The sequence below is a fragment of the Leopardus geoffroyi genome, chromosome D1 (assembly GCF_018350155.1).
Source record: "Leopardus geoffroyi isolate Oge1 chromosome D1, O.geoffroyi_Oge1_pat1.0, whole genome shotgun sequence".
Lineage (NCBI taxonomy): Eukaryota > Metazoa > Chordata > Mammalia > Carnivora > Felidae > Leopardus > Leopardus geoffroyi.
The window spans coordinates 99,012,732-99,566,758 of NC_059329.1; the positions used below are offsets into that span (position 1 = coordinate 99,012,732).

Consider the following 554,027-nt stretch of genomic DNA (forward strand, 5'->3'; position numbering starts at 1 on the left):
TCTCATTTTCCTTGGCTGTACTGTTCCCATTTTGAGGGCTTATCTGTGAATAGTCAGTGAGGTAACGTGCATGAAGTTGACATGCATATGAAGTGTGGCCATGGCATCATCATCAGCTCTTTCTTGCCCCCTACACAGCCCAGCCCAGCCCTGCCTAGCACTCAGCCTGGAGGCTCAGAGTGAGAAACAGCTGGCAGGTCTCCGCCATGTTTCCAGTGGAAGCAGACAGGGAATGTGGGGCTTCCCAAGCTGCCTGGTATCTGTTTGCTGATCTAGGAGGAGTTGTGGCTGAGCAAACCAGACAGGGGAAGGGGTTGAATGAAATATAGGGAAGTCAAGGGCCTGTCAAGTTTGTTTAGCTGCTCCGATCTGACAGCTTGAGCGAGGCCTTGGTGTGGTCTCTAAGGAGCCATGACAAGTAGAAGAACCCCGCGGACATTATTCCTGCCTGGCTCCCTGTGTGCTTCTGTAGCACACATCTCAGCCCTGGTAAAGCTGGCTCCTGCCTCCTAACTTGTGACTGCACTGGGGGATGGGAGCTACAGGTAGAGCCAGTATCACAGAGGCAGAAATGGTTCTAGAAGCAAGGGACTAACTGCCTGACAGACCTAGGCAACTGTTGTGTGGGTTGCCTCCCTACACCCTTCAGGCTGAAGCCAGGGCAGTAAATGGTTAGAAAATTCTAAATTTAGCGCAAACCTATGGCTGAAAAGAATGAGGCTGCCCACTGCCATCGTTATGGGCCCTCGGAGCCCTAGCTTGTTAGTTAACTGCACATGATACTCGCCATGATACCTGACTGTGCAGCCAGTTGGGACAGTCACCGAACCCACATCAGAAATGGTGAAAAGGCTGTCCCTAGTGTCTTTACCTTCAGTTGGGATCCCCCCCAAAAGCAAACTAAAAGCGTTCAGTTGCCCCATGTCTCATGATGGTGTCCTACCCCTTTAAAGCATCTCCCTACACCCTGCCCCCAGAGACCTGCTGTTGCCAAGGCAGCAGTAAACTGGCTTTTGCGTCACTCAGAGGCCCTGCCAGGAGCCCAGCCCAAGTGAACAACTCTCTTGGTCTCTGGCTCCCCTCTCATAGTTTCCCTAGGATACTGTCCCTCTGTTCCAAACAGTCACCCAGCATAGAGCTGAACAGAGCCAGTGAGAGAGGCTGCCAGTGCCTTCCGTTGGACTAACTGGGTGAGGGCCAGTTGTGCAATGGGACTAGCTTCCTGCAGCTCGGTGCCTGTGTTTTTAACCAGCATCTTAACACCACAGCTTGATCCTGCAGTTCTGCCCTGGCTCCCCCAGCCAGAGCAGGCAACGAGGAGAAAAAAGAACAGGCTCAGCTGAGGCCACCATAACCTGATTGCAATCAACAGGCAGGCAGCAGACAGGTGGAACTTGACCTTGACCATCATGCCAAGTGAAATTCTGATCTGCCCTCCAAGCGACAAACCATTATCTTTAACTTGTGGTAAAATACACATAACTTAAATTTTACCATCTTAATCTTTAAAAGCACAGCAAAACCTGCTCAGGAGAGGAAGGGAAAACTGGATATTTCCTAATCTCTATAGGATTGGGTGGCAGGTGGAAAGAGCCAAGTCTTTCAGGCCAACAGGAGGGCCAAGAGAAGCAAATGGTCACATGAGGTTTCCAATCCCAGCTGCTCCACAAAATTGGGACCATCTCATTCCTCTGAAATGACGGTCATTCTGATCACCACTGAGCACTCACTGTTACATCCTGTGTGCATCATTTCTGATCCTTAGAGAAATAAGGAGACAGTCTCATGTGGGCTGATTATATGGCTGTTACCATTTGGAGCTGGTGGGAGGGGTGATGGGACTAGGACTCAAGACCAGGTCTGATTCTAAAGCCCACACTGCTTTCACCACAGTCCCCTCCATTCTGGGGACAGAAGAGGCCTTGGTCATAGGATACAGCACTTGGTGGCCAGTTGGAATGGTGCACACTTACAACATGGAGACTGACCATTCACACGTCCAAGCCTGGAAGATGTCAGAAAGCTGGCTTCACACCCACTCCCCAAGGAACAAGACAAGGAAGGAAGGAAGGGGTCAGATGGACTGGGGAGGTGACTTCCTGAGGCCCCACCTGCTCATCTTCCACAACCACACCACACTTTCCACCCCTTTCTGAGACTCCAGGCCTACTTCCTAACATTCAGGTGGGTAGTTTTCCATCTCCTTTTTTATTGAAATACAAAAAGTGCAAAGGTGAAATACATGATTGGTGCCAAGGAAGTCATTAAGTGAATGTGAACACTTGATTCACAGTACTCCCGCCTCCCCCACTTTTCCCCGCAGGCACAGACCAGTGGGACAGGGGACAGGAGAAAGACCAAAGAGATCCACGGGGCTCCCCAGTAAATGGGGCTGTGAGCAACACCTGATATACACAGGAGGGCAGAAAGCGGAAGCCCTGGCTTGGGCTAGAGATGCAGGGACTGTCAGGGAACCAGCAGCCACTCCAGGCCCTGGGAGTCCTGACATGCTAGCATCATGAGGAGAGAGCCCAGTGAGGTCGGGGCTCAGGCTGCACCCCCCTCACAGATGGGGCTGGGCTGGTCAATAAGGCCCCCACCCCAGTACAGGCTCTGGCCAAGGCTGTGGGGGCAGGGCCGCTGTGCATCTAGTATCCTGCTGCCAGGGGACAAGGCTGCAGGAAGTGGGGTCCCCAGGGTTCACCAGGAAGGAGTATCATTCTAAGGGACACAGTTGGAATGAGAAGTACCAATCATTGGGGTCCATGTTTTCTGAAAGATGACAGGGCCTTGGGGCTTGTAGTCCCTGGGGGAGGTTGCTAGAACTCCCCTGGCAGGGACTGATCTAATTGGCAAAGTCTCTGCTCAGCCCCTCCGGGAGTCCCTACCCACAGATCCTGAGGCACTGAGTCACTTCTGGCCAGAGCAGGGACCAGTGTGACCCCACAACAGACCTGTCCACAGGAGCCCTATACTGAGGATCTGTCCAAGTAGGTAGAGAGAAGAGGCAAGGCATGGGGCAGGGGGCATGAGACTGGGAATGGGGTGTATATTTCAAATGGATGCTGGGACTCAGCCCTGTCATCCAAGCTGCCAGAACAGGGGGCTAGAACACCCTGGGGGCAGTATCACTTCAGAAAGCCTGACCCAGGATGTGAGGACGAGAAGGAGGCAGAAATAGGAAGCAGACCCCAGCCTTGCCCGTCCTTAGCTGTGTAAAAACACAAGGCTGAACCATTAGAGGAGAGGACAGGAGCAGGTGCTGGCACACAAGGCCTTCACCCAGGGAGATGCCTCAGCAGGCAGGCCCAAGCCAGCATGGCCTCTTATTCCCCAGCAGCCAGGAAAGGGAGGATCAGCCCCAGCTACCAGCCCAGCTGGCAGTGATTGAGGCATCTGCAATTGCCAGGAAAAGAGAGGCAGGAGAAAGTGGGTAAGCAGTTTCTGGGGCCAGTCTTTTTCATACTAGAAGAGCCAAAGGCCGCCAGATCTGCAGAGCCTGGCAAGGAGCCAGGGGTCCAAGGAGGCAGTGAGAAGTATAAGGCGAAGAAAAATGTCTCGTGGTTACAGCGAGGTCTCCAGGGCCGGCCAGGTGGGCTGGACAGAAGGGGAGGAAGAGCTGCCCAACTGGCTGGCTCCAGCTTCCAGCTCCCAGGGCCTCATGACCCCTTTCCTGGGCAGGAGCCCCAGACTCATAAGGCTGAAGCTGGGAAGGGTGGTGGGGCAGGGCTCAGAGCCCTCCCGAGTCAGGGCTGGGGAACAATTCCCCTTGGTGATCCAGAAGGAACTTGGTGAATGTGTTGATGGGATTAATGGCCTTGAGGGTGATGGCAGCATCCTTGGCCCACAGCAGGTTAGGGCCGAAGACAACAGCCAGGTTAGTGTTGGTCATCTTGTTCTGGTCACAGTGGGCAGAAATCTGTGGAGGGAATCAGGGGGCTGCAGCAGGAAGCCAGAGAGCCTGCCTCCCATTCCCAAGAGCTGCAAGGGTGGCAGCTCTCCCTCCCCCCCCCCCCCCCCCCTCCAGGTGAACAGCAGAAGCTGAGGCCGGGTCTCACCTGCACCAGGAAGGCAGTGAGGAAACGAAGCACCTGGTAGTTCTCCTCAGGCAGCGTCCGGAGCACCTGCAGCGTTGCCCCCACTCTCTGGCTCTCATCAATATCTACAAGGAATTGGGGCCTAGGTCACAGTGGCCCGGGGCTGGGCCGACATGAGGCCAGAAGGGAGACCCCAACCAGACTTTCCTTGGAGGACAGGCCAAATCTACCTGCTCTGAGTGCAGCCCTGACCCCAACCCAGCAGAATAAGCACAGAACTAGGGAGGGAAGACAGGGGCACTCACTGAGGAAGCCCACAACGTGGGGGTAAAGGTCAAAGGTGAGCAAGGGCTCAGGAAGCTCCCGGAGGAAGGTCTTGAGGATGACCGCTGGCAGGTGCAAATCATTGTACTGGTCAAAGTCCACAGGCAGCCCTGGGGGGTGGGGATGGAGAAGGAGCTGGGCCCAGCACGGAGGCCGGCGGGCCATCCAGACGGCCGATCCAGAGGCCGAGCAGACCCCATTGCCCGATCACCCTCAGCCACTGCACAACACCCTCCTCCCACAGAGCCCTTTCACACAGGCCTTCCCCTCCTCCTCTGTGATGAGGGGACCGGGTTGAATGGGGCCCCCCCAGCACACATGACACATGACAGTTCTTCTTCATCTCTGACTCTAAACCCAGGACCCGGAAGCCTGACCGATGAGGCAGCAGGCCTGGGACAAGCCAGGCAGGAGTGGGACCCATGTAATCATACCAAATGCCACAGAAACCTCTGACAGGAACAGAACGGAGGGTCCTTGCTTCCCAGGCAGCAGAAGGCAAAGCAGTGCCCTAACAGTGACACCCGTGCCCCATCTTCCCCCCCGCCCCCCCGGCCCTCCCACTGCGGGCCCAGGCACACCCCAGAGCACTCACCCATGTTGTACTTCTGTTGTACTTCCCGCACAACTTGAGTGTTGGCTGATCTCCGGAAAATCCCCTCAGTAGTGAGAGCTGGGAAACAGTGGGGCCTGGTGAGTCTCAGCTCTGGGGCAGTGTGCAGACTCTTCGACCTGTTCTGTCTTGGGGTTCCATTGAGGGTCGGTGTGGGTGCTGATGCTCCCCAAGGGGAGCTGGGAGACTGGGCTGAGGAGGGACCTACGGTTTCGGCTGCAGGGGAAGAAGCAGGTCCTGGAGGTCCTGCGGCCAGTGGCCTTGGCACTCACCGTGAGCCTGCAGGTAGGCAACAGTCTCCCGGAGCACAAGCGGAATGGGCTCCTGCTCTGGGTTCTTCTCCTGGAGGCTGTGGGGACAAGAGCAGTGAGCTGGGTCTGTAAGCCCTTTCCGGTCCCCACGTGCCAGGCCTGCCCACCTTTTGCATACTCACTGCTGCAACGAGACCCCAAACTGCTGGTTGGGCAAAGGGGGCCGTGGTGGCATGGGCTTGGGGGCTGTCGCAGGGCTCTTCTGTGTGGATTTGAGGAAGTCATCATACCTGGGAGAGCAGAGGGGAAGGTCAGGCCCTCGACTTGGCTTTGTCGTCACATTGGCAACCCTGTGTGTTGGGTACTTCCTGTGCTATTGTACGTGGGTCACTTCATTCAGTCCTCATAGGAGCCCTGCTCTACACATGACAGAGTGGAGACTGAAGAGAATCAGTCACAGAGTTTTTTAAGTGACAGGAATGGGATCTGACCTCATACTCTCTGACCCCATATGCCCCATATGCTGTCTCTTACTCATTACCTTCACTTCCTCTGCTTCCTGGGGTTCTCAAGGCTTCCTCTGCCCTTGGCTGGCATGTCCTACCCCACAAACATGACACACAGGCACACCCGTGCCCGGCGGGCACACACGGCCCAGGCCTTACTTGAGCACTTGGCGAGGGATCCCCAGTTGCTCCAGCTTCACATGCTCACTCAGCTCACTCAGGTAATTCACATAGAAGATCTTCTGCCCAAACTTGAAACTGCCGGCAAAATAACGGGCGTGGGTCAGTGGGGGAAGGCCCATTTTGGCAGGCCCCCACCATCCCCTTGGCAGCCCCTCCAAGGTCAAAGGCCGAGCCCAAAAATGGTCTGTCTCCAGGATTCTTGGCCTCCTCAGGTATGTGCTTCAGAGCTGAGAGGGAAGTGTGGGGAGGTCACTGTTCTCCCCCATCAGCTGCTCACCTAATGATGGGCTTAAAGAGGATGAGCAGGGTCTTGATGAACATGGTGGGGTGCACGATGTACAGAGCCTTAATGTTCTTCTTGTACCTGCAGAGACAGAACAGGAAGTCAGCAGTGGGCGTGGTGGAAGAGGCACACAGCTAGGTTCTTCGTGCACATTTTCTGATTTGAGTACTCATGGAAAACCTGAGAGGTAAGTGCCACTGTTGTCCCATTTTACAGATTAGGAAATGGAGACTCAGAGAGGTTAAGTAACAGGGAAGGGCAGGGTGAATAAGTAGAGAAACTGGGGGTTAAACTCAGGACGTTCCAACTTCAGATTCTTTGCTTTTACCCAATGCTGACAGCTCAGAGCCTGGAGCCTGCTTCAGATTCGGTCTCTCTCTGCCCCTCCCCCATTTGTACTCTGTCTCTCTCAAAAATAAACAAACATTAAAAAAATTAAAAAGAAAATATTTAGCTTTTAGCGTCCGCCGAGCACATTATCTCCTGCTTTCCTCATAACAATTGGGGCTGGGATTACCCCCTCTTTACAAGTGAGGGCAGGGAGACGCAGAGAGGTCAAGCACTTATCCGAAGTCACGCAGCTTGCGGTGGAGCCTGGAGATGAACTGGATATAAGCTCCTGAGCAAGCAGAGGGCAGCCCAGAACCCGGCAGAGCTGTTAGCTCCAGACCTGTCCCCAGGCCCCAACCCACTTGCGGTCAAACTCTCGGTAGGCATCCCGGAGCCAGCTAAGGGAGGGCTTGTTGTCGCTGGTCAGGCCATGGTGCAGGTACAGCAGTGTGTAGTCGCTCTCCACATACTGGTCCAGGGTGTGCTTCAGGTACCTACAAGAGAAAAGCCCATTCAGGCCCACCCTCGACACAGGCGGGGCCCCCTGAGACAGGACTCAGCACCCCAGGAGTCTTCTGCTTGTATCATACACCTCCCCACGAGCCCCTCTCCTGCACTGCCTATTCTGGCTGCATAATCAGTCACCGTGTTGTCGTGGAGGAGATTCAGGCTAGTAGTTGGGCTGCACGGAGGAAGAAGAATGGTAGTAACAGCCCAGGCCAGAAATCAGGAGATCGGGACTGTAACTGAGCCCTCTCACATACCCGCAGGGAAAATGGCAGTAACATTCTCTGCAGGACTGCCCTGAGTCAATAATAATGACGACAGTCACCATTCATCAGTATTTAGCTTTTAGGGGTGCCTGGGTGGCTCGGTCAGTTAAGCGTCCAACTTCGCCTCAGGTCATGATCTCACCACTCAAGAATTTGAACCCTGCGTCAGGCTCTGTGCTGACAACTCAGAGCCTGGAGCCTGCTTCAGATTCTGTCTGTCTGTCTGTCTCTGTCTCTGTCTCTCAAAAATAAACATTAAAAAAATAAAAAATATATATATTTAGCTTTTAGTGTCTGCCAAGCACTTTGTATACAATATCTCCTGCCTTCCTCATAACAATTGGGGCTGAGATTATCTCCTCCTTACAAGTGAGGGCAGTGAAGCTCAGAGAGGTCAAGCACTTATCTAAAGTCACACAGCTTGTGGTGGAGCCTGGAGATGAGCTAACTCCAATGTTTGGTCCTGTTGACCAAAGGGCAGCTTATATACTCAACCTCTCATCATAGTCTATAAAGCACTGTGCCCATGAGAGGGGATTGGGGTGACTAGAGGGTCCCCTCCCCTGCTCTAGTCACTGGGCTTTTCTTGGACCAAAGAGCCACATCTCAAGTTCCCCATGCTCACAACATAGTACCTATCACCCCACACAAGCACATACGTGCAGAGGTGTTGAGCACCTAAAGTGGATAAGTACAAAGGGGACAGATAAGAACTCTAGAATGGGAAAGGAGTCCAGGGAAAGTTCTTTCTGGTTGGCCAACCATGCTCAGACCCCAGCAGAACACCACTCCAGGCTGAGAGGCTGGGCCTACAGGAAGGCTAAGGACTTCTGGGGGGGGGGGGGGAGGGAGGGATGGTGCCGGGGGAGGTATTCAAGGATTTGAGTAAGTGCTCAGATACAGCCTGACCTAACCCAGACACGGTGCCCTATATCATGGCCCAGGGTGCTGGTCTGGCCCACACAGGCAGGCATGTGAAGTGTCTAATGCCGGATTATTACTATGATTCCAATCCTTATTGCTACATAGTAATTACCCCTTATACACATTGAGCACTTTGCAGTCTGCAAAGAGCTGTCACATATAAAGATGCCATTCTGTAACTATAAAATAGCAAAAATTGTGGTGAAAATACAGTCATTCTTTGATGAGTGTTACGGCCTTTTTGGAGGGCAGTAAAGTGATGCGTATCAGAAGCTGAAAGATGTTCATACTCTTTGATCCTATAAAAATATACCCCGGAATTTATGCTAAAGAAACAATCAGAAATGAACAGAAGCATTTTTGTAGAAGGCTGTTCATTGCATGTGGCCTGTTTTACAATGGAAAAAAATTTTTTGAGCAGCAAGCTAACTGTCCAAAAACAGGGAACTGGTTAAATAAAATACAGGATTCTATAAATAGAAAACCTTACAAGATGTTTCTGCAGACAGAACCTATCTGTGAAGTTAGGTGTCAGAAGAGCAGTCACCCATTGGGGTAGTGACTAGAAGAGCAAAGGGAGGTCTGTGGGTGTGGATGACATGGTGTCATCCAAGCTTCGGACATTTTCTATTTCAACCTCCCAGATCTGGCTGGACAGCTGGGAAAGGACAAGGCTGAGATAATGTGATTGATCCCCACTGAAAGTGCTGCCGTGCAGGCTGCATGGGGGCAGGGAGACCCCTTTGGGAAGGGGTGGAGGACAGACAGGATGGATGCAGGGGGCTTCCAGAAATCAGAGGAAGCCTCCTGAGTGGTGGAGCCTCACTCAGCAAGCTTTCTCCTGAAAACTGGGTGCTTTCCCATCTCCTTCCTCTGATTTCCTCCCACTCAGACTATTATCTGGCCAGGAGTCTGTCACCTGCCAAATCAGACGGGCTGTGTTAAACCAGAGGGTAGGGGTGTGACTCAGCTACCCTCAGGCTGAGCTCCCTGGCCTGCTCCTGGCTAAGCCATGTGATGGGCCTGAACAAGGCTCGGCCTGCCTGGCTGAGGGGCGGCAGGAGAAGGGTTCAGGAAGCCAGAGAGGAAACTCACACAAGGCTGGAGAGACTCAGGCCTGGCTCACCAGGACTGCAGATGCTGCACTCAGGCCCTTTCCCATTCTGCAGCCTCACCCTTGGCCTGCCCCAACCCCTCACCACCCCCTACATGCACAGAACCATTCAGGATCCCAAAGAGCTGGTATCATTTTCAGGGAGTGCTTTAGTAGAGATCAGGAGAGAAGTGCAAGATGGTAAATGGACACACACTAAGGCACCTCAGAAGACCGTTCTGGCCCGGCATCCACAGAGGTCCTGCGCCCAGGACCACATGCCCGGGTCCCCATGGGTCCACATGCCCGGGGCCCAGTGGTGGCTCAGCAGTGAACACTTATCAGGTTTCTAGACCAATGAGAGCTATTACGTATATTTGGCTAACAGAATCCAGATAGGTACAGAAGCCACTGGCACCAAATCTGACACAAAATTCACTGATTATTCATCTAAATGATGAACAACTGCAACCACATCAGAAGCACCACATCATAATAATCAGTCCTCCTGTGTGGATAGTATTTAACTTTCCCAAGCACATCCGCATGCAGTATCTCCCACAAGGAAGGAGGGCTTGATTATGAAAAGAGGCTTGAAGAGATGAAGACACCCTTCTAAGGCTGCAGTTTCCCAGACTAGAAACCTGGTCTGACTCCTAGTGCAGTGCTCTCCCCAAAATGTAAAATAGCTCCCACGGGAGAAGAGGAGAGGCACTGAGGGAAGTGACGGTAAGGAGAATGGCATCAGCCGATACTGGGTGTAGGTCCCTCCACCTTGCCCAGGGGTACTCACCCCAGGAGCTTGCTGTGGTCCAGCTGGTGGCTCGGGGGCATTCGGCAGGCACTAAACACGATGATCTTCCGCCCATACTTGTCGTCTCCTAGGTGTGGAGAAAGATGGAGCACAGTGGGTGGCAGATCAGCCGAGAGAAGCGGGCTGAGGAACTGAAAGGTGCCGGGCCTGGAGACCTGTACCACATAGTGCAGGGGCCAGAGGGGCTAACGCAGACATACCTCTGGGCAGCTGTCTGCACTCAAGGGTGTGTCACTGAAGAAAGAGGGACGGGTTGCTCGCAGGGCTACTGAGCTGGGGTCTAAAAAAATAACAGCTTTTTAAAAAGTCACACCTGGTGGAAACACCCAAATGCCCATCAACGCATGAACGCATGAAGAAAATGTGGTATATCCATGCGGCGGATATGTCGTTTGGCCATAAAAAGGAACGAAGTACTGATCCATGCTACATTATGAATGAACCTTGAGAACATGATGCTAAGTGAAAGAAGTCAGATGCAAATGCCTCCATATTGTACGACTCCACTTATCTGAGTTATCTAGAATAGGGAAATCCGGGGCGCCTAGGTGGCTCAGTCAATTAAGTGTCCAACTTCGGCTCAGGTTCATGATTCTCACAGCTTGTGGGTTTGAGCCCCGTGTCAGGCTCTGCCGACAGCTCAGAGCCTGGAGCCTGCTTTAGATTCTGTGTCTCCCTCTCTGCCCCTCCCCCATTCACACTCTGTGTCTCTCTTTCAAAAATAAATAAAACGTTAAAAAAAAGATTTTATGCATCCCAATGTTTATAGCAGCACTATCAACAATAGCCAAAGTATGGAAAGAGCCCAAATGTCCATGTCATACTCTCCCAAAATCCATCGATGGATGGATGAATGGATAAAGAAGACGTAGTATATACATACAATGGAGTATTACTCGGCAATCAAGAAGAATGAAATCTTGCCATTTGCAACTAACTATGTGGATGGAACTAGAGGGTATTATGCTAAGCAAAATTAGTCAATCAGAGAAAGATAAATATCAAATGACTTCACTCATATGAGGACTTTAAGACACAGAACAGATGAACATAAGGGAAAGGAAGCAAAAATAATATAAAAACAGGGAGGAGACAAAACATAAGAGACTCTTAAATACAGAGAACAGAGGGTTACTGGAGGGGTTGTGGGAGGTGGGATGGGCTAAATGGGTAAGGGGCATTAAGGAATCTATTCCTGAAATCATTGTTGCACTATATGCTAATTTGGATGTAAATTAAAAAAAAAATAAAATGAGAAAAAAAGATGTTAGAATAAGTAAATCCACATAAACAAAGCAAACTGGTGGTTGCCAGTTGCTGGGAAGAGGGGAGATTAGGGATTGGCTCTTTATGGTTATAGGATTTAGAATGGGTATGGATGAAATTGTGGGACTAGACAGAGGTGGTGGTTGTACAACATTGTGAATGTACTCAGCACCACCAACTGTAGGGGCGCCTGAGTGGCTCAGTTGGTTAAGCAACTGACTCTCGATATTGGCTCAGGTCATGATCTTGAAGTTCGTGGGATCAAGTCCCGTGTCAGGCTCTGCACTGATAGCACACAGCCTGCTTGGGATTCTCTCTCTGCCCCTCCCCTGCTCACACTCTCTCAAAATAAGTAAATAAATAAGCATTAAAAAAAAAAACACCAATTACATACTTTAAAATGGTTAATTTTGTTATTTAAATGTCACCTTAACTTAAAAAAACTGAAAGTCATGCCCATCAAAGCAACTGCTATCTAGCAAGTTATCTTAAAAGCTGATGCTTATTCCAGAAGTGCCCTCTCTGAGCAGCGTATTTGGAAGACTTCTTGAAACTACCTTCTGAGCAAGTCCAAGGCCACTGAGGAAATGGGTGTGATTACTTAATGGTCCAGTTTCATCTTTGACCACTATCACATTTTCTGATTTTATTACTAGAATTATTAACCACACTTGGCTCTGACTCCTAGACATTCCTAAAAATCATACCCCTTCTCATTAAGGATATTATTTTTTTTAACTATTTATTTATTTGGGGGAGAGTGCAAGCAGGGGAGGGGCAGAGAGAGAGGAACAGAGGATTTGAAGTGGGCTCTGTGCTGACAGGCTGACAACAGTGACCCTGATGTGGGGCTCAAACTTAGAAACCACGAGATCATGACTTGAGCTGAAGTCAGACACTTAACCAATTGAGCCACCCACGTGTCCCTCTCATTAAGGATATTCTAAAGAACATGGAGTTCAGAGGAGTTTGAAATGCTTTGCAAGAATGCTCATTTGGCAGTAATCACTGGGGTGTTTGCCCCAAACCGGTCACTATTTGATGGTCTAATCTGGCTTTGTCAAGAAGCTGGGCAGCTTTTGGGGTGCCTGGGTGGCTTAGTCAGTTGAGCATCCGACTTCAGCTCAGGTCATGATCTCGCAGTTCATGAGTCCGAGCCCCACATCGGGCTGTGTGCTGACAGTTCAGAGCCTGGAGCCTCCTTCAGATTCTGTGTCTCTCTCTCTGCCCCTTCCCTGCTCATGCTCTGTCTGTCTGTCTCTCTCGAAGACAAATAAACACTAAAAGAAGAAGCAGCAGCAGAAGCAGCAGCAGCAGGGCCGCTTTTGACACATCTCCTACTGCCCTCCAAGGTGAGATGCTCTTGCAGGGTCAGCACAGCACTCACCCCAAACAAAGCTCAATAAGGACAAGGCCTGGTCCTCACTGCCCCATGTCCCAGGGACCTTCCCTACATCTTTTCCTTCACAACCCTGCAGAGACACCAAACCACAACTGCCTAATCCCCATTGCTTCAGGGGCAAATGAGAAGACTACTTACACAACCCATGAAACACATTGCATCTGTCCTCCACCTACCTCTGAGGATTAAGGAACCCTCCCCCCTGCCCCCCGGCCCCATGCCTTGCTGACTGCCCTTCTCCATATTTAGTAAGCCATGATCTTGATGCTTCTTCTCGGTCAGTGACCTAACCCAGGAGTCAGTGCTTTTCCGAAGTGGTTGCCAAGGCTCTGACCCTTTTCTCCAGGGCTGGGGCAAGACTCAGAGGGACTGAAGGAGGCTTCTGGAATGTGGGCAGCATGGCCCCAGGCCCTGCTGGCTGCATGGCTTGGTGCTTTGGCCTAATTTAGCACCTCACTCCCAGCTGTCTGACTACCATATCCAACTTCTAGATCAGCCCCTTCTTTGGAATGACTCACAGGATTCTCCAGGCTCACACACTTTCAACACAGACATGCTTGCAACTCAGTCCACATCAGGCAGCTTTGGGACACTGCTGTTTCTTTTGCCAGACAGAACTTCCTTGAGACAATTCCGTTCCCCTCCTCCAGGCTAACTCCTTGGAATCCTTAAGACTCATTCCAGAAGACTTTGTCCTCTCCTCCTTCCCCGAGACAGGTTAGCTGTTCCTCTGCCATGATACTTTGACTCTTCTGTATAATTGTTTATGTGCTTGTCTCCTCTACTGGCTTGTGAGCAGGAGCCATGGCTCATCCATCTTTGAAACTCCATTGCTGGTCCAGAGCCCAGCATGTGGCAGATATTCAAGAAACGTTGGAAGCCTGCATAAAGTCATAGGTCAGCATTACGTGCTATGCATGGTTCTATTTCGGAATTTGTTCATGATGATATCTAGGTTACGAGATTGCTTTAGACGGTTTCCTGGACAGAGTTTCTCCAAACTTACAAGCAGAGAGCCCTCTGCAAGCCTGTCTGAGGAGAAGGTGCAGCCTCATCTCATCCAGCAACAGGTCTATTTTGCAAGACCACCTGCTGTCATACCCTAGCCTAGATCCTGAGGTACTGGGTTCCCTCCAGTCCAGTGGGGGGTGGCTCTCAGGCCTGTTCCAATCCCTTCCCATAGACTGACAGAAGAAGCAAGAGCAAAGTGGTAGGGCAGGGACAAAGGATCAGCCTGGCTGATCCAGCCTCATGTACAATCTGGAACCTTCTGCCATGAGCATGTGAGGGGAGGGACATCTGCCTATTCCCCTCTAAGCAGAGGAAAGGCCTGGAATGTAGAGGAAAATGCAAGGAGGAGCATGGAGGTTCCAAAAGATTCTTTTCATCCTGCCACCACCATGCCCCACTCCCCACCCCCCCCCCACCCCCCATGGACGGATGCAGCCCTCATTGGTTGGCAAATATAGGGACTTTGGTGGGAGAGGGACAGGACGTCTGAGCTCACAGGGCTCTGGAATTTAAAGAGATAGTAACTGGTTAAGCAAACAATTGAGGTGAGGGGCTAGGGGCCTGTGGCTCCATCATGGCTGGCCTTGTCAACACCTTGTAAATGGGAAACTTTTGGTTCTCAACCACGGCTCCACCAATGGTCATCTACCAAGGCGAAGATGTGATATGAAAAATATTACAAACACATGTACATGTTCCCTAGGAGAAGAGGTCCATATCACTCATATTCTTAAAGAGGGCTCTGACCAGTTCTAAGAATGACTTCACTGGACTGTGTGCTCCTTGAAGGAGGTGATGTGTGTTTTTCATCAGTGAATCCTCAGTGCTGACTACAGGGCTTGTTCCAGAGTAGGTGTTCTACAAATGCATGTTGAATGAAGTCAGAATGGGGATGGGGCAAAAGGGGGATCGGTGAGGGCTGCAAGGCAAGACTCTCAGACAAGCAAGAATGAGATGTGGGTGACCCCAGGGTCTAGCCCCTGTCCTCCCTTCCCTGGGGTTAAGTCCCATTGCTCAAGCCCTTGGGTGGCTTGGCATTTGCCAGCAGAGAGGGCAACTGCCACTACAAGAACTTTACTCCTGCTCTCAGAAGAGAACAGACTTCTGCCCTGGAGACTGCAGGGGGAGAAGGAGTCTGGTGTCTCCAGGGCACTGGGGGTGAGGACTCACTGAGAAGACACAGAGACTGTGGAAAGCACCAGGAAAAGAGCAGCGGCCTGAGAAGGGAGACTCTGCGTTCCCCAGATCCCGATCAGGAACGTGCCCAGGCTATCAATCAGCAACAGTGCAGTCCTCTAGCAGGCATTCTGGGAACCGCCAGACCAGCCACCACCCGCCCGCAACCTGCAGAGCAGGCCAAGGAGATGGGAGGTGGGGGCTGGGGCACTGTGCTGGGGCCGGCTCACACGTTTGTTAAACTGTTAAATGATGAGGATACTGTAGCCAGTTGACATCATGTTGGTGCTTGAAATCTGCTGTGGTTGAAATTGCAAATGCTACAAATAAATAATAGCCTTCCCCTCCACCCCCACCCTGCCTTCCCAGAGAGCCAACTGATAAACGTTTATCAGCACACCACTGGAAAGAACCACTTGGACAGAGTCAAATTTGACTGTGGAGAATGACAGCTACTACCAGCTCGGAGAACACAGGCTGCAGAGGAGATGGGGACATAATCCATCCTCCGTTCCAACACGGGCTCTTTCTCCAGTTTCTAATGCCAGGAAACTGGCCTCCCAGGACATCATCGTGGTCTCATCAAATGACTCCTGCTCTGGTGGTACCAATCCAAATTCTCAGCAGTCGGAGAGGCACACCCTTGGGGGCACCCCCACCAGAGGGGCCTTGAGCCAGCCCTAAGGCCAGACCATTGCTCACAGCCAGCCTCCTGCCCCCAGGGACGTGGGCCCTCCCTCCCCAGAAGCCCCTTTCCCTTTGGGCTCCGGATGTGTCCCCACATGGCACCACCCTATCAAACCTCCTGTAAACCTTTTGCTATTTCCGGCTCCCAGGTACCGCCAGCTCCCAGCTCCCTGAAGTGGGGCTGCAATTAAGCTGGCCCCCCCTGGCTTCCACCAAGAGCCCTTCTTGATCCACAGCCCAGAGGCCAAGCACAGAGAGCCAGGAACACACCTACCTGGCTGGGCCCCCTCAGGCTCATCACACCCTGGGGAAACAGAAACATGTTGCAGCTCTGCTTTGTAGTGGGAAAGGGGGTTACCAGGTGCCGGGGTGAGGGTGGGAATGGGGGTGGGTCCCCCCCCCTGCTCTGTTTTGTGTCTTGGCCACATAGGCCAGGAGGATAGAGACTATGTCACACCACATTAGATACTCCTGATGCCCCAATCAGGTCCATTTCTGGAAGTGAGGAGAGAAAGTTCTGAACCTTTGGGTGACTCTCTTGTGCCCAGGTAAGGACCTGGCCAGGTAAGCACTGTCAGCCTTGCTTCTGCATGGATGAAAGAAGTCATAGCCAAGGCTTCCAACCCAGGCTTGGGTACCAGGCAGGCACCAGGAACACAAATGCCATGGAAACGCCTTTGACATTAGGGGCAACTCTTTTAACTGCCCCATCCCTCTCTGAGCCCAGCATTCAGAGATATGGACCTCCCTATGGCTTCCCTACGGCCAGATGCCTCTAGGGCCCCCTTAAGCCAGCACCACTGGGCTCCAGAGCCATGTGCTGCCTGGCCTCCTTTGCCCACCCCAATGCCTCAGAGCAGAGCCATGCTGCCATGCTAGCTTACAGTTGCCTGCCCTCACCAGTGAGGACGACCATTAGGGGAAAGACAAAGAATCCTATCACTCTAATTTCCTCTTCTCGTAGTACAACCTTACAGACAGAAATCAGGTCACCAGCATACTTGCGACCTCCCCTACTCTGGGTCCTGCGTTAAGAACAGGAAAGTGGGAGCTCACTAAGGCTGAGACCCAAGGCGGGGCTCATACCCACTCTCACGAAGGTAGCACATCTTCCTGGGACCTGATGCTCCAGGGGGTCATGGGGTCCCTAACTTCTGGAAGGACACTCTGCCATTCCAGACTTCGTTGGAGGTAGGGCTTCCCCAACAGGAACTGGCACCTCCCTGGTCCCCAGTAACTGATGGGATGGAAAGGCTGACATCAGGACAAAGGGAAGGGAGATCAACTGCCGCTCATTCAGGTCCAACTATGTTTCGGCTCCAGGCTAGACCCTGATAGATGGTCACTACTGTAATCCTCTCAGTGACCCTTTGAGGAAGACATGAGTTCACAGAGCAGAGCTGGAAATCAAACCGGGGCTTTCTGACTTCAAAGTCTCCTAAGCCACACTGCCTCCCACACGCCATTGGCCAATAGAGACAACCGGGTCACAGGTCAGGATGTGCTTGCAGGTGAACAGGCCAAGTGGCCATCACAATCAAGTGTGTGAGTTTAAAGAATGGTACGTGTGCTCACGAGCCCCGGGGTCAGGGGTCAGACCACAGAGTGAGCACCCACCCCGTCCCCCAGTCCCTACCCCCTGAGAGGCCGGGCGTGAGACCAGGAGGAAAACGGTGCACTGCTGGCTATGCTCACCTGCCACCTCCACAATCTGGTGCCGGGCGATGTCGTAGTAAGGGTCATCCCACTTCAGGTGTGTCACGGGTTCCGGGGAGCTGCTTTTGGAGTCATCTGAGGAACACGGCAAAGGCAGGGGGTAATCTGGGGGGCTGGAAGTGTTCTCCCCAAAACTTGTGTTCTTTGATCCTCCCCATCTCCACCATAGGACTTGTGCTACCAGTCCCACCCTGGGGCTGGTCTCCCTGCCCTCCTCCTGCTCTCCTGGGGTCTTCCTCCGACAGGAAGGGAGTCTCCCCTTCTAAGGCATGTATGGCTGCCTGAGATCTGAGTCAGGTGGCAGCACCCACCTGACTTGGGGAAGTCGGGCATCTCGTCTGAGGGCCAGTTCTTCTCATCAATGGAGGCTAGCTTCAGCTGGTTCAGAGCCTGGCTGGTGTCATCCAAGGTCAGGTCATCCTGCAACTCTGAAAGCGGGTCCATGACCAAGCCTGTCCCTCACAGCTTCGCTCCACAGAACCTGAAGAGAAACCAGGGGTGGGGTTAGCAAGTCAGGGGCACCCTCTTTTCCCCTGTGACTTCTACAGCGAGCCCTCCTGATCTCACTCTTTCCTCCCGCAGTGTCCCCTGTTCCTGTTCCTCAACACTTCGCATCCTTGCCAAGAGCTCCATGTAGCCCTGGGTTCTCCACAGGCATGATGCCAGAAAAGGCAGCTGGGGCAGAGGATGGTGCAGCTCAGGGCATGCCCTCAGGTCCTCCAGTTGGATAAGGGATGAGCCGTGCCAGGGCCCATGCTGCCCACTGCCTATCTGGTTCAGCAATGCAGTCCTAGCTGCAGAGAGTAGAAGTCTACACCCCGTCCTCAGGGGTCATAGAGCACAGAAGCTTCCTAGGTGCCAGCAGTTAGAGGGTAGAGATGTTGCAAGCATCTACGGAGTACAGGGATATTCCACATGAAAAGTTATTTGTGGCCTTGTCTATTCCATCCCTCACTTTTGTCCTGGGAACAGGAGGTGGCCAGAGACCACAGGGTCCCAGAAAAAAGTCAATGGTCAAGGTGCCCAGCTGGGTTTGCCCCAGGACAGAAACAAGAAATGGGATGGAATCTGCCTGCCAGTCAGAGTGGGCAATCTTCAGGCTCTTGGGGGCTCCCAGGCCCACTCTAAACTGCAGGGAGCTCTGAATGCTAGTTTCAAGGTGGGAAAGGTCAACAGACAGTGCCAAGCATTGGAGAGCACAGATGGGAAAGTGGGAATCCCATGGCATTCAGAGTGTTAAGCTACAGGAGTCGAAAAACAGACCAGCAGTCACAGCAGACTGAGAGGGAGAAGAGCCAGCTCGGAAGCTGGGCTTGCCCAGGTCTAGGTCTGGCAGCAAGGATGTGGCCCCATGAAGCCTGAGAGCAGTACCTTCTGCCCTCGGCCCTAAACGGAGGCCAATCCCCTTCCGTCCCAAACTCACCCTGTGGGTCAGGGAGGGGATTGAATCCACTCAGTCCAACCCCAGAGAAGAGGCTGCTCTTAAGCACACTACATTCCTAGAGCCCAAAAATGACATATATAGTCAGAGAATCAGCAGGGCAGATAGAGTCCAGACAAGACCAGGCACAGGGAGGGAGAAGAGGGGGGAACTGCTAGCTAGGATCCAGACCCCAAACACCTCTGGGCTCTAAGGCAACATGACAACCTCCTGCACACGTCACGTCACAGCCGAGGACTCTGGCTGGTAAACCCGGCTCCCTGTGCCTAGCAACAACCACCCTGTTACCAGGGCAACCACACTGATTCAGTGGCAAAAGCTGTTCCAAGCTCCTGAGTCAAAGCCAAGCAGCCAAATAGCCAAACAGCCATAAAACAAAAACCAAAATCCAGAAAGTCTTTCTCCTCCTTTCCTCTGGCCTCTTCTCTGCTACACTTATTCACTACTGCTGATTACCACCAAAATAGAAATCCCTTCCATGAGCACAGAGAAAGATGACCCTCTCTTATCTGGGAATGCACTTCTCTCAGTGAGTGCTGCTGTGCCCCACACCCCTGCTCTCCCATTGCCCTTCAAGCCTCCAATGCAGGCAACTCTAAGTCTTGAGGAATCCACTCCTGATTCATCGACAAACTCCTCCCATTCAACCAGATGGCTGTGAGGATTCCCCGAAAGGGGACTCCACTGGGTAACAGGGACAGAATTCAGCACAAAGTAACCCCTATTAGGCCTGAGTCTTCTCTTCATGCCTTCTCTTCTGTCACTGACCAGGCACCAAGCACTCTATTAGCCCTGCCCACAGCTATCCCAGAGAAGTCTTTCTGCACAATAGTGGGTCTTAACTCAAAAAAAAAAAAAAAAAAAAAAAAAAAAAAGGCATGGGATGAGGGATATGGAGAACTGGATTATAGTCCTGCTGGAGCCAATGAGTTGCAAAGATGCTGGGCAAGTCTTTTCCTAATTAGACTTACATCTCCTTGTCTATAAAAGCACAGACTCCTTCCAGAAACATACTTCTCCAGTATTCTAAAATACTCACACTGAAGTGAACAACAGGGTTAGAAGGAACAGCTGCGAGCTGAAGTATGTGTGAGGGAAGGAGAGGGACACCTTCTAAAAGGGAGTTGAACTTGAACTCCACCTCTTTTCCAGTAACTGCTCCTCTGTTTTGTCTGTTCTTCCAAAACTGACCCCTCCCCCACCCCATAGCCTCCTTTTCCAGCATAACTAATCACAGTTGTTTCCACCTCCCAGCCAGACTGGCCTCCAACCCACAGCTGCTTTCCCCTGTGAACCCTGAAGTTTAGCTCCCACTCAGTGGGAGGGTGAGGGAAGCTGGCTCAGGGAAATTCTAATATAAAGGGGTGGCCATGAAGTATCCTGGCTGCCTAAGACTCCAGTCACCTACAAGCCCTGTTCCACTCTGTGCAAAATACTCCTTACTCTGAGATTAGTATTTCTCTTCTCCACAGGTAATATCTACTTTTACAAAGATCTTTGAGAATCATTTTAGGCAGAGGTTTTCACCTCTGGACTTCTCTGAAATTCCGATGAAATCTGTGGACTTTTTCCCTAAGAAAAATCAGCACATGCATGAAATCTATGCAATTTTAAGGCCCTCTGAGAATCTAAGAATCCCTGACCTATTCAGCACACAGATGCTGTCATTTGTTGAATGACTGAATGAGTGAATTCGTCTCCTAAATGGAGAAGGGAACCAATATTTGTTGAGAGCCTATATAGTGCTATAAAGTAGACAAATTACCTTTTAACTTCACAACAGCACCATGAGGTTTGCATTACCAGGCCCATTTTACTGCTCGAGGAAAGTCAGGGCCAGAAAAGATAAGCAAACTGTTTAGGCAGGTCATACAGTTGAGTCAAGATTTTAATCTATATCTGTATAAAGTGGTCTCTTGATGCAGGTCAGTCCCTCAACACTTCTTTAAATGACTGTCATTCATGTGATTCTGAAGGTTCAGAGAGGTGCCATGAAAAAACAAAGTAAAGCCTCTCCCCTAATCTTCACGAAGAACTGAGATAACTTGAAATCGTATTCTCTGGCATTGGGACCGCCCTCCTAGTTGGGGCTCCAAAATTGCGAAAATGCAAATCCCATGATACAAAAGCGAGACTTTCGACTACAAATGCATTTGTACAGAGCTTCGTGGTTTACAAAACCCATAATAGGTGTAATTATCCCATTTCAGAGATTAAGAAATAGAGATGAAAGCGTGGCCTAATTAGTGGCAGGCTGGAATACTTCCCCCAAATTTCTTGCTCTTAGCGCTTCGCCAGTTCGGACCAAAGAGACTTCCCCTTACCGTAGGCTTGCTCGATGACAGGGATCTGACCTAGACTCTGCCCTGGGAAGTGCAAGAGGAAAGCAGCAAAGGAGACAAGTCACCTCGGTGCAGACCCAGGAGGGGGCTGAAACCCGCTGTGGGAAAGCCAGGCCCCATACCACTCCTGCTCCCTTCCTAGGATCCGCTCGAATCATCCCCCTCCTGACCCTATGCCTTAAAGTGACCTGTCTAGTCCCCCCCTTTTCCCACCCCCCCACCACCCAGGAAGACCCCCGCGCTCCGCAGCTCACCGTGGTCGGGCACTGCTCCCTGTGCCACGCCTGTCAAAGCTCGGCAAACATCCGGCTCCGCGGTAGAACGGGAACCGCCCCCTCCGGGGCTCCTCACTCCCCAACCACTTCCGCCACACCTCCAACCCACTTCCGGCTCGCTGCCAGGTCCAAACATGGCTTTCCAGGATCCCCTCCCACTTTCCTGCACGTGCTGGCTTAAATGCCCGCCTGGGAGAGAGACAGCATAAGTGTCCGACCCGTCCCTCCCAAAAGGAGGTGACTGGAACAATTAGTTCCGCTTTCCCTGGAGCTCGAATCCCTAGTGGTCCGCTGGAATCCTGTGGTTCTTATTGTTGTCAGACGGAGTTTTGCCTCGCCGGTATTCCCCAACTCCCGGTTCTGTGCACCAATGAGTCAGACTCTTCGGATTCTCTCCCGACAGGAAATTTGGAAGCCAATGGTTGTTTCCGGGAGGAGCGGAGAAGAAGACGCTCACTTCCGACGGAAGGAGGCTTTTCTGGAGGGATGGAGGAGGCAGAGGAGCTGCTCTCCGGGGGCGGGAGACTGCAGTGCGGTTAGTGACCTGCGGCGTCTCTGACCCTCGGCCCCGTCCTTAGATGGACCTGCTGTTCCCTGGTCAACTCTCTACCCCCAGGCCCTTTTCCTCCCGAACCTGGAATCCTCCGGTGCCCTCAGATGTCTCTGGGGGGTTAAGAGTCCTCGAATACCCTCAAACCTCCTAGGGGCTCCGTTAGAGCTCTAACATCCCTCAGACTGCCGAGGCCTAGCTGGACCTGCGGTTTCCCCCCGTATCTGTCCCCACCCTCATGACCCTTTGGACTGGCTCCCTTACTGCCTTCCCATTTCCCTGCAGCCCCCGACCCGCGCCTGGGCCCGGAATTAGGATGGATCCCTTCTGGACAAGGCTTTGCTCGAGGCCTCAAAGATTTCCCGCCCGGGCCGACCCGGGCCTTCCTTGCTCTAAAGAGCCTTCCCCGGGGCTTGGCCCTTGGCCCTTCACTCGCCGAGGAACCGTGTTTGGGGGTCTGGTGTGTCGGGGAGCCCCTGCAGCCGGGACTGCTCTGGGGGCCTCTGGAAGAGGAGTCTGTCTCCAAGCAGAAGGAGGAAGGAGTGAAACTACGGCTGGAGGAGGTATTGAAAGATGGGACGTGTCTCCGTGACAGATCTTGCAAGAGGTTCAGCCATTTGTAAACAGCTCTTCAGTTTGTTAGAAGAAGCAGGGCATTTCAAGAGATAGGAGATAGTTATGCCCCTTCTTTCCAGGACTGCCTCTTCCCCTCACTTGGAGTAGTTAAGGAATCAAGGTGCAAAAAGTGCTGAAAGCTGGATAAAATGGCATGCCTCATTTAACTCATTTGTAAAATTAAAAAATAGCTGTTTCCTTTTTTTCCCCCCCCAACTTTCCAGGGTTATTTGGAGCAATAGATGAAATAGTGTGGGTAAAGGGTTTCATTGCATAGTAAGTCTTAAAAAGTAAAGAAAAGTTGATGTACCTCTTACAACTTTTTATTGTTTGGCACACTCACTGGAAGGCAGTGATGTATTCAACTTGTGATATTCCACATATTGGGAGGGAGGTGAGGGGAGAGTCTTTTGGTCTTTACTGAATGAAAAATCAGACAACACAGTCCTGTAGAGGAAGAATCAGAGACCGTTAACCTTCCAGGGGTTTCATATTAGATCTGTCTCAGGAGAGGTTACATCCCCTCCCCCACCCCCGCCCCCGATTCTGGTTCCCCAAACACATGGGAGAAGGACTCTTATTGGTTTATTTCAGGACGTGTCACTAGGCCCATGGGGAGACGTGTGTGCTTGTGAGCAGAGTTCAGGCTGGATCAGGTAAGTTACAGGAGAGTACGTAGTGAAGATGGTCCTTTGAGGCTTTCTGTTATGGCATGAGTTGGAACCAGAAGCCCACTGTAATTCCCCACCCAGCGATTTTTTTTTTTTTTTTTTTTTTTTTTTTTTTTTTGCAGTGAGTGTTCCAAAGGCATGGGGTCTTTTAGGACTCAGACTGCCCAGGAGCTGGGGCTTTAGGGAGGGTCACTTGAAGAGGGTCTCCTGAGCTAGCTCTTCCTCTGCTTTGCAGTCTGGTGCAGCAGGGCAGGCTGGAAGGTGAGGGAAACGTAGCCCTGGTGCGGATCAACGAGAAGCTCCATCTGCAGGTGTACCGGGTTGTGCCGCCAGGCTTTGAGTTGCTGCTGTGGCCCCAGCCTCCCTCTGATGGCCTGAGCCCCACCCAGCCCAGGCTAGAAGAAGAGGCAGCCATGGCTGTGGTGACCGAAGTGGACTCCGCTTCACAGCAGGAAGTGGACTCCCCTGGGGAGGATGCAGCAGAACCTTGGAAAGGTATGTGTCAGATACAACGCTGGCTTCCGAAATTATCGCCAAATCAACCTTGATATGACAAGGCAAAGCTGTGGCTCAGGGAGGTAAAGGAGAGCATCACAGAGTTTTTAATAGTTTCTCTGAGATGGAAGGGCAAAGCCTGGATATTTATTGAAATTTTGAAGTCTGGTAGATCTTTCCGTGTAGATGGGACAGGGCTTGATCAGATTGAATAAGGATCGTGACATAATGGCTTAGGACTTGTAGATACAAGGCTAGAATTTTCAGTAAAAGGCTCAGAGAGTCTTGGGGTGTGACCTACCATTTGGTGCTTTTATTGCAGCGTGATTGGGTCTTTTCCTTAGAATGAATAGTATTGATATTTGCAACTTTTATCTTCCTGAGTACGTTTTCTGGAATAGTAAGGTCATGTCGATGAAGACAGCAAGCTCTATATAAGGTTTCCAGTTTCTCATGTTTCTTCTATCTGGGGTGGGTGTAGAGGTTCCTTTATTTTCAGATGAACTAAGGTGAGGAGGTGGTGGCCTAATTCGTCCTAAGTGTGCGTCTCCAGAGGGAAAATAGGAGCCCCTAGGAGAGCCTTGTTCTAGGACTAGCCAGAGGTTTGGGGCACTGGGGTTCCCAAGAGTGCTTCCCCAGGAAGCACCTAAGACTGAACATGAAGATAAACAGAGCACATGGTTCATGTTCCAGGGAAGAGAGTGGTGTCATTGCTCCTGCTGAAGTTCAGGTTCAGGGGCTGAGTAGGAGGAGACACATATTCTTAGAATTTCCTAGTGACACCACTGCCACCCCCTGCTACAGTTTCTACTAACCCCAGCGCCCCCACTCTTGCCTTGCAGATCCCGGTCACCAGTCACCCCCCAGCATCCAGGCAGAGAATATGGTAAGCCCCGGACCTAAGCCTCAAACCCAGGATCAACTTCCCGAGGAGAGCCAACCACTTGGCCTGCTCCCTCAGGGTGGCAGCATGGATGAGGAGGATCCACCCCAGACACAGATGTCACCTGAACCTCAGAGCAACTCCACTACCCAGCAGGGCCCAGAGAGTAGTGAGGCCAGTTCCTCGTCTTCTGCCAGGGCCACCCACCTGCATGCTTACCTGGTCAAGAAGTTATGTGGCTCCAGTGAGCAGTGCCCACCCAGAGCAAAGACCTCGGAGTTCAGGGCCCAGCAGGCTGGGGAGCAGCAACAGGCTGGCCTCCCTGCATGCTTGCGGAGCCCTCCTGGCCCAGGAGGAAGCCCCCCAAAACAGAGACGACGGTACCGGTGTGGGGAGTGTGGCAAAGCCTTCCTGCAGCTCTGCCACCTGAAGAAGCATGCGTTCGTGCACACAGGCCACAAACCCTTCCTTTGCACTGAGTGTGGCAAGAGCTATAGCTCAGAGGAGAGCTTCAAAGCCCATATGCTGGGCCACCGCGGAGTGCGACCCTTTCCTTGCCCACAATGCGACAAGGCCTACGGCACCCGGCGAGACCTCAAAGAGCACCAGGTGGTACATTCAGGTGCCAGGCCCTTTGCCTGTGACCAGTGTGGCAAGGCCTTTGCCCGCCGGCCCTCCCTGCGACTGCATCGCAAGACCCACCAGGTGCCGGCTGCTCCTGCCCCGTGCCCGTGCCCTGTGTGTGGACGCCCCCTGGCCAACCAGGGCTCTCTGCGCAACCACATGCGACTCCACACAGGAGAAAAGCCCTTCCTGTGCCCACACTGTGGCAGGGCGTTCCGCCAGCGGGGCACCCTGCGTGGTCACTTGCGGCTGCACACGGGGGAGCGCCCTTACCGCTGCCCGCACTGTGCCGATGCCTTTCCGCAGCTGCCTGAGCTGCGGCGCCATCTTATCTCTCACACCGGGGAGGCCTACTTGTGCCCTGTGTGTGGGAAGGCCCTCCGAGACCCACATACACTGCGTGCTCATGAGCGTCTGCACTCAGGGGAGAGGCCCTTCCCGTGCCCCCAGTGTGGCCGTGCTTACACACTGGCCACCAAGCTGAGGCGCCACCTCAAGTCCCACCTGGCCGACAAGCCCTATCGCTGTCCCACCTGTGGCATGGGCTACACCCTCCCCCAGAGCCTCAAGCGGCACCAGCTCAGTCACCAGCCTGGGGCACCCTCCAGCCCACCCAGTGTGCCACCTGCTGCTTCCGAGCCCACCGTGGTACTAGTGCAGACTGAGCCAGAACTGCTAGATACATGCAGCGAACAGGACGTCTCCCCAGCCCGGGATGTCTTCGAGGTCACCATTTCTGGGAGCCAGGAGAAGTGCTTTGTGGTGCCTGAGGAGCCAGGCCCCACCTCCAGCCTGGTGCTCATTCATAAGGACATGGGCTTTAGTGCCTGGGCAGAAGTGGTGGAGGTGGAGACGGGCACCTGACCCCCTCACCTCCTTCACAGAGTTTTATATAAAGCTAGTGTTTTCTAGCTGCCGGGCGCCTGCGTCTTTCTCTTTGGGTTGCCTGACGGAGTCTAGTCTATTCTGAGAAGCAGGTCGGGGATTTCCCTTCCTGTTTATGGACCACCACATTGTTTCCCAAGACCGTAAGGTAAACCTGTTCTAGATTTAAGAGCTTTTTACTCGCCTCCGGTAGAGCATGTTCTACCTCCTTCACCAGGAACTGCTCAGGGTGCTTGTTCTTTAAACACAAGGGAAGTGACCCCACCCAGTGAGGTAGTCAGGGAGCTGGCAGCAGGACTGCCCTGCCCGGGTGCTTAGTGCTGGCATCATTGCCCCCCCCCCCCCCCCCCGAGCTCCCTGAGGGACAGGCACTTTCATCTAGAACTAGACGGAATGATTGGAGGGTTAAAATGCCAGAGGCTGAGCTCAGCTCATAGTTCCCTCTAACTCAGGCTGTAGGTGGTTTTGGCAAACTTTTTCACCATCTAGGGGCTGTGAAGTTGGTTTTCTTTCTGTGCTGATAGACACCAGACTCACTGGAGGCAGCTAGGGCCAGATCTGAACCCTTCTGTGGGCTTGGGCCACCCAAGAAAGAGTCTGCTCACAGACTCACATCCTGATGTGCATAGACCATAAACCAGCACCCTGGGTGCCGGGATACAGCTGTGAGCAAGACTGAGGCGATGCCTTTTACAGATGGGCATCGGGGACAGTGTCCGCAAGGAATAATAATGATTAAATAAACACTCCACCCTGATTGTGGGCCAGTTCTTTGAGTTTATATGATCCTCGTGGCAACCTGTGCGGTCGGTAGTGGTAGCATTCTGGTCTTACAAGTGAGGAAACAGCTTTAAGTGTCCTACTCAAGGTGGCACGGCTGCTAGGCTGCAGAGCTAAGACTCGGACCCTCCTGGCCCAGTGCTGGAGTAAGGCTGTTAACCCTGGCACTGCTGTGATCTGGTGGATGGGAGGGTGCGAGAGAGTGGGGGTGTGGGGGCCTGTGTGTGTGAAAAAGCCCTGGAGTGAGAGTCCGGTGATGTCAACAACAGACCAGCGTGGCTGCAGCAGAGAGGGAAGGGGGCAGGGCCAGGTCACGCAGGCCTTGCTTTAGGAGCTGGGACTTTATTCTCAAAACATTGAGAAGCTCTTGGAAGGGTTTTGAGGAGGGGAATGACGTGACTAGATTTATGTTTAAAGAGACCGCTGGAGGAACGGATCAGCTGGCAAGGTGTGGTTGTAGGGAAATCAGGAGGCAGCTGAGGTGGCAGGGAATGGGGTGGTAGCAGTAGAAATGCAGAGAAATGGAATTATTTATCTGACACATACGTGTGCACTTTATGCATGCTAGTTAGGGATGTAGTGTAGAAAGAGCCTGCTCTCAGGGTTACATCCTGAGGAGCACAGCAGACAACAAATACATCCCACATGATAGTAAATGCAGTGAAAAAAAGTCACGCGGGAGGAGAGGTTAAAATGGGGAATGTGATTTTACAGAGGGTGGTCAGGGAAGGCTTCTAATAACACGAACAGGAGTAGAAACCTGAACTGCGGAGAGGCGTGAGCGAGCTTGATGTCTGTAGAAGGAGCTGGGTTCCAGGCAGAGGGAACAGTACTGGCAAGGCCCAGCGGGTTCAAGCAAGAGCAAGGAGCAGAGTGGCCAAGGCAGAGGATGGAAAGGGGTGAGGGCAGGCCGGGGACTGTAGGCCGTGGTGAGGACTTTGGGCAGATATATGGCCAGAGAGGGAGAAGGGACAGAATTCATGAACTGAGGGGAGAAGGGAGAGCTGACGCCCTGTTTCTGAGTTAGTATGTTGAGTGGCACTGGGATGGGAACGAGACAGGATTTTGGTTGGGGAGGCACCAAGTCTAAAGCGCCTGCAGTAGAGCTCACAAACCAGCTGCCAGAAGTCGGCAGAGTCGGGGGAGGAAAGTCTGCCGTAGAGGGAATCACAGCAGACTAGTGACAAGGTGGGCATGGAAGCTGTGGGAGTAGCGGGAGCAGAGGGGAGAGGCGCCGCCCTCCAGGTTCACTTGGAGGAGAAAGGCTCTGCAGGGGACATGAAATCTGCATCCAACCAGATAGAAAACCCTGCAGATTATGTGTCAGCAGAAGTGGAGAGAAAAGCATTTCACGAAAAAAGTGAGTAAGAATGTCCACTGCTGTTGAGGGGGTTGAGGTTTGCGAGGTCGCTGAGGAGCTGAGTGAGGGCAGTGGGAAACCACAGTGGATTGTTTAGGTGGCAAGAGAGGCAGGAAGAATTTATATTCTTGTTCCGTTCTTGTGTCCTGCAGAATAGGTGTTGTGACCTGTGTCACAGCTGAGAAGAACTAGGGGTTGGAGAGGGTAAGTAGCTGGCCGACATCACACAATCCGTGAACAGCAGAGCCAGGATTGAAACGTTGAGTGTTCTCTGGCTTCCCAGCACTTGACAACAACATCACAGGCAGCCCTGTGTCTCCTGCTTTGCCACTGGCATTTACCCAGCACCTGCCCAATCTGAATAACTTCTTGATAAAGCCGCATTCTGAAATTATCCATGGGGAGTGAGGATAGCAGGAAATCGACGCAATCTGTGGAGGGAAAGATCACATGGTCCAAGGGCTTGAAAAGTAGCAGCTAATATTTTAGTTTTGAATCAGCCAACTCTTTCTTGGAGCCTGAGTGAGGCTTGGTAGTCCTATTTTCCAGCTCCTGCTTCAGGCAGGGTCATGCCAATTCAGGTGACTGCTTAACAGTCAGTGTCAGCGCAGTGTTTTTAGGTATTCTGGGGACCTTCTCATCACTCGATACCAACCTGTGTAGGGAAGGACATACTCATCGCTTCGTAGTGGACTATGTGGGCAAACTGGGCATCGTTTGGGTTGCTGGAGAGGCCTGTCACCCCACACCCCTGGGATGCTTAGGCCAAAACCTGGGATGCTCACACCCCCTACCTACATCCCCCACACAGATGGAGAACTTTTCTCTCCATGAAGCCTGTCTCTAGTGATGCAGAGCAGCGTCAGATCAAAGGCAATACATCCAAAGATACGTGATGTGGGAACCTCTGCTCTGCCAACACTTGGGGTTAAGAGGAGAGTGGGCATCAGAGAGCTCTGTCTGAGCTCCCCATGTTACACATGAGGAAACAGAGGCCTCGAGACAAGTCATTTGTCAAGGCCTGAGACCAGTTTGTAGCAGAACAAGGACAGGGCCCTGGTCTGACCCCTAATTTAGTGCTCTTCCAGTTAAAATGCAGTGACTACTTGAAAAGATTGATCACTGGAATAATGCTCATTAGGGAAATCTTTTCCCCTGATGTCATAATAATTCTTGGTAATCCTAATGGTGACATCTTTATTCCCTACTTCTTTCCTCCATTTCCAGATAAAGTCACTTTTTAAAAAACAATCTTTTTAAAAAATATTTATTTATTCTGAGAGAGAGAATTTATTTATTCTGAGAGAGAGAATCCCAAGCAGGCTCTGCACTGTCAGTGCAGAGCCTGATGTGAGGCTCAAACCCGTGAACTGTGAGATCATGACCCAAGCCGAAATCAAGAGTCAGATGCCCAACCAACTGAGCCACCCAGGCATCCCTAGATAAAGTCACTTAACAGTTTGGTGTATATAGTGCTGAATTCGAATGCTGCTTCTAGCCAGGTGGGCAAAGGTGCTACAAAAATGTTGCTTGGGCACCTTACACCTGGATGCAAGCTTAACTGAGTGGGGTCTATAGCTATAGATGCTGAACCAAAATCGAAGGTGCAGGAGATAAAGGATCTTTTATCCCCATTTGCAACTTTAATAGTATGAGAAAATCTTACAGTAGAATAAAATTTGAGTCCTGTTCAGGGACCTGCAAACCATGCAAAGCATCATGGACTGTAAAGAGTTCCATCTCTAGACAGGTTCAGGTGTGGCTTGTGGCTCTACTCTTGACTAACTGCATAAACTCAAAGTACTTGACTTTTCTGTGCCTGTTTCCTCATCCGTAAAACGGGGATACTTATGGTACCTACCTCATCAGTACTATGTACCCGGCACATGGTGAGCAGTTAATAAATTATAGCTGGTTAGTAGTAGTATTGTAATCAGCCTTCCTAGGTTGGAAGACAAGATTAAGGTGCTTTCATGTTTCCCTTAGGTGTTGCTTCTTTGGGGCAGGTCAGCATCACTCACAGTAGTTCTGTACTTTAGGTGCATGTTCAGTGGGCGTGCTTCATAGAACAGTGAGGCTGTACTCTAGCAGAATGTCAAGGGATGAAGGTCATGCGAGGTGAAGAACAGTGGTCTTGAGAGGCAGGGGTTCTGGCTCATCACCAACCCTACAACCTTGATCAATTAGCTTGCCACCTAGGAGACTCCCTTTCCTTACAGTGACCTGGAGAAATTGGACCAGATCAGTGCTTCTCAATCTCGGCTCCAACATTGAGCCCTTTTGCTAGCTTCTTCTATGGACCCAAATTTTAAAGGCTTTTAATTATATAGAAATTGACTCATTTTTAAACACTGATCAGATTGAGGGGGAAAAAAAAGCCAAGGTAATTAGCCACCTCAAAAGACATAATTTCAGCCAAAAAGGAAAAAATATATATATTTTTGTCTTAAGGTAAATTTACAATTTTTGAGGGTTTAAAAAAAAGTACACAAAAGGCCAAGGTCACCCTATAGTATATGCCCAGAGCCCTAGGCTTCAAAACATCTGGGTTTAATGATATCTGACCTTCTTTCCAGCTCTGAAACTCTCTGTCTTGAAACATAATTTTACTGTTTTCAGTGATTACAGAGCTTCACTTTACAACATAGCATTGGCCTTGCCCATGATTCTGTTTGACGCCAGCTTGTGAGAAACGCAACCCCTCATCATCGCCTTGTGCTTAGAGGGAAACATGATCCCCTTTACATGTGCAGGCATGTGCTTGGGGTGAGAAGCAAGAAGGACCTTCTGTTGCAGGGTACCTGGGGAGCTGGTAGTGAACGCTGAAGCCTAAGGATGTGCTGGGTCTTTCGGTGCTCACCCGTGGTGGTGCCACCCTGGTCTGGCAGAACTCTCGGATCCTTCCAGAGCTACTTTCCCAGAGGGGATGCTCTCCCTCGATCATCTCTGTAAAATGGAAGCGGTAAGTGTGGTCTTCTCTCACCCAAGAAAACAGAGGCTGCTCTACTGGAACCTACTTAATAATACCAGCCTCCACTTACTAAAGAATTAAGTTGACTTGTCATTGTGAAAATTTTGAAACACAAAAAGTTTAAAAGTTTAAAAGAATGATGTACCCAATCCCCTCACCACCCAGATTTAATGATTGCTAACATGTTGCCATGCTTGTTTAATCTGTCGTAAATTCTTCTGTATAACTGTAAGTCATAGGGATTGAAAGGATATAACCACGTGTCCATATAACACTTACAAATTAGTAACTCTTTCATATCATTGAATACCTAATCTATATTATTATTGTTTATCCAAGGAAAAGTCATTTTACAGTTCTTTGGTTCAAAAGTCTAAACCAATCATGGTCCCTCTATTCCTTTTGTGCATTTAGGTGTTAGGTCTCTCCTTGGCTTCTATTATCCTGAACAGTCTCTCCAACCCACCCTATTTATTTCCGTGTAATGAATTTGTCAGAGAAACTGGAGCCATTTGTCCTGGTGAATGTTCGTCATTCCTTGTGGCACTGGATACCACAAGGTACTCCTTTTTATCACCTATATTTCCTATAAACTAGTAATTAAAGCTAGAGGTTCGTTTAACTCAGTTTCACTATTTTAGGAAGAGCCCTTCACAGGCAGCGTCATGTATTTCCTGTACCATCATGTATAACAGTGGCATTTATTGGGCGCTTCCTTTGTGGCAAGCACTGTAATGCTTCACAAACATTATGATGTGCTTTGAAGGGGTAGCTTAGTATCTACTTCACAGTGATAAACTTAACTGACTCCAGCTAGATCAGAGGGAGACAAGGGGTATATGGAATCCAAAGAATTGCAGCAATCCAAAGATCACAAGCTCTGAGAGCTGGGGGTGGTTTTGCAGGGACAAAAGGAATGGTGTAGATCAGATCAAACACAAAACCACATTTATCAGAATGGCCTAGAGTCTTCTTGCTGGTCTTGTCATTCCTGGACCCAAAGCTCCCATGGCCTTCATAGTATTCAGGCTGTCTCTCTCCTCGCCAAAGAGCCCATGCCTGTCATTCCAACCCATCAATCTTAATCATGCAGATGACAAACTGGGGGCCATTTTGGTTGGGTCCAGCATTTGCCATGACAAGATGTCAGGACTCAAACTCTTCAAAATGAAGTTCATGTCCCGGCAGCTGGTTCCGGAGGGCGTGGGATCCTGCAGAGTGAATATTTAAATCCCGAGGTTATGGCAAAACATCTGAAGTTCATTGCCAGGACTGTGATGGTACAGGAAGGAAACGTGGAAGGTGCATACAGGACCCTAAACGGAATTCTCACCATGGATGGGCTCATTGAGGACATTAAGCGACGGCGGTACTATGAAAAGCCTTTTCGCCGACGACAGAGGGGAAGCTATGAAACCTGCTGGCGGATCCACAACATGGAAATGGCTCGCAGTAGCAACTTCTTGATGCCTGAAGAATTGGGCAGACCCATGGCAGGGCTGCTGAGGCCTGTGGATTGTAGGCCCTCTATGAAAATCCCTCTCCAGCTGTCTCCTTCCTATCTCAACCCCATTTTTTTCTCCCCTTTCTTATAATAATAAACTCAATCACGTATATGCAAGAAAGCCTGCATGTATAGAAGCAATCCCATAGTTACCAATGGACCCTCTCTTTTATTAAGTGAAAAAGAAACTGAGTCAAAAAGTAGTCTAGGAGTAGAATGGTGATTACCAAGGGCTAGTGGGGAGCGGGGAATTATTGTTTAATGGGTACAGAGTTTCAGATGGGGATGCTGAAAAAGTTCCAGAGACAGATGGTGGTGATACACAACAATGTGAATGTACTTAATGCCACTGAACTTACTTAAATGGTTAAAATGGCAAATTTTGTGTATATTTAGCTATAATATTTAAGTAGTCTAGGAGAGGTGAGAAACTTTCCTAAAATATAGCAGAATAGATCTATGATTTCTTACCCAGTTCTTACGAACCCAAACAAGACCTTATTATTGGAAAAGCACCTGTTAGTCTTTACTGAACTGTCCCTCCCCACCAACTGTTAGATAAAAGGAGAGGAAGCATGTATGTATTTGGAATAAATTTTGCTACTGAAACACCCATCAAAAAAACAAAAAAAAAAACAAAAAACAAAATGAAGTTCTCATCAGCAAAGTTCTCCCTGCTAATTGGATTTGCCACTGGTACCATGGTGTGTGAATTCGTCATCATGACACATAAACCCAGGCATAAGTCTGGGAAAGCAGGAACCAAATCTAAGCAGAAAGCTTCAGTTACTTCCCAGTGCTTAGAGGACCAAGGTTTTCTGCCTTAGAATATTGTCTGCAAAGAGCCTGAGGAAGATGTGACCCAAGGCTTGTCTGTTAATGGCCATGTCTGCACATGAGCATGCCGTAGGTTGAGCAAGTCTTCAAAGAGGCCAGTATGAGTTTTTCAGCAACAGGCTTGTGAGGCAAATATTGTTCTTGCTCAGATTCTACAGCTGGTGAAACCCAGACCGGGCCTCCCGAACCAGCATTCCCTTCTATCGCTATAGTGCTGGTCTGTCCAGATTCTGCCAGCAAGGGAGCAAGGGGGTGGTCAGCAGGCCCCTAGCTCTGAACCCTCAGTGGAAGAGCTGCTATGTGTGGTGTGGTTTGTCCTCCTGGCCAAACACCCTCTCCTCTTGCCTTTTCTCTCTTTCCTGGTTGACTCAGCACTGGCCTCAGCTGATCCTTGGAAGAAAAGAGGATCGCCTGTCTTGAACCAGGAAGGATGAAGCCACACCTGTGTTCTCTTCACTTCTTGAGAGCCCTTTCCTTAATATGTAATTTTTTTTTAATTTTTTAACGTTTATTTATTTTTGAGACAGAGAGAGACAGAGCATGAACAGGGGAGGGTCGGAGAGAGGGAGACACAGAATCCGAAACAGGCTCCAGGCTCTGAGCTGTCAGCACAGAGCCCGACACAGGGCTCGAACTCACAGACCACGAAATCATGACCTGAGCCTAAGTTGGCCGCTTAACCGACTGAGCCACCCAGGTGCCCCAATATGTAATTTTTTAAGAAATGAGTGAAGTAAGATCTTTTCAGCATTCCACTCAAAAAAAAAAAAAAAAAAGTGGGCTCAACATCCTTAGTCAACAGGGAATCCAAATTAAAGCCACAACGAGACACCTGCACCTCCATCAGGATGGATAATACGAAATGGATGGATAATATAGAGGGTTAGTGAGGATCTAAACGACTGCAGCTCTCAGGCATTGCTGGTGGGAGCGCAAACTAGTACCCCCACTCAGGACAACTGTTTGTCATAGCGACTTGGGCAAAACGTATGCCTGTCTTATGACCCAGCAAATCTACTCTTGTGCATGGATGTTTACAGCCACACTATTCATTATAGCCAAAACAGGAAACTAATCCAAATGCCCATCAACAGGTGAATGGATAAATAAAACATGCTCTATTCAGGCAGTGAGATGCTATGGCAGCTTCACTGATACACACAACATGGATGAATCTGAGAAGCCAGATACATAGAGGTATATGCTGTAGGTTTCCATTTCTGTTAATTTCAAAAATAGGCAAAACTGTTCTAGGGTGATGGTGGTTACAACAGTAACACTTAGGGACAGCATGCAAGAGACTGGGGCTAAAAATGTTGATCTGGTGGTTACACGGGCACATGCATAAAAATGTGAGCTAAACACTTAGATTTTTTCTAACATTGCTGCATATAAGTTAAACCTCTATTTAAAAAACAATCAACGGGTGCGTGGGTGGCTGAGTCAGTTAAGCTTCCGACTCTTGATTTCAGCTCAGGTCATGATCTCTCAGTGTGTGTGGGTGTGTGTGTGTGTGTGTGTGTGTGTATTTATGTGTCATAAATACACACACACACACACACACACACACACACACACACATATATACGAATAAAACTGGTTTGTGGGAGTCCTGACCCCCAGCTCTGTGCCAACTGTCTTTCTGCTCTGCTTGGCACTGGGCCCTGCCCTGTGATCTTCCCAGACTCTACATGATGGCAGTCTAGACCCAAACAGCCAGGCCTGAAGGATGGCAAGACAGGAACCTGTGCTCCCTGTGTTCCTGCTCTTTGTCCTTCTGTCCTCATAGATGCAGGACTAATATTTACCTTGCGGAATGCAAACAGAAAATGGGGGAGGGATGGGAGTAGGGCTGGGCGAGGGGCAGGGTAGGGCCAGCAGTCACTCTAGGCCTGGCCCAGGACAGATAGGCAGGAGGAGAGGGAGGGGCCCTGCCGAGGAGTCCCAAGGATTTGGGCTGGTCCCTGTTCTGGGGCCAGCAGCCGGTCCTAGGAGGTGAGAGGAAACAAACCAGAGGCCCAAAGGCCCTGGACCTGGCTCCTCCTCCCAAGCAGCCACTACTGGTGGCCACACCTCCTCAGCTCCCAGGCAGGAAAGTGGTTGAAAGGCTGGGGCAAGGAGGGCAGCTCTCATCTGGCCACACCCTTGTCTCTGGTTTCATTTATCTGTGTGTTGTGATTACATAAACCTCCCACGGGTTTATACATAATGCCTGCTGATTATTAAGCACTTATTACATTTCATGGGCATTACATTCATAATTGCCGTTAGTCCTGTTCTCCTTGTACAGATGCAGACATTGAGGCTCATGGAGATTAAAGCAACCATCACCATGTGTGAGGATTGGAAGGAGCCTCAGGAAGATCTGGTGTGCCCACTAGCCCCAGTTGGCCCATGTCTCCAGGAGGGAGGGCTGGGCAATGGTGGGCACACTGACCTTTCCTTTGTGACTTCCTCTCAGACCATCTATCCCTGGTCCCAGGAGGGCCTGTCTTCCTGGATGGTGGGGGGTGGACTATCTCCACTAGTCCCATGGCCCTGACTTGGTGACCTCTCCCTCTTGGCTGATTTCTTCATGTTAGTTCAACATTAACCCAGAGGGGTCAGGACAAGCCCTCAGAGTTCCAGGAGCTGACACACTATGGCGCACATCCGAGGCCTGTGGTTACCTGGCTGCCTGGCCCTAGCTGCCCTGTGTAGCCTTGTGCACAGCCAGCATGGTAAGAGGGGCTTGGAGGTGGAACAGGCTGATAGCCTGGGATATGGGCCCATGGGCCAGGGTCTCCTGCCTTGACCGAGAACACAGGGCCAACCCCAGGTGGGTCTCAGCCTACAGCATATGGCTTAGGGAAGGAGTCGAGTGCTCAGGTCTGGATGTCCAGTGACTGCTCCCCTCCTTCAGGATGGGGAGTGGGGTGTCCAGTGAATGGAGAGGAGCTGGTAGGCTACTGATAGCAGCCTTTTGGGTCCTGCTGCTATCCCAGGCATCCCTTTCGGAAGCCAGCGGGGCAGGCCAGGCTCGCTTCCTGCCACCACAGAGGCCAAGACGGCCTGGCTCGCTGAGGCCGCTGTCCCACGCCCCTCCTCCTGCAGTGTTCCTGGCCCCTCAGCAAGCACTATCGCTGCTCCAGCGGGTCCGACGTGCCAACAGTGGCTTCCTGGAGGAAGTGCGCAAGGGCAACCTGGAGCGAGAGTGTGTGGAGGAGCTGTGCAGCTACGAGGAGGCCTTTGAGGCCCTGGAGTCTTCCTTTGCCACGGTGAAGGCCGGCTACGCGGCAGGGTGGGGGGGCAGGCAGGGGCCATCCAGGCGGCCCCAGCTCTGGGACCACAAATGAGGCAGCAAGGGACGTCTCGGCTCTTAAGCTGTTGGTAACTTCAGGTCCTCTTGGGCCCCATTTCACTGGGTTGTGGAGATGAGCGACCTCAGCCTTTCTCGGAGGGCTCGACACCCGGGCTGTGTCAAGATCTGGTGGCCTGGTGAGGCTCCAGATCATCGGGGGCTGCTCTGTCTTCATATGTCTGTCTGCACATGTGCACTGAGGTCTCTGGGGGCCCTGGCCCTGGCCCACATGGCCTCTCAGCTCCAGCTCTTCTGCGGTGGGGAAGTGGCCTGTGGAGTGTGGGACTCTGGTGAGGCCTCGGGGTTCTGGGTGCTTGGTGCAGCCTTTCCTTTCCCCAGGGCTCTGCCTGGGCCCCACATACCCCCCTTCTCCAGTCTAGCCCACCCATGGTTTTGGTTGGTTGGGGGAGGGACTCCCCTCTCCTCAAATACTCCTCTCCTTAGTGGGCTTGTGTTTCTGAAAACAAAAATAGGAAAACTACCACAAACCTCTCCAGAGCCTGCCCCCTGTGTGACCAGGGTGAGGGAAAGAAGAAGGTTTAAGGAGAAAATATAAAGTCTATTGAAAAACAAAATGAAACAAAACAGAATGTGCCACAACCTCATGCCAGCCCTTATTTTTCAGGATGTATTCTGGGCCAAGTACACAGGTGAGCACTGGGAAGGGCTTGCTCTTGGAAGGAAGTCCTGGGGACCCCAGTGAGAAGATGTTCTACTCTGGAGAATCTTCTGGTCATGCACCTATCCGTCCCTCCACCCATGCCTGTTTCCTCCCTCCCTCCCTTCCTTCCTTCCTTCCTTCCTTCCTTCCTTCCTTCCTTCCTTCCTTCCTTCCTTCCTTCCTTCTTACCATCTGCCTGTCCCTCTCTCTGATTTTGCATTTCATCTCACCCACCCTCTACTTGAGCCCATCCTGTCCCCACCCCAATCCCAAAAGTTTCTGGGTCTTTTCCAGCTTGTGAGTCAGTGAGGAAACCTCGAGACAAGCTCATGGAATGTCTGGAAGGTGAGGAGCTAATGCGTGGGTGGGGGGCAGGATGTGAGCAAGCAGTCTGGGAGAAGAGCGAGGTCGGGTGGGTTAAGGTTTGTGGCCCAGCAGTGGTGGCCTCTAGCACCTGACCTTGCCTTTCTGTTCCTGTGGTCAAGGATGTATCTTTACACCTGGCTCTGTACCCAGCAATGAATTAGATGATTAATGTTGGAGGAACAAATGAATGAATAGATAATGAATTCATATTTAAGGCCTATTCTCATCCAAGCCTCCGTCCATGCCAGTCCGTCTTCCCCAGGTTCCCAGGGCAGAGCTCTGATGATGTCACATTCATTCTTCAGGACGTTGAGGGGTGCCCATTGCCCCCAGAATAAAGCACAGGCTTGTTAGCCTGGCAAACTTTGCAGGTCTGGCCTTAACCTTCCCTTCCAGCCTTATCTCCCATTGTACCAACCGTAGACCCAGACCCCCAGCTACTCCGACAGCAAGCACTTCTCTGTGCATGCCAAGATGTTTCTACTTCCTGGCCTTTGCTTTCATTGTCATCTTCCCCTGGAGCAACTGTCACCACTTACTGAAAACATTCCTATCCTTCAAGGACTAGTTCAAAGCCATCACCTTGCTAAGCCTGCAAGGAGCCTCCTCCCTCCTCCACAGCATTCTGAATACATCTTTTATATAACAACAGACCCTAGCTCTTACCAATAACTCTTTAACCATTGGCCTTTTATTTGTTAAAGAACTTATTCAACAGACATTTTACTAAGCCTCTGCTATGTACCAGGCACTATGTTGAATGCTGGGGATTTTAAGAGAGCCAAGGATCTCACAGTCTCATAGGGAAACAAAAATACAAAATATCAGTGTGATTGCTGGAAAAGCTCTATTCCGGGTGCCAAGACAATGCCAGGAGAAGGAACATTTAGTTTGCTGGCAGAAATCAGGGACAGCCCCCCAGAAGAGGCAGAGTTCCACCTAAATTTGTGGGAAGCACTGATGAACCAACCAAAGAGCATTCCAAGGCAAAGGAAACAGCATGTGCAAAGGCCCTGATGCATGAGGAGCTAAGATAACAGGACAGGTAGACCAGGGCAAGATTAGAAGGACCTTGTTCACTTTGTCATCCTACTGGCCCTGAGGAGCCACTGATTATAAGCTCCACGAGAGCAGGCACCTACCCTATGTCTTACTATTCATGATGTCCTTAGTACCTGGCACAGTGTCTGTCACATGGGTGTCACATGGTGGGTACTCAGTGAATTTTAGGTGAGTATTGTTAAATAGATTGGTGAACTGCTGGGTACAGAGGAGGTGGCTGAGGAAATGCAGGTTAATGGTTGTGGAGCAGAAGTAGTTTGGAGGAGGTAGACAGAGCTTTGCTAAGTGGGAGGGGGACAGATCCTCAGGGTAAGAGATGTGGGCTGGGGTTTCTGCAGGTAACTGTGCTGAAGGTCTGGGTATGAATTACCGAGGGAATGTGAACTTCACCCGGTCAGGCATCGAGTGCCAGCCATGGAGGAGTCGTTACCCACATAAGCCTGAGTGAGTGATGGGTAGGCCTGTCGTCAGTGGGGCTGAGCATATGGGGCTAGGAGACATTGGGCGGGGGTGGGGGGGGCATGGCCTCTGCTGAGCAATTCCCTATTCCAGAATCAACTATACCACCCACCCTGGGGCCGACCTGAAGGAGAATTTCTGCCGCAACCCAGATGGCAGCACCACTGGGCCCTGGTGCTATACTACAGACCCCACCGTGCGAAGGGAAGAGTGCAGCATCCCCATCTGTGGTGAGCTGGGGATGAGTAGGCAGCCCATGGCCAAGGCTCAGGTGCCTAGCAGCCTGGGACAGGAAATGAGAGCCTGGCTACCTTTAGGCATGGGTTAGATATTTATAACATATTTGGGCCTGTGGGTCAGTGAAGTCAGCAGACCAGAGAGAGCTGACCTCACCTGCCTCCCCTGTCTTTGCTTCCTTATGACCCAGGCTGTGGCTCATTCCAAATATGCTTTCCTTCCTGCTTGAGGCTCTCTTCCCTTCAGGATGCCCTCCTTAACCATTTCAGTCCATGGGCCCTTTTCTGAGCACTACAGAGTGCTTTACGTCCAGCCCAGAATGATTCTGTTGTTATTCTTTTGCATGATGTGTCAGTTAGCTCTAGCCATAATAATGCTGCAAAAACCCACAAAATCACAACCAACCACAAAAGCTCAGGGGCTTACACCAATAAGCATTTATTTCTTATGTGTCTGAGGGTCAGCTTGGGTGCTGTGCTGATCTCAGCTGTGCTTGCCTGTGTCTGTGGTAGCCACTTATGCAGGGTTGGCTGCTGGTTCGGCTTCAAACATTGGGTCCAGCTGAGCTTGGCTCCTTGGGTGGGTTGGATCCTGGTCTGCTTCACATTACTCATCCTGGGGCTGAGGCTGAAAGTCACCATCTCCTAAGATGACGGTAGAGGTACAAAACTGAGTAGAAACACACAGTGTGTCTCAGGCCTAGACTCATAGCTGGGGTATCAGTCTGTCACATTCCATTGGCCAGGGTGAGCCACATGATCAAGGCCAAAGTCACCAGGTGGACAAGTACACCTTTGCCTATAAAATCACAGGGCAAAGGATGTGGAGCCAGGCAGGGGTAAAGAATTCGTCCACCAAATATGGATTGGTGTTCTTTGTCTTTCATGCATTCCTGTTGGACCCAATACTTGATCCTGGGACTGACAGCAAATTACTAGTCATGGTAACAAAAGCAGCTACCATTACACAAGCCTGCCCCCGCCCCCACGTTGCAGGCATCCTCACTCAGCCCAGCTACTTTTCCTGCTGTGCCCCTATAAAAATAGAATCCTTCTTTAAATACTCCAGGCAGCCACTACCAACAGGTGGCAGATAGCCCAGGAGGTGAAACCTAGTTGCTATTTCTGGCCCATGTTGCACCCCACCCTTACAGTATGTATTTTGTTTAAATTTCTCAACACCCCTGCAAGAATGGCATTAGTCACCCCTTTTATAGGCAAGCAAAGTAAAGCTCAGAGAGGTCAAGTGACCTGAGATCACATAGGAAGAAGGTTGGAAGGCAGGGAGTCAAACCCTATGCGTCTGGCTCCACGTGTGGTTCCACCCACCCTGCTCCCCTGCCTCCCCACCCACCAGGCCAGGGGGGCGTCACTGTACAGCCGACCCCACGCTCCAGAAACTCCACGGTGAATCTGCCACCTCCATCGGACTCCTGCATCCCTGAGCGTGGCCGGTACTACCACGGTCGCCTGGCGGTGACCACACAAGGGTCCCCCTGCCTGGCCTGGGACAGCAGTCAGGCCAAGGCCCTGAGCAAGAACCAGGACTTCAATCCTTTGGTGCCGCTGGAGGAGAACTTCTGCCGCAACCCGGACGGGGACGAGGAGGGCGTGTGGTGTTATGTGTCCGGGGGACCTGGTGACTTCGAGTACTGTAACCTGGACTACTGCGGTGAGGCGGGGCCGGGGAGCCTGAGGCTGGGGGCGGAGCCTGGGGGCGGAGCCGAGCAGCGCCTCTTCTGACTCAGGGCTGCCCCGCCGCTAGGGGGCGCGGTCCGCGGCAGCGCCTCCTCCCGGCGGCAGGGCCGGTCTGGCCCCACGCGCAGCTGAACCTGCTCGGGCCCGACGCAGAGTTCCCGAGGCCGCGGTGTGCTGGGCTCTCAGCGTCTTGCGCAAGGGCCTCCGAGGACGCCCGGGGAGGGGGGCGGGGGGTTGGGGAGGCTGAAGAGGGGCTGCGCGCAGGCTGGCCCGGCCCCAGCCGCCCCTGCTCTCCGCAGAGGAGCCGTTGGGGGTCGTGAGCGACGGGCAGGCCGAGGACCCGGACGCGCCCATCGAGGGACGCACCACGGCAGAGGAGTTCCAGACCTTCTTTAACGAGAAGACCTTCGGCGCCGGGGAGGCAGGTGAGGTGGTGGCGGCGGCGGGGGGAGAGGCGTGGGGCTCGGGGCACAGCTCGGTTCCTCACACCGGGCTTGCTGTGCAGACTGTGGGCTGCGGCCTCTGTTCGAGAAGAAGTCGTTGAAGGACAAAACAGAAGAGAAGCTTCTGGATTCCTACATCGACGGGCGCATCGTGGAGGGTTGGGACGCGGAGATTGGCACTGCACCCTGGTGCGTCGTGGGGACAGCCTGGGGGGCAGGGGGGACACCCGCCGGGGCACTCTTCCCTCACAGGCCTGGGCTTCCCAGCTCAGGACAGCTGACACTCCTCTGAGATTGGGGGTATTGCTTCTTACACGCAGAGGGTGAAGCTGAGGCCCAGAGAGCTTAAGGGGTCTGCCTACTTCAGTCAGTTTCTCTGACCCCAGAGCTATGCCAGGCTGTGCAAATTCTGGACCTGCAGAAGCTGGGGAGGGTGCAGATAGCAGGAGGCAGCCCCTTGGGGGCATGTGGAGGCTCCAGTTCTCAAGGGCAACCAGATCAAGCTGGGTTCTAGGCCTAGCAGGCAGCTCTGTCCAGTTGTGTGTGTGTGTGTGTGTGTGTGTGTGTGTGTGTGTGTGTGTGTGTGTGTGTTATTTTTGAGACAGAGACAGAGCATGAGTGTGGGAGGGGCAGAGAGAGAGGGAGATAGAGAATCTGAAGCAGGCTCCAGGCTCTGAGCTTGAACTCACCAACCGCGAGATCAGGTGCAGAGAGATAATGACCTGAGCCAAAGTCGGACACTTAACTGACTGAGCCACCGAGGCACCCCTGTCCAGTTAGTTCTTAAACCTGGGACTTTTCTATTTTAGGGCAGGTGGAGAGACAGCCCACCTAGCTCCTAATGCTGCCCACTCCCCCTCCCAGGCAGGTGATGCTTTTCCGGAAGAGTCCCCAGGAATTGCTGTGTGGGGCTAGCCTCATTAGTGACCGCTGGGTCCTCACCGCTGCCCACTGCCTCCTGTACCCGCCTTGGGACAAGAACTTCACCGAGAATGACCTTCTGGTGCGCATTGGCAAGCACTCCCGCACCAGGTACAGGATGGGGGCCCATGGATGTCTGCCAGGGCTCAGAGTCCTTCAGAGTGACGGTGAGGGGCTCTGGTGGCTCTGGGGCATGTGGAATATATCTGTACATGTCCCACAGTAGAAAACCCAGCAGTCTCTGCTGTGAGGTCCATTTGGTCATGTCTCAGCTGAGGTTTGGAGCTGGGGACAGAGAAACTAAGGCTTTGCAGAGAATGAAATCCTGGCCAGTCTCCAGCTCCCCTTCAGGCAGGCACCAGGACACGGCCCAAGTGTGAGCTGTGAACAGAGACCGTTTGGACCAGGGCCTGCAGCCTGCATTCCTCCCCCACCTGCCTGGACTCTTTGACTCCAAAGCCCTGAGCAGCTTCAGGCCAGAAGATGCTGCCAGGGCAGGAGCCAGTGCTCTCCCTTCACTGGTGGCCTGAGGGTGGCCCCTTTCCTGGACCCCAAGGGCAGGCGGTTTCTCTTCTCAGGGACTGGCTGCCCCCCACCAGGTGGCTTACAGCTTCTCCGTCTCCCTGTTGGGGTTTGTGCAGGTACGAACGAAGCATTGAAAAGATCTCCATGCTGGAAAAGATCTACATCCACCCCAGGTACAACTGGAGGGAAAACCTGGACCGCGACATTGCCCTGCTGAAGCTCAAGAAGCCCATCGCCTTCAGCAACTACATCCACCCCGTGTGCCTGCCTGACAAGGACACAGTGGCCAGGTGGGGTTCAGGGGGTGGGGGGTCTCCGGGCTGGGTTCTGGGCCTGGGGGACACTGCAGCCTTGCAGAAGTTCCTTCCCCTTCCAGGCCTCGGGGGCTCAGAGTAAACCCAGAAGTTCTTTCTGCGCCGGTGTTTTAGATTCGGGTCTCCAAGGGAGTGTTGAGGCCAGGGGGCTCCTGGAGGGGCCAGTTCTCACAAGGTCCTTCTCCTTTCCCCTAAAGACTGATGCAGACTGAATACAAAGGGCGGGTGACAGGCTGGGGCAACCTGAAGGAGACGTGGACGGCCAGTGTTGGTGAGGTGCAGCCCAGCGTCCTGCAGGTGGTGAACTTGCCACTTGTGGAGCAGCCGGTCTGCAGGGCGTCCACCAGGATCCGCATTACGGACAACATGTTCTGTGCTGGCAAGTCCCCCGGGCGCTTCTGGGCCTCAGGGTGGGGGGGACTGAGACATGTGAAGGGCACAGGCCTATTCCAATCCTGGATCTGGTCACTTAACAAGCCAAATGGCTTCGGGCAAAGTTGCGTAACCTGTCAGAGGCTCAGTTTCTTCGTCTGTAAAATGGAGATGAAAGTCTCTATCCTGTAAGGTAGTGTGAGGGTTAGATTAGATTTTGTGTGTGTGTGTGTGTGTGTGATATTTATATTATAAACTACTAGGTGTGCTAGTCACTGGTTAAGTTGTTGATAGACGTAAGTCCACACAGCATGAGGCCATGGGTGGAGGAAAAGCCATTTGTTCAGTCATTCAGCAAATATTTATTGAATGCCTATTGTGATCAATATTCTACAGTATACAACAAGGACCCAAGCACAATGCCTGTGTCCTCAGAGAGCTCCCTTCCTAGGAGAGAGTGTCCGTAAACAGATGTAGAATAGCAACCTCTGCTAGGAAGAAAAATCAAGCAGAGTAAGGGAGAGAGAGATGGGGACAGAGTAGGCTAAAGAGAGTGGTTGGTCAAGGCTGGAGAAGGTCTCTCTGAAAAGAGACTAGAAGAAGTGAAGAAGAGCCAGTCTAGGGGAAGTGCACTTCAGGGTGAGGGGAGAGTAGGTTCAAAGGCCCTGGTGTGGGAGTGTGCTTAGTGTGTCTGAGGAACAACAGGGAGGCTAGTGTGGCTGGAGTGCGGGAAACATAGGCAGGGCAGCAGTAGATGAGGGGAGGGAGGGAGGCAGGCATAGATGGGCACTTCTTTAAGGGCCTTGAAGGACTTTGGCTTTTATTGAGATAGGAAGTTTTGGAGGGTTGGGGACAGGTGAATAGATGGTCTAACTTAATTAAAAATTTTTAGTTTAGGGGTGCTTGGCTGGCTTAGTTGGTGGAGCATGGGACTCTTGATCTCAGGGTCATGAGTTCAAGACCTACATTGGGCACAGAGCTTACTTTAAAAAATTTTTTTTTTAGTGTGATTTCAGACTCATAGAAAAGTCACAAAAATAATTCAAAGAATTCCTGTATACTGTCATCAAGATTCTGTCCCCCACTTTGGGTGTGTATTTATAGACATATAAACACATATACACACACTGTTTGAGAGTAAATTATACATATGCCTTTTTACCCACATAGTTGAAAAATCCAAAAAACAAAGATGTTCTCTAACGTAACAAGTACAATTGTTAAAATCAGGAAATTAATAATGATATAATACCATTATTTAATCTGTGCACCTTATTCAAGTGTTTTCCAGTTGTCCTACTTACTAATGTCTTCTAAGGCAAAGGGGGAAAAGGTTTTTCTCACCTGGATCCAATCCAGGGTCACACACCGTCTTTAGTTGTCAGTCTTTCTTCTTTGTCTTCCATGGCTTGGACATATTTGGCAAGTGCAGCCCAGTGAATCTCTAGCTTGGCTCTCAGTTCAGTTTATCTAAGGTTTTGGTTTCCTTGTGATCAGATTCAGGCTAAGCCATGCTGTGTCCTTCTAAGTCTGCTCCATCAGCAGGCGTGTGACATCAATTTGTCCCATACCTGGTGAGATTAACTCTGACTTCTTGGTTAAGGTAGTGTCTGCATCTGGCCAGTTTCTCACTCTGAGGTTCTGCTAATAACTATCTTGTGGGGAGAAACTTTGACACTATGTATTCTGTTTTTCATCAAACCATTCTTCCAACTCTGGAGGGCTGCCTAATGGTGATTTTCTAATTCTGTCATTCCTTCTACATTTATTACTTATTTCATTGTAAGGGAGCCCTCTCCTTTCTTTCATTCTGTCAGTGTGGACTCCTGGGTCTTTATTCTAAGGGTTATAATTTGCTTCTATCATTATTTATTTTGATTTTCAAATTTGCCAAGTTTGGCCAGTGGGAGTCCCTTCAGCCTGGCTTCTGTGACTTTTGATGTCCCTGTCGTTCCTGAGTACTTTCTTACACTGGCAGAGTGAGATATTCCAGATTCAACCCACCTTCTTTCTAGTGGAGAACAGTGCTTAGAAACCAAGATCTGGGTGCTAGGTGTGCACATTGCTACTGGGATGTCATTGCTTCTATGTCCTCTCAGCAGACAGATCTAGAAAACGTGTGTATTCATACACCAACATCTAGATTGATTTTTGTTTCTATCATTTATCAGTTTCTCTATCTGAACCTGCCTACTGCAATCCAGCAGGATTAATTTTAGTTTCTCCCTTTCCATATTTGTAACTCTCTGTTGTAGAGAGAAATTTGACTCCTATTATTCATATGATACTAACTTATTTGATCAATACTAGAATACATTGTTTCAGAATCACCCATCCCTCTCACAGTGAAAAACAATCCTACTAAGGATCAGCATTTCTTCACAGTGTTTCTGTCTTCAGCCTACAGATACATAGTTGAAATGCTGTGTTCAAAAGTAACTTGGGAGGTATCTGGGTGGTTCAGTTGGTTGAATGTCAGACTCTTGATTTTTGGCTCAGGTCAAGATCTCATAGTTTTTGGGATTGAGCCCTGCATTGGGCTCTATGTGGACAGCATGGAGCCTGCTTGGGATTCTCTCTCTCTCCCCCCCTTTGACTCTCTTCCTCTGCTCATGCTCTCTCTCTCTCAAGTAACATGGGTTAGTTTTTTCTTCCCTTCTCTGTGTTTTTATTTAAAATACAGTTAGGCTTAGTTGTTTCTAATTGTATTCAACTTTGTTGAATCCCATCTTTGTCATTTTTATTTTTGGAGTATTAACATGCTTCTGAAACTCAGACAGTGACACTCCCCTTTCCCTTCTATCCTTTTACCCCCTTATCCTTTCCACTCCATTGCCATCCAGGCTGTTAGTCACCCCATAGCAGTAGTTTGTGTTTTTTTTTCTTCCTGTGTTTCTTTTAGCACAAATGAGCAGACACATATGTATTTTATTCCCCCGCTTTGTTTTAATTAAAAAAAAATTTTTTTTTATTGTATATTCATTTTTGAGAGAGAGCACGAGCAGGGAAGGGATAGAGAGAGAGAGGGAGACATGGAAACCCAAGGCGCCCCTTTTATTTCCCTCTTTTTACATACACCGTAGCATGCTGTAGACATTCTTTTGTATTTTGCTTTTTTCATTTTTTACAAAAACTTTAAAAATTAAAAAAAAAATTTTATTGTTTATTTTTGAGAGAGAGGCAGAGCATGAGCATGGGAGGGGCAGAGAGAGAGGGAGACACAGAATCAAAAGCAAGCTCCAGGCGATGTGGGGCTTGAACCCATGAACCGTGAAATCATGACCTGAGCCGAAATCAAGAGTTGGATACTTAACCATTTTGAGAGAGAGAGAGAGAGCAGGAGAGGGGGAGGGAAAGAGTGAGAAAGAGAGAATTCCAAGCAGGCTCTGCACTGTCGGTGCAGAGACTGATGTGGGGTTCAAACCCACAAACCGTGAGATTATAACCTGAGCTGAAATTAGGAGTTGGACGCTTAGCGGACCGAGGCACCCTGGTACTCAGGCACCCTGCTTTTTTCAGTTTATATATCCTGGAAATTCATATTGGTTATAGACTTTTTTTCCTTATTCCTTTTTTTTTTTTTTTTTTTTTTTTTAATGTTTGTTTATTTTTGAGGTGGGGAGGGGCAGAGAGCAAGAGGGGGAGAAATCCCAAGCAGGCTCCACACCATCAGTACAGAGCCTGATGCAGGGCTCAAACTCACAAACTATGAGATCATGACCTGAGTCGAAATCAAGAGTCAGATGCTTAACTGACTGAGCTACCCAGATGCCCCTTGTTTTCCTTATTCTTGGAAAAAAAAAAAAAAAAAAAAAAGCCACACCGTGTAGTCCATTATAGATGTACCATAGCTTATTCAACTGTTTCCTGTGTGGGGGCATTTAGATTGTTGTCAATATTTTGCAATTGAACATCTTTTCAGATGCTTGAGGACCATTTTTATAGTATTTTTTATGAATTATTCATGGTTTTTTGCCCATTTTTTGTCCCTTTCCCGTCAATTGTTGAGAGTTCTTCATGTAATGGCAGTATAGGCCTTTGTTTGTGGTATATGTTGCAAATATTTTCTCCCAGTTCGGTTTTTAACGTTTATAACCTTTTACCATTTCTTTAAAATGTTTTTTTAATGTTTATTTATTTTTGAGACAGAGAAAGACAGAGCATGAATGGGGGAGGGTCAGAGAGAGGGAGACACAGGCCCCAGGCTCCAAGCTGTCAGCACAGAGCCCAACGCGGGGCTCGAACTCACAGACCGTGAGATCGTGACCTGAGCCGAAGTCGGGCGCTTAACTGACTAAGCCACGCAGGGGCCCCAGCCTTTTACCATTTCTAATTAAAAATTTTCTTTAGGTAGCCAAAGGTATTAATATTTTACTGTGTCTGGATTTTGATGGAGTTAGAAAAACTTTCCTTACATCCAGGTCATAGAGAAATTCACTCACGTTTTCTTCTAGTACTTAGTTTCATTTTTCTACACTTGGACCCCTGAGTCATTTGGAGTCTATTCTTGGGTATGATGCAAGGTATGGATCTAACTTCTCTTTGTCCAAATGGCTAACCAGCTGTCCCCACACCATTGATTAAAAATTCTATCTTTGCCCAGTGATTTGATTTTTTTTTTTTTAAGTAAGCTCTACACCCAGCGTGGGGCTTAAACGCACAACCCCAGGACCAGGAGTCATGTGCTCTACCAACTGAGCCAGCCAGGCGCCTCTGCCCCAGTGATTTGACATGTCACACTTGTCACATACTAGGCTCTATTTGTATTCAAATCTGTTTCTATTCAAAGACATTCTATTTGGTTCTCCTGGTCTGTTGTCTATTCTATTAAAGTACTGTCTTGTTTTAATTATAGAGACTTTAGCGTATGTTTTAATATCTGGTAGGGTTTGTTGTCTCCTGTTTTTCTTTTCCAGTGTTTTCCTGGCAATTCTTGCAGGTTTGTTTTTCTGTATGAACTTTGGTATCAATTTGTCTAGCTCCATTAAAAAAAAAAAAAGCCTATGGATATTTTTGTTGGGATTGTGTTAAATTTATAAATTAATTTAGGGAGGGAGAAGTGACATCTTTTTGACGTCATTCTTTTCAAGGACAAGAAATGTCTGCCCATTTGCTCAAGTCTATGTTGTATCTTTCTAGAGTACTGCAATCTATTATGTTTTTTTTTCTCCTTAGCACCTTATTTTGTATATTGTGTTTTAATAATTTTTTTTAACGTTTATTTGTTATCGAGAGACAGAGAGACACAGAGCATGAGCGGGGGAGGGGTAGAGAGAGGGGCAGACATAGAATCCGAAGCAGGCTCCAGGCTCTGAGCTGTCAGCACAGAGCCCGACGTGGGGCTTGAACTCACGAACTGAGATCATGACATGAGCCGAAGTCGGATGCTTAACAGACTGAGCCACCCAGGTGCCCCTACATTTTATTTTTAAGTAATCTCTACACCCAGTGTGGGGCTCGAACTCGCAACCCCAAGACCAAGAGACACAGACTCTACTGACTAAGCCAGCCAGGTGCCCTCTTATTTAGGTCATTAGAATCGGAAACAGGCTCCAGGCTCTGAGCCATCAGCCCAGAGCCCGACGCGGGGCTCGAACTCACGGACCGCGAGATCGTGACCTGGCTGAAGTCGGACGCTTAACCGACTGCGCCACCCAGGCGCCCCCAGTTCAGTTGATCTTTTACTGAGTTTGTGTTAAATTCTATTAATGTATTTCTGTCTCGTTGCATTGCTTACAGTCTCTTTATAAATGTGGTTGTTGTGCTGTTTAGCACAGGTAGTGGTAATTGTTATTTATTCATTATGAATTGTGGCTTTTAGCATTAAAAGTGTACTACTTCCTTAAATTATTTTCAACTTCAGGATCACTGTTTCTTCCTGATTTTTTGTTTCCATTCACTTGATATACCTTTGTCCATCCCTCCAACTTTAGCCTCTATGAATCACTTTGTTTTGTCTCTTATATCTAGCATAGGTAGATCCTGCTTTGTGAGTCAAATTAAAAATTATTTTGGGGAAGGGGCACCTGGTTGGCTCAGTCTGTTAAATGTCTGACTTGATTTTTTTTTTAATGTTTATTTATTTTTGAGACAGAGACAGAGCATGAATGGGGGAGGGTCAGAGAGAGAGGGAGACACAGAATCCGAAGCAGGCTCCAGGCTCTGAGCTGTCAGCACAGAGCCCGACGCGGGGCTCGAACTCACAGACAGAGAGATCATGACCTCAGCTGAAGTCGGACGCTCAACCTACTGAGCCACCCAGGCGCCCCTATCTGTCTGACTTGATTTTGGCTCAGGTCATGATCTCACCATTGTGAGATCGAGCCCCATATCGGGCTCTGCGCAGAGCCTGGAGCCTGCTTGGGATTCTCTCTCTCTCTCTCTCTCTCTCTCTCTCTCTCTGTCTCTCTGTCTCTCTCTCTCTCTCTCTCTCTCTGTCCCTCCCCTGCTCACAGTCTTTCTCTCAAAATAAATAAACTTTAAAAAAAAAAAGAGGAAGAATTAAAAGAAATCTTTTTCTTTTTTAAGTGAGTTAAGCCCATTCACATTTATCGATATGATTGAATTTGTATTCGTATTTTGTGATTATTACGTGTATTATGTTTCATTTGCTGTATTTTTTCCCATGTGATCTTTTCTTTGTGTTTTTAAATTTATGTATTTACGAAGGTTTGCATTTTTGTTCTAGTGATTATCTTTGGGCTTCTACCTTTTTGAAATGCCTTTTGTTCCTTCTTTTCTTATATGACCTATTAATTCTTAACTCCCACCTGTTGGCTATACAACAATCAGTGAGTTTACACTCCTCTTTCAGGATCTTGATATTTTTAGCTTCATTTTTCTACTTGTCAGAACAGTTAATCAGCCCTTTTGCTAAAGCATTCAATCTCTTGGTTGGATGAAGCAGGTTCTTCAACAACGGTTATGGTGGTAGAATTTCTTGAGTTTGTGTTTGTTAACTGTTTTCCTGTAGTCTCGACACCAGAAGCTCTGATTGGCTGTGTATAAAATCCGTGGCTTACGTTTCCTTCCCTGAATTTTTAAAAGAAGTATAGCTTTGTTGTTGCTTACTTACTTTGTATGTTGGTTTTGAAAATCTGATGCTGGTGTCATTCTTTAGAACTTGTGAGGTATTTGGTCTTTTGTGCTTGGAGGCTTTGAGGGCTTTTTCCTTCATCTTTGAAGTTTTATTGGGATATGTCCCAGAGCTGAGTGTTTCAGGTCATTTTTGCCAGCTGCCCCATGTGGATCCTTTCTTTTTTTTTTTTTTTTTTTTTTTAATTTTTTTTTTCAACGTTTATTTATTTTTGGGACAGAGAGAGACAGAGCATGAACAGGGGAGGGTCAGAGTGAGAGGGAGACACAGAATCGGAAACAGGCTCCAGGCTCTGAGCCATCAGCCCAGAGCCCGACGCAGGGCTCGAACTCACGGACCGCGAGATCGTGACCTGGCTGAAGTCGGACGCTTAACCGACTGCGCCACCCAGGCGCCCCCATGTGGATCCTTTCAATGTATACCTTTAATCTTATTTTATTTCTGTGAAGTTTTCTTGGATTATATAATAAATATTAGTTTTGTTCCAAGGTCTTATTTTTCTTTTAAGGAACTCCGATTTCTTCTTTGGTCTGAGTTCCACTTCAGTCCCTTTCTTTGTGTTTCTTCCTACTGATTTGTCCATTTATTTAAAATTTTTGGATGTCTGATTCAAGGTATTTTGTTACATCCTACACTTTTGCTTGAGGAAATTTCATTCAGTTAGTTTTCTTCTGTTTCGTGGTTGTTTGAGGGGAGAATTTTTATTAGCCAAGGTGCTTTTTATTCTTATTTTTTGTTTCCCTAGTATCTTGGTATGGATCTCTTTAGTTGTCATCCATTCATTTTGTAGATTTGGTGTCATTTACAAGGTTCCAATTCAGTTCTACCCACTTCTTTTATCTAGTAGATATTTACATTCTCCTCTCCACATAAGTGTTAATATTAGATGCCCATTAAATATACTAAATTGATTTGAAGTTTGGGTGTTTTCCGTATTCCGGTGATGATGATGGTGTGTGCGCGCACGCGTGCATGAGGTAGGGAAACTAGTTCAGGGGAGAGATGCCTGTGCTGTGACCAGGGAGGGAGGCGGTGAGAACTAGCTGACTGGGATGCGTGCTGAAGACAGAGCCGTGATAGGGACGGGATGTGAGGGGTGAGGAAGTGAGGAGTCAAGGATGACCACAAAGGGTCAAGTGGACACTCGCCAGCTGTCTCTTCCAGAGGAGTGGAGGGAGCACGAGCTCTGCGCCTGAGCTCTACTCTTCTTTCCCAAGGTTACAAGCCCAATGAAGGGAAGCGAGGGGATGCTTGTGAAGGCGACAGCGGGGGACCCTTTGTCATGAAGGTAAGCATCACTGAAGGCCAGGAGCTGGTGGGTGGATCTTCTGAGGGTGCAGGGGGGTAAGGACGGACACAGTTTTCAGGAGGAGTTGCCTGCCACTGCCTTGGACTTGACTCTGTTGGAATCCCCACGTCTCTTCCTCAGAGCCCCTTTAACAACCGCTGGTACCAAATGGGCATCGTCTCATGGGGCGAAGGCTGTGACAGGGATGGAAAATACGGCTTCTACACACACGTGTTCCGCCTGAAGAAGTGGATACGGAAGGTCATTGATCAGTCTGGAAGTTAGGGGGCCGTTCACCTTCTAGGCTCCTCGCTGCAAAATCACAGAAACCAAGTCGGAGGAATTATTTTTGTGCTTTGTTCCTAAAAGTATAGTTCTCAATAAAAGTGCCTGTCAACAAGCCTCAGCACTCCCAGTGCCATTCGTGGGCAGCTCTGGAAGACCAGTCCGACTGGATGACAGGACTTAGCGGGTCCCCCAGTCCTAGAAGGTGGGGAGGCAGGTGATGGGGAGGTGGTGGCCTGAGAGTAGGAGTACTGAAAATGTTCTGGACTTGGGGCCTTCGTGGGTTAGCTCATTTCATGCTCGTAAGAGGTAGGTGAGGAAATCAACTAGGAGAAGCGTCTTGTCCAAGGTCACGTAGTTAAGAAGGGTCAGAGTTGGACTTGGAGCACAGAAGATACTGAAACCTGTGCTTTCAGTCACTCTGCTGTCAGGGCCGTAAAGCGCTTGTCCCAGGACCAGAGAAGAGGCGGGAGGAAGACCGGAGCGATGAGGGGTGAGTAGGTACACCTTTCTCTTTACCTCCCGCTTTCCTCGCAAGTCCCTATGTGCTTCTGCACATCATCAAAATGACATCAGGTTAATGCCCCCAACAAGCTCAGTTATTTGAAGTGCCTTCATCTGAGAGTCTTGTGGGATATGGCGGTTCAGAGTGTGGGTCCCAGCGTCAGACTGTCTGGGTTCAGTGTTCTGGGATAGGAAAGGGAGAACCACGGACAAGGCACTTGACTTCCGTGAGCCTGTTTCCTTACATAGAAGATGTATGCAATGACATTACTTGCCTCAGTAGGGTTTTGAGGAGTAATTTAGGTAACGTGTATGGTGTACTTAGCCAAGTGCCCAGTACCTGGTAAGCTGTGCATAAATCACGGCCGCCTGTATGCTCACTCCTGCCTGGTGTGATCAAAGTTGCTCTGCCACTCCCCTCCTCTGGCCCCTGCAAATAGCACGTTGGTGGGGTTGTTGCTTCCTGGGATTTCTACTCACATCATCGGTATCAGACCCGAGAAATTTGTTTCTCTACGAAATGGGACTTAGAGGGTGTATAAGTAGATTCAGAAAGGGTTTGGACGAATGTCTGAGTCCTAAGAGTCACAGCATGTTCTCGAAGGTTGCTCCTGGCAGAGGTCGTTGGTCTGGGATGGAGCACGGCGGACGCACCACTGCCCTTTTGCGCGGCTCCGCCGAGTTTCTGGCTGCACCACGGCCCGTTGCCACTCCTGTTCAGTGCATCTGTGGCTGGGGAGTGAGGCACCACAGCCTGCAACAGGCACAACACTGAGTGTCAGCTGGCGTGAGATGCCGATCACTTGATAATTCTCTGGGGGACTGTGCTGTGAAGTCTCATCCCTGAGCTCGTTGGGGGAAGAACATGGATGCCACCATGATCACCATCTGTGACCTAGAATCTTCAACTAAGATCTATAAACCTCATGGTTTAGAGTGGGAAGGGACTGGAGGTAAGTACTTTTGTCCCCTTCCCTCCTCTTTATTTTCCCTTCCCGTTTTTCAATACTTTCAGGAACAGAGAATTGGGACTGAGTTCCTTTGCCCTTGTTTGGTTCTGGTTGACCAGAAAGCAGGGGGAAAACTGGGAATTCAGTGAGTTTGCAGGACCTTGGTGGCCCAGAGCTTTTTTAAAATTTATTTTTTAACGTTTATTCATTTTTGAGAGACCGAGACAGAGCATGAGTGGGGGAGGGGCAGAGAGAGAGGGAGACAGAATCCCAGGCCGGCTCCAGGCTCTGAGCTGTCAGCACCGAGCCTGACGCTGGGCTTGAACTCACGAGCCATGAGATCATGACCTGAGCCGAAGTCGGACGTTTAACCGACTGAGCCACCCAGGTGCCCCCAGCCCAGAGCTTTTAACCAGATTGGGGAAATGGATTAAGAATTCGAGTATCCCAACTCTGCTTTTGAAACAAGGGTACACATTCTCAAGATCGCTTCCCTTCAACACAGCTGTCAGCATACAAATCGCTGACCCAAGCACAGCCACTCTTTCCAAATACATTGTCCTAGCACAGCAGCAAACTAACTCCTCGGTCTTCCTTCCAGGGAGCACCTACTCCCATGTTCCCACTGCGGGGGGCAGAGGCGAGTGTGATTCCAGGCAGCACGGGGGCCACCTGAGAACCACACTAGAAGCAACTTTCCGCCAGCCTTTCGTTTCTTGAGCGCCAGCTGAGTGAAAGGTAGTCTAGAAAAAAGTTCCTTGACCCCATTGGCTGCCCAAGAAGTTGCCCATGTGAATCCAGAGCCTCTTAGTGCTAAAGGGTTTTTCTGACTGTGGAGGGAGGCCCTGGGGAATTTTTCCGGAGGAGACTCCTCCGTTCCCTTTCTGGTCCTCAGACTGAGCATGAAGCAGCTGTGGGTTTAGACTCAGATGCCAGAAACCAGGCAGGAAACTCCTGAATATCCCCCCACCTCCTTGAGTCAGATGCTCCCCAATCCAGTCCCCATGTGAGAGGCACCGCGGCCCGGTCAGAACGGGGCCCATCTCGCGTGCAAAGTGGCAGGAAGCCCAAGAGCTCCTTGGAACCACAGTGCTGATGGGAGGGAAGTCATGACCAGGACCTCAAAATGGGGAAGGGACTCCTCTGCTCTCCCAGGGGCTGCAGGTGGAAAGCAGGAAAGGTGCTCTGCTGCTCCTCCCAAGGGAGCAGAAGCCCAAGCCTGTGCACCCAGCCTCGGCGCTGCTCCGTGAGGGGGCCTCCCTAACCGTTCTGTGGCTGCCGGCCGGGCGGGCCCAAGAACCGATGACAGAGCTGCCCAGATACGGAGCATCTTGGGAGACAGTTCTAGTTAATGCAAACTTTATTTATAAAAGACTCTTAAATTAGTTGTATCATGCCATGCATTCATACAGAATACAGTGACCCTTCAGGGCTACAGGGAGAAGAGCTCACAAACTCAAAGGAAAAACTATTAAAGTTTCTAATAGTTAAAAGCTAGGAAAGATCAGGACGACTTTACAAATGAGCAGTTAAAAATAAAAGACAAAGGCTATGGAGACTAGTCGGAGCTGAGAGGAGGGCAGCTGTTTACAAGTCTGTACACTAAACTACTACACGGACAGTCTTCTAGAGGCAGGGCGCTGGCGGAGAAGCAGAGTATGTACAACGACTCGCGCCGCGGCGGCTCCTCCCGGACCCGCGGTGTGTGCAGCCGGCCAGTCTGTGTGCTAGGCCTGCCGAGGCCCTTCGACTAGGAGGACTCCGAGTTTAGTGAACTGAAGCTGCGGGGTGCCGGGGGCTGGGGCGGCTTCACTTGCGACTGCTCTTTATTCTCTCCAGTCTCTTTTTCAAGTCGTCAATGTTAGCCGTGGAGGACGAGGACGTGGTCGTGGTTCCTGAAGAGTGAGTCTGGTGAGAATCCAGGTCCAAGTGCTGGTGCTGCTCCCGGGACTCCCGGAGCTGAGAGAGTTTGCTGTGCAGCATGTCTGTGGAAGAGGCAACCGTGGGAACTGCTGGTTTGGAGAGCAGAGAGGTCAGCGGAGGTCGGTCATCTTGCTGTGGAGACAAGGGGAGACATTGGTCAAGCGGGTCGGTGCGCAGCTCTGGAACGGCAGCGGCCACTCCGTCCCCGAGCCACACGGAAGGAAAGGAGCGGTACCTTTGTATTGTCCAGACCACACCGCTGTCGGAGGATTTTGAGTCTTTCCAGGTAGACCGATGGTCCCACCTCCTCTCCGTTTGTGTTACCAATGGAGGACACTGTGCTTGTGGGAGCAGACATACACGTGACCTCCGTCTGAGGGGAGATGCCTAGAGAGGAAGTGTGGAAAGGACACTCAAATGTACCCACGTCCCACTTCTAGACTGGCCTGGTTGATCTGCCACCACAGGGAACGATTTGGGACCTAGATATCGCCATTATAAAGACTGAAAAATCCAGAAGAGTCCATCTGGAGTTGGTGATAAAGGGTGCTCTGAAATACACAAGATAAGCTGAGCGAGAGCTTCAGGAGTCAACAGAGAAGAGCAGACTGTCAGTTGGGCCGGCCATCTACATCTGGGATATGCAGGGGTTGGATCTTGTGACCCTATGCCGACCTGGGCCATCCAAAAGGCCCACGCCACTGCTGGGGCTACGGGAAGTGTCCAGCCGAGGAACCTAAGGATTTTAAATGTTGGCAACGATTAGACGAGGTCTGGACGAGGTGACACACAGGAGAAAGTGCTTATTCAAACTGGGGGAGAGAGCAGGAGCTGAAGGCTACAGTGTATTCAAGGGGAAGAGGCGGAAACGGAGGTGTCCTACAAACACCCAAAGAAGGGACAGGAACGGGAGCATCTCCCAGAGTGGAGAGCAATATTCTGGCAGGAGAGGGGGAGAAACCAAAAAAATCTGTCACAGTTCTTAAATTCCCGAGAAGGAACAATAACAAAATGCAGGCATTTAAAACACCCGAAGATAATGCGTTACAAGATGCATTATCTAAACCAAAAAGATAAGGTCCTGGGACGACAAACTTCTTTACGGTAAACCCAAGAGTCGCACACAAGATTCCTCTAGGAAAATAGGAATCCCTAATGTAAACGTGAGGAGAATGCTCTGACGGAGAGTGAACGAAGGACGTGAGAGCGGTGAGGGACGTGTGAATGCTTTCCACACAAAACCGCTCAGGCATCAGTGGGGACACGCACGTATGTTGCAAATGTGCTGTTCAGGCCCAAAGTATCAAATGTTGGATGTCACCAGAGAGGACTTTGGGAGTGAGAAAAGGGGGCTCTGCCTCGATCAAGCAAACTACGGTATGTCCGCTTACCACTTCCAACACCCGACATAACACAGTATCTACTAGGTTAATTGTTCGGCGTCTGTCTCTACCCTTGTGGATTATTTATTAATTTATTATCTATTATTTATTTGTTAGTTTACGTATTTGAGACAGAGAAGTGGGGCTCATTCGAGGCTCGTGTTTATACCCAAAGCCGGGCTCGAGCTCACCAACTGTGAGATCAAGACCTGAGCCAAGTCAGATGCTTAACGACTGAGCCACCGGGCGCCCTACTCTGGTGGATGTGAAATTCTAGCAGAGGCTTCTGTTTGCTGCCTGGCACACACAACAGTACTTGCTGAGTGATAGGAACGAAAGCTTCTCTGAATGTTAAGCTGAAACATTACTTCCCCACAGTGGAAAAGCCAAAGTATCTGCAAATTACTGCTCACAGGATCTAGAGACAAAGGAAGACCTTGAAGGTGTCAGTTATAGAAAAGAGCTGTCAAGGGCCTTATTACACCAAAAGACAGATCTCTGTCACCATGCAGAGTAGAGCTCTCACATTTGTCCTGCATCTAGTTCTCTGTGAGTTCCTTGAAACTCCTCCTCTAACATTCCCAAATTTGCCCGAAAAACCGTGTTCCTTTGTGGTTTTCACACCTGATCTTAGCCAAAAGGCTGAGAAGCCATCCTTTGTGGTTTTCAGATTCCAGTCATGTTCTCTCTCACCACGTAAGAATCTTGCTAGGCTGAAGCTTCAGTTATATTCTCTGAAATTATTTTTCTCTTCTTCTCAACACCTTAAATTATGCCTCTCCAAGACCTTAAGATGTTTTTTCTTGAAGTGTAATAAGCAGAATGTCTACATATGGACATACCGTGGTTTGCTTGATCAAGGGGTGGGGAGTAGATGACAAATTTTAAGGAAGGTCTCACTGAGACACTGGTGTCTGGACAAGGATCTGATGGAACAAAGAGAGCCAGTCATAAGACCATCTTGTGGAAGAGCAATCTACATGTAAGAAACGGCTGGTGCAGAGGTCTAAGCAGGTACATAAGTGCCTGGTGTGTTCCGGAACAGCAAGGAGGCTGGTGGGGGCTGGAGTATTCGGAATGGGAGTCGGAGTGAGTAGAAGACGCGACTCTAGTGGTGGCCTTACGTGTAGGACCTCGTAGATCTCTAGAAGGCCTTTTGCTGAGAAAGGGAGAGCCTTTGGGAAACATTTGAGAAGTACTGTTTTGGTGCTATGCGTGGAAATGGGAAGGCGACAGTGGAGGCAAGGGGTCAGCATGAAGAATAGTGCCATAAACCAGGTGAGCGATGATGACTCTCACACCAGGGCAGTGGCCGTGAAGGTCATGAGAAGAGTGTGTGGATTCTGTACATGGTTTGCAGGCAGAGCCAAAAGGATTTCCCGACAGAGAGGAAGACAAGACTCAAAGGCTCTGGGTCTAAGCAAACTAGAAGGACAAAGTTGCCATCACCTGAGATGGACAAGAAAGGAAACAGCAGGTCTCCCCCTGACTTGGAGGAATATCTGGAACTTAGCAGTGACATGTTGAGTTTACAATGCCTACTAGAGACCCAAGTGGAGGCATCATGCAGGATGTATCTGTTGGGATTAGGAAGAAGGTCTGAGCTGGACCCAAAACAACACTGGGCCTCTCTGGCACGTAAATGGTATCTCAAGTGATAAGACTACATGGATTAGTTACGGGAATGAGAGTAAGAAGAGATGGTTACCGACTGAAGCCTGGGGAGTGCCAACATGAAGAGTTCAAGGAGAGGAAGAATCGGAGACCAAGAAGGAAGAGGCCAGGAAGGCTGCGTAGGAGGAGACCAAAGAGAGCATGGACAACTAGAAGCCCAGGGAAGAAATGGTTTCAAGGGCAGGGAACACTGTCCTTGTCAAACACTGATGATGGGTCAAGTCAGGTGACAGAGGTGACCACTGTCTGTAGCCATGTGAACATCGCTGGTGACCATTAAATATTGAGGAGCACAGGCATTAATTTAAATGTGTCAAAGCCTCCAGTTCCTGAGCTGGGAGATATTTTGAACTCATCCCTGAAGCTACTAGAGGAAACCATACCTGTTGATGAGGGAATACGGCCTTTGCCTTCTCTCTCCATCTCAATCACCCGAAGGCCTCTTTCAACATAGCTCTGGAAGAACTGGGAGGAATTTTTCAGAAATGGTTCAATATCGGCATCTGAATATTTCTTCTTATATTCATATAACTCTGCTAGGCCCTGGTTAATAAGAAAAAGGAAGAGGAGGGAGAAATTAGTCAGTGGCCCTTCTCTATAAAGCAGAAGCCCATTTGGCTAGACCCTTTCCCTTTTACCTCTTTGGTGTTCTCTTTAGAGCCAATCTTCTTAAAAATCTCAGCCAAGAAATCATTCACTTTGGCCTTTGATGATTTTTCATCCTGAAATTGAAAGGCACAAAGGACCAGCTAGACCCGAGTTATTAATTAGGAACCCCCCATGGTTGGATAAGAACTAAAGATATCTCAAAATCCAGACCTTACTGGTATGTTCCTGTGGCTAACAGAAGCACCAATGTCTACAGTGGAAAACACTAACATTCTGCCTCCAGCTGCAGCTTTTCAACTAAACTTGAGGAGGAAGGACCTTGGCCCATTCCTCCCTAATTAAGTAGAGCTCACAGTGGATTTATTTGGCAACCAAAGCCTTAAGCACAAGTGCAGAAACCTTTCTTAGGGACCAAGAGGCACATGGTTAGAACTAGTTCATATTTGAAAACTTACAGGTGGAAAATGGTTATGACACCTCAGCAGGAGAGTGGTCCCATCCCTGAGCCTTAACCTTAGACCCTCAGAAAGATGGGCTCCAGCATTTACATCTGTGACAGGATCACCACCCTTAGTCTTTCGAGTCAGGACACTTACTATTCGAGATGCTCCCTTTTCTGTTTCCTTATCAGACTTGCTCCCGGTCTGGTCCATGCTGTGCTTCATCATCCGGCAGAGGTGGGCCTCCAGCTCAGATTCGTTCTTGTTGTCAATCATTGTTAGGTGGTCTAGGATCTGTGGGAGACAGACGCACATTGAAATGGCAGCAATGGCGTGATGTTCTCTCAAGCTCCCTCAGGGACCAGCTGCTGTTCTCACATACCTTGGGCCCTTTTAATTTGCATAAAGTGTGCAGCAGCGTCTTTAGGGTCCTTATGGGAAATTCACTTTTGCATTGCTTCAGTTTCTCTTTGGGGAAGACCTTCATGAAAATATGTATGTCCAGAAGAATTCTGTCCAGATTAATGCTGTTGATGGTATCAGGCAAGAGTCGAACCATTCTCCAGAGACACTATTGGAAAAAGAAACAAAGTTAGGAGGAGTGGCTGAAGAATGAGGATCACTCCTGGTACCATTCACCTGTCCTAAGCTCTGTGGTCACTTCCAAAAGATGGTCAGGGATATAAGTGTGGAACACCACCATGCCTTTTGAGTTCAGCTGCTAAAACATGAACAATTTCACTCATTTCAAGCACATCACGGCAAGAGTGTGACCAGCCATCCGTGTAATCATCTCCACACCTCCTTCACACTCCCTGGAAACAGGGGCCTTGAATGGTGAGAAGGTATGGAGAATCGGGTGCGGAACCCAAGAGTACAGCAGTTCACACAGCTTAACCAAACCTGACCCAAGGACACAGACTCAATTACAGTGTAATAACAATGTTATAATGTTGCAGATACGTTCACTTAGGGTTTTCCGTTCAAGAGGCTAAAATATTACAGGACAGGGCTATACTTACTATTTCCCAAAAAGGTATAACATTTGTCTCATGAAACTAATTGCCTTTTGCTTCTAGGATAATTCGTCTTTCCCTTTTCATTGTTTGAGGCCAAGAACTGTCCAGGCCTGAGCCTGGGGTATAAACTCGAGACCAAGTATATTTTTTTCAGGTGTTCCTTGGTTGATTTGAGTCTATGTCTTACTTTCAACTCCCCTCTCTGCACACTTTAACAAGTATTGCATCTTGGAAAGAAAAGAGATCAAATTATTTCAACTTTACCTTCATAACAAGCTCTGAGAATTTGGGAGAACTGGCTGTTGCTAGCAGGCTGTCTTGGAGCAAAACAAGTAGGGCACTAGAAAAAAAAAATCCCAACATGGTAACATTAATAAGTTTCAAATGTGCATTCCAATTAAAACCAATAGTTGAAAGGCCAAGTGTAAATATTCTGTATCCATCTAACAAATTGAGAGCCTATGGATCAGGATTGTCTCTGATTACTTGACATTCAGCTATAAAGAAAATAAACATCAATCATTTAAGCTTTCTCAGTTACTACTTGGTAAATGGTAAAGCTTGTCACTATTTTTCATTGTCACTGGTAGCTGAGACAGAAATGTACCTGAAATGTACATGAAAGGAGAGGTAATCAACAAACATGATAGTTCTATTCTAGAAAATTCTTTATAATTTTTTTTAAAGTTTATTTATTTTGAGAGACAGTGCAAGTGGGGGAGGAACAGAGACAGGGAGACAGAGGATTCCAAGCAGGCTCTGCACCGTCAGCTTGGAGCCCATTGTGGGGCTCAAACTCATGAAACCATGAGATCATGACCTGAGCAGAAACCATGAGTCAGAGGCTTAACTGACTGAGCCACCCAGGCGTCCCTATTCTAGAAAAGTCTTGATGCTGGCTGGCTTACTAAGTTGTTACTAGTTTTAGCTGCTGTCTCGGGTCGGAACACTTTAGGTTCATGAGGAAGAGAAGAGTAATAAACAAACTTATTAGGCAAACCTAAAGTTATAATTGGTCTTAGTGACTTTGGTTTCCATGGGTAGACAAAAGAGAGGCTGTTTCAGGCTCAAATGGTGAGAGCATGGATATACCTCAGGATGTTGGTCTGGTCTGACTTCTCCAGAACCTTCACCACCAAGAGGTTCACAGAGCGGATCACCTGTTGTCCTTCCTCTAGGTCTTCAATCCTAGAGTCCAGCATTAAGGTGATGAGGCCATGCATCAGGTCTTTCAGTACTCCAGTGGAGGCCTCCCGGGCAAGGCTTTCTATCTGAAACAGCTATCCAATCATACTTGTGTTAGGTATGAAAGCCAATATATAAAACAAAGAAGATAAATGTGGGTGGCACATTCTAGTAAATAGTTACACTGTATTAAAAAAAAATGCAGAGTATTTGGGGGAAAAAACCATCAGACTTCCTCAAATCTCCAGAAATAGCCAAAACTAATTGGAGTGCTTTTTCCTTCCTGTTGTAAAAGTACTTTCTGTGTGAGTAGTTATCTGTGACAATGCAACCAGGGATCCTACCATGCCTAATGAAGACACTGGCAGGAAGCAGAAATCTAGGTAGTATGTAAGCATTCTATTTTGTGTCCTAACAGTAAGGCACCCAACATCTAATGAAAGTAGTCCGTAGTCTGCAAGTAAAACTCTGTAAGTGATGTAGGATTCAACGGAACATCTACACAGATTCAGGTTCTAGAACCCAGGTAGGATGAGACTGAAAAGAAGCTCATGTTCTGTAGAGGTGGCCTTACCGAAATCATGTTGCCAATGATACAGCTATAAAGCTTGATGATCTCATCTTTCTCCAATTTCTCATCTGCCATATGTGTGTTGTAGATGAGTCTTAGCTGCATGAACGTGGCTATCAGAAACTGATCAATATGGCCAGACATGGCTTCAGCTTTGTCTTCCTGTCTCAGGACCTCATCGATCTGGTAACAAAAACCCCAAGATATGTTAACTAAAATTAAAAACAAAAACAACAAAACAACCCTCAAGATACAGTCTCCAAGCTTCATACTTAGAAGTAGCAGGAAAATGTTATGTCTGTAATATTTATTAGCAAAGTACTTATAATAATACCTAACCTAGAAAAAAATCCAGTCACTTTACACATAAATAACTAGTCCTTAGGGATTCAAACACTCAGCAGATACTAACTGAGCAAGATACTGTTAGGTAAATTAGTCACAGATCCTATTGTAAAAGGTTCACTATCTAGAAGATTAGGGAATATAATCCCTATGTTTAAATGTCTCATCTATTAAAGTGAATACCCATCATCTCATTTGATCATTCAACAGCTCTGGAGAATCAGGTAAGTTAGTAAGATCTCCATTTACTACATGAGAAAAGCAAGGCTCAGAAAGATCAGACTACTTAGTCCAAACTCAAAACTCAAGTTTTCCCACATCCTGATTCTGGTGTTCTTTTAGGTTTGGTACATTGGTTGTCACTAACAGTAAAATGCACTACTGTGGGTAAAACATGTATTTCCCATTCACTACTGTAAAGATACCTTATTTTTATGATTACATAAATACCACCCAGAGACAAACATGTCAATCTTCAATGACTTCCCCCTCCCCCATCTTTTTTAAGACAGCATGAGAATGGGGGAGAGGGAGAGGGGGAGAGAGAGAGAAAGAGGCATACACACACTGGGAGAGAATCTCAAACAGGCTCCACACTTGGCACAGAGCCCAACTCAGGGCTCCGTCCCAAGACCCTGGAATCATGAGCTGAAATCAAGAGTCGGACACTCAACCGACTGCCATGCCCAGGCACCCCTAATGACCCTACTTTCCGGCAGGGTTGTCCTATTGTGCAACTCCAGGGAGCACCATTTTGACAGACTGCAGTGGGAATGGTGCCTGCTGGTGTTGTGGAAGCCAGGAGTCCTACTTTCATTTGCATCTTTATGCGTGTCATACCTCATTGGCACATACAATTTTATATAACTGGAGCTGTTTAACAACGTTGTGTCAACAAAGACACGATAAAAAATACTTTTTCTCCCCCCAGGGGGAAGCTTACCCTTTTTCTAAGGTAATTAACATTAACAACCTGGTCCACATCCTTTCACATTCACAGAGTCATATACAACCACATGTGCATGCACAAATGGGGTCAAGGTTTAGGTTGTTTATTTTAAAAAAATTTCTTTTTTCAACGTTTTTATTTATTTTTGGGACAGAGAGAGACAGAGCATGAACGGGGGAGGGGCAGAGAGAGAGGGAGACACAGAATCAGAAACAGGCTCCAGGCTCTGAGCCATCAGCCCAGAGCCCAACGCGGGGCTCGAACTCACGGACCGCGAGATCGTGACCTGGCTGAAGTCGGACACTCAACCGACTGCGCCACCCAGGCGCCCCTAGGTTGTTTATTTTAAAGAGGATTATAGTTCATACACTTCTCTGCATCTAGCTTTTCTAGCACAACAGAAAATTATGAAATTCCCCAAAGGCCACAGGAATAGCTCTATTTTTAAAGACTGCATTAACAGTCCACATATGCATGTGCCAAAGTTTACTCAATTGTTCCCTTACTAACTTTCAATGTGTTTCTGGTTTGGTTATTTTGTTTACTATAAATAAGGTTTCAATAAACATCTTTGTACATGCATCCTAATATACTTGTGTTTTTATTTCTAAAAGAACGATACATTTCAAATGATGGCATAATACATATTACTGTGTGGTTTTCTTTAAAAAGGCACATTGGGGTGCCCGGGTGGCATGCAACGTCCATCCGACTCTTGGTTTCAGCTCAGGTCATGATCCCAGGGTCATGGGATCAAGCTGAGTTGGGCTCTGTGCTGAGAGTGGAGCTTGCTTGGGATTCTCATTCTCTCTCTCTCTCCTTCTGCCCCTCTCCCCTGTTCACACGCAAACTCATGCTCGCTCTCTCTCAAATTAAAAAAAAAAGGCACTAACATTGCATTTGCATTTCTACATTTAATGCACAAGTACTGTTTTTCCACAAGTTCTACTAGCTGTATGTTATTATGCTTTTTATTTTTTGCCACTCTGATAGCAAAACATGCTATCTTATTGTTACTTTAGGCTCCACGCCCAGTGTGGAGCCCAAAGGAGGGCTTGAACTGATGACCCTGAGATTAAGATCTGAGCTGAGATCAACAGTCAGACACTTAACAAACTGAGCCACCCAGGGGTCCCTTATTGTTACTTTAATTTGCATTTTGTGGCAAAGGAAGGCCTGGACCTCTTTTCACATATTTACTGGCCGTTTGGATATCTTGTGTGATTTGCCTATTCACATCCTTCAGTCATTTTTCTATTTGGTTCTCCTTTTCTCAAGAGTTAATAAAAGCTCTGTTTAGTGTAGCTATTAATCCTTTATTGGTCATCTGGGTTGCAAATATATTCCACAATATGTACGCAATATACTACTTGTTTACTGATAGTATATGGTAGATTTCTGCAAATTAAAATCTTAAAATTTTATATGTTCGAATGTGTCTTTTCTTATTCTTCTTAGGTTTCCTTCCTTGTTTTTTAATGTTTTCCCCAAATCCCCTGGTTATTTCAAAAATTTAGGGGGGGGTGATGAATTGTTTAAAATTTTCACAGGGTTACTTTTTTGTTTTTTTTTTTTTTAATCTCTTCCACATCTATGGTTGGTTCCTTCCTCATTCCTGATACATATTTTTCTTCTCTAGTCAGTCTATTAAGGAATTTGTTTTGTTTTACAAGAAACAAATTAAGAGTTGTTATTTTAAAAATCCATCTTAGGGGCGCTTGGCTGGCTCAGTCAGATGAGCGTGTGATTGTTGGGTCTTGGGGTTGTGAGTTCGAGTCCCATGTTGGGTATAGACATTATGAATAAACAAACAAACTTTGAAAAAATAAACATCCATCTCATGAACTATAGCTTTATTATCTTTCAAATATTTTTTATTTTTTATTTTTCTAACTTCTGATAAGTACTAAGTTACTTCATTTTAGCTTTTTTCTAATAGCAAATGCATTTCAGGCAATATATTTTTCATTTTTTTTCTTTTTATTTTTTGTGTGTGTGGATATCCAATTGTCCCCGTATAATTTATTGAAAAGACTTTCCTTTCCTTACTGTTGAACACTTCAGTGACACATTAGTTATAAATCTATTGCGCCTATATGCATGTATTTATTTGTGGGTTTTTAAATTCTGTTCCATTGACTCTAGTTCATTATTTTTATGTCAATATCACATTGTCTTAATTACTATAGCTATATTATACTTAAAAAAATTTTTTTTTAATTTACATCCTAGTTAGTTAGCATATAATGCAAAAATGATTTTAGGAGTAGATTCTTTAATGCCCATCCACTCTCCCACAACCTCTCCAATAACCCTTTGTTTGTTCTCCATATTTAAGAGTCTCTTATGTTTTGTCCCCCTCGCTGTTTTTATATTTGCTTCCCTTCCCTTGTGTTCATCTGTTCTGTATCTTAAATTCCTCATATGAGTGAAAGTCATATCTGTCTTTCTCTAATTTCACTTAGCATAACACCCTCCAGTTCCATCCACGTGGTTGCAAATGGCAAGATTTCATCCTTTTTGATTGCTGAGTAATACCCCATTGTATATATTTACATATTGTACATATTTATCCACTCATCCATAGATGGACATGTGGGCTTTTTCCATACTTCGGCTATTGTTGATAGTGCTACTATGAACTTTCGGGTGCATGTGCCCCTTTGAAACAGCATACCTGCATCCCTTGGATAAATACCTAGTAGTGCAATTGTTGGGTTGTAGAGTAGTTCTATTTTTAATTTTCTGAGGAACCTCCATACTGTTTTCCAGAGTGGCTGCACCAGTTTGCATTCCCACCAGTGGTGCAACAGAGATCCTCTTTCTCCGTATCCTTGCCAACATCTGTCCTTGCCTGTGTTGTTAATGTTAGCCATTCTGACAGGTGTGAGGTGGTATCTCATTGTGGTTCTGATTTGTATTTTCCTGATGATAAGTGATGTTGAGCATTCTTTCATGTGTTGGTTGGCTATCTGGATGTCTTCTTTGGAGAAATGTCTATTCATGTTTTTTGCCCATTTCTTCACTGGATTATTTGTTTTTTGGGTGTTGAGTTAGATAAGTTCTTTATAGATTTTGGATACTAACCCTTTATCTGATAGGTTGTTTGCAAATATCTTCTCCCATTCTTGTCAGTTGCATTTTAGTTTTGCTGATTGTTTCCTGTGGTATGCAGACGATTTTTATTTTGAGGAGATCCCAATAGTTCATTTTTGCTTTTCTTTCCCTTGCCTCTGGAGACGTGTTGAGTAAGAAGTTGCTGAGGCCAAGATCAAAGAGGCTTTTGCCTGCTTTCTCCTCGAGGACTTTGATGGCTTCCTGTCTTACATTTAGGTCTTTCATCCATTTTGAGTTTCTTTTTTGTGTATGATGTAAGAAAGTGGTCCAGGTTCATTTTTCTGCATGTCGCTGTCCAGTCTTCCCAGTACCACTTGCTGAAGAGACCATCTTTATTCCATTGGATAGTCTTTCCTGCTTTGTCAAAGATTAGTTGGACATACGTTTGTGGGTCCATTTCTGGGTTCTCTATTCTGTTCCATTGATCTGAGTGTCTGTTTTTGTGCCAGCAATATATTTTTCTGAGTTCAGTAGTTTCACTACAGGTTTAGAGGGAAATGCTTTCCTACTATTCACTATTAAGAGTTTTTTGGTTTTTTAATCAAAGGGTTAGTCAGGAGGGTGTTTCATACTTTTTCCAAGTGGCCATTATTTTTTGTGATATTATTTATTAAAAAGTCTGTTGGGTTACCAATAAAGAATTTGGTGAGTGTATCTTTTACTACAACAGTTGTTAAGATATAAAAAAATATAGATATTTTCAGAGACTGTAAAATTCTATGTACACATATATTAAGTCCAGTTTACTATTTACTAATACTATTTTATTAAGGTTTAACAACGTTAATATAATACAATATACAAATCCTAACAGTACATCTTAATGAAATTCTATGCATATGCATCTGTATATCTGCCATGAGAACAAGCTATAGGACATTGGTCGCACCCAAAGCCCTCTTCCTGCCCCTCCAAGCTGGTAAGCTGGTATCCTGCCTTTCACCAGGGGTTACTACTATCTGGTTTTTCCTTTTTTTTTAAAAAAAAACATTCTGACCTCTAACTGGTTAAGAATTATTTCATTCCCATGTCCTTATCTTTCATCTACTACATCTGTCCCAATTCTCTCAACCTATAACTTGTCTTTTTATTTATTTTTTTTAAAGTAGGCTCTACACCCAACATGGGGCTTGAACTCACAACCCTGAGATCAAGAGTCGTGTGCTCTACTGACTGAGCCAGCCAGGTGCCCTGCTTGGTTTTTCATTTTGTTATAAACAGAGTATCTCGTGATAAACAGATGTTTTCAGAAATTTTAAAGTAGTAAAAGATTTCTATTTTTTCCTTTATGTTTTTTTGTGTCTAGTTTAAAAAGAAATCCTTACATAATGTGAAGTAAAAAATGTTCTCCTATTAAGTTTTCCTTCTCACATCTAGGTCTTTAATCCATCTGAAATATACTTTGGCGTAGGAAATAGCAATCTAATTATACTGCTGTTCCCGTGGAAGATAACCAGTCCTAGTACCATTTACTGATTAATCCAGCTTTTACCAAGGGATTTTTAATGTCTTTTCTGTTCCTTTTTTTTGGGGTGGGGGAGGAGAGAAGTAGGGAGAGAGAGGGAGGGAGGGAGGGAGGGAGGGGGAGGGAGAGAGAGAGGGAGGGAGGGAGGGAGAGAGAGGGAGGGAGGGAGGGAGGGAGAAAATGAGCACAACCAGGGGATGGGCAGATGGAGAGAGGGACAGAGGATCTGAAGCAGGCTCACCACTGAAAGCAGAAAGCCTGATGTGGGTCTTGAACCCACGAACTGTGAGATCATGGCCTGAGCTGAAATCGGAGGTTTAACCAACTGAGCAACCCAGGTGCCCCCAATACTGCACAATCTTAATTACAGTGGCTCTGTAGTTACTGTTGATGTATAGTGATAAAGGACTTCTGCACTGTGTTATAATTTTAAAAAACTTTCTTGGGGTGCCTGGGTGGCTCAGTCAGTTGAGCATCCAAGTCTTGATTTCAGCTCAGATCATGATCCCAGAGTTGTGGGATGAACCCTGCAATGAATTCCACACTTAGTGTGGAGCCTGTTTACGATTCTCTCTCGCTCTCTGCCCCTCTCCCCTGGTTATGTGCATGTGCTCTCTCAAAAAAATTTAAAAAAGATATGTAGATTTAAAAAAATTTTTAATTAAAAAACTGTCTTAAAAAACTGACTGCTGGGGTGCCTGGGTGGCTCAGTCCGTTAAGCAACTGACTCGGGCTTGGTCATGATCTCGTTCATGGTTTGTAGGTTTGAGCCCTGCGTGGGTTTCTGTGCTGACAGCTCAGGGCCTGGAGCCTGCTTCAGATTCTGTGTCTTTTCTCTCTGCCCCTCCCCTGCTCACACTCTGCCTCTCTCTCTCTCAAAAGTAAACATTAAAAAAATGAAAAAAAACCCAACCCTATTTGTAAGCTTTTTGATCTCCCATATAAATTTTATTATGTTTTAATTTAAAAAAATTGTTTAAATGTTTATTATTGAGAAACAGAGACAGAAACAGAGCATGAGCATGGGAGGGGGCAGAGACAAGGGGAGACAGAATCTGAAGCACGCTCCAGGCTCTGAGCCATCAGCACAAAGCCCAATGTGGGGCTCGAAGTCATAAACTGCAAGATCATGACCTGAGCCAAAGTCGGACACTCAACCGACTGAACCACCCAGGTGCTCCTATTTATTATTTTTTAAATGTTTATTTATTTTGAAAGAGAATGGGAAAGAGCAAGAGGGGGAAGGGCAGAGAGAGGGGGTGAGAGAAAAATTCCAAGCAGGCTCCACACTGTCAGTGCAGAGCTGGACTCAGGGCTTGATCTCAGGAACCATGAGATCATGACCTAGCCAATATCAAGAGTTGGGCACTTAACTGACTGAACCTCCCAGGCACCCCTCCCATATAAATTTTAGAATCAGGGGATGCCTGGGTGGCTCAGTCAGTGAAACAACCGACGGGCTCAGGTCATGATCTCGTGGTTTGTGGGTTCGAGCCCCGCATCGGGCTCTGCGCTGACAGCTCAGAGCCTGGAGCCTGCTTCAGATTCTGTGTCTCCCTATCTCTCTGACTCTCCCCCACTCACGTTCTCTCTCTCTCAAAAATAAATAAAACTTCAAAAAAAAAAAATAAATTTCAGCACCAATTTCCTCTATAAAGGTTTTACATATAAAATGCTTGATTTATTCCTATGTGAATGTTTTTGTTACTGACGGTTTTCTTTTTTTTAATATTCTCATAAATATTTATTTATTTATATTTTTAAATGTTTTTATTTCTCTGAGACAGAGACAGAGAGAGACATAGAGAGAGAGAGAGACATAGAGAGAGAGAGAGAGAGAGAGAGAGAGAGAGAGAGAGAGAGAACACAAGAGGGGGAGGGTCAGAGAGCAAGCGGGAGACACAGAATCCGAGGTTGAGCTGTCAGCACAGAACCTGACATAGGGCTTGGACTCAGGAACCGCAAGACTGTGACCTGAGCCAAAGTCAGACACGTAACCAACTGAGCCACCCAGGCACCCCTGTTAATTTTCTTATAATAAAAATATATAATGGGGCGCCTGGGTGGCGCAGTCGGTTAAGCGTCCGACTTCAGCCAGGTCACGATCTCGCGGTCCGTGAGTTCGAGCCCCGCGTCAGGCTCTGGGCTGATGGCTCAGAGCCTGGAGCCTGTTTCTGATTCTGTGTCTCCCTCTCTCTCTGCCCCTCCCCCGTTCATGCTCTGTCTCTCTCTGTCCCCCCAAAAAATAAATAAACGTTGAAAAAAATATATATAAAATTACCATTTTAACTATCTCTTAAAAAAAATGTTAAGTTTATTTATTTATTTAGAGAGAGAGAGCATGAGCAGGGGAGGAGCAGAGAGAGAATCCCAAGCAGGCTGTGCACTATAGCCTGACTCAAGGCTCAAATACATGAACTATGAGATCATGATCTGAGCCAAAATCACAAACCGGATGCTTAATTGAGCCACCAAGGTGTCCATTAAACCATTTAAGTATATCATCCAATGGCATTAAGTACCTTCACAATGTTATATAACCATCACCACTATCTATTTCTAGAACTTTGTTATCATTCTAATCGGACTCCATACCCATTAAACAATAACTCCAAATTCCGCCGCCCTTCCCTAGCCCTGGTAACCTCTATTCTACTTTCTCTGTGTGTTTGCCTATCCTAGGTACCTCATATATGTGTAATCACACAATATTTGTCCCTTTGTGTCTGATTTATTGTATTTAGCATAAGATTTCCAAGGTTCATCCATGTTATAGCATACATCAGAATTTCATTCACCTTTATGGCTGAAAAATATTCCATGGTATGTATATACCACATTTTGTTGATCCATTCACATGCTGATGGACTCTTAAGTTGTTTTCCACCTTTTGTCTGCTGTGAAGAATGCTGCTATAATAAACACTGGTGCACAACTATCTGTGTGGGTCCCTGCTTTCAGGTAGTGGAAATATTGGATCTTATTGTAATTCTTGTTTAACTTTTTGAAGAACCACCAGACTGTGTTTTCCATAAATGGTTGTACCATTTTATGTCCTTACCAGTAATGCACACAGGTTCCAGTTTCTCCACATCCTTGCCAATACTATTGACCATTTTTTTAAAAAAATTTTTAAATGTTTTTATTCAAGAGCGAGCGAGCAAGAGCAGGGGAAGGGCAGAGAGACAGAGACAGAGAGAGAGAGAGAGAGAGAGAGAGAGAGATCCAAAGCAGGCTCCAGGCTCTGAGCTGTCAGCACAGAGTCGGAGGAAGGGCCCAAACTAGTGAACTGCAAGATCATGACTTGAGTCGAAGTCAGTTGCTTAACCGACTGAGCCACCCAGGTGCCCTATTTCCCATTTTTAGAAAAAAAAGAAAATCCTACTGGGGTATGAAGTGGTATCTCATTGTGGTTTTGATCTGCATTTCCTTAATGACTAAATGATGGCAAACATCTTTTCACATGCTTACTGGCCATTTGTGTATCTTCTTTGGAGAAATGTTGATTTAAGTCCTTTGCCCATTTTTGAATTTTCTTTCTGTTTGTGTGGTTGAATTGTGGGAATTCTTTATGTGTTCTGGATATTAATCTCTTTTCAGATATATAATTTGCAAATATTTTCTCTCATTCTGTGGGGTATCTTTTTACTCTCTTGATAGTGACCTTTGTTTGATGCATAAAACTTTTAAATTTTGATAAAGTTCAATTTTATTATTTTTTCTTCTGTTGCCATTGCTTTTGGTGTCATATCCAAAAAATCACTGCCAAGTCTAATATCATGAAGATTTCCCCCTATGTTTTATTTGTTTTGTTTGGGATACCATTAGGTTATTATAAAAGAGAGACATGGAAATTATTTACATGATGGAAGATTTCACAACTTTACTAGAATGGGCAGCTTCACATGATGCCATTTCAATAATGGTTTATTTTAGTCTACATACTTCCTGAGAATGTCACCAGAAATAATCCTTGTCATCCAGAACTACTTTGGTGCCTCCATATTCTGGGAGAATTTTATCTCCAACTTTCACGCTAACTAGTTGAATCTCTCTCCTCTTTTCTCTAGAGCCCCATCCATACACTTTTCCTTGAGATTTTTCTGGAAGCAAAATGCCTCCTTTGGTTAGTTTTGGCTATACTCCTTTCAACTAAAACTTGGTCAAAGAGGGGAAGAAACTTTCTAAACGCCTGTCCTGACATGACTGGCTGCTGCAGTTCGTACTTTGCTTTTGAGCTGCCACCACCACAAGGAGAACCCTCCCCCCACCCCCGCCCCGCCCTGCCCCCGCCATGTTTTCTTCTAAGAGTTTTAGAGCTTTAGCTATTACATGTATGTCTTTGGTCCATTTTGAGTTAATTTTTGTACATAGTATGAGTCCAACTTCATTCTTTTGCATGTGGATATCCATTTCTCCCAGCATCATTTGTTGAAAAGACTATCCTTTCCCCACTGAATGGTCTTGTCACTGTTGTCATTTAATTTGGTTTCAGCAGTGATCATCCTCTCCTTTCAGTCCATCTACTCAATTTTAAAATTCTAAAACTTTTTTTTTTTTTTGCTGGAGAGAATATATGTAATCAATAATCCTCGTTAAGTACTCTTTCCACATACCCCCTCCCCCTCAACCCCATGGTCATCTAGTCCCCTCCAGCAGTTTCAAGTTTCCCTGTACTAGGAAATTCCCATTCTGGTTATTTTGTTTTATTCCTTTTCCCAATTACTGAGTCCCTTACGGTGTGGTTTGTTATCATTCTTTATCTAGTCAGGATTCACTCTTGGGTCTTTTTGGAAATCCTCCATTATGGCAATCTGAGCAGGGGAGACATAGCAGTTTCTGCCCTTCTAAGTCTGTGGTATGCCAGCTGGCAATCTATCAGTCATATGGCACAGCACCAAGAGTGGGCACTTCTGCTCTTCTGTCTCTGAAGGTACGAAAGCTAGAGACTTCCCAGCCTCAGACAGTGAATTCAGGCTTTTTGTTCGGCAACTTATAGTTCCTTGGGGGGCCAGGGAGAACACCAGGTCCTATTAATAACACTCATACAGACCACCATTGCCCTTTCTTTAGGGGATATGCTGATCTCCACAAAAAGAGTCTTTCCAGGAATTTTGGTGTTTCAATCTTTTTCCCTGGGCTCTGCACTACTGAACCTCAGGTTTTCCTGAAGGCCTGTATGTGGAAAAGTCTTGTACTTATACAACACAGAGCTTGAAATTTATACACACTTCAGACACCACCTACCTGACCTAGCAGCTACTCTGCTCAGAAAAGGCAGATGGGTTTGGATTGAAAGGGATGGAGAAAGGCAAGAGGAATGCATGCATTCAAGTCATTGTTTTCCAAAATCCCCTCCAATACCAAAACTGTTAACAGGACACTCTTTATAGAACAATAGCAAAAACCTTGTGCTAAGATTTCCAATTCCACCATTTCCAACCATCTGTCTTCGTGGAGATGTCTAATGAGACAACACTCAAAATCAGAAGTTAGAACGGATGTTACTACCATCTAATCTTCAGGCTCCATTTTCTCCAACTGCCCCGATCACGTTCTTCATAGCTAAAGGCCAGTTCAGAATCATTCACTGTATTTAGTCATGTCTCTCAGTCTCTCTTCAGTGTAGACCAATCCTCAGTCTTTCCTTGACTTTCTTGACCTTGACATTTGTAAAATATCCCTTGGTTTGCATTTATTTGAGATTTCCTCATGATTAGATGACATTAGGAATGTGAACAAAGTGATGCTGAATTCTCACTGGATCCTATGAGGTGGCACATGATTTTATCTTCCAGGGTGGTGTGTGCTACGCTTCTGTACTGTCAAATTCTCAAAGTATTTTTTATTTTTTGGCTACTTCTTATGTATTTGCCCTTCGTATTTTGTGGAGAGGTACTATGAAACTGCAAATATCCCATTTCTCTTCAAATTTTTTATTTCTATGGGCATGGACTGTGGTTCCCTATTTTGTTAAGTTTTTTTGAATTGAATAAATTTCCTGAATTTTATTCACTGTATTAGGTTATACCTCATTACTACCACTATTTACTTTGATGCTCAAATTGTCCCCTTCACACATAAGGCATCTGTTCCCGTTGGCCCCTGGGTCCTTCTGACAGGTCCCTATCATTCTTTGAGCCTATCCTTCCTGTCTGGTACAATACGATGTTCCAGGATTACCCTGTACTTTTTCTAATTCAGCCCTAGAATCTGCTCCTTCTCCAAGGAGCTCTCATTCCCTTTTAGTGGAAAATGGTATTCAGAAGATAAGATTTGGGAGTGCTTACTGCTGTTGGGGTATTGCTGTTCTCAGGTCCTCTCAATGAGAAGAACTAGGACATGTATAAATATATATTATATACACATATAACACACATTTATACCACATATATACATACATATACACTGACACTGATATTAATTTCTACATCTGTATAATGAAAACCATGAGTTCACACTGACACATCTAATTCCAACACCACAGTTTATTCTCTTTCGCTTTCCTTTCATATTTGTAGTGCTTTTCTGACAGTAAGAAATTTGGGTTCTATTTTCCTTGTATTTCTTTGACCAACCTTTTTGCATATAACCAATCTCCCATCTCTGCCACCAGTTCTTCCCTATGCAGATGCCTTCTTCAGCTATGACTCCCAGTTCTGAGCCACCTGTGTACTGGCCTGTCCCCTCCAACACACGTGGATATCCTTACCCTGCCTCAGATCCTACTATCATGCCAGACTGATTGCCTGCGTGGACATCCTCTTCATCCCACATAGGCTCTGACTCCTGATGCTACATCACCTCTCCCGTATGACACCATCCTCACAATGCTTGGGCTCTGAGACCCTCGCTCTGGGCCACTGTGGCTCCCCACCCCCACCACCTTGCCACAAGGTAGATGCCTACCTTGCTCTACCAACTTACTGGCTTTAGGACTAGATCGTTAGGGAAGGGAAGCAGAAGAAGAGACTGATTTTTTAGAAAATATAGAGCTTCTTTGCTTAAAATTCTCTAATGGTTTCCCATCACATTTAAAATAAAATCCAAACTTAACCTGGGGCTTTTAAAGGTCTACATGATACAATTTCTGTCCACCTCTCAAATCTCATTCTGTACCATTCTCCCCCTTGCCCACTCTGCTTCAAGCACAGGGGCCTTGTATTAACTCCTTGAATATTCCAAACTCATTCCTCTCCTACAGCCTTCGTAATCTCTCTTCCCTCTGCCTGCATCCCTGACCACCAATCTAAGTAACTATTCAGCTCCTCTCTCTGATCACCCCATTGGAGTTATATTTACACAGTAGTTGCTATTATCTGATATTTTCTTGTTTACTTATTTCTCTCTGTCCACTAAAACCTAAGTAAATTCCATGAGATTTGGTTCCTACTTACTGCTGTTATTTCCAGCCTCTGGCAAATGAATGCAAGTGTAAAATAAAAAGCAAGGCTCTATGACGGCCATATCCTGGGAGGGCAGTGATGACAATGAGGGGTCCTTGTGCACGTTTTCATCAGAGCAGTGCTGAACGCTGCCTGCCTCCGTCAAATCTGCGACCAGAATGCAGCCACCACTCGTACAGCCTCTGCTGATGATGGAATTACCGTCGTGTGTAATACCCCCATTACCTGTGTCAGAGCTTGGATGCTTGTGTTGATGTCACCACTGGCTACTTGGGAGATAATGAAATTGATTGTGGATGCTGTATTACTGTGCATGTCATCAAAGTGTGGAGAAACAGCCCGGATTCTAGAGAGCAGAGCAAAGGGAAAAAATTCAATCTTTGTTAGAAGACATCTCAGTGAGTTGGGATTATGCAATTCTCTGCTACCTCCAGGTCTTAGTAAAGAACTGCTCCCAGCCATACAGTGATCAGTTCTAAAACATTCTAATTGTACAGAGAGCTCTTTTCACATATGCACTCTTTTGATCATGCACTGCTCACCACTGAAATGAAAGAGATTAACTTACTTGGGTTCAGGAATAAGGACGGGTTCAAAAATGTCATCTAGTTTGTGCTGAACAAGCTCTGGCATTTCACATCGAACTGTACCATTGTCATTCTCAATCTCATCTAGATCCAGCTGGAATTCTCGGCGAACCATCTGGGCTGCCTCAGGATGCCCACTCATGCTTCGGGCTTGGCTAAGGGAAGCAAAAGGAGGTTCCTGAACTAAAAGAAACTTCTGAAACAAAGGACAAGAGTAGCACTGCCAGTTGCCCCAAAGCTTCAAGACAGATGTTCAACTTCTGGTTTCAGCCCCCCTGAATTATTTGAGTCCTTGAGTCTAAGGCAAATGCCTTCAATGGGCCGCAATTCATGTTCATGAATATCCTCAGAGCAGATGGTTTTAACTTGTATTTGTAGTAGCTTCCAAATTATAAGTATTCTCTCCAGTTCACTAAAGCCGACAAACCTTGTGTTGCTATTCCAGAGGGGGCAGAAAATAATTCATAAAATATACTTATACTGACTCAAAGGTCTCTACTTGGTCACAAATTTAAGAAAAATCTAGACTGGCTGGTTCTTTTCTGATAAATTATCCAGTGTTAAGTTCTTCTAATCATAAGCACTCATCCATGCAGTGTTCAGTACATTTTAAACTTTGAGGTACAGTCATCTCTTTTTAGGGATATTCACTCTTGATAGGTCAGGGCCAGCATTACATCTAAGCAATAGGTATTTAAAGTTTTCGAATTCAAATTGGTTAAAATTAGACGAACGATACAGCCCAAAATAGAGCTGTCTTTCTTAGAAGGTAGTATTTTGAGTCCCTAAGCCAATTCTGGGTTGCATGCAATTTACTCAGCCATATCTGAAGAACAGAATCCTGAATATGACCAAGTATAACTCAAGGAAGAAGGTGAACCAATAATTTAGCCACATGACATTGAGTGGCCACTTCTGCTAGCCAGTGGACTTCTGGGGAAGGCTTGACACATGGGATACTTATGGACACCCCTAACCTGTTAAGAGTTATAAACTCTAAATCAATTGCCCTCCAGAGGGGATGAATCCAAGTCAGAAGTTAGAAAGATATAAGAGCCCTGCTAATGAGAAATTAGCAGGCAGTACTTACATCCTATAAGTGCGATACATAATTCTGTCCACGGAAAAGCAGTGAAAGAAGGCACAAGACTATTTAGAAGTGGTTTTGAGACAAAGACAAAGACAATGAAGACTGAAGGATTAAACATTTGGCTACAAGACATTTACCCAGACACTCTGTCATGCATGATAATGGCTACAAGAACTCAAGATTATGTTACAGGATAAGCTCTTAGCACACAAGGCAAAGTCCACTGAGACGTTCTTAGACAATTATCTCCATCTACATACTTGAGTTTGGAGGACATGTCCTCAGCTGGTCCCTTGCGCAGCATGTTGGCATTGGAGTTTATGCTCTGTGTGCGCTGAGGTCTCTCTTCCACCTGTTTTATTGGTGCAGCAGAAGGCCTCTTTGCTGACCGCTTAATCCTCTCCTCGAGCATGCTCATATCCTTTTCAGAAAGCTATAAGAAGAAGCCAATTTATTACCACATACTCTACTAGAATATGAGGAGAATTAAAAACCTGATTGGAAGACTCAAAAGAGTCAATATCCATTCACATATTGAAGCAAACAGAACCTGCTATGTTAGGGTAAATTCATTTTCAAAATACTAGCTACATTTTAAATCAACTATTGTTAAAACCTGCTATCATAAGAGAATACATGAAAGAAGGAAAGGATACAAAAAGAAAGGCCTGTAATAACTCTAAACGAAAAAATCAAAGATTAAATGATGCTTCCTCATGTTTGCTGTGTCACCACTATGTGAACTACAGGTAAGAAGCTTCACCTGTGACCATCTATAAAATTCCCATCTGCTTTATCTCCTTTGCCGACCTGTAGTGAGGATTTAATTAGATTAGTACAGCTAAAAATACATAAACACAGTGTAAATACTAGGAAGTAACTGGAATGAAGGACTGAGGTGCAAGCACAAGCAAATGGCTCAAAGGAAGTAAGGAATCTGAAACAGCACCTGATGTGTCTGCAGAATGTGGCTTATGGCTGTGGGACTCTTTTGATGTGACAGGTACCAGATTCTACATTATACACGAGTACTTGTTCACTACAAAGTAAATGCACTGAAAATTACAGAGCAGATTTCTAGACAGAATATAAATCCCAAACTAGTTCTGGACTTCCCGATTCAAAAATAGCTCTTGGGGTGCCTGGGTGGCTCAGTCAGTTAAGTGTCTGACTCTTGATTTTGGTTCAAGTCATGATCTCCTGTTCCGTGAGATTGAGCCCCACATCGGGTTCTGTGCTGACAGTGTGGAGCCCGCTTGGGATTCTCTCCTCTCCCTCTCTCTGTTCCTCCACTGCTCCTGCTCTCCCTCTCTTAACTTAAAAAAAAAAAAAAAAAAAAAAAAAAAGCTTTCATTTTCTAAAGCAAACTGTGTGAGTAGAAGGCTCAGAAAAGAAAATCTGATTTCCTGTAAGGCACATATAAATGTCCTGTAACAGTCAGAGACACCCTCAAGGGTTTATCTGGACTCTAAGACACATTGATGGGTTTAGTTTAATAAAAAGTGGTAACAACTTAGCTAGAGTTGAGATGGCATGAAAGCTGAACACCTAAGTGATTCTGCAATTCACAACATGTTAAAAATGTCCACAAAAAGTCACTCACAGTTCCAATCAGTTTGAACACCTGATCCCCGTGTACATTGTACACGGTGACGATGGTATTGAGGGCAGCATTGCGCACAGCGTTGTCACGGTCTCCGATGTGAATTGCTATCTCCTTTAAGGCTTTCCCTGGGGTTGGTTGGCAAACATTCATGCCATAGGACTCGACCAGACACCCCAGTTCTTCCAGGCACTCTGATGGGGGAGGAAGATTAGACTGATGAGACCCAACACACATTTGGCATAGAGACTTATCTTTGCTAGATAAAATTTCCTTGGCATACATAAAAGACTAAAATCTTATACTGGTTCTATCTAGAATTTTTCCTTGTTTATTGCCTTCTGATAAAACACACAATAATGATGTTACAGCAAGTGCTCCTGGAAGAAAGGGATGCCTGTGAGTCAGATGGCCCCTGTGCACTTGATTTTGTCACCAGGGTGGTAACTGAGTGGTGCCCGTGTCACCGGACACTGTGGCACCACCAGTGTGCAACTCATCATTCTCACAGTCCAAATCAGAAGATTGGAATCAATCACTCAGACACTGAAGAATTGTCCTTGTTCATCTACAAACTCTTTCTTTTAGAGGTCACTGCTGCATAGACTCACGCTTCTATTTAAATTGTTGCTTCACCTGCTCTTTGCTTAGAGTTTTTGGATTTGGTTCCTTCCATGATGAAGGGGAACATCTTGCTGGCTGGGTAGACAAGGCACATCCGGTTCAGGATGGCACGGACATCTTTACGAATGACATCCTTTGGTTCTCCAACCTAGTCGACAAGGAAAATAACGACTGAGGCATTTCCTGAGTAGCAAAGGGTCCTCCCATGAGTCACTACCTTTTGGAAGAATAGGGGCACAGGAGTAAGTGGTAGAAGGTATCTTCACAGAATAAATGAAAAAGGGCAAGGGCATAAAGGATAGGAACTGAGGTCAGCCGGGAACTTGGGCAGTCTTCCAGAGTGAGAACAACGCATTACCTTGAGGATGAGATAAGGGATGAAGGAAGATGCTTCGTTCTCAGTCAGATGATATTCCTCCTCACTTAGCAGTGTGAAGAGCAATTTTAAATATTCTAGGGCTTTCATTAGGACGCTTGTATTGGTGTCAAAAAACCGCAGGGTAAGCCACTTTAAGATGAGATCCAGGCAACCAATTACACCCTCTTTTTCACTCTCCAAGTGCTTAAAACAAAAGACAAATAAGACTGTATAAAAATGTAAGTTCTATTAGGTAAGTCCTTTATAAATTTTACTAGAGTCCAAGAAGAAAATAATAGCTTTTTGAGCTATTTAGGACCTAAAATTATAGACATTTATTCTATCAAACAATAAAACAGCTCTAAAAACAGAGAACATGTTGTATTCTAGTTCCCTCTCAAGTCACGTGAATTTCTGGGTATTCACAAGGCTCAGTATTTTCACGGGTCTGAGATAATCATATTTATCTCTTGCAAACCTACATCAACCATGACAGCAAGGGCTTTGTTATGATGCTGAAAGTCTGAGTGAAACATCTCATCTTGTAGCCACTTAGCCACACAGCTAGACATCTGAGTCTTTAGTTGCTCAATGTATTCATCCCGTGGAGTAGTAAAATTCCACTTCAGCACCTGAAAAAAAAAAAACAGTGAAAAGGGACTGTAAGATGTTCAACTGAAATGAGGCAGAGAAGAACTCTATTTAAAAGCAGCTGCAGAAATCAAGTAAGATATTTTAAAATTCAACAAGATTAATTTGTAATTAAATATGAGTGCAAAATGTATTCTTGAGCTGTCATACATTTGGAAGCTTAACTCTTAAAATCTAGGAATAGAATAACATTCAGCAGTTCTCACTACAAAGACCAATGCTCTATTATTGTATAACATGGTAGACACTGTTGGTACAATTTCAATAAGGGGAAAATTTGAAATAGCTATCAAAATTTAAAAAATACACACCATTCTAGGAGGAGTTTAATAAAGATATATTCACACATGTGCACAAATGCCTACATTCAAAGATGCTTATGACAGTGTAGTTTATAACACTGAAAGACTAGAAGAAACCTAAATGTTTACATTGTAGGTTGGGGATAAAGAAAGGTACATACATATGATGTACCAATAAAAGAATGAATGCATATAAACACGCAGATATGAATAGCCTTTAAGATATTTCAAACATCATTAAAAGAAAAGAATAAAGCACAGAACAAAGAATATGGCATGTTCCCCTGTGCATAAAAGGCAGGCCATATGTTTATACATATATGATCGTATTGCATGAAATACTGACATTTCTGGAGTAACACACAAGAGCACTGGTAATAATGTCCTTCCTATGGAGGAGGACTAGAAGGGGTGACATGCTTCTCACACTACTCTCTGCACATTTCATATTGCTTGAATTAAGAAAAAACAACAACATGTATATATTGTAACAAAAAAAATTTAACTGCCTGATAATACTAAAATAAATCAAAAGAGAAATGACCGAACTAAGCAGATACAATCACCAAATCTGGCTTTTATGATATCAGGCACAAGAAGGATTAAACGAGTGGCCTATTACCTATGTGTAGGTGACAAAAATCAATGAATACTTCCCATTCTTCAATTATAAAAATTAAAACAACTTTTATTTCTTTCCATTTGGAGGAAGAATAGGCAGTAGCTCCATTCCATAGTTCCTTTTGTAGGAACTAATGCTCCCATAGAGCAGTCTTAGAGAAATAAGCCATAATTTATAAGCAAAAGATTTAGTTCATTGTTAGATAGTTCACAATGAAATGAATTACAGACAGCAAAGCTATTCTTGATTACAAAGCAAAACAAAAAAGCAAAAACCTACTGAGGATTCTTATCCCTTTCTTACCTTTAATCCTTTTTCATCTTTCATTCTTTGCTCCTTTCCATTTGGAACAACAATGAAGATAGGACCAGATTTGTCTTCATCTTCCTTTAAGCTGGTTTTGCTGGGCACTTTCTTTCCTTGTGCACTCTACAGCCAAGGTTCAGGAAATACTGGTTAGGAATGTGATGTTGCTGCCCAGTAAGAGTGCACTATAAAAACCATACACTCTCCACATTGTATTCTTCATGATAGAAACAGATAAGTCACAGAATTGTGCACGTTATGTTTTTGTATAAGTTTTTCAGAAATGTTTCTAATAGCATTCTCAGGTAACTGTTGGTTAGTCCTTAGACTGGCACGCAACATAGCTGGAAAAACTCTATTACCTGTCATTGGTTTGGGTCACAGCCTTTGTTTATTGGACAGTTCTTTCTTGAAATCTTCAACACCATTTATGGTTTTCCATATTAATGACTTCCATATTAATGACATTTTGAATGACATTCACACACTTCACATCATTGAGTTGAGAAAGCTTTTCTGTTTCTCTGCATATAAAATATATCTCTAGGGGCACCTGGGTGGCTCAGTCGGTTAAGCGTCCTGGACTTTGGCTCAGGTCATGATCTCATGGTTTGTGAGTTCTAACCCTGCACTGAGCTCTGCACTGACAGTACAGAAGCTGCCTGGGATTCTCTCTCTCTGCTCCTCCCCACCGCCCAATGCTCTCTCCCTCTCCCTCAAAATATATAAATAAACTTAAAAAAATAAAAGTAAATATATCTCTATCATATAGCTATACCTGAGAGTCTCTGAACTTGATTCTAGGGAAACTTGCTAGAAACATTTTAAGTTATTAAAGTGGTTTTGAAAAATAATCCAAGAGTTTGAATTTTTGTATCAGATGGAAAAGAAAATAGTGAACCTCACTATGTATATTTAATTTTAAAACAGGAACCATTATTAACAAAAATGTAGGAAGAGTCCAGTATTTCTAGTAGGCCAGAATTTCTTTCTAGTTCAAACACTGAAGTCATTCAGTCAAAACAAGTATGAGATCATTTATGTGAAACTGTAAACTGCAAAAGACTTGTGGTGGAGGTGGGGGAGGGGTGGGGGGCGGTATAGCATTAAGAACAGAGTCAAAAATACTTCAAAGCACATGTGACCAAAATACTAAAATAAGCACTTGTTAAATTTGGGATGAGGACAGTGGGGGAGGGCAGGAAAAGAACAGCTTCATTGGACAGCTTAGAAGATAATTACCTATTTAAAGGACCATGCATATGGAAAAATAACTGTAATATTCAGATGAATAGCCAGAGTGCCCATTGTATCTGGCATATAATAATAAATGCACTAGGTAATAAAACGGTTCTTAGTCTGGCATTTTTTTCATTAGTTACATGTAATTGATTAGATGGTTTTCTCTATGTATATTTGCTATTATATTTACTACCAACCGTACAGTTCTGCAATTTTCTTATATAAGTTTTAATCAATACCCTGAATACAGTGATAGGTTCTGAATCTTGGTATAGAAACTGATGACAATTTGCTGTGATTCAAAAACTTAATGAAATAAAAAGATTCCCAGGAGATTTCTGCCCTTTGCCCCCTCCCCGAAATATTTAAAGTTAAGCATTCGAACATATTTAATTTTTAATTTTATGTTTGTTTATTTTTGAGAGCGAGAGAGACTGAGCATGAGTGGGAGAGGGACAGAGAGAGAGAGAGAGAGAGAGAGAGAGAGAGAGAGAGGGAGATACAGAATCTGAAGCAGGCTCCATGCTCTGAGCTGTCAGCACAGAGACCGATGCGGGGCTTGAACTCACAGACCACGAGATCATGACCTGAGCCGAAGTTGGCCACCCAACCGACTGAGCCACCAGGTGCCCCTATCTTTTTAATTTTTTTTTTTTTATGTTTATTTATGTTTGAGAAAGAGGAGACAGAGTGCTAGTAGAGAAGGGGCAGAGAGAGAGAGAGACAGAGAGAGAGAGAGATCTCAAAGCAGGCTTCAGGCTCCATACTGTCAGCACAGAGCCCGACGTGGGGCTCAAACTGATGAATTGTGAGATCATGACCTGAGCCAAGTCAGACGCCTAACCAAATGAGCCACCCATGTGCCCCTGAACATATATTTCTTTAAATGTCCAACTCTGCATTGATGCTAAAGGGACTGGTGATTCATCAAAATAAGTCCCACTGGTGCAGGGACAGATGGTATTTCCTTGTAGACTAATTAGGATACCTTCTAGCACGATGACTTAACTGTGCCAAGTTTGAAGGAAGCTGGTCACTACCTTCCTTTTCTTAAATCAGACTCAGCCTAAGTGATTCTGCCAGAGCTACATAGGACTTCTTTCTTCACTACTACAAATCTTCCCCAAAGGTCTGCATGACAAAACCCATGACAGCACCTCTTGAGAGCAGGATGTCTCTGTTTTGGGGCCTTATTTAAAACAAGCCACAGAAACAGGCATAAATAATTAACTTTATAATTTGATAATATCAAGAGTGGTAATGTTTTTCATGCATAATATGATCTTTCCTAATAGAATGACATTGTGCATAAAACACACTTAAAAGCAATTCTACATCTAAGTATGCAGAGTTAACATACCTTTGCCTTAGAAGAAACTCCTAGAGCTTTGGCCTTTTTTGGATCAGGCTTGGGTTCTACAGTGCTGGAAACAGAATCTTCAACAGGTGCTTTGAGAAAAAAAGGGATCTACTATAAATATAAACTCTAATATCACTTTGTTCTGAGCAGGTTAAATATATAATGACGAGAAGGCCTACAGTTTTAAATGTGTCAATTTAGCAAGCATTTTCAGTTAGATTTTTTTTCCTAATCTTTTTTCAGCCTGACTTCTTTTTAAGCATAACCCTATGAAATTAACTCAATAAATCTACATCTGCTTTGCCAACATTTAAGCTGAAGGTTTTTTTTTTAAGTTTTTTAATTAATGTTTTTATTTATTTGTGAAGGAGAGAGAGAGAGAGAGAGAGAGAGAGAGACAGAGCATGAGTGGGGGAGGAAGAGAGAGAGGGGGAAACACAGAATTTGAAGCAGGCTCCAGGCTCTAAGCTGTCATCACAGAGCCCGATGGGGGGCTTGAACCCACGAACTGTGAGATCATAACCTGAGCCGAAGTCGGATGCTTAACCGACTGAGCCACCCAGGTACCCCTAAGCTGAAGTTTTAAAACTATTTTCTAAATAGCAGTTAAGAAACCTTTTCCCTAGATTGATACATCCTTAAGGACAGGGCCTGTCATCTTTGATACTCGGTATTTATCATATAGCAAGATTCCAACAAATGGTGTAATTGAATACATACTTTGATACCAACAGTTTTACACATGTAAGATTTCTAACTCTGTAGCATCAACAGTTTCTACCCCCCTAAACAGAATAATATTTTATTTAATAATAAAATAGTAGAGAAGGGGTTAAAGAGTAGAGTTTTATTTATACACAATGAAATTTTAACATGAGGGTGAAGAAACCAAGAATTTTCTCTAAATGATTAGTAAATGTTAGAATGGATCAACAAATGGGCAGTGCAGTGGAAGGAGGACCCATTTGGGAATGAGAAAGAGGAATTCTATGCTGGTGAATTCAGGCACTGACTGGTCGTCCCTGTACCCGTCACTTGATCTTCTGGGTTTCTACATCTGTTAATAAAGGGGATTAAACTAGATGGTCCCAGTTCCCCCTCTAACTATAATATCCAATAGCAGAAAACAGTATAGAAACCTTAAAAATAAGAAGGAGCACTTGCTTTCTGGAGTATTTCAATACATTATTCCAAACTCCTTTTTTGGACCTGGAAACCAAATTAATCATCTTCATACCTTCAGCATAGTTCATAGCATAAAACTTCTCAAGTGTTTGTGGTAGGAGGGTAAAGAGGGCGGGCAGGAGGGCAGGCCTATGATCTAAGCTGTTAGGGAAAATGGTAAAAAATGAAAGCTTGATTTCTTTTTCGAGTTGCCCTGGGCTTAACCCTCTCAAAATACCATTACCTGAAGCTGGCTGGAATTTGGCTGGAGCTGACCCTCCCATCGGTTTGGAAGCTGCTTTAGCAGATGCAGCAGGCTTGGCTGGCATGTTAGCTTTGGCTTTCTCTAGCATGGCCAGTACCTGATCTTTAGAAGTTGGCTAGGGAGACAATGTAACAGGAGAGGTGAGAGGTCACATACATGATACACTCATACTATGCTTACTAACAGAGCTGCTGTCAAACACATCCTTGAGCTCCTACTTTTGAAATACCAATGAAATAAGGGAGGCGGCACACAGTGCAAGAGAAATAACACACATTATGAAGTCACACTAAATTAGCTACCATTCTAGAAGGTCACAATTTTCTGCAGAGTAAGGTTCTTTGAGTTCTACACACTGTTAAATATTATATTTTTGCTGCATTGGGATTTCAAGTGAAACTCTTAGGAGGTAATATGATCTCCTGCCGATATCAATTCATGTTCAATATTTTTCTAATGGCTTTTAACAGCAGCAACAACAGGAAGCAGTACCTTTAGTTTCCCAGTGGCCTTGGCCATTTTCTCATATCCCAAGTGCATCATGAAGAATGGCAAGGCATCTTGGGCCTTCTTCCGCACATCTCCATTACGGTCCTCCAGGCAGGAGTAGAGATGAGGAACACAAAGGATGAGGTCAGTGGGGGTGGAACGAAGACTCGGCAGTTTCTCAGCCAACCAGCCCAGAAGCTGCCAAAGGAAAGAAAGACCAGTGACACACTTCAAGTGGGAAAGTATCACTTACGATCTTAGGCTTAATGATTCCATCAGTACGAAACACTGAATGAGTTCTTACACTACAACTTTCCAAAATAAAATTTTGGAATTTTTAGTGTTCAAGAGTAATTTTTATTGTTCAAGAAATTTACTATACTTAAATAATAGACACAAAGAAGATAATCTTCCTACAGATAAAAACATGGTTCCCTGGACCATACTTGGGCATTAAATTATAAAGCTTTAATAGTTCTTAATGCATTTTAAAGATGAAAAACTTTCACTTCACTTCTTTAAAATTTCTAAGAATTATTCAGTAGAGAAGATGCAGAACACTGATTTGATCAGAAGAGGACGAATTCTACTACAACTTCTATTTCAGCCTTACATCGACAGTTTCTCTCTATTCCTTTAAAATAATTAATATCTGTATGTATTTTTTAAGTCTTTATTAATTTTTTTAAAATTTACTTTGAGAGAGAGAGAGTGCACATAAGCGGGAGAGGGGCAGAGAGAAAGGGAGATAGAATCCCAAGCAGGCTCTGCACTGGCAATGCAAGAGCCCGACATGGGGCTCAAACCTATGAGCTATGAGAGAATGACCTGAGCCAAAACCAAGAACTGGACGCTTCATCAACTGAGCCACCCAGGCGCCCCTGTATTTATTTATTTATTTATTTATTTATTTATTTATTATTATTTTTTTTTTAATTTTTTTTTTTTTTCAACGTTTATTTATTTTTGGGACAGAGAGAGACAGAGCATGAACAGGGGAGGGGCAGAGAGAGAGGGAGACACAGAATCGGAAACAGGCTCCAGGCTCTGAGCCATCAGCCCAGAGCCCGACGCGGGGCTAGAACTCACGGACCGCGAGATCGTGACCTGGCTGAAGTCGGACGCTTAACCGACTGCGCCACCCAGGCGCCCCTGTATTTATTTTTTAACTGAAGTTTTTATTGAAATGATTATAGTCACATGGAGTTATAAGAAGTAATACAGAAATCCCATGCACATTTTGCTCAGTTTCCACTCACAGTAGCTGTATACAAAATTATATTATAGTATAACTAGCAGGATACTGACACTGATACAATCCACTGATCTTGTTCAGACATCCCCAGCTTTACTATTCTCATTTGTGACTGTGTGTACTTTTAGTTCTGTACACTTTTATCACACGTCAGTACATCTGCCACCAGAGTCAAGATTTTATTTTTTTTAAGAATATATTTTTTATTTATTTTGAGAGAGAGCACAAGTGGGGGAGAGGCAGAGAGAGAGGGAGAAAGAATCTCAAGCAGCCTCCACACTATCCACAAAGAGCTCAATGTGGGGCTCGAACACTCCAACCGAGAGATCATAACTTGAGCTGAGATCAAAGAGTTGGGAGCTTAACCAACTGCGCCACTCAGGCACCCCCATAAATTTTCATTTTTACAGAACAAATGTATAAGATCAAAATCACTGGGTCATATAGTAACCACATATTTAGTTTTATAAAAAGCTAAACTCTTTTCCCAGAGTGGCTGTACCATTTTACATTTCCTCTAACAGAATGTTCAAATTTCTCTACATCCTTGCCAGCATCTGGTATTATTACTTTCTTTATTTTAGTAATTCTGATAGTTGTATAGGGATGTGTCACTGTAGTTTTAATTTGCATTTCCCTTATTGCTAATACTACTGAACAACTTTCATGGGCTTATTTGCCAGCTGCATATCCTTTTCTGTAAAACATCTGTTCATGTCTTTTGCCCATTTCCTTTCCTTTTTTTTTTTTAAAGTAGGCTCTACATCCAATATGGGGCTTGAACTCATGACCCTGAGATCAAAAGTTGCATGCTCTCTGACTGAACAAGCCAGATGCCCCATCTTTTGCCCATGTTCTGTTTTCTTCTTCTTTTTTTTAAGTAGGCTTCATGCCCATCGTGAAGCCCAACGTGGGGCTCGAATTCATGACCTGAGCTGAGATCAAGTCGGATGCTCAACCAACTGAGCCACCCAGGCCCCCCTTGCTCATTTTCTAATTAGATTTTTTTTTTTTTTTACTGTTTTGAGAATTCTTTACATACGTATTCTAAGTAATGGTCCTTTATTGGATGTAAAGTTTATAAATATTGTCTCCTGCTCTGTAGCTGACTTTCATCATCTTCACATGGTCTTTTGCACAGTAAAACTTCTTAATTTTTACCGAGGTCCAACTTACCAAGTTCTCCCTTTGATGGGATTGTGGTTTTGGTGTCAAGTCTAAGAATTCTTTGCCTGAAGAATTTCTGTATTCTGAAGGTTTTCACTGATGTTATCTTTATTTATTTTATTTTTTTTTATTTTTTTTATTTTTTTTTAATTTTTTTTTTTTTTTCAACGTTTATTTATTTTTGGGACAGAGAGAGACAGAGCATGAACGGGGGAGGGGCAGAGAGAGAGGGAGACACAGAATCGGAAACAGGCTCCAGGCTCTGAGCCGTCAGCCCAGAGCCCGACGCGGGGCTCGAACTCACGGACCGCGAGATCGCGACCTGGCTGAAGTCGGACGCTTAACCGACTGCGCCACCCAGGCGCCCCACTGATGTTATCTTTAAAAGTTCTACAGTTTTATGTTCTACATTTAAGTCCATGATCCATTTTGAGTTAATTTTTGTGTTAAATGAAAGGTTTAGGTTGAGGTTTACTGTTCTATCTATAGATGTCAAAGGCTCTAGAATCACTTGTTGAAAAGGCCAGCCTTCCCTGCACTAAATTACTTTGGCAACTTAGTCAAAAATTAGTTGATCAGATTTGTGTGGGTCTATTTCTTGATTTCCTCTTCAGTTCTATTGACCTGTGTCTGTCCTCTCCTCCCCCAACCACCCATACCAGTTTCTTGATTATGTTAACAATACGTGAGTTTTAATATATGGTAGAGTGATTATTTCCATGTTTTTCTTCTTTGTCAAGATTGTTTTAGCTAGAATATAAATTTTAGGATAAACCTGTCTCTATAAAAAAACTTGCTGCAAGTTTGGTGGGAATTACATTAAACCTATAGATCAATTTGGGGAGAACTGACATCCCTGCTACATTGAGTCTTCCCATCTATGAACATGGCATGTCTTTCCATCTATTTGGGTCTTCCCAAATAGATGAATTCTTTCAACAGTATTCTGTAATTTTCAGTATACACACTCACTCTGTAGTTGTTTTGCTAAGTGTACATGTAAGGATTTCATTTTCTTTGGAGTGATTGTAAATGGTCCTGTCTTTCATTTCAGTTTCTGTATATACACTGTATTATAAAGAAATGTGATTGATTTTTGTGTGTTAATTTTGTATCCTGCAGTCTTACTGAATTCATTTATTAGCTCTAGGAGTTTACTTGTAGATTCCTTAGGATTTTCTATGTAGACAGTTATCTGCAATTAAGGATAGTTTCACTTATTTTTTTTCCAACCTGTCTTTCATCTTTTTTTTAAATTCTTTTTTCCTTTTTTGGGGAGAGAGGGGGGAGTGAGGGGCAGAGATAGAGAGGAAGAGGGGGAAAGAGAGAGGATCTCAAACAGGCTCCATACTCAGTGTTCAGCATGAAGCCCAAAGCAGGGCTCGATCCCATGACCCTGGAAACGTGACCTGAGCCAAAATCAAGAGCGTATGCTCAACCGACTGAGCCACCCAGGCGCCCCCTGTCTTCCATTTCTTTTTCTTGCATCGCTGCAGTGCCCAGAACTTGCCAGACTACGCTGATTAACAGTAGTGAAAACATATCATTTCTACTCGTAGGAGGAAAGCATTCAGTCTTTCACCACTAAGTATGACATTACCTATATAAGTTTTTTGTAGATGCGCTTTAGCAAGAAGTTCTCTTCTATTACTAACTTGCTCAGAGTTTTTGTCATGAATAGATGCTGGATTTTCTCAAATCCTTTTTTTGTGTCAACTGATACAATTATATGACTTTTCTTCTTTGGCCTGTTGGTACTGATGGATTTTTGAATGTTGAATTCTATTTTTATGTTCTGATTAAAACCTCTTGAACCTTGAACTTCAGAGTTCAAGAAAAGAGAAAATTTCACAAAAAGGCTAGTCCTTTAAAAAATTCTATTTTTAGGGTGCCTGGGTGGCTCAGTCGTTAAGTATCTGACTTTGGCTCAGGTCATGATCTTACAGTTTGTGAGTCTGAGTCCCACATGAGGTGAATTTGAGCCCCACTTTGGGTAAAACACAAGTTCTGGTAAACCCCTCTTCTCTCTCTCAACCCCTTACTCACTTGTGTCCTCTCTCTCAAAAAATAATTTTTATTGTTAAAAAAGTATATGAGGTGCGCCTGGGTAGCTCTGTCAGTTAAGCATCTGACTTCTGGCTCAGGTCATGATCTTGCAATACGTGAGTTCAAGCCCCGCATCAGGCTCTGTGCTGACAGCTTGGAGCCTGGAGCTTGCTTTGGAATCTGTGTCTCCTCTCTCTCTCAAAAATAAATAAATTAAAAAAAAAAAATTTTTTTTTTTTTTTAAAGTATATGAAAGGGGTGGGAAAAAAGAGGTACATGAGTATAAAAGCTCCAGGAATTTGGTTTCATTTTATTAACTGTTTCATAATGAAACTCAATTCTACCTCTACATGCATATTTATTAGGCAGGTCCACACCTAAGAAGGTAAAAGACATCAGTAAACACATTGTATATGTAGTACTTACCTCTTGCCTCAAGAAAGGATTTTCCTTTTTGAGTTCTTCAGAAAGATCTTCTCCCTCCAGCCATTCCTTCATGCCTGTCTGTTCTGCCCAAGCATTCACAGTCGCTAGGGCAGCCGCCCGAACATTGTTCTGAAGGGAGGAGAAAATTAGTAAAGATAGTATCAGTTATGGTTTGGAGATAGGGAGTGAAAAAGGTTGTTACTTTGGGGATATGAACAATGGAGGTTTCTCTAAGGTCCACATGAACATACTTGGAATCAACTTCTCTGACACAGAATCTAGTTCTATGGTTGCACTGAAAATCTAAAGTAGAAACATAAAACTCCATTGTAAAGATGCTGTCGGTTAAATCAGACAAAAACAGTCACCTGGGTATAACATATCATGTAAGAGGAATTAACTCAGAGGTTCTGTTCCCTGAATCTCTGGGGCTGTTATATCCATGGTTATCTGCTAAAGAATGTAATTCCACATGGTAGAAAACTCAAGAGTTAGAATCAAATTACGAACAATTTGCCTAAACACTTACGTTTTCCTATTAATTTGCATTCGTAGCATGAGGACTTACTGACATGAAAATTATTAAAATATCCCAATTCCTCACATTAAATGAATTGCACAAAAATAAAGACACATTCAAATATTCAATCTAGGGCTAAATATAAGAGGCTTGCTACTTTCAAGGAGACTGATTCTAGGACTGTGAAACTGCAAGCACTGGAAGATTCTGCTCCAGTGGTCCAGAACAAGGTGGAAAATAAAGGACCCCCAAATTCATAAACTTATTCACTCTTTTTTTTTTTTTTCAACGTTTATTTATTTTTGGGACAGAGAGAGACAGAGCATGAACAGGGGAGGGGCAGAGAGAGAGGGAGACACAGAATCGGAAACAGGCTCCAAGCTCTGAGCCATCAGCCCAGAGCCCGACACGGGGCTCGAACTCACAGACCGCGAGATCGTGACCTGGCTGAAGTCGGACGCTTAACCGACTGCGCCACCCAGGCGCCCCTTATTCACTCTTTTTAACAGCACTTATAACAATGATGTCATAATCCTAATAGCCAACATTGTTTGAGTGCACACTACAGGAGACACTAATAGGTATCTTAGGTACAGATTATTTAGTTCTATAGGAATAAAATTTCATAGATAACAACACTGAACCTCAAAGAAGATAAATAACTTATCTAAGGGTCACAAAGCTAGTGACCTATCTGTTCACCTTCATATTTCCTGGAGGTAAAGATGTTTACTATTTTCCTTCTAATGTTCTCTTCCCTGCAAAGTTTATAGACTGTGTATGTGTACTCTTACATGTACATCTAAGAATTATTCTTAGCCCACGAACATGTCTGGCCTATTCCAAAAAGGACTGAGGTCAGGAGTCAGGCTTACCTTGCTGTCTCCAAGGACTGTGATGATAGGGATGCCTAAGTTCTTCACATGTTGCTTGATATTTGGGCCCATTGCTACGGCCAGCTGCTGGAGGATATTCAATGTTTGCTGCACCTAAGGGGGAAAGAGCCAACACTTGAAACCTTGAGCAGGCTATGTTCAAAGTTTTTTAAGTTTGCTGCTAAGTAGTCATTGCAGTAGGAAGTTTTGGGCCTATTTAAGAGACAGGGAAGTCAGTTTGTTATGATGCTATTCGAATTAGCTTATGGTTAATTTTTAGGTGGTAGCCTTTCATCATCAGTTCATAAAGCTTGAGTATGAGAATTTTAGACCAGGGGCATCTGAGTGGCTCAGTCAGTTGAGTGTCTGACTTTGGCTTAGGTCATGATCTCACAGTTCCTGGGTTCAAGCCCCACGTCAGGCTTTGTGCTGACAGCGCAGAGCCTGATTTGGATTCTCTCTCTCAAAAATAAACAAAAAAAAAAAAAAAAAAAAAAGAAAGAAAGTATTTTACAAGAGAGAGGATAATTTTATAATTATAATTTTATAATTTTAAAGGTAAAGCCTAGCTTAAGAAAATTCTCACATAAAAACCCAAATTTAAAAATTAGAAATTGGGGCGCCTGGGTGGCGCAGTCGGTTAAGCGTCCGACTTCAGCCAGGTCACGATCTCACGGTCCAGGAGTTCGAGCCCCGCGTCAGGCTCTGGGCTGATGGCTCAGAGCCTGGAGCCTGTTTCCGATTCTGTGTCTCCCTCTCTCTCTCTGTCCCTCCCCCGTTCATGCTCTGTCTCTCTCTGTCCCAAAAATAAATAAACGTTGAAAAAAAAAAAATTAAAAAAAAAAAAAAATTAGAAATTAAGCATGTTTATATGTATTACAAGCAGTTTTATATAAAGATATTTAATATTAGAGTCCTATAAAAAGCAAATCTGAGATTCATGAAAATTTGATTAATAAACCTGCTGTCTACCAACCTATCTGGAGGCATACTTAAGAGATTAAAGGAAGCTATTTCTAGTTCAAAGAAAATAAAGTGACCACCCATTTTTTTTTTTTTTGCAGATGAAGGTTAGTATTTAAAAGGGACTTCCTTCAGAGAAGAGGGGAGGGAGAGAAAAAGAACAGGTATATATGTTCTACGTACCAAGATTTTATTTGAATCATTGAGTCGACCCTTCAAGGCAGTTGGCAGTTCACCTATATTCGGTTGGATAAATTTGGCTTCATTGATAATACCTGCCACTTCATCTAGACCTTCTTTCCTGATCTTCCAATTCTTGTCACCAATCTTAGACACCAACTCTGAGGTGATTTTATCACTGAAAAAGCAAGGATGGAATCTTTAATTCCAGACTCCTAAAGAAATAATTATGTCACAGAAGTACTCTTGACTGAGAAAGAGAAGGTACCATTAGGAATTCACTAAAACAAAACAAAAAACAAAACAAAACAAACAAACAAAAAACTGCTACAAAAATCCAATAAACCATTTGCAACAAACCTACCTGATTTCTGTCCTCGGCAAAAGATCCACAACATCATTGCCCCCCTCATCTGGTTCATCTCCATCTTCTCCTTCATCTGTACCACTTATGCTGTGTTTGGAAATCCCTCTGGTTGGAGCAGGTGGGCTCTGTCCCTGCATCTACACACAAACAAATCAGTGAGTCCAATGAACTTGATGAAGGGTATGAGAGCAAACAAGTTAGAGAATGGGACTATGTCAAACTTTCCTACTCTTTCATACTACTTAATATTTACACAGTATGTATTTTAATTCCTAGATTCCAAATTTGAGACTATATAGCCAAAGGCATTTTTATACAAACCTATTAGAACCTGACTTTTCAATCATAAAACTGTCTTTTGACTTGTAAGCCCAAGAAATACAGAGCAAGTCTGCCCAAACTCAGCAATTTCAATTAAAAAGTTTATTCAAGGAAGGTCAAATTTCTTTTATTTAAAATTATTTTAAATGTTAATTAGTATGCTTTCTGAATAGGCAGCATATTCAAAATGTTTGATACCCAAAGGTACAAAAGACCTAAAGAGGAAAATCTCCCCTCCTGTACCACAGCTATCCAGTTGGCTGCCTCACAGACAAAGCCATCAATTTCTTATGAACTCTTCCCAGGGTATTTTATGCATATAAAAATAAATACATATATATTCTTCATTCCAAAGGGTTAAAAGCTTACACTTAACTAATATGAGCATTCTCACATCTACCAATGGATTGTATCATTTCTGGAAACTTTACCTTCTCAAATTCTGCATCTATCTGGGATAGGAGGGCAGGCTTCTCATCTTCAAAGAACATTCGCAAAGAGGGGCCAACATACAGATACATCACACCAAGTAGGGTGATGGCGGAAGTCCTCACAGCCTGGCAGACAGAACAAAAAGAACTTTCTAAATGAGAACAGAACCACGGGGATGGCTGCAATGTTCCTACATATGCTGGTATGTACTCACTGGGTTTGTTGCAGCAAGAGCTGTCTTCACATTGCTAATGAAAGCTTTCACATTCAGCCTAGAAGAAATAACATTTAGAATTAACAAATGAAACCCTCAAAATACACAACAGAATTTTATTTTTATTAATTTATTATTATTTATTTTGAAAGAGAGAGAGAGAGAGAGAAGGTGTATGCACATGCGCACAAGCAGGGGAGGGGCAGAAAGAGAAGGAGAAAGAGAATCCCAAGCAGGCTCCTCACTGTCAGCACAGATCCTGATGCAGGCCTCGAACTCACAAACCATGAGACCAAGACCTGAGCCAAGATCAAGAGTTGGATGCTTAACCAACTGAGCCACCCAGGCACCACTACTCAACAGTTTTATAAAGCCAAGACTCTAGGACTGGCTCCCTTTGGCTATGTCCCCAAGTCTCACTTATTCTGTTTCTAGACTCATTTAAAGTGAGCATTAAATACTGTCTGTATGCTTATTGCTCCTAAATCCCATTGATGACCTCTCTCCTGAACTCCATTCATATATCCATGTAGCCTTTGTAACATTTTCCTTAGAATGTCTAGTAGGTGTCACACATCTCTCAAGGTCAAAACTGTCCACACCCTAAACCCAAATCCTATTCTTCCCACGGTCTTCCCTACTTCAGCAAAGAACTACATCATTCCTCCATTTGCTCAGGCCATCCTTGACTCCTCTCTCTCCTATACCCATTTTCCTGTTCAGTTCTCTCAAATATATTCTGACTCCTAAGGCTTCCATCTCTACAAACTATGCCTAAGCCACTATTATTTTCTTGAAAGGATTATTCCGATAGCTTACTAATTAGTCTCCTTGAGTCTCACTATCTGTTCTCTCTGACTAGAGTCCAAATGATCCTACCACTCTTTTGCTCAAAACCATCTAGTGGTTTCGAACTTACTCAAAGTTTTGAGGCTCTAAGTGACCTGGCCCTGTTCTTTCTTGCATCTTGTCTCCTCCTCCTCCCTACCACCCAACTCATTCCCCTTCAGCTACATACTGGAAAACAATCACTCCTTGCTATTTTTAAATACATCACACATGCTCCTACTATAGGGTTTTTGCAATTGCTGTTCCCTTGGCCTAGAATGATCTTTTCCCAGATTGTCACAGCTAGCCACCTCAGGTCCTAATGGTCTCTGCTCAAATGTCATTTTCTCAGGAAGGACCATCCCAACCACTCGCAGGTAATACTACCTAACTTCTTATCCTTTATTTTTATTCCATTGTCCCTGTACCTCCGGATATTCTTTTCACTGCATATCGTCATCTGCTCTTACTGAAATATGAGTCTTATGAAAGCAAGAATTTAATCTTGTCTATAATGTATTCCTAAGGACTAGAACAAATGACTGAAACACCATAAAGTGCTCAATATGTAGTTGTTGAATAAATGAAAGATCATGGACAAATTAAAAAGAGGAAAACATTCACCTGGCTTTTATGCCATGCCAGGAAATTAGTTTTACACCAAAAATTATACAATTTTGAAGGGATTTTAACAATACCCTCAACTATAAATACAGACACACAAGTCTTTGCTTGAATGACACCTGAATAACTTCCAGAGTAGTAACTCTTCATTTGGTAGAACATAGAAAACTATTTTACAAGACATTAAGAGGTGTGTTGTAACAAGCAGCATGGCACATAGTAGAAACGCTGCATAGTATAGCAGTTATGGTATTCTCTCTTGGACAGAACGCCTGGATTCAAATCTTGGCTTTGCCACTTCTGAACTGTGACTTGGACAGATTACTTCAGCTTCCTGTGCCCCAATTTCCACACTTATAAAATGGGAATAACAATACCTCACGTAGGTAGTTTTTACGAGAATGAAATTAAAGGAATTATTATTTAGAAAGTGACTGGCATAAGGGCACCTGGGTGGCTCAGTCAGTTAAATGTCCAACTCTTGATTTTGGCCCAGGTCATGATCTCAGTTTAGGGGATGGGGCCCTGCATCTGGCTCTTCACTGACAGCACAGAACCTGCTTAGGATTCTCTCTCTCCCCTCCCTGCCCCCCTGCCCCCCTCTCCCTGCTCGCGCTCTCTCTCAAAATAAATAAATAAAACATTAAAAAGAAGAAGAAGAAGAAGAAAGCGCCTGGCATAAAGAAAGCTCTATAAAATTTTGTTAAACAAGTATGTTCAAATGCAAATAAGTTAGATAAGCTTCTCTGCTGCCTGACCTTGAGAGCCCTTAATTCACCAAGGTGCATGATAGTTCTCTAAACAAATGTGATTACATGTAAGAATTTCCAAATGCATTTGACTAGGTCTTCTCAGAACTGGCTTTTCTGTGGGACAATTGTTAACACTTAAGGAAAAACAACTTAGAGAACTCTAAAGTTAGTGGATATGAAAAGCTCTGGCTTCTCAGAAATAGCAGAGATAGGTGAACAAACAGAATCACCAGTTAGAGATTAGCAAAATATTTAATTATTTTGTACCTGATTTCTTTCCGACTTACCCAGAAAAACCAAATTCTTTTATTGCATTTGATAGCCAATTCAGAGTTTCTGATTGATTCTTGGGATTCTTCTGTGAGAAAGCCATTGACATAACCTGGAGTGAAAGAGGGAAAAAACAAAAACAAATATGTGCTTTTTCTCATATTTCTCACAGAAATGTGGTATGGCATTAAGGCAGAAGTGGATTAGGAGTGGCTTTTCCAATGCCGATAGAACTACAAGAATGCCTTACGAATGAAATATTTAACTCACACAAGGAAATGACGTAAGTGACATCGTATCTTTTTTTTTTTTTTTTTTTTTTGAGAGCAAGAGGGAGGGAGAGTGTGAGTGAGCAGGGGAGGGGCAGAGGGACAGAGGGAGGGGAAGGAGGGAGAGAGAGAGTCTTAAGCAGGATCCATGATGTGGGGCTCTATCTCACAACCGTGAGATCATGATCTGAGCCAAAATAAAGAGTTGGATGCTTAACTGACTGAGCCACCCAGGCTCCCTTGTGACAGGAGTATTAAAAGCATTCTTGACTTTACAAATTTTCCTTAGTGATCACTCTGGATTATAATGTCTTAGGAGAAAATTATTCTCATCTTTTTTTATTTTAATTCTTAATGTTTATTTACTTGAGAAAGAGTGAGAGCAAGAGAGTGCGCATGCACAAATGGGGTAGGGGCAGAGACAGAGAGGGAGGCACAGAATCTGAAACAGGCTCCAGGCTGTGAGCTGTAAGCACAGAGCCCGATGTGGTGCTGGAACTCAGAACAGTGAGATCATGACCTGAGCCGAAGTCTCAGGCTCAACCGATTGAGCCACCCAGGTGCCTCTCTCATTTTTAAACAGAATATCTTGGCCAAAATAAATTCTAATTATCAGACAACAGTATATTATTAAAGGTAAGGATAAAAATGCAGAATATAAAAATGGTTTGACTTGAGAAGAAAAGGACTACCATTTAACTAGTAACCTTAAATTAACATTTGGGAAAAATCTGGGAAAAGTTGGGGAAAGAGAGCTCTGTTACTAACCTGTTCAGCTGTCCACGGTAACATGCAAGCTTCGGCTATTGCTGTCATAGCTTCTTTTGCATTGTTCCCACACTTTACGTCTCCAATCTTGTCCACAAGGCCATCCAAGACAATCTGAGCTGAAGTTTTGGAAAAATTCCCTTTCTGGGCAATCAAAGCAACTATGTGAAGCTTCATCTGCATCACCTGAACAAAGGATAAGCATCATAAAGTTATGAGTAAGCCAAAGACATCGATTTACTTATTTTTATAGCAGCCTGAAGATGTAATACAAGAACAACTAAGAACATGACCAAACTAAAAATGACAAATAAATTTATTTATTTATTTAATTAATTTATTTTTAAAATATTTTTTATTGTTTTTTAAATTTATTTTTTGAGAGACAGACAGAGAGCAAGTTGGTGAGGGGCAGAGAAAGAGAGAGAGGGAGACACAGAATCTGAAGCAGGCTCCAGGTTTCAAGCTGTTAGCACAGAGCCTGATGCAGGGCTTGAACTCCTGAACTGTGAGATCATGACCTGACCTGAAGTCGGACGCTTAATCAACTGAGCCACCCAGGTGCCCCTATTTAATTTATTTTTCAAGTAATCTCTGTGTCCAAAATGCGGCTCAAACTCATGATCAAGAGTCTCATGCTCTTGACTGAGCCAGCTGAGTGCCGCTAAAAACAACAATTCTAAACAAAGAAACAAAATGATTTCTATCCTTGTTATCAATTAAAGTAGCTGGGGCACCTGGGTGGCTCAGTTGGCTGAGCATCCGACTCTTGATTTCAGCTCAGGTCATGAACTCACAGTTTGTGAGTTCGAGCCCCCAGTCAACTGCACTGACAGGGGATTCTGTCTCTCCCTCTCTCTGCCCCTTCCTCACTCATGCTCTTTCTCTCTCAAAATAAATAAATAAAATATACATTAAAAAAAATTAAAGTAGCTAATTGACAGCTAAGAGAGAAAAAACCAAATACTCAATGTTTCAAAATAATGACAATGTTAGCACATTAAAAGTTTATGAATTTAGGGGCGCCTGGGTGGCGCAGTCGGTTAAGCGTCCGACTTCAGCCAGGTCACGATCTCGCGGTCCGTGAGTTCGAGCCCCGCGTCAGGCTCTGGGCTGATGGCTCAGAGCCTGGAGCCTGTTTCCGATTCTGTGTCTTCCTCTCTCTCTGCCCCTCCCCCGTTCATGCTCTGTCTCTCTCTGTCCCAAAAATAAATAAACGTTAAAAAAAAAAAAAAAAAGTTTATGAATTTAAAAAATTAATTTCTCTATTCTCCTCTCACGGTTATTTGCAATAGTACTGAACACACATCTTGAAATACATAATAAATGATCATACTAACCGTATAACTCAGCATTCCCACTAGTGTTATCTGCAAAAAACTACAACCCTCATGCACACACCACACACAACAGAACTCGAGAGACTTAAACAACATGTATACTTTTAAGTGGAAGAATGAAGAAGCTGTGAAAACAATTTAAAGATGTTAATGTGAAGATGCTAGATGTATGGCGCTTGAGATGCCTTTGCCCATAAGTATCTCCCTCTGTCCTGTTTGAATATTTAAATAATAGGAGTTGGTGAGGATGTATAGAAATTAGAATTCTCTTGCATTGCTGGTACGAATGCAAAATGGTGAAGTCACATTGGAAAAGTTTGGCAGTTCTTTAAAAAGTTAAACACAGTTACCATATGACCCAGCAATTCTACTTCTAGGTATATATCCAAGAGAATGAAAAACATGTTCACACAAACACTTGTACATGCAATGTTCACAGAGATGGTCAAAATGTGTAGCAACACAAACGGGTAAATAAAATGTTCTATATCCATACAATGGAATATTACTCAGCCATAAAAAAAGAATGTAGAGTTGATACATGCTACCATATGGGCAAACCTTGAAAAGACTAAGTTAAGGAAAAGACACTTCATTCTATGAAATGTCCATGAGAAGTAATGTATAGAGACAGAAAGTAGAGTAATAGTTGCCAGGGACTGTGGGTGGCGAGGAAGAGAGAGTGACTGCCGATGGGTATGGGGTTTCTTGCTGGAGTGATGAAAATATTCTAAAGTTACAGAGTGGTAGGAGTTGCAGAACTATGCAAATATCCTAAGAACTGCTGCACTGTACACTTTAAAAGGGTGAGCTTTATACTCCCTCAATAAAATTGTCATAAAGAAAAATATATACATAAAATTATCCTTTGTTACGGATCTAACACATAGGAAGGTATAAGCTCAAATCAAGGATGCTTCTTTCACCGATCTTAGAAGCTGCATAAAGAGGGGTTTTCAACATGGTGTGTGGGGGAGGAGGCCAGCATGAGAACCTCTTGGCAGAAGAAGGCTTTGTGGTACTGGACGGTATGGCTGAGGTGCTGTAACAGTGCTAAGGGAACACAGTGTGTGAAGGAGCCAAGGATCCTATAGAGGGAACAAGAGGTGGCAGAATAGAAGCAAAAAAGAGACTAGCGGGATGCCAAAAATAAACCTGATATATTTCAAACTTTTGTTTCCCACAAGGTCTATGAATATCTGAAGAGGACAAGGAAACTTTTCTCCTTTTCCTTCCTACATCACTTTCCTAAACCTCCCTTCGCACGGACGCTTTAGACTAAATAACAGCACTGCAAAATTTCATCTCTACTACCAGTTAATGCATTAAATTATGTGGCAATTTTTCACTGGTAATTTAAAGACCATTTATCTTTTATCCAAACAAATAAGAAACCTGTCTCACTGTTTATCCCTCCCTTGCATATGTGAAGATTAGGGGGATTCCAGGCCTAACTAATGAGGAGAAAAAAATATATATACATAAATTACACAAACAATATAGATAATACTTCCATATATATAAACTCCCAATTACACAAAGGTATAGTTCTATGTTTAATCAAAATGCACATACTCCATTGTTCACATTTAAAGTTAGATGACATACTGGCTGAGTGATTTAAAAAAAAAAAAAAGCTAAAAATCATTACCAAAATTATCTCTCTTTCTTACTCCATAGGTGATATGATAGAAATTACTTGAATAAAAGATACTAAAATCTCCAATTAAAAATTACCTGAAAATTGGTTTCCTTCCATCCAGGTTTCTTGGCCAGCATCCTCACTAATGCCTGGCATGGCATTTCAGTTCGATCCATTAGTTCAACAGCCTTGAAGTAAAATAAGAGAATCAGAATTAAGGGTTTAATGATTAGTGAGGGAAACAGCACATACTGAAGTAGGTGACTTGAAGGAGAGAAAAGAATGGAAGCAAGGAGGGTTATAGAGAGAGCTTAGATAGCTTGTTATAGTGCTTTTTAAGTTGGATATCTGATGTACAGTTGTTATAGTAATACCAGTGATACTCTTTTCCCTCCACATTTCAGGTTTCACAAAGAATTTGGTCCAAGGAATGTAACAGTAACAGTTTTCATTTGCCTAGTTTGAGGCAGAAACTGCTTATACATATTTTGACTTACCTGATTTTCCTAAAAACATAGAGCAAAGTAGAACAGATTAGAAGTGGTTAAGTATTAAATTTCAAAGATGTGCAAACTCAGGTCTAAACCTGATGCACGGCACATGCAGGCCTGGAAGCGAGGTCTCCTGCCTCAAGTCCCAGTGCTCTTGTGGTTCCTCCACACCCTCATTAGAATCATAGAGTATATGCCGAAAGGAACTTCCATGCTCCCTTCCAACACAGATTTCTGAAAGGAGCTTCTCACACCAAGGAATAATATCTGTTCTTCCAAGAATCAAGACAACAAAGAGGAAAGCAGAGAAAGGGAAGAGGGGTGGTTTAAGTGGAGTTATATGTTTGCCTAGTAAGTTTAATGATTAAATACCATAATATTAAAATTCATCTAAACCTTATAATTCAGAATAAACCTAACTTTCTTGAGTAAGTACTAAGTTATGAGCTTACAGAAGCCACAGAAAGCAGATGTTAAAAGATATACACTATGCAGCTAAAAAACCAGTCCCTCCCCATCCCCTCACCCCCCGCTCATCAGAGTTAACACTCTGAAACATGGTCACTGTTTATAAAATACAGCAAGTAGGACAAGTACTTTGTTGATGTCATCACTTCTCTGTAATGTAATGTTCTTTCACACTCAACTCATCCCCATGCACCTACCTTCTGGAACTCCTCCATACAAGCCAGCCTTTCCTTCCAGTTACTGCTGTCTAGAAGCTGTATACAGGTAGCAGGAAGGACAGCTGAAGCTTTTTCTTCACATACTTCTATCTGTAAGATGCAAAAACATTAAAATTAAGAATTGCTTAAGGAAACAGATGACAAGAATGTAAAAATGCTGCAGGCCGAACTACAAGAACACTCCCATAGGTATCTTATAGTACCCGAGGTTTCTACTCTACTACCATAAAGGGGAAGGAAGGTCGTCCAAGGCACAGTTTCACTAAGTGAAAAATACCAATTAACTCTATGTTGTAGAACTCAGCAAAGAACTCAAGTCTTCTCCCAGGAATTGACTTTCCGTGGTTTTCTGAGTTTGAGGCATCCTGTAGAATACTGACCGAAAGCTCAGGCTCCACGATTTCTTTGGTTTCCAGTCCTTTCTTATTCTTGGTTCCAGTGCCCCCTGCACCTCCTGACACAGCTGGCTTCCCCTTCTTAGGTGGCCCACCAGCCTAAAAGCAATTTAAAAGAAAGTTAAACCACTTAAGGATTTAGAACAGTGGTTCTTAAGCATTTTTGGGCCAGAGACTCCCTAAAAATTTGATTAAAATGAGGGACCACTCAACCAAAAACCCCTGTGTTTTTGGTGCCCACAGAACTTAACACTTTCAAGGGCAGATAGAGCTCCTGAAGACCATTCATGGGGAAATCTCCAGACCCCCACTATTAAGAACCTTCAATTCAGAATGAGCTAATGAGGTAAATGAAATGAAAATGGACTGGAATTATATGACATTTTATTTGAGAATTAACATTTGATGCCTTTAAATGCCTCTAAATCTTTCCTGCATTAGTAAAGGACAGTTTCTAACTTCTAACATTTACCCCATACTTCACCACAAGGCACCCCAATAACAGAAAAATACATTAACTCACTGTAGAACCATGTAATTTTGAAGGAATAAAGTGGTTGTTATGGCAATGGCAGTAAATGGCTTAACCATGTTGAAGATGGCCACCTTACTGGATCTTTTTATTATTGTTTGACCTACTTGTATTTCCCAAGTATATGATCATATGATCTACAAAAATTATAACTGTGCCTTTTCCTTCCTTATATTAGCATTGGTCTTACTTTATTCCTTTATTTAATTGTATAAAGTTATTAAACAATAATGGTACCAGCAGGCATTTTTTGCTTTACTCCTCACTTTAACAGTAATGTGTCTAGTATTTCATCACTATGAAGCATGATGCTGCCTTTTGGTTTGCGAGGTCTACTGCTATCTATAGATCTATTTCCAGATATTTAGTTATGTCAAAGAATCCATCTATTTCTATGTATTAAGAATTTTTATCATGAAGATATGTTGAATTTACTATATTCCTTTTTCAATGTCTGAAATTAGATTTCTTTTGATTTCTAAATGTAAGTTTTTTAATATTAATATTGAACCATCCTTATAATCCTGGAATAAACTTCAGTTGGTCACACTTTGTATTATACCCACTGGTTTCTATCTGCTAATACTGTGCTTAAACATCTCAATTATTTTATTCCAGTTTTGAAAGGTCAGAAGAAAATAGCAGTTTATCACAAGGCACACAACCGACAGTAACATTAACATGGTAACACATATCACTGTTCACATCATTCCTTCTATTTATTTTGGTATTGGTTAAACAATGCCCCAAACCAGAAAGAAAAAATAAAATGAGAGAAGGCCAGACTGTCTTCAACATCCAGACTTCTTCTGAAACTAATGTCATCTTGAACATAATCTGAGCTTTTAAGGTGTAATTAGCAAAACTAAGATACTGGTTTTTTAATGAAATGAAAACCTCTAATACTTGCTGGTTCATATCAGAAGTATGATTCTGTTGGTTCATAATAACAACCCGTTAGAAATTTAATTGTTTTCTGGCCGACAAAATAGAAAATTCTATACTTTTTGATTAACCAGAACACCTCTTCTGGATCCTTTTCTATAATAAATAGCACTCTCTGTATAGAGAGGTACCTCAATTAACAAATCTCCTACTTATCTTTTTTTTTCTTTCACAGACATATATGTTTATTGGCTTAGTAGGTGTATTGGTAATACTGTCCTACTTATCTATTAAAGAGAAAAATGAAGCAGGTTGCTCCCCACTTACTTATTTTAAATAATTCTTCATAAGAGAAAGTCGACCAGATAAGAAAAGGCCTTAAGGTACTGTGCCCAGGTCATTATCCAGAGAGGCAACAGCTGGTGAGACAGAAGAGACTAGCTGCTAACCCCCCATTAGAAAGCTGAAGAGACAGTAGAAGATGAACTAAAGTACAAAGACTGTAGTTAAAAGCACCTGGGTCCAAATACCAGTTCTGCAACTCTGGCCATTCACCAAATGTGTGCCCAGTTCCTGCTGTCTGCCAGAAACTCCGCTATGCATGGGGGAGTGAGCAGTGACAAGATCTTTACCCTTTAAAGTTTACAGTATGGTGGGGGGGGGGGGTGGTTGGGGATGTCAGAGTAAACAAACAAATGAACAACATAGATATCAGAGTTGTTAGAGCATGTGTAGAATACTTAACCTTGCTGAGCCTCCATTTCCCTTTCTGGAAAAATAGGGATCTCCAAATAGTTATTTCAAGGGTTGTTTGATGATTACATGAGTTTATTTAGGTAAAATGCTTCCCAAATGATGCTTTATTAAATACCAGTTCTCTCCCCTGACTTCATGCTGGTGTTCCGGGTGAGAAAAAAGAATAATGGTAGATAATTTCATGCTTAAGAGAGTCCACAGGACAAATGTTCTCTAAAAGAATGCCACATTTGCCTCTAGGCATTTCCCTTCCACACTGTATAAAAGTAACAAGACCTTGACTGGTATGTAGACTTGGTGATGCAACTCAACGGCATTATCAGCAAAATGACCAAAGTGATGTTATTAACGTTAAGTGCTTTGCCATTTTGTTTCTTTATTTAATAATACTTTAAGATCACTTAAAATGCACTCCTGTACCTTCATTACCATTTTTAGCTTTATTAAAGTTTACATAACCAAGCGTATTATTGGAATACTCTTTGTTGATGGATGTTCTGCTATATTTTAAATGTGGTAATGCGTTAATTTCTCAAATGAAATCATATTGGAAGGATAACCATGAATCCGAGACTCCAATCCTGTCTTACTAAATTCTAACTTTTGAACCATATTTTCCAAGTCATCTATTAACCTTAGTAGCAGGTGCCTTTTTTGAGGGTCCTGGTTTGGGTGCTGAAATGTCCTTTGTGTCCTTATCTCCTGCAGCCCCTGAGGCAGCAGTCCTTCCAGGAGCAGGCTTGAATTCCTTCTTGTCTGCTGCAAGTCCAGCTTTCTTACCATGTACCAGCTCTACTTTTTCTGAACATTCTTTGATCTAGAGAAAGAAATTGAAATGAACATCATTAAGCCCAACTTTGAAATATAATCACTACATTATTACTTAATAAGTTATCTAAACCACAACTATATGAGAATTCAGTTTGCTTAAACAAAAATAAACAATCTACTTTCTTACATTTTATTTCTACACAAATTAGAATTATAATAAACATTCAACAACCACATTTTTGATAGAAAACATTCATATTTAGAAAAGTAACTTTTTAGGAATTAGAAACAAATTTATCTTAAAATATCCTTTTCACCTCCTCTAGGGACAGATCACTCAGCTCTCTTTTCTTTGTGTTTTTATAATTTGAAAGCCATCTCTACAAATATCACCACTACAGCTTAAGATGAAATTTACATCCTCAAAAGCTATCTTTTCAACACTCCAGATCTGAACAACCAGTGGCAAATTAAATAAATTTCACAAGCTGATATCATCATTTTTATCTTCATGAAATAGAATGAATGAAATCGAAACAAAATCATAATGCACAGAGATAAGATTGTTGTCCAATTGCATTATAATCTGTCACTAACCTACCTTATCAAGCTTGAGTTTGTCCACATCAGCTAAGAATGGATTTACTGCTTTCTCACCCACCACTTTCAAAGCAGTGCCCAGTGCTTCAAATGCAGCATCTCTGACTTCAGGAGCAGAATCATTGATGTGCTGTGGTTCGGAAGTAAGCAAAATGGTCTTAATATAAGATATTTTAGGTATTACTGATTTTAATTCAGATTGATGACTGTTGGATAAAGAATTTGCTTTTTACGGTTCACTGAAGCTAAGTGTAGTTTTCCTCTTGCCAACCAACAGTTACTCTTTCACAAATTCTTTTTGGGTCAAGGAAACCTTTGGTAATCCATTCAGCAAATAAGTGCTTCCTTTTCCTCCTACCCTCTATTTAAAATGCCGCACATGCAAATGATCTCCAAAGACTCCAAATTGTATGCCTGTGCTTGGCCAGATCCAGCTGAACACCAGTGTATGGGCCAAATAAGAAACAACATGTTTAGCAGTTAGTGGAATCATAAAGCTAACTTGTGCTCTTCTTTGAGAACAGGAACACAAAGAGTACAAGAATTTGGATTCAGTTTCCAAAGCCACAGAGGGTCTGCTCCTCAAAAGAGCATAATCTACAGTCTGAAAGTCAAGTAGTCATTGTACATAATTAATATGGGAAAAAATCTTCCATAGGCATAAAAAATTCCCCCAGTTCCAAAGAGAGTCTATACCTTAAGTAGAGCAGCACAAAAGGGCTTTAGCAAGCTCTTTGGGAGTGTAGAAGCAGTGCAGTGGCGGAAGCTTCTGGCAATGAAAAGAGATGTCTGCTGCTTGATGGTTGGATTTTTATTATCCATTACTGCTAAAACATCCTCACTGATGTTCTGTAGTGTGGTCTTTAAAAAGAAAACATGGTCAATGAGCTTTTCTCAACTATAAGAACAATCAAAATATTACACTGACAAAATTTACTTTAGACAAAAGTGCAAACTCATGCTGTCCACTTACAGTAAGGAAGATTGCATCAATTGCCTCCTGCAGGGCTTGCACCACCTGAGGCTTCTTCTCTTTGAATTTTTCCAAAATGGTTGGCACAACCTATGAAAGTGAACAGCTGGAATATTATTTTGCTGGCAACAAAAATGAATGAGGTACTGACATGACACATGAATGAACCTTGAAAATATGCCAAGTCAAAGAAGCTAGTCATAAAGGCTTATGTATGATCCATTTAAATGATGCCATGAAATGTCAAATCCATAGAGACAGAAGTGGATTAGTGGCTGCCAGTGAGAAGTGACTGCTAGTGGGCATAAAGGTTTTTGGGGGAAGATGAAAATGTTCTGGAATTAAATAGTTGTGATAGTTACACAACCTTGTGAATATATTAAAACCATTCAACTATACACTTTAAGAGGGTGAATTTTACAGTATTTAAGTTATATCTCAATACAGCCATTACTAAAGCAATGTTTGGTGCTACCAAAACAAAGTGAACGTCTAAGTTGAATAAAAAGACATTTTTTTTCTTAAGGGCACAAGAACCTTATGCTGGAATAATTAGGGGTTCCAATTCTGTGCCACTGTAGCAGTGCTTCTCAACCCATTTTCTGCATCTACACCTTAATGCAACCATATAGTCATTTTTATCAGAGTACCATCTCTTATTAGACAAAAAGATTCTCAACTAGGTGGATTTAGGATACGGCAATAGACAGAGTGTGTAATTTCTCTTCCCCTCTAAGATTCCGATATACTTCACCAGACTGAGATGTCTCCCACCCCTTCACTACACTAAAGACAAAGAAATGGTAACTGAAGTTACAGCAATTTTGATCAGAAGGATGTACTAAGTTTAGATCAATAAAGTTGGAATTTTTATAATTATCTTATAAACTATCACTAATTTATTAAATATTTATTGAATACTTAATATCTATTGAGTGCCAGGCACTGTGTTAACAGGCAAATTAAAGTTGTCTTTTGAGGTCAAAAAGATATAGCAAAGCTCAAGGGCATTCAAAAAATATTTTTTAAGATTTCACAGAAGTGATAGAGACCAGAAGGAATTCAGTTTCCATGGAGAAATATAAAAGACTTTTTAATACTAGGAGTTAGTTATAAACTATTGAAAATCAAAATGTTTTAATGGTTATAAAGCTCAAGCATGCTTTTATATATATATATTTTTTACCAAAAAAAAAAAAAATAGCTTATAAATAGCTAAAGAAGGTAAACACGAACTATTAACATGTTTGATATCAAACACTATATATGATCTACTTTTGAGGGGGGGGAAATACTCCGAACTATAAGCTTTATAACTTTAAGCTGCATAACAAAATGTCACAAAGCCAGAATCAGAATTCAAACCAGGCCAGGTAATCATTCAACTAGGATTTAGTAAATTAAAATGTATCTTAAAAACAGTTTTCTAGGTTAAAAGTTATTATTAAGACAAAAGTATGTTCTTTTTTAAATATTCTAGTAAGTAGCACAAAACTGACCAAAAGCTAATTAACACACTATCACATAAGCACATAAGTAATAAATACTACTGATTGCTAGAAAATGTTGCTTATCACTTTATTCCAATTCATGATTTGCATGTTTTACATGTTACATGATTTTACATGGGTTACATGTTAAGGGTTTTATGGACCCATATTTTTATTTCCCTGGTAACAAGCTAGTCATGATTTATTTTTATTAAGTAGAGTCCTTTTTTTTTTTCTTCCAGGTAAGTTCTCTGAAATTATGTTCAATGCTATGAGTAAGCAAGCTCCAAATGCCATAACTGAGGTTAGACATTAACTTCACAACATAAATACAAACTATAAGGAGTCTCTAAAAAGCCAATCTAGGGAATCAAATGATCAAGTGGCTAGCAAGTTCAACCCTAAAGTTCAGTATGATCAATTTTCAGGATGCTGAACCACTCTAAGTAATTCAGACCAGATTTAGAGGCCAACTGACAAATGTCACAGTTAAAGAAAACATCTCAGTTTATTAAAACTGTTATCAAACTTGAGTGCTTCTAAATTTACACAAAGACAGTATATTCAACAAATATTTTCAGTCAGGTTTCTTAGAATAAATTAAACTGATACACTACCAAGAGTCTAATCTATAGAAAACGTCTCAAGTATGTAAGTAGATTATTATTTTTCAAATAGGAAAATGCTATAAAATACATTTTATATATTCATCTCACTTCTGGCTTTATACTGCCTTTCCTACTTTCATTTTTACTCTGTGTTAGTTATCACCAGTTTCATTTAATCCTGTTATACTACACATAATCTTATAAGAACAAAGCAGGATATTAATAAGTAAATAATAAGCAAATCAACTCAACTAAATATTTAGGTCATATGCCCAATTTTCTATATAAAGCTAACGAATTTAGTTATAACTGACATCTTTATTGAAATGTTTTGAGGAATTATGCTCAATTTTAATAAAACTTAATGAAAAATTCACTTTGCCCAATATATAAAGACCTATTTTAAATCCTAAAGCAAACTAGCCTGCCATTCTTGTTAATGTTGTTGATTTGTATCTAAAAAGGAGTGTTACTCACATGTCCTGCATATTGTCCAAATTTCTTCCTTAGTCCAACAGCTAGGCCAGTAAGACATTTTGCTGCCAAAGCCACCAACATGACATTGGTGTCCTTTCCAACAACCTACAAAGGGAGGAAAAAAAAGAAAACAAAATAGTCACAACTCAGGAGAAGGGGACTGAAAATTTATTCTTAAAAGAACTCTGTACCCTGTTACGCTAATGGACAGCCAATTTTGTTTCCTGCAAAAGAGGAAAAAGTCTTCCTTGACAATACCAAATTTGGGGGCTTCCCTTCATTCTGTTTAGTCTCTTACCTTAAAAGTTCTACCAATAACATACATTAAACCACAACTCCAAATAGTTAACTCTCCATTAGTGGTCGTCTGGGCTGTCAGCATTGCACAACTGTGTAGGAGGGGACTCCGACACTAGCAGAGAAGCTGGAGGCTTGCTGACTTTGCTCTGGGGCAGGAAAAGCCAAAAGACAGTGTATCTCAGAGGAAAGACACCACAAGGCGGCAGCTCCAACATTTATACTAAAGGAGCACTGGTAGAAACTGCTCTCGGTACCTTCCAGAAGTCCGTGGGGACTCTAAATTGCAAATGCCATTGCAACCATTCCTCTGAGGGAGCTTCTGGCTTTGCAGCTGCCATTTTAAAGTTTATTTATTTATTCTGAGAGCACGCACGCGCAAGAGAGAGAGAAAAAGAGAGAGAGAGAGGGCAAGAGAAAGTTAGTTTACATCAGCAGGGAATGGGCAGAGAGCGAGGGAAAGAGAGAATCCCAAGAAGGATAATGCTGTCACAAACCGAGAGGTCATGCATAACCTGTGCTGAAATCAAAAGTCGGATACTTAACTGAATGAGCCACCCTTGTAGCTGCCACATTACCTGATGATCATCAAGTGTGCATTTACAGTCTCTTAACAGAGTCTCCTCCAGCATTATTTATACTACCATCCCCCTACACTATGCCCCACAAAACCCAGCATTATCAAAGCTCAGAGGTAGTAGCTGCACCTGTGTCAATTAAGCAAGACAGTGACTATGCCTGGGTGCCTTCCTGCTAAGATTTTACTGCGGTATACTGCTCAAGTCAGTTGGATGTTAAAAAGCTACTTTATTTTATTTTTTAAATGTTTACCTATTTTTGAAGGGGGGGGGGGCAGAGAGAGAGAGACAGACAGGATCCTAAGTGGGCTCTGTGCTGACAGCAGAGAGCCCAATGTAGGGCTCGAACTCACCAACCATGAGATCATGACCTGAGCCAAAGTCAGACGTTTAACCAATTCAGCCACCCAGGTGCCCCCAAAAGCTGTTTTATTCTGACATGTCTCAGATCCTTGTTTTTTTCACTCTTCACTTTTTTCCCAAGTAGAAGTAATGCTTCCATTCCACTTTGGATTTTATTTAGTTTCTAAGATCTGATATTCCATAAGTAGAATGCTTCCTTCCAGATTCCCTGAATTAAACAACCCCTAATGGATAGCATGCCAGGAAGTTCTAGATGGCATTTAGCTGCACTCCCTAAATGCTGAGGAGTAAGGATGAAGAGTTAAGATTAACATTTATTAAAAACAAATTAGATGTTATAATTTTATAGGTGCTTTATAATCCGTATTTAATTTTTCACCCAAAACCCTGTAGATAATATTAGCAAATTTTATAGATTTCAAAAATTAAATATAGATTAATTTGCTTGAGGTAAGAACTAGCAAATGTGATATGATGTGATTTAAATCCAGTTCTACTCCAAAGCTTTTGCTTTCTTTGCTAAAGCATATTCATGCTGTAAACTCATGCTATGGCAAATTCATTTTCCTTATGAGAAAATGAGATCAGGGTCCTAATAAACATTTTGTGAAATCCCTAACTACTGTAAATCCATGGAGAAAAAAATTCCCTTCAGTTTTTTTTTTTTAATTAAAAAAAAAATTTTTTTTAATGCTTTTATTTATTTTTGAGACAGAGACAGAGCATGAGCAGGGGAGGGACAGAGAGAGGGGGAGAGACACAGAATCTGAAGCGGGGTTCAGGCTCTGAGCTGTCAGCACAGAGACCGACGCAGGGCTTGAACTCACAGACCGTGAGATCGTGACCTGAGCTGAAGTCGGATGCTTAACCGACGGAGCCACCCAGGCACCCCTCCCTTCAGTTCTGTATTAAATTCACTATTGGCATTTGTGGGGCACCTGGGTGGCTCAGCTGGTTAAGTGTCTGACTTCAGCTCAGGCCATGATCTCACAGTTAGTGAGTTCAAGCCCCACGTCGGGCTCTGTGCTGACGGCTCAGAGCCTGGAGCCTGCTTCAGATTCTGTGTCTCCCTCTCTCTCTGCCCTGTCCCTGCTCGCACTCTGTCTCTCTCTCTCTCAAAAATAAATAAACATTAAAATAAAAATAAATTCACTATTGACATTTGTAAATGTTTGGATTACCCTTTTTTTTTTTTTTTTTTTTAACCAAAAGAACTCTCAGGTATTATTTATTTATTTATTTATTTATTTATTTATTTATTTTTTTTTTCTCAGGTATTATTTAGGTGCTAGGCTTCAGATTTAACATTTACATGTATATTCTAGGAATGGTCATCAAAAACATGCCAGACCCCATTCCAAGAAATCTTAGTTCAATGAATCTGGGATGGGATTTGGAGCCAGTATTTTAACATAGTTCAGAAGCAGATGGCCATCGATCAATCCCATTCTTAGGAGAATAGTTCTCCTTATCCACCATTAGAGCAGTAACCAGTGGAAGCTGAATCCTAGACACTGATGGTCCTAGGAAAGTTTTGAAGAGGATGTTGTAAACCTACTATAATTCAAGATGGTAAAGGATTGAATGAACTTATAGGTGAATAATGGATCAGGCCTATTTGCCTATCAACACATGTCAAACATCCCAGTTTGACTAAAGTTGTTCTAAACTGGGAAATGGGAGTGAGGAAGGTGGAGAAGTGTTTATTTTTAAGACAAATAGAATATGCAGGGAAGGACTCCATTCCAGATTTGAAAACACTCTGTGACCCTGTTGTAGACTATAGGAAGGAAGCTTTAGCTCACAATGTTAATTTAACCTAAATAATGGGAAATATTCTATAATTAAAAGTGCTGTCACTTCTCCCTTTAAGCTAGGCCTACAATAAGATTTTAAGTACAGATGATCCTTGAACAACATGAGGGTTAGGGGCACTGACCCCCCATGCAGTCAAAATCCACATATAACTTTTGACTCCCCCCAAACTTAATTACTGATAGCCTACTACTGACCAGAAGCCTTTCTGATAACATAAACCATTGATTAGCACATATTTTGTGTATGTATTATATTCTTGTAATAAAGTAAGCTAGAGAAGTTATTTTAAAAAATCACAAGGAAAATACATTTACACTACTATTCTATATTCATTGAAAAAAACCCATGTGTAAGTAGGTAGACCCATGCAGTTCAAACCTGTATTGTTCATCAAGGGTCAACTCTAGTTACCATCTAGTATTTATCTTTAACTAGCAATGTAAGCTACTGGTTAACAGTAACCAGAACAAAAACATTCTGCTGACAAAGAGAGAAGTCAATGAAATCCACCATGATTATTGTGTTTAGAAATCTATGATGGGGCCACCTGGGGGGCTCAGTCAGTTAAGCATCCGACTTAGGCTCAGGTCATGAACTCACGGTTTGTGGGTTCGAGCCCCACATCGGGCTCTGTGCTGACAGCTCAGAGCCTGGAGCCTGCTTCAGATTCTGTCTCCCTCTCTCTGCCCCTCCCCCACTCTCACTGTCTCTCTCTCTCTCTGTCTCAAAAATAAACATTTAAAAAATTAAAAAAAAAAACTATGATGAATGTAAGCAATAAGGGGAGAAATATAGAAAAACCAAGTGAAAAAAGTCTAATAACACATAAGTCTGTAGAGTATATAATAAAAACACCTTGAAAACCCAAATCTTAATCTAAAGATATCAACCAACATCCATAGGTAATTGACAAGTCAAAGAAGATATTGGGGGGAGGTGGGAGTAAGGGGCAGGGGAGAAGGTATCTTTATAAATGAAGGAACCTATAACTTGTGAGAACAGGAAAGTCCACAAAATATGCTAAGTCAGATGACAGCTTGAAAGAAGACAGTTTAAGAAATGATTTCAGGAATACCATAAGGAATTTCAAATGAGTAGTTCTTTACTACTTGTATTAAAGGCAAAAAATAGGGAAATTACTAGGATTACTCAATATAGACAATAGAGAGAAAAGACTATGGAGGGAAGAGTGATTGGTCTGTAGCCTACTCAATCTCATTCTCTTATTTCACCATTTCCACGTTTTTGATAGGTCTCTCTTAAGTCAATATAATATGAATATGAAGTTTGTGTTTACATGTAAGTAAAATCACACAAAAAAATTTTTAATGCCTTGTTTCAGGTTAATTTATACAATTGAAGTTAACTTTTCATTGTTTTAAATATTTTAACCACAAAATTAAATTTCTTTTCACTTGTTTGTAGCCTTTGATCGCCCCCCCCCCCCCCACTTTACCATGTGAAGAGGGACAAGTTTCTCACAGAAATCTATTGTCTCTATGTCTACCTAAATATAAAATCCATGATCCTATCTGCAAATCAGCAAAAGATTATATTTATATTCATAATGCCAATGGAAATCACACAACACTATCTGAAAAGCTAATATCCTAAGGAAATCCGTGTGGAAAGTATCAACTAATATTTGTACCATTAGATAAGAAAAAATAAGAGCTTTTATCTGAGGCATTGAGAATTCAGGGCCAAGTACTAAGATTCCTGATAAAAATTATACGCTGGAATTCACAGAGAATCTGAAGTTCTCAAGGCCATTAGAATTTCATTTCCTTCTCTTAGTGCCTTTTTACCCCTCCTCTTTCCTCCCAAGCTCCAGGTTGGTGAAATCTTTTCCCCCTGGGCAACTCCCTTCTCACTAATCTTGCCTGGGTCTGGGTTCTTCAGGATTGGAAGATGGAAGACTGAAAGATTGTGACAAATCATATCTCTGTCTCCAAATCTCACTTGGAAGAAAGTGTGGGAGGCTGAGAATGAGAAAACATAGTCCGTTCTCATTATTCACGGGTTTCATATTTGCGAATTCACCTACTCGTTAACGTTTATTTATAACCCCCAAAATCAATTCTCGCAGCACTCTCCTGGTCATTCAGACAAGCAAAGAGCTGTGGAAAATCTGAGTTGCCTGGTGTGCACATTCCCAGCTGAGAATGAACAAAGCAACACTCTGACTTCTTTCAGCTCTCATACTGTAAACAGTATCTTTTTCATGGTCTGTTTAGTGCCACATTTCTTTTTCTTTTTTTTTCATTTTTGTGATTTTCGTTGCTGCTTTCACTGTTTAAAATGGCCCCCAAGGGCAGTGAAGTGCTGTCTAGTGATCCTAAGCACAAAAAGGCCGTGATATGCCTCATGCAGAAATTATGTGTGTTAAATAAGCTTTATGCAAGGCATGAGTTATAGTGCTGCTGGCCCTGAGTTCACCGTTAATGCATCAATAATATATATTAAATGAGACATCTTCAAACAGAATACAATAAGTTATGTATTGACTGGTTGATGAAATGTTGAGACCAAAGAGTCACAGGACCCTAGCCCTGTGCTCTGTGTTCCCTTAGGAGCAATGGTTTGGTATTTGCTATGCAGTGTTTTGGTGACTTTACAGAACATAAGTACCACGAATAATGAGAATAACTATACTTACATGTGCATATAATTAAAAATTAACCTCCTCTCTCACCATTCTAGTCCTTTGTAATTTCAGGCTGAAGAAGCAAATGAAACAAAGTTTTCTATATTTAAGAACATGTCTTCACAGAGTTTGTTCTTAAGCTCTACACCTATGTCCACAGTGTTTGATCTATATTTTCATATTTTATGGAAAGCCACTACACATAAATTTATCCACCAACAGCATTCAACTTGGTTAAACCTAAGCGACACCAAACCAAAACACCAAAGTGTTTTCTAAAAACATTTCTTTCTTATTTAGCACTTGCCTGCTTTATAATGGCCACATTTCCCTACATCCTTTACTTTGCACGCAGATATACAAGGTGGCATCATTAGCTATCTAATGGAAAAATATGCCTCATATTTAGTATTCGCCCCATTAAATAGAGCCAATTTAAACAGTTCACCCTACAGGGGCGCCTGGGTGGCTCAGTCACTTAAGCATCAGACTTTGGCTCAGGTCATGATCTCATGGTTCGTAAGTTTGAGCCCTGCGTTGGGATCTGTGCTCACAGCTCGAAGCCTGGAGCCTGCTTCAAATTATGTATCTCCCTCTCTCTCTGCCCCTCCCCCACTTGCACTCTGTCTCTCTCTCTCTCTCTCTCTCTCTCAAAAGTAAATAAACATTAAAAAATAAATTAAAAAAATAATAGGGGCGCCTGGGTGGCTCAGTTGGTTAAGCATCCAACTTCGGCTCAGGTCATGATCTCACAGTCTGTGAGTTCAAGCCCCAAGTCTGGCTCTACGCTGACAGCTCAGAGCCTACAGCCTGCTTCAGACTGTGTCTCCCTCTCTCTCTGCCCCTCCCCTGATCATGCTCTGTCTATGTCTCAAAAATAAATAAACATTAAAAAAAAAAAAATAGTTCATCCTATGGAATTATAAAACTGGAATATTTGGTTCTATATTAGCAAGACCCTCTTTTTTCTTGAGGTCTGTATATGCTATCAGACAGCATACAGAGTAAGTGATAATAAACCAAGAATAAAAACCAATCCCTCCACACTAACATCTAACACACTAACAATCACTTTAAACAATCCTTTAAAAGGGCATGCCTGGAGCAAGACCCTCTTTTTTCTTGAGGTCTGTATATGCTATCAGACAGCATACAGAGTAAGTGATAATAAACCAAGAATAAAAACCAAGAATAAAAACCAATCCCTCACACTAACATCTAACACACTAACAATCACTTTAAACAATCCTTTAAAAGGGCATGCCTGGGGCACCTGGGGTGGCTTAGTCAGTTAAGTGTCTGACTTTGGCTCAGGTCATGATCTCATGGTTTGTGGGTTTGAGCCCCGCATCGGGCTCTGTGCGGACAGCTCAGAGCCTGGAGCCTGCTTTGGATTCTGTGTCTCCCTCTCTCTTTCCGCCCCTCCCCCGCTCATGCTCTGTCTCTCTCAAAAAAAAAAAAAATCATAATAAAAAAAAAAAAGGGTATGCCTATAATTAGAAAACCATCAATAGTGTTCCTTAAATGGCAATGTAGTTGTGATAAAAACAATGACAGATGATGAGAAATTCAAAGGCCTGGTCTGTTGTTGAGATACCAATGTACCAATGTTGACACTCTTCATGTTTACCTTCTTTAATGCTTTTACTAAATCTGCATAATCGCCTGCTTCCAGTTTGGGGTTTTTCACTAGTACTTCTACAGCCTCCAGGGCTTCTTTTCTTTCTTGCCATTTTTTTGCCTCCTGCAAGACATAGTATGAGTCACTTATAGAACAGAAAATAAGGCAAAATAAGAAAATAAAAGTCTATTTCTTGCATGCTCCTAATTCAAAGATACATAATTATTTTTTGTTTTCAGAAATTTTTTTCTAAAGCTGGTTAAAAAATAAAATTGCAAAATTGTGCGGCAAATCAGAATGATTTGCTCATATATACGTATAAAATTTTGTTCATACATAATAAGTATTTTCATAACATTTCATAACCCTAAAAGTTCTACAAGTAAAAGAATGGGATACCACAGACTTTTCCTTCTCATTTTCTAGGCAAATGTTAGCAAATAAGTATTAAACAGAAAACACTGCTAGAAAGCATTTCTAGCATATCTCACAGGTGAAAGGAATGTCCATACTAACAACATTAAAAAGATTAGAAAAAGACCATCATACAACCAACAGCCAAAATTGTTCTAATATTGGAGATCAGTTTTATACATTGGTGCTACAATGCTAATCCTTTTGTTTGATAACCATAAAGCAGAAAATACTTCACTAGAGATCAATTAATCATTCAATAATTTTGAATACCCACTATTTGAAAGAACTGGGGATATAAAGAAGATGACAAACTTGTCACCCTGGAGGAGATTACAGTGGAATTCAATTTACCAAATATTTGTTAATCAGAAGTTAATGGGGGACTGAAGGAGCTGATGGCAGAGCTAGGAAGGTCTTCAATAAATAAATAAATCCTAGGTCAGGACCACTATGAAAAGAGAAGTACAAGCTGCTTTGGTGTTACAGCAAGAGGATTTAATCTACTTTAGGCTAACAGGTAGGATCTCCCCTAAAAAGTGATTCTTAAGGTAAGACCTAGAGGATCAAGAAGTATTATGGGGTGAATTGGGGAGAATGCTATAGGCAGAAAGAACAGAATATATTAAGGTCCAGAGTTTGGTGGGGAAAGTGTGGCATATCTGATACCGGGAGGAGTTCAGTATGATGGGAGCACAATAATTAGATGGTAATTAGAGAAGTGGCTGGAAGATAAGCAGGGGCCTCAAACGTGTCATAGTTTGCCTCAATGGCCATAGGATGATTTCAGACATTAGTGAGGCAATGATATGGGAAGATTTTTATTTTCAAAAATGACAGCTTTGATTACATTGGAAAACATGATGGAAGGAGGCAAGAGCAGAGACAGGTAGTCTTATAAGAAGACTACTGCAGCACTCTTGGGGCAAGAGATGGTGGTGGTGGTTGGGATAAGACCCTCGGTTGGGAGTAATTGTGTCTCTTGGGGTACATTTAGTAAAGTCTGGAGACACTGTGATTGACCTGAGTAATGGTATTATTGATATTAGGTGGGTAGCTGCCAGAGATGCTGCCAAACACCCCACAATACACAGGACGGCCCCCCAAAACCAAGAATTATCTGGCAAAAAATGTCAACAGTACCAAGGTCAAGGAACTCTGGGGTAAATTACTGGCAGTGGGATGGAGAAAAGGAGATGAATTTGAGAGATATTTAAAGGTAAAACCAGAAAGACAATGAGAAAAATGAGAAGTCAAAAATAATGTTCTGGTTTTTGGCAAGACAAGTAAAAGAAAGTGCTACAGTAGGTATATATACAAAGTAGTATGGGAACAAAGAAGCAACTAATTCATTCTCCTAGGGAAGATATGGGGTAGAAGGGGGTATACCGGGCAAGGGCTCCATAGAACACTCTAATTATAATCAAGTAACTGTTTAACATGAAATAAATGAAAGAAGGTTACCGTTACTTACAATTTTGTCATAAAAGTCTTTGGGAAGTTTGGAAAGAATTTCTACTGCCTCCAATAGCTCATAAGCATCTATCTGTGGCACCTCATCACCATCATCACCACCTTCCAGAAGAAAAACAAAACAAACCTTAAAAACAGATGGAATGTTTCTACTTATCAAATAGTTATCACTCCTTTCACAACCTGATGAAATCGCTATATAGACAGAATCCGTTATTAGTGCTATAAACAACTTCTATTGTATTAAATGGCAGTCCTACAAAACGTGCCTGTTCTTATTTTCAGAGAAACCAGTGTTTTAAAAACTGGCTTACCTCCCTCAGCATCGCCACCAGCAGACTGTTGCTGTTCCAATTTCGCTTCTAGTTCTTGCTGGGAACGCAGAAATCGACTTGGTTTAGGAGCACCTGTTGGCAATTTGACCCATTCTTCTTCTAGTTCTTTCAACTACAAATATCATAAAATATTTTTAAAATATGCCTACATCCTCACCACTACAGAACATTTACTAACATCAGAACCCAATTTCTTATTTATGTAGTTCTAACAAGGCAAACAAGAAACGATATACATTTAAAGTGTATATATTTGGTATATGCCAAATACGTGTTTGACATAAGTCAAACTGACATATTTACTACCTAAGATGTAGGACTAAGCACTTAGAAAAAAATCTACTTTTTAGAACACTCATTAGTTCATGAATTCAGATATACTTGTATTAGATAATGTCTCTAAAACTAACTGTAATAAAAAACAGATAAAATACATTTTGTCCAAAAAACAGATAAAATGCATTTTGTCCAAATAGACATTAAGTCCTGCTACCCAACAGCATGATAAAGGGATCTTTTAAACTGCTATAGACTCAACACTGACATACTAGAATCACTGAATGCATGGTATTTAACTTGAGAAGACAAAATAACATCAGAAACAGTTATCTGAGAGAAAAAAAAAAAAAGGATTTCAAAATTAAAAATGAAAAAATAATTATTTGTAAGGACAGAATATCAGCAACAGGAAGGAAATATCTTCATATTAACCTTATGCAAAGACAACCAAAAAAATTTTTTTGTGTCTCACCTGGACAGAGTTTATATTTTGTAATGGGGGTCTCAGAGCGTCCCGAATCCATCTGTAAATCTCCACAGCAATTAGTTTTGCTTCATCTCGAACAGCCTTTTCTCGAGACTCAAAGAGTTTTGGCAACACTTTGATAATTGGCTTAAGCAAGATGATTTTGGAACCAAATTCACTAGATGTAAAAATTGTAAAAAAAAAAAAACTTGTCAGCCTGCAATCTACTTGGGCAGTATTTCTTTTGTATAAACGTTTCATTTTTTTCTATTTTTTTTTTTGCCATTATACTTAAATTATAAAGAGCTATTTATACTTTTTTTTTTTTTTTGATGTTTATTCACTTTGAGAGAGAGTGCAAGCGAGGGAGGGGCAGAGAGAGAATCTCAACCAGGCAGGAGAGAGACAGAGAGAGGGAGAGAGAATCCTAAGCAGGCTCTGCACTGCTAGCACAGAGCCCAATGTGAGGATCAAGCTCAAAATCGTGGGATCATGATCTGAGCAAAAATCAAGAGTCAGACGCTTAACTGACTGAACCACCCATACACTGCTCAAACACAGTTTTGTACTTATTATATACATATATATTTTTTTTTAATTTTTTTTTTTAACATTTATTTATTTTTGAGAGAGAGAGAGACAGTGCATGAACGGGGTAGGGTTAGAGAGAGAGAGGGAGACACAGAATCCGAAACAGGCTCCAGGCTCTGAGCTGTCAGCACAGAGCCCGACGCGGGGCTCGAACTCATGGACCGCGAGATCATGACCTGAGCTGAAGTCGGACCCTTAACCGACTGAGTCACCCAGGCGCCCCTGTACTTATTATATATTAACAGACTTACACAGGTTGAGATATTTTAAAATGGCCAAGAAAAAAAGAGAAGAAAAAGAAACCTCATAACCATATATTTTTTTTAATTTTTAAAAATATTTATTTATTTTTGAGAGAGAAAGAGACAGAGTGAGAGCAGGGTAGGGCAGAGAAGAGACACAGAATCTGCAGCAGACTCCAGGCTCTGAGCTGTCAGCACAGAGTCCAATGAGGGGCTTGAACCCACAAACTGTAAGATGTGACCTGAGCCGAAGACAGATGCTTAACCGACTGAGCCACCCAGCCTCACCCATTTGTTTTTTGTTTTTGTTTTTTAATTTGAATCCAAGTTAGTTAAAATATAGTATAATGTTTTAGGGGTAGAATTTAGTGATTCATCACTTACATTTAACACCCAGTGCTCATCCCAACAAGTGCCCTCTTTAACTCCCATCGCCCATCCCCCCACTCAACACCCGCCAGCAACCCTGTTTGTCCTCTGTATTTAAGAGTCTTTTGTGGTCTGCCTCCTATTTTTATCTTATTTTTCCTTCCCTTCCCCATGTTCATCTGTTTTATTTCTTAAATTCCACATATGAGTGAAATCATATATTTATCTTTCTCTAATTTCACTTAGCATAATACATTCTAGTTCCACCCACGTTGTTGCAAACAGCAAGATTTCATTCTTTTTCATCGCCAAGTAATATTTCATTGTGTGTGAGTGTGTGTACACACATATATATATATACACACACACATATATATACACATACACACACACACACACACACACACACATATATGTACACACACACATACACCACATCTTCTGTATCCATTTGTCAGTTGATGGACATTTGGGTTCTTCCCATACTTTGGTTATTGTTGATAGTGTTGCTGTAAACATTGGGGTGCATGTGCCCTTCATTTTTGTATCCTTTGGATAAATACCTAGTAGTGCAACTGCTAGCTCGTAGGGTAGTTCTATTTTTAATTTTCTGAGGAACCTCCATACTGTTTTCCACAGTAGCTGCACCAGTTTGCATTCCCACCAGCAGTGCAAAAGAGATCCTCTTTCTCTGCATCCTCGCCAACATCTGTTGTTGGCTGAGTTGTTAATTTTAGCCATTCTGACAGGTATGAGGTGATATCTCATTATGGTTTTGATTTGTATTTCCCTGATGATGAGTGATGTTGAGCATCTTTTCATGTGTCTGTTAGCCATCTGGATGTCTTCTCTGGAAGAGTGTCTATTCATGTCTTTTGCCCATTTCTTCACTGGATTATTTGTTTTCTGGGTATTGAATTCAATGAGTTCTTTATGGATTTTGGATACTAACCCTTTATCTGCTATGTCATTTGCAAATATCTTGTCCCATTCCCTCAGTTGCCTTTCAGTTTTGTTGATTGTTTCCTTCGCTGTGCGGAAATATTTTATCTTGATGAGGGCCCAAGAGTTCATTTTTGCTTTTGTTTCCCTTGCCATATCTATGTTTAGATGTCACTCTTCCAAGAGTATTATGTAATGTCTAGGGTCCAGAATAATATAAAAATTTTAAACTAACCTTCTAGGTAACCATACTGGGGATAATTCAAATCTATAAAGGACCAAATGTGTAATGTCTTAAATATATATGTGTATACATATAAAAGCTTAAAAACATAAACAAATCACTTTATACATATTTAGATGAGTGAAATCTACTTTCGATAAATTTTTAATAGTTCTTATGATTAAGGTAGTTCACTCAAAATTGACAGCTTACTGGGGCGCCTGGGTGGTGCAGTCGGTTAAGCGTCTGACTTCAGCTCAGGTCACGATCTCGCGATCAGTGAGTTCAAGCCCTGCGTCGGGCTCTGGGCTGATGGTTCAGAGCCTGGAGCCTGGAGCCTGCTTCCGATTCTGTGTCTCCCTCTCTCTCTGCCCCTCCCCCATTCATGCTCTGTCTCTCTCTGTCTCAAAAATAAATAAACGTTAAAAAAAAAAAAAAAATTGACAGCTTACTAATCCTGGCAGCGTATTTCACTCCTGACTTTGAAGCTATCACCCTGTAACTCCAGGCAACCTAAATCTCTCTTTGCTTAGTTTTTCACGCAGAAAAGTTGCATTCTGACTTCTTTTAAAAAGGCAGCACATTTAACCTTATATATCTGTCACATTTTATATTTTTAAGTTCCTAACTGGCCAAATTTAGCTTTCTGAGTCATTGCTAACATTTCTGCATAGCAAATTCTGGAGCAAGAGGGATTTAGTTATGAAAGAACACTGACATTCTATAGTAGAACTCATATACAGTTGAACCTTGAACACAGGTTTGAATTGTGCGGCTCCACTCATACATGGAATTTTTATAGTACAATATTGTAAATGTATTTTCTCTTCCTTATGAGTTTCTTAAAAACATCTTCTTTTCTCTAGCTTACTTTATTTTAAAAATACAGTATATAATACAGATAACATACAAAATATATGTTAATTGACTGTTTATGTTACTGGTAAGGCTTCCAGTCAACAGTAAGCTATTAGTAGTTAAGTTTTGGGGGAGTCAAAAGTTATACACGGATTTTTGACTGCATGGGGTTAGCACCCCTAGCCCCTGTGTTGTTCAAGGATCAACTTACTTATCTATTATTTATTTTATCTTCTATACACAAATGCAACAAAAATTTTCAGTATAGCTACTGACATACTCCAACAGGTTGGAGAAGATGGCAAATACTCTACTTCAGAAATTATATTTAAAGAGATTATGTAAATAACCTAGTATATCAACCACAGCATGGTTATGTAAATAATTTAAATATAGATATAACATGAAAATAAACTAGATCTCCAAGATTTCCTTTAAAATCCCCTTTATTTTAATAGAAAAGAACATTTTAACTTCAGCTAACCTTTAAGACTAAAGGAAAAATAAGAACTTAGGGTTATGAAATAATCATCACCATGCCTGAAGAACCTAACATTTGGGATCTCTGAGTCTTCCTTTACATTACTATGGTTTCATCTGAATTTTTTTTTTGTTTCACTCTCCTGGCCTACTGAAATATGTAAGAAAAGCCTATGGAAGAGGTCTACATGGAAAACAGATACCTTAACAAACAAAACCTAACCTTGATACTAAATATATTACTACAGAAAACCAGCTAGGGTGGGGCGTCTGGGTGCCTCAGTGGGTTGAGCGTCTGACTTTGGCTTGGGTCATGATCTCGCAGTTTGTGGGTTCAAGCCTTTCATGGGGCTCTGTGCTGACAGCGCAGAGCCTGGAGCCTGTTTCAGATTCTGTGTCTCCCTCTCTCTCTCTGCTCTCCCTCCTTTGCTCGCACTGTCTCTCTCACTCTCAGGAATGAATAAACATTAAAAACAACAACAACAACAAAACAAAACCCAGGATTGAACAGTTTGGCCTTTTCAAGGTCCCAGAGAGCTATCTAATTTTACTATAGATTCTGAGATGCATTAAGACAAATAAAGAACTACACAGGGATGGAACTAAACTACATCTGTCAGGAAAACATAAGAAGATATACCTAACTTGCTCTTTTTCTACACTTATTCTGCCAGTCAGTTTAAAAGTAAAATAACCAGAGTTTACAGCATTTTCGATTAGAATCTTTTGGTTAAAGGTAGATTATAGCACAATATATATCTTTATTAAGAGATCCATTACTAAGGACCACAACATATTTATTGAGATAAGCGCAGTTTATCACTAAATTCTAAATTTAGTCAATTCACTAAATTTCTAAAATGATAAAAATGAGCACATTATTTATTAGTCATAAAAACATACCTACTATACACTACACTAGGCTTCAAATGAGGAAAAATTTATCACACAAAAATCTAACTGAAAGTCTAACTTTACAAAAGAACATTATGAACCAAGTGAAAGACAACATAAAATTTAAGACTTTTAAATTGAGGATCATTTAACAAAATTTAAGAATTTTGATATTTCCATGTAAGATAAACACCAAAAGAAGCATTTTCTCCAAGAAGTAGGTCATACACAAAATCACAAGTGAGCTAACTTGGGATGACCTTTACTCCCATAGGTCACACATTCAGGATTTCACTATAACTGAACTTTCTAAAGCTTCTCATGTGGACAGCATTGGAGACAGGATGTCAGATTGGAAGGATTGCCAAATCAGAACAAACTAGTGTTCAGATTTCCATCACAAATTATAGCCACTTGTTCCTGAAAGAGATCTCATTCATGAAAAACTTTATTCTAGTGTTGAAAATAACTTATTACATAAGGGTAAAAGTTATTTTCTATTTGTTATTGCTGTGCTTCTGTTTAAAGGCATATAGCATTTCCTTCTACTTTACTAAAAAGGCATCTGAACAAAGGTTTGCTTTGGCTAATAAACTGTCTTTAGCCAATATTCCAAAGTACATAAATATATGCTTGGGGATAACAAAAGAAGAGCTGCTTAAACATTCTAAGGAGTTTTTCCTCAAAAGGGCCAATTCATAATTGGAGAACAGGTCAGAAACATTCCCTGTTCATCTTCATTAGAAGGGGATTTAGATAAAATGACTATGCAACACCACTTGAAGGCTAAAACTGCTGAATAGAAAGCACCACACTTGAGGAATGACTTTAGCTTTCCCAGGTCAATTTTCCTGGCTGGTGTGCCATGCCAAGTCAAGTCCAGCAGTTTTCATTTCCGTTTACGCCAGGAACTCAAACGCAATTGAGATATTCTAGTTAACAGAACCAAAGCAAAACATCTTACCTTAAGGCTTTCCTCAGTGTCTCTATGCAGGCCACTACAATCTTGGGGTTCTTGTTGTCCAGGCCTTTTAGGAGCTCTTCTTGCACAGCCTCTCCTTTCTCAATCTCTATGTACATCAGACAAATCTCAATGCCTAGCTCCTTGGCTTTGGCTTTGGGCTGGTTGAACACTTTACTTACGACACCTGACACAACTTCTCCTGTGGTTCTGTAATACAGAATACAAAACACCACCACCATCACACACACAAAAACACACTTCAGTAGAAAGAGCTGGAAAAGATCATGGGGGCGGGGGGCAATGACAAATACTTTTTAAGATGTTTAGAAACAAAGTAAAGGAGTTTCTAATTTTTAAATTTATGTTTAAGAACATGAAAGATAAACTTAATGCAAATCATAAAAGTTTAAGATGTATCACACCAGGCAATGACACAGAACCATAGTTTCTGTTTATAAATATAGGAAAAGTCGAACAAGAAAGCAAAAATCCCTTGAAATCCCATTACCCAGAGAAAACTACTTTCAGCTATTTGGTATCCATCCTTCCAGATCTATCTCTCTATATGCATAGAAAATAGATAGACAGACAGACAGATAGATAATATATATATATATACAGATATATTTCACAAAAATAGGATTACAGAGTTGTTGCTTTTTTGAAAAATTTTTAAAAGGTCATTTTAAACATTTCTTAGAACAAGAGAGTTTCTTCACAGAGGGAATGGATATGTACCTTTAAACAAAAGGCTGCTCCTAACTCCTTGGCAAGACTTTATAGTAACTTAACTGCTGTGTGTCTTTTCTAAATTAAATAAAACCTAGACCACCGGAAATCAAAAATAAAGTAAAAAAAAGGAATGGTCCCACTAATGGCAAGGGAAACACAGTGATGCTGGTAACAAAACTGTCAGATCGATGGTGTATCATCTTTGAAGTCAAGTATATATTTCTTGTGCACTTAAGTAGAGGTAGAGGGTTCCCCCCTCCTTTTTCTTGTACGGAGGGCTCCTTTCAATGACATCGAGATACCATTACAGAACCAGGTCTATGAGGTATGAGAGAGTGGGTGATCAGAAACCTCTATCATCTACAACTCAAGTCAAATGGGCCAGGAGCCATGGAAGTTTAGTTAGCACCACCTCTCCGAAAAGAGAAAAATGCCTAATGACCACAGAAAGAAAGGTGTGTTTCTAAGATCACCTAGCCGGGAAGCTTTGTATAAAGAAATTTTTGTAATACCCAAATGTTTTCAGTGAAATTCTGGTAATTCCTTTCCTAACACCTTCCAGTTTCTTCTACAAGTTACTTGAGATTTTCTCTCTAGTTTAAAGTAATTCCCATTACAAAAGGCTCAAAAGGAAATTCACTTGTTCATCAAACCTTAAGATAAAAAACTCAAGACTTCTAATTTGCTCCTCTTTAGAGATCTCATGTACTATTTAGATTTCTGAGAGCAGATAAAACCCGAATGAAAAACAAGTATCAAGGAGCTATGAAGTAAGAAAATGATTATCTTCCAAAAGTGCTAATAACTAAGGACAATGACCCACAAATATACATAACTTAACCCACATAGTACCAGATAAGGGTTTTTACCAGAGGAGTTGGAAAAACTACTTACTTTCCTGCTACATGGGCATTTTCAACATACACAAGTGCAGCTTCTAACCCTTTCAGCTGAACCACTGCATTGGAATCAGTCACAAATTTTTTGATCAGTCCTAAAAATTTGGACCATTCTGGGCTCTTTTCATCCTTTATTTTCTGGAAGATCTTCAGGGCTTCTTCATATCCACTTAACCTTGCTTTCCAGAGCTAAAAGAAAAGTATTTTGAAACAAAATACAATTTAATGAGATTATTATCTACTGTTAATTGGAGAAGTTGGGGGGCGGGGAATGACTACCCTATACCAAGTAATTTGAACAAAGGACCCCATGATTAGAAACAAAAAAGGAGTTTAAGAAATTCAGAGTTTTCAAAGAGAATTAGCTAATAAACTCTTTCTTATAAGTGTTTAATATTTGCAATATTCTTCCAAGGCCATCCAGAATTCCTAACAGGCCACTATAAGTCTATCTCACTTTGTATCCAAGTGTTAGTTTTTACTTCCGTGTAATATGTAATTTGTAATTAAAGATGTAACAATTCAAAAATGAAAAATCACCCTGCTGAAACTGCCTAATCTCCAAAGCATGTTGTTTCTCGGTTGTATTGTGTAATCATTGGGCAGCTCTATACTATACTGTAACGTGGGAATGCTCACAAAACAAGCCAATGACACTAAAATCTGAGCTCTAGAAAAGTCTTACCTTGTGTTCACATTTCTGATCAACCGGCAGTTTCATCCACTCACTGTCATCTCCCATTGTGCTTCCAGTTTCTCCTCAGAATTAAGAGTAATTCCTAGTCAGACAAAAATCAGTACCTAGTAAATCTAACAATCAAGCAGTCTTGTAAGACAAAATGATTTTTCTGAGACTATTATTTTATCATGCATGCACCAGTAAGAGTAAAAAAGCTCATTTTTTGGTCAAATGCCCATTTAATTCCATTAACAGAATCTTTAAAAAGTGAAAGAAAAAAGTTACTAGAAAAAAAATCTACACAAAGGGGTGCCTGGGTGGCTCAGTTGGTTAAGTGTCTGACTTTGGCTCAGGTCATGATCTCATGGTTCTTGGGTTGGAGCCCCGCGTCGGGCTCTGTGCTGACAGCTCAGAGTCTCAAGCCTGCTTCAGATTCTTTGTCTCCCTCTCTGTTCCTCTCCTGCTCACAGACTCTCTCTCTCTCAAAAATAAATAAAAGATTTTTAAAAATTAAAAAAAAACCTACATATGGGCACTTGGCTAGTTCAGTGGGTAGAGCACACAACTCCTGATCTCAGGGTCATGAGTTTAAGCCTCACATTGGGTGTAAAGCTTGCTTTTTTTTTTTTTTTAAGTTTATTCATTTGAGAGAGAGACAATGGGGGAGGGGCAGAAAAAGAGAATCCCAAGCAGGCTATGCATTGTCAGTGCAGAGCCCAATGCTACACTCGAACTCATGAACCATGAGATCATGACCCAATCTGAAGTCGGATGGTCAACTAACTGAGCCACCCAGGCGCTAGGAGGGACCAGCTTACTTACAACAAGCAAACAAACTAAATCAAAACTGAAAAAAAGGGGCGCCTGGGTGGCGCAGTCGGTTAAGCGTCCGACCTCAGCCAGGTCACGATCTCGCGGTCCGTGAGTTCGAGCCCCACGTCGGGCTCTGGGCTGATGGCTCAGAGCCTGGAGCCTGTTTCTGATTCTGTGTCTCCCTCTCTCTCTGACCCTCCCCCGTTCATGCTTTGTCTCTCTCTGTCCCAAAAATAAATAAACGTTGAAAAAAAAAAAAAACTGAAAAAAAAAATCTAAATGAATCTAGAAAGGATGGATATGTGTTTTAAAAACAAATGATTATATATTTTCCCAAATGGGAAATTCCTAGATATATAACAAAGCCAGAATAAAACTGAAGAGCTACTTGGCCTTTAAAATGTGAGAAAAGAGTTTCAAAGAAAGTCATACTTATAACTATTAACCTAAAATTCTTTCAGACAATAGTCATTATGAAAAAATCTCAATGTTACCCAGCTCTCTACGTAACTCTAGATAATATGATTATATAAAGTAGTAAAAATTAGGGTTGCCTTGGTGGCTCAGTCAGTTAAGTGTCTGCCTTTGGCTCAGGTCATGAACTCATGGCTCCTGAGTTTGAGCTCTGTGTCAGGCTCTGTACTGACAGCTCAGAGACTGCAGGCTGCTTCCAATTCTGTGTCTCCGTCTCTCTCTGCCCCTGCCCTGCTTGCACTCTGTCTCTCTCTCTCTCTCTCTCTCAAAAATAAACATTAAAAAAAAATTAAATCCCTGAATGAACTATATTTTTATAAACTTTATATCCCTTTGTAGTTAGGTTTATATGCAACATTCCTATAAAAGCTTTATGCTATTCATTTAGATAACACCTTTTATTATTTTTTTTTTTTATTCTAGAGAGAATGTGTGTATGTGCATGTGGGGGAGGGGCAGAGAGAGGGCGAGAGAGAATCCCAAGCAGGCTTCACGCTGTCAGAGCAGTGCCCAACCAGAGGCTTAATCCCACAAACCATGAGATCATGACCTGAGCTGAAATCAAGAGTCAGACACTAAACCAACTGAGCCACCCAAGTGCCCTGATAACAACTTTTTTTCTGATTATAAAAGTAATATATGTCAACTGTAGAAAATCTGGAAAGTACATAAACTACATAAGGAAGAAAAGTATTAAAACACAATTTTAGGGGCACCTGAATGGCTCAGTTGGTTAAGCGTCTGATCCTTGGTTTCAGCTCAGGTCATGATCTCACGGTTTCATGAGTTCAAGCCGAGTCGGGTTTTGTGCTAGCAGCGCAAAGCCTGCTTAGGATTCTCTCTCTTTTTCTTTCTCTGCCCCTCCCCCACTCATGCTACCTCTGTCTCTCTCAAAATAAACAAACTAAAAACATTTTTTTAATAAAAAAAAATAAAAAAATAAAACACAATTTTAGGTTTATCAGGGTGGCTCAGTTAAGCATCTGACTCTTGATTTTGGCTCAGGTCATGATCTCATGCTTCATGGAATCAAGCCCTGAGCTGGGCTCTGTGCTGACAGTGCGGAGCCTGCTTGGGATTCTCTCCTTCTCTTTCTCTGCTCCTCCCTTGCTTGTGCGTGCATGTGCTCTCTAAATAAACATTTAAAAAACTCCACAATTTTACCACCAATTATTAACCATGATGAGCACTGAAATGTACATCCACTTGAATTCTTTCAGAGTTTTTTCAACAAACATGCAATGTATAAATTATATAAAAAAGACAAGTATAATCCTCTTGGAATCTTTTTCTCATATAGCCACGAACATTTTCCCATGTTTGAGAACATGATGTTTAAAAAAAATTTTTTTTAATGTTTATCTTTGAGAAAGAGCAGGAGAAGGGGAGAGGCACAGAGAGAGAGACACACACACAGAATCCAAAGCAGGCTCCAGGCTCTGAGCTGTCAGCACAGAGCCTGGCACAGGGTTCCAACCCACGAGCCTTGAGATCATGACCTGAGCCAAAGTCGGATGCTCAACCAACTGAGCCACCCAGGTGCCCCGAGAACATGATGTTTAAAGGTTGTATAGCATGCCATTTTATAAATGTACCAAAATTACCAATCTTGACGGTGGACATTTGTTTCCAATTTTTCAGCATTTTATATAATGTATAAGGATATTGTTTATCTCTCCATCCCCAGTCCCAGTCTGACATAAAATATACCTTCAATAAATATTTGTTTAATGTATACCTTGACGGTGTCTGCTATGAATTGGGTACTGTGTGAAGTATTTTTTAAACATGTTGACTCACTTTGTACTAACAACAACTACGTGAAAGAAAGACATTCTCTCTGTTTTACACACTAGGCTCATAAAGTTTAAATAATTTGCCTAAAACAACAGAACTGGATCACATTAAAAATTCAAAATCTACGCCTCTTTACAACTTGTTCCCTCCCATAAAAAAGTAGGGAATATCCCAGTGAAAGCTGTATACTCAAAGACTTAAGTTTATTAGAGTACATGGAACTTTTATTAAGACTTCTCTCCAAAACCCCCAGAACCCTGAGAAACAATAGCAGTGTGCTTTCGAGTATGAGTCAAACCTTCATAGCAATTCTGCAGCAATGGTGGGAGATAAAGTAGTACAGCAGTTTGTAAAGTAGTATGGCATTATCTAAGTTGAAGATGCACATATTCTACTTCATTCCTAGGTATATATACCCTAGAAATTGATGCCCCCTGCACTAGAAGATCTATACAAGATATTCATAGCAATGTTGTTCATAAAAGCCAAAAGTTGAAAACACTTCACAGGTTCATCAAAAAGAGAATGAATAATAGTGGAATATTCACTGAGTGCAATATTATATGGCAATGAAAAAGAATGAACTATGCCATGCTTCTCAAACTCTTTAATGACAATCTTTTTAAAACTTTCAAGCAATCCCTATCAAAATAACATCAGCATTCTTCACAGAGCTAGAACAAACAATCCTAAAATTTGGATGGAACCACTAAAGACCCCGAACAGCCAAAGCAATCTTTTTTTTTTTTTTTTTTTAATTTTTTTTTTCAACGTTTATTTATTTTTGGGACAGAGAGAGACAGAGCATGAACGGGGGAGGGGCAGAGAGAGAGGGAGACACAGAATCGGAAACAGGCTCCAGGCTCTGAGCCATCAGCCCAGAGCCTCACGCGGGGCTCGAACTCACGGACCGCGAGATCGTGACCTGGCTGAGGTCGGACGCTTAACCGACTGCGCCACCCAGGCGCCCCCAAAGCAATCTTGAAAAAGAAAACCAAAGGCATCACAATCCTGGACTTTAAGCTGTATTACAAACCTGTAATCAAGACAGTACGGTACTGGCACAAAAACAGACACTCAGATCAATGGAACAGAAAAGAGAACCCAGAAATGACCCCCAAACGTATAGCCAACTAATCTTTGACAAAGCAGGAAAGACTATCCAATGGAATAAACACAGTGTCTTCAGCAAATGGTGCTGGGAAAACTGGACAGTGACATGCAGAAGAATGAACCTGGGCCACTTTCTTATACCATACAAAAAAATAAACTCAAAATGGATGAAAGACCTAAACGTAAGACAGGAAGCATCAAAATCCTAGAGGAAAAAGCAGGCAAAAACCTCTTTGACCTCGGCCGCACCAACTTCTTACTCAACAGTCTCCAGAGACAAGGGAAACAAAAGCGAAAAGGAACTACTGGGACCTCATCAAAATAAAAAGCTTCTGCACAGCGAAGGAAACAATCAGCAAAACTAAAAGGCAACCGATAGAATGGGAGAAGATGTTTGCAAGCGACATATCAGATAAAGGGTTAGTATCCAAAATCTATAAAGAACTTACCAAACTCAACACCCAAAAAACAAAGAATCCAGTGAAGAAATGGGCAAAAGACATGAATAGACACTTCTCCAAAGAAGACATCCAGATAGCCAACCAACACATGAAAGAAATGCTCAACATCACTCATCATCAGGGAAATACAAATCAAAACCACAATGATACCACCGGATGAGGAGAAAGAGGATCTCTTTTGCACCGCTGGTGGGAATGTAAACTGGTGCAGCTACTGTGGAAAACAGTACAGAGGTTCCTCAAAAAATTAAAAATAGAACTACCCTATGACCCAGCAACTGCACTACTAAGTATTTATCCAAGGGATACAGGTATGCTGTTTCAAAGGGGCACATGCACCCCAATGTTTATAGCAGCGCTATCAACAACAGCCTAAGTATGGAAACAGCCCAAATGTCCATCGATGGATGAATGGATAAAGACGATGTGGTGTGTGTATATATATATATATATATATATATATATATATATATATATATATATATATATATGGTGGAGCATTACTCGGCAATCAAAAAGAATGAAATCTTGCCATTTGTAACTACGTGGATGGAACTAGAGGGTATTATGCTAAGTGAAATTAGAGAAAGACAAAGATCAAATGACTTCACTCATAATGAGGAATTTAAGATACAAAACAGATGAACATAAGGGGAGGGAAACAAAAATAGTATAAAAACAGGGAGGGGGACAAAACATAAGAGACTCTTAAATATAGAGAACGGAGGGTTGCTGGGGGGTTGTGGGAGGGGGATGGGCTAAATGGGTAAGGGGCATTAAGGAATCTACTCCTCAAATCATTGTTGCACTATATGCCAAGTAACTTGGATGTAAATTTAAAAATAAATAAATTATTTTAAAATTTTTAAGTAATTATACACAAATATGTTTGTAAAATACAATAAAAATTATTAGATCTGTGTATTTTTAGAGTTCCCCAAGGGAACAGAAAACAGTACAAGCACCAAGTAAAACAAAACATTTGGTAGTTCTGTAAAAAGTTAAACATAGAACTATCATATGGCTCTGCAATTCTACTCCTGGGTATACACCCAAAGAATTGAAAACAGGTATTCCAACAAGTACATGTACGTGCATATTCATAGCAGTACTAGTCACCTGGGCCAATAAACAGCCCAAATGTCCATCAATGGATGAATAAACAAATTCTGGTGTGTAAGTACAATGATTATTCATCCATAAAAGGGAATGAAGTACTGATACACGCTACCACATGGCTGAACTTCACAAACATGATGCTAAGTGAAAGAAACCAAACACAAAGATCCCATATTGTAGAATTCCACTTATATGAAATATCTATAGTAGATTAATCTTTAGAGACAGAATGCAGACTATGGGGTACCAGGGGTTGGAGAAAGAGCAGGAATAGGAAGAAACTGCTTAATGGGTAAGGAGTTTTACTGTGGTGTGATAGAAATGTTTTGAAACTAGAAAGAGATGGTGCTGACACAACACTGTGAGTATTCAAAATGCAACTGAATTGTTCACTTTAAGAGAGTTAATTTTATGTAATGTGAATTTCATCTCAATAAAAAAAATTTGTAAGTTCTCAGGTGATTTTAATATGCAGCCTGGGTTAAAAACTTCTAAAGTTATTTTCTTGGCATAAGTTTGAGCTGCAAAAGCAATCTCTCCTATCTGACTTTTTAAAAAGAGAAACACTCAATGAAAGCTTTCAACACATTTTCTAACCAAGAGAATGTGAACTGTCAGTATCTTTCAGGATTCTGTAAGTTTACTGCAATACTTTTTCTTTTTTTCTTGTTGGTTGCTTTTTAGAAACCATTAAGAAAAAGAATATCTAACCCAACTGCCTCATGTAAAATTTAGATGCCATTGTGTTATATATTCTGAAATGGCTTCTACTACTTTATTGCCTGAGTTTTTAAAAGTTGGTGTTTATGGTTGCTTTCTATTAAAAAGAAAGGCGTGCTTCATACCCAAACTTCCCCAGCCATTGAAATAATGGATATAGTGTTATGTATGTGGCACTGGGGACTCCTGCTCTTCGTGTTGGTCTTCTTGCAGGATTGATATATTAAGGAAAAAAAAAGGCCTTATCCACTAATTTTCTTCCCTAATTATTTTCATTTTAAAATTAACTTTAGAATTTAATTTTTTACATCTTACAGTTTGTGAGTTAGGAAGCATTACAATAAAATTGACCCATTGACCTAACACCCAATCTAAAAATTAGAACACTACCATTATTGGGGTGCCTGGGTGGCTAAGTTGGTTAAGTGTCTGACTCTTGATTTCAGCTCAGGTTGTGATCTCGTGGTTCGTGGGTTTGAACCTATGTTGGGCTCTGCGTTGACTGCGCAGAGCCTGCTTGTGATACTCTCTCTCCCTCTCTCTCTCTCTGCTCCTCCCCTGCTTGTGCTCTCTCTCAAAATAAATAAATAAACTTAAAAAAAAACCACAACAGAACACTACCATTATTATTACTTCACCTGGGCATTTCTTTCCTACTCCATCCTTCTCCCACAGAAGCATTTTCCTGGAGTTCGTTTAGTTCTACGCCATAGTCACAGTCACACATCCCTAAACAACAAAATTAACTGTGCTTGTTTGTTAGCTTTAGAAAAATATTATCTGCGTGTTGTCTTCCATGACTTACTTTTTTCATTCAATATTTCATTTGTAAAATTCATCCGTGTGTGTGTGTACTATAGTTCAAAACTACTCAAAATGTGGTACAAAGGACTGTACTGGATCACAAACGTATCATTCAGAGACAAGTACAGAAATGGAGATAGTGGTTTAGAAACTGCCATAGCACCTAACTTCTTTTATTATGGTGGTTTGAGGATCTGAACAAAGTTCAGCAAGGCTAAAGTATAAAATGCAACACAGAAAGTAAAAGGATATAAAGTCAGGCTAGAAAGTTAAGTCAAGATCAGACCCTGGAAGATCTTGTGAGCAATGTTAAGGAATTTGGACTTTATCCTAAATGTAAAACGAAACTTTGAAGAATTCTAAATAGGAAATATTACATATGCTATCGAACTTGCATTTTTTTGAAAATTTTAAAAAATGTTTTATTTATTTTGAAGGGGGCAGGGGCAGAGAGAGAGGAAGACAGAGAATCCCAAGCAGGCTCCGTGACATCAGTGCAGAGCCCGATGCAGGGCTCGATCTCATGAAGCATGAGATCATGATCTGAGCTGAAATCAAAAGTCGGATGCTTCACCAACTGAGCCATCCAGGTGCCCCCAAACTTATATTTTTTGAAGACCATATGTTGTACATGTAAAAAGCAATGTAAACAATGCTTTGGAAGGCAGTAACCATGGAGGGAAACCAGTTAGAATACAGTGATCTAAATCAAAGATGATGGTGGCCTGCACCTGAGGATGGCAAGACTATCCATCTTTCCTTCTTAAAGGTAAAATGGAATTAATACATATACATGCCACTTTGTCTTAAGAATGTACAAAAGCGGGGGGAGGAGGCCCTGGGTGGCTCAGTCGGTTGAGCATCTGACTTTGGCTCAGGTCATGATCTCACGGCTCATGAGTTTGAGCCCTGCATCGGACTCTGTGCTGACAGCTCAGAGCCCAGAGCCCCTGGTTTGGATTCTGTGTCTCCCTCTCTCTCTGCCCCTCCCCTGCTCATGCTCTGTCTCTCTCTCAAAAGTAAAATAAAAACATTAAAAAAAAAATAGCGTACAAAAGGGTTCTTTTTTGTGACATAGGCCTCTGGTAAAGTCACAGACACCTTCTTCAGAATATTTTTTAATGCATAAAATAAAATATGTAAGATTATGTCAAATAATTTTGAAACATAATTGTTAATTACATTTTATCAAAATATTTCCTTTAAAATGTGAATGACATTTTAAATGAACTTCTCCATACATTAAATAAAATCTAGCAGCAGGTGTATTACTATAATTACTATAATTTTGAAGTTATATTGGACAAAAATATTTTGATATACTATATCACATAATGTGATTATGAAAATTACTTCTATTGGTAACAAATACACAGGTCATTCTAACATTATTGTGGCTTATGGCCTACATTCTTCACTGAAGAAAATGCTAAAATTTCAGTTAGATGGTTAGTAAGAATAAAGATGCAATTATTTTTCCTTCCAAGTTCATAGAGTCCCTGAATTCCAACCCCAGGTTAAAATCTCTTGGTCTACACAACCTTCTAAATCTTATGGTCACATGAAAGCTCTTTACTTTCAAAGACTTTAGGGCACTGTTTACAACAGTCCCAAAGTCTCTACCTAAAACAGTTACTACCAATCTATATTTCAATAATACTTTATATTTTACCAGTATTTTTACAATAACTTTCTTATGTGAGGATCTAGTGAGGAAGATATTTAATTGCTTCTATGCATTTCACAATGTAAATGCAAGCACACTGTTTTATTACCTTATTGGGTTTTCTTTCTTTTTTCTATTATTCTAAGTTATGAGCTCTTTCTTCCTAACCTGTAAGATTCTCTTGAGCAAGAACTTTTTGTCTTAATAATCTCTATCCTCACAATGCTCAAAGAACAACATGGGATAAAGCGAATATAATTATCCTCTTTTTACATATATGGAAATAAAGGTTCAATGTCTTACCCAGGTCACTTAAGTAGGAGAGACTGGCCTAGAAGAGATTTCTTGAATGCTAGTTTGGTGAATTTCTTAAAATTTATCTACATATGGTTTCTAGACGATCTATAGTGAAAACTATTCAACCTTTATAAATAATATGATTTATTTTGGTGATTACCTAACCCAGTTCTTTTTTTTTTTTTTTTTAATGTTTTTATTTATTTTTGAGAGAAAGAAAGAGGGTGAGCGGGGAGGGGCAGAAAGAAGGGAGACACAGAATCCAAAGCAGGCTCTAGGCTCTGAGCTGTCAGCACAGAGCCTGATGGGGGACTCGAACCCATGAACTGCAAGGTCATGACCTGAGCTGAAGTCTGACGCTTAACCAACTGAGCCACCAAGCACCCCTTACCTAATTCAGTTAAGATATAAAGACAAGAAAGAAAGAAAGAAAGAAAGAAAGAAAGAAAGAAAGAAAGAAAGAAAGAAAGAAAGAAAGAAAGAAAGAAAGAAAACATAAGAGTAAATGAGCATAATGTGAAAAACAAGTTTATTTGACTCTTTCAAAAGGACATAGGTAACTTAGAGAAATTTAAAATACAGTTAGCTGGTAAGGGGGAAATCATCCCTAATCAGCAGCTGCCTCTAATAATCAAGTCTACCTACCCAATTGGGCCTTAAAACACTGTTAACCTGCCTTTGGATAAGAAAGGAATGACTACAGTTTTAATTGTAATTTGGGATTATTCATGCAGTCCAACCCTTACCCCTGAAAGCTCTTATTCCATTGAGAGATGGCTCTACTATCTGATCAAAAAACAAAACAAAACAAAACAAAACAAAACAAAGCAAAACAAAACAAAAAAACTTTCCTTGAGATTAATAAAAAACAAAAGGATGCTAGACTACAATGGCTATAGTTCATATTCATTCTAAATTTCTATAATTCTAGAACATTTGGGGAAGTGGTCTTTAAAGTGACCACTGCTTGAAAGCTGAACTCTGCAAATTTTAACTAGTCATTGTCACAAGGGAAAATAAAAACCTTGGGAACATCCAGAACACATACAGGAAGTAATGAAGAGGAACCTCAGAGTCAGTATAAAATAGAACACATGTAAAATTAAACGTAACGATTTCATGAAAAGTCACATAAGTTAAAGGCCTGAATGATTTCTTTAGAGGAATGTAGTACTGTTTTCAATATACACAGCAAACTGAAACCAAACTAACATTCACAATAGCCAAAGAATGGGAGCCATCCAAATGTCCATCCATTGATGAATATGGAAAATCCACACAATGAAATATTATTCAATAATAAAAAGAAATGAAGTACTATAAAGAACTCCTAAAACTCAACAACAAACAACCCAATTAAAAAATGGGCAAAGGGGACACTTGGGTGGCTCAGTCAGTCAGGAGTCTGACTCGATTTTGGTTCCGGTCATGATCTCACAGTTCCTGAGATGGAGCCCCATGTGGAGCCCCACACCTGCTTGGGATTCTCTCCCTCTTTCTGCCCCTCCCCTGCTTGCTTGCACACACGCACGTACATGCTCTCTATCAAAACAAATTAATAAACTTAAAAAAAATGTTTTAATGGGCAAAGGACTTGACTAGACACTTCTCCAAAGAAGAGCTACAAATGGCTAATAGGCACATGAGAAGATGCTTAACATTACTAATCATTAGGGAAATGTAAATCAAAATTTTAAGATTCCACCTCACATCTATTAGGATGGCTACTATCAAAACAAAACAAAACAAAAAGACAATTGTTGGCAAGGATGTGGAGCAACTGAAACCTCTGTACACTGTTGTTAAGAATATAAAATGGGGGGGCACCTGGGTGGCTCAGTTGGTTGGGTGTCCGACTTTGGCTCAGGTCATGATCTCACAGTTCGAGAGTTCGAGCCCCATATCAGGCTCTGTGCTAACAGCTCAGAGCCTGGAAACTGCTTCAGATTCTGTGTCTCCCACTCTCCCTGACCCTCCCCAGCTCACATTCCGTCTCTCTCTCTCAAAAATAAATAAACATTAAAAAAAAAAAGTCAGGGGGCGCCTGGGTGGCGCAGTCAGTTAAGCGTCCGACTTCAGCCAGGCCATGATCTCGCGGTCCGTGAGTTTGAGCCCCGCGTCAGGCTCTGGGCTGATGGCTCAGAGCCTGGAGCCTGTTTCCGATTCTGTGCCTCCCTCTCTCTCTGCCCCTCCCCTGTTCATGCTCTGTCTCTCTCTGTCCCAAAAATAAATAAATGTTGAAAAAAAAAAAATTAAAAAAAAAAAAAGAATGTAAAATGGTATAGCTGCTGTGGAAAACACTATGGCACTTTTTCAAAAAATTAAAAACAGAATTACCATATGTTCCAGCAATTCTACTTCTGGGTATATATGCCCAAAAGAATTGAAAGCAGGGTCTCAAAGACATATTTTGTACACCCATGTTCATTTCATAGCAGCATTATGCACAATAGCTAAAATGTGGAAGCAACTCAAGTGTTCATCAGTGGGTGAGTGGACAAGCAAAATGTGGTTTACACATACAATGGAATATTATTTAGCCTTAAAAAAGAAATAATTCTGACATATGCTATAATCTGGATGACCCCTGAGGCCATTATGCTAAAGTGAAATAAACCAGCCACAAAGATCATTCCACTTAAATGAGACAGTCAAAATCAGAGAGACAGAAAGCAGAAGGGTTTTTGCCAGTGAACAGATGGATTGGGGTATGTTCAATGGGTGTAAAGTTTCAGTTTTCCAAATGAAAAAAATTATGGAAATGGATGGTGGTGATGGTTGTACAACATAATCTGATATGGTATCTGATACCAGTGAACTGCATACTTAAAAATGGTTAAGATGGTAAATTTTATGGTATATGTATTTTATCACCTTGAAAACATTATACTAAAAAAAGTCAGTTTCAAAGAACCACATACTGTATGATTCCATTTACATGAAATGTCCAGAATAGGCAAGTCTATAGAAGTAAAAAGTAGATCAGTGTGGTTGCCTACAAGTGAGGTGTTTGGGGCTATCAAAAGGGTAATGGCTAAAGAGTGTGGGATTTCTTTTATTTATTTATTTATTTATTTATTTATTTATTTATTTATTTATTTATTTCTGAGACAGAGATAGAGCATGAGCAGGGGAGGGACAGAGAGAGAGGGAGACACAGAATCAGAAGCAGGCTTCAGGCTCTGAGCTGTCAGCACAGAGCCCGACGCGGGGCTCGAACTCACAAACCCTGAGATCATGACCTGAGCCAAAGTCGGTCGCTCAACCGACTGAGCCACCCAGGCGCCCCAAGAGTGTGGGATTTCTTTTTGGGGCAATGAAAATGTTCTAAAACTGTGGTGATGACTGCACAAATCTAGAAATATACTAAAAGCCACCGAATTGTACACTTCAAAATGGGTGAGTGATATGTAAATTATATTTCATTAAAACTGTTTTAAAAAAAAAAAAGAAACTAACAAAGTTTACTAACAGAAGTCCTTAGAAGATAAGAATGATTTGTTGGGGTGCCTGGGTGGCTCAGTCGGTTAAGTGTCTGACTCTTGGTTTCAGCTCAGGTCATGATCTCATGAATCGTGAGTTCAAGCTCCACATCGGGCTCCACGCTGATAGTGTGGAATCTGCTTGGGATTCTCTCTGCCCCTCTCCTACTCACGCTCTCGCTCTCTCTCGCTTGCTCCCTCTCTCCAAATAAATACATAAACTTTAAAAAAATGATATGTTAAAGCTACTGATCATTTTACATGTGCATATGTTGGCTGCAGAGGTTAAGAGTCCTTTCTAATAATAAGGAATTAGTCTATTCCAATTTTACCTAAAGCATTCACATTCACTGAATTTTCCTATGGGTGCCTAAGTTCACAGGAGTACAAGTAAGAAGTTTAAACAAACAATCATAATACAAAATATGTGTGGAAACTGCTTTAAGCAAGGGATAAATAAGGATTATGGGAGTTCTAAGACAGGATTAAAAAAAAATTTTTTTTAACGTTTATTCATTTTTGAGGGAGAGAACAGAGGATGAGCCAGGGAGGGGCAGAGAGAGAGGGAGACAGAATCTGAAGCAGGCTCCAGGCTCTGAGCTGTCAGCACAGAGCCTGACTCAGGGCTCGAATTGACTGTGAGATCATAACCTGAGCCGAAGTTGGATGCTCAACCGACTGAGCCACCCAGGCCTCCCTAAGACAGGATTAACCACCAGTAAGTGAGGTATGGTCAGCGAAAATCTCATAGAAAGGATGGTATCTGAACTCAGTGATTAATGAAAGGTGGGATTTCCAAAAAAACAGACAAACAAACAGAAGTAGAAGAGGAGATATTCTAGGCTGAGAAAATAAGAAAGGGAAAGTCTTAGAGACAGGAAAGTAACAGAACATGTTCAAAGAACAATGAATGGCTCCATTTACTATAGTCTAAGACCAGAGAGGTAGACTAGGGTCAGGTCATGTAGAATCTTGAATATTAAGCTAAGCAGCAGATGCTGATGACTGCAGCAGGGCAATGACATAATCCTATCTACTTCAGAAAGATAAATCTACGTAGAATGGATTGGAAGGGAGAGAAATAGAATCTTGCTAGAAAATTATCACAGTACTCCAGGACAAAGATAAATAGGAGCCAGAATTAGGGGTCTTAGGACTGGAAAGGATGGGCAGGGGAGACTGAAGGGAGTTACATTAAAGAAGGAGAATCCGTAAGCCTTAGCAAATAAGGATGTGGGAGCAGTTAGAGTCTAGTAGGAGGATCCAGTCTAGGTGACTGGGAGAACAGTAGTGTCAATGACATAAAAATGTCGGGAGTTCTGGATTGTTTATTTTTGGGGAATGGAGAAGAGGTGAGGAATATGATGAGTTTAGTTTTAGACTTGAGAAATATGATCTTCAAGTGATTGAAAATGTGGCACCAGGATTAAACAGAGGATTCTGGATTTTATAAACACAGACATAGGAAACCGAGTTGTCATTGCATAACAAGGTTTGATGCTTTAAGAGTAAATAAAACTGCCAACAAAGAGAAGCATTAATAAAATTAATATGAACTATATATGATGATTGCTATGGCTCATTCAATCTAGTCATACTACAAACGTTCATAACTTTCAATTATTCAGAGCTCTCAGGAGCCTTTACAACTAGCATGAAACAGAAGCAAAGGCAAGGAGGCCAGCTAAAATAAGTCTATTCCACGGAAATATTATAATCTTACATATTACTGTATCTAAAACATCTTCCAAAGAGCTCAAATACCACATAATCCACACTGCTGCTGAAAAGGTTTAGATGTAATTGTTTATTTTTAGACTAGAGATTAAGAAATGTTTCCAAGTTCATATTAAAGGTAGAACTTAGAATAAATTTTGAACCGATTTTTCAGTTTAGTATTCAATTAAATAACAAATTACCTATTAAGTATATATTATTATAACATATAGACTCAAGCAATCCGCATTTTCTCATTCATCAATCAGCTAAAAGTAAGGCACCAAGAGATCAAGTCATGAGTAATGTTAGAGCTGGGCCTACAACCTAGATCTCCTTTCTCTCAGTCCACCAACTTGGCCGTACCATTCATGGGTCCAACTGGAGTATCCTTTTAAGTTCCTCTAACTTGACAGTCTATAAGAATGATCATAAAGCTACTAAACAGGCTGTTTCAGCTTTCTACTTGGGAAGAAGCCATGGCAGTGAAACCATTTTATGGCTAATTCCCAAGCTCTTGACCTACAAAAGCTCTTCGCTATCACAATACACGAGATCTGGATCTGATTACCATTCCTGGACTCTCACTTCTGGTTAAGGAAATGCTACTGCAGAAGCATAGAATAAGTGTGAGGGAAATTTGAAGAAAATGTCCACTCCAAAAGCAACTCCTTTGAATGACCAATGAAGTATGATAATAGACTCAAACAAAAAAACAAAAAACAAACAAAAAAAGAAAGAAAAGAAACGAACTATAAAACAGGGAAATGGGGACAAAACAGAATACACAGGCAAGCCCAGATAGCTTTACTCAAACCTTATATAGAAAGGACAAATGGATTAAAGAAGCATAACAATTATGTAACTGTCATAGAAAAGTTAAGATTTTTATTACTTGGCCAACCCAGACAAAAGCTCATCTCTAAGTACCAGTAACAAAAAGACAAACCCTTCCCCCTAAATTTAAAAACCTCACTGCCCTTAGGTAATTCCCATTAACAAGGACAAGTGTTACCCTCTTGCTGGAGTATTCTCCAGAAATCTGAACTGCTTCACTAGCAGTTATCTCAGGAAACTTGGGTGTGCTTGCTGTCCTAGTCCTGGGATGGTGGCCTCTCATAAATTCCTTCTGAAGGGGAAGGATAAAGAGCTGTCTCTGAGCGATCTCTTACACATCCTGCTATTCATATCAGCAGGACAGAAGATTAACTGAACTCTCCGGAGCAGATGATCACTGTTAATGTCTCCAAAAGAGGGACCCACAGCAACACAGGCCTCTGGGGAGTTGGAAAGCTAAAACCTGGCTGTGAATTAGGTCAACTTGGAGAGTTACTGCTCAACTCTACCAAGGTACCTGAAAATCTAATGCTTACTCATCTCTAAACTACCCAGGTCTCCAAATCCCAGGCGAAGGACCCAAGGCCCAGGACACTAGATCCAGCTCCACCCATCCAGCTCAATGGGGTTACACTCGAGTAAAAGCAAACCTCTCCTCACCGCAAGAGGAACCAGGCTGGGGCAAAGCCGGGTCGTGGACACAGCTCAACCACTGCATATCCAAACAAGCACCCTAGGGCCGCTGTCACCACCCAGAAGTAGAGCAGATGCCCCAGGCTTTAGCTCACTGCAGCCGGCATTGTTTACGCTCTTTCGCCACCTAAGCCTCTGATAGGCCAGGAAAGTCCCCTGCACTGTCCACCAGGACTTCCGGCACGGGCACGGGATGCTTGACCCCCGCCCGCAGTTTGACACTTACGCTCCCTGGGCAGGGAGAGGTCTGGGGGCCCTATGGTCCGAGCAGAATCAGCAGGAATACCCGGCGGGCCGTGGCGGCATTGGTGCGGAGGGCTGCTGAGAAACGCCTCCTCCAGGGGCGGGGCCCAGAGCTCTCTGTCAGAGTGCCCGCCCCACCTCGGTGCCCCTCCCAACACCCACTGAAGGCTTAAAGGAGCCGCTTCTTAGTCCAGAGGTCTGCAGGACTCAGGGTGCTGCTTCTAGCCCACAGGGTTTTCAAGGCATGAGGCAAAAGAAGGACCAACTAGAAAGACTCCTCCCCGGTTGGGTGGGCCTCTTTTTTTGTTGGCAACACAGGCAACGTTCCCGAAACAAAGGAGGTGACCAGTTCTTATTATCACAATCCTAATCCCTCCTCCAGAGATGGAAAAAAAAAAATTGCTGCAGGCAATAGCCAAAGTATCTGGGTAAATATATAGCCCCCATTATGTAAGATGCTTATTCCATTAATTTGAGCAGTTAGTGTTCTTCAAATGGCAACTGAAAGAACCAGAAAGGAATTTGGGCAGCCTGCACTGATTCACCACCTCACCCTTTCTCTACCACAGGGGAAATCCCAGACAATGATAGAAGATGGGTAGGAAGGCAATAGGAGGAGAAATGGAAAACATTCTCCTTCTCGTGAGCAAAATGTGCCAAGAACTGGCACAAGAATTCAAAAACTGACCAAGAATTCATCACATGTCCACGTAGATGAAGAAATCTTGCACACAAATACAATTGTGATGTGCAGCCATGCAATTTAATATGAAGAGTTCTTGAGAAAACTGTAGTAGAAACTGGATTAATATCTCTGGAGTTAAGTAATGGTCTCTGAGCCCTCCATAGGTTATCAGTGGGTTTTAACTTTCTTTTCATAGGAGGAATTTTTTCTCAATCTCAGTTTACAAGGTTCGACTGCATTTTGTGTCTTGTACTGTCAGGAATATATTAAGCCTATATTAGCTGAATAAACACACCTTATTAAAGCCTTAAACCACCACCAGACAAGTATGGGAATCAATTTAGTGAGGCAAAAGACCATTTTTTAAGTGCCCTAATAACATCCTCCATTTCAAACAGGGGTTCAAGTGAAAATATAGATTCCAAAGGACAGGCAAGACTGCTCTGCTTACTAGGGAATGGACAGGTTACTTCTATTCTGAAGGTCTCTGAAGGTCTTAGAGAATTCTAGGATCAGGCTGCCAGTAGGAGAAATGGATTCAGATTAGAATAGTCTGATTTTCAACTGCCAAGAAAATCTCACTTTAAAGTGCATTTAACTGTGAATGATACTTTTGAATTAGGTAATTAAGACCGTTCATTCTATCCCCAGGAAGCATATCACACTATTCTGAGGGTGATGGTTTGCAGATCAGCCTCCCCATTAGATTGTGAGCACCTCAAGGGCAAGGGCTAGAATGTATCTTAATCACCCTTTTCTCCCAGTGTGATACAAAATGAATATTCAATAAATATTCATCACAAAAATTATGACCAACACTTTCTTTGATACAGGAGTCCAGACAACCGTCAATAAGCATAGCACAGTGCACACACACAAATGGCTAACACCCAGTGCTATGCGTGTTAGTGAATTAAAAATTTAGAGAGAAAAGAAATCCACTGATTGTACAGCTCGATCTCAGACATGAGAGCTCAAGATTATTATTATTATTATACAGATTTATATCTCTTGTCTCAAATACACATTTTATATAAATATTCCTGAATAATTCTTAGATATTTTACCAAATATAGTCTAAATATAGGCCATCTTATTTTGGTTACTGCTTTTTTCTTTACTATACCATGAAGAGAGTAAACTGGACATGTAAAACCTTTACAATTCAACTACCAGTTAGTAGTCTTCTCCATAACATGGGAATGTGAAACTGTTTAGGAAATGATTTGGTAAAAATTATATATAGAACATAGGAAAATGATAACAATTCATGTATTAGGAAGGTCGAGTGCGGGGGGGGGGGGGGTGCGCCTGGGTGGCTCAGTCGGTTAAGCGACCAACTTCGGCTCAGGTCATGTCTCACTGTGTGAGTTTGAGCCCTGTGTGGGGCTCGTGCTGACTGTGTGGAGCCTGCTTGGGATTCTCTCTCTCTCTGTACCTCCCAACTTGTGCATGTGCTCTCTCTCTCTCAAAATAAATAAATAAACTTAATAAAAACTTCAATCCACAAGCATAATTTAAAAAAAAAAAGGAAGGTGGGATTTCTTGTGCTTTTAAAATATCTTTTTTCATCCCAGGGTTTGGGGATTGAGCCCAACCTCTGGCTCCATGATGAACATGGAGCTTGCTTTAAGATTCTCTCTCTGCTCCCCTCTCCCCTGCCCCCACACGCTCTCTAAAATAAAAAAGTATATCTCTTTTTTCACTGTAATGTTTTTTTCTCTGTAACACATTAACATAGAAAACTATTTAATGTGTGCATAACCATCAACGCAAAAGGGTTGTTTGTTTTTAAAGTTTTATTTATTTAAGTATCTCTACACCCAACATGGGGCTCGAACTCACAACTCTGAGATCAAGAGTTGCATACTTTTCTGACTGAGCCAGCCAGGCACCCCAGGAAAAGGAAGTTTTAAGCATTAACTGGAAATTTTCATTAGATCATATTTAATGAAAGAAAGAAGCCAAGTTAGTGACTAAGAGTATGGACTCTGGAGATAGAATGCTAGTTCAAATCCTGGTTGGAACCATTTATTAGCTGTGTGGCTTTAGACAAGCTGCTACCTTTCTGTGCTTCTGTTTTCTATATGTAAAATGGGAAAAATAATAATATCTACCTCATTAAGTCATTAGGAGAATTAAACCAGTTAAGTTTATCATATTTATAAAGCACCTAGGACAGTGCCTATAATAAAGTGCTATATAGAAGTATTTGAGAAATAAAAAATATAATGTTCAACAAATACTGTCTACCTTTTCTGTCACATTCCTTTTAAAACTAAAAAGCAAATGCATACCATCAACTGCTCCCAACTCTCTGTGTTCCCAGCTGTCAGAGATAATAACTCAGTTTTAGAGAGGGAGGAGAGATTCCCCAAGCTGAGAGCTTTCAAGTAAGGTTTATTAAGGTATAACTTACATACAATAAAATTCACTCTTTTTAGTACATAGTTCTAGTTTTGGCAGTCACAGAGTATCACCACAATCAAGAACATCTCCCTTAGCCCAAAATATTTCCCGGTGTCCCCTTTGTAGTCAACCCCTCTCCCCTACGCAACCACTGATCAGTATGCTGTTCTACAGTTTTGCCTTCTGCACGATGCCACATTAAAAAAAAAAAAAAAATCATACAGTGTGTAGTCTTTTGAGTACAGCTTTTTTCATAATACAATTGAGATCATCCATGTTGTTGCACAGATCAGCAATTTGTTCCTTTTTTATTGCTGAGTAATATTCCCTTGTATGATCTAACACATTTTGCTCATCAATTTTACCAGTTACCAACATGTGGTTTGTGTCTAGCTTTTAGCAATTGTGAAAAAGACTACTACAGATTTTTATACAGACATAAGTTTTCAGTTCTGTTGGGCAAAAACCTAGAAGTGGGAAAGTTGAGTGGTATGGTAAATGTATGTTTAATTTTACAAGTAAGTGCCAAAATGTTTTCCAAAGCGGCTATATGAACCACTCTGCAATCTTCCTCCACCAGCAATGTCTGAGAGTTCAAGTGTAACTGTATTATTACTTAGTACTAATTTCTAGTATGGCTCCATATTTTTATACCTATGAATTAAAGCCAGTTTTTTCTGCAATTTAGTTTTAATGGTTTGTAATGTCCTCTTCCATTTACAAACCAGTCATTGATCATTTGGTATGAATCTTAGATGCTACTTTATTAATACTTTCAAAGGGGTAGATCAATGAAAATTAGTCTTTCAAATCCCATCCAAAAGCAGTCAAATTTGGTCATTTTATCTGGATCAACAAGCTACAAGGCTAAACAAATAGTACTCCTAGTAAGCAGAACAAACCAAAGCATATATTATATATCTGTCAGTTTAACTGGTTTTCCAACATTCAGATGGGCTTATCCATAGCCTAAGTAAAATTCCTCAACAATCTTATTACATAACTAGTCATATTAAACATGTTTATCAAAATATAATTCTCTTGAGTAGGAAACAAAAAGAAGCTTCAAGAAAATATTTTAAAACTTACCATAAATACTTGTCCACTATTTCAAAAAAAAATGCTTTAAAAAGGAGGTGTGGAATTTTTTTGTAATTGTCGGTGAGCATGGAGAAACTGGTACATCCGTTTTGGAAAATATTTGTATTAACAACCCATTCCCAAGAGAACTGAGAGCACTACGTCCACACAAAAACTGGTTCATAAATGTTAGTATCAACATTATTCATAATAGCCCCAAAGTGGAAACAACCCCCAAATCCACCAATTTATGAAAGGATAAACAAAATGTGGAATATCCTATCCATACAATGGAATATCATGCAGCCATAAAAAGGAATGAAATAGTATTATATGCTATTAACATAAGTTAACCTTGAATACATTATGCTAAGTGAAAGAAGCAAGGCACAAATGGCCGTACGTTGTATGATTCCTTTGGTATAAAATGCACACATCAGGCAAATCCACAGGGACAGAAAGTAGAATGGCGGTTGCCAGGGGCTGGGGTGGGTAGAATGAGAAAGAGGGAATGGGGAATGGCTGCTAATGGGTATGAAGTCTCTTTTTGGAGTGATGAAAATGTGCTGGAATTAGATACTGGTGATGGTTGCACAACCATGTGAATATGTTAAAAAGACACTGAATTGTATGTACACATTAAAAGGATAAATTTTACGGTATGTGAATTATCTCAATTAAAAAACTCATTGACAAGAGAATGGATAAACAAGCTGTGGTATATTCAGAAAAGATATTATACAGTAGTGAAAACAAATGAAGACAACTATTAGCAAAAACCTGCATGAATTTCACAAACCATAGCTAGTACTAGAGAGCATACAGTATGATTACACAAACCCAAACAATATACTGCTTAGGAATGTATACATTTTTTTTTTAATTTAAAAGAAAAGTATAAGGAGGATAATGCCGAAAACTTAGCATAGTGAAAAAAGCAGGGAATTAAACCCAGGATGCAATCCAGGAGGACTGCACAGGATATTGGTAATGATCTATTTCTTAAACTGGGTGGTAGGATGATGGGTGTTTCTTTTTCAAATTTATAACATAAATAATATATATTTAAAATATATTATATACTCCAGGAGTTTAAAAATGAAAGAAAAAAAAAGCTCTGCCTCTTGTTAGTAGGATTTTATAATTTAAAAAGTTACATTCCATAGTGTTCAGGTAGAAGTGTAAGAAGGCACTTTTTTTTTTTTTTTTTTCCAATATGAGAGGAGCACTGGGCTGGAAAGAAGAAAATTTATATTCCCAAATCCCTGTTCTACAATAAGTTTCTACCATAAAGCTGTGAAACTTTAGGAAGGTCATTGAATCTTTGGAGGCTTCAGTGTTGTCATGCATAAGACAAGGAGTTTGTATTAACAGCTCTCCCACCTCTAAACTTTTTTTTTTTTTTAATTTTTTTTTTTTTTCAACGTTTATTTATTTTTGGGACAGAGAGAGACAGGGCATGAACGGGGGAGGGGCAGAGAGAGAGGGAGACACAGAATCGGAAACAGACGCGGGGCTCGAACTCACGGACCGCGAGATCGTGACCTGGCTGAAGTCGGACGCTCAACCGACTGCGCCACCCAGGCGCCCCTAAACTTTTGAGACCGTGCTCCACAACCACTATTTGTATATGATAAACAACATGCTTGCAATTCCAAGTTCTTCAGTACTAAGATAACTGCAGCTAATGTTAAATGTTTGGAAAGTGCTTCTACTTCAGTGGTAAAATCTCATAGCCTCATTCTCTTTGGCCCTTGGTTAAATTACTACAAAGGGATGGTATCAGTTGTACTGATAATCCAAAACCACAGTTTGCATACATGTGGATTCTACCATCATTTTCCCTTTCCAGGCAATTTCACCCTGGTAGAACAGATTTTGTCCCCAGGCCAAAAAGAAGGGATTCACACAAGCCACTCAAAAAGCACAATTTTAATCATCAGTCTCTTATGCCTGGCAAAGAAAGTAATGTGGTAAAAGATAAAAACACTGATTCAAGAAATCAGGAATATGAACTATATTTCCTTCTCCATATACAGAGTACTGGGAAGGACAGTTTCTGAGTCATCTAGTCACATTTAGCACAATTTGTGGCACCAAGAAGTCAGTATCACTTTCAGAGCAGGCCTTCCTTCCTATGGCTTCTACTCAGGGCACCACACCCAGTTAAACATTCTATCAACCATCACTCAAAGGGGATTTAAAAGTGATACATTAAAAGCCCAGGAGAGATGGCTTCACTGGAGAATTCTATAAAACATTTAAAGAAGAATTAACACCAATCCTGAAACTCTTCCAGAAATTTGAAGAGGAGAGAACATTTTCAAACTCATTCTATGAGGCCAGAATTACCCTGATATGAAAGCCAGACAAAGACACTGCAAGAAAACTACAGACCAATATTGTTGATAAAATACTGATGCAAAAATCCTCAAAATACTAGCAAACTGAGTCCAACAGCACATTAAAAACATTATACACCATGCCCAAGTGGAATTTATTCCTGGAATGCAAGAATGGTTCAACATACCAAAATCAATCAACATAATACACCATAACTCATCACAAGAATGAAGGACAAAACTCACATGATCATCTCAATTGATGCAATAAAAAGCATTTGACAAGATTTAACACCCTCAATGATGAAAACACTCAAACAAGGAATATAAGGAGACTACCTCAACATAATAAAGGCCATTTATGAAAAGCCCATAGCTAACATCATACTCAGTGGTGAAAGACTGAAAGCTTTTCCTATAAGATCAGGATACCTATTGTAGCCATTCCTATTCAATACAGTACTGGAAGTCTTAACCAAAGGAGTTAGGCAAGAAAAAGAAATAAAAGGCATCTAAATTGGAAAGGAAGAAGTAAAATTATCCGTTTACAGATGACATACTTTTATATGTAGAAAACCCTAGAGACTCCACAAAAGAAAATCTGAGAATAAATGTATTCAGCAAACTTGCAGGATACAAAATCAACACACAAAAACACATTGTGTTTGTATACACTAACAATGAACAATCTGCAAAGGACATTAAGAACACAACCCCACTTAAAATAGCATCAAAAAGAATACAATGCTTTTGATTAGGAATAAACCTAACCCAGGAGGTGAAACTGAAATTAAAGAAAATACAAATAAATGGAAAGACATCTCACATCCATGGATTGAAAAACTTAGTTACTAAGATGTCCATACTCCTAATAGATTCAACACAATTCCTATCAACCCCAACAGCATTTTTTTGCAGAAATAGAAAAATTCATCTTAAAATTCATATGGAATCTCAAAGGACCCCGAATAGCCAAAATAATTTTGAAAAAGAAAAACACTGGAGGACTCATACTTCCTGATTTCAAAACATTACAAAGCTACAGTAATCAAAACAGTGTGGTACTAGTATACAGACAAATGGACCAATAGAACAGAAAACCCAGAAATAAACCCTCATGTGTAGGGTCAAGTGATCTTTGAGAAGGGTACCAAGACCACTCAATGGGGACAAAGTAGACTCTTTATGAAATAGCACTGTGAAAAAAAATGCATATCCACATTCAAAAGAACAAAGTTGGGACTCTTATCTCATACTATATACAAAAATTAATTTGAAATGATTGAAGACCTAAGTGTAAGATCTGTAACTATAAAATTTCTAGAAGAAAAACATAGAGGAAAAGCTTCATTACACTGAAATGGGCAATGATTTCTTAGATGTGATATCAAAAGCACAAGCAACAAAAGCAAAAAAGACAGTTGGGACATCAAACTTAAAAACTTTTGTGTATCAAAGGACACAACAGAGTAAAAAAGCAACTTACAGAGTGGAAGAAAATATCTCCGAATCATATATCTGATAAGGGGTTAATATCCAGAAGACAGAAAGACCTCCTACAACAACAAAAACCCAAATACTCCACCTAAAAAAAATGGGCAAAAGAACTGAATAGTCAGTTCTCCAAGTATGATATACAAATGGCCAACAGCATATGAAAAGATGCTCAACATCACAAATCATCAGAAAAATACAAATCAAAACCACCATGAGATAAACTTACACCCATTAGGATGATTACTATATTAAATAATAATAATAATAATTGGCAAGAATGTAGAGAAATAGGAACCTTTGCACACCATTGGTAGGACTGTAAAATGGTTCAATTGCTATGGAAAATGGTAGAGGTTGCTCAAAACATTAAAAATTGAATACCGTATTACTATATGATTCAGCAATCCCATTTCTGAATGTGTATATATATGTGTGTGTGTATATATATATATCCAAAAGAATTAAAAGTTGGGTCTCAACATGATTTGTACACCCATGTTCAAAGCAGCACTATTCACAATAGCCAAGAAGTAGAAGCAACACAGATGTCCACTGGAGAAGGAATGGATAAACAAAATGTAAAATATATACATACAGTGGAATACAAGACTTAAAAAGGAAGGAAACCCTGTTACACACTACAGTGTGAATGAACTCTGAGAACATTACACTAAGGGAAATAAACCAGTCACAAAAAAGACAAATATTGTATAATTCCACTTACATGAGGTATCTAAACTAGTAAAATTCATAGAAACATAAAGTAGAAGGACGGTTATCAGGGGCTGGGGGAAGAGGGAAAGACAATGTATAGATTCGGATTTACAAGATGGGAAAAAAATTCTGGAGATATGTTTCACAACAATGTGGGTGTACTTAATTTAAAATGTACTTGGGGCAGCTGGGTGGCTCAGTCGGTTAAGCCTCCAGCTTCGGCCCAGGTCATGATCTCGTGGTTCATGGGTTCTAGCCCTGAGAAGGTCTCTGCACTGATGGTCTGCTTGGGATTCTCTCTCCTCCTCCTCCTCCTCCCCCTCCTCCCCTCTCTCTGTCTCTCTCTCAAAATAAATAAAAAATTTTTTACAAAGTGTACTTAATTATGGGGTGCCTGGGTGGCTCAGTTGGTTAAGCATCAGATGACTCTTGATCTCAGATCATGATCTCAGGATCGTAAGTTTGAGCCCTTTGTTGGACTCTGTATTCAGGGCTCTGTGCTGGGCATAGAGCCTACTAAAATAAAATAAAATGTACTTAATTAAAAATGGTAGTTTTTGTGTGTTGCATGTTTTTATAACTTTTAAAAAGTGAGACACGGGGCGCCTGGGTGGCGCAGTCGGTTAAGCGTCCGACTTCAGCCAGGTCACGATCTCGCGGTCCGTGAGTTCGAGCCCCGCGTCCGGCTCTGGGCTGATGGCTCGGAGCCTGGAGCCTGTTTCCGATTCTGTGTCTCCCTCTCTCTCTGCCTCTCCCCCGTTCATGCTCTGTCTCTCTCTGTCCCAAAAATAAATAAACGTTAAAATGCACTCTTCTTAAAAAAAAAAAAAAAAAAAAAAAGTGAGACACTCATGCATTCAACAAAACGCTCTGCAACTATTAAAAAAAGATGAAGACTGGGGCGCCTGGGTGGCGCAGTCGGTTAAGCGTCCAACTTCAGCCAGGTCACGATCTCACGGTCCGTGAGTTCGAGCCCCGCGTCAGGCTCTGGGCTGACGGCTCAGAGCCTGGATGGAGCCTGCTTCCGATTGTGTCTCCCTCTCTCTCTGCCCCTCCCCCGTTCATGCTCTGTCTCTCTCTGTCCCAAAAATAAATAAACATTGGGAAAAAAAAAAAAGATGAAGACTAAATAAATATCATGTGGAAGAAATACATTAAATTTTTAAAAGAAAATTGGAAGGCTGTATATGAAGTCATTTTTGTATTTAGTAAAACCATATAGAGGGCTGTACACATTGGTAGTAGGCTGATAACGACCTCCCAAAATACTAGATTTTAATCCCTAGAATTGGTAAATGTCACTTCATTTGGTAACAGTGTCTTTGCAGCTGTGATGAAATTAAGGCTCATGAGATAGGGAGGTTATCCTGAATTATCTGAATGGGCCCTAAATGCAATCACATACATCCTTGTAACAGGGAAGTAGGGAAATTTGACACACACGTAGGAGAAGGCCACATAAAGGCAGAGAAGAGCAAGATTAGAAAAGGCTGAAGTGATATGACACGAATTAGGGAATACCAACAGCCAACCCAAGAGCAAGGAAGGGATTCTCCCAGAGAGCCTCTGGAGGAACATGGCCCTGCCTTAGTTTTAGCCCCCAGAAGACTCATCCTAAATTGTGTTGGACTTCTGGGCTCCAGAACAGTGAGAGAAAAAATTTTTGTTGTTTTAAGCCACCACATTTGTGGTAATCTGTTACAGCAGCCATACAAAACAAATGCAACATTGTACATGTTTGAAATCACAAACACATTTTTTGGAAGGATCCACAGAAAACTGTTAAAACAATGGCTACTTCTAAGCAGCACATCTAAGGGGCTGGCTGAAGAACTTTTACTTTTCACTTTCATACCTAGCCATTTCTTTTTAAAACAAAAACAAGCTTCAATGTTTTTAAAAGCTCTAAAACTTTAAAATTCCCGCGTGGAACCTTGAAGCTGGTTCTATCTCTACTCATCCCATAAGCTAAGCCTCACTTCTCCCCCTTAACATTTTTTGGGCATCATATCTCCTTTGAAAGAAGCAACCAAATTTTGTTTATTACCCTACATCTAGCAGAGTGCTTGGCACTCTAACATAACTCCTAAAATGGCATCATTTCATCAAACCATAGAAGTCTTAAATATATAATAAATGTGTTCCTTGAGTTATTTATAAATAGAATTTTGTGTGTTGAATGTGTATTTCAAATGTCAGGAAAACAATATATTTAATGGAATTCTGAAGTAAACTTTTTCAAAGTGAGAAATCACTCAGTGATCAATTTTGAAATTTTATGAGTTTGCCACTGTTTTCTTGGTTACCCATTTTTTTTTTTTTATTATAAAATCCATTAAAAGAGGGTAATTTTAATTTTAGAATCTTTCACTTTGGCAAAGCCAGGGCAGAAGAACAGTTGTTTGCAATAAATCTAATTGTACAGAGCTCCAGTCTCTAAACCTGTCATGTTGGGCTCTGAAGTTAGATCTGAATTCTAAAACTTGCTTTGTCACACATTAGCTGAGTCTCAGTTTCATCATCTGTCCTAACAGTACCACTTTCATGTGGTTCCTTATTTAATACACACTTCTGGAGCATTCACCACGGGCCAGGCACTATTCTAAGCATTTAAATTACTGACTCATTTAAGTTGTTAGAACTCTGAACCTGATACTATTATCTCCATTTTACAGACAAAGAAACTGAGGCAAAGAGATTAAGCAAATTTGCCTAAGGTAATCCAACTAAATGTAAAAATTAAATGAAATTTGGCCTTATACATGTTAAGAATCCTCCCTTAATATCCACATTATTCCCCTGCTCCACAAGTACATGTGCTTGGCAGATCAGGTGAGGTTACTGTTAGGCACTCAGCTAATGTGCTGAATACAGGTAGTACAATACAGTAGCCCAGGGGCCAGCTACTATGAGGGTGTAACAGAGGCACCTAATCTACACTGAGGGGTCAGGGAGGGTCTCCCTGAAAAAGTGATACAGGCATACCTCACCTTACTGCACTTTCCAGATACTGTGGTTTTTACAAATTGAAGGTTTGTGGCAACTCCGCATCAAGCAAGTCTATCAGCACCATTTTTCCAATAGCATTTACATCACCCCATGTCTATGTCACATTTTGGTCATTCTCACAATGCTTCAAACTTTTCCATTTTTATTATTATATTTGTTACAGTGATCTGTGATCAGTAATCTGGTTTTTTGTTTTGGTTTTTTTTTTTTGATCAGTGATTTTTATTTATTTTTTTTTAACGTTTATTTATTTTTGAGACAGAGAGAGATAGAGCATGAATGGGGGAGGGTCAGAGAGAGAGGGAGACACAGAATTTGAAACAGGCTCCAGGCTCTGAGCTGTCAGCACAGAGCCCAGCGCGGGGCTCGAACCCACGAACTGCGAGATCGTGACCTGAGCGGAAGTCAGACGCTTAGCTGACTGAACCACCCAGGCGCCCCTGGATCAGTGATTTTTGATGTTACTATTGTAATTGTTTTGGGGCACCACGGACCACACCCATACAAGACAGCAATCTTAATTGATAAATGTTGTTCTTTCTTTCTTTCTTTCTTTCTTTCTTTCTTTCTTTCTTTCTTTCTTTTCTTTGAGAGAGAGAGAGAGAGAGAGAGAGGGAAAATGAGAGAGAGAGAGAGAGAGAGAGAGAGAGAGAGAAAATGAGCGAGCAGGGGAAAGGCAGAGAGAGTATCTAGAGCAGGCTCCATTTCCAGCGCAGAGCCCAATGCAGAGCTCGGTCTCACAACTGTGAAATCATGACCTGAGCCAAAATCAAGAGTTGGGTGCTTGGGACGCCTAGGTGGCTCAGTTGGTTGAGCGTCTGACTTCGACTCAGGTCATTCTGACTTCGACTCAGGTCATGATCTCACAGTCTGTGGGTTCGAGCCCCACGTTGGGGTCTGTGTTGACAGCTGGGAGCCTGAAGCCTGATTCAGATTCTGTGTCTCCCTCTCTCTCTACCCCTCTCCCAGTTGCGCGCTCTCTCTCTCAAAAATAAACAAACATTAAAAAAAATTAAAAAAAAAAAAAAGAGTTGGATGCTTAACCTACTGAGCCACCCAAGCACCCTAATGTTGTTGTGTTCTGACTGCTCCACCAACTGGCCTCTCTTAGAACCTCCCTATTCTCACTCTCTCCTCAGGCCTCCTTATTCTCTGAGACACAACAATACTGCAATTAGGCCAATTAATAACCCTACAATGACTTCTAAGTATTTAAGTGAAAGGAAGACTTGCATGTTTCTCACTTTAATACATTTATCCATCCATCCATCCATTTTTTTTTTAAGTAAACTCTACACACAACATGTGGCTTGAACCCTGAGATCAAGTGTCACATGTTCTACCGACTGAACCAGTCAGGGGCCCCGCATGTTTCTCACTTTAAATCAAAAGCTAGAAATGATTAAGCTTAGTGTGGAAGGCACATCCAAAGCCAAGATAAGCCAAAAGCTAGACCTCTTACGCCAGTTAGCCAAATTGTGAATGCAAAGAGAAAATTCTTGAAAAAACATTAGAAGTGCTACTCTAGTGAATACACATATGATGAGAAAGCAGAACAGCCTTACTGCTGATATGGAGAAAGTTTTAGTTGTCTGGATAGAAGATCACACCAGCTACAACATTCTCTTAAGCCAAAGCCTAATCAAGAGCAAGTCCTGACTCTCTTCAATTCTATGAAGGCTGAGAGAGATAAAGCTGTAGAAGTCTAAAGCTAGCAGAGGTTGGTTCATGAGGTTTAAGGAGAGTCATCTCCGTAACACCAAAGGACAAAGTAAAGCAGCAAGTGCTGACAGAGAAACTGCAGAGAGTTATCCACAAGTTCTAGCCACTAATGAAGGTAGCTACACTAAACAACAGATTTTCAGTGTGGATGAAACAGCCTTCTACTGAAAGAAGACGTCATCTAGGACTTTCATAGCTAGAAAGGAGAAGTCAATGCCTGGCTCCAAAACTTCAAATGACAGGCTGACTCCTGTTAGGGGTCAATGTAGCTGGTGACTTTAAGTTAAAGCCAATGTTCATTTACCATTCTGAAAACGCTAGGCCCCTCAAGAACTGTACTAAATCTATTCTGCCTGTGCTTTACAAATTGAAAAACAAAGCCTAGATGACAACATCTGTTTACAACATGGTTTACCAAACATTTTAAGCCCACTGTTGAGACCTACTACTCAGAAAAAAAAGATTCCTTTCAAAATACTACTGCTCATTGGCAATGCACCTAGTCACTCAAGAGCTCTGATGGAGATATACAAGATTAATGTTTTCATGCCTGCTAACACAATATCCATTCTGCAGTCCATGGATCAAGCAGTATCTTGGACTTTGAAATCTTGTTATTTATCAAATACATCTCATAAGGCTGTAGCTGCCATAAGATTCCTCTGATGGACCTAGGCAAAGTAAATTGAAAATGAAAACCTTCTGGTAAGGATTCACCATTCTAGATGCCATTAAGAACATTCGTGATTTGGGGTGTCTGGGTGGCTCGGTTGGTTAACCGTCTGACTCTTGATCTCGGCTCAAGTCATGATCTCACAGTTTGTGAGATCAAGCCCTGTATTGGGTTCTGCACTGACAGTACAGAGCCTGCTTGGGATTCTCTCTCTCCCTTTCTCTCTCAAAATAAATAAACTTAGGAAAAAAAAAAAAAAAAGAACATTCATTATTCATGGGAAGAGGTCAAAATACCAACATTAACAAGAGTTTGGAAGAAGTTGATTCCAACTCTCATGGAGGATTCTGAGGGGTTCAAGACTTCAGTGGAGGAAGTAACTGCAGATGTGGTAGAAAGAACAAAAGAAATAGAATCAGAAGTGGAGCCTGAAGATGTGACTGAATTGCTGCAATCTCATGATAAAACTTTAATGGATGAGGAATTGCTTATGAGTGAGCAAAGAAAGTGGTTTCTTGAGATAGAATCTACCCCGTTGAAGATGTTGTGAAAGTGTTGAAATGACAACAAAGAATTTGAAATGTCACATAAACTTAATTGATAAAGCAGCAGCAGGGTTTGAGAGGACAACTCCCAATTTTGAAAGAAGTTCTACTGTGGGTAAATGTTATCAATAAGCATCACATGCTACAGAGAAATTGTTTATGAAGGAAAAGTCAATCAATGCAGAAAACTTCATTGTTGTCTTATTTTAAGAAACTGCCAAAGCCACTCCAGCCTTCAGCAGCCAGCACCCTGATCAGTCATCAGCTATCAACATTGAGGTAAGACCCTCTACCAGTGAAAAGATTACAGACTGCCGAAAGCTCAGGTGCTGGTTAGCATTGTTTAGCAACATATTTTAATTAAGGTATGCACATTGTTTTTTTAGATATTAACATTGCACACTTAACAGACTATAGTGCAGTATAAACATAACTTTTATATGTGCTGGGAAACCAAAAACTTCATGACTTACTTTATTGTGATATTCACTTTATTGCAGTGGTCTGGAACTGAACCTGTAGTATCTCTGAGGTATGCCTGTCATTAAGGCTGAGAACTAAAGGAAATTAATAGGAGTTAGCCAGGCAAAGCCATAATACACAGGGATAATAGAGAATGTTACAGGCATGTGTGTGAAAGCCCAAAAGAGATGAACAAAAGAACAGAAATGTAACTCAAATGACCAAATGGGCTAAAAAGGGCCATATTATACAAACCCAGTGACTTATGCAAGGAAGAGTATTAACAAAATGCCTGGCAAATACTAAACACTCAAGAAATGGTAGCTACCAGGGGCGCCTGGGTGGCTCAGTCAGTTGAGCGTTCGACTTCGGCTCAGGTCATGATCTCATGGTTCGTGGGTTCAAGTCCCACGTAGGGCTTTATGCTGACAGCTCAGAGCCTGGAGCCTGCTTCAGATTCTGCGTCTTCCTCTCTGCCCCTCTCCTGTGTACACTCTGTCCCTCTCTCTCTTTCTCTCTCAAAAATAAACAAACATCAGGGGCAGTTGGGTGGCTCAGCCAGTTGAGTGTCCGACTTCAGCTCAGGTCATTATCTCACGGTCCATGGGTTCGAGCCCCACATTGGGCTCTGTGCTGACAGCTCAGAGCCTGGAGCCTGCTTTGGATTCTGTGTCTCCCTTTCTCTCTGCCCTCTCCAGCTAGTGCTCTGTCTCTGTCTCTCAAAAATAAATAAACATTAAGAAAAAGAAAGAAAGAAAGAAAGAAAGAAAGAAAGAAAGAAAGAAAAGAAAGAAAGAAAGAAAGAAAGAAAGAAAGAAAGAAAGAAAGAAAGAAAGAAAGAAATGGTAGCTACCATTATTGTGTTTTTATAAGTGTATCCCAGTCATTCAGAGATTTTAGTTTCTGTTCAGACTTAACCCCATATTTCAGTCTTCTGGTCCAAGAAAGACCTAAGTTAGCAAAGAACTCTTAGGACCAAGAAACATTAAGTCTCTGTTTTAAAACAAACTGCTTCTTTCAGTATGCAAGTAATCTATTCCTTTTTATCCTATAGAAAACAGATTTACCATTAATTAAAAAGTAAATGGCATTTTATAATACTCAAAGGGACTGTCCATATTTTGCTTGGACAGATTTCCCATATTAAACATTGCTCAAAATAAGCGGGCAGTCCTCTAAAATGTAAAAAATGATTTTATTTACTGCACAGAGATTTCTGATAGGAGATTTAGTCTTTACTACTAAATGAAGCACTCATGCTAGTTCTAGACTAAGAGGTTTTCATGAGACCTTAAAAAAAAAAAAAAAAGTGTGGGGGCCGCCTGTGTGGCTCAGTCAGTTAAGCATCAGACTCTTGATTTCGGCTCAAGTCAAGATCTCACCGTTGGAGCCCCGTGTCAGGCTGTTGGCTATCAGAGACTGTTTGGGATTCCTTCTCTTCCTCTCTCTGCCCCTCCCCTGCTCACTCTCTCTCTCTCTCAAAAATAAAAAAATAAAAAAAAAAGAAGGGTGCTAAAAGAAGTACTGAAAAATTTTTTTTTAACTTTTTAAAAAATGTTTCTTTATTTTTGAGAGAGAGAGAGAGAAACAGAGTGTGAGTTGGGGGGAGGAGGGCAGCAGGGAAGAGGGGAAGACAAAGAATCCAAAGCAGGCTCCAGGCCCTGAGCTGTCAGCACAGAGCCCACCGCGGGGTTCAAACCCATGAACCATGAAATCATGACCTGAGCCCAAGTCAGATGCTTAACTGACTGAGCCACCCAGCCACCCCGAAAAAAAATTCTTAAAATCTATAAATGAGAGACTTCATACTATAAGTAGATAAGGGCACAAAATGATTTTTAAAAAACACTGTGGAGGGGTGCCTGGGTGGCTCAGTCGGTTGAGCATCCGACTTCGGCTCAGTCATGATCTCGTTGTCCATGAGTTCAAGCCCCACATCGGGCTCTGTGCTGACAGCTCAGAGCCTGGATGGAGCCTGCTTCAGATTCTGCATCTGCCTCTCTCTCTGCCCCTCCCCTCCTCATGCTCACTCGCTCTCTCTCTACAAAAATAAACTTAAAAAAAAAAAAAAAAAAGAATGCATTTTAAAAAAATGTGGAATAAATACGAAAAATAAAACGTAAAACAACAAAACTGATTAGGGAGTAAGTGTTCTAGACAGCCAAGGTGGCCAGATAGGAAAGGTCTATCCCTGAAACAACTACTTTGTGTAACTTTTTTTCATATAAATCGGAGAAAACACCTAAGCTTCCCAGTCTTTTTAAAGTATACTAACAATCATTTAAACTTTTCAGGAGAATCCACTACTGCCACAGAAATATGAAGGACTCTTACACCAAATCTAAATGGTTCCAATGCCTTTTTTCAATTTTTACATTTTGTAGCTTTCCTTCCTCAACTCTTTTAATCAAGCTAACACTTCTAGTTAGCTTGTAGCAGTGCTGCCTTTTTAATTTTAGCTCTTGATTTAAAGAACCAAGTAGGCTGAAACTGCATAAGAGGGAGCAGGATCTACCTGAGGGAAGTCAATAAAATTTGAGATACCTACTTAGGCTGCTGAAAAGACTTTTGTGGTTTATTTCCTGGTAGTTGACTTTCGGATAAATAAAATGCTACTTTAAGTCTTATGACTGAAAAACGAAAAAAAGAAGTCATCCACATTAAACAAATAAATTTCAATACTTGAAACTATTCATTTTTTCTCATATTTTTATAAATTTTTTTAAATGTTTATTTATTTTTGAGAGAGAGAGAGAGACAAAGCATGAGCAGGGGAGGGGCAGAGAGAGAGGGAGACAGAGATCCGAAGCAGGCTCCAGGCTCTGAACTGTCAGCACGGAGCGTGACGCAGGGCTCGACCCATGAACCATAGGATCATGACTCAAGCCAAAGTCTGATGCACCCAGGTGCCCCTTTTTTTTCTCATCTTTATAGAAAGGATCTAAAAATCACTTTTATTTAATAACAAATCCGTAAGAAATATAACTAAAAGATCAAAGAAGTAGGGCTTATTTCTTAATAAAATAACGAAAATCATGCTTGAAGAGACAAGGTCAAGAGACAGGAGGTCACCATGGTTTATCTGACACCATATCGATGCCAAAAACATATAACCATTCTAACTAAGTCAGAATTTATGCTTTGAATGCATTTCCAAACAAAGATCATATCCCAGGTCAAACAACTGCTATTACCAGGTCATGAAAAATAATGTTTTCCGTAGCACTTAAAAAGTGTTAATCAGGGGGGAAAAGTTAGATCTCAGTAAAGAGCCAATTATAAAGAGGACATTTGTTTGGGACATAAGTTTCCTCTAAAAGTTGGCGAGAACTGTAGGTATTCATGCTTAGCCTAATATAAATACAGATAGAAAGATACAGAAACAATTATATGTGTGTACCTATACATAAGTTAGCAAACATACATATATTACCTAGCTCTGTCCATTGAGAGGGTCTAGGAATAATGACACCCCAGCAATGAGCACATGGAGCACCCAGAGGTTGGTTTCTATAAATCACTGTCCAATGACAGGAACCAAGGCTCCTTGGAGAAATGGCTGATTCTGGGTGTAGAGCAGGGAAAATATAAGATGAATCTGGGACATTTTGTAGTACTAGAAGGTAAGGAAATGCTCAAAATGAAAAAAAGGATGGAGACATATCAAAGGGACACAGGAGCCAACCTGAAAGACTTCCCAATGGCCAAAGCTGGAAAACTGAGCAAAAAACTAAAAAATACAGAATCAGATTATAACTAAAGTACAAAACAGATACACTGATACTGACAAATGGTTGAATAAAGAAATAAATGGGGGAGAAGAGACAAACCTTCCTTTCAATATTCCAAATAATAAATGTAGATATTCTTCCCTCCAGGAAGTGTAACTTAAGTCCTCCACCCACTTTGAGGGTGGGCTAGACTTAGTGATCTACTTCCAAAGAATTCAGTATAGAAAAGGAAAAATAGTTGGGGCATCTGGGTAGCTCAGTCTCGTTTGAGTGTCTGACTTTGGCTCAGGTCATGATCTCACAGTTCATGAGCCCCACATCGGGCTGTCTGCTGTCAGCATGGAGCCTGCTTTGGATCCTCAGTCTCTCTCTCTCTCTGCCCCTCCTCCACTGATTCTCTCTCTCAAAATAAGTAAATAAACTTAGGGGGAAAAAAATAAACTTAAAAAAATAAGGGAAAATATATTTAAAAAAAAAAGAAAGGGAAAAACAGTAACCTCACATATTAACATGGCAAACACTACCTTAACCAACTGATCAGTCATCATTAGTGATTATCATATGGATGTCACATATCCCGATATGAAATGATGGTATCCTGTGGCATTCTTTCCAAAAACATACAACTCTTGTCTAATAATGAGAACAATATCAGACAAGCTCAAAAGGAGGGCGAGTAAAATAACTGGCCAGTATTCCCCAAAACTGTCAAAGTCATGAAGAAAAGACTGAAAGACAAAAACCACATGCAATGGGCTACCCTGGACTGGACCAGAAGCAGAAAGGAGATACAAATGGAAAAACTGTAGAAATTCAAACAAAATCTGGAGTTTAGCAAAAAGTAATATATCAGTTGTTGGTTTCTTAGTTTTAACAAATGTGCCATGTGAGATATTAACAATAGGGAACTGAGTGAGAGGTATATAGGAATTCTATGTATCATCTTTGTAACTTTTTTGAGTATCTAAAATTATTACAAAACAAAAAGTTTATTTAAGTTAATTCCTCTAAAAGACTCTATAATTTTCTCTTCAAAAAAGTCAGTATCATGGGGCATCTGGGTGGCTCAGTCGGTTAAGCGTCTGACTTTGGCTCAGGTCATAATCTCACAGCTGATGGGTTGGAGCCCCACCTCAGGCTCTGTGCTGACAGCTCAGAGCCTTGGAGCCAGCTTCAGATTCTGTATCTGTATCCCTCTCTCTCTGCCCCTCTCCTGATTGCACTCTGTCTCAAAAATAAATAAACATTTAAAAAAAATTATTAAAAAAGTCAATGTCATGAAAAAACAAAATTTTCTAAAAGCGAGAGCACTACAGGGGCGCCTGGGTGGTGCAGTCGGTTAAGCGTCCGACTTCAGCCAGGTCACGATCTCGCGGTCCGTGACTTCGAGCCCCGCGTCGGGCTCTGGGCTGATGGCTCAGAGCCTGGAGCCTGTTTCCGATTCTGTGTCTCCCTCTCTCTCTGCCTCTCCCCCGTTCATGCTCTGTCTCTCTCTGTCCCAAAAATAAATAAACGTTGAAAAAAAAATTAAAAAAAAAAAAAGTGAGAGCACTACACACCTATTAGAATGGCAAAAAACAAACAAACAAACAAACAAACAAACCCATATCTGATAAAACTAAATGCTGACAATGATGTAGAACAAAAATTCTCATTCATTGCTGGTGAAAATGCAAAAGTGATACAGCCACTTTGGAAGACAGTTTGGTAGTTCTTAACAAGGTAAACACTGATTACCCTATGATCCTACAATCGCACCTCTAGGTATTTACTCAGTTGAATTGAAAATGTGTATCTACACAAAATCTGCACACAAATGTTTACAGCAGCTTTGTCCATAATTGTCAAAAACTAGAAATGACCAAGATATCCTTCAGCAGGTGAATGGATAAACAAACTGTGACACAACCACACAATGGTTGTGAGCTATCAAGCCACAGAAAGACATGGAAGAACCTTAAGTCGATACTGCTAAGTGAAAGAAGCCAGTCTGAAAAGGGTACATATTGTATGATCCCAATTATATAACATTCCAGAAGAAAGCAAAACTATGGACACAGTAAAAAGATCAGCAGTAGCCCAGGGATGGGAGAATGAGGAAAAACGAACAGGTAAAGTACAGGGGATTTTTTTAGGGCAGTGAAACTATTCTTACAATGATGGGTAAGTAACATTATGCATTTGTCAAAACCTAAAGAACTTTACAACATTAAGAGTGAACTTTAATGTATGCTAATTTTAAAAAGTCATTTAGGGGCGCCTGGGTGGCTTAGTCAGTTAAACATCCAACTCTTGACTCAGGCCAGGTCATGATCTCACGGTTTGGCTGGTGAAATCTGAGCCCCACATCAGGCTCTGCACTGACAGCGCAGAGCCTGCTTGGGATTCTCTCCCCACACCCTGTCTCTCTCAAAATAAGCAAGTAAAACTTAAAAACAAAAAGTCATTTAAGACATCGGGGAATCAGAGAAGAATGCAATCTGTGACAAGAGAATCTGACTGTATTACAAACGTGTTAAAACAACCTCACTGAAGGGGATAGGGAGAAGGTGCTGACCTAGGCAACCTCGGAAATTAATGGAATCTTTAAGACTCAATGCAAAAGGAACTATACATACGTACTGTAGTTGATAAAGTTGTTTCCCGTGAGAGTGTGCGTGAACAATTCTGATACTGCTATACATGTTTATTGGAATTGACCAATTAAGTAAATGGATGGTGGAAGCAAGGTTTCTACTGTTGATGTGGAAATTCACAGAACAGCAAACAGAGAAGGCTAGAATGGTCTATGTGATAATGGATTCAAAGTGGAGATATCAGTAAGAACTCCTGTTTAACTTAATATAGTTACAGATGATTACACACAGAAATATTTTACTGACATGTTTATATACAAGAGTTAGCATAAAACTAACTCTTTGCTCTGTTAGCTGAGAGGGCCTAAAAGAAACAAAACCCTGGCAGCAATGATAATACTTAGTGTCCACATCTTGGTTTCTCAGACCATTCTTCAATAAAAGAACTAGAACTCCATGGAGAAATAGCTGATTTTAGCACTGTGACAAGAAATATGCAAGATGAGCCTAGAGCATCTTGTAGTGCCAGAAAGTGAGTGAGTGTTAAAAAATAATTACATAAAAATATATATACACACACTGATGTCGGTATGTTAAAGGGGCACAGTAAAGGAGCCAACTGAATAAGCTCCCAATGGACAAAGCTGGAATAATGTGAGCAGTAAAGTAGTATTGGACTATAACTCAAAGTATAAGATAGAGATCCTTCATTCCACAATGACAGAAGTAAATACTTGCCTAAATTAATAAATGAGGAAAGAGAGGCAAATTTCCCATGCAGAAGACTTCCAAATAAATTATGTAGGTACTCTACCCCAAAGAACAGGGAGCGTAACTCTTCATTCCTTAAATGTAGGCAGCACAGTTACTTTCTTCCAAAGAGGACAGTACGGGATGGGGAGAAAAGTAACTTTATAGTGGAGTAACCTGACAAATATTACCTCAGCCAGGCGATCAAGGTCAATACCACCAGTTACAAATTACGTTGATAGTATGAACCCTTAATATGATGAAAATGGCACTTCCTCTCTGTGATCACACCTATAACCCCAATCTAATCATAACAAAAACATCAGATAAATTCCAGTAGAGGGACATCCTAAAATATACTTGACCAATACCCCTAAAAACTTTCACAGAAAAAAATTTAAATTAAAAATAAATAAATAACAATGGGGGGGGGGGACCGTCAGTCAGTAGAGCATGTGACTCTTGATCTCAGGGCCATGAGTTTAATCCTCACATTGGATGTGGAGCCTACTTAAAAAATAAATAAATAAAATCTTAAATAATAATAGTAATAACAACAACAAAGGCAGGAGTGGAGAAGTCAAACCTTCCTTTCCCCCCAGTTGACACAAACATAAAACTATCATTTTTCCAGTTTTCTTAGTTGAAGACTTTCCAAATTAGTCTGCTGAAATACCGCTCACATCCAAAGACACAGTAACACAGCCAGCTTTAGTTATATACTGTCTTTATCACTTTATCACATAGAGAAGACTATGACAGTTTTGGCCAATTTTGTTCAACAAGTATTTTTTGACTACCTTTTTTGTTCCAAGTATTGTTCGAGGCATTGTGGTAACCTCAAAAATAGAAGAAGAAAAAAAATCTGTGCTCTGCTTTCATTTCTGTGAGGAAGTCAGACAACACACAAACAAACAATAAATGACCCATCAGCCAGCAATAAATGCTATGAGGTGAATAAAAAATGAAAGTGAGGCAAAATTGATCAAGACAGCTACTCTAATTGGAGCTTAGAAAATGCCTCTTTAAGGAGATGACATTTGAGTTGAGACCTCAGTGCAGCCAGTATACAAAGAAGACAGCAAATGCAAAAGCCAAAAAGAATAAGCTTAATGTGTCTGAGACATCTCAAGTAAACAGGGCAACTGCCCTGATAGGAATGAGCAAACATATTCTGAACTCCAGAGGTAAAAATACAAACCTCATTTAGGCACCTCAAACCATTCCAACACTAACCACCGGGAAACTATCAATGATAATTAGCTCAAGATCTCAATTTTACGCTCTCCCAGAGTCTCCCCCAAAGTCACAGCTGTCCAGTAAATACTGTCTTTTGGACTTCCCCATCTTCCCTCTAAAAACTACCATGCTTATCGCTCATATTTAATCATGGCTCTGCTAGAAGTAGTTAAAAAAAGGAGGCGGGTATTCTACCCAGAAATTGCTCCTGAATTCTCCCTAACAGATCTCATTACTTCATAAAGCACAACCATAGGTTGGTTAAAAGCAAAGGCTCTGGAGACAGAATGACTTGGGTTCAAACTCAGATTCTATCAGCTGTATGATCTTGAACAAGTTGCACAGCTTTTCTAAGACTCAGTTTCCTCATCTATAAAAAGCTGTGAGGATTAAAAAAGACAAAATGGGGCACCCAGTGACTATTCAATAAATGTTAGCTACTGCTAATAAAAGTATTTGAGTATTTATTTTGCTCAATGTTCAGAGTTGGGCCAGAGGGATTACAGAAAACACAATTTGCTACAGCAAATTGTTTGAGAGATAAAACTGTCAAACTCCCTTAGGTCAGGAGCTTTGTCTTTTTCTGGTTCACTAGTGTATTCCCAGAATCCAGAACAGTGTTTAACACACAGTAGGCATCTATCTCAATATGTGTTGAATCAATCAATGAGACTCCATTAAGTCAAAGGAGCATACGAGAGCCTGGCTTTACTTCAAAATAAAGGAAAGTTTTCATTCCACATCAAGATTAACAATATCCTAAGGCCTTGTTAAAGATGTTTTATTATTTCTAATTGCCTCCCCAAAGTCTAGAACAGCTTCATAATATTAACGGACCCAAATTTATTGCAATTAAAAAGCTCTGCTGCTAACATTAAGCTGTCAATCGAAGGCTATACTACTGTTCATAATTCAAACTTGATCAAAATGTTAAAAGTAATAATAAGGTATATTAATTGTTATGGAATACTTTGCTTGCCATTACTCCATAGAACAGACTTTAAAAACTTGTGTAAAAAAATTTTCTCACGAGTTGACCAAGTTTCATTTATGCTGGCAAAACAAAATGATTTCACCTTTCTCTGTATCATTAAATTTTATAAAAACATTATGGTTTGTTCAATCACCAAAGAAAAGTTCAAATCTTTTAGACTTCTTAAAAGTTGCAAAGGATTGTTAGCTTAATATATTGGCTCTTTAGGTCAAAGAAGGACTTTTCAGGGTGATGAAAATGGAGAAAGAAGGAGTTCACCTCTCTAAAAATGAGTTTTCAATTACTATAATTATGCATAAAATAAGACAGGCAGCATTTCTGGGCCAAGATTTGATGCCTTAGTTCCCCGTGAGAATTAGAGCCAAGCATAAATTTGGGGCAAGTTCTGCAAAAACCACTTTACCCTCTATTGATGCTGAATGAAAAACTCATTGTTAGGATCCATCAACACGAATATATTTTCTAACACACAGTAGCCACTCTGGCAACATCGCTTTCATCGTTTTCTATCCGAGAAACAAAACAGGATGCATTTAAATCCTGCCTGACAGTTACCACCACTGCAGGGTAGCTCTCTCATCAGCTTAAGAGTGGTAAGGGCTAAAAAGTAAGAATCTAGTTTACCGAGCCCCCACCGTAAAGTAGCAGGGCCTGCTTAAGCTAACCTACACTGGTTGGCTATTGTATAGGTCCGCCAAACCTTCAGAGCTAGAAAGATACCTGAACTCTACTGACACCTTTTGAGAGAGAAAGCCAGGCGTGAGGGCGGAGCGGTATGATCGGAATTGTTAAAACCGCAGCAAGCCAGCAGGGACACAGGTGCGCGGGCAGGCCCCGGTACCGCAGTCCTTGTCACGCTCCAGACGACGGAGCCCGTCACAACCACGACAACCCTCTTAGACTCTTATTCACTCATTCATTCATTTGACAATTACGCGAGGGACACTGTAGCAGGGCCGGCTCGCAGGGCCCCCGCCCCAGTCCCGGAACACCCTCGGCCGCCAGGCGCGGCCCTGAGCCGCCCCCATTTCCCGGACGCTGCCGCCCGCACTCCGCCACGGCGCGCTCGGGTCACCCGGATCCCGGCCTCGGCCCCACGCGAGCGCCCACGCCCCCCGCCTTGCCAGCCGCAGGTCCCCCGGCCTCCGCCCCGCTTCGCAGTCTCAGACCGCCGGGTTCGTGCGGCGAGGGAGGGGCGCGTCCGCGGAGGTCCCCGCTCGGGGTTCAAGATCCCTCGGCGCGCGCGACGCCCGGACCCGAGGGCCTACGCGGGTGGGTCGGGCCCACCGGCCACTCACCTCCGCCGGGTCAGAACCGAGGGGCCTGCTCTAAGCCGTTTGAAACCGCTTGGGCCGCCGCACACCCCGCAGTGTCCTCGTTGTTTATTGGTCCTCGGCGGACCGCCCATCGCGCGTTTATTGGTCCATTTGAAAGGACTGTGTGCACGCGCCGCCCGCAGCTTTAAAGGAGCCGCGCGCGGCCGTGTTTCTTTCGGAACCGGCGTTGCTTGGTCGGGTGGGGAGAAAGAAGGTCGCCAGAGCAAAAGCTACCGGCGACCCCCCCACCCCCACCCCACACACCCACACTCGAAAGAAAGGCGATAGATGTGTGGAGAACTGTGCATCCCCGGCCATCAGCATGTTTGCTTTATTTAATTTTGGCTATTCAAGCGACTGTCAACACCTGCAATTTTTTAAAAAGTCCTCTCATCCAGCAAATATTGATTGTGCAGCTAAGTGCATGAGGGAAAAGAGAGGCTCTGGGATATAGTGGAAGGAGCAGCGAATGGAGCCAGGACACTGGATTCTGGTCTTGGACCTGTTCTAAGTAAACCACTTTTCCCAGTAAATTATTTGTAGCTTAGTTTCCTCAAAATGAGATAACAATGTTTCCCTTACAAGCTTAATGTGAGGATTTAACATAGCTAATTGAATGTCTAGGAAAGGCCTTTGAACAGTAAGCGTTCTGCAAAAGCTTTATACTTCTATTATTTATAGAAACGACAGGCTTGGTTAATATGATTTCTAAAAGTCTTGTTTAGCTCTAAAAATAAAATACTAAAAAAAAAAAAAAAAAGGGGGGGGTGGCTACACCAGTCGGGGCAGAGTACAACTCTTGATCTCAGAGTTGTTTGTCCCAGCCTCAAGTTGCATGTAGAGCTTACTTAAAAATAAAATGTTAAAAATAAGTCTTGCTTATCTCTAAATTCTATGTTTCTATGAATAAGATAAGGGCCTTACTCCCAAGAAATTTACAAACTGCTTTGGTCAGAGAAATAAAACATATAGGCTAGTCAGTCACTAAAATTCAAGGCAGTATGAGAACAACATAAAAAGCTGTAGATGCTTACAGAAGGGGGAAATTTGCTAAGGGAGCATCTGTGAAAGGGATGGGCTTTTTTTTTTTTTTTTTAATGTTTATTTTATTTTAAAAGAGAAGGTGTGAGCAGGGGAGGGGCAAAGGGAGAGGGAGAGAGAATTCCAAGTAGGCTCTGTGCTGATGCACAACACAGACTGTGCAGAGCTCAAGCCCATGAACCGTGAGATCATGACCTGAGCTGAAACCAAGAGGCTGACGCTTAACCAACTGAGCCACCCAGGTGCCCTAACAGGGATGGACTTTTAATCTGGGATTCAAAGATATGTAATTACCAACAGACTAAAAAATGGAAAGGGGATGGGTAAAAGTAATAAAATGATTCTTTTTTAATCTATCAAATTGGCAACGATGAAAAAGTTTGACAGCCGTTGGCCAAGACTTTGAGAAACAGACACTCAAACTCATTGTTGGTAAGAGTGTAACTGGTGCAAACTTTTAGAAGGATGATTTAGCAGTTGTTAAAATGTAAAGTGTGTATAATCTCTGGGCCAGTAATGCCACTGTTAGGAATTTGCTCTTCAGATCTATGCAAGTATTCAAAGAAAAATGCCCAAGATATTCACTGCAGCAATTCTTAAGACAGGGAAAAACCAAAACCAAAAACCATCCAAACCCTAGAAATTACATGTCCATTCATAGGGAACTTATTACATAAGTTACAGAATATCTACTCAACAGAACACTACCCAACTGTTAAAAAGAATGTAGTTAAGCTATATGTACTGGAATAGAAAAATACACAAATTTAATTGAAAAAAGGCAAGTTGAAGAAAAGCATATGTGGAATCATTTTATTATATGTGGTTATAAAATGCATATGTATTTGTACACATGCCTGAAAATGATTAGAACATTCCTGGAATTTCAAGAAACTAACAAGGGAACTGGGAAGGGAGGGAAACAACTGTTTTGTTTTGTTTTGTTGTTTTTTGCCATTGACATGTTAATTAAAAAAATAGAAATAGGGAGAATGTCTAGTAGTGGGAAGAGAAGGCCCAAGGGCACAGAAACAAGAAAGTGCATTATAGGTAGGGAATTGAAAGTGTGAGTTTGGTTTTCGAACGGGGTTCATGTTGGGAAGTAATGGGATACAAGATTGACAGAGAAAGGAACAATTCTCAGAGGGTCTTGAATACTAAAGGTAAGGAATTTGTACTTCGGGTAGGTGATGGGGAGCTATTGAAGGTTTCTGAATCAGACACAAAATCAGAACTTCTCTTTAGGAAAACTAATTAGCTTGTTTGTCTAAAATGGGTTAGAGTTGGAAGCCCAGTTAGGAGTCTGATATGTGGTGATAGCAGTGGAAATGATGAGAACAGATTCCAGAAAGAGTGAAGGATTTTGCAACCGACTTAGTGCAAAGGTGAGGATGGGGCCCATTTAGGGAGATGAGTCAAAGAACATGCCAAGATTTGAACCTAGGGATTGGGAGGGGTCATTCCCCAAATGGAAGTAGAAAGTCAGGAGAAGCCAGTCTCAAAAGGAAGGCAAGGAATTTAGTTTTAGACCTGTTTACTTTTAGGTACCAATGAGACATCCAAACAGAATCTCTGAGTAGATCTAGGAAATACATGATAAGGACTGTGAGAAAAGATTAGGAATCACCTCCATAGAGTAGAAAACATGATGAGACCACAGAGTGGGAGAGTGGAGAGTGAAAAGGAGGGACGTGAGAACAGATCCATCGGTAGGGAAAAGAGAAAAGAACCTAGCAGAGCAAACAAGGGTCACAGAAACCTTTGAGAAATGGGTTAGGAACATATACAAATAGTCTTTTTCAGTCATTGGTATGTTTACTTTATTTAAATATTATCGGAAATAAGTTGAAGATTACATTTATAAGGAGAGCAAGATGGTAAACTGGAATTTGCTCAATAAAGGATGTATGGAGTCTGGATCCTGGAGAGCTTTAGAACAGGATGGCAAATCCCTTTTTGTCTTATATGGTTTAGGTGCAGCCCTAGTGGGCATTAGATGTCTGATTCCATGCATTTATTTGTTCGTTCATTCAACAAATATTTATTGAGCACCTAATATGTGCAGGGACTATTCTAGGCACTTGGGATAATCAGTGCACAAAATACACACACACACACACACACACACACACACACACGTCCCTCTTATGGTACTCACATTATAGTGAAAAAGCATAGACAATCAACACATAAATAAATTATATAGTATGTTATTAAACAATGTATGCAATGCGAAAAGAAAAAAGAGTAAAACACGGTGAAAGAGATTGGGAAGTAGAGTTAGAAAGACTGCAATTTTATAAAGAGTGATCAGAGTAGGTTTCATTCAGAATGTTACATTTAAGCAAATACTTGAGGAAGGCAAAGGAGTTAGCCATGAATTTATCTAGAGGAAGAAAGTGCAGGCCAGAGGAAACAGCTATGCAAAGACCCTAGGTTGGGAACACGCCTCTCAGGTTAGAGAAACAGGGAGGCCTGTATAGCTGAAGCAGAGTAGTTGGCAGGAGGGTAGCAGGAGATGAGGTCTGATAGGCAACAGAGGGCAGGGGAGTGGCAGATCCTGTAAGGCCTTGTAGAAACCTAACATAACATCTTGCTCCATAGTAGGTGTTCAATAAATGTTTGGCCAGTCATCTTTTGCAGTCCAGGATTATCACCAAACAGCATTTATCTATGTATTTATTAGAGTGACGTGTGCTTACTTTATTCCAAGGGCCTCTCAGTAGTTCTACATAAGGAAAATATTAACAGGGAAGTGAACCCCTTGGAGGCATTAGAGATCAAGGCAAACACTGTATTATTGCAACTGGAAGCAGGAAACAGATGCCAAACATTGTGGCTGCTGAATAAATGTGCTGGGCATTTCTGAAAAGCCTGCCAAGGCTTGGGACAGTGCTCATTCCATTGTAATCACAAGCTGCTTTCTGGGAGAGAAACAGCTCTACCATGGGACGTGGACCCAGATTTCCAGCCTAAGAGGAACGGCTTCAATGATTAACTTCCTTTCAACTTTCAGTCCAGGTACCTAGTGCATTATTCCCTGGAGACAGCAGTGGTGACATTAACACAGGTCTCAAGTGGCTCTAGGTTTTTGTGCCTTGACTGGCCTCTGAGGCTATCCCGGGTTTCACTGGTTGCATTTAATAGGTATTGAGTGAATGAAGGAATGAATAACGCTTTTCTCTTTTCTCATAGCCCATTTTCCCATAGCCCCCCAAATTCAGGCTGTCCAAGAACTCTGACCACAGAAGCATCAGCTCCACCAAAGAGGAAGGAGGCAGAGGGAGAGATAGGGACTTCATTAGCAGGCTGTCAACAGGCTTTTAGGGCTGCAGGGAAAACTACGGAGAAGGGCAAGATAAGTGAGAGTTCTTGGCTCTATGTGTCTTGTAAAATGAAAAAGGCAGATTGCGTAGCTTGGGGCTAACTTCAGCCTTGGGTTTAAACTCAGACCCTTAATTAGGCTGTCTGGATCTGTTTTAACATCATGTCAAAGGAGTCCAAAATTGTGAGTTGGAGCCTTGACTCTGTTCCGCAAGCTGAGCTCTGCTTAGCCTCTGCCAGCTGCTTAATGGGAGAATGATCTAGAGAGAAAATAAATGGGTGAGTGAGGGAATGTTACAAAACAAAGGCTGCCTGAAACATCCCCAAACACACATCCTATTAAGTGGATCAGTTGAGTCATTTTCACATATGAAGAAAAGACACACTCATACAGACTTTTTTTTAGCTATAAAAAGGGCTCAACTCCATTTGTAATCGTTATGTCCATAGGTAGAAATAACTGAAGTTTACTATATGTTCTTGAATGTCAGTGCATTACACTTAGAACCCTGTACACCCTCAGCTCTTGCAGATGCCTTTTCTAAGTTCCTATGTAGCACTGACTTTGTTTGCTGTAGGCTTAGGTTTGGTGAAAGCTTCAGATCATGCCTTGGAGACCTCTCTATGGGCCACAGAGATCTTTTCATCTTAGGATCCATCATCTGTTCATGCAATATAGAAAGAAGGGCAGTGACTGTGTTTTGAACATAATTAGCTTATAAAAATATGTCCAGTTGGTTAGAATTTGACTAACTCTCTCCCTACTCATCAGCTTCAGGTTTTATATCTAGAGAACCAGATAAGGACAACTCTTGTTTCATCCTTAAGGTTTCTCGGAAGGAACATAAAAACAAGTTTCAGGACAGAAATAACCTTAGCAATCATCTGGCTCAACCTTTTCATTTTACTCATCAGGACAGTAAAAGCCAAGGCATGTGCATAACCCGAAAACAGATGCTAGTCCTTGACAGTGTTGCTAAAGTCTCATCTGCCCACTAACAGATTGTTGTCAAGACCTGGGCCACCAGGCCCAGCCTCTTCTCCCATTCCCATTTCCTGCTGAAGTGACAGGACAGTCACAGATTAGTGGGATCTCTAAGGCTCAGGCAGTGTTGAATACCTGATTACACTGGCTCGTGTGGTCACAAGGTGTCAAAATGTAGTCACCAAATTTTGTTCTCCCAGAAACATCTCCCAGGCTTTCAAGCAAATGGTGTGTGCTCAACGCATTAATTTTTCTTGTCATCTGAAAAGTTCTTCCTGAGTTCTCAGCTCAAGTGGTCACTGTTCATGGCCTGGCCCATAACCCCGAGCCTTTGGGAGGGGGTACTTTCTACAGGTATATAGGCTTATACTTTAGGCTGGATTTCATCACCTAAAATGCTTTTCTCTCAGTATGAGTTATTAAAAAAAAAAAAGAAAAGAAAAAAAGAATGGTTGAGTGAGGGGATAGTTGTCCTTGAACTATTCCACTTGTTTCTGTTCTGGTGCACATATCCCTTACCAAAGTTGAAAGAGTTACACACTGTAAATTAGTGTCAGATCTAAAAAATAAAAAAAAAAAAAAATTAGTGTCAGATCTCTTGTCATTTAAATACAAGAGGCTCAGTCTTTCTTGCTTTCTCTTTCTTTTTTTTGGGGGGGGGTATGTAGGGTGGGGGTGGAGGCTCTTGCTAGATTCTAAGCTCTATGGTCAGGCTTGGCCCACAGTAAGCGATAAACGAATTAACGGAAGCATTATTCTATAAAAGGTCTGTGGTTTAGAAAATCAACTACTGGGTTCTGACATAAAATTCTACGTCTCGCACGGGACTTCCATGATTCCTAATCATCATTAGGAACCTGAGAAGGGAGCCCAACCCCCTGTCCTAGCCTTGAGATGTAGTGGATAAATTATAACAAGGAAGCTTTTTTAAAATAAAAGGAAGAAAATAAAAATAAATAAAAGGAATCTTAGTGTTGATTTGATCCATTCTTCGAAACTACGAAACTTTACTAAGATCAAAAAGAGCTAGTAGCATATCTGGGCCTTAATGAACCTTCCTTGTCCCCAGTACTTTTCTTACTATATCTGACAGTCTTGCCAGGGACTATCATCACAAGGCAAAGTCAAGTTCTGTGACAATGAAGTCCTCATAGACCTAGAACAGAAATAGAAGATATATAGTATATATGTCATATACTTCCTTCCAGCGCCTGGAGAGGTCACTAATAATCATGACACTTTCCCCTTGGAGTCTCCCCAGGACCTCAGGCAGCCACTGCCAACCAATCAGAGTCGACACTCGAGATTAAAACCTGCCATCCCTGTTCTAGAGGAAGTAAGGATTTCACAAGCCAATGAATTCTGGTCTTGACCTGTCTTCTCAAGATGAGTTGACCCTTCAACCAGGAACCTCACACCTTTTATTGTTCTTCACCATCCTCACATCCCCCAGGGACTTAAAGGTGATGTTGCAAGAAGGTTTTTGAAAGCATGGGTCTGCCAGACAGAGCGGGTGCAATGATTAGTCATGACTCCAAGCCAGGCACAGTGATTAAGAAAAGCTAAATTTATATTAAATTATCATAAAGTCCTAAAATACTGAACATAGTGGTTAAATAACTCCAGAAAGTCCAATCTCTCCAGTGAGTAACGTTAAAACCATTACACATGAGCGCGGGAGAATCACTTCCATTAGTTTAGGACAAGAGAGGTTTTGCTTTTTACATAGTGAATCAGTGCTCAAATAGAGATTTCTTCAAATATGTCTTTTCTACATTCTGAACAGCCCAAGTGCAATAAGATCCTTCCCCCTTCCCAATCAAGAAAATGCCACTTTTCTACTTTCTCCTCATCCTCAACCAAGAGTCTGAGGACCCAAAGTGCTCTTTTCCTGCCCTGTCAAATGTGAAATGTCTCCCTTTCATCCCATAAGTGGCACCTCGCCTTTCCCACTTTGTGTACTGGAAAAGACTTGCTGGCCTGGCCAGGCTGTCCTGTGTGGGCCCAGACCTGGCTTGGTTACTAACAGGGCTAAGGGCTTGGCACCTGTCTCTAGCAGCCTTAGAAGTGACCAGAAAAGCTTTGCTCTTATCTTTTTTTTCTTTTTTACTCACATGTTTGGCAGCTGATTTCTCAATACCAAGAACCACAGGAGAGGTTTCAAATCAGGAAACTTCCCCTACAAGCCCTCGCCTCTCTTCTCAGCCCATTGTCCTCTCCTATTGCTTCTTGTTCCTGGGTGGAGGAGGTCTGGATCTGCTCCAGGCTGAGAGCGCTTCATCAGTGGTTCTACCTTTCTACATCCTGCCCCCTACTTTTGTGTCTTGATTTAGCCCTCCTCACCACCACAAGGCTAAGTCAGAAAAAGCAACTTGGGGCGGGGGGTGGGGGGAAGGAGGGGGCTATGTAGAAGATTTAGGGCTGAGAAAAAGGTCTCAACTCCCCCTGAGACTAGCACGAGACACACGCTCTTTGTGTGAATGGGCACGAACCAAGTGATGGCATCACAGCATGGAAAGTCAGTCACTTAGCCGGGAAAAGAGTTGGAATGGGAACTTCACCACCCCACAGCCACAGGTTCTCTGTCCACTAACTTTGATCCCTGAGCACTTGAGAGACAACACAGGAGGTTCAACCTCATGGATACTTCCTGTTAGGCCCTGGGTGCCCCAAGTCTATAACCCAATCTCTCTTCCTGACCATTTATGAAGACTTTTGGCCATTTCTTTGAAAAGTTGTTTCACGGTCTCTATGCTCAGAATCCCAGAGAATGAGCGGGGAGAGGGTGGCAGAACATGAAGGTCCAGGTGACATGCTGCTTTGGGTCTAGACAGCGCTGGTAAGATGTTGCAAAGACTTAGCCCTCGGGGCCCCACATTCCTCAAGCCCCTGCTCACAACCTGGTGACTTAGAGTCAAAGACATAGGAAGGGTACTGGCCAGCAGTGGCACCAACGGGGGAATTCATATTAGCTGCTGCCATGCGGTAAAGGCCCTGTCATCCGAAGGTAGAAAAGCTTCCAGACAAACTAGCAGGAGGAAGAACAGATTGAGCCACACCCAGATCTCACCAATATCGGCAGCTGAAAAAAAAAAAAAAAACAACAGCAGCTCTTAGGGCAAGAATAATATCCATTGCCAGCAATGGACAGGACACGCGGCCCAACCACCCTAAAAGCTTTCTCATGTTACCAATGCACTTGAGGCTGGAGGCTTCCCAGATGCCCATACCAGCTGGGCTCACTCCTCCTTCCTCTCTCAGCCTCTATCCTTCATCTCTCTCTTTACCCTTGACCCCTGCCCCAGCTCCTGATGGGCAAGTTCTCTTAGAGAAGCGGCCAGGCTGGCTCTGACGGGAGAGAGGGAAGTCTTGGATCATCAGTTCTTGTGAGGCAGGGTACAGGGAAAAGCTCTGTGCTGAGGAGGAATCATTACTGAGCCTAGTTTTGGGGGCTCAGGATGGGGTGCAAGAGGTGAAGTTGGCGGTAAAATCCAGGTCTAAATTTTCGGGATGCACCATCATTTCTTGTGCACAGGTAGTTACGGACTCAGGTGGAAACAGCTCCCGCGGAGGACCCGGGAGCGGTTATGGGGTGGGAGGTGGAGGAGAAGGACGAGCACATAGGAAGGGGGCCTGTTGTATAAGTGAGCACAAGGACCGTAAGTCCATGAAGGAGAGGGAACAGGCAGGGAGGGAAGGGAACGACGGTGTTTAGACCTGGCTCTCTGAGGAGAGCTTGCGTTCATGTTTCCAGCCCGTGTCTGGCAGAGAGCCCCGTCTTTCAGGAGTGGCTGCGGTATGGACACTGCTGCACTCAGACTGCTCTTCCTGCAGCAGCTGCTCTGTCTCCGTGTCATCCAGGGAGCCAGAGCTGGCCTGGATGGACACTGTGTCTGTCTTCATGCACACATGATCCCGCAGAAGGCCCCCCCGTGAGCTTCGGAGTTGCTTGAGGTCGTCCCACTCAGCATCGTCGCCAGACAGAAGGCAGATTCCCTCTACAATCTTGATCTTCTCCTTGGTGTAGTTATGGTCAGGCCCGCCCTAGGGTGGAGGGTGGGGAGACATGGTCAGTCAGCTGGCTCTCTAAAAGGATCTCACGGTGAACCGGAAAAGGAAGTAGATGGGGTGAGAGGAGGTGTGAGGGGTACAAAGATCCCACAAACAAATGGGGAGACTTGGTCAGAGAGCAAACAGATGAGTCGGCCTAAAAGGAGAGTAGTAGCTAGGATGATTATTACCCTTCTCAAGACAGGGAGGAGGGAGGGACGCCTGGGTGGCGCAGTCGGTTAAGCGTCCGACTTCAGCCAGGTCACGATCTCGCGGTCCGTGAGTTCGAGCCCCGCATCAGGCTCTGGGCTGATGGCTCAGAGCCTGGAGCCTGTTTCCGATTCTGTGTCTCCCTCTCTCTCTGACCCTCCCCCGTTCATGCTCTGTCTCTCTCTGTCCCCAAAATAAATAAACGTTGAAAAAAAAAATTTTTAAAAAAAAGACAGGGAGGAGGGAGAACCATGGCTTCCAGTCCTGCATCATCCACTCACTGGCTATGTCACCTTGGGCAAATTACTCAGCATCTCTAAACTCAGTCTCCACATCTGCAGTGTGGGGAGAATAACAGTATCCATACCTCATAACCAGTTGCAGTGAAGGTTCAATGAGGTGATACACATAATGCAGTTAGTAGGTGCTTGACACATAAGATACATTAAATCATGTTAGGTATTGTTATATTGTTATTGTGATTTATTAATGGGACACCATGCTGATATGCATGGCCAAAAGTAATTGACAAAGGCAATTCAATGTGCATTTATCTGGGATTTTAAACTCCTCCTGTGCTCTTTTGTTCTTAATTCTCTTCTTCCTAATTTTGTTAAGGAGAAAACTTTTGGGAGGTAAGACAGGAGGAATCTAGAAAATCTCCTTATTTAGATTTTGAGTGCCAATCCTTTGGGACCCCATAGCCTTTTCTGGGAGGTTACTCTGGCTCTGCTCCCACAAGCCTTGGGGCCATTCTCAAGCAACCTGGGATTGTTCCAAGGACAGCCTTAAGTTCTACTCAGGCTTCTCCCTTTGTGGATTTCTCAAAGAGGAGTCTTACTCCTGGTTTCTGGGGGATACCAATCAAAATGCCACCTCTACCAGGACACAATGAACCATGGCTGAGATTCTGTCCTGGGACAGTATTCCCACCGAGAGCTCTGCAAACGTTCCTCTATTTTAGTAGCAATTCAACTCCACAGATATTTACTGAGCCCCTGCATTAAAGAGGACACTTTGCTGATTGCCCTCTGGGAGTGACAGCTCCCTCAATAGAGCAGAGACAGACACAGATAGCACACAAGCACACAAGCACACACGTGCACGTGCGTATACACACACTCATTCCCCCAGCATACCCTCCAAGCTGAAATTAGCATAAGATTAGAGAGAGCCGTGCAGTGTCTTCACCTCAGAGACACGCTGGGTAAGCTAGGGAGAGGTGGGGGACACGGCACTGGCAGTTTGGGGGAGGGGGGGAGGAGAACACCATGCCCTCTACAAACACACTGCAACAGGTACCTGAAATCAAGAGGAAATCAGAAGAGAAAGGGTGAAAGACTGTCAGAGGGGTGAAAGAGCTGCTGAGGAAAAGCACACAACAGAAGAAAAGAGGTCACACACTTGTAAGTTCTAACCTGTGAACCTTATTATGGTTCTTTTCTGGGGCATCAAACACTCTAGGAACCTAAGACTCAAGAGTCTCTCAAAGATACTAAGTGAGAATGGGATCTACCATCCCTAAAACTGAAAACTATCCTTGCAGGTTCTGTTTTGGCTTCCAGTGGAAGCTCTTTTAATATGGAAACTCATGGAGCCAGAAAGCATGGGATTATTATGTAAAGTGCACTCATTATGCATGGTGGCCCTGTAGATATGAGGGCAAGTTTTGACTGTGCTAGACAGGCCAAGAGAGTAGAACGATTAGGGTTTCATAAAGGATATAACTTCTGATGAAGGGTTACAGGATTTTAGAAAAAGCAGCAGTTGTATTAGACTAGGAAAATCTGAAATCCCAGGCTACTGATTCCTTGTGGAAATGGGACTATTTTTCAAGCCTAAACACTCAGCAAATAATTTTTCGCTGAAGCAACAAAGGAGTTAAGAGAGCAAAAGCATGTAAACCTTCAAAATTCTAGAGAAATCTCTTAAGATTCTGTGATAAGAGGAAGAACAGCAAAAACATAAAAACAAACAACAACAAAAAAAACCCAGCCATTGCCAGCCATAGGTGCCAACAACTTGGATCAGAGGTTAGAAAAGGGAAAGTCCAGGAGCTGGTGGGTTTTGAGGGGTATTGTCTAGGCGTCTGGGGTGCTTCACAGGGGCCTCACTGCAGGGGAATGATGACTAAATGAGGAAACACCTATGAGCCTAGTAAAATATCTCCTGGCAGGGAGGCGCACACTCCCATGCTTTCAGACTCAGACCTTCTGGAATCTGCTTTCTAACCTTGCTCTCACTAAGGTCCCTCAAGCCGGTCCCTCAGAGAGTCTACATCTGTCCAGAAACCCAAATCACATTCATTTCTTCTGTTCACTATGACTTCCAAAATGGTAGATGGGACTACCCGGCATCCCTCACTGATCCATTCAGGCAACTGGAGCGTATCCTTCCCCCCTCCAGAAACAAACACAAACAAACAAACAACCACCTTGAATATAAACTTTAATTTTTACCTCTTTCTTATAGCACAGTTGATTGTACATGGCTGGTTTCGGGATTGCTTCAATTTTCACTTCTTGAGTGGAAGTTCGGTAGGAAGGGTTGCTGTAGGTCAGGTTTCCCATTCCCGGGTCAGTTAACTTGGATTTTTTGTGTCTTTAGGAGGAAAGGTGATGAGAAATTAGTTCAGATCTTTATCGGGGTGCTATCTGGGGAAGTTGTAACCTGAATGTGGTAGGCAGCTTCTAAGACAGCTCTAGAGATCCTCGCCTCCTGCTTCTCCCACCTTCTGAATCCCTGCTCCTTGAGTGTGGGCCGCACCTGATGATTCACTCACTTCTTTTTTATTTATTTTTTTATTTTTTAAGTAATCTCTACACCCAAGGTGGGGATCGAACCCACAATCTCAAGGTCAAGACTTGCACCCTGCACCGACTAGGCCAGCCAGGCGCCCCTGGTGATGCACTTCTGAAGAACAGAAAATACAAAAGTGACGGATGCTAGATTAGGTTCCAGAGAAACTTGTGGCTTCTGTCTTAGGTTGCCCTTACTCTCTCTTATGCTAGCTCTGGGGAAGCAAGCTGCCAAGTGGCCATTTGTCCTTTGGAAAGGCCTCACAAGGCAGGGAACGGATGAGAGTGACCTACAGTCAACAGCTGGCAAGGAGCTGAGACCCTCGGTCCAACAGCCTGTGAGGAACTAAATCCTGCCAACAGCTACACGCATGTGCTTGGCAGGGAATCCCTCCCCGGTCAAGCCCTGAGATAAGACCACAACCCTGGCTGATACCTGGACTGTAGCCTGGGAGAGACCCTGAGGCAGAGGCATGCAAGTAAGCTGCACCCAGATTTATAACCCACAAAAGCTGTGAGATAATAAATGGTTGTCATTTTAAGTTGCTAAATTTGGGAATAATCTGCAATAGATAGCTAATCCACTGTGTCAAGACAGATCTGTGTTTCAATCCCACATCTGTTACTTACTAGCTGGGATCTTGGTAGACATAATCTAAGCTTTGTGAGCCTCAGATCCTTATCTGTAAAGTGAGGAGTAATAATACCTGTATTATGTAGCATTGACACATATTCACTAAATAGTAACGGTTACTATTATAATTAGTGTTGTTGTTATTGTTGCTGTTGTTGTTGTTGTTGTTGTTGTTGGAAGCAGGAGCCACAGCAGCATAGCAAAATCCTGGTATTTTTGCTGCAAGCTGTGTTTAAAGCATTTGGAGAGGGGCGCCTGGGTGGCTCAGTCGGTTAAGCGTCCGACTTCAGCTCAGGTCACGATCTCACGGTCCGTGAGTTCGAGCCCCGCGTCGGGCTCTGGGCTGATGGCCCAGAACCTGGAGCCTGCTTCCGATTCTGTGTCTCCCTCTCTCTCTGCTCCTCGCCCGTTCATGCTCTGTCTCTCTCTGTCTCAAAAATAAATAAACTTTAAAAAAAAAAAATTAAAAAAAAAAGCATTTGGAGAAAATATACAGAGCGTCATAAAAAGGATTCTAAACTGAAAATGACACACTCCACCTTCCCAGGATGATCCCTACTGAGCAATGACATATCAAACAATATTGTGGTAAAGGCCGTGGTTATGTGAAGAGAAGATCATTTCCACCTTCGGTGGTTTGAGGTGAGGCAGAGTAGAGGAAAAGCAAAGATGGCAGCATCAGTCCCAGCTCTGTCTCTTCCCGTATGACCTTGGGTAAAGCCCTCTGTATCCTCGTCTATAAAGAGAATCCCGAGGGCTGCTGTGGTCCTAATATCAGAAACCTGCTTGGGCTGTGAATGGTGAAGAAGAATCAGAGTTCAGGTTCTACCTCGCTCTGACCAGGGACCTATCTTTGACATGAGGCTGGTCAGAGGTTAGATCAGCAAGATGTGGAGCTTCAGGAGATCACAGATAATGAGGACCAGTGACCATGTGGCCCCTGCAGCGAGGCTGAGGTTACCTGTACAGCATCAAAGCTGCAATTGCCACCAAAATCAGCAGAATGCTGAGGAGTCCACCGATGACGTAGCTGACATGAAGTCCTTCCCCTAGAAGAACAGAGAGACACTAGGTGGGGGCCACGGACAATCTTCCAGCTGGCGTGAGGGGTGGGAAGACGAGGGTTCCTTTGGTAGGGGTTAGATCCCACACCACCTGAGGATAGCCAGGGAAGAGGCCGCAGGGGTAAGGGTAGGGGGCTGAGAAGAGATCTATGGTCCTATCTCTAATCCCAATTCCAATATTTACTACCCATGTGACTTAAGGCGAGATGCTTAACTTGAAGCCTATGTTTTCTCATCAGTGAGATGAGATAGTTAGATGAGCGATAATAAACCGCTCCTAGCCTGCTGGCAATGACACGTGACTGTGTATATACATATACACACATGCACACGTGTGCACGGGCACACATATATACAGCTTAACAAATGGTTGGCATATGGAAAGTACTCTGTAAGTGGTGGCTAACTAATGATTGTTTTTTCTATGGATTCAGTCTGAGAAATGGGTTTGACAACCCCAAAGAGTCCCTATGAAGGTTTTGGAAGGTATCAGTGGAAATTCGGATGCCTTATGCCTTCTTTTCTAAAACAGTTGGGCACTCAGGGCTCACCTGGAGCAGCAGGTATGGCCTCATTGGAATGTGCACAGAGGCCCAGCCGAGCATCCTTTTCAGAGCATCTGTGGGGCAGAGAAAACTGAATGTGAAGGTTACTTATATTTGATAAAGACCTTGCCTTCCTCTAGGAAAGAGGGAAAGTCCTGGGAAGGACAGGGGGAAAGGCTTTTGAGTGGGGCTTGCTGATATTTGATTGTACCCGATGGGAGACATCAGAAGCACAGACCAGGAAATACAGAGAAATCAGTGTGAGTCACTGTCTTCGGGATGCGATATCATGTTTAAATGTTTTAAAATATGTACGCTTATTATTTTTATTTTAATTTAAAAACAATTTTTAAAAATATTTATTCCAGGGGCGCCTGGGTGGCGCAGTCGGTTAAGCGTCCGACTTCAGCCAGGTCACGATCTCGCGGTCCGTGAGTTCGAGCCCCGCGTCAGGCTCTGGGCTGATGGCTCAGAGCCTGGAGCCTGTTTCCGATTCTGTGTCTCCCTCTCTCTCTGCCCCTCCCCCGTTCATGCTCTGTCTCTCTCTGTCCCAAAAATAAATAAATGTTGAAAAAAAAAAATTAAAAAAAAAAAAAATATATTTATTCCTGAGTTAAAGAGAGACAGAGTGTGAGTGGGGGAGGGGCAGAGAGAGAGAGAGAGGGAGACACAGAATTCGAAGCAGGCCCCAGGCTCTGAGCTGTCAGCACAGAGCCCGACGTGGGTCTCGAACTCACAAACTGTGAGATCATGACCTGAGCCGAAGCTGGACACTTAACTGACTGAGCCACCTAGGCACCCCAAAATATGTACTCTGTAAAGAAGATTCCTCTAAAAAAGGAGAAGCAGGTCTGGAAGTAAGCTAGAAGTCTGCTGAAACAACACTAAGGATATCAATAGTAGGGTTGGTTAAGCTACCGGGATGAGCTGGAAGAAACTACCAGCCAAGCAAACCTCTGACTGGATACAGATTATCACAAGGTCTAAATAGACCTTGAAAAAAACCCTGTTTTTCTTCTCTTCATTCTTTCAAAAGAGAATATGCAAGACATCCAGAGGGAGGGATCAGGGAACCAACTTGAAATGCTAAGGAGGTAATTTCTTTGTGGCACATTATGAACAATCAATTAAAGGCATCTCCTGGGGTGCCTGGGTGACTCAGTTGGTTAAGTATCTGACTTTTTTTTTTTTTTTAATTTTTTTTTTTCAACGTTTATTTATTTTTGGGACAGAGAGAGACAGAGCATGAACGGGGGAGGGGCAGAGAGAGAGGGAGACACAGAATCGGAAACAGGCTCCAGGCTCTGAGCCATCAGCCCAGAGCCCGACGCGGGGCTCGAACTCACGGACCGCGAGATCGTGACCTGGCTGAAGTCGGACGCTCAACCGACTGCGCCACCCAGGCGCCCCCTGACTTTTTTTTTTTTAATGTTTATTTACTTTTGAGAGCACAAGCAGGGGAGGGGCAGAGAAAGACAGACAGAGGCTCTGAAGCAGGCTCTGTGCTGACAGCAGTGAACCTGATGTGGGGCTCGAACTCACAAACAGCAGGATCATGACATGAGTCAGAGTTGGATGGACGCTCAACCAACTGAGCCACTCAGGTGCCCCTGTCTGACTCTTGATTTTGGCTCAGGTCAAGATCTCATGGTTGTCAGATACAGCCCTGCAACAGGCTCTGCACTGGGCCTAGGCGTGGAGCTTTGTTAAGATTCCCTTTCTCTCTCTTCTTCTGCCCCTCCCCCTGTGTGTGCACGTGCTCTCTCTCAGAAAATAAATAAGTAAATAAATAAGGCATCTCCTAAAAGGCTAGAGAAAAGCTACTTGCAAGAACATTTGAAACCAAAATGCATGGAGTCTTCAAATAGACTGTGACCCTAAGAAAATATCTGAGTAGGGTTCGAAAGTTTTCTAAACTATCCTAAAGAAAATCAGATTAATCATGGTTGATAGTACTTAAAAGTTAATGAGAAAAATACATGTTTATGTCTGGGTATTTGCTTTTCTATACAAACTTCTAAAAAGAGAATATGGGGCAAATAGGACAGATTTGCTCATGTGCAAATGTTATAATTTTATTTTATTTACTTTTATACCCCCAATTCCAGTTCTCAGACTTTATTTACTTTTTTGTAAATGTTTATTTGAGAGAGAGAGAGAGAGAGACAGAGAGACAGAGTGTGAGTGAGGGAGGGGCAGACAGGGAGACACAGAATCTGAAGCAGGCTCCAGGCTCTGAGCTGTCAGCACAGAACCTGACACGGGGCTCAAACTCACAGACTGTGCAAGATCATGACCTGAGCCGAAGTTGGCCACTTAATCCATTGAGCCACCCACGTGCCCCTATTTAGCTTATTTTTTAAGTAGACTCTACGCCCAACATGGGGCTCAAACTCATGACCCTGAGCTCAAGAGTCACATACTCTACCATCTGAGCTAGCCAGGCACTGCACAAATTTTATTATTTTATTTTATTATTTTATTTGTTATTTAACTTTCTTTTTTCTTTTTTTAAGTTTATTCATTTACTTTGAGAGAGAGCATACACGTGTATGCACACATGCTCCAGCAGGGAAGGGGTGGAGGGAGAGGGAAGGAGAGAGAGAATCCCAAACTGACTCTGCATTGTTAGCGCTGAGCCTGATGTGGGGCTCAGACTCAACCGTGAGATCATGACCTGAGCCGAAATCAAGAGTTGGATGCCTAACCAACTGAGCCACCCAGAAGCCCCAAATTTTATAATTTTAAAGACATGAATCTAGAGTTCTCCTCTGGGATTATTATTATGTTTCTGCTTTCAGAATTGACATCAAGTGTTAATTATCTTTTAAACTAAAGTTGATAATAAAAATAAAGACACTGGTATATTACAATGGAAAAAAAATGTTGTAAATAGAAAAATGTCTGGAAAGATAGACACCATTAATCAGCCATAAAAAGGAAATTCTGCCATTTGTGACTACATGGATGGACCTTGAGGACATTATGCTAAGTGAAATAAATCAGAGAGAAAAAGACAAATATTGTGCAATTATCACTTATATATGGAATCTAAAAACAACAACAACATCAATCCCAAACTCATAGATTGCTGCTTGCCAGAGGTGGAAGGTAGGAGGAGTGGATAAAATCAGTAAAAGTGGTCAAAATGTACAAACTTCCAGTTATAAGTCCTGGGGAAGTAATATACAGTATCATGACTATAGTCAACAATACTGTATTATACACTCGAAAATTGCTAAGAGAGTAAATCTTTAAAAGTTCTCATCACAAGAAAAAGACTTTGTAGCTATGTGTGGTGATGGATGTTAACTAAACTTACTGTGGTAATCATTTTGAAACGTATACATATATAAAACAGAAAATATTAAGAGTAACTATACATGGGTACTTATTTCTTCTTTATCCCTGGCTGCATTTTCAGATTATTTTTTTGCAAGGCATAAATAAAAAACATAAGAGTTTTTCTAAATTGAATCTAATATCATATTTAATCAATTTTAAGATCTGTATTGTTCTCTATTCCAACATCTCTGGAACAGGAATGTGTTTTACAATCAGTGGCATCTCACAGTTGAGGTTGGTCATTTTTTCAGTTGAAACTCTCAAATCAGGATGCATCTTTTTTTTTTTAAGGTTTTATTTATTTTTGAGAGAGAGAGAAGAGTATAAGTTGGGGAGGGGCAGAGAGAGAGGGAGACACAGAATCTGAAGCAGGCTCCAGGCTCTGAGCTGTCAGCACAGAGCCTGAAGCAGGGCTCAAACTCAAGAACCACGAGATCATGACCTGAGCCAAGGTTGGAAGCTTAACTGACTGAGCCACCCAGGCGCCTCAAATCAGGATGCATCTTAAATGGATAGCACATCAACTTAATTAAATGAAACATTTTATACTTGATTTGAGAACTGTTCATGTTTATGCTTGCTTATTTAATAATAAGGTGTGTGTATACATGTGTGTGTGTGTACACGTGCATGTACGTGCATGTGTGTTTGAGGTCATTATAAGCTAAGGTCATTACATCCCTGGGGATGTTCCAAGTCATAAAGCCACAGCCCAGAGACCACTATGACTTGGCAGCTTCTAAGCAAACTGTAGGACAAGACCATATACTAAATGTGTTATGAGAACAAATGTCACCGAAAGGAAGGATGAATGCCATGTAGGAACTACTCTGAGTGATTTCTCTCTCTAAAGCTGCTCTTAAAACTTCTCACCCTCAGAGCTAAAAAGAGATCCACTTACAACAATCTACAAGTCTATATATCATCTCCAGTTCCAAAGAGCAGGGACGTGTGGCTCATGATGTGACCTACTTCCCATGTGCCAGAATTATCGAGCTAAGACTGTGGTCTTCTGCCGGTGGAAGATGGTGATTTGGAGAAAAGAGCCCTCAATCCCATATTGAATTCACTTACCTTCCTTCCACCTCCTCCAGAGATGTGTGGGTCCGGGTGGTTGAGGAACGCAAGGTGGTAGGAAGTGTGTTGGGTAGCACAGGGCTCCTTTCACTTATGCTGGTAGCCCTGGGAGCTGGGGGCACTAGACCAGGTACTGAAGAGAATAGGAGGATTGAAGTGAGCCACTAGAGCCCCAAATCTCTGCATATGATCCAAGAGTAGCATCCTGGGTTACCTGACAGAGCCATCTTATAGCTGCCTTAATCCTATGCATCCTCATTAGAGGCTCTTCATACTGTAAATAAAAAGGATTTGGACTCCAATATTCAATAGCTCTGGATGGGCTAGCTGGTGCACAAAGGTCAGGAAAAGACAGCAATTCACAGGCCACCGCAGGGATCAGAGATTCAGGAGACCTGAATTCCATTCTTGTAAATGCCAGAAGCTGGACAAACTCAGGTCTGTGCTATTCCAAAGCTCAAACTCATTGTTCTCTCACTCAGCTGTAAGACTCCCCGAGGGAGATCCCACCCAGAAGGACAAAACCGAGGCTAATGATCCTCTGCCACTCCAAGGACCCTGCTGTTCCAGGGCGTCATTCAGTCCAACTCACCAAGGGAGCAGGGCCGGCCATCGGGCTCGTCAGGACAGGCACACACGAAGTCAGAGGCTCTGGCAAAGCAGAGGTGGGTGCAGCCTCCATTATTCACACCACAGGCATTGGTCCCTGGAGGCAAAGCAGGTACGTGTCTGGTCTGGGCTAGAATCGGGTCTCCCAATTTGACACCTCTCTTTAAGGAGGAGCTCCACGGCTACCTCACTCCAAGGGACAGTAAGGCAGAAGGGGCATAACCACATGGGGCTGAAAAGGTCGAAGAGCTTAAAATGGGAACCAAAAGGCTCTCCTGTGGCTCTAACGTCTCAGTCTGTTAACTCAGGGACTGTTAATACAGTCGCTGGGATGATCAACCACCCCACTGATGGTAAGGAAGCAAGCAGGCTCGGGACCCAGGGGCCCACCTGTCTGCCGCTGAGGAGAAACCACAATGATATCCATGAGCCCTTCCACATTCGCCAACACCGTCTCCTTGCTCCGGCCTGAGTACTTGTCGACACGCTGGATTGACTTGGTCTGCCAGTCTGTCCAGTAGATCCACCTGTCCTGCTACTCAACAGGGAAACCCCATAAAGAGTAAATATTATTCAACAGTCTGACCTCAGGGACAGCTTCTGTGCTTTAGTATGTGTACGCCCTCTGCTGAAATGCCCTGTGTCTCTTATCCAGCATGCCAACTTCTGTGTGTCCCCCATATCGCAGTGTCCAGGAAATCTCCCCCAGTCCGTATGGGATTCATTCCTCCATGCTTTTCTGTGCCTTCTACAAGTGAGTTTTGGCACTCCACAGTCATTTGTTTACATGTCTGACATGTAAGATAAAGTTCTTCCAGGACAGAAATGTCTTTCATTTCTTTCTCAATTTCCAGTACTAACACTTCATCCCCAGTCAGTTGACTGAGTGGCTCAATGAATAAATGAGTTCTTGTACCTGGCAAATAGGAGTAACTTAGGGCCAGGGGGTCCTTCTAAGGTCGCTGCTCTTCTGGGCCCTTCACAAAGAGCCCTGGCCCAAATCCTCTGGTTACTTCTAGGGGAAGCTACCTTCTGAAAATGTTTATTTATTTAGGGGCCCCTGGGTGGCTCAGTTGGTTAAGTGTCTGACGTCAGCTCAGGTCATGATCTCACAGTTGGTGAGTTCGAGCCCCACGTCAAGCTCTGTGCTGACAGCTCAGAGCCTGGAGCCTGCTTCGGATTCCGTGGCTCCGTCTTTCTCTCTCAAAAATAAATAAACATTAAAAAAAATTTATTATTTTTTTTTGAGAGAGAGAGCATGATCAGGGGAGGGGCAGAGAGAGGGAATCCCAAGCAGGCTCTGAGCTAACAGTGAGGCAGAGCTCGAACCCACAAACCGTGAGATCATGACCTGAGCCGATACCAAGAGTCGGTCGCTTAACCGACTGAGCCACACAGGTGTCCCTAGGGGAAGCTGCCTTCTAATTTAGTGATCCTGAGATTCTCAACCAGGGGTGGGGAGGGCAATGCAGGTGGTTCCCCTCCTGCTTCCAGGTATACATCAGAAACCCCAGGGGAAACTTACAGATTGAAAAACCACATTCATTATCATCCTATAGTTTTACATTTGGAGTACGGGGGTGGGGAACTCATTGTTAAGTAGAGCCAAACTTTTACTGGCTGGTAGGATATGATATACAAGACAGATAAGTGGAAGTTTGTCAAAAAAGAACAAGGATTTTTAAATAATTGAGAATCCCTGTTGTGGCTCCAGGCTTGATAGATCTCCTCTTTCCCTTCCCTGAATTATTTTACAGGATAAGAACTCAAAAATGATAGCCAGTGATAATTAAAAAGATTAAAAATAACACGCACTGAGTGCCAGATACTGTGCTGATGCTTTGTGTATATTTCAGGAGGACACTATTATTAAACCCGCTTATTTTACAGGTATTAGAGAGGTTCAGCATCCTATCCAAAGTCGCAGTCATTCAATGATGCAGGCAGAGCTTGAACCCATGGAGCTGGCAGATTAGAGGTACTCAGTAAGCATGTACCAACTGGCTGGCTGCCTCAAAACTCTGGCTCTTAGCCACTGCAACCTACTGCCACTAAGCCAGCTGCCTGGACTCAGATATTGGGAACACAGCACTAGGATCAACTACAGACCCTGTTAAAATGCACATTCCTGGGCCCGACCCTCATGAAGTAGATTCTTTTTATGCCAAGGCCCAGGAACCTACATTTGAGAGCCACTCCTTCAAATGCTAGAACATGGAGTGGTGTTGCAGGAGTAGCAGGCACATGGTGGCAAGGCTTCAGTGTACAGGAAATACCCCTAAAATGAGCTTCCGTAGCAGGATCGTTAAGTAGCAACTAGGGTTGAGGCTCCCAACTTGGAACCTCGAGGAAACACCCCCGGTCAAGGAGGTTTAGTTACCTCTCTCCTGAGCCAGTACCTGAGTGAGAGCAAAGGGGTGGGACACGTGGCTGACTAACACCTGCCGTAGCTTCCCATTGAGGTCAGAGCTCTCAATCCGGTCCAGATGGGCGTCCACCCAATAGATCCTGAGAAGGAAAAGTGAGAAGAGGGCTGCTCAAAATGCTTGCCAAGAAGCCTAGTCCTTCCCCGCAAGGAGCTATCTGTTCCCTCCTGAGCTAACTAGTAGGTGCTGTGAGCGGTCATAAAGCACCCTTGATGAGAGGTCATTGCAAGTCCCAATGCTGAAGAGGGGAAGCTGGGGACTCAAATGGGGGGCCAGAGCTGTGTGGGGCGGGGTAGAAAGCCTAGTGACCTCTGAAGAGCCACCCTGCAGGCTCATCTTCAGCAACCTGATCACCCTTTGGCTCCTTCCCAACAATCTAAGCCGAAATTCTTATGAACACTCTTTAAGGAAGAGATCTTGGTCTATAAGGAGCTCATTGAGGTTATCCCAACTCTCCAGGTGACTTAGATTCCTTTCCCTTCTTCTGCGGGCAGAAAGAGAAACTGCCTCAAATCCCCTTTCACCCTCTTTTCCTGCCCTTTAGCATTTTTTATCTAGGCAAGGAGTTGCAAATTCCAATGAGCAAAGGGATCAGAAAAGCAACAAGCGCAAAAAATCAGCCTCCGACAAGTAAGGGGTCATGGGACGTGTGGTCCAGCCAGAGGACATGCTCTGCTAAAGACACTCAAATCAAAAACATATAAACCACACAAACAAAATCCATCTGAGGATTGAGGGCTGTATTCAGCAACCTTTGCTCTAAAAATATGTTCCCTCATCCTTCTCACTGCTTTTTCCCTCCTCACCTACCAAGGAACTTTCTATTTTTCTTTTGTTTTCACTATCTGAATCTCAACCATCTTCTCCTGTGCCCACCCAATTTCCAGAAAGCAACTGGGACAGGATTCCCACCTGCGGGTATCATAGTCCAGGGTAAGGCCATTGGGCCAACCCAGGTCTGTGTTGATGAGGACCTTCCGCTCAGAGCCGTCCAAGTTTGCCCGCTCAATCTTGGCAATGTGGCCCCAGTCTGTCCAGAAGAGGTACCTAAGGTACAACACTGCCATCATCACCAAGGCATGGGAAGATGGTACCAGAGGTTGACAGAATACAGGGGACACGCTGATACCATGAATACAAAGGCATCTTCCAAGGGACCCTTCATCAGGCCCTTCTTCCCTGGGTCTCTTTTCTACTGGCCATAAACTTACCCCTTCCTGGGGAAAACGGCAATGGCCCGAGGCTCATCCAGGCTATTGTTGATCAGCACTTTGCGGCAGGAACCATCTAGCCTTGATGCCTCAATGGTATTTCGGCCCGTATCTGTCCAGTACAGATTCCTGGCCACCCAGTCTACTGCCAGCCCGTCGGTGGTCTTCAGGCCACGCCCGATCACTGTCTCCATGTTGCTGCCATTCAGATCTGCTCGCCTGAGGGAACAGCTCAGGGTTGGGTGGCTGACCGGATTGACCAGAAATAGACTGAAGTCCCTTTAATCCATGTTCCCATAATTGGATCCCTACTAGAGGCTCCAGAAGGGCAGAGACCACATCTCTGTAAGTACATTCCTCAGCATCTAGAACAGTAGGTACTCAAAATATTAGCAGAATTAATGAATAAAAAATTCTTGGGAGGACAGAGTATTTCCTGGTATTAACAGTGGATGCTTGGGCCCATGTCTTACAGAAGATGGGTTAGTAATTCCCTATATACCTTAGGGATAAAGATTACTAGGTGGTAATTATAAGAAAGGCAAATTTGTCAAAACCTACCTGTACATTTTTCCATTAGCCCTACACCAGGGTGGGGGTATGTCACAAACATTTAGGGGACTTCTCTAAACTATGTATTCCCACCTGTCCCCAGCATGAGACCCTAATACACCCCTCAGAGATAACTGCAGGGAATGCCCCTATTCTTTCACGTGAGAATCTCTGTCATGGTAAACCCCTCACACTAGTGGGAGGAATCACATTCCTCAGCTATGGTGGGGTAAAAAAAAATGGAAGGAATAATAAAAAGTAAAATAAAACAAAAAATATTTTTAAAACCACAAAAACACAACCTTGGAAACCATCACAAGCCTTGGCATTTGGCCAGGGCTCCTGTATTATAATACAGATACATGGTTTAGTTACATGGCCTACTCATCAATGAGTTTTAGGGGATCCTTGGAGCCCCCACAGGGCCCAATGGTGAGGTAAAGGCTCCAGGTCCCCAGCCTGACATGTCCATTTTACATACTGGGCTTCTCTGCTAATCTGGAAACAAATAAGCAAACAAACAAAAACATCAAATTTAAACTCTGTTATGAGTGATAAGCAAACAAGTCAGGATCGGAACTCACTATCCAAGCTGCCAAATCACTCAGTCTATTTAGAGGTCAACAGAGACCATAACCTCACCCCGTCAGGGATCAAACACAGATCTGTGTCCTCTGGAGGTTTCAGGGATATTCCTACCTGATAACATCCAGGAATACATCTGTGTAATAGACCTTTCCATCCACACTGTCATAGTCCAGGGAGATGACATTGTTGAGCTCAGGGACGGGGACGTGCACATCTGTGTGGTCGCTGGTGTCCAGCGAGATACGCCGGATGGAGCCGCGGCTGGAGAAGAGTAGGTAGGTCTCGGGAGAGGGATCACAGGTCTTCCCATCTCCCTTCAGCTGGATGCCAGTGGGGCAGGCACAGGAGAACCCCGAGGGCCGAGGCAAGCAGAGGTGGGAGCAGCCGCCATTTCTAGAGCCGCATTTGTTAAAACCTGGTGAGGCGAGAACATGAGCTTTGACACCCAGCCTGGAATACTGTGGGAATCTTACAATGGCCCTAGTTGCCTGATTCTCTGCTGTTCTAAGTGACAGAATTTGGTACCCAACAGGGATGAGGTAGAAGTCCTTTGAAGGTGTGACAGCATCATGTAGTTATAGCACCAGCCACACCCAGAAGGAACAAAGCCTGATCCAGGAAGGGGGCTTAGGTAGGTCCTTGTCTCTGAGATTCTAAAAGGATCACTGTGCTCTGGATGTATCTCTGTCACTGAGATACCCCCCCCCCGCCCCCCCACCCCGGAAAGCCAGCTGTGGCTCACAGCCCTAGGGGGTTCTCTCACCCAGTGGCTGTGCCCGGTCTACGGCCTGGATGTCCATGAGGCCTGGCAGGTTGGACCTCACCAGGATGACATTGCTGCCAGTACCCTTGTCGGCACGGTGGATGCTACGGGTCTGCCAGTCAGTCCAGTAGATATAGGAGCCAAGCAGGGTGAGGCCATATGGGTGCTGCACGGGAGATACCAGCGTATGCCGACTGGCGCCGTTCAGGTCAGCGGCCTCAATTCGCTGTAGAGGAAGGAGAGGGTGGGGGGTGGCCGTGAGTGGACCGGAAGCCCTGAGTGGAGATCCTCAACAGTCCTCTCCTGTCTTCCCAGGCTTCCGGGAAGCAACAGGAGCAGTATCCTCACCTCAGTGTGGGCATCAGCCCAGAGCAGTTGGGAACTGGCCTTGTCCACGGTCAGACCATTGGGCCATCCTAGGTTGTTGCTGATGAGCACAGTCCGGTCTGAGCCATCCATTCCAGACCGTTCTAGCTTGGCATTCTCCCCCCAGTCTGTCCAGTACATGAACCTGGGCAAGGAAAAATACTAGCTGTTATGTCCAGAGCCCCTAAACACTGTAAGTACTGACAATATGCCAAACACTGCAAAAAGTATTTTATGCAAAAGGTGGAGTTGTTGTTTATGGGCTTAGAGTTTCAGATTTGCAAGATGAAAAAGTTCTGAAGATCTGTTTCACCATAAGGTGAATCTACTATACTGAGCTATACAGTTAAAAAATGGTTAAGGGGTGCCTGGGTGGCTCCGTCAGTTGAGCGTCCGACTTCGGCTCAGGTCATGATCTCATGGTTCATGGGTTCGAGCCCCATGCCGGGGCTCTGTGCTGACAGCTCAGAGCCTGGAGCCTGTTCAGATTCTGTGTCTCCCTCTCTCTCCGTTCCTCCCCTGCTCTCACTCTGTCTCTCTCTCTCAAAAATAAAGATTATAAAAATTTTTTTTAATGGTTGAGATGATAAATTTTATATTGTTTTTTACCACAAGTGAAAAAAAAAAAAAAAAAGAACTTCCCATGTACTGCCTCACTTAGGTCTCGCAAGAGCCATGGGGTATATACATTTTCATTATCTCCTCCATTTACAGGTGAGGAAACTGAGGATCAGAGGTTAAAGATGCATCCTGGGTTCCTGACTCCAAGGCTGGTGCTTTTTACCTCTATATCATCCTACCACCCTGAGTCACGAGGAGTGGAACAGCCCCAGGGAGGTGGGGCACACTTGCACTTCATAGCCCACTTTCACACCTGCCAGGGCCCCAGCTGAGCCAGCTCCCAACCCCTGCCCAGAACTGCAGAGCCGGCTCTCACCCCAGGCTCTCACCCCATCTCGTGGTACAGCACAATGGCCCGGGGGCTGTCAAGGTTCTGCCACACCAGCACTTTCCTCATGGACCCATCCAAGTTGCCCACTTCAATCCGGTTGGTTCCCGTGTCTGTCCAGTACACTTTCCGGCCAATGGCATCCACTGCGAGCCCATCTGTGGTTTGCAGCCCTGCAGGAAGTCAAGAGCACACACTGGCTCCTGCCTTAAAACAGATGGGCTATTTCCCCAGCTCTGTAGCCAGACACATGGTCCCGGGGCTGGGAGCAAGGCTCACCTGTGGTGATGATGTCCTCATGCTGTGAGCCTTCCAGATCAGCACGGCTGATGCTGTGCAGTGTACTGTCTGACCAGTACACCTTTCCTGGAAAGGAAAGGCTTGGCTCAGCCCGGACCCTCACCTCTCCAATGGACACCCCCAGCGGACTCATGCTCTGAGACACCAGGGCATGTCAGAGAGCCCCATACTGCTGAGCAGAGGAAACCAAGGGAAATATGGAAATATCATAGCAGTAAAAGTTCTTGGCAGAGGTGGAAAGGAACGCCCCAAACCATGCCTTCATTACCAAAGAGAAAGTGTTGTGGAGATGGGGGCAGGGCTGTGCCAGAGGGAACAGGGAGCCTCAGGCTCTTAGCAGGAAACAGGTGGTGGGGGAGGAAGAATTGCAGTTGCAGTAGGTAAGGGACAGAGGGCAGGGCCACACAGACCTTCCTGGGGATCCACTCCAATGGCAATGGTGTTCTTCATGGTAATGTTGATAGGTACCACCACATCGGCAAAATAAGGGATGTCCAAGGAGACCATGCGTATGTCTACTCTCCTGGCGAAGATGAGGAAACTGTTCATGCCTGCCCAGGTGGGGAGAAAAAGAAAGAGGACAGTCACCCTAGTGTAGCCAGCAAGAGGATCTGAAGCAAGGCAAACTTGAGTTTATGCCTGTCCCTGTCAGTTTCTAGTTGTGTTATCTTGGGCAAGTGATTTAAATTGTTTAAGCCTCCGCTTCCTCATCTGTAGAATGGGGATAATAGCAGGGTATCTGCAGGATTAAAAGAGATCATGCACAGAAAGCACTCAGCACTAGGCCTGACACATATCATAAATGACAACTCTTTGTTAATATGTGGAAGTGACTCCCTTTGAAGGAACTTTTACCATGAGGTTGGAAAAACTTCATGTTAAGTTAAAGAGGGCTCTCCCTATAACCTGGCAGGCCCGATTCACAGATCCTTTCTCATTCAAATTCCCAAGAAAGTTAGGTTTCAAATGCAGCCTGCCATGTAGCATCCTCTAGGGAGAAACGTCAACTGCTAACATCCGGGCGGCTGCACCAGGCCCTACTTCTGGGACCCTCCAAAAGGGTTGTCACATACCTTGTACGCTCACAAAAGCACCACCTCCAATGGAGGTACAATGACATTGGAGAGATCATATGTTTTAATATGTATTATACCAGCTATGGGCACACAGAACTAAAGTGACTTGTTCTAACCAAACCAGTATATTATGACAATTTTCCAACAGTGAAAGTGTCTGAGAACAGAGCATCTTTTTCTAATACGCATAGAGACACCATAAGAACCAATTAGACTCTGCCTATGATCCTGTCTACCTGGTCCCCTGGGCCGCTTCCTGGGCTTCTCCTTTTTTCTTTTTTTTTACGTTTATTTATTTTTGAGAGACGGAGAGAGACAGAGCATGAATGGGGGAGGAGCAGAGAGAAAGGGAGATACAGAATCAGAAGCAGGCTCCAGTCTCTGAGCTGTCAGCACAGAGCCTGACGCGGGGCTCAAATTCACGAGCTATGAGATCATCACCTGAGCCAAAGTTGGACATTTAACCAACTGAGCCACCCAGGCGTCCCTGGACTTCTCCTTTTTTTGTAAAACTTCTTGGTCTCCCCCATGCCTCTCAGAGTACCAGGACCCACGGTTTCTCAGCCAAACTGGAGTCCCTCTACAGGGAAGGAATAGAGCCACTGCCCCTCCTAGAGAAGCTCTATCCAGGTCTGTGATGCTCAAACTCACCCGGTGAGCAGGTCTTGCCATCGGGCATCAGGTTGATGCCCGTGGGGCAGGTACAGCTGAAGCCACTTGGATTTGGGGACCGAAGACACAGATGGCTACAGCCACCATTTTCCATAGCACATGGCGTGGACACTGGGTAGGGAGAAGGAGGGGGAATCAATGGTGACGTCTATGGCAAAGGAGGACCAAGGAATAGCCGGTGCAGGCAAGGGCCGCTCACCTGGGGGCCGCCGGCGGTGGAAGACATGGATGTCCATAAGGTTCTCCAAGTTCTCCTGCAGGGTCTCCCGGTCCAGTCCTGTCAGCCGGTCTGCACTCTGTATACTCTTGGTCTGCCAGTCAGTCCAATAGATGCGCTCTCCATACAGGGTCAGCCCAAAGGGGTGGGGGAGCTGGCTTCCAATCAGCACCTGCCAGGGCCCCCGCACTTGTGTCATCCCCCATCCAGGCCCGATAGCACAGAACAGTGGTCAAGAGCTCAGGTGTGGAGTCAGGTTGGAGTTCTTCTACTATCATCTGCTATGTGACCTTGAGCAAGAGCTGGTTATAAAATCTCTCTGACCTTTGGTTTGCCAATCTAGGATATGACCATGACAGTGCCTGGCTCCAAGGGTTGTGTGATGATTGTAAAAGACCACGTATGATTTACATAATGTCAAAATATCTCTGCACGAGTTACTTATTAATTACAAAAGGAAAAACAGCAACTTCACAGTGGACACCACCGGAACCACGCAAAGTTAGTACCACAAAATGGGATAAGCGGACATCTGTGCCTGCTGATGAGACACACTGAGAACTCAGGACACGACTTTATTTAATGTAGTATTCCTGCCCCAAATACATAATCTGAATCTAATTACAAGGAGACATCAGACAAATTGAGGGACATTTTACAAAATAACTGGCATTTACTCTTTAAAAATACAAAGATCAAGACAGGCCTAGAAGGGACTTATTTCCTTGACTGGATGGGTTAAATAATTATGAGGAAGTGTTCCAGATTACAGGTTAAAGATACATGATTACTAAACACAGTTGTGATCTGGGATTGCATCCTGGCCTAAGAAAGAAAAAAGGGGGGAAAAAGCTATTAAAGGACATTATTGGGGCAATTGGTAGTGAAATTGAATATGGACCGTGAATTAGACAGTAATATGGTATCAATGTTAAATTTCCCGATTTTGATCACTGCACCATGGTTACTAAAGACAATGTTCTTGTTCTTAGGAAATTGAAGTATTTTGGGGTCAAGGGCAGGACGTCTCCAATTTAATCTCTGATGGTTCAGAAAAATAATAATATGCACGTGTGTGTGTATAGACAGAAAGAGAATGGTTCAACAATTTGACTATCCTTACAACTTTACTGTAAGTTTGAAATTATACCAATAAACAATAACAAAAAGAAAGAGAGCGATCACGGGTCGAGGATGCAATTGGTGATTAAATCGTGTTAGCTGTGATGGTTATACCATCTGTGCACTTATACCCCCAGCCCACCATCTACACAAATCCCTAGTTTCCCTTCATCATCATGCAATAATCCCCCATCCATCCCTCCTCTGCTCTGGAAGGCAGTCACAGCTTCAAAGGAACAGCACATGCCTTAACGCTGGTCCCATTGCCCCTGGGTCCTCCCAGCTGCCAGCCAGGGAAAGCTGTCCTAGAGGTTGTCTGGGTTGTGAGGGGATGCCTTACCGCCACCCTTACCTTCCTCTTGCTGCCATCCAGACCAGCAAATTCAATGGTCTTCATGCCGGCATCTGCCCAGTAAAGCCGCTGGGACCCGTAGTCAATGGCTAATCCGTTAGGCCAGGTCAGATTGGAAGAGATGATGACCTGGCGGCCCGAGGCATCCATGCCAGCTCGTTCAATCTTGGGGCTTGCACCCCAGTCAGTCCAATACATGTACCTGGGCACAGGCAAGGAAGGTCTTACCAGCCTTCTAGTTAACAACACCCAGTGGGGATTCAGGGTGCCTAGGGTTTCAGTGTTTCTGCTTGCGATAGCTGCCCCAGCCTCCTGCCTCAGCTCCCAGCCCCATCCTGGGCTCAGAGTTGTCTCTGAAAGTCTCTTATCTTCTATCACTATCGAAAGGGTCCCTGGGGTTTTAATAAAAGCAGAGCCTAAGGGCTCAAGGAGTGTTTAGCAAATAAGGTCTTATGTGGGAATAAAGAAAGAAGGCAAGTAAGAATGGGGTATAAACAATCTTTCCTTGATTGGATGGGTTAAATAGTTATGGTATGTAAATTTAGCAGAATTCTATATAACCATTAAGAAGAACAAAGGGCATCTGGGAGGTTCAGTCAGTGAAGCATCCAACTTTTTTGATTTCAGCTCAGGTCATGGCCTCACAGTTCATGGGATGAAGCCCCACATCGGGCTAACAGCATGGAGCCTGCTTGGGATTCTCTCTCTCCCTCTCTCTCTCTCTGCCCCCTCCCCTGCTCGTGCACATGCATGCTCTCTTTAAATAAATAAATAAATAAATAAATAAATAAATAAATAAACTTTGAAAAAAGACAGAACAAGATAACTCTATATTATCAAATGGAAAGATAGTCAAGATTTATAACTAAGTGAAAAAAGACAAGTTACAAAACAGTATGCCATTGCTGTAGATCCAAAATCACCACCACCACCACAAAATGTATATATGCACATAAAAGAAAATCTGGAAAAATACCCTTAACTGTTAACTGTTAGCAATGGTTACTGCCGGAAAGTGAGATTATAGGCAATCTTCACTTCCTACAGATTTATTTACTTATTTGTTTTATTTACTTACAATGAGTTACTTTTGTAAGCAGACCAAAAAAAAAGAGAGAAATTTTAATTTTTTAATGTTTATTTATTTGAGAGAGAGAGAGAGAGAGAGACAGACAGACAGCGTGAGCAGGGGAGGGGCAGAGAGAGAGGGAGACGTAGAACCTGAAGCAGGCTCCAGGCTCTGAGCTGTTAGCACAGAACCCAACGCGAGGCTCGAACCCACAAACTGCAAGATCATGACCCAAGCCCAAATCGGACACTTAACTGACTGAGCCACCCAGGCGCTCCGAGAGGAAAAAATGTAAAAGGTTTCCTTGTCCACCGGGGAGAAAGAGTTGTCACTGCCTTCTGTGGTTTCTGTAGCTGCCCTTGCTGCCTTGGTGTGCCCATAACATCTGGCTGCTCTTGCTAACCTCCAGACTCCTCTCTAGTGCTCCTGGCTGTGGGACAGGTGGAGCTCGTCCCAAAGGAACAGGTGCTCACCCGCCCATGGGTTCCACCACGATATCACGGGGACGATCAAGGTTCTCCCAGATGAGAACTGTCCTCATGCTGCCATCTGTGTTGGCCACTTCAATCCGGTCTGTACCTACCAAGAAATCGGGGGCAAAGATATTAACTCTATGCTTGGTCGTTCACCCGACTACCTTCCACTCCCAGCCCAGAGCCTGGCACGCAGTAAACACTCAGGAAATATTTTACGATAGATGAGCAACGGATGTTTAGTGAACTGAATTTGGAGAAGATGCTGCTCCGGGTCCAAGAACCACACTTGGAGGCGCTCTGGTATAAGGCATCCCTCTTACCTGCCACACTCACTCACCTGGCTCATCGACAATACCTGTTTTATTAAGACAGTAATAGAACGAAAACCACAGGGCATAGTTTCCTTATCTGAAATGCCTCAAAACATTCTTGAGCACCAGCTACACAGCGGCAGGAGCTGCCATTTGATTGGCAAATGCCAAATCCTCAGCTATGAGCATCTAGCTTCAGCTCTGCAGCAGCCCCACCACCTCTGACCTACCAAGAACTTCAGGCCAAGACAAGTGGTCTAGGAGGGGCACTGGGCCCCTTGTACCTGAGACCAGAATTTTAATAAGAGGAATCCCACACAGCCCGGCCATGGCTGCCCTGTACATACCTGCATCTGTCCAGTATAGCTTGTTGGTGACCCAATCAATGGCCAGGCCTGCTGGGCTCTCCAAACTGGTATCTACCACCACCTGGACAGGAAGCAAAGCTGTATCACCAAACTTTGTTCAAGCAAAGCTGAGGACTTGTACCTCAGCTCTGGGACCCAACTGTACCAATTCTCAAGGTTGGCAAAGGTATGGGAAGCCTTTACCCAGGACAGGGTGGATTCCACCCCTCAATCTCTGCCCTCCCCAAGGGCCTGTGCCCTCGGTGGGCCCTACCTCCTGTCCTGTTCCATCCCACTTGGCCCTGCTGATGGTGTCAGTGCTGACATCTGTCCAGTACACGTGGTCATCCCGGGAGTCCCAGTCAAGGGCCACAGCACTGCGCACGTCAGCCAGTGGGATGACATCGTCGGACAGGTCCTCTGTGTCGAAGCTGATCCGACGGATGTCCATCCTTCGGGCAAAAAGCAGGAACTTGTCAAGACCTGATCAAAGGCCGAAAGGGGTCTTCTTTTAATGCTCTAAATCCAGTAACAGTGACAGACACAGACGCTCACCTGTGTGACATCTGGTTCAATCACACTTCCTGGGATCTGGTGCCCTTTGTCCCCTACTCTTCACACCTCAGGTCCCCTGTGAGCCTTTGGCAGCCCATGCTGACAGACTCAGACTTTAGGATCAATGGCCTAGGAAGCAGACTCCCGCCAGGGCCCAGAAGCGCATCCTGTTTAAGCATCTGTCAGCTTCCATCTCCTTGTCTCTCCTCTTTGCTCAGCTTCTTCCGGTGCACTGGCTAGATCACCATCAGCCCCCAGCCGACCTCACGGACTTCTGTTTCGGCTTCGGGCCGCTGCTGCTCTACTCCATCTCCTAGATCCTCTCTCTTGCTCTTCTCTTCACCAACTTTAGCCAACCATGACTTCCTGCCTTGTCTCCTCTATTCTCATAGCAACTCTTTGTGATTTATGTCATTCTTAATCTCATTTTCTAGATGAGCCACCTTGAGGGTAACAGACGTCAAGTAACTTGCCTAGCTTCCTCTCGCTAGAAAGCACCAGGGCTGGGACTTGAACTCAGGTTAACTCCAGAGAAGGAGCTCTGGACACTCCCCTACACAGCTTCTTCCTGGCTGGCTCTGTTCTGTCCCTTGCTCCATTCTGGTCTGAGTATTTCCCACTATGCATTTCTGCCTGGAAAGGCACTTCCTGCCTAACTTCACCAAGTGTCTTCTTTTAAGCTCTGGGAAACCCTTAAGGGGGAGCTCCTGGGGAAACCTCATGCGCCTCTCTGAGACAATATGGAAAAAGCTGGGCACTTAGAAGAATTGAAGGAAAGTAGGTTCTCAGTCAACGAGTGTTGAACAAATAGTCCTTGTTACTCTGCATAGTTTCCCTGATCTCACTTTCTGGAAATGACCCAGACCCCAAGAGAAATTTGATTTTAATCAGGAATAAGAGGGTCAGTGGGTGCACAGCAGTAAATAAGAGCAGCTGCTGACATACGAGGAACTACCCTCAGTCCCTTGTTAGTCATGTCATATGCCCGGATCACTCCTCTCTGTACTATTCTTAGGAAAAGTCACCTGTGACTCTGAGCTAGACAGGGCTACCGTCTCAAAGCAATGACCCTGCAGCAGTTCAGTGGAAGCCAAAATAGTTCAGGGAGCGACTGGGGTGTCCCATTATCTTTCACTCATTAAACACATATTTATCCAGCATCTACATATGCAGAGTATCACCAGAGGTCCTAATCTCGGCTCTGTGGTTTAGGGGCTGGAAGTAAGTCTTTAACAGGGTGAGGCTAAAGGTTAAAAAAAAATAGAAACCCCTGCTTTCTAGAAGGGCCTGGAACCTTCTTGCGACCTATAGATAAAGCATCCTACCTGATGGAATGATACACGAGCCTGGTTGCAGGCATTCATACTTGACTGGGTAGTACCACTGAGCCCCCAGGCCTCAGCTTTGATATAAGAGCTATCAGCCTCTTAAGTTCTTCCTCTCCAGGGGCTACCTGAGGAGCCTGGCTCTTCCCCATGACAGGAAATCCCTTGGACTCCTATCTCTTGTTCCTTCCGCCCACCGTCACAAGGCACGTCCAATGAGGCAGGTGTCCCAGACCCACTTACTCTGGGCACAGGCGTGGCTGCTGATCTTGCGGAAGCCAGTGGGACAGGCACAAGTATAGTTCTGGCCACTGGGCAGACACAGATGAGTGCAGCCTCCATTGTTGTCCCCACAGCGGTTTTTCCCTGTTCAAAGAGCCCAGAGCAAAAGGGTCAGGAAAGACCAAAGGTTGCAGAGTCCATCCCAAAGCTAGTGAGTAGGGGTTTAGCTAGGGTGTGAGCTCTCTGGAGGGAGAAACTATGTCTTATTTTTTATAGCTGCCCCAGCTGCAAGCACAGTGAATACCTGACATAGGAGATATCCTATAAATGTTTGCATGAATTAAATGACAGTGAAGCAGATTTTCAGGAGTATCGATGTTGTACCCTAAATGTCCAGCAGAGGGAGAAATTAGCCCATATCAATGCCAACCTCAAACTTCCCTGCCAGAAACCATGGCAACGTGACAGGTGCAGGGAAGGTTCTCAGAGGCACCAGAGGTTTACCAGGTGGGTAGTTTTTTACCTGCAGGCTGGCGCTGGGGATGCAAGGTGTGGATGTCCATGGGGAAATGGAGTTTGTTGCGAATAATCTCCTGGTTCTTCCCAGTAAACTTGTTAGCACTGTTGATGCTCTTGGTGTGCCAGTCTGTCCAGTACAGGCTGTCTTCAAACACGGTGATGGCAAAGGGGTGGGGGAGGCCTGGGGAAAGTCCAGAAGGACTTCAGTCCAGACATATCCTGCCATGGGCTCTGGGCCCAGGCCTGGCAACTGCACAAATCTCACCCTCTGCCAAGGCTTCTAGGGGCTGGGACTGGGGAAGGAGGATGAGAGATGGAGGAGAGTGCAGAAAGGGCCTCACCCTGGCTAATGACAGCCTTGCGATGACTCCCGTCCAGATTGGCCCTCTCGATGACATGGTGCTTAGCATCCACCCAGTACATACGATGCCCAGCATAGTCAATGGTGAGGCCATTGGGCCAGAAGAGATGAGTGTCGGCAATGATGCGGCGTCCAGAGCCATCCATGCTGGAGGCCTCGATGCGGGGGGTGTTGCCCCAGTCTGTCCAGTAAATGGTACTAGGAAGAGGGAAAGGACATTGAGAGACAGGCAGCAGAAGGCATGTAGTAACAAGGATAACAATCAGACTGAGGTCTTTTATCCATTTAACCCAGGGGACCCCAACTGGTAGGTGACACATTCTGTTTAGTCCACAGAGTGTTTTTTCAATGTTTGAATTTAAATGTCTCTAGCAGGGCATTTATTCATTTAACCTTTTTTTTTTTTTTTTTTTTTTTTTGGTAGTACCTGCAGGGCTCTGTCTTAGGGAGTAGGAGTATAGCAATGAACAAAAGAGACAAAAATCCCAACCCTTGTGGAATTAACAATATATTATATTATTAGTTAGGACAGATACTTTTTTCTTTTTCACAATCTCTATCACTGCCTTTTGTATTTTACACACACACACACACACACACACACACTCACACTCACACAGGGTTTTTAAAACAGCTGACTTAGAGGACACAGCCCTCAACTGACTGCATTGAATTTTTATAAACCAGAAGAACTTCAATTTAAGGAGACTTTTTTTCTAATAATAAAAATTACCATTAATTTTTATAACTCAGCTCAATCCTATGAACTAATAATAAAAATACTAAAACCTACCACTATCTAAGTATATTATGCCATTTAAAATACATCTTATTGGGGCGCCTGGGTGGCGCAGTCGGTTAAGCGTCCGACTTCAGCCAGGTCACGATCTTGCGGTCCGTGAGTTCGAGCCCCACGTCGGGCTCTGGGCTGATGGCTCAGAGCCTGGAGCCTGTTTCCGATTCTGTGTCTCCCTCTCTCTCTGCCCCTCCCCTGTTCATGCTCTGTCTCTCTCTGTCCCAAAAATAAATAAACGTTGAAAAAAAAAAATTTAAAATACATCTTATTTGGCCGCCTGGGTGGCTAAGTCGGTTAGGCGTCCAACTGCGGCTCAGGTCGTGATCGCATAGTTGGTGAGTTCAAGCCCCGTGTTAGGCTCTGTGCTGACAGCTCAGAGCCTGGAGCCTGCTTTGGATTCTGTGTCTCCCTGTCTCTCTGCCCCTCCCCTGCTCGTGCTCTGTCTTTGTCTCTGTCTCTCATAAATAAACATTTAAAAAAAATTAAAATGCATCTCATTTGGGGGGTGAAATGGGTGAAGGGGGTTAAAAGGTATAAACTTCTAGTTATATAATAAGTAAGTCATGGGGATGTAACGTACAGGATGGTGACTATGGTTAATAATACAATATTGTATTACCAGAAAGTTGCTGAGAGTAGATCTTAAATGTTCTCATCACAAGAAAAAATTGTTGTAACCACTATATGTTGACAGATGTTAACTAGATTTACTGTGGTGATTATTCTGCAATATACACAAATCATTATGTTGTACATCTGAAACTAACATAAAGTTATACGTCAATTATACCTCAATCTTTAAAAATGAGTCATTTAATCTTCGTACAGCTATAAGGTACACGTGGTTTTTTTTTTTTTTGAGATTTTACTTATTTACTTTTTAAAGTAATCTCTACACCCAACATGGGGCTCGAACCTACAACCCCAAGATTGAGGTCGCATGCTCAACCGACTGAGCCAGCCAGGTGTCCAGGCATGGTTTTGTTTTTTTTTTTAATTTTTTCACTGTTTATTCATTTCTTTTTTTTTTTTTTTAATTTTTTGATGTTTTTATTGATTTTTGAGAGAGAGAAAGCACAAGCTTGAGAGGGGCAGGCAGAGAGGGAGACAGGAACCAAAGCAGGCTCCACGCTGACAGCAGGGAGCCCAATGCGGGGCTCAAACTCGCTAGTGCTGAGATCATGACCTTAGCTGAAGTCAGACGCTTAGCTGACTGAGCCACCAAGGTGCCCCAAATGTTTATTCATTTCTTTCTTTCTTTTTTTATTTAAAAAAAAATTTTTTTTCAATGTTTATTTATTTTTGGGACAGAGAGAGACAGAGCATGAACGGGGGAGGGGCAGAGAGAGAGGGAGACACAGAATCGGAAACAGGCTCCAGGCTCTGAGCCATCAGCCCAGAGCCCGACGCGGGGCTCGAACTCACGGACCGCGAGATCGTGACCTGGCTGAAGTCGGACGCTTAACCGACTGCGCCACCCAGGCGCCCCTCTTTCTTTTTTTAATATTTATTTTTGAGAGAGAGAGAGACTGAGAGAAAGAGAGAGACAAAGCATGAGTCGGGAAGGGGCAGAGAGAGAGGGAGACACAGAATCTGAAGCAGGCTCCAGGCTCCCAGCTGTCAGCACAGAGCCCAATGCGGGACTCAAACTCATGAACTGTGAAATCATGACGTGGGCTGATGTCGGATGCTTAACTGACGGAGCCACCCAGGCAAACCCCACCACGCCGCCACCACCCCCCCCCCCGCTCCCACCAGGTATGTTTTTTACTCACCAATTATAAGTGAGTAAATGGAGGCAGATATAGACTGACCCAAGACCACACAGCCAATTACTACAGAACCAGGACTCAAATCCAGGTGTGTCTGGGTACAGAGCCCAGGCTGTTAACACCACACTGTGAAGAGGCTCCCCAGCAAAGTTTGGCCCAGGTGGCCTGGGAACTGTCTCTAGGGGGTGCAAGAGGGATTTGGGAGCTTGAGACATAACTCACTCACCCCTCCATGGGGTGCAAGGCAATAGCCCGGGGCTTCTCAAGGTTTTGCCACAGCAGCACCTTCCGATGGGCTCCGTCCAGGTTCGCCACCTCAATCCTTGATGTTCCTGAGTCGGTCCAGTAGAGTTTGTCATGGACCCAATCCACAGCCAGGCCCCCTGACGGAAAGAGGCAGTAGGAAGGGTCAGGGATTCAGCCAGGGCTCCTCTGTGCCACAATAACAAGTGCAAAATCTTGCACAGGGTTTTGGTTAGGTGGTGTTCTAACCACGTGACATATACTAACTTACATAATCATCACAACAACTCTATGAGCTAGATACTGAAATCCCCATGGAGATGAAGAAATCAAGGTACAGAGAAGTCAAGTAGCTGTCCAAGGTCAGGCATTTCCTCCTCTCAGCCAACCATATTCCACATCCTGAACCCTGGCTCCCTGACCCACACCCACCACACTGGCTCCAGAATTTGCAAACTGTGGCTTAAGGTTTTGCAGAGGCACTCGAGACGTGCCATAAGCATTTGAGTCAAGTGTGCATGGTACCGAATTCTAATCCACTTCACTGGCTTGTAGAATGGCTTGAGATTACTGAGTGAGTTCTTGTTTCTTTCTTTCTTTTTTTATCTGTAAACATTTGGATGTATCTATGTGGGTCAAGCAGAATATTCTTAATATTAAGCAATCAAAACAAAATTCTGAATTAAAACAAATGCTAAGACTGAGAGCAAATTGTAACTGTTGTCCATAAATCTCTGATTTCAAATTATTACATTCATCAAAACGTCTCAATAATGAGCAAATGTTATAAACCTGAACCCATAAAATTAATGTATACTAACAAATGTTTTCAATGTTTTCTTTTTTTTCTTTTTTAAGTTTATTTATTTCTTTTGAGAAAGAGAGAGAGAGAATGGGAGAAAGAGAATCCCAACGAGGCTCCGAGCTGTCAGCACATAGCCCAACGCAGGCCTCGAACCCACAAACTGTGAGATCATGACCTGAGCCAAAATGAAGAGTCAGACACTTAACCAACCAAGCCACCCAGGCGCCTCCTAAAAAATGTTTTCTATACTAGAATTCCATCCAAGAGTTCACTGGAAGAAAGAGATGTTCTGCTGCCCAAGGTTTACAAGCCATCATCCTGTTCCTTCCCCGGTTACTTTGCACATGGTGTGGCCCTGCCCTTCCCCACAGGGCCTCATTCCCTACCTGGGCTCTCGAGCCCTGTAGACACAACCTCCTCCACGTTGCTGCCATTGAGGTTGGCACGGAGGATCCGGTCCAGGGTGACGTCTGACCAGAAGACAAGCTCGCGTCGGTGGTGGAAATCAAGGGCAATGGCATTCTCCAGGTTGTTGAGCAGCAATGTGTACTCGGAGCGGTGCGGCAGCACCTGCCGGATGTCGATGCGATTGGCGAACAGCAGCACAGGCTCCGGCCCTGGGACGTGGCATAGAAATGGGGTCACCACTGGGCTCCAGAGCTGCTCCTGACACCCCTCGTCATGCATCCCCAGCTCTCAGCTGATGAATGGGGCCCCTTGCCCATGTCCAGAACTGTTGGCATCTGTACTAGAAGAGTAGGAGCCTCCAGAGCATACTCCCCTCCCCGCCCCTCCCCAGCAGTTTTTCTTGGGGCTCAGAATGCAATTCACAGCTCCGTTTTACTCAGATGAAAAATCTCTCTACCTCTCAGCAAATGCCCAAGTACTGGAACACCGGGATGTCTCTATGCTCGGCCCTCTGCCCACCTAGCCGAACGACAACACCCCTTACCCAGAGCCTTGCAGCTGCGCCGGTCGGGCCGGAGCTCGTAGCCTGCTTCACACCAGCACTGGAAGGCCCCTTCGCTGTTGGTGCAGCCCTGGCTGCAATACCCCTCCTCCGCACATTCATTCACATCTGGGAGGACCGAACAGGGTCAGGAGATCTCCGTTCTGCCATCCTCCCCCTGACAACCCCCCAGGCTGACTAGTTGCTTCCCGGCCCACATACCCATCTACTTTCCAGGCCTAGTGGGAAGGCTATATAACAAGTGGTTAAGGGCTTTAAGGGCATGGAGACCCGGGCTAGAATCCCAACTCTGCTATCACCGGCTCTGTGGCCATCAGTAAGTTACTTAACCTCTCTGAGCTTCAGTTTCCCCAGCTGTGAAACAGAAGGGACAGTCCCCACCTCCTAGGGTGATGATGAAGCGAGGTTACGTCCGTCAGATGTTTGACCCAGAGGAAACATAGCTGCCCGTCCGCTGCCCCTGCCCAGGATCCTGCCCCTGATCCAAACCAGGCCCCAGCTCACCCTGGCACATGTGCCCATCCTCGGTAAGCCGGTAGCCTGTGTGGCAGGTACACTGCACTGCCCCCCGCACCATCTGGCACTTCTGGGCGCAGCCACCGTTGTTAACATTGCAGTTCTCCTCACCCGTCCGGGGCCCTGTGCCAGCCAAGCCAGAGATGGGAGTTGAGCCCAGAATCCTCCCCCAGACAGCCAACTTGGCATTCCACCTGGACCACGAAGAACAGCTCCCGAGGCTGCAAGAATCCCTAGGGAGGATTCTCTTTGAACCACATGGGTGGGGTTCAGCCACACACCAGGGGCCAGGCCCGCCCACCAGGGACACTCACGGCAGTTCTGCTGTGGGCCTTCGTCACTGTTGTCACCACAGTCGTTGACCCCATTGCACAGCTTCCTCTGCCCGATGCAGCGCCCATTCCAGCACAGGAACTGGTCTGAGGCACACTGGGGGCTTCCTGGAGAGGGAGGGAGGGCCGGCAGGGAGGGAGTGAGAGGCAGGTCACAGCAGGGCAGGGCTTGGGTCAACAAAAGGATGGGAGCCTGTCATTTTCCAGGGTGAGCTGGAGACAGAGGAGACTCAAGGTGGGAGGGTCGGGGTCCAAGGCAGGAAACAGCTCAGACAGGGCTGGCTGAATGTCTACATTCGTTCTCTCCCCCCAGGACGCCACAGTGGGATGTTGAGGACGTGGGACAGATTGAGAGAGTGTGCCTGTGTGTCCAGCACCCAGTGTGGCTAGGGTGGTGGGGGATGCCGGCCACAGAGAATGGTCCCTGCTCACTAGGGCCAGAGCAACAGGCCATGTATGAGCTAGAACGTGAGAGGCTGCTGCTACTGTGGTCCAGGCCATAAGGCTGCAGAAGGTACACCGGGATTTGACACCGGTAACGAGAAGGGTGGGCAAAATCAGGCCACAGGCAAGATCAGAGTAAAAGCATCACTGTAGCCCGATGGCAGCAGCAACATCCTCTTTCCACCCCTGTTCTCCAATCCCATCACGGGTTTAAGGGCCTGGGGGTACCCCTGGGGCACTCCACCTGTGTTCTCACAGTCCTCTTCATCACTGTTGTCTGCACAGTCATCCTCCCCATCACAGCGCCAGGACAGGCGGACGCAGCGACCTGACCGACAGCGGAACTGTTCCGCGGTACACATGGAGGTGGCTGGGCAGAGCAAAGGCCTCATGAAAGGCTGACCCCATTTTGGCCCGAAGCTCCACCCGGCCACCCCAAAATGCATTTTGTGGCAGCATCCACACCAGTCTTCTTGTCATGGTTGTTCTGAATGGCATCTCTGTGCAAGTCAGAAAAAGGCAACCTTTCCTCAAGATGCCTCACCACCGTCTGCTAGAAAACTGCCATGATGAATATATAAATCTATATAATTATAGAATAGGTAAGTTTCCCGCGTGACTGGCATCGCTTTGGACATAGCGCCTCTGTGCCGTGCCCAACCCACACCCCTGTACAGGACAATCCTGTCCAATCTGTCTTTATCAATGGTGGCCATTTTGGCTCCACAAGCCCTTTCCCTACTTCCAGACCAGACCTTGGACACTGGCCCCACTCACTGCAGTTGCGCTCATCAGACTGGTCGTCACAGTCCGCGTCGCCATCACAGCGCCAGCCCGCGTTGATGCACAGGCCACTGTCACACATGAACTCCCCAGAGCGGCAGGGCTGGTGGGAGGCTGGGGAAACAGGACAGACTTCTGTCTCTAGCCTGTCCATGAACACAGTGTCCATAGCAGAGCAGAAAGCCGGGCCCCAGCACCCGGCTCCTCCCTCTCTGCCCGACAGGGACCAGGGAATCCAGAAACTCCTCCCTTGAGCTCCGGAGCTCCGGCCCCAGCTGACACCTGTGCCTTACCACCCCAGGAGTTCCTTGGGGCCTGGCCTTCCCCTCCCTCCCAGCTCCGCCCCGCTGGCCGGAGCACTCACAGCAGTCGGCCTCGTCAGACCAGTCCCCGCAGTCATCATCACCATCACAGTGGTAGATATCGAGGATGCAGCGGCCGTAAGCACACTGGAACTCCTCTAGGTTGCAGGGAGGCGCTGGCACCGCTGAGGCTGGAAGGCAGGCGTGGGGGACAGGGAGGGGCGCACGCTCAGGCCCAGAGAGAGCTCAGAGGCCCAGACTCCTCCAAGAAGGCGGAAGACGTTCAGGCAAGGGAAGCCGGTTTCACGTGGGACAGCCCTGTGAGACTTCCGTATGCTGCTGGAGCCATGGGGACCCTCCCTCTGCACCTGAGGAATCTGCTCCCACCCTAGCTCAGCCTCGGAGGAACAGTTTCGTAAGAGCCTACCCTCCTGGCCCACTGCACATGCACCCCTCTGCCCACGGGATGCTGCCTCCTGCCCCGGCCCAAGTTCTGGGGCCACTCACGACAGCTCTCCTCGTCAGAGCCATCTTTGCAGTCGGTGTCACCATCGCAGTACCAGTGCTCAGCGATGCAGCTTCCGTCACTGCAGCGGAATTCCTTGTCAGAGCACTTGCGCATGTCTGGGGGACGCAATGGGACAGCGATCCTACGGGAGCCCGACAGGACAGGCCGCCCTCCTAAGATCCTCCCCGACTCCCACCCACACTGCCCCTGTGGGTCGGACCCCATCCCTGGAAGACACCACGGATTTGGTGCAGACCGTCTGGGGAAAGCCGCAGCCCTGGAGACATGGGGCCTTGGGTTCCTGTTCCCCTCGTGGTGGTTCACAGTGTGTGGGGGGAGGGTCTGGACTGCTCTGCCCCTCCCGCCTTCTTCCAGCTGCTCCAGACGTCTGGGCAGTTCAAGGTGTGGCAGTGCTAAAGCCACTGCTGCCCTTCAACCCCCCCTCCTTCCGTCCCCCGCCATGGCCAGACCACCAGCAGCCATCCTGCCCACCTCCCTGGAGCTCCACTCACCACACTGCTCATCACTGTTGTCCCCACAGTCGTTGTCACCATCACAGTGCCACAGGCTCCGGATGCAGTAGCCGTTCTGGCAGGGGAACTCGTCCTCCTCACACTCCCGGGGGGCTGTGGGGTACAGAGCAGTCAGGCTGCTGCAGACAGCAGGGGCCAGGGGCCCAACAGAAAGCCCCACGGACCAGAGCAGTCACTTCTACACCACCCAGAGGGATCTGAAGCAGGTGGCAGTTTCTCAGGCTCATCTAACCAAGAGGGAAGGTGAAAGGAGGGGCAAAGAGCAAAGACCCAGGAAGTAATGTGGGCCTGGGGCATCATTTTCCGATTGACAATCCCTTCCCAACAGAGCCTGAGAGAGCCCGCCTAGTGCCCATCACCAGCACTCACGACAGTCCTGCTCATCTGAGTCGTCTTCACAGTCGTTGTCCCCATCACACACCCAGGAGCGGCGGATGCACTTGCCATTGTCACAGTGAAAATCAAGAGGGGAACAGGTGGGCAGCACTGAGTCCCAGGAAGAGAAGGGAACAGGGAATCTGTCTGAGGCAGGCTCCACTGGGCCGGAAAGCCTTTGCCAACACCCCTTATCCCACATCTCCCCGTGTGAGCCACAGTCCTTCCTCACAGACTCCCATGCCTGATGGAGGAGCTAGGCAGAAACCACAGCTAAGAAGCCAGAGCATTAGCAGGGAACAGCGGCGAGGGATTCACAGGGCAGGGCAGCCCAAGGAACTCAAAACCACTAAGAGAAACATGAGCAAGGAAAAAGAAGTGTATTTTTTTTTCCCTCTTGTTAAATGATGATTAACACAGCTGGGCTCAATTTCCAGTTCTAGAACTCATCACTTACCACGCCGAGCAAGTCAGTTACCCTCTCTGAGCCACAGGTTGTCTGACTGTACGATGGGGGTAATTACACTTGGCTCACAGAGGTCTTTTGAGATAATGCACATGACAGTGCTACATGAAAGGTGAGCCATGTATCATCACAATTAGCTGAACTGGTTAGGGTTAAGGTCCAGGTTGTAGCTTCAATCTTATTAGACTAATTAGCCACCTTCAGACACAGGTGCTACAGCTTGCATCCCTAAACCCAGACAGCTGGCTCAGCAGTGATATTTCTATAGATCTGAGGCAGGAGGCCCTAGCCTGTTGTGCCTATATTACTTACTACACTAGGGGAAAGGAAGGTTTAAAGAGAATATAATATTTCCTAAAACTTATATTATTAAAAAAAGATATGATTATACAGAATACGAACATAAGAAACACAGAAATAATCTGCATCCACGTATAGTATGCACATTAAAAATGCACAAAAATACACAAACATATATTCACGTAAATACAGAGATCCATTTAAAGAGACTGCCTATAGTTTCAAGGGTGTTTTATTCCATACTTGTCACAAAGTTTGTTTTATTGGACATATATGCATGGAAATACAAGAGGACTGGAGCCCTATATGTTGTGAAGAAACCACCCATCTGTCAACATCCGTCACCCTCACAAGAGTCCAACGCTCTGCATCTGATACAGCAGGTGTACAGAACATTCATCAGACCCTCATCCCCAGGTCCCTCCCCTCTTCTACTACTTCCCCCCACCACTCCCTGGCTGGGATGGGAGGTGCTTACTACATCCGTCCTCATCGCTGTGGTCCCCACAGTCGTTGTCTCCATCACACTGCCACTGGGCGGGGATGCAGGTACACTCGCCGAGGGCACTCACCGCACATGTGAAGTGGCTCCGACCACAAGCACACTCGGGGCTGCTGGCTAGCCCTGTGCAGAGGGGAGAGGAACCAATGAGGGCTCAGCTCCTGCCTAACCACAGCCCATTCTAGAGAGTAGGGGAGCCCCATCTCGGGGCACTGTTACCAAGAGAGCCACGGGATACCACAGGGAGATGCAGACCATACAATCATGCCTTCCCCCTCCTCCAAGACACTAATGGTCAAGAAGACAACCTGTGACCCTAGGTTCATAACGAGTCCATAACGAGTTCATAACGAGTTCATAACTAGTCTCTATGACAGGGCTTTTTGCCCAGTACCCCCAAGAGACAAGAGATGAATGATGCCACTCAGAGAGTTGGTGCCTTTGGGGAAAAGGAGCAGGGGACAGAAAGGGTGATGCTGTGAGACCTTGAGACCCTTCCCTCCAAAGCTAGGTTGAGATATGGACGCTTTTGCATCTGGCCAGGACCAGGCCCTTGGCTGTTAGCCAGGCAGGGCAAGAAATAGTGGAATTAAAATGCTGGAGCCCCTTTTGGAGTAGGGAACCCACACAGGGGAACAGGAAGCAACACAGGCTGTTGTGAGTCTCCAGGTCAGAACTCACCTTTAAGGAGGGTGACCAGAAGAAGTGGGGCTCCAGGGGGAGGGGAGCAGTCAGAGCCTTCCCATCTGTGGGACAGGCTACAGCCTAGAGGAAGGATGGCAGAAGCAGCCCCTCCCCCATCCTCAGCAGCACGCAGCTGGCCTTCCCTATTGAGCATCGAGCTATCTGCCTGGCCAAGTCCCATGACCGGCTGCTGTGCCCCCTCCCCAGCGTGCCCAGCAGGATGCCCTGGGATGGCGTGTGAATGGCTCAGTGCCCCTGCTCCAGCCTCAGCTGGAACAAAGGGTTCTGCCAGGGTCACTCTTCCCCCCTCCCCACATTCATCTAACCCGCTGGGCTGCTGCAGCTGGGAAAGAAGGGGGCCACTGCTCATTGCTCATCTCTCCCCCTTGCTTTCTTCTCTCCTTCCTCCCCTTAGCTGGGCCCTGCCCTCAGGCTGTGCGGGAACAGGGAAGGATTTAGGGCCCAGAATGAAAGGGTGTACTGTCATCCACCCCCCCACTCCCCAAAGCAAGGAGAGAGCCCTGGAGCCCTCCCTCTCCACTTCAATCTCCAAGGGTAAGTGTGAGTATAAGGCATGGGTTCCTAACCTGCAGATGGATGGATGGATGGATGGATGGATGGATGGATGGATGGTTGGGTGGGTAGATGGCTGGCATTTGGGACCAGTGAGCTGTTGAAACTATAGACAAAATGTACATTTCTGGAGTAACGGACCACAGATTTCACCAGATTCTCAAATGAGACCCCTCTGTCCCCCACCACAAGCTAAGGGAATTGGCTGCCCTAGAAAAGATGCCAGATTTCCTGTGGAAAACGAAGGAATCTGTCTGAGGGGTGCAGCATCTCTTCACAGGAAGGCTTTACTCCAAGCCCAGGGTTCCTGTCTGTCCAGGTCTCCCTGCAAGTGCAGAACAGAGGATCCTTCTCCAGGGAAGCACTGACGACCCGGCTACCCCAGTCCCAGCCCCAGCCTCTTGGGCCTATTCTGAAAGCACTGATAAAGGAAGGGGCTTTTTTCACTCAGACCCTGAGCAACTTTTGGAGTGTGACCAGCTCATCACAGCTATAGGCACCACTCTCAGGAACTCTGGCCGGATGAAACCGCAAAGACTAGGTATTCCAAAGGACTCCATTCAGTGGGCCTCCCAACATGTAGATCCCCTGTGCAGGGAGGGGTGGTGAAGAGGAAGGATAAGACTGACTCAGTGGTTCTCAACCAGGGACAGTCTTTCCTCCGGGGGCGGGGGTGGTGGTGGTGGTGGTGGTATTTGGCAATGTGTGGAGACATTTTTGGTTGTCGTGACTGGTGGTGCTTCTGGCATCTAGTGGGTAGAAGCCAGGGATGCTGCTAGACAGCCTACAATGTACAGGGCAGGCTCCCGCAACAAAGACATTCTCCAGCCCCGAATGTCAATGGAAGTTAAGGACACAGCAGGGAGCAGAGCTGCCCCACGTGGAGTTCAGGGCAAGGGGGTAAGGACAACAGAGAGGATGAAGGGGCCTGGGGGGAGGGGGAGAGGAGAAAGCCCTGGACCTGGAGCAGACAGACTGGGTTCCACCCACCGGCTGTGTGACCCTGTACAGGTCACTTAGCTCCCCGAGCCTCCGTTTCTTCATTTGTGAAAGGCCACAAGGACTGGACCAGACGATAAACGTGGGCGAAGCTACCCTCGTGCCCTGGCACACCAAAGATGCTCAATAAATGCAGGCTGGGGGTGTAGGGTGTGGGAGATGCAGGGACTAGTTTTTTCCAAAAGGCCTTGATTTTAAAAACCTGAGCACCGGGATTAGGAGATCAAGAATAGCAGTTTCCAGGGCCACCTGGGTGGCTCAGTCGGTTAAGCAGCCGACTTCCGTCAGGTCATGATCTCGCAGCTTGTGGGTTCGAGCCCTGTGTCGGGTTCTGTGCCAACAGCTCAGAGCCTGGAGCCTGCTTCAGATTCTGTGTCTCCCTCTCTCTCTCTCTGCCCTCCCCCTGTTCACACTCTGTCTCTCAAGAATATATAAACATTAAAAAAATTTTTTTTTTAAAAAGAATAGCACTATCCTGGTGTTGTGTGCAGGTCAAAAAGAATACTGAAGGGGCGCCTGGGTGGCGCAGTCGGTTAAGCGTCCGACTTCAGCCAGGTCACGATCTCGCGGTCCGTGAGTTCGAGCCCCGCGTCGGGCTCTGGGCTGATGGCTCAGAGCCTGGAGCCTGTTTCCGATTCTGTGTCTCCCTCTCTCTCTGCCCCTCCCCCGTTCATGCTCTGTCTCTCTCTGTCCCAAAAATAAATAAACGTTGAAAAAAATTTAAAAAAAAAAAAAAAAAAAAAGAATACTGAAGATAGAGTAGCCTTCAGTCCCAGGTCTATTTTTTTTAGGGCCCCACCCCTGCTTTTGGCGGAGTGATAAAAGAAGTCCTGCTTTCTCCCAGCAGACTTCAGAAACAAAGCATTCCATCGGGTGGGCATCAAGTTAGTTGCAGGCAGCTGAAGAGCCAGGACTTCCTGCATGTCAGAGCAACATCTGAACGTCAGCACGTGAAGGTCAGGCAAACCCTTGGCTTGGGCTTTCGTCCGGTAAACAGACACATCACACTCCAGAAAGCCAGCTCTTCTAGAGAACCACTGCCCCTCGGGATCCCTGGAGGTGGAATTCTGCCTTTTCAGTCAAGTCCTGGCTGTGAGCAGAAAGGACAGCTTTTAACCTTTTTCTAAAAAAAGAATGATGAACGAAGAAAGGAAACAAATGGGGGGGGGGGGCGATGGCATAGACAGGCTTCACTTTGGAAAGTGTTAAGTTAGAGTACTCAGCTATGCTTCTGGCCTTGAAAGCTGTTTACAGCCACACTCCCTCAGCCTTCAGCCTTTACTCAACAGTGAAAAGATCTTTCCCCAAGTGTTCTCTCCCCTTGATAGGCGAGTCGTCCAGCTTTTGGGATACATGTGAATGTGCTCAAAGGGTCTTCCTGGGAGGTTAACCAAAATCCCATTATGACACCTCATCTCCCTTGCCTCAGTCACCTTACCAATTACTCATTGTTTTCTTGTGAAGGAAAGAAGGGAAGCATCCATTTGGTATACCAGGTACAGTTTATCACTGTAGTAAAGAGCACAGATTCTGGAGTCAGAGAGACTAGAGTTCAAATCCTGTTTTCTACCGTCAACTCTACAACTTTGAGTAAGTTGCTTAAGGTCTCTGGGCCTTAGTTTCCTCATCCATAAAATGGGAATCCATGTAAACTGCTTGTTAGCACAGGACTTGTACATGACAAAAGTTTCGTAATAGTACAAGCATCATTTACTGAGTATGTATTTACGAGGTGCTCTTCAAATACTTTTCCAACTGCTTTTCATATGCTACATCATTGAATGCTCTCAATGACCCTGGGAGGTGACACAGAGAAGTCTGCCACTAGGTCACACTGGTACTATGGGTTGATGCCAGCATTCACACCCAGCCAGATTGATCCCAGGGCCTCTGCTCTTAATCACTTCATTACCCTGCCTCCCAATAAGTGGTATCGCTATTATGAGAATTTCCAAAACCCTGAGGTCAAAAAGGGGAATTTATAACACTGGGGCGTCTGGATCCCTCTCCTTCACACAATCTCGATTAGCAGATATACAGTGAGTTTATGGATCTCAAAGCAGTGACGTTTCCTTCTGGTTACTGCTCCGGCTAAAGACCAATGTCTCTTGCCCTAAGGTGAAGTGGTGAAACAGGGACAGTCTGGAGCCCTAGCCCTTTGAACCAGTGCCTCAGTGTGGTGCTGGTCCAGAAAGGAACAGAGCTTCTGACCACAAAGAATTGTATTTTGCAGTTATTCTGTAGAGTTTGCAAGCTACTTTTGCATACTCACTTGCATTCACCCTTAATCATTACAATAACCCTAAGTAGTTACTGCAGGCCCCACTTAAGAGGTGAGGTCATCTGCTTTGGCCAAGGTCATGGGGTAAGTAGGACAGCCAGGATGGCGGCCCCATTCTTACCCTTAGACCAGTATTCTTTTAATGTGACCTCAGAATCCAGACTTTCAACAAGCTTCCCAGATGACACCGATGCATACTAAGGTTAGAGAGCACAGCTCTCCACCATCCCATAGAACACTCAACTGAAGGGGGACCACACCTGTCACTTAGAGGCCCAAAGTGTACAGTGACTATAGACAGCTACAGAGCAGCTTTTTCAAGTTGAACCAGACATGAGAAGGCCGAAGGAGTGTCCTGTGAGTGCTGGGATAGGACAGTTACCAGTGGGGGAGAGATTACAACAGAAAGGGAAGAACCATCATTCATAGCAGAGAAGGGTTCTTCTTGTAACACACCAAAGCTCTCCTCTCGCCTCCTGTCCACTGGTGGCAATGGTGAGGATATAAACCTTATTTAATGAAGATAAGTTATTTGAAATGACCCTGAACTACACATCCAGGCCAATCAAGGGACCAATCCACTGATTTCAGCTCCTTAGGCAGTGGTCAGTGTCTCTAACTGAAAGGGATGCCCATGTAGCAAGACAAAAATGGCATCACTAAAAGGAGTCACAGCAAGGGGCCACTTGGAAATCTCACCTCATCCACGAGATACCTGGAACCGGGAGAACTCTGGGTGCCTATAAAACAGCCCCTGTTTCAAAGGGCAGGGCTTACACAGAAAACATCAGAACCAACACCAAAGAAGGTAAATGGTTGGTAGAAGGAGGCCAGGAAGTGAACCCTTTCCTGATGCTGCCCCACCTGGACCCATGCGGCCCCAGATGAATTGAAAGCCCCTGGTCTGTGCTCCAGAGGCCCTTTGTGCCTCCTCTTTTGGTAGCGTTTAGCTCACTGTGGGATCATTGTTTGCTTAACGGACCAGGTGCTCTTCAGTCTCCTGGCAGTTGGAACTGTATAATATGGAGTTTTGTGTTTGTATTCACCATGCATAGTTCAATGCTTGGTATGTAGTAGTTGATCAATACAAATTTGTAGAATGAATGAATGACATGTTCAGCTAGATTCTTTTTTTTTTTTTTAATTTTTTTTTCAACGTTTATTTATTTTTGGGACAGAGAGAGACAGAGCATGAACGGGGGAGGGGCAGAGAGAGAGGGAGACACAGAATCGGAAACAGGCTCCAGGCTCTGAGCCACCAGCCCAGAGCCTGACGCGGGGCTCGAACTCACGGACCGCAAGATCGTGACCTGGCTGAAGTCGGACGCTCAACCGACTGCGCCACCCAGGCGCCCCTCAGCTAGATTCTTGTGAGAGTTTGGAGTCAAAGGAAAAGAGAGGCCCAGAATACCAAAAATAAAATAGTTATTTTCTACCTAATCTTTACTGAAGAAAACAGGAATCTTCTTTTTAAGGTGGCATCCTAGTCCTATCCAGGTCAAGTTCACTCCCTTCTCCAACAAGAGTTCCTTTCACTGGTTGTATTGTCAAGCAGTGATACTGACATGTTAGGATTCTACTTAGTTCTGCCCCTAAATCCCTAGAGGCCAGCCAACCTCATCTAGTTTGAAAATCTACCAAGTGAAGTCTTCTCCTAGTGGGCACCTCAGTAAGGGGTAGCGTCAGACACATGATTACTGGTCCCATCAAGTTCAGCCCTCTCTTGCCACTCCTAACGATGGAAAAGAAGTTCTTAATGGTCAGCCTCCAAAGTTATGAGGCAGAGAACATAGCGTTAAGAGCATGGGAACAAAAACTAAGCTAGTTCCTGGCTGTCTGACGCGGGGCATATTATTCAAATCTCTTTATACCTTTCTCACCAGGAAAATCAGGATAAGAATAGCCCCCATCTCACATGGACATTATAAGAATTAGTTAATTCATAAAAAGCATTTAGCATAATGCCTGGCACGTACTCAGCTCTCAGTAAGCCATAGCTCTTGCTATTACTCTGATAGAATTTGACCCACCCAGAACTGTCTCATCCAGCCACCCCATGATTAAGCCCTGCTGTTAAAGGGCTTGAGATGTCTCAAAGCCCTACTGTGGGCCAAGCTACAGGGCCAGCCCCAAAGGTTAAGCTAGAGGTGTGAATGGCCACGGGAAGAGGTGGACAAGAGTACTGTGGCAAGAGTCCTGCATTATTATTGCGCTTCTCTGGAGGAGCTTGAGGCATACAGTATCCTCTACCCTTGCCCCGTTTATCATCAACCGATTCCTAGGAGGCAAGTATAGAAAAGAGCACGCAGAACCGGAATCACAGAGCAATTCAGAAATGGATTAGCTTCCTCTACTGTAACATGGGGGTAGTAACAGTACCAATAGTAGCTGGTTCCTGGGAGATTTAAATGAAATAATACACATGAAGTACACAGTAAGCAGCTATTACTGTTGTTGTTTTCATTGGTAATCCCGTCATCTTCATCTAGATGTCTCCTTTCTCTCAACCCTGTAAAGTAGCTATGATACCAGGCTGTTTCCATCCAGGTCCTCAAAAGTCTACTTACCCTGCCCAGCAGCTCAGTCAACAGATCTCACAAATCCAAAATGTGGCTGTGCTCTGTGAGGGGGCTGCTCAACATATTGCTTTCCTCTACCTCTCAAAACACAAGGCCCACACAAGAACACATGGCTTCACAGGGGCAACAAACCTCATCTCCCCTCCTGGGAGCTTTTTAAAGCCTCCCTCTATCAAAGCACAGAAAAGTAATTCTTTGTGCATTAAGATTACATGAGGAGATGAAGACTGAAAACAGAAAAGTCAATCTGAGATGAAATATAGATAGTCTCAACCCAGATCTTTTTTAATAGCTTGGATAGAAAATATTCCATACTAAGGAGCAGTATGGGTTAGAAGCTTAACAGCTTAGGCTCTGGGTTCAAATCCTGGGTCAGTTACCCACTAGCTGTGTGATATAAACTGCTCTGAGCCTTAGTTTCCTTTCTGTAAGACAGGAACCTATCAGGACCTACCTCATAAGGACACTGTGAGGGGTAAATGTGACAAGACGAGGTCAACACCACAGTGCCAGGGATATAGCAAAAGCTTTTAAGATGTTAAACTACCCCCCAAAGTACCTTTGTAGTATTTAGACCACGTGTCCCAGTTTGTGATGTAAAACTGGATTTTACATGTAAAACTGTGGTTACCAGCAATTATTCCCTGAAGAACACAAATTCGTATTTGGGGGAGATACATTTTGGAACCATTCACTTTGACTGCCTCTCTGAGCCTATGGTTGAAATGTCTTGTTTAAAAGGCCTGGTGTGTGGGAGGGTAGGGGGAGTGGAAAGAGGAAAAGGGACCTCCCCTTTCTTATTTGCTAGGCTTATGGATATTATAACCTGGCATCTGTATCTGGTTTCCAGAAGGCTCTAGTCGACCCAACACAGAAACTATCTCTTGTCCTCATCCATACCCAAAAGGTGGTGGCAGTCGGGCTCCCAAGGCTGGGGCCAACTAAGGGAACATTTGGAACGCTTTCTCCACCCCCGCCCTGCAGTCCTGGCAGGAAATGGAGCTGCTGAGCCTGGAGAGGCACAATTTCCAAGCTTTATTTCACGTGCTAATCAGGTGTCTCTCCCAGTATCCTACTCCTTACCTGCCCGACAGGACACAACACGACACCAAGACAGGGGGAGGGAGGGTCCCTCTCCTCCAAAAAGGCTCTGTCTAGAGCCCGGGAGCTTCCCGGCCCCAGAAAAACCTCTGGTGATAAATTATGCAGCAGCACCTTTGTGTCGCTGCCTCCCAGCCAGATGGGAGGTTTGCTCCCAGTCTTTTGTTTCCGGCTTTGCTCGGAGCTCAGATCCTTGGCTCCGCACAGAGGTGAGGGGGGGAACTCCTGTAGGCCAAGTCAGGGCTTGCAGCAAATCCCAGTGAGGCTTTCCCCAGCTGGGTCTCAGGCGGGGCCTTTCCCTGCCTCACTCCGACCCAAATGCGCAAGGGAATGAGTGTGAGGGACGCCTACAGTCCATCCACTCAGCGATGGGAATGCCTAAGTGCAGTGAAAGAACGAAGTCTGCTCGAAAGGGCGTAAGAGGTGCCCAAGGGCACCGAAGATGTTTCTTTCTTGCTAAATCAAAAATACAGAGCAGAAAATGGAGTCAAACGACTGCCAGGAAGGCCAGTGAATCAGCTCTTCGTAACGGCTGCTCTTGGTTACGGTCAACTTTCCGCAGCCCCCAAAAACATGACATCACTGGCACCAACTTAAAAGGAAGAAACAAAGAGACAACAGGGGTCAAACTTTGGGGTGGAGGAGCTGGGGGCTGGGGGCGACTCATGGGCTTGAGACCCACATCAATTATCCCTGCACTCTGACAGGATTCCTGATTGAAGACGGTAGTCATGAAGGAAGGCGGCTCTGCAACAGCCCAGCCCCCAAATTGGGGCAATTACTACCTTATGAGCTCTGGGGCCTGACTCCTTTCCCAGGCCAGTGGGAGGGAGAGCTTGGAATTCTAAACTGTTCCAGCTACAAGAGACCTCAGCCAGCACCTCTCGCCCCAGGTCATGGCAACCTTAGAGTGAGGTGCCTGGCCACATCCCTGACCACAGAGCTTTTAACAAGGAAGCTCCCAGAGGAAAACCCCATCTCCTAGGACCTCTCTCAGGAGAACTAAGGTGGAGTGGGCTCCTTGGACTCATGATATAGCTTAACAGATCTCTTTTCTGGATGTGTGGACAGGAGGGAACTATGCTTAGGTTTCATTAGGTTTTCAAGGTGGGGGTAGTGGGAAGAAGGAGCAAGATCTTTAAAAGAGAAAAGCAAAAAACCAGCTGAAATGAATGAAGAGCTAAACTTCATTCCATTTCAGCACACGGCACTGTAGTTAGTGTAATGATTTACCTGTCTCCCATAGTCTAGATGGAAGAACCATCTCTAATCTACTTATGCAGACTTGCTAACAAACAACTAACGTTTTATCCAAGCCTGTAGAACAGAGCAGTCTGTGCTGAGTGGTTTGAATATACTATTATCTCATTTAATTTTTATAATAGTCTTACATGAAAATTTATTACTACTCCAGTTCTGCCCCCCCCCCCGCCCCATTTACAGGTAAGAACCCTGAAGTTCAGGGAGATTAAGTGTTTTGCACAGGGTCACCAAGAAGTGTCGAAGCCCAGATTTAAACCTAGGTGTGCCTGGTGCCTGTGCTTCTTCGTCACTGAACTATATATGTGGTGATTAAGAATAGTGCTTGGGAAATGTGTGTTTGCTGAATGAATGAACAAATGAATGAGTGCAGAACCCAGTTTAGGAGATGCTCCTGAGTGTATTTCAGAGAAAGAACCTGACCCTGTCAGCTCTAGGCTGGATGGAGAGTGGCAACTACAGACATTCATCAGAGCTATTTATAGGGCTAAACCTGGGCTCTGCCAGCCAACTAGTCAGCAGGAAGTCTTTCCTGGGACACTGAATCCCACCACACTGAGAAGGGGAGAAGAGCTTCCGATGCTGAAGATGAGATGGTAATCCAGACACAGTCTGGGGCCCAGATGCCCCACACCTAGGCAACTGTGGCAAAACTTGTGGCTAGGATTCATCAAGGAAGTTAGAGATTGTGGCTGGAATAGGCTAACAGACCTGGTCACCAAGGGCATGGAACTGTGTCACAATTGTGAGTTGTGCCCAATCATTCAAAAAGAAAAGTCTTTTTCTTCACATAGTTCCCGAAATTCCCTATTCAAGAAGCCCCTCGTATTGCTCGTCTCTTCCAAGAAGAAACAACATAGCCAATCCTTCCCACTTTTCTTCTTCTTAGGGATCAAGATCAGCAATCAGTAGAGTCAGCAAAGACCTATCAAATACCCTGTCCTCTGTGACCTTCTGTGTTCTTTGCTGGCCCAGACGATGGACATGCCCAACGTGTTCTGTATCAGACACAGCCAGACTGGTTCCCTTGCACCTGTCATTCTTAATACCATGTGCCAGTCCCAAAGATGTCATCCGATATTCAACAGGGGACAGAAGAGGAAATCCAAAATCAGTGACAAGCCAAGCATCTTTCACAAGTCCAATGAGACGAGGGACAAGGTCAACCAAGCACCAGGACAACAGATAGATGGAAAGGAGACCAGTCTCAGCTCTCCTCCTTTGCACTCAATCTCAGAAAGAGTCTTCTATCTACCTAAGCCCCTGGGCAGAATTTTCAGTTTTTTGCTTACGTGGAAGAGACCTCCATGGCAAACATGGTTTTCAGTCTTCCAATGGTGGTAGACTGCCTGAGGCCTCACCTCAACCGTCAGGAGAAAGATACCCAGGGCTATCACCAGCAATCAAATTTCCTTCTAAAACCTATAAAGTTGGAGTGTCAACCCCAACCTGTTTAGCTCAGGCCAAAGACATAAGCTCTAGGAAAAGCCCACAGGACTCGCAGCATCCAAATAAGCGCCTTAAACCTTAGTGTCTTGAATCCACTCCTAGTTGTGGTCATTGACCTACTATAAAACACGGTCTTCTCCCTGAGCCCCTAAACATTGTGTTAGGGACTCTCTTGGTGATATTTCTGGTTGAGCAACTGCTCAGTCTCACTGATGAACCACGAATCTATCTTCTCTCTCCTACCTCCCCCCTTCACCTCCAAGGATGGTTAAGTGTTAGCCTAGGGGAAGTTTAGATCTTCATATCACTGAGTGTCCTTGTGCATGTGCACAGAAAGTCTCCCGCGCTCAGAAGTTTCTGTTAAATTTTTGTCCTTAAAAAGAACCCAAAAGAGTTATGAAGTACCCTCTCGGCCTTTTTCTGTTAAGCATTAAATACACTCAATTTTCTACCCCCATTGTCAGTGCAGATGTAGCATATGCAGTTTTGACAGCTCTGGAGCAATAAAATCCTCTTGGCCAGTCTCAGCCCAGAACCTTCCAGCTCCCCTTTCCCTAGGGCAGAAGGCGACAATCTCCTCTCTGGTTTTGTTGGTATCCGTTTTAGACTTTTTTTTTTTTTTTTTTTTTTTTCCTTTTTTCCCAGTGCCTTGCCATTTCCCTTGATCTTTTTCAAAACTTCCTCCAGGGGGCCGAGAGGAAAGTTCCATCCCCTTCTCTCGCAGCCCGAAGGGGGAAACCCCCCAAAAAGCATAGCTGTCCCTTTAAGGGGCCCATGTGGTGGGAAGAGCAGCTACATTCCTACCCCAGTAGGGCCGCTGTCCCGACACGCCAAAGAGGCTACAAATAACCTTCTAGGAGAGAGCCCGGGAGGGGGAGAGCACAGCGCGAGCAGGAACGTGGCTCCGCCAGGCTACTACGCGGAGAGGAAGAGCCGAGAGCGGAGAGAAAGAGCTCAGTGGGCGTTAGAGAGGGCATGGAAAAAGTCGTTTAAAACCTACGGGTAGTTTAAATAACAGACACGAGAACTCTGTTTTGGATTTGGGAGGTAAACCAATCTTTAAAACGAGTGCCCAGGCATCTCCACGCCATGCCAGGGAAGTTCCGAAATCTGCACTGTTTCCACACGAGCTCCCTTACGTTAAAGAAAAGAATCGGTGCAAGCAAGGCCAGGGTCTAGAGACCCCTCCAATCCGAGCCCACCCCCTCATCCGGGCTGCGAGACTGAGAAGATTCGGATTCCGCCCCCCCCCCCCCCCGGTTGAATAGGGTTGGGGTTCAAAGATCAAAGTTCTTTGATCTTTGGGCACAAACTAGAGGCAGCTGCTAAATCAAGGGGTACACCCATGGCGCTTCGGAGGCTGCGGAGAAACAGATTCCAGTGGAGCCCTAATCACACACAACAGTTGCGCACGGGCACCAAACAAGTTATTAATAAGGAGCAGATGAAGCAGCACTTCTGCTGCTATCCGTCCAGCTCCCCCGAGGGTCGCCGCGCGGACCCGGGGGCTGCCTTGTGATGTTCGGTGATACCCGCCCCCCCCCCCCGCCCCACTACCCCGGCCAGGACGGACCTGCGGGAGCCTTCCAGCAGTTTCTTCCCCGTGTCCCTCCTCTGCCCCTTTTCCAGCCCGGTTTCCTCCCCCTCTCCCCCACCGGGAAGGATCCAGGGCAGGAAGCTGATTGGTCGCAGCCAGGAGAGGGAACCCAAAACACCACTAAGGGGAGATGCTGCGAGCAAGCAGTACCCGAAGACCCTCGGTGGGAGCAAGGTCTGGAGTCCGAAGAACTGTTCTCCGAACAGAGGACTCCCCAGAGCCTAAGCATTCCACTGGAGCCCCGCTCCGCAATCCGCCCGAGACCCCCGGCCCCTGCAAGAAGGGATTTTTACAATTTATGGTTTAGCAACCATCCTTCCCCGCCTCCCTTTCTTCGCACACATTCATTCGCACCAAGGATCCAGAGACCGTGTCTTAACCTGAAAGGGAAGCAGCCCCCAGCTCTTCAAACAGCGGCGAGGGAAGACGGCGGGCGCCTCGGATCTTCCCTGAGCCCGGCCCAGATCCGAGCCGGGGAGTTCCTCCACGGCCGACCCTCTCCCGCTGGAAAGGCTGGGGGAGCTCCTGCTTCCCTCCCCGGGAAGCACGCTCAGGGTTACTGCGTGGAGTGAGGACGCGGGGTCTGAGGCCCCAGCCCGCGCGCCGCCCCGCTCTCGGGAGGTGAGTCCTGCAGCGGCAGGACCCACGGACAAACTTTCCCGGCGGGCCGGGCGGCGCGGGCTCCGCGGCGCCGCTTACCGTGTGCGCAGAGCAGGGCGCCAAGCAGCAGCGCGCCCCACGGCCGCCTCATGGTGCCGCGGCCGCCGCCGGCGCTCCCTGCCGGCCGGGGGTCCCGCCGGCTCCCGCGGGACCGCGCGGAGGAGGGAGTCGGCGCAGGGTCCCGAAGGGAAAGCGTCCCGGTCCGCGGCGGCGGGCGCGCCCCGCAAGTCGCCCTCCGGCCGCTGCTGCCTCCAGTGCTGCCGGAGCCGAAGCCGCCCCGCCAGGGGACCGGGAGGGGGTGTCCCGGGCCTGGCCGCCCCGCCCCCCGCGCCGCAGCCCCCGCCACAGCCACCGCGCCTGGTCCCGCCCCCAGCGCCGGGCCGGCCCCTTCCCGCCCTCGGCCCCCGTCCCCCCCCCCACCCGCTCCACCGCCCCCCCCTAGATTCCCCCGGCCCCCACCCGCTAGCGCCTCCTGCGCTGGCCTCGCTCCTCTTCAGGCCGCCCCCACATTCCTAGTCCTCGAGAGAGCCCCCCTCCGTGTCCCCATTACTACTGCTCAAATGTCCCTAATTTAAAAAAAAAAAAAACTATCCCAGCGGCAACTCTCGATCCCTCTCACTCTACTCTGTGCCAGAGAGGAGCACTCGGGCTGACCCAAGTCTCCTGGACGTGACCCCTGCCCCCCTACCAGCCCCAAGCCCAGACTTTATTGATGTCTCAGAATACGCAAGGCTTGCTAATGCATAATCCTCTAGGTCTTTATTAACATCAAACAAGGGACATCAGGGGGCCTGGAGTGCTGTATCTTAACTAGCATTCTCACTGTCAAAATTCCTTTTCTGAGATTTTCTTCTTGCTCCACCCCCACCCCGGTCTAGGCAGCGTTGTGCTAGGGCTAAATAATTCCACGACTCCCCCTTTTCATTTACTCATTTCCTGAGGTGGTTGTCTGGGTCCTGTCGCCCCAGCTCAGACGTCCAGAATTGGCCTAGACATAGTTCCTCCTCGCTGTCTTTGTAAATCAGCGGTGTTAGCCTCTTCACCTTCTTTGACTTTCTGATCCTGGCAAGGAAGGAAGGGGGTAAGGAAGTAAGTCTTTACTTGTAGTTGCACTTTCACAAAGACCTCAGCCTCCTCCAGGCTTCTGTCTGTAGGGCTTTCCAGCTGTATTTAACTTTTGGGTTATTATAGAAAGTTACAAACTCTCTTGTCTTAGCTTCAGGCTCTATCCTCTCCCCAGAGCAGATTAATAACATGGGTTAGTTTTGTTTCTTGGTTGAATCTCGTCCTGTTACTTTTGTCCAAGCCCCTAACTTCCTTAGGGTCCTATATATCAATTTTCCCTCCAAGCTGATATGTCAACATTTCCTGGCTTTGGATCTTCTGCGATCTCATTAAACCACTTTCCTCTTACTAGTAAATAGAATCAGGAAGCCCCAAATGCCCAATGTTAGCTGAGGGGAAAGTAATTTGGTATAGTGCAAAAGTGGCTATTAGGAGATTGCTCCAATGAATAAGTTTGACATTTCATCCTTGCTTGTTTTCAACTTTTCAAAGGATTTCACTTCAAAGTATCATCCTTTACCAAAGCTAACGTTAACTTTGCAACAGCAACAGCAACAACAACAAAAAGTAAAGTGTTAAGTCCTTTCGCCAGTACTTCTGTATACTGTTCTGCCTGAAATTTTTACACAGATGAAATGTAGTTGAACTAGCATCACCATGGTAACTAATATTGAGGCATTTTCTCTGTGTGTAGTTCTTCGTGCTGACTGAAGGCGGCAGTCGAGTCAGGTCAGGTTTCTGTGATCTTCCTGCTGGGAAAGACAGTCCACCTTTATGACCTATGGCACCTCAGCCTAAAACCCAAGGAGAATAAAGGTGAAAAGTAGAGCCTGATTTTCAACACACATTCCCCCACCCTCACAATGTTTGTGATGCGACCTTGGTTTGTCTCAGGGTTTCAATATATGCTGTTTATATGCTTTTTGACCTGTTGAGAAAGATCTTATGATTCTGGAGACCATATTTTTTTTTCCACAGGAAAACTAAGGACATGTGGTATAATGAATACATTTGTCCCAAAAAATCCAGGACAGGCAGTCACCATACTTTCAATGTCAGGGGATTAAGAATTTATAAACATCTGTATGCGAAGGATAGGTTTCTTTCCAGAAGGCATGATTTATGTTGTTTTTCTGGGATTGAGGAGGAAGGGGGAGGCTGGCTGTCCCTGTCTGACTCAGGCTCAAGAGACTGAATTTTGTGTGTGCATCCCAAGTCCCCCTCCTCCATGGTTCAGTGTGGTTCTGGTGCACAGAGCCATCCCTGGCTGCTGTGAGTCACTGGGAATATCAATGGGTAGAAACGAATGAACTTCGTGCATAGTCCCTGCCTGGGTCACCCCCTAGAGTGAGTTAAGTCTTGGCTGTCAGAAACTGCTCCTATGCCAGGAGTGCTAAGCTATATTTATTTTTACCAGGCCTCTCAGACTTTCTTGTTTGGAGTGAGAGATCCTGAAAAGGATGCCAGAATGGGCTGTTTGTCTCCTTTTTATTGTCCTTTGGGACATGCCCCTAGCAAAGTTGTAGGGGACTGCCAATTCCAGAGGGGTCTCAGAGGCATTAGTTTCCTCAGAAACACCACCTTCTTCCTTCATCCTTCTAGGACACACCAGGGAACTGAATTTCCAAAATCAGAATATTGCCCTGAATTAGACCATCACTAATGGCCTTTACAAAGGAAACACAGGGAGTGCTACAGAAACCAGATAGAAATGGGCACTATTTTGATCCAACTGGGTTGGTAGAATTCTCTTATAACCTAGGCATCACTCAACAACCTGCATTTCTAGACATAATTCATCTGAAAGAGTAACAGGCCTGAAGTTTTACCCTTGAAAACAGTTGTTCTCAATCAGGAGTGATTTTCCAGCCACAGGGCGATCCCAGGAGACACTTTGGGGCGTGAGTGCCACTGGCAAATACTGGGTAGACTCCAAGGATACTGCTAAACATCCTCCAATGATCACAACATCCCTCCCCACAAAGAATTATATGACAAAGAATTATCCAGCCCCAAATTTTAATATTGCTGATGTTGAAAGACCCTGCTTTGAAAGATTAAGAACACGAGTCTGCAACGAACTTCTCCATCTCTTCTCCAGAATCACCTTTTTGTCAAGGCAGTGTGAATGGAGGGAAAGGGTTCTTAAAACTGTAGAAGGAAAAACAAAACAAAAGCACAGCTAAAGGAGCTTAAGGGGTCCTACACCTGCTTCTTCTGCCTGGGGAGGCTTATTTCCGGTATTTGCTCACTTAGTAAGTTTTTATTAAGGGCATATTATGTTCCAGGCAATGTAGAGGCAGTGGTAAACAGATACATGGGGTCCCTAGAACTTACAGACTGATGGCTGGCATTGGGAGGGGACACAATGCAGAGGCATTGAAAGAATGATCCCACAAATGACTTTAAAGCTGTAAGTGATAAGGACATTCAAGGACAAGTACCGAGTTCTATGATAGGAGAGACTTAATTTAGAATTGGGGATGCAAGGAACGCCTGTTAGAGGCCCTGACACTTAAGCCGAGTAAGAGTCTTCAGGCTGGGAGTGGATGGGGAGAGCTTTGTGGTAGGCAGAAGGAGCAGCATTTGCAAAGGCCCTGAGCCAGGAAAGAGTCCCGAGTATTTATGAGAAAGTATCATTAACTTTTAGCAATGGGTGCTTTTATCTAAGTCCAGGGGGCTACTACTGGAGAAAGGGAGAAAAAATGAAAGTATAAGGAAAGGGTCTGATTGGCATTTCTGTGCTTTCTTTAATCACAAACCTTCACGCCACCATTTCTAGCGCCAATACTTTTCATGATCTAGCTCAGTGGTGGTACTCACATCAGGGGCTGGGGGACAATGGCTGATTCAGTTCCCTGGCCTAACATGGGGCCCACCCTGAAAAGTGAGACATTCTAAGCACATTTTTTTTTTATCTCCTGAAAGCTTGATATTCACGTATTTGGCATATATAAGTAGAGCCTTTGCAGCAAATACTTCTGCCCGTCTTGTTTATTTCAGCAGCAAAGATAAATTTAGAATGGTGGATAAACAGATGGATCAATGAATAAAAACTCATTTAATTAACAAACATATATCAAGCATCTATGCAAATGGCCTCTCCGTTTTCATTTGCCCTTTATAATTCATTCTCTACATTACAGAAACCAGAGTGATTTCTTAAAAAACATAAATCAGGTAATGTCATTACTGGGCTTAAAACCTTCTGATGGTTTCCTATTGCACTTGGAATAATATCCATACTTCTCATGTGGCTTTCAAGGTCCTTCATGATCTGGCTTCTGCCTCCTACTTTGACCACTTCTCCCCTTATTCATTTTGCTTTAGTCACACTGGCTTTCCTTCAGCTCTGCAACATGCTATCATTTCTTCGAGTTTTTGCATGAGCTACCTCCTCTACTGTTTCCCCAGGCCCTCCCAGGGCAGATCTCAGCACAGCATCCCAGCCTCAGAGAAACCTCATCTTATCACCCTAAGTTGCTTTGTTCTCCCTCCCTGCCTTTACCCTATTTTATTTAGGAGGTTAGATAGGGTTTCCCGAGGTGATGGCATTGGCCTTTGTCTTATAGGACGTACAAAAGTTTACTAGGCAGAAAATGTGGGAGAGCTACATTCTAGGTAGAAAGAAAAACTTATACCAAAGCAAGGGAGTGGGAAAGAGCCAGTATGCTTGGGAAGAGTGAGTAGGAAAGTATGGCTGGAGTATTACATATGTAGCGAAGAGTAAATGGCAAGGTGGCTGGAAAAATAGGTTGGGACCAGACTGTGAAGGGATATATATTGTCTGCATGTTTAGGAATTTGCTCCATCCTAGTCATGGTGAGTCAGCAACTTATTTATTTATTTATTTATTTTTAGTTTTGTTTATTTTTGAGAGAAAGAGTGCGTGCGCCTGTGCACGTGGGGGAGGGGCAGAGAGAGAGGGGGACAGAGGATCCAAAGTGGGATCTGCACTCACAGCAGAGCCTGATACAGGGGCTCAAACTCATGAAAACTGAACTGTGAGAGTCTGAACTGTGAGATCATGACCTGAGCTGAGTTTGGACATTTAACTGAGTGAACCCCCGGGCACCCAGCAACGCTTTTAAAGTATCGAAGTAACTTGGTCAGATTTGAGTTTTAGAACAATAAACTCTTGTAACAATCTAGGGATGAATTGGAGGAAAAATAAATGCAGAGACTGTAGCTTTTTGTCCTAAGATTCTAAAGTTTGGGAGAACTTACAATTCATATCCTAAGTTTATTTAGTTTTTCCTAGTATATTCCCTCTCATCCTGAATGAATTCTCTTAGCTTGTCCACATGTGGCATTGTTCAATATGCCTTTTGTTTGCTGTTTTTTTGTTTTGTTTTGTTTTCTGGGCACTTCTTAACATGCAGTGATCTCTCACACACAATATTTAGGTATATGAAGGATATGCCAATGCTCTGTTTGCTTTTTAAAAAATATTTAATGTTTATTTATTTTTGAGAGACAGAGCATGAGAAGGGGACGGGCAGAGAGAGAGGGAGACACAGAATCCAAAGCAGGCTCCAGGCTCTGGGCTGTCAGCACAGAGCCTGATGTGGGGTTCGAACTCATGACTGGAGCCGGAGTCGGATGCTTAACTGACTGAGCCACCCAGGTGCCCCAGTTTGATTTTTTTTTTAAGTTTACTTATTTATTTTGAGAGAAAGAGAGCTATCGGGGGAAGGGCAGAGAAAGAGAGGGGAGGAAGAGAGAATCCCAAACAGGCACTGTTAGTACGGAGCCCGAAGACTGGCTCAAACTCACAAACTGAGATCATGACCTTAGCCAAAATCAAGAGTTGGTTGATTAATGAGCTACCCAGGTGCCCCTGTTTGATTTTTTAAAAGTTTATTTATTTAAGTAATCTCTACACCCAACCTGGGGTTCAAACTCACAACCCTGAGATCACTGCACTCTTCTAACTGAGCCAGCCAGGTGCCCCTCTATTTGATTTTTAATGCCCTTCTCAACAACGCCTTGCATTTTGCTGGCCTTTTTGTTTAATGAATTTATTTCATGAATTGATTCCTATGAGGAAACCATAAATCCTATGGATTGGATAGATTTAATTTTCTAGGCTTTTAATCTGGGGGGGGGGGGAAGTCTACTTAACAGGTATTTATTCTGTCAGGCACTATGCATGTCCTAGAAACTTAAAAATGAGTGAACATTGTCTCTTGCCTTCAAGGAACTCACAATCTAGTAGGACAGTTCAAAGAATTTTTTTAATGACATAAATGCTTATCAAGTGCATACTCGAGGACAGAGGAAGGCACAGCTAAGTTTTGTGAGCTACCAAGAAAGATCAGAAAATCTCTTTCCCTTTCAAACTGTATGAAAGTATAATTCCCAACTCTTTTTACAGCATTTGAAAATATAATATAACAAGAAGGTTCAAGTCTATAATCACCTTTGAGCTCCGGTTCAATTTAAGCCACGTCCTCATAACCGCTTGCTTGTAATGCATTAGTTATTTTTAACTAAGAGTTTGTGAATGTTTCTTTTTCTTTTCTTTGCAAATTCTCCCAAATCTCTGGGTTGTTGACCTGTAGCAGTTCAAAATGACTTGTCTGTAAATAGCATTTTTTAATTTGAACATGTTAATCCCATACAGTGGCATCACACTTAGTTTCTGCTTTGCTTTTACGGAAGATAAGTCTTTTAAGAAGAGCTCAGCATGAATTTCATGACCTGCATTTCTTAGTAGCTACTTTGCCTTTAGCATCTTTTCTGCTTGATGAGTCGATAAAAGCTTGTCCTAGTTTCTTGAACCTATTTTGTAGCAATAATTCAGCCTGCATTTTTTCTTTCCTTATTGTTTCCTTGAAGTTTAAAACTATTTAGTACATTCATGTTTGCTTTCCTGTAGTTCTCAATTTAAGGGAGAAATTTCTTCAGTGTCAGTCTCGTCATAGGTCCTCTGCAGAGCCAGAGATGTCTATTAATTTTCTCCTTATAATTAGGAATTATAATCTGATAAACTAATGTCTCCACATATCATCTCTTGTAGGTGTTTTTCTGATTGCTTTGACCTTGATGTTTCTGTTCCTTATGCTGTAGGAATGACTTTAACATCTGGTACCTTCCCTATGCTTTGATCAATTTCATATCGCTTGCTTACACTCAGGATTGTGGAGTTGTCTTCTGAGTTGGTTGTTTACCGGGATGATTATTTGTTTAGGTAACCTTTTCAGAAGTATCTTATGATAATTTAAGAATCTGAAAACCCATCCAAATTAAAAGTTGACGTTTTTTTTCTTTCCTTAACACTCAACAAGGTCACAGAATTACATCTGCTTTTAACAAGTCTTGCGTATTTCCACTCTTCTTAAGACCCATGTTGTGTTTATTTCACTAAAAAATGTCCTCTGCTACTGAAGTGTGGCCAAAATCTGTTATCATGTACTCTATGGTAGAAGAGAAGTCTAAAAGTAGCTGTTCCTTCTTGGGAAAAACAAATACTATCTGGAAGGTCATCACTTCTGCTTTAAAAATATTTTGAAGATTTTCAAGTCATTTATTGTTTGTTTTCAAGTTATAATACACACCTATTATAGAAAATTTTGAGAATATATAAAAGTATAAAGAAGAAAAATAAAACAGTCAGTAATTCCAACACCAGTAAGGCTACCTGTTATTTCTGTGCAACCTCAAATTTTCTTGAAGCCTTAGTCTAGCAACCTCCTACCCTTTTCTTCCTCAATAGACTGTTCAAGACATTAAGAGTAGAAGACTGACTTTAAATATAAGGGTCCTTAGGATTTTTATGGAAGGGATGGAGCTGTAGGAAAAAGCTACTAATTGCTCCAGAGATGACATCTTGTTCTTATTTAGCTTTCTTTGAGTCATTAACAGTCGGGCGCCACTGGTGCTGAAACTTATCATTATTATAACCGCAAATGGGTTAATGCCCAAACAAAGCTATATTCTTGGGGCTGGTTCCCAGCTCCACCACACAGATCCCAACAGCAGCACCCTCCAAGTCCCAGGATAACGCTCCACAAATAAGAGGATGTCAAATGTTCAGCCTGGACTTGAAATTCTTTTATCTGGGAGCTTCCAGTTACTGGCAAGGGCAGAGCAAAAGGAAAAATAAATAAATAAAAAACCAAGCCAACAAACCCTAAAAAAAGAGGCTGTGTGGTTTAGTGGTCAGACCACTAGCCTGGAGGTTGGGATAGCTGTGATCCAGTTCTAGCTCTCTCACCGATTGGCTGGATGACGCTAGATAAGTCATTTTCCTGCCATGTTCCTCAGTTTCTCTGCTAAAAAAAAAGGAGAAGTACCTTAGGAAGTTTTTATGAGGACAAATGAATGATCTGCAAATAGCTTCGGGTTGCTTGGAAATAAAATTGTAAACCTTAATAATTACTATCCTATTACTTTATTAATAACATAGTAATAAGTCACAGGTGTGAAAGTTATGAAACTTCTATACCCTCAAGCTGCACTGGGGGGGGGGAGGGGCAAGAGGCAAGCATCGAGGAAGAAAGCAAATATTTTTATCAAATTTGCAGGACCTGACATTAAATACCAAATTAGTAAATTCATTACCTCGAGATCATAAATGCAGGTCCTAGTTTGGCTCTGATCCTTACCACATCCAAACTCAGAGTGACTCACAGGAGCCTAGAAATAAGACACATATACAATTTTAAGGGAAAGGGAGAATTAGGAGGTTTGAAGCTCCTGCTGGAGAAGGCTAAGAATAGACCGCGGACACAAAGAGAAGAAGGTCCTCTTTCCCTTTCCTCCCAGTGTAGGTGGTCCACTGGCTTCATGGATATTCCTCCCATAGCATGATTTTTCTTTCTTCTTTCCTACCTGCCTTCCATATCTTTTTCTTCCTTCTTTCATTCACTTCTTTCTCATTCTTTTTTTTTTTTTTTTTTTTTCCACAAAAATCTCACATTGTGGGAACTAACTTAAAAAGTGAGGATACAGTGGCTTTTCCTACCAGGTTTCAACTGTGACAGGAACCACAGACCACTAACCTGTTGCTGGAGTGGAGAGGAGCAAAAAGAAATATCTGGATATCTGGGACGTTCAACACCAATGAATGCTTTCCTTTATTAAAAGAGAAGTCATCAATTAGGCATATAAAGGGGGGAAAAATCTGGTAGTGTCCTTGTTTGTGCACCCCATCCCCTCAGGAAGTGAAATGTCTTGGTAGGAAAAAAGAAAGACACTTGGGAAGGGTATCAAATAGTAAGGGATAGTAGAAATTGGGACTAAAGATAAATAGGATTTTGAGAGGAAATATTAATGAACTAGAGGATTTAATAAGCACCTTCTGCGTGTCCAGCCTGGACATAGGCTGAAAAGACACATTCCTGACCTCAAGGAGCAGCCAAAATATACGCCTGTGAAAGCACTTGGTAGCAATTTAAGGCAGCAAATAATAAAGAGATAAACATAGGTCATGGGGCATTAAGTGTTCATGGGAATTTAGGGGTGGGAGCTATTACTGCAAGTTAGGATAACAGCTGTATAAAGCAGAAATAGCAGTTATGAAATTCAGAAATCGCGACGCGGAGGGCTGGCAATAATTTTTCGACACCGGGAAATGTGACAGATTCAAGGGAATCTCCACCTCAAATTCCTCTAAAACCAGCTCCTCAAGAATGGGAGTCCTAAGAAAACTCGACCGCCGTGAAGCGACTGCTCCCGGAACCGGTGTGGCCAGCTTGGGGTTGCGATACGGAGACTGTTGGCGAGACACCCTTTCCACCTCCCGCCTCCTCCCGCCGCGTGGTTGCCATGGCAACGGAGAGAGCCGGCGACCTGGGTTCCGGAAGCCGGAGAGCTAGAGCTTTGGAAACTACCGTGGTCAAAGGATGCTGAGTCCAGAGCGCCTAGCCCTACCGGACTACGAGTATCTGGGTAGGAGCTTCCTTCAGCTTCGCAGAAGGAAAGAAGGGCAGACAATTAGGCCAGGGTCGGGGGAGGCAGCGGGGCGGGGCCTGAGTGGGGCCCGGGCCGGGTGGAGTAGGGAGGGGCCGGGAGGGGGCGCGTTCCAGGGCCTGGACTTGCGGGGAAAACAGCATCTGGGGGTCAAAGCATGTCTGAAGTGTCCGGGGCTCAGGCAGTGTGGATGGTGTTCAAAGGGGGATAGGTTGGAGTTGAGAATTTGGGGGCCCTTTGGGGATATTATAGATAATGCCGGTGGTGCAGTAACCTTGGAACCTGAAGTGCCAAATCAGTCATTCTGTGAACAATCATTTTACCGTTACAGCCGCCACTGGCATTTTTGAGCATTTCTTTTACGTTAGGCACTGTGCTAATCAAGTATTTCACATGCATTTTTACTTAATCTTCACAACAGCTCTAGGAGGAAATACGGTGTTTTTCTTCCATTTTGCAGACGGAGAAACTGAGGCTGAAGAGGTAGCTTGGATAAATAAGGCCACACAGTTAGAAAATGGTAGAGCTAGAATCAGAGCCTCATTTGCCCACTCCAGAGCTTGAGCTCTTGACCACTAAGGCAGTAGCTGTAGTACTTTATTGAGCACCTTGGATGTGTGAGGCCTTTGCTGGATGAAAAGAGGATGTATATATGTTTGCGTATATGTATGTGTATATATGCGCTTATGCTTAAAAATGATAGGCTTTATTTTTTAGAGCACTTCTAAGTTTACATAAAATTAAGTAGATACACAGAGCGGTTCCCATATACTCTCTTCCCCTGACTCGGTTTCCCCTATTATTAATACCTGACATTAGTGGAGTACATTTGTTATAATTGATGAACCTAACCAAAGTCCATGCTCTACATTAGGGTTCATTCTTTGTGTTGTATAGTTTTGCGGGTTTTGACTAATGTATGTCACGTGTCTGCTGTTACGGTATGGTGCAGAGTAGTTTCACTGCCCTCAGCATCCTCTGTGCTCTACCTATTCATCCTTTCTCCTGCCCCCCCAATCCATGGCGTCCACTGATCTTATTTTACTATCTCTGAAGCTTTCCAGAATGTCATATAGTTGGAGTCCTATAGTATGCAACCTTTTCAGATTGGCTTCTTTCACTTGGCAGTATGCATTTCAGGCCCTCTATGTCTTTTCCTGGCTCGATAGCTCATTTCTTTTTATCACTGAATAATAGTCATATAGATGTATTATAAAAATTTTTAAATTAAAAACGTTCTGGTTTAGGGGCGCCTGGGTGGCGCAGTCGGTTAAGCGTCCGACTTCAGCCAGGTCACGATCTCGCGGTCCGTGAGTTCGAGCCCCGTGTCGGGCTCTGGGCTGATGGCTCAGAGCCTGGAGCCTGTTTCCGATTCTGTGTCTCTCTCTCTCTCTGCCCCTCCCCCGTTCATGCTCTGTCTCTCTCTGTCCCAAAAATAAATAAACGTTGAAAAAAAAATTAAAAAAAAAAAAAAAAAAAAAAAAGTTCTGGTTTAAAATTCTAAATTGGTAATACGGAAATTGGGTTAAAAATATAAAGAAGTTTATGGTGAAGTCTCCTCCCACCTCCCTTCCTCTAATGCCAATTTTCCTCCACCCTTAGCACATAGCAGTAACCACTATTATGGGCTTCCTACGTATCCTTCTAGATTAGTTTATTATGTACTTAAGGGAGAATATAGTGCCTACTTTTTTTCATTTAATAGATCTTAGAGTAAGATGTCGGTCTTAGCTTCCTTCTTCTTTTAAATTTTTTTTAGTGTTTATTTATTTTTGAGAGACAGAGAGACAGAGCACAAGAAGGGGAGGGGCAACGAGAAAGGGAGACACAGAATCCAAAGCAGGCTCCAAGTTCTAAGCTGTCAGCACAGAGCCTGATGTGGGGCTTGAACTCATGAACTGTGAGATCATGACCTGAGCTGAAGTCCGGCACTTAACTGACTGAGCCACCCAGGCGCCCCCAAAGCTTTCTTCTTAAAAAAAATTTTTTTTGAGGGTGCCTGAGTGGCCCAGTCAGTTAAGCGTCCGACTTCACTCAGGTCATGATCTCGGTCTGTGAGTTCAAGCCCCACGTCAGGCTCTGTGCTGACAGCTCAGAGCCTAGGGTCTGCTCTGGATTCTGTCTGTCCCTCCCCCACTCATGCTCTGTCTCTGTCTTTCAAAAATGAATAAACGTTAAAAATTTTTTTAAATTAAATTTTTTTAGCTACATAGTAATTTAAATAATTTAACCAATTCTCTGATGGTAGACAAGTTATTTTTAGCCTTTTGCTATCACTAAAAATACTCCACTGAATAACCTACAATTTTGTTCCTTTACTAGTATATCCGCAAGGATAAATTCCACAAAGTAGAGTTGGTGGATCAGAGGCATATACATTTTATCTTATTTTTTATTTATTTTGGGGGGGGTATATGCATTTTACACATTGATAGATAGTACCAAATTGCCCTTCATAGGGGCTGTCAGAATATAAGAATGCCTGTTTTCCCATGGTCTTTCCAACAAAATGTATAAAATTTTTGAACGTTTTCAACCTGTTAAGTGGCAAATAGTCCCAGGGTGGATTTAGTGTGCATTTATTTTACGCAATTGAGCATCTTTCTGTCAAGTTTAACTTTGGTTCTTGAAAGGTATATGGTATATATAGAGAGAAGTGTATAGATATGTGTATATACATATGTATATGTATGTATATATGGAGAGAGAGAGAAAAAGGTTACTTGACCACATCCATTAATTAGTCAAAAGGGCATAGTTTTATCACAGATCATTTTGTATCCAATGAATAATAATATCAGTGTCTAGCAATGCCTAGACTTTTACAAAGGATTTTATGTATTTTATCTTATTTATCCAGTATTCAATGAATCTATAAAATATTTGAAAAGCCTGGTCCATTGTTCAGTCCTTTAGATGTTTGCTGTTTAAATGATATACCTCAAAGGCTTAGCGTATTTTAAATATAGTGCTTTAGTGAATAGAAGTTGGTGATCCCTCCATAGTGACTTTTTCAGGAAGACTAATTCAGTGGCAAGTAGCAGTGCTGATAATGAATCTACAAACAGAATCAAAGTCCCAAGTTGATTAAAAAAAGTTTCACTCTCCACCTGTCCACCTAATGTTTGAACCCTGAGCAAATGCTTCTTCAGGCTCTGTTGCATATTCAAGTGTCTTAACTCCCTGTCCCATTCAGCATCTGGACATTCATACTGCCCTAAACAGAGTCATACTCCTCACTGGCCTCCTCATGATTCATCAGACCCTACAACTGTGCTGAAATGCGTTTGTTTTTAGTTGAGAACAACCTCTATCCATTATAGTTTGCTCTATTTTACGTATAGGCTGTTTTGAAGTATTCACCCTCAGTTTAATGACCATTGAAAACCACTCTCTCTTTTTTGAATGTTTATTTTGAGACGGAGAGAAGGAGCAGGATCATGCAAGCGTGTGAGCGGGGAAGGGGAAGAGAGAGAGAAGGAGAGAGAAAATCCCAAGTAGGCTGTGTGCTCCCAGCGAATGGAGCCTGAAGTAGGGCTCCATCTCATGAGATCTTATGGTTGGTGATGACCTAAGCTGAAATCAAGAGTCAGACACGTAACTGACTGAACTACCGAGGTACCCTGAAAACATTCTTCATAGATTAATAAAATATTTCCTGGTTTAAAAAATTTAAATACCTGTAGAGAGTTTTATCTTTTTGGTTTCTTTCTTTTTTTTTTTTCTCTTATAAGTTATAAAGTCACTTACGTGTATAGGCCTAGAGAAAATACATATAGAGAAAAGAAAATTGCAAGGACAGGAAAACTCTAGGCATTCAGTGAAACAGAAAAGCCAAAGCTGAGCACCCCTTGGTACGTGTGTCGGGAGATCTCTTTTTAGTGTTACGATAGAAATTACAGTGATGTCTATTCAGTGAATATCTGCAGATTTCCCTTTCTGTCTGCTAACCAGGCCTTATATTTGCCTTTTTGACTATTAGTGAAGAAAACAATCTTTCATCAGTTGGGTAAACTGATCCATTCCCTGCTGACTTTGTGGATTAGGAACCTGTAATCATGGCCTGGAATGGCTTAGGATCTTAAGATCATCATTACAGAAGCAACTCAATGATGTTCATGCCTGCAGTCATCAGAATGTAATGACAGAAGTTGTGTTAATGCCGAGGGCTGAATAGAAGAGAGTCTGGTAAGGAGATGAAATAAGGATAGAACCCTTGAAAGATTTCCAGCCTTATGAAATCTACTTATTGGAAGCTTCTGCCAGAGGCTGAGGTGTGTCTGTGTATCTGGTTGGGTGTGGAGAACTCTCTAGAGCCGAAGGGCAGCCTGTTCTGGTCCCAGGTTTGCAAAACACACCACCTACGTGCTGACCTGAGTATAAGCATTAGGGTGTGAAGTTTCTTTTTTACTTCACCTAATTTGGTGAGGTGCCTGCTTTCACTCATGCTCCAAGTTGCCTCTTCAGTTTCCATGGAAACTGCTTACTCTCACTAAGTTTGGTATTAGGTTGGCATAATAGATAATTCTAGGAAATCAGAGATGATCTCTTTCCTTTGGAGGCTCTACTTTTAGAGGAATCACAGTAAGTTGGATAGTTTTTTTAAGTTACGGTTTTTAAGCACTTTGTATGTACTTACCACCGTGCCTTATCTCACTTATTCTTCACAACCACGACACAAAGTGGATATTGTTCGTCCCATTTGGTAGTTGTTGTGTTTTTTTTTTTTTTTTACATTTTTAAAAAATGTTTATTTTTGAGAGAGAACGCAGCAGGGGGGCGGGCAGAGAGAGAGAGAGAGGGACAGAGGCTCTGAAGCAGGCTCTGTGTTGACAGCAGAGAGCCTGATGTGGACCTCGAACTCACAAACCAAGACATCATGATCTGACCCACAGTCGGACGTTTAACCAACTGAGCCACCTGGGTGCCCCTATTTGGTAGTTATTAATATCATCTCATTTTACAAATGAGGAAACTGAAGCTTAGAAAGGCTCATTCATTTGTACAAAGTCATATAGGTGATGATGCATAGCAAAGCCAGGGCTCAAACCCGCGTTTGTCGATTCCTTAGCCTTTTTTTTCCCTTCTCCACCAACAAGATACAAATAAACAAACCAAAACATTTACTTGCCTGCAAAGGGCAGTGATCCTTGCTTCTCTGTTAAGAATGGAGCTCTTAAATAGTTCATTAGTGGGGCGCCTGGGTGGCTTAGTCGGTTGAGTGTCCGACTTCGGCTCAGGTCATGATCTCACAGTCTGTGAGTTCGAGCCCCGTGTCGGGCTCTGTGCTGACAGCTCGGAGCCTGGAGCCTGCTTCAGATTCTGTGTCTCCCTCTCTCTCTGCCCCTCCCCGCTCATTCTCTCTCTCTCTCTCTCTCTCTCTCTCTCTCTCTCTGTCAAAAATAAATAAACATTAAAAAAAAAAAGTTTATTAGTTGCAAATAAGTTTCCTGAGAACAGGAATTGTATTTTACTCATCATTGTATACTTGCCTTTCACAATGTAGACACTTAATGCAAACATATGTTAAATCAAATGTGAATAATCTTATTTTAGGGTACCCTAAATGTGAGCAGCTAGCAGCAACTATTAAGACTTAATTAAGCACTAAAAAAAAAAAAAGGAATTAAGCATTTATTATGCACCAGTAACATTTTAAGTGCTTTACATATATTAATGCACATGAAGATAATTTTGTTATCTCCATTTGACAGATGAGGAAACTGCAGCATAAAAATATTGAAAAACTAGTTAGTAAGTCAAGGAGGCAGAATTCTAACCCAGTAATCTGAGTCCATATTGTTAAACTCTGTGCTATAAATATCTTGAGTGACTCCAAAATTGTGGCTCCAACTATTGCATATAGACCGGATCCTGGAGTAAGTTCAGGTGATTTCAAGTGCTTAATTTAACATTTCTGCCAGGAGGGGGCATCCTAGGAATCAGGATGGGTTTGGGAATAGTAAAATTCCAGTTCTCTCTTGCCACAAGACTCATCTCGCAGAGGCTAGCAATGAAGAATGTCACCTCTAAAAGTAAACTATTCAGGAGAGTTTTATTGAGGGTAATTTGTGTACTTTGGGTAGCTGTGTGATTTTGAAGAAGTTACTTAACCTCTCTGCGCCTTAGTTTCCTTATCTGCAAGCTGTAGATAATAGTACTTACCGCATCCATACATGTGAACTTTTAGAGCACTGCTTGGCTGCTGCATTGTGTCTACATTGTGAAAAGAGAGTATACAAAGATGAGTAAGATATCTTTTCTTTTAAAGCACCTGCGAAGGTGCTCGATAAATATTAACAATTATTATAACTATACTTTTTATAAAAGCATATAATGCATCTGTGGCAGCCATTAAAATGTGACTCTCAGATATCCTGCTGTGGGGAAGGGAGGATAATTAACTTTCAACTCCAGCTCTGAATCCAACACCTTGTTCACACTGAGATCACACTTCCCACAAACTGCTTCCAGCCAGTGGCTGGGTGGACAGACCCACTGCTATGAGATATGTGACTGATTCTTTTGATGGTGACTTTGCCTGGAAGACTCCCATTGCACTGTAGTCTAAATTCTCTTTCTCTCCCTCTCCATCTATCTCTCTCACTCTAAAGGGTCATTGTCATCGGTCAGCAATCCCAGCCTCCTGTGGCTCCCTCCCCATTTGCCTTGTGGGTTTTCCCCCCAGTATTACCTCTTGCATGTCTGATCCTGTCTTGGTGTTGCTTCTCAGAGTACCTGGACTAAGACAACATCCAACAGTCACTAATATAGTCCCTTCCAGCCTCAAGGTTAATACAATTTCTTCAAGCCTTGGCAGAGGTTCTGACATACAATTCTTCCTATGTAGAAGACTCTTACGTGTTACTAATCTTATTACTGTTTTTTGTATTTGCTGATATCATAGCACATGATATACTTGTCTTACTGCCAGACACTTTTAATTAATTAATTTTTTTGCTTTTGGATGAATCCTGATAAGAAAACTTATTTTTATTTGAATATCACTAATGAATCTTCCAAACCCAACCATATGCTAGAAAACATTGCTATTTGTAATACACTAGCAGAAATGCGCTTAAGGCTTTAAAGTGCTTGGATTGTTGCAGAAAAGAAATGAAATAAAATATTATAGATGTTACACTGACTTCCTGAATCTTTAGAAACTAGATAAAACTAGTTGCTTTAAAACTGGAAGGTTTTTAAAAAGTTTTTTTAATCTTTTTTTTTTTTTTTTTTAGAGAGAGAGAGAGAGAGTGCACATGCAAGCAGGGGAGAAAGGCAGAGGGAGAGAGAGCATCTTAAGCAGGGTCCACACTCAGCACGGAGACATGGAACTTGATCTACCAACCCTGATATCAGACCTGAGCCACAGTCAAGAGTCTGACGCTTAACCGACTGAGTCACCCAGATGCCCCAGAACTGATCACTTTAAAATAGTAATGAACATGTTCACAAAATCACTTCTTCTTTCCCCTCTTCTCATTTTTCTTTCTTCCTAATTGTTCCTTCTTTCCTTCTTTCCTGAATACCCTGTCTATATGTATAGCAAAACATGAATATAAAGCGTCCCTCCTGGGAAACTTAATGCCATACATAGGAGATGGGACATACTCACAGATGACAATAACATAAGGTGACAGTGGCATGAGTGCTGTTGTAGAGGGGGTGGGCTGCATGTGTGCTGCTGTCATGCTGCTTTCCCGGTTCGGTTGGCAGCTTCTCAGTCATGGCAGGGCAGCGGCTCCCTAAGTGGCCCAGGTCTGGGATGTGCCTCTGGGAGTTGTTCCTGGATGTTCAGCCTAGACTCTGTTTCTTCTGCCTTGCCAAGGATTCTGTAAGCCATTTGATAAATGTGATAAATATGTTTTTATTGGGGAAAAAAAAGAGCAAATGAGTTCTAAGGCATGTTGTTCCTGACCCTCCCCCCCACTCCCGTTTCTCCAAGGTAACTAAATTGCAGATGATTTCATTGTTTTTCTGGGGTCTTCAAACAATTCTGTAAACTTTTGACCTTATCATTTATATATTTAAGTAATATTAAAATCTTTCCTCCAACTGCTGTCCAAAAGTTAGACATCACTTTTGTTTACACAAATATCACGTTTGCTAAAGGAGTAATTTTAGGAGGCACAGTTGGTGAAGTTTTAAAAAGTAATAATAGTAGGGGTACCTAGGTGGCTCAGTTGGTTGAGCAACCAACTCTTGGTTTCAGCTGAGATCATGATCTCATGGTTCATGGGATAGAGCCCTGAGTCAGGTTCTGCACTGGCAGCTCAGAGCCTGCTTGGGATTCTCTCTCTCCCTCTCTTTCTGCCCATCCCCACTCATGCATGCTCTCTCTCTCTCTCTCTCTCACGCTCTCTCTCTCTCTCTCAAGATAAATAAATAAACTAAAGAAAAATTTTAAAAAGTAATAAAAGATGAGAAGAGAAAAATGATTAAGTCCATCATCCTGTTTATATCCTTCTTACACTTATCACCGTTATCTTATCTGTTTGTATACTTGGCTATTGTCTGGTTCTACTAGAATGTAAGTGATAAAGGCAGGCTTATTCTCTCAGTATCTCGAAAATCTAGCACAGTGCTTGGCTCAAATTAAGTGCTCAATTGTTAAATGGATGGTCTGCTTTAAGTAGCAGAATAATTTTTTTCTTAAAAAGAGAGAGAAAAATCCAGTTCAACAAATAGTTATTAAATTTCTACTATGGAGAGACACTAGGCTTTTTTCCCCTCCTTCCAAGGATGAGCAAAAAAGGATGACTGGTTAAAATGTGCCCTGGATCCTTCTGGTTTTATACCCCGGATCCTTCTGGTTATACCCCGGATCCTTCTGGTTTTATACTCTAATTATCCCTAAGGATAGTTTCATGGTTTATGCCATGGTTTCTACTGTTTGGTTACATAATAATAAGATTTAACCCGTTTTTTAAAAATGGTATTTTAAGAAGGAAGGACATTTTATACACTCTTGGGGCATCTCCATGAGATCCCATCCTGTAGTTGGGCAGAATAAAATGCTTTGATTAAGACTGGAATTACCCTCACAAACTAATCTCTGGGTTCTCTGTGTTGGGATTGCCCCTGTACTGCTTCCCTAGGGGCTGTAGGAAATAGCTCATTCTATGATTGGAATTTCAAGTCAAAACACATTTATCTGAGCAGCATTTTAATGATTTATCAAAGAGAGGAGGGATTTTCCCAAACACATCTGAACTTACCAAATTACTGATCCCATTAGCTATGTTTTCTCTTAAGCACCTTTCTTTGAACAAAGCAATTACTGCTGAAATCATCAAATGTATTTTTCATAAAAGCTTTTGACTAAGTTTTGTTTGATTAGTAGGAACCCAGTAAAAGTAAATATTGTTTGAGAAGGCACTTTCAGAGCCCTTTCTTTTTCTTCATTGAATTAGCTTTTTAAAAGCACTGTTCTTTGGAGAGTAAGAGCCTTTTTCCAGCTGTCCTATTGTGTAGCTCAAGGTCTTGTTAATACTATTATCTGGCCCTGAGATTACAGGTAATTGTGATAAAACACAAGCTTCAGTTTCTGTAATCTCAGACAGAAATCTGTTTGTGCCCAGGCCTTCATATCAGGTGTTTGTTAAACTCAGACTTCTCTCACCTGGGATAGCCCCCACTTGCCCCCAGTAAACAGAGGTATCTGGCAGGGATAGGGCTGCATCAGGGCCATTGCCTTTTTTTTTTTCCCTTAATTGTGTGGCAGTACTCCTCCTGTGGCCAACTTATATTCAACGTGTGCTAAATAGGAAAATTATATATTTAAAAATAGGCATGTTTGAAACAATCACACTTTTGAATGTGAAATGTACCAAAGGCCACATGTCTTTGGCTTTGCTTGTCAAATGGAGAGGCTGCCAGAACCACTCGGCTCCATGGTTCTCATGCCCCAAAGTCCTGCAAGTTGACACGGAAGTAGACAGCACACAAAGAAGCTCAGCCCATGAGAAAGTGAATTTGGGCGCTCGGGCTGGCCGCCTTTCTCTCTGTGCGGACTTTTTTCCAGCTTCACTTCTTCTGTTCCATCTTAGTTTCTCAGAAAGGAGAGATTAAATGTGTCTGGAATGTCAGCATGTTAACTGCACAGGCAACATGAGGCTAGCACTCAGGCCACTGTTCAGCCTGTCATATGGAAGGAATTGCCTTTCAGGGGAGATTATAATTGTGTATGTAGCCACACAAATGCACATTCTGCCTGGAGGGAAATGCACAGAAGAGGAGGCCTCATGCTGCCACTCAGGTCTCTTTGTAGAGGGCTGCATAAGAAGCCCTCACATGGTGGAGTCAACCCTTTTGGGCTTAATGAGTCATCTTTTTGTGTGATGCCTACTTCAAAAAAAAAAAAAAGAAGAAGAAGAAAAGAAAAAAAAAAAGGAAGAAGAAGAAATGCATTTTTCCCAAAGTGAGTTGCTTTTATCGGCCCTGCAGCTTTGTCTAAGAGTTCTGTACATTCCTGATGACATCATTTACAATGCTAGTGCACAGACAGTAAACAAAAAATAATTTAGCTTTTGGGCATTTAGACAAAACTTAAATAGTTCAATTTAGAGAAACGATAATAAGCTTTATAAACAGTGCACACATGAGCTTAAACAACAAGCATGACCCCAATCCTTTTTGGAATGTGATGTGTTGAAAGATGGCTATAGAGAAAACTAGAAGCTTGACACTTTTGAATTATGTGCAGTTCAAACTTGAGTCCGTGGTCTGGTGTCAATCCCAAGCAGTATGTTCTAGTTAGTGGGTAAAATATAGGCTACCGTGTAAGTCATCAAGCTCCTTGAGCCATAGCATTTTACCTATAAGAAAGGAGAAGGTAATATTACCACCTACCTTGCAGGAATGTTAGAATACTGAGAAAATAAATATGTGGAGCTCTTTATAAGGAAGGCATTTTGTATATGGAAAAGGCTATTATTTTCCTTGATCAAATTTACCCCCAAAATGGAGTTGATAAAACCCACCTCACAGGGAGCTGAGAGGATGAATTAATCTATATCAAATATCTTAAGCTATTTAATAAGACCCAAAATTATCTTTTTTGATAGTCTGTCAACCACCAAGCCTGATATTTAGACTCATGGTTAACTTACAAAGCCTTACATACGCAATCAATCTTTTGCCTCGTCTTCAAGGGTTGGCATGTACAGAACTATAAATATATAAGTAGAAGAAAATAGGTTAGGTCTTCAGGGAGAATGGTCCTGCCTTTTTTCTCATCAAGGTTATGCCTATGAATAGCCTGTGAAGTCTTGCTAATCTTTGTTGCCATGTCTGGACATAGGGACTGTTTTGACCTTTGCTCTTACAGTAAATATTTGTTTTTGATTTCATATTTCTAAAGGAGAAACTCACAAGGAAAAGAAGTAGTTGACCTGTCTCACATTGTGAACTTTTTCTTATCATATTTCCTAGTAGTTAAGGGAAAATAATTATTTTTGAAGGACCTGACATCAGGCTCCTCAAGTGGAAAGTTCTTTAACTCAGCCAAGTAAAACACACACACACACACACACACACACACACACACACACACACACAGTTTTGATTTTTATGTTTAGAAAAGGGACACCAGAAAATAATTTATCTTTTTTAATGACAAAGTTATCACTGACATCTCTTCTTCCGTTGTAGTACTTTCGTAAGATTTGAGACACAAGGTTTCCTTGGACTCCTCCATTGTAGCCACTTCCAGCCAATAGAAAGCAGAAGGAGAAGGAAGGACTCCAGGGTAAACACCTTTTAAGCAAGTCAGGCAGAAGTTACAAACACACCTTGTGCTCACATTTCATAGGTGAGAAATGACTTTCTAGTTGCAAAGGAGCCTGGGAATTGAAATTCAGCCAGACAATCATGTGCAAGAATGGGAGCACAGATTTTGGGGGAAGCAAACTGTAATCTGGCATACCTAGTGTTTACAGTGGAGATGTCTCCTCCACTGAAAGTGAGGTATATTGTTGGTAGCTAATTGCCCTGATTCATAGCTGAGGCATGGATGCACTGGTGGGTGTTTAACTTTTGTCCCCTACCTCTGCCTTTCAAAGTACAGAGATAGTTCATCCCTTATCCTTGTTCTCCATTCTTTTTCTTTCTTAACTCTGTCTCTTGTCATTTCTCTTGTATCAGTTCTCTGTCCTTTGTAGACATTTCCAACTAATCAGAATAGTCCCTTTCTACACTTTCGTGAGCATATGTAATGTTAGAGTTTTAGTTCTTTATAATTGTGTTGGTTGCTGGGTGTTGGTGGTTACTTTGCTGCCACATTTTTTTTTATTTTTTTTTTCAACGTTTATTTTTTTGGGACAGAGAGAGACAGAGCATGAACGGGGGAGGGGCAGAGAGAGAGGGAGACACAGAATGGGAAACAGGCTCCAGGCTCTGTGCCATCAGCCCAGAGCCTGACGCGGGGCTCGAACCCACGGACCGCGAGATCATGACCTGGCCGAGGTCGGACGCTTAACCGACTGCGCCACCCAGGTGCCCCCATTTTTTTTTTTTTAAATTGGGAGTTAGAGACCCATTGTAGGAGTGTAAATCTTGTCTTCAGAGAGCCTGTTTTACTATATATAAAGATATTAATCTTCCTAGACTCAGAATGATTAGTAGAAGATTTAGGAGAACGAGGAAAAGGTGATGCCACAGAAACTGGAGGTGGAGTGAGTTTCAAGATGGAGGGAGTGTTCAGTAATATCAGTTGCCTCATAGAGGTCAAACAAGATAAGAGCTGCCAAGAAGGTTGTTAGTGGCATTAGGCGGGAAGTTTCATTGGAGCAGTGTGGCAGGATGCCAGATTTTCCTGGATGGAAGAGTAAAGGGGAAGAGCGAATGAGTTGAGACAATAGGTAGGTTCAAAATTTTTTCCCCAGAAGTTTGGTTGTTTGGGGAAGGAAAAGGAGAGGGGGTGATAGCAAGAGTAGAGAGATTTTGTTGTTTTTAGCTTTTTAGATGAGAGACTGGAATATATGTATAGGCTGAAGGAAAAGGAGCCATTTTAGAAGGACAGAGGGAAGATCTAGGAGAAGGAAAGGATGATTCACGGAATATGTTTTCAGAAGAGGTGAGAAGGAACTTTGGGATCAAGGGCAGAGGTGAAGGTTATTTTCATTTTATTTTATTTTTTTTAATTTACATCCAAGTTAGTTAGCATTTAGTGCAACAATGATTTCGGGAGTAGATTCCTTAGTGCCCCTTACCCATTTAGCCCATCCCCCCTCCCACAACCCCTCCAGTAACCCTCTGTTTGTTCTCCATATTTATGAGTCTCTTATGTTTTGTCCCCCTCCCTGTTTTTATATTATTTTTGTTTCCCTTCCCTTACGTTAGAGATAAAGGTTATTTTGAAGGTGGGAACCAGGGCCACATTTATCCATTAGGCATTATGGGCATTCTGCCTAATCTCTAAACTGTTTTAAGATCTTTGAAAATATTTGAGTCCTAGGGGCACCTGGGTGGCTCAGTTGGTTAAGTGTCTGGCTCCTGGTTTTGGCTCGGGTCATGGTCTCACAGTTCAACCCTGTGTCGCACTGTGTGCTGACAGCACAGAGCCTGCTTGGGATTCTCTCTCTCCCTCTCCCCCTCTATTCTGGTACAACACATACACACACTCTCTCTCTCTCTCAAGTAAATAAATAAATGAAATATAAATATAAAAAATATTTGAGTCCAACAAATTTTATTGATCTTCAAATATGGATAAATGTTTTTTTATATATTTATAAAACATAATACAATGTCATTATTATAATTAGTATGGACAAACATTTTATTATACCTGAAAACAATTTATAGGTAACATTTTTCTCAAGTAACATCAATTCCCAATTGAGAAGTCGGATCCTAAGATGGTCTTAAAAGGACTCTCCAAGGATTATTCAGCAATAAAAAGAGAAGGAAATCCTGTCATTTGCAATATGGATGGACCTTGAGGGCATTATGCTAAGTTAAATAAAGCAGACAAAGACAAATACCATATGATCTCACTAATATGTGGAATCTAAAAATAAATTAGATTCATAGGTACAGAGAACAGATTGGCAGTTGTTGAAAAAGGTACAAACTTCCAGTTATACAGTAAGTCCTGGGGATGTAATGGACAGCATGGTGACTATAGTTAATAATACTGTATTGTATATTTAAAAGTTGCTGAGAGAGCTTAAAAGTTGTCATCAGAAAAAAAAATTGTAATTGTGTGTGGTGATATATTATTAACTAGATTTATTGTGATCATTTCATAATATATACAAATACCAAATCATTATGCTGTACCCTTGAAACTAATAAGTTACATGTCACTTATAGCTCAATAAAAAGAAAAAGGAAAAAACTCTGACTCTACAAGGAATAATTGTATTTGACCAACAGAGATGGAAAATAAAGAAGGTGAAGGACAGAATTAAGCTTAGAAATAGAGCTGAAAGTTGATATTCTTTACCTGACCACCTCTTCTTTGTCTTTGAAGTAGGATTTTCAGGGTTTTGTTCTCAAAGTTAGAGAAACAGAAGTAAAAGGCTTAGGAGAGCAAAGGAAGTTTGTATTTGTTGCTGTGGGAAAGAAGAAAGGCACAAATATAAGAAATCTGGCAGCACTCAGACATTTGAAGTGAAGACACATAAATAAAACAATTGGGAAAACAGTAACAGAGAACATTAACAAATAAAGTTGGCTGTGTAAATTGGTGAAAGACAAAATATAAAAATATTACAATCGTAACTAGATGAAACAAATGAAAAACTAAAAAAACTGTTAGGAAAACAATGTTACAAATAATGGGCAAGGAGAGGGAAGATCCAAAGAGCACATTTTAAAAATTTTAATGTTTGGGGCACCTGGGTGGCCCAGTCCATTAAGCGGCTGATTTCAGCACAGGTCATGATCTCCCGGTCCCTGAGTTCGAGCCCCAGGTCGGGCTCTGTGCTGACAGGTCGGAGCCTGGAGCCTGCTTCTGTTTCTGCGTCTCCCTCTCTCTGTGCCCCTCCCCCATTCACGCTCTGTCTCTCTGCCTTTCAAAAATGAATAAATGTTAAAAAAATTTTTTTAAATAAAAAATTAATGTTTATTTTTATTAGCTACAGAATTTTACTGGCAAAGTAGATTGAACGAGATTTTTTTTTTTTTTTTTTTAGTGTTTATTTTTGAGAGAGAGGAAGACAGAATGCGAGTGTGGAATGGGGCAGGGAGAGAGAGGGAGACACAGAATCTGAAGCACGCTCCAGGCTCTGAGCTGTCAGCACAGAGCCCGATGCAGGGCTTGAACCCATGGCCTGTGAGATCATGACCTGAGCCAAAGTTGGACGCTTAACTGACTGAGCCACCCAGGCACCCCAGATCTAAAGAATTTTAACAAAACACAGCAGTACCATACCTCACAAACTTCTCCCCTCCTAGTCCCACTCCTCAGACTATTTTAAATTTTTTTCACTGTTTCTTTTGCTTTTTTGCTGCATATTAAAAAAAAATTTTTTTTAATGTTTATTTTTGAGACAGAGCGCGAGTGGGGGAGGGGCACAGAGAGGGAGACACAGAATCTGAAACAGGATCCAGGCTCCGAGCTGTTAGCACAGAGCCCAACACGGGGCTCAAACTCATGAGCTGTGAGATCATGACCTGAGCCAAAGTCGGACGCTCCACCGACTGAGCCACCCAGGTGCCCTGCTGCATATTTAAAAAAAAAAAAAATTTTTTTTTCAACATTTATTTATTTTTGGACAGAGAGAGACAGAGCATGAACGGGGGAGGGGCAGAGAGAGAGGGAGACACAGAATGGGAAATAGGCTCCAGGCTCTGAGCCATCAGCCCAGAGCCTGACGCGGGGCTCGAACTCACGGACCACGAGATCGTGACCTGGCTGAAGTCTGACGCTTAACCGACTGCGCCACCCAGGCACCCCTTGCTGCATATTTTTAAATAGCATGTTTAAGCTGCTTCTTTTAAGAAGAGCTCTAGATGAGGGGCGCCTGAGTGGCTCAGTTGGTGGAGCGTCCGACTTTGGCTCAGGTCATGATCTCTCGGTCTGTGAGTTCGAGCCCCGTGTCAGGCTCTGTGCTGGCAGCTCGGAGCCTGGAGCCTGCTTCAGATTCTCTGTCTCCCTCTCTCTCTGCTCCTCCCCCACTCATGCTCTGTCTCTCTCTCTCTCTATGTCAAAATAAATAAACATTAAAAAAAAAAAAAAGATTTAGATGTGATCTAATGACTTCCTGTGATGGATTCAGTGCTTTTATACCCCTAAAACTTCCATTTCTCCTATCCTTCTAATAAAATTATGATTTTTGGTTAAGTCAGTATTCAGTGTTTATTATGACTATGGAAATGGTATGTATATATTAGTTATGTAGTACACTATGATTACATTTACCCTTTTTACATAGTTTTTTTCCCCCTTTTTCCCGTAGTTAATAATTGCCTTGTCTTTTATTTGGTTGGTTTTGTATAAATTTGTCTCTAATTTATCCCTAAACTCCATCCAAAAGGTCAGTCTTCTCTCAGTTTATGCAGACACATCAGGTGTTCTCCAAGTTTCAATTTATTTTCTTTATGAGAACTCTCCTGGAGCGCTCCTTCACCTAAGTGGTCCTCCTACTTCAGTCTTATCTGGTTGCTCTCTAAATCTTCTATCCTTATCATGTATATTACTTATCTCTCTCAAGTTATATTCCATATTTCTTGAAGCCTGTGTTTACCTTTTTCCTTATATACTCTTTCCTTTTGTTATGTGGCATCCTCCAGTAGCTTTCTGAGAAAAGGTGCATGCAAAATAAGATTTGGAGGATCTTGTGTCCGTGAAAATGTCTTTATACTACCCTTACATTTGATGGATAGTTTGTGTAGGTATAAAATTCTATGTTGGAGATAATTTTCCCTTAGAGTTTTTAAGGCATGTCTCCCTTTTTAGCTTTTTATATTGCTGTTGAGAAATTTAATGCCATTTTGATTTGTGATATTTCATAAAGATGTCTATTGGTGTAGATCTTTTTTCATTTATTGTCTTGAGATCCTTTCAACATAGAAATTGATATCTTTCAGCTCTGAGAAGTTTTACTGAATTATGTGTTTGATATTTTCTCATGTCTGTCTCTGGAACTGTTGTTATTCAGGCATTGGACCTTATGGCTTCATGCTCTAATTTTCTTATCTTTTTCTCTTCCATATTTTTTGGTTGTTGTTCTTACTGTGAATATTTTTGACCTTTCCAATCCTGTTGAATTTTTAAAATATCTACTGTTATATTTTAAATCTTTACTTATTTTTTTGTTTTCTGAATTTAGGAATACAAGATCTTATCTTGCCTTTCTATTAATTTTGGTATTTTTTTCTTTTGTTTTGTTTGTATCTATGTCTCCTGCATTTTTTTCTTTTCTCCTGAGTTTTTTTTTTTTTTTTTTTAGTTTGTTATTTTTTAATGTGTTTTTCATGTAAGAAGCTTTCCTTGGGATTTTTGAGCTTTTTGGATTTCAGTTCAGGTGCTAAGTGGGGGAGGGTTTGACAGATCAATATGTAGACTTTAATGCAATCATCTTGTTTTTAAATTTTTTTTTTCAACGTTTATTTATTTTTGGGACAGAGAGAGACAGAGCATGAACGGGGGAGGGGCAGAGAGAGAGGGAGACACAGAATCGGAAACAGGCTCCAGGCTCTGAGCCATCAGCCCAGAGCCTGACGCGGGGCTCGAACTCACGGACTGTGAGATCGTGACCTGGCTGAAGTCGGACGCTTAACCGACTGCGCCACCCAGGCGCCCCTCATGTTGTTTTTAGTAGGGCACCTCTACCTTCAACTATTGTTGGTGTTCCTATGTGCAAAGTGCTAATGATTCAGCCTTCTAATGGAGAATAAACCTTTAATATTATATGTGGGTGGAGGAAAGGTAGTAACGTCCCTACACAAGGTTGGGGATAGGTTCTAGAAATATAACTGCTTCTTATGTACAATTTTGACCCAATTATATCAGTTAGCTTGGGCTGCCAAGACAGAAGATCACAGGCTATGTGATTTGACCACCAGAAATTTATTTTCTCACAGTTCTGGAGGCTACAAAGTACAAGATCAAGGTCCAGCAGGATTTGGTTTCTAGTGATGACTCTTTTTGCTATGTACTTCTTGCTATGTATTCACATAGCTTTGTCAGATACATATGTGTAGAGGGGAGCTTTCTAGTATCTTTTCTTCAAAGGACCCAGCTCCTATTGGATCAGAGTCCCACCTTTCTGACCTCTTTTTACTATAATTTCTTATTCCACCTACAGCCACATTTCAACAAATGAATTTGGGGGATACAAACATTCAGTCCCTGACTCTAACCCCTGTATTGACATGCATGCCTTCACAGGTACTTGTACCTGTAGTTCCTAAACCTTTCGATTATTTAATACCTTTTGGTATATATAAGAGGGTAGACTTGCTTCTTGTCACTTTTCCTTAATGCAGCCATTTAATTTTTAGCTTCTTTTAGTCTACTACTATAGTTATCATTTGCCTGATTTTCATCTTCTACAATTTTCTTAATATTTCTTATCTGCTCCTGTCTTCAATTCTTTGTTTTTATGAGTCTGTGTTTTCTTTTATTGAGAGATAATTGACATACCATAAAACTCACCCTTTTAAAGTATGCAATTTGGTGTTTCTTAGTCTGTTCACAAGATTGTGCAACCACCACCATAATCTAATTGTAGAAAATTTTCATTATCCCAAAAAGAGACTCCATACCAAGTAGCAGTCACTGCCCACTTCCCCATACCTCCAACCCCTGGAGAACCCTAATCTTCATTTTATGTCTATGGATTTGTCTTTTCTGGACACCGTGTAAACAGAATCATACAGTATGTGGTCTTTTGTGTCTAGCTTCTTTCACTTAGCATGTTTTCGTGGTTCATCCATGTTGTAGTGTGTATCAGTACTTGATTCCTTTTCATGGCTGAATAATATTTGGTTGTATGGATATACGCCATTTTGTTTATCATTCATCAGTTGATGGACATTTGGATTGTTTCTGATTTTTGGATATTGTAAATAATATCACTATGAACAGCTATGTAGAAGTATTTGTTTAAACACCTTTTTTTATATATACCTGGGAGTGAATTGTTGTAACCTCTATATATAACTTTTTCTTTTACTATAATCTTTTTTTTTTTTTTAAGTTTATTCATTTTGAGATAGAGAGAGAGAGAGAGAAAGCACGAGTGGGGAAGGGGCAGAGAGAGAGGGAGAGAGAATCCCAAGCAGGCTTTATGTTGTTAGCGAAGAGCCCAGTGTGAGGCTCAAACTCTTGAACCATGAGACCATGACCTGAGCCAAAACCAAGAGTCAGATGCTTAACCAACTGAGCCACCCAGGTGTCCCTCTATGTTTAACTCTTTGAAGAACTGCCAGACTGTTTTTCAAAGTGGCTCCTCCATTTTCCAACCAGTAATGTATGAAGGTTCCAATTTCTCTATATCATTTCCAGCACTTGTTATTATTTGTCTTTTTTGATTATAGTCATTCTGGCAAATGTGAAGGTATTTCACTCGGGTTTTGGTTTGCATTTCCCTGATGACTAATGATGTTTAGCATCTGTTCAAGTGTTTGTTGGCCACTGGTATGTTTTGTTTGGGGAAATGTCTACTCGAATTCTTTGCCTATTTTTAATTGGGTTGTCGTTTTGTCTTTTTTTTTTTTTTTTTTTTTAAATAGAGTGTGCAAGTGCGGGAGAGGGATATCCATAAGGATATTTTATTTATTTTTTAATAGATTTTATTTTTAAGTAATCTCTACACCCAACATAGGGCTCAAACTCACAACCACAAGGTCAAGAGTCATACATTCCACTGACTAAGCCAGCTAGGCACCCATAACCGTAAGGATATTTAAAATACTACTTTACTGGGGCACCTGGGTGGCTCAGTTGGTCAAACGTCCTACTCTTGATTTCGGCTCAGGTCATCCTCTTACAGGTTTGTGGGATTGAGCCCCAAGTAGGACTCTGTGCTGACAGCATGGAGCCTGCTTGGGATTCTTTCCCTCTTTCTCTCCCCTGCTTGCTCTCTTTCTCTCTCAAAATAAAGAAATAAACTTTAAAAAGATGAATATAAAAATAAAAATTACTTTCCTTTATAACTGGGTCAGATAATAAATTGGAAAAACAGCAAACTATTTTTTAACCCTGGCACAATTAAAATCTATAGGCATTTACAAAAGCAGTACTTAGAAATATTATTGCTATAAATACCTAAATTAGTAAGAAAAATATAATTAAGCCTATACCTAAAGAATTTAGAAAAGGAACAAAGGAATGAACCAAAGAAAACAGAAAATAGAACTAAATAATAAAAGTAGAAATAAGCAAACAAATTTGCTAGTGATTTTGTCTGAACTTTCAGAAATAAATAATTCATAAGTTACAAAGTTTATTAACCCAGAAAAAAAAAACCTGTGATCTTTTTTCCTGTTACCTTTATTGATGTGTAATTTATATACAATAAAAATGATGCTTTTAAGGATAAAATTTAATAAGCTTTGATAAATGTAGATAGCCATGTAATCACTACCTCAGTCGTGATATAGAATAGTTTCATCACCTGAAAAGGTTTCCTTATATTCTGCTATAGATTAAATGTTTGTGTTGCCCCCAAATTCATATGTTGAAACTCTGCTCCCCAATGTGATGATATTTAGAGGTGGGGCCTTTGTGAGGTAATTAGGTCATGGGGATGGAGCCCTCATCATGAGATTATAAGAAGAGACATAAGAGAGTTGATCTCTTTTTTCACCATGTGAGGATATAGCATGAAGGTGGCCATCTACAAACCAGGAGGAGGGTCCTCAGCAGATAGCAGATCCGCCAGTATCTTGAATTCCACTTCCCAGCCTCCAGAGTTGTGAAAAATAAATGTTTGTTGTTTAAGCCACCCAGTCTATGATGTTTTTTTATAGTAGCTCAAACTGATGAAGACAGAGTTGGTACCAAGGAGTTGGGTGCTCCTATAACAAATACCTAACAAGGTAGAAGTTTGGAACTGGGTAGTGCGTATAGGCTGGAAGAATTTTGAGATGCATGCTAGGGAAGGCCAATATTGCTGTGAAGGGACTGTTTAAGGCAATTCTGGTGAGGGTCCAGGAAGAAAAGAGCCCTGGAGAGAGAGCATCTATCTTCTTAGAGAATGCATAGTCATGAACATAATGTTGGATAGTAAATAGGAAATATGGACAGAAATATGAATGGTAAAAGGTAATTCTGATGAAGTCTCAGATGAAAATGAGAAATGTTATTGGAAACTGGAGACAAGGTAATTAATCCTTGTTAAAAGTGGCCAAGAATTTGGCTGAATTGTGTTCGTGTTCTGGTGTTTTGTAGAAGGTAGAATTTGCGAGTGATGAAATTGGATATTTAGCGGAAGAGAGTTCTAAGCAAAGTTTTGAAAGAGTGACCTGATTCTTCCTGAATGCTTATAGTAAAATGGGAGAGGAGAGAAATGAATTGAAGACAGAATTGTTAAGCAAAAAGGAAGCAGAACTTAAAGATTTGGAAAATTCTCAGCCTGCCTCCTGAGCCGGAACACCAGTCTTCTGCTGCCCTTGGATGAGCATTATCAGTGTTCCTGGTTGTCGGGCTTTCAGACTTGGACCGAAACTATGCCACTGGCTTTCCTGGGTCTTCTCATAATAAATCTCTTTCCTTCAAAATCTCTTTCTCTCAAAATCTCTTCCCCTCCCTGCCCATAATCTATCCATACATATACACACAGATGTCTTTTTTGTTCTGTTTCTCTGGAGAACTCTGACTGTATACATTCCTATATAGCCAGACCTGTCCCCTAGCTCCCTGGCAACTATTGATGTGCTTTCTGTTACTATAGTTTTGTGTTATAAGTGAAATCATACATTAAGAAGTCTTTAGTGTCTGGCTTCTTTCACTTATAATGCTTTTGAGATTTATCCATATTGCTGCATATGTCTGTTTCTGCAATAATTTGTTTCTATTGCTGGATATTATTATTATATTATATGAATGCTCCACAATTTATTTATTCATTGGCCAGTTGAGAGACATTTGGATTGTTTCCAGGTTTTGGCTATTATGCATAAGCCTGTTATGAACATTTGTGTACAAATCTTGGTATGGATTTATATTTTCATTTTTCTTGGGCAAATACCAAAGGAGTGGAATGGCTGGGTCATGCAGTAAATGTATCCTTAAATTTACAAGAAACTGACAAAGTGTTGTTCAAAGTACTGAACCATTTTTACCTCCCATCATCAATGGATGAGAATTATAGCTGCTCTACATCTTTGCCATTCTAGATGGTATATAGTGATACTTCATTATGTTTTTACATAGAATCTCCCCCATATTTATAGCAGCATTATTTACAATAGCCAAGATATGGAAGCAGCCCAAGTGTCCATCGATTGATGAATGGATAAAGAAGACATGGTATTTGGGTCATCTGGCTGGCTCAGTCAGTAGAGCATTTGACTTTGGACCTCAGAGTTGTGAGTTCAAGCCTCATGCTGGGTTTGGAACCTATTTTAAGAAAGAAAAGGAAAGAAAGAAAGAAAGAAAGAAAGAAAGAAAGAAAGAAAGAAAGAAAGGGGAAGGAAGGAAGGAAGGAAGGAAGGAAGGAAGGAAGGAAGGAAGGAATGTGGTATATATACACAATGGAATACCATTTAACCATAAAAGAGAATGAAATCTTGCCATTTGCAATGACACAGATGGGGCTAGAGAGTATAATGCTAACCAAAATAAGTCAATCAGAGAAAAACAAATACCATATGATTTCACTCATATGTGGAATTTAAGAAACAATACAAACACAAGGAAAAAAATCAGAGTGAAAGAGAGACAAATCAAGAAACAGACTCTTAATTAGAGAGAACTTGTTGTTGGCAGGGGTGTGGGGGTTGGGGGTTGGGTGAAGTGGGTGAAGGGGATTAAGGAGTGCCCTTGTGATGAGCACAGGATGATGTATGGAAGTGTTGAATTACTATATCATACACCTGAAACTAATACAATACTGTCTGTTAATTTACTAGAATTAAAATAAAAACTTCAGAAAAGTCCTTCAAATAAAAAATAAAAATAAAAAAATAAATAGAATTTCCGTAATGACCAATGATGTCGAGCATCTTTTCATGTATTTGTCATCTGTGTATGATGATGTATCCAAATCTTTTGCCTATTTTTTTATTAGTAGTTTGTCTTGTTGATATTGAGATGTAAGATTTCATTGTATATTCTGTAGTAAGTTTTTTGTTGTATACATGATTTCCAGTTATTTTCTCCCAGTCTCTGCCTTGCATTTGTGTCTTTTGAAGAGTGAGCATTTTTAATTTTGATACTCAAATTTGTAATTTTTTTTCTTTAATAGCGTTATGCTTTTTATGCCCTATTTAGGATATTTTTTGCCTAACCAGAGGTCACTAACATTGTCTCCTGTGTTTTCTTCTAGAAGTTAGTTTTACCTCTTGTATTTAGGTCTGTGACCTTTTAGAGTTGATTTTTTTTTTTTTTAATGGTATGAGGTAATGGTCAAGGTTCTTTTTTTTTTTTTTTTTTGCCTATAAATATCTAATTGTTCCAGTACTATTTATTGAAAAGATTATCTTTTCTCTGTTGAATTACCTCCTCTTCTTTGTTGAAAATGAATTGGTCATATTTATACGTATATATTTGTAGATTCTCTCTTCTATTTCGTAACTAGATATATTTATCTTTATGCTAATACCATACTGTCTTAATTACTGTCTTTGTCACAAGCCTTGAAATCAGGTAGAATAAGACCTCCAATTTTGTTGTTCTTGTTCAAAATTGTTTTAATGATTTGATATTCCTTAATAGCTATGTGAGCTTGGGCAAATTACTTGTCCTGTCTATGCTCATTTTCCTAATTTGTGAAATGAATAGTAATAAGACTATTATGAAGATTAAATGAATAAAACTCTTAGAACTGTTCCTGGCACATAGAACTCCATAAATATTGGCTAATATTATTCTTTTTCAGTTCAGTTAAAAGGGTAATGGTACGTTGAATCATCCTCAGACCTGGCAAAAATAATCCTAAAAGAGGAAACTATAAACTATTTTAAGATATAAACAAAAGTGTGAAAAATCCTTAATAAATTTCTAGCAAATAGTGCAGCAGAAATGCAATACTAGTCTTCCTTCTAAAATATTTATTAAATATAGGGGTGCCAGGGTGGCTCAGTCAGTTGAACGTCTGACTCTTGATTTTGGCTCAGGTCATGATCCCCAGGGTCATAGGATCGAGCCCCGTGTCAGGCTCTGCATTGAGCATGGAGCCTGCTTAGGATCCGATCTCTCTCTCTCTCTCTCTCTCTCTCTCTCTCTCTCCTCTCTTTCTTCTCTCTCTCTCTCTCTCTCTCTCCCCCCTCTCTCTTTGTCTTCCTCTCCCTTCCTTCCTCCCCCCCATTCATGCTCTATCTCTCAAAAATATTTTTTTAATATTTATTAAATATAATAACTGGATATACCCTTAGGAGCATATTAATAGATATTAAGATTTATCTGATAAAATTGATTATCTAATTTTTTGAAGTTTCTAACCTTGATAAACCCTCAAACAACTAAAAATAGAATATTTCTTTTTTTTTTTTTTCTTTAAACAACGTTTATTTTATTTTTGGGACAGAGAGAGACAGAGCATGAACGGGGGAGGGGCAGAGAGAGAGGGAGACACAGAATGGGAAACAGGCTCCAGGCTCTCAGCCATCAGCCCAGAGCCTGACGCGGGGCTCGAACTCACGCACCGCGAGATCGTGACCTGGCTGAAGTCGGACGCTTAACCGACTGCGCCACCCAGGCGCCCCAAAATAGAATATTTCTAACTTCTGTTAAAATATTTATTTAAAACTATAAGAAAAAATAGATTTATGTTTCTCAAAAAACAAGAACAAAACAGTGATCCTAGAATCACTGTTATTTATTTATTTTTTTAAAGTTTATTTATTTTGAGAGAGAGCAGGAGAGTGTGAGTGGGGGAGGGACAGAGAAAGAAGGAGAGAGAGAATCCCAAGTAGGCTCTGCACTGTCAGTGCAGAACTGGACACAGGGCTCAAACTCACGAACGATGAGATCATGACCTGAGCCTAAATCAAGAGCCAGACGCTTAACCAACTGAGCCAACCAGGCACCACTATTTGTTTATTTTTTAAGTAAGCTCTATGCCCATCTTGGGGCTTGAACTCACAACCCTGAGATCAAGAGTTGCATGCTTTACTGACTGAGCCAGCCAGGCACCCCAAACCATGGTTACTTTTTGTAGTATTGGATATGAAGACCTGAATTCTTTTGTAAAGATGAATATAGGACCACAAATTATAAACGGTCAAAGTTTTTTCTTATGCACTGCTTGTGAGAGTGTAAATGGGTATATTCTGGAAAGCTATTTGGCAGTCTATGCTAAAGCTGAACATACTCTTACCCTATGACTCAACCATTTACTCCCAGGCACAGAACCAACTGAAATGCAGGCATATATTTACTAAATACTCATACTGGAACGCTTATAGTGACGTCATTCATAATAGGCTTAAACTGGAAACTTAAAAAATGCTGTCAATAAGGAAATTGATAAATAAATCGTGGTATCGTCAACAATGGGCTATTATGCTGCAACAAGAATTAATGAACAACTACTCACAACTCTGTGGATGAACCTCACAAACATAATATTGAATGGGAGAAGCCAGGTGCAAAATGCACACTGTATGATTTTATATATATCTTAAAAACAGGAAAAACTAATCTATGTATTTATCCTGGGTCAGGGGGTACAGCTGGAAGGAGGCTCCAGGAGATCATCTAGGGTGCTCATTACAAGTGCAAATTCACCCTTTTGTGAATATTGTCATACTGAAATAGAAAGTTTTAAAAAATTATTTTAGGGGCGCCTGGGTGGCTCAGTCAGTTGGGCATATGACTTCAGCTCAGGTCATGATCTCACAGTCTGTGAGTTCGAGCCCCGCGTTGGGCTCTGTGCTGACAGCTCAGAGTCTGGAGCCTGCTTCAGGCTCTGTGTCTCCCTCTCTCTCTGCCCCTTTCCCACTCACGCTCTGTCTCTGTCTCTTAAAAATGAATAAATGTTAAAAAAATTTTTTTTTAATTATTTTAGTTTTTAACTTAAAAAAAAAATAGGGGCACCTGGTTGGCTTAGTTGGTTAAGCATCCGACTCTTGATTTCAGCTCAGGTCATGATCTTGCAGTTTGTTTCAACCCCGCATCCCCACTGGCAGTGTGGAGCCTGCTTGGAATTCTCTCTCTCTCTCTGCCCCTCTCCCACTCTCACTCTCTTTCAGAATAAATAAATAACCATTAAAAAAAAAGTGAAACAGAATTGAGGTCCCAGAAATAGATGCCAAAATACATATCCATGTAATTTGTGACAAACTAAGTGTAGCAAATAATGTGAAAAAGTTCTTAGTTGAGATCATTGGAAGGACTATAGAAGGAATAAATTTAGATTCGCACCTTCTACCTTATGGTACAATGAATTCTGGCTGAATTAAAATGTTTTACTTTTTATTTGTATCTTTATTTTTATTTTTAAAGTTTATTTATGTTGAGAGAGAGAGAAAGCATGAGTGGGAGAGGGGCAGAGAGAAAGGGAGAGAGAATCCCATGCAGGCTCTGTACTGTCAGCACAGAGCCTGATGCAGGGTTTGGACCCACAAACCATGAGATCAAGATCTTGATCTTGAGCTGAAGTCGGATGTTTAACCGACTGAGCCACCCAGGTGCTCCAAAATGTTTTTTTTTTTTTTTTAAGTTTATTTATTTTAAGAGAGATAGAGAGAGACAGTCAGATAGACAGAGGGAGAGAGAGAATCCCAAACAGGCTCATTGCTGTAGCTCAGGAACTGTGAGATCATGACCTGAGCCAAAATCAAGAATTCCAATTCTTAACTGACTCAGCCACCCGGGCACCCCTAGTTGAATTAAAATGTTAAAATACTTTTATATCCAGGAAAAAATAATCAAGTATACATACCCCTGACATGCTTTTATGACATAAACCAATGTTTGAGAACAGATGGATATGTAGATAGAATGTTTTTTTAATATGTAGATAGAATATGTTTTTTTAATTTCTGTAGGACAAATAACAAAGATAAAAGGAAAGTGACAAGATAGAGAAAATCACAATGAATATGAGAACTAAAAGTTAATATATGACATGTAAAGGAAATAAATGGTACAAATTTATGTTACAGTAACAAAGTCCCTTCAGGGCATAAGGAAATTACTTAAGAGTTTGTTCATGTGCACTATACTTTGTAAAAGTGAAAAATTAGAGTCAGTCTGCATGGCTATCCAGAGAATGGTTAATAAATTAATAGGTATAATAAACATAATAGATATTCCTAAGCAGCATTAAAAAAATGAGTTACACTCATTAACACAGAAAGATGTATGTGAAGTTTTAAGTGAAAAAATAAGTTACAGAGTACAGTGTGATTACATTTCTGTAAAAAAAATCATGTTATGAACATTTGCAAATATATGTATGATCACATATAGAAAAAGTTCTGGAAGGATGTATAACAATCTTTTAACAGTGAATACTCTAGAAGATTGAATTAAGAGAGTATTTACAAGTTAGGAAGCCTTACTGTTTACTTCATACCCGTCTGTATTCTATTATATTTGTGTGTTGATTTTACAATTAAATTTTAAAAGTCTGTATAAAAGGAAAGATAACCTAACCGTATTCAGGTTCACCAATAATTTAAGCTTTGAAAATGAAGACCCTTTTGAGTCAGTTAAAGCTTTATATTGAGATGTCTGCAGAGAAATCATTCTCTATTTCTTAAAGGGGATAACATCTTTCTGGAGAGCAATTTGGCAATCCGTAACAAGAGCTATTAAAATGAGCATATCTTTTGATCCTAAAGCCCTACTTCGGGGAATATATCCCAAGGAAGTAACTCAAAAAGAAAAAGAAATTGTTTGTATAAAAATGTTTATAGCTATATTATCTTTAAGGAAAAAGTGGAAATAATCCAGAAGCAAACTGAAGTAGATTAAGAACAGTAGAATATTATATCACTAAATAATTCCCAAGAAGACTTTATATGTGTGTGAAAAAGCATATGAAATGAGTTTTTTGGGAAAAGTGGAACTCCAATACAAACCTGTATATACACTGATAAGAATGGACCACAAAGATACGTAAATCCTTGCTATTTTAAGATAAAGGAATTCTGATTTATGTTTTAAATGTTTTAAAATGCGATAACATATTGATCTTCTGATTTAAAAAAAAAAAAGTATTAGATGACCTAATAAGATTGCTATCAGCTCCATGCTTTTATAATCTCAAGAAAATGAAATTGAAAGTAAAGTTTCTTTTACTTCTTTTCCTTCTCCCTCTAGTACCATTCAGATTCTTCTCAGTTTAACATTCTCCTTGGGCTATTTCCATTAATGAGGCATTCTACCGGTCATTTTGTTTTGGAAAGACAAAATAAAAGTTTAGAGAAAAAGAAGAGAATGTAGTAACTTTCTTTTTTTCCATGTTTATTTATTTATTTTGTTTGAGAGTGAGTACAGTTGGGGGAGGGACAGGGGGAGAGAGAGAGAGACAGAGACAGAGAGAGAGAGAGAGAGAGAGAGAGAGAGAGAGAATCCCAAGCAGGCTCCACACTGTCAGCACATAGCCCAATGTGGGGCTTGAACTCATCAACCGTGAGATCATGACCTGAGCCCAAGTCGGATGCTTAACTGACTGAGCCACACAGGCGCCCCAAGAATGTAGTAACTTTCATTCTCCATGTCCATTTATATTAAACATTTTACAAGCAACATGTTTACTTTTGCTTATTCAGCCTTCCAGATAGTTCTGGGGAGTAAAGTATCTTTCTCCCCCATAATCTAATGAAGGCATTAAGTTGAAGGGTTAAATACTTTCTATAATACCCCAAGGAAGCATGTGTAGGACAGGGATTATAATGAGACCCCCTTACTTGTGCTGTTGAGCCTGGATGCCATTCTGTAGCATGGCAATGCAGGAAAGAGATCAATTCACTTTTTTTTTTTTTTTAATTTTTTTTTTTAATTTTTTTTTTTTCCAACGTTTATTTATTTTTGGGACAGAGAGAGACAGAGCATGAACGGGGGAGGGGCAGAGAGAGAGGGAGACACAGAATCGGAAACAGGCTCCAGGCTCTGAGCCATCAGCCCAGAGCCTGACGCGGGGCTCGAACTCACCGACCGCGAGATCGTGACCTGGCTGAAGTCGGACGCTTAACCGACTGCGCCACCCAGGCGCCCCAATCAATTCACTTTTTTAAGAGCTGGACTGAAGGTCAGTTTGCTTTTCCTTCGTGAGTCCAGTTATTTAAGCCATATACATTTTCTGAAGAACAATTTCTGGAAGCAATTGTAGAAGCATCTTATACCACCAACAGGTGGAACTGAGTAGAATCTGACTTAGGTTGTCCGAAGAGAAGTTGTCATCAGAGAGAAGTTCTACTTACTTCCCCTTTGCTACCTCTAAATCCATGTGCAGCCCCTCATTTGTTCACTCTGCTGCAAAATACAGCATCTCAGAAGGACATGGTGTGCCATCAGTTCTAAAACTGAACAGAATGTTTCCTCAGTTAGTAGGTGGAAAAATTAACTTTAAGTAAAGTCTTTATGTAAGTTCTATGAAATACCAACACATTGATTTGTGGTCTGTTTGATAAACATGTTTATATCACTTATTTGGTATTAATTGGGGTCATTTTAAACTTTCTAAATTTCTGTAAGAATTATCCTAATTCTATGATTCGGTGGAAAATATTTACACTCATGAAATTCAAGTTCAAAATTTTGTTCTACCACTTACAAGCTGTGTGACCTTGGGCAATTTGCTCATGTGTAAAATGGAGATAATAATCCCTGTCTTATCTGACCCCTAGGCTGGTTGCAAGGTTCAAAGAGATAATGTATGTGAAAGTATTTAGTAAACTTTCAGGGGTGTTAGAAATATTGCTGTTCAAGTTACGAAAGTCATTAAGACCTTACCTGTTTGCAGCAATGGTAAGCACATCTCTCCAAATGCTAGGAAAGTATCTGAAACGCTGTGTGCCTTTTTCACATGCACTAACCTAGATCCATGAATAGGCCAATGAGCATTCTGATTGATACATTAATTTGATCCCTCCATTTATACTTTTGGGAAAATATATAGATGCTTTATGTTAACAGCAGGTTTGTCTGGATACAGCAGAAAAACCTAAAATAATATGGTTTGAACAAGTTAGATTATTTCTCTTTTGTGGAAAAGAGTCCATGACTGGTATGGTATGCTCCAAGGTATAATCAGGGACTCAGGTTTCCATCTTTTTGCTCCAACATCTTAACCAGAGATTCCATTTTTTACCTCACGATCCATGAGTAGTAAATAAGGGACATCTTTCAGCTGAATCAGTTCCATTTAAGTATTATCTAGAAGACCCACACGATATTGTGCTTTTATTTTATAGCTTAATCACATGACTAAAGTCTGGCTACAAAAGAAGCTGAGAAACTATGATTTTTATACCAGTGGCCATGAGCCCAGGTAAAAATTGGAGTATGTTTCTAAAGAGGAAGAGGTAGGCAACTAGCAGTCTTTGTCACAGCCTTATATAAATATATGGATGTCTTCTGTTATAAATTGTCCTCCCCTTTCCTCCCCAGCACATGCATGCACACACACACGTGCATGCACGTGCACATGTGTATACACACGTGCACACACACACACACACACACACACACCTCTCACATTCACATATACACTGCCTATTTTATTTCCTGGATAAATTAGTCCACTCCAGTGATCCTCTGCCCAGAAGTTCTTTTCTGATGCTGATGCTTGGTGATTAATACCAACTTCAGGAGAGTGGTCAGTTGAGATCAGTAAGCAGAAAGCTCTCTGGTTTTTTTTTCAGTATAGCCAGTTGGTCAACAGAATAAAGTGACTATATGTGTACTCAGCACTATGCTTGATACTGCAAAAGATCTATACGGGATATAATGTAGACTCTTCCTCCTGTGTTTGATCTTAGTAAATGGAGCCATCGTATTCCCAAATGCCCTAGAAGGGAACCCAGAAATCATCCTAAATTCCCTCTCATCTTTTACTTCTCATAGTCAATCAATTACCAACTTTTGTTGGTTATCCCTCTTTTGTTTTGATTTGTCATTCTTACTGCAACTTCCCTAAGTCAGGTCTTTGTTATTTCTGGCCTGGACCATTTCAACAACTGCTTGAGTTATATCTGTGCCTCTGTACTTGTATCTGTACCTTTCTCCCTCCAGTTCTTCCACAGTGCTGCCAGAGTAATCTTTCAGAAATAGAATTCTGGTTGTCACTTTCTTGCTCAAAATCCTTCAGTGGTTTCCCCAAATCTGTGCTCTTTATAAGGCCTTTTGTAATGATGATGGTGTCTAGGCTTATATCTTAGAAGTACTGAACTGTGTTTAGTTTTTCAGATCTGCCATGCAAATATGAAAAATATCTTGGGGCTCCTGGATGGCTCAGTCGGTTGTGTCTGACTTCAGCTCAGGTCATGATCTCACAGTTCGTGAGTTCGAGCCCTGCGTCAGGCTCTGTGCTGGCAGCTTGGAGCCTGGACCCTGCTTCAGATTCTGTCTCCCTCTCTCTCTGCCCCTCCCTCGCTCATGCTCTGTCTCTCTCAAAAATAAACAAACATTAAAAAAAAATTAAGGGGCACCTGGGTGGCTCAGTTGGTTGAGCATCTCTTGGTTTCAAGCTCAGGTCACGATCTCACACTTCATGGGTTCGAGCGCCACATAAGGCTCTGCACTGGCAATACTGAGCCTGCTTGGGATTCTCTCTCTCTGCCTCTCTCTTTGTCCCTCCCCCACTTGTGCTGTCTCTCTCTCAAAATAAATTAACTTAATTTTTTAAAAAAATATCTTCATCTTTCTGCATGTGCTGATATGTCTCTATTGAATATCCTCCCTCCACTTGTTCACGTGGCAAATTCTTTCATCTCCTTTCTCAGCTTAAATATTCCTCCTCTGAAACTCTTTATCTAAGGCAACAAAGCAACTCTTTCTCTTTACACTTTTTATATATACCTCCTTTATAACAATTATCATACTATATTATAATCATTAACTTGTGTGTCTATTGCTCAACAGATGGTAAGCTCCTCAAGGACAAAGACAACACTTAGGTATTAAATAAATAATTATTAAACAAATAAAGCAATGTTTTCAATTGCATTGCAATATAGTTGAAGACATTTACAGATGAAACAAGTGTAACACAGTCAGTATGCTATCAAGTGCTATGTAATAAGTAATAGGAATTCAGAAAAAAAAGAGATCACTGGAAATTGGAGGAACTAGGGAAGGAATCAAAGGGAATATATCTCCAATAGGGAAAATAGCAAAGTGATTTGCGCAGGAAAAACTAAAAATTCTAGGGACATATTTTTATGTTCAGTAATGTTTGTATAAGGGAATACTTATAATGTCAAAACAAAGTACTACATTAAATTTTGAAAAATATAATATTAAGTAAACAAAAAAGGAAAGAAAAATGAGAAAGGAAAAAAACCCAAGAAAATACAAGGGGTATATTGGTTTAATTTTGAAACTTTTTATCTATACATGTCTTTAGTTCCTTTTACTTTAGTTTTTTTCTCATCTCTGAGGAAATCAAAGTCCCACTGTATAAATGCTTTATTAATACTACTGTAGGGACACCTGGGTAGCTCAGTCATTTGAGTGCCCGACTCTTGATTTCGGCTTAGGTCATGATCTCATGGTTGTGAGATCAAGCCCCATGTCAGGCTCTGTGCTGAGCATGGAGCCTCCTTGGGATTCTCTCTCTCTCTGTCTCTCTCTCTCTCTCTCTCTCTTTCTCTTTCTCTCTCTCTTCTCCTCCTCCTCCTCCTCCTCCTCCTCCCCCACCCCTGTTCCCCCATCACACACACACTCTCTCTTAAATAAATAAGCTTAAAAAATACTATATTGCCTATAAGAATCTGCATGGTCTCTGGAATATTATTCAGCCATAAAAAAGAATGAAATCTTGCCATATGCAACAACATGGATGGAGCTAGAGATTATAATACTAAGTGAAACCAGAGAAAAACAAATACCATATGATCTCATGCATATGTGGAGTTTAGGACACAAAACAAACAAGCAAAGGTAAAAAAGAAAGACAGACCAAGAAACAGACAACAAACTGATGCTTACCAGAGGAGAGAGGGGTGGGGAATGGATGATAGGTGATGGGGATTAAAGAGCACCCTTATCATACTGAGCACTGAGCAATATATAGAATTACATAGGATCACTATATTGTACACCTGAAACTAATGTAACACTATGTGTTAACTATACCGAAATTAAAATAAAACCTTAAATAAAATTTATCAAAAGGAAAGACTTTGAATAAGCCTTTCTCAGGAGAAGACATACATATAGCTAATAAACACATGAAAAAGTGCTCAATATTATTATTCACCAAAGAAATGCAAATCAGAGCCATGAGATACTACTTCAAACTAAGATGGGTAAAATACAAAGTTGGGCAATAACAAGTATTGGCAAGAATGTGGAGAAATTACACGCTCATTCGTATCTGGCAGGATTATAGAATGACATAGCCACTTTTGAACATAGTGTGGCGATAAAACATACAGTTACCATATGATCAGCACTTCCACTCCTAGGTGTATCCCCATGAGAATTAAAAGGGTCTGTGCAAAAATCTGTACACAAATATTCATAGCAGCATTATTCATAATAGCCAGAAGGTGAATACAATTGATGGATGGATAAACAAAAGGTGGTAAACTCAGAATGAAATGTGTTCAGCAAGAAAAAGAATGAAGTATTGACACAAGCTACGATATAGATGAACCTCAAAAATGAGATGCTAAGTGAAAGAAGGCGGTCACAAAAGGCCACGTATTGTATGATTCCATTTATAGGAAATGACCAAAGTAGGCAAATCAGTAGAGACAAAAAAATAGATGAATAGTTTCCAGGGTCTAGGAGAAGAGGGCATAGGAACTGACTGCAAATGGGTACTTATTTTGGAGGGTTGAAGAAATGAAGAAATTAGGTAGTGGGGATGGCTGCACAACTAAAAACTGTTGAATTGTACATGTTAAAAAGGGTGGATTTTATGGTGAGAGAATTATATCTCAATAAAGCTGTTACTAGAAGAATCTACTGGCATGACTGGCTGCTCAGTCAGTGGAGTGTGAGACTCTTGACCTTGGGGTTGTGAGTTCAAGCCCCACATTGGGGGTAAGAGTTCACTTAATAATAATAAAATAAAAAGAAAGAAAAAAGAAAAGAATCCACATTGTCTCAACCTGCAATCTTTTTAACTGTGCACATTTACAGTATTAATACACGCTTATATATACATACTTAATATACACTATATATATTGTACATGTATACATATGCTTTAACTAGGTCATACATTCAGAGGTTCAAAAAATATATAATGAGACATGCATTGAGAGGAATTCTTCCCACTCTGTCCCAATTTACCCCTTTCTTCCTCTCTTATGCTCTGTAGACAACTGCTTTTATTCAACTAGCTCTTTTATTTAAAAAAAAAAAAAAAAAACCACACATACTGTATTTATTTTTGAAAGAAAGAGACAGAGTGTGAATGGGGGAGGGGCAGAGAGAGAGGGAGACACAGACTCCGAAGCAGGCCCCAGGCTCTGAGCTGTCAGCACAGAGCCCAACGCGGGGCTTAAACCCACGAAAGCAAGTTCATAACCTGAGCTGAAGTTGGACTTCCAACCGACTGAGCCACCCAGGCGCCCCTAATGTTTACTTATTTTTTTTTTAATTTTTTTTTTCAACGTTTATTTATTTTGGGACAGAGAGAGACAGAGCATGAACGGGGGAGGGGCAGAGAGAGAGGGAGACACAGAATCGGAAACAGGCTCCAGGCTCTGAGCCATCAGCCCAGAGCCTGACGCGGGGCTCGAACTCACGGACCGCGAGATCGTGACCTGGCTGAAGTCGGACGCTTAACCGACTGCGCCACCCAGGCGCCCCTGTTTACTTATTTTTGAGAGAGAGATAGAGCACAAGCAGAGGAGGGACAGGGAGAGAGGGAGACACAGAATCCGAAACAGGCTCCAGGCTCTGAGCTGTCAGCACAGAGCCCAGCACAGTGTTCGAACCTGTGAACTGTGAGATCATGAACTGAGCTGAAGTTGGACACTTAACTGACTGAGCCACCCAGGCACCCCTCAAGTAGCTCTTTTAAATCTATATGATAGGATTATGTTTTGTTTCTCCTAAGTTTCCAGTACTGCTAAGCCATTTTTTTTCTCGGATATGACCTCTTTCTTTACTTTTTCTAAAATGCACTCTTTTTCTGCCTTTATCAGAAAGGCATGTAATAATTTGCCTCCTTTGGCTGTCTCCAAACTAAGGTCTTAGTATAATCCAGTGGTCTGATTATCAGTACTTAGATTATCTTCTAGCCAACCATTATATTAAATAAAGGTAACACTTTCTTTGTAATACTTATTATCATTTGTCACTTACAGAACAAGACAAAATTTATTTATAATTTTTCCTGGATTATAATTGGTACAAGAGATCTCAACAGACTATCAGTAGGATAAAAGAAGCCAGGATAATATAATTTGACTATTCCATTTGGAAGGTTGGGTTCAGGGACACCTGGGTGACTCTGTAGGTTGAGCGTCTGGCTCTTGGTTTCGGCTCACATCATGATCTCAAGGTTCATGGGATCGAGCCACATGTCAGACTCTGTGCTGACAGCACAGAGCCTACTTGGGATTCTCTTTCTTCCTCTTCCCCTCTCCCTGCTTGCTCATGCTCTTGGTCTCTCTTTCCCTCTGTCTGCCTCTGCCCCACACACGCTCTCTCTCTCTCTCTCAAAATAAATAAATAAACACTTAAAAAAATTGTTAGAAGGTTGGGTCCATAGTATGAAAAAAAGTATTTGAAAATAATTTAGTTTTGCCATGACTTATTTGCTTGCTTTGTATAAACAAAAACTTTGGCAATGTGGTTATAGATAGAAATATGAAGAACTTCAGAACTGCATTTGAGCAAGCCCAAGTACTTTCCATTGCTGAATCAAGAGTGAAAAGAATGAGGAAGGATTTCAATTTCCTTTTTTTTTTTTTTAAGTTCCATTTAAGTAATGTCTCTACCTCATGTGGGGCTCAAACTCATGACCTTGAGATCAAGAGTCACAGGTGCCTCCAACTGAGCCAGCCAGGCATCCCTTCAATTTCTTTATCTATAAAATAATGGGAGTTGAACGATATGATCTTAAAATCCTTCCACTCCTTAAGCTTGTGCCATTCAGGAGCAGTGGTGAGAATAGTAATGAAGTGATTGGCTACTGGTTCCAAGTTTAGTACAACCAAGAGAGGCCAGTGGGACAATCTGTGGGAGGACGTAAGTGATTTCAAGTCCTAGTGAAGAGGAATAGTGTGTTCAATGGACATGGATGAGGACAAGGAGTTTTCAGGTCAGGGGATTTGATAGGCCATCATTGTGAAAGAAACCCCACCATGTTCTCCTGGGAAGAGAGATGTGGGTTCTGGGTTCTTCTTCTTCTTTTTTTTTTTAACATGTAGGTCACGAACTCTCAGGGGAGCTATAGGTGAGCCTTAGGAGGTTCTCAAATGCTCTAAATTATGTAGAACATATTAAATTATATGCATTTTTTCTGTGAGAAAGTATTTGCAGCTTTAAGTAGATTCTTATCATGACCTAACTCCCCCCCCTCAAAAAAGCCACTCACTCTTAAAATAATGGGGTGCCTGTGGCTCAGTTGGTTAAGCTTCCAACTTAGGCTCAGGTCATGATCTCATGGGTTATGGGTTCAAGTCCCATGTTGGGCTCTGTGCTGACAGATCAGAGCCTGGAGTCTGCTTCAGATTTTGTGTTTCCCTATCTTTCTGCCCCTCCCCTGCTTTCTCTCTCTCTCTCTCTCTCTCTCTCTCTCTCTCTCTCAAAAAGTAAACATTAAAAAAAAAAAGAAGAAAATCTAGAAATGAATGATAAAGACTCCTAATGATTAAGACGGAGAAAGAGGGACACTTCAGTGACCCTGCAGTGGGTAAATATGGTCATTGTGATATGGTCAGCTGGGTTTCAATCACAAGACATAGAAGTAAGGGGTGAGGAAAATGAATAGAGTAGAGCAGAATTTGCCATCAGGCAGTTTTGAGTCTTGGCTTGCCATTATTAGCTGGGTGACCTTGGGCAAGTTCATAACCTCTGTAAACCTCAATTTCCTTAGCTGTAAAACGGGGATAGTAAATATCTACCTGAAGTGGTGGTTGTGAAGGTAAAATGAGATAACACAGCTGGAGCACATAGTACAGTACCTCTCCCCTCACGGGTTTTAGATTTTGTATGTCTATTTTAAGGCCCCTGTTGTGCATTTTATTCTGAAAGACTGGTCCATCTTCAGAGAACCACTCCGTGATCCTCACACTCAAGAAGATCATGTCTTATTAAGTGGTTAGTTTAGAGGTTCTTTCCCATGCAGATTTGCAAGCCGGCTGTGTAAAAAAACCCACATTGGAACTTGTTGCCTGGCAGCACGTGTCCCTGAGTGGTAGTACATGGCTTGCATTGTAATGTCATCAGTGCAGGGGCCAGCTGGCTGAACATGTACTGCCACATGGGCTAGGGACTCCATTCCTCAACAAAACAGCAGCCAGCACTAGGGTTAACAGAAAATGACAAACCAGGCATGGATGAGGGAGGCGCCAGCAGAGCAGCGGGATGTCCTTTGATTTGCTTCTGTTATTTGCATGTCTTTCTTGTGATGTCTGTGAAATGTTCAGAATGACAAAGTTTTTAAAAGACCTGCTGACTCCGCCTGAAAAATGTGAAAAACCTCCCGTTTAGAGACCTATTATGTCCAGCTAGCCTGCATTTTCTATATCTTTTTCTTCATTTTTTATTAATGCAAACATTTGCATGAAGACAGAACCTTTGTTTCTTAAAGAGTTCATCTGCCCCTGCTGCTCACTGGCCCTGCCACGCAAGAGCACAACAGAACCTTTGTTATGCTTGCCGCAAAGCTGTTTATGAACGGTGGCTTACTGAGGACTGCTTCCTGTGCTGGGTGCTTCCATTTTGTCTAAAAAGAAAAAAAGAAAATCGTTCTTAGGAGTGAAAAGAATTTGGACTTGCTTTTATTCAAGTCTTGGATGTTGAAATGACAAGCAGCCCCCAAATTTGTGAGGAACTGGTAATTGCATCGAATGCATTTTTTCACTTTACCTTGAACATAATGAGGCTCTTAGTAACAATGGAAGGAACAAGTGCTTTCTCATTGGAATAGAGGGAAGGAACAGTAAAAAGGCAACAGAAGGAGGGGTTGAGAACTGGACAAAAGTGGCTTCCTGTAAGGACCCTAATATTGTAACAGAATGTGTTTTGGTACTTAGTGTTTCCCACCTGGGAGGCACAATCCTGAAATGGTTGAGTTGAATAAAGAATAACACCACAGTGTATAAATAGTGATACAGTTTATGTATTCATTCAGTAAATATTTGAATGACTGGTATGTGGAAGACACTGAATGGTCCTGGGTGTTAAAGGGGATAAAAGATAAATGAGTCATGGTAACTATCAGTCTTTAAGGAGTAGGGAATCTAACAAAGAAGGTAACACATGTAGAACACAAATAACTCTGTATCAAGGTAGAAAGTGCCATTGGAAATATTTAAAATAGGTGTTTAGGGAGATCAGGAAAAGAAAGATTACTTCTGGATCGGGGAGAATCAGGGAAAGCTTCACGAAAAAGGTGGCAGTTGACTTGAGCTTGGCAGGAAAGGGAGGCTTGGACATGGCAATGTAGCTGAGAGTGATGATGAGTCAAAAATTATGTTGGTCTGGTAAAATAGGTCCCTAAGTATGTTTCCATAGGGTACTTTGGTGTTTAGGCTATTAATTTAGATGATATGGTAAGCGTTGGCATGAGTTTTCTGTGTAAACTAAATTAGGGCTGGCCTTGCCTATGCTCTTCCATTCACCCTATGACTTTTGTACACTTTGGCCTCAGCCTCTAGAGTCTCTATAAATATCTACTATAGTATCTTTACTTTCATCACAAAAATAGTAACTCAAAGGGATTATTGGGCATTATTACAGCCATATCTCATAAGCAGGGTGTAGACAGAGTTCTGAGTGGGGATTTGACACTTGAGACTCTCATTTGAAAGAGAATCCCTACCTCCATAGGGAGGCAGTATCAAGCAGATGAGAGAGGATCAGGAATTCTAAGCCCATGAGTTTTCAGCTGCCTTAAATTAGAACTTATTTCTGTACCTTTCTGCCATTAGACTAAATGAGGTCCTTTTATTGTTATATGAGCTGTTGTGAGTGCCAGCTAGTTCCTGTGAAATAGTTTGAATGCAAAATGCCAAGAAATTGATAAGTTATTGCATTAGTACCTTGTTGCATCAAAACCACTAATCTGTATACTCATAGTTAATTGCATCCCAAATAAAATTGCTAATAATCTGTAAATGCATGGGTTTCCCCAAAGGCTACAACCTTTGATGACTATACAGGACAATTAATTTTTACCTTGTAACTTAAAAAATTTTTTTTAACGTTTATTCATTTTTTGAGAGACAGAGACAGAGCATGAGGCGGGGGAGAGGCAGAGAGAGAGGGAGACACAGAACCGGAAGCAGGCTCCAGGCTCTGGACCGAGAGCACAGAGCCGGATGCGGGGCTCAAAGCTGTGAACCGTGAGATCATGACCTGAGCCGAAGTTGGACGCTTAACTGACTAAGCTACCCAGGTGCCCCTCACCTTGTAACTTTAATGCTTCCCTGCCTGACATGACATTCATTATGAGTGGCACTTGATTTACTCTGTGTTTGTCAGTTTATAGGGTTTTATTTAACTTGTGGTTTTATGAATGTTTATGGAGTTGATTTGGTAACAATACTGCTCTACAAGTAACTGTTTTTGCAAAGCTGTTGTCATGACAATTATTACGTGGGTTCTTCATGTGTCCCATAGATTGTAACTGTGGGAAACTTAAGTGCCACTTCAGATTTCTCCGATGTTCTCAGTACACTTTGTTATGGTCAGCTGAGTACTTTAAGTTTGGATCTCTGTAAATGCCTCCTTAATTTTTTTTTTTTTTCTGTAGCTTCTGGCACATGAAATTGACTCCAAACTACTAATTCTGTATTATGAGATTTAGGCTAGAAATACTGAAGCAATAGGATGTAGGTACTTAGCCTTCATTGACATCCCTCAAATACCAAAAATCACCAGTTTTAGGAAGAAGGGAAGAAGGAAGGATTAATGGCTGACTAGAGACTCTTTGAATGTCAAAGCACTCAGCTTTGCACAGCTGTTAACTTGTACAATACCTCTATTGGTTGAGGGAAATAGACCTCAGTTTTCCATCCTCCACTTTACATAAAGATCTTTAGTGACCTCTTGTTTTCTGGTTGTCACAGGTGATGTTAACATATGTGTGATGTTTTGTTTGCCCCCAGCATGTCTTTTAGTATTTGAGTTTGACCAGCTGTATAGCAGCACTGTGGTGGTTTGGATGCCCAAATGCATTTTATTAGTTTTGTGTGTTTTATAATGAACTTTTAATGTGAAAGATCTTTTCTTAATTTGTAGCTCTGTTCTTAGAAAATTCCATTTGACACATGTCATGCTGCATACATAGATAGCTTTTTAAGGGCTGTGGTATAGTGCAGTCTTGACCACAGGCCTGGATTCAAACCTGTCTCTGCTACTCACTAGACCGTTAACCTTTGGGTAAGTTACATATCTGAGTCTTCCGTTTTTCATCTATAAGATGGAGATAAAAGAAAAGTACCCATCTCATAGGTTTGTTGTGAGAATTAAATGAATTAAGAGCCATAAAATGCTTAGAAGGCTGTCTTGCACAGAGAGTTTAATAAATGTTAGTTGTTGTTATTATTATATTTATAGGTTTAACTACCAGCAAGCAAACCCTGTAATGATTAAGAGCTATTAGAGAAGGGAAGCCTCCTGCATTTATATCAAGGATGTTTATCAGGATATTTGTATGCAGTGTGTGATTCACTTACAATTTTTTCTGGGCTCCCAAAGTTAAACTTGACACACAGCTGTTTTATATTTGGAGCTAGTTAATGTTTGAAGAGGCCTGATTTGGGGTTAACACTTTTACTTTATTTTTGTCTATGGTAAATTTTAAATTTCTTTTTATATTATGCTCACTATGTTAATTGTGAATTCATGATTTGGTAAGGGACACAGTTACTTAAACTAAAGATCATACTAGAAAAAAAATAGTTGGAGTAGAGAGGGTCTATCTGAACAATACACAAAGCACAAAAACCACAGTAAAATACTTTTGACTATATCAACATTTAAAATGTCTGTACAATGCAAGATACCACAAACAAATTAAAAGAAAAGCCATAAGATATATATATATATATATATATATATATATATATATATATATTTCCAACATATATAGAATTAGAAAAAAAAAAAACTACAAATAAAGGAGAAGAAAGAAGAACCAGAGAGGAAAATGGGCAAAGGATACTAGCAGATTATTCACAGAAGAAGAAATACAAATAAACATGTAAATATGCTTAACTTAATTTGTACTTAAGAAGACTAAAGTTAAAACAAGAGTGAAAAGCTATTTTATAACTGTTAAATTGGCAAAATTACAAAGTCTTGGACCAAGGATAGTGAAAACAGATATTCTCCTGGCTGGGAAGAATATAAATTGGAATAACTCTTTGTAAAGCAATTGTATATATGTAAGTAAACATGAAGATGAGGAGTAAGGGGAACCCTTGTGCAATGCCGGTGGGATGATAAACTGGTGCAGCCACTATGGAAAACAGTATAGAGGATCCTCAAAAAATTAAAATAGAACTAGCCTATGATCCAGCAATTCCATTTCTGGGAATATATCCAAAGGAAATGAAAACACTAAGTCAAAAAGATAACTGCACCCCAATGTTCATTGCAACATTATTTACACCAGTTAAGACATGGAAACAGCCTAAATGTCCATCAGTGGATGAGTGGATAAAGAAGTTGTGGTGTATACATATAGTGGAATATTATCCAGCTACAAAAAAATGAGGAAATCCAACCATTTGTAACAACATGGGCGGATCTTGAAGGTGTTATGTTAAGTGAAATAAGTCAGAGAAAGACAGATACTGTATGATTTCACTTATAAAGAAAACAACAAACGAAAACTCAAACTCATTGAAGAAGAGATCAGACATGTGGTTGCCAGAAGCAGTGTGGGAGAGGGAATCAGAGGGAGGTGGAGGAGAGGCAGGGTGCAGATTTCTAGTTATAAGATAAATGAGGACTGGGGATGTAATGTATAGCATAATGACTATGGTTACCACTGCTGTATGATACATGGGAAAGTAGTTAAGAGAGTGAATCCTAAGAGTTCTCATCACAAGGAGAAAAATGTTTTTTCTTTTCTTTTTATTGTACCTATATCAAGACTGTTAGCAAAACCTATTGTGATAATCATTTCATAATATATATAAATCAAACTGTTGCTCTCTGTGCTTTAAACTTATAGGATGATGTTTGTCAATTATTTCTTAATAAAACTGGGAAAAAACCCACAAAGATATGTGCATTCTGTCACATGCCAATTTCATAGAAAAACTTCCACATATGCACAGGGAACCATGTACAAGAATGTTCAACACAGCAAGATTTGCTATAGTGAAAATATGAAAACAACTTAAATATTTATTAATAGAGAAATATTTGCCATTGAGAAATACTGCAAGGGTAAGTTGGTTCCGTATTATTTTATAAATGATCTCCAGACATGGTTGAGTGAAAAAAAAGCAAGGTTCAGAAAAATATGTGTCATTAATTAAAAACAAAACTAAACCAAGCTCACAAAGTATGTATTTTTTAAAGTGTGCATACCAACCTGATAACAACTGTTGTCAATGGGAACAGGGATTGGTTTTTAACTTTTTCTGTACTGTTGGAATCTTTAAGAATAATTACATGTGTAATTAGAAATAAACATTAAAAAAAATAATTTAAAGACCATACAAATGCTTTTAAATGTCTGGTTTACCAATCTAAGCTTCTTTTCTAGTATTTATAATGGATAGCCAGAATTTCTTGATAATACAGTATAAAATGGGACACTGTAGGGTTTTGGATTTTTCTTATTTTGTTTTGCTTTTTGTTTTTGAGAGGTCGTGGGTTATAGTGGAAGAGTATAGGCTTTGGCATGCACACCTAGATCAGCCATTAGTTAAGACTTTAGCCGGTTCCTTAATCTCTCTGAGCTTCAAAAAAGTCTATTACTTACCTCATTGAGTTGTATAAGGATTACATGTACTGGCTTTCCTCATTTCCCACCTCCTTTGGTCAGAGGAAATTGGTCTAGTGTGGTCTAAGATCAAAGATGGTCTTGTATGGGTGATAAAATATGTCACGAGAACTTACTGTATCCCTGCATCAGGACATCTGAGTAAAGACGGAGGATGGTAAATAATTAATTTTAGAGGCCTATTAACATTTTAAACGAGTAAGCCATCTATTTGCACTTCACGAGATCAAATCAAATCATGCTAGTGATTTATAAATGATCTTGAACTTGAAGCTTCTAAACAGTTTACATGACAAGTTGTGTGGTTAACAGGGTTACTTTTCTTATCTCAGAGAACAAACAGTCTTAATTTAATTCAACATGTGTGCCAGCCAGCATCTGAATCTCAAGAGGCTTCAAAAACTAAAATGTTTCTCAGGAGGACTCTGGCAAGGGAGGAAAAAGCCAGATTTAAAGTTGAATATATGTATATACTGTGCTTTTCACATATACTGCTGTTGCTTTTATGTGTATCTATTAATATCATATGTAGTAGTTCATGTGAATATTTTCCCAGTGAGACTTGTTTATTCTAGTATAGGGATTCTGTATTAAATAATAATAATAAAATGAGTGGTCTAATTAATGTAGGTGGAAATTCTAGGCCCCTCAAGCAATAATTTCTAAATGAGACCCTTTATTTGATTGCAAAACAAACAAGCTAATACTTTGATGGTATTTATGCTTGGGAAGAGAGTTAAAAAGAAATAGTTCTGGACTTTCCCCATGTAAATTAGAGCCTCTTGAGTAATTAGCAGTTAATAAGTGAATGCTTCCTACAAGTTTAAAGGTTATAGCTGAAATGGGCGTATGATTATGTATATTATTATATGTGTAGGGTTTATATAACCCAGGAATCCTTGAAGATAATCTGTAAGCATCCTTGGTTGGGCAAACAGAACTTTAAGTGAGTGGGGGTGGCTCTTGTAAGTTGGCCGCTTGGTGGTTTATTAGTGTTGAAAACCTACTGTCTTGTGAGTTTTGCAATGGCTGGGAGTGGTACATAGTAACAACTATAGTGATAACAACAATAATAAAAATAATTGCTAATATTTATTGTGTACTTACTATGTGCCAAGCACTATGCCAAGATTATTACATATTTCATTTAATTCTCACTTTAAGCTTAGGTGAGGTACTATTCCCCAATTTTATAGAAAAGGGCAGAGAGATTAGGTAACTTACTTAAAATCAGAATTAATAAGTGTCAGCGCTAAAAATCAAATCCCAGTCAGCCTGACTTCAGAGTCCATGTTCTTAACCATTGCAAAACATTGCTGTGTCATTTTAATCTGTAGAATCAGTATGTAGCAGTATTGACATAATCATTAATGTGTTACTTTTTGTATAGACCAAATATTTTCTAAAGAAGTAGTTCATTATCAGATATATCATTCTGTTTTTTTTTATTTTTTTCATTTTTTAACGTTTATTTATTTGAGAGAGAGACAGACAGAGCATGAGCAGGGGAGGGGCAGAGAGAGAGAGGGAGACACAGAATCCAAAGCAGGCTCCAGCCTCTGAGCTGTCAGCACAGAGCCTGACGCAGGGCTTGAACTCACGAACTGCGAGATCATGACCTGAGCCGAAGTCGGACGCTTAACCGACTGAGCCACCCAGGCAGCCCTAGATATATCATTCTTAGAATCATACACATTTTATAGCAGGAATGACTGTGGTATAAAGAGATTAAGCCATCAGCAGGGGGCAAGTAAACAGAACCAAGAAGTTTCTGATCCACAGTTGCCTTCCTTTGCAAGGTTCATATAACAATCATACAGTGTTACATATATTTCACTTTGATTTTTCAGTGCAGCACGTTGAAGTTATAAGTGCTTATCTCAGAGAGTGATGGTATCTGAGCAAGACAGGACCTTGGCCTTTGTGTGGATTTCAGAACAATAGAGCCTCATTGGTACATGCTGGAAAACTTAATCCCGGGCGTGTTGTAGGAATCACAGCAAAGCAGAAGAGGAAAAGCCAATCTGAAATGTTTTTCTTTTTCCAAGGAGGGCAGCTAAGGTGCCCAGATATCTTTGCCCTCTGGGGATGCAGGTGTGCAGTTTTTATTCTTTAATCATCACATAAATTAAAGCCTATTCCTTTGCATTTAAAAAATAATATAAAACGACACCCTGCATGTTTTATTGCCAGGCAAGAGCTTTGAACTTCTGTCTTATTGAAGTTTGATAAACTGCAAGGATCTTCCAGGGTTGGGTGGTGCACTTAACCACAGAGGGAACTTTGGACCGATAAGAGCTGCAGGTGAAGGAAACCACCGGGGAGTAGCGGTTAGAGAGAGCTCTTCGCTCTTGGCTTGTGAGAAATTCTCTGCACGGAGGAACTTTTCCCTGCCTTTCCTGGCTCTTCTTAAGCTGCTTCCCTTCACCCACAAATAAAAAGAGCACCAGGGCTTTCTGTTTCCACATTGTAAACTAGGAATAGGTGGGGTGAATATTTTGCAGTTCTTTATAAGAACTTTTGAAATTCGATGACAAATTCTGACTTCACACAAATGCTGATTGGCATGCACACACACGCACACACAGACGCACACACATGTAAACCACATTTTTCAGATGATTTTGTTATCAACCGATGCACCTGCCTTTGTGCTGTATGTAAAATAAAGATCGTATTTACTCGGAAACGGATTACACAAAATGTTAATGATAAGGCAGTGTGGCGTATTGTTATTGGTATTATATGTACTATTATTAAAATCTGTAAACATCAGATTTGTAGATGAATGTTAAACAGATATAGGCCTTTTTCTTCTTTCTTTCTTCTTTCATTCTTCCTTCCTTCTTCCCCTCCCTCCTTTCTTCCTCCCCCCCCCCACACCTTTTTTTGGTGCAAAGTAGTTTTCCAGAAAATCCCCCGCCCCAAACAGGACAAAAGTACTTTGATTCTAACTGCTCTGAAAATATTTCTCACTCAAAAGGCTTTCATATTGACATTTAGTCCCTGAAGCTAAGGAGGGGAAGCAGCAAGATTTTCAACTAAGTGAGCTCTTTCATTTTTACCATCAAATCAAAACCAAAACCAAAATACCCCAATCCTGATTAGCCTTAGGTAGATCTAAGTAAAAAAAAAAAAAAAAAAAAAAAGCCTATCTAGTCCAAGGAAGGGATCTTTTTGTAAGACTACGGTAAGTGGGTGGAAAAAGGGAAGGAGAATACAAAGGTGACAGTGTCACTGATTTTAATGTGAGTTTGGCCTTTTTCTTCCCAATTTAATATATATATTAAGGTAGAAAACAATGCCAGATATCAGCATGTATTATCTCTCCACTCTCAGTTTCGGCCATTTCTTGAAGAAATCGTTTTCCGGTTGGATAACCTGTTGCCTAAGCACTGATTTTGTTTTCACTTCTTTTTTGGAGGTGGGGGGCTAGGGAATGTTTGCAGTGCTTGATGGTTGTTAGCTTTGGGAAGTGCTCATATTGACAAAATAAGTCACAGAATGTAAACATGTCATTCATCTGGACACTAGGCCCATGCAAACGTGGTGAAACCTTAGGTCACCATGGTCAAATGAAGACTCTCCTGAATACAGCTTGGGTAGGTAAACTTACTTGCTTTATAAGTTTCACTGGACTGCCAGGACTTCAGGAATGTGGGTTTTTTGTTTTGTTTTGTTCTTTTGAGTTTATTTATTTATTTTTTGAGAGAGAGAGAGAGCACTTTCACACACACAAGCAGAAAAGGGGCAGAGAGAGGGAGAGAATCCCAAGCAGTATCCATGCTGTCTGTGCAGAACTCAACGTGGGGCTTAATCTCGTGAACCGTGAGATCATGATCTGAGCCAAAATCAAGAATCAGACACTTGACTGACCGAGCCACCCAGGTGCCCCTTAACTAGTGATTCTTAAACTTCAGGGTACATAAGAAACACCAAGGTACTTGTTAAAAATTACTGGGCTCCTTGAAAAGTACATCATAGAGAATGTAGTCAATAATATTGCAGTAACGTTGTATGGTGACAGATGGTGACTACCCTCACTGTGGTGAGCATTGAGTATATGTAGAAATGTCAAATCACTATGTTGTACATCTGAAACAAACATAACATTGTATGTCAGCTATACTGCAATTAAAAAAAACCAAACTTAAAAAAAAAATTACTGGGCTCCAAGTAGAAATTTAAGGTCACTTAGTCTGGTATGGTGTCAGATTACAAATCTGCATTTTAACAGGGGATCTGAGGTGATTTCAGATCACGAAGTTGATTCACCATATTTTGAGAAGGGGTTAAATTATGTTTTTTCCCACACCTTCTTTATCAAGAAGAAAAGAGATGTAGATTAAATAACTATCCAAAATTAGGCTATAAAAGACAGAGCCATGATTCCAACCCAGGTCTGTCTAATTCTAATACATAAGCCCATGATTAATTCACACATTTTCTAGTCACAACAAATGCAGAAAACGTGATTTCTGATAAATTGAGCCACACAGATTTCATGGTCCTAAGGTTAATAACTTATACCATGTGGCATGTGGGTGGCTTAGTTGGTTGAGCATCCAACTCTTGATTTCTGCTCAGGCTGTGATCTCAGCATCGTGGGATTGAGCTCTCATCAGGTTCTGCATTGAATGTGCCCCTCTCCCCCACTCATGCTTGCTCTCTCTCTCTCTCAAAAATAAAAATAAAAGTAAACAACAACAACAACAAAATAACTTTTAAAGCATTACTGAAGTTTTCATTAAATTTCCTTAAACTTTTTCAGGGAACTTTTTTATTATTAAAGAATTGAGTTTTCTTTGCAAGCAGATCATCCATGTTTTGGGCATGGCATCACTACTCCCTGGGTTAAGTTTCTGAGACATGCAGAAATGGAAGAGGGTGGAAAGAGGCAGAAAGAAAAGAATGGTGTTAAATGGTGCTCAAGCTCCTCACTGTCATTAATGTCACCCTCATCACTGAAATGAAGAATGAAGGGTTGATATTACTACTAATAGCCAAGGGGTGCTTGGGTGGCTCAGTCAGTTAGGCGTCTGACTCTTGATTTCAGCTCAGGTCATGGTCTCGTGGTTGGTGGGTTTGAGCCCCACGTCAGACTGTGCTGGCAGTGCAAAGAAAGCCTGCTTGGGATTCTCTTTCTGCCTCTCCCCATCTCTCTCTCTCTCTCTTTCTCTCTCTCTCTGTCTCAAAATAGATAAATAAACTTAAAAAAAATTTTAAAATACTAATAGCCAATCAGATGGTAATAGGTCATGTTCTACATTGTCTCCCATCCTACCCTGTGAGACCTTAGCTTAGTTAGGGCCAACAAATTTGGTTTGCCTATTCCAGTCCACTTTCTAGGGCAGAGCCAACATCTTGATGGACTTTTATGGCCTCCTAGTAGGACTAGGATGACTCATTTTCTATGTCTCTCACTTTCTCTTTTTATCTTCATTTTTCTTTCAGCCCAGCGACATGTCCTCACGTACATGGAAGATGCAGTGTGCCAACTGCTAGAGAACAAGGAAGATATTAGCCAGTACGGCATTGCCAGGTTCTTCACTGAATAGTAAGTACCTGAGTGCTTTGTCAATAGGGTGAGCCCAGAGAAAGCCCTTGGAAGCGGGCAAGGTACAGGAAGAATAGAGCAGGAAATTGTTGATTGTGCAGTGGCACTGAATGCTTGGTTTTGGCAGGTCGGCTGAGGGCTGCCCAAACATGTTTTGGAATATGCCTTTGGTGCAGCTAGTTTTGTCCAGTGGTTAAGTCTCATGAGTGGTCATGACTATCGTAGCTCAAGAACTAATTGATCAGTTAGATCTGTTTCTTTAGGTCCCTCTTATAATTTTTAACTTTCTCCATTATTCAGAATACTCCGTCTTGATTGCCTGTAGTCAGTGTTCCTTTAGCCTGTGTTTTTTTGCAGCTGGCCTTTCTCATGGAAACGCTTGGGATGGTTTCTCTCTGCAGTTTTCTTCCTACAGGATGCTGTGTCAATCAGCTAATGATTTAAGAGTATTTATAGAGGCAGAAGAGCTTTCATAGTTTATGTCTTTGAAAGGTTGTGTTTCTTTGTAAAGCATGCTTGGAGTGTGTAAAAGTCAAAATGATTACTGCTTTTTTAATATCACAGAACTGTTTTTGGGCTGAAAGAGAATCCATTTTAAATACCTTGGTCTTCATGAAAGGATGTGCTAAAGAAATAGAAAATGTTATTTTTATTTCCAAAATGCCATCACATATTTGTCTAATCATTTGGAATCTCCTTCCCTTTTTTATGGTTTGCTGGGAATCTTCTAAGGAAGAGTAGCCTCTAACAGGCTTCTATTTCAGAGGAATCATGAGCTCAAGTCCATCTTCCTTGAAAACAGATTTTTTTCCTTTCTGTGCTCCACAGCCTCTTTGAAGATCAGACAGCTTTTCTAACAGCCTAACAGCCTAACAGCCTGGTTTGCTGTTAGGGGAATTCTTGACTCTCCCTAGCTCTTTTGCCAAGCTAGAGGCCTTTCAAATAAAACCTAGATGTCTTATGGATTGGAATTTCAAGTCCCCAGGAAAAAGAGGCTCTGTAGGCACAGAGCTGGTCCCTTCTCCCAGTCCTCTAAAGGAGGATCAAGAAAGGAATTTTCCTTGTTCCCATGGTGTGGGCTGAAGCAAATGAGGTGGGCAGGGAATAAAGACTGAGATTGAATAGCTTTGCTTGCTCTTACAGAACTGACAAGCCTACGGGTCAAGTTTCTAGGCCATTTAATCTGTACCAGCACTCCTGAGACTTCTTGCCAAGTGAAATATGACTCTTCTGGGGGCAATGCTTCTTCCTGTTTTGTTTTGTTTTGTTTTGTTTTCCCCATTTTACTCTACCTTCCTCCTCACCCCCACCATCTCCTGTATAAGTCTTTTTCCTGCCACGCTGGTTCCCTGAGGGTAGGCATCATGTCCTCCTCATCTTTGTGTTCCTAGTGCCTGGCATGATGTTTAGCACATAATAGACGGTAGGTGAATATTTGTTGAATACACAGCTGTATCTATATTTTAAGTTATTGCATACTGTTTACTCTTATTCTTGATCATAATAAGGAATAAGGACTTTCTCTTGCTTTTTCTCTCTTTTTTGTTGATTCTTTTTGATAAAGCTCTCTATTCTGCCATATAAGAAGCTGTATACTGTACATGTAGCACTCCAAAAGTGAACCCAGCTGGTCTCTATAACTGATACTGAACTCTGTAGAGCAAATAGTAAAGCTTATAACTGTTTCAAAATGCTATCGAATGCTATTAACTGTAGCTTTTACCCACCAGTACACTGTTGAAAAATATATTAAGATTTTCCATAGCACTGATAGAAATCTAGCTGCTAAGTAAGCTGTTTCTTGCCCTCAGGAAACTAAAACTTACAAGATGTGTGTGAGTGGCACACACCTGACACTTTTCAGAAATCATATTGGCCCAAGGCAAGTTATTTTGAGAAATGAACTAGCGTCAAAGCTCCAAACTCTTGGGGCACCTGGGTGGCTCAGTTGCTTAAGTGTCTGACTCTTGATTTCGGCTCAGGTCATGATCTCACAGTTTGTGGGATCAAGCCCCACATTGGGCTCTGTGCTGATAGTATGGAAACTGCTTGGGAATCTCTCTCTCCTCCACTCTCTCTGCCCTTTCGCCACTCGTGCTCTGTCTCTCAAAATAAATAAATAAACTAAAAACAAAAACGAGCCAAAAAATCTTAAAACCAAAAAACAAACAAACAAAAAACTTGAAAGGTGCAGACATACGATGAAATCGAAGGCGGTATTTGGTAGACAAGGAGACCTGGGTGGTAAAAGCTCCTGATTTTCTTTGATTATGAATTTTATTTATCCAGTGAAAATCCTTCTTCCTTAGGCCTCAGTTTTGTACCAATTCGTAGCAGTATAATGTAGGGAAAAGAGCAGTGCCCTAGGAAGAAGAGTTCCTTATTCTTAACAGTCCTCACTCTATAATCTTGGGCAATTTCTGCAGTTTTCTGGGCTTCAGTTGCCACAGCTATGATATAGGTATAATAAAATCTGTTGTTCTAATAATAATAACAATGTAGCAATTATACACTATAATGAGCAGTTTTTAATGAAACTCGTACTGTGTCTCAGCCACTATAATTCTTTGAAGTAGGTACTATTATTATCACCTCTGCTTTATAGATAAGGAAACCAAGGCTCATAAAGGTTAAAATAGCTTCTTTAAATTCACAAGCTAGTAAGTGACAGAGTTGGGATCACAAACTCGTAAGTGACAGCGTTGGGAATCAAGTCTTGTCTGGAGTATTTCAAAGGCTACTATTCTCTACTGCCTCTAAGTCGCTATACTGCCTAACATTGCTAGAGACCTACCCAGATCGTTTTTGGAGGTCTCTTCTAGCTATAGTTTCTAAATTCTTTGAAATTTCCTTTATGAACTATACTCCACAAAGGTTATCACATAACCTTGTCTGGTGACCTTAGCTCGTTGCCATTTAAATGTTTAGTATTGGCCTTCTTAGGGGATACAATTGGAACTGGCTCTAAACAATAGGAAGCAGGATTTTTTAGAAAATATGTTAACAGTACACTTCCATCTCTCAGTTTCAAGTTCATACCTTGGGATTTTCGTGCACTTAATGATGGATGATTTACCTATAAACAATGATAAAAGTACTCTTTCAAATTGTTTTTGGAATGCTTTTCTGTTGATTTTCTTCTGTGGGTCTGCTTGTCTTCTCACCTGCGCTGTCATTTCTTAGTTGTTGGTGTTTTCCAACAAATCCATGATTGTTCCAGCAAATCTGCGTAAGCTGCAAAACACAAGGAGCTAAGCTGTACTGTGTGTGTATGTCTGTAAGACTGTGAGCTCTTTAGATCATATTCCTCTGGACACTCTTGAAAGAAGGATACTAAATCCCAGAGGATTTTCTTTTATGTCGTATGCAACCTCTACCTCTGAATGTTGTCTTTCAACCAGTGGAAGGTAAAAGGAATTAATAGCAAGAGGTGCCACTCTAAGAATAGACCAAGTGTCAGCACGGGGTCAGGACCTCTGAAGAAGTACATCCAAGAAAATGAGGCCAGAGTAGCTGTAACTTAGAAACCACAGCAGAGTGTGACCAGGTTCTTGTGGTAAAGATAAAATGAGAAATGTGGTTTTTCAAGACATTGGAAAATAATGATGAGAGAAAACCAGGCTGAAATCTGAGAATTCCTATCAGGATTGGGAACTATTCTTCACAGGCTAAATTGATAGTTACAACACTGTGGCATCAGGGAGCTTGACCTCCACATACTAATATAGAAACGAATGATGCTCTGTGGTCTTGGTTGGTGGGCCCAGGAGGGCTCTTTCTTATGATCAAGTGTCTTGTTTTTGTTTCTTTTTCAATGATGGTTTTAGCTTCTTGGGGATGCTTTCATGATGACTGTTTTGGTTGCAAGTACACAGATTACCTTCATTGATAGAGGTTTATTTTAAGGCTATGTAAGAATATAAGACAGCATTCACCCATGAATTCATTCCATAATTATTTTTGAGTACTTACTATGCACCTATGTGTAGTAGGCAGTGGAGCTATAGTAGTGAGCAAGACAAATAAGGTGATTCTTGTCATGGACCTAAGGGGTTAGTGAGGGAGATAGTCAATAAATAAGTAAACTGATGAGGACAATAGCAAAAGCTGATAGGTAATAAATACTTGCTGTGTGCTAGGCGCTGTTCGAAGCATTTCAAATGTATTATTTCATTTAATTCTCCCAATACTATGAGCTGGGGTTTTAATATTCTCTTCATTTTTTTCCACATCAGGCAATGCAGGTGCACAAAAGTCACGTTCCCAAGGTTACACAGCTGATGGTCATATCAAGGCAAATAACACGGAAGTCACTAGGGTGATGTGATATACAGGATAGCCAGGAAGACTTCTTGGAAATGGCATTTGAGGGCTTCTCCCAGGGATGATTGGCTCATCACATTGAAGAGCCAATAAGTTATGTCTGTTCAGGTGACTCACCTTCTTCTTGTCTACCTTTGTTATCTAAGCTTTCCAAAAAAATCATTTGATTGATTGTATTTCCTGCTACCCAGAATGGAATAACCGTAATAGGCAGTGATCCGGGAAAAGCCACGTTACAAGTAATTGGCTTCCCTATGCATCAATCATTTATCATAAGGGAAAGTAATAAAATAATTAGACATAAAAATTACCTGTGTTGTCTAATATCTAATAGAAATATGAAGATTGAAATCTTAGTGTTTAGAAAAAGAGCATTAATAACTATATCTTGATATATATTAATCATCAGAATTCACTTGGAAATTTGCATACCTCTTTTAATATACTCTTGCAGTAAAAAGCACTGGCATCAAATCCTCCCTTCTTTATTGTTTTGATTAGAATAAATCTGTGAAATGTGAACACTAATTCACTCCTGGAGACAAAAAGGAAGTTCCAAGAGTGCATATTCCTAAATCACTTAAAATGTAACTCTAATGAAAACAACCCATGATTATAAAATATGTATTGTTTCTTCCTTTTTTAAACAGGTGCTCTAAGCCCTATGAAAGATGACCCACTTTTCTCCTAGGTAATCTAGAACAGTCAGAGTATAAGCGTGCAGTTCTAAAGTTGGCAGATTTTTTAAGATTATCCATCATCCAGGATTTAAGTAATGTTTTGGGTTCTTCTTGTGCCCATGGTAACAAAGGAGCAGTTTTGGAGCAACAAGAAACACATCAGAACAAATCAGGACTTCATGGATTTCCAGGTTCATAGCTTTGAATGAGGGATGGACTTGAGACTTCTCTGGGCCATTTCTGCTCCGTGTTTTCCCTTCTTATTGTTGTTAAATTGAGCCAAATGTGCTGTGGTGAAGTAATGGTGACTAATCCTATTATAGGCTTCTTCAAAAGGGTATTGCTTCTCCCTGCAAACCACCCCCCCCCCATCTTTTTTCCATAGTTCAGTTCTTAGCTGGAGTTGACACACTATAACAGAAAATGACCCATTTCTCATTGTCAGCATCTGGATTCTCACAGACTGAGATAATTGCCAAGAATAGATTTATTTTGCCTTGAGCTGGAGCAATCCTGTCCTCACTGTTATTGGCTCAGGCACTTCTGTTAAGATGTCATTTGTAAAACCTATAGAGGATTCTGGTTCTTTTCTATGTTACCAGGGGTATCCTATAGCAAAAGTACTCCAGAGAGACATAGTGGTGAGTAGAGAGTCACCAAAGTCGATTTTGAAACTTAAAAATCCAGGTTCATCAAGGATATAAGCAGCTGCTTACTTGCTTAGAATCCGTCACTCTCTTCAGTCCCTTCATGTTTTGATTACAGGAAAACCATCCAGCAGCACTTGACCTGGTAACTGAGGAAGCCATTTCACAGCCCACTGGTCCCCTGACTCATTTAGAAGTCAGAGTCAAAGGTTGTGGAAGTAATAATTGGGCCCAGATTCTCCCTGTCAGGAGAGACCTTACTTCCCCACCTCTTCCCTTCTGCAAGTTAAGAGAAACTTAGCTGTTGTGAAACCATTCAGTAAGAGGAAATGAAGGAACTCCATCCTTGGCTGAAGTATTCTCAAGAACAAGTGATGTTATTTCTGTTTTCATGGGAGCTGCTTTTATAGCTAGCTAGTATAAAATTTAGGTATAATTTTCTACCCAAAAATATTTCCCCGTAGAGAAATTACTTGACTTATTTTAATCTATAAGTAATACAAGGAATCTTTACTTGGTCCAATCCACGTGTTGATCTTTCTTCTCATTCCACCGCTCTGATAATTCCCCAAGTCCCTGTCTGGAAATCAGGTAGACACACACAGATGTGAATGAACAGATCAGTAGCGCTATTAGAAATGTGAAATAGCTCATCAGAAGTCAAGAAACTTTAGTTCATCAACAGCAGAACCATTTAAATTCAACAGTGTTTCTAATTTCTTCCATAATTTGCTTAGAACTCTAGAAGATCTGTGGTGCTGGCAGCACAGGCCTGGCACAAGAGCAGGAAAGAATGACACATTCTGGCACCTTTAGCCAGAAGGTCTTTAATGAACTGGGATGGGGGTGGAGGGGATGGAAGGGAAGGCGGAGGGACAGTGAGGATTTTGGCAGCCACACAAAGATTCTTCTTCCCTGAGAAAAGTGAAATGAAAGTCAAATGAAGCTTCTCTCTGTTACTATGATTTGCTAAGATGTTTGTCTGTCTCTTAGCTTCCAGCCCCATGGCAGGTGCATCTTTACAGTCAGTGACTTCCCCACAAAACAAATTGTTTCTCAGGATCCCTCAACAGGGGTCATGTCCAACCAATTTCCTGCCCAAGGCCATAACTGTGATTCCTTCCTTCAGCTATCAGATGCAGTCTGACCAGCACAGTGGAAACCATCTTACCAGAAAATGTCACGAGCATGTACATTTACATTAGGGACACGTTGACCTGAGTTCTGGCTGAGTTCTAGGGCTGTGACAGTCAGTAATGCTGTTTCTGGGGTGGCCACAGAAGCAGCCTTGAGTTCATCCCTTTGTCATTAAATAACATCAACAGCAAACGTCTTTGTTAATGTCCTCGTGTTATATTTTCCAGGTCGAGATCATGCTAGGGATAATAATACCTATCTCACAGGGTTGTTGTACAAATGAAGTAAAATGACATGTATAAAATGGCTGGCTATCTAGAATTCATTCTTATTTTCAAATGGTCTTAGAATTAAAGATTTTGAGGACTTTTTAGTCTCTCTTGTCTTCTGTAATACCTCTTGCTTACTCTGCCTTTTGTGTGCTTTTTTGGAGATTAAAGGCATTTGATGATTTTCTGCATCACCATTAGCCATTTAGTGTTAGCCACTTTACTCATCATTTGGTTCATTCAGAGAAAGGTCTAGGAAAGCTTTTCTGTCTTCCCTTTTCCCACCACTAAGCCATTTTCTCACTTCCTGGCTATACCCTCTTCTCTCTGGCTGCCAAGATGAAAAACTTCAAGGTGTAATAGGAGACCTGAGCTAGTCAAGTCTATCCAACTTGCATTGTTCCTACTCTAAGCTCTAGCGGTACAGGGATGTGCTCAGGGTAATGAAAAGCAGACGTTCTCTGCTGAGGTCATGGCTCCTCATGCTGGCAGCCTGCTGCAGGAAGCTGTTTATCTGTGCTTGCTGAGCCAAACTCCAGCCTCCCAACAGTTGGAATGTATTGAGAAACCACAGAGCCCAAAGAGACAACGTTACACAGGCAGTTCCAGGCAGGGAGAGTATATTTACACCATACAAGCCATACAAGCTACAGTTTACATGTGTGGGGATAATTGCTCATCTGCACACTCTCAAACTGCACCTTCTATGCAATATATATGCCCTCTCAAGGGGGTTTAACCTGGAGAATTGTACTGCTGTATCCAAAATGCCCCAAACACCTACTATATAGTACTTGCCATAAGGAAAAAGAGGTATTATAGAAAATTTGATGTAAAAACCACCTTTTTAAGGTAGTGTTTTTCTGAGTCAAATTTGATGCTTAGAATCTTGAACCATACAGACCCCGACTCTAAAGCATCCCATAACATTGTTCCTTGCATGGTTTTTCCAACTACATGTTTTTCTTATCTCTTTACCAAAACATCAAGTATCGTTATAGTTTCAAATGTGACTGTAAGATATGGTCCCTTGCCTAGAAGGGGATGTAATCTGCTTAAGGAGATAATGCTTACTGATTAGCAAACAATTAAAGAGCCATTTCAAGACCTTATACAATGGCATTAAGTTGTGCTCCGAGGTCTGAGAATAAGGAGAAATAATGGGTACTAGAGAAGTTAAATGAGGCATCATAGAAGAGTGTGTCTTGACTTGTGTGATGGTTAATTTTGTATGTCATCTTGATTAGGCTAGGGTATGCCCAGACAGCTGGTAAAACATTATTTCTGAATAGTCCTGTGAGGGTGTTTTCAGAAGAGATTAGCGTTTGCATTGGTAGACTTTAAAGAAGATCCACTCGCATCAGTGTGGGTGGGCATCACCCTGTTCCTTGAGGACCTGATTAGAACAAAAAGGTAGAAGAAGAGTGAATTTTTTGTTTGGTTTTTTGTTTTTTGTTTTTGTTTGGCTTTAGCTGGGACATCCATTATCTCCCACCTTCGGACATCAGTGCCTTTGAATTTAGACTAGAACTTACATCATTGTCCCTCTGATTCTTGGGCCTTTGGACTCAGACTGGGACTTAACACCACTGACTCCCCTGGCTCTTAGGCTTACAGACTTGGATTGAATTACGCTACTGACTCACCTAGTTCCCCAGATTGCTGATGGCAGATCATGGGCCTTCTCGGCTTCCATTATCACGTGAGCCAATTCCATAATAACATAAGCTAAGTCTCTTCTTGTATATACAGTTTACCCTTGACCAGCACAGGGTTAGGGATGTCAATCCCCAACACAGTCAAAAATCCATGTATAACTTTTGACTCCTTGAACAACTTTACTAATAGCCTACTGTTGACCAGAAGTTGATCACACAGTTGATTAACATGTGTTTTGTATGTTATATTTACTATATTTTTACAATACTATATTTTTACAATACTATATTTAAAAATACTATATTTTTACAATAAAGCTAGAGGAAAGAAAATGTTATTAAGAAAATAACAAAGAAGAGAAATTTCAGAGTACTGTACTATAAAAAAAATCTGTGTGTAAGTTGACCCGCACAGTTTATATTTGTGTTGACCAAGCATCAACTGTATGTATGTATCTACTGCTGGTTCTGTTTTTCTGGAGAACACTGACTAATACAACCTGGAAAGGTGAATAGAATTTGGATAAGCAAACAAGAAAGAAATATTTTTATGTGACATGAAAGTACTATAACATAGTGGTTAACAACACAGACTTTGCAGTCAGATCTATGTGTGAGGGCCTGCCACTTACTAGTATGTGAGCTTATGCAGGTTGCTTAGTCTCATCTATAAAAGAGAGAGACTCATATATAAAATAGAAAGTTCCACGTTGCATAATTATTGGAAGGATAATGAATATAAAGTGTTTGGTATTCTACCTATGATGTACTAAGTGTTGAATGAATGGTAGCTACTGCCACTGTTGTTGTTTGTGCATTCAACAAATATTTATCGAATGCCTTTGTGTTAGTCAGTATTCTAGACACTGGGGGATACAGCAATGAAAAACAGATTAAAAAAAAAAATCCCAGCTTTCATGGAGCTTCCCTTCTGACATTAGCTTTCATTCTGAAACTGTATTTTACGTTTTTTCCTCTTGTAATAATTTTAGACTTATAAAAAAGTTGTAAAAATAACATAGAGTTACCATATCCCTTTCACCCAACTTCCAGTAATGTTAACATCTTCTCTAACTATAGTATAATTTTGAAAATCAGTTCATTGAAAACTATTAACTATCTATGGACATTATTAGAATTTGCACCTTGATTTTTGAAGGGTAATTTTTTCTGGTATAAGTTCTAGGTTGGCAGTTATATTAGTACTTTGAAGACACTATTCCATTATCTTCTAATTTCCGCTGTTTCTGTTGAGAAGTATCAGTCATTCTTACACCTTTGAAAAATAATCTGTCCTTTGGCTACTCCTTGGATATTTCTCCTTGGTCTTGGTTTTTGATAGTTTTACTATGATGTGCCTAGGTTTGCTTTTCTTTATATTTAAACCACCTAGGGTTCTTAGTGCTCCTCAAACCTGGAATTTGATGTCTTTTATCAGTTTTTGAAAGTTCTCAATTTTTAGCTTTTCAGATTTGCTTCTGTTCCACTATCTTTACTCCTTGTGGGATTCCAATTATACAATCCAATTATATAAACATTAGACCTCTTATGTACTTCTCTGCATTTTTCATCATTTTGTCTTATATGGTTCCTTATGGATATTTTTTTCTGACCTATTTCCCAGTTCATTAATTCCCATTTCATTTATGTGTAATTTGCTGTTAAACCCATGTACTGAGTTATTAATTCCAATTCATGTTTTATTTTTGTTTTGTTTTTTTAAATATCTTACTGTAATACTTTTAATCAGTCTGTTTTAAATACAAAAGAGGGGGAAAGTTGCAAGCTGGGGGAAACTGTGAATGTTGAAAGTGAGTTTGAAAAACCTTAGGATTTGTTTATTAGTGTTTCTCATACTTCTCTTAGTCTTGCTTCCCATAGTACATCTTCGTTTTCTTTTTTATTCCCAGTATTGAAGATTTTATTATTTATTAAAATTTTTTTTAATGTTTATTTAATTGAGAGAGAGAGAGAAAGAGAAGGGGATGGGGAGGGAGAGGGAGACACAGAATCTGAAGCAGGCTCTAGACTCTGAGCTGTCAGCACAGAGCCAGATGGGGGCTAGAATTCATGAACCGTGAGATCATGACCTGAGCTGAAGTCAGACGCTTAACTGACTGAGCCACCTCAAGCACCTCAAAGATTTTAATTTACTTTACTTTCTGTAGTTTATTATGAAAACCTTATATAGTTTAAAACTACTATTTTAGTTTGTTTATTAGAGGCTTTTTTTTTTTCAAGAGGAGTTTTAGGATCACAGCAAAATTGAGAGGAAGGTAGAGATTTCCTATGTATCCCTGCCCCCAAAATGCAAAGGCAACATTTATTTTTATTTTTATTATCATTACCAACATCTCCTACCAGAATGGCATATTTGTTACAATTGATGAACCTACATTGACAAAGCACAATCACCTAAAGTTCACAGTGTACCTTACTGTTCTCACTCTTGGTATTGTACATTCTATGGTTTTGGACAGATGTATAATGACATATGGCCATCATTATGGTATCATACAGAGTATTTTCACTGCTCTAAAAATTCTCTGTGTTCTTCCTGTTTATCCCGTCTTCCCACCCAATTCCCAGCAACCACTGATCTTTTTACTGTCCTCATAATTTTGCCTTTTCCAGATATTGTATACTTGAAATCATACAGTTTATAACCTTTCCCATTTATTTATTTATTTATTTATTTTTAAACTTTTATTTATGCAAGTAATCTCTACACTCAGTGTGGGGCTTGAACTCACAACCCTGAGATCAAGAGTTGCATGTTCTTCTGACTGAGCCAGCCAGGTGCCCAATTATTGTATTTTTTAGTTCAAGAATTACCATTTAGTTTTTTTATGGTTCTTTACAAATTTTTAGCCTTCATTTTCTTGAACATGGTAAAGCAAGCTTATTTAAAAGTCCATAATTCAAAATCTGGATTCCTTATGGGTCTGTGTCTATTACCTATTCTATCTCTTGAGTTTTTACTCCATTGTCTTAAATTGTAGCATACTGTTTTCCTTCAGTTGAGTGTTGTACTTTGTATATGAAAAATTCTAGAGATAATGTAAAGCCTAGAATGCTATTATCTTTCTTCAGAGAGGATTTATATTTGCTTCTGACAGATGGTTTGAACACTAGCAATCCTGGATTACCTCAATCCAGTCAAGGGGTTGGAATAATTTGAAGCTAGGCTTAAGTATCAGGGAGGGCTGATCTATTTTTAAATTTTTTTTTAACGTTTATTTATTTTTGAGACAGAGACAGAGCATGAACGGGGGAGGGTCAGAGAGAGAGGGAGACACAGAATCTGAAACAGGCTCCAGGCTCTGAGCGGTCAGCACAGAGCCCGATGCGGGGCTCGAACTCACGGACAGCGAGATCATGACCTGAGCCAAAGTCGGCCGCTTAACCAACTGAGCCACCCAGGCGCCCCATGGGCTGATCTATTTTTAGATATAGCCTTTCAGGGTGCCAACCAGATCCTTAGGGATATACCACAGTCCCTCTACCCAGTCTGGGTGAGTTCTGAGCTCCAGGTTTTTGACTGCCAAACCTCAAGAGTCATTTGAAAATTCAGGAACTTAACATTAATTAAAAACTATTACCTGTTCAGTCTATCATCTTCCTCTTTCAGGACCAGCAGAAGCCCGTGAAACTACTAGTGGGTGTCATGATATCTTATTTTTGAAGGGGTGGTGAGTATAAATGATACTATGAGGTTCTGGGCTAACTTTAATGTGATATGAAAATATTTGAGGTTTCTGGGGCACCTGGGTGGCTTAGTCAGTTTAGCATCCAACTTCAGCTCAAGTCATGATCTCACAGTTCATGAGTTTGAGTCCCACATTGGGTTCTCTGCTATCAGTGCAGAGCCTGCTTTGGATCCTCTGCCTCCCTCTGTCTCTGTCCCTCCCCTACTCAGGCTTTCTCTCTCTCTCTCTCTCTCTCAAAAATAAACAAAAATATTTTTAAATGTTTGAGGTCTGTATTACTGACAAAATCACACATGCTGCTAATTCTACTATGTGTGTGTATAAATACACACACACACATATATACATATATACACATATATGTATGTGTGTATGTATACATATACATGTGTGTGTGTGTGTGTGTGTGTGTGTGTGTGTGTATATATATATATATATAAAGGAAATACTAAATTCCAGTTAATGGTTTATAAAAATAAAGATGCAATCTTTTTCTATCCAAGTTTGTGCATTCCTTTAATTCAATCCATGGACTCTTCTGTTTAGAATTCCTGTTTATGGGGAGAAGTGGCACCAAATGCTAGGCTAACTTCTCTGGGTTTTATTCTCCTCTCATAACTTGGCCTTGTCATTCTTCATTTGCCTTGGTGGCTCTCTCATACTTTAAACAGATGCTTTTAATAATTCATCTAGTTTTCCTCAGCCAGAAATGTTGGTCTAAATTACCTAGTCTACCTTTATTGTAAAAGGAAGTATTTTCAGACTTTTGTTCTAGCAGAATGTAATTATATTAGCAGCAGTAGAAAATATACACAGAAAGAGGTCGTAAAAGAGTCTAAATTGACTTGTGGAGGACTAGTCCGTGTTGAAAAGTAACAAACAAGGAAATGTATAATTAGGATAGGGCCGGTTTACAGGAGGCTCAATTATGTTGAAATAAGAAGAAAGACAAACGACAGCACCTTGTAAAGGCTGAGAACTAACACTATGTCACTTCTAAGGCTAAGTCACAAAAGGCCATGTAGATTGTGCCTTGGTCTCTGGGAACTCACTTTTCAGACATTCCCTCTCGGGAGTTGCCAAAGATTCTACTGACCAGTTGCCAAACTTTAAGAAGCCCAGCTATAAGTTTGGTCTTTGAGTCTAGGTGTCTGACATGTGAGGAAGAAGCTTCTACATAATTTTATCCCTAAAAAATAAATGGCTGATTCAAGTCTTCCCAATTCAGGTCCAGACATATAGTAGAGACAAGCTATCTCTACTGTACTCTGTATATTTTCTGACCTACCGAATCCATGAGTATAATAAAACTGTTATTTTTTTTTTTTTTTTTATGCCACTAAGTTTACTATGGCTTGTTGTGCAGCAATAGATGATTGGAACAAAATTTGTTATTGGGAGTGAGGTGCTACAGTTACAAAAACCTCAAACATATGTCATTGGCTTTGAGACCAGACAATAGGCAGAAACCAGAAGGACCTTGAGGAGACTGACAGTGGAAGTCTGATGGGCCTCAAGTAGACATCTTTAAGAAGATAAAACTGAGAGAATGAATACATACAAATATCAATGTACTTGCTTCAGTCAGAGTCCTGGCAGTTAACAGATAATACATTTAAGAAGGGTAGCTGGCAGTGGGGTGGGGGGGGGACTGGGTGGCTCAGTAGGTTAAGCGTCCATCATGATCTCACAGTTCGTTATCAAGCCCCACATCGGGCTCTGTGCTGACAGTTTGGGGCCTGGAGCCTGCTTTGGATTCTATGTCTCCCTCTCTCTCTGCCCCAACCCCTCCTTGCACTCTCTCTCTCTCTCTCTCTCAAAAGTGAAGATTAAAAAATTAAAAAAAAAAAAAAGAAAGAAAGAAAAGAAGGGTATCTGGGGAAAGTTTTAAAAAGAGAATATCGGGGCGCCTGGGTGGCGCAGTCGGTTAAGCGTCCGACTTCAGCCAGGTCACGATCTCGCGGTCCGTGAGTTCGAGCCCCGCGTCGGGCTCTGGGCTGATGGCTCAGAGCCTGGAGCCTGTTTCCGATTCTGTGTCTCCCTCTCTCTCTGCCCCTCCCCCGTTCATGCTCTGTCTCTCTCTGTCCCAAAAATAAAGTTGAAAAAAAAAATTTTTTTTAAAAGAGAATATTTACAAAGGTGTGGAAAGGATTAAGGGAAAGTGGATTACCCCAGAGCTAGCAGCAGTTAAGATCTGTTATTACCCCAAGCCTGAAGAGACAAGTGAAGGGAGTGGTTTCTTGAATCTAGAAAGAGTAGGAACCATCTAACATAAGCTGTGACCTTCAGTAGAGGAACAGAGCCAACCCCAATCCACAGCTGACTGGCAGGAAGAGAATACAATACCCCAAGCTCATTCTGTCTCCTCCCACCCTTGAGTCTCTTGCCAATACCTCCCTCTGGCTTTAACCCAAATGAGAAGCTACAGCAAGGGAGTCTATGGACTAAAACCTATACAGATCAGGGGCGTCTGGGTCACTGAATTGGTTAGGCGGCTGACTTTTGATTTCACCTCAGGTCATGATCTCAGGGCTTGTGGGTTCTAGCCCTGTGTTGGGCTCTGTGCTGACAGAGCAGAGCCTGCTTGGGATTCACTCTCTCCCTCTCTCTCTCTCTCTGCCCCCCTCTCCCCCAAGATCAAGAATTGCATGCTCTTCCGACTGAGCCAGCCAGGTGCCCAGTGGACTGCCTATCTTTTTCTAGCTACCTACAGTAAAATGTGAGAGAGATGAACTAAAGAATAAACTATTTTGTTTTCAAGTAGAATTTAGAGGAAATAGAGCTCAGGACAATCTTTCAAACCAGCAAAAACTATTCAAAAGTAAGAAACTGCCTTAAGACACAGATCAAATCCAGAGTGGTAGCATAGAAATGTGGTCTAAGGGTAAAGATGAACCCTTTGTTAGAACCTTAGCAAGGGTTCTAGCTGGAGCCTCATAGACTCTTTCAGATGGCCAATAGGCCTAAGGATCTAAAGAGTGTTGTCCCACAGCAGCCTGATAGGGAGCCCAAATAGGGAAGAGCCAGTCTCAACGAGATTCGTGGACAAAGCTTTTGTCTAATGGAGTAAACCCCAATAAAGTTAATAGAAAAACCATCACCATCGTTTTTAAGAGAATTGTATTTATGGAAACCTCACTAGCTTGGACTAAAGAAGATATAAATAATACAAAATAAAAAGTGGCCTTTGGACCCCCAGACTTCTACAGGCAGGAAGCAAGCTGAGAAAGCTATTCAGCTACAAACAGAGACTATGATTTGTGAAAATAAAAGTATGTTTCAGAAGATGAAACCGAAAGCCCAGAGTACACAATCAAAAGCCATGGAAAGTGTTTACCAGGGAGAAGTACTAGGCTTAAATCAAGGAAATAAGACATGTGGGTGGATGGATTTCAGAATTGCAACGAATCAATGATTACTATATTGCCTCCCATTCTCCCCCTTTTTGGATGGAAGTTTATTGTGGTTATCCTATCCCTTTATTACCATTTACATACTGGGCATGTGAGAGCATGCCTGTCTCTTTAGTTTATAGGTGTTCAGAATGAGGAATTATACAAGGAACTGTACCCAAGAAATTGTACTTGAGGAACTTCCTCTATACTTGGACTTGATTTATATGTCCAGGTCCTAGAATTTGGGTTGATGCTAAAATGGAATTAGACTTTTGGGGTCTCAGTGTGTAGGGGGTATTCTGCATCTGGGAAGAATATAAATTGTTGTGACCAGAGGGCAACTGTGGCTGATTATATTTTCCAAAGATAGCTGCACCAGTATCTCTTGTCCCATGTGATCTACAAAGTGGTCTTGCCATGCCCCCAATAAAATATGGAGTCTGAGTTTTTACAGAGACGTGCCTTCATGTGCACCCATATTCATTCATTGTGCTAGGCTTACAAGGATCCTTTTAATCTGGGAACGTCATGCCTTTCTATTCTGAGAAGTTTTCTTCAATAGTTTTTCCTCCCTCCATTTTCTCTGTTCTTTCAAACATCCTGTCTACTTACATATACACACATACATATGTAATTTTATATAAATGGTATCATACTACACATGTTGTTCTGTTTAACTTTTATTTTTCAGATTACATAGGCTGGTTATCCTTTAAGATTTATCAAATATGACATTGAATATTTATCAATTAATATGGCATTTTAACATACCCAATCATTATACTGACATATATAAAATCTTTAAGCTATTTCTCACACCCTTTTTTTTTAATATGAAATTTACTGTCAAATTGGTTTCCATACAACACTCAGTGCTTATCCCTCCTCAATGCCCATCACCCATTTTCCCCTCCCTCCCACCCCCCATCAACCCTCAGTTTATTCTCAGTTTTTAAAAGCCTCTTATGGTCTGGCTCCCTCCCTCTCTAACCTTTTTTTTTTCCCCTTCCCCTCCCCCATGGTCTTCTGGTAAGTTTCTCAGGATCCACATAAGAGTGAAAACATATGGTATCTGTCTTTCTCTGTATGACTTATTTCACTTAGCATAACACTCTCCAGTTCCATCCACGTTGCTACAGAAGGCCATATTTCATTCTTTATCATTGCCACGTAGTATTCCATTGTATATATAAACCACAATTTCTTTATCCGTTCATCAGTTGGTGGACATTTAGGCTCTTTCCATAATTTGGCTGTTGTTGAAAGTGCTGGTATAAACATTAAGGTACAATTGCCCCTATGCATCAGCACTCCTGTATCCCTTGGGTAAATTCCTAGCAGTGCTATTGCTGGGTCATAGGGTAGATCTATTTTTAATTTTTTGAGGAACCTCCACACTGTTTTCCAGAGCAGCTGCACCAGTTTGCATTCCCACCAACAGTGCAAGAGGGTTCCCATTTCTCCACATCCTCGCCAGCATCTATAGTCTCCTGATTTGTTCATTTTAGGCACTCTGACTAGTGTTCTCACACCCTTAAGTGGCTCACACACCAAATAAAAACTTTTTATTTATTTATTTATTTATTTATTTATTATTTATTTATTTATTTAATATTCCTTTTTGAGAGAGAGAGAGAGAGAGTGTGTTTGCATGCATGAGCAGGGGAGGGGCAGAAGAAGAGGGAGAGAGAGAAAATCTGAAGCAGTGTCCATGCCCAGTACAGAGATGATTCGGGGCTCAATCTTTTTTTTTTTTTTTTTTAATTTTTCAATGTTTATTCTTGAGAAAACAGGAGAGACAGAGCATGAGCAGGGGAGGGGTAGAGAGAGAGGGAGACACAGAATCTGAAGCAGGCTCCAGGCTCTGAGCTGTCAGCACAGAGCCTGACGTAGGGCCCAAACCGATGAACCGTGAAATCATGACCTGAGCTAAAGTCGGACACCCAACCGACTGAGCCACCCAGGTGCTCCTGCGGCTCAATCTTAAGACTGTGAGATCATGACCTGAGCTGAAATCAAGAGTCCAACACTCAACTAACTGAGGCACCCAGGCACTCTGCAAGTAAAAACTTTTTAGACTGTGTGTCCCAATTTGAACTTCTGAAAATATGTTTGCCATGTGCTAAGGAATGAATTGGGGAATGAGCATGATGTTGGTGCTCTGCATTGCTCACCCTTCCTTTCCTACATGATGACCCCATCTTAAATGAAGGAGTCTACATACTGGAGAGTAGTTTAGAATTGCAGTATTTTATGGAAACAATTATCTCTAATGACTTTTGTAAAAATAATATGTTTCTTTTGGAGTCTGAAGCCAAGTAGTGATGCAAGATTTTTTTCTTGGGAATCCAGATCTTCTCTTTAATCAGCAAAACCCTTTAATTTGCTAAAGATCAGTTTAGTGCCCCATTGACCACTCAGTGGAACACGAGCGTGTTAGAGAGAGATCCCTTGTGTTTTTTCTTTAGTTGTAAATTCCACCAAACTAGCCCATTAATTGCAGTGGATGGGAACTGGAGAGCTGTTCATTTGGCAGTTAGCAAAGGGTGGTAAAAGAAAGAAAAATATCTCTGATATTTTTGCTTAGGAATTTGAGAATTCAGAATTTAGTCATAGATAGCTAGATTAGTGTGCTTAAATACCTTGAATCACTTTAAATCATTCCTTGTTTTGTAACATACTAACAAGATCTTAGAGGTACCTAAAACAGTGGTTGGGCAATTGCGGTGTGGATTTAGGATCCTCCAAAAGCATCATCTGCTAATGGGCCGAGTGTTTAGGTGATAGATGAGCAAACATGGATTAGCTAATGGAGTAAGAAGTACCGTGTCCTGTGGTTACCTCTCTATACTTTATCTGAGAAAAGGTATAGTTTATAGGCAAGAGGCAGTTTCTTTGGGGCCCAGTGTACCTGTTTTACAAGGTTTTTTTGTTTTTTTGTTTTTTTGTTTTTTTTTTTTTTAATCACGTCCTAAAGATAACAAGAATGTAGAGTGGCACTAGATGGTATTAATCAGTTTAGGATGTTGACATGTTAAATTGTATAAAACAAGGCAGACAAGATTACTTTTTGCCAGCTGCATCCATTCTGGCAAGAGCTTACTAGGGTCCTGCTTGTTTTGTTGTTGTTGTTGTTGTTGTTAACCCATTAGAGAAACTAACCACTATATTGGTTCCAGCCAAATCTTTGTCATCACTGCTCCTAAAAACCTCTTGGGGACCAACGAGCACCTGGCCATTCTGAAAGCCTCTATCCTCAGTGATTGATGCTCATCTCTGCAGGCTCCCCAAAGCCCTCCTCCCTTTCTCCTGAAGCACCTTCAAGCATTTCTGCATGGCTACCCGCTCACTCTCTTCTATTACACCTCCTCCTCCCGCCTTACTGAATGCTGGATTTCCCAGCTCACAACTCTTAAGAAGGAGCTTTATTTCAGAGTAGAAAGGGGCCCCCATATGTGGCCTATTATATCCATATCAACTTGCTTACCCTTTTCAAACAGCTATTGTCTTTTAATAGGGTCCTGCCTGGCAGGGGGAGTCCTTAATTCTTGCCATATAAGAATGGGCAGCTTGAGTTACAGCGAACTGCAGTTTGGTGCTCTGATCAAAAGGCCTCTGTTGTTTTTAAGGGTTTTTTTTTTTTTTCCTCTCTCTCTTTCTCTCTCTCTCTCTCGCTCGCTCTCTCTCTCTTTCTCTCTTTCTATATCCTGGGCTAATAATTCAGCACAGCAAGGTCATTACAGGCTTTGAATTGAGAGTTGAGAGTGTTAAATTACTGACCTAGAATAAAAGAGATCTGGGGGGCTCTCAAGAAAGATAAAGGGATTCCGGCTAGTAAAGTGCAAGCCCAGCAGCCTCACTTCTTAACAATATTATTTTTTTTAATCCTCTCTGTCTTCAAAAGTCTTTTCTGGGACAAGGAAAGATCTCCTGCCAGAGAAATTAGGTTAGGAACTCAACAACATCTTCTGGGTGCTGTGGCCCAAATGCTAACAGTTCATGGGGGCCTGTGTGGCTGTCTTTTTGTCTCCCCACCTTGTCAGTATTGCACACTCCTCCATCTCACACTCTTAACCAACTCTGGTCCTTTATCGTGTAAGTCAAACAGAAGTGATATTTCAGCGGAAAGATTAAATCTCGCACAGGGATTTCAGACATGTGAAAAACATACCACTTAGGCTTCGAAATATCTGAAAAAGATGACATTGTCTCATTAAAAGCTGCTTCTATTCCATCTATATTTTGTAAATAATGTTTGTCTGGTCCTACCATACTATAACAGGAAAAAAAATTGCCCTATTGTGAATTAATGTGGCCCTTCCACTCCACTATATTGGGTCTTCATATTTGGCCAAAACTGTTATCTCTCATATATCCTTTCCCCCAATTATGTCTTAAAGCCAGGCACCCTTCACATCCTCCTGAAAACATTGACTTCCTAAGTTTGCTATTTTTAGAAAAGTCCCTGCAACCAACTTTCACAGATTTTCTACTGAGCAAAGTAATAATAATAGCATATAGTCCCTGGATATGCCAGGCAGGCATTTTACAACATGCATTATTGATCACATTTAATAATCTGTGGCAACTTCATTCCTGTTATCACCATTTTATAGATAAAGAGTAATTGAGGCACAGAGTGGTTAAGTACCTGGCCCAAAGTCGCAAAACTAGGAAGTGGCAGGATCTGTCCCACATGAGTGCTTCTTGAACTTTAACGTGCACACGAACCACCTGGAATCTTGTTAAAATGCAGAATTGGATTTCGTAGGTCTCAGATGGGGCCTGAGATTCTAACAGGCTTCTAAGTGATACCAATGCTGATATCTTTGGTCCACTCTTCCAGGAGCAAAGCCATAGTGATCTTCAGAACCACTCTAAAAAAATGTTTTGATTATAGTTTCCAAACTATCCCATCAGACAATTCTATAAAGTTACATAGTGGATATTTGACACCAATATCCCAATTTCTTTCTTTATTGTTGTGGTAAAATATATATAATGTAAAATTTACCATTTTAACCATTTTTGAGTGTACATTTCTGTGGCATCAAGGACACTCACACTGTTCTGTAACTATCACCATTGTTTATGTCCAGAACTTTTTCATCTTCCCAAACTGAAACTCTGTACTCATTAAACACTGACTCCCCAATAGCACCAACTAGAGAATTAGGAAATTTCAGACATGAAAAAGGGAAAGGATAGAATGTACCCTGTAGCATTGAATTGGAATTAAACCGGTATACTCATGGGTTTTAATAAATATAGATAGCTAGATATATAGAAATGAGTATGAGTGTCTGCCTCTTTGTGTGTGTGTGTGTGTGTGTGTGTGTGTGTGTGTGTGTATGCACACATGTAGAGTGTGTATATATAAATCTTCATTTGTTTTTTAACCCTGACTTCTGAGAGAGCCTAGAAGCAATGGTACATTTGGAGCACATCCAGCATCTACCTAGATCCTGGTTTCTAAACACTGTCCTCTAATAAAAGCAACTCTGTCTTCTTGAAGAAATGGCTGGCTCCAGGATTGGGTAGAGAAAGAACAAGATGAACCTGGAACATCTTTTTCTATTAAAAAGTAAGGAAGTGATAAAAAAAAAAAAAAAAGTTGTGTGGCCATGTCAAAAGGACATAGCAGTCAGCTTGGGGTGCCTGGCTGGCTCATTCAATAGAGGATGTGACTCCTGATCTTGGAGTTGTGAACTGAAGCCTCACATTGGGCGTAGAGCTTACTTTAAAAAAATCAGCTTGAAGGGGCTTCCATAGCCAAATCTGGGATAATTTGAGCATCAAAATAAATAATGATAATAAAGGATTATAACCTATTGAGTGAAGAATCCCGTAAAGTCCATTAAGATACAAAACAGATGACCCTAAGGGAAGGGAAGCAAAAATAATATAAAAACAGGGAGGAGGACAAAACATAAGAGACTCTTAAATATGGAGAACACACAGAGAGTTACTGTAGGGGTTGTGGGAAGGGGGATGGGCTAAATGGGTAAGGGGCATTAAGGAATCTACTCCTGAAAGTATTGTTGCACTATATGCTAACTAACTTGGAGGTAAATTAAAAAAATAAAATAAAAAGAATCCAGTAAAGTCCAGATCAATGTAAATAAATAAATACATAAATAAAGAATTGATGAAAAGTATAAGCTCTTCTTTACTGTAGGAAGTCAACCTATGAAAATGTAGATGCAGTGACATAATTAGGGGTGAAAAATTACCATTTGGCAAAACCATTATAATTATTGTTGCTCTGGCAAGAATTATCAGTAGATGCTGAAACTAGTAAATGAAAGTTTAAAGAGTAACAGTATACTTCCACAGCTTCAAAATATCTACCCACAAGATACTTAGTAATTACAAAGGTAACTTTACCACTTCAAACAAATGGTCAAAATAAACATCACCAGTAACTAGAAATGAACAGAAAGTGTCTTCTGATATAATGCACTGAGAAGAACTCAGCATCATCACCTCTGTGGTAATTTTGTCCCAAGGGCTTAACCTAAATCTAATCACAAAGAAGCATCAGACAAACCCAGACTAAAGTACATTCTGCAAAGTAATCCGTACTCTTTAAAAGTGTCAATGTCATGAAATACAAAGACTCAAGAACAAAATGTTTTAGATTAAAAGAGGCTAAAGAGTCATGACAACAGAATGCAATGTATCCATCTTGAATTCTCTTTTCCTATAAAGGGGGCATTATTGGGACAACTGGTGAAATCTTAATAAGGCTTGTGCAATAGATAACAATATTGTATCAATTATAATTTTCTGATTTTGATCACTATACTATGGTCATATAAGAGAATTCCTTATTTTTTTAGGATATACATGCTGTATTTTAGGGGTAAGGGAGCATCATGTCTATAACTTACTCTTAAACAGTTCTGAAAAATAGTAATATTTATATGTGTGTATGTGAGAGAGATTGAGAAAGAGTTTGAGAGCACATGTAATAAAATATTCATATTTGAGTAATTTAGATGGAGGGTATTCAGGAATTCTTTGTGCTGTTCTTGAATCTTTTCTGTAAATTTGAAATTATGTCAAAATAAAAAAAATTGAAATCTTAAGAGAAAAAAACCCAACAACTTAAAGAATGAAAGAGTTTACTCAATGAAATTTGAATACTGGTTTTGGAGAAATATATTTGAGGTAGATATAGAGTATACTTCTGTGTAGCCTTTAAAATATTTTTAAGAACATTCTTGTTCAATTTTAGAAGATTGATGTCTATTACAAAAACTTTTTGGGGGGCGCCTGGGTGGCTCAGTTGGTTAAGCATCCATCTTCGGCTCAGGTCATGATCTCGTGGTTCATGAGTTCGAGCCCCGTGTCGGGCTCTGTGCTGACAGCTCAGAGCCTGGAGCCTGCTTTGGATTCTGTGTCTCCCCCCCCCCACCCCGTCCCTCCCCTGTTCGCTCTCTGTTTCTCTCTCTCCAAAATAAACGTTAAAAAATTAAAAAAAAAACTTTTTTGTTTAGTTAAATACACTGAAAAATAGCAAGAATGCATTTTTATGCAGGTAGAAAAATTGTTTTGGATTCTGGTTGTAATGGCTTACAATGTTTATGATTTGGCCGTCTTATCCATTACAAACACATGGTAATGATACATAAAATTTTCTGAAGAGAAAATTTAAAGGACATAGCCATGTGTAAAGTCAATATAAATTCATCTATGGACCAGGAATTAAACAAACCACAATGCTAATGGGGCTCAAACCACAGACCTCCTGTGATCTGGGTTCAGAAGCAAGCATAGGAAACTGAGAACTCATTCTTGTAGAATAGTAGAGACCAACTGTGTCACACACAGGGTGGGAGATTTTTTTAAAAGTATGATTGCTACCTGGGAAGTGGCTTATATAAAACCTGGGACAATGAAAGGAAGCAGACAGCCTTGCAACCAGGCCTGAGTGGTCTGAGCTACTCAGGGGTCCAGTGACAGTCTCTGTGATATCCCCAATATCATTGGGAATGGAGCCTTACCTCATCCAATATAAGATCTGGTCCTAGACTAGATCTGTCCTCAGGACAGCTGGAGAGAGTGATAGCCTCCCACTTGGGTGAGTCTACATGCTGAAATTCCAAAATATATGGGAACAACTAATGCTAAGAAAGAGCCAATAAACCCAACAATTGAAATATAAATGTACTCCAGAGAAAATAAGACTAATAATTATTTTAAATTGAGTTTGAAATAAAGTTAAGGATCCTCAGGGAAGTAAAAGAAGGAATGGTTGTTATTAAAGAGAGAGACAGAGAGAGAACAACTGGATTATTTGTATTTTGAGTGTTACATTTTATAAGTCCTTTCTATATTTTGGATACTAACCCTTTATCAGATGTGTCATTTGCAAATGTCTTCTCCCATTCCATAGGTTGCCTTTAGTTTTGTTGATTGTTTCCTTTGCTGTGCAGAAGCTTTTTACTTTGATGAAGTCCCAATTGTTTATTTTTCCTTTTGTTTCCCTTGCCTCAGGAGACATATGTAGTAAGAAGTTACTATGGCTGATGTCAAAGAGGTTACTGCTTATGTTCTCCTCTAGGATTTTAATGGTTTCCTGTCTAACATTTAGGTCTTCAATGCATTTTGAATTTATTTTTGTGTAGGGTGTAAGAAAGTGGTCCAATTTCATTCTTTTGCATGTTGCTATCCAGTTTTCCCAACACTATTTGTTTAAGAGACTGTCTTTTTTCCATTGGATATTCTTTCCTGCTTTGTCGAAAATTAATTGACCATATAGTTGTGGCTTCATTTCTGGGTTTTCTGTTCTGTTCCATTGATGTGTTTATTCTTGTACCAGTACCATACTGCCTTAATCACTACAGCTTTGTAATATAATTTGAAGTCTGGAATTGTGATGCTTTGCTTTTGTTTTTCAAGATTGCTTTGGCTGTTCGGGGTCCTTTGTGGTTCCATACAGATTTTAGAATTGTTTGTTTTAGCTCTGTGAAAAAATGCTGTTGGTTTTTTGATAGGGATTCCATTAAATGTGTAGACTGTTTTGGGTAATATAGACATTTTAACAATATTTGTTCTTCCTATCCATGAGCATGGAATGTTTTTCCATTTCTTTATGTCTTCTTCAATTTCTTTCATCAGTGTTTTCTAGTTTTCAGAGTACAGATCTTTTACCTCTTTGGTTAGGTTTATTCCTAGGTACCTTATGGGCTTTGGTGCCTCTGTAAATGGGATTGATTCCTTGATTTCTCTTTCTGCTGCTTCATAATTTTTGTATAGAAATGCAACAGATTGATGTATGTTGTATTCGGTGACTTTACTGAATTTGTGTATCAGCTCCAGCAATTTTGTAGTGGAGTCTTTTGGGTTTTCTACATATAGCATCATGTCATCTGCAAATAGTGAAAGTTTGACTTCCTCCTTGCTGATTTGGATGCCTTTTATTTCTTTGTGTGTCTGATTGCTGTGGCTAGGACTTCCAGTATTATGTTACGTAACAATGGGGAGAGTGGACATCCCTGTCTTATTCCTGACCATAGAGGAAAAGCTCTCAGTTAGTTTTTTCCCACTGAGGATGATATTAGCTGTGGGTTTTTTGTAGATAGCCTTTATTATGTTGAGGTATGTTCCCTCTAACCCTACTCTGTTGAGGGTTTGATCATGAACGGATGTTGTACTTTGTCAAATGCTTCTGCATCTACTGAAAGGATCATATCATTCTTATCCTTTCTTTTATTAATGTGGTGTATCACGTTGATTGATTTGCAAATATTGAACTATCCTTGTAACCCAGGAATAAATCCCACTTGATCATGGTGAATGATTCTTTTACTGTTGGATTTGATTTGCTAGTATTTTGTTGAGAATTTTTGCATCCATGTTCATTAGGGATATTAGCCTATAGTTCTCTTTTTTAGTGGAGTCTTTCTCTGGTGTTGGTATTAGGGTGATGCTGGCCTCATTGAATGAATTTGGAAGTTTCCTTTCATTTCTATTTTTTATAATAGGTTGAGAAGAATAGGTATTCACTCTTCCTTATTTTTTTAATTATTTATTTATTTTGAGAGAGAGAGAATGTGAGCAGGGGGAGGGACATAGAGAGAGGAGAGAAAGAATCGCAAGTAGGCTTTGTGCTGACAGCACAATGCAGGGCTCAATCTCATGAACCCATGAGATCATGCATGACCTGAGCTGAAATCAAGAGTTGAACACATAACTGACTGAGCCACCCAGCTGCCCCTCATCCTTCTTTCAGTGTTTGACGGAATTCACCTGTGAAGCCATCTGGCCCTGGACTTTTGCTTGTTGGGAGATTTTTGATCATTGATTCAGTTTCTTTGCTGGTTATTGTTTTCTATTTCTTCTTGTTTCAGTTTTGGTAGTTTATATGTTTCTAGGACCACTTTGTCCAATTTGTTGGCATATAGTTTTTCATAATATTCTCTTATAATTATTTGTATTTCTGAGAGGTGACTTCTCCTCTCTCATTTGTGATTTTATTTATTTGGGCCCTTTCTCTTTTGTTTTTGATAAGTCTGGCTAGGAGTTTATCAATTTTATTAATGTTTTCAAAGAACCAGCTCTTGGTTTCATTGATCTGTTTTATTGCCCAAAAAACAAATAATCCATTTCAAAAATGGGCAGAAGACATGAATAGACATTTTTCCAAGGAAGACATACAGATGGCCAACAGACACATGAAAAGATGTTTATCATCACTCATCATCAGGGAAATACAAATCAAAACTACAATGAGATATCACCTCACACCTGTCAGAATGGCTAAAATTAACAACACAGGAAACAACAGGTGTTGGTGAGTATGTGAAGAAAGGGGAGCCCTCTTACACTGTTGGTGAGAATGAAAAATGGTGCAGCCACTCTGGAAAACAGAATGAATGTTCCTAAAAAAGTTAAAAATAGAATTACCATATGATCCAGCAATTGCACTGCTAGGTATTTACCCAAAGGATACAAAAATACTACTTTGAAGGGATACATGCACTCCAATGTTTATAGTAACATTATCAAGAATAGCCAAATTATGGAAAGAGCCCAAATGTCCATTGACTGATGAATGGATAAAGAAGATATGGTATGTATATATAATGGAATATTACTCTACCATAAAAAATGAAATCTTGCCATTTGCAATGATGTTGATGGAGCTAGAGAGTATTTTGCTAAGTGAAATAAGTTAGTCAGAGAAAGATAAATACCATATGATTTCTGTCTATGTGGAATTTAAGAAACAAACAAATGAACATAGGGAGAAAAAAGAGAAAGGCAAACCAAGAAACAGACTCTTAACTTTAGAGAACAAACCGATGGTTACCAGAATGAGGTGGTGGGGGGGATGGGTTAGATGGGTGTTGGGGATTAAGGAGGGCACTTTTGATGAGCACTGGGTGTTGAATGGAACTGATGAATCACTAAATTGTACACCTGAATCTAATATTACACTCTATGTTAACTGACTGGAATTTAAATAAAAACTTGAGAGAGAAAAAAACCATGTAAATTCTTTAAAACACCAGTTAGGGGCACCTGGGTGGCTCAGTCAGTTGAGCGTCTGACTTCGGCTTAGGTCATTATCTTGTGGTCTGTGGGTTCGAGCCCCGCATCGGGCTCTGTGCTGACAGCTCAGAGCCTGGAGCCTGCTTGGGATTCTGTGTCTCCCTCTCTCTCTGCCCCTCCCCTGCTCATGCTTTGTCCCTCTCTCTGTCAGAAATAAATAAACATTAAAAAAATTTTTTTAAATGCCAATTAAACGTTCTAGAAATAAAAAAGCTACTGACGTATTAAGAAATTCAACAGAGAGAATAAATTTTAGACTAGACATAACAGAATAAAGAGTACATAATTTGGAAGATAATACTAAGGTTAACACAGAGATAAAAGATGAAAATTATGAAAGGACGCAAAAAAGACACAGAGAGGCTAAATGTATATCTACCTGGGGAAGAAAAGGATAGAGAGGATGACAGTGAAGCAATATTTTAAAAGATACTTGCTGAGACTATTTTCCAGGATTGACAAAAGATGTAAGTCAGATTAAAGTATTGAGCAAGATAACTAAAAATACACCTACATGATAGACACGTGGTGTAATCCACAGAACATTAATGATAAAGAAAATAGCATATATGAATGGTAAGAATGATTAACTCCATGAGGAATGGCAGGAGTTTGACAGATGGTCTCTCGACAACAATGATAGATGCCAGATGACAATGGAGTAGGATCTTTGAAGTGCTAAGAGAAGATAAATGACAACCCAGAATTCTCCACCTGGTTAAACTATTACTCCAGAGGGTAAAATAAAGATATTTTCAAGAAGATGAAAACTGAGAGCATTTACCACCCACAGCCTTTTGTGGAAACAGCAGGCCTGTGAATATTCAGAAATTCACAATTTGAAGTTAAAAAAGCTTAGAAAACCTGAAGTTGTTTTTGCTGATTTTTCAACAAACTCATTTGGGGGCAAACTTGATCTGGACTAGTTTATGAGGCTATCTTTGGTCTTTATTTATATTCCTTAGTGTAAGGATATGTTTCACTGTGGAAATTTTAATATGCTTGACTATGGGCAGCTACCCCAGCCCCATTGGTGGTGCTATATCACATCTGGTTTGTGCAGCATATTGCCTTTATAAAATCCAAAAATTTGTCGATTCCAAAACAGAGAGGTCCAAAGTGATAAGTGATTGTGGACCTGTCTTAAAGGATGGTGTACTTTAGCAGGAAAACAATTGAACCAAGAGGGAAGGAACAGAATGAGAAACAATAGTGAGCGACGTAATATGATATGTTGATAAGTGTAATTAACTATTGATCTTTAAAAATAATTATTTTTTACATTTAAAAAGATGGAAGTCAAAAGAAATAAAGCACATCCAAATTGGAAAGGAAAAGGTAAAACTATCTATTTGCAGATGACATTATCCTACATGTAGAAAATCCCAAAGAATCCACAAAAGAGCTTCCAGACCTAATGGACATCAGCAAAGATGCAGGATATCAAATCAACATACAAAAATCCATTGTGTTTTTATAAACTAGCAATCAGTCATCAAAAGGAAATTAAGAGAGCAATTCTATTTATAATAGCATCTAAAAGAATTAAATACTTAGGGATAAATCCAACCAAGAAAGCAAAGGATTTGCACCCTGCAAACTACAAAACACTGCTGAATGAAATCTAAAAATACCTATAAAATTGGAAAGACATTGTTCATTGATAGGAAGATTTAGCATTGTTAAGATGTCAATACTATCCAACTAAATCTACAGATTTGATACAAACTCTACCAAAATTCTAACAGACTTTTTCAGAGAAATGGAATAGCTGATCCTCAAATTAATATGGAATTGCAAGAGGTTTCAGAAAGCCAGGATAATCTTAAAAAAGAAGAAAGTTGGAAGACTCCAACTTTCTAACTTTGAAACTTAATACAAAAACTACAGTACTTAAAACAGTATACTATTGGCATAAAGACAGACATATAGACTACTGTGATAGAATTGAGAGCCCAGAAACAAACCCTCACATGTATGGTCAATTGATTTTCAACATGGGTACCATTCATTGGGGAAAGGACTGTTCGACAAGTCCTTCCAGAAAGTGGTGCTGGGGAAACTCGATATCCACATGCAAAAGAAGTTGACCCATACCTTATACCTTATATAAACATTAACTCAAAATGATCAAGAACTTAAACTTAAGAGCTAAAACTATAAAACCATGAGAAGAAAATAACTGAATGTCTTCATGGCATTATAATTGACAGCAAACCAAAAGCATGGGGAAAAAAATAAAATGGACTTCATCAAAATTAAGAACTTTTTGTGCATCAAAGGGTACTATCAAGAAGGCAAGAAAGCCTGAAGAATGAGAGAAAACGTTTTCAAATCATATATCTTATAAGGGATTCATATCCAGAATATATAAAGAACTCCTACAACTCAACAACAAAAAAAGTTCTTAAAAAATGGGCAAACAGGGCGGTTGGGTGACTCAGTCGGTTGAGCGTCTGACTTACGGCTCAGGTCATGATCTCCCAGTTCGTGGGTTTGAGCCCTGTGTTGGGCTCTGTGCTGACAACTCAGAGCCTGGAGCCTGCTTCAGATTCTGTGTCTCCCTCTCTCTTTGCCCCTCCCCCACTCATGCTCTGTCTCTGTCTCTCTCAAAAATAAACATTAAAAAAAATTTTTTAGGGGCACCTGGGTGGCTCAGTCAGTTAAGTGTCTGACTTCGGCTCAGGTAATGATCTCGTGGTTCATGAGTTTGGTCCCTCCATCAGGCTCTGTTCTGACAGCTCAGAGACTGGAGTCCACTTCAGATTCTGTGTCTCCCTCTCTCCATTTGGCCCCTCCACCATTTGCTCGTTTTCTCTCTCTCTCCCTCTCTCTCAAAAATAAATAAACATTAAAAAAATTTAGAAAAAAAATTTTAATGGGCAAAGGACTTAGACATTTCTCCAGAGAAGATATACACATGGCCAATAAGTACATGAAAAGATGCTCAACATGGAAATACAAATCAAAACCACAATGAGATACCACCTCATACCTACTAGGATGACTATTTAAACACACACACACACACACACACACACACACACACACACACACACATACACACACACACACACAGGAAAAGTGTTGGTGAGGATTTGGAGAAATTGGAACCTTTGTGCATTGCTATGAGAATGTAAAATGGTGCAGCAACCAGGAAATACAGTTTGGTGGTTTCTCAAAAGGTTAAACATATAGCTACTGTATGACCTAGCAATTCTACTTCTGGGTATATACCTAGAAGAACTGAAAGCAGGATATTTGAAGAAGAGATATTTGTATACCAATGTTCATTAAAGCACTATTCATTATAGTAGTGCAACCCATGTGCTCATTAGCAGATCAATGGATAAGCAAACGTGGTATACATACAATGGAATATTATTCATCCTTAAAAAGGAATGAAATTTCATATAAATCACAACATGGGTGGACCTTAAAAACTTAGTGAAATAAGCCAAACACACAGGGAAAAAATTGTACAATTCCACTTATAAGAGGTACCTAGAATAGACAAATTCATAGAGACAGAGAGGAATAGAGGTTACGAGAGTATGGGAGGAAGGTCGAGGGGGGAGTTACTGTTTAATGTATATAGGGTTGTTGTTGGGGATAATGATAAAGTTGTGTGTATAGACAGTGGTAATGGTTATACAGCATCATGAATGTATTAAAGCTACTGAATTGTACACTTATAACAGTTAAAATGACAAATGTCGTGTTATGGTTAAAATAATAAATATTATAAACATTTTACCACAGTAAAAAAAAAGTTTTAAATTTAAAAAGATACAAGTCAAATTCTGGAAAATAATATCAGAAGATGAGAAGAGTGCTCATGGGTTATTTAGAGCGTGCTTTGGTTCTTGTCTTGCTTTGGAGAGTAACAAAGATAATGAGTGATTTGGCATTTTAAGAAATGTGTAGCTACTAATTTGAAAAGATATATGCATCCATGTTTATCACAGCATTATTTACAATAGCCAAGATATGGAAGCAACCTAAGTGTCCACTGATGGATGAATGGATAAAGAACATGTGGTATACACGTACAGTGGAATATTACTCAGCCATAGAAAAGAATGAAATCTTATTATTTCTGACAACATGGATGAGCCTACAGGGTATTATGCTAAGTGAAATAACTCAGAGAAGAACAAAAACCATATGATTTCATTTATATGTGGAATCTAAAAAACAAAACAAATGAACGAATACACATACACTGTAGAGAGTAAGATGCAGTCACTCATGTCAAGCAGGGGCCTGTGTCAAGCAATAATGCAAACATTTAAGGGTACTATAGCTACCAGGTATCAGCCAGACCAGCACCAGCTGACCACACCCCAGAACTGATAACAAGCAGAAGCAGAGGAGGTCTGCAGGGGCCCAAGACTGATTAAATCCCCTTAAAAGGGGAAGATTTTTGCAGCAAAATGTCACTCCTCAGACATTGAGGAGACACTGACCCCTCTATGTCTGACCACTTCAAAAAGGCAGCATCTGCGAAAGCTCTGTCCGATTGATCTCTGAACAGAACTGGGATCGTCTGAGGCTTGAACAGAATAAGCAGTAAGTGCTGAGAGCTGACCCGGACCAGACTGGACCGGACCGTGGCCTTATCTCAACTACACACCCACAGACTGACTTCAAGTTTGGTTCGTTAACTTCCTACCCGCTATGTTATGTTTGTTGTGTGACTTGTCTTGTCTTTTGCTGTGTGTTGTGTAAGAAGCCAAGTTAATCACATGGTGAAATGTCATTTGAGTTTGGAATCCTGAACCTGCTTTATAATCATGTTAACCTTGCTTTATGACTGAATAAAGCCGACATTGTGGAAACCTATAACCCGTGTGTGTACCTTCATAGCGTGCTCGTGACATACACAAACGGCAACAGTCTCATAAATACAGAGAACAAATTGATGGTTGCCAGAGAGGAGGGGGAGGGAGATGGGTAAAATAGGTGAAGGGGTTTAAGAGTTACAATCTTCCAGGGGCGCCTGGGTGGCGCAGTCGGTTAAGCGTCCGACTTCAGCCAGGTCACGATCTCGCGATCTGTCAGTTCGAGCCCTGCGTCGGGCTCTGGGCTGATGGCTCAGAGCCTGGATCCTGTTTCCAATTCTGTGTCTCCCTCCGTCTCTGCCCCTCCCCTGTTCATGCTCTGTCTCTGTCTGTCCCAAAAATAAATAAACGTTGGAAAAAAAAAATTAAAAAAAAAGAGTTACAATCTTCCAGTTATAAAATAAATAAGTCATGGGGATGAGAAGTACAGCATAGAGAATATAGTCAACTGTAATAACTTTATATGGTGACAGATGGTGACTACTCTTACCATGGTGAGCACTGCATGATGTACAGAACTGTCGAAATCACTGTCCTGTACACCTGAAACTAATGTAACATTGTATGTCAGCTATACTTCAATAAAAAAAATGTGTAGTTAAATATGTATGTTTAATGTTTAAGAGGAATTCTAAGAAGTTACAGATTCTGTCATAGCTTCCGATCTAATGGGGGGGGGGGGGAGAGAGAAAAAGAAAAAAGAAAAAGCTTTACTAACACAATAGAAAGCAGGAAAAGAAAAACAAGTCAAAGAAGAATAATTTATGGAAAAGATAAAATAAGATGGCAGAAACTAATCAGATAGATTTTAAAAACCTCGCTTTTTAAAATACAGAGACTGTAAGGTTGGGTAAAAAAAATCCAGCTATATACTACTCACAAGAGAAATATCTGACACAAAATGACCCAGGAGAATGGAAATTAAAAAGCACAGTAAAAGATATGCCAGGCAAATACTGATCAAAACACAGTTGAGTATTGCAATATTACAATACAAATAGCAGACCAAAGTCCTGGACTTTTTTTTTTATTTATTTAAAAAAAAATTTTTTTTAACATTTATTTATTTTTGAGACAGAGAGAGACACAGCATGAACGGGGGAGGGTCAGAGAGAGGGAGACACAGAATCTGAAACAGGCTCCAGGCTCTGAGCCATCAGCACAGAGCCTGACGCGGGGCTTGAACTCACGAACCGCGAGATCATGACCTGAGCCGAAGTTGGACGCTTAACCGACTGAGCCACCCAGGCGCCCCCAAAGTCCTGGACTTTTAAAAAGTTTATAAAATGCCAACTTTTAAGTATTTCCAGTGTGGCTAACTATAAATATAAATCTGATAATTTCTATCTAGTATTGTCTATTTTTTTCTGGTCTTTCTAGATCAACTGCCAAAGGGATTTATAGAATAGTATGTACTATGTGTTAGATAATGTAATGGAGGCTAAAATGACTACAACCTAATTGCTTATTACATAGAACTTATAGTCTAGTAGGGGAAATAAGTCCAAAAACTTAAAAAAAAATTGTTTAATGTTTATTTATTTTTGAGAGAGACAGAAAGCAAGCAAGGAAAGGGCAGAGAGAGAGGGAGACACAATTCGAAGCAGGCTCCAGGCTCTGAGCTGTCAGCACAGAGTCTGACATGGGGCTTGAACTCACAAACTATGAGACCATGACCTGGGCCGAAGTTGGACACTCAACCGACTGAGGCACCCAGGCGCCCCAGTCCAATAACTTTTTTTTTTTTTTTAACGTTTTTTTATTTATTTTTGAGACAGAGAGAGACAGAGCATGAACGGGGGAGGGTCAGAGAGAGAGGGAGACACAGAATCAGAAGCAGGCTCCAGGCTCTGGGCCATCAGCCCAGAGCCCGACGCGGGGCTCGAACTGACGGACCGCGAGATCGTGACCTGGCTGAAGTCGGACGCTTAACCGACTGCGCCACCCAGGCGCCCCTCCAATAACTTTTTAAAAAGGCAGCAGATTGTGAGTAGCAGTAGTTACAAGTAAGTCGTGGTGGGAATTGGGCATGAGTGTAGAATCGGGGAAAAAACTTCTTGCAAAATGTGGCATTTGAGATGGTCCTGAAAAACTGGGTAGAAATTTTAACAGATGGAGATAGGGAAAAGATATTTCAGGTTGAAGAGAAACAGTAAAGCCTCGAGCAATATATTGTATTTTCTGCTTTTTTGTTACAGCCATCTTATGTAAAATAATTTCCACTGATTATATTAAGATTGTCTATTGACTCTTTAAGTAAAGTGATTGTGATCTCCATACTGACCAGCTGAATTTTATCGGTAGGGATTATCTAAAGGCAGTAATGTAAATACAATTATAAATCTTTTTACTGTATTCAGTATTATATGTCCTTGGCCTATCAGTTTGTTTTTTAAAATTCTTATTTTATAACTTCTCATGTAAATTCTTATCTGTACAATGAGTCTCAGCCAGAGTCTTCAATGCATAAATTATTCCCTAGTTTTAAAAAAAGATATTTTAAAAAAGCTACACTAAGGATATAATTTCACTAGTATTAGTTTCTTTACAGCCTAGACTATGACCTAGACACCAGCTTTTTTCCCATGGGGGGTATGAAGCATACTTTGGGGCTAATTCTTTTCTCGATAGCTTCATAAATTTAGACTAGATTGTTATCATTTTAGACGTCATTTGCTAGAAATGTGACCTACCCCATTTACCTGTAACAGCTCATTTGCTTTATTTTTCATTTTCCTTTGCTCAAGACAATAGCATTGCAAACTGCATGGTTAGGTTAACACTTTCATTGCTTTTTAAAAATTGCTCCTCTAACCTAATCCTTCACCAGATGTTTTCCTCATACTTCCTCATAGTGTCTCAGAAGTAGATTTCTATGCTAGTTTTCCACGGGGAGAAGAGTAGGTAATTTGATTTTTCATAGTGTTATTAATATTAACAGGAAGAAGCTAATTTTATCTTAAGTGATAACACACTCTATATTAAAGACAGGTTAGATGTTCCCCTCAGAACTTGGTCAGGAAAAAGGAAAATGGAACAGATGGCTCCTGAAATTTTTTCCTGTTTGGTTCAGAGATTCAGATCCTTCCCTCCTGCGCCCTCCCCGCCCGCCCCCCCCCCCTTTAAATGATCAGCAAGTGAAAAGTGGCATTTGGAATTTCCACTGTCTCTCTATTGCTTTGCCATCTTTAGTTTAATGCCTGTTTCTCTACAAAGATTAACACGTTTTCCACTCCTGATATACTTGTCAGGGAATTTAGGAGTTTTCTGGAACCTGAAGTCTGCCTTTGGTTGTGATGATTACTGGATAATTGCCTATTCTTTGGTGGAATTTCCATTTTTAGATTACGCCAGGCTCTACAGCCTTTCTTTCTCTGGCAGAAGAACCCAAAAGCAATGGAGTATGTTTTTTTCCCCTTCCCCGGCCCAGCTTAAACAATGACTCACTTGGGCTCTGGGGCTTTGCTTCATACTGTCATTCAGGGGCCACTTTTTACCCTTGTTCTTATTTGCCTTTAGTGTTCTGTTTGCAACCTTTCATTTCCTTTGGCACATGGACTTGCCTGTGAGGTTATTGTCAAAGAGGTATACATCACCCCCAAACTGGAACAGACAATCCAGTTATGTCCCTATGAGCCATTTTGTTCTCATGGCAGCTGATGTAGATCAGAGACAGTACAGAAACAATATCTTTAAGGAAATATAATTCCAAATGTGGCAGGAGAAGTATTCTCCCCAAAAATACAAGTGCCAATGTCATCCAGTTAAAGAATGAAACATTTCCCTCTATCTGAAGTGTTCCAGTGACTGATGAAAAGTCCCTCAGTACATATATGTCGGAGGTGGGAAGCACACAGAGGAATTGGACTCCAAGAGTTTTCAGAAGGATGTGGTTATATGAAGAGATTTCCTCATTGAAAGACTTCATCTAATCTGTAGTTCAGAGTTTGTTGGAGAAAAAAGATTTTCCTCCTTTTGGGCAGTGGTTCTGTCTGGTCTTGAGTTTTCACTCTGATTCCAGCCTTCCAAAAACTATTCATCTAATGATTCCTTGATTTTTCTCTTTGCAGTTTTAACAGTGTGTGTCAGGGAACTCACATTCTCTTTCGGGAATTCAGCTTCATCCAAGCAACCCCTCACAACAGGGCATCATTCTTACGGGCCTTCTGGAGATGCTTCCGAACTGTGGGCAAAAATGGCGGTAAGTCTTCCCAAATTCTTTTCTTGCCTTCCTTTCTTCTAAACTTCTGTCTCTCTTTTGTTCCCATAAATACTATTTGAGTGACTGCTATTTGAGGCTCTAGGAACACCTTACTTTTGAGGAGCTATCTGTCTGTGTCACAGCCACTATTACCATTACTGGTACCATCGTCATCACAAGGCTACCTATTAGGAACCAAGTGGAGTTCTTAGCACTTTATGTGTAGTCATTCATTTATTCTTCACAACAGCTCTCCATGGTAGATATTATCATCCCCATTATAACTAGTGAAACCAGGGCTCAGAGGGGCTAAGTAACTTGACAGGGTTGTACAGCAAATGCTGGGGTGGGATCCCTACCTAGGCAATCTGGCTCCAGAAGCCTTTGCTCTTGGTAAATATTAAAATACCATGCAGTAGATTGAAGAAATGGTGCGAATACAAGAAGGAAACTGCTGAGTGGGGGTGAGGGAACCCTATGGTTAGAGAAAGGGGAGCAAGTAGATTAGAGGAGGTTCTCCTGAGAACTGGTTGTTTGCTCTAATTTGGGAAGGAAGAGTAAGAGTTATCCACATGGATAAAGGAGAGAAGACATCCTAGTAGAGCATGTGCTGTGATGTAGAGGCATAAAAGAACCTGAGAAGATCAGAATGGCTAGAGTTTGTGAAGGGCATTAGGGGAGATGAGCCTGTGAAGGAATGGAATAGTCAGGTCCTGAAAGACCATTTTTGCCGGAAAAATAGAAGTTGAATTTTATGCTGTAGGTTAAAGGATTTTATTCAGAAGAGTGGTGTGATGATATCTGAATTCTAGAAAGATCATTTGAAAGGCCATTTCCTATCGAAATGGCTTAGAGGGTGAGTTTGGAGGCAGCGAGCGTGGTTAGGAGACTTGCAGTCGTGAGAAATGACAAGAGCCAAAACTAAGGCAGCATCCACGGAAGGGGCACTTTCAGAGATCACATCCAAAGGATTTGGCGATTGGTTTTGGCACATAAGGTGAGTGAGAAGAGCCCTGATAAATTTCCAGGTAATTGTACACTCACACTGTGCCGAAATCATTGCTCCCATCCATCTCCAGAACTTCTTCACCTTCCCCATTAAGCACTCTCCATTTCCTCCCCTGCCCCCAGCCTCTGGCAAGCCCTGTTCTACTTTCGGTCTCTGAATTGGACTACACTAGGTACCTCGTGTTAGTGGAATCATGTAATACTTCCCTTTTTGTGAATGACTGACTTCATTTAACACAATGTCCTCAGAGTTCGTACATGTTGTGACATGTGTCAGAATTGCCTTCCTTTTTAAGCCTGAAGAACACTCCATTGTATGTATCCACATTTTGTTTACCCATTCATCTATCAACAGACACTTGGGTTGCTTCCTCCCTTTGACTAATGTGAATGAAATGGCATGTTAAGTTTTTGAAAAGTTGAAATTTCTAGGGACACAGTGAAAACACTCCATGAAGCAGCAGGTAATACAAATTAGTTTCTAGAAATACAGATTTGGGGAAGTAGAATAAAGTTTACTAATACCAGATTTTCATTTCACCTTATAATCTTTGAGACAAGAGCTAAATGCACTAGAAAATACAAGTAATTTTTATATTTGCATACTTTTGGTTTGGCATCTGTGATTATATTCCAAGGAAAATTAAAAAAAAAAAAAAACACTGATTGAAATAACTATTAAATAAAGCAGTTTCTGTAGTGATCCCACCTGAGAGTAGAGAAAGGCCTAAACTATTTCCTCATTTACTTAACAGATATTTCTGGTAGACTTACCACATGCTTGGTGCTGGGGGTATAGTAAGTGAACAGGTACACGCCCTGATCTCATTGAGTTGACAACATCCTCCACCCTGCTCTCATGATGCTACTGCTACTTTATATATAGCTACCGAGCCTTTTATTTCTTTTTTTTTTTTAACATGAAATTTATTGTCAAATTGGCTTCTATACAACACCCAGTGCTCATCCCAACAGGTGCCCTCTTCAATGCCCATCACCCACTTTCCCCTCCCTCCCACCCCTCATCAACCCTCGGTTTATTCTCAGTTTTTTAGAGTCTCTTATGGTTTGGCTCCCTCCCGCTCTCTCTCTTTTTTTTTTTTTTTTTTCCCTTCCCCTCCCCCATGGTCTTCTGGTAAGTTTCTCAGAATCCACATAAGAGTGAAAACATATGGTATCTGTCTTTCTCTGTATGACTTATTTCACTTAGCATAACACTCTCCAGTTCCATCCACGTTGCTACAGAAGGCCATATTTCATTCTTTCTCATTGCCACGTAGTATTCCATTGTATATATAAACCACAATTTTTTTATCCAGTCATCAGTTGATGGACATTTAGGCTCTTTCAATAATTTGGCTATTGTTGAAAGTGCTGCTATAAACACTGGGGTACAAGTGCCCCTATGCATCAGCACTCCTGCATCCCTTGGGTAAATTCCCAGCAGTGCTATTGCTGGGTCATAGGGTAGATCTATTTTTAATTTTTTGAGGAATCTCCACACTGTTTTCCAGAGCGGCTGCACCAGTTTGCATTCCCACCAACAGTGCAAGAGGGTTCCCATTTCTCCATATCTTCGCCAGCATCTATAGTCTCCTGATTTGTTCATTTTGGCCATTCTGACTGGCATGAGGTGATATCTGTGTGGTTTTGATTTGTATTTCCCTGATGAAGAGTGACGTTGAGTATCTTTTCATGTGCCTGATGGCCATCTGGATGTCTTCTTTAGAGAAGTGTCTATTCATGTCTTCTGCCCATTTCTTCACTGGATTATTTGTTTTTCAGGTGTGGAGTTTGGTGAGTTCTTTATAGATTTTGGATACTAGCCTTTTGTCCAATATGTCATTTGCAAATATCTTTTCCCATTCCGTCGGTTGCCTTTTAGTTTTGTTGATTGTTTCCTTTGCAGTGCAGAAGCTTTTTATCTTCATGAGGTCCCAATAGTTCATTTTTGCTTTTAATTTCCTTTCCTTTGGAGATGTGTCAAGTAAGAAATTGCTGCGGCTGAGGTCAGAGAGGTTTTTTCCTGCTTTCTCCTTTAGGGTTTTGATGGTTTCCTGTCTCACATTCAGGTCCTTTATCCATTTTGAGTTTATTTTTGTGTATGGTGTAAGAAAGTGGTCTAGTTTCATTCTTCTGCATGTTGCTGTCCAGTTCTCCCAGCACCATTTGTTAAAGAGACTGTCTTTTTTCTATTGGATATTCTTTCCTGCTTTGTCAAAGATTAGTTGGCCATACTTTTGTGAGTCCAATTCTGGAGTCTCTATTCTATTCCATTGGTCTATGTGTCTGTTTTTGTGCCAATACCATGCTGTCTTGATTACAGCTTTGTAGTAGAATCTAAAGTCTGGGATTATGATGCCTCCCACTTTGGTCTTCTTCTTCAATATTACTTGGCTATTCAGGGTCTTTTGTGATTCCATACAAATTTTAGGATTGCTTGTTCTAGCTTCCAGAAGAATGCTGGTACCATTTTGATTGGGATTGCATTGAATGTGTAGATAGCTTTGGGTAGTATTGACATTTTAGCAATATTTATTCTTCCAATCCATGAGCATGGAATGTTTTTCCATTTCTTTGTATCTTCTTCAATTTCCTTCATAAGCTTTCTATAGTTTTCAGCATACAGATCTTTTACATCTTTGGTTAGGTTTATTCCTAGGTATTTTATGATTCTTGGTGCATCATAAAAGCCATTTGTGAAAAGCCCACAGCTAATATCATCCTCAATGGGGAAAAACTGAGAGCTTTCCCCCTAAGATCAGGAACACGACAGGGATGTCCACTCTCACCGCTGTTGTTTAACATAGTGTTGGAAGTTCTAGCATCAGCAGTCAGACAACAAAAGGAAATCAAAGGCATCAAAATTGGCAAAGATGAAGTCAAGCTTTCACTTTTTGCAGATGACATAATATTATACATGGAAAACCCGATAGACTCCACCACAAGTCTGTTAGAACTGATACATGAATTCAGCAAAGTCGCAGGATACAAAATTAATGTACAGAAATCCGTTGCATTCTTATACACTAATAATGAAGCAACAGAAAGACAAATAAAGAAACAAAAAAGAGGTTAGAGTGGGAGAGAGCCAAAGCATAAGAGACTCTTAAAAACTGAGAACAAACTGAGGGCTGATGGGGGGTGGGAGGGAGGGGAGGGTGGGTGATGGGTATTGAGGAGGGCACCTGTTGGGATGAGCACTGGGTGTTGTATGGAAACCAATTTGACAATAAATTTCATATATTAAAAAAAAAAAAAAAAAAAAAAAAAGAAACTGATCCCATGCACAATTGCACCAACAAGCATAAAATACCTAGGAATAAACCTAACCAAAGATCCAAGCCTTTTTTTTCCTAAAACTCTGTCTACCTGGTATCTTATTAGATCATTTCTACTGTCCTAAGAAATAAGTAAGGTAGGTATTATTGTGCCCATTTTATAAATAAATTGTGTAACTTGCAGAAGGATTGCAGAGTAAGTAAGAAAGTTGGAAATAGAACCCAGATTTACAAATATGCTAATATGCTATTTCTGCTATTTTTATTACTCCAATCATGACTTCTATGACATGTAACTTAAAAGATTATCCATCTTAATTACATTATTGTACAGAAAGTACTTAGTGTACTGAGAAAATAGCATCATCTCCTTTACAGAAGATATGCACTAGTGGACAAAAATCAAAGTGGACTCGATTTTAAGTGAACTACCTCAGAGAAACTAACCCATTGGTCTCTACATAAACAAAACTTGGGAGCTGTGAGTATACAGGTGAAGTCTGTAGTATTTCCTCAGAACCCATTTTTCCCAATCCTTTCCCAGTCCCTTAGCTGGTCAGCAAATATTTACTCAATACTCACTATATTGCAGAATGGTACATACAGCGAGAGCTGGTTTCTGTGAAATAGGCACATGGAGAGAAGTATGGAAAACAGTCTTAAGGCATCCTCAGTTCTTTTCCTGATTTGGAAGTGGGGCCTCTTCAAGAATGTATTTACTATCACAAGGGATCCATATAGCATTTGGACTCTGAGCAGATGTGGGTTTCTTTACCTTTCTTATAGCAGCTGCCAGTGATTCATCCAGCTGCTAAGAGGAAGCAGCTCCAAGTTCTCCTTGTTTTTCCTGTGCCATAAACAAGATCTAGATTTTATGCTGGATATCTATTTTTATGCTTCTTAATCAGACAGCCTCTGAGTTCTTAAAGACCAAATGCAACATTTGCATCTAGGTGATCCTAAAATCTTTGGTTAAACCATTTTTAACATATTCTCAGTTTCTTCCAGGAAACTTTAGAACATCTTTCAGTCCTGGAATGTGTGAGTCCCCAATTTTAATCCAGAATGAGCAAAAACACTCAGAGGCAAAGTTCCAACAGAAAGTACTTATTAAGCCCCATTTTCTCAATTAGAATGCCACGTACTCGGCTCCTGCTTGATAGAGCTGCTACTATATTGTTCTTCTGCAGATAACTTCCTTAGAACATCATGTACATATTTTAGCATTATGAAGAAGAAATTAGCTCTTCTGGGAAACAGCAAAAGAAGAGCAGAGTTGCAGCATAACATATCTAAAAATGAAGCCACCCGTGGAAAACTAAGGACCTGATCCCTTCTGGCAAGAAACAGTTTGTCCCAGTTTTTAGCAAGTATAGGGATGTAATGTCATTTCTGCATGACTGAGTGCTGAATGATGCTAATTTTCCTGTGTCTGAAATTCAAATAACCTCATGAAGATTATAGTGAACCTCTTGCTATCAAGGCAACTTTAGAGTCTTGGAAGCAAAAAGATCTATTCATATGTAATAAGACTTTAAAATTCAACTTCTCACTTTGGTATTTCTTTCAATGTGAAAAATTAATCTCAATTTTCAAGTCTGGCAAAGATTAAAATTCCCTGAAGGAAATCTTCACTTCTGCTTAGGGATATTAGCTCAAAAGAGCTTTTGTCCAAGGTTTATTTTTACAGTTTGTTAGAATTTAATTTTGAGCTTTGTGCTCTTACAAATGAGTGTGTGTGTGTGTGTGTGTGTGTGTGTGCGCGTGTGCGCACGCGCGCGTATTTCAATTAATAAAAGAATGAGGGGGCACCTGGGTGGCTCAGTCAGTTGAGCGTCCAACTTCGGCTCAGGTCATGATCTCACAGTTTGTGGGTTCGAGCCCCGCATCAGGCTCTGTGCTGACCTCTTGCTCAGAGCCTGGAGCCTGCTTCTGATTCTGTGCCTCCTTCTCTCTCTGCCCCTTCTCCGCTCACGCTTTGTCTCACTCTGTTTCTCAAAAATAAATAAATGTAAAAGTAAAAAAAAAAAAAAAGAACAAGGAGCACTTCCTCTTCTGCCCTTGAGGAAGTACTTACTAAGGGAATTGTCACCCTGCCATAAACAACTAGAAAACTAGACAATGTATCTGAAACAACTCTTTGAGACATTGAGCAGTTAATATGGGGCTGTGGTCTCTGAGAAGCAGTTGCCAAGCAGCAGTATAGGAGAGGAGATCTAAAGAGCTCAGCAGTCTTACTCAGTTGAGGAGACAGAGATTGGGGTTTGGAGAAGCCAAAGTGGCCAGAATTTGCAGGGCAGAGAACCAAAGAGGAAGGAGTTGCTCAGTAAGCTCCAAAGAGCTACAAGTGGGTATTTGAGTCTCTGGCTACAAACTCTGCACATGTGTGGGTTGGAAAAAGAACCACCAGAAACCAGTAGGCTAAACAATTCCTGGAGTATGCTCAGGGGTAAGAATAGTTCACACTGCTACCGGCCAAAGTGGAGAAACCTCAAGGTACACAGGGCATTGACATTTGATAGAGTCCTCAGCAGCCCCAAAACAGAAGGGGTTAAACTGATCTCTCTGCAAGGAAGTTAACTGTATACCAGACCAAAATTCAATGCTCTTTAGAGGAATACAGTAAAATCTAGCACTCAATAACATAAAATTCACAATGTCTGGCATCCAATTAAAAATTACCAGACATTAGGGGCGCCTGGGTGGCACAGTCGGTTAAGCATCCGACTTCAGCCAGGTCACGATCTCGCGGTCCGTGAGTTCGAGCCCCGCATCAGGCTCTGGGCTGATGGCTCAGAGCCTGGAGCCTGTTTCCGATTCTGTGTCTCCCTCTCTCTCTGCCCCTCCCCCGTTCATGCTCTGTCTCTCTCTGTCCCAAAAATAAATAAACGTTGAAAAAAAAAAAAAAATTACCAGACATTAGAAGAAATAGGAACATATGACCCATAACCAGGAGAAAAATCTATCAGTAGAAACACAGACCCAGAATCAAAGACCTTCAAATAGTTATTTTAAATCATATAAATATGCTCAAGTATGTAAAGGAAAACATGCATATGATTAGGAGATAAATGGAAGATACTAAAAAGATCCAAATGGACTTTCTAGACATAAAAAATACAACATCAAAAATGAAAATAATGATAATGATAGCAATTAACATTTATTAAGTTGCTTCATATATACAATATCTAATTTTTCTTCACAATAATCCTATGTGTTAGGTAGATACTTTTATTTTCACTTTTACACAGAAAATGAAACTGAGATTTAGAAAGTTAAAGAACTTGTTCTAGGTCACAGACCTAGTAAGTGAAAAAAACCAATGCTGAAGAAGCCAGAAACCTGACTAGAAGGAGTACTTTTTTTTTTAATGTGTTCTCCATCAAATAGTGTGTGAGATGCTTGAAATACAACTGAGTCCATGACAATACTTGCCCTCAAGGAGCTCATATTCCAGTAAAATAGTCTGGAAATCGTTTCCCCAGAGTATAAGTGATTATTAAAGCCATGTAAAAGATTCAGTGATAGTACAAGGGCAGAAATAGTTTTTCTGCAGAAGTTAGGACAGGCTATAAAGGAATAAAGATAGTTGGAATGGATCTTGGAGTAGTAGAAAGCTGTTAACCAAATAAGGAGTATATTCTAGCAAGAAAAAAACAAGGTTTCTGAAAGTATGATGACATGAAACAAAATATTTCCTTTGGGAAGCAGTAAGAAATTCATTGTGGCTGGTGCTTAGTACCTAAGAAAGAAACATCATCACAGCCAGTCAGTATGGCCTTATCCATTTGTGCGGTATTTTCACATATGAGACTTGCAAAAGCATGGAAAATAGAGTGAAAGGCGGGGATAGTAAGACCGTTTAGGAGCCAGTATAGCAGAACAGGAAGTGGAAGGGAGATGAAGAGCTATTTAAGGTTGGTTTGACAGGACTTGCTGATTGGGTGTGGGGTGTGAGAGAGAAGAGTCAAGAACGATTGCCAGGGGCACCTGGCTGGCTTAGTCAGAAGAAGCAACTGTTGATCTTGGGGTTGTGAGTTCGAGCCCTATGTTGGGTGTAGAGATGGCTTAAAAATAAAATATCAGGGCACCTGGCTGGCTCAGTCAGTTGAGCTTCCAACTCTTGATTTCAGCTCAGGTCATGATCCTAGGGTCATGGAATCTAGCTCCGCATTGGGTTCTGTGCTCGCTGAGCATGGAGTCTGCTTGATATTCTCTCCCCACCCCCCACCCCGTCTCCCTTCCTCTACCCCTCTCCCCGACTCATGCATGCTCTCTCTTTCTAAAAGAATAAACAAACAAACATCTTTAAAAAAAAAAAGAAAGAATGCCAGAATCTAAATTATTGCCGATTTCATCCCTCCCTCCCTTCCTTTCTTCCTTTCCTTTTTTTGTTTGTGTTTTTGTTTTAATTCTTTCACTTTTTATGTTTTATCCTGAATTCACTGTGATTTGTCTTCAGGGTCTAGGTATATTCACTCATTCAACAAACATATATGTATTAGTTGCTACTGATAAAGCAGTGAGTGGAACAGAAATTCCTGTTCTCATGGAGTTTGTGGTCTGATAATCAGAGATCTGAAAAAAAAAAAAAAAAAAATCCCTGCATTCATGAAAGAAGATCACATTCTGGGAATCAGAGACTTACAGTTGGTCTATATAAATCATATGATAAAAACTGTTTTTCCTAAAATACCTTTGTTATGGTGGCCAAAGTGATCTCAAGGGAAAATGCAGACAACTTAGGTTGAAATAAAGCTTTTGGTCTGACTTCTCTGTGTAACTGCCTCAAACTTCCACCTGATTTTGCTGGTCACTAATCCTCATCCTCACTACTAAAAACCATTCTGTGAGGATTAACAGTGTTTACTTCACGAATGGGTGGCTGTCTTGTTTGAAATATTGAAGAGTATTTGTTACTTTAGTCATTTTTTAAACAAACAAACAAAAATCCTTCCATGTAATCTCTTCGGTCCTGTGGTTTCCTTTGGCCCGTCCTCGGCACCTGCTCCCCCAAGAGCTCCACGTGTCCGTGTTTGCCCCAGAAACCTGATGTGGCCAATAAACAACTTCTTCAACCCCAAGTTCCTGGTTCCTATCCCCCATTTTACTTATTTCTTCTCTATTCTGATTTTCTTTTCTTTTTCCATTTTTACTTCCTTCTTCAAAACCTTTTCTCCAGGGAGAACATTGACATTTGATGTCACCTCAAATCTTTCACCTCTCTACCTCTAGTAACTTTCATCTTTCCCTCTTTTTAATGTTCCTTTATTTTTTTTTTTTTCTATTTCAATTATTTGGGGGCTACCACACGTGTCACACAAGCATTCCCGGAATGCTTTTGTCACCACCTCCTTTCGTACCCCACCCTCCGTGCCCTCCATGCATAATACCCTTAGGTTGCTAAACTCTCTTTATCCTTTTAAGCCTTAGTTTAAAGGTCAGCTCCTTAAAGGACCTTTTCTCTTACTCCCTTCCTGGTCTGAATTAGATCCCTTCATTATTCTTTTGCAAATCATCCTGTAACTTTTAGTCATACTGTTTATTACAGTTTCTGACTAAATATTTTTTGAATGGCCCTTTACTTAATGTCCACCTCCCTTATCAAATTGTAAGCTTTATGAGGGTAAGAAGCTTGTTTGCTTTGCCAGTAACTGTATTCTTAGCACCTAACATACATAAATGATTTCTTTTATGTTATTTAATACGAAGGCCCATCACTTCCCAATCCCTATGTAATCTGTGATTATTGAATGGATTATATTATCATCTCTTATATTAGAGGGTAGGGTTGCTTCTGAAAGAACTTTATACTCTTTTCAAATTTGTATCGGAGCCTTGATTTAAAAGAATAATAGCTGCTACTTATTGATCACCTACTATATGCAAGGCACTAAACTTCATGTTCAAAGTGCCCCTCTAAAAACTGACCCATTCAAAGCTATACAATATCAATTGGCACCTAATTAAAATAATATTCAGTATCCTCTGGTGCTTCCAAACAACGATTAAAAGATTTAGATCATGATCTGTATGCAAACTTTAAACATTGGTGAGGATCTAATAGTACTACCTCCATTTCTTTTGTATTCTGGGTGTCACATTTATGCTGTGAAAGAAATCACAAACTAGTGGTCATCTGACTACACAAGCTTTGGCCTGCAGTGACATTTTCTTTGGCTTGCACTGTTAAGAATATTTTTTTTTAAGTAGATGCCAACCTTTAGCATAAAAATCTCAATTCAACTTCACTTAAAGAATGGAAAATCATGGGGTGCCTGGTTGGCTCAGTTGGTTGAGTGTCTGGCTTCAGCTCAGGTCATGATCTCATGGTTGGTGGGTTTGAGCCCCATGTCTGGCTCTGTGCCGACAGCTCAGAGCCTGGAGCCTGCTTGGGATTCTGTATCTCCCTCTCTCTCTGCCCCTCCCTGCTCTTTCTCTCTCTCTCTCTCTCTCTCTCTCTCTCTCTCTCTCTCTCTCGCAAAAAACGAATAAGCATTAAAAATTAAAAAAAAAAAAAAAGAATGGGAAATCATCCCGATACCACGCCCACATTCCAACAGGGAGGCGGTTTCCCCGGGGCGGAGGTGCAGCTGCTGCCTTTAGACAGGGCATGTGGTGGCCTCAGATTTAGCGCCATCCCCAGCTGCCTTGCTTCATGTGCTTATGTTTCCTGCCTGGCCCCTGTAGGCATTTGAGTTTGCTACCATTGCTACAATGCCTTGGTCCATTTGTAACCTCTTGAAAGGTAGAGTTACACGCTTACTTCAGAATGAGGAGTCAGGAGCTGATTCCTCCACTAGATTGTTTCTCTTTTCTCCTTGTCACTATGATGTCTCAAAAGATGTTCAAACAGGAAAGGACCTTAGCAGTCGTCTTGTCTTGCAACTAGGCTTAAGGGTTTTAAAATATATTTATCCCTTGATTGTGGTCAAATATATATAACATAAAATTTATCATTCTGACCACTTTTTAAATAGGGAAATCTTCTTTGGTGATAAAATATAAATAGCATAAAATTGACCAGTTTGACCATTTTTTAAAATGTTTATGTTTGAGAGAGACAGAGCATGAGTGGGGGAGGGGACAGAGAGAGGGAGACAGAGGACCCAACGCGGGCTCTGTGCAGACAAGCAGCAAACCCGATATGGGGCTCAAACTCACGAACCATGAGACCATGACTTGAGCTGAAGTCGGATGCTCAACTGACTGAACCACCCAGGTGCTCCAACATTTTAACCATTTTTTTTCTTTTCATTTTTTTTTTTTTAATGTTTATTTATTCTTGAGAGATAGAGACAGCATGAGCAGGGGAGGGACAGAGAGAGAGGGAGACGCAGAATTGGAAGCAGGCTCCAGCCTCTGAGCTGCCAGCACAGAGCCCGACGCAGGGCTCGAACTCATGGACCGCAAGATCATGACCTGAGCCGAAGTCGGATGCTTAACCGACTGAGCCACCCAGGCGCCCCTTACCACTTTTAAGTGTACAGTTTAGTGGCATTAACTACATTCACATTGCTGTGCAACCATCACCACCATCCACCTCCCTCTTTTTTCATCTTCCCAAACTAAAATATTTTACCCATTAAGAAATGACTGCCCATTTGTTCCTTTGTGTCAGTTTCTTAAACCAAGCATGATGTTTTCACAGCTCATCCATGTAGCATGGGTCAGAATTTCTTCCCTTTCTGGGGCACCTGGGTGGCTCCCTCAGTTGAGCATCCAACTCTTGATTTCAGCTCAGGTCATGATCTCCCAGTTCATGGGTTCGAGCCCCACGTTGGGCCCAGTGCTGACTGTGCAGAGCCTGCTTGGGATTCTCTCTCTCTGCCTCTTTCTCTCTCAAAAATAAATAAGTAGGCATTAAAAAAAAAAAAGAATTTCTTCCCATTCTACCCATTGTGTGTAGATATCATACTTTGTGTATCCATTCATCTGTCACTGGACACTTGTGTTGCTTCTACCTTTTGGCTATTGTGAGTAACACTGCCGTGAACCTGGGTATACAAGTAGCTGTGTGAATACCCTGTCTTTGGTTCTTGGCCATATACTTAGGAGTAGAATATCTTCTAAGGAATTGCCAGACTGTTTCCGACAGTGGCTTCACCATTTTACATTCTTACAGGCAATTCACAAGGGGTACTATTTCTCCAGATTCTCACCAACCCTTGCTATTTCCTGTTGTTCTGATAAAAGGCATCCAAATGGATACAAAGTAGTATCTCATTGTTTTGATTTGCATGTCCCCAGTGAGTAATGGTGTTGAACATTTTTTCACGGGCTTGTTGGTTATTTGGGGGTTTTTTTATGGGTTGCATTTTTAAAAAAATTACTTTAATTCCAATGTAGTTAACAAACAGTGTTATTTTAGTTTCAGGTGTACAGTATAATGATTCAACAGTTCCTTATATTACTTAGTGCTCAGCAAGATAAGTGTACTCTTGGGGTGCCTGAGTGACTCACTTGGTTGAGTGTCCAACTCTTGTCTTGGCTCAGGTTTTCATCTCGTGGTTCATGAGATTGACCCCCAAGTCAGGCTCTGTATTGGCAGTGTGGAGCCTGCTTGTTCTCTCTTCTGTCCTTCCCCCACTTGTGCTCTGTCTCTCTCTCTCTCTCTCTCTCAAAATAAGTAAACTTAAAAAAAAAAGATAAATGTACTTTTAATCCCTTTCACCTATTTTGCCCATCCTCCCACCCACCTTCCCTGTGATAGCCATCTGTTCGTTCTCTATAGTTAAGAGTCTGTTTCTTGGTTTGCCTCTCTCTTTTTCTCCTTTGCTCATTTGTTTTGTTTCTTTTTTTTTTTTAATGGAGATTGTTTAATGTTCATTTATTTATTTTTGAGAGAGAAAGTGTGCGAACAGGGGGAGGGGCAAAGAGAGATTGGAGAGAGAGAATCCCAAGCAGGCTCCTCACTGTCAGCACAGAGCCTGACACAGGCTGGATCCCACAAACTGTGAGATCATGACCTGAGCCAAAATGAAGAGTTGGATGATTAACCAAATGAGCCATCTAAGTGCCCCTCATTTGTTTTGTTTCTTAAATTCTGCATATGAGTGAGATCACATGGTAGTATCTTTCTCTGATTGACTTATTTTACTTAGCATAATACTCTCAAACTCCGTCCATGTTATCGCAAATGGCAGGTTTCGTTCGTCTTTATGGCTGAATAATATTCCACATCTTTTTTACCCATTTATCTATCGACGGACACTTGGTTGCTTCCATAGTTTGGCTATTGTAAATAATGCTGCAATAAACATAGGAGCACATATATCCCTCCAAATTAGTGTTTTTGTATTCTTTGGATAAATACCCAGCATTGCAGTTACTGGATCATAGGGCAGTTCTATTTTTAATTTTTTGAGGAACCCCATACTGTCTTCCACAATGGCTGCACCACTTTGCAATCCCACCAATGGTGCACAACGGTTCCTTTTACTCCATATCCTCATCAACACTTGTTGTTTCTTGAGTTTTTGATTTTAGCCATTCTGACAGGTGTGAAGTGATATCTCATTGTGGTTTTTATTTGCATTTCCCTGATGATGGGTGATGTTGAGCATCTTTTCATGTGTCTGTAGGCATCTGTATGTTTTCTTTTGAGAAGTGTGTAAGTCCTTTGCCCATTTTTTAATAACATTGTTTGTTTTTTTGTTGTTGAGTTGTAGGAGTTCTTCATATATTCTGGATATGAATCCCTTATCAGATGTATAATGTGAAAATATTTTCCCTCATTCTGCAGGTTGTCTTCTTGCCTTTTGTTTTTTTAAGTTTATTTATTTTGAAAGAGAGAGAGAGTCTGAAGCAGGCTCCACACTGTCAGTGCAAATCCCAACGCAGGGCTCGATCTCACAAACCATGAGATCATGACCTGAGCCAAAACCAAGAGTCAGACACTTAACCAACTGAGCCACCCAGGTGCCTTTGTATTCTTGCCTTCTTAATGGTATCCTTTGGTGCATAAAAGGTCTTTATTTTGATGAAGTCCAGTTTATCTGTTTTTCCCTTTATTCCTTGCTCTTTTGGTGTTATATCCATGAAATCATTGTCAAATCCAATGTTATGAAGACATTGGGTTGTTTCCTTCTGACAGTTTTATAGTTTTAGCTCTTCAGTTTGGTCTTTGATCCATTTTGAGTTAATTTTTATTTTCGTTTTTTTAGAGAAAGAGAGGGAGAGAGAGAGCCGGGGTCTGGGGGAGAGGTAGAGGAAGAGGGAGAGAGAGAGAGAAGCCCAAGCAGGCTCCATACCCAGCACTGAGCTGGAAGCAGGGCTCCACCTTATGACCCTGAGATTATGACCTGAGCTGAAATCAAGAGTTGGACACTTAACCTACTGAGCCACCCAGGTGCCCTGAGTTAATTTTTATATAAGATCAACTTCTTCTGCGTGTGGATATCCAGTTTCCCAAGCACCACTTGCTGGAAAGACTTGCTGAGTAGTCCTTTCCCCAATGAATGGTACCCATGTTGAAAATCAATTGACCATAGATGTGAAGGTTTGTTTCTGGTCTCTCTCTTCTATTCCAGTGGTCTATATGTCTGTCTTTATGCCAGTACCATACTGTTGTAAGTACTGTAGCTTTGTTTTAGGTTTCAAAGTTAGAAAGTTTGAGTCTTCTGACTTCATTCTTCTTTATCTAGATTGTCCTGGATATTCAGGGCCCCTTACAATTCCATATGAACTTGAGGATCAGCTATTCCGTTTCTGTGAAAAGTCTGTTAGAATTTTGATAGGGATTGTGTTGAATCTGTAGATTTCTTTGGATAGTATTGACATCTTAACAATATTAATTCTTCTGTTATTTAACAAAAACTCAACTAAGTGAATTTTAAAGCTCTAACTGGCTCTATTAATAGATTCATGAATCAGGCATTATCCCTTCTAACAAATATAGGGGAGCTTTGTTGAATTGATGAAAACAAAAAAATAAAAAATGTCTTTAAAGGTAAAGAGGGAGCAGAAAAAAAGGAAATTATTAGCAAAAAATCCATTGTTTTAGGCAAGGCTCACTCTCCTAAGGGGACCAGAAGGGGCCTATCGGTAAATTTCCTTGTACTGACCCAGTAATTCCCATGGTTTACTGGTTAAAAGTTACATTTCTGGGGGGGTTGAAACTGCAGTTAGGTTAGGTATTAAGTCTTGGTTTACTGATATGGGACTTTAACATAAGTGACACCATTTGGGGCCTATGATTTTCTTAACATTTCCTATCCATGAATAAAGGATGTCTTTCCATTTAAGTCTTCTCTGAACTCATTCAGCAGTGTTTTATAGTTTCCAATATACAAGTCTTCTACCTCCCCTGATTAGATTTATTCCTAAGTATTTTAGTCTTCTCATGCAATTGTGAATGAAACTGTTTTTCTTCGTTTCCTTCTCACATTTCATTGCTACTTTATGGAAATGTAATTGGCTTTTGTACGCTGTTTTGTATCACCCATCCTTTGCAGATTCATTTACTGTTGTAATAATGTGTGTGTGTGTGAGAGAGAGAGAGAAAGTTCTTAAGGTTTTCTATACAGAAGATGATGTCCTCTTCAAATAGAGATAGTTTTGCCATTTCCTTTCCAACGTGGATGCCTTTTATTTCTTTTTCTCACTTAATTGCTCTGGTTAGAACTTCCTGTGCTGTGTTGAGTAGAAGTGGCAAAAGCAGGCGTCCTTGTCTTGTTCCTGATGTTGGATGGAAAGCTTTCCAGTATTTGGTTTTAAGATAAAAGCTTGTCAAGAAAATTGTGATTCACACAGATTATTAGCTGCAGATACTTAGAGATTTGTTTTATAACATCTTGACATCCAGACAAAAAAATTTTTTTTCATTTAGTTATATGTCTAAATGTTCCAAAAAGGAGTGATAGTAAATTGTTGTGTCAAAGCTGAACAACCAATGGACCTGCCAATTGTTCACATTCCTGATTGTTGAGTAATCACTGGAGAAATCAATGAAAAGTTTTCTCAGCTAGTTTAAAATTTTTATTCTTTGGAGAAGAATAAATGTGTGTTATATCATTATATATGAAATAACTGGTGTTATTTCTTAAAAGAATCAGATACCTCTGAGGCTGCTAGGGATTGAATTGTGTACCCCAAACTTAGTGTGTTGAAGCCCTACCCCCAAGGTGACTATATTTGGAGGGAGGGCCTATAAGGATGTAATTAAGGTTATATGAAGTTATAAGGGTAGGGCCCTGATCCAAAGGGATTAGTGTCCTTACAAGAAGAGACACCAGGGAGCCTGTGCCCTCCTCTCTTTGCTGTGTGAGGACGCAGTGAGAAGGTGGCCTTTTTCAACCAAAGAGAGACACCCCCAGACACTGACCCTGCTAGACTTGCAGTCTCCAGAACTGGGAGAAAATAAATTCCTGTTGTTTAAGCAACCCAGTCTATGGTATTTTGTTATGGCAGCCCAAGCAGACAAATACCAAGGCCATCATTTTTACTCAGTTTCAGCAGAGAAAAATTAGTTTTATTTTGCATGCTGAGTCCAAAAGCTGTTTTGATTTTATCACTAACATTTTATCGGAAGCCATAAGTATGGCAGTGTTGTAAGCCTTAACTGAGCTATTTGATTTATGTAAGATATCAGCAAGCTTTCCAGGTTGATAAACCTATATTTAATGAATTTATTTAAGGTAGAAATGATAGCAGTTAATTTTATTTGACTATTGTTCTGACAACTGCCTTATGTCAGAAAACTTTAGTATAAAAGAATAAATTCTGGTATCACTACTGATAAGTCTGAAGGGTCTGCAATCCAAAAGCCTTCTCCTAATAAAATTTACAGTCCATCAGTTTGTATAACATTTATCCTATAGTGTTTTAAAAAAAAATGCTCACCTAATTTTGTCTGCTAGTGTTTATCTACACAGCATCTGAGGACCTTTGAAGGCCTGGCCTTTGCATGATCCACTACTCCATAAATTTTCTCTGCCATTGCTCTTCCAGTCGCAGTACAAACATGACTGGTTTTTTTTTTTTACCTCTTTGTTACTATCTTAACACTCGAAGCCTTCTGTTTTATAATTATCAAACATTTTATAAAGTAAAAAGTCTGCTTTTGTTCCATAACCACATCACATAGAAGGAAGTAAGAGGAGGACTTGATAACATCTGTATTCTCACCCAGCAGAATTTAAAGGTTTTATGTAATTTCAGCCTTTATATCAATATAGACCTGGATTAAAAAGAAAAGAAAAAGACCAAGGCAGATAAAAAGCTTTCTAATCAGTGGCATATATATATTAATGTAATATATATACATTACACATAATCAGTGTACACATAATCAGTGGCATATACATATTAATATAATATGTAATATATATAATATATTATTGTGGCATATTTACAGGTTCAAATATATATATAATATATATATAATATGTAATATATATAATATATTATTGTAATATAATATAGTATACCATATATAGTATACTAGTGTATAGTATAGTATATATATAGTATATATAGTATACTATATGTATAGTATATAATATAATATATAATTATAATATAATATATATAATATATATTATATGTATGTATACACACACACACACACACACACACACACACACACACATACACATATACATTTGTAGAGCAGAAGAAGCTCCACAGTGAGTTAACTGAAAGCACAGGTTGGTAGTGTCTATATAATAAAATTTACTCTAGAGGCACCTGGGTGGCTCAGTCAGTTAAGTGTCCAACTTTGGCTCAGGTCATGATCTCACAGTTCATGGGTTCAAGCCCCACGTCAGGCTCTCTGCTGTCAGCATGGAGCCCACTTCGGATCTTCTGTCTCTCCCTTTCTTTCTCTTTCTCCCTCTCTCTCTGCCTTTCCCCCACTCACATGTGCACATACTCTCTCTCTCTCAAAAATAAATATTTAATAAATAAATAAATAAATTTTACTATGTAACAGATTTAGTATGCATTTTATTTTTCTCATAGATTTTAAATAAAGGTATGTCTTTAATAAGAAAAATATGAAAATTAAACATTTATAGGACCTTCCAAATGCCTCTGAAAATTTTTAGGCTCTGGTTAGAAAACTATTGATGTACATCAACCCTTCTCCCGTCATATTAATAAAAAATTGGGCTCCTCCAAAAACTTGGGGCCCAATGTCTCCCAGCCAGTTGCTAAGTTCAGGCATTTTCTCAGTCAAGTGCTCTTGCCCTGATGCTAAATGAACACAAATATGACATTCAGTTTCTGAGATCAGTGTATAATTTGCTGAAAGCCTAAAATGCAATCAAAGGAGTTAAGTCATAAGAATGTATTGCATTTGTCTGTGATCATCTTTCATCAGTTTATAGATGGAGGAAGGGTAGCTACAAGTTCTTTTTTTTTTTTTTTAATGTTTATATTTTTGAGAGAGAGTGAGTAGGGGAGGGGCAGAGAGAGGGGGAAACACAGAATCTGAAGCAGGCTCCAGGCTCTGAGCTGTCAGCACAGAGCCTGATGCGGGGCTTGAACTCACGAACCACAAGATCATGACCTGATAGGTAGCTACAAATTCTTTAATTTCAAGTTCCATTTTACATGTGTTCAAGAGAAAAATAGTTACTCCATTTTGTATTTAAAGTTTAAAAATTATGATTCTTATTACTGGGGGAAGTATAGGACTTGCTTTACTATGTATCTCATGCTTTGAAGGACATAATAAACAGAATTTGGAAGTTCTCTGAAAATATAACCAAGAATTTTTTTTAAAGTTAGGCTGAAGTGAGACTGTACTATGTGATGGTATTAAACCCATTCTCTAAAGTAAGTGTACCAGAAGACAGAATGGTATCCCTTAGGCTTCTGAAATCTCTTGATTTCGTGGTTCTGTTAGAAACAAAAATAAATGACTAATTTCAACTTATACACTATGAATCAAAATAAAACCATCTTAGGTTAAATATGTCAACTTAATAAACCATACTCAAATTTGGTTGTTTTGGTGGATTTTAAGCTGACAGTATATAAAAGCGAGTATAAGTAGTGTTGAAAATTTAATCTTTTCCAGTTTTATGTTGCTTGGCATAACCTGCTCTTCATTCCCACTGCCACCACCTGACCCTAATTTAGAACCCTAATTAATCGGAGAGGTTGTCCTAATTAACCCAACATTGGAGAGGTTGTCAAAAAGACAGATTCCCTGATCCCATCTCCAACCTACCAAATCAGTCAGCAAGGGAGGGACCTGGGAATTTCTTTCTTTCTCTCTTTCTCTCTTTCTTTCTCTCTTTCTTTCTTTCTTTCTTTCTTTCTTTCTTTCTTTCTTTCTTTCTTTCTTTCTTTCTTTCTCTCTCTCTCTCTCTCTCTCTCTCTCTCTCTCTCTCTTTCTTCCTTCCTTCCTTCCTTCCTTCCTCCCTTCCTCCCTCCCTTCCTCCCTTCCTCCCTTCCTCTCTCCCTTCCTCTCTCCCTTCCTCTCTCCCTTCCTCTCTCCCTTCCTTCTTTCTTTTGCAAGCATTTCAGGTGATTCTTATTATCACTCAAGTGTGGGAAACATTGAATAACTTTTGAACTTTTTTTTCTTTGCTCCAGTCCTTGTTCTCCATCAGTGGTTTTCAACCCTGGTCGCGCATCAAGTTAACTTAGGGAGCTTTTAAAAAAATTGTGATGCCTAGGCTCCATCCCAGAACAATTTAATCAGAATCTGTTGGGTTGGGGCCTATGCTTTTTGTTCTTTTCTTAACGTTTTAGGTAAAAAAAATGTTTTGCAATATAACATGTGCAGAGAAAAGTGCAAAATAATAAATGTACAGCTCAGTGGATTTGTACAAAGTAAACATGTAATATTCATCTGGATAAAGATAGAGAACATTACCAGCACTACAGACACCTCTCCCAAGCCCCCTTCCAGTCATTAATCTCCTCTAAGGTATCACTAGTCTAACTTTTATCACCATAACCTTTACGTGCCTGATTTTGAACTTTGTGTAGCTAGAATCACAGAGCATGCACTCTTCTGTGTCTGGCTTCTTTTGCTCAACATTATATTTCTCATTTGTTGCCGGGTTTAGCTGCAGTTTGTTCTTTTTCATTGTTGTACAGAATTCCATTTTATATATAAACCACAGTTTATCCATTCTACAGTAGGTGGCATTTGGGCTATTTTCAGTTTGGAGCTGGTACAAACAGCATTGCTATAAGCATACTTTTATATGGTGCTTGGATATAGATTTCTGTTAGGTATGTACTTAGGAGTGAAATTGCTGGGAATGCATATGTTCAGCTTTACCACATATTCCCAGGTTTCCAAAGTGATTGTACCATTCTCCACATTTAAGTGCAGTTTACGAGAGTTCCTGTGGCTCTGGAACTTTTTGTGGGGCCCACACATTTTAAAAGCTCTGCAGGTGATCCTGATACACATTGAAGCTTGAGAACTACTTTACTGTTAAGACCTTTTATAAGTATAATTCTCTAAAGCACAGCCCTGGGCTTGTTCAGCCCTGCTTAGAATGTCCATGGTTCTGTGTTGCCTACTAAGGAAATATGAATTCTATCTGCTTACGTTGTAGGCCACTCATGATCTAACCTCAGCCTTTCCAGCCACTACTTTCCTACTCAAAGCCTAGACCCTAACCATTACACAAAGACACTTGCCCTTCCACACTCCTATCCTTTTCCCCTTGCACACCTTTGTTTTACTGTTCTATCAATGCAGAAGAGCTTTCTTGCAAGTCTCTCACATTCCTGCCCATTCTCAGGTAGACCCAGCTCAAGAAATGCATCTCAAAGTCCTTGTGATTACCATGTCCTCTCTTCCTGGGCCTCCCTTACCTCCGTTCAAAGGTGATCTCTCTTATGGCACTTATTCTATCGTATCTTTTACGTAATTATTGGCAAACATAAATCTCTTTCCTAAGATATCATATGGGATTAAGAAGACATGGATTTTTATGTCCTTCTTACATCCCTATCTAGATTGTAAATTTGTAGCATCAACTTCACATGAAGCACTACAGAGAAAGCCTTGTTAGAATTAAATGGTCCCAGGTTCAGGTGGGCTTTTTGTTAGATATAGCTATGCAACCATGGTCACGTTACTTTTTCCAGGCCTTAACTTTCTCATCTGTAAAATGGAGAGTAGACTACTTCAAAGTTGTGAAAACTAAGTGAGATAACAGATTAAAGCGTTTAGTAATCTTGGCGCATAATAACTGCTCCATCAATGCCAGTTGCTTGTGTCATTGTGATAAGAATCATTGTTACTCCCTTAATGGCAGAGACAGCATATCTTATCTCTGAATCCTCATTCAATGCCTTTGCTTGTTTTTGGTGCTCTAAATGTTGGGTGAGTAAATTCATGAATGCCTGCTGGATGATTGGATGAGCATGCTTATTTATAGTCCATTTCCAATAAGTTCAGCATGTCTTGGAAGGAACGGTTCAAATCTCAATTTAACCATCATATAGGGACAGAAAGTAGGGTTTCTACTGCAAACCTTTAAAGCTGTATTAAAAAGACCGAATCCCCAGTTTAACCATACAACAGCTGCTGTCCTGCTGCTGCCAGAAATAGGGAAAACCCTCCAAGAGCTATCTGCTGTTTGTTTGTTCATCTGATAAACATGCCATGACTTGGGGAGAGCACACACTTCCCCTGCAGGCAAGCGCGGGTCTGGGAAGTTGCATGCAACAGCAATAAGGAAGAAATCCCCACTCTGTGGGAGAGGTTTCGGCAGGGACTCTGCTAAGCCTATTTGCAGTTTTGCTGAGTTATTTACCAAGATGAAGGGACTGGGTGTGGCTGGTCTAAGATTCCTCCTGGGAAGTCACTTCAAGAATCTCCTTAATTTCCTCACCCTTCTTCATCTTTGTTCTCTGGCTTTGGTGCAAGGGTGCAGTCAGTCGCACCCAGTTGGCCGCTGTTCCCGGCACACTGAATTCTTTGAAGCCGGCTCTTGCAGCCAAGGATTCCCTGCCCTGTTCTTTTCTCCTTGCCCTGATTTTAAAAACAGTTCTGGAAATTCGCATCTGGCATGGAGATGGATGAAAAGGAACTTCGTGGGTTGCATGCTGTTTTTCTAGACACATAGGAAGCAAAAAGGACCTTTAGGAGCTTTAAAGTATTATTTCTCAAGAAAACCAATACTAATGCATTTCACATGAACAAATTATAAAGTAGCCTCTACCATCAGCACTATCATTTAAAAGTATTTTAGTGCGAAGAGGCCATACAAGTGGGACGAAACTGATACCGGAAAGTATTTATCACCACCTCTGTCACTTGAAGAAGGAATGTAAGAGTGTATTAGCTGATTGAAACCTTGGGAAAGACGTGCAACAAAACATACAAAGATTAATGGGTAGTCCACAAAGACATTTACCAGGTGACCAATATTTTTTAAAATATTTACAAATAGGGGTTCCTGGGTGACTCAGCTGGTTAAGTATCTGACTCTTGATCTCAGCTCAGGTTATGATTTCGTAGTTCCTGAGATCGAGCCCGGTGCTGGGCTCTGCGCTGATAGCATGGAGCCTATTTGAGATTCTCTCTCTCTCCCTCTCTCTGCCCCTCTTCCTCCCCCATATGCTCTGTCTCTTTCTCAAAATAAATAAACATTAAAAAAATATTTACAAGTAGATGAATTTAGCCACATTATAATCACAGTGGGTCTGGTGACAAAAAATTAGTAGTCTGAAAAATATATAATTTCAGTTTTCACAACCTTATTTGTCTTGCTAACTGGCCAATAATTCCTTACAAGCATATTTCTACTTTTAAAATAAAATTAAATCAGGAGGCAATGCTGGACAAGGAAATAATAAAATTCTAGGGAGACACTGAAAAATCTACATTTATTATTTCAAGTTGCAGGACAGCAGAATGGCATAATACCATTTATATAAAATTATATATATTTTATGTCTGTGCATGTTTATGTGTATACCAAGATGTGTGGGAAGAGGTTTACCAAAATATCAGTGGTTTTCTCTCAGTGCTGGCATTTTACTTTTTTCTTCACACTCTTCTATAGCGTTCGAATTTTTTTTTATAATGATCATGTAACATTTTCACAATCACAATGAAAATAAAGCTATTTTTATTTTGAAAAAAAAGGAAAATTTTGTTTGAGCATTTGTTATGCCCAAAGTGGTACTAGGAGTTATTAGACGTAGAAAAAAAGACTGTGGCCTTGCCACCGAGATGCATACAGTCTCATTGGGAAGACGACTAAAGAGTGGTATAGTGTAGGGGTACCTGGGTGGCTCAGTCGGTTGAGCCTCAGACTCTCGATTTTGGCTTGGGTCATGATCTCATGATTTGTGAGATCTGTGCTGACAGCAGGGAGCCTGCTTGGGATTCTCTCTCTCCCTCTCTCTCTCTTTCTCTCTCTCTGCCCCTTCTTTGCTTGCTCTCTATCTCTGTCTCTCTCTCAAAATAAATAAAGAACATTTAAATTTTAAAAAGAGTGGTATAGTGTAATCAGGTGTCAGGATACGTGTTTCAAAGAAGTGCTACAGGTCACCAGGAAGAGGAAGTCATGTGGAAGCTTTCATTAAAGACAGTTGGCTCAGGTTGAACCTTGAAAGATGGCTGAATAGGACTAAGAGGAAGGAAAAGGGCATTTTAGGCAGCGTGAGCACTGAGGTGATAAAGGTATCTGGAAAGACAGTGAGGAAACCAGCTTATCTGGAGTAATAAGCAAATATGATTTGTGGTAGAGAAATTTACTCTCTTGCCAAACTTATTCCATAAGCTATCTTTATTTGGATCTATTACAAACTACATTTTAGTATACTTGAGCATTTTAAAAAGCAGATCCTATCAGAGTAAATGAATTCTGAATATTGAAAACTGAAAACTGAATTCTGAATATTGACCTAAAGTGACATAAAAACTAGGACCGCTGGGAACATTTCATTATGTTAGTGTATTGAGGATGAAAGACTTCAGTATGTGTACCCTGTAATCCTGTCATCTCTGTCAGAAGCTTGCTCTCAATTCAGCCAGTGGCTTTTTGTACAGCCTTATAATTTGTAATTAACATATTCCTACCCCTTTCTTCTTCTATTAAAAAAAAAAATCAAAGAGTGGGACATGAAGGATGGGGCCAAAACAAAAACAAAAGTTTATTTTCGAAAAGGACATTAAGAATGAGACTCTTCCAAACAATGGAGTCAGGATTGGCTTTCAGTAGTTACTTGGTTAACATGATTGCATTACGTTTGTAGTAAACTCGCTAAATACTGTAGCTATGTAAACTATACTTATCATGCAAACAAGTTTTTCTGAGAACCATATATTTGACATTTTAAATACAAAATGTCAGTCATAAAGCTTTCCTTTTTGAATTCGTGTATTTATTAAATGCTTTCAGTGTTCAAAGCGCCATGCTGGGTGATGAAAAGTACGCAGAGAACTCATTCATTCATCTCTTCATTTACTCAACAGTATTTGCTGAGTGTGTCCTCAGTGCCAGGTTGTTATTCTAGGTGCTGGAACTAAAAGGATAGAGATAGTTCTCTTTTTAAGAAGTTCATAGTTTGGGGGCGCCTGGGTGGCTCAGTTGGTTAAGTGTCCAACTTTGGCTCAGGTCATGATCTCACAGTTCGTTAGTTTGAGCTCCACATTGGGTTCTCTGCTGTCACCCCAGGAGTGTAACAGTAAAAAAACTGGGCTTCCAGAAAAAGAAAACAGAGGAATTAGAATGCCATCAGGTTTCTTAATAGCAGCACTGGAAGCTAAAAAACAATAGAGCAATGCTTTCCGAATTCTAAGGCAAAATTATTTCTGACCTAGAATTCTGTACCAAACCAACTCTGAGATAGAATACAGATTTTTAGATAGGCAAGAGCTTATAAATTTTAACTCCCATAAACCTTTTCTCATGAAACTGCTGGAGGATGTATTTTATCAAAAAATGGGATTAAATCTAAAAAGATAGAATTATGGGATCTAGGAACAAGGGATCCAACAACACAGGGCAGAGGTAAAGAGAATTCGTAGGATGATAATGAATGATAGTCCCAGACAACCATTTGTGCAGGAGAGCTAGAAAACAAACAATTCAGATTGGAGAGCAGAAAACTCCTAGAGGAATGTGTATAAGAATATAAAAAAAAGAACTGACAAAACTTTTTAGTTTTATCATTTGGAGAAGTAGAGATTCATTTGGAGAAGTAGAGATTAATACTTCAGTTAAAGAAGTAACAATTAGGGGTGCCTGGCTGGCTCAGACAGACGGTGGAGCATGCGACGCTTGCTCTTGGGGTTGTGAGTTTGAGCCCCACGTTGGGTGTAGACATTACCTGAAAATAAAATCTTTAATTAGAAAAAAAAAGTAGTGATTAATACTTAGAAACTCCAAGCAAACCAAGAAAGTGGTAAGTATTCCAAGAAAAAAAGTTGTATAAGAAAAAATGTGCTAATAATATAGCACATTATATGTGCTATATGTGCTATATGTGGCTTGGCTGTGAATAATGTTTATAGAGCATAAAAATATAAGTACTGAACATTTTAAGCTAAAATTAGCACTATATAGGGGCACCAGGGTGGCTCAGTTGGTTGAACGACCGACTTCAGTTCAGGTCATGATCTCACGGTCCGTGAGTTCGAGCCCCGCGTGGGGCTCTGTGCTGACAGCTCAGAGCCTGGAGCCTGTTTCGGATTCTGTGTCTCCCTCTCGCTGACCCTCCCCTGTTCATGCTCTGTCTCTCTCTGTCTCAAAAATAAATAAAATGTTTAAAAAATTTTTAATAAAAATAAAAAAATAATAAAATTAGCACTATGTATTAGAAAGATTGGAATATGGGAAGTGTGCGTAGGTGGTAAAAAAGATAATTTGTCATCTTCAACTAAGAGTCCAAAGATGATGTCTAAAACTTAAAAATTGATAAAGAGCAGCATAAACATATTGTTAAAAAATGAAAAGTGGAAAACAGAAGGCTCGGTGAGTTTGTGAAGTGGAATTAGTTAAGAGTTGCTGCTATAGCTTGATTTAGAGTCAACTGAGTTTGAAAAGCCAGTGAAACTTTCAAATGAGCTTGTCCAGCAGCTTTCAAGACTAATACAGAGATTGGAAGAGGAAATATGGTCAGTAGTTAAATCATGTGAATGAGTGAGATTGCTGAGGAATGAAAGTGTAGTGAGAGGGGAGATAAGGGAAGAACTTTGAGGGATCCTTATATTTAAAGGGTGAAGAAGGAAGAAGAATCAGGGAAGAAACAGTCAGCATGTATGAAAAGAAATGGCATAGTATGACATCATGAAGCCAAGGAGGAGAGTTCCAAGGAAAAGATGAGCAACAGTATCAGTTGTCACAGGTGGAAAACTAAGAAAAGACCCTTCGAATCCACAGTGATTGAGTGATCACCCATAACTTTCAAGAGAACAGTTTAGTTGAGCGATGGAAGCAGTATTGAAAGGATTACTGAGTGCATGAATGGGTGGTAAGAAAGAGATAATGAATATAGCACACCCTTCTGAGAAATTTGGCTTTGAAAAACAAAAGGAGAAGGCAGCTCTTTCTGCCCATGGGTCCTGTCCTGGGCTTTAGTAAAACACCGTTTCTGCACCCCCACCCCACAAAAAAAGTAGCTTTAGCGAATAGTCTTTGAAATTTTTTTAGATTAAGGGATCACTTAAACATATGTGAGTAGATAGCAAAGAGTTAATGGAAAAGGCAAGGTTAAAGGTGCAAGTGTAAGGGGATAATTGATAGAGCGAGGTCCCAGAGAAACAGAAAGAATATGGACTCAAGAGCACAGATGGAGAGATTAATCTTAGTAAGAAACAGGAAAGATTCTTTCTCTGAGAGAGGAAAGAAAGAGGTGAGGATAACTGAAGACAAAAAGAAATATTAAGGCATAGGGGAAGGAAATTGAAGGACTAAATAATCAGGTGACTTGATCTTCACAATAAAATAGTGTATCTGCTTAAGGTTGGGAGTTGGGGCAAAGGGTTAGTTTGGAAATTTGAGAATGGAAAATGTCTGGGGCAGCTGTTGTAAGAATGTAATACAAAGTCAGAAGGAGATGACTAAAAGGATTACCCAGTAGCCATGAGCATCCAGTTGAGGTTAGATATGAATTTGTAATAAAGCCAATCAATATGGTTTCTGGACTTCCTCCAAGAACGCTGTATCTCCAAAAGTTGTATTAGTCATCATCTTGGCGGGAGAAGGGTTTCCTTGGAGTATCTTAGGAGATCCCAGGGTTCAAAAACTTGAGAAAAATGTTTGCTCAAGGAGAGTTAATGCTCAGGAGTAGCAAAGAACAGACTTGCCTTGTGGGATACTTCCATCTGTGGGTCATTCAGAGGTCTTGTGGGAAGAATCATGGGCAATGAAAAAGAAATATACTTAAGAGACTTCAGAGAAGCAAAACAGTTTGGTATCAAAAAGATCTATAGCTGCGTGTATATCTAGACACACATCTGAGGGTGGGGGCATGTTGGAGAACATCTGGATTCAGATAAAAGAAGAGCAGAAGAGAAGTGACATCATCGTGGGATTAGACTGTAGTTTACCTAGCCAGATGGAAGGTATAGATTAAGCATTTTTGATGTACATCACAAAACTGGACTGAGTTAGGAGAGTATGGTGATAGGGATTTCAAATGTCAAGACATAAGCTCAAAGTCACATTCAGCCAGAAAACAGTATACTTGATTCCTTTGTGTTTTTCTGATCATTAAAGGAATACTTGCTTATTGTAGAAATGTAGTAGAACAGAAAGGTGTAATGAAGCAGAAGAATAATCACCTCCAAACCCACTACTAACAGCACTCACCATTTATTTATATACTTGCTGTTATTCCTAGTAGGGTTTTTGTTTTGGTTTGGTTTGGGTTTTTTTTTTTTTTTTTTTTTTTTTTTGCTTGTTTGGGGGTTTTTGTTTTTGTTTTTGGCTTACACAACAGAAATTTATTTTCTCACAGTCTCCAGGCTAAAAGTCTAAATCAAGGGGTCAGGAGGTTTGGTTTCTCCTGAGGCCTCTCTCCTTGGTCTAATTTTTTCTATATACATGGGTGTTTTTACACAATACATATTATGCTAAATATACATTTGTATAACCTTTTTTTAAATGTAGAAGCATTTTCTCATGTATAATTCTCACATATCCCATATATATCTTCATATATATCTAAAGTTCTTTTTAAATTTCATTTTATTTATTTTTTCTTCTTTAAAATTTTAAATCTTTGATTTGCCTTCATGTTATCTTTATCTCAGAAGGAGGCAACATGAGATAGGAGTTCTAGATATAATTATAAAAACAGTTTCACTCTGGGTGGCTCAGTCTGTTGAGCGTCCAACCGTTGATTTCAGCTCAGGTCATGATCTCGCGTTTGGTGAGTTCGAACTCTGCATTGGGCTCTGTGCTGATGGTGTGGAGCCTGCTTGGGATTCTCTCTGTCCCCTCTCTCTCTGTCCCTACCCTGCTAGCACTCTCTCTCTCTCAAAATAAAGAAATAAACTGTAAAAAAAATTTTTAACAGTTTCAACTCTTTACTATTTGCTATTCTTATTTATACTTTTCTGAAGATTCCAGTCAATACTATTAGGCAGGAAAAAGAAATAAAGAAATAAGAGACATAGAATTTTTAAGGGGAAGGAAAATTACATTATTTGGAAGTGATATAATTGCTTGGAAAGCCCAAGATAAACTGAAATCTATTATAAATATTATAAAACTTCAGCAAGGCAATAAGAGAAAATACACTAAAACGAATAATTTATTTAAAAATAATAGCCTTTATATATTCAAATAAGAAGAAAAGTCCCTTTTTATAATAGCAAGGGAAGATAAAATACCTATGAATAAACCCAACAAGAATATGCAAGATCATATGAAGAAGGCTTTAAAACACTACTGAAGAGGGGTGCCTGGGTGGCTCAGTTGATTAAGCATCTGACTTCAGCTCAGGTCACAGTCTCACAGTTCATGATTTCGGGCCCCACGCTGGGCTCTGTGCTGACAGCCTGGAGCCTGCTTCAGATTCTGTGTCTCCCTCTCTCTCTGCCCCTCCCTCACTCATGCTCTCTGTCTCTCTCAAAAATAAATAAAAATTTAAAAAATATTTTTAAAAAACCACTACTGAAGAACCAAAAAAACACTTGGGCATATGGAAAGGCATACTATGTTCTTGGAAAGGAAGACTTAAAAATCATAAAACTGTCAGTGCTCCTTTATCTAAGTCCTTTAGATAAAATAATTCCTTTAATCCTCACAACAGCCCATTGCAATGAACTTGCTCAGACTCACAGAGCCAGTAAGTGGCAGAGGTTGAATTTAAACTCAGGAAGTTGGCTCCAGTATACATGCTCTTCATCACTATGCTATACAAACATTCATTGTTGGCCCAGGAATAGATAAGTAAAAATCACCGGACCAGAATCGAGAAGCCCAGAAATTGACCCAAATGTGAAAGTGGAATTAACCTATGTTGGGGTAGGGAGGGCATGTGAAATCAATGAACTCAACTAGTAGCAATCTTTAAAAAAAATTAAGTTGGATTTCTTCCTTATACCTTATATAAAAATAAATTCCAGATGGATCAAAAATTTCAATGTAAAAATTGAAACCATAAATATACTCAAAGAAACCACAGGAAAATGTTTTTATAATCTCACAGAGAGAAAAGGCTTTCTAAATATGAATGGCAAAAAAAAAAAAAAAAAAAAAAAAAAAAAAAAAAAAACGCTGGAAGCCATAAAAGAAACTATTGATGTATTTCATTAGATAAAAAAGAATGAAAAATTGGCTTGACCAAAAAAACCCTATAAATAAAGACAAAAAATTAACAACAAACATGGAGAGATATTTGCAACTTATATTACAGATGAAGGGCCAATTTCCTTACATACAGAGTTCCTAGAAATCAATTATAAAAATACTGGGGCGCCTGGTGGTTCAGTTGGTTAAGCATCTGACTTTGGCTCAGGTCATGGTCTCATGGTTTGTGAGTTCGAGCCCCGCATCAGGCTGCTGTTGATGCAGAGCCTGCTTCAGATCTTCTCTCTCCCTCTCTCTCTCTGCCCCTCCCCTCTCATATGTGTTTTCTGTCAAAAATAAACTTTTTTTAAAAAAATCTAAAAAAAAAAACCAATAAGGTGTACAATTCAGTGGCTTTTAGTATATTCATATACAGTTGTACAACCATCACCACAATCAGTTTTAGAGTATTTTCATCACCAATTCCCCCCATTCCCCCACAAAACCCCATACCTAATTAGCAGTAACTCTAATTACTAATTACTTACTACTTTTCCCCCACCTACCCACTCCTAGCCCCAGGCAACCACTAATTTACTTTCTGTCTCTTTGGATTTACCTATTCTGAGAATTTCATATAAATGGAATCATACAATATGTGGGCCTCTGTGTCTGGTTTCTTTCACTTAAAATAATATTTTCAAGGTTCATCCATTCTATAGTGTATATGCATGCCTCATTCCTTTTTACGACCAAATAATATTCCATTGTATGGATGTACCACATTTGTTTATCTACTCATCTATGGACAGATATCTGAGTTGTTTCTTCTTTTTGGCTATTATGAATAATGCTGCTATGAATATCTGCATTCAAGTTTTTGTGTGAACATGTGCTTTCATTTCTCTTGGGTACATGCCTAGGAGTGGAATGCTTGGTCATATGGTGATTCTTGGTGTAACTTTTTGAGGAACTTCTTGACTGTTTTCCAAAGTAGCTGCATCATTTTACATTCCCACCAGCAAGATATGAATTATGGCTTCTCCACATTCTTGCCAACACTTGATATCATCTGTCTTTTTTATCATAAGCATCCTAATGGGTATGAAGTAGTATCTCATTGTGCTTTTGATTTATGTTTCTCTCATAACTAATGACGTAGAGCATCTTTTCACGTGCATATTGGTCATTTGTACAACTTCTTTGGAGAAATATTCATCTACATTGTGGTATGTATCAGCACATTTGTTTCTTTTTATTGCTGAGTAGTATTCCATGATATGAATATAACACAGTTTAGTTTTTGTTCACCTGTTAATGGACAGGTAAATTATCTAGTGTTTGGCTACTATCAATAAAGCTTCTATGAACATTTGTCTACAAGTCTTTTTGTGCACATATCTTTTCCCAGCTTTATGGTGATATAATTGACATATAACATTGTAAGTTTGAGGTATACAAAGCGATGATTTGATACATATATATATATATATATATATATATATATATATATATACTGCAAAATGATCACCACAATAAGGTTAGTTAACACCTACATCACCTCACATAAGCACCTGGTTTTTTTGTGGGTTTGTTGTTGTTGTTGTTTTGGGTGGTGAAAACATTTGAGATTTGCTTTCTTAGCAACTTTCAAGTATATAATACAGTATTCATAAGTACAGTCATTATGCTATATGTTACATCCCCAGAATTTGTTGATCTTATAACTAGAAGTTTATACCCTTTGATCAATATCTCCCCATTTCTCCCACCCCACAGTTCCTGGCAACCACCATTCTACTATTTCAATTAGTTTGTCTTTTTTAGATTCCATATATAATTTTTTTTATTTTAGAGAGAGTGAGTGTGAGTGGGGGAGAGGGGCAGAGAATGGGAGAGAGAGAGAGACAGACAGACAGACAGACAGAGAGACAGAGAGAGAGAATCCCAAGGAGGCTCCATGCTCAATATTGAGCCTAATGCAGGGCCCAGTCCCACAACCTGAGAATCACCACCCAAACCAAAATCGAGAGTCAGATGCTCAACTGACTGAGCCACACAGGCACCCCTAAGGTTCCATATATAATTTGAGATCATATAGCATTTGTTTTCCTCTGTCTGACTTATTTCACTTAGCATAATGCCTTCAAGATCCATCCATGTTACTGCAGAAGGCAGGATTTATGCCTCTTTTATGGCTGAATTGTATTCCACTATATACATATACCACATTTTTTTAATCCATTTGTACGTCAACACTTAGGTTGTTCCATGTCTTGACTATAGTGAAGAATGCTGAATGAACATGAGAGTGCAGATATGTCTTTGGGATAGTTATTTCATTTCCTATGGATATTATACCCAGATATGAGGTTGCTGGATCATATGATAGTTCTGTTTTTAACATTTTGAGAAACTTCATACTGTTTCCCAGAATGGCTGTACCAATTTACATTCCCCTTAACACAAGCATCTTATGTATATGTTGGTCATTAATATGTCTTCTTTCGGAAAATGTCTATTCAGGTTCTCTGCCCATTTTTTAATTGGATTATTTGGGGGTTTTGCTATTGAGTTGTATGAGTTCCTTATGTATTTTGGATATTGATGACTTATCAGATATATGGTTTGAAAATCTTTTCTCTCATTCTGTAGTTACCTTTTCATTTTGCTGACTGTTTATTTTGCTGTGCAGAGGCTTTTGTATTTGATGCAGTTACTTTTTGCCTTTGTTGCTTGCACTGTGGTATCACATCCAAAAAATCATTGCCAAGACCAATGTCAAGGAGCTTTCCCCCTATGTTTTCTTCTAGGAGTTTTACAGTTTTCAGATCTTCTATTTAAGTCTTTAATCCATTTCAAGTTAATTTTTGTGAGTGGTGTAAGATACGGGTCCAGTTTCATTCTTTTGCATATGAATAGCTTGTTTTCCTGGCATTGGCACCATTTATTGAAGAGACTATCCTTTCCCCATTGAGCATTCTTGGCTCCCTTGTCAAAGTTTGTTCACTGTATATGTGTGGATTTATTTTTATGCCCTTGATTCTGTTCCATTGGTCTGTGTATCTGTATTTGTGCCAGTACCATACTGTTTTGATCATATTAGCTTTGTAATATAGTTTGAAATCAGAAAGAATGATGCCTCCTGCTCTGCTTCTTTCTTAGGATTGATGTAGCTCTTCAGGGTCTTTTGTGGTTTCTTATGAATTTTAGGATTTTTTCCACCGCTATGACATATGCCATTGGAATTTTGATAGGGATTACATTGAATCTATAGATAGCTTTGAGGAGTAGGAGCGTTTTAACGTTAATTCTTCCAATTCATGAACACGGATATCTTTCCATTTGTTTGTGTCTTCTTCAGTGTTTTTCATCAAAGTCTGAGTTCTCAGTGTACAGATTTTTCACCTCTTTGATTACATTTATTCCTAAGTATTTTATTGTTTTTGATACTATTGTAAATGGGATTGTCTTCTTTATTTCTTTTTCAGATAACTTGTTGTTAGTGTACAAAAATGCAACTGATTTTTGTATGTTGATTTTGTGTCCTGCAACTTAACTGGATTGATTTTTTAGTTCTATCAGTTTTGGGATGGATTTTTTTTTTTTTTAGAAAGAGAGAGAGCACACACGAGCTAGAGAGAAGGGCAGAGGGAGAGAGAGATACAGAGTCCCAGTCAGGCTCCACGCTCAGTGCAGAGCCTGACGAAGGGCTCAATCCCATGACCCTGGGATCATGACCTGAGCCAAAATCGAGTTGGATTCTCAACTGACTATACCACCCAGCTGTCCCTGGATGGATTTTTTAAAGATTTTCTACATAAAGTTATATCATCTACAGAGACAATTTTACTTCTTTTTAAAAGAAAATTTTTTTTAATGTTTATTTATCTTCCAGAGTGAGACAGAACACAGTGTGGGAGGGGCAGAGAGAGAGGGAGACATAGAATCTGAAGCAGCTCCAGGTTCTGAGCTGTCAGCACAGAGCCTGACATGGGGCTTGAACCCAGAAACCACGAGATCATGACCTGAGCTGAAGTCGGACACCTAGCTGACTGAGCCACCAGGCGCCCCTTACTTCTTCCTTTCCAATTTGGATGGCTTCCATTTCTTTTTTATTCCCTAATTTCTCTGGCTAGGACTTCCAGTACTATGTTGGAAAGGAGTGATCTTGTTCATGGTCTTAGAGGGAGAGCCTTTAGTCTTTCACTATTATGTTAGCTATGGGCCATAAATGGCCTTTATTTTGTTGAAGTACATTGCTTCTATACCCAGTTTGTTCCGAGTTTTTTCATGAAAGGATGCTTAACTTCATGGACATATGTTTTTATTTCTCTTGGGTAAATATCTAAGGGATATTTGCTGGCAGACTTTTTCCAAAGTGATTGTACTGTTTTACATATCTACCAGCAATGTCTGAAAAATCCCAGTTGTTTCATATCCTTGCTAACATTTGGTGTTGTCAGTCTTCTTTTCCACCCAGCTTATTTATTGAGATATAATTTGTTGAGATATAATTGACAGATAACATTGTATAAGTTTAAAATATACAATGTGATGATTTGATATATGTATATGTTGTGAAATGATTATCACAGTAAGGTTATTTTTTTTTTAAATATGGAACACTTCACAAATTTGCATGTCATACTTGCACAGGGGCCATGCAAATCTCTGTATTGTCCCAATTTTAATATATGTGTTGCCAAAGCAAATACAGACTTTTCATTTTAGCCTTTCTAGTGAATATGAAGTGGTGTCTCATTGTGGTTTTAATTTGCATTTCCCTGATGATTACTGACACTGAACAGTTTTTTATTGCTTATTAGCCATTTTCTTTGTGAAGTGCCTCTTGAAATCTTTTGCTCAGTTTTGGGGGGGTTGTTTTAATTATTGTGTAGTAGGAGTTCCTTGTAACCAGTCTGGTTGTAAGTCGGATATGCTTATTGCAAATATTGCTACCATTCTTTGGCTTGTTTATTTCCTTAATGGTGCTCTCATTGAGCAGAAGTTTTTAAAGTCCACATTTGATCAATTTTTTTCTTTTATGATTAATGACTTCTGGGTCCAGTGTTAAAAAAACCTTTGCTACCCTAAGTTTGTGACAGTATTACCCTTCATTTTCGTCTAAAAGCATCAGAAATCTAGCTTTTATGTTTGGTCTATAATCCATCTTGAATCAATTTTTGTGGGTAGTTTGAGGTTGAGGTCAAGATCCTTTTTTGTACCATCTGGATAGCTAGTTGTTTATTCCAACACTATTTGTTGAAAAGACTTCACTTTTCCCACTCAATTGTTTTGGTTCCTTTGTTAAAAAAAAAAAACAACAACAAAAAACAAAAACAATTGACTATATATGTGTGGGTGTGTTTCTAGATTTTCTATTCTGTTCTATGGATATATTTGTTACACTTTAGTCTTGATTAGTTTAGCTTTATAATAAGGTAGTGTACACACCTCAGCTTTGCCTTTTTCTAGATTATTTTGGTCATTAGAGGTCCCTTGCATTTCTATATAACTTTTAGAATAAACTTGTCAATTTCTACAAAAAAAAAAAAAAAAGAAAGAAAAGTAAATAAAGCCTGACAAGAATTTGATTGAGATTTGAAGACTCTGTAGATCAATTCGGGGTGAATTGTCAACTTCACAGTATTGAATCTTCCAATCCATGGACATAGTACATTTTTCCTTAGATCTTCTTACATTTCTTTCAGCAATGCATTACAGCATTTAATATACAGATCTTACACATTTTATTAAAGTTATTCCTAAATATTTTGTTTTGTTCTCCCATTATAAATAGTATTTTTTTTAAGTTTATTTACTTATTTTGAGAAAGCAAGAGAGCACCAGTGACGGGAGGGGCAGAGAGAGAGGGAGAGAGAGAATCCCAAGCAGATTTCGCACTGTCAGTACAGAGCCTGATGCGGAGCTTGAACTCACAAACTGTGAGATCATGACCTGAGCTGAAATCAAGAGTCGGACGCTTAATCGACTGAGCCACCCAGGTGCCCCAATAGTATTATTTTGTAAAGTTATTTTCTTTACCGGTTTTCCATTTTAAGAATATAGAAATATAGGGGCACCTGGGTGGCTCAGTCAGTTAAGCATCTGACTCTTGATCTCAGCCAAGGTCTTGAGCTCAGGGTCATGAGTTCAAGCCCCGCACTGGGCTCTGTGCTGAACATGAAGCCTACTTAAAAAAAATAAATAAATAAAATTACATATATATAATTGCCTTTTGTACATTATATCCTGTGACTTTGGTAAATTCACTTATTCTCATAGTTTCTTTGTAGATTTCTTAGAATTTTCTGCAGCAAAATCATGTCACATGCAAATAGAGGCAGTTTTACTTCTTCCTTTACAATCTTGGTAAGGGTCTTTCTTTTTTCTTTCTTTATTGCACAGAGTAGGACCTCATTACAATATTAAATAGAAGTGGTAAGAGCAGATAACATTGATTTGGCCAGAAAGTTTTCAGTCTTTAGAATTAAATATGAGGTTTTTCATGGATGCCCTTTAGTAGGTTGAGGAAATTTACTTTTATTCTTAGTTTGGTGAGAATTTTTATTGTGAATGGGTATTCAATTTTTTATTTTTCTGAATGTATTGAGTGACATATGATTTTTCCCCTTTCTGATGTTCATGTGGATAAATCCACCTTAGTCGTGATTTATTATCATTTTCACATATCATTGGATTTCTTTAACATTTTATTAATAACTTCCGCATCTATCCAATGAGGTATTTTAGGCTACGGTTTTCTTTTCTAGTAATATCCTCTCTGTCCTGAGTGTCAGGATTATTCTGACATTAAATCATTAATCATAAAAACATTGTGATTAAACTCATAAAATGCATTTGGAAGTATTTCCTCCTATCTTTTCTGAAAGGGTTTATATAAGATTGGTGATTTTTTTTAAGTGTCTCTTTTTCTAAGAAGACTTGAACTTTTAAGTTAGGTTCAGTCTGCTTCTTGTAAGCTCTTTTCCTAACATTTCTCATACATATAATTATTTGCTTAAATTCTACTTTTCTTGGGGCACCTGGGTGGCTAAGTCGGTTAAGCATCTGACTTTGGCTCACGTCATGATCTCGCGGTTGGTGAGTTCAAGTTCTGCATCAGGCTGTCTGCTGTCAGCAAAGACCCCGCTTTGGATCCTCTGTCCCCCTTTCTCTGTCCCTCCCCAGCTTGTGCGTAGACTGTAAGTTCCAGGAAAGCATTTATCTATCTTGCTTACTCTATGTTCCTAGCATCTAGCCAAGTGCCTGGTTCACGGTATATATAAATGAATACTTACTGAATTGCATTAAATTAAAGGGAAAGAGACTAGGAAAACTGAGAATTGTGGCAAAATACTGAAGACAATATAAAAAGTTTTCCTTTTAATTTTTTTATTTTAATTTTTTATTTGAGCATAATGGATGCACAATGTTACATTAGTTTCAGGTGTACAACAGAGTAATTCAACATCTCTGTATGTTTTGCTGTGCACACCACAAGTAGTTACCATCTGTCACCATACAAGTATTATAATATAAGTGATTATATTTTATGATGTACCTTTTATTCCTATGATGTATTCATTCCATAACTGGAAGCCTATATTTCCTACTCCCCTTCACCCATTTTTCCCATATCCATACCTTCCTCCCCTCTGGCAGCCATCAATTTATTTTCTGTATTTATAGATCTGATTATGCCTTTTGTTTGTGTATTAATTTTTTTTTTAGATTATACATATGAGTGAAATTACATGGTATTTGTCTTTCTCAGTCTGACTTACTTCACTTAGCATAATGCCCTCTAGGTCCATCTATGTTGTCACAAAAGGCAAGACCCCATCCTTTTTTATGGTTATATAATATTCCATCTCATATATATATATATATATATATATATATGGTACACATATATGCACACACACACACACATATACCACATCTTCTTTATCCATGCATTTATTGATAGACACTTGAGTTGGCACATCTTGGCTATTATAAATAATGCTGCAGTAAACATAGGGGTGCATATATAAAAGTCTTCCTTATTAAAAAAATTACATTGCAGCAAAAAGAACAATGAACCCTAGATGGATGGTATTGTATTAATAAATGAAAGAAAAGAAAAGAAAATTCACCTCCTATTTTCATTTATTCTTCTCAGTTAAAGAGGGTGCTCTTTGGACTGGAAAAGATAAAATGAACAGTAGTTCCAGGGAATAAAATCAAACATCACTGAGATTATAAGATCGCCTAACTGCTTTAAATGAACTTAAGTTTCTGGATCTAATTTATATTCCAAGGTACCGAGGCCTAGTAGATAAGCTGACTGAACCACTGCCGGCAGTGTTTAGAAAGTGGAAATTGTGAGGGTACCTGGGTGGCTCAGTCAGTTGAGCATCTGACTCTTAATTTCGGCTCAGGTCATGATCTCATGGTTAATGGGAGCAAGCCCTGTGTCGGGCTCTGTGCTGACAGGATGGAGCCTGCTTGGGATTCTCTCTCCCTTTCTCTCTGCCCCTCCCTCCCTCATGCTTTCTCTCTCTCTCAAAATAAGTAAACTTTAAAAAAAGAAAGAAAGAAAGAGGAAATTGTGCCCATCATGGGGAGGGAAGGGGAGAGAAGTTCCAAATGTAGAGGCAGGGACCCAATATTCAGAAGGTCATTGCAGCAGACTGAAGGCTGGTGACCTTGGCATCTATCTTGGGTGATATTCTTCAACTATTTATTAAAAAGAATCAATATCTATACCTATTCAGAAAAGGAAGTTGTGTTAACTGTAAGTCTATCAGAGTTTATTGAAGAAGAAGTTAGGGGGGAGGATGTGGGGAGGAGGGGAGAAGAGAAGAGGGAAAAGGAAAGCAAGAGAGCCCATGCTTGGTGGGTAAGAAGACCTGGTTTCAACCCCAGCTCTGTCACCTCTTAGTAAAATGACATTGGGCAAGTTACTGAATCTCTATAAGCCACATTTCCCAATTGGTGAAATAGAAATAATAAGAGAACAGCCTATTTCATAGGGTAGTCCTGAGGTTTAAATCAAATAATATGTCTAAAATGGTTATTTATTTCTCAAAATCAGTGATAACTGTGAAGTGACAGGAGCGATGGTACATGATGTTAATGGCAGTAACATTGAAGGAGGAGGGAATGACACAGCCAGTGCAAACTTCTTCCCTTTGTGAAGGGATTACAAGACTGGTAAATCCGGAGAAAACTATACTTAGCATGGCTATATTCATTATATTTGTTTAGTTTAGTTGAATCTCAGCAGGACCTTGGCACCCTCTCCATGATATCCTTATGAATACGCAGAAGGAATAGAGGATGGGTAATAAATAAGTGTTTGAAAATCATACCAAAAATGTGCTAATTAATGGGTTCAGATCATGCTAAAGGGATATCTCCAGAAGTAGAATTCTGGGCTCTGTCCTTAGCCTTTCTTTTTCTTTCTTAATCCGTTATTTGAATGAGAGCATTGATGGCAAGCTAATCAGAGTTGGGAGGGATAGCTAAGAAGCTGCCTAAAAGAAACAGGATCTGAAAAGAAATAGTATAATATAGTGGAGCAAATATGGACGTAGTATCATGGGTCTGCAACCACTAGCTGTGTGGCCTTGAGTAAGTTAAGTAACCACCTGAGCCTTTGTTTCCTCATAATACCACTCGTCTCCTGGTAGTTGTGAGAATAAAATGTGTGTGTGTGTGTGTGTGTGTGTGTGTGTGTGTGTGTGTGTGTATGTATTAGTTATCTATTGCTATGTGATATATTTACCCCAAACCTTAGAGGCTTAAAACAATAAACATTTATTATTTCACACAGTTTCTAAGCATCAGGAATGCAGAATCAACTTGCTTGGATGGTTCTCCCTCGAAAGACTGAAATCAAGATTTAGGTTGGGGCTGCAGCCATCTGAAGGCTTGCTCACTTATATCACTGTTGGCAGGAGGCCTCAACAGTTCACATGTTCCTCATGATTATGGCAGTGACTTCCCCAGAAAAAGTGATCTCAGAGAGAGCAAGCAGGATGCCACAGTGCCTTTTATGAACTAGTCTCTGAAGTCACACACTGTCACTTTCATTCTATTCTATTCATTAGAAATGAATCAGTAAGTTTAGCCCATACTCAAGGGGAAAAGAATTGGGATCCACCTTCAAAAGATTTTGTAGATGTATCTGAAAACCACCACAATATAAAAAGCACTCTATATAGTGCTTAACTCTTAGTAGGTACCCCATATATGGCACCTATTATTGTACTGTTATTGGTATACACCTAATACATGTGCTCTTTAAAGCCATTGTGGGCAGGACAAGAAAATCTCATGATTCTTCAGATTCCTGGCAAATACAGAGAAAGAAGCACCATGTATCACTATATTCATTACATCTGTTTTGTAAGCTAACATGAATGGACTATGTTGCATGAAGAACAGTACTGATAAAAATACATTTTAGTAACACTTAATAGGTGTACCTAAAATGTCTTGTCATCCTGCAAATACCAGTGACACGAATAATTTGAATGACAGTTCACCCCAAAATTGAGTTTGTTGGTTCTATTAAGAATTTTATACTTATGCTTAAATATAGGTATGGCTCATCTGAGAATTCATTGAATTTTAATTGTGTACTATACCAACTTGTCTGTCTGAGGGTTCTGGTCTCCTTTCCACTTAAAAATGGGCCACAGCTGGGGCGCCTGGGTAGCTCAGTTGGTTAAGCGTCCAACTTCCGCTAGGCTCATGATCTCACAGTTCGTGAGTTTGAGCCCCACATTGGGCTCAGTGCTGACAGCTCAGAGCCTGGAGCCTACTTCAGATTCTGTGTCTCCCTCTTGCTCTCTGCCCCTCCCCCACTCACACTATGTGTGTGTGTGTGTGTGTGTGTGTGTGTGTGTGTGTGTGTGTGTGAAAAATAAATAAACATAAAAAAAAAAAAACAAAAAATGAGCCACAGCTAAGACTGACAGCGAGGCCCCAGTCTACAGCAAAGATAAGACTTGTTAGTTCACACACCTTCCCTGAGGGCAAGAAGCAATTTGGGGGAGAAATAAACCAACAAACACAAAAAGTATTTTATCAACAAAGGGCTCAATTAAGCAGGAGCGTTAATGTTGACAGTAAAAATGTAGAAGCCAGAATTAATATGGCTAAATCACTGGGTAATCTAGATTTCCTCTGTTTACGTATACATTTGTATCTATATGGGTACAGAATGTCCGTCAGTAGCCTTAAGGATTGTCTGATGTTCATTGTAAACAAAAACATGAGAACTCTGTAACTTCAGGTAGACAGAGCAATTACTGGGTCATTTTGATAAGATATGATCATTAAAGTGAAGATATTTTCACACCTTAAGCCGATTAATTTTCTAGTCTTTTGATTGCATTAAACCTTAGATCCTCAGGCTAGTGTCTGACGTGGTTGAACTCTTTAATATCTTAACAACGTAGCGGTCAAACTACTAAGGTGTTCAAAATATAGTCACTAATTCGAAAGTAAGTAAAAATGGACCCTGAAGAGCTAGTGTTTACAGGGTTTACATGTGTCTTAGTAGGCAGGGCAGGAAGTCTCTTAAGCGTTTCCCAGGGAACCTCTTATAAATGCATAATCTTCAAATACTGATTAGGTCATCAGCTGCAGATAAAAAGTAGTGAGAGTAGTCTAAAGTGTTGCTAGCCTTAGCCACTCAATTAAGTTCCCAGAACCGATTTCAGACGTGGAGGGTGGGGGCTTCCCACACAACACCAGCAAGGTGTCCAAGAATTCATCTTAATTCACCTAAATTCTGACACTGTCAACCTGGAAATAGCATCAGATTCCACAGAGTAAGGGTTCTGGCCTACAAGACTGCCCCTCACCTCCTTACTTCAGATGCCAGTCACAAGCCCAGGCTGTTAACCTGTACTTTTGACCAATTAACTGTATATATCAGAGGTTCCCAGTACTTCCTCCTCAGGTTTGAGAGTAACTTGCTAGGGCAGCTCACAGAACTCAGAGAAACTTTCTACTTACTGGATTACCAGTTTATTCTGAAAGGATTTAACTCAGAAGCAGATAAAAGGACGCATAAGGCAAGGTATGGGGAAAGGGCGCTGGGCTTGCCTGCCCTCTCTAGTTGCACCACTCTCCCCGAAGCTCCCCATATTCCCCAACCCAGAAGCTCTCAGAACCCCATCCTTTTGTGTTTTTATGAAGGCTTTATTACATAGGTGTGGTTGATCAAATCATTGGCTTCTGGAGGTGGAGCTCAATCTCCAGCCCATCTCTCTTCCCTGGCAGTAGGGGGATGGGACTGAAAGTTCCAACCCTCTAATCCCAAGGTTGGTTCTGGCAGCCACATCCTTAGGTGCTTTCAAAAGTCACTCATTCACATAACAAAAGACACCTTGATCACTCTGAACACTTAGGAAATTCCAAGTGTTTTGGGAGCTGTGAACCAGGAACTGTGCATGAAGACCAAATACATACAAGATATATATTGTGGTCATCCCAATGACCAAATATATATATTTTATAAATCACATTATCACAGCCACACACTGACAGTCGTGATAAGTGTTATCAGAAAAGAGAGTCACTAGAGACCCAAGCGGTGAAGAGAAAATCCAAATTAAAAACGGTATTTGATCCACAGAAGCACAGTGTTGGGTGTTTGCGCAGTGCAAGCACTGGGTGTTGTATGGAAACCAATTTGACAATAAATTTCATACTAAAAAAATAAAAAATAAAAAATAAAAAATGAATGGTATTTGAAGGTCAGTTACCATGTAGCAGTCAAATAGATGATTTTATGAATCTTTTTGCTCCTTGAGGATATCTTTCTATTATGTTCCAGGACAATAAGCCATATTCATAATGTTGAGTCAGAATTAATAAGCAAAGGATAACTATATTTACTATTATTTTTTAGTAAGACAAGGAAGTTTGCGATGCAGTTTAGAGATACTCCTATCCACTGTGCTTAAAATTGGGGGAAAAAATTGACATTTGAGTAAGCTTTTTACTTATTATCTTATGTAGAATGCTACATAGAATGCACATAGAAGGGGTCACTAGCGGCCCCTGGAAATACTGTGTACTGATCAGCATCAGGAGGGTTGCACGTCCTATTCCATGAAAAATAAAATAATTATAATAGGCATTATTTAAATGTGTCAGGAACTGTGTTAAATCTTTTCATGCATTATAGTATTGAATCTTCTCAACCACCATTTGAGAAAATATTACCATCTCTGGTTTAAAGACGAGGGAGTTGAAGCAAAGCAGATAAGTAATTGGCCCAACATTAAATAAGTGGTAGATCCCGGAAGCAACATGAGGTCTGAGTACCTCCATCCCGGTTTGCTCTCTCAGTCTAAGTGTTTATGGTGATGAGAGATACCCTTTCTGAGGAAGAATGATATGTTACCTTCTAACTTATTTTCAAAGAATTAGTGAGGATCCTCTCTTTTATTTCTTACTTATTTACATGACCCTTTCGCATGCTGTGGTAAACTCAATAATGGCACCCAAAGATACCCAGGTCCTAATGCCTGGAGCCTGTGAATGTCATTTTATTTGGCAAGAAGAACTTTGCAGATAGGATTAAGTTAAGGATCTTGAGTTGGGGGAGATTATCCTGGATAATATAATCACTTGTAAGTGGCAGACAAGGTTTGATGACAGGAGAGGAAAAAGTAGTGTGAAAGCCAAAACCAGTGGGAGGAAAGGGCCACAAGCCAAGGAATAAGGACAGCCTCTAGAAGACTGAAAAGCCAAGGAAACAGTCTCCCCTAGAGAAGAAGGAACCAGCCCTGCAGACACGCTGATGTTAGCCCTGTAAGACACGTGGTGGACTGATGGCCTCCAGAACTGTTAAGAGAATAAATTTCAGTTGTTTCAAGGCACTAAGTTTGTGCTACTTTATTACAGCAACCATAGGAATCTAATATACACCCTATATTACTGGCTTCATGGCTTAATTTGCTTCCTACTTCATCCTTGTGTTTTTCCTGTACTTTGTAATTATTTTATTACTAGCTTGAATTCAGCTATAAAGTGTGTGAATAACAGATATGTGAAAGCACTATTTCAGATCAAGTTGAAGGAAGAGTGTACAGAATTTAGCTAAGCTGCTCCATGGTATTGCTGCCTCAGCATCCAATTTGTTTGGCCTGCAGGGACCTTAAACTGACACTAGTCCCCTTGTGCAATCTAATGCTCTGGATAACAGCTGGAAGAACCACAAGCAGTTGACTTCCTGATGTGACTTCCCTAACAACCCTTGTGATCAGCAATCTCCCCTACCTCCCAGGGCCTTCCCCTGGTGCGCCCATTAAACAAGACCCCCATGGAACTCACTAAAGCCTCACTTGTTTGGTTTGAATTGACCAATCTGGCCTTAGCCTGGGGACCCCAAAGCACTCCTCCCACAGACCCTAATAAAGGCATGTTGCCCCAGGTCCTACCGCTCTCTGTCTGCACCTTGCCTTGACCTCCCCCTGTGATCCCTCAGAGTGTGCTTTGTGCTTCTTCCAGGACCTGTCAGAAATACATGTATCTATTTCAGTTTCTCTTGTGGGCTACTGTTGAACCAAGACTCGCCTTCTGGCACCCCGTGCTCCACTTAATGTTAATTTAACAAAGTCATAGCAAAGAGATATTTTGAGAGAATATCCCGTGGCTATCCCATATCCTAGCCTTTCCTCTGGCCACAACAGAAAAGGGAAAGTGTTGCTAGGTATATGATGAAAGGAAATACTTCAGGATGAGGGATCAACCCACGTATAGAAAAATGTTGAGCAACAAGAGTCAAACTAATTAATCATGAGTCACATTTCTGACTAGAAATGGAATAAGTTTCCCCCACTCCCACCACTCCTTATTTGAAAATTTTGAAACCTACAAGAAAGTTATAAAGACACCTCTATGCCCTTTACCTGGATTCACCAAATGCTGACATTTTGTTACATTTGTGCATGGCAGGTAGGTAGGTAGTAGGTAGATAGATCATAGATAGATAGATAGATAGATAGATAGATAGATAGATAGATGATAGATCATTTGAAACTAAGTTACAGGAATCCTGACACCTTACCCCTACATACTCCTAACAATAAGGGCATTCTCCTATTCTCCTGCATAATCCCTATGTCATTATCACATTTAACAAAATAAACAATAATTCCATAACATCATCTAACATCTAATGCAAGTTACAATTTCCCTGATTGTTCTCAAATATATTTAGCTGTTTGTTTTCTGACCCCAGATAGAATCAAGGTTTACACGTTGTACTTGGTAACGTCTCTTTGGTTTCTTGTAATCTGGAATAAATCCTCTACTGTTTTGTTTTTCATGACATGTTTTTCTTGTTTTGCCTGACCTTCCCTGCACTCGCTTGTAAATACCACAGGGGCAGGGATTTCGGTCCCTTTTGTTCATTGCTGTATCCTCAGCATTGAGAATGGTGCCTGACACATATTAAGACTTAGTAAATATTTGTTGAATAAGTAAATGAGCGAATGACTAAGTAATATAAGAGTGTCATGAAAGGTGATTTAGAGGATGCCAAGAGGACCGAGAAGGTAGTCTGTTGTTCATATGTAACTCTTACCTCTGTGTTCCAGTTAGATGTGTTCCAGGCTGGAGCAACAAGCTCATTCTACAACTAAAATGGGAAAATATAAAATAATAAATGTAAGTAAAAACTGAGTAAAAAAATGCCCAATTGAAAAAATTGGTCGAGAAAAAGAGTCATGATAATATGTACCTTAACAGTAAAATAGCAAGAGACTTGAACCGAGTCTTGAGCACAGGATGATGTGACTCTAAAGAAGCTAAATTAGCCTTGGATTAATACAAAAAGAACAGAGGCCTTCAAGAGAAGGTGTTTGTTTCGCCCTATGCATTCCTTCTTTCATTCAAGAAGTATTTTTTTAAGTTTTACTTATTTATTTAAGTAATCTCTACAGCTAATGTGGGGCTTGAACTCAATGACCCCGAGATCAAGAGTCGCATGCTCCTCCAACTGAGCCAGCCAGGTGCCCTTCAACAAGTGTTTATTGAGTGCCTGCTGTATGCCAGGCACTAGTTTATAGGTTCCCGAAGGTCATCTGTTTTAACCATGCACTAATAGTGGAAAGACAGTTTCGTTTTCAAGGGAAGGGAGGTAATTACCACAGAAATAAATCTATTGTGTTATTTGGAGACATTTTAATTGTATTGATTGACTTAAAAATTGCTTGTTTTCAGCCCATCGCTCTAATTAGAGAAATACATCTCTGAGGGGAAATGGCCTACCATTGGCATGAATGACCATGACAAAGTACAGTAATCCCTGCCTCTTTTTCCTGAAGGAACTTTCCCATGATTGTTTAGATCAGCCTGAGTAGGCTTCTGTGACGCTTAACCACTGAGGGGAACAAAAGAGACTGTGCTGGATGAGTTTTTTTAAAGCCCATAAGGGGTGAGTCTCGTTTGAGCGGCCAACATAAGACAGGATTTCATCTGTGAACTTTGTTTTCTTGTCCAACTCCAGTTTCCACAGGTTTCCGTCTTCCTTTGCTCTCCAGTCAAAAGGAAAAATACTCACGTGATTATTAGAAATACTGGAGCAGTAAATTGTTTGAGGGACTTGAAACACCCTTTTTCCTCTCCCTTCAAAGCCTTAAATGATACTTGCTGTATTGAAGCTTACAGATCATTAAAAACAGGCCTGCCAGGATGATGTAATACATGTTTTAGTTTCAAAAAAAAACAAAACAAAAAAAAAACCTCTACCACACTAATCTTTGAGTCATGAAGAATTTTTCTTTTCTAATTTTAGTATTTTGGGGGCATTCCAGCACCTTTTCATCGCCTACCATATACAAAACGCCCTTATATTCCGTGAGCCAAAAATGAAGCTGGTGTCACCTCTAACAACTATGAATTCCTAGCCCATTTCAAATATGTTCTTGTTTGCTCACTTATTTCATTGTGGAGCTGCTCCCAAGGACTAGTGTCCTGGAAAAGCAGAAATAACACAGAAGAAGCACAGTAGTTCTATGGGCATCGAGAGTACCATTACAAACCTGAATTTTTTTGCATCTTTGTGGCTTCAGTTGGGAGTAACTGTAGATTGGCAGAGACCGGGCTGTCTCCCAATTTGACCCTTGGTGAAGCTAAAATCTACAGGGGCGCCCTCGTAGCTCAGTCGGTTAAGCATCTGACCCTTGATTTTGGCTCAGGTCATGATCTCACAATTGTGAGATCAAGCTCCATGTCTCTCTCAAAAAAAAATAAAATAAAATAAGGCTAAAAACTACTTAACAACTAAGGATACCCTACTTCCTGTCACTTACCGGCAGGGAAACATAAAAGGGCCAGACTAACAAAAAAAGGAAATCACATTTGTTAAGTGCCTACAGTGAGGTAGGCATTGTGAAAGGCACTTTTTACTTATTTATTTTTATTTGTTTTTTTTAATTATCTTTTTCATGAGAATTTTATTTATTTATTTATTTATTTATTTATTTATTTATTTATTTATTTTACTTTACTTTACTTTACAGACATACTTTAGAGTATGAGTGGGGGGAGAGGGACAGAGGGAGGGAGAGAGAGAGAATCCCAAGCTGAGCGTGGAGCCTGACTCAGGTCTTGATCCCAGGACCCTACTTGGGATTCTCTCCCTCCCTCTGTCTCTGCCCCTCCCCCACTTTCATGCACACACATGCATGTTCTCTCTCTCTCTCTCTCTCTCTCTCTCTCTCGAAATAGATACACATTAAAAAATCAAAAAGAAGGGTGAAAGTACAAGAAGATATTTTGAGAGAGACCACATTCACATAAGTTTTATTACAGTTTATTGTCAGAATTATTTTATTTTATTATTAGTTAATTATTGTTGATCTCATACTATGCCTAATTTATAAATTAAACTTTACCATAGATATGTATGTATAGGAAAAAACATATATAGGGTTCAATACTATCCCTGGTTTCTGGCATCCACTGGGAGTCCTGGAATGTACCCTATGCAGATAAGGGGGTTACTACTGTATTGTCCCTATGTAATAGACAGGAAAACTGAGGCTCATGACTAATTTGTTCAAGGACATACAATAGGTAGTGGAGAAGAAATTCTAAAACTGATTCTGTGTGGTTTCAAAGTTCTACCCTTTCTCCTACTTCTTCCTTCTTCTCTGACCGATGAAGGATTGGTCCCATTGTCTCTTGTTCCTCATCCTAAATGTTGTAATTGCCCAGTGTTCTATACTGGGCTCATTACTTTACTCACTACACATAGTTACTGAGCAGTCTTATCTCTTGACTTTCCCACTGCCTTAGGCAAATGACTTCTAAGTCTGTATTTTCAGCCCTGAATACCCCCGGAGCACCAATCGCATACAGCCAGGGTCCTATCAGGCTCATACATCTCTACTTGTATGTCTGACAGTTACTTCATTTCAACATGTCAGAAACAGAACTTCTCACCCTCATCCTTGGATCTGCGTCTCCTCTTGGGTTTCCTGCTCTATCATTCTAGACTCTATAGACTCATTCTAGATTCCTCCTTTCCTCTCTCCCTTCACATGTAGTCAGCTAAAAAGCCCCACTGAGGGGTTCCTGGGTGGCTCAGTTGGTTAAGTGTCTGACTTTGGCTCAGGTCATGATCTAACAGTTCCTGAATTCAAGCCCCGTGTCAGGCTCTGTGCTGACAGCTCGGAGCCTGGAGCCTGCTTTGGAGTCTGTGTCTCTCTCTCTCGCTCTCTGCCCCTCCCCCGTTCATTCTCTGTCTCTCTCTCTCTCTCTCTCCCTCTCTCAAAAATAAATAAATGTTAAAAAATTAAAAGTAAAATAAAAAATGAAAAGTCCCACTGATCCTACCTTCAGAATAGTTCTTGAATCTCTGACCTTTCCTTTTGATTCCCATTATCATCACCCCAGTTCTTACTTGAACCTTTACAGTCTCTCTTACCCATTTTACTCCCTTCAGAGTCCAGTGACCTATATACAGAGAAAATCTGACTGTGCCGATAGTCTTCTTTTACTTAAAACCATTTAAAGGTATCCCCATCATCTACAAAATGAAGCACATAAGGCTTTCTGCGACCTGATCTCTGCCTCCCTCTTCAGCCTCATTTCCAGCAACCCCTTGTCTTGAAATCTCTTCAGTTTTACTGAACTCAATTACAGTAGTTCCCCTCATCTCACATGTTGTTTCCCATCAGGATGCCTTTGTTTAGGCCCTGCCAGTAGCACCACCACCCCATCTTTTCACCCAGAAAAAACCCGACTTCAGTATTCATTACTGGTAGCACCTTCTCTAGAACACCTTCCCTCAGCAGTCCTCTACCTGCCCCTACCAAGTGGGCTAACCCTTGTCCTTTATGTTCTAAGCTCTCTGCCAGTACATTATCAACATGTTTTGAAATCAGTTGTTTGTCTTCCCCATTAGACTTGAAGTTCTTTGGGCACAGAGACCATGCCTTATTGAATTTTGTAATCCTGGTGAATAGCCCAATGCCTGACACAGGGAGGACTCTTACTAACTATTTAACTTTTTTTTCTCCCTCAGGAATGGAGTTTAGTGATTCTTCACTTACATATAACACCCAGTGTTCATCCCAACTAGTGTCTTCCTTAATGCCCCTCACCCCTTCACCCCTTCCCCTCACCCAACACCCCACCAGCAACCCTCAGTTTGTTTTCTGTATTTAGGAGGCTCTTACGGTTTGTCTTCCTCTCTGTTTTTATATTATTTTTGCTTCCCTTCTCTTATTTTCATCTGTTTTGTGTCTTAAATTCCACATATGAGTGAAATCATATGATATTTGTCTTTCTCTGACTGACTTATTGTGCTTAGTGTAAACACTCGAGTTCCATCCACATTGTTGCAAATGGCAACGTTTCATTCTTTTTTGTCGCCAAGTAATATTCCATTGAATATATATATCACATCTTCTGTATCCATTCATCCATAGATGGACATTTGGGCTTTTTCCATACTTTGACTATTGTCAACAGTGCTGCTATAAACATTGGGGTGCATGTGCCCCCTTGAAACAGCACACCTGTATTCTCTGGATAAATACCTAGTAGTGCAATTGGTGGGTTGTAGGGTAGTTCTATTTTTCATTTTGTTAGGAACCTCCATACTGTTTTCCAGAGTGGCTGCACCAGTTTGCATTCCCACCAGCAGTGCAAAAGGGTTCCTCTCCTCTGCATCCTCACCAACACCTGTTGTTGCCTGACTTGTTAATGTGTGCCATTCTGACAGGTGTGAGGTGGTATCTCACTGTGGTTTTGATTTGTATTTCCCTGATGATGAGTGCTGTTGAGCATCTTTTCATGTGTCTGTCAGCCATCTGGATGTCTTCTTTGGAAGAGTGTCTATTCATGTCTTTTGCCCATTTCTTCACTGGATTCTTTGTTTCTTGGGTATTGAGTTTGATATGTTCTTTATAGATTTTGGATACTAACCCTTTATCTGATATGTCATTTGCAAATATTTTCTATTCCATCGGTTGCCTTTTAGTTTTGCTGATTGTTTCCTTCGCTGTGCAGAAGCTTTTTGTCTTGATGATGTTCCAGTAGTTCATTTTTGCTTTTGTTTCCCTTGCCTCTGGAGACATCTCAGGTAAGAAATTGCTGTGGCTGAGGTCGGAGAGGTTATTGCCTATTTTCCCCTCTAGGATTTTGTTGGCTTCCTGTCTTACATTTAGGTCTTTCATCCATTTTGAGTTTATTTTTGTGTATGGTGTAAGAAAGTGGTCCAGGTTCATTCTTCTGCATGTCGCTGTCCGGTTTTCCTGATACCATTTGCTGAAGAGACTCTCTTTCTTCCATTGGATATTCTTTCTGGCTTTGTCAAAGATTAGTTGGCCATACTAATGGGTCTATTTCTGGGTTCTCTATTCTGTTCCATTGATCTGTGTGTCTGTTCTTGTGCCAGTACCATACTGTCTTGATGATTACAGCTTTGAAATACAGCCTGAAGTCTGGGATTGTGATGCCTCCAGCTTTGATTTTCTTTTTCAGGATTGCTTTGGCAATTCGGGGTCTTTTCTGGTTCCATACAAATTTGGGGAGTGTTTGTTATAGCTCTGTGAAGAATGCTAGTGTTATTTTTGATAGGGATTGCACTATTTAACTTTAATTGAACAATAACATGTGATGTCTCAAAAATGCCTTCTATATTGGAGGCTCAAACCAGATCCTTCTCTAGGTAGATTAAATCTGACAACTATTAAAATACAAGGACATCAACCGCACAAAAAAGCAAACAACCTGATTAAAAAATGGGCAAAGTAACAGACACATGGAACGATGCTCAGCGTCACTCATCATCAGGGAACACAAATCAAAGCCACACTGAGATACCACCTCACACCAGTCAGAGTGACCAAAATGTACAAATCAGGAAACTATAGATGCTGGCAAGGATGTGGAGAAACAGGAATCCTCTTGTACTACTGGCGGGGATGCAAACTAGTACAGCCGCTCTGGAAAACAGTATGGAGGTTCCTCAAAGAGTTAAAAATAGAACAACCCTATGACCCACCAATAGCACTGCTAGGAATTTACCCAAGGAATACAGGAGTGCTGATGCATAGGGGCACGTGTACCCCAATGTTTATAGCAGCACTTTCAACAATAGCCAAATTATGGAAAGACCCTAAATGTCCATTAACTGATGAATGGATAAAGAAGATGTGGTTTATATATACAATGGAATACTATTTGGCAATGAGAAAGAATGAAACCATGCCATTTGCAGCAACGTGGATGGAACTGGAAGGTATTATGCTGAGTGAAATAAGTCAGTCAGAGAAGGACAGATATCATATGTTTTCACTCATATGTGGATCTTGAGAAACTTAATAGAAGACCATGGGGGAGGGGAAGGGGTTACAGAGAGGGAGGGAGGCAAACCATGAGAGACTCTTAAATACAGAGAACAAACTGAGGGTGGATGGGAGAGGTGGGGGAGAGGGGAAAATGGGTGACGGGCATTGAGGAGGGCACTTGTTGGGATGAGCACTGGGTATTGTACATAAATCAATTTGACAATAAATTATATTTTAAAAAATGATCAAAGAACTTGAACAGACATTTCTCCTAAGAAAATATATAAATCATAGTCAGCCATGAATGAAATGAAAGGATGCAATGAAAGATGCTCAACATCACTAATCATTAGGGAAGTGCAAACCCAAACTACAATGAGATACCACCTCACACACATACTAGGATGGCTCGTATTAAAAACAACAACAACAGAAAGTAACAAGCATTGGCAAAGATGTGGATAAACAGGAATCCTGTGCACTGTTGGTGGGATTGTAAAGTGGGCGTGGATACTATGGGAAGGCATATGGTGGTTCCTCAGAAAATTAAAAGTAGAATTACCATGTAATAAGTCAGTGATTCCATATCTAGGTATATACTCAAAAGAACTAAAAGCAGGGTCTCAAAGAGATAGCTGCACACCCATGTTCGTGGCAGCATTATTCACAATAGCTAAAATGTGCAAGCAACCCAGGTGTCTATCAGCAGATCAGTGGATAAGGAAACCGTGGTACACATATACAATGGAGTTTTATTCAGCCTTAAAAATGAAGGAAATTCTGACATATGCTACAACATGGATGAACCCTGTGGATATCACTGCTGAGTGAAAGAAGCCAGTAGCGAAGAGGCAGATATTATATGATTCCACTTATATGAGTTACTCAGAGTATCCATAATCATAAAGACAGAAAGTAGAATGGTGGTTGCCAGGGCCAGGGTGGGAATGGGAGTTAGTGTTTAATGGGTGTAGAGTTTCAGTTTTGCAAGATAAATCCATCTGGAGATGGGTGGTGGTGATGGTTGCATGACAATATGAATATACTTAATACTGCTGAACTATATACTTAAAAATGGTTAAGATGGCTGGGGTGCCTGGGTGGCTCAGTCAGTTAAGCATCCAACTTTGGCTCAGGTCATGATCTCACGGTTCATGAGTTCGAGCCCTGCATTGGGCTGACAGCTCAAAGCCTGGAGCCTGCTTTGGATTCTGTGTCTCCCACTCTCTTTGTGCCTCCCCCACTCGGATTCTGTCTCTCTCTCTCTCTCTCTCAAAAATAAACATTAAAAAAATTGTTTTTAAGTGGTTAAGATGGTAAATTTTTTGTTGTGTGTATTTTACCACAATAAAAAAATTGAAAAAAGCAAAATCAAAAGATAACACAGGACAGGGGAAGAAGTCTAAGAGTTAGTAAGCTTCTTGAATTGGCACCACGGTCCCCCCAGTACAGACAGTATCCAACCATGTTTTCATGAGCCTACCCTAGGACCCAATAATCCCAAATAGCCAGTCTGGGGTATGGCCAGAGAACCTGTAACTTTAATAAGCACCTCAGGGTGCCTGGGTGGCTCAGTCAGCTAAACCTCTGACTCCTGCTTTCAGTTCAGGTCATGATCCCACAGTCATGAGATCGAGCCCCACATCAGGCTCCATGCTGAGCCTGGAGCCTGCTTAAGATTCTCTCCCTCGCTCTCTCCCTTGCTCTCAAATAAATAAATATATATATGTGTGTGTGTGTGTGTGTGTGTGTGTGTGTATATACACACACACATATATATAAATTAATAAGCACCTCAAGTGATTCTGATGAACAGATAAATTTGAGAAACTGCATAGATTACATTATTATAAGGGAATGATTGACAAGCCCTTTATCTGGATATTTTTTAAAACAATACAGATCTAAGGGGCACCTGGGTAGCTCAGCTGGTTAAGCATCCGACTCTGGATTTCGGCTCAGGTCATGATCTCAACAGTTCATGAGATAGAGTCCCACATGGGGCTCTGTGCTCACAGCATGGAGCCTGCTTGGGATTCTTTCTCTCCCTTTTTCTGCCCCTCTCCCACCCACAAGCACGTGAATGCACTTGTGCTCTCTCTCAAAAAATAAACTTTAAAAAAAAAAAAGATCTTTTTTAAAAATTGTGGTCAAATATACATAATAAATTGATCTTTTTAATCACTGATAAATGTATAATTTAGTGACATTAAGTACATTTATAGTATGGTGCAACCATCACCACTGTGTTTGCAGAACTTTTTCAACATCCCATATTGAAACTGTACCTATTAAACAACTCCCCATTTCTCCCTACCCTACCCCTAGCCCCTGGTAACTTCTATTCTACTTTCCGTTTCAATGAATTGGCCTATTCTAGGTACCTCATAAAATTGGACTGATAATTGATTTTTAATGGAAGTTTAATTGCCTTCTTGCCTAGAGGCATGAGTCTGGATGAAGGGAAGCAAACATTAATTTGGTGCCTTGACATGACAAGCCAAGGTCATATTCAGATTTACTAGATTTATCTCAAACAATTTATAAACTTTGGTTTCATGGAATCATAGAGATTCCTTTTATCCTAATTACTTTTCACATGACCTATGTGTTTATTATAAAGTCTATTCATTCAAAATGGTTACTGATTAGTCAATATTCAATCTGATTTTCTCATAAAATTAATAAGCATCTTTTTGAAAATCCCATCTCAATTATATCATTCTAAGCTTTTTCTGCAATATCAAGACCCAGCAGAAAAGAAATAAGGAGACTACTATTAAAATCGTTCCCAAATGAGCACTGGGTGTTGTATGGAAACTAATTTGACAATAAATTTCATATATTGGGGAAAAAAAAACAAACAAAAAAAAAATAAAAATAAATAAAATCGTTCCCAAGTTAAAGAAAAATTAAGAGTTTCTGGTGTCTTTTATCTCCTTAAAGCCATCATAAATTTGAAATTTTAAATCATCTTATCCACAAGATTTAATACTTGACTGAGGCCCTTTTGGCTTCTTCTAGATGTCCCAGTGAAGAAGGAACTTCTTCAGTGCCCAGCATAACACTCTGGGGAAAAAGTCCCTTTATCTTGTCTAGAGTAGGCCTTCAGATATCTATGACCAGGAAAGACCCACCACTTGAAATACAGACAAAAGAGATGATTTTTTTGTTTATTTTAACTGTATATCTCAAACTTTTAAGGCCAACTATCTGTAACATATTCACCACCATCACTGACTGATAGCATGTCTGACCCATCAGTTATATAGTATGATAGCACCTAATGATGTGTTTTGTGCAAAATTATGAAACAAATAGTACTACCTGTTGCTTACTTAAACCTTGCATTGCAAAATTGTTTTTTCTTTCTGTTCCCCTGAGGTTGGACTACTGTACTGTGTGTATTAGTCTGATAGGTCTTCCTATTCATTCCTGTTCTCCGTTATAAGAAAAAAAAAAAGTATTCTAGCTTTTAGTTCTCAAACCTCCAGGGGCTCTTCTGATAAGCTACATCTATCACTGTTCTCAGTTGACTGCTGGATTCTCTACCACTCCTTGTCACAAACCTACTTTGTAACTTTCTGCACATTATCCTCACCAGCTTTCCACACTCCTGTTCATTAAGCATAAAACCAGGATAATAAGACCACCTCCGGAAAAAAGGATTAGTGAGTCAGTGGGTCTGTTTCCTTACTACTATCTGGATGGGAAAATACCTTCTTATTCTTCCTTCTGAATCCTCCCTTTTGGTCCCTGGCCCAAATGAAGAATTGCTCTCCTTGGCAGCATCTAGAGCTGCCAAGACGAACTTTACCACACTGCCTTTGAAGTGCTGGGGCAAAGCTTTTACCAGGGTGCTTAGAGGACCTGGCACCCTGGAGAATCCCCACCCACACCCTCTTTGGGAGGTTCTTTTCCTAAAGTTGTATTCAGACTTACATCAATGTGCAGAGGAGACATCCTTCCTACAAAAAGCTTGTTTTTCCTCCCACAGCTGTGGGGAAAGTGGTGAAGGGGAAGTGGGAACTGGGTATAATATTGGCAAATGTTTTGAGCACTTCAGATAAAAATGTTTGATAAGTACAGTCTTGTTTTCATTGCTTTATACTGCTCGTTGGAGAATGTGTTTTCTTTGGTCACCTGCCAATGAAAAAGATTAGCCTTTTCCTGAATCTAGGATTTTTTCTTTAACTAGTTCTGTTGGTAGAACAAGATAGACAAATGCTGACATTAACAAATCAAGATTGGACCATGGTGATGCTCATGGCTCGTCACTGCCCATTCCAATTCATTGACAGCTGCTGTAAACTGTAGGCTCAGTGGTTTCGGTGGGGCTCGCTTTCTTGCCTCACCTAGTCCAAGTTGGAGTATTTTCAGTTTAATTCCCTTGCTATGATGTCCAAGACTTTAAATGATTTGCCCCACCCCCTATTTGTTCCTGTTTTATGGCATCCAGTAGGAAATGGTTTTTCTTTCTTTTTTTTTTTTAAGGAATGTTATCTTTTTTTATTTTTAATGTTTATTTATTTTTGAGAGAGACATAGCATGAGCAGGGGAGGGGCAGAAACAGAGGGAGACACAGAATCTGAAGCAGGCGCCAGTCTCCCAACTGTCAGCACAGAGCCCGATGGCCCAGTGTGGGGCTTGAACTCATGAACCGTGAGATCATGACCTGAGCCGAAGTCGGACACTTAACTGACTGAGTCACTCAGGCGCCCCTAAGTTTATTTATTTTGAGAGAGAACACAAGAGCAGGGGAGGGGCAGAGAGAGAGGAGAGGGAGAGAATCCCAAGCAGGCTCCATGCTGACAGCGCAAACCCCCATGACCTTGAGATCATGACAGGAGCCGAAATCAAGAGTCTGATGCTTAACCAATTGAGCCACCCAGGTGCCCCAGGAAATGGTTTTTCATTTAACTGCCTCTTCTGTAACACAAAGTCAATTTTTAGATTTCCATACCTAGTTTCTGTTTTAGTCCAGAATAGTTATAGTTGCATTTTCTTTGAGACAAACTGTGAAGTCTTCTTTGTTTTTTGTTTGTTTGTTTGTTCGTTTGTTTTTGCCCTCTCTCAAATAAATTTGTTCTCAATTTTGTTCCCAGTTTACAGCAAAAGAAGGACTAGCGTAACATTTCTGTATCAGAAGCTAGTTGAGCTAAACATATATACTTTGATCTTTGCTTTAATGTGTTTGTGTTGATCTAGGGTGTATTTTTTGGCTCTGAACATTCTGAATTAAAGTGAAAGCCTTTAACCCTTAATGAGCTCCTCTCCGTCTCTTCAAACAAAAAAAGGAAACTAACTTCTATTGCAGTGTGAAGGACTGAGGTCACACATGAGGAAAATTTATTAGAGATGATGTTATTTAATGTCATACCGGGTTCCTAAGCAATATTGCAGAATAGTCTTCTTTGGAGTTCTTCGTTTCATTTTTAGAAGAACGGAGTCTGGTTATGAGGAATAGATTACATACAGATCTACTTGAAGGCATGAGATAGACAAGTTATCTCTTGAAGTCTCTTACTGTTTAGAACAAATAAGTTTATTTTGTTCTGTGGGAATTCTAACACTGGCTTAATTGGGAAAATTAAATGAGCCCGAAGCCAGTTTACAGAGAAGAGCCCTGTAGGTAAATTTTTTATTTGGTTTGCCAGATGCTAATTCCCACTCGCTTAGTGTGAGTTTCAAGTATAGATAGTTCTAAGATGTGGTCACTTTCCATGATTGCTAAATAAAATATGAATTTCTCATGTTACTTGAAGACCTATTTGTGGGAGGTCTGGATTTGGGTCTTTGTATCTTCTGAGGAGTGCATCATGGTTTAATACATCTCATTTGAGCCCTGCAAAGATGGTGGTATTCATCTGAGAAAAGAAAAACCTTGTGTACTCCCCAATATGGTGTCCTATGCTGCCTAAGCCATTTACTTGTGAAAACAGTAACCTTTAGGACAATAGCCTGAGGTCACTTCATTTCTCCTGCTTAGTCAGTTCTTCTCTGCGCCTTCTTTTGCTTTTCTGCTGTCAGATGGAGACAGTGGCAGGCAGAGGCAGAACAACCTTTATAAACATTTCTCCAGCAGGGTACGAAGATCCTAGATTAAAGCAGGAACCAGAAGACATAGGGTCTAGAAATCCTCAGAGTGACCTTGTGTGACAGCTAAGATATCTATATGAAGAAACTTCAGTCCCTGTGACCTAAATTAAGCTACTGAACCGCTCATGTCCTCAGCTCTCTGCTTGTAAAAGGGGAATAGCAATACCAATCACTATCTTCCTCTGGAGTTTAGGAGAAATTTAATGAGATAATGAACTTAATTCTACTCTTACAAGGGAATGTATTGTTGACTTTTAGGAGAGTGAACTTTTTGGGGGTCCCTAAGGGACCTGGCAATCTATTACCTCTTCCCACACTCAAATAGAACTATTGTAAAAAGCCAATCCACTGCCAAAAAGGAAGCCCTTTATTCTGTGGATAGATCAGGTCCAGTGTGAAAAAAAAGGATTTTGATCTCTTCTTTGGAAGAACTATCACTTAGATAGACACAAAAATGTCCTTTTTTCTCTTTTTCTTTTTTTAAAATCAGAACAGAGGTGTAATTGTGTTTGATGGTTCACTTTGGGAGAATGTTAGGTTCAATCCCAGAACACATGAAATCAGATGGTGTACTTTTATTTATTTTTAATGTTTATTTATTTTTGAGAGAGACAGTGTGAGTGGGGGAGGGGCAGAGAGAGAGGGAGACAGAATCTGAAGCAGGCTCTAGGCTCGGAACTGTCAGCACAGAGCTGGACGCAGGGCTCAAACTCTTGAGTGGTGAGATCATGACCTGAGCCAAAGTTGGACACTTAACCAACTGAGCCACCCAGGCGCCCCTAGATGATGTACTTTTATTTTATTTATTTTATTTTATTTTTATTTACTTATTTTTTTATTAGATGATGTACTTTTAAAAGTCTCTAGAACATGCATTCTCAATGGGAGCAATATTGCCCCCAAGGGGTTCTTTGAGAGGAAATCTCATGAGGGGTGGACAGTTGGAAAAAAATATCTATGAGGGCTAGTGGGGCAGAGGAGAGGGGGGAAATGGAGGGGAAAAAAAGGTTGAGAAACACTGCTGCCATTAATTACCCTTCCAGACATGTTTGTTCCTAAACATAGGTGAGCTGCAGATTGTCAGGTTGAATACAGATTGCTATTGATTCCTTCAGTCCAACAGCAACTGAGTTCATAGAGAACTTGAAAGAGCTGAAATTTATACCCTAAGGGGTAATGATCTCAGACAAACAACTCAAACATAAAATCTACCTGTTAGAACCAATACTTTGTACTTAAAGAAATGTGGTTAAATCTTCAGGGTAAGAGATTCCTTTTTTCTCCTGCTTCTTTAGAAAGGCACATCAAGGGTAGGAATGATCTTCAAAGTACTTCACTGAAAAAGCCAGACTGGGAGAAAGGAGAGGGTGTGGACCCCACAGGCAGGAAGGGAAGAATTATCTAAATAGTAATGTAAAGTGCAAAGCCAGCGGTGAAGATAAGAAATACAATGGGAATTGGCATTTACATATTTAAGAAATTTTAAGTTTGATGTTGCTGCTGATATTAATAAGCATTTATATATCCAAAATATTTTTCCCTCCAGCCCCTCACATGTCATATAGTCCTTTCATACCTTTTGAATGGGTGGGACAACCCAAAATTGACTTGCTGTGTACTGTGAAATTTTCCATTAAGCTCAGCAACCCTGAAATGATAGAATGGCCATAGTTTAAGAAAAATATTTTCCCGCAGCCTCTGACTCTTCTTTGCTTAATCATCCTATTCTTTGATAGACATAACCATGACTTAGGGGAAAGAGAAACAGTGAGTATTCGTCCCTGCTTACCCATTTCCCAATGATGCTCTGGACAATGAGCTTTACTCTTTGTCCAAGCCAAGCATTAAGCATTAGTTGCTGTGGCATTTAACCACCTTACAGAAATCTACCCCAACCCCCTGTTTGTTGATTTCTTAAGATCATAGAAGAAAATTAAATGAGTTGGAGAGAGGCCTTCAAGTCCCCTGACACCCATGGGGCCCACTCGTCTCCACCCCCCCACCCCAATTCTAAAATGGAACATATTGCTCCTTTCATAGTTCCGCAGAGCCCCGCCCTTCAGCTTCTCTTTGTTACCCCCTGGGTGGGTGTAACCAAACCTCAGTCACACCGTGGCCCCAGCAGCTGGGCTTCTCTCTCCCCCATCACATTGCAGACATTCTTTTCACATCATTTTGTCCCCTCTGCTGCATTCCCTCCATTTGGCATCATTCCCTCTGTGCAAACTTCTGTTTCAAGGGACAGGAGTTTGCCAAGGAGATGCTGGCAGAGAGGGTCCAGTTCTCTCCTTTCTATCTGAAGAGCCCAGTGTCATCCATTAGCATATGAGAAGAATGGTTGTAAATAAACATCAAATGAGGTTAACGAGCTGCAGCTCATCAATATTAATGAAGTCCAACTCACAGCCTTGGAGGGAGGTACTGATGGCTCTAATCACAAGAACGGGTTTCCTAAGGCCCCCAGTTACAGGGCAAGAAGGGTTAGATTCAGCCTGTTGGAATGTTTGTCATTTTCTAACCCCAGGAATGCTACAGAGAAGGACCGTCTGATACCAGATCTGTGTTTGCAAGGCCTCTCTTGTGTTCACATCCCATCTGTTTGTCTCAACAGGTGGGAGCCTAGAGGAAGAAGGCTATATCTGCTAAGCCAGACTCGGGTGGGAGTGGGAAAACTCCAGGTCAATCTGCATTGCAGCTCCCAAGTCAAAACTCAGGTCCCCAGAGTACTAGGATTTGCTCTCTCATTGCCTTTCCTCAGTCGTCCCACGGAACTCAAACTCTTGTTGCCAGCGCACTGAGGAAAGATCTGGGATCTTCTAAGCCCTGCCTGATAAAGAGATGAAAAAGCTCCCATTTTGTGTAGCTCATGTGCCAACCGCCCATCAGGTCCCCCCACAGAGCCACACTTGGGTCCCGTGCCTGTTTTTGGAAGATTCGAAGGGTAGTAAGTACAGCTATCATCTGCTGGACACTTACTTTTCCCAGGAGCACTAAACATTTCTGATACTGTTGTATAATCCTCTCACTAATCCCGTGAGGGTGAATCCACTTCACAGGTGAGGAAGTTGAAGCTCCTTGATTTTGTGTAACATGTCTAGGATCACACAGGTAGCAAGTAACAGGCCGCCGTCTGACTGACTGCAAGGCCCATGCTCTTAATCGCCACATTCTATGGCATCCCAGACTCACTCATGCCAAGTATGTGAGCCTTTGTGCTGTTCCTTTGCTTTTGTAAGATGCGTGCCCTTTCTTCTGCAGTTCAAGAGACCAAACACAAAGTAGTTCTCTGAAAGTAGAATCGGAGGACTTTACTATTAAATTTTTGGAATTATTTTCAGAAAGGAAACTTCCACTAGATGAGGTTTGTGGTGGTTGTGGTGGGTTTTTTTGGTCTATAAATTTGGGGTCAGTGGGATATGTGCCCTGAGATTTTGTGTGTGCTTGGTAGCAGTGATACTGATTATCCACCTCATCAAGCCAGTTCCTTTTATGATTAAGCACACACCTCGTGCGAGGTCAGTGACTGCAACACAAAGAAGCTGCCTGGCCCTCACGGCTGATTTGAACCCACGATCCTAGCCTCCATCACACAGTTTCAACACTTGAAACTTATTACTTAAAGTTCATACTGTCAGCTCCTTATCTGTGATTTCATTGGGGGCCAGAAGGAGAACCCGATGCTTCACCCAATGGTTGTTATCACAGAAGTTACACCTGATTGTTTATTTAAAGAACTAACTCATAGTGACAGCATCTGAGAGTGGAACAGTCACTCATCTTTCTTCTCCTTTCCTCCTTGAAAACTTAGGGACCTTACTTGGTAATTTTCACTTAGGCAAAACGCCCAGGAATGTTTCCACAGAATGGCACCCAAAGCCCACCCATGCAGGAGCCCTTCCTGCCACCAAGGTAACCAAGACTGGGAAGCAATTGAAACTGGGCCTTCCTTTCCCAGGCCTGTGGCTGTCAACTTGGCTCAGAAAGAGGCAGACTGATGACTTTGTCTCCTCACCCAGTCACACTACCACACAGTTCTCATTTGAGCCTGAAGTCACATGGGTTTGCTGCTGTGGCCAAACAAGGGTGCGCTGTTTCCAGTTCTTTGCCCCCTGGGCTCGGCCTGGGCATCCTTCGTTGAAATCATCAGGGCCCCCAAACCCTGAAGCCTTTCCAGGGACAAATTGCATGCAGTGGTGGAGAGGAAGAGCTGAGCGGTGCAGTGGAGCCGCGGCTGGTGTGCAGTTGGGATGTTTGCGAGAGCCAAGGGGTTAGTTCATTGCTGCTTTGTATACCCAGGCACACCAGAAAACTCAGATTAATAGGCTGTTTATTCTTCAGCATGTTCCTTGAATCAAAGGCTCTGGATGGTATTATTAAAGAGTGTTTGTGAGAGCGCCCTGGAACACTCCTTCTGGGCTCCGCTCACTGAAGAGGAACGATTGAGTCCTTTCATTTCCTGGGCAGCATCCCTCATGCCCAGTGCTCACTGTAGTATAAAGGTCTGCGGAACCTTTGTTAGAAACAGGATCTTTTGTTCTGTCTTTTTGAGGTCCCATTACCTACAGCACCTTCGTCTGTTAGAGCCTAATTATTGAATGTTCTAGTCTTTGAGCTGCCTGAACCTAATGAACATGGTCCCCTGTATCTCAGGGAGGTTTGTTGTTGTTGTTGTTGTTGTTGTTGTTGTTGTTGTTGTTTGGTTGGTTGGTTTGGGGTTTGGGGGATTTTGTTTGGTTTTGGTTTTGGTTTTGTTTCTGTTGGCTCTGTTTGGTACCAGTTCTCTGGGCAGTACTGTCCTCTTTTTTTTTTTTTTTTTTTTATTTTTTCATGGCTGTTTAAAGGAATTTTGCCAGGAAAGAAGAAAACATCCACCTGAACCCTATTCTGTGAAGCAAAGGAAGATTTTTTTTTTTCTGGCCCTCAGAAGATTCCCCTACAACGTGACAAAATTTCTTCAAATCTTAGAATTGAAATTTATGGAATTAGGAGAAACTGACTTCCTCCACTACCACTCTCTGCTGGAGAGATTTATGTTGGAGTAGGTCAAAACATTAGGAGGGAACCTGCTTCTCTACCACCCCTCCCAACCCGCTTTCCACAGCAGCATGCCATCATGTGAGTGACCTCTGTCCCCTGCTCCCTCTGACAGTTACACTTTATCTGTGGCCTGGAATATATTGTACTTCAGGCCTTCCACAACTTCTGTGGGCAGACGCACACACACACAACACAACCGCACCCCTTGTGGGCGTGCCTTTAACACAGAGGCAGCCAGCATATTGCAAAGGTGCTCGAAGCTCACTAATCACCATAGACAGTGCGACACTCAGCACATTAAGGGCGCCTGTGTGTGTATATATATATATATATATATATATATATATATATGTATATGTATCATACAAATCCAGGACAAATCATAAGCAACAGCTTTGAATCTGGCAAACCTCTTAATTACCACAGCCAGAGGCCAGAAAATGAAATTGGGGTCGTATATCTGGGGTTAGAACTCTAGAAACCATCTGGCATCCCGTAGCCCCAAGTTTCCCCACGGAGGTACACCTTGGAGCAATGGGAGTCCTCTCATCCAGAAAATGCTGTCCCCTCACTTCCCTTCAAAACCAGCACAGATGTGTGGTGAGGCCTATTTGCCATATATACACTGAGACCAAGATCTATATACACACCCTGGCGTTCCGCCTGAATCCATCCACGAAGTCCATCTGTTTATCCAGTTCCAAATCCCAGAAGGCAGTCACCAAAAAGTAAATAGTGAGAAGGGACAGGTTTTTTTCTTTCTTTCTAGATAAACATGTTCCAATGAACAAAACAGATTTTGCAAACACATTCCATCTAGTAAATCTTACCTAACAGCTGTGTGAGAAGGGCTTGGAGGAGAGAAGGATGAGGCATGGGGGATCTCAGGACTTGGTTAAGAGAATTAGAAAGAAAAAGTTCAGAAATCCATAAGGCAGGGCGGTTCAGGACTATCCACTTCTTGTTAAATGGAAATTTGCTTCTTTCCTTCATTCTGTCCCCTCGTCACTAACCGGGGATCTGTGGTGGGCTTGCCAGAGATCAAGATCTGGCTGCAAATACCAGCTTCTTCAACTGAAAAACCAACCCATCGAAACTTTATCTCTAGGAGACATGGCCTGCGTTTCTGATGGCACCTTCTTCCTCTCCCACTGACCCTGCTCTCCACTTCAGCTGTAATGCCCCTCTGGAGTCAGACACGGAGTCTGGGCCTTGCGCTGCCCATCTGGCCCATGTCTACTTCACGTCTCCCCTTTTGGCTAGGAAAACGAGGACCTGAGCATAGATCAAGAACTTGGATCCTGAAGAACAGGGACAAGCACGAGAAATTGACCTTTTGCCTCAGAGGCGGCTGGATATTTGTGTGTCTCTGTTCAATGTCGCATTGGCTCACTGTACCACTCAGGAGTTGTTTTTAAGAAATGTCCTCCTCACTCCTCATTTGCGGGTCAGATGCTTTGGATAATCCAGTGGAATTCTCTCTGCTTCGCTGCTGGTTGCTGCCAGACACAGAGTGCTAAATCCTGTCACTTGGTGACTTGGAATGACGTTGTGTGAAACAGCGCTGCGATTTGGCCGTCCTGCACTTGTTCACCCGGACTGTTCTGCCAATTAGCCATGGTAGTGAGACGCGGCATTACGGGGGTGGGGGAGCGGTTTCTGCAGCCCTCACCTTATCTTGACCCTGGGATCAAAGTACCTGCGTATTCTCGCACCTTCCCCCAGTGCCGGTATGTTTCTCTAGCAGTCGGTGCACCTTGGAATCCTGTTCCGTTCAATATTTATTACTCCTTTCCCAGGACTCAGAGAGCAATTTCTTCAGCAGATTGTAACATGCCAGTGACAGAGAAACTGCATTTGTGTGCAGAATAGGGAAGTGGCAAGCAGAACATTCTTGCTGCCGGGTCCCACCTCCTGGTCTGCCTTTGCTGGATTGCATGCCTGACTCCTTCTCCTCTGGGTTAGGTCTCAGCTCAAGTGCCAGCTTCTAAAAGAGGTTATCTGTGACCACCCCATCTAACGCCCACCCTCAGTCATTCCATATCACACCACGCTGTGTTACACATGTCATTGCCTCTATCGCTTTTCTTTTTTTTTTTTTTTTTTTAATTTTTTAATCTTTATTTTTGAAAGAGAGAGAGAAAGACAGAGCGTGAGTCAGGGAGAGGCAGAGACAGAGGGAGACACAGAATCTGAAGCAGGCTCCAGGCTCTGAGCTGTCAGCGCAGAGCCCGATGTAGGGCTCGAACTCACAAACTGTGAGATTATGAGTTGGGCTGAAGTCGGGTGCTTACCGACTGCCTTTATCACTTTCTACAAGCATTTTCACCCGGCATCCCTGCCTTTATCACTTTCTACAAGCATTTTATTTATTTGTCCCCTTGTTTACTGTCTACCTCTCCACCCACACACGTACTAGAATGTAAGTTCCCTGAAAATAGGGATTTTTGTCTATCTCATCTGTTGCTATTCCCCCAGACCCTAGCATGGCCTCTGGAACACAGTTGGCACTTAATATTTATTAACAAAATAAACAGGTAAGAATGTAGCCATTAAGAACTCCCAAAGTTGGGGCGCCTGGGTGGCTCAGTCGGTTAAGCGTCTGACTTCGTCTCGGGTCAAGATCTCGCGGTTTGTGAGTTCGAACCCCACGTCGGGCTCTGTGCTGACAGCTCAGAGCCAGGAGACTGTTTCGGATTCTGTGTCTCCCCCTCTCCCTCTGCCCCTCCCCTGCTCACGCTGTCTCTCTTTCAATAATAAATAAACGTTAAAAAAAAATTTTTTTTTAATTTTTTTTTTTCAACGTTTATTTATTTTTGGGACAGAGAGAGACAGAGCATGAACGGGGGAGGGGCAGAGAGAGAGGGAGACACAGAATCGGAAATAGGCTCCAGGCTCTGAGCCATCAGCCCAGAGCCCGACGCGGGGCTCGAACTCACGGACCGCGAGATCGTGACCTGGCTGAAGTCGGACGCTTAACCGACTGCGCCACCCAGGCGCCCCAAAAAAAAATTTTTTTTAAAAGAACTCCCAAGGTTGCTCTCAGGAGATGGTAGAGGTAGGCACTTGAATAGTTTGAGGTAAAAGAATAAAAATACAAGGTTTCTCAAATTGGCTTTCATAATGGTTTTAATTATAAATTGAATGTATTGAGTAAAAGATCACATAAATTGAGTCGCTCTTCATTTTTTCTGACTCAGATGAAACTGTTCCCTATTGAGTAGGTTAAGTCAGGGTCACGGAAACCAAGTACTACACTCTTCCTTGCCAGGCTGGCATACTTGAAGCCACAAAGGATGCCCACTTCCAGATTTCCACTGGACGGTGCCTGGCGTTGCTTTCCGTAGGGCAGGTGCCAGAAGAAACTGGCACAACAATTTAAAGCAATTTAAAGCCCACTCTGGGTATCTTCATCCAGCCTTCATTGCATTCTTGCCTGCCTCCAGTTCCCAAAGAGACCACATTCCTCTCCACAGCTCCGAGGCCCTGCAGTTCTTTTTGTTAGGAGAGCCATGGAGGGTGGGTAAATGTGTCTTAGCTCTGACCTGCCCAATTGTGAGACAATGTGACCAAGAAAACTTGTCCTTTTAGCCTGGCAGACACAGGGCACTTGCCTCCTGAGAGGCCCTTTGCTCCTCAGAAGTTATCCTTTGTCTTGTTGGGGCAAGATCAGTGCCTAGTGTCAAGAGAGGGAGATTAAAGATTAAAGAACCTCCACCAGGAAAGGGAATAGTTTTGCCTGAATCTCTTAATTTGTCTTCTCCCCCATGCAAGTGCATTCATGTTGCTGGGCTCCCTGGCTCACTCCCCACCAGTTTGTAGTCATTATTCTCATGACTTTGTGGTCTCATTGATATTAGCATGGGTTTCAACTGCTGTAGGTGATGCTTCTACGCTCCATTACTTTTTCTCGTACCTTGCTAATGACTCTTCTGTTGGTTTCAGCCTTTAGCCAAGCCCACCCCATCCACACCCCATCCTTTCCGTCTTTTATTGATGCTGTGTTGACTTTGTGTGTCTCTGTTAGTTTAGTTTTCTGAGCACCTGCAAAGAATTAACCATCTCTACTTGCTGCTGGGGATCACCTTTGATCTGATTTCGGTGCTTTGGGAAATGTTGAAGGACCCTATAACCCCACCAAAGTACATAAAAGGTGGTATAGTCCCTGTAGCCTGACCTTCCAGACTAGCTCTGTTTAGGGACCAGAAGATACATATTTTTAATTAATTTATTCATGTTTTAATTTACATCCAAGTTACTTAGCATATAGTGCAACAGTGATTTCAGGAGTAGATTTCTTAATGCCCCTTACCCATTTAGCCCATCTCCCCCCCCCCCACAACCCCTCCAGCAACCCTCTGTTTGTTCTCCATATTTGAGTCTCTTATGTTTTGTCCCCCTCCCTCTTTTTATATTATTTTTGCTTCCCTTCCCTTATGTTCATTTGTTCTGTAGCTTAAAGTCCTCATATGAGTGAAGTCGTATGAAATTTGTCTTTCTCTGACTAATTTCACTTAGCATAATACCCTCTAGTTCTGTCCATGTAGTTGCAAATGGCAAGATTTCATTCTTTTTTGATTGCCAAGTAATACTCCATTGTCTGTATATACCACATCTTCTTTATCCATTCATCCATCGATGGACATTTGGGCTCTTTCCGTACTTTGACTATTGTCAACAGTGCTGCTATAAACATTGGGGTGCATGTGCCTCTTCGAAACAGCACACCTGTATCCCTTGGATAAATACCTAGTAGTGCAGTTGCTGGGTTGTGGGGTAGTTCTATTTTTCATTTTTTGAGGAACCTCCGTACTGTTTTCCAGAGAGGCTGCACCAGTTTGTATTCCCACCAGCAGTGCAAAAGAGATCCTCTTTCTCTGCATCCTCACCAACATCTGTTGTTGCCTGAGTTGTTAATGTGTGCCATTCTGACTGGTGTGAGGTGGTATCTCACTGTGGTTTTGATTTGTATTTCCCTGATGATGAGTGCTGTTGAGCATTTTTTCATGTGTCTGTCAGCCATCTGGATGTCTTCTTTGGAAGAGTGTCTATTCATGTCTTTTGCCCATTTCTTCACTGGATTCTTTGTTTCTTGGGTGTTGAGTTTGGTAAGTTCTTTATAGATTTTGGATACTAACCCTTTATCTGATATGTCGTTTACAAATATCTTCTCCCATTCCGTTGGTTGCCTTTTAGTTTTGCTGATTGTTTCCTTCGCTGTGCAGAAGCTTTTTATCTTGATGAGGTCCCAATAGTTCATTTTTGCTTTTGTTTCCCTTGCTTCCGGAGACGTGTTGAGTAAGAAGTCGCTACGTCCAAGGTCAAAGAGGTTTTTGCCTGTTTTCTCCTCTAGAATTTTGATGGCTTCCTGTCTTATGTTTCATTCATTTTGAGTTTATTTTTGTGTATGGTGTAAGAAAGTGGGACCAGAAGATATTAATGTAAATACAGATGTGGATACCATCCATTAAATGTTTACTATGTGCTGTATACTGTTCCAAACATTTAACATGACTGTTTTGTTTAATCCTTACTTGCAGGCCTGAAAGGCCAATACATGAACTGGCCCCAGGTATTTCTCTAACCTCATGTCTTATTCCTTTCTCTCTCATGCTGTTGGCTCCAGCTACACTGGCTTCTGTGCTGTTCCTTTTACCCAGTAGACATGCACCCAGTGGCTGTTTCTTCTGCTTGGAATGTTCTTCCCTTCGATGTCCACCTAGATTACTTCCTAATCTCCTCCAAATCTTTGTCTAGGTGTTACCTTCTCCATGAAACCTACGTAGTCTACTCTCTATAAAATCGAAGGGGCACCCTGGCTGCCTAAGTCAATAGAGCATATGACTTTTGATCTTGAGGTCGTGAGTTCAGGCCCCACGTTGAATGTAAAGATTGTTAAAAAAAAAAAAAAGAAAGAAAGAAAAAAAAGAAAACTGGGATAAAATTGTACCACCACTGCCATGTCACACTCCCTATTTGAACAGCTCTATTCTGTTTTTTCCATTATAGGTATTACTAACTTACCATCTAGTTTACTTGTCTGTTGTATTTATCACTTAATATCTGTCTTCATGAGGTAGGCTTCATGAGGGCAAGGAGCTTATCTGTTTGTTCCCTAATGTATCCCAAGCACCTGAAAAACAATATCTGGCACACAGTAGACGCTCTGTAATTCCTGGTGAATGAATGAACTTCGTCCCTTCAAAAACCCTGTGAGATAGGTGTAAATTTTTTAAATTTTATTTCTATTTTTTTATTTTATAGAGAAAGAGAAAGAGCCAGTGGGGAAGAGGGGCAGAGGGAGAGAGAGAGAATCTCAAGCAGGCTTCACACTCAGTGCAGAGCCCAACACAGGGCTCGATCCCACAACTCTGGGATGATGACCTGAGCCAAAATCAAGAGTCAGACACTCACCCGACTGAGTCATTTTAAAGATGATGGAATTGGAGCTCAAAGAATTGAAATAACTAACTTGCCCCAGATCATTCAGCTAGGAAGTAGCAGAGCTGGGAATGACTAACTCTGAAGAATTTACTTTCAAGTTAGGTCAATAGTTCTCCAACTTTAAGAGTCACTGGGGCTATTTGTTTAAGTGCACATTTGCAGGCCTTGGCCATGAGAATTCTGATTCTAATTCTGATTCTGATTCTGATTCTGATTCTGATTCTGAAGGCCTGGGATACAGATGATCCATGAATCATAATTGGGGAAACATTGGGATATACTCCATTTCCTTCAACGTTTGGAATCTACATAGGGAAGCATAAAGATAAAATCTGTTGAACATTTTCGGAGTGCCCCTAGGTACCAGTCCCTGAGACATAGAAAAGCAAGTAAGATGAAGTCCTTACTCTCAAGACTCAGTGTGTTGGTGATGATGATACAGACACATTTATCATAATTAGACCATTGATAAATCATAGAGTGCTTTAAAGCACATGCTTTGGATTCAGGCAAACCCATGGTTCAAAGCCTGAACATGCTACCACCACTAGTCATATAACTGGGTAAGTGACCTAACCTCCCAGTGTCTGCAAGTAAATGAGAACAACAGTATTTACCCAATAGGACTGTTAGGCAGACTTAAATGAGATAAAGGGCTTACAGCACTCAGGAAGGTAGCTTAAAAACACATAACCAACACCAGGAGGCAGTTTATAGTGTATAAGAAATGATAAATAAATGGTTTAGAGACAGTAAATATAGAAAAACTCAGGGAAGTTTTCCAGTTTTACAGCCTACTGTTTTACAATTAGAGTTTGGGTACCAATTTTTTGTTGTAGTTTTTAATATAATTTATATCAAAATCTTTTCAAAATATATTTAAATATATATATATATATAACACCCTTCCCTGCACTACTCTTTTTTAAATTTTTTTATTTTAAAGAGAGACTGAAGGAGAGAGAGCATGCCCACAAGCCGGGGAGAGGGGCAGAAGGAGAGAGACAGAATCCCAAGCAGGATGGAACCAAGCAGGCTCTATGCTCAGCACAAAGCCAAACACAGGGCCCAATCCCATGACCCTGGGATCATGACCTGAGCCGAAATCAAGAGTCAGATGCTCAGCCGACTGAGCCAACGCAGGCACTCCTACCCTTCCCTGCATTCTTAAATATAATTTATCTTAGCATCTAAGTTTCATCTTTACAAACATAAATTATTTTATTATGCTGGAAAACATCATTGCCTTCAAGAGTTTGTTGAAGCGTACCCTAAATACATCCAGATTGCATTTTAAATATTTTTTTCCTGCTTCTGTGTTCCTATCAGTGCTGTTAATGCCTGATTTCTCACTGCTGATCTTGCACCTGCCTTTTATAGTTCCTTTTCCTCTCTCAGTTTACTGTGTCTGGTCAGCATTGAGCTTAGAAAATAGACAGCCCAGTGCATTAAAACTGAGTCTGATCAGAGCTTACCTCAGAGGCCTGTGAGTTAACCACATAAGCTTTAATGTGTGAACCTTGTGACATCTGTTTTGCCTACTTAGAGACTTACTGGCATTTAGATATTTGAGATTGCCTATTAGTTAAGTTTTAAATACGTTAGGTATTACCATGCAGGCTACAGACACCTGGAGAAACCATTTTCATTGTTCTCAGCATTGGAAGTTCGTCCATTCTGTGTCCCCACAACTTCAAAGAGCTTAGGGAATCATAGGATCATAGATCTGGCCGTTTTGCTCTCAAGTAGACAACTGATGGTTATCTCCATCTTACAGAAGAAGAAACTGAGGCCTTAAGAGTAAGTAGCTTGCTCTGATGCGGTAGTCCAGCAGAGCCAACGCAGGATTCTGAGTCTCCTGAGACTTCCTTCTGCTCAGCCACACTGTCCCCAGGAGGAAACAGAGAATCACCTTGGGCTATGGAAAGGAAGGAAAACCATTTATAAATATCACTAAAAATCAGAAAAACGGGGCGCCTGGGTGACTAGGTCACTTAAGTGTCTGACTTTGGCTCAGGTCATGATCTCATGGTTCGCGAGTTCGAGCCCCACATCAGGCTCTCTGCTGTCAGTGCAGAGCCCGCTTTGGATCCTCTGTTCCTCTCTCTGCCCCTCCCCTGCTCATGCACGTGCACACATACACACACGCACACACACACATACTCTCTCTCTCAAAAATAAACATTTTTTTTAAAGTCAGAAAAATGAAATCTTGTTAGTATTGTAACAAATCAGTTTTAGCCTTGACTTTGATAAGTGTTTTTCCTCCCACCCCATCCTCATTTGAAGGGATGTATAACCTGACTGTGCCCCCCCCATAAGCCTGGACTGTGAGCACATACAAAGAAGGACCAAGGGCATTATAAAATCCATAAGCATATAAAGTATTATAAAATATGATGATCAGCTCTGCACCCTCTTTTCATTGTAGACAAAACAAGGTGATTTTGAGGGGGAACATAGAGCCACTGAGAATGGGGACATGGAAATCTATTTCTTTTTTTTTAAATAAATTTATTGGGGCACCTGGGTGGCTCAGTTGGTTGGGCGACTGACTTCGGCTCGGGTCATGATCTCACGGTTTGTGAGTTCGAGCCCCATGTCGGGCTCTGTGGTGACAACTCAGAGCCTGGAGCCTGCTTCAGATTCTGTGTCTCCCCCTCTCTCTGCCCCTCCCCTGCTCACGCTCTGTGTCTCTCTGTCTCTCAGTAATAAATAAACGTTAAAAATTAAAAAAAAATAGATTAAAATAAAATAAAATAAATTATTTATTTGTAATCTCTACACCCAATGCGGGGCTTGAACTCACAACCCTGAGATCAAGAGTTGCATGCTGTTCTGACTGAGCCAGCCAGGTGGCCCCTAGAAATTGACTTTTGAAGGAAGGTGCCAAGTTGACCATTTCTGTAGGTGGCTTCCTTCCTTCTTTCCTTCCTTCCTACTTTTTCTTCCATCCTTCCTTCCTTCCTTCCTTCCTTCCTTCCTTCCTTCCTTCCTTCCGCTATTCTATTGAGGTATAATTTTCATGCTGTAAATCTAGGTGACTATTTATTCTTCCCATTGTAAGAAAACACAAAGCATAATCCCCAAATGCAGAGTTGACTACCACTATTAACACTTTGGTATATTCCATTCTTTTTCCTATGCAAATTTATTTCCTTTTGTTTTCTTTGAAATCAAAGATGGAATCATACTGTACACAGCGATTTCTATTTTGCTCTTTCTTCTTAGCGTAATGAGGTTACCTAAGTTTGTGTATTTTCGTTTGAAACTCATTTAGTCATATGAATTAAATCTTTATTGTAAATTCTTCTTGAGAGAAATTCTGCATCTGTGGTTGAAAACTCAAGTGCCTGCAAAACCAGACAGGTAATGTAAGGAGCACAGGTGTCATTCAGTGAACGGCAATGGGGGCCATGGCTGACTTACAAGGATAGTCTCCGCCTCAGCCCCAGCTGATTGATTGTCCAGGAGTGATGGTCCGAGACTTCAGGGCCTCTGATTTTTTTAGAAAAGACATATCTGGAATCTAGATTGTATTGCAGGAAATGTCTTGACTTTTCTAATGTTTCAGCCCCAAATTAAAAAAAAAAAAAATAAGTTCAAGCCAAACAAAACCTGTCTGCCAGCCATTTCTGTCTTAGGCGGTGAATGTGAAGAGCTTCATAAGTAGTAGCTCACTTAATTATCCCAGCAGTGCTGTTCCTTTAACAGTTATTGAGAACCAACACTGAATGAAGGGGGCAAAGTCTCTGATTTCTTGGAACTTACATTCTAGGAGGGAAACAAGTAATATGGTTGAAGAATATATAGTAGATCATACAACAATAAGTTCTTTGGAGAAAAACTAAGCAGGAAGTAGGGGGAGCATTGCGGTTTTAAATACCATGGCCAGGGGTGGCCTTATTGTATAATGACATTTGAAAAGAGACCTGAAGGAGGAAAGAGCTATGTAGAGATCTGGGGGGAGAGGGGAGAGCAGATACAAAAGCCTGAGACAAGAACATGCTTGACGTATTCCAGAACTACAAAGCCATTGGGGCTAGAATGGTCTGAGCAAGGAATGAGTAGAAGGAGATGCAGTTAGAGCAATAGCAGGGGCCCCCATCGTGTAGAGTCTAAGAAAGAAGACGTATAATCCAATTCTATAGATGGGAAAACTGAAGCTTAAAGAATTTTGCCCATGCCCCATAACTAGGAAGTAACAGAGGCATCTTGAACCCAAGACCATCTTAATTCCAAATCTCATGTTCTTAGCTACTACGTGTGCCACACTAGAATGAAGCAATGTGGATTGCGTAACATTCCCACCCTTCTAGCAAGTTCCATGCTACCTGCATCCAAATCATGTCCTACCTGTTCTTTGTGCTCCTGCCTCAATCGCAGAGAATTACAGTGAAAGAATCCTAGAATCTTAGACCCAAATACAACGCTGAGGATTACTGAGACAAGAAGTTTGCACTTTTCTTTTTTATAATTCTGAATGCTCATGCTTTTTTTTTTTTTTTTTAAGACTCTTTGATGTCTTCCTGGTGCTTATACTTTTGTTTTCTTAATTTTTCAAGTGGGTTATATACATGGAGGTGACAAAAATGCAAAAGCTCAAAAGGGTGTGCAATCTTACGTACTTTAAAGTAGATTTAACTTCATCTAATCCACCCTGATCATTTAGACATGAGGCATGACAGAAGAGGAAACTGAGACAGAAAGAGCTGGTGTCTGATTGAAGGCCACCCATCAATGAGGAAACCAGGTACCTTGTCCAAACCCCAGTGAGTAAGATCAGACTTTGTTTTTTAGAATACTGGTGCATGAAAGAAATTGGGTGGGTTCATCCTTTGATGCCACTGGGATATTTTTCATCTTTTTTCCTTTCTTTTTGTACGCCTGCCAGGCCCACTGAAAGATAAGGATCAGGGACCAGAAAGCCTAACCATTGTGTCATTTCCCAGGACGCAGAGCCACTATCATTTGGTTCACATTTTTATTAAAATAAGATGAGTGATTCACTCACATTACAGGCAAAGAATCTTTTAACAGGAAAACCATACTTTGAAAAACAAAGTCGATGGCTTTAAGGAACAGTAACTGCTAATGTCAATTTCCTTTCCCATCCCATTTCCAGTCCCAAAAAAAGTCAACCACTCTTCTGTCTCTAGCCGCCTCTTTCTCTAACCCACACATATACATATAATTATAGATAGGGTACATTATATATGCCCACAAAAGACAGAAAGCAGCAGGAAAGACAAAGGTGGATTCATCTGAAAAGATGTATGTGTTTATCTATATCCACCCTTCTTTCTGGTTCTTGCTGTTTTTGTTTCTTAAGTCTATTTTTTTAGTTGATGGGTAGCCATAAATCCGTCATCATTGGTGGAAGTTAGTAGATTCTGACAAGAGAACAGGCTGTGGTCTTTATAAATACGCCTACGTGCTGGCAACGATCTTCCTCTACTCACACAATCATCGAGAACCGGGGACTTAGATTGTTTTCTTATTTTTAGTCTGTCTCGGTTCAGATCACTCTTAGTGAGTAATTCTGTTAGCCACTGCTTCTTTTTATGTTTATTTAGAAGAAAAGGAAAATGCATTTTAAGCAAATCAAATGCATAATCTGTTCCACTTCCTATTTATTCTATGGCTACTTTGGACAGTGGAAAGCCCAGAGAAATACTTCTGTTGGTTTTTGTTTTCTGTGGCTTGCTTTCTCAGACAAGCCATCAGTTTTGCTGATCGCTTTTTTGAAATTCCATCCCAGGGGCACCTGGCTGGCTCAGTCAGCAGAGCATGTGACTCTGGATCTCAGGATTGTGAGTTCACGCCCCGAGTTGGGCATAGAGATTACCTAAAAAAAAAATTTTTTTAGTAAATAACAAATAATAATAATAAAATCCCATCCCAACTGTCAGCCTGATTTTAAATTGGAAAGGAAAAAGGTAGTTGGAAGTAATTTTTGTGTGTACATTAAATATACTTTGCTAATCTATGTTTAGTCCTATTCAAATTGCAGATACGGGCCTATAATGGCTTAAAATGTTTATTATTTTTGTTGTTCCTTCTCTGTTTTCTTATAGAGATTGACAGCAGTCTCCTAAATTAGAAAGGGTCTGTCAGTTTGTTTTAGGGGCAGCAAGGAAGCGGGGAGCCAGGTAGACCACATCTGACCCTGGAGCCAGTCTAGGAGAAGGAGGATAGGAAGAGATGAGCTAGCTGGTAGCAGTTTTAAGTATTAACGGTAATAATAACAATAACAGCAGTTGCAGCTAACATTTACTGCCCTCTCATTATGGAATCCACTATGCCAGGTGTTTTTCATCCCTGGAAGAAATAAAAGCGGGCTGAAGTCCCAGGAACCATATAGCAAGAAAGAAAGGACATCATAAGGATCATACGGAACGGGCCTGTGTAGTGAGTGGAGAGAGGCCCTGACCTGGAAAGAGAAGGCTTGATTAGATTGTGGCTCTACCATTTACTTGGTACTTTTTGTCCCTTACTGATGTTCATTTTCCTGGTTCATAAAAATGGGAATAATACTGTTTTCCTCTCCCCGCCTGTCAAGGTTCTTATGGGGATCAAAAGTGATCATGCGTATGAAAATGGTTTGCATGATTATACAGTCTGTCTATAAATATGACTCATCAGTACTTTCACTAGTGAGATGATAGAGGATTGGCAGGGTACTGACTCTCAAGGAAAGTGGTGTGCACCTGCCTTGGGGCAGGAAGTCTGTTCTTCTCTCATCAATAAGAACAAAGGCAAGATAAAATAATCATGAGATAAGGAATAAGATTGTTTTAGCCACCCACTGGCTTGAGCTTGAACTTGGATGAATTGTGCCTTTTGTTATGCAGGTGCCATCCCACCTGTGTGCCTCAAAAGCCGTGGTAACAAGAGCAGGTACTGTTTATTGAATACTTACCCTGGGCCGTATACTAGCACTTTAAATTTACTATCTCTTTTATTTTTTTAATTTTTGTTTATTTATTTGCATACGGTTGACACACAACGTGACCTTAGTTTCAGAGTTTCAGGAGTACGGCGTAGTGACTCAACGTCTGTATACGTTATGTTCTGTTCAGTAGCTACCAATCTCTCTCTTTTTTAAATCATCTATTCCAGGGGTGCCTGGGTGGTGCAGCCGGTTAAGCGTCCGACTTCAGCTCAGGTCATGATGTTGCAGTCTGTGGGTTTGAGCCCCACGTCGGGCTCTGTGCTGACAGCTCAGAGCCTGGAGCCTGCTTCAGATTCTGTGTCTCCCTCTCTCTGCTCCTCCCCTGCTCGCACTCTGTCTTTCTCAAAAATAAACATTAAAAAAAATTTTTTTAACCATCTGTTTTAATCCTCTCAAAGACTCTCCTGATTAGGAACAGTATTGCTCATACTGTTAGTATCATTAGTATTAGTATTAATATTCACTCTCATTTCTAAGTGGCTTGCTCAGTGTCAACATGTCTAGTTAGCCAAAGAACCAGGACTTGGACCCTGGTTGGCCGATCCAGGAGGCTGCACTAGGTAAGCAGGCATAAGACCCACTTAGGGGTTAGAGCCAGGGCTTTTCAAACCATCCTCAGTAGAGCCCTAGAATTTTAAAGCAATGCCTCGAGCCTTCTCTCCCAGCCACTTCATTCCTCACACCTCTAGACTAGGTGAGGGCTACTGAGGAGAAAGTCGAGTAAGAAAGGCGTTGCTTTTATCTGTTATACATTGAGGTTCCTTATAAGATTTCCACTGAAAAAAAAGTATATCTGTTTAAAAATTTTTTTCAACCTTCACGTACCACATCTTTCTCATTTAAAGGCGACAAAATGGAGGCCCAGAAGAGTTGTGCCCGGAATAATGTGGTTAGTTCTTTGCAGAACTCAGGCTGAGTTCTCTTGTCTATATTACAACCTGCCTCTGGGAGAACAGACCTTTCCTTCCTCCAGAACAACATGAAAACCTTCATTCTGGTTATAAAAACCCATGTGAGGAAGTGTAAAATACGCCTCTTTTTCAAAGATTGAGTGACGTTTTCCAGATAGACCACCACTGAGAGGGCAGGACGTTTCCTCTCACCTCCAGTTACCATGAGGGGGGCCTCAAGTTCTGTCTCCACCTTAGCTCTTATGCCTGTTTAACCATTTCTGCCCAGTTAAGAGCAGGTTTGGGCCACAGGAGTTTGAGACAGCACTTGCTTCTTCCTGGATAAGAATTACACCTTGGCTCTAAAGTCTTTGTGTCAAAGAGCACTTCCTATCACCCTATTTCCAACAAAAGCATAAAGTACCAATACCTGACGGTGCCCGGGTGGCTCAGTCAGTTAAGTAGCCGACTTCAGCTCAGGTCATGATCTCATGGTCTGTGAGTTGGAGCTCCACATCAGAATCTGTGCTGACAGCTCAGAGCCTGGAGCCCGCTTCAGATTCTGTGTCTCCCTCTCTCTGCCCCTCCCCCACTTGCTCTCTCTCTCTCTCTCTCTCTCTCTCTCTCTCTCTCTTTCAAAAATAAATAAACATTTAAAAAAAGTAGCAACACCTGGTAGAGCTGGACCTTGGTCTCTGAATTAAAATGTGAATGGGTGGGGGCGTGTGGATGGCTCAGTCAGGTCAGTTAAGCGTCCGACTCTTGAAAAGCATCTGACTCTTGATTTCACTCAGGTCATGATCTCACGGTTCAAGAGATCTAGCCCCTTGTCAGGCTCTGCACTGGCAGCATGGAGCCTGCTTGGGATTCTCTCCCTCCTCTCTTTCTGTCCCTTTCCCCACTCACTCTCTCTCTCCCTCAAAATAAATAAATACACATTGTTTTTTAAATGTGAATGGGTGCAGATACTAAGCTTGAAATAACTTGATAAGCTGCCGGGCCCTCTAAGAACTTATGGTGCCAAGATCCTTCTCCACATTTTGGTGTCCAAAGCTGCCTCCCAAAGCTCAATTTATTGAGCTTCCTCAATAAATTGTCAGGAGACTGTACTCATGCCAGAATAGCTGGCCCTGTTGCTACTGGACAGAGGCTTTCTTGTCTTCTGGCGCTGGTGCCTCCTTCCATAACACCATAGGGTTGCCCGTCCTGGGCATTGCAACCTGCTGTGTTTCGTGTCATCAAAGCTGTCTAAGACAGTGTCCTCCCCCAGAACCAAGCTTTGCCTTGGTCCTTGAACTCCCAACAGCCCCATCATGATGGACAGAAAAGATGCTCTAACATGGTATGTGGGATTCTTGTCATGTCAGACCAGGCCTCTGGTTCAGTGCCACTGTGGGAGCTAGGGATGGCCATGGGTAGCCTAAATACCGGGCCAGATTGCCATGATGTGCCATACACGATGCCTGCAGATTTTCAGACGCTGATTAGAAATGCTCATATTTCTTTAAATCTTTGGTTAATATAAACAATTCCGGGGGGTTTCTTTTGTTCATTCTAAAAATTGCCATGCAATTGTTACCATGTCTGATTTAATACTTTGCCTAGAATGCATATACTGGTCAAACAGAAATAATCATTTGATGTTGGGCTCAGTCATAATGAAGGAAAGAAAGAGAGGGAGTCTGGCTTTCAGCCCTGGTTTAAATACACTGAACATGCTCTGGGGAATAATGAGCTCGCAAAGGATGGTGTTAATAATGGCCCAACTACTTTACCCCACAGGTGTCAGTGGAAGCCAGTGCTTCTCATTGCTTTTGTGAAATCATTTCCTTTTCAGTGAACTAATTATGATTTCCCTCCATTTATAATATAAAACAACAGTGCTCTCAAAAGGGATAAAATTTAGGAACACAGCCTGCTCTCCTTCTGGGGTTTGCTTGACAGGAACATAGCTCTAGGATGTCAGCAATCTTCCTGTGACTTGTGGGACTACATGCTACGTGGGGAGTGAAGCTGTCAGATGTCTTGCCTCCTTCCTCTTCTCTCCTCCCTGCTCTCCTTCCCTCCCATCCCTCTCCTTGCAGAGTAGTATTTACTCAGCTGCAGACTGGTACCAAAGCCTCAGTGCGCTGGGGGTTAGGAAGGGGCGGTGTGGTCATGCCCCAAACTATCCATGTCCTTCCGAGCATCTCTTGGCAGAGCAGGCTGGCTGAGGGTGAGTGTCATTTAGAATGAGCATCCACAAGCCCTGCAGAACAGAACATAAAAACAATTGCAACTGAAAATTGGAGAGTCCATTCATGGGCTGTGGTGTTCTCTGGCCTCTGTGGCCTCCTATGGAGGTTATGCAGCCAACCAACTAGAGGTTGTCCAGTCCACTGGGATTCCCCAATGCTTGGTAACATTTCATTATCTCTAGCTCTGGTCCTAGCACTAGCTCACCCAGCCATCAACATTTGTAGGCAGTCACAGAAACAAATCCAGACTAAAGCCCATTTCATCCCCCATCCTTTTGGTGCTAAAAATGCTTGATTTGGGCTTTCTCCGAGTGAGGGACAAAGATATGGCGCTAGTTGCTTCTGTCTGGCACTCCTCCACTGGTCTCCTTTATTTTCTTTTTTAATGTTTATTTTTGAGAGAGAGAGAGAGAGAGCACAAGCAGGGTGGGGCAGAGAGAGAGAGGGAGACACAGAATCCAAAGCACACTCCAAGCTCTGAGCTGTCAGCACAGAGCCCGACATGGGTCTGGAACCCACACACTGTGAGATCATGACCTGAGCCAAAGTCAGGACACTTAACCGACTGAGTCACCCAGGCGCCCTCCACTGGTCTCCTTGAATGACACCACTCTGACCCTGGAAAAGGCACCATTTCCCAGGAAGAGCAAAAGCATCTGAGTCTACAACCACACCACCGCAGTTCTTCCTGAGCAAATGTGTGGGCACACAGGGTGGTCTTGGAGGAGGATGTAGAGATGACTAAGCTGCCCCCACAGAGCTTCCGAAACAGGAATTTCCACAGCAAGAAGGCAGACCAGATGTAGAAAAGACAAGAGGAGACCTTCATCCTTCTTTTCCAAGAAAGAAAGAGGTGAGAACAAGTTAGTCCTTGATTATTGGGCATCAGCAATTTCTGATTAGACTAATTTTCTTATTCAAAATAACCTCACCTGTCACCCTCTGGGATTAGAGTAGAGATAACCAACGAAAGACTATTCTAAACCAGGGGCTGGTTATCTTGGAAAATACAGTATTCCTGCTAGAGTTGTAACAGTGATCAAGTGAATTATTATGAAGTAAACCTTAGGTTTCCTCTGGTTTTCATGGTAAAATTGGTGATATAATCCTATGAAAACAAATATCCAAGCTGACTGGATTTAACATTGATAAGAAGGTGCTAGGAGTCAACAAGCACATGGAGTGTAGTCCCCCTGCCAGCACGTATTGTGTTCACTGAGAGTTGTGGTACCTACTGAACAGGACGTTTTCCATTTTCAGCACTTTACAGCTCCAACATCTCCTCGTGGCCCCTTAAATTTGTATATATGCCTCCTGTGCCTGGGGAGTCCCCATCTCGGTAGTTCACCCAGTGACCAGAAATCTGTCCGTCTGAATTTTCCTCTGGTCTCTATGTAATGCATGTTTTTATTCATTCATTCATTCCTTCAATAAATATTTACTGCTCTGTGCCAGGCATTGTGCTAAGGGTTTTAAGTCTAAAGATTCCTTAATTTCAGGACTTCAAGTTTTAATCAGTTAATAACTATAAAATAATCCTACCACTTATTGGGCACTTCGAAAATTTCTCAGAAAAGTGCCTTATATTTAAATTGCCTCATTTGGTTTTTACAACAATCGCACTAGGTAGGTACTGTGGTCATTCACGTTTCTAAGAAGAGGAAACCGAGGTTCAGAGAAGTTGTGCAACTTGTCCAGATCACACTAGAGGTTAAGTAGTGGAGCCAGGCTTTGAAGCAAAGTCGTCTGATTACTACGTCTGGGCTCTCCACTAATACAAGTGCCCTGCCCAGTTTAATGTGGCCCACCTGCAGGGTATCTATATGTTTAACTTCAATAGAAACCTGTCAGTCACCTGGTGTGAACAATCCTACCACCAGAAGTCAAGTCCTCCATAAACCAGCCGGATCTCACCTGCTGGTGAGAACTAGAAGGACCTTTGGAGCTAGACGAGCTTACCTGCGAATCACCGTTCTCCCTCCTCTAAGTTGTTCTGTTTCCTTGAGAAGGTAATCAACCTTTAAAGAAACCCTAGTTTTTTTATTTCTAAAATAATAATAGCAAATAGTAACAGAGCACTTTTGATGAGCCATTGTTCTAAGCCCTTTACATTAACTCACAACAACTGTATGATGGTGCTACTGTCATTATCCTCATGTTATAGGTGGGGAAACTGAGGCACAGAGAGCTTAATGGTCAAGTAATTTGAAATCAGTGGCAAAGCTGGGATTTTGACCCAGGCAGGATAACTCTGAAGTCTATGCTGTGAGCCACGGTGCTACGCTGTGTTGCCTCTGGAGAGAAGAGAACCAAGGATGTAAAAGCCTCTGGTCCAGAGCCGGGCACACGGTCAATGGGACTATTACAATGCTGAGAATAAGAACGTTTAACAGCTCTGACCACCCACAAAAAGAGAAGCACCAATTTGTGGAGAATGTTTTAATGTTGATCTTATACCAGACCCTTCTTGTGCCTTCGCCTTTAATCTTTCAGGACCTGCTGGCTGATGCTTTCCTAGTTGGGGGCGTGGGGTTCCTTTAGAGAAGGCGTCTGTCTGTCCATACGCACCACTTACCTTCCCTGCACCTGCCAGGGCAAAGAGCGGCTGGCAGGTGGGCGGGGATGAGAAATGGCGCCGAGGCCAGGAGCACAGGTGCACCCATCCCCCGCCCTCCCGTGGCCTGTGGCCCAGCACAGGCTGTGCTGCTGGAGCTGCAGGTCTTTCCTGTTGACAGTAATTAAACCTTTCAGACTAAATTTCTTACATGAAAAAAATCCCAAATCACTTGAATTGTCTCCTTGATCCAGTTCACCTGGAGCTATTTAGTTCCCGCAGTTTGTTTGGAGGGAAAAACAAGCTCTTAAGCCTTCACACATTAGGGTTGATAAGATCAAGGTGCTGAAAGTGTTAGTTGGGTAAACGCTAGAGCCAGACTGCCTGTGTCTGAATTCCAGGTCTACCTCTTACGCGTGCGTGATCTGAGTTTTTGTGTCTGTGAAATGGGGGTAACCATAGTGAAGATTAAATGAGACGACATAGGACAAGCCCTTGCAAGAACAGTGCCTGGCCCATAGTAAGTGCTCAATAAATGTTGGCTGTTAATATTATCATTAAGCCCACCCAGCCTTCAGACCCCCATCTTTCCCTCCCAGCCTCAGGTTTTATTCTGGGAAGCCATGTTCCCTTCCTGTCCCCCCAGACTCTGGACCCTTCTTTTATCACTTACCAAATGACAGTCAACCCTTAAACAACATGGGTTTGAACTGCACAGATCCCTTTGTACATGTTTTGTTTTTTCCAGTACAATACTATACATGTATTTTCTCTTCTTTATGTTTTTCTTAATATCATTTTCTTTTCTCTAGTTTACTTTATTATAAGAATATAACATATAAATACATATAACACACAAAATATAAGTTAATTGACTGTGTTATCAGTACAGCTTCTAGTCAACAGTGGGCTATTAGAAGTTAAGTTGTTGAGGAGTCAAAAGTTATACATGGATTTTTGACTGTGCAGGGGGTTGGTGCCCCTAACCCCACATTGTTCAAGGGTCAACTATACTTCACCTCTCTAAGCCTCCTTGTCCTTGGCTGTGAAGTGGGACTGGGAATAATGGAGTCTACTTCATAAGGTTGTTGCGAAGGTGAAGTGAGCTAATTCAAGGCTCAGTGACTATTTAGTCTCGTTACTGTTGTTCCTGAGGCACAAAGTGTTGCCTGAAAAGGCCTTTGAGATCTTGGAGAGCTCTTAGAGGGCCCGAAGTAGGCATTTAGGGTTAGCTAGTGCCTGAGTGTAAGTCTTGGGAGCTAAGAAGACTGCTGGCTTCTTCATCGCTGTAACACTGTGCCTGGAACTGAGGAGGCCCATAGTAATACGAAATGAAGGAATACTGCAAAGAGTATTTAAAAACATGTTTGGCTCAGGCAACCTGACAGAAAATTTCAAGGCAGACCACTCCTAGGTGTTTAAGCTCTTAAACTCAGCAGGAAACACCTTGCTCTTCTCGCCTGTCTTTGCCCCCAGCATTTAAAAACAAAACTAAAATATCCCCCACTGTTTGGTGTTACTATGTTGTAGACATTCTGCTAAGTACTTTATAGACATCCTCTCTTTTAATCTTGACTTCAACCCTGAAAGGTAAGTGTCATCATTCCCATTTTATAGATGAGAAACTGAGATTTAGAGAGATTGAGCAATTTGCCCGCGGTTGCGTAACTGGTAAATTGCAGAGCTAAGGGTTGAACCCTAGCCTGAGAGACAGGAAGGGGCCAGCTCCTATTTGCTCATCAGTGTTCTGATTTTGGAACAAGCGTGACCACTTGCCATTCTCCCAAATACCCACTACTCAACTGAGGAGTATCTCCGAGCAGCAAATGCCTCTCTCTCAAAATATCCAGCCACTACATTAGTAGAAGTAGAACTGCTGTCTTCCACAATGAAGGTGGCAAAAGTTCTCTATTTGCCTAGATTTTCATTCATCTCTTTATCTTCCTCATTTTCCATTTGGGAATGTCAAGTTCTAGAAGTGGTGAACAAGCTGTATTCTGTTATTCTGATGTATTTAGTATTTCCAAGAGCTGTTGTTGCATTAGAGAAATACAAAATGATTTTTGTAAATCATCCTTCTATCTTTGGAAGCAACTATTTGAAGTACATGAGTTAGAATGTCATCAAGAACCTAAAGAGAGCTGAGGGTCAGGAAACCAGGAGGCTGAGATTGATACCCAACCTTGTCTTTCTCGACTCAGTGTGGGAGTTACACAGTCCTCTAGGCTTCCCGTATTCCTTCACTGATTTATCTTCCCAAGGATATCTTGTGGGTAACTTTGGGGGACAAATGTGAATTTCTGTGAAACACTTTGACCCCCTAAGAATGATCAGATACATCCACCAATTAGCCAAGGAAAGCAATGATGATTCAAAGATAGCATTTTCTTTTATAGACGTGTTCGTGCTTCGCTGACATTGCATTTTTTTACAAATTGAAGGTTTGTGGCAATCCTGCATTGTGCAAGTCCATCGGCACCATTTTTCCAATAGCATTTGCTCACTTTGTGTCTCTGTGTCATGTTTTGGTAATTCTCACAATATTTCAAACCTTTTCATTATTGTTGTGGTCATCTGTGATCAGTGATTACAACTTGCTGAAAGCTCAGATGATGGTTAGCATTTTTTAGCAATAAAGTATTTTTAAACTAAGGCATGTACTTTTTTTTAGATATAATGCTATTGCACACTTAATAGATTGCAGCTTAGTGTAACCATTACTTTTACATGCACTGGAAAACCAAAAAATTCATTTGATTCACTTTGTTGGGATGTTTGCTTTATTGCGGTGTTCTGAACCAAACCCACAGTATCTCCAAGGTATGCGTGTATTTACTTCCTTCCAGAAGTCACTCCTCTTTACACAGGGAGTTCTGGAGTGAGAATAATGTGGGAATCCGTTATATTCAATAGCTTTTCTCCCCTTTCTTCACCTTTCCTGCCCCTTACCTTAAAGCTGTAAGACCGTGAGTGGCTATTACACCATCCTTTGATGAGCAAAACCTCCTACCAGGCTGTGCCCGAGGTCAGGCGAATGAGGAGAGGAAAGTGCACACCCCACTGTGGCCAAGACGAAGGCCACAAAAGCCATCTTGATCCTTTGACCTACATTGGCACTGAGCCTGTTGCTTTGGTGACCCTGACTTTGGCAGTGTGGTTAGTTTAACTCTCTGCCCCCACCTTGAATTGAGCTTTGATGAAAAAGTAGTAGGAACCCAGGCCTGTCCCTGGAGATTTGGGGTTTTTATCTTGGAAAAGCATCAACCAAACTAGCAGGGCAGGAGATCTGGATTCCTGTGGTTTGGGCTAACTTGGGTCCAAAGAAACCAAGTGCCTATGATCATCATCTTCATTCCCCAAATGTGGCCATGCCCTCTGGATTCCCTTGTCTCACTCATTCTCCCAGTTAGGATGGCTTCCAGGTTGCCTGCTGTTGCTTTACCATTAGCTTGTTCTTCCATATTTGAAATGCTTTGGTATACAGAGTACTTGCGGATTGCCTGGCTGTTCTAAAATCTTTTGGCTTTGGTACATGTAATAACAAGACAACCTTTACACATCAGTGTATTTCCTCTCCCTTGGGAGCCGCGAGACCTCCCTGAGATTTGCATCTCTGGGTTTGCTGCTGGGCTACAGAGCCTCATCCTGGCTCATCTCTCCCAGGGCACTGCTACTGTATATCAGGAATCATCTGGTTGCCTTGATTGTGTATCTTGAACCTTTGTCTTGGTTTCCTGTAATAGAATGGCCAGATTTTTGTGCAGGCATCCAAAAGAAGCCAGGCTGTGCAATACTGGATGACAGAGTAATAAGGTCTGTGGGTTGCTGTGATGTATTCTTCTCCATATATTGAAAGACTGAGTTTGCCTTAGTAGTGCTTCCAGATATCTGTGGATGGTCTTTGGGCATGTTGTGGTGAATGCTACCATGCCAGAGAATTTCAGCAGATTTAACCAGCTTTGAAATGACTCGTTCTTGTAGATTTTCATACACAAGGAAAACCAGACTAAGAATGTGGATCAAGGTATCCCTCTTGTTCCCTTCTCACCCGACCATTTTTTAAACCAGGGAGGCTCCGTTAGCCAAAATGTTGTAGCTGGGTACCTTCCACCCGGGAAAAACTTTGTAGAAACATTGATCTTAGAATCTCACTACCAGAGGTTAGTAGCTAGCACTAACTCACCTTTACAAGAGCAGCTCTACCGAGGCTAGGTCTGAAACCCATGAAATGGCCAAACAAAGAGCAATGACTTCACACGCAGAGACCTAATGTGTTCCTCTCCATTTCAACTTCAGATTTGCTGACCATGAGAGAATATCACTGTTTACTGCAACTGCTGTGCCCGGATTTCCCCCTGGAGCTCACTCAGAAAGCAGCCAGGTATGTGCCCTGGGCTCTAGAAGCTAACTCAGCCCTCTGCGGGCCAGGACTTCTTAGAGAAACCTGAAATGTATACACACAAACAAGCAAACCATTAGGAAAAATACAAAACCATTAGGGAGAAACTGGCATTTGGAGAGGGGTCTGTTTGAGATTTGCCCCAAAACATAATGCTCACTTTCTGCCTTTCCCAAGGGAAGCCAAATGATCCTTTGTGGTTTCTGTGGGGGGCCTTAGGGTCTGCAGATAGAGCTGGGGGGTGGTGAGATGAAGACACACACACACACACACACACAGACACACACACACACACACACACACACACACACACACACACACACACAAGTCTCTAGAGGATATTCTGAGAAATGAAGGGGCAAGAGTTGGCAGTGACCAGTGAATGAAGGCATAGATTGAGGTTGGAGACTGGAACGGTATGGAGGTGATAAAGCCCAATTAAGAGAAGGATAAATGATATTATTTATGCTGAAAGAAGATTTTCAAGGTTAGTCCAGAACCAGGAAGACTTGGCAGAAATAGTTTGAATCCCCTTATTTCTGCGTTTGATTTCATTGTTATTCCCATTTTAACTAAATGAGGTAGTTGGACTGTGCCTCAGTTACCTTTTACTTGGCACGAAATGTGACCTAAGGTGGCAAATGGAAGAATTTCAAAAATTGTGTTCTCTGAAATTGCCAGAAAAGAGGATTTTTAGGAAAATACTCTGTATTATACTACACATGATAGATACATGTCATTGTACATCTGTCCCTAAAGTACACATGAAGGGTAATGTAAAGTATGAACTCTGGGTGATCATGTTGTGTCAGTGTAGCTTCATCAATTGTAACAAATGTTCCACTCCAGTGCAGTGCTCGTGTTGATATGGAGGAAGCTATGCAAGAGTTGGGGGATGGGGGGTATGTGGTAAATCTCTGCACCTCCCCCTCCATTTTGCTGTGAACTTAAAACTGCTCTAAAAAGTAAAGTCTTGTTTTTCTTTTTTAACTTTTTAATGTTTGTTTATTTTTTAGAGAGACAGAGGGCAGGGCGGGGAGGGCAGAGAGAGAGGGAGATGCAGAACCCAAAGCAGGCTCCAGGCTCTGAGCTGTCAGCACAGAGCCTGACACGGGGCTCAAACTCATGAACCGTGAGATCATGACCTGAGCCAAAGTTGGACACCCAACTGACTGAGCCACCCAGGCACCCCAAAAGTAAAGTCTTAATAATATTTTTTAATGTCCATCTTACCTCAAGCATAGTGTATGATTTACCTTCATTATTTCATTTAAATTCATTTACCTTAATTACCTCACTTAATCCTTATAAAAACTGTTACCTTCCTATTTTACTCAAGAGGAAACTGATATGCCTCAATTAAAAAAAAAAAAAAAAAAAAAAAGAGGAAATTAAGGCTCAAAGAGGTCAAGTATGTGGCCTGAATTTACTGATAGCTTGTAAGTAGCAGAGGCATGACCTGAACCCAGGGCTGCCTGAATCCACAGACTTTGCCCTTAACCTCCTCACCCTCCTGCCTGCTCATCTTGTGAAATCATTTCTGCGTGGTGGTTTGACCCACTGACACCACAGCTGCACTGGCTACGCTGCACCAAGAACCATCTCAGTCCTTCTGAGGTGAGCCAACCATCCCCTCCGCTGCCAGCGACAGACTCCAGCCTTACACCGGGGCGGGCTGTTCTGCAGTTCACAGCTCACACGCTGATTTTGCTGGTCATGTGCAAAACTTGTTTAGTGGTCACGCAACCAAAATCTTCTTCCCTGCGTTGTCCAGTGGATACTTACCTTTTCCAGTGGCACTTGGCCCCTGGTAAAAGCAGCAATTCGGGTTTTATCATTTTAACTGATCTGCTATCCAAAGGAGATTTAGATTTTTTTTTTCCATAGTTGACAATAAAATGTGGGAGATTATCTCTTGTAATTTAAGAGCAGCCAGCTGGAGTTACCTTCAGATTTCCAATGATAGTGCCCCTTGAGGTCAGATTATTTTAAGGAAGATTCAGCCCCAAATTTGGGGGAAAAAAACTCTTTAAAGACTGTACTATGTTTTCTACATAGCTGAATAATAAAAATCAGCTGTCATCTCTAACAAATCTTCCTAGAGAAAAGGAACCATAAGTGTAAGTAAGCTCCAAGTAAGTGTAAGCTCCATGAGGGCAGGCAGGATCTATACCAGTCTTATTTGCTGCTGGATCCCTGTTGCCCAGACCAGTACCTAGATACGTGCTACACACTCCATTAAGTGTCTCCCGATTGAATGAACATATGAATGACATCGCTTGTCAGGCATTTTACGTAGTTCAAATAGTCCGTGATTCTCAGTAACTCGAAGAACAAACATCAGCCACTGTATCCTATATTCATTTGTTCGTTCATTCATTTATATATTCATTAAAAATTTTTAACAGCTTGGGGTTTCTGATCCAACTCTTGATCTCAGCTCAGGTCTTAATCTCAGGGTCATGAGTACAAGCCCCATGTTGGGCTCTGCATTGGGCTCTGTGCTGGACATGAAGCCTACTTAAAACAAAATTCAATGGGCTTTTATTATAGTCACAGAGTACATTCGTATCCATCAGCACAATCAAGTTTAGAATATTTTAATTGCCCCCAAAAGAAATCCTGCAGTCCTTAGCCACTACTCCCCAATCCTTCCCTCCTCCCCAGCCCTGGGCAACCACTAATCTACTTTCTGTCTCTATAAATTTGCCTATTCTAGACATTTAAAATGAGTGGAATCATATAGTATGTGGTCCTTTGTGACTAGCTTCTTACACTTGGCATAGTGTTTTCACGGTTCACCCATGTTATAGCAGTACTTCATCCCATCAGGTATTTCTTGAATGCCAGGAGCAATTATGTACACTGGGGATACAGTGATGAATAGATGCTGTTCTTCCCCTCAAGGAGCTTAACATTAGGTGTAGAAGAGGACCCCTTTGGGCCTCAGTCACTGTCTGCCACCACTCTGTGACATCTCACCTTGGTTTCTGTCACTCCAGAACAGTTACTGTCCTCCTTTCCTGAAAGGTTGGTGGCAAGTTAATGAGGGTGACCTTCTGTAGGATTTTCAACCCCTAGCAGCCTCAGCTTTGCACTTGCCCCACCCAACTTCCAGAGCCTTCCAAACAATTTGATATGTGTAAGCACTCAAGATTAGAAGTAACACCAAGTGGGGCGCCTGGGTGGCTCAGTGGTTAAGCGTCCAACTTCAGCTCAGGTCATGATCTAACAGTCCGTGAGTTTGAGCTCCACATCAGGCTCTGTGCTGATAGCTCAGAGCCTGGAGCCTGCTTCAGATTCTGTGTCTCCCGCTCTCTCTTCCCATCCCCTGCTCACGCTCTGTCTCTCTCTGTCTCAAAAAAAAAAAAAAAAATTAAAAAAAAAAAGAACACCAAGAACGAACTGTTCTGACCTTATCAAGATAAAAAGCTTCTGTACAGCGAAAGAAACAATCAGCAAAACTAAAAGGCAACAGTGGAATGGGAAAAGATACTTGCAAATGACATATCAGATGAGTTAGTATCCAAAATCTATAAAGAACTTATCAAACTCAACACCCAAAAAATAAATAATCCAGTGAAGAAATGGGCAAAAGACATGAATAGACACTCTTCCAAAGAAGACATCTAGATGGCTGACAGACACATGAAAAAATGCTCAACATCACTCATCATCAGGGAAATACAAATCAAAACCACAGTGAGATACCACCTCACACCTGTCAGAATGGCACTCATTAACAAGTCAGGCAACAACGGGTGTTGGTGAGGATGCAGAGAAGAGGAACCCTTTTGCACTGCTGGTGGGAATGCAAACTGGTGCAGGCACTCTGGAAAACAGTATGGAGGTTCCTAACAAAATGAAAAATAGAACTACCCTACAACCCACCAATTGCACTACTAGGTATTTATCCAAAGAATACAGGTGTGCTGTTTCGAAGAGGCACATGTACCCCAATGTTTATAGCAGCACTATCGACAATAGCCAAAGTGTGGAAAGAGTCTGAATGTCCATCAATGGATGAATGGATAAAGAAGATGTGGTATATATAGACAATGGAGTATTACTTGGCAATCAAAAAGAATGAAATCTTGCCGTTTGCAACTACGTGGATGGAATTAGAGGGTATTATGCTAAGCAAAATTAGAGAAAGATAAATATCACTTCATTCACATATGGAATTTAAGATACAAAACAGATGAACATAAGGGAAGGGAAGCAAAAATAATATAAAAAACAGGGAGGGGGACAAAACATAAGAGACTCTTAAATACAGAGAACAAACTGAAGGTTGCTGGAGGGGTTGTGGTGGGGGGCTAAATGGGTAAGGGGCATTAAGGAAGACACTTATTGGGATGAGCACTGGGTGTTAAACATAGAGGATGAATCACTGGGATCTACTCCTGAAATCATGATTGCACTATATGCTAACTAACTTGGATGTAAATTTAAAAATTTTTTAAATAAAAAAAGAATAGAAGTAACACAGTCATCTAAAATGCTCGGATTCTTACAATTATTGATACCAACAGACTTCAGCAGTGGTATCCCCCTAGCTGTGGCTGGAAGCAAAGCTTATCCCCTCCAGGAAGCCTGCTGTTTGATAGTCCATGCTGGTAGCAGTGTGAGGGGATTATGGGAATGCAGGTAGAAACAACAGAAGGGCCTAGGACAATCCTCAGGATGCTGGCTATGAAATTAGAGGTGAGGGTCACCTAGGTGGCTCAGTTGTTTAAGCGTCTGACTTTGGCTCAGGTCATGATCTCACGCTTCGTGAGTTCGAGCCCAGTATCGGGCTCTGTGCTGACAGCTCAGAAGCCGGAGCCTGCTTCCTGCTTCCGATTCTGTGTCTCCCTCTCTCTGCCCACCCACCCCTGCTCACACACACTCTCTCTCTCTCTTCCTCTTTCCCTCTCTCTCTCAAAAATAAACATTTAAAAATAAATAAAAATAAAAAATAAAATAAAATAAAAAGAAGTTAGAGGTGAATTCAGAACCAGGGGAAGTTAGTTTGCTCCCTGTGTGTTAGGCTTTGTGTCAACCCCGCCTCCCCAATGCCATTCTTTGCTCACTCCACTCCAGCTGGCGTGTGGGTACAAAACTTGTCTATATCCCAGAAAGCACTCTCTGATGGCTTAAGCTATTCTTACTTTGTCCCAAAGATCGAGATCCCAACTTCCTCACACAAGGCCAGGCTTCTGATCAAAATCGCAAATGGAGGTGGTTAGGCCTCCAAGGCAGTTACTGTTGCTAGAAGAGGCATCGCACTCTCCCATGTCATGGCTGGGCTTACTTTTCCCAGGGCCCTGAGGTCTGGGGACAGGCCACAGAAGGAGGCTCCAGGCTGCGATGATGTGTGCATGGAAGAATGTAATCCACACGCAGCTGCACAGCAGAGCCTGTTCGGGGGCATGGCGTCTCCACGTGTGCCTGACTCATGGACGGCAAGCACCGCAGCCAGGCCCTGGGGCAGCAGGTGTGAGCCAGAGGCACAGGAAAGATGGCAAATGGGCTGCAAGACAGGCCTAGCCCCAGACGCCCTCCACCTCGCACATTCCTGTAGCAGTGGGGGGGTCATCAGAGGTTTTATCCTTAAATGATCACCACAGCATCTCTGTCTCCCTCCTCCCTGGACCGGGAGGCGTTCCTGAAGGTGAGAAGCACCTTGCCGTGTCTGGCAATTCGAGCCAGACTTCTTGAGTTCAAATCCTGGTTACACAGTCCACCAGCTTGTGCCCTTGGGAAAGTTGTTTTTTTTTTTTTTTTTTTTTTTTGAGCCTCATTCTCCTCATTTATCAAATGGAAATAATAATAGTTGTAATAATTGAAGAAGTACATAATGTGCTTAAAACAATGCCTGGCACAGAGTAAACTTTCAATGTTAGAAGTAGTAGTCTTAACCCTGACCTATAAGAGCACAAGCATCATAGCATTGGAAAGACCTGGATGTACGTGCCACTGGGGCCCCATTAACTGGATGACCTTGGGGATTTCTCATAACTTCTCTAAGGCTTGTGTCCATATCTGTAAAATGGGGAATAATACTAACTCACTCCGAGGACAGTGTAACTTTCAACAACTAGAAAAAATATATATTTTATTTTATTTTATTTTATTTTATTTTATTTTATTTTATTTTATTATTTTTTTTAAATATATGAAATTTATTGTCAAATTGGTTTCAAAAATATATATATTTTATGAATATACGCATATTAGCACATTGTAGACATTCAATAAGTAATAGTTTCTTGCCGTTAAAATAATGTTGGCATTATTATTATTACCAGATTTTTAAAAATAAACAAGAAGAAGGGCACCTGGGTGGCTCAGTCAGTTAAGCATCCAACTTCAGCTCAGGTCATGATCTCACGGTTCGTGAGTTCGAGCCCCGAATCGGGCTCTGTGCTGAGGCTCGGAGCCTAGAGCCTGCTTCTGATTCTGTGTCTCCCTCTCTCTCTGCCCCCTGCCCCCCATTCATGCTCTGTCTCTGTCACTCTCTCAAAAATAAACAAACATTAAAAAATTTTTTAAAAATAAACAAGAAGTTTCTCAGCCCCCTAAGGCAGTTATTTCTGGCCTTTTTTCACTTCAGAACACTCAGAAAATAATATACACATAACAAAAAGTCAGTAAAGATGACTTTGCCCGTGATCAGCCTGCAGGCTCTGGCCTCCTCCCTGCTGGGCCAAGAGGACCCTCACACCTGTAACCCGTTCAGGGTGCAAGTTGACACAGGGTCACCTGCAGGGCTTATTAAACCACAGATGGCAGACTCCATCCCCGGAGTTCAGGGGATCTGAGGTGGGGCTCCAAAACTCATATTTCCAAACACTTGCCAGGTGATGCTAATGGTCATCCACTTTGAGGAGTATTGATTTAGTGCATTGAAAGCCAGTCTGATTCTGGCATTTTAGAATCGATCCCATCAAAAGGATTTACATTTCATTCTCTCTCTTGTCATTTTAAAACACAATTTACCTCACGTCTCCCTCCCTGAAGGCCAGATTTCTAGTGAGTAATAATATGTGCTAGACACAGACAATGCCTGGAAAACACACAAACTCCTAAGGAATCTAGTTCAGACCTAGTAACTCATCCCAATTTAAGAGGTTCACTTTTCAGCTGGTCCCTGTGTCACAAAGGCAGGACTCAGGTGCTGGAGCCAGACAGCCCTGGATTCAAATCCCAAATTCTTTCACTTACTGGCTTATGACAGTGAGCAGTCTCTCTAAGCCTCAGTTTCTTCATCTGTAAAATGGAAATAATGACAACACCTGCCTCATAAAATTGATTTGAGGATTTAATGAGATAATGCATGTAAAATGCCTGTCACACAGCCCTCAAAAAATATTACCTATTTTAGAAAAGTATAACTGGTAAATGGGGATTGATTCCTGTATTCATTTTTCAGCTGTTTCCTAAGCATCTTCTATATGCCAGACTTCATATCGTGCATGACAATACAGCTTTATGCTTTCTTGGTGTCTTTCTTTATGCCTCTCCCCTACAATAGCTTTCTGCCTGGATATCTTCCCCAGCTCTGACTTGCCATCTAACAGTATCACTCAAAAATAAATAAAAACATGAAAAAAAAATTTTTTTAAGCTTTAAAAAGTTGATCTATAAAGAAGTAATACTTTTTAAAAAAATTTTTTAATGTTTATTTATTTTTGAGACAGAGAGAGATAGAGCATGAATGGGGAGGGTCAGAGAGAGAGGGTGACATAGAATCCGAAGCAGGCTCCAGGCTCTGAGCTGTCAGCACAGAGCCCGACACAGGGCTTGAACTCATGGACCGTGATATCATGGCCTGAGCCGAAGTCGGACGCTTAACCGACTGAGCCACCCAGGCGCCCCTATAAAGAAGCAATATTGCAGAGCAGTAGGGAAAGGGGATCAATTCAAGAAGAATTGATGCGGCAGTTTGTTATTCACATAGGGGAAAATCAAGTTAGATTCCTACTCCATATCATATTCAGAAGTCAATTTCATATTCAGAAGTCAATTTCACATAGATGACAAGCCTAAATATGAAATGCAAAACTAAAATACTCTTAAAAGAGAACAGAGGAAAATATATTTATGGCCAACAGGTAGTAAAAGAATTCTTAAGGTACAAAGAGCCCAAGCCCAGTGGACGAGATTGATCAACTTGACTGCAAAAAAAAATTGCATTCATTTATTCATTCAGTCAGTGTTCATTGCGAGTACCTTCCAGGTGCTGAGAACAGAGCAGTGAAAAAATACAGTCCTTGCCCCGCAGTAGAGCTGACTTTCTAGAGCAAAGAGAATTATCAGATAGAAAGCAAGAATTCCCTGATGGCAAATTGAACCCCAGCCATCCCTAAACCCCAGGACTACCAGGGAATTAAGAATTAAAATTCTCAGGGGATGCCTGGGTGGCTCAGTTGGTTAAGCATCTGACTCTTGATTTCAGCTCAGGTCATGATCTCCCAGTCTGTGCATTCGAGTTCTGCATCAGGCTCTGCACTGACAGCATGGAGCCTGCTTGGGATTCTCTCTCTCTTTGTCTCTGCCCCTCCCTCCCTCTCTCTCTCTGAAAATAAATAAATAAACTTTAAGGGCACCTGGGTGGCTCAGTCAGTTGAGCGTCCAACTTCAGCTCAGGTCATGATTTGACAGTTCTGTGGGTTTGAGCCCAGCATCAGGTTCTACAATGACAGCACAGAGCCTGCTTTGGATTCTCTCTCTCCCTCTCACTCTGCCCCTCCCCCACTTGTGCACGGGCTGTCTCTCAAAAATAAACAAACATTAAAAATGTTTTTAATAAATTTAAAAAAAGAATTAAAATTTTCTGTTCAACCAAAGATAGCATAGACAAAGCTGAAAGACAAGTGAGAGACCAGAAGAGGAGATTTATGTGTATGTCTAACAACAGATTGGTCTGCAGAATTTTTTCTTCTAAAAAGAGTTTTATAAAGAACTCCTACAAATCAATAAGGAAAAGATGAAGAACCTCAGTAGAAAAATAGCCCAAGCATATGAGCAGGCAATCCACAGAAAACTCTAACAGCTAATAAGCATATGAGCATATTTTCATGTCCAAACTCACTAGTAATCAGGGAAAGGCCAATGAAATTGAGATGCCACTTCACATCAAACGACAAAAATTTTAAAGTCTGATAACACGAGCCTTGGTGAGGATGTGGAACTCTCATAAAGTGCTGGTAGCAGCATAAAGTGGTACTATCACTTTGGGGCAATGTAGGCAAATCTAAAGAAGTTCACAGGTGTCCCTTGTTAGAAGGAAATATGCAGCATTATTTGTAGTAGCTCCCACTGGAACGCTCTGCAAGTCCCTCTGCAGAGGAAAGAGTAAAGTGCAGCAGCATCATACCATCCACAGAATTCTGTACACCAGCTGAAATGGATACAGGTAGAAATCTGTGCACCAACACTGATCTGTCTCAAAACGTCAAGTTCCAGAATGATGCGGAGAGTTTGAAAGCAAGCAACACAAAGCTAGATCATGTTTTAAGAATATAGGCATTTGTGTGAGTTCATGTAGAGCGATGCTAAACCGCCAAGTTTCAGTGGTGATTTCAGAGGAAGAAGCGTAGAGGGATGGGATGAGGGAGGGCGCGCAGGTGGCTTGAACGTCATGTGTAACATTTTACAAAGCTTTAAAAATTGAAGCAAGGAGAGCAAAATGTTAAGGTGTATGACGTTGGCCAGGGGTACACAGGTTTTTGTTATGTTCTGGGTAACTTTCTGAAGCTTTAAATATTTCATTTAAAACAAAAGGCACGGGTAGCACTGAGGTAGGGAGCGATGAGTGGCAGGTGAAAAAAGTGTCTAGGGGAAATCGGCAGCCTGGAAAAGAAGCCGGGCTCTCACCAGTCCTGACCTAGAGGAGCTTTGAGAAGCCAGTGGTTCTGGAGTTCAAGGAGTTTGGGGACCAGACGGGGAAATGAGGGCCTCACAGGGCCATGCGTTGGATTTGGTCTTTATCCTAAGAGCGAGGAACAGTTCTCCCCTAACTATAAGGCTTCTTGGGAGGGGCTGGGATAATGGGGTTTGGATGGCTGTTGCTGGGCCTTCCAGCTCTCTGCAGGGTGTAGCGGATGAGGCCTCAGCTTCCAGCCCTCCTGGGGGCAGTCGCTGTGTACTTGCTAACAAACTGCGGGAGTGGGAGAAGGGACAGCGCCACCAGCAGGAAGATGTTATTGCCACTCGAGAGCACAGAGCCTACGTTTTCTTTCCAGGTGCAGCTGTGATTAGAGTCAGAGAGACCTGTGTTTGAATGACACTTGCACTTGTACCTGCAACCTTGGCCAAGTTTCTGAACCTCTGTGTTCTCAGCAAGATATTCATTGGACTTACCTCATGGGATTAGTATGAGCAGGAAGTGAAACGATGGCTGTATATTGCTGACACAGTAAACCCCTAATGAATATTAACCCTTGTTGTCTTATTGTCTGCACTCCCTGGATCAAGCTTAGGCACTACAGGGCAGGTGGGGTTTGGGGTACCCCAGGCTGGAGCCAGGGGAGAACAATGACCCAGACCTCCCAAGCTCCTCTGCGGGCGTGGACTTGTGGCAGCTTGTGCGACAGGGGGGTGCATCCCACACAGTCCAGAAGAGGAAGTGTCACAACCCTAAGGAAGTGTCCCAGGAAACCTCGGCAGCAGCTTCTTCCCCCGACCTGCGGAAGGTGGCCAGCGTGTGGCTTCAACCTCACTCATGGCCGGATACAAAAGGACAGTCCCCCAAGGTGCACTGTGAGCCCAACAGGCTTTGGGACTCACCTCACCCCTGAGAGACCCTGGTCATGTGACCTCCTAAAAGCAGTGCAGCCATGGAAGGTGGCTCTTCTTTCTGGCCCTGGCCGAGGGCTGGCTTCCCCCCAAAGTGGACTCGAAACTGGATAGCTGGCTTCCGCCCGAGAACCTCTGCGTGGTTGAGTGATAGTAGCACTTACTTCCTCTGAGCTATATTTCTGCTTGCTATTTTGAGTTCTTCCAGCACCTTAAGCCAACTAGAATACACTCATTGATAGCAACTAACACTTGTGAGTGTTCATCATACACTAAGCGCAGGACATCATAGGGACTTTTCACAAGAATCCCATAAAATAGGAATTATGATTATGTCCTCTTCTCAGATGAGGATAATGAAGCTCAGAGAGAAAAGATAATGTGGCCAGTGAGTGGTGGAGCTGGGATTTGATCCCAGGGCTGCTAACCCAGAACTGTAGGTAAACAGGTGCAGCTCATGTCATTTATCTAGGGACACTGACCCGGGGGTGAATAGAAAGTTGGCAAGTTGGTAGATTCAGACTGGAAGCTCTTGCTTCCCTGGCACCCACTTAACGCCCAGCCAGCCAGCCCATCCCAGCTGTTGGAAGTCAGCAAGGGAGGGAGAGAAGGGCCAGCCCCCCGGGATTAGCTCTGACCCTGCCAAGTGTTCTTTCTTCATTCCAGTTGCCTGCCCTGGACTCCACCCTTCACATGGCTCTGCTCAGAGCCAACCTGAACTGGACTGCCTTTACTTCTCTCCCACAGTCCCTCTCTCTAGTCCTAAGGCACGGCCTGCAAGGATCCTTCCATGATCCAATAGATTTGTACAGACTCTTGTTGGCAACAGCGCCTTGTTGGCTCCACCTCAAAGCAGTGGCCGCCCGGCTCCTCCAGGTGTCAGAAGCAGCTGGCACGTTAGCAGGAGGCCTCTGGCAGGAAGGGGTGTTGAGCCAACTGCCATCAACTGGAGAACAGCACATGTGGATGACCTCGTTTCCAAGAGATTCCTTTGTGAGCCCTCTGGGAGTGTTGACAAGTTTGAGTTCAGGATGAAGGAGCTGCCCACAGGACCGAGGGCCCACAGCCTGGGGTCGTCCCTGTCACCAGAAGCAAAGACAGACCTGTAGCCTCCTGCCTGCCTTGTCACAGTTCTTCCGAGATTCCAGTGCCAGATGCCCAGAATTTTCATGGGTCAGAGCAGTAGTTTGGAGATGCACACTGCAACATAGGATGCTTCTAAGAGCATTTTTCTAAGTCTTTCAGACTTTTCTGCAGCCACAGTCCTCCAAACAGCAAACTTCAGAACCAGCACTAACGGAAAAGCTGTTCGTTCTGGCCACCCTTGGGACGACACAGTCTGTCAGAGCTGGAGGAAGCGCTCTCATGCTTTTGAGTTAGTACAAACCTTCAGACTTCTGCTTGAATATCTCTAGCAACAGGCAGCTCACTCCTTCACAAAGCAGCCATAATCCCAGAGCTGGGCAGTTTGGAGGTCTTCCAGAACCAAGCTTTCGATCCCTGTGACCTCTTCCTCAGGGGCAGGCCTTCAAGAGTCAGGTCTCAGCCTGTGCTTCTTCCTTAGTTCTCTTCTCAGCTGAAGGATCAAAATGCAGTCATTTGTCTGATATCATGGTTTATAGACTCACTAGCACTCTGACCCCCTCTTCCGTGACTCTAGTTTATTCCCCTTAAATGGACTGTCCAGAACTGAATGTAGTGTCCAGGTGTCTCCTGGAGAGGAGAAAAGAAAAGAGTCCTGAGGCCCCTCTTCTCCGTTTAGCCACATATTTACTGAGTGCCTACTATGGGCCCTGCACACGCCAGGCCCTGGAATCAAGCAGCAAGCTGAGAAACAGAGTTATCACCTGGAGATCTTATAGTCTGCGGGCAAAGACAAACACGAATAGTGTGAGGAGGTCACAGAGAACCCTGGAAGCTGGTAGCAGGGAGGCCAACCTCTACCTAGCCTGGAGTGGGGAAGGCTTCCCAAAGAGGCGTGATGTGAAGAATGAGTGGGCATCAGATAGGTGGGGAGGGTGGCATGAAAGGCCCAGAGCATTACAGGTAGAAGGACTGGCTGGTCTGAAGGGCATGAGGAAGGAGGGAGCACTGGGGAGAATGTTAGGGTCAGTGTGGAATACAGCGAGGGAGGCTGCCTGTGGCCTCCGGTGCATCTAGAGGGGTGGGGGGTGAGGGGAGACGGAGCAGATCATGTGGACTCATAAGCCAGGATCAGAGTGGCAGATCTTGTTCTAAGGTCAATGGGAAGCCCATGAAGGGCTTTAAACAGAATTGTAAAGTGGTCAAATTCACATCAAAAAAAACCATTTTTGTGACCACAGTGTGGATACTTAAGTAGAAGGAGGCAAGGGTAGTTGCAGAAAGCCAGGCAGAAGGTCATCCAGTGGCCCACGAGAAAGACACGGAGGCGGGCACGGGCGGTGGCTGTGGAGGTGGCCAGCAGTCAGCAGATTCAGGAGACATGTTAGGGTGGGATTGCTGGACCTGGAGAGTGATTGCTGTGGGTCGGGCAAGGGAGGCAGTTTCCAGGAAGTCCGGAGGACGCCCAGGTCTCTGGCTGAGCAGAGTAGGGGGTGGTTTTGCCGTTCATGAAAGCTGAGATCCAGTTGGCTTTTTTGGCAGTCAGTCGCACTGCCTGCAGTCAAGAAAACCCCTCTGTCCTCTGCACGCATGCTGCTGGGATCCGGCCACATGTCCCTCAAAAAGAGAGCCCCTGCCACTGTCTGCCTCCCCCAGCCACCCTGCTGGTCCCTCGTGACCGGTGTCCGTTTCAGCCCACCGGAGAGCCAGGGTCGAGACCAGCGCACACACAGGGCTGAGGCTGACACGCTCACATGGTGGGTCTCCTGCCCTCTGACGGCTGTGCTGTCCCTCCTCCCCAGCTGCCTGTCTTAGAAGAGGCTGCTAATGTTCATAGTTCAGAATGGCCGAGGACAGAAGGCTGCAGGCCAGTTCCAAAGCTGGAAGGGCGGGCCTGTTTGCAGCTTCTTGTCCTCTCTGTGGCTGAGAGACGACGATGCTTATGGCAATTGGCTTCAAAGCCCTGGTGTGGCAGGGCCTGTCTCGGGAGCATGCTGATTAGCAAGAATTACAACTTCTGGAATTAGACAGTGGTGGTGGTTGCACAACTTTGTGAATATACTAAAACACACCGTACACTTTTAAAAGGATTTTATGGTACTTGAATTATATCTCAGTATAAATGAAGAAATAGATAAAGAAAGATATAGTGCGTGGAGGTAATTGCTATAAACAGGAGCACTGGGTCCAGGTTGATGATAAGGAAGAGAAGCCAAGTAACATCTTCAAAGGCTTTGACTCCCCTTTGTGGTTTCCTGCTTGGGGACGTTCTCAGCCCAGTGCTCTTCCCTAGTAATTAACTTCAGGCCATTCGGGTTCTTAGCCGTCCTGGGAGTAGGGCAGGAAGGAAAGGTCACTGGCGTCCTTCCTCGGGGACCTTTTTCTTCTCTGCTGAGCCTGGACGGAAAAACTTTGGGGTGGCTCTGCCCGCCTGAGTGCTCTGGGAGAGCTTGCTCTTCCTCTGAAGTTTGGGTGTCTTTGCTAACCCCGGTCTGCCCTACCCCACTTCTCTCTGCCCTTTAGCGCCTCTCCCTCCCAATCCGGATATCAGAATCTGGGCTCTGTGCCCTCTCGCTTCCTTTTTGCCTGCCTGGGTTCTCATGGGTAAGAAGAAATGGGGGCAACTACCTGGTCTGTGGCTCAGCATTTGGTCCTAAGAGCTGCTGATGGAGGGACCAGGGCGCCCTCCTGTGACCATCAGCAGCATTGCTCCTTCCCGCCCTCTGGCCTTGAATTTTTTCCAGCTAGAATTTGAATGCTCAACTCTGGTAGTTGGGGCAGCCTTTTTCTTCCCCAAGAGACACATGAGGAACAGTAAGCCCTTAAAATATAGGAGAAAAGAAAGAAGATAAGTTAACCACAGAAATTAAGGAATAAAATGTTAGTGTTTATATTCTGTATCTTTATTTTAAAAGAGGCAGTGTGACCTAATGGAAAGTCCCATGGCCTGTGGAGTCGAGCAAACTCATCAGCTATGTGGTCTCAGCAAGGTGACCTCTCTGCTTAGTCCCTTCACCTGTAAAATGTACATAATTGCAAGGCCTACCTCATAGGAATGTTGTGAGAGAAAAATTTAATATAGCTAAATACCTTGCACAGTTGCCTGCTATGAAGTAGGTACTCAGTACATGCTGCTTCTATTGTTGTCGTTATTAGAACTAAAGACTAAGAGGGGCACCTGGATGGCTCAGTAAGTTAAGCATCCGACTCTCGATCTCAGCTCAGGTCTTGGTCTCAAGGTTGTGAGTTCAAGCCCCATGCTGGGCGTGGAGCCTACCTTAATAATTAATACAGACAGACAGACAGACAGACTAGATATAGGAGCATTTTCTCTCTCCGCGGAGATCTGAAGCCAGGGCCAGGCAGGGCCAGCTGCCTTGCATAGTTGCAGGGGCACCTTACGTTATATTCCCTCTAAAGCCCCCCCCCCCCCAGAGGTGAGCAGTGCTGGCTGGTTGTCTCCGGAGCTGATCCAGGTGCCAGTTTGGGGATCCTCTGACACAAGGAGGTAAAGATTAACAAAAATACACAAGAGAGCAGAATAAAACAGTTTTGTAAAAAAGGAAAGATAAGGCCAGTCGGGCCAGTCAGAAACAGGTTGGGGGCCCCTCTCCCCTTCAGCAGATAGCTTTGGCACCCTGCCTGGCACATGGATAGAGCCCAGCAAGTGCTAATTTCCTTCCCTTCCTGCGCCCTCCTGGATGAGACCCTGAGCACGGTATGAACATGGCCATGGTCTGATCAGTCAGATGGTTTTCTTCCTATGAGGTGGGAGGGCCTGGAGATGAGAACCCAGGGGGTGGTCCGCTTGTGGGAGCAGAGAGCAAGGAGAGGCATGGCCGCCACGGCGTCACAAGACGGGGTGTGTTCTTTGACCCTCTCAAGTGCAGAGGCCCCGGTAGCTCTCTACCCTCTTCCCTTGTCTGCCTTCTGTGTCCCAGGACGGAGGTGCCTGTAGTTGCTTAGGCCCTTGGAAGCTTATTAAATCTCAGTGCCACTTGCCAAGACCCCTTTAAGCTTCCTGGCTGTTCTTTTTGCCTTTTCTGCCCAGTTGTATTTATTCTGAACTAAATGGTCCTCACTGCTGGATGAAAGGATTTACTGCTTAAGTATATGAAAAGAAATCTTGGCTGTATTACAGTTGCACCTCTCCTTGCTGCCCCCCGCCTCCTTCCTCCCCATGCTCCATCCGCTAGCTGGTGCCACGGAGACTGACCCTGGAGCCTGTCCTTGGTCGTGTGCTCAGTTCAGCTTGGTGGCAGAGCCCAAGTGATGGAGAAGTGAGGTGACTGGAAGGAGCTGGCTTTGGGGACCTTTCCCGAGTGTCTTGCTGCCCCAAGAAAGACTGTAGCCCCAGAAGGAGCTCACTGACGTGCTCCCCACCCCCACCCCCGGACACATTCTCTCACATCTTCTCTCTCTTTCCCGCCTCAGGATTGTGCTCATGGATGACGCCATGGACTGCTTGATGTCTTTTTCAGATTTCCTTTTTGCCTTCCAGATCCAGTTTTACTACTCAGGTGAGAGCTTTCCAGGGCCCCATGTGGCTCCTGCCAGGGCCACATGTGCCTGTCCTGCCCTGGTACCCTTTCCATCTGGTGCCTGGCACACACATTTCCCTCCCCCACTCCCTCCGGTGGAGGCATGCTTCGCCACGGGGCCCGGGCAGGATGTCTAGTTCCCACAGGTGGTCACAAGATTCAGTCTGCGGAGCCTACTCTCTCCGCCTCCTCAAGTCACGGAAGACCGCCGTGTTTGCAGTCAGCAGTGCGGCAAATCCATCTGGCTGATAATGGCAATGACTATAACAATGCACGCTACTGTAACAGTACACAACAGATTCACCATTTATCGAGAACTTACCATGTGCCAGGCAGAGCACTGACTTTAATCCTTATGACAGCCCTAGGAGATGGGTCCTGTCAGAGATAAGCTTAGAGGTGAGGAGCCAAAGTCTCAGAGCTAGTGAGTGGTGGAGCCCAGACCCGAACGGAGGGCCCATTCCAGAGCCCGTCCCCTTAGGTGCTGTGCTGTATCACTGCCGCCAGGGGGCAGTGATCTCCCTTGGCCCCGACTCCCGTGTGTGGGCACACATCCTCCCACCCACACAATTTTAATAAGCAGACACCCGTCCTGTCTCACTCACATGCCCGTTCTGCTCCCCATACACACCAGCTGTGCCCTTAAATCCTTTCTGGAATCAGGTGTAATAGAAACAGATGAATAAATACAAACGGACACCAGCACCCACAGAGCCCACAACGACATCTAATGGAGTGTCGGGTTCAGAAATTGCTGACTGTGTCCGTAAACAAACTTGTTTCAAACGGGCTGTTCCAGTAAACAGAAGGCTGTCCTTGGAGCCTGGACATGGCCTCCCTGCCAACCGGTGGCCCCAGCCAGCCCTGGCCTCTCTCAGGCGCCACATTCTGTTTTCTTGATGGCAGCCCAAGGGCCTGATCCGGCAGGGGCTGGAGCCTGGGGTCTTGCCACCTGCTCTTAACAGCTGCAGGCATCTATTTCCCATTTCCGTGAAGCTCCTGGGCCCTGGAGAAGGAGGAGCTGTGTCTGGGAGATCCTTCTGGGCCTTCTCGCAATGCCCCAGGACCGGCCAGCAGCAGTGTGTGCCAGTCAGCGGTGAAATGGGCCACAAGTCACTGGTTACTAACACTGGCTCGACTCCTAACATTTGCAAACACTTCCAAATGTGTAACAAATGAGCAGCTTGTGGCGTTCTTTTCCACCCTGGTATTCCGCCATGCTTTCCAGAGTCAGAGAAGCAAGTGGCCTCGCAAGGGAGATGGGGCTCACCAGTGGAAGTGTGCACACGTTAGCTCTTTAAAGAGTACGTGTAGGGCGCCTGGGTGGCTCAGTCAGTTGAGCTTCCGACTACGGCTCAGGTCATGATCTCACGCTTGTGAGTTCAAGCCCCACATCAGGCTCTGTGCTGACAGCTCGGGCCTGGAGCCTGCTTCAGATTCTATGTCTCCCTCTCTCTCTGCCCCTCCCCCTGCTCGTGCGCTCACGCTCACGCGCTCTCTCTCTCTCAAAAATAAAGAAACATTAAAAAAAAAAAAGTATGTATAGAATTTAATATGTGCCCAGCACTGTGTTAGGTGCTGGGGCAGGAAGGCTGACAAGGCACAACCCCTACCTTTATACACAGATCTTCCGCTCCAGCTGGAAGGCAGAGCAAACAAATAATTATCCAGAAAATTCATGGTTGGAAAAGCACTACAAAGAAGCACAGGGTGCTCTGAAAGTATGTAATAGGACCTCTACTTGATCTAGGAACAAGTCCCCGGAGGAGGGACACTGAGCTGAAACACACGTTCATATCATTGCTCATGAGTGCAGTGGTCACACGAGGTTGAGGGCTCCTGCTCCCAGCCACCAAACACTGAGCGCCAAGGCTGGGGAGGAGCTGAGTTAACAGGAAAGAAAGGATCCAGTGAAGGGACGAAGTGTGTCCTCCTTGCCTGACCTGCCCACCCCTTCCCCCCCAATCATGGTACTCAGAATTCCTGGAGAGCGTGGCTGCCATCTATCAGGACCTGCTGGCAGGCAAGAACCCCAACACAGTGATTGTGCCAACATCATCCAGTGGGCAACACCGCCAGCGACCTACCTTGGGCGAGGCTAGTATGTTGGAGGGAGTGGAGGCATCACTGTTCTACCAGTGCCTGGAGAACTTGTGTGACCGGCACAAGTACAGGTAAGAAATGGGTACGTAGACCCTCCACCTCAGCCCCAGGGACTGTGGGCTGCTGGCTCTGGAACAGATCTCTAGCAGATGTTCTGATGGATCCGGGGCTTCTAGAGCCCTTGATGGTCATATATAAATGAGGACAGTGCCATCCGCCCCAGACCAGGCTGTTGACCAAACAACATCCCAGGTGGCTCACTTAGGGAAGATCACTTCCACTTCCAAGCTGTAGATGACCAGCTTGGGCCCCTTCTCCTTGCCAGGAGATAGATTGGCCTTAGCTTTGTAGAGAGAAGGGGAAAACATTCACTGTACAAAGAATTCACTCTGCAGAGAGGGAGGGTTAAGCTGTCCCGTGTAGCACAAAGTCTCCTTAGAGACAGAGCAGCCGGTTTGTGGTCTCCTCCAAGATGTGGTTGCCATCCATTGCCTCTTCCCTGTTCCCTCCCTCCCACTCCCCTAGTGAAAGCACCAGTTAGGCAACATGCCAGCCCTTTCTGTCCACAGTCAAGGCCTTGCTTCTAGAGATCTGCCATGTTCCTCCAGGGTTTTAGGACCCCCAGGGAACACAGGGTCCCTCAGTCCCAGCTTTGGGCATCCTCCTAAGCCTTAAAGTATGGATGAAAAGATGTCAGACTTGCTAGTCTTTGAATCTCGTATCTGTATTCTCCCTTCTAGCTGTCCACCCCCAGCACTTGTCAAAGAGGTACTAAGCAACGTTCAGAGACTGACCTTCTATGGATTCCTTGTGGCTCTTTCAAAGCATCATGGAATCAACCAAGCCCTGGGTAAGCCAGAGCTAGCTATGGCTAGCCTCTCCTGCTCCCCCAACACTAAGCCACGTAGGAGCCAGCCGCTATTGGCAGACATGGTCCCATGAAGGAGGGGGGACATCACCACCTGCACCGTGACTTCTCAGGGCCAGACTCTGAGACCTAGGGAGCCAGAACGTGCACAAGAAAGACTGTGCCCTCTTAGGCCCCTCACACTCCCATGGTAAGGGACAGCCTTCCCCGCCCAAAGCCCTGCCCCAACATGAAGCAGCCTCTCTGTGGCAGAGGTGTGGCCGGCCCCTCCCCAGAGAATCCCCAGCTCTGCTTTGGGGAGTGGCCTGCAGGTTGGGCAGACACAGGGCTATTTACTGGGTGGCTTTGGAGATTATATATCAAAGAGACCTGAATCCCATTTGTAAGCAGGGCAAAGGTGTGTCTGGGGAGGCCTTTTTTCCCAGCTGGAAAGAAAAAAGAAAAACAAAAACAAAAACAAAAAACCTGATTAATCTGAAAGGGAGCAAAAAAGGGGGGAGAGAGAGGACTGTACTGGCCTAGTTTTTCCTGTCTGTCGTCTATTCTCACTGGCTGGCCTTCTCCACCCACCCCACTCTTCTCCCTCTCACACCTGCTGCTCTCCCAAGGGAAGAGCCACCCGGCCACCATCCACCAGAGCTGGAGGGATTGTTATTTGTCTCGCTCTTCAAGAGGTATCCAGGTGTGTTTGAGGCCCCAGGTTCCTGAGTCTCAAAGAACACATAACCTTCCCCTTCCTCCGGCCACTTGAGGGAATGGGGTCAAGGGAAGGGACTTTAACATTCTTTAAATGCCAGCCATTGTAGGCCTAGTACAAACTAGTTGCTTTAGATCTTATGTGGTATGAAGCCTGCTGGGGATGCACACGGGATGCACACAGCAGGACTGATGGAGGGCTCACTGAGGCGTGATGCTACCTAGCAGCCTCGTTATTCTGAGTTGATGCTTGGGGTGTGCATGAGCCTACGGACCCCTCAGCTAAGTGACGCTGTCGCCAAGACCACCGGCTGGACCAGAGTAGAAAGGCAAATAGGAGTCAGAAGTCAAGAGTAAGGGGACAGCGGGTGGGGTTGGCTTAGGGTTTCTTTCATACACCTAGGTAACTGCCCTGCCTCCCTTTCCACCAATCAGCCCATAGGAAGAGAAAGGAAAAGCTAACTAGGTAAGATTACAGCCTGGACTAACCCCACGTGCTCGCTTCTTCTAGGGCCTTTAAAAACGGCACTCAGTCAACCACTTTTACCAACACTAATGCCGGGCTGGGTTGAGTGGGAGATGGAGAGAAGCATTGCCGTCACCTGCATCTCCGGTGTAGGAACTAGAGATCTGGAGATCCCCAGGGTGGAGCCAGTTGTGGAGAAGGGTTGTCCTGTTCCTTAGTCCTCAAGGCACCCGCCCCCCCCACACACACACACACACATTCATGCACACAAAATGAGAGGGCTCTGAGGGACACACTTTGAAAACCACTAAGGAAGAGCAAAAGGGGCCAGGAGGCATCATCTGAAAAGCTCTGGAAAAGTAGGGAATTGGACTGGAGCCAGATGGTAAGTTTAAGATTGTGGCTTTCTGGACACCAGCATTGTTAACTGCCAAATCTATGTCCTGACCACCAGTGGGCTTTTTCCCTCAACAGTTTGCTGGCAAGAATCTTTCCATCTGCAGACTTCAGCTCCCCCTTCCCTCCACTGTTAACGGCTCCAAGGAATATCCAAGACTGTCTCCTCTCACCATCCCCAGTATCAAAGCATTACTTCCTTTGGTTTGTAGCTGAGGGAACCAGCTCAGAGAGATTGCGGCTGAGCAGAGATGAGGCAGATCCCACCCCCCACCCCCCACCCCCCACTGGCAGCTCCCCGCCATGCAAGACTTTGGTCTGATTCTGACCCAGCCTTCTCTTCTCACCCCCGAGACCATCTTGAGGAGCTAAGGCACCAATATTAACCATTCTGTCTCCAAAGTGAGGTCACTCTGATTTGGGGGCACAAAACTAGATAATTTCTGGTTTGGGGGGATTAGCTGGCCCATACTCTGTGTCTCTGGCTCCTTTTCAGCCCAGTATCTGGGGACTCAAGGAAGGAACTGAGCCCCCTACACAGCTCACAGCCCACCACCTAATCTTGGAAGGAGATTGCCCTGTTGGTGCAGTGACCTTGAGGTTTGGGGATGTCTCATAGCTGTGATTCTTGTCCCGAGTTGGAGAGGGTAGGCACAGGTTCACCGAATTTATAAGTAGCCCCAACTTCCTGCCCCCACAGCAGATCTCGTTTTAAACTTTTCTTAAGAGCTCTTCCCCTTGAACAAGTCACGGGATTAAAAGATACAGCACAGGGAACACAGCCAATGATACTAGAATAGTGCTGTATGGTGACAGATGCTAGCTACACTCGTGGTGAGCACAGCATAACGTGTAGAGACGGTGAGCCACTATGTTGTACACCTGAAACTAATGTAACATTGGGTGTCAACTATACTTAAAAATAAAAAGAATTTTTTTTTGAAAAATTTTTTAGACTCTTTTTTTTTAAAGTTTATCTATTTGAGACAGAGCACGAACGGGGGAGGGTCAGAGAGAGGGAGACACAGAATCTGAAACAGACTCCAGGCTCTGAGCCGTCAGCACAGAGCCCGACGCGGGGCTCAAACTCACGGACCGCGAGATCATGACCTGAGCTGAAGTCGGCCGCCCAACCGACTGAGCCACCCAGGCGCCCCTAAAAAGAATTTTTTTTAAGGGACGTCTTAGGGTGCACCAAGGGGCCCAGTCGGTTGTGTCCAACTCTTGATCTCAGCTCAGGTCTTGATCTCAAGAGTCGGGAGCTCAAGCCCTGAGTTGGGCTCCATGCTGGGTATGGAACCTACTTTAAATTTTTTTTAGAAAGAGCTCTTTCTTAAATCTTTTAGATCAGCCCTCCCCGGGTCAGCAGAGTAGGTAGACATGAAGGTGAGGGGCATGGAGGCACCTGCTGGGAATGGAGCTGTCTGACTGGAGCCTGCCTGAAAGACACTCAGAGTAAGTTTTGTGCCCCCCAATTTTGTCCTAGGAGCTTTGCCTGACAAAGGAGACCTAATGCACGACCCAGCCATGGATGAGGAGCTGGAACGACTGTAAGTGTCAGGTGGGAAGAGGCTGCCCCCTTGTGGGAAGGCTATACCTCAGTCGGGCCTGGCAGTGTCCTATTGTGGGTGACAGTGCTTGTCCACAACATCCCCATCATTCAGGGAAGGGTTTGGGCGCCAGCAGAGGCCTAAGGTAGCCTCTCTTTGAGTCCTTTGGGAATACAGCCCATGGTTTCATCCAGATTCAAGAGTGAGCATGGAGGTCCTGGTCTCTAGAGAGGAAGCACCTGGCTGCCTTCTGGGCTTCTTCCCTCCTTCAGGCTTGTCCAGATCCCAGGCCTGGTCAACTCGGCCACTGCCAATCCAGAGGCCAGCTGCCTGCCTTCCCGAACCCCTCCCCGGGTTGGCTCCCCCTGGAGACCCCTCCATCATGCCCGCAAGATGGATGCAGAGAGCGATGGCTCCACTGAAGAGACGGACGAGTCCGAGACTTGAGTCTGAAGGGTCCTGTCCACAACGCCTGTATCCAGCTCCCACCTACCTAGCCCTTGGGACTCCCAGCCATCCTCCTCTCCCACTCCTGTGCCATGCTGCCCTCTGCTGGTGAAAAGCTTGAATAACAACAGCCCAAGCCCAAAGACCAGCCAGAGGGGTTCTGGTATCAGCCAAGCCAAGCAGTGACCCTGAAAAGTAACAGCCTACTCTCCTTGGCCCTGTCAGCCTCTGTGCTTTAGGCAGGCCCCAAGCTGACAGCAGACTGAGCTGAAGCCACCAGGAGGTGACTTGGCTTTAGTCTTTTGCTGACAGTCCCCGCATAAAGGTGGTCTCCTCACAGCAACTCCAGGAAGGGGAGAGACCATGAATAACCATGCAGGGCCTTGCATGGTCAAGGGCAACACCAGTGATGCAAGTATGGGGTGGACATAAACATGGTGGCCTTCTGCTGGAGGAAGAGCCACTACCATGATAGGATGAAGGGTAGGCAAGAAGACAATTCCACTTTCAAAAACTGCTTCAAGTCTCCTCTGTGTCTAATAGTTAAGTATGTTAAATGAATAAAGTCCCTTGTATCCAGTAAGTGGTGAGTCTAAAGCCACTACACTGAGCGGGTGAAGGGAAGGGGCGAGTTTGGGTTTTGGGTGCTGAGTCCCAGCTATCCTAGCAGGACTGGGAGGCAGGGGCCAGAGGACCACTCAAGCCTGGAGACGAGCCTCAGATGAGCCAAGAGGGATTCAACTCGGGCACAGGACAGCAGCCTCTCAAAGGAAAGATGCTCACAGCTGGAATGGGCCTTCAGAAAACAAGCCCAGAGCGTTCGAGGCCAGGTTCAGAACTCGAAAGACACTGACCCCAAAGGGTTAGCACTGCAGAGTCTTCTAGCCAGAGTTTCATTAAACATTTGTTAAGGAGCTGCTCGAGACTGGGACAGTGGGGATGCAGCTGTGGACAGGCCTGAGGAAGACAAGCTTCCAGCCAAGACTGGAGGAAGGTTAAGGACAGGTGGTCTTCAAGTTCCTGAAATGGGCAGTTGTCTAGAAAGTAAAAGCCACTCAGGGACCCAAGCAGAGCAGCCTGCCTCCTAAGCCAGGGGTCATCTCACTGGGCACACACATTATCCTGGGCTCATCCCTGCCCAGACAAGCCCCCCCTAGTTTCAGGAACTGGCTCCCAGAGCCCTGGAGTGCCAGGCCAGAGCTGGAAGTTCCAGTCCTACTGAAGCTCCAAGTCACATGAACTCTCCAGGCCCATCCTCCTCTCCAGCCTCTGGCTGATTGACAGCTCAGAAATCCTGGTGTGCATCCGAATCACATGGGGAGATTGTTTACGATGCAAGTTAACCAAGTTCCAGCTTGCAGTGGGGCACAGAAATCTGGATTACGAACCCTCCAGAGGACTCCAGAGCCGGAGGCCCAGACCCACACTTTGGAAATCAGTAACTAAAAGTCCCCATGGCCCCCTCTGCCCATCCTTTCTAATCACCCATCTCCCAGACCAGTGGTTTATACCTGTACCCTGAGGACCCCTAAGGTGCCATATGTATTCCAGGAGTCCCTACAAGGGAAAAGAGTTGCCAAGCCCAGGGGTAATACACACACACACACCCTTTCTTCCTGGATTTAAAATGGTTCCATTAAGGCTGTACATTTCATTTGTCTTTAAACTCCACTGAGAAACACACCCCAGTCAAGCCGACTGCTGGGATGAGGTCCAGAGCTGCTAGGCTGCTCACCTGCCCACAGCAGTATGGCTCAGTAGATGAGTTAAAGGGCCAACTAACACCAGCTCTTTCCTCCGCGTGCAACAGGGTGGTGAGGTCGAGGCTGCACCGGACTTCGCAGCAGCACAGGGCCAAGGAGCCAGGGGCCTTTGGCTTTCAGAGAAGAGACAAACTGGAGGCCCTGGAGAGAGTGCCCTCAGCTTCAGCACCGACACCCTACCCATATCGGTGGGAGCCCAGAGAGTGAGGCCAGGGGCCTGCGCTGGGCAGGGAGGCAAGGATCCAGAGAGGACACTACTTGACTCAGATCAACAGTGGCCCTGGGCCCTGTCAAGGCTTTATTTGACACCACTCTGTTTCAATACAAACAGTCCAGAAAGAAAGTCAAGTCCCTTTGGGGGGGGGGGGGGGGGGGGTAGGGAAGAATGGTCTGTGTTGCTTGGAAGCCCAACCCCAAACCCACAGGGGGCAGGGTGGGCCCAGACTGTCAGCACAGCAGGGGAAGATGGCACCAAGGATGACACAGTACATGGCCTAGTGGCCAGGGGGCAAGGCGTGCAGCTCTGTAGGTGCCTCAAGCTCTCAGTGGTGGGGTGCTGTCCAGGCCCCCCTAAGACCAGGATGACACAGAAGAAAGTTGAGCCCCAAGAGCCTGTTTCTGTCCCTCATGTCCTCTGCTTCCTTGGCCAGCATTACGCTCACAGCATCCAGAGCAGGGCACAGGGCAGATGAGACCCACCATGGCCACACCAAGCAGGGGAAGAAGGGACAGAGGGTCCTGTGCTCCACAATAGATGGTATGGAAGGACTCCGAGACACCCAGGAGAAGTATCCCTCAAGTGATCACTGTAAAAAGGGGTGGTGAGACAGGAGAAGATCACTCGGGCCTCAAGTCTGATCCCAAATGAAACCTTTCAGTAGCGGGTAAAGTTTCTAGCCCTTAAGAAGGCCCAGACGAAGGTCCTTCCCCTCCCCTGCCCTCTCCTGGCACCCAGAAGAGGCCACTGGAGCAGCCTCCCTACCCTGGGACTGGTCTATAGAAGAACTCTTTCTAGACCTGCCCACTGGTTCCAGAGGATGGGGACCAAACCCCAGACAACCTGGAAGGATCCTAGAGCCGGCCAAAAAGCCTTACACTTCTCACTTTCCCTACATGGGGAAGGGCTGGGCCCAGAATAAACCCTCCTGAGGAAACTCCTCCCCTCGCTCCCAGTGTGGCAGGACGAGCAGCAGCTTGGGGGCAGGACCAGAGGACAGTAATCTAGCACATAGGGGAGGGGGTGTGAGGGGAGGAGAATAAAAGGGCTCAGTCTACAGGCTGAGGTCAAGGCTGGAACCACCCATCCCCCTCACCCGAGATCCTCAAAGGCCACCCCACTCACACACAACACATATAAAGTAACAATTCCTCCCCAGCTTCCACAAGGCAAGCGCCCCTGGCCTTGGAATCATGGGGGTTTTGCTGTTGTCGCCACCATATGCCTGAGCCGTGGCACCTGGATCAGTAGGAACCATAGCGATCCTGGGGATGGGGAAAGAAAAAACAAAGTCAGTCTCTCACCTGCAGCTTTCCTGCAACACGCCCCTGCAAGACTAGGGTACTCCGGGGAATCGGGCACCAATCTCACATGGCAGAGACTGTTTTGTATTTTATTGTGACTCAGGAAAGGGGTTGTGACCAGATCCCAAGGGGGAAGCCCTGCCTAATCTCGAAGCTGGGGAGGGAGGAGAGAGAGAAGTAAGGTGACAAGGCTGTGGAAATCCGTGCAGACATGGCAGCATCTTAGGGAGGCCGAGCCCTGGTACCAAGCTCAAAGGAAGGAAGCTGCCTCTCCAGGAAAAGAAAAGGCTCTCTTTCAGGCTCAGGAGCTACCCAGCAGCAGTGTCTGGATGTGGTGGAGGCGGCCAACCCCCAAGCACTACTCTATAGCGCTTTACCCTCCCGCCCCAGGTCAAGCAGCCCCAGCCTCACCTGCAAAGAATTCATCACGCCATTGGCCAGCACAGCCATCTTCCCGGCCACAGACTTGACACCCTGCTTAAACTGGGCAATGTCAGCTGTGGGGAGCACATTGCCCAGAGATACGCTACCTGTAAAAGCAAGGGAAAGGGTGGTCTGGAAGCCCTGCAGGAAGCCCTTCCCAGCCCACAGGGCCCTCCAGCTCTGCCCACGGGCCTTGCCTGGCATGCACCTTACCGCCAGGGCCCTACCTGCTCCATGAGCTCCATCCATGTCCCCGAAGAGGTCAGAAGAGCTGATGGCACTACTACCCGAGAGCTGCTGGAGACGAGACCTGGCTTCATGCTGTGGTGAAGAAAGGGAAAGACCTGGAGATCTTTTGGCCGATGAGTCAAGCACTCCTTATCGGCCAAGACACCCTGGTACTAAAGCCCAAAGCAGTGGCAAGGAGGAAGCTCTTACTCCACCTGCTGCCTCCAGGCTCAGGGTGGACAACCCTACTTACCTCGGCATCCACCTCCCGCCCAAAGAACATGTCCGATGAGATGGCTTTGGCTCCTGCAAATTTCTGACGTGCTTCACTGGACTCGAGGCCTGAGCTCCGGCTTTCCACTTCCCTTCTGTTTGTGACTCTGAGGGGTGGATGTGGGATAGCTCTGATCCTTCCCATTACTGTCAGAGCCTAGTATTACTAATCCCATTACTAACAGAGGCCAAAAAAAGCACCAGTGGCCTTCTGGGGATGCTTACAATGGCCCATCTGGCTACGGCTCTGGGCCCTCTCCCCTGGACAAGGCCCTTCTCTTCTCCACGCCGAAGCCAAGGCACAGACAGCTTACGTTCACTCTACTAGGCGGCATGGAAATACATTAGGGTTCTGCCCCAAACCACTAGAGCTTCGTCAAAGTCTCGGATGTCCTAGGATCACTACTGCCAGTCTACTCCTAGTTACAAGTGGCCTAACACTACAGTGACCATATGTCTCAGCTGGCCTGAGTTTATACCTACTCTTCTGGCATTTCCACTCTCAAAAGCATCCCAGTGTGGACCTAAAAGTGTATGGTCACTCCTATCTACCACTGACGAGCAGAGACACTGGCCTAGGTGCTTTGTAAGTTTCATTACTTTTAATCCTTCCAACGGCCCTGTGAAGTCATTACTTATGTCCCCCATTTTACAAATGTTGTGCAGGTAATTTGTTAGTTAAACATTGCCCAGACTGACGTAAAATAGGCTTTTAAAAAAACAAGGAACATGGTGGCCAGAGACACATACCCCTGAGTGTTCAGGACTGAAGCACAAAATCAGGCCCCTCTTGCCAGAGAAAGAGATCTTGAACAAAAGAAGCTGCTAGGCTTTCTGTGATGATAAAGCAAAATTCAAACCAAAGCCTAATTCCTGTACTACCTAATCTGGTAGCCACTAGCCACATGTGGCTACTTAAATTTATTAAAATTAAATGACAAATTTCAGTTCTTCAGTTATAATGGCCACACCTGAGGAGCTCAGTAGGCACACAGTCAGTGGTCATCACACTGGACAGTGCAGGTACAGAATTTCCATCACCACAGAAAAATCCTACTGGACAGTGTTGCCCCTGCCCACTCCACCTTTCTGAAATAGGCCGGATGCTTGAGACGGTCACTTCTGGCTCCTTCTCCTCCATCCTGTCCATACCCCAGGCGGTATCTGTATCCCAGCGGGAACTGAAACTTTCCCCCAAGGAAAAGGGGTTGTCCTTGTACCTAGTGAGACAGTAGAGTAGCTCAGAGAAGCCTGATGAGGAACATGGTGGCCAAGTCTGCACCCCAACAACAGCCTTACTTTGGGGGTCCAGAGGCGAAAGTACCGACATCATCAAACAAGTCCAGCTGCGAGCGGGAGGATTTTGCACTCACTGGGGTTTCCTGCTCAATCACCTGCATCTCAGACAGCACCGAGTGGGAGACAGAACTGTGGAGACAAGCAGAGCCAGGCCCAAGGGCAGGTGTGAGCAACAGTGTCACTACACAAGAGAAAATGCCCAGCTGCTGGCAGAAACCTGGGTTCTCTTTCACTGGGCATCACCCAGAGCCGTCTCCCCCTGCCTGTGCACAGGCACAGGGCCAGACCCAGCAGGGAGTGCTAGGAACCCCGCTGAGCTAGAGCACACCCTCAATGGTGCACACATCAGCTTTGTTTTCTCAAAGCAGGGCTTCCCTCACAAAGCACCGTTTGCCTGTTATAATTTTAATGAGGATGTGCACCAAATGATAGCGCTCTTTTGCCCTTGGAAACAACTCAGCAGACTTGCTGTATCATGAGCCGCATCCTTCACCCAGATGAATACATACACATGGAAAAGATGAAAAATGCCCCAGAACCAGGGAAAGGAGTCCGATGGCATCAAAGAATGAGTCCTTAATTGTCCTAACCCCTACACCACCCCGCCTTTTTTTTTTGAAAGATGAAAGTATTTCAAAGTACACAGCCTGGCTATATGCACGAAGCCCTGGGACTGCTGTATGGTATCCCAGTGAGAAGAGGCAGTGAGCTGGGCAAGAGGTACTAACTCTTCATGCCTCACTTTCGTCCTGTGTCATGCTCCACAGAGGCATTTTAAGGATTAATTTCACTTAAGTAAACTCATTAAAAAATATCTCAAAAAACAAACAAACAAAAAAACACTATAGCTTTTAGCTGACAGAACCCCAAACAGTGAATATTTTACAATAGGGCATTAAACAGAGTTGGCAGAGTTTAAATAAAGATTCTATTGCACTGCAAAAAAAGAAAAAAGAAAAAAGAAAACAACAGCTGAAAAAATTGTTCATACCCTTTAACCCAGTAATTCCTGTGACCAAAACAGGGAAGGGGAGGAGATCTAAAGTCCTTCCTGGGAGTAAAATTTTATGTTTCCCTGATTAGCTGTGGGTTACACAAGCAGCACACAGACTGAAATGGAATAATTTAAATCTAACTAGTACGTGTTCTGAAAGATTAAGCAGAAATAGCCAGCCTTATCTTCTTTCAGAGAAGTGGAGTATAAAGGCCCTGAATGCTGAATTTGCCATCAGTAGTTCTATGTTCAAAATCTAGTGGTGCCAATTACTAGATTCATGGGCTTCGGGCAAGTTGCTTACTTGCTGTAAGTCAATTCTCTCACCTGTGAAAAGACATAGTAATACCTCCTGCACAGGACTGTTGTATTTAAGTAAATAAAGCCAATGGCAGAGCTCACACCCCCTCGAAAGAAAGAGCCAGCACTTAGCACAAGCCCGCTGTAGCCAGGATTGCTGGCCTCAGTGCTGTCCGATGTTCCGATTTTTAAGCGAGATCAAAAGTCTAGTGTTACTGAAATCTCTAAACGTGAGCTCTTAGTGTAAAGCAAACAAAATGCATAATAGAACTGGTTTGCAGTCTTTGTTTTGTTTTTAAGAAACCACAGCAACACAAACCCAGTGGTCCTGAAATAGGAAGGATATTGTCAATGCCAAAGGGCATTGTCTGGGGGTATTTCCAAGCATTAGCATGTCTGGCAGCATTGGCCTTTAGTGGACAGGGATTAAGAATGCTAAAAGCCTTGTAATTCTTAGGGAGGTCTTGAAAAATAAAGAAACGTCCCACCAAAAGTGCCATTAGCACCCCCATTACACAACACACCCTACCCTCTTGGGTATATCAAACAAGCATCTGATCCTGTGTTTCCTTCATTTAACAAACACTAAGCATATACCTACTCTGTGACAAACATTGTACTAGGCCACTTTAAGACAATAAGCAAAACCATCTATCTGTTCAGCCTCGGAGGAAGACTGAGCCTAAAAACCCAAACTGCTGGGAAGAATTTGCAGCGGCTCTGGGGAGAACAGCGGCACTTCCCTGCCACACCCCAGAGCTGAGGCTCACCTGCGGGACACCAAGCCCATGCCCAACCTCTCTGCCTGTTCTCGCTTCTTCCCTTCCAGATTCTGTAGCTTCTTCTCCTCCTTCTTACGGTCAATCTGGAGTTCCTGGTAGGCCAGGCGCATAGAGGCAACCCTTGGAGGGAACAAACATGTCAGGGGCAGACACCCATCCTGACCTGTCCTACCTGCCCACCCAACCCCACGGGAGCTGAGGTCCCTCTGGCAAACACTCACATGGACTCCTCAGCCTGCTTCTTGGCATCAGCTGCCTGCTGCTCACGGAGCTTCTCTGCCACCTGGGCCTGCCGCTCGATCTCACTGAAGCTCTGGCTGCTGACCTTCTGGGCCCCTAGGCCTTTCTTGGCACCCAGCTGGGAGGAGAATCATGGGATGGGGGTCTTGCCGACCAAAATGTCTTTGGTTTCCTCCCAAGCATGGGTCCTCTAGCCACACCCACAAAGAAAGCATTCCTTCCTAAGTTCAGGTAAAAACTAGGAGCCCAGCCAGCATGGTCAAGAGGGACAACAGTGGTTCTGCTGGAGCTGGGCATGAGGTGGCTCACACAACAGCAGAAGCTTCAGGGCTGACCAGGCCCAATATGTGCCAGGCACTCAATGTGCACAGTCTCACAGACTCTTCCCAGGAGCCCCTTGAAGACAGGCATCTTGACAGCCCTTTCATAGATACAGTTGAGAAAAGTACCTTTGCTAAAGTCATACAGCCAGTAAGCGGCAGGGTCAAGGGGTGAATCCAGCTATTTGATGCCAGCTCCTAACCACCACCATACTGCCTCTCTCCACCTACCCCTTTCTTAGCGGCTGCTGGCTTCTTCTTGCCAATGAGGGAGGTTCTCGGTTCTGTGTGAGAAAGAAGATGGGGCATGAGTGAACACAAAGGGAGGTCAGAGACAGCAGCTCAACCCATACCATGCAGCTTCTTGGCAAGAGCTTCTACAGAGAACAGCTTCAGGCAGAGGAAGGCAAAGCTGCCACCCACCGGTTCCAACCAACGGCATTAGGATAGTCCAAGCCAAAGACAGACAAAGTTAGGGGAGGTTACGGACTCCCAGCAGACTGACACAAGAACCTAGACCCAAAGCACCAAAGATAGTCACAGTCCCTGAACCAACACAAAGACTACGAGGCAGGGAGGCAGATGTTAAATGCCAGCCTCAGCTCCTACGGCAGGGAGCTGACATGCAAGGGGCTGAGATCCCCAAAACAGCTGTTGGTTACCTCTGGCAGGAAGGGCCCCTTTAGGTGACAGACACATGGACTCTAGAGAAAAAGACTTGCAGCTAACAAGGGGCCCACCCCAGAGCCTCCATACAGCTCCCAAGCCCAGAGGCCAAAGTTCTTCCCAGAGGGCTCTAGAGTCTCTCACTTTAGACCAAGCCACGCCAGCCTTCTCATGGGGTTTCACAGTCATTCCATTAGCTTCCCGCCCCAACCCCCAAGGGTCAACAGAACAACAGAGATCAGCAAATACTGTCCAAACCTGAACCGAGACTAAAGAACACTAAGGAAAGTAAAAAAGAGCTGAAAGGCCAAGGACAAGCTGAGAAAGGAGTGTTGCCTCCAGCTGTGAGAGCTACACCCCTATCCCATGAAATGGGCCAGACAGGCCAATCCTGCCTCAGACCCCAGGGTTAGGTGTCCAGTCCTGGCTCCCCACACTTTGGCCAGACCCAGCTCCACATCCAGAGACAGACCCCAGGCCTTGTACACCAGCTTCCAGGTTCATCAATTCAAAGGCCCTGGTGCTAAAGTCCTTGCAGTTGATGCCACAGCCACCAATCCAATCCCAGTCCCCACTCCAGAGAGGTCAAATGGTGTTTCCTGGGGCCTCCGTCCACATGCCCAGGCAGCACCAGATCCAAAAAGAGCCCTAGAGGCTCACCCTCTCTCAGTCACCCCACACCTGCCAGGTGGCATACTGACCTAGAGAGGCTTTGGGTGAGGTGCCAAGCAGGTCCATGTTGGGGCCGTGCTCCGGCTCTGTGGATGCAATGGTGGGAATTAGGTCTAAGGCACAAGCTTGCTTCCCTAAACGGGAAGTGATGGGACAAAAATAGGGAAGACTGGCTTTCCTCAGCTTGCTGAGGCCACCAAAAGATGAAAGGAATGCCTACCACTTCCTCCAAGGGATTGAAATGAATCCTAGCCCACTCAGAAATATAGGAACCCCCACACATACACATACTTTTATCCCCTTGGCCAGGTGTCCCATTCTTAGCTCCAAGTCCTTTGCCAAGACTAGGGCACTTGGTTGAAATCCAGACTGAACTCACGTGCCAGGCTACTGATCTCTGTAGAAGGGGCTAGCTCCTGGGTCTCTGCTAGGTCAGGGGCTGGTTCTTTCCAGGCAGGGGGCTGAAAAAGAGGCCAGATCACAGAAGCTTTGATGAGCTATTCCTACTGGCAAGGTGTATGAAGAATCTAAAGGTACCTTGTGGGTATAAGGCTCTCGTCCAAGCCCATGAGAAAAGGAGACTAGAATTTAATGACTACTGCTGTTGACTATGGAAGAAAGAAACAGGAAATTAACAGTCACCTCCACCCTTCCACTATTTACTTACAGCCAGAGCCTGTTCCCCTAATTTCACGACTAACAACTATTAGGCACTTACCACATGCCAAGCACAAGTCTAACGGCTTTTCACATATAAATACATTCAATGATCACAACAAACCCTATGAGGTAGATCCATCTCTTTTAGAGACTCAGGTTTTGACAGGTAAAGTGACTTAGCCACCATCCTAGAAATGCTAAAGACAGGAGGAGCAGGAATTCAAACTAAGAGAGTCTGACTTCAGCACCCAGTGCCAGTAGATGGGAAACCTCCTCCCAGGGGTGGGTTGCTGATGAGAGAATCCTTTCCTTGTCCCCAACTGCAGTGGCTTTCTTATGGGGAAAGAATCCAGGAAAAGTTGTCTGGAACTCCTGACATCTTTTGAGCCCTCAAGAAGCTGGTCCTCCTCCCTACTATCCCAGTTTACAGGGGTCCATTCCTTAGGAGGGCCATACTGTACGCCTACTCATGAGAGGAAGAAACATCTGGGCCTACCAAGCAGTGGGCCCCAGATACTCTCTGTCTGAAGTATTACACCAAGGTGAATGGACTCTATGTCCATGATCACAGAAGGCCTTGGCTTTGGTTAAGAAAACCACCTGCCAACATCATGAGAAACATTCTTTGTGGGCACTCACTTGAGTGTGTTCCGTGAAGAAATCAGAGTCCTTCTTCTCTGGGGAGTGACTGGGAGCACTACTCATATTGTCTATCCAAAGCTAGAGGGAAGAAGACACCCTTGAAACACAAGGCTCTGAATATTCCCACTCACCCCACGACCCTAGCCCCAGGGAACAGGCACTTACATCAGTGCCATGCCTAGCCAGGGCTGCACTCCCCAGCTGCCGGATCTTTTCCCGATACATCTGGGCAGCTCGGCTATTATATTTGGTGTTGGCATCACTGGCTGTACATCCATGCTGGCGGAAGAAAGCTGTCTGGGGAGCAAAGAAGAGAGGAGAGTATGCTACAGGTGATTCCCCCAAAGCAAAAGAGGCACCTCATTGTAACAGTCCAATTATTATTTACACATGATAATACACCCTACTGACGCAGGCAGTTTTTCACAGAGGTAAAGTTCCTCAGAAATTCCTGCAGAAAAACAACCTCCCATCCTCAGAGATGACTGACTGAACCTCAGCCCTCACTCAACCCTGCCTGAGGATAGCATGCCATACCCACTGTGCCCGTCCTTCATCTAGGCTCACAAGATCTGGATGACTGTGGAGGCCCCAACTCCCCTAGCCTTTCCCCCAAGAACATCTGTCCAGTTTTGTTGAATCCAAAGCCTATCTGAGAAGAACAATAAACAATTTCCAAGTTTAGAGAATAGTGTGCAGTGTTGGTATAGACCAGAAAATCCTCTGAAAAGAGGTAGTGACAGGGCCTCCTAGGAAGACACTGTAAAGTTAGTACCCAAGCAGAAGAATGGGAGCGGGGAAGATGGTAAGAAGGAGCTTTACCGCGTTGGCATTCCCGCCGACCTGCATACACCTCAGCTGGAACCAGTTCCAGTTGGAATCCAACTCTGTGGACCTGTGTGCAAGGGCTGCGTGTCACCCACCAGCAGGTATCAGGAGACGCTTCCCTGGCAGACCCATACCTGTCATTTGGCCTGGGGCTTCACTAGGCGCCCAGGAAACATTAATCAGCCACCACCCTACTTCCTCCACTCTAACTTGTCTATGAAAAAGTTTGCTCTTCGATTGTCTAGTCAAAAAGGTGCTAATTATTTTCCAGATCCAAAACGGGGTCGAATTCTCAGGCACTCAAGCTTGGATTTGGCTTTCCCCTTAAGGACAGTCATAGTCTCACTTCAGACATACTCGACCAACATTCAGCAACAAGGTCAGTGCAGCTAACTTTTCCCCCGAAATGAATACTCTGAGTGTCAAGTTTAACCAACAGAAAAGAAGGATATTTTAACCCAGACACGGAGACAAACTGCCTATGTGACAAGGGGCCCACACAGGCGGCTCCCTCCGGTGCTGATCCACCGGACCCCTCCCTGGCCGGGCAGTCGAGGCAGCTACTCTCCCTTACTGAGCACACAGCCCCGGCCCGCCGAGTAGAAGCACAGCAGCCGCAAGATGACCCCACCTGATGAAGCTGAGATGAACGCCCAGGGAGCGGTGCACCCCGGAGCAGTCAATGCACAAGAAAACACCATATGTGATGCTGGCCCAACTCGGATTCTTGGCGCCACAGTCGAAGCAGGCCTGGGTGGAGGAGGCGATGAGCCAATGGTCAGGGGCCCCGAGTCGAGGCCGGGCGCTGACACGCCAGGGAAACAGCCCACGCCCGCCCCTCTCCCTCCCTCAGGCCCCAGGGGAGACGGGAGAGTCCCATCTCCGCCGGCGCCGGACCCCGCGCGCCTCCCGCTCGCGCACCTTGTTGGTCGGAATCCCGCGAAGCCGCTTAAAAAGAGTCTGGATCTCGGTCTTGCTCGGTTCCGCCGCCATTTTCTCTCCTTCCCAGACCCCAGCGCGACCGACGGGTCCTGTCGCGGGCCAATCCGCGGCCGGGAAGGCGGGGCACCGGGTCGGCTCCTGCAGTGCCCCCACCCTCCGGGGGCGGAGCGATTTGTCCCGCTCTGGACCAATGAGCGGCCGGCGGAACCGGAGCGGAGACCGCAGCAGCCCCGGGCTCTACAATGGTCGCCGGACGCACGCCGCGCCACGCCAGGGGCCAATCCGCAGCCGGGGCGGAGCGACGGCTCGCGGGCGGGCCCAAACCTTGCGGGAGCGCCACCGGGACGCCCCGCCACCCCCGGAAGGTGGTGAGACCTTCCAGAAGGGGAGGGCTGCGAGGCTAGGGGCCGGTGGCCAGGGGTCTCAGATGGACCAGTTCCCGATGGATGAGTGATGATTAACAGCCCTACCAAGCACTTATGGTCCCACCGGCCTGAACGGGAAGACAAACTGGCTGGGCCCCCCTCCAGCCCAGAACTCAGTAGTCAGCCTCCAGCCTTGGCGGGCTCACACCAAACCCAATCTCGAGTACCTCCCACCCCAGATTAGGGTCCCGAAGTTCCAGAGCAGATACCAAACTGGCAAACCTTTTTCCATGACATACTCTAGACCCACAGACCTCCCCACTCAGTGTCTCTCTCCAGATGCCCTCTGCAGTCTGGCAAGGGTGGAGTATCAGAAAAGATGCACACACACCTGACAGTGCTTTTTTTTTTTTCTCCAACTTTAATACACACTAAAACAAGTCACAGGAGAGTGCTCCTAGCCCAGAACTACACTCACCACCCCAAGACCACCCCAGGAATCCCAAAACACTGAGACCAGGAACTGGGTCCACGGCTCCTGGGGAGACCCATGCATTCCTGGAGAGGCCCAGGCACCCCTGAGCCCTTCTGTCACCTCCTGACCTCCCTATCTTCCCCTCAGGCTAGACTCAGTTGGCCCTTCCCTACCAGTCCCTTCCTAGATGCAGGCCGCCCCCCTCCCTGGGACCCAGGACTTCCTTCCTCCTCAAGGGACAGAAGGGCAGCAGGGGCACCATGGTCCAGGGTCCTCGGGTCGGCTGTCCAAGAGAAGCTGGGCTCTGACGCAGGGTGGAGAAACGCTGCAGAAGGTCTGTCAAGGCAGATCAGGCCCCCACACACTCCACGTAATTGGCAGGGTACAGACCGATGCGGCCACTCTGCAACTGGCCCTGGCACCAGCCCTGCTCATCCTCCTCGCTCATCTTCAGCAGCTCCTCCCCTGGGGGAAGGGGGATTAGTCACGGCCAATTGCCCTGGCCCAGCTCGCTTCTGCAACTGGGTCAAGGACTGAGGGAGAGGGGACAGTAGGAGAACCCAGCTAGAAGAGGAGACCTGTCTCAGGCAAAGGGAGGTCAAAGTCAGCAAGCCACTCCACCTCAGACCCTGAATGCATCAAGCAGGCCCAAGCTGGTGACTTTGACAGGCAGGTGAGGGCTCAGAGCAGACACTCTGACTCCTGGGGGCTGGACCCAGAGTAGCCTTAAGAATCAGAGAACTGGTGCGCCTCGGTGGCTCAGTTGGTTAACTGTCCAACTCTTGGTTTCAGCTCAGGTCATGATCTCATGGTTCGGGAGTTTGAGCCTCATGTCGGGCTCTGCACTAGCAGCGTGGAGCCTACTTGGGATTCTCTCTCCCGCTCTCTCTCTCTCTCTCTCTGCCCCTCCCCTTCCCCCCAAAATTAATCAATAATAAACATTTAAAAAGAGAGAATCAGAGAACTGGTCCTTGGGAGGTAAACATTAGGCTTTCCTTTCCCACACCCCTGCTCAAGTTATAAAGGAAGGAAGGGGGAAGCTGAAGCCTGGAGAGGAACAGGAAAGGGGTCCCTGGGTACCTGCTCGGAAGCTCAGCTCATCAGCTTCCTGGCCAGCGTAGTCATAGAGTGCCCGCACCCGCACCCCTGTGGCAGCCTTCCGAGTGTTCTCCTCATCTGACCACTCCTCATCCTGCCCACTAGAGACAGGAGACAGAAGTGGACAGGCTCAGGGCCCGAGGACCACCTTGAGCAAGAGAGCCTAGGACTCAGGGCCAAGGGCTCACCCTCTGGAAGAATCCTGGGAGAGGCAGGTGGGGAGAAACTGAAAAATCCCAGTCTGAGCTCTGCCACACATGCCTGTGAGCTTGGTGCATTTCCTGCCACACAGGGCTGATGTGAGCAGTAGACAAGAGGGACCATGGGAAACGCCTGGCAAATCTAAACCACCATGAACACCGGCATCCTTGTAACTACTGAGTAGGTCCTGAGGTTCCTGGCACCAATTTTCAACCCCACTTTGGGTGTGAGAGGAATGAAGGGAAGGAGACAGAGGGAAAGAAGGCAGGGCAGGGGGCAGAGATCTTTCCTTCCCACAGCCAGGTTTCTGGCTCTTACCCTGCGGACCCCAGGGACTGGGGTGGGGGTGCAGCGCCATCTCTCGTGGGCACGATGCTGGTCAGAGTAACCTCATCAGGGCTCCGGCCGCCCTTCTCCTTCCTGCTAATCGTCCTCTGTGTATCCAAGGACCACTCCTATGGGGACAGTGCTTAGGCTCAGACTGGGCCGTGGGGCTGTGGAGGCAGCCGGAGCCATTCAGACCTTCACCTACTTCATCCCAAGCCTTAGCCTCCCTCCTCAGGTCCAGGCTGAGCCCCCCACACCTCCCATACCTCAAACTGTGGCCAGTTCATGGCCATGCCTGGCCCGTGGGTGCTGCGCCACCAGCGCAGATCCTCTTCGTCACTGGCTGCCTCGATGCCCTGATGCAGGTCTCGGTGGAGCTCCTGGAACCTGTGACCCGAAGCACAGCCTCACACCGGGGAGCCCCGAGCCCCAGCACCGCCCCCCAAACTCATTGCACCTGGCCAGAGCCTGGGGGAGATGGAGGAGACCCAGCGTTGCCCAGACCTCCAGGCCCACCTCGCAGGCCATACCTCTCACTGCTGGAGAGGTCGAGGTGCTGGTGTAAGGTAAGCAGCATATCCTTGAAGAACAGAAGCCGCTGGCGCTCCGCAGCCTGGCAGGTCTCGAAGGCCTGCTCCATGTCTTCCATGTAGCGCGGGGTGTAGCGATGCAGCTCCGCCAGCGTCTGCTCATACTGGGTTTTCATCTGGGTGGGACAGGAGGGGCCCGGTGAGGACAAGACCTTCTTCCACTCAGGACTCCGCTCGTGTTTACTGAGCGCCGCCATGGGCGAGAGACCCCGGGCTAGGCACCGGCAGCAATCATTCTACAGACCCAGCTCCTGCCCTCCAAGACCCCAGCAGCCTAACAAGGGAGGTCACACTTGGGCAGAGCAGCTTTGAGAGTCTGGTGAGCGAGGATGGAGAGTGAGGTGAGGGTCAACCTATAGGGAGCGGTGGGCGGAACGGGGAAAGGCTTCATGGAGGAGGTAGAAACGGAGCAGCAGATACGCAGAGCTGGAGGAACGGGTGCTCTGGAAGAGCAGGCCACATGAGAGCCTGTCCCAGGCAGGATGCGGTGGAAGGAGCTGGAAGGTCTCCTCAACTGCTAAGCTCCTCCCAACACCCAAAACTGCACCGCTTCTTTCCCTGGGTAAAGCATCATCTTTTCTCTGGGTCCTCTTTTAAATGATGACCTGGAGAAGGGGTGGCAGGTGAGGAAGAGGGCTGGGAAAGGCATGTCGGCCGCCCGGTACCTTCTCAGCCTCCTTGGTGCAGCGTTCCACCCGCTCCTGCAGCTTGCGCAGCTGCTCCTGGGAGACGGCGCTGTCTGCCTTTGCGTGGCTCTCCCGAGTCTGGGCTGTCTTCTCCTCCTTCCGGGCCGCATGGTAGCTCTTCTTGGACGCCTCAACCTGGCACGCACGGGGACAAGTCTGGACCCTGCGCGCCAAGCCCCGGCCCCGGTGGCCCAGGGCGGATTCAGGAAGGGACCCACCCCTCCCAGGCTCACCTCCTTCAGCCTCTTTAGCCAGGGCTTCTGGGCCTTGCGGAAGCCATCCTCGGCGGCCCGGCTCTCGCGGAAGCCACCCAGCACTGGCCGGTGGAAGGCCCCCCGCTGCCAGGAGCGCACCCGCTCGCTGTCCTGCCCCTGAAGCTTCTCCCGCACCTCCAGGTGCAGCGCACTCAGCCTCTCAGCTGCCGTGAAGAAGGCGTGCCAGGCCTTCTCCAGCGTGCCGTACTGGGGGCCTGCAGGGAGGAAGGGGTTTGGGCCAGGCCAGGGACGCCACCAGAAACCAGCCCACCCCCTCTCACTGGGTGGTGCGCCGGGCGCCAGGCACAGAGGGAATGCAGAGAGGAACAACAAAGATGTCAGCTGCTGCTTTATCGGTATCTACTCTGTGCCTCGATATTCGAGATCTCACTGAATCTTTATTCACCACCATGCAGAGAATGTCGTGATCAACATTTAACAGACAACAAACAGCAGCCCAGAAAAGTGAAGTTAACTGCCCAAAGCATTACAGCTACAAGTCGAACTGAGATTCAAACCCTATATGAGCCACTATACTTTATTGTCCCAAAGGGAAGAACTAGCCTCCACCCTCAAGGAATGCAGCTGGTTAGGATGGAAAGATCCAAGCTCTTGAGTCAGAAGGCCTAGGTTCAAGCTTTAGCTCTTCCTAGCTGTGTGACCTCAGGCAAGTCACTTAGTGTCTCTGAACTTCTGGATTCTCCTCTAGAAAATGGATAGAACAGGACTGTCTCCATCACAGGGCTGTTACAAATATCAAAATAAGTGATGACCATACTTTGCAAACTCTTAACAGCACAACTGTAAGAATAACCAGGAGGCTCTTTGCTCTTCAAAGGGAAGGCAGACATGAAAGCCTCAAGCTTTCCATAAGAGGTGCAAAAATGAATCTGCCTTGTCTGATCTCCCTACCCTCAGTGGCCCTCTGCTCCTGGCTAGGCCCAAGCGCGGCCTCACCCTTTTCCACGGTGCCCCTCCACTTGCGGGCCCAATCAGCCAGCTGCTGGGCATAGGCCTTCTCGATGCGGGCACGCTCCTGGAAACAGCTGATCAGATCCCCACATAGCCGATGCCCGTCCTCCACCCGCTGCACGGTCCTCCTGTAGTTGCCAGCCTGGGGCAGATGGGAGAAAGGCAGTGTCGCCAGGGAGAAGCCCCCTCCAGGGCTGGGGCTGACAGCTAGCCTCCTCCCTGGACAGGTGGCTGGGCCCAGAGTGGAGTGGATACCCCCAAACCTAGGACCCAGCTGCTCACCTCCCAGAAACTGCCCTCTAGGGCCTCCCCTCCAGCGTCTTCCTCTGGGGCCATGGTGTCCCTGCAGCACGGAATGGTGGCGGACTGGGGCTGTGGAGAGCAGAGGGGTAAGCAGGGAAGCCGGATATACACTTTTGGGGAGAGAAGAAGATCCTCTCCTATCCCTGGGCTTTGTCCCCACTACTATCCCCACCATCTAAGGAACTGTCAGAGCTAGGACTTAGCAGGTAGACGTCTGGAAGGCCCCGGGAGGCGCTGGGATAGGAGAAAGGGTGGCCACTTCAAATCTCTTCCTCATGCCATGAGTCTGCCCACCCCCTCCCCCACCCAGCCTCATTCCACCTACCGGGGGGCCTACAGATCACTTCAGGGACCTGGGCGTCCAACTCTTAAAGCTTCAACCGTGATTCTGCCTTGAAGCTGACAAAAGCAAAAAAGCAAAGCAGGGGGTGAGGGCAGGGACTTAGAGCGTCCAGGGCGGTGCCCAGCTCCCCCAATATAGCAACTGCTGTCAGAAGCGCCAGATTCCAGCCAGGAGAATGCCAGGCAGGTCACACGATCCAGCAGGGGATTAGGCGGCAGGCGGGGTGGGTGGTGGGCAGAGGGCCCTGCTGCCCCCGCCCCCCACCCAACTACAGATGAGAAAAGAGGATACCTGCCCAAGCCAGGCGCCATTGCCTTTGCTTGAACAACAAGGCGACCCTTTACCAGACGAGGCCAAGTCAGAGGGTTCCCAGCCACACTCCAGTAGCTCCCTTCGCCAGCAAGAGCAGACTGGGGGCCAAGAGGCCCGAATCCTATCTTGGCCAAGGAGCTTGAACAAGTGCATTTTACTGTCCTCCTAAGGAAGCCTTGGCTCCCTCCTAAGATGGAAATTTTGTCTCCTGGTCTTCTGTGCCAGGGCTGGTTTAAGACTCAAACCAGGAAGGGGCGCCTGGGTGGCTCAGTCGGTTGAGCATCCGACTTCAGCTCAGGTCATGATCTCGTGGTTCATGGGTTCGAGCCTTGCGTCAGGCTCTATGCTGACAGCTAAGAGCCTGGAGCCTGCTTTGGATTCTGTGTCTCCCTCTCTCTCTGTCCCTCCCCTGTTCGCTCTTTGTCTCTCTCTCAAAAATAAATAAACATTAAAATAAAATTAAATTTAAAAAAAAAGACTCAAACCAGGAGGGGCACCTGGGTGGCTCAATCCGTTAAGCGTCCAACTCTTGATTTCCGTTCAGGTCACGATCTCAAGGTTTGAGCCCCACGTTGGGCTCTGTGCTGATGGTGCAGAACCTGCTTGGGATTCTATCTCTCTCCCTCTCTCTGCCCTTCCCATGAGCTCTCTAGCTCTCTCTCAAAATAAATTAATTAATTAATTAAAAAAAAAAAAAAAGACTCAAACCAGGCAATGAGCAAGAAATATGAGGGCCTGACAGTCACAAGGGACATTCATCCTGTTCCACAGCATCCACTGAGGTCCCACAAGCCTCCATGAGTAATGAGTAATTCAGCCCCGCCCTCAAAAAGCCCAGAGTCTGGGGCAGAATGGGAGGAGTCAGACAGGTGACCAGGCACTTGTAAGAGTGTGCTCCAGAATTGTAGAGGAGGGCAAGGCGGATTCCAACCCCAAAGCCACCACCCCAGAGGTTAGAGGACACAATGGCACGCGGCCACTCCCCTCCTGACCCTTGGCAGGGTCTCAGCTGTCCCTAGCACTGACTCAAGCCCCTAGAAGGAAACTGCTTCCTCCTCTGAGCAGGCCCAAGGGACACCACGAGGCCCAGGACACAGTATGTGCCCTCTGCCCCCAAAGCAGGACTCTATCACACTGCTCCCCTCCAAACGGACAAACAACTATCCATCCTTCAAAACTCAAATTGAGGCATCTTCACAGTCTCCCCCACCCCACTGCCCCATCCCCATTTACACAGCCCCTTGTGAGCCCTCAGTCCAGTTATATATGATATATTCCATTGGGTTGTGACTGACAGGGCAGAATCTGTCCCCAGTCGTTGACAGAGGTGGTCCAATTTGTGTTTGTTCAGGCATTGGAGTTAGCAGTTGAATGAAGAAACAAACGACATCTACCTAAAGACCAGGGAACCTGGTCACAGCTAGAGCAGCTGTGAGAAAGCTTGCCTGAAGTGGGATCCAGCCCTAATAGCTCAGAGAGAGAGCTGAGGCCTGCAGTGGATGGAGGTGTCTGGGTACAGAGCAGGAGGACGGAGCAGCTGGTCCGCAAGGGTCCTCGGCACTTCACCTTGCTTCCTCTTGAATCTGCCCCACTTACCCAGAAAGGACTTGCCAACCAGATGGAGAGAAACAGAGCCACAGCTGTAAATCACAGAGCCTTCGGAGCTGTCCCAGTGAGGTATCCAGGGGCCCGGGCCCCCTGCCTGCTCCAGCCTCCAGGCTTGGCTCCCGGGAGAGCTGCCCCCCACCCGTTCCCTCTCTCTAGCCCCAGAACAGAGCAAGCTGTGTGTGCTTGCTGGCACTGCTCCCTCCCGCCTCCCAGAGCAAACACAAGCCCAGAGTCCCAGGCACAGCCAGGCCCCGCAGCCCTGGCTAGATCTAGCCGTGGGGGTGGGCAGTGCAAACCATGGCCCCTGTTGAGGAGAGTCAGCACCTTGTGCCTCCTGACTTCAGCAGAGACCCAGATTGGTCCCCAGAACACACTCTGCCACCCGCAAGAGCTCAGAAAGCTAATAATGAACGCTCCCCAGCCGGGGTAGCCAGTACCTACTGGGCCTGCAGAAGTCTGCTGCGGCTTGGCAGGGCCTCCTCATAACTGCCTGGGCCAAGGTAAGGGAGTCCTGAGCCTCAGGGAAGAACCCACTCGCCCTACCTAAGGCAGGTAGGTACCCCCCACCTCAGCGCAGACCAGCCCCTACCCTTCCCAGAAGCTGGGGGCATGCCACTGGGAGGGAGCACTGCCATCCTGCCCTGCCCATCCTCCTGAGTCACAGGCTGCGCCCAAGGGTTTCTTCTCCCAGCAGCCCCTCCCCGTCCTCCCTAAGCCCTAAGATGTGAAGGCTCAGGAGTGGGCGGCCCATTGGTCCAGAGAGTGGTGCCTAGGCTAGAGCGGCTGGGACCAGCAGCCAGAGCCGCCCCAGAGGGTGGGGGAAGGGGTGGCGCAGGGAGAGGGGAGGAGGCAGGGCCAGGGAGGGGCATAACAAAGGGGCACTTTTGGAAACCCGACCTGCAGCCCGAGGTGCCTGCTCCCTGATGACGCACTCCAAACCCGGAGCCTCCACACCAGACCTCGGAGCCCAGGGGCTGCCCGTCTCTGGCCTCAACCCTTATGGACGGCGCCCTTCGACCGGCCCTCTTGCCGGCCCGGAGCTACACAACTCGGAGCCGGTGGAGCCCACGCGGAGCGGCCGGGCCAAGGCCTAAGCATGGAGGCTTTAGGATTTGTTGGCCAAACTTGTTGAACTTGGTCTCGGCGGGGGTGGGGCCAGTCGATCACCGCTGAGGGGAGGGGGCGCACCCTGCCGGGCCAGCCCGGCCGTGGACTCCGGAAGGTGACCCGGGATAGCGGCCCAGGAATTAGGGCTCTTTGCAGAGAGCGAAGGGTCCCCGGGCAGCGGGGCCCCCAAAGGGCGTTTGGCGGCCTTTGAAAAGCCCCAGGAGATGGTGTGCCCCTCCACCCCCGACGTCCCCGTCTCCACTGCCAGCCTGGGAAATTGCCGGGTGCGCGGCGCAGCAGATGAGACGCCCGCTCCACTCGGCGGCACCTATTCCTGTCCCCGCACGGAGTTGGGTAGCCGCGGGTTCCCAGAGCGGGAGTCGGTCCCATTGCAAACTTTAGGAGCGGGAGGAGAGGGCGGGCTCTCCCGCCGCCGCCTCCCCGTGGTTCCCGCCGGGGCAGCACTCACCGCGTCCTCCCTGGGCGTCTCGGAGGGTGGGGGTCCGGCCACGCTCCGGCCAGAGTCCTGCCGCTCTCGGGCCGGGGCCGCCGCCTCCCGGAGCGCGCCCGGCCCTCCCCCGGGAAGCCCGGCCCCCGGCCCCGCCCTCTCCTCGCCGCCGCGGCCCCAACCCCACCCGCCAGAGGCTGGGGCGCAGGGGCTGCAGGCATCGCGGCGACCGGCTGCTCCTCGAGCGCGGGCCGTGGGTATCGACTCTAACAGGAGAAGCGCCAGGGCCTGCTCCCCAGGGTGGCGCCGCGTCGCTCTATAGGGAGTCAGATTTCGGCTTTGCCCTTACCGGCCTTTGCAGAGCCTGGGAGACTCGTGGAAGGGGGAAGGGATGGGGTCTGCCGTGACACCCCTTGGAGGGAGGCCTCGGGTCTACACTGCCTTCCATTTTATTTGCTGAGCATAGCTTTCTTAGAAGTTCGTTCCAGCGAGGCTCACAACCACCCTCTTTTAAGCATTAGGATTCCCATTGTACAGATGCAGAAACTGAGGCTCAGAGACCTTCCTCAGCTTGCAAGAGATCTGTAGTCGGGCAAGACCCTGAACTCCAAACCCGTGCCCTTTCCATGTGCAGCCCTGCCTGCCAATCTGGAGGCGCATTCTGTGGACTGGGTAGGACACGCGATGGGGTGGGGCAAAAAGGCATGAGCTCCTCCCGCTCCGTGTTCTTATTCCCAGATTTTGTACCAAGATTCATTCTAAAAATCCCTTCGTCCCTCCACTCCCTTTGTCAGTCACCAGCCTTGGTAGATTTTTCCAGATCGCCACGATACCACCCGACTCTTACTAAGTCCCTTCTTCCTCACCCCCTTAGCCCCCACCCCGGGATTTTTTTCGCAGCCAGCCCGTCTGTTATTTATATCCACTGGAGCGGTCCAAGAATGTTCCGAGGCTGACCTAATCGCCACCTGCTTGACCTCCCGGTCCCACCCTACCCCGTCCCCCCCGCGGATCCCTTTTGGGCCGGGAGACCCGGCAACCGAGCCCTCCCCCTAGCAGAAGAGAGGGGGCACGGGCGGGCTAGCAGGGTCCGAGGCACCGGGCGCTCAGAGGGTCCAGAGGGTGCAAAATCCCTCGGGGAATGGGAAGCCGCCTCGGACTCCAAGGAGTGCGCCCCCAGGGGGACGGTGCGGTGCTCTGGAAAGCCAAAGGCCAGGCTGTTCTCTCTCCAGCACGTACTCTTGGTCCCCACTCCCCGCCCCTCCACCACTCCCTGAGGAGCGTGAGTGCGTGTGCGCGGATTTTTAAACTGCAGCTTTGCTTTAAAAATAGCAGAAGTATGTTGTTTCTGAATCCGAGAGGAGTCACTGACGCGTTCTTTACGCAGATAAATCCGCTCATGAAATGGAAAAGGGCCCTGAAGAGAATGAATGAGGGTAATTTCAGGTGGTAGTATTAGCCGCTGAGGATTGAGTTACTCCCCAGTCCTGGCAGGAGGGTGAAAATGGGCATCCAGGACGTACCGTGTTTGGCAAATCCTACCTGAGTAGTGGATCCTGGCCTTGTCGCTCACAGGGTGTGTACTCAGCAGGATGTGGCTTCTGAAACCAGTTTCAACACCTAGTCTCTGTTGGGGCATGAAAAAGCCACTTTTCTCCATATTTCTGTTTCTACCTCTATGAAACACGACGTGTGACCCGGCTGACCTCCCAAATGGGCCATGTGCCCTAGCTAATTAATGATCGTAAAAGCTGTAAATGAGAGGAGCTGGGATAATATATAATGACAGCTATAGTGTTCCGTACTATTTTAAATCAGTTACTATCCCACCTAATGCCTTGAGGCCTTTAGGCACCTAGACAGAAAGTGTGAAAACACAAGAATGAAATTAATTACAGGAACCGCCTCTTAAAACTCCATTAAAAATAAAGGCTGCAAGCCAGACTGGCACCTGGGGAAGCCAGGCCAGAGACAGACTCCGTAAACAAGGCTGTTCGTCAGATCTCAAGGAGAAGGAGATATGGAGTGGAAAGCATCTGGGTTCCCTTAGATTCAAATCTGGAAGCTGAAAGCAGAAACGTTGCAGCTGATTTTAAATGCCCCTAAGGTACTGCAGGGAGAAAAAATAAACCAAAACCCAGAGCACACTGAGCTGCTTCAAAGGTGAAAGGAGACAGAGCTGCCTCAGGAAAGCCAGGCCCCTGCTAGTGCTGCCTGCAGGGCTCAGATTTCTATGCCCTGTAGCCAGAAAGCCCCGGCACACTCACATGGCCCTATGAGCGCAATACCCAACTTGAATGGAGTTCAAGATGAGATGCCTAAGGGGCACCTGGGTGGCTCAGTCGGTTAAGTGTCCAACTCCTGGTTTTGGCTCAGGTCATGATCTCACGGTTTGGGAGTTGAGCCCACATCAGGCTCTGTGCTGACAGGGGGAGCCTGCTTGGGAGTCTGTCTGCCTTCCTTCTCAGCCCCTCCCCCATTCGCATGGTCTCTGTCTCTCTCAAAATAAAAATAAATAAACTTAAAAAAAAAAAAAAAAGATGAGATGCTCTAGGTCAGAGGGCTGGATAGACAGAAACCTAGAAAGGCAGCTTGGTTCAGGGCACCAGGGGTGGGGGGGTCTGGGGGGGTGCAGATCAGTCCAAAGCCCAAGCTCACAGCACTCGCGGGCTCACTCACCTTGAGTTTCTGGAATGTGCTAACCACCGTACCTTTATTTGTTTATTTATTCATTCAGTCATCCAGTCAAGAAATCATTTGCATTTTTGTTCTATGCTAAGCCATATGTTAAATATTGAGAATACGAGATAAACAAGGCAGAGCCTTAAGTGCATGATAGTGATACAGTGTGGGTAGGAAGTACTTTGGGAAAACAGAGCAAGAGACCACCTTTGGCCCGGTGATGACACTTGATTGATCTTGATGAGCAGGAATTAGTCACATGCAGAGGCATTCTAGGCGGGAACACCAGGGTGTGCCAAGCCCCAGAGGTGTTAGCATATGACTTGGTGATCCAACAATTTTTTGGAATCTACCCTAGACAAACATGTGTAGAAGTGCAAAAAAGGTACAAGGATGTTTGCATGTAGTATCATTTGCAGTGAGGGAAAAATGGAAACTAATGTCCATGAAGAGGGTGCTGGCTGGCAGGTCACCAAGGTGCATCGGCCAAACAGTGCCAAGAGGCCCTGGCCCACAGACTCCCTCTGGGGACAGGCTGATGGAAACATCCCATCACTTGACAGCTGCACTAACACGTAACCACTCGCTATTTGTCGCTGTTTCACACTTGTAGTTAGGAACTGAATTTTTAAGTTAATTTAATTAACTAAAAATTTAACAGCCACGTGTGGCTAGTGGCAACTGTACTGGACAGTTCTGGTCAAGAATATCTAGAATAGTGAGTTCAGGACGGGGTGTAGGCAGATGGAAGATGAAGCTGGGAAATGAGATTGAATAGTGAAGGTTTTGCAAGGTGGTTTGAAGGGGTTCCAACTTGATCCTATAGGCAGTGGGAAGTGTGCGTGTGAGGGGCTCGGTGAAATTTATCCAAAGAACTCTGGCAGGCAGCCTCTCGAAGGCAGAGGAGAGCAGGCAGAGAGGGCTGCCGGCAGGCTTTGTCTTTTCAGAAGGCTGCTGTGTTTCTCTCCGTGGCCTCTGGACATTGCCCCAGCATTCCTGACGGGCAGCTGAGTAAAGTATTCTGGTTCAACAGCTATGTTTTTAAGATCTCCGGCAACCCCAGGTAGAAAAACTGGTTGGAGTTATCGAGAGGGGTTAACCTCAGTGGGGGAAGCTGTTCTAGGCAGGAAGGACAGCAGATGGATGGTATTAGAGTAAGAATGCATAGCAGGCTTCAGCGGAGCCTGTAGAGAAAGCTTCTCCAGGGTCAGGAATTCGCCCGGGGCAGATTCTTTGGAAGGTACCAAGGAGCTGCGCTATACCCAGTCCAGGTTTCAGCTCAGTAGGCGGATGGTTCTGCTCAGGAAGGCTGCCCTGGTTCATTCAGACCCTACTCCGAAGACCACTGGAGGCCTCCTTATTTCAGAGAGAAATTCTAGTGGAGGATGCATTGATTTAGCTAGCTTTCACACCCAGTCTGCCAGACACCAGGCTGGGTGCTTGGTCCCCAATGCAAGTAAAGCAGACACGCTCCTTGACTTCATGTGGTTGTCCACTAAAACCAAATAAACGCGGCCCATATACATAGTTACAAATCGTGATGCGTGTTCTCAAGGGAAAAAAAACCCACTTGGGGCGCCTGGGTGGCTTAGTCGGTTAAGCATCCCACTCTTGATTTCAGCTCGGGTCATGATCTCACAGTTCGTGGGTTCGAGCCCCACATCACGCTCTGTGCTGACATGACAGAGCCTGCTTGGGATCCTCTCTCTCCCTTCTCTCTCCCTCTCGAATAAATAACCATTTTTTAAAAATTAAAGGAAAAAAAAAAACATTTAGGATACAGTGCTATGAGAGAATAACAGGGGAAACATAAATTCAGTTAGAGGAGGGTCAGAGAAGACCTCTTTCAGGAAGTTTCAGCTTCTCTGCCCCAAAAAAAGCCTCCAAAGACCCCAAAGACAAATGGAAGTGAGCCTGGTAATGAGGGAACCACCGAGGAGAGAGCACTCTATGCTAAAAGATTAATGTGTGCAAAGGCCCTGAAATGGGAACTTGACCTTCTGGGAAAGAAGGTAAGGTGGGTAGGGCATGGTGAATGAGAGAGTGAGAAGTCCGGGGTGAGGTAAGAGAGGCAGGCAGCACCCAAACACTGCAGGCTTTGTCTTATTCTGAATGCAGGATTTAAGCAGAAGAGTGACGGACTGTCTTTCTGGATGTTGTGGGAGGAATAGATACAGAACAGGGCACCAGCAACCCGTAGCCTGGATGGAACACGAGCGAAGAATGGTTTTTACATGTCTAAATGGTTGAAAAGAATCAACAGAGGTATATTTTGTGATATGTGAAGGTTATAAGGAATTCAAATTTCAGTGTCCATAAAGTTTAATTGGAACACAGCCACACCCACTCATTTACATATTGTCTATGGCTGCTTCCACGTTGCAATGGCGGAGTGGAGTAAATTGCAATGGGGATTGCATGGCCAGAAAAACCTAAAATATTTACTATCAAGCCCTTTACACAGAAACTATGTGGCCTCTGTATTAGAGGGAGACTAAAACAGGGAGACCAATTAGGAGGTCGCTTCAGTCATCCAGGTACTGGGGATAGGGACTTGCTGTAGGGGCTTGCTCAGTGTATGGATTGAAGAAGTATTCGGGCGGAAAAAATCAATGGAACTTGATTTTGGGTTAAATGTAGATGGTGAGGGAGAAGTACATTTCAAAATGAATCCCAACCTGTGATCTTGGATTGGATTCTGGACCAGAGTAGGACATTAGCGGGGCACTTGGGAAAATTGGAATAAAATTTATAGATTAGATAATAGTGTTTTTAGTACTCACTTTCTCTCTCTCTCTCTCTCTCTCTTTCTCTCTCTCTCTCTTTTTAAAGTAGGCTCTGTGCCCAGCGTGGGGCTTGAACTCACGACCCCTGAGATCACAGAGTCCACCAACTGAGCCAGGCAGGCGCCCGGTAATTTTCTCATCTTGATCATTGTATTGCAGTTACGTCTCATGTTACATTCAGGATATTAGGGAAGAGCTATGGAAACTTTGTAAACTTTTCTTCGCCACTCTTTGTCAAGTCTGAAATTCTGTCAAAGTGAAAAGTTTAAACATAAAACAAATGCAAATGACTTGCAGGTGTTTACCTTGAGTCCCGAGGCAGAAATGCCAGGGAGGGGAAATGTGACCGAGGCAGGGGAAGAGCAGAAAATCAAGACCTCACTTTTGGATACAGTAGGTTGAGACGCTGAGATGTCCAAGTGGCTGTGTCAGGAAGGCAGAGCCAGATTATTCCGGACGTCACCCATGAGCCAGGGGAAGGGATAGAACCCATGTAAGCCAACCTCAGACAGGGGGCTCTGTGCCTGAGGTGAGGCAGGCCACGGCGGTGAAGCAGGACACGGGCGGGGGGGTGGGCACATGCGCCTGGAGTGTCTGTGGCTTGGCACGCGTTGTGTTCCGCGCTTTGGTCTCTGAGCCTCGCAACAACCCTCTCCAGGAGGCCTAATTCTTCCCAGTTTACAAAGGAGAAGACTCAGAGAGGTGCTAAGATTTCTCGAAGACCCAGCAAGGATATGGGAGAGTGAGAGCTGTCTAACCCCACCACCAGTGAGTCGCTCTCCCACTTGGTGATGCAGACTGAACACCCACGGCAGAGACTGGGTATGTTAGTTTCCTGCAGCTAACAAAGTAGCACACACTAGGTGGCTTAAAACAACAGAAATTTCTTCTCTTCTAGTTCTGGAGGCCAGAAATCCAAAATTAAAGTATCAGCGGGGTCATGCTCCCTCCCCAGGCTCAGGGAGTTGGAGGTGGGGGTGGGGAACGCGGGGGAGGGAGTGGAGAATCTTGCCCTTCTCCTAGCTTCTGGTGGCTGCCAGCAATCTGGTGGTCTTTGGCATACCGTGTATCACTCCGATCTCTGCCTCTGTCTTCACATTGTCTTCTCTGTGTGTTTGTCTCTCTGTCTGTCTCATTCCCCCTTTGCCTCACTGTTTTTATTTGCCTATTTATTTATTTATTTATTTATAACTGCTTTATTACTTATTTTTGAGAGAGACAGAGTACAAACGAGGGAGGGTCAGAGAGAGAGGGGGAGACGGAGGATCCTGATGTGGGGCTCGAACTCACCAACTGTGAGATCACGACCTGAGCGAAACCAAGAGTCCGACGCCTAACCAACCGAGCCACCCAGGTGCCCCCTCACTGTTTTTATTCTTTGACTCGTTTTATTTTTATTGAATTATAGTTGACACACAATGTTACATTAGTCTCAGGTGTGCAATACAGTGATTCCACAACTCAACACGTTATGCTATGGTTTGTTGTTGTTGCTGTGGGGTTTTTGTTGTTGTTTGTTTTTAATTGTTTGAGAGAGAGAGGGAAAGAACGCAAAGAACGCGTGTGAGCTGGGGAGAGAGAGAGAGAGAGAGAGAGGGAGGGAGGGAGGGAGAGAGAATCTTAAGCAGGCTCCAGGCGCTCAGCACAGAGCCCAACAGGGGGTTCAATCCCACAACCTTGGGATCATGACTCAGACGCTCAACCAGCTGAGCCACACGGCCCCTGCTGTTGCTGTTGTTAATTGAAGTAGAGTTGACACACAATGTTGTATTACCTCTGCCTCACTCTTATAATGACATTTGGACCTGGATTTAAAACCTACTGGGATAATAATCCAGGATGATCTCCTCACCTCAAGACACTTAAATACATCTCCGAGGTCCTTTCTCTAGGTAACATTCTCAGGTTCTGGGACTTAGGATATGAATTTCTCTTTTCAGGGACCACTACTCGACCCGCCACACCAGGCCAGCTATTAGCCTTGGAAATCTGTAAAATGTGACATGAACTTAAAAAGCAAGCCATCTTTCGGACTTGTTCATCCAGTTCCACTAATGTGCCTCTTTGCAGAGTACAGCAGCAGCCTCAATGCTGCCACCACACATGTGGCTTGGTCTTCTAGGCGGCCTATAATTACAAAACTTTCAGACTCCAGGGCCTGATGACACAGGGAGAATCAAGCACAAAGGACAGTAAACGTGTCTGCGAGGGTGCCCACTGGAAGTCTCAAGTGTTGGGGAGACTGTGAGTGTATCTGTACCACGATACCCCCTCCAGGCTATTGGCTTCACCAATAAGAACCACAGCTCCCCATGCCGCCCACTGCCTTCCCCGACAGAAACTCAGCTGTGTTTCCTTGGGCCAGTTTTTTGTCACATGTTCCTGGAGTTACAATGTCATAGTAGGGACAAGAGCCAAAGCAGGGCCGTGGAGGCTGGGGTGGGAGAAGGGAATATAAGGGGATGTGAATGTAGCTCTCCCAGACCCACTAGCATGTGACTCATCCACCCATAGGCAACTGGCTTGGCGGTAACACAGAGAGAATCATTTTTATTCCTGCCACTTGGGATTTTTGCAGTCCTTGGAAGAGAGTGAGCAGAAGGCACTGCCAGAATTCAAACCCCTGGTTTCTGCTTCTCTGGTACCCCCTCTTCCACTGGTGGCTACCTGACTGGTGGAACGCTTAATGGCAAAGAGCATTACCTTTATCAGACCTTATCAGTAAATAACATATCGCCAGGAGATTATATAACAAGCTCTATTTGTAGAACACTTTACAGTTTGCAAAGCACTTTCCCATATACTATTTCAGTACTCTGGCAGTTGCCCTGCAAATCTGGCTGCCTAGAGAAGTTTCCTGGCATCCCGTATCTATGGTATTTCATGACAGGGTATTGATTTAGAGTGTGGATTGTGCCTCATGCCCCACAGCAGAGACAGAAGGTGGGGTTTTTTTTTTTTTCTTTTTCTTTCTTTCTTTCTTTTTTTTTTTTTTTTTTTTGTATTTACACAGCTGTCTGACACTTCCAAAGCTACCCCAAATATTTATTTACTTTGAGAGAGAGAGAGTGGGGGAGGGCTAGAGAGAGAGGAAAAGAGAGAGATTCCCAAGCAGGCTCCACGCTGTCAGTGCAAAGCCTGATGTGGGCCTCAAACTCACTAACCATGAGATCATGACCTGAGCACAAATCAACAGTTGGATGCTTAACCGACTGAGCCACCCAGGCGCCCCTATAGTTTTGAAAATGGATACTATTCCCAGAGGGTAGGAGTCATGCTCTCATTTAGCACTACTACAGAATTTATTCATATTTGGGCATTTAAATACGTATTGGAGATGCCAAACAACAGGGACCCTGGATGCTGTATTCCGTCTGTCTCCAATCCTTTTGGAGGAATTTAAACCTCGGTCCCCTGCAAGCCCTGCAGAATCCTCGAGGCTGTCATTTGCAAACCACTGGATGCAGTAACTGTGTGTGGGAAGCCAGCACATACCATCCTTGTGGATTATGGATAGCTCTGCAGACTCAGCAGAGTTTTTGGATCCATAGACAGCCTGATCAGAATCAGAGTCATGTACCGGCCTGCACCAGAGAAATGATTCCTACTTGATGGAAATTTTCCACAAGGAGGCCAGAGTTGAAAGCAGTCACTGGTTTCTGCTGCTGTAATAGCAAGTCACAAGATCCCGGCTTTTAAAACTGGAAGGGATCTGAAAGACCACCGAGTACCTTGTCCTGATTTCATGATGATGAAACTTAGGCATAGAGAAGTGAAATGAAGAACCCAAGATACATGATGTAAGAACAGTGCTCTTCCCACTGTGCTATATTATCTGTTCCAGAAAACACATAAGCCACATATTGTTTTGCAGATCAAAGAAACTGGCATTATTTAGGGTCATGCTCGTGGTCTGCCCGGCTTCCAGTGTGAACACGAGACGTTAATTTGCTATCACCAGCAGCTTTTGTTTTTTTGTTTTTTTTTTTTTTCAGCGTTTATTTATTTTTGGGACAGAGAGAGACAGAGCATGAACGGGGGAGGGGCAGAGAGAGAGGGAGACACAGAATCGGAAACAGGCTCCAGGCTCTGAGCCATCAGCCCAGAGCCTGACGCGGGGCTCGAACTCAGGGACCGCGAGATCGTGACCTGGCTGAAGTTGGACGCTTAACTGACTGTGCCACCCAGGCGCCCCATCACCAGCAGCTTTTGAATGAATTGCCTTGTGATGCCTTATGTCAAAGATAGTGTCACAGATAAGACCAAAACACCTATAAACAGTTTCATAGCACAGCCTCTCTGTGGCATGAAACGAGAGCAATGCTGTACCATTCACCTCATTATCAGGTTAGCAGCATCACAAAATACGTATTAAATTTTGTTTAATCCTTATTTATTTTTGAGAGAAAGAGAGAGAGAGAGAGAGAGAGCATGAGCAGGGGAAGGGCAGAGAGAGAGGGAGATACAGAAGCCGAAGCAGGCTCCAGGCTCTGAGCTGTCAACACAGAGACCAACGCGGGGCTCAAACACACTGACCGCGAGATCATGACCTGAGCCGAAGTCCGACACTCAACCGACTGAGCCACCCAGGCGCCCCCTCCCCCCACAAAATACTTATTAAATACTTTTGTCTACTCTGCACCTGATGGTTCATCAGATGGGAATGGATGACATTAAGTCCCCAGGAAGTCATTTTGTGGTGAAACACAGCAAAACCCAGGGTAAAAATACCCCAAAGCACGATATGAAACAAAATACTTTACTGGCATGTTCAGGGCAGGTTTCCATACTCACACGTAGTTTTTTTAATTCACCGTGGAAAAGCTCCCCAAACCTAAAAACAGATTCCGGGAAAACCTGGCATTAAGCAGGACATTTCCTCTGCTCGTGAATCCATTACAGGTAATTATTACCTCCACGTCTGTCTTCCCATTTCCTACTCTCTCTGCCTGGAATGTTCCTTCCCCACCCTCCCATCTCTCAAGATTCAGCTTAAGTGACCCCTTCTCTGGGAAGACTTCTTTGACACTGTTCTTTTAAACTTTACTCCAAGCTGAGTTAGTGTCCTTTTTCTGTGCCTACCCTCAGCCCCACCAGAACCCAATGCTTCCTCTCTCACTAAGCTTATCACATCCTATTGTAGTTGTAGGATTACCTGTGTCCCCCATGATTAAAAAGCACACTCCAGGGCACCTGGGTGGCTCAGTTGGTTAAGTGTCTGACTTCAGCTCAGGTCATGATCTCACAGTTTGTGGGTTTGAGCCCTGCATCGGGCTCTGTGCTGACAGCTCAGAGCCTGGAGCCTGGTTCAAATTCTGTGTCTCCCTCTCTCTCTACCCCTCCCCTGCTGTCACTTTGTCTTTCTCTCTCTCTCTCTCTCTCTCTCTCTCTCTCTCTCTCTCTCTCTCAAAAATAAACATTAAAAAAAAAATAAAAACAAAAAGCACACTCCGTGGGGGCAAAGAGCACTTTTTATTTCAGCATTCTCTTTCACTGGAATAGTGCCAGGAACAGAACTTTTGATAAATGTCAGTAGAATGAATGAAATTTGAATTCTGCCTGCCATTCAACTTCCCCCTCCATCTGGTCTCTCTTTGAACAGATCCTCAGTATGACCAACTTTCTCCTCTTCAAGCTGCCTCCTGCCGTACTTATAAATGTCAATGCCTCCAATCCAAACACCATCAAGAACACCCCTGTTGGGAGACCTGGGTGACTCATTCAGTTAAGCACCTGACTCTTAACTTCTGCTCAGCTCTTGATCTCAGGGTCGTGAGTTCAAGTCCCGCATTGGGCCCTGTACTGGGAGTGAAGTCTACTTGAAAATACTTAAAAAAAAAAAAAAAAAAAAAAAAAAAAAAAGAACACCCCTGTAGGTGAACTTGTGGTTTATTGCTCGTTGCAACAGAGAATGTATATGGTGGAACATTGCTGTAAGAAGGTATTAGGAAGGACTTATAGGATTTGGTTTGTGTTGGATGATTTGGATAAGGTTCAGGGGAGTGGGGCTCTGCTCTGGATTAAAGCAGATGGGGGTAATTCTGTGACTGAGTATCAATAAATCTTATCTGCAAGGTGGAAGGAATGAAGGAAAGCTAAAGCTGTGATTGGCCAAGAAGCTGCTTTCATATTAGCCGAACTAATAGGGAGATGTTTGGTTATTTTTGTGGTTTGGGCAATGTTCTTACTTTTTCCTGTGGTCAGACATGTGTGGTCATGTTTTAGCCTTGATCTATCATGGTCACAGAGTGGACTTATCTGGTGTTTTGTGCAATTGTTTATTTCGACAGAACACCAAGGTCTAACTGATACCAGGCCAGCTCTCTTTCTCAAACCTCATGCCCATTCCTTTTACCAAGCTGACCCCCTGCCTCAGATGCTCTCCTCCCTCCGCTAGCCAAACCCTATTTAAATTCAAATTGAACTCCACAAAATTCCATCTTCCCTGTGAAGCTTTCCTAAATACTTCTTTCTCCATTGGATTATCTTTTCTGAATGCATCTAAAAGTCTTGGTTGGCATGCCACAATTTAGTATTCAACTGCCTTCACTCTGGAATGGTTTGACTTGTTTCACGTGTATTTTTCTTCTCTGCTCAGTAGGTTGCAAATCTTTATAGGGGCAGGGTCATTTCCTACATTTCACTATCCCCTTAGAACTGAGCACCCTGCTGAGGTGAAACTAATGGCTGGTGTGAATAAAGGGGGCGACTCTGCATCTGTGACACAGCTCTGAAAACACAGCCACAAGCCAGCAATGGAAAAGCCACCAGCTTGCCTTTCCCCTTTTTAACACTCTGACCTTTTATCTTCCCATTTTCCATTAAGAAACCATGTTTGAATTTTTCTTTTGGAGCATTCATTTCTTCCCAAGTGTTACTTTTGGAAATGTCTTCTGTCCCTAACTGACCTTTAGTACAGGATCTGCCGTTAATGCATTGTTGTCTCTTCTCACCCTTCCAAAGAGCCTGGCGGATAGCATGAAAAGCCCAGCAGTCCCCCACTAACAGAAGCTCCTGCCTGGCTCATCGTCGCAGGAAGTAGGATGCATGTGAACTGTCTCCTCTGGGGCCGTGCGTAGGGTCACCCACCAGGGCCAATACCCAGGACTTTGGCTTAAGTCAGGGCACAAGACCTCTAAGCCTGATTAGCCTACACGCCCTCCAGCCCATCCCTTACTCCCTAGGCGGACACTCAGCAGGTTTAGGGAAAATTTAGTTGAAAGCTGCAAGCGTCAACCACTCTGCACAGAAAAGCTGACATTCGGGGGAGGCGAGGAAACAGAAGCGCGGACACCTATGGCAAAGCAGGCGGGCGGGAAGAGCTCGATTTCCACCACAGGGCGGTGGCGAGCTTTCTACAAAGCCGCCTATGTCCAGGACCAGCCAATCCTAAAGCCCGAAAGGGCGTGATCACCAATTAAAAGGCAGAGAAGGCGGAGCCGAAGCCTTGATTGGCACCTCGTCTCCTGTGGACTGGCTGAGGCCTGGCAACGCGGAGTCTGAAGAGGCTTCAAGTTGGGTGCTCTAGCCATGGCGGCCATCTTTATTTCTGGCAGATCAGCTGATGGGCACCAACGCGCCCAATTTAGAGGCCAGGCGTTGGGTCTTTCTCTAGGGAGCCCATGAGCCCCTCCCCTCGCGTGCCTCTCTGAGAGGGGGCGGGCCGGAGCAGGAAGCCAGATTGAACGCGGTGAGGCTGTTTGGCGGGAAGTTGGCTTAGTTCCCTGGTCCCCGCCTAGTTTCTCCCCAGAGGCTTCTCAATCTTCCCTCCTTGATCTCGGCATAGGGCACAGTACCCTTTCGCACGGAGGACGCGATGGCTCCCAGGAAACGCCCAGAAACCCAGAAGACCCCCGAGGTGGTTGTGCGCCCCAAGAGCAGGAGGAGCAGAAGCCCCCGGGAGCTGGAGCCCGAGGCCAAGAAGCTCTGTGTGAAGGGCCCCGGTACTGCCTGCGCCTGCTGCTTTAATAATTCCGCCTTTGGGGGTTCTCACGCAGGAGGCTGGAGTGGGGGGGTGGGGTGCTGTTGGTTTCCTGAGGCTATCCCAAGTTTTAAGGATGCCTTGGGCTGTGCATTTTTCCGCAGGTCCTTTGACACCACAGAGCTTGGGCTTAACCCCTCTCAGGTGATGGGAAGAGGCAGATGAGCTCCATTACATAAGACACAACGGACTTTTCAAATTCCTGTGTACCAGGATTTTTACACACTGAGGACTGCTTAAAATAATCCTACCTTGCCTGGTGGTGCGTGTGGTGAATTTCGGTAGTCATGGTTGCTAGCAGTGTGTCCTTGGTTTCCGCTGTGAGAATCTTCAATTTCCTTCCTTAGAAAACTCATTCTCTGAGGTTTATTGGGGCTTGAACCTGGGGCTATAAGGATTGGGGGGGGGGGGCACAAAACACTGGATCAGGGTGTTGTTGATGAAGTGTTTTTTGTCCCTAAGAAAAAGCAATTAATCGGTTGTCAAGAGGCAGGATTCATAGAAACCAGATCCTCAAGTACATCTTTATTCCTATTCTAAGTGGATCTATCTCTCCAAAAGTAGCCAGGCCAGACCCTCTGGATCCTGCTGGTTTCCCAAAGAACAGATTGGACTTGGGGCGAACAACTGGTCACCTCTACATTATTTTAATATAGGATTTAAAGATACTTCTTTTCCCAGTCACTTCTACCATGCTATCCTCAAATCTTTTTATTTTACATGATATGTGATTTTAAAATTGTCACCCAACCCTACCATGAGTTTTCCAACCTACTGGGAAGAGTTCTGTGTATACTTTATTCTTGGGTGTTTCTTTGGTTCCGTTCTCAGAAACCCTGCAAGGGTTTGTTTTCATATTATTTCATATTTAGCTTCACTTCAGAATTACTATTGGGGGAGTGTTTGGGGCAAGGGGCTGAATCCCTACTCACTATATTTTGTGCTGGCTGAGACTGAGCAGACCATGGAAAGGCCTTAAGAGGCAATGAGAGAGATTGGCTATGTAGAATGGAACAACAAAGCTTTCTTTCTGAGATTTCAGCAGGAAACCCTTCCATGCGTGAGAACAGAGAGGAAAATATGTGTCTGTTCTGCTTGGCAGGTTCTAGCAGAAGATTTGACTCAGGCTGCCTTTGGGCGGGGTTGGCTAGCCTTCAGGTCCCGCCATCATACACCAACATCGTCAGGGCCCTTCACCACCATAAGCTGGGCAAAGCTGCCTGGCCATCACTACAGCAGGTGAGGCATTTCCTGGCTGAAGTGCTCGAGTTTCCCTTGTACCTTTTTACTATTGGGATGTTCTAAAATTAGATGCTCGGTTGGTTTAGCAGGTTGTCAGAGTGGTCAGATCACCTCTACCTTGGTGACTGACCTACTGGGCATTCAGCCAAGTAGAAAAGTCTTATGCTGTAAAGGTCCCATCTGGAATGCACTCTGCCCCCTTGCTTTCCAAGATTAGTTCATGCACATTGCAAATATTTTCACACACAGAGCCAGGCAGTTCACTTTCCTTTGGGGGGGGGGAGGGGGGAGGACTTGGCCCTAGGGCTCATCTATGGAGGAGGCAGAGATTTACAGTTTACCCAGGACTTGGATTTTAACTCAACTTAATTCTTTTTTCTCTGTGTCAGGGTCTCCAGCAGTCCTTTGTGCACTCTCTGGCTTCTTACCGGATATTCCAAAAGGCTGCCCCTTTTGACAGGAGGGCCACATCCTTGGCATGGCACCCAACTCACCCCAGCACCCTGGCTGTGGGTTCCAAAGGGGGAGATATCATGCTCTGGAACTTTGGCATAAAGGACAAACCCACCTTCATTAAAGGGGTGAGCAGTTCCCTGTGCCAGACAATAGTGCTGAAGAAGTGTTTGTTGAAGGGATGGAGAATTATCCGGTAACAAGGAGATGACTGGGATCAAAGTAACTAGGTATTTTCAAACAAGGAAATGGTGATGATACTCAAATCTTCATTGAGTGCCAGCCCTTAAAATATTAGAAGGTATAAAATGTTGGCCACCCTGTTGTAAGTTATCACATAGAACAGAATCCGAGCCCCTTCTTTTCTCTTGCCCTCATCTTCTGCTGTCTTTCCTCACTTCCTATGCTTTAGCCACACATGCTATTTCTATTCCTAAAACTGCGTCATTGCTCTTGCTTTTCTCTTTGACTGGAATGCTCTTTCTCTTGGTTTTCTCATGGCTGGCTCCCTTCAGCCATGACCATTCAGGTCTTGACTTGGTGTACTTCTTCAAACAGCTTTCGCTGACCACTCTGTCTAAAGTGGTCTCTACTTGACTCATTCACTCTGGTTCATTACCCTGCTTCATTTCCCCCACCGACCATGTTTATCAATATCTGAAATGCTTCACTTATTTGAGTGTCTTTGCCCATACAAATGTCTTTGGAAAGTAAGCTCCACGATAAGAGGGACCTTGTCTTTCTGGTTTACTACCATATCCCCAGTGCCTCGAACAATGTTTGGCCTAGAGGAGTAGCTGCTGTATTATATTTGTTGAATGAGTGAGGGCCTTGAAGTATAACTGGGTAGATGGGATATGTACATACAAGATAACTTGCAATATAGATGCTAAATGCTACAGAATGTGAGAGAAGGAAGAACCCCTTGTGAATTAGAGTCAACAGAGAAGGCTCATGGATGAGTGGGGAGTGAGGAGTAATAATATTTAGGTAAATGGAGAGAAAAAGGACAAGCAGAGTGTGTTCGGGGCAAAGTTTGGCATAGCGCTTTCTAGGGATGGCCTTAATCGTGTTAGTGTTTATCATCAATTGCTGAGGGGTGAAGGTGTTGGCCCCTCTACCAAAAAGAAGACCTTTATTTTTTTTTTAAACTTTTTTAGTGTTTATTTATTTTTGAGAGAGAGAGAGAGACAGAGCATGAACGGGGGAGGGGCAGAGAGAGAGGGAGACACAGAATCGGAAGCAGGCTCCAGGCTCTGAGCCATCAGCCCAGAGCCCGACGCGGGGCTTGAACTCACGGACCACGAGATCGTGACCTGAGCTGAAGTCAGACGCTTAACCGACTGAGCCACCCAGGCGCCCCAGAAGACCTTTATTTTTATTTATTTATTTTTTCAGCTATAATATTGCCAGTTTATTTATTTATTTTTGTAATTATTTATTTATTCATTTATTTATTTTTAATTTACATCCAAGTTAGTTAGCATGTAGTGCAACAGTGTTTTCAGGAGTAGATTCCAGTGATTCATCCCCTACACATAACACACAGTGCTCATCCCAACAAGTGTCTTCCTTAATGCCCCTTACCCATTTAGCCCATCCCCCCACCCACAACCCTCCAGCAACCCTCGGTTTGTTCTCTATATTTAAGAGTCTCTTATGTTTTGTCCCCCTCCCTTTTTTATATTATTTTTCCTTCCCTTCCCTTATGTTCATTTGTTTTGTATCTTAAATTCCTCATATGAGTGAAGTCATATATTTGTCTTTCCCTGACTAATTTCGCTCAGCAGAATACCCTCTAGTTCCATTCATGTAGTTGCAAATGGCAAAATTTCATTCTTGCTGACTAATTTCGCTCAGCAGAATACCCTCTAGTTCCATTCATGTAGTTGCAAATGGCAAGATTTCATTCTTTTTGATTGCTGTGTAATAATACTCCATTGTGTGTGTGTGTGTGTGTGTGTGTATATATATACACACACACACACACACACACACACACACACACACACATACCACATCTTCTTTATCCATTCATCTGTTGATGGACATTTGGGCTCTTTCCATACTTTGGCTATTGTCGATAGCACTGCTGTAAACATTGGGGTGCATGTGCCCCTTCAAAACAGCAACCTATATCCCTTGGATAAATACCTAATAGTGTAATCGTTGGATCATAGAGTAGTTCTATTTTTAATCTTTTGGGGAACCTCCATACTGTTTTCCAGAGTGGCTGCACCAGTTTGCATTCCCAGCAGCAGTGCAAAAGAGATCCTCTTTCTCCGCATCCTCGCCAACATCTGTTGTTGCCTGAGGTCTTAATTTTAGCCACTCTGACTGGTGTGAGGTGGTATCTGACTGTGGTTTTAATTTGTATTTCCCTGATGATAAGTGACTTTGAGCGTCTTTTCATGTGTCTGTTAGCCATCTGGATGTCTTTGGAGAAGTGTCTGTTTGTGTCTTTTGCCCATTTCTTCATGGGATTATTTGTTTTTTGGGTGTTGAGTTTGGTAAGTTCTTCATGGATTTTGGATACTAACCTTTTATCTGATATGTCATTTGCAAATATCTTCTTCCATTCCATCAGTTGCCTTTTAGTTTTGCCGATTGTTTCCTTCACTGTGCAGAAGCTTTTTATTTTGATGAGGTCCAGATAGTTCATTTTTGAAAAGAGAAAACCTTTCGTTTGCCCAGATGGGGGCTGACAAATGGAGGACTCTATTGTAAAAAGTGACACTCTGGGCTTAGAGCAGCAGCCACAGACTCACAGGCCTTAAAAAGCCAAAGAGAAAAAAGAGTGATAGATGATGGGATCAGTGGTAAACAGGAGATGGTTGACAGGCAAGAATCTAGGTCTCGTGGTATCAGGTTTGATTTTTTCAAATGAACCCTGAAATCTTGATATTTTTTTTTACATGAAATGTTCTGATTTTTAAAAATTGTGATGAAATACACAAAACAAAATGTACCATCTTGACCATTTTTAAGTGTAGAGTCCAGTGGTGTTAAGTATATTGGAATTCTTGTATAGCCAGTCTCCAGAAAGTAAAACTGCAAAAGTGTTTGCAAAAGTGCAATTCTGTACCCACTAACACTAACTCCCCATTCTTCCCTCTTCCTGTCCTTGGCAACCACCATTCTACTTTCTGTCTTTATGATTTTGACACTCTCATGAGTATCTCATATAAGTGGGAACTATACAGTATTTATCTGTTGGCTTATCTCACTTCATATAATGTCCTCTGGGCTCATCCATGTTGTAGCAGGTGTCAGAATTTCCTTTTGAAGGCTGAGTCATATCCCACTTCATGTATATACCACATTTTGCTTATCCATTGATCTGTTGATGGACACTTGGGTTGCTTCTACCTTTTGGCTGCTGTGAATAATGCTGCTATGGACATGGGTGTACAAATCTCTCTTCAGGTCCCTGCTTTCAGTTCTTTTGGGCATATACCCAGAAGTGGAATAGAAGAGACAGACAAGGCCAGTGGTGAACCCAGGATGAGTTTTCTTAAGTGGAGGCTCCAAAGCAGCCCATCAGAAAAGGCCAGGTTAGACAGCCTTGGGATGAGATGGATGTTCAAGAAAACAGGTGCTTGAAGCCAGAAGAAAGGCAGCCAGAGAAATGCTGTGCCCAGAGTTTGGCTTCCTGCCCAGCTGGTGAGACAGGTGACCACCAGAAGGGGCAGTTTTAAATTGAAGTCAAAACCCAGAACTCAGGCAGGAAGAGATTTGTTTTGTTTTGGTTTTTCCCCCTGGGAATCTAGGACATGGGAATAGAGAAATTTAAGAAGTACCTAAGGGTGTCCTCAGGGAAGAGCCACCTGACGAAAAGGAGAATGACATCTGCTTTTAACTTGTGCCAGGATGAGACTGCTTTTGGTTTACATCACCCTTTATTATAATGTGCATTTAAGTGATGTTTCCTCACACCATGGTGGAGATTGGCTTGGACATTTGAATTTTGGATTAGCAAGACACTAGATTGGAACAGAAGAAGGGTATGGTGGTCTGGAGAACTGCCTGTCTTTACTCCCAGATACTGACAGAAAGTTGATTTGGCACCAGTGACTGGAGGAGAAGCAGTGCCTCATTTCGTCACTTCTTTTGTCCTCTGACCTTGGCTCTGACCTTTACATCTTCAGGCCCTTGGCAAGGAAACACATTACATTTTCAAAATGAAGATAACTTAGTTTTACTCTTATTATAAAATGATCTTTGGGGCACCTGGGTGGCTCAGTTGGTTAAGTGTCCGACTTCTGCTCAGGTCATGATCTCACACTTTTTGAGTTTGAGCCCCATGTCCAGCTCTGTGCTGACAGCTCAGAGTCTGGAGCCTGCTTCAGATTCTGTATCTTACCCAAGTAAATAAGTATACTTACTATTTTGAGAGAGAGAGGGAGAGAGCGCACATGCAAGCAGGGAAGGAGCAGAGAGACTTATTTAAAAAAAAATAATTGTGAGGGTGCCTAGATGGCTCAGGTGGTTAAGCACCCGAGTCTTAATGTTAGCTCAGGTCATGATCTTATGGTTGTTGGTTGGTGAGATCCAGCCCTCTGTTGAGCTCCGTGCTGAGCGGGGAGCCTGCTTAGGATTCTCTCTCTCTGCCCCTCCCCTGTTCACATGCACACTCTCTCTCTTTCTCAAAATAAATAAATGAACATTAAAAATAAAAATAGGGGTGCCGGGTGGCTCAGTTGCTTAAGCGTCCAACTTTGGCTTAGGTCATGATCTCACGGTTCGTGAGTTCAAGCCCCGTGTTGGGCTCTGTGATGACAGCTCAGAACCTGGAGCCTGCTACTGATTCTGTGTCTCCCTCTGTCTCTGCCCCTCCCCCACTTACACTCTGTCTCTCTCTTTCTCAAAAATAAATGAACATAGAAAAAAAATTTTTTTAAATAAAAATAAAAATGATTGTGATTTGTTTGGTGTGTTTTTCTATATGTTTCTCCTGTTTGGGGTTCACTGAACTTCTTGGATCTATGGGTTTGTCATCAAATTTGGAAAATTCTAGGTCATCATTTCTTGAAATAGTTTCTCCCCTCTTTTTTTTTCCCCGCTCTGGGACTCCAGTTACATACATGTTAGGCTACTAGGTATTGTCCTGCAGGTCATTGATTAACACTTTATTTTTTAATCCCCTCCCCCTCATTTTATTTTGCGTAGCTTCAACCGCATGTCTCAACTTCATTGATCGTCTACATCTAATCTGCTATTAATCCCATCCAATGTATTTTTCTTTTCAGATACTGTATATCATCTCTAGAAGCTTAATTTAGGCCTTTTAAAATATCTTCCATTTCTTTTTTCATGTTCATTACTTCCTCTACTTTTCTTGACCATATAGAATATGTTTATAACACTTGTTTCAATGTTTTTGCTTAATTCTATCATCTGTGTCACTTGTAAGGGTGTTTGTATTCACTGAGCTTTCTTCTGGTTATAAGTTCTATTTTCCTGCTTCTTTGCATGCCTGGTAATTTCTCATTGGATGCCAGACATTGTGAATTTTACATTGTTGGATGTTGGATTTTGTTGTATTCTTTTAAATATCGTTGGGCTTTGTTCTGGGACACAGGTACTTATAACCAGTTTGATACCTTCAAGGCTTGCTTTTTTTTTTTTTTTTTTTTTTTTAATTTTTTTTTTCAACGTTTATTTATTTTTGGGACAGAGAGAGACAGAGCATGAATGGGGGAGGGGCAGAGAGAGAGGGAGACACAGAATCGGAAACAGGCTCCAGGCTCTGAGCCATCAGCCCAGAGCCTGACGCGGGGCTCGAACTCCCGGACCGCGAGATCGTGACCTGGCTGAAGTCGGACGCTTAACCGACTGCGCCACCCAGGCGCCCCAAGGCTTGCTTTTAAGCTTTGTTAATATAGTTACTATATTAGTTTCCTATTGATTCTATAACAGATTATCACAGTCTTGGTATCTTACAACAAAACAATTTTATTCTCTTACAGTTCTGGAGGTCAGAAATCTGAAATCATTTTTCTGAACAAATGTCAACACGTTGGCAAGGCTGGTTCTTTCTCAAGTTTCTGAGGGGAGAATTTGTTTCCTTGCTTTTTTCAGCTTCTTGTGGCCATCTGAACTCCTGGGCTGTGGCTTCTTCCATCTTAAAAGTGCATCACTGCAATTTCTGCTTCTGTCATCACATTGCTTTCTTTTCTGACTCTGACTCCCCCTGTGTTGCTCTTATAAAGACCATTTGATTTCGATTATATCAGTCCCACCCAGACAATCCAAAATAATCTCCCCATCTCAATATCCTTAACTTAACCACATATGCACAATCCCTTTTGTCATCTAGAATATTATTCATGGGGTCCATGGATTAGGGCATGGACATCTTGGGGACCATTATTTAATCTACCCCAGTTAGCATGGATTTAAGGAAGCCTATAGTCTAGGTATAAGTTGGCCTCATCCTGAGGCAATACTCTTCTGAAGACTCAATGTTCTGTATATTAAGTCTTTTCATTCTGGATGGTGAGAATACAGACTATTCTGAGGATTCTCCCTTATTTATTCATGGTGTTTCTCCCCACTCCCCTCCCAGCCTTGGGTAGTTTCCTCATACCCATTTACACATTAATACTTACCCAAAAGACTTGAGGGGATCCTTGTGAAAATCTCCAGAATGTTCCCTCTGTGTGTCTCCTCCCCAGAATTTTGCCCACAAATTCTTGCTATGTTGGCTTTCCTAAAACTCTGTCTTCTCAACTCAGTGAGACTGCTAGGCTGTGTGTGTCCTCCCTCTCGGTCTTGCTGCCTGGATACTTTCTCCAAGTGCTAAGCTGGGACAGTTGTAGGACTACCTCTTTTGCTTGCCTCCTGTCTTGTGCTGCCTGCTGTCTAATCTCTGAGAACCTATTTCACTTTTCTTGTCCATTTTCTTAGTTGTTTAAGACAGGAAGATATACCTGTTTTCTGACACTCCATCATGGTTGGGAACAGAAATTCCAATTAATTGTAATAGTTTATCTGAGGATTTAACATTTTTGTCCTACACAGTCTTGTCACCTACAAATCACAAGAGTTGGGTTTCTTTCTTTACTATTCTTATACTTCTTTTTTGCCTTGTTCCATTGTCTTATTCTAGTACATTGCTGAATATTGATTCTAGCAGACATGCTTGTCTTATTCTTGATCATAGAAGGCTTTTATATTTTATCATTGAGCATGATTTCTTCTACTTTCTATTGTAAAATACACATAACATAAAATTAACCAGTTTTTAAAAGTTTATTTCATTTTTTAAAAAATTTTAAAGTTAATGGGGCGCCTGGGTGGCGCAGTCGGTTAAGCGTCCGACTTCAGCCAGGTCACGATCTCGCCGTCCGTGAGTTCGAGCCCCGCGTCGGGCTCTGGGCTGATGGCTCAGAGCCTGGAGCCTGTTTCCGATTCTGTGTCTCCCTCTCTCTCTGCCCCTCCCCCGTTCATGCTCTGTCTCTCTCTGTTCCAAAAATAAATAAACGTTGAAAAAAAAATTAAAAAAAAAAATTTTAAAGTTAATTTGTTTTCAGAGAGAGAGAGAGAGATGTGGGAGGGGCAGAGAGAGAGACAGAGAATCCTAAGCAGGTTCTGCACAGTCAGTGCAGAGCCTGATGTGGGGCTCAAACCCACGAACTGCAAGATCATAACCTGAGCTGAAACCAAGAGTCGGATGCTTAACTGACAGCCAGCCAGGCGTCTCCCCATTTTAACCATTTTAAGTGTACAATTCAGTGGCATTAAGTACTTTCACATTGTTGTGCAACTATCACCACAACCATCTTCAGAACTTGTACATCTTCCCAAAATAAAACTCTGTACCATTAAACAAAGACTCTTTATTACCCTCCCCTATATGCACTAATCTGCCTTCTGTCTCTAAAAATTTGAGTATTTGCGGCACCTGGGTGACTCAGTCAGTTGAGCGTCCAACTTCGGCTCAGGTCATGATCTTGTGGTCCGTGAGTTCAAGCCCCACGTCGGGCTCTGTGCTGACAGCTCAGAGCCTGGAGCCTGTTTCTGATTCTGTGTCTCCCTCTCTCTCTCTCTGCCCCTCCCCCACTCACTGTCTATCTCTGTCTCTCAAAAATAAATAAACATTAAAAAAATATTTAAAAATTTGACTATTCGGGTACTTCATATAAATGGAGTCATACAATATTTTTCCTTTTGGGTCTGGCTTCTTTCATTTAGCATAATGTTTTCAAGGTTCATCTATGTTGTAGCATGGATCAGTACTTCATTACTTTTTTATAGCTGAATGATGGTCCATCATACGGATTTGCCGCATTTCATTTATCCAGTCATCTGTTGATGGACGTTTGGGTTGTTTCCACCTTTTGCTATTATGAATGCAACTGCTGTGAATGTACGTGTACAAGTTTTTGTTTGAATACCTGTTTTTATTTCTTTTGGGTATATACACGGGAGCTTGTTTGTGTTTTAAAATTGTCTGTTTTTTAATATCCCTTATCAGATTATGTAAATTCCCTTTTTATTTCTGGTTTGCCAGAAGCTCTTGTGAATGAAATTGTATTTCATCAAATACTTTTTTGTATCTCTTGAGATCAGCATATGATTTTCCCCCTTTATTCTCCTAATGTGATAAGCTACACCAATTGATTTTGTGTGTTTGTTTTGGTTTATTAATTATATTCCAATTTTTCACTTAAATTTTCTTTTTTTCTCATTTCTTTTTTTTTTTTTTTAATTTTTTTTTTTTTTTCAACGTTTATTTATTTTTGGGACAGAGAGAGACAGAGCATGAACGGGGGAGGGGCAGAGAGAGAGGGAGACACAGAATCGGAAACAGGCTCCAGGCTCTGAGCCATCAGCCCAGAGCCCGACGCGGGGCTCGAACTCACAGACCGCGAGTTCGTGACCTGGCTGAAGTCGGACGCTTAACCGACTGCGCCACCCAGGCGCCCCTTTTTTTCTCATTTCTTAAAACCTTTCCAATTTTATCATCTCCAGCAAGTAATACTGCTTCTTAAAAATCATGGTAAAAGCACATAACATTTATCACTGAACATTTAAAAAAAAAATATATATATATATATATTTGTTTTAAGTTTATCTATTTTGAGAGAGAGAGAGAGAGAGAGAGAGAGAGAGACTGTATGAGCGGGGGAGGGGCAGAGAGAGAGGAAAACAGAATCCCAAGCAGGCTCTGCACTATCAGTGTGGAGCCCGACATGGGGTTTGAATCCACGAACCATGAAATCATGACCTGAGCTGAAGTCAAGAGCCAGACGCTTAACTGACTGAGCCACCCAGGTGCCCCTATATACATACATTTTTCTAAGTTTATTTTTTGAGAGAGAAAAAGTGTGTGTGTGTGTATGTGTGTGTGCGTGAGTGAGGGAGGGGCAGAGAGAGAAGGAGCAAGAGAATCCCAAGCAGGCTCCACACTGTCAGCTCAGAGCCTGACACCAGTCTCAAACTCACGAACTGTGAGATCATGACCTGAGTCAAAATCAAGAGTGGGACACTTAACCAGCTCAGCCACCCAGACACCCCAATCACCGAAACATTTTTAAGTGTACAGTAGGGTTAACTATATTCACATTATTATATAACAGAACTGTAGAACTTTTTCATTGTGTAGAACCGAAACTGTATACCCATCGGATAAGTTCCTCATTTTCCCCTTCCCTCAGCCCTTGGCGACCGCAATTAATGCTTTCTGTTTCTATGAGTTAGAACTGCTTTAGATACCCCTAAGTTTTGATGGGCTTATTGTGGTTACATAGGAGAATGTTCTGCGTAGGAAATACACAGTAGAGTATTTGAGGGTGATTGGACATCAAGCTGGTAATTTATTATCAAATGCTTCCAGAAAAGCAGTTCTTTGTGCTAGTCTTGCAACTTTTCAAAGAGTTTGAGATGATTGGAAAACAACAACAAAAAAAGACTGATATTATTTCTTCCTTAAATGTTTAGTGTATTCAACAGTGAAGCTACCAGGATCTGGAATTTACTTTGCAAGAACATTTTTAGTTGTGAATACAATGCCTTTAATCAGACTATTCTGATTTTCTCTTTCATTTTCCGTCAGTTTAGCAAATTGTAGGGATTTCCCCATTTCATCTAAGTTTTCAAATTTATTGGCATAAGATTGTTTATTATATCCTCTTATTATTGTTTAAAATGTCTAAGATTTCTACTGATGTCCCTTTTTTGATCTATTACATTGGTTATTTGTGACTTCTGTCTGGTCAGTCTCACCAGGGATTTATCAATTTTAGTAGTATTTTCGTTGAACCAACTTTTGTTTGTGAATTTTCCCACAGTATATTTGTTTTCTGTTTTATTCATTTCTATTCAATCTCCTACTTTATTTTCCTGTTACTTTCATACCTTCTTGAGATGGATATTTGAATCATTGATTTTTAGCCTTCTTTTATTATGGATAATGCTTCTATGAGTATTTGTGTTCAAGTTTTCATGTGAACATACTTACTCATTTCTCTTGGGTATATGCCTATATGCCCAAGAGTGTACATTGATGGCACACAGTAACTTTATGTTTAAGTTTTTGAGGAATTGCCAAACAGTTTTCCAGAGCGACTTCTCCATTTCACATTCCCACCAGCAGTGTAGGAGGGCTTCAACTTCTCCACATCCTTAACAACATTTGTGGGTTTTTTTCCAGCTTTATTGAGGTATAATTGACGAATAAAAATTGTGCATATTTAAGGTGTACAGTGTGAAGTTTTAACATATATGTACTTGCAAATGATTACCATGGTCAAGCTAATTCATCACCTCACATATTACCTTGTGTGCATGCAATGAGCTGAGAACATTTAAGATCAACTCTCTTAGTAAATTTCAAACATATAACATACTGTTAATAACTGTAGTCACCATGCTGTCCGTTAGAACTCCAGAACTTACTCATCCTGCATAATTGACACTTAGTACCTTGGATCAACATCTCCTCCAGCCCCAAGCCCCTAGGCAACCACCATTCTACTCAGCTTTTATGAGTTCCATCTCTTTAGAGTCCACATATAAGTAAGATCATGCAGTATTTGTCTTTCTGTGTCTGACTTATTTCACTTAGCATAGCATCCTCCTGGTTCATCCTGGTTGTCACAAATGGCAGGATTTCCTTCTTTTTAAAGGCTCAATAATATTCCATTTATATACATACAACATTTTCTGTATCTCTTCATCTGTCTACAGACACTGAGGTTGTTTTCCTATCTTGGCTACTGTGAATAATGCTGCAGTGAACACAGGAGGGACGATAACACTTTGAGAAGCTTATTTCATTTCCTTTGGATATATACCCAGAAGTGGGATTACTGGATCACATGGTATTTCTAAATTTTCTGAGGAACCCCCATGCTGTTTTCTGCAGTGCCTCTACCAACTTACATTCCCATCAACAGTGTACAAGAGTACCTTGTTCTCTACCCCTTTGCTGGTACCTGTTATCTTCTGTTGTTTCGATAATAGCATTCTTTTTTTTCTTTTAGTGTTTATTTATTTATTTTTGAAAGAGAGAGAGTGAGTTGGGGAGGGGCAGAGAGAGAGGGAGACACAGAATCTGAAGCAGGCTCCAGGCTCTGAGCTGTCAGCACAGAGCCAAAGCAGGGCTCGAAATCACAAACCATGAGATCATGACCTGAGCCGAAGTCAGTGCTTAACCAACTGAGCCACCCAGGTGCCCCTGATAATAGCTATTCTAGCAAGTTTAAGGTGATATAGCTCATTGTAGTTTTGATTTGCATTTCCCTGATGTCAGGATTAGTGATGTTGAGCACCTTTGCACATACCTGTTGGCCATTTGTGTGTCTTCTTTGGAGAAATGTCTATTTAGGTCCTTTGCCCATTGTTTAGGTTATTTGGGGGAGATTTTTGGTTTTTGCTATAGAGTTCCTTATATTTTTTTATATTAACTTCTTATCAGATACAGTATGCAAATATTTTCTCCCATTTTATGGGTTGTCTTTTCACCACCTGTAATTGTCTTTTTTTTTTTTTTAATGTTTATTTATTTTGAGAGAGAGCATGAGCACGGGAGGGGCAGAGAGAGGGGGGAGAGAGAATCCCAAGCAGGCTTTGCATTATTAGCACAGAGCCTGATGTGGAGCTTGATCTCACAAACTGAATCATGACCTGAGCTGAAATCAAGAGTCAGATGCTTAACCAACTGAGTCACCCAGACATCCCTAATTGTTTATCTTTTTTATTATAGCCATCCCAGAGGGTGTGAAATAGTATCTCATGATGGCTAATGATGTTGAGCATCTTTTCATGTGCTCCTGGCCATTTGCATGTCTTTGGAAAAATGTCTGTTCAAATCCTTTGTCCATTTTAAAATTAGGTCTATTTTAAAAAATGTATTTTAATCACAATTATTTTGTGTGTGTAGGTATGTATGTATGTATTTAAGTAGGGTCCATGCCCAGCATCAGGCTTGAACTCATGACCCCAAGATCAGGAGTCAGATGTTCCACCGACTGAGCCAGCCAGGTGCCTAATCACAATTATTTTAAAGCCTATATATAACAGCTCCAATATCTGTATCTCCTGTATCTTTCAAATGTTGTTTTTTCCTCTTTGTTTTTGTTTATTTGGCCTTATCTTCTGATATGCTGGATGATTTTAGATGTAATGCCAAATATTGCATATGAAAACTCGTAGAGATAATTTTGAGTTTTGGGTGGTGATGTTTTCCTCTAGAGACAATTTTTTTTCTCTCCATCAGATCATCTTAATCCAATGAGTTTAAAATTATTTGAATCTGGACTTCAGGTTTTGTGAAGGTCAGGCTATTTCTAGTTTGCTCTTATTTCGAGAGTGTCTAGGATCTTAACTAAAAGCTGGGGTTTTTTTCTAAGACCTCTCCTTCTTGGCAAGTCTGAACTCCAGTTCTGCCTCTCTTGCCGTGTGAGACTGGCAAAACCGCAGCCCAGCTTCTCAGTCTTGAAGCCACCTACCACTTTCATATCAGCTTGTCTGCAGTTTGGTTTCTCTGCTTCAAAGCCACAGCCTTCTAATCTGCATAGACCTCAAGGGGTAAAGCAGCATCCAAACGTCAGGTCCATCTTTCTGCTTCTTTCTCTGGGATGTTGGTCTTCAAGTCCTCGATGCCTTGATAGCTCTCCATTGACTTCAGAAACTTTTCTTTAAAGACATTTATTTTGGAGGTGCCTGGGTGGCTCAGTCGGTTGAGCATCTGACTCTTGATTTCGGCTCAGGTCATGATCTCACGGCTTGAGAGATCGAGCCCCGCGTCGGGCTCTGCACTGACAGAGAGCGCGGAGCCTGCTTGGGATTCTCTTTCTTCCTCCCTCTCTGTCCCTCCCCTGCATGCATGCTCACTCTCTCTCTCAAAATAAATAAATATTAAAAAAAAAAAAAAGCAAACACGGTGAAGCCTTAGTGAGCACAGGACTCAACTGTTGGGAGCAGAAGATTATCACAGCAGTAAGTGTTTGGCGGACCATCGTCACCTTTATAGAGGAGATAGGACGTGCCAGTTAGCATGCTGAGTGAGCCAACTGGATGTTGTGTAAGAGGCCTTGTACGGGTCTGTGAGGCTGGGATAGCGGCAGCTTAAGAAGTAGAGAAGGGGCTCTTGAGGGTGTAAAGTTCTTAAAACTGTGCCTGATACATAAGAAGCACTTAATAAGGTTATGTTTTTTGATGTTATGATTATTTTCATCATCATTGTCTGGAATATCCGGAAAAAATAGGAAGGAGTTCAGATCTGACTCCTGCCCACCTAATCCAGGCACTGTTCCGAGCTGAAGCTCTTCTAAAGAGCACTGGGCAATAAACAAACCATGGTTCATCCACATAATGGAATGCTTGGCAATAAAATGGAATGAGCTCTGGGTATACATAGTAACTTGGGTGCATCTCAGGGGCATTATGCTGAGTGAGATGAATACTGTATGATTCATTTATACGACAATCTATTAAAGGCAAAACCATAGCACAGTGATAGAGAACAGATCCACAGTGGCCGAGGGGTGACAGGAGGAGAAGGGGTGTGACCACGAGGGGAGAGCACAGGGGGCTTTTTTGAGGGGATGGAACTGTTCTGCATCCTGATTTGGGTGGTGGTTATTCAAATCTATACTCTTGTGTTTTCACATCCATAGAAGTGTGTGGTAAAAACAACCAAATGTACCGTATGTTAATTTTTTTTTTTTTAATTCAATTAAAACTAAAACCGTAAGTAATGAAGAGTCCCATGGAGTGCATGCCTGCGTCCAGGCCTCTCGGCTGGCCTGGCCGCACGTGCTGCCTGCCCGGCTGTCTGGTCGGCAGACTCCGTGCACCCAGGCCTCATCCTTCTCCTGGACCATCTTCACTCACTGGTTTTTCTCTTCCTTATGTTAGATTGGAGCTGGAGGGAGCGTCACTGGGCTGAAGTTTAACCCTCTTGATACCAACCAGTTTTTCACCTCCTCAATGGAGGGAACAACTAGGCTGCAAGACTTTAAAGGCAACACGCTCCGAGTGTTTACCAGCTCAGACACCTGCAAGTGAGTGGCTTCACTAGGAGGGAAAGGGCTTCTAGGCTCTCGGTGTAGTTCTGATGAGAGCCTCTGGATCTCGTTCGTATTACCCAAACCTGGCACGGGAAAGACCAGCAAGGTGGCAGCCCCTTTCCACCCTTCCCTCTCTTTCTGAGACTTTCTGTAGCTGCCTTTCTCTGTTCCAGGTGGGTTACTGCTTCGGTGAGGTATTCTAGAACCTCAGCTCTTCTCAGAAAGGGAAGGGCTTCAGCTCTTCTGTAAGGCATTCATATATTAGACTAGACCTTGATTCTCACTAGTTAACATGGCATTGGCCTAGAAAGCCACTTTTAAAGGTTGGAGCAGGAACTAAGAATTTGAGATTTCATTCTCTACATCCCTGAGTTGTAATGACCCAACCACTTCTTTGATAGAAGCTTGAAGGGATAGAATTGTGCCCATAAAGCACTTTGGACTCCCCAAGGGCAAGTGGCTGGAGAAATTACAAAAGACGCGTCAGTTTGATTTCTAGCCAGAGACACGACTCTAATTGTTCTCTAAGGAATCAAGGGTGTGGAGGCTGTAACTAGCACTGGACATTATCCTGGGCTGCCCCACAGAGGTAAGAAATACCAAGCAATCAGGGCAAGTGATGGGATAGACTCAGCTCCATGTTATCCTTCCACAAGAAACCCTCCCTCCGAAAGATATTTGTAGGGGATACAAAAGACACCGTAGCAAGGATTTGAGTGTTTGAGAGGAAAAATAGGAATCTGAGATCTCCTGGCTGGGCATTAGGATCCCTGAAGCAATCCCAACCCTTTGTCCTCAAGTAGTCCGAGAGGCAAAAGAGCAAGACAGAGCTCCTAAAATTGTGCTTTTTCCCCTAAATGCTCAGAAGAGGGCAGAAGTTCTTTTCTCGCCAGCTCTGACAACCGGAGCTGGGCAGTCCCTTTTTGATTTGTCATCTCCTTTGGCCCAGAGGGTAGAGAGTGAAGAAAGACACCAATAAACATGTCTTCCTCAAAACCCAGGGCTATAGGGGGCAGGCTGGCCTGGGGACTTGCCTAATGGCTCTAAGGGACAGCTTCTTAAGGACTCCTACCAGCTGAGGATCCTGGCCCCGGCAGTAACTGGACAAATTTCTGAGCCTCATCACCCTCATGCCCTCTCTCTGGAAGGTAGACAAGTAAGAGTGTTCCTCACTGGGAGTCCGTGGTGAGACAATTATTCACTTATTCAACAAATACTGATTGGACATCTATCCATTAGACGTTAGAGCTGGAACAGTTAATGGCTCTTGCCTTTGTCCCCAAGAATCTTATAGCACAGTCTCTCCCTCCAGCATCTGGTTTTGCAGCCTGGATGTGTCTGCCAGAAGCCGAATGGTGGTCACAGGCGACAATGTGGGACATGTGATCCTGCTGAACATGGACGGCAGGGAGGTGCGTTCTCTGGAGCCCTGGTCTTCCCTTTCTTTCCCTTACCCCCAGCCTCCCTGCACCCCACCTGAACCAAGCCCTTCTCTGCAGCTTTGGAATCTGAGAATGCACAAAAAGAAAGTGACCCATGTGGCTCTGAACCCATGCTGTGATTGGCTCCTGGCCACAGCCTCTGTGGACCAAACTGTGAAAATCTGGGACCTGCGCCAGGTTAAAGGGAAATCCAGCTGCCTCCACTCGCTGCTGCATAGCCATCCTGTCAACGCAGGTGTGATATATCAGACCTCATCCTTCCTGCAGACGGTGCCTATCCAACCGTTTCTGGGGTCTCCCCTCAACATTTAGAAGCTGCTAGGCCAAACCCTTTACCCTGATAGCATCAACCAAGTTGATATCTTGGAAACTTTCTGAAACTAGTGGTCCCCAACAGCTGCTAAGTTTCTAGAATGTTTTTGTTCACAGTCCAGATTCACCTCCTCCCTTCCACCCGGGGTCTAGAGAGGAGTGGGAAAGAGGGCGCCCCTGCAGAAGGCCTGTACCAGCCAGGACAAGGGCCTGTGGTTCCTTCAGTTCTGGGGCTTTTCACTCGCCAGCTTGTTTCAGTCCTGACGGAGCCCAGCTCCTGACCACTGACCAGAAGAGTGAGCTCCGGGTTTACTCGGCCTCCCAGTGGGACTGCCCCCCGAGCCTGATCCCACACCCTCACCGCCACTTCCAGCACCTGACGCCCATCAAGGTAAGTGATGAAGACAGGGAGCTATGACATGGGGATAGACTGGGTCTGCCCAAGGTAGAGAAAGGCCAGATCTGGAATCCCTAATCGCAGATCTCATCTTGCACCCACACAAAGCAGTCTCTTCTCCCCTGGCTCTCTCTTTGTCCCTTCTGTCCCCCTTCTACAATCCCACTTCGCTGGGTTCTGTCTCCTGTAAGCTCTTTTCCTGTTTTTGTTTTTTTTTCAGCCCAGCCTATCTCCCTGCTGTTCTGCCCTCAAACTTCAGTTCCTGCTGACCTCAGCCTTGCTAATGACTTCTCCAGTCTCAGCCCCCAAGGTTTTTATGGTCTTGAAGTCTTCTGATTCCTTCCTGCCCATGCCCCCAGGCAGCCTCAACTCTGCCCATTACTCTGCTCTCCTGCTTTGTGTTCTTTTATAGAACCACAGCCTTTCTTCAGACCTCCAGGTTTCATGCCTGTACTTTTCATCAAGACAGCATAGTGGTGGGGGCGCCAGCCTCAGGCAGGCTGACAACCTCCGGTTAGAATCCTTGGGCAAGCTGCTTGAATTTTGGGTCTTGGTTTCCTCATCTCTAAAAAGGGAATAATAGTATCTGACCGATAGGGTTGTTGGAAGAATCAGTATACCTAAAGCACAGGCCCAGTGCCTGGTAAGTACTTACATAAACAGTGATGATTTAGCATTAGGGAGGCTCCCACGTACCTCAAATCCAACCCAAGCTCTTAAGAACAAGCATTCATCACTGGCTGGTTCCCATTGATCCATGTGTCATCTCCCACTTTGTAACCAGCCAGGCCAATTTCTAGCTTCCCAGGTGGGCTTGTGACTCATGTCCAAGCCGTGGCATGTACCACCTCGTCCTTCCCGCTAACCATGTCTTTCCGCCTTCAAAACTCCCTTGAGATTTCTTAGGAAAATCCCACCTGTCATTCCAGCTAACTGCCAGATTTGTTTTGAGTGGGGTAATCTGGGGAACGTAGGTTTCTTTCCCTTTCTTGGCCATGAGCCATCTCCTGCTCAACTCTTTATCGTTCACATTGATGGAGGGATTACTTCAGAATTTCCATCCTATTTGGTTTTTGGTTACCAGAGACTTTTTGCTTTGTTGTAGGCTTACCTCTTTGGTTAATGTCTGGGTAAAGCTGATGTTAAAACATTGATCAGTTGGTATGATCTCAGGAAGTGCAAAAGAGAAAGAAGGCCTGAAGGTGTCCCAAGGTCCAGAGAGGCCAATTTGGGATTAAAAATTTGGGACGGTAGATGCACATACAATAGTTTCATGTAGGTCTGATCTCCATTATTAAATTGCTGGCAACTGTATTAACAACTGTTAGTGACAAAAAGTACTTTTGATGTCCCTCTTGATAGTGCTCTGCATTTACTCTCATGACAACTCTTCGTCTCCTAGGCAACCTGGCATCCTCGGTACAACCTCATTGTTGTGGGCCGATACCCAGATCCTAATTTCAAAAGTTGTACCCCCCATGAATTAAGGACCATTGATGTGTTTGATGGAAGCTCAGGGAAGATGATGTATCAGCTCTATGACCCAGAATCTTCTGGTATCATTTCGGTGAGGTTTGGGCCCTCAAATAATGATGGGAGGAAGCAGGGATTCAACCTACTTTATTGACCAAAAACGACCAGAAATTTATCCTCATGTGCCCTTCTCCCAGTACCTCAACCTCTCCTCATGCTTATGCCCTTGTCTCTGCAGCTCAATGAGTTCAATCCCATGGGGGACACGCTGGCCTCTGTGATGGGTGAGTGAAGTAGGTTGTATCTCAGACTGGCCAAGCCCTACCCTACTCCCCAAGGTTGAGTGCAGGCTCTCCTCCGCTTAGCCTTACCAGTCACCCCAGGGTAGGAGTCAGTAAAGAAGACTACCAGGAGACCGTGGACTCTTTGGCCTGGGCCCTCCATGCCTCTTGCTTTGTCCTGGTCATGGCAATGCCTGGCTGCTGTCCAATTTCCTGGTATTTCCTTACCAAGTCCTAGGTTCCCTGGGCCAACCCCAAGTTCTCAGAGACTGATAATGGAAGGTGCAAGTCAGACTGGTCTCACTCCTCCTAGGTTATCACATTCTCATTTGGAGCCAGGAAGCTGGGATGCGGAAATGAGACACATTAATGACGGTGTGGGCCAAGCAAGGGCTTGGAGCCACCTGAGAACAAATCCTGTGAGAAGAGGCGGCTATGTGTTAAAGGGCCAAAGGTATCCAAGTCTTAGGGTCGGAGCAGGGACACTGTGGCATGGGACACTGTGGGACTGGGACACTGGCATGTTACTGCTCTGGACTTAGATCCAGAAACTTCTCCAGAGTTGGTGCCCCAGGTGCCCCAAGGGTCCTTGCTATTATCTAGCCTGGGGCCAAGGTACTTTTCTTTGACGTGCAGTGGCAGAGTGATCAGGTAGTGGTTTTCAGTTTGTGCTCACTATTGACATGGCCAATAAAACCATACCCAACTGAGCTTCTGAGTGGATTTTACAGCACTGACCTGGTCAAAGGGCTCCTTGGGCCCCCCAAAATGAAGAAAAGGCACAGAAACAGCACTGAGTCTAAAACTTTCATTCTCTGGACGCTGCCTTAGCCCTATTCTGGGCCACAACCACAAGCTGTCCAGCTTACAACCTACATTTACCTCTGGTCCCTAGAGACCCCAGCCTAGCCGACTGGGATAGTAGTGTCACAACTATACAACTCACTCCCCTCCCCCCCCCCCCACCCCAGTACAAACACCCTTCTGACCTGCTCCAGCTGCAGGGTGACAAAGGTGCCTGAAGCATTATGTCTGACTCTAATGGTGGCTTCAGGGGGACAAAGGAAAACTTGGCTGGCTGGCCTTTGGGTGATCCAGCTCCTTAGTGGCCAATGTTTGTACGCCCAATGTTGTGCAGTTTTTCCCACTAAAATAAGCACTGAGAGGCAAGACTGTGTCCCCTGAACCATTTGCCAAAGACTCCAAGCTGGAAGAGAGAGCAAGGCTTGATTGGCGGGGGCAAGGCGATCAAGCACCAACTCCTTCAGTTTTTCAATCCCAGGTCCTGAGTGAAACTTGGATACTTGTCTACACTTCTAGTCCTTCGGAAGCATGGCGGAGGCAAGTCTTGTTTGGAGAAAGCCAAAGTCCAACATAGTACTTGGTAAACAGGAGGCACACGAATGCTGAGCGACAGGTGCCATGGGCCAAGCCGAGCCCCACTTGTTCATCTAGGTTAGGGTAATCAGAGGGAGGCCAACCCAGGGTCTCCTGTCCATGGGCTGGGGAGCAGCAATAGTCAGGAGCAAGGGCCCAGCCCACCTCCCCTAGGAGGCAGAGGGAAGGGGGCTGAGTGGTTGTCAGGCATGATCCTCCCCATCTGCGACATGGCGGTAGCCCGGAGGCTGGGCCTGCATCCGGAAGAGTACAGTGAGGAGCAGCACTATGAGAAGGAAGAGGATGGAGCCGCATACAGCCAAGGCCACGATCACCTCTGAGCACAGGTTGGGGAGGGGGACAGAAAGGTCACGTCAGTGTTCCTCCAACAAATATTTGACTGTCTACTGTATACCACGTGCTCTTCTTACAACGGGGATATATCTGGGTCAGTGATAAATGGTAGAAAGGAAGACAAACCAAACTAAGGGGAAAAGGATGGAAAGGTAGGTCAGTCAGGGAACGGATCACTGAGGAAATGACAATCTGACCAGAGACCTGGAGTCCCTGAGATGCTCAGATATGAGAGAAGAGGGTCTGGGGGCAGGGGCAGAGGGGATGAGTAGACAAGAAGCAAATACAAAAGGCCCCGATGGGGAAATAAGTTTGGCAAATTCTAGGATCAGCTAGAAAGCCAATATCACTATAGCAGAGTGAGGGGCAAGTAGGAGATCAGCACTGAGGATCAGACCAAGAAGGGCCTGGAAGGCCATGAGAAAGAACTTGGATTTTGTTCCAAATGTCATGGGAAGCCACCGGAAGATTCTGAGAAGGGTAGTGATGTCAACTGATTTATGTTTTAAAAAAATTAACTCGGGATGCCTTGGTGGCTCAGTCTGTTAAGAGTCTGACTCCTGGTTTTGGCTCATATCGTGATCTCACGGTTAGTGGGATTGAGCCCCGAGTCAGGCTCTGCACTGACGGCAAGGAGCCTGCTTGGGATTCTCTCTCTCTCTCTCTCTCTCTCTGCTCCTCCCCTGCTCTCTCTCTCTCTCTCGAAATAAATACATGAAACATCAAAAAAAAAAAAAAAAATTAACTCTGTGGTACTGTGAGACTGGTAGGTAGAATCAGAACAGTGGGAAACTTTTCAGTAGTGTAGGCAAGAGATGAGCGCAGATCAGACCAGGGAGGCAAGAGGATGTATTTTAAAGGTTGAGCCGATGGGATCTGCTAGTGGACTGGATGTGGGGTCTGAGAAAGAGGGTATTCAAGATGACTCTTAGGGTTACGCTCCACAACTAGGTGACTAATGTGGCATTTGCTAAGATGGGCAAGACTGGAGGAAGAGTGGATTTAGGGGCAAGAGTGTTTGGTTTCAGACACAGCAGCTTTGAGATGTTCTAGCTGACCTCCATGGAGAGACCTCCAATCAGCAGTCAGATATGTGAGTCGGTAGCTCAGAGAAAAGGTCATGAATCTGAGTCATAAAAGGATGGAACTCTGCATGGAGGTGGTATGTAAAGCCATGAGGTTGGATGGGATTGTTTTGGGAGTGTGCACACATGGGGAAGGGCCAGGGTGAGCCCTGGGCCATCCACTGTTTAGTCAGGAGAAAAAGCCAGTAAGGAAGATACCTGTAAGTCAGAAGAAAAAGCAGAGAAGCCAAGAAAGTGTCTAAGGAAGGACTGACCGATTACATCATGCCCCTGAGAGATGAGAGAAGCTAAGAATTGGTCACTGGCTTTGGTAAGAGGAGGTAATTGGTCCTTTACAAAAGTGGCTTCACTGGTGTGGAAGGTGACACAAGCCTATCTATCGGGATTCTGACAGAACAGGCACTGAAAAAGCAAACCAGGAAGGATTCCACTTTCATAGGGAACAGAGAAACAGTGGTGGCTGGAGGAAGATGGTGCCCTGAGAGGTCTTTGTAAGGCTCTCAAGGAGGGACTGACCCAGTAGAGAGAAAACACTAAAGCTCCAGAAGTCTCTGTGGAGGTGAGAAGAGATGGACCCGGAGCACAAGTGCAGAGATTGGCCTCAGGTAGCAGCTTACAGCAGCAAGTAAGCTGGAAGATCTGCTGGTTGCAGGATGAGCCCAGGCTCTCCTGGCTACCGTTATTTTCTCAGTGATCTGAGAAGTGAGGGCATCGCCTGAGAGTGAGGAATGGAGAGAAGGTGAGCAATGGTGTCAGGGTGGTCTAGGGAAATGCAGTGAGATGGCTGGAAGGGCAGCAACTCTCGGGAGACCGGTGGGCAGGAAACGAAGGTTGTTTTGGGAGATTACTAGTGGAGGCAGGCAGCCACTCACCCGTGTCTGCAGGCCCGCTTGCCAGCTGGCATTCTTGCTGCCAATCCTTGGGCACAACGGGCTCTGTGAGGTGAAGGAAGTCCTGCAGGGGGCAGCGGTGAGGGCAGCCAGGCAGGATCAGCGGCCAGGGAGCCTTGTTACTCTCATTCCGAAAGTACATCTCCACTGAGAAATTCCTGAGGGTTGACAGGAGAGGCGATGGAAGCTGCTCAGCGGGCCTATAACTGAGTGCTTGGGCTGCCCACAGCCTCCACACAATTGCCCCTCTGGAGGGCAGACTCTCCACTCACCCATTATCTTCCTGGTACAGTTCAAATATGTGGCAGGAGGCGTAGGGGGCTTGTTCCCCATTGTAGACATCCAGTGCCATTTGCAGAGCAACCAGGGTGGTGTCGTGCTGTAACAGAGAGGAGCTCCCTGTCAGCCCTCCTCACCTAACCCCTGCCCCCCTCCCGCCCCAGGCACTGAACAGAGGAGACAGCCAGCTCTTTGGCCGACGTTCGCATGCTGGGGAGTATGGGAGCTTACCGCAGAGTAAACCAGCAGCTTAGGGAGTTGGGAAGAGGCTGCCATGAGGGTCAGGTTCTTCCGTATCTGAGCCAACAGGACTCCTAAAGAAGAAGAGATCCTGGTGTCAGTGGCTCCAGCTACCCCTGTCTTTTGATCAGACCTATCTGAGCCCCTTCACCCTCTGCTGGTCCTGGGTCTGATCACCTGCACAGAGAACTTTTAGGTGCATGGGAACCATGCAGGAAACTCTTCAGCACCCCTGTTCTCTAAGAATTTTGAAACTTACAGAGAGAAGCAAGATAAAACAAGATGTGTACATTTCAACAGATACAGAGATCTGCCTCTTTATAAGTGAGCTACGAGGTCCTGCCCATGTCTGAAGAATTACTCCAGTTTGGAACAGATATAAACTTAAGACTGCTTCAAAACCCATAAGATGGTGGCAAATACGGGAGCTCTGCACATGCAGGCTCTGAAAACTACAGAGATGTCAGGAAGGTTTGACAGCTGGCCCTCCCTTGGGTGCTCAGACCAGGAAACTGGCACATGTGTATTATTCTCAGCCTTCTTGCAAAGCGTTCCCTGGTGGGTTTCTGGAGGGAGGTATTCATTTAAGGGGACAGAAGGTCTCCTGACACGAGTGACTTAAGAAGATGAATGGCAGGAAAGAAGCACGCAAACCTGACTGTGGCTGATCATACAGTGACAGAGGAGCTATAAGCATTTGGAGGGCGGGGGAAGGCTTCAGTGACTAATGGGAGGTCTGGTTCTGAATGGGCAGAGAAGACTATGGGGGGAGAGGGAAGTGTGTGAGCAGCCTTCCAGAGCAGGTTGTTAATGCTGTAGGGTCCTGAGGAGGGAAGTGACATGCTGCTCTGGTCACTCACCCCCCTGAAGCCGGGCCTTCTCTGCCTGCTCGTAGATCCCGAAGAGGAAGCGGAAGCTGAAGTCCTTTAGCCGGCTCAGATGCTGCATGGTCTGGGGAGAGGCCCAGGGCGGCAGGACCAGCCCGTGTGTTTGCTGTGTATCGCAGCAGGCAGGTTAGCTCCCCAGGCCTAGGCCAGAGCCTCTCCGGGGACAGCTCTCTTCCCCAGCGGGAAGGTGCCTGTGTGTGTGTGAGGGAGGGAGAGGAGAGGAGAGGTGAGGCTGAGGGACTGGAACCAGGAGACATGGTGGACAGGACACAGGAAAGGAAGCTCAGGCACGAAAAGTGTGACTCAGCAGAATCTCGGATAGCACGAGAGTTCTGGGTGGAGAGGGGCAAGAACTGCTGACAGATAATAAACCATTTCCCACTCTGAGGTTCTTTTTCACCCATGAGGGAAGTTCCCTTGTTTCGCAAGAAGCGGCTTGCCTGGACCTCCCCAGTGGGAATAGTATCCAGGCATGATGTCCCACTTGTCCTGGTCACCTGGGCCTGCCGAGGTGTGAGAGAAGAAAGGTCACACTGGGACCCTAAGTGGGCTCACCTCGCAGAAGAGTGTGTCATAGACATTCCAGACGGTCTCCAGCGTCAGGTCTGTAAGGCCTGTCTCGTTGGCCACCATATCCAGAAATTGCTATGAAAAAAGGATCAGGGGATGAGTCCTGCCCTGGGGAAAGGACAGCGTGATGACCTCCACCTCAGCCCCACTCACTGCATTCTGAATGATCTCATTCTGATACTCTGGCGTCTGTCGGGTCTCGTTCTGTAACTGCTCGTAACGGGGACACGGGCCCAACGGGAACTTCAGCAGCTGCAGAACAAAGTGGGGAAAACAGGCTGAGAAGGAGTCAGGGATCAGCCGGCCCATGGCCAGAGTTGTCCCTCTCACCACCTCCAGGGAAGCGCTGGCCAGTCTTACCCTATCCTCAGTGATGGGCACAGTGTGAACGGGGATAGGTTGCCAAGAGATATTTGGGTTGAAGCGCTGTATCCCGTTGGGAGGGAAGAGTCCGGCCAGGTTGGCCTCAGCACTCATGAGCGTACGGTCAAAGTCTGTGCTTCGCACATAAACCTGCAGAGACAACGACACAAGTCTTACCTGTGGGGGTGGGGTGGGGCAGCTTTGGCCCCTCATTGGGGCCTCAGGGGGAGAACCTGAACCTGTTCTTGATGGTTACCCAGCAGATGGTGGCCCCTGCTCCCCATCTCTGACCTTCCTCGTCCCTCTTCCCAGGAAAGGGCCAAATGCTCAGGTAGTGGCTAGCTGTCACCACTCTGTGAAGAACTCCTGTTGTCATGGCTCTAGTTCAAATGCCATCCCAGTCCAAAGTATAAGGCTGTCAGTCAGTGAGGCTGTCAGGTCTGTCTATCTGTCTGCTTTTAAAACAACGCCTATCTCCCTATCTAGACCAGAGTTCTTGAAGGCAGAAACTGTCTCCCACCACACACATATACCCCTTAATAAAGTAGCTTAGAGATCAGGGAGAGGAAATAGAGAACAGTTAATTGTTTGTGCAAAGGGAGGAGGAAGCAGTGGGGAGGGGCAAGACCAGGACAGAGCTGGCCCTCAAGGGAACAATAACATGGAGGACCCCACAGCCTGTGGTTGATAATGGTAACCAGAGGAACATTCATAGCCATCCCCGGGCTCTAGGAAGAGGGCTTCAAGAATCAGGAACACTTGCCAATCTTTCCTGACATGCCTTCTCTACATGTGTTCCCTCCTACCTTTACGTCTTGGCCCTGTGTGGTTTATCGTCTGTCACCCCCACCTCATTCTAAGCTCCACAAAAACAGAGATCATATCTGTGTGGTGCACCATTACACGCACAGTGCTGGCACAGCACTTTGCCCTTAGTAGGTACTCAGTAAGTGTTTTGGATGGAAAGTCTACGCTATTCCACAGAATCAGAAAAGACTTTGCCAGGCCCTAAAGTCTGAGATTGGATGCTTGATCAGTTTTGCCCCTTCCAAGTCAAGGAGGGGCAACTCGGCCTCTAGGACTCTGTTCTACACAGCTCTTGGATGTCGTGTCCTGTAGTTGTTACCAAAAACTCATGGCAGGAGGCCAGAGTGCCCCGGGCTTCCCGAGGGCAGGCGGTGAGGATAGTAGATTCTACTCCCCTTGCCTCTTGGAGCTCCCAGCCTTACCTCTTGCCGGTGGTAAGAGGTGTTGAGAAAGCCATGGTAGCGTTGCCGCAGAGCCTGGCCCAGCTCCCAATGCTGTAGCATCCCCTCCTGTGGGCAAACTCAAGAGTTAAGAGGGAAGGGACAGCTTGCAAGCCCACAGGGCTTAGGCACTATTGCTTTCCAAATTTACCCTGTCTGGAAGTAGGAGTGGGTTAATCTGTTCACAGAAGTCATTTACTAAGTGGCTGATTGTATATGGCATCTGTCCTGGACACAGAGGAAAGTAAGTTTAAGGTCAAAGTCAGCACCCAGATGGCAAATGACAGTTTGGTGGAGCCCCAAGTTCTGTAGCCTGCTCTTGAGGTCACTCATTCTACAGCACGCCCTGAATGGAGGCTGGCTTGTGACCCACCTTAGTTAGCTGACCAAACCCCTGGGGCCACTCCTCTTCCTGATAGGGATCCTTGGGATATGTCTTCACTGGCGAACGGTCTCCATGTCGGTACAGCTGAGGAAAGAAAATGGTTTGCCTACAGGTCAGAGAGTTCCTCGATACGGACAAAGAGCCCATCTCTCCCCTTGTTGGGGAGAGATGCCTTACTCCTTCTAGGAAGCCTTAACTCTACCCCCTGCAAAAGACCCCAACTCAGAAGTCAGTAACTTTGAACAGGTTCCAGAGATTCTAATTTGGCCAACCAACGCCACTGGAGACCATAAGAGAAGCCAAAGGTACAGATGGGAAAGGAAAGGAGAAATGAAAGCAATGCCGGGGATGGGGCGAGGGATGGGGGAAAAATCATCAAAGGCTTAAGGGTGAGTCCCTTTACCGTTCTACAACATCCCTGTCCCAAGACAGACTCACCGACCTATGCCCTGATATATAATTAATTACACCCTGCCTGTCCCCGAAAATAACTCGGGCTCCACATCAATTCCGAACTGGGCCCCCGACCCTCCAGGCCAGTCGTCTTGTCCTAAACCGGCTCCCGCTCCTCCAGATCCCGACCCCAGCACAAGCCCCGCCCCTCCCTCGAACAACTGGCCGTGCCCTTCCAGCTCTGGCAAGCCCTTTGGCCACCCCGTCTCTCATTACCAAGGTGACGAAGCGCAGACTCCGGGCCTGGGTGGGTGGCATCACTATCAGGTTCACGCCAAGAAGGAGCTGGAGAAGAGCTGCCCCGCTCCATGCAAACGGCCTGCCCGCCATCACCGCTGTAGACTATGCAGCAAATCGGCTGGAACCCGCTGCGTGGCACCTACAGCAGCCGCCCGGACGCACCCGTAAGGACACACGCCGGAAGTGCCTTCGCCGCCATCTTGGTAAAGGAGGGGCAGAGATGGTGGGAGAAGGAGGAATCTGGGAGGGAATGCGATGCGGCCGCGGCGGAGGAGCGTGGGAATGTAGCGCGACCTCGCGTGGCAGAAGGAGCTGAAGATCTCGTCTTGGTAAAGAGAGCCCTCAGCTCGGGTTGGCCTCTGCCACGGAGACCCTGTAACAAGGTGGCGCCTACTGTGTGCCGGTGTATGGGAGAGCGAGCGCCCCCTCGGGCCGGGGTGCCGCCCGTCCTGAGCTCAGAGCCACAGCCGCTGCAGAATTGGGGCGAGAGCTGGGAAGTGTCGGGCGCCCTTCTCCACGCCCCTGCCTTCTGGTGGAATTTGAGCCTTGGCCCTGTTCCCGGGAGAGGCCCTGTTTGGTGTAGGGCACAGAGTGTCAACAGTTCTTTGGACTCTCTGTGTCCTTGAGGTTGGTCCCAGTGTAGCCTACTAGCTCCTGCCTTTGAGCAAAGCTCCAAAAGACCCCTCACTTTCCCTTCCAGTCCTTTCCCTGCCCTCCCACCTGTCCACTTCCGAATTTTAGAGGTCTTCTAAGATGTCATGCCTCCTCCGAAAGGAATGTTGGACAGTGTGTTCAGACTTTGCAGAATCAAAGCAGTGAGTCCACAGGCGAGGAATTTCAGACCAATGGGGAGATACATAAGGATAAGGGGAAGGAGTGTATCATAAAGTGGAGTAGGTGTAGTTTCCACAGAATCGGAGACCCTCTTGGCATTGGCCATTGGGATCCAGGTGCAGCCAATTTGGCCTTAGTGCTTTGTGACTGAGCTTGGAATGACTCCAGGATCACAGGCCCTTGGGATGCTTTGATTCAGGTCTGCCCACTGGAAGCAAATCACCTCAAATGGTTGGAGAAATAAAACCTGATCACAACTGTATGGGAGAATAGGGTGCCTGGGCGGCTCAGTTGGTTAAGGGTCTGACTCTGATTTCCACTCAGGCTGTGATGTCATGCTTGGTGAGCTTGAGCCCCATGTCTGGCTCTGTGCTGACAGTGCAGAGCCTGCTTGGGGTTCTCTGCCTCCCTCTCTCTCTGTCCTTCCCCTGCTCACAGGCTTTCTCCCTCTCTCAAAAGTAAAGAAACATTAAAACAAAACAAAACTTAGAGTGCCTGCGTGGCTCAGTGGGTTAAACGTCCAACTTCGGCTTAGGTCATGATCTCACAGTTTATGGATTTGAGCCTGGAGCCTGCTTCAGATTCTGTGCCTCTCTTTCTCTCTGCCCCTCCCCTACTTTTGCTCTCTCTCTGTCTTTCATAAATAAATAAACGTTAAGAAAAAAAAAAAAACTGTATGGGAGAAAGCAGGATCATTATTTTACTCTATGACTCCAGATCCAATTATTTTTAATATACCTTTCAAGATTGTTATGGAGGAGTGAATAGAAATTGAGAGCTGAAAGATGGGTAGTCAAATGGTTTTTAACCTTCTTATTTAGTCATAAGCACCTTTACGAATCAGATGAAACTTTAGTGCCTTGTTTTCCAGAAAAAATGTCCACACACACAAATGGAATTTTGTATATAATCTTAAGAGGTTCATGAAGACCATCAATAGTTTTCTTGATTCAGCATCTCTGAATCCCTGATCCAACCTAGTCCCCTTACTTTAGAAGGATAAGAAAACAGGGGCAACTGGGTGGCTCAGTCAGTTAAGCATCTGACTTCAGCTCAGGTCATGATCTCCCGGTTCATGGGTTCAAGCCCTGCATCGGGCTCTGTGCTGACAACTAGGAACCTGCTTTGGATTCTTTGTCTCCCCCTCTCTCTGCCCCTCTCCCACTCACACTCTGTCTCTCTCTCTCTCTCTCAAAAATAAATAAACATTAAAAAAATTCTTAAAAAAAAAAAAAAAGGATAAAACAAAGAGAGAGGAAGTGATTTGTCCAAGGTCACAGAGTTTAGGAGAAGGGATTAAAACTCAAGTTTTCTGGTTCCCAGATAGTCTTTATAATGGGCTATTTCTCACAGGCTACTCAAACTGCATTGCTAAGCCATATTTGGTCGCCCCAAATGCCTTCAATAAAGAGATTTCTAATGAAACTTTCTCACATTGGTTGGGTTGAATGGGGCATGGCTAAATGCCCCTTACTCTTGCAAGGACATAGCCTTGCCTTGTACCCAGGCCTTTGTGATTTCAGAATGTAAATCTTGGGTGGGGCGGAGGGGGGGGGGAATGTAAATCTTGGGCTCACTAAATTTTGGTGAGTAGAGCAAATTCAACTTTTGCTTTTCTTCCCACTTGCTCAAGTATGCCTGTATCCTTTGTGCCTGCAAGTATCCTATGTAGGAGGGATTGATGGAGCTGATATTATTTCCATTTTTTATAGTAAAAAACAAATCCAGGAAGGGTGAAGATTATAGCACAAGTACATGGTAGAACCAAGAGCTGAGCCCTGTTTTGTTTTCTGTTTTTTTGTTTTTATTTATTTATTTTTTTGTTTTGAGAGAGAGTGAGAGGCTAAGTGGGGCAGAGAGAGAGAGAGGAAGAGAATTTCAGGCAGGGTGCAGAATTTCTGCACCATCAGCCCAGAGCCCGATGCAGAGCTTGAACTCACAAACTGCAAGATCATGACCTGAGCCGAAATCAGAGACACTTAACCGATTGAGCCACCCAGGCACCCTGTGAGCCCTGGTTTCTTGACCCCTAGCTCCTGCATATTTTCTACCAGATGATTCTGTAGTCTCCATGCCTTTGTTCCTAAATACAGATGCAAAAAATTAGGTGTGTAGATAGATTTATAGATAGGTGGATACATGAGCCTATCTCTGATCAAATAAATCAGAATCCATGAAAATGAGACCAGGTTTGGAAACCACTGTTCCACTGTGTTGTCAGAAGTAAACCTAAATGCAGGTGAGTTAATCATTTTATTGATCTGGGGAGGTGGTTTTGTGTAATGGAGTGAGGTGTTTTTTTGTTTGATTTTGAGTCAGCTAAACCTGTATTCAAATTTGATATTTACCCACTTGCTAGTAACTATCTCTTAGGGTTATATGTGATGTTAAATAAAATAATACACGTAAAGATAAATAGTAAATACATAGTAGTAAATGTTACTTTTCTCCTTTCTGCCTTCTATATTATCTCTGAACTCATAAGCCTGAGAAGCAGAAATTCCTGGGTTCTTCTCTATCTTGTGATTGGGAGGTTGGGCAGAAGTTGTTTGAGTGCCCTGCAAGATGACCCCCCACACTCTGCACCTTTCCAGAAGGGTGAAGGAGAGAGCAAGAATCTGTTTCCTTAGTCTGTCTCTCCAAACTGTACCTTGTGGCCTGCTTCATGGGAATTTGAGTACTTTCAAGGGAATTATCGAATAGTACATATGGCTGTAGACTGGGGAATGCTCCTCTGTTTTTGCTTCAAGTTTCCCATTGCTGCAAGGAAAAATCCTCTGGAGGTTCTAGGGTCACAAATGTGACCTGGAAGATCCCCAAAGGTTCTAGGATCCAAAGAAACATAGGAGACTGGGAAAGAAACAGCACTGGGAGGCTTTGCACCTAATACCTGTGGGCTAGTGGGACTCTACTGTGGGGGTGGGTCTGGTAAAGTGAGACATGTAACCCCAGCTGCTGATCACCTGACTACTTGCTCTGGTTTGGGGGACATGTTCCAGTGGTGGGACTGCAGAAACTCTGGCGATAGTGCCAACAGGTTTTCGTTTTCCCATTTTCCTCTCCCTTTCTTTCTTCACAGGGGGGAGGCTCCTGAAGCCCTGGAACCTGAAGGGGTAGCTCTGGCAGTAAAGCACTGGTAATGCTTCCTTCTCTTCTACTTGAGATAAAGGAGCAGACTCCCTGACTTGGAGGAGATGGTGCCCTGATCTGCTTGTTCAGCAGCTGGCACTAGCCTGGGTCAAAAAGGCTACAGATGGGGCTTGTGTGTGGTCTCAGGTCCTGGACTGCAGAGAGACGGGGGTGTCAGGAGAGGGAGCTGAGGATCAGGAGTAGATGAGGGAGGCCTTTCCCACCTCCCAGAAGGTAGGTCATCAAGCCCCAGATCAATGTTACATCCCAAGTTCCTTGTATCCAGGTGTTTCAGTGACATCTCTGACTGTCCTTCTACGCTGAAGCTTCTGGGGGTGGGGAAAGGTGGAGGCGGGAACTGGGTGGATGATGTGGGTGCTGAGACAGAATGGTTCCAGTTTCCCAGGGGTTGGAGTCCCTGGTGTCTGCTTTTCCAGGACAGCTGGGGCCTTGTGAAAATCTGGAAAGGAAGACCTGCAAGAGGAATGGAGAGCCTTGTGCTCATGACTCAGAGATGTTCGGACAAGGGTGGTGGCCTCATGAAGGGATGACCTTGTGATAAGAGGGAACAAGAGCTAAAGCTGGAGGCAGAACTTTGAGATGGGGGGTGTCAGAGGGGCTTTTCTGAAATGCGAAAGTGAATACGGGGGCAGATTTTGCAACACCACCCAGCCTGCTGTCTTCTCAAGCCTCTCCTCTCCAACCCCCGCCTGTTCCCCCACCCCACCCTGTGCTTCCTCCCATCTTTCACCAAGCTCTCTTTCTGTTTCTGCTTTCCCCGGCCTTCTCCCATCCTGTTCTGCCACACCCTCTGTCCGCTCTGTCCCCGTTCCTCTCTTCCCTGGTGTCCTGTTCATCGTTTCCATCCCCCTGGCTGCCTGCCCTGGCCCTCTGTCCTTCTATCCTTTAATGTGGGGCCCATGGGAACTGGAGTTCACAGCAAAACAGGAAGAGCCTGTGAGCAGGAAACTGGGAGTGGGGCAGGGGGTGAACAACCAGCAGTAACCTCAGCCTCCCACATCTGGACTGAAGCATCGCCGGGGCTCTCTGTCTCTCCCACAGCAACCCACCAGCCCCAGCTTCTTCCATCCATCTTAGTGCTTCACTGGTCCAGCTGACCTGAGAGACAACCAGACAGGAGCATCCTGGACTCCAATTCAAGAGAAAGAGCACAGGAGTGCTCACTGGAGTGAGGACATCTGGATTCTGATCCCAGCTTGGCCACTAACTGTGTGTGGTCTTGGAAAAGGCTCTCCCATGAGCTCAGTGTTCTGAGGCTAGTTCTTCTGAATGTTCTCTGTAAAATGGTGCTCCTGTTATTTACCCTCCCTCCCTCCCTCCCTCCCTCTTGAGGTTGCTCTAAGGCCCAAAAGATATAGTGAAACAAGCACTGGAAGGTTAACAGTGTGAGATTCCAGGTGATGGGAAGACCTATAGATGAAAGGATTGGGAAGTTAATGATAGCTGCTACCATTTCTTGAACACTTACTATGTGCCACACATTGTGCTGTGATACGTTGTTTATGTCTCATGACAACCTTATGTAGCTAAAACCATTATTATTATCATCCCTATTTTAAAGGTAGGGAAATTGGTTCAGAAACATTATGTAACTTATTTAATTGCAATCAGACAGCTAATAAGAGGCAGAGGCAAAGCCAGGATTTGAACCCAAAACCTGAGCCCAGAGCTCAGGTGCCAAACAACACGTTGAGATGAAATTGACAAGAGTTAACAAGTACAGAAGAGGATCATATTATTTTTCTTATTTAAGAAACAGGAACATAGTACCTCCTCTGTTGCCTACTCCATGCTAGGCCCTGTTCCATGGGCCACAGGGGAGATAAAATCAATTAAACATGGTATCTACCTTCAGGGGTGTATCTCATTTTCCGGGCAACAGGGCAGGACAACTACAGCTATAGTCTCAGTACATCCTGGTTAGAACCTACCATCACTTCAGATGGAACGGTTCCCAGATATGAGAACCTGTGTACCTTCCCAGGTCCATCCTGGGCTGGCACCTGAGTCACCTGCCATCTCCACCCCTACCTCCTTGCCAGGCCTGCCATTGCTCCTCCTCTCTCTCCTGGCCTCTTCACATTTCGGTGGCCCCCTGCAGGGCACCCACATTCAGAAAGCCTCCCTGGAAGGAAAAGCACCTGCCTTTCCACCTCTGGAGTGATACCAGCTTGGCTGAGGCCCGGGGCTTGTGGGGAGAGCTTTTTGGCCCTTTCCCAGAGGCAGGAGAGGAGGAGGGAGGCTGGGAAAGCAGGCTGGGGCTCGGTGTTGCAATTCCCGGCAGTGCAGGGACCTTTGCTCTACGAGGTGTCTATGGAAGGGAGGGAACACTGACTCTGGAGGCTGCCGGGATTGGGGTGGGGGTGCCTGGGAGGCCGTCTTTCTGTAAGAGCAGCTAAGAGGCACCGGGGTGAGGAGAGGAAGGGGAGAGATGTGGAACTGGGCTGGTCTGCAGGGAAATGCGACTGTCATGGTTGGGGGAAGGGAAGCAGGGGTGAGGCTGGGCTGAGGGGCGGCGGGCTGGGGAGGAGTCAGCATGGTAGGGAAGCTGCCCCGTGGGTGTGGGGGACGGCGGCGGCCAGGGTTCTGGTCAGTCGTCTCCAGTCTGCCTAGCAGGAAGGAGAAGTGGCCCGACCCCTCGGCAGTCCCTCCCCTCAGCCTCTCCCCACATTACTTTCCTGGGGCTCCGGTCCTTCACTTGCTCAGCTCCGGCTCCTCCGCCAGCCAGCGAGGCCTCTGGACAGGGGATTGCACCATCCTCCTCTCCCAGCAAGGGGGCTCCAGAGACTGTCCCAGCCAGGAAGTCCGGTGGCCTGGGGATTCGGTGGGTCTGTTCCTCAGCACTGGCCTGGGGCTCTGTGTGTGAGTCTGGGGTGGAAGGGAGGTTACCCTGTAGATCTTAGAAAGTGGTCTCTGGGGAGAACTGAAGGATGATAATGGTGATGGCAGCCCAGGCAGCAACAGGATTCTATTTAGGTCCCAGAATAACTTCTGAAGGGTTCTGGGGGAGGGGGGTCCTGGCTGTGAACTGGAGCGACTCCCACAGGCAGGAGGTTTGTGCTGGGACCCTGGAAAGTGACAGTAGTGAGGGTGTCTAAGAAGCAGTGAGTTTTACTGTGTGAGTGAGCAGTGAGTGAGCTGGTCCTGGCCAACTTTGTTCCCAGTGCTGTCCTTACTTTGGAGTAAGAGGAAGGGGCTCTGACAGAAGCTGGGCAGATGTGCCCAAACACTCTGTGATGGCCTGGAGGGGTCCTTGGGGAGAAGAGGTGGCATGGTGGCCAACAGCTAAGACTTTGGAGTCAGACCAGAATTGGAATCTTGACTCTACCATTGCCTAACTGTGTAGCCGTAGGCAATTTACTTAATCTCTTTGAACCTCAGTTTCCTGATCTGTAAAATGAGCTTAAGAATAGTCATGATATTGGGGTGCCTGGGTGGCTCAGTCGGTTAAACGTCCTACTCTTGATTTCGGCTCAGGTCATGATCTCACTGTTCGTGAGTTCAAGCCTCGCAAGGAGCTCTGTGCTGATGACACGAAGCCTGCTTGGGATACTGTTTCTCCTCCTCTCTGCCCCTCACCCGCTTGTGCTGTCTGTCTGTCTGTCTCTCTCTCAAAATAAATAAATAAACTTAAAAAAGAAAGAATAGTAACGACATCCATAGGAATATTGAGAGAAAGGCATATAAAGCCTTAGAACAGGCTGATATGTACATATACAGCAAGTAAATGTTAGCGGATATATTAGTACTGATAAGATCAGGAGGAGAAAGTTGCTGAGGCCAGAAAGGAGCCCGGTTCTGAAGACTGTAACATGGATCATTCCTGCAGGAGAGTCCCTTGGTAATGTCCAGGGCTCCAGGAAGAGATGTCCTTGTGGCTGGAGGCCCCTGTGCCTGATGCTTCTCCTGGTAAGCTTCTTCATCCCAGCCCTCTCCCCTGAGCCCACATCTCAGCCCTTCTCCTCCCTCAGGAATCAGCCTCCTTCGTTACTTGCCTTCTGCCATACCCCAGAGAGCAGTCTAGAGTCATTCTTGGTATTACTTGCCTCCTTCTGCCCAGACTACCTCTACACTGGTTCTGGTGCTGTTCCCTCCCAATCTGGGCTTGCTGCTGGGGACAGCTGGCATGTCCAGGGCTTAGCAGCACTGGCTTTGAAGAGTTCTGTCCGATCTCTGAAATGGATGCACATCAGCCCCTCAAGGGGACAGAGGTTAACATCCTCATTTAAGGTATTGAGGTACAGGGGACTGTAAGTGACTAGCCCTAGAGCCCACATGAACCCCGGGGGCCTGAAGCCTGAGCCAACATTTTGCTGCCCTCTAGGGGTAGAAACAAGTTTGCAGTTTCCCAGAAGGACACAGAGGAAGTGGATGGGAGGGACCTGAGAGACCCCCCTTGTGCCTCTCTTTTGGGGCTAGACTCTGCAGTGGAGCTGTGGGAGCCAGATGCACAAGATGCAAGTGGCCAGGCGCTGGGAGTCAGTAACTGCGTCCTCAGGGAGGAAGCCAGCACGCCCCAGTCGGCTGGGGACTCCCTGGGGGCAGGGCTGGAGGCAACAGAGCCCATAGTCCTGCTCCCTGGGGTGGATACCCCTCCAGAGTCTACAGGTGAGGAGCTGTTGGATTTGGAGGAGGCAAGGGCTCCCTGGATCTGGGAGAGGTACCTTAGGGCTGTTTACCGTATAAGATCACTGTTAAGTCCAAAGGCTTTGGATTCAACTAGACTTGAGTGATCTAAGTGTGAATTTTGTCTCTACCTTAGGCCTGTCCGAGTCTCAGTTTCCTTATTTGTAAAATGGAAGTAATAATGGTATTATCGCTTCTTGGCCTTTTGGCTAAGAGCAAGTGTAACATCTGTTCTTACCAGTTTAATAATAGTATCTATCTGTTATGGCTGTTGTAAGGATGGATCAATGCATATAAAGGCTCAGACAATACCTAGGAGATAATAGCACTTGGTATATGAGAGCTACTTTCTCATAACAGACTAGACAGTGTACAGGGAAGGGAATGAAGGTCACTGAGTGCTCAGGGCAGTGGCCAACTGGGCACCAAGCTTTTTTCTTGGAGAAGAACATTAAGGCTCTTCCCTGTACCCAGAGCTCCGTCCGCAAAAACGGAAAAAGGGGCCAGCCCCCAAAATGCTGGGGAATGAGCTGTGCAGTGTGTGTGGGGACAAGGCCTCTGGCTTCCACTACAACGTGCTGAGCTGTGAGGGCTGCAAGGGATTCTTCCGCCGCAGCGTCATCAAAGGAGCGCGCTATGTCTGCCACAGTGGGGGCCACTGCCCCATGGACACCTACATGCGTCGCAAGTGCCAGGAATGTCGCCTTCGAAAATGCCGCCAGGCTGGCATGCGGGAAGAGTGTGAGTGTCTGGGGGCAGGAGTGGGGGAGGAGGCTTCTGGGAAAGGGGTGCCAGGGTGTGAGGGTAGACAGGCAGCTGAGCCTACAGGGCCTTCCTACATGGTCCCTACGTATAGATTAAAATCTCTTCCTTATGTTTACTCAATGCTCTCTCTTTTCTGGAGCCTCAAACTACCCCTGTGCCCCATCCTTGCTTCCTGTCTCCCCCTTTTCCTCCCTCCTCACGTCCGGCCCCGTTCTTAGGTGTCTTGTCCGAAGAGCAGATCCGCCTAAAGAAACTGAAGCGGCAAGAGGAAGAACAGGCTCAGGCCACATCCATGCCCCCAAGGGTGTCCTCACCTCCCCAAGTCCTGCCCCAGCTCAGCCCAGAACAGCGGGGCATGATTGAGAAACTGGTGGCTGCCCAGCAACAGTGTAACAGACGCTCTTTTTCTGATCGGCTCCGAGTCACGGTAACTGAGGGAGCTGGGGACAGGTGGCTGTGCCCAGGGCATAGTTGGCTTCTTGATATCCGACTCAGTATAGTTTGTGTCTTCCGTCCTTGCCCTTCTGGATAGCCTTGGCCCATGGCACCAGATCCCCAGAGCCGGGAGGCCCGTCAGCAGCGCTTTGCCCACTTCACGGAGCTGGCCATTGTCTCTGTGCAGGAGATCGTTGATTTCGCCAAACAGCTGCCTGGCTTCCTGCAGCTCAGCCGGGAGGACCAGATCGCCCTACTGAAGACCTCTGCGATTGAGGTGGCTGGCAAGGCTGAGGGATGACGGGAGGACCGGGGCGGGATTGTCTCTGGCAGGGGCTTCACGACAGCCGCATGGGGAGTTGAAAGTGCCTCATGCCGAAACCAGCCTGCAGAGTCCCTGTTTGAGGTCTGCTGTTGTGTGCAGGTGATGCTCCTGGAGACGTCTCGGAGGTACAACCCTGGGAGTGAGAGTATCACCTTCCTCAAGGACTTCAGTTACAACCGGGAAGACTTTGCCAAGGCAGGTGAGAACTGAGATCAAAAAAAGATTGGGGTGGATGAAGAGACACTTTTGGTCATTGGGCTCATAGTGACTACAGAGACACAGGCCCAGGCTTTGGGTGGCTGTTCAGGGAAGGCTCCTCTTGTTTTCCCAAGAGGGAAAGTTGGAATGGTGATCGGCCACTCTCAGCTGCTCCAAATAGACCCTGTCCTCTGTTGCATTTGGCCAGTGGTTCTCAAACAGTGTTCTAAGGAATCTGAGGTGGGGTTCTGGGGAATTGTCACCCTGGAGGAGGGTCAGAGAGGCACAGGAATGTCCTTCTTCCTTGAGCCAAACAAGAAACTCCATGTAATATTGTGCTTCTGGATGATGTTTTGCCTAAAGAAAAGATTTTGCACCGAGTCTTTTAGTACTTAATAAGGAACTCAGTGGTGCCCTTTAAGGAACGTGTGGACTGACTTCACCCTATCTTTCAAATGCTTTTTTTTTTTTTTTTTTAATTTTTTTTTTTTTCAACGTTTATTTATTTTTGGGACAGAGAGAGACAGAGCATGAACGGGGGAGGGGCAGAGAGAGAGGGAGACACAGAATCGGAAACAGGCTCCAGGCCCTGAGCCATCAGCCCAGAGCCTGACGCGGGGCTTGAACTCACGGACCGCGAGATCGTGACCTGGCTGAAGTCGGACGCTTAACCGACTGCGCCACCCAGGCGCCCCTCAAATGCTTTTTTTGATGAGTTGTGGAACAGAAGCTGAAACGTGGCAACTTCAGGGCCATTTTAGGTTAAGAGTGAACACTCCCTTCCCCGTGCTGCATTACAGCTGGAATGTTTTCTCCAAGAATTCGTTCACAGTGCTGCTCTTTGATTCTTACTTGTAGGCTAAGCAGTGTTGGCTTCCTCATATTCAGTTGCTGGTAATGTTTGTGTCATGGGAGTGGGGGTGGGCAAGAATGGACGGCTGAGGGTGTTTTGGAGGGACTGGAACTTCAGCTCAATGGGAGACTGAGTAGTTTAACACCTGAGTGAGTGGGTCTGTAAAATAGGGCCAATGCTATGACTCCATTCTTGGGGTTTGGTAGGTCCTGGTTTCCAGGACAGAGCTCGTTGTCTGGTTTCTGGTGACTCAGACCAGCTCATATGCCTCTTGTCCAATACAGGCCACTCTGAGCTTTCTAGGAAGGCCTCCCTTAACTATAGAGCATGGCAGTGGCCTGTCACATCTCCTGGCTTCTCTAGTGCCCTGTGTGCTGCTGGAGTGTATAGGCGCCTAATGGGGCAACTTGAGGACTTTTTTCCAGCTTTAAAAACCCAGCCCTGCTCCTTTTCTCTGCCTTTTTCCCTAAATGCTTATCATCCAGGTCGTTCCCAAGCGTGGCCTCCTCCTCCTTCCTAACCTCCTCCTTTCTGAACCCTTCGCCATCCTCATGTCCGGGTGTTCCTGCAGCACTCGCGGGCTTGTGCCATCTGAATCTGCACCTATTTATAGATTCATTTATATAAGCAGTTGTGATGCCATCACGTTTGCCTTTCATTTCTTTTTGTCAGCGAGGTCTTGGGGAGGAGGAGCAGGGACCCTCTTTTGTCAGGTCTCCGTCCCTCTCTACATCCACTACTCTATGCTGCAGCCACTAATGATGTGGCCTGATAACATGAGCAGACCCTGCAAAGGTGCACAGACCATCTCCAGAACCTCCACCTCCTCTCTGTACAAAGGGGCTGTTCGGCACAATTGGAGGCTCAACACCTCAACAAGAAAGGCTTTATAAAATGGGGCTTGTCCATTAAATGTCTCAGCACACACTTGATAAACATCAGGGTGAAGGTACAGGAAGTGACTAACCAAGAAGCCTTGAATGGAAAAGTTAGCAGATGGTTGCTAAAAGAAATCTGAGAGAGCTTAGGGGATAGGGTGGAGTGGGGGAGACTGTGTGATGGGAGAAGTGTTCTTTAGATGTCACGACTTTAGGTCATGGTTTGTTGAACTTCACTCTCCTCTGCAAGAAATCTGGCTCTGTTTTTTTAATCTATTACTTATTTAACAAGCACTTATATAGTATGTGCCACGTTATAATAAGGATCCATCATGAGATGAGTACTATTACTATCTCCATTCTGCAGATGGAAAAACCAAGGCCCAGAGAACTTAAATAACTTACCCAAGGTCACACAACCCAATAAATGGTAGAGCCAGGACTCCAACCCAGGCAGTCTGTTGTCATAGTCCATACCCTCAACCTTATTGCTGTGTTCTTGCTGGGATGTGAAACATGTTATCTCTGGTATTCAAACAAGTAAGGCCTATTGCCAGTGAAAAAGTTTTCTTTGTAAACAAAAATAAGAGTTGCCTCTATTTCTAGTAATGTGGGGTCCTCCAGAATGCCAATAATAGGGGCACCTGGGTGGCTTAATCAGTTAAGTGTCCAACTTCGGCTCAGTTCATGATCTTGCACTTTGTGGGTTCAAGCCCTGAGTTGGGCTCTGTGCTGACAGCTAGGAGTCTGGAGCCTGCTTCGGATTCTGTGTCTCCCTCTCTCTCTGCCCTTTCCCTGCTCACGTTCTGTCTTTCAAAAATAAATAAACATTTTTTTAAAATGCCAATAATAGAAGAATTTATCCTTGTCATTCAATTCAGCACCTCCTATGTGCCAGGCACAGAACTATGTGCTTTGCATGCTTTATCATTTAGCCGTCTCAACAGTCTTACAAGTTCAGATGAGCTTCCCATATCACAGATGAGGCTTAGAGAAGTTAGGAAACTTGCCTAACATTACACAGCAGAGCCCTGGAGACTTCTTCGTGCGTTCCCAATAGTTCCCCTAAGTTGAGGAGTTGGAGGAGAGAAGGAAGCTCCCACGGCTCGTGCTGCATGCCCCCGCCTCCCTTCTTCCTCCCCAGGGTTACAGGTGGAATTCATCAACCCCATCTTCGAGTTCTCCAGAGCCATGAATGAGTTGCAGCTCAATGATGCTGAGTTTGCTCTGCTCATCGCCATCAGCATCTTCTCTGCAGGTGTGAGGAGGGGCAGGAGGGAAAGGGAGCAAGAGACTTTCACCAAGAGGGGGCTGCAGGCCCCATGGGCAGGAATTGTGGGGGTGGAAGCCCATGTCGTGCTACTTTGGGAGATGTTGGGTGTGGCATGTCCCTATTTTGGGGGTTGTGATTTGGGATATGGAACTAAGACCGTGGCCAGACTTGCTCCTCTACTCTCTTGGTGACCTGTAGACCGGCCCAACGTGCAGGACCAGCTCCAGGTAGAGAGGCTACAACACACATACGTGGAGGCTCTGCATGCCTACGTCTCCATCCACCACCCCCATGTGAGTCTCCCGATGGTGCCCTTTTTCCTCCTCCCCACAGGCTTATCCCCTGACACACCTGTTTTCCCTTCAAGACTCCTTCTCTGACTACATCTTGCACAGACAATTTGGTACCTCTCTCACAACTCCCCTACCCTTGCCCCTTCCCTGGGGAGAGACAGAACCTGTATTTGTCCCTCTCTTGCCCTAGGACCGACTGATGTTCCCAAGGATGCTAATGAAACTGGTGAGCCTCCGGACCCTGAGCAGTGTTCATTCAGAGCAAGTGTTTGCACTGCGCCTGCAGGACAAAAAGCTTCCCCCGCTGCTCTCTGAGATCTGGGATGTGCACGAATGACTGTTCTTCCCCCATATCTTCTGTTTTCTGGGCTGGATGGCTGAGGCGCCTGGCTGCCTCCTACAGGTGGAGCTGAGAAGGGCAAACATTCCTGGGAGCTGGGCAAAGGAGATCCTCGTGTGGCATTAAAGGAGAGTCAAAGGGTTGGGAGTTTTGTGGCTGCTGGGCAGTGAGGGTCCTGCTAGAAGTGTGCTCCATTTGAAGATCGTACTGACCCAACCAAATGGATGAACCTGGGGGCCACTTTGCACAAGGTTCTCCAGGGCCCTGCCCCTCCTGCCTCCACCACTTCCTGTTTTCCCCACAGGGCCCCAAGAGAAATTCTCCACTGTCACTGCGGCTTGGCCATAAATGCCTGGGGGCTGCCTCACTGATAGGTCTGGCGCTGTCTGTACAGAAGGACCAAAAAGAAGATAGAACGAGAGAAAAAAAATCTCTGGATTGGGGGTGGGGGCACGGCCACCATAGAGGAGGAAACCCTCCTTTAGGATCCGCCTCCAGACGCATAACAGAGACAAGTCACAAGTGACAGCCTGGGCAGTGAGAGGGGACTTCCTTTTACCAACCCCATGAGGATAAATGAAAGGCTGAGGCTTAGATGCCCCCTTCCCTTTTAGTGACCCAGGTGGGATTGTGTTGTCTTTCTAAGGTGGGGGGGGGGGGGCGGGGTAGGAGGTTGAAGTTTCAGAACTAACACCCCGGTCATGCACCTGTCTTCGTGGGCGCGCTCATAATGCCTCGGGTGTTCCGTTGGCACCTAAAAAAGAGGGTACAACAGCCCATCCTCTAGGGCCCCAGGCCTTGTGGGACAGGAGGAAAAGTGCCCTGACACCAGGGTGTAGGCTGCCCTGCTGCGGGTTTGTCTTGTGGGAAGGGCTGGACTCCATTTCCCACCGGACACCGCGGCACCGTTCACGTCCCCTTCGATCTGCGCGCTCCCTTGTAGGTGAGACAGCGGGCCGCGCCTTCCGGCCTCGGTCCCCCCCGCCGTCCCTGAGTTGGTAGGCTCCACCTCTAGGGCCGCGGCTTTGCAGCCCCGGCTGCTGGGCACTTCCAAGCCGCTTGCAGGGGGAGGAAGCGTGAGGTGTGGGGGACGCTCAGAAAGTCTCAAGAGCAGTTTCATCTTGAGAAGTCGCTCCTAGATTAATCTACATTTCGTCGAAGTGGGCGCTATTACCTTGTCAAATTAAAATCTCTTTGTGCAACCTGAACAAAAGGTATTCCTTTGAGTCCTCCCCATGGCACGCTTGGCGCTGGGCTGGCCCAGCGCTCCCCATCGCCTTCCCACTCCCACTCGGATAGGTGTGTGCGTAGCCGCCTTTCTCCCGAGGTTGGCTCCACCCTTCAGCGCTCGGCTTGGTGCAGCTCTGTCCCCCCCAGTGGTGCATGGTACAGCCCCCGACCCCCTCAACCTCTCCCTCCCTCTCGGGCTCGGAGTGGTACGCGCCCCCCCCCCCCTCCCCCCGGGCAGACACGGAACTGGCGCGCGCTGGAAGCGGCGCCGGCAAGCGACCGACGCTCAGCTGCCAGGGGCGGTCTGACTGGGCCTGGCCGGTTCCCCGAGGCTCGGGAGGTAGGAAGGTCCGGGCCACTCGGGGGCCCTGGAAGGATATTTGGGACGGGACTCCTCGCGGGGGTGAACGGGCTCTGACAGGAGACAGGGGTTCTGGGGGAAGCGGCCTCTGAGGAGGCCCTAAGAGGCGTGTGTGTGTGGGGGGGGGGGGCGTGGGGTCTGGAGAGGAAGGGGAGTCCGTAGGGAAGGGGGCGGGGCTAGAAGTGAGAGCGCTCGGGGCCGCGGACCGGGTGCGGGCTGCCAGACCCAGCGCCGCTCGCGGCGGCTGGGCTCGATTCCTGCCGGCCGGGCAGGGGCGGGTGAGAACTGTCCAGCAGGTGAGGGGGCGGGCAGAGCTGTCCAGCCCGGGGGCCGAGCCGGGATAAGCACCTGGCGCGTGCGCGTATGTGTATGTGTGTGTGCATCTTACATTTGATCACGATTTGGAGACCATGTTTGGTTCTTTGGGGAAAAAAAATTGCGGGGGGGGGGGGAAGTGTTTCAAAACTGCTTGTTGGAGGGTCGAAACACCATTTAATCTTTGCCGCAACTGCTTCCCTTCCTATCCTCGTGCATCTCTAAATTCCTCTTCCTGCCCGGCCTCCCCCCCCCCCCCCCCCCCGCCTTTCCCAACCCTGCCTATTGCCTGCCTTATTGCTCTCGTTCTGCCCCACGCTGACCGGTCTGTGCTGATGCGCTTGCAAGGTCACTGCCTGGGTAGGAGGGGAGAGAGCCTCCTGTTGTGCTCACGTCAGCAAAGATGTCATATCGCTCTCCGGTTCCTGTGGTTTTACTATGACATTCTGCCCCAAACGAGGGACGAATCCAAAGGGTTGGTTAACGTTACCATTTGTAGGCTGAAAAGACATAGAGAACGTAAAGATCTGTGGATTCCAAATCTGCATCTGGAGTGGATGGTGATGGAGGACTTCAGCAGATAGGTATGCGTTTAGGGCTTGATGCCTTTGGAATATAGGAGCTGGAAACCAGGGACTCCCCCTTAGTAAACATGGTTGAAGCAAGAGGCAGAGGCTGAGCCTGGGTTGGTATGAAGACAGGATGTGAGTTATAGGTGATGTTAGAGGCTTTACAGAGAGGAGGGAGAATGGAGAGAAAAGCCTTGGTTATCTCTGCAATCTGAATAACGGGAGGTAGTGGCTATTGATGAGACATGAAGTGTGGCTAAGCATCTATCCTATCACTAGTACTAGAATAGTCACAAGATCTTGGGGTCCTCGTGGCTCTGGAGGGACATGAACGTTGTAGAGCATGATAATGATTTGAGTTTTATCACATGCTTCTCAAGCGGGAGGGCTGGGATCTCACCAAGGCTAGAGGCCTGATGCCCTAATATGTCAGTGGAAGATACTTCAGGTGTGATATTTGAGATTTTGGCAGGAAAGGGCTCTTGATTTTCAGTGTAAAATAGATTTCAAGGCTTAGCCTTGAGCTCTGGCTCTGTAAATTCTGTTCTGAGATACATTGGCTCTCATCCTAAGTATTTTGCACATAATTATAGAACAAATTATGCTTTTACCTATGCCCCTTTTCATTTCTCTATTTCCCTCCCCTTCTTACTCTGCTTGGGAGGAGTTGAAAGCAACTTTATAGTAGTGCCCCACCTACTGCGGTTTGCTCATGACTCCATGGCACTGGAGAGAACCGAAGGACTTTTTGGGTGTTAGTGATACCTAGAAATGAGCATATGGCATGTTTTAGAAACTTGGTTTTGGTTGTGTAGAAAGAAGAAGTCTCTGAAAATCCAGAAGTAGGACAAAGTGCAAACTAAAGATAGGTAGGGAAGAAGATAACCTAATAATTAGCAGGTGCTGTCAGTGGAAGAAGTGTCTCTAGGTTCAAAGAGAATGAATTGTTATGGGCCCTGGCTGACTCTGGAGTAGCAGCTGCTAGCACTGTGCGGTCACCAAGCAGGGGAGGGGCTGTGGCTGTGCTATAAATAGTTCTGGGAGCCAGAGTCGCCATGGAGACAAACCCGAATCCTATTACCTGCAGGTCCTCTATTGGGAGCAACAGAAGGGAGGGAGCAGAATTTTGAGGATTTGAGAGGTATTGCAGAGCGGTCTATTTATTATTAAGTAGGGAAGAAAAAAGATAGAGCTTCTCATTATCTAAATCAAATAGAATCTTAAGCATATAGGGAGTGTGCATGTCTATGTATGGAAGTGCACACAGCAGCAGAGAAGAGAGTGGTGTGTGTGTAGTGTAATGGGAATGCCTGTGTGTACAGTAAAGAAGGTCCTAGTGTGGCCATGTGTGGAGCACAGAGGTACATTTCTGTATGCACCGAGGATAGCTTGTAGTGGAGTGAACCATTTTATTTAGAGAAGTGTATGGACACCCAACAGGATATAGATTATAATTAAGACCACGTAAGCTTTTCCTAACTTTTGGTCTATGGTTTAGAAATTACTGAGCACCTCTTCCTGTCCTTGCAGAAATCCTATTATTTCTGCATCTAATTCTTAATTTCTATTAGAGATAGAAGGACAAAGTCTCATCTGTGTGTTTTGTATCACTGATTCCAATCTTGGGACTAGAGTAGAGGGGAAAAAAAAAAAAAAAAAAAAAAAGACTATGATTCAGCACCAAGGGCAGAGCTAGTAGCGGTACCCAGTGAGCCCCTTTCTTGCTTGAAGAGGGAAGAAAAATGGTTTAGATGGAGCAGTTGGAGCATGAATATTCCTCATGTGAGATTGTTGTTGTCTCAGTGCATTAAGTATACAATTTATATGGTAGTTTCCCATGAAGCTGAATGCAGCATGTTGGTTCAGGAAATAATTAGGTTTTCATATAGAGCTAGGAGTATAGATTAGTACTGATTAGAGTCTGGTTTGATACTGATTCAGCCTGGAGCTGTCCTAGAAGTGACTTAGTTTTTATTATCATAATGACAGTCCTGTTTAGACTAACTGGCTCTATTTTTCAGAAACAGAGCACCAGGAGTGAGGCTGGAAATGGGCTGGTTTGTGGGGATGGGAAAGTGAGCCATTATTTATCCTACTTTTAAAAAATTTATTTATTTTGAAAGAGAGCGCACATGCATGTAAGCATGAGCAGGGGAGGGGCAGAGAGAGGGGAAGAGAGAGAGAGAGAGAGAGAGAGAGAGAGAGAGAGAATTTCAAGCAGGCTCCACACGACCTAAGCAGAAATCCAGAGTTGGATGCTTAACTGACTGAGCCACCCAGGCATCCCTCTCCTACTTCTTGACATTTGGCCCTGTGAGTTCAAAAGCTTAGACCAAGCTCTAGGCTAGGAAAAGTGTCATGTTTCCCCATCTTTACTACTGAAATGGAAGGTCTTCTGACCTATGACCCTGGCTGGAATGAAGCTGAGAGAGATGAGTCCCTTACACCCAGCAGTGGATCTTATCAGTACTTTTTTTCCTATTGGACTTGAATTTTCAGATAATATCAGAAATCCTCCTGGGAACATTGACTCCTTGTGCGGTGCCTTGAAGTTTTCTCTGAGATGAACTGATGAGTTGGAATCATGGTGCAAAAGAAGAAGTTCTGTCCTCGGTTACTTGACTATCTAGTGATCGTAGGGGCCAGGTAACCAAGAAGAGACTGGTTTTTGTCTTGTCTTTTGGGATAACCACAACATCTGTAATTATTCCCTTTCCCCATGCCCACATTGCTTTGCATATCTCATTCTTTCTCTATTATTTTACCTTCATAGGAACATTGATGCCATTAGTGAAAATAGTCAGGTGGATTGAGAGCATTGGCCCAAAGGAACAGAGACAGAACAGAATTGCTCTTATCTAGCATCTTTGTGTTCTTGGGCAAATATACCCTGTATACTTCAGTTTCCTTATTTTGTAAAAAAAAAAAAAAGTACCCTGTGCTCTTTCTCAACCTACATATGCATATGCTCTTTTGGTAATTCATTAGCTAATACACCTTTTAAAAGTGCTAATCATCTTAATGCATTAGTGATAATTCTATTGCTGCGATTTTCCTTGCATTTCAGGATGGGTATCTTCATGACAGTGCAGACCTCATTTAGCCCCCCAGCTAAATGTGGCAAGCAGCACCCAAGTTTTCCAAGGTCGTGCAGTTAGGTTACTTTATCCAAAATAGCATTTTGAGCTTTATTTCTGGACTGTGGTTAAAATTTGAAACAACATCCTATCCCTCCAGGCTGCTGAATTTGTCTTTATATTCTTCAGGCACCCGAGCAGTGATAGTGTGGCCCAGACTCCCGAGTTGCTACGGCGATACCCGCTGGAGGACCACGCTGAGTTTCCCCTGCCCCCAGACGTTGTGTTTTTCTGCCAACCAGAGGGCTGTCTGAGTGTGAGACAGCGACGCATGAGCCTGCGGGATGACACTTCTTTCGTCTTCACCCTCACTGACAAGGACACTGGAGTCACGCGTTACGGCATCTGCGTTAACTTCTACCGCTCCTTCCAGAAGCGAATGCCTAAGGAGAAGGGGGAAGGTGGGGGAGGGTCCCGCGGGAAGGAAGGACCCCGTGCCACTTGTGCCTCAGAAGAAGTTGGTACTGAGAGCTCGGAGAGTGGCTTGTCCCTGCAGCCTCCCAATGCTGACTCTGCCCCTGAGGTGAATCAGTCTCCTCGGGGCAAACCCCGGGCCAAGGCAGGAAGCCGTTCCCGCAACAGTACTCTGACATCCTTGTGTGTGCTCAGCCACTACCCCTTCTTCTCCACCTTCCGAGAATGTCTGTACACCCTCAAACGTCTGGTGGACTGCTGCAGTGAGCGGCTGCTGGGCAAGAAACTAGGCATCCCTCGAGGCATACAAAGGTACACTTTGCCACTGATGGTCAGAAGAGAGGGAAGCAGTTAGAGATGAGGTATAATTGGTGTGTGAGGGGCAGGAAATTGCCTCTAAAGCCTGAGGTCCTTCAGATAGCTAGAATGAAGTGTTGTTTTATATCCTGTTGTATATTTAAGAATAAACTTTTGTTTAAAAAAAAAAAAAAAAGCCTGAGGTCTTTCATACCTATTTAAGCATTTTTGTGTTAGTCCTTTCTAAGCGAAAGACAGCTGCAAAGTTAAACTTCCTGCCATAATAATATTTGGAGTTCAACATTTCATGGCAGGCAGGACAGTAAGTCCTGCTGTGTATACATTTTTATACTTGTTTCACCCTTGTATATTCTCTCTGGTCCTAGCTGAGCCCAAAGGGTGGGCTTTTCCAGTTGTCAGCATTTTACTCTCTATGGTTGCATTGGGTTGCTTTGGGGTATCAGCTCCTGGTGCTTACGCATCTGTTTCCTGCTGTCTGTTCCTCAGGGACACTATGTGGCGCATCTTTACTGGATCATTGCTAGTGGAGGAGAAGTCAAGTGCCCTTCTGCATGACCTTCGAGAGATTGAGGCCTGGATCTATCGATTGCTGCGCTCCCCAGTGCCTGTTTCTGGGCAGAAGCGAGTAGACATTGAAGTCCTACCCCAGGAGCTCCAACAAGCTCTGACCTTTGCTCTTCCAGACCCTTCTCGATTCACCCTAGTGGATTTCCCACTGCACCTTCCCTTGGAACTTCTGGGTGTGGATGCCTGTCTTCAGGTGCTAACCTGCATCCTGTTAGAGCACAAGGTGAGAGAGCCAGCTTTTTAGATCTTTAAGGACAGGGACTACATCTTCTTCATCTTTTTGTCTCTAGGAGGTAACATGGTGCCAGGTATACGGCAGTACTCAGTAGATGTGGGTTGAATTAAGTGGGATGTGTTCAGAGGGTTTGCCACTCAGGTGAATTATCCTTAGCTAGACTGAACTAATTCTCTGGAAGTATCAGTAGTTCTAGTCTAATGAGTGGTCCTGGCATTGGGCGAACAAGAGCCAGAAAAGTAAGGCATGAGGCAGGGATAATTGTGGAAGCCATGCTCATGGAGCCCTACACATGGTGAAATGGAAATTAAATTGTAGCATTGGAAACTTTCCCCATAAACCTTATTTAGGCTGTTGGATGATCCTTATGGTATGGCTTGTGGCAGGTGGTGCTACAGTCCCGAGACTACAATGCCCTTTCCATGTCTGTGATGGCGTTTGTGGCGATGATCTACCCATTGGAGTATATGTTTCCTGTAATCCCACTGTTGCCCACCTGCATGGCATCGGCAGAACAGGTGAGTTTCAGGTGTTTTCTGGCTCTGTCACCTTTGTCTTCCAACTCTGGCCAGCTCTGAGGGAGAACGCCTGATGCCAAGAAGTTGTAAATCAGTACTGGTCTTCAATCCTTTACTCTAACTTCTTTGTCTGCAAAACATGACCTAACTTTGAACTGATTTGATGGCAAAACTTGTGTTATTTGTGGTTTTTATTTATCAGAGTAAATGTTAATCATTATAGGTTACTGGCCATGCTCCTGCAGGTGTTACATAATATACAGAATATACACTGTCGGCTTTCTAAAATCTGAAAAATTATGAATACTAAAACACACCTAGCCTCAAGAGTTTTGGAAAAGAGATTATGGACCTGCATTTCCTCATCAAGAAAAATCCTCATGTGATAAGTGATCGAAATATGTTTAGTTTTTGTTTCTTACCCTCTTATTTTTTTTCTACAGCTACTGTTGGCTCCAACTCCGTACATCATTGGGGTCCCTGCCAGCTTCTTCCTCTACAAACTGGACTTCAAAATGCCTGATGATGTATGGCTGGTGGATCTGGACAGCAATAGGGTAAGGTTCTTGGCTGAGATATTATAGAGTCCAGAATAGGATTGTGTTCTGTTTTTCTAGATTATTCCCAAGAAGGTCCTCAGTTGGTGGGTGATTTGTCTTGTGTGACTCATTGATACCATTTTTTTTAATGCTTAGCTTTTACTTTATTGGATAATAGGCCCTTGGTTAAGACCCAAACGAGTACAAGATTTAGTTTTGCCAGAATGAAGTGCTCCCCCGCATCTAGAAGCAGTAGGCAGTTGTGGTTGTGGGACCACTGCCTATGGTGTAGGTCATCTCATGGTTTTCCTGGATATGGTTTCTAGTAAGACAGTGCCTTTCAGGCTTAAAATGTACAGTAATATTCTGTAGTGTGAATATACTCAAATTTCAGCAGGAAGCCCTTATATCTGTTTATAGTAAAAGTTTAGAAAATACAAATAAGTGTAAAGAAATAAATAAAAACCAGGGGCATCTGAGTGGCTGTCGGGTAAGGGTCCAACTCTTGATTTTGGCTCAGGTGATGATCTCATGGTTCATGGGTTTGAGCCCTGCTTTGGGCTTCATGCTAACATTGTGGAGTCTGCTTGGAATATTCTCTCTCTCTCTTTCTCTCTCTCTCTGACTCTTCCCCTCCCACACGTGCACACTCGCTCTCTCAAAATAAACTTTGAAAAAAAAAAAAAAGAAAAACCATAGTCCTATTGTCTGGACGTAGTCTCCAGTAACATTGAGGTATATTTCTTTTCAGGTGTGTATGTATATCACAGCCGTGTATATGTGTGCCCCTAATACACGTGTATATGTAATATATTTGTATGCATAATATACATGTTCACATATATGTGAAAATACTGTGTATACAACTTCCACTTAACCCTTACGTAAGAGTAACTCCTGAGCGATTAATTCTAAGGTCGTGCCTTTTGTCTTTTTTCTGGTGCAGGTGATTGCCCCCACCAATGCAGAAGTGCTACCAATCCTGCCAGAACCGGAATCATTGGAGCTGAAAAAGCATCTGAAGCAGGTGAGTGAAGAATGAAGAGGAAGAGGAGCGGTAGCTACTCCCGGGTGGCTGCAGAGGCTGTAGCTGTTGTGAGAGCCCGTTTCCCTTCGGACCTCAGGTGGAATAGGTTTTCTTAGCCTCGGGTGGGCTTAAGAAGAGGTGTATCACATTTCTGGGTGGCAGGATGACTCTCAAAAAGGCTATTAGATATCTTCTAATTCATTGTATGCCTCCCACCCTCTAATACTTAGAATGCTATACATACATACATATATATATATATAAAAACCTTCATTTTCTGTTTCTTGTCACGTGTACCATTCTTTGTGGCTTAGAGTGTTCTCTCAGTCCTGTAAGGAAAGAACTAGTTGTTTGGATAGTCTGGCTCCTTTTATATTTTCCTCCTGAATTGACCTCTAGGTCCCTGAAGAATGCTTTCTTCAAAAATTCCTCTCTTTGAATAATCTCTTAAATACATTTTTTCATTGCTTTTCTTCCTCTCCTGCATGCTGAACACAGTACCTGAAGGTAAAATATGACAAGGCCCCATTCCTTTGCCCTGTTGTATGTGTTATGTAGGTCCACTAGTAGATAGCTCCGTATTTATTTTTAGGAATCCCTTTGCCCTGTTGTATGTGTTATGTAGAACCACCAGTAGATAGCTCCGTATTTATTTTTAGGAATCCTTGTTGTCATCTTCAGGGTCTTCAGGAATCTCTGTGTTGTCTTAGTTGCTAAGCAGTACCTCTGCTTGGTGTAAATGGGTCATTTTGTAGCATCCCTCTCATCATCCCTGCTGATGTAATATGGTGTCTTGTTACTGCAGAGTCTGTGAGGATTGCAAGTTGAGAAAGTTCTCTGTCTTCCTTTGCCGTGTTTTCATTCTTGATGGTTACTTTAGTATGACTAATGAGATGGAGAGATTGATATATAGAATGGTACTTTAAATGTTGGTAGGAGTTAAGATCCTTGGGCTCCTTAATCCTGTGTCCTTCCCCCCGCTACTTGAAGTGTGGTCCATGGACCAGCAGTGTTACTTTGCCTGCGGTTGTTAAAAGTGCAGAATCACCCCAGATATATTGAACCAGAAAAATCTGCACTTTTAACAACATTCCCGATGACTCCAATGCTCATGTATATTTAAGGAAGCCCTGCTGGTCTAGACCAGTGGTTTTCAAACTGCCCCATGGAGCCTCATAGGGGCTGATTTAGGCTGGTAACACTGAGCACGTGAGGTTCTGGGTTCCTTATGTCCTTCAGAGAAGCTTTACTTTTACGTGTCTCAGTTGTTTATATTTTCATACAGATTTCAACATGTTGTTGAAAAAGAACATTTCATGGCTAAAATAAATTTGAAAATTATTGCCCTGGACTTCAGATTTGATCAGGTTGCCTTGAACCAACCTGGCTTAAACTGCAAGGCTACATAATTCAGATCATCTTCTAAAGGTTAAAGTACGGTATTTGGATTCTGATTTCAAAGATTAAGGCTCTTTCCTAGGAGATGAGATTGGTCAGCTGCTCAGGAATCTGCCTTCTATAGGGGATTTCTTGTTGTTCCACAGGCCCTTGCCAGCATGAGTCTCAACACCCAGCCCATCCTCAATCTGGAGAAATTCCATGAAGGCCAAGAGATCCCCCTTCTCTTGGGAAGGCCCTCTAACGACTTGCAGTCCACACCTTCCACTGAATTCAACCCACTCATTTATGGCAATGATGTAGATTCTGTGGATGTCGCAACCAGGTACGACCAAGTCAACTAGACCATCACAGGTGCTTAGATTGGGTTCTGCTCTCTCATTACGTGTATTTGTCACCTTAGTAAAAGCAAAGAAGAATTAATTCATCGTACTTTCAGGCGTTTTAGGCCTTGAGTGAAGAAAGAGATTGATGATTCTTTAAGATCCCTTCCCCTTTGATGTTGGAAGCCTGTGAAATGATGACTTGGGGAGGTGGTCTGACACCTTGGATCATAGGAATCCTTCTAGCGCAGGGTGTGGGACTTGAATTATCTCACCATCCCCTTCTTCCCCAGAGTGGCCATGGTCCGCTTCTTCAACTCCCCCAACGTGCTGCAGGGTTTTCAGATGCACACACGTACCCTGCGCCTCTTCCCTCGGCCTGTGGTAGCTTTTCAAGCTGGCTCCTTTCTAGCCTCACGTCCCCGACAGACTCCTTTTGCTGAGAAGCTGGCCAGGACTCAGGCTGTGGAGTACTTTGGCGAATGGGTCCTTAACCCCACCAACTATGCCTTCCAGCGAATTCACAACAGTGAGTCCACCTGCCCCTGCCTCTTTGTCCTCCTGATGGCTCTTCCCTTTGCTTTTCCCTTTTCTCATCTTTGATCTGCCCCTTCCATTCCTATTTTGCTTTAGACGTTTCCCTACCTTTCTTCTTTGTTTTGCTTGTTTTTTTTCCTCCTTGTTGCTAACTCTATTCTTTTTTTCTCTGTGGGTAGATATGTTTGATCCAGCCCTGATTGGTGACAAGCCAAAGTGGTATGCTCATCAGCTGCAGCCTATCCATTATCGAGTCTATGATAGCAATTCCCAGCTGGCGGAGGCACTGAGTGTGCCACCAGAGCGTGACTCTGACTCGGACCCTACTGATGACAGGTGAGCAGCAGCAAAACCGCTTTTTAAGGTCGAGAGGCTCTCGCTAGTCCTTATTGAGCACTATGGCAGAACCTCATAGGACTTAAACATTAGTGTTTGAAGCCTTGATGATATTTTGGTTGATTGTTTTGTGTTAGCTTCCTTATTTTATCTTGTTCCCTGACCTTAAGAGTTTTCCTCTTTTTTTTTTTAAGTTTTTAATTTTAATTCCAATATAGTTAGCATACAGTGTTATGTTAGTTTCAGGTGTACAATACGGTGATCCAGCAATTCTCACATTAGCCAGTGCTCATCATCATAAGTGTAGTCTTTAATCCCATCACTTATTTCATTCGTCCCCCCATCCACCTCCCCTCCAGTAGCCAAGTGTGCTCTATATTGTTAAGAGTCTCTTTCTTGGTTTGTCTCTCTCTTTTTTCTTTTGTTCGATTACTTTGTTTCTTGAATTCCACATATAAGTGAAATCATATGGTATTTGTCTTTCTCTGCTTAGCAAAATACACTCTAGCTCCATCCATGTTGTTGCAAATGGCAAGATTTCATTCTTTTTTATGACTGAATAATAGTCCAGGGTGTGTGTGTGTGTGTGTGTGTGTGTGTGTGTGTGTGTGTGTATGTGTGTGTATGAGAATGCTCCCCTTTTTTTTTTCCTAATGCTGATTGCTGGTACTTTTCCTGCCCCTTCATTCTGTTTTATTTTTATTTTTATTTTTGTGCTCTTCACTCTGTAGTGGCAGTGATAGCATGGATTATGATGACTCAAGCTCTTCTTACTCCTCCCTTGGTGACTTTGTCAGTGAAATGATGAAATGTGACATCAATGGTGATACCCCTAGTAAGTGTACTTGAGGAGATGGGCCAGCTCTGGGAGGGGTTGGAGGCTCTGGGATGGTGTGGTCTGTACCTGCCACCTTGGGTTTTGGCAGATGTGGATCCATTGACGCATGCAGCCCTGGGGGATGCCAGTGAGGTGGAGATTGCTGAGCTGCAGAACCAGAAGGAATCAGAGGAACCTGGCCCAGACAGCGAGAACCCTCAGGAAAACCCCCCGCTGCGCTCCAGCTCCAGCACCACCGCCAGCAGTAGCCCCAGCACCGTCGTCCATGGAGCTAATTCTGTACGTGAAGACTTGGAAGGGCGGATAAGTGAGAACTGTTACTTATGTGGGTCACACCTCCATTAGGAAGGCGAGGCTGAAGCTGTTAATTTGCCTCTTCATAGTCTTCCTGTTTTCCTCTCTATACATCCCATAGCTTAGAGCCTAAGAGACGTAGTTTTGACTCCAGAAGGAACTCGTCGGGCTTTGTTCAGGGCTTAGCTAAGGTCCCCTTTGCATGGTTTGTGGGGACAGAGAGCAGGAGTGTCATAGAGATCTTTTCTCACACATTCCCTTAGGATAGGAGATGGGAATCTAATAGACCTGGCTTGGCCTTGCCAAACTGAGGTAGGTAGGTATCACTGGGCACCAGGTGACCAGTTTTTATTTAATATGGCCTTTAGGAACCTGCTGACTCAACGGAGGTGGACGATAAGGCAGCAGTAGGCGTTTCCAAGCCCCTCCCTACCACGCCTCCCAGCATTGGCAAATCGACCGCGGACAGGCGTCAGACAGAAATTGGAGAGGGGTCAGTGCGCCGGCGAACCTATGACAATCCATACTTCGAGCCCCAATATGGCTTTCCCCCTGAGGAAGATGATGATGAGCAGGGGGAAAGTTACACTCCCCGATTCAGCCAACATGTCAATGGCAATCGGTGAGAGCCTGGGGATTCCTTCTAGGTGGGTGACTGAAGGACCTCACCACAGAGGACCCCGGGTGAGGGTTAATCAGAAAGAGAAGTCTGAATGTTCTTGTGACCCGCCATCCCATGGTGGTGCCTTGATCTAGGCATATAGAAATTGTGGGAAGGGAGCGGTGACTGCAGTGTAGCATAGGGCCCACACTTCCAAGAGTAGGTACCCCTGCCTGGGGCTCATAGGTGCCACTGTGCATTCAAGGGCTCAAAAGCTGCTGCGGCCCAACAGCTTGAAACTGGCAAGCGACTCAGACGCAGAATCAGACTCTCGAGCGAGCTCTCCCACCTCCACCGTCTCCAACAACAGCACCGAGGGCTTCGGGGGCATCATGTCTTTTGCCAGTAAGTGCCTTCTGCTCTCATGCCTCTGTCCCGTTTTCTATGCAGTGGGGCCTGACTATGGTGGATGCTGCTTAGAACTTCAGAGGTAGAACTGGGTTGGCATTATCAAGCCCCAGTTCAGGTTGTTGCGGTGATAGTGAATAAGGTATTTCCAAGGGAAGTCAATAAAGGACAGAGACAGAGTAGTCACTATCTTTATACCCAGAGATTTCAGTCTGTTTTGGGTAAGACAGCTGGTCAACTGAAAGATAGTCATTATATTAAAAATCATACACTTGTATGTATATCTTGTGGAAATATTCTGGTCATATTTGATTTGGGTACATATCTAATACCTTTTTTGCGTGGTGAAGGACTTTTTCATGAACATGCTTTGAAATCTATATGAGGTGACTTTTGTGCCTAGAGAATATTTCCAGAAATGAGGGGTGGTATCAGTTAAAGGTTGAGGACAGCCCAGGGGCCAGAGAAAGCCAACATTGGGTATAATTATGATTGTGAGTTTTTCTCAGAAGCCAGACAGGGACAGCACCAACTTTTGACCAAAAGTGCATTAACTGTATGGCTTTCATGCTGAGTTAGCAGTTGATGGGACATTTGTCCGTCCCCATGGGAGGTAGTCAGAGAAAGTTCTTACTGGGTTTTGAGCTATCCTGACAGTGGCCCCCATGTTTGCCCTGAATTAGACTTGGTCCTCTCTAAGGTAGATCAGAGGTACTGGGATTATGTTTGAAAAGGAGAAAGATGGAGATGATGATATACTTATGCTCCTAACTCCTCGCTCTCACACCCTCCCCTTGATAGGCAGCCTATATCGGAACCACAGTACAAGCTTCAGCCTTTCAAACCTCACGCTACCCACCAAAGGTGCCCGAGAGAAGACCACACCCTTCCCCAGTCTGAAAGGTAACTACAGCCCTCCTTCTGCCTTACCAGGATTCTCCAGAAGATATTTCAGGCCTACGGGTGCTTGTCAGGAGCCCTGCGTATGACGAATCATTTGATCTGGCTGTTGCCCCTCATACCGCTTCTCATGGCTTTCATTGCACATTATGGGCTCTACTCGTTTTCAGATGGAAAGTGTCTTTGTAGCTGAAGAGACGGCCCTGTCGTATCATTTAGGATAATAGCAACTGAGATCACCGCTGCTTCTTAGGGGGAGCTTTGTCAGGTGTACATAATTAACACAGGGATCGTCAGCTGCTGCCAGTGATCTGCCAGGTTCCTGCTGCATGAATATAGGACAAGCTTCATCCCGATTAGCTGGCCCACTGAGGGATGCTCATAGAGAGCCTGGCAGTGTTACAGCGTCAGGAAGCCTCTTTGGCTTCCTGTCAACGTAGGGCCTGTGGGTGGGCCAGGTAGTATCGGTTGGCTTCTCCGGGCATTTAAGACCTTATTTGATTTTCATTTGTGATCGCTGAGAGTTTGAAGAGCTCTTCTGCATTTACTCTGACTTTTGTTTGTTTTCTCTAGATGTTGTGCTGAACTATTTAATTACACTAGAAAGCATAGTGAGAAGCAGCTCCATATATTTTTCACCTGACTTCTCTTCCCAGTGATTAAAAATCCCAGGAATCTAAGGAGTGTTCTTTGGTGGGGCTGGAAACATAGGATAGATGGGCAGAGGGACAGAATAGCTAGTGGCGTAGGGGATTAACTAGCACTGTGGCGTAAATCTGCACCTGACTCTGTAGGTTAGGGGTAGAAAAGTGTTAGCGTCACCGGCTTTCATTTGATACAGTTGGGGAGGGGAGCAATTGAAGTGCTTTCACTGCATGCTCATGCTTCATTTGTGCACTTCCCACTCCCATCCACCTCCCATCCTCACACGCCAACCCCACGTCCCATGACAGCATCTGCAAGATGGGTCTCCTCTCTCTGCATACCAGCAAGCCCTGTGGACCCTGTGCTAGATGTTTCATGAAAACCAGCGGTCCTTCTTTCATGCATGTGCCTGTTTAGTACCCGAAGGTCCCTTGTGTCATGTACCCTGCCCCTGGCTCTGAGAGGCCATAGTCTTAAGAATGGTCTTTCCTAGAGCCTTGGTTGATTCCTGATCTCTTGGCTTCCAGCTCTGAGGTGCCTGAGAACTAAGGTTATGTGCACTAAGCTTTGGGAGAATCCTCAGACTATCTGACTTACAGCTCCATCGAGGGATATAGGGGTTGTGGTATCATGGTGCACCTACTAATTGTGTATTTTGTGTCCCAGTATTTGGGCTAAATACTCTAATGGAGATTGTTACTGAAGCCGGCCCCGGGAGTGGTGAAGGTGGGTCTTGCCCGTGAGCTGTGCATGATCTTTTTTTCCTAGCATCTTCTGTGCCTGCCTGAGGGCCATCCTCCTCATGGAGCAAGCGGTACCACATGGGTGACCTGCCTTGCCCTGTCCCCCGTGACGCCCGTGCTTGCCCGTGGGGCATGCTGCTGGTGCATGTGGAGTGGCCTGAGTCTCCATCCCCACTTCCTCCACATTGCCATGGCTGGTTTCTACCTATGTGTGATGCCCTGGGGTCACCCTCACCCGGCCCTTCTGGGGAACGGGTGTGGAACGTGGCTTCCCAGGGCTGTGCTGACAAGGCTGCTGGACTACAGTAGTGATGTCTCTCATTCCTACCTTCCTGGCTATAGGAAACAGGAGGGCCTTAGTGGACCAGAAGTCATCTGTTATTAAACACAGCCCAACAGTGAAAAGAGAGCCTCCATCACCTCAGGGTCGATCCAGCAATTCTAGGTAATCCATGGCTAAGCTATTACAAAAGATCTCTGATAGAGGTAGCGATTCCTGTACCACACTGTAGGGAGGCTCAGGAGTGGGAGAGAACCTGTCAGTTGGGTGGATGAAATCAATTCTTGGGAGCCCTGCGCATTCTGACTTCCCATGCAACAGTAGTAGCTCACCCTGGTGAGAAGAATGAAACAGCAGTGGTGGGTATGTGGGCACACCAGGCGATCTGGAGCGGTGGGGGGTGCAGGGGACTTGCACCCCTGGAGGCTTGGCTTTGCGTTTTGCCCCTGGAGGCAAACATCTAGTCTGGTGAAAGAGGCGGGGTGCTCTGCAAAGAAGCCGATGACCACAGAAGCTGTGTGTGGACCCCGTAGTGAGAACCAGCAGTTCCTGAAGGAGGTGGTGCACAGTGTGCTGGACGGCCAGGGCGTTGGCTGGCTCAACATGAAAAAGGTGCGCCGGCTGCTGGAGAGTGAGCAGCTGCGCGTCTTTGTCCTGAGCAAGCTGAACCGCACAGTGCAGTCGGAGGACGACGCCCGGCAAGATGTCATCCCTGATGTGGTCAGTGTCTGGGGTGAGGAGCTGGAATCAACTGCCGGAGGGACCTGGACCCCGAAGGCAATTTTGCCCACTCCAGCCCCTGGGTTATTGTTGCAGGAGGTCAGTCGAAAGGTGTACAAGGGGATGCTAGACCTGCTCAAGTGCACGGTGCTCAGCCTGGAGCAGTCCTATGCCCACGCGGGCCTGGGAGGCATGGCCAGCACCTTTGGGCTTCTGGAGATTGCCCAGACCCACTACTACAGTAAAGGTAGGGATCGCACCAGCTGGGTGGGCGCTGTCCACAACTCTTCCACTCATCTCCAAAGAAGGCTTGTTCCTTCACAGGTTTCCCAGTGCCAGGCTGTTTCCCCTCAGGCTTCGGGGTTTCCTTTTTTAATGCGTGTTTATATGTACCGGGTGTTTTTCTGTCATGAAAAATAAGATGTCTGTTTTTCTTTCCTTGCACTTTTTCCATTCTGCATCCTCCTTGCTTCTCCCACCTCGTTCCCACAGCTTGATTCCCACTCGTTGTCTCTCTTGACCTCTTCCTGTATTCCCTCTTTTCCTAGAACCAGACAAGCGGAAGAGAAGTCCAACAGAGAGCGTAAATACACCAGTTGGCAAGGATCCTGGCCTGGCTGGGCGGGGGGACCCAAAGGCTATGACACAGCTGAGAGTTCCCCAGCTAGGACCTCGGGCACCAAGTGCTGCAGGAAAGGGTCCTAAAGAGCTAGACACCAGAAGTTTAAAGGAAGAGAATTTTGTAGCGTCTATTGGTATGTATCACTGTGTTTGGTGTGGTGGAGGGTTCGGGCTTCTAAAATACCTCTCCCTCCTTTCAATTCATTCAGAATCCTGCCTTTCTTTTCCCCATGCTTTGCTTTCTAGAGAGGGAGATAGATCTGCATCCATTTCTAATGGAATTTCTTTGTACTTCTTTATCGCTTATGCTTCCTTTACAGGCACCCCCACCTACGTCTTAGAGGAAGAATGGAAGTTTTGCTTCGAGGGGCCAGTGAGGCTTAGTGCAGGGAGTCTGAGCTATATTCCTTGTCCCACTTTTTATTTACATCTGGATTTCTTCAGATGTGAGGTCCAGGAAGCTATAAGAAAGTTTATAGATGCGTCTTTGGCCTATAAAATTATAATTGTCTGGCCAGTTTTCTCCCATCCAACCATTATACTACCCTCAAATTTGCTTTCCTGGGGTGTGTCCAGCAACCCCATTTCCCTGGGCGCTGGACCTCAAGGTATAGATTTCTGAATCGGCTTTTCTTCAAACCTTTTCTCACTGGACTCGACCAAGAGCTTGTTTACGTTTGGTGTCTCTCTGTTCCCACTGAGGCAATGCCTTAGTGAGCTCTCTGGGTGTCACCTCCATTTGACTCACTTGACCTAGAGCCATCTAGGCTGTGTCTTTCTTTTTCTGGTTCTGTTTCCCTGGGCAGTTTGCTTCTAGCTGATGCTTCTTTGCCACACCATTAGCAGTTGTCTTATGCTCCCAAAAGTGGGGAGGAGGAACCAGTTTCCTTTGTCGGAGAACTGCACTTCTCTAGCCAGCAGAATAGTGTCCTAGAGGCAGCCAACCCAGTCCCACATGATGCGATGCTCTAGGAAAAGCACCAGCCTGCAAGTCTGGAGGTCCGGAGTTTTAGTCCTGTATCTGCCCCCCAGCTAGGAATGAAACTTTGGGCAAAGCACTGCCTCTTTTCAGGGTCTCTGCTTCCTCATCTGGGAAATGAAGAGATTGGACTAAGTAGGCACTCAAGTTCTTCCAGGAAAAGAATGCTGTGATCAGTATTCTCTCTTCTTAACCCTAATGAAGATCCTATTCTTGACCATTTAGTGTTCTCTGTCACCTTTACTGAAAGCATTTTTCCAGATGACTAGCTGAGAACGGGTCACTTGGCAGGGCAGATGCTAATACTGAGGGTGAATTGGATTTTTTGGTAGCAACAAGGAAGGATGCTAACCACCTGCATGAGTGGCCTCTATCCAGTCCCATGAATCAGCCAGGTTTGTGCTCACACTTCTGAACCCCTTTGGCTGCTTGCGGTGATCATCTGTCTAGAATCTTTAAAAATTGTTTCCCAGCTCATTTGGCAGAGAAAGCATGGTCCCAGGTGATCCTAAGTTACATGATCTTGAGCAAGTGCTCCAGCCTCGTTAGGATCAGTTTTCTCATGCCAAAAGGAAGGAGCTTGGTCTAAGGCAGTTCCATCTCTCACGTTCTGCAAGGTCTTTACTACCACGTTAAGGTTTGGGTTAGGAATTTAGAGTCTTTAGTTCATGAGTGGGGGAAAGGCATTAGATCTCTTGATTTTTTAACGTCCCAAAATGAAGATCTCTTTTTATCTCTTAATATGTAATCCTGTGCCTGAGACTGAATCAGCTTGGGTTGGGTGGGTTTCCATTCTGTCTGTCTGACCAGCCTCTGACTCTGTCTGTCTTTCTCTCCTGCTTACATTGCATCTGGGGTAGAATTGTGGAACAAGCACCAGGAAGTGAAAAAGCAAAAAGCTTTGGAAAAACAGAGTAAGGAACAAATGCCCCTTCCTGTTCCCAAATCTCCCATACCTGCCAACTCCCCAGGCCCAGTTGGGGCAGGCTCTCTTTGTCAGCCCCACCCCAAATTTGCTCTTGGGGGGTATTTGGAATGAAAGCAGGTAGGTGGTATGTGATTCACAGGTATGTGACTTGTAGGCTGCTTCTTTCCCCGCTCCTCCTAGCAATCAGGCTGTAATCAGGGCATGTATCGAGTAAAGTCCCTTAGACCTTGGTTCTCTATTGCTTCAGAGTTGGTGGGGAGAATGGTCGCCTATTTCAGTGCCCCTCATTGGCTGAGATCTCCCTCACCCATTAGAAGGCCTGTGGGCACAGTTGGCAGAGATGGTTGCTGTCCCTCCGTGTTGAGTCTGTAGCTTCCCAGCTCTCTCTGGTGGCTTGCCTAGGCACGCTTTCTTGCTTTCTGTCATTCTGTCCTTCTGCCATACTACTGTGGGTGGGTGGGGAAAAATGACAGTGTGTTTGTTTTTTTTTATCTCAAATGTAGAAGTAGGGTTGGGGTAGGCTGTGTCCACAGAAACAGCTGGTGTTTCTGTATCTCATTGGGCCTATCCTTTTCTAGCCCCTTTTAGATACATTTGCTGGGGAAGCACCGAATGACCTGGGGACCCATAACCGGTTGTACACACCAGTGAAGCTCTGACTCTGAGTGTAGTGGAATGTGGTTTAGACATTTGTTTGTGGAGCTTTCTGTTTTAGAATGATTTGCTCACAATTTTCTCAGGTTGTGAAGATGGCTGCAGAACCCCTTGAGACCAGGTTTAATTTGTCCTACTTGGTTCTTAAGGCATCTGGGGACTTCTTCCAATGGGGCCCGAGGTGGGGGCAGTCCCTGGAAAGGTGACTGGGACACGCTGAACAGGTCTGGGACCAGGCTGTGCTGCTGTCCCTTTCCCTTCACCAGCCTGCCCCTTGTGTGTGTGCACTGGGTGACAGAGGTCTTCCCCTACCCAGGGCCTGAAGTAATCAAACCCGTCTTTGACCTTGGTGAGACAGAAGAGAAAAAGTCCCAGATCAGCGCGGACAGTGGCGTGAGCCTGACATCTGGTTCCCAGGTTTGTGATGACCTTGTTAAGAATTGCGAGAATTAAATTTGCTCTCTCAGAATACTTTTTTAAGTTAAAAAAAAAAAAAAAAAAAAGACAACCTCAAAGCAACATGCTTGCCCAGTGATAGTGGACTGATGAAATAAGTATAATACATCATGTACTATGATATTAACATCATTGAAGACTGTTTTTAAAAATGTAGTAACATGGGAAAATGCTTTACACAGCTACATGTAGTATGATTCCTATTTTATTTTTAAAATGTATGTAGAAAAGACTAAAAGGAAATGTACTGAAACCTTAACAGTGATTAATATCAGTGGTAGGTTTATGGCTTTTGTTTCCTTATTCTTTCTTGTATTTTCTATAGTGAGTATGTATTTTTTTTTACTATTTTTTATTACATAGTTTTTATTATTTCCTATTATGTATATTTTATATTCAGGAAAAAAATAAATTTCTCATGACCTGTTTAGGGATGGTAATAGTAGGCTGGGGATGGGGAGAAGGAAGAAGATACAGTATTTCTTAAAGAAACCAGGAGTATATGGGACACCCCTTCTAATGCGTCTGAGTCCCCGTGTCGTTTCAGAGGACTGATCCAGACTCTGTCATTGGTGTGAGTCCAGCTGTTATGATCCGAAGCTCAAGTCAGGACTCTGAAGTTAGCACCGTGGTAGGGGAACACCACATTGGCATCTTGGTGGGTGGGGTGTGAGCTTCCCTCTGGAAAAGGGGGCTGCTTTCTCCCATGGAGGCTCTTAGTCTCATGTCAGCTTGGTTCTCATGGTGGAGATGTTCACCTGTCCTAGGTTTGTATGCGTGGGATCAGACCCTGAGATTGCACCCAGGGCACCTCATCCTGTAGAGAAGGTACTTCCAGAGGCTATCTGACCCACCTTTGAAGTTCAGTGCTTTCTCTATGGCAGTGGAGAGCTCTAACAGCTGGGCATTTCTGGGAACCTTTCCCTGGGGAATATCCCTTACTACCCCTTTTTCCTTTCCAGGTGAGTAATAGTTCTGGAGAGACCCTTGGAGCAGACAGTGACCTGAGCAGCAACGCAGGTGATGGAGCAGGTGGTGAGGGCAGCGCCCACTTGGCCAGCTCTCGGGGCACTTTGTCTGATAGTGAAATTGAGACCAACTCCGCTACCAGCACCATCTTTGTGAGTTTTGTTTACTAACAAAAGGAGATCAGCTCTTTCACGGGAGGGCAGTGGATTAGAAAAGAATGAAAAGTTAGGGGGCAATTAGAAGGAAAGGAGAATGTCAGGAATCAGTCAGGAATGAATAATCCTGATATATCTGGCTTCAAAGAAAATGTTTCTCACATCTTTTTTCAGAGTTATTTGACTCCATGATCTGGGGCTTTTAGGATCCTCTCAAGAATCACTGAGGAGTTGGGCTCCCCTCCCACTCAGATAAGGGCCTCAAATCCTAAGTAGCAGTAATCCCCACATTTACAATAGACAAGGTGATGGGTACTTTGTGGCAATGTCAGGGCAGTTATAGTGTGTACCAGTCAGCCTGTTGCTATGGAATGGTTTGGTTTTATGCTGGTCACTGCTCTATTTATACAGCGCTTTAAAATAGCATTTTATTTCATTTTTATTTTATTTTAGTATGTTTTTTTTTTTAATGTTTATTTATTTTTGAGAGAGAGAAAGAGAATGTGCACACGAGCAGGGGAGGGGCAGAGAGGGAGACAGAGAATCCCAAGCAGGCTCTTCACTGTCAACACAGAGCCCAGTGCGGGGCTTGAACTCACGAACCGTGAAATCACGATCTGCGCCGAAACCAAGAATCCGACACTAACCAACTGAGCCACCCAGTCGCCCCTATTTTAGTATATTTTTAACAGTTATTTGATGTTTTCATTCATTAATAAGTATCTATTAAGTGATGTACTAAGTGCTATATTCTGTACTAAAGAAAGAGAGATAAGGCACGATTCTCACTCTCAAACAAGTTTGCAATTCACTGTTTCTGTGACTAATCTCTTCTGATGGGAACAAAGCCTTAGGGAAAAAGAACTTGCCCTACATCATATAAAAAGCCAGCAATCAGTTGGAATTAAATTAATTCTGTTTAGTTCTTGGCTTTAGACACCCTACTTTTTGGTGTATACATGCCTCTTTAAACAGCACTAAGCACTCTGATATGCTTGTCACTTTATTAGAGTCGAGAATGGATAGTCTCTACAGGAGCTTATAGGTCCTTATCTTTGTGGGGAGCATGGAAGATGGAATTTAAATGCAATCAAATATTTAACACTGGTGATCATTCCCACCCTCAGGGCTTTCTGTTGTGTGTGTTTCTGATAGAGCAGGTGACCTCCCTGAGTGAAGGTGGCAAATGGGATGGAAAGTCAGCAGAGCCATTCAAGTTAATGGACCTTAACTTTCCTTGAGTCTAAATAGACCATTTTAATGAGAGTATTTTAAATCCTTCCCGTGTGTCTCCATTCTGGAAGTTAAGATAGATAATATGGGACAGCAGTCTTGCAAAAAGCCTTTCAGCTGTGTGCTGCCTTTCCTGGCACCTTCCTGGGACAAATTCTTACTTGTTCTGTGCTGGTGGGCAAGGGCTGTTTTTGTACAGCTGAGTTGCTGAGAGCAATTAAATTTCTTGGCTCAAAAAAAGGCTAAACAGTAAGAAATAAATTGGATTAAGTCAGTATGGTCCATTGAACAAAGAATTGGGCTATGAATCTGGAGACTGGCATTTAGACGCACTAATTAGGTATTGCCTAATAACCTTTGATTGGTTGCTTCTCTGCTTATGCTGTTGCAGGAGTTGTGAAATGGGCATGAAACCTGCCCCTGACCCAGTTAAAAATATTTTTTGAATGATTAGAAAGCCGACTATTGTGGAAGTGGCACACAAAGTTAGTGATATTTCTAAGGGGCAGATATTTCTAAGAGACAGTAGGAAAGAGAAAATTAACATTTATCAACACCATGTGCCAGGCCTGATTAAGTGCTTCATATATTTTTTTCTAATTTAATTCCTGTAATACTCCTGTGAGGTAGATGATACATACCTTCCTTTCATAGGTGAGGAAAATGAGACTCAGAGAAGCTAAGTTTTATGCCTAAGGTCACACAGCTAGCGAGAGACAGGGATCTGAACCTTGGTCAGTCCGACTTCAAAACCAGTGTTCTTTCTACTGCATCATGCTGCTACAGAGAATTTGCTTTTTTTTTTTTAAAGAGTAAATGGTCTTTTATAGAGACTAAAGGGTAAAGATGAGCAAAATGAAAATGTGATTGCATGTTTTAAGAGGCAATAACAGCAGCATTATCACATTGACTTCTGGTCAAATCCTTGGGGCAAGGAGAGTAGCAAAAGCAGGACTCCTAGAGTATACATTGCTAATGGAAGATAACAGGTGTGTGAGCCTCTTAGTGAGCTGGTGGCAAACCCTATCCATCGGTACCTCAGGCAGCTGACTGGTACCTCTTCTTTGTAGGGGAAAGCCCACAGCTTGAAGCCAAGTGTAAAGGAGAAGCTGGTGGGCAGCCCAGTTCGCTCTTCTGAAGATGTAAGCCAGCGAGTCTATCTCTACGAGGGACTCTTAGGTGAGAAACAGACTGGGGAGGCCTCTTGCCCTGGAAGAAAGCTGGACTCAGCTGGGGAAGAGGGTAGCACCAAAGAACTAGCTGCTTAGCTTTAAGCCGATCTCAGTGCTGATGTTCGAGGGCGTTTTTATATCTGAAGCAGGTGACTTACCAGGTCTGCAAATAGCAATAGGTGAGCACTATAAGAGACTGGATTTTGGTATTAATCAACAGCCTCTGTCTTTCTGTCTGTCTGTCTTTCCTTTCTTGCTACCATGGTCCTTCCCGCTCACAAATTGGCAGGAAGGGACAAAGGATCGATGTGGGACCAGTTAGAGGATGCGGCTATGGAGACCTTTTCTATAAGTAACCACCTTTCTTTGTGTGCTGTGTGCATCCTTCCTCTTCGGGAGGGGCTGGGCCTCACTTGGAGGAGCTGGGGCTGGTGGCAGGATGTTAGTTCTGGGGTGGAGAGGCTCATGTTTCCTTTGTCCTAGAATTTGTCCCTTCTATCTGGAGTTTACTCTTTATTTTGGTTTGGCAGCTATATTCTTTATATGTTAAATGAGCCTCTAGAAAAATTCTATTCTACACAGGCAAAGAGCGTTCTACTTTGTGGGACCAAATGCAGTTCTGGGAAGATGCATTCTTAGATGCTGTGATGTTGGAGAGAGAAGGGATGGGTATGGATCAGGGTCCCCAGGAAATGATCGACAGGTATGAGACTTAGCAAATGCTTGGGAAATGCAAATTCAGCCTTTTCCGAGTTCTGTGGTCTCCCATCTGAGGGCTGACTTGTCCCTGTCTCCTGCTTAGGTACCTGTCCCTGGGAGAACATGACCGGAAGCGTCTGGAGGATGATGAAGATCGTTTGCTGGCCACACTTTTGCACAACCTCATCTCCTACATGCTGCTGATGAAGGTAATGTCGATTTTGCTTGTGCCCAGCTACTGCTGATGCTAGAAGGGAAAGGCTTTTTCCTATGACCTAAGTTCTGGGACATTTGGGAAGTTCTCTGAGCATCTTACTAGAGCTCTTCCTGATTGAGTGTTTGAGATCTAGCTCACACATGATCCATTTGTCTGAAGCTGCCAGGCTGTTGTGCTAAGGAATGTGGTAAAGATGATTGGTGATTCTATACCATTTATTTATTTAGAAATTTATTTATTTATTTATTTATTTTTAATTTTTTTTTTTCAACGTTTATTTATTTTTGGGACAGAGAGAGACAGAGCATGAACGGGGGAGGGGCAGAGAGAGAGGGAGACACAGAATCGGAAACAGGCTCCAGGCTCTGAGCCATCAGCCCAGAGCCTGACGCGGGGCTCGAACTCACGGACCGCGAGATCGTGACCTGGCTGAAGTCGGACGCTCAACCGACTGCGCCACCCAGGCGCCCCTATTTATTTAGAAATTTAAATGGGCTTCCTTTGCTAGTAGTTCTAGGATCCCAGTAGAGCGCCCTACAGAATACAATGAATTAAAAAAAAATTTTAAGCGTTAGTTTCTAAAACCTTAGAAAGGATAGTCAGAATTCATTTTTTAGCACTAGCCCTTTATCATATAGAATTTTCCATAGATGTAAAAAGAGCTACTCATTAAAAAATTAATGGTATGTTCTAGTTTGACTTGGTTGTACTTAGTTGTTATACCTGTGGAAGAAGAATGTTACCAAATAGAGGGGTCTTGTTTTGAAAGGGAAACATGAGTTTGGGGTTGGGTAGAAGAGAGTTGTTTTGAGAGTGAGCCCCTGGGTTTCTCCTCCTCCTGTTCTCCCCTCCTGAAGATGAAGGGATGGGTTGATCAGATGCAGAGAACGAGAACACCCTACAGGCTGACTTAGTTTGTTTCATTTTCTGCTGTAAGTTCACTCCATTCTATTGAACTCCAGGGGTACCAGTTAACTCTGCTTGAGAAAGAGCGATGATCCCGAACCCTGGGAAGGTGTCTCTGCTACAACCAAGCCAGAATGTCACTACTCTAAGGCATCATTTCTGAACTATACTCTGAGGAGCCCCAGGGGGTTTTAGGGCCCCTTTAGGGATGAACATTATGTATTGGTTGGGGATAGGGAGGAGGTGTCTTCTTGAACCCCTGTCCACTTGAACCAGACCTGCTCTAAAAGCTACTTTTCTGCAGAAGTCATCTAGACACAGAACCAAGGTTTTCCTTCCCAGCCTGTTGGCAGAATAGACAGTTGAGTATTTTCTCTCCTATTCAGTGATGTGGACTCCGAATTGTCTCAAATGGTCGGAAACTTGCTTGTATGTTCCCTCTACCTCATTTGCAAGAGCAGATCCCTCGTTAAGATCCTGTTTTGACTTTCTAGGTAAATAAGAATGACATCCGGAAGAAGGTGAGGCGCCTGATGGGAAAGTCGCATATTGGGCTTGTGTACAGCCAGCAAATCAATGAAGTGCTTGATCAGCTGGCTAACCTGGTAAGCATAGCCAGGCTGTTCCTTAGGCTCCCTTCCCACTGCACTTGTCGCCTCCCAGGCTTGGGCCTTGTCGCCCAGTGCACAGGCTTCCCTACAGGTCATTTCTTGGCTTGTATATTTTCAGAAAACTGAGTTTTGAAAATAGGGTTTTGAGTCTAGATGAGGCTTTAGTCTTTCTGTTCATCTGTGATAGGATTCTCTGTCCTAAAACCATCCTAGTGCAGCCATTTCAAAATGTGGTCTGTGGACTCCTGAGGATCCACAAGCTGAAAAACTACTTTTATAATAATACTAAAATGTTCTTTGCCTTTTTTACCAGGTTGACATTTGTACTGATGGTATAAAAGCAGTGATAGTTACAACTCCTGGATACCTTCACACCGTGAGGCAGTGTGATGGTAGCCATGGAGGGCCCTCTCAGTTTAAAAAAAGAAAGAAAAATGAAAAATAGTTTCACTTAAGAGTGTTCTTGATGAAAGAGTTAAAATTCATTAATTTTATTAAATCTGATCATTGATTATACACCTTTTGAATATTTTATGTGACAAAATGAGAAATATAGAGAAAGTGTTTGTGTTGCAAACCAAAACGATGATTGTTTCAAGGAAAAGCAATTTGTGACAGTTTGAGTTGCAAGGTGAACTGTCAACTTTGGTCATGAGACATCATTTTTACTTGAAAGAATGACTAACTGGTTATTCAGAGTTGGGTATTTATTTGGCAGACTTTTAGGCTTAAGTTTTCCTGATATTTAAAGACTTTTCTAATGAGATTGACATTTTTTTAAATAAAAGTTTTTTAAACACTTTTTTTTTAATATGTATTTATTTATTTTTTTATTTTTTTATTTTTTTAAACGTTTATTTATTTTTGAGACAGAGACAGAGCATGAACGGGGGAGGGGCAGAGAGAGAGGGAGACACAGAATCGGAAACAGGCTCCAGGCTCTGAGCCATCAGCCCAGAGCCCGACGCGGGGCTCGAACTCACGGACCGCGAGATCGTGACCTGGCTGAAGTCGGACGCTTAACCGACTGCGCCACCCAGGCGCCCCAATATGTATTTATTTTTGAGAGAGAGAGAAAGAGAGAGCACATGAGCAGGGGAGGGGCAGAGAAAGAGGGAGACACAGAATCTGAAGCAGGCTCCAAGCTCTGAGCTGTCAGCACAGAGCCTGATGTGGAGCTTGAACCCATGAACCACGAGATCATGACCTGAGCCAAAGTCGGAAACTTAACCAACTGAGCTACCCAGATGCCCCAGATTTTTTTTTTTTTTAGAGAGAGATTGCAAGAGGGGGAGAGGGGCAGAAGGGAGAGAGAATCTTAAGCCAAGATCAAGGGTTGGACGCTCAAACAACTGAGCCATCCAGATGCCGCAATGGGATTGATATTAATGAATGTGATCTTTTTTATATTCTGTAATGAAATGTGTCAATATTTAGAAGAGCTGCATAACTTAAACCAGTATTTTCCAAAAGACCACTGTGTGGAATCTGTGTTATAACTTCAAGTATGAGTAAAGATACACTCAAAATGTAAGGCAGACAAATGGATTTAATATAACAAAGTAGAAAATGTTCACGGGCGCCTGGGTGGCTCAGTTGGTTGAGCAACCAACTCTTTTTTTCTTTTTTTATTAATTTATTTTCAAGCTAGTTAACATACAGTGTAGTCTTGGCTTCAGGAGTAGAACCCAGTGATTCATCTCTTACATATGACACCCAGTGCTCATCCTGAAAATTGCCCTCTTTAATGCCCGTCACCCATTTACCCACCTTCACGCCCTTCAAGCAAGCCTCAGTTTGTTCTCTGTATTTAAGAGTCTCTTATGGTTTACATCCCTCCCTGTTTTTATTTCGTTTTTCCTTCCCTTTCCCTATGTTCATCTGTTGAGTTTTTTTAATTCCACATATGAGTGAAATCACATGGTATCTGTCATTCTCTGACTTATTTTGCTTAGCATAATACCCTCCAGTTCCAGCCACATTGTTGCAAATGGCAAGATGTCATTCTTTTTCATCACCAAATAATATTCCACTGTATATATACCACATCTTCTTTATCCATTTATCAGTTGATTTTGTGATCCCGGGGTTGTGGGATCAAGCCCCATGTTGGGCTCCACGCTCCGCATAGAGCCTAAGATTCTCTCTCTCTCCCTCTGCTCCTTTCCTCTGCTTGTGCTCTCGCTGTCTCTCTCTTAAAATACTCCTCCCTTTTCCAAATACATATTTGCGAGACCAAATTGTCTTTATATACTTCAACCAAAGCAATGTGTCACAATGGATTGAATGAAAAAGCAGATATGAGAATCCAGCCATTTTTTAAAACCAAACATTAAAGAGATGTCAAAAATGTAAAACAGTGCCAGTCTTCTCATTTTTGGAATGGGGGGGGGGGCATATGGTTGTTATTTTAAAAAGTTATTTATATTACCATGTAATGGATGTGTTATTAATGAATGATCAACTACTTTAAAATGAATTAATAATATTTTCAGTTTTAGTTTCTAGTATGGTAAATATCTACAAATTTAACTCACATAAACCTAAGCTCTTGGGGATTGTCAATTTTTAAGAGGTATAGGAGTCCCAAGACCAAAAAGTTTGAGAACATGTCCCTAGTGGCCTATAGCCAGCAGATGGCACTGTGCTAAGTAAGCTGATAGGAATTTAATTGCTGAAGCTGGGGTGGGAGGGGGAGGGTGGAGTGGGGGCGGAATTCTCTGCCCAGATTGTTCTGTGAGAGAGACATATGGATGTGTCTAACAGATCTCTCTTTTCTCAGAATGGACGTGACCTCTCTATCCGGTCCAGTGGCAGTCGACACATGAAGAAGCAGACATTTGTGGTACATGCGGGGACAGACACAAATGGAGATATCTTCTTCATGGAGGTAAATGCTAGTTCATGCTAGTTCAGATGTCTCAAAGGAACATTTAGGAGTCACAAGGAACTTCTAGAACTGATGCCAGAATATTTCTCCCACTTACTCATCTTCGTGACCCATTTATCCATTTAATAGGGTCTTATGCAAATGATATAATATATGATTCCCCATCATTTCTTTTAAATATATATTGAATAGATGATGTAGTCACATTGTTCCTAAGTCAAGACAACTAAAATGGTAGGCATGGGGAAGCCTTGTTCTCTTTCTTAGCCCTCCGTCTCAATTTCCCATCCACTTTGCCCCTCCCTCCTATAGGTAACCACTTGTATTGGTTTCTTTTGTTTCTTCCAGTGGTACTTCACACACACACAATAAGATGTGCGCATCAGTTCTGATCTTTCTTCTTTCTTACAGAAAGGTAGTGCATCATATCCACTGATCTGTACCTTGCTTTTCTCATTGAACATATCCTGAAGATCTCTCTGTCGGTACAAACAAAGGGTTCTCATGGGTTTTTTCTTTTAGTTGAAGAAGATTTGACATACAAGGTTATATTAGTTTCAGGCATACAGCACAGTGAACTCGACAGTTCTGTACATCATGCATGGCTCACCGTGATGAGTGCAGTCACCATCTGTCACCATTATTGTAACGTTATTACAATGTTATTGACTCTATTCCCTCTGGTTCTCATTCTTTTTACAGCTGCGTAGTATTCCATGATGTGACTGTACCATAGTTGATTTAAGCAGTCAATATATATGTGCCCTTGCTTTTCTTCCACGTTTGTACTATTGCTAATGGTGCTACCATGCGTGATGCCATGCCTTCTTCCTTTCACACATGTGCAAGTTATCCAAGAACTCTCAGAGTGGCATCACTGAACCAAAGGAAAAAATGCATTAATGATCTTGGTTGATCTGACTCTGAAGTATCTCCTGACATATAATAGTTCCCTTCCCACTTTGCCATTTATTTTGTTGAAGCAATGTGCCATATGGAGTATCTCACATTCTCACATTCTAGATTTTTTTGCTGATTGCATCTGACTGCATCTCTTTGGTGTCAACATGTTTTTCCACCACTTGTATTTTTTATAAACCAGTAGTTCAATCTTGAGGTTTGATGAGTTTCAGATTCAGTATTTTGGCAAGAATACTTCGTAGGTGGTGCTGTATATTGCCTATTGTGCCATATGGTCATCTCCCTCCTGGTGATTAGTGGATTTAGATGTGGGCAGCCTGCTCCATCCACTGTGAAGTTCCTCATGAGTCTTCTGAGTTTGCTTATGTTTTTTTTTTTTTGCCATGCAGAATTTTTTTAGTTTTATGTGGTTGAATTAATCAACTGTAAGTTTTAAGTTTACTATTAATTTTTAATAGTTTCTGGATTTTGAGTCAGAGGTAGAAAAACCTTCCTAGGGACACCTGGGTGGCTCAGTCGGTCAAACATTGGACTTCAGCTGAGGTCATGATCTCACGGTTTTTGAGTTCGAGCCCCGCATCGGGCTGTGTGCTGATGGCTCAGAACCTGTTTCAGATCCTGTGTCTCCCTCTCTCTCCGCCCCTCCCCTGCTTGCGCTCTCTGAAAAATCAACATTAAGAAAGAAAGAAAAAAGAAATTCCTTACTCCAGGATTGTAAAGGCAGTTGGCTATGTTATCTTTATTTCTGTATTTTTAATTTTAAAATGAATCTCTTCTACATAATCCTAGGGACCAAGTACAACTCCCATATAAAGTAGTGAAATCAACTAATTTTTACAAGTATTTCTTCCTTTTGGTTTAGTTGAGTTGGGTTTTCACATCCACAGCTTTTGGAGCAAATAGTTTATCAGACATGAGGCAGGAGTTCTGCCCTGAAGCAGGAACATTCGTGTTGGTGTAGCTGAGAAGGGAGTCATTTTCATGCCACCGTGAAACTTTAGAATTTGGCTAGGTGTCTGCTCGAGTTGAGGGCTAACTTAGGACGTCTGCACCACATGCAGGTAGCAGGTGATTCCTGCCCTTTCCTCTTCCTTTGAAAAAATAAATAGAGAAGATCCCTTGAAGTATAGGACTAACACTCCCCACCATACAGGGGAGCCTCGTACAAAGTCCCTGGAGTATGGAATGGATCTGTCACCTCCCAGATCCCTCTCCTTTAAAGTGTCAAATAAGACTGTACCTCACTCACTCTGTCACCCACTACGGTTAGCTTACTAATTTAGCCTTTCTCATCTCTGCACAGCCTGCTGGCCGCATGATCACTTGGAGAGCAATTTGCAAAGACTTTTAAAAAATCCTCTCTATTACCCTTTTTTTTTTTTTAATTACAGAAGTAGAACAGTATATGTTGTGAAAGTTTCAAACCATGTAGAAGTAAATAAAAAGTGAAAGTTTCCCTTCAGTTCCTTCAGTACTAGGTCTCAGAAGTAACCACTGTCAAAGAGTTTGGGATGATTTTTAAAAATGCATATTTCTATAAATACAATTTACTTATATGTAATTTTGTTTTAGTGTTTACAAAAGTGGTATCAAACTACATATATTGTTACATAATTTGATTTTTTTCACTTAATTTATGACTGACATCTTTCCATGTCTACATATTATATAGATCTATCTCTGTTTTTCCTTTTTTTTCTTTTTTCTTCTCTCTCTTTTTTTTTAAGTTTATTTAAGAAAGAGCATGCACATACAGGCGGGGAAGGAGCAGAAAGAGAGAGAGAGAGAGAGAGAGAGAGAGAGAATCCCAAGCAGACTCCAAGCTGACAGCACATGGAGTCTGACGTGGGGCTTGAACCCACAAACCATAAGATCAGGACCTGGGTCAAAATCAAGAGTTGGATGCTTAACTGACTGAGCCACCCAAGGGCCCCTCTTTTTTCTTTTTTTCTTTCTCCTTCCCTCCTCTCCCCTCCCTTTCCCTCCCCTCCCCTCCCCTTCCCTCTTCTCTTTTCTTTTCTTTTTTTTTTTTTTTCAATGTTTATTTATTTTTGGGACAGAGAGAGACAGAGCATGAACGGGGGAGGGGCAGAGAGAGAGGGAGACACAGAATCGGAAACAGGCTCCAGGCTCTGAGCCATCAGCCCAGAGCCTGACGCGGGGCTGGAACTCACGGACCGCGAGATCGTGACCTGGCTGAGGTCGGACGCTTAACTGACTGCGCCACCCAGGTGCCCCTCTTTTCTTTTCATTAAGTAAGCTTTATACCCAATGTGGGGCTCGAACTCACAACCCTGAGATTCAGAGTTATATGCTTCACTGACTGAGCTGGCCATATGCCCTTGTCTCCGTTTTTTAATGGATGTTTAGCTATCAAGCGTTATATGGATGTATACCATGAGTTATTCAATTCCCACTTAAAAAAAAAATAATGCTTCATTGAATATGCTTGACTGTATGTCTTTGCACACTCACATGAGAATTTCTACAGACTAGATTCTTAGTGTGAAAATTTCTGGATCAAGCTTATATACATTTAAATTTTTTATAGGGGCGCCTGGGTGGCTCAGTCGGTTAAGTGTCCAACTTTGGCTCAGGTCATGATCTCATGGTTCGTGAGTTCGAGCCCCGTGTCAGTCTCTGTGCTGACAGCTCAGAACCTGGAGCCTACTTTGGATTCTGTGTCTCCCTCTCTCTCTGCCCCTCCCCCACTCGCACTCTGTCTCTCTGTCTCTCTTTCTCTCAAAAATAAATAATCATTAAAAACAAATTTTTTAATAAATAAAATTTTTATAGATTCTGCCAAATTGCCATTCCAAACACTATACCAGTTTACACCTCCACCAGCAGCATAGGCAAGTATGATACTTTATTATCATCATCTTTCAAGCCTAGAAATCCTATGTTCTTATAAATACCTGTCCTGCCCCTCTCCTTGACATTGTGTTCTTAAAGGATTATGGGAAGTCGGGGTAATTGTCTTCATTTTTCACCTGGAGTCAGACTGGGACCAGAACTCAAATTTTTAATTTCTAACTCAACTATTTTATGACCTTTTTCTTTTTTTCTTTTTTAAATATATATTTTTTAAGTTTATTTTGAGACAGAGAAAGAGAAAGAGCATGCGGGGGAGAGGCAGAGATAGAGGTGGGGAGAGAGAATCCCAAGCAGGCTCCATGCTATCAGCAGAGACTGTTGCAGGACTTGAACTCACGAACTATGAGATCATGACCTGAGCTGAAATCAAGAGTTGGACACTCAACTGACTGAGCCACCCAGGTGCCCCTGTCATCTTTTTCTTCATAAGGCTTTTAGAGCCTCAGTAACTCTTAACATAGTAGGTTAAACCTGGTAGTCCTGTGTATTCCTTTTTTGTTCACTTAATGTTTATGGAACACATACTATATGCCAGGTACTCTGGGTATGGGGTTACAACAGTGAGTAAGGGAGACATCGTTCCTCTTGCCCTTCCAGGGTTGACAAGCCATCAGGGAAGTCAGCTAATGAAACAGTGTCATAAAGTATGATGAGCGTTATGAAAGAAGATGCTCAGGGGAGTAGGCAGTCTGGGAAAACATAGCAGAGGGTCTAGGAGTCATGGGTGACCCCTTAGAAGTGACCTTTGAGTTTAGACTTAGAAGAAGTAGGAATGAATGGCTGAAGCGGGGGAGGGAGAGAGTTCCAGGGTGACTCAGAATGGATAGGACTCAGTGATGTAGTGAGAAGCAAAAGGAGTCTTGCATCACTCCTTCATGTCTGGCTTGGGCAGCTGGGTGGTGACACCATTTACTCAACTAGGGGACGCAGAAGGAGGATCTACCCAGGAAGAGATGTGGACTTCAGATTTGGACATGATGAGATTGAGGTGCTGCCTCAAGCCATCCAGAAGAGAGGGATTCAGGAACTCAGGAAGATGGTCTCATGTGGAGAAAGACTTGAGAATCGTTGATGGGGTCATAATAATCATTGTTACATTTCCTATATTGTAATTATTATTATCGTTACAGCATCTAACTCTAGAGTACTTCCTTTGTGCCTGGCTTTGTTCTAAAAAGTCTGTGCACATTAACTTATTTAATCTTCACATGAGGAAACGTAGAAATGTAGATGCAGGCTAACTTGTTCAAGGTGACACAGCTAAGTAATGGGACAGCCAGAAACCTAATGCAGTCAGATATTGGAGAATGTTGAACAAGAAAAGAATGTGAAGGAGGACTTCACATTCACTTTCATTTATATCTCCCTGAATTGTATAATATTTTTTGCAGTAAGCATTGCCCACGTGTCACTTGTATGGTTAATTACTTAAAAGATTTATGCAGAGGGGCGCCTGGGTGGCTCAGTCGGTTAAGTGTCTGACTTTGGCTCAGATCATAATCTCACAGTTTGTGGGTTCGAACGCCATGTCAGGCTCTGTGCTGACAGCCTGGAGCCTGCTTCAGATTCTGTGTCTCCCTCTCTCTCTGGCCCTCCCCCATTTGTGTTCTGTCTCTGTCTCTCTCTCAAAAATAAGTAAACATCAATAAATAAATTAATGAATTAATTAATTAAGATAAAAGATTTATGCAGAACTAGGATAAAGGCAGTATTAGAAAATCATTGGTTCCATTTTTTTCTCCTTGGTTAAGTCTGCCATAATCCTCTGCCTTTGCACTCGTCAACAGAGATGATTCCTAAGGTTGGAACATGGCGGCATGAGATACCCTCTTAAGCCTAGAACATCTAAGAGGTAACAGACACTGGTTGAAGTGAAAATTGAAACTCTGATTGAGCCTCCCTCCTTGCTCACAGGCTCCTGCCAGTGATTCCTCTTCTTCCAGTAAACCTTCTAGTGGACAGTATGCCCAGCAGTTCAGTGTTTGTGCCTCCACCAAAGGAAGACTGTGAACAGAAGGCAGAAAACCTGACCGTGGGGATGCTCCCAGGACCAGCCGTCCCACCCTTTCCCTGTAGTGTGGCCTGGGCTGAAGGAGACTTTAAGAGACAAGTGCCACTGACCCACTCTGTGCCCTCCTGCAGGTGTGTGATGACTGTGTGGTGTTGCGTAGTAACATCGGGACGGTGTATGAGCGCTGGTGGTACGAGAAGCTCATCAACATGACCTACTGTCCCAAGACCAAGGTGTTGTGCTTGTGGCGTAGAAATGGCTCTGAGACTCAGCTCAACAAATTCTATACTAAGAAGGTACCCATGAGCTCTGTTTGAGCTGGGGGTGGGCACTGTGGGCAAAGGTTGGAGTTTCTTTCAGGGAAGTTAAAATTCCACAGTCCGTGTCAGAGCCCCACTTTTGCCTCTGGCTGTTGTGTGGGACACATGAAGCTGTCTCTGGCGCCCTGGCATCGGCCCAGGCCCTTGGCAGCTGTTAGAGAGCAGAGCAGGGGGACTCCGGAAGGCTCGGACGACAGGACGGCTCTCTCCCCCGTGTGCTGCAGTGTCGGGAGCTGTACTACTGTGTGAAGGATAGCATGGAGCGAGCTGCTGCCCGACAGCAAAGCATCAAACCCGGTGAGAAGAGAATGATTCCCCGAGCAAGTGCCTTCCGTTTATTTTTACCCATGCTCCTGCGTGTCAGAGGCCTGACAAGGAAGTCAGGCGTGGGGCTCCCCATCTCCCCAGTTAGCTGATAACCTCCTCCCCCACCACAGGCCCTGAACTAGGTGGCGAGTTCCCCGTGCAGGACATGAAGACGGGTGAGGGTGGCTTGCTGCAGGTCACCCTAGAAGGGATCAATCTCAAGTTCATGCACAACCAGGTAGGTGCCAGTGGCAGCACAGGCTTCCTAGCCCTGTTTTTCCATCTGCTGTGAGGCTCAGTGTCTGGGTCCCGGTGCTTTCCCAGTGAGCCTGAGGGCCTTTGGGGCCAGTGGGAGGATTGGAGCAGCTGGACCAGAGAGAGAAATCAGAGTGAGAGCACAGTGACGTTGGTGACCACCTTGAAGGTGCAGGGGGACGCCCACGTGGGGGGCTGGGAAAGAGGGGGAGCCTTGGTGGCTAGGCTGCCTCCGTCCATTAGACTCAGTACAGTGTGAGTGGGAGCGTCTCACTTGGCCCTTCTTCGCACAGTGTCTGCCTTCCCTTATTCCCAGGGTGTGCTTTTGCTTGGTGGTTTTGCTTTTGAGAGTCTAGACCAGCTGATCTCCTCGCGTGTTGCTGGTGTGTGTGAAGCGTGTGTGTGTGTGTGTGTGTGTGTGTGTGTGTGTGTGTGTGTGAGTAGCTTGTGTCTGTCCTATCTGGAGGATGTGTGTTTATTTGCCGATTTCTCCTGCTGATTCTTCTTCCTATTCTTTTCGTGCCTCTGAGTGTCCCCACTCTGCCCCCTGCTCCGCAGGCCCCGCTCCCTTTCCTTGACTGGGGAGCACATCAGAATACATCTTTCTCTCATTGTGATTCACTATAGGAGCTGACTTTTTTTTTCTCTTGGTCTTTTAACGCAGTGATACTTTTTCTCTCAGTGGACATTCCTTAAGCTAATTCCTTTCTGAGGCCAGCGCATCATCCCAGGTCCGTTCCCAGTTCTGCCTCTTCACACAAGTGCCTTCCCTACCCCTTCCCTGACGTACTGGTTCCTCTCCTTGAGGTTCTGAGCCAGGTCCGAATGTGTGAAGCACCACAGCCCCTGGCCAGGCAGCAGATACTCAGGGGAGGTGAACATCTGGACCCTGTGGCTTTCTTCCTCCACTGCCATTTTAGTTCTCCTTCTTTTAGGAATCTAACCGGGCAGCTTTGGTGTGATGGAAAACAGCTGCTCAGGCAGTGTACTGTCAGCAGTATATTTACTATCAGTAACATTAATGTATTAAATAGTATACTTGAGACCTTAGGGTCAGCCCAAAGAGAGGTTCACTGAAGTACTTTTCTGGAACATGAAGGTGCCAGCACTTCTTGGGGAAGCAGGCTTCTGACTGCATTTAGAGGCTTCCCCCGATGCCTTACCTTCTGAAGAAGAGATCTTGTTAAACAACAGCCAGATGCCCTCTTCTGGGTACCAGCGTCAGCAGAGCCCCTCTGGACCAACCTAATGTCTAACCATTAGCACCGCATGCACAAGCTGGTCTGTAGTTTAAGGCTTCGCCCTAGAAGAGAGATCCTGCCTATAGGGGGAGTCAGACCCTGACTGATAACGAGATAATGGCCCTGGGGTCCGTCTTCCACCACCTAACAGTCCTTCGGAGTTGAAGCATTGGACCCTCTGGGAGAGTCCGACAGAGTGGGGTAACAAGTGGGCCTTTGGAGTCAGGATGTGCTTGGAGTCAGAGCCCAGCTTCAGTACTCACGGGCAGATAAACTTTCTGATCCTCTGTCCTCAGCTCGAAAATGAGGGCACTACTGCATGCTGGGCCACATAGGTGTAAGGATTACAAATAGTAGTTGTGGAACTCCTAGTAGCTGCTCCTAAGAGGTAGCTGTTACTATATCACCGTGTACTTCTGGGGAGAGCCTGGATTTTGTTTCAAGGAAGATACCAACACCTCCCACCCCAAGGACAATCTGAGGGGAGCTTTGCGCCCGTGCCAGCCCTCTGCGCCGGAGGAGGATGCATGGAAGGGTAGAGAGCTGATGGGCTGAGCGGGGAGACCCCTGGGGCACCGTGTCCTCCAAGCGCTGCCCTGGGCAGAGGGTATGGGCGGGCAGCCCAGGACAGCAGAGGGGCCTTCGGGTTGGGTTTGACCGTTAAAACTAACGCCTTCATTTCTCTCCCATGCTTTCTCCTCCGGCCAGGAGCGGAAGGTACATGCCCTTTCTGCTGTCTTCGCTTCTTAGCGCTTTTGAGTTGTGTGTGTGTGGATTCTTTGGTCCTCCCTTTGGGAACTAGGTCTTCCGTGTGTGGGTGGGGCTAGAGCTGGGAGAGTGGGCTTTGTGGGGCAGGGGGAGAGCCTTTGGGCCTTACCCCGCCCTCCCTCCCTCTCTTGCAGGTTTTCATAGAGCTGAATCACATTAAAAAGTGCAATACAGTTCGAGGCGTCTTTGTCCTGGAGGAATTTGGTAATTACACTATTTTGCTCTTAGGTCTGGACTCACATGGCAGTAACTCAAACCTCGGAGCTCCAGAGGAGGGACTAGAGGCAGAGAGAAGAACCACCTCTGCAGAGAGGTCAGGAGGATTAGGAGCGATAGGGAAGAAAAGGGAACCCGAGATGAGCAAAGGGAAGGAGGAAGAAAGAAAAGAGAGACCAGAGCTGCTAGGGAGTGGGTCCCGGAAGAGCAAGTGGCCTTAGACAGGGTTAGAGTTCAGAGATGCCCCTACAAAGTCTCAGCGAGCTGGTGCCACCTTCCCTTGCTTGGCCAGCTGGTGATCAGAAAGTTCTGGGGCAGAGCAGACGGGCAGTTTCCAAGCTCTACTGTGTTCATGTCGCCTGCTGCGATTCTCCTGGCAGCCCAGTGCTCCATGTAGCCACCTGGTGCCGCTCTGGTGTCCCCTGAGCCTCTGCGCTGGAGGAGGGCGCATGGTGGTACCGGCAGACTCACTCTGGAAGGCAGGGAGCCTCGTGGGCCTCAGAGGCAGGCAGGGCAGTTGTAGCTGGAGGCTGGGAGCCAGCCTCCCTGCAGCCAGGCACTGAGAAGTGGTGTAGTGGGTTCTCACCCTGGGGCTTTGAGTTCCTGCTGTGTTTGTGCTTCATTCTTTTGTGCCCCCCATCGCTGCTATGAAAACCTTCGTTCTCCAGCAGGTAAAGTGACCTCGGCTCGTGCTGCCTCCCCCCAGGCCCCTGCCTGGGCCCTGCCGTGGGTGGGATGGGCTCCCTTCAACCAGGCCAGCCGCTCCCATTGCCAGTTGTCTCATCCCTTTTCTCCCCACCCTCTTCCTCTCAGCCTCCCCCCACCCGCGTGCTGGCTCACTCGTTCTGAGTTTTCTCCCCTGTGTGCTCCCTCCTCTCTTCTGCCAGAGAGATATTTGGGGGAATCTTTCAACTCAGAAGAAGGACCTGGGCTTCTTGCTCTACCTATGATGAGTTTATTCCCTGGTTAACCCTGGGTCCCCCTGAGTTCTACCTCCCAGGGTCGGAAGAAGGTGTGGCCAACTCTCCTGCTACCTTTTCTGGCCCCCAGGGTGATGCCATGCCCCCCTGCTCCCACCTCCAGGGGCCATCAGGATGGCTGTGTCCCGGGGGGGCCTTACTCCTTCCTCTGGCCAAGCAGAACCCCTGCATGGCTGGGGCAGGGGTGACTCTTAGTCTTGCATTCTGGGCTGTGGACATGTGTGTATTTTGCCTGATGCTCCCTGTCACCTCCCTCCCCGGGTGCTGTACTCGCCTGTCTTCCGCTCGGTGTGTCTGCTCCAGAGCCCTCTGACGCTCTCCCTCACACAGGCAGGCCTGGGCCTCTCCTGCCACTCAGGGAAGGAAACTTACAGGTCTGGTGGGTTGAGTATCATGCCGCTTCTTCATCCAGCCTAAGGACCCTCTGTGTAGAGGCTGGGAGTGCAGGGAACCATGCTTAACATGAACAGTCTCGGGCTGGTCACAGGGATGAGTTCTCGGGCATCTCAGCACGGCGAGAGGCACAGGCTAGAGACAACTCTCAGCCAAAACGTGGGAACGCCCCACCGCAGCTCCGCAGGGCCCTGGACAGTGGCAGTGAACAGGCTGGTGAGAGGCCAGCCCGCTCCCCTGCTGAGGCTCTCCACGAAGTGGGTAGAGTCACAGCCATGGCACAGGGAGCCACAGCAGGCCTCAGAGGTCTGGCTGAGGAGTCTGGGGCAGCGGCCTCTCATCCAGCAGCAGCTGGACAGAAGCTGGCATGGCCTGAGCCGCCACAGCCACTGGGACGTGCCACGGTGGGGAAGGGGACCCTGGTGCCGGGCGCTGCCGCCTGGGAGAGCCTGGCACTACCGCTCTTAGTTTTGAACTTTCTGTTTTGTCTCTTGCCCGTCCGGTTTTAGTTCCTGAAATTAAAGAAGTGGTGAGCCACAAGTACAAGACACCAATGGTGAGTGTGCCGCCCAACCCCGGCAGGCCAGTGTGCGCAGGGCTCCCTGGGGACCTTCAGACAGGAGTGGGTGGGCCCTCTGAGAGCATGGGGTACGGGGCACTAGGAATGGTTTGAGAGCTGAGTTTGGTCGAGATGCCACAGGTCCAGCTGAAGCCGAAACCAGTCTTCGGCCCTGGGAGAGAGAGACAAGCGCGCAGATCCCCTCTCCCGCCGGCCAGCTGTGAGCCCCGAGCCCGGTGTGAGGGCAGAGTTTCCTGCTTGGCAGACCTCCACGCGTGGTGATGCCGGAATCTCAGGAACTTGATCCGTCTGGTTTTCTCTTCCCTCTAGGCCCATGAGATCTGCTACTCTGTGTTGTGTCTCTTCTCGTATGTGGCCGCAGTCCGTAGCAGTGAGGAAGATCTCAGGACCCCACCCCGGCCCGTCTCGAGCTGATGGGAGGGGTCGAGAGCCCCCCAGCCGGGGGGATGTGCTTGCGTCTTCCGTCCGCAAGCGCACCGTGCCGCGCGCGTGTGTCCTCTGCGAGCCCCTAGCCGTGGCTTAGTTGGTCCAGAGTTGTGTGTTTCAGCGTGTCTTAGTGTCTGTCACAGGACTCAGCCGGTTTCCTCCACCTGCTCCCTCTCCACTCCCAGGAGACCAGCCTCCTGTCCCCTCAGGGCTCAAGAGTGATGTCTGTCTGTCCTTTGGGCCAATGGCTTGTAAGAACTCTGAGTACAGTACGAGCCCACCCTTGCGTGTCCCTGAGACATTTGTGTCGTGGTTCCTCGTCCTTGGTGTTATGACCCTCCAGTGCAGGACTCTGGCTGTCCGTCTCCTCTGATCCAGCGTGACTGAGTCCTGGGCGAAAGCCCACTCGGTGCAGAGTGAGGGGAGCTTGAGACCTGTCCTCCAGAGAAGGGGTGGGCAGGGAAAAGCCGGGAGAGTCACGGGGCAGCAGAGTGAATGGCAGCCTCCCTCCTTCCTTACGCGTTTCCCAAGCCCGTAGCTGCCGCCTGCCACGGCTTCCCACTGCGGTGGAGCCGCACCGAGGGTCTCCTTCTCTCTGAGCAGCAATTTCCCTAAGGTCTGCTTTGCCTCGGCATGAGAGACCAGAGTGGTTGGGCTGGGAGAGTCCCAGAGACCACTGGCTACCATGCCTGGGAACCAGGTAGGGGAGAGCCGAGCTCAGTATACACGTCCGTGTCTGCAGGCAGCTGGGTGCTGGAAGGGAGGGATGGCCTGGGAGTGGGCAAGAGGTGATTGTACATATTTCAGCTCTACATTATTTATAAAAAATGTACAGATGTGTGAATGTGAAATAAATGTCCTTAACTCTCCTTGGGCTCTTGACCGCCTTGTATTTAATGACACCTCCTCTCCGCCCAGGCCTGAGGAAGGCTGTCCCTGGACTCTACAGAGGCATCTCAGGCCTAGAAGGAGGGAGATGAGATCGTGCGCATTGGAGTCCTGGCATGCTGAAGCCCCAGCCTCCCACTCCGCTTCCAGGAAGAGGCTATGGGAGGGGCTTCCTGCCCTATGCCCCCTGCCCAGCCCCCAAGGGCTGCCCTGCTAAGGACTGGCCACTGGAGGAAGCAGCCAAACTGGGCTTAGACATTTGAGCAGAGAGATTCATTTAGCAGTGAAGGAAAAACCAGGGCCCCCCGGCCCCTCACAGGTGCGGTCCAGAGAGGTGGTATGACTTGGCCAGGGCGTCTCACAGAGCCTGGAGCCCAGGCTCAGGGCTCTTGGCCAGGAGTGTCTTAGGTTGGGTGGGACTCTTAAGAGAAGCAACCCTAGGACCAGGCTTCCTGGAATTTTTTTTTTTTTCTATGCCACGGAAAATCCTCTGGCGCTACCTGGACAAGAAAGACCATCCACACTATCAGGGCACTCTGAGACCGGCTGGCTGGCTTCTTCCAAAAGTAGACTGATAATTGGATTTAGGCTCCCTATGGTGAAAGGAAGAGCAG

General features: G+C 43.7%; 12 protein-coding genes, 2 long non-coding RNA genes, 2 other non-coding genes and 2 pseudogenes across 99 annotated transcripts; 9 read left to right on the top strand and 9 right to left on the bottom strand.

Moving 5' to 3' along the window:
- Positions 1–2,189: 2,189 nt before the first annotated feature.
- ARHGAP1 (Rho GTPase activating protein 1) lies at positions 2,190–21,548 on the bottom strand. 4 transcript variants are annotated; one of them, XM_045486735.1, is made up of 15 exons: positions 21,427–21,470; positions 21,155–21,196; positions 17,701–17,870; positions 17,369–17,464; positions 15,948–15,977; positions 10,111–10,198; positions 6,890–7,021; positions 6,192–6,278; positions 5,891–5,989; positions 5,408–5,515; positions 5,247–5,323; positions 4,957–5,034; positions 4,343–4,471; positions 4,059–4,162; positions 2,190–3,919 (listed from the first exon to the last, which is right to left on the bottom strand). In XM_045486735.1, exons 3-15 carry the CDS (start codon positions 17,831–17,833, stop codon positions 3,731–3,733), a joined length of 1,350 nt encoding a protein of 449 aa, XP_045342691.1. In that variant the 5' UTR covers positions 17,834–17,870; positions 21,155–21,196; positions 21,427–21,470; the 3' UTR covers positions 2,190–3,730. The 4 variants fall into 4 exon arrangements, with proteins under 4 accessions (XP_045342691.1, XP_045342692.1, XP_045342694.1 ...); XM_045486736.1 differs by lacking the exon at positions 21,155–21,196 and having other exon boundaries at positions 21,427–21,548; XM_045486738.1 differs by lacking the exon at positions 15,948–15,977 and having other exon boundaries at positions 21,427–21,527.
- Positions 21,549–21,856: 308 nt separating this feature from the next.
- Positions 21,857–26,927, top strand: ZNF408 (zinc finger protein 408). Its single transcript, XM_045486720.1, has 5 exons — positions 21,857–21,982; positions 22,283–22,560; positions 23,207–23,268; positions 23,519–23,778; positions 24,621–26,927. Exons 1-5 carry the CDS (start codon positions 21,934–21,936, stop codon positions 26,147–26,149), a joined length of 2,178 nt encoding a protein of 725 aa, XP_045342676.1. The 5' UTR covers positions 21,857–21,933; the 3' UTR covers positions 26,150–26,927.
- A 5,497-nt stretch (positions 26,928–32,424) lies between these two features.
- On the top strand, positions 32,425–32,902 carry LOC123602279 (annotated as a pseudogene).
- A 3,304-nt stretch (positions 32,903–36,206) lies between these two features.
- F2 (coagulation factor II, thrombin) lies at positions 36,207–52,804 on the top strand. The gene is made up of 14 exons (XM_045486749.1): positions 36,207–36,342; positions 36,716–36,879; positions 37,588–37,612; positions 37,918–37,968; positions 39,390–39,495; positions 39,604–39,740; positions 41,104–41,418; positions 41,744–41,869; positions 41,950–42,076; positions 42,752–42,919; positions 43,450–43,623; positions 43,845–44,026; positions 52,333–52,403; positions 52,545–52,804. The coding sequence occupies exons 1-14, from the start codon at positions 36,264–36,266 to the stop codon at positions 52,686–52,688; spliced, it is 1,869 nt and encodes a 622-aa protein (XP_045342705.1). The 5' UTR covers positions 36,207–36,263; the 3' UTR covers positions 52,689–52,804.
- Positions 52,805–55,484: 2,680 nt separating this feature from the next.
- CKAP5 (cytoskeleton associated protein 5) lies at positions 55,485–171,048 on the bottom strand. 7 transcript variants are annotated; one of them, XM_045486741.1, is made up of 45 exons: positions 170,939–171,048; positions 128,984–129,077; positions 128,294–128,487; positions 126,668–126,874; positions 121,111–121,282; positions 120,339–120,471; positions 120,026–120,126; positions 118,147–118,260; positions 110,814–110,918; positions 108,239–108,328; positions 107,962–108,126; positions 107,267–107,395; positions 106,529–106,711; positions 103,707–103,820; positions 103,306–103,416; positions 102,245–102,337; positions 99,168–99,353; positions 98,148–98,242; positions 95,657–95,714; positions 95,442–95,567; positions 94,687–94,826; positions 94,326–94,500; positions 93,180–93,293; positions 91,785–91,913; positions 86,894–87,088; positions 86,381–86,516; positions 84,973–85,061; positions 82,368–82,493; positions 80,972–81,121; positions 80,490–80,693; positions 80,144–80,279; positions 79,508–79,701; positions 78,165–78,337; positions 77,905–77,928; positions 76,796–76,969; positions 76,453–76,573; positions 62,949–63,128; positions 62,282–62,469; positions 61,454–61,529; positions 60,553–60,741; positions 60,327–60,464; positions 59,760–59,843; positions 59,505–59,664; positions 56,301–56,452; positions 55,485–56,197 (listed from the first exon to the last, which is right to left on the bottom strand). In XM_045486741.1, the coding sequence occupies exons 2-45, from the start codon at positions 129,038–129,040 to the stop codon at positions 55,952–55,954; spliced, it is 6,126 nt and encodes a 2,041-aa protein (XP_045342697.1). In that variant the 5' UTR covers positions 129,041–129,077; positions 170,939–171,048; the 3' UTR covers positions 55,485–55,951. The 7 variants fall into 7 exon arrangements, with proteins under 7 accessions (XP_045342697.1, XP_045342698.1, XP_045342699.1 ...); XM_045486742.1 differs by lacking the exon at positions 170,939–171,048 and adding an exon at positions 145,196–145,315; XM_045486743.1 differs by lacking the exon at positions 170,939–171,048 and adding an exon at positions 144,937–145,070.
- On the top strand, positions 63,904–64,827 carry LOC123602285. The gene is made up of 2 exons (XR_006714437.1): positions 63,904–64,337; positions 64,575–64,827. It is a non-coding gene; the product is annotated as an uncharacterized LOC123602285 (long non-coding RNA).
- LOC123602834 lies at positions 79,906–80,017 on the bottom strand. Its single transcript, XR_006714602.1, has one exon. It is a non-coding gene; the product is annotated as a small nucleolar RNA SNORD67 (small nucleolar RNA).
- Positions 171,049–173,792: 2,744 nt separating the features above from the next.
- On the bottom strand, positions 173,793–229,576 carry LRP4 (LDL receptor related protein 4). The gene is made up of 38 exons (XM_045486748.1): positions 229,287–229,576; positions 216,041–216,187; positions 214,791–214,907; positions 214,401–214,514; positions 213,888–214,004; positions 213,443–213,571; positions 213,073–213,192; positions 212,540–212,665; positions 211,834–211,959; positions 211,508–211,642; positions 210,986–211,111; positions 210,420–210,650; positions 209,212–209,368; positions 206,398–206,615; positions 206,061–206,237; positions 205,559–205,681; positions 203,710–203,918; positions 203,436–203,517; positions 202,775–202,880; positions 201,233–201,434; positions 199,741–199,930; positions 199,521–199,652; positions 198,204–198,344; positions 197,773–197,859; positions 197,495–197,666; positions 196,527–196,689; positions 196,179–196,404; positions 195,527–195,830; positions 194,276–194,494; positions 193,977–194,111; positions 193,038–193,146; positions 191,029–191,173; positions 190,622–190,735; positions 190,027–190,162; positions 185,614–185,681; positions 184,960–185,047; positions 183,026–183,167; positions 173,793–180,350 (listed from the first exon to the last, which is right to left on the bottom strand). The coding sequence occupies exons 1-38, from the start codon at positions 229,336–229,338 to the stop codon at positions 180,018–180,020; spliced, it is 5,718 nt and encodes a 1,905-aa protein (XP_045342704.1). The 5' UTR covers positions 229,339–229,576; the 3' UTR covers positions 173,793–180,017.
- A 9,455-nt stretch (positions 229,577–239,031) lies between these two features.
- On the top strand, positions 239,032–436,076 carry CD1H11orf49 (chromosome D1 C11orf49 homolog). Of its 4 annotated transcripts, none has more exons than XM_045485089.1 (9): positions 239,032–239,207; positions 288,071–288,173; positions 324,469–324,599; positions 410,901–410,985; positions 427,306–427,391; positions 429,391–429,586; positions 430,256–430,365; positions 433,428–433,491; positions 433,764–434,521. In XM_045485089.1, the coding sequence occupies exons 1-9, from the start codon at positions 239,162–239,164 to the stop codon at positions 433,936–433,938; spliced, it is 996 nt and encodes a 331-aa protein (XP_045341045.1). In that variant the 5' UTR covers positions 239,032–239,161; the 3' UTR covers positions 433,939–434,521. The 4 variants fall into 4 exon arrangements, with proteins under 4 accessions (XP_045341045.1, XP_045341046.1, XP_045341047.1 ...); XM_045485090.1 differs by lacking the exon at positions 433,764–434,521 and adding an exon at positions 435,749–436,076 and having other exon boundaries at positions 239,066–239,207; XM_045485091.1 differs by having other exon boundaries at positions 239,066–239,207; positions 433,686–434,521.
- LOC123602768 lies at positions 359,179–359,282 on the bottom strand. The gene has a single exon (XR_006714546.1). It is a non-coding gene; the product is annotated as a U6 spliceosomal RNA (small nuclear RNA).
- LOC123601650 lies at positions 364,043–389,591 on the bottom strand. The gene is made up of 3 exons (XR_006714228.1): positions 388,355–389,591; positions 384,064–384,135; positions 364,043–370,222 (listed from the first exon to the last, which is right to left on the bottom strand). It is a non-coding gene; the product is annotated as an uncharacterized LOC123601650 (long non-coding RNA).
- On the bottom strand, positions 435,965–446,607 carry ARFGAP2 (ADP ribosylation factor GTPase activating protein 2). Of its 6 annotated transcripts, XR_006714227.1 has the most exons (18): positions 446,471–446,606; positions 446,181–446,299; positions 445,544–445,616; positions 444,887–445,018; positions 444,719–444,799; positions 443,799–443,880; positions 443,449–443,505; positions 442,744–442,785; positions 442,313–442,365; positions 441,743–441,879; positions 441,510–441,641; positions 439,446–439,574; positions 439,232–439,366; positions 438,127–438,253; positions 437,873–437,966; positions 437,634–437,752; positions 437,044–437,183; positions 435,965–436,507 (listed from the first exon to the last, which is right to left on the bottom strand). XR_006714227.1 is itself a non-coding variant. In XM_045485080.1 (17 exons), the coding sequence occupies exons 1-17, from the start codon at positions 446,540–446,542 to the stop codon at positions 437,163–437,165; spliced, it is 1,581 nt and encodes a 526-aa protein (XP_045341036.1). In that variant the 5' UTR covers positions 446,543–446,606; the 3' UTR covers positions 435,965–437,162. The 6 variants fall into 6 exon arrangements, 5 of the variants coding, with proteins under 5 accessions (XP_045341036.1, XP_045341034.1, XP_045341039.1 ...); XM_045485080.1 differs by having other exon boundaries at positions 435,965–437,183; positions 442,744–442,761; XM_045485078.1 differs by having other exon boundaries at positions 435,965–437,183.
- Positions 446,608–447,257: 650 nt separating this feature from the next.
- PACSIN3 (protein kinase C and casein kinase substrate in neurons 3) lies at positions 447,258–455,954 on the bottom strand. 4 transcript variants are annotated; one of them, XM_045485085.1, is made up of 12 exons: positions 455,930–455,954; positions 452,088–452,161; positions 451,742–451,831; positions 451,445–451,601; positions 450,467–450,702; positions 450,213–450,368; positions 449,488–449,663; positions 449,224–449,344; positions 448,949–449,085; positions 448,618–448,620; positions 448,412–448,530; positions 447,258–447,796 (listed from the first exon to the last, which is right to left on the bottom strand). In XM_045485085.1, exons 3-12 carry the CDS (start codon positions 451,793–451,795, stop codon positions 447,681–447,683), a joined length of 1,275 nt encoding a protein of 424 aa, XP_045341041.1. In that variant the 5' UTR covers positions 451,796–451,831; positions 452,088–452,161; positions 455,930–455,954; the 3' UTR covers positions 447,258–447,680. The 4 variants fall into 4 exon arrangements, with proteins under 4 accessions (XP_045341041.1, XP_045341040.1, XP_045341042.1 ...); XM_045485084.1 differs by lacking the exon at positions 455,930–455,954 and adding an exon at positions 455,602–455,715; XM_045485086.1 differs by lacking the exon at positions 455,930–455,954 and adding an exon at positions 454,014–454,413.
- Positions 455,955–468,552: 12,598 nt separating this feature from the next.
- Positions 468,553–489,858, top strand: DDB2 (damage specific DNA binding protein 2). 2 transcript variants are annotated; one of them, XM_045485152.1, is made up of 12 exons: positions 468,553–468,738; positions 468,835–468,991; positions 470,132–470,268; positions 470,661–470,852; positions 485,092–485,237; positions 486,556–486,655; positions 486,743–486,920; positions 487,246–487,388; positions 487,615–487,704; positions 488,797–488,961; positions 489,106–489,151; positions 489,462–489,858. In XM_045485152.1, exons 2-12 carry the CDS (start codon positions 468,865–468,867, stop codon positions 489,506–489,508), a joined length of 1,371 nt encoding a protein of 456 aa, XP_045341108.1. In that variant the 5' UTR covers positions 468,553–468,738; positions 468,835–468,864; the 3' UTR covers positions 489,509–489,858. The 2 variants fall into 2 exon arrangements, with proteins under 2 accessions (XP_045341108.1, XP_045341109.1); XM_045485153.1 differs by lacking the exon at positions 487,615–487,704 and having other exon boundaries at positions 468,560–468,738.
- Positions 489,859–490,321: 463 nt separating this feature from the next.
- ACP2 (acid phosphatase 2, lysosomal) lies at positions 490,322–497,608 on the bottom strand. Of its 5 annotated transcripts, none has more exons than XM_045485166.1 (11): positions 497,495–497,608; positions 496,814–496,909; positions 496,423–496,509; positions 495,191–495,343; positions 494,984–495,082; positions 494,816–494,905; positions 494,234–494,324; positions 493,365–493,447; positions 493,127–493,233; positions 492,837–493,012; positions 490,322–490,862 (listed from the first exon to the last, which is right to left on the bottom strand). In XM_045485166.1, exons 1-11 carry the CDS (start codon positions 497,606–497,608, stop codon positions 490,729–490,731), a joined length of 1,230 nt encoding a protein of 409 aa, XP_045341122.1. In that variant the 3' UTR covers positions 490,322–490,728. The 5 variants fall into 5 exon arrangements, with proteins under 5 accessions (XP_045341122.1, XP_045341121.1, XP_045341123.1 ...); XM_045485165.1 differs by having other exon boundaries at positions 494,234–494,366; XM_045485167.1 differs by lacking the exon at positions 497,495–497,608 and adding an exon at positions 497,301–497,396 and having other exon boundaries at positions 494,234–494,366.
- NR1H3 (nuclear receptor subfamily 1 group H member 3) lies at positions 497,608–512,696 on the top strand. 10 transcript variants are annotated; one of them, XM_045485156.1, is made up of 12 exons: positions 497,608–497,721; positions 501,432–501,488; positions 502,544–502,757; positions 505,332–505,411; positions 505,922–506,110; positions 506,603–506,869; positions 507,112–507,320; positions 507,426–507,605; positions 507,753–507,852; positions 510,727–510,840; positions 511,054–511,148; positions 511,339–512,696. In XM_045485156.1, exons 4-12 carry the CDS (start codon positions 505,369–505,371, stop codon positions 511,483–511,485), a joined length of 1,344 nt encoding a protein of 447 aa, XP_045341112.1. In that variant the 5' UTR covers positions 497,608–497,721; positions 501,432–501,488; positions 502,544–502,757; positions 505,332–505,368; the 3' UTR covers positions 511,486–512,696. The 10 variants fall into 10 exon arrangements, with proteins under 10 accessions (XP_045341112.1, XP_045341115.1, XP_045341116.1 ...); XM_045485159.1 differs by lacking the exon at positions 497,608–497,721 and adding an exon at positions 497,788–497,847; XM_045485160.1 differs by lacking the exons at positions 497,608–497,721; positions 501,432–501,488; positions 502,544–502,757 and adding an exon at positions 503,870–503,912.
- LOC123602854 lies at positions 506,318–506,442 on the top strand (annotated as a pseudogene).
- Positions 512,697–512,761: 65 nt separating the features above from the next.
- Positions 512,762–553,394, top strand: MADD (MAP kinase activating death domain). Of its 50 annotated transcripts, none has more exons than XM_045485093.1 (39): positions 512,762–513,058; positions 513,894–513,978; positions 516,463–516,609; positions 517,230–517,826; positions 518,319–518,622; positions 519,021–519,152; positions 519,596–519,709; positions 520,638–520,718; positions 521,217–521,225; positions 522,263–522,441; positions 522,733–522,968; positions 523,156–523,312; positions 524,044–524,147; positions 524,239–524,429; positions 524,813–525,066; positions 525,311–525,450; positions 526,255–526,356; positions 527,665–527,724; positions 528,084–528,186; positions 528,555–528,741; positions 528,838–528,988; positions 529,290–529,496; positions 531,202–531,255; positions 532,240–532,340; positions 532,927–533,010; positions 533,342–533,500; positions 535,807–535,915; positions 536,198–536,260; positions 536,491–536,611; positions 536,711–536,816; positions 538,225–538,335; positions 541,124–541,231; positions 547,172–547,336; positions 547,585–547,657; positions 547,798–547,904; positions 549,871–549,879; positions 550,065–550,134; positions 552,029–552,075; positions 552,409–553,394. In XM_045485093.1, exons 3-39 carry the CDS (start codon positions 516,548–516,550, stop codon positions 552,511–552,513), a joined length of 4,962 nt encoding a protein of 1,653 aa, XP_045341049.1. In that variant the 5' UTR covers positions 512,762–513,058; positions 513,894–513,978; positions 516,463–516,547; the 3' UTR covers positions 552,514–553,394. The 50 variants fall into 50 exon arrangements, with proteins under 50 accessions (XP_045341049.1, XP_045341051.1, XP_045341056.1 ...); XM_045485095.1 differs by having other exon boundaries at positions 532,927–533,007; XM_045485100.1 differs by having other exon boundaries at positions 532,927–532,998.
- Positions 553,395–554,027: the final 633 nt, after the last annotated feature.

Bases quoted from the DNA above. Each gene is read 5' to 3' on its own strand.
- ACP2 (XM_045485165.1), bottom strand. From the start codon at position 497,608: ATGGCGGGCAGGCCGTTTGCATGGAGCGGGGCAGCTCTTCTCCAGCTC. The intron at 496,510-496,813 runs GTGGGTCACAAG...GTTTGCCCACAG, and splicing joins GGTTTGGTCAGCTAACTAAG to GAGGGGATGCTACAGCATTG. The intron at 490,863-492,836 runs GTGAGTGGCTGC...ACCTGTGCTCAG, and splicing joins AAGCGGGCCTGCAGACACGG to AGGTGATCGTGGCCTTGGCT.
- PACSIN3 (XM_045485085.1), bottom strand. From the start codon at position 451,795: ATGGCCCCAGAGGAAGACGCTGGAGGGGAGGCCCTAGAGGGCAGTTTC. The intron at 450,703-451,444 runs GTGAGGCCGCGC...TCCTCCCTGCAG, and splicing joins GAGGGGCACCGTGGAAAAGG to GCCCCCAGTACGGCACGCTG. The intron at 450,369-450,466 runs GTGAGCCTGGGA...CGTGCGTGCCAG, and splicing joins GGCTAAAGAGGCTGAAGGAG to GTTGAGGCGTCCAAGAAGAG.
- CD1H11orf49 (XM_045485089.1), top strand. From the start codon at position 239,162: ATGCTGAGTCCAGAGCGCCTAGCCCTACCGGACTACGAGTATCTGG. The intron at 239,208-288,070 runs GTAGGAGCTTCC...TTTTTCTTTCAG, and splicing joins ACCGGACTACGAGTATCTGG to CCCAGCGACATGTCCTCACG. The intron at 430,366-433,427 runs GTAAGCCAGAGC...ATTTTGTCCTAG, and splicing joins TGGAATCAACCAAGCCCTGG to GAGCTTTGCCTGACAAAGGA.
- F2 (XM_045486749.1), top strand. From the start codon at position 36,264: ATGGCGCACATCCGAGGCCTGTGGTTACCTGGCTGCCTGGCCCTAGCT. The intron at 42,077-42,751 runs GTGCGTCGTGGG...TCCCCCTCCCAG, and splicing joins GAGATTGGCACTGCACCCTG to GCAGGTGATGCTTTTCCGGA. The intron at 44,027-52,332 runs GCAAGTCCCCCG...TTCTTTCCCAAG, and splicing joins GGACAACATGTTCTGTGCTG to GTTACAAGCCCAATGAAGGG.
- CKAP5 (XM_045486741.1), bottom strand. From the start codon at position 129,040: ATGGGAGATGACAGTGAGTGGATGAAACTGCCGGTTGATCAGAAATGT. The intron at 121,283-126,667 runs GTAAGATGTTTT...TTTTACATCTAG, and splicing joins ACACTGAGGAAAGCCTTAAG to TGAATTTGGTTCCAAAATCA. The intron at 102,338-103,305 runs GTAGGTGCATGG...TTTTACTTCAAG, and splicing joins GTATGGAGGAGTTCCAGAAG to GCTGTTGAACTAATGGATCG.
- ZNF408 (XM_045486720.1), top strand. From the start codon at position 21,934: ATGGAGGAGGCAGAGGAGCTGCTCTCCGGGGGCGGGAGACTGCAGTGC. The intron at 22,561-23,206 runs GTATTGAAAGAT...GGTTTATTTCAG, and splicing joins TGAAACTACGGCTGGAGGAG to GACGTGTCACTAGGCCCATG. The intron at 23,779-24,620 runs GTATGTGTCAGA...CTTGCCTTGCAG, and splicing joins TGCAGCAGAACCTTGGAAAG to ATCCCGGTCACCAGTCACCC.
- DDB2 (XM_045485152.1), top strand. From the start codon at position 468,865: ATGGCTCCCAGGAAACGCCCAGAAACCCAGAAGACCCCCGAGGTGGTT. The intron at 485,238-486,555 runs GTGAGTGGCTTC...CTCTCCCTCCAG, and splicing joins ACCAGCTCAGACACCTGCAA to CATCTGGTTTTGCAGCCTGG. The intron at 486,656-486,742 runs GTGCGTTCTCTG...CCTTCTCTGCAG, and splicing joins TGAACATGGACGGCAGGGAG to CTTTGGAATCTGAGAATGCA.
- MADD (XM_045485093.1), top strand. From the start codon at position 516,548: ATGGTGCAAAAGAAGAAGTTCTGTCCTCGGTTACTTGACTATCTAGTG. The intron at 525,451-526,254 runs GTAAGTGCCTTC...TCCCCTTGATAG, and splicing joins GGGCATCATGTCTTTTGCCA to GCAGCCTATATCGGAACCAC. The intron at 538,336-541,123 runs GTAAGCATAGCC...CTCTTTTCTCAG, and splicing joins TTGATCAGCTGGCTAACCTG to AATGGACGTGACCTCTCTAT.
- NR1H3 (XM_045485156.1), top strand. From the start codon at position 505,369: ATGTCCTTGTGGCTGGAGGCCCCTGTGCCTGATGCTTCTCCTG. The intron at 505,412-505,921 runs GTAAGCTTCTTC...TTTTGGGGCTAG, and splicing joins TGTGCCTGATGCTTCTCCTG to ACTCTGCAGTGGAGCTGTGG. The intron at 507,853-510,726 runs GTGAGAACTGAG...CTTCCTCCCCAG, and splicing joins GGAAGACTTTGCCAAGGCAG to GGTTACAGGTGGAATTCATC.
- ARHGAP1 (XM_045486736.1), bottom strand. From the start codon at position 17,833: ATGGACCCGCTTTCAGAGTTGCAGGATGACCTGACCTTGGATGACACC. The intron at 10,199-15,947 runs GTAGGTGTGTTC...CTCCACACCTAG, and splicing joins GCCTGAGGGGGCCCAGCCAG to GAGACGACAAGTATGGGCGG. The intron at 6,279-6,889 runs GTGGGTTGGGGC...CTGTCTCTGCAG, and splicing joins TACCGAGAGTTTGACCGCAA to GTACAAGAAGAACATTAAGG.
- LRP4 (XM_045486748.1), bottom strand. From the start codon at position 229,338: ATGAGGCGGCCGTGGGGCGCGCTGCTGCTTGGCGCCCTGCTCTGCGCA. The intron at 197,667-197,772 runs GTGAGCCTTGCT...GACTTCCTGCAG, and splicing joins TGAGGACATCATCACCACAG to GGCTGCAAACCACAGATGGG. The intron at 193,147-193,976 runs GTGGGAATCCTG...TTTCCTTCTCAG, and splicing joins CTGGACTATGATACCCGCAG to GATCTATTGGGTGGACGCCC.
- ARFGAP2 (XM_045485078.1), bottom strand. From the start codon at position 446,542: ATGGCGGCGGAACCGAGCAAGACCGAGATCCAGACTCTTTTTAAGCGG. The intron at 446,300-446,470 runs GTGCGCGAGCGG...TCCTCCACCCAG, and splicing joins GCGGGATTCCGACCAACAAG to GCCTGCTTCGACTGTGGCGC. The intron at 439,367-439,445 runs GTAAGGCTGTTG...CTGTCTCACTAG, and splicing joins TTCGCCTCTGGACCCCCAAA to GTACAAGGACAACCCCTTTT.